At 31.1% G+C, this 576,716-nt stretch overlaps 3 protein-coding genes and 1 pseudogene across 5 annotated transcripts; 1 reads left to right on the forward strand and 3 right to left on the reverse strand.

Annotated features, from left to right (window-relative positions):
• Positions 1-22,463: 22,463 nt before the first annotated feature.
• On the reverse strand, positions 22,464-294,149 carry LOC142332731 (very long chain fatty acid elongase AAEL008004-like). Of its 2 annotated transcripts, none has more exons than XM_075379328.1 (8): positions 294,028-294,149; positions 135,421-135,502; positions 72,047-72,237; positions 46,369-46,506; positions 40,093-40,198; positions 34,855-34,991; positions 28,219-28,395; positions 22,464-23,382 (listed from the first exon to the last, which is right to left on the reverse strand). In XM_075379328.1, the coding sequence occupies exons 2-8, from the start codon at positions 135,479-135,481 to the stop codon at positions 23,170-23,172; spliced, it is 1,023 nt and encodes a 340-aa protein (XP_075235443.1). In that variant the 5' UTR covers positions 135,482-135,502; positions 294,028-294,149; the 3' UTR covers positions 22,464-23,169. The 2 variants fall into 2 exon arrangements, with proteins under 2 accessions (XP_075235443.1, XP_075235444.1); XM_075379329.1 differs by lacking the exon at positions 294,028-294,149 and adding an exon at positions 187,268-187,527.
• Positions 100,252-100,370, forward strand: LOC142333522 (5S ribosomal RNA; annotated as a pseudogene).
• A 7,790-nt stretch (positions 294,150-301,939) lies between the features above and the next one.
• Positions 301,940-491,678, reverse strand: LOC142332706 (very long chain fatty acid elongase AAEL008004-like). 2 transcript variants are annotated; one of them, XM_075379278.1, is made up of 10 exons: positions 491,506-491,678; positions 417,142-417,298; positions 337,641-337,768; positions 333,596-333,786; positions 331,459-331,539; positions 320,904-320,960; positions 317,700-317,805; positions 310,965-311,101; positions 307,455-307,613; positions 301,940-305,179 (listed from the first exon to the last, which is right to left on the reverse strand). In XM_075379278.1, exons 3-10 carry the CDS (start codon positions 337,699-337,701, stop codon positions 304,982-304,984), a joined length of 990 nt encoding a protein of 329 aa, XP_075235393.1. In that variant the 5' UTR covers positions 337,702-337,768; positions 417,142-417,298; positions 491,506-491,678; the 3' UTR covers positions 301,940-304,981. The 2 variants fall into 2 exon arrangements, with proteins under 2 accessions (XP_075235393.1, XP_075235392.1); XM_075379277.1 differs by having other exon boundaries at positions 337,641-337,771.
• On the reverse strand, positions 350,941-352,034 carry LOC142333073 (ATP synthase mitochondrial F1 complex assembly factor 1). The gene has a single exon (XM_075379899.1). The coding sequence runs from the start codon at positions 351,983-351,985 to the stop codon at positions 351,122-351,124; it is 864 nt and encodes a 287-aa protein (XP_075236014.1). The 5' UTR covers positions 351,986-352,034; the 3' UTR covers positions 350,941-351,121.
• Positions 491,679-576,716: the final 85,038 nt, after the last annotated feature.

A 576,716-nucleotide genomic window follows, 5' to 3' on the forward strand; every position in this document is an offset into this window, starting at 1 on the left:
AAATTTTCCTTAACTTTCCTGTATGCTCCATCTATTTTACCAATATTCATTTCTCTTTCCACTTCTGAACACTTTTCTTTCGCCAGTTTGCATGTCTTTTGCCAGTTTCCTGTTTATAGCATTTCTTAATTGCCTATAGTTCCTTTTACTTTCTTCATCACTAGCATTCTTATATTTTTTACGTTCATCCATCAGCTGCAATATATCGTCTGAAACCCAAGGTTTTCTACCAGTTCTCTTTATTCCGCCTAAGTTTGCTTCTGCTGATTTAAGAATTTCCTTTTTAACATTCTCCCATTCTTCTTCTACATTTTCTACCTTATCTTTTTACTCAGAGCTCTTGCGATGTCCTCCTCAAAAAACTTCTTTACCTCCTCTTCCTCAAGCTTCTCTAAATTCCACCGATTCATCTGACACCTTTTCTTCAGGTTTTTAAACCCCAATCTACATTTCATTATCACCAAATTATGGTCGCTATCAATGTCTGCTCCAGGGTAAGTTTTGCAGTCAACGAGTTGATTTCTAAATCTTTGCTTAACCATGATATAATCTATCTGATACCTTGCAGTATCGCCTGGCTTTTTTCAAGTGTATATTCTTCTATTATGATTTTTAAATTGGGTGTTGGCAATTACTAAATTATACTTCATGCAAAACTCTATAAGTCGGTCCCCTCTTTCATTCCTTTTGCCCAGCCCGTATTCACCCACTATATCTCCTTCCTTGCCTTTTCCAATGCTTGCATTCCAATCTCCAACTATTATTAAATTTTCATCTCCTTTTACGTGTTTAATTGCTTCATCAATCTCTTCGTATACACACTCTACCTCATCATCATCATGGGATATTTAATTAGGGGTAAAGTAATGATTATGATAAAAAAATTAAGAAAGATATCTTAAAATTGTCTAGAAAGGTAATATAGTACTTAAAAAAAAAAACCAACCACTTAGCTGGAAAAAAGTTACAACAGGATCATCTACTACAGAAAAGAAAAATCGCTGGAATTGGTTTATTTGGTGAAATAACTTGAACATACATAAAAAAGCTAGCAAAGTATTACATGACTTCCCCGGCTATTAATGATAAAAATTAAATGAGTTAGTTAAAAAGCAGAATACATATTTTTTAGAAATGGGGAATAAATTTTAAGAAAAGCTTTCTAAAATATTCATTTACAGGTTAAGCTTAACAAATTTGCATAAGTAAAGTTTTCTCTAAATCTAATCTAATAGCCCCTTCAATATAACTAAAAAAAAGAAAATTAAAATTAAAAAAAACATTTCTGCATTTTACAGGAGTCTGAAATTAAAAAAAAAATTGTAGACATTTCTCAATAGCTCTAAGTATAAACTAAAATCTTTTAAAAATATTTAAACCAAAGGGAGATACAGCAAAAGACATGTATTTCAATTTTAAGAAATGGAGGTTGATTTTTTGAAAAACCTTTTTTTGATTACTCATGCAGTGTAGCTAATAAATTTGCTTTAATTATGTTTCTCTAAAATGAATAGAGAAGATCGAATTGTGTTTTTGCGATATCTTTTCTTAATGAATTTTGAAAAAAATTATACGATCATTGTCCCACATTTATAAATATTTGATCCAAGTTTGAAGAGTCATTTTGGTCAATTCTGAGATACAAGGCCAAAAGCAGTGTGACACATATACATTCTATATACATTTTTTTTGCCTAGATTAATTGAAAATTTGCAAGAGAAACTGATACCATACTTTTGACATAATCACCATACATTTTCCTTTAATATAGCTATTCTAGTTATAGTTGCCGGGAAAGTAAAAACATACATGTCAAATTAAGAACTCCTTCTTTGAAATTAATTAAAATTAAAATCTGTGAAAAAAGAAAGCTAAAGTAAGTAAAATGGTAAGAAATGAAAACAAATTACAAATTATTTTTATAAAATTTAATAATTTATTACTAATTTAATTCAATTAATAATAATAATAATAATAAAATTAATTTCACACAAAGCGCTCGTAGTAATAGTAATAAAAAAATTATAATTAATATAATAACAATAATGTTATGACAAACTGCAACAACAGATACAACAATAACTTGCTTTTGTAACTATTTATTTTCTAATTATAAATTAATTAATCAATAATTAATTTAATTGTATCAATATTATGAATATAATAATAATATTATGGCAACAGAATAACAATCATATAATGAATAAATTTTTTCATCAAACAAAAAATAAAAAGAAGTGTTTGAATATTAAATTCTTACTAGAAGAAAAAAATATTTAGTGTAATTAAAAAAAAAAAAAATTAATCAAGAAAATAAAATTAACACAGATAAATATTACAGTTTATTTTAATACATTTATTTGTTATAGACAAAGTACAGTGGATCAATCATTGTCAGATAGCCAAGGCAAACAGCAGACTGATGGACTGCATGTTACTTAACAATATGTATTATGTATGTTTAAATCTAGTTTGTTGTTGTCGACCAGTCTCAATGGCGTGAGAGGTAGCATCTCAGCCTTTCAACCAGACATCCCAAGTTTTAATCCCAGTCAGGCACAGCATTTTCACATACTACAAAATTGCCATTTCATCTCATCCTCCAAAGCAATACCTAACGGTGGTCCCAGAGGCAAAAAAAGGTTTGCTGTTGTCAGGACATTTCAAGACTAATAGTGATAAAGTAGACGTTATTTAAATAGTTTATCCAAAATGTATTATGCTGAAAAACTGTAGATTTTTTTTGTAGTAAACATACAAAAGATCATGTTTTTACAAACATGAAATGAAAACAAAAATAATGATGAAGGTAGACAGCTATTAATGCCATTTTTGGATTAGATAACAGATTTTGGTTCAGTCAAGAGGGAAGACCTGTGAAGAATATAAGAAAAATTGGGAATCCCAGAAATATTAAAATAATGTGTAGACAACTAAGATGAGAATAAATGGTAGGGAGTCAAATGTCTTTTAACTAAAGAAAAGGCTTAAATATGGTGATAATCTTAAACTATTGGTATTTACCTTCCATATGGATGAAATTACATAAATTTAGAATGTCTGAAACTCTGATTGGTCACTGAGATCTAAACCAATTTAATAATAATATTATACAAACAGAATAACAAAGATCAAGCAGTAATAGAAGCCTGCCAGATACCCTAAAACACAGATTTCAGAATAAATCCTGAAATGAGTAAAATTCTAAAGATTGCCAATGAAGAAGAAACAAAGTAAATTATGAGTAATAGTAGAAAATTGAGAACTGAAAGTTTTAGAATAATTCAATTACCTACAACGATTAATAGGAAAATTATTAATCAGGAAATTTATTTCAGAACATCTGTAATGTTTAAACCAGATAAACAGATTTCTAGTATAAAAAAATGAAATAAATGATAAAACACAACTGTGGGTCTATTAAAACCAACATCTTCTGCCAGGCAATAACAACTACAGTAGCATCTCAAGTAATTCATTCATTCATAGTGTTCTGCCATTAGAGCAGGTCCTGTCACAGCTGCTGCTCTCCACCTTGTTCTGTCCTTTGCTAATCTTTTTGTTTCTACATATTTTCCCTTTTCCATACCCATCCACCATTTGAAATCTCTTCTTTCCTCTTACTTTACTTCGTTTCACCAAGCCTTCTATCACATCCGTCTTCTTCACATACAATGTCCTAGTCACTTCCTTTTCCTATATTCAATCACATTTAGCATTTTCCTGTTTTGTCCAATTCTCCTTAATACTTCTTCATGTGTTACATGCTCTTGTCATCTGACATTTATCATTCTGCGCCAAACCTACATCTCAAAAGCCTCAATTAGTTTTCTGTCTGCCTTTCTCATTGTCCATGTTTCAGAGTGTGATGGAACATCACACTCCAAATAAAACATTTCATTAATCTCTTCCTTACTGCTATGTTTAACTTTCCACAAAGCAGTCCCTGCTTACTTATTGATATTCTTATTTTAATTTCTACTGTGCAAAATCTCATTCCTCTCCTCTTTTCCACCAAATACCTTACATTTTGTCTTCTTTTTGTATATTCTCATACCCTGACATTTCTGTTCCCAAGTAATGGAAACAGAAATTAACTATTTAAGGAGAATAACAAATAAACCACAACATGATAGAGAAAGGATCTATAAAATATTTAAAATAGGAGTCTGCGAGGGGGGGGGGGGACGAGAAAAAATGCTGCCGAATGACAATAGGAAACCCTGAAAAAGTTTCTTGGGAATGTATGGAGGGGGTAGGTAGCAAGAGAGAAGTGACAATTGGAGAAATGAAAGAACAGCAGCCAATAAAAAAGTCTAGAGAAAGTTTACTGATTATGCTATTGACATAAAGAGAAAGAGTAAAGAAAGATGAAACTCATTTCAGTAAATTGGCAAAAATGTATAAATGCATACATTTGATTTAGACCTTCACACCTTTTGTGTAATGAAATAGAAAAGAACTCCATATAACTTTTTGAGGAATCTACAAAATATCCTAGGTTACGAAGTATTATCAAAACTATAAGCAAATTAAAATGAATGACCATTGAAATATTTCCATAATTACTACGATCTAGTATTTTCATTAAAAATAACGAATAACAAAGTTTATACACTTACATTTGTATATTTTCTTACAATTTTATTATGTCAATGGATTTGTAAGAAATGTTAATAATATATCTTTGTTACTTATTATGTATAATTATATTACAGATAGGACAATAATTTCTAGATACAATATGGATAATCAAATTACAACAGGTTGGGTTTATTTCAATCACCAACATATTTACAAAAACAAGAGTTAATAATACAAGTAGATGTAAACTCTTAACAACACTATCTGTTATAAAATGATTACATACTTATGTAACTAGAATTAATCCTGTAATGTTAATTAAATAAAACTATAGTATAAACGGTACAAACCAATCCTCCATTTTTTGTTTAAATATATAACTGTAAGCAAACATAAAGTATAAAAACAGCTAATGCCTGAAAGTGGTTTGAATCCTAAATGGTTTTTAAAAAAGTGATGCAAATCAAATTAAAGAAAATAAATTCAGATTAATCTAATTTTGAATGCAAGCTTTCCATTTCCATAAAATAAATTCTTTAAATTTTCTATTGCCACAACTCCGATCCTTACATCATTAAAAGAAAGAATATGGTTGATTAAAGAGGTCCAGCTTTATCTAGTCAATAGTTAAGACTTTTATTGCAGTCTGTAATAACTCCTTTGACAGTTCACAGGTAAAACTATACCCACTAAAAAAATGGTTGCTTTATCAGCTATCAGGTTATGCTGTAAATTGAGCCAGTGTGGAATCAACTAACAGAAGGCTTGCTTTGAGAAAGTAAGTGGATGACAGATATTCTATTATTTCAGGTTCTACTAATTCATAATTCTCAATATTTGTATAAAAATTCAATCCCTTAATTCAAATTAGAGACCAAATTAGTGAAACTTTAAATTAAGATTACTCAATGTAAATTTTAAAGTATCATAAACTTTAAACTTCTTAATATTAAAAAAAACATAGGAATTCTTAGGTTCAGATAGGAAATTAGCTAAATTGGGAGAAAATAACTAAAAACTATGATAAAAAAATAAAAGTAAAAGGTTTCTTTAGGCCAATTTTATTTTATCTTTTTTCTTTTGCTTTGTGTGAGGATAATTTATTTGGTAGAGTAATAACAAAAAAAAAGATCAAATACAAAGGACCATATGTTACAAAAATGAAACGTGTACGATTATACAGAGTATGATGAATCTAAAATAACATAATTTTTTTTTATACACAGATGGAAAACTTTAAAAACTGATTTAGTTTTCCTGATTTTTAACTGGCTGGATTTCTTAAAAATTATACTGGTCCTAAAGCAAATATGATACAGATATGTAAATAAAGGAAATGTTAGTATGGTGAAATTAAAGTTGAAAAAATTGTTAAAAATTCTTTAATTAAAAAAAAAAAAAAATTATTGATTAAGATGTTCACATGTATGGGTAGAAAATACTTGGTGGATTATTTTTACTTTCATGGCTAATATAGCTATATTAAAGGGAAAGTATAGTAACTGTTTTCAAAAAAACTTCCCTTTTTTAAAATTGTGCCTCAGGGGGTCGCTTTAGAAAAAAAAATTTATTTGAGAACTAACTAAGTTTCAAAATAGGTCCTGGATAAGATGGGGAATTAATAATATAAGAGGCAGTCCCTCTGTGAGATGTTTATCTCTTCGTTTTGTTTCCTTACTCTTCTTTAATACTTCTCCTTTGACATGAATCTTGGAAATTGATAAGGCCACCCTAGTTCCATCTGTGGTGTCATGTTAGCAACTTCTGATAGCTGGTAGGGCACTCACTTCTTCAATTGAGCTTAACGGGATTGTGAATCCCATGTTTCCATGAAATTATCCAATGATTTTATTTCCTGTTTGGGAATTGCACCAAAAACCAGAGGTTGATGTGCCAAGTAGATAAAGCCTGTTCTCTCCTGTTTGTTTAATCTATCAATCACTTGATAAACTTTCAAAATTCAATAGTTTCAGTTAATATACATTCCAATAATAAATTACATCCTTAAATAGATGTTCTTTATAATTAAATAATGTATATTTATTTATAAATAGATATACATTCATTAATATACATTAAATTTTTAATTCAACAAATATCATATGTATTGTAAACTACTTCAGCTAATGTTTGTATTTTTGCTTTTAATGATTCACCGCAAGATATAATTTCCTTAAATTGCAAATAGTAAGAAAAAAATACGAGATGAAACAGTGAAGTAATGGATCATTATTATGATCTAAGAAAGTAGGCATGTTCCATTTCACTAATCAAATCTAATGAACAATTGCATTCAATCACATATGCTTCAGACCAAGTTGGTCCTCAAGTATGTAGATTTTACAAACACAAAATTGTTCATCTTATTTATCTGAATTAATAACATTTAACAGTACTGCTAAATTGCTAACCAAAAATAACATTTGATTAATAAAATACAATGTTTTTTGTTTGTTATTTTAATAGTTACAAACATTGAAATTTAAATGGCATTTTCATTTTTAGGTTACAATTTTTTTTTTTAGACTTTCTAACCCTTCTTAAAGTCAGTCCTACGACTAGCCAACAGCAGCTGGTAAAATCTTAACGGTATTTATATAAACGACTTCATTAAGCAATAATCAGGAAACATAGAATGGTTGATTCACAGTACTTTTCCATGAACACGTGTATATACATATTATATTATATATATTATTATAAATATATATATTAATAAAAAAATATATAATATAGTGTATATTTATATAAAAAATAATTTTCCTTATAATAATACAATTAATAACAAAAAATATAATAAAAAATTATAATGAAAATGATCCGTTTTAAAATTTTAAGTAAGTCAATTAAAATTTTAGAATTATTACTTTAATTATGGTTTAATTATTACATACAATATATAATAGAAGCATAAATAATAATAATAATAATAATAAAAAACACATAATAATATAAATACAAAAAAATCACAAATAATCACAGGGCAATTAAGTATAAGTCACAAGAAAAAGAGATTTCAGCTATTTTGGGATTAAAAGAATTTTTTGTTTACAATTCTTAAACTCATTTTAAAACATAGCATGTCTACTGTAAGCGATATTAATGAAACATTAAACTTTTTTTTCTTATAGTTGGCTCTTTCTTAGCTGCTTGTTATATATCTGTAAAAAAAATTAATCATTAGATTTTATCAATAAAATGTGATTCATTACAAGGCAACCAAAATAAATGATACATTTTATGACACCATCCAGCTAGCATTATGTTTAATAAACATATCTAGTGAGGTTATATTTTTTTTCAAACGTTAAAATATTAAACCTGAAAGTACTATTAATAATTTAATGTTTTCTTATTTTTGCTCAAATTAAAACACTAAAAGTAATTTATTTTTTTAATTACTTACATCATAACTTCAGGAGTTATTATTCTGAATTTTTCAGAATTAAGGTTGTAGTTAGATATGTTTTTCTGTTTGACAAATTAAAAAAAAAAAACTAGTTCCTCTGAGTGAAAATTACATTGATATCATGTTGCAAGTGAATCAGTGTGCTACGCAAAGCATTCTAAAAAGAAATATAAAGTTACAATCAATATATAAAGCTATATGTTTGATTTTAGTAAAAGAAAAAAAAATCAGAATGGTTAAGCAGATTTCATTTTTTATATTGAATAATTCCCCTCAGAAAATCCTATGGCTGAGCAAGGAAAAAAGGACATAAATTTTAAAGTTGGTGAAAAATGTCTGCACTGATCAAGATTTGAATCCAGAATCTAATTAATAATGTCAGAAATACTACCAGATTGTCACAGATGGGAGTGTAGATTTTTGTACAATTTTTTATTACAAACTTCTTATTCTTTGATTTCTTTTGGTAGTTAAATAATGTATGAAAAGTAGAGTTGCTAGTATGGTTTGTTAAAAAGAAATAGTGAATAAAAAAGAACTTGAAAGTTGAAGCCAGCTATCAATACATTAATACAGGAGAAAGCAGCAGTAATAAATGTATTTAGTAATAACTGAACACCAGTCTGTTCTTTGGACTAGTAGAGGGGATTGAGTTTATCTGAGAAAAAAATCCTAACAAACAATCTTACTACAAAGAATGTAACGATTTTTTGATATCAAAAGGGTTTAGTAAAAAATAAACTACATATGAAAAAAAAAATCATTAAGTATGAAATTAAATAAAAATATAAAAAAACAATGGCACAAATTAACAACACAATAGATAATAAAGCAATAAAACTCTGTATTTTATAAACATATACAAGAGCAAAAAAGTTAATTAGCTGTAAAGAACAATAATAGAATATGTGGCATGGTTCTAACAAAACTTAATTTTTTTCTTAGTTAAAAAATAAATACAATAAAATTAAACCAATTAACAATAAACAGACATTAACACTATTATACTATAACTATGAAAGGTGTTTTTTTTACTATTACTTTCAAGCACATACAATAATTATACTTGTATTTTATTTATTTAATCTGATAATTTACAAAGTTGTTTGATTTTGTAAATTCTTAATAGATATTTACTTCTGTTTACTACACCATAATCCTAATCGACATACATTATGTAATTATTACTAATATATTTAGTATTTTTTTGTTTGTTTTTTTAACAATATTTTATTTATATATAAAATTATATGTATATCAAAACGAGAGATTTTCTTTAAAATATACAGATACTTTAATTATTGTAATTTTTTCAGTATCGGTACTTTAAAAAAGTGTACTTTTCTATTGATATTCGTTGTTAAAATGAATTTTTTATACTTATAAAATAGTTTTAGTTGAACAAATAGCAACAGTAGAACTCTGATAAATTGAGGCTTGTAGTGAAGGGGTCGCTGTAAGAAAAGCTGTCTTTTTACTTTTCAGACTATGAAAAATAACCTTTTTTCAGCTATGTCAAAGAATCTGACACTATAAATTGTAATAAAAGACTGCACTATTATTACATTTATGAAACACATCAACAAATTTATATTAATAGAATCTATATATAAATATATCTTGAAGCCAGAATTTTTGTTTGTTATATTGGTGACAAGAGTCTCAAGTCTAATTAAAAAAACAAAAAAAAAAACTGCAAATACTGAAACCTAATTTAAAAATATTCATTCAATGACCTGACTATTGTATAAAATAAAATAATAGTTCTTCTAACGATTACTACATAAACATTATATATTAATTATAATGAAATGGGTAATCCAAAATAGGGTAAAAATCATGGAATCTTATGAACAAATGTTTGAAAGACTCCTTACATTCTTTCTAAACCAAAATAAACACATAATATTTTTATTACGCGATTGCTAAATATCATTTCAGAACGTCAAATCTGCTGAAATACAAGTGATATCCATCTTTACGAGTAACAACTTCAATTTGTTCAGCTTGTCCATCTTATGAGACTTTATTATAAATAGGCTGTAATTTCATTTATATATATATATATATATATATATAAAAACTGTATCTGGTGATATAAATATTATAGTAAATAAATAAATTATTTTAACAATAATTAAAGTTTGATAATAAATATATTTTATCAAACTTACAAATGCTGCATCAAATAATTGTTGTATAATATTATCATTATTGTTATAATAATTTATTTATTTACTATAATATTTATATCATCAGATATAGTTTATAAAAAGTAAGTACATTTACCGGTTAATATTAATATTTTAATTATGATTATTCTATAAAATAAGTCTGCTAATGCTCTGAAAATACTTTAGACAAATAGATTGTGGTTTTAATTTTATGAGCTGTACCTAATTGTATAATTATTATTATATAATATATATATGCTCTAGAATATAGAAAGTATGTGCAGAGGTTTAAAAAATTAGCACTGAAAAGAAAGAAATTGAGAATAACTTCCAAGAATTAAACCGACTGAATTATATGTATTTACATTTCAATTTTTAATGTTTAAAAAAATGAAATAGAACTAAAACTGTTATGTATGTATTTAATACTTTAAATATTTTTTTTATGTTATGTTAAGATTCATTATTTCCCTAAAGAGAATTAGAATGTGTCCAGAAATTCCAAAACAGGGTAAAAATCATGTAATTTTTTATAACATAACATTCTTCAAAATAAATATATGATTTTTTTATAAAGTTTTGTACAAACTTAACTCACACACTATAAGATTGATTTACATCAACTGAAAATCCCAAGAATTTATTTGAAGCTATGTTATAATTGTAATAATAATAACTGAAGTGACCTGACATGAATTTAAGTCTCTTCAAAAATAATATAGCCATTTAGAGGCATAACAAGTATTCTATTACAGGTTTATAAAGAAAAGTGGGAAATAGTTGTTTCCATTGATGCACTGGTGCCAAAACATCTTTCTAGTATTGCTTTTCAGGAGAATTAAAAAATTGTCCTTTCACATAAAATTTTCTTTTAACTTTAGCCTGGCCTACATTTTATTTTAATATTGATATATTTCTTAATAAAAAATATTATCACTTTTTTAAATGGTGTGATGAATGTTCATGTAGTAAATGTTTTTATAGATATTAAAACTGTTTGGTGCGACTCCTACTGTTAATACACTTTTACTTTTATTGATATGTTATTAACAAACTATGAGCCGATAAAAAATATAACCTAAATTATAAAAATGAGACTGCAAGAAAATGATCCTTACTTTTGAATATCCGTAGGCCAATGATGACAAAATAAATCACAAAAAGTTAAACATTTGACATGAAAAAGATTTGCTTCTTATCAATGTTAAGTTTTCATAACATTGTCATATGCCATCTATGATTGTGTATCACATTCTTACAGTCTGCTGTAAAATAAAATCAGATGTTCTGGTACTGGAAAATTTGTGTGCACCCCTGGTGGTTTCTCATTGCCTTTTCCAAAGAGCCAAATATGGTATTTCTTATCATAACACCAAGCCTGTTGAAATATAAGGGTTTTCAAGTTTACAAATAACAACTTCAATTTATTCACTACAGGGACTGATTGTATAATGAATATTATTTTACTATAGAGAAAAAACTCTGATTAATAGTTCTTTAATATCTGGTGATTTCTAATGCATCAAAGGTGTACGAATAACTGAAGCAGACAGTATAAAACATCAAATTCCTGTACTCCTTTCTGTAATGAAACACCATTGTTTCAGAACAAATGTTATAAAAAATATTTCAACTCATAGAAAGAAAAATATGAAGAAAAAAGGTAATATTTCTTTATGGAGAGTTGGTGATTGTATTTACCATTTGTTCATTAAACTGTATATAATTCTCTCATTATTTCAATTGTAGAATAAAAGTATTTCCTTCTCTTAGTTAATAAATTATAAAACACAATATGTTAGGCTGATGAAATAAAGAAAGATTTGACAGCGCAGGACATTCAGAACAAATCAACCTGGATTATTGTATTAAATCACTTTTAAAAATCTTGCAACCAATTAAATTACCTCAAAAAATCAATGTTCCACTGAAATATGTCATTTAAAAAAATGTATCAATCAAGAAATCATCCAACAAATAACAACTATATAATTAATGAAATGGTTTTATTAATTGAGGAGTTTTATGCAAAAAGGCCATGAGTGTCACTGATGCCCTTTTTTTTGCATAAAACAGCTTATATCAAAATTCCATTTATTGTGAATAAAAATTTTTTTATTTTTATTGTTCTTCCTAGAAAATGTACCAATTTATGAATACTTAAAATCAATGTCTGATGCCTTTTTTGCATAAAATGATGACAGTAATTTTGTAAGATATTTTATAATAAAACAAAAATATTTATATATTATAACATTATATGAAATTAGTTTTTGTGTTGGTAGTGATACCATTTTTCGTCATAATTGACCTAACCTAAAAAATGTTAAGTTGATAGATGAGTGACATATAAGAAAATGAAGAGACTATAAGAACGGGTGATGTTAAGAAAAGGGCTGATAATGAAAAGGAAGGGCTAAGAATAAAAGGAAGAATAACAAACAATTTGGGAAATCATATATTAACTCACAAGGAGTCACGGTTGATAAGAAAACTTTCAGTTATATAAACAACTATTGTCCAGAGAAATGTTATAAAAATGTTACTCATCAAGAGCAAGGTTTTACAACTTTTATGCTTTAGTAGACAATTCTTAACAAGATATTTATTTAAATACGTGTTTTGTTAGGAAAGAAAAAAAAAACAAAAAATGAATGCCAATAATGTTGCTAATATGTGGGAATACTCATTTTCTTTTGAAGTAAATAAAGTGAAGGAAGGATCAAAATCTGTAGGAATAGAAATGATTTTTCTATTCTTTAAATTCCAGAAAAAAAGAATTCCAACAAAAAACTGAGTTTAGTTGCTTTCAATGATCATCAAAGCAAACATGAAAATAGACACTACAAAATAGATTCAACAGTACATATGTTAAATCATTTACTAACTATACCTCACACAAAGTCTCAGTACAGCCAGTAAAGTCTAATAAATTATATTTTGAAAATCCTTCTCTTAATGTTAAGATTTTATTTGACTTATTTAAAGAATATCATAAAGAAAAAAAAACAGAAAAGTCTTCTATTGAAATATGCTTCATACTACAAATATTTAAATAACAACACAATGCTTGCTTTTAGAAAACTTCAAAGTGATTTTGCTTCTCATGTAACTGACAACTGAAGGTTAATCCAAATGACAATACCATGAAACCAAAATTACAATTCATTTAAAAAGAGTTAAGACCCATAAAAAAGTTAGAAAGAAATTATAGAAAAATGTAAAGAAATAATTCAAATACACTAGTTCCTGAATTTGACTATGAACAGATAGATTTCAAGATTTTCCTATCCAAAAATTACTTGTAAATGTACAGTTTTATAAAACGTTACTGCAGATAAACATTTTTAATATTCACACTTTTCAATGATGGTAGCTCAGTAATGTACATATTTACTGAAGGAAAAATCCTGACACCATAGCTTCGTGTTTATTACATTTTATAAATAAGAAAATTGTGGGACACCGCTATACAGAGATTCACCTTTTGTCTGATAACTCATGTCAGAATAATAATATAACTAACCATTTGTCATTTCTGTTCATTTTTAGCCAAAAAACTAAATATAACAGTTTACCACTTGTTTCCTGTATGGGGATATAGTTAAATGATAAAAGATAGAAATTTTGGTACATATTCAAAAAAGTTAAAAACTGTAGAAAATATATATACTTATACAATACAGATGAATATTTAAAAATAATTGGAAAGTTCTTTCCTATTATTCACTGCAGCAGTATTCTAAAAGAGTGGGGTGTTCATTTGAAAGAGTTTATACTAGCTAAACCAAAATCTAAAAAAAATGTTTTTACTGTACAGTCGTATATAAAACTATGTTAAAACCACGTGGACACTACTGGCTTCCTCAAGCTCCACTGGATACTGCATCAAACCGATTCATGAAACCATTAGTTACTTTTAATAATAACTTTGAAGAAAGCTTAACACCAGTGAAACCAGAAAAAGATCAATATATGAAGCCTTTTTCATTTTTTAAAACCACAACATGTGGAATGGTTCAATAACATTTTTAACAACGAATCTGAAGAAAGGTCTGATTTAACTGAAGAAGACAGTGACTCTAATCATGATGAGGAGGAGGTGGGGAGAAGTGGTTGATCTAGAAAACAGTGGATGCAGCCACAAAATACGAGGAATTGCTGGCAAAAGTAGAAAATTTGAAGAATTCAGATGAGATGCTTCTTGAAGAGTATGTTGATGAGGAAATAAATTTTGGAGCAAGAGTATGGAGAAGTTGACAAATTATTGTAATGATTTTTTCTTATTATATTTTTAAGTTGGATGTTAATATTTTATTTTTGAATACTTGAATATTTAACAATTTTGAGAAATAAATTTCTTTAATATTTTGATAAACAATCATTATTTTTAAAGCAAAAAACAATTTTATGTTAAAAGGGCATGTCCAAGGTATTTTATATTATATCATCATTTTCATTTTATGAGATCAAATTTCAAATATTTAACAATATTTATTAATATAACCATTATAAGTTTACTTGAAATTGTATTTGTATAAATATATATTTTGTAAAATTTAAACAATGAATTTCTCAAAATGAATTTTTCTTATTCATGCCTTTTTGCATAAACCTCCTCAATTAATAATATTAACTTGGTCATAAGCTAAGTTATAATTTTCCTTGTTAAATACTATTCAGAATAAAAAATTGTCATGATTATTGAATCAGCCTGCTGATTCTAAAAAAAACTTACAAATCAGACTAGCCCCGTTTCTATTATCTTAAAAAATTCAAATAGTATTAAAAAAAAAAATAGAAGGCTTATTTAAAATGAAAAAATAATAATATTAGCTTAAATACAAATAAAGGACAAAGAAACACATATTTAACACTTTTGGGTCTAGCTTCACAGATATTATAATCTTATCATTTAAATTTTGGTATAAGTTTGCTTTTGTTTTTGTTAACATTATGATTAAATACTATAATTGGTCAGTGAAGTTTGAGGAAAAATTTAACTTTTACAATTTTGTTTATTGATTAATTTTTAAATATTTATCAGAAAATTTAAGATTTGATTTTTTCACAGATTGGCAAAAAACAGCTTATTGTTAAGGTATTAATTCCAAAGCTATTACAATCTGCAAAATCCTTATTTAAAATTTTGAAGCGTTATTCATTATCTAAATTTATCAAATATCAGATTTTTTTACACAATATAATACTTATTTACAATAATATATAATACCATGTTTTGTTAGAAATTTAACATTGAAATAGTATTACGATGAAGCACAGATATTACATTCTTCAGAGTTGTAGTTTTGAAGAAAAACAGTTTTATTTATATTACAAAAATTTTTGTTTTTTGAGCATAACAGTATTTACTATTAAAACAAGCTGTAGTATATTTTGTTTTAAATTTTATTATTTCAAAAACATTATCAAGTTTTTGTATGAGCTCATTTGTAAATTCAAAGGCACCATTAAGTACTGCTACCTACCTAGAGGTGCAATTCATAAACCCACCTTTTAGAGAATTAAGTACTGATACCTAGTGGCGTGATTCGTAAAACCACCTTTTTTAGGAAAAGTAACATATTTGAGTCCTGTGGTTCATCAAATGGAAGAAAAAACCATGTCTAACAAAATTTGGGGTATTTTTTGAATTACAAATCTAACTGAACTGAAATACAATGTTTTCATGTTAATTTTTTTATTTTTTCCCACTTTTAGGTTAGGTTATGTTTAGAACAGTATAATTTGTTGACTTTGCAGTACTGTTCAGATCTGCACTTTTATGGGCGAAGTTCTAACAAACTTCTTGAAATGATCTTAAAAAAATGTAAATCTATAAAAGTTACTTCAATAATTTTAGATTCAGTGGAATATAATAATCAAAGTTTAAAACAATCTTGCTAATCAATTATAATACAATCTTAAGAATTTTTTTTGGATTTACCTACAAAAATTCTTGATGAAATTTGAACCCATGAATTAATATAAAAACTTAATATGCTAAACATTTTTGTGTATTCAATGAAAAATTGACAGTTCAATATCTATCCTCATACTCGAGTGTGTGTGCATGTGTATAATATTTAAGTTATACTAAATTGATATTTTAATAGGCCAACATTTCTATATTTTGTTTTCATGCTATCAAAGTATAATTCTTTAATAAATCCTGAATATAAAGTTATTAAATAGCAGTTTTCTTTTTCAATTTTTGGATGTTGTCTTTTAAAACATAATGAAATCAATTAATATTATTAGTTGGATATTTGTTTTATTTGCTTGAATTTTCAGTAATGTAATAATTGCTGTGATTAAGGTTATATAACATGGTTTAGTATCTTAAAACTCTAATCCTCTGTTATACAGCTGTTATTTATCCTTAACAATACTTACAAGAATAATAGTTTATTAAAGTTTAAAATAATATATGGCTAGGTATATCAATAGTGAAATCAATTACAACTGACTGGTATTCATTTTTATTAAATATTTTACTTAAATTTGTTAGTTTTTTATTGCATTGTTTTACATGAAGTATATTTGATTTTTTTTTGTAAAATTGGTATAGACAGATGTTTCAAAAAGGGCAAAACTCTTAAAATGAGTAAATAACTTATGTTATATACCCTCACATTTTAAAACAGTTTGTCAAAATTTTCTTCAAATTAGCTGCAGGTTAAGCTGAATTAGTTTTCTCACACACTAGTTTCCACCTCAGCATTCCTTTTGTAGTGTCGGCTATATCATATTCCAAGGATTGGCATATATTTACTGTGAAGTCTGTAAACTTCTCCTTTTTTGGCTAAAAAGTTAAAATCATTCGCTTACCACAGATATTTTCATGAATAGAAAGAAGAATGATACAAAAAAGTTTAATGCATAATAATGGGATTAAGATAATGGATTTTACTGAAAAGAACTGTTTTAAGATGGGTGATGTATGGTAGGTTCTGAGACAGTAGCAGTAAAATTCTCTCACTTCATAATCATTAGACAAAAATTAGGGGTTAGGTGTCTATTACCTGTTATCAAAACTATTTTTGTTTATGAAGAAATTTATCATAATTAAATAGCACTGCAAGAGTAAAATAAAAAAGAATGTTGGTTTAACAAGGTGATGTTCTTCTCATACGCTGCTCATTAGCAGTAATGTTTCATTAAACGATATCAATATTACAAGAATTATTTTTATAGCTTAACCTCAAAAGATCTTTGGTCACAGATTTCTAATCTAATCTAATAAATTCATATACCTTGGTGGTATATGAATTTATTTAAAAAGTGTAATTTTTCATAATAATTTCTGAAAATGCCTGATGAACCAACATTACTGTTGAAAATTAAAATTAAAATAAGATTTAAAACACTACAAAGAAACTTGTCTGGAAATATCAAGAAACAGGTTAGAACCTGTATCTATATCAGAGAAAGTTCTTTTAATAATCTATTTTCAAATTAAACAAGCATTTATGTAATTTTTGTTTTGGATAATAAAAAAATAATTAAAATATTCATTATCAAAATTTGGTTTGTCATCCTTTTTGAAATGCTATATATATAACAATAATATTATTATATTATCATTAAAATTGCATAATATAATTTAATATTATAATCTCATACATGTATTTTAATAAGGAAATGTTTAGATAAAAAAATGTATTTTTCTTTGCGCTACTTGCTTTTTCATCTTAAATTAATGTTCATATTTTTTTTTAAACACATATTTTCATGAATTGTTATTATAAAATTAATGTTTATTGCAAAAATGCAGGAATTTTAATAAAAGTTATCTCTCGTTACATTAGTTTTTAGGCTAACATTATTGGAAATTTAATAGTTTTGGATAAATTTATTATTTAAAAAATTTTTTAAAAACTGGTGAAACATGTCTAGTTTTATAATAATAAAAACTTAATTTTTATATTCAAATCTTTTTGGGAAACTATATCTTCAAAGTGAATTAATCCAGTAAGTAATAAAAATCAATAGGAGCCATAATCATATCTTTAATACTTAAGTTGTAATGCTTGTTGTTAAACAAATTTATATATTTACTATACTAAATACATACTGCTAATGAAGCAGAGTGTACTACATAAGCACTCTAAAGAAAAATATAAAGTTATAAGGAAAATGTAAAGTTAAATGTTTAATTTTAGTAAAAGAAAAAAAATTAGAATGGTTTGGAAAAACTCATAATTACATACCTTTCAGTGGATTGAAACTATGCACATAAGTTGAGGAATCAGATTATGAACTTAACTAGGAAATTTTCATTTAAATTTTATGAATTTGGTCATAATTATTATGTATTTTTTAACTATTAATTTTGTGTGAATATTTTATTTTATAGGGATGACATTTAAAAGTCTGAAGAGAAATTTTTTTTCTGATGTTCACATCAGAATTATTTCACAAAAAATATCTTGAATATAAATGTTATTTAAATTTTAGAGAAATAATACTCTAACAAACAAATTTTTAATAAAAGATTGTGTTTAAAGCCTCTCTGAGAATGGGATGGAGTATTTTTGAGATCCAAATTGAATATAAAATTTGTTTTCCAGATTTTTGAAGGTGAATGATCTCAGAATTAACAGTATAGTTACTCCATTACGAATATTTTCAAGTTAATACTTAAATAAAAATATTTAATTAACAAACAAAAAAAATCAGTAGATGAAACATGATGTATGGTTGGGAGTAGTGCACATAGACAAACCTTAAACTAAAAATATTTAAAAAAGATATGCACAATTACAAATTTTCATAAAATAATTATAAAATCTGTTGGCCAGTGTTAAATACACTTTACAGAAAAAAAAATTAATGTTATGCTACAGTGGTTCATAACTGGATCAACAGCATTTATTATAAACCAATTTAATGAATTAACAATTTATACATAACAATTTACGGATGAATTGCAGAGCTCTGTAATGCTTGTTGGCTGTTTGGTACAAAAGTAAACATGTTATAAAATAATCAGCTTCCTTCTGTATCACTTGCAAATATCAGGAAACTTTAAAAACAAAATGGTGAAATATGTAGGGTAAAAGGGGTCTAAATGTACACAGTTAGTTGAAGCATTAAAGGATAATAAATATATATATATAGTTGGGATTAAGTGAAAGATGAATGAATAAACTTTCATTTGAGGTAAAATATTCAATCTAGATGAAATATTATGCAATAATACTGAGATTAATGCACTAGTAATAAATATGCCCTTAACTAAAGATTATTCATGACAGTATTCATAACTAATGAATATTAATTGACAGTGACATAATAACCAGAGCAGTATTACAATGGACCAGTATTTTCAACACGTAAATCATCAATAAAAAATAAATAGCATCACAATTTGAGTTTAATCATTTAAATACTTCAAAATGTTTTAGGATAATCATTGATAAATAAAATGTCTACTAGATCTGTATATTACTGTAGATCCAAAAGTGTTCAATAATCTGATGTTAACAGTAATTTGTATCATAACTATTAACCCTTTAGCTATCCAAATCCATCAGATTCAACTAAACACATTTATCCCATAATATCCAAATCTGATCTATCAGCCTTATAAGAAAAAGAAATGCGAAATTAAAAATTTTTTCTTATATATTTTTATGTTTTATCTGATTTAAAATAGCCACAAGAGTTATATTTTATTCAATTAAAAAATTTAATTAAATTATTAAAAAGAGTAATTTCTTCATTTTATAATAATTTAGGTTTATATCTTTATGTTAATTTTATACTTCAGTCAATGCAGTACAAGAATTCCCAAACTTTTTTTGAAGCTTCGAAGCCTTAAAACTGATACTAATCTTTTAATACAAAAATAACACCACTATAATTTATATGATGGGGTAATAACTTCATGATAAATAGATTATCTGAAATGAAACAAAAATTAATCTTTTAAACATTCATAAATAAATTTTCCTCTTGCCTTTTAATATCAAGGTGTGTGATACACCCTTTTTGGGAAAAAACCTATATAGAGCACACAGAAAATTCTGGTGTTACTTTAAAATTAATTAAACAGTAAAAAATGTTTTATAATACTGAAAACTACAAATAACTATGTATAAAACAAAAAGTGAAAGATATTTTGGAAAATGATTCTTACCTTTGAAACAAATATAGAGGAAAAAATTTAGAATTAGTTTTCATATTAACACATCAAATTTAAGACTGATAGATTAATTCAACTTCCTATAGATATTTAGTGAATAGTTTATTAGTTGGTTAGCCAAAGGGTTTATTAAAAAAAAAAAATACATATATAACAACAATTTGGTTGTTTTAAAGGAATGACAAAAAATAAGCATAAAAAATGTATAAATCAGAAAAACACTTGTTTTTTTTAGGTTTTTTATATACAAATAAAAAATCCCAATAAACAATATTTCATTGTTATTTATGTGGTATAAACAAAAGAATATTAAAATAATAAATTCTTTAAAAAAAAAAATCTCTGAATTACAGTAAAACCTGGTTATAACGAGATTCAAGGGGCCGATCAAATATGCTTGTTACAGCCAAGTGCTCGGTAATTCCGAGTTGTCACCTCATAACTATAAACTTTTACACCTTATCTATATTTTTATGCATTATCTATTATAATACAAAAAATATACTGCATACCTAAGAAGAAGCTGTTTTAAAATAAAATATTGATGTGTTTTGCATTTAACCAAAACAGTTAGCGTTCAGTAAATTAACAAAAAAAATGGTAAGAAGTGTGCAGTAAAACTTACAAAAATCATAGAGGATAGTAACAAATGAACACCATACAAGAATTTCTACATCACATGTTTTTACGTACAAACTATTTATTAAATCTAAAAATCCATTCTAATCTATTTTTTCTTCATTGAAACAGAATATGTCAAAACTTAATTGCACATACAAACTAATTAGCCTTAAAATAATTATTTATTTTTGTAATTGGTTAATAATCTTATACCTGTAACTTGACAAGTTTACAGTTTGAATCCATTCTGAGAGTGGTATGTCATTTTCATCATGGTAATCTTCCATCAAAATATGACTTTGAATGAGACCGGATTTAATTTTTGAATAAAACAATCTGATGTCTGTTGTTAAAACAGTTTAATCATTTTTTGCTACAAATGAAATCTGTGTAGCCGAGATTTATTGAGAATTTTTCAGCCTGCATTTTTAAAACTGGACCACTGACAGGTACATTTTCACTTCTTTTCACTTTAAACCATGATGAGAGGGCACTATTTAAGTCATCTTTGTCACATGAGTTTTTTTGATTGTGTGATTTTTTCAAAAGCAATCATAGGTTTCTCACGACTCTTCCATGCTGTTGAAACTGTGGATGAAGAGAGTCAGATTCAGATGTTTTTTGCAAACATCTGAATTTGATAGGCCTCATTCCAGTTCTTGGATAATTTGGATTTTATCACGCATGGACAATTGTTTCCTTTTCAAGCCCAACATTGTTCATTACAAATGAACCGTAGTTAACAGAGTACACTTTTTTTAAAAATACACTACATTTTCATTTTAGCAAGAAACACTAAAATGAAAACGCATTCACTGACTAAACTGTACTGTATTTGGCTACTGGGTATCCGATTGATCATTTTAACACAATGTTGTTTGTTTAACTGATTCTATGGTACAGTATTGTATTTTTAATCTAAAAATTATATTATGAATTTACCAGTGGGGGTAGGACAGGTAAAATTTATCTTTAACCATGCCCCTCTTTTGACTTTCACTTAAATCGTTTAAAATATGCTAAAGAGTTTGATGAACCTGTTTGGGTGGTTTTGATGAATCATTGTTTGGCTCCAGTCTTTCCTGGAATTTTGCAAACAGGAAAACACGAGTAATTAAAAAACTGTAACTACCAACCTTTGTAATACTGCAATGGAACTTGCACTGTATGTACTTGAATTGTAAGTACTGTACAACGTCCTATTATAAACCTTTTGTTTACCCTTCAGACCTGAATTGAACAAGCCTAAGATAAAATATCACAATCTTTACGTATAAGTCGTAAATAAAGAAATGGAATATCCCTTGTGTCGAGATTACCAACACAACATTATTGCATTGAGATTCCCTTGCGTCATAACAAAGTTTATGATGCGTCTATACCTCGCTAAAAGCAAGTTAATTTATTAATGAGATAGAAAACCAAACAAATCTCAGAATTTTGCCCGTTACAACCAAGTTCTCGTTACAAGTGAGCTCGTTATTCGCAGGTTCCACTGTATTTCAAATAAATCACACTTATAATGTATAATATATTTATACTTCTTTTATTTATAAATATAAGTTACAACATTATTTTATGTACATGCCAAACTGTTCAACAATAATATTTTTACAGACTGATGTATAAATAACAATTGTCTTATACACCAGTTAGATCGTAGATTAATTAAAAAATAAACACGATTTTATCGTAAATATTTAGTATCTTCAAAACATACAATTTGTTGTGTAAAAAAAAATAAAATAAATAACAAAAAAAAATAAACAAATTAAAAAATATCCTAATATGAATATTACATACATTTTAATTCTATAATTCATTTAATAAAAATGTGATTGTTTTTTATTTTTATTTATTTGTTTGTATTATGTATATAATATAAATATATATTTAGATATATAAAAAAAATACAACAACAGTACTGTATAATTATTAAATATTATAATAATATTTATGTATACAACAATAGGGTTAAAAAAGACAACAAAAAATAAGAAAACCCGAGTGATTTATAAAAATTAACCTATCAACGATGATGACGATAAGTTTTCCAGTGACAATAACAGTGATTGTTAAATGATGATGATAACATGTGATGAAGAAAATTTCAGTGAAAAGTTATGATGATGGAAATTTAATGACGGTGAAAGCTTAAGAAGCTGGCGACAATATTTATAATAATGATTATAATTACAATAATAATAATGACAATAATAATTATAATAATGCTATTTTGTCTTCCGTGATTCTTCATTATTAGAAGCTTGCATAGGTGTCATATACCCATTGTTAACTCCATTTGAATAACAGCTAGAATATACGGCTGAATAATCATTAGTGTAATCTGAAGTTTTACCGCTCTGTTTTGTATAACCATTGCTAGTTTGTTTACCATTTGATAATTTTCCATTAGCTTGTCCTTCCTTTTCATCAAGAACAGGCTAAAAAAAAAAGAAAAGAAAAAAATCATTAGTAAATTTAAACATATTTAGAAAAAAAAAAAAAAAACAGAAAAAACTTTCAATCAAATCTCCCAAAGTTCCTACACTTCAAGCATTTCAAAATAAATATATATATTAGTTATGTGTCTACAAACAAAATTAAATCAAGAAACATATATAGATTTCTAAATATATGGGTATTCAAGTTAATAGAGGCCCCATCACTTAGTTTAGTCTATAAATAATAGTTTATTGGCAAACACTTACATAATAATTTACAGGTGTTGAAAATGATACCACCCTCCATCCACTTCTACCACTTGTCAACATGTTTGACCATGTTCCTGGCTATTCTTGTTAGCTGTACCCTGTTTATTTTCTGGATGGCATCGGTAATCTTTGTCTTTAACCTCCTGCACAGTGTGTAGATTGCTCCTATAAACAATAACTAACCCAACAGAAAGAAGTCTGGACCAGTTAGGTCAAGGGATCTTGGTGGCCACAATCCTTTACAAATGATTCTTCCATTGAAAAAATCCTGTTGCATCTCCACAGTAGAGAGAGCTCTAAATAAGTGGCACTGTCCTGTTGCCATCAGCAGTCATGCTGTATGACCAATGCTGTGTATCTCGTGTCAGGCACATTTCTGGTATAACACCAAATCAGTTTCACAAAATTTTTTAACTAACTTCTGAATAACACTCTTCACTGGGGCTTAATTTAAAAATTTCTCCCTTAACTTCCACTTACACATGACATCTCTAAATAATTTTCCATCACAAATTCACATTCTTCAACAATTAACGGAATTTTAACAAATAACAAAACATCTTGTTCAAAAGCCAATGATCAGCACAGACCAGCAATACTCAAACGTGCAGGCAATAAACAGTCTTCCCCACTACAGCTCCAGTTGTACCAACATTTTACACATTATTTTACCCATCATCTCACATTAATACATGCATTTAAAAAATATGTATTTAGTAAACTAACAAGTGATGGAGCCATTTTAAAAGTTGAACAACCTGTAACACGCATAAACTAGTTAACAAATACAACTTACTTCATAATTCAACATTAACATTATCTGATAAATAAAAAACCTCTACATAAAAATCTTATCATCAGAAAAACTCATCATTCTAGAAATATATTGTAAAACAGTGATTAATATTGACTGATTAAATTTCAAAAATATGAGCATATTATACAGTAAAAAAAAAATTAAATTACAATTTAAACAAATGTTACAGACAACTCCGTGACCCAACAAGCATCTTAAAAATAATTTTTTTTAATAATACATAAAAAACACAAACATATCTGTATAAATAAGATAAACATGCTGATAACATATTTCCGTGTAGCAATGCAACAAATAAGATAATATGAATAAATTTTAAGGTATACAAAAAAGTTATAGGTCAGACTGCAAGTATATATAGCTTTAATATAAAGAAAGAACAAAGATAAATGGTTATTGAAATAATGCGATGTCCAAAAACAATATTAAAAAATTTTTACTTAAAACATGATGACTGTTTACAATTGTCAAGGTCATCTAGCAATCAGTTTTCAGTAGAAAATATAGCTTTTCCTATTTTGCCAGTTTACAACATACACAAATAAATTTTAACAAAAATAATACAAAAAGTAACAATAAAAACAGACTTTAACAATATACAGAAAACCAACAATAACAGACACTCATCCATCACATATCAGACAACCTGACCTCAAATAATGCACAGGCTAATTGACACATTCACATCACCCAAACATCAACTAAAGGAATTCACTATAAAAAAAAGAAACAAAAAATGTAACTATCAGAAAGAAAAAAGATAAATCATCACAAAATAAAGCACTCATCAAAAGATTTTTATGAAATATATTTTCATAATTTTTGAAAATAAGTTGTTTTTTAATAAACTAGGTGTCTCAAAAGTCACTTGACTGAGAAATCTATTTGTAAAAGATCTGCGTTGAATATTACTCACAGCAGTGTGCATTACATATTGAAAGCACTGAAACTAAAAGTTTATCATTGACAATTGCATCAAAGTTTAATAGAAGACGACTTCAACAAGTGTCTTGAGTTCTGCAAGTGATTTTTAATATGCTGTGAGGCAGAGCAAAACTTTAAAAATCACATTTTGTGGACAGATAAAGCTTCCTTTAAACAGTTGTGTCAATTGTCATAACTGTGTGTACTGGAGCAACACAAATCTGCAAACTTGAGCAAGAATTGAATGTTGCGGGCATCAATAAGTGGGCTGATGTATGAAGTGGTGGCACTGTTAAGTCTATACCTTGAAATGTTATAAGTAGTTTAACAGAGCTACAAAATAATACTTTGTTTGAAAATATCAGTTTAATCTGGCAACAAAATGGTGCCCCATCACATTACAGTTTATTGGTAAGACAGTGTATAAGCAGTAACCTTGATGACTGGATCAGAAAACATGGTATAACTGACTGGCCACCAAGAGCATGTAATCTTACTGTCAGATTTTTCAGTTTGGGGAATTTTGAAAGATAAATGTTTTCTTTCATAAGCCTAGAGATTTGCAACACTTACAAAAATAATCGAAAATGAATCTGAACCGTTAACATAAAGATTTATATAAAAAATTGGTTTCAAATGTAAAAAACCATTGTGAAAAATGTACTTAAGTAAATAGGTAGCATATTGAGCAACTATTGTTAACAATTGAAAAAAAAAATGTATAATAAGTTTTCCAATGTATAAGAAAATTATTGTTGATTTAATAGTACAAGTATGTTTTCAGCTTTTGAAATATTGTATTTCTCAGCCAAGCGACTTTTGGGAGACCTGGTATGTATGTATGTATGTATGTATGTATGTATGTATGTATATATATATATATATACATGAGGTCTGTAAATAAAGTAATGAGACCAGTTTTTTTTTTCAGCCACAGTGGCAACACTGTAAAGTTACTAGTAAACATATGGTTACATGAACAGCTAATTTATATTAGGTATTAATATTTTTAGTCTACTGTTCCCATGTGAAATGTAAACAAACTTTTTGTTAAACAAGTTTTTGTTGTGCGTTACAAAAATGAATGATACTGATTATGGGCAATGTTGTGTAATCAAGTTTTGTGTTAAACTCAGTTAGAGTGCTACTGAAACTTTTTCAAAATTGACAAGGGCATATGGAGATGACACTCTGTCACAAACCCAAATTTTTAAGTGGCATTTTCAGATGGTCAGGAATCAGTTGTGAACGATCCACGCTCTGAAAGACCATTAACATCAAAAAGTGGCAACAATGTTGAGCGAATCAGAGACTTTGATATGGTAAGAATGGCGATTAACTGTCAGAATGATTGCAGAACAATTGAATTTGAATCTACCATAGTCCATCCAATTTTGACAAACAAATTGCACATGATAAAAATTTATGCAAAATTGGTCCCAAAAAACCTGACTGTTAAACAAAAAAACAACAGGGTGAAAGTGTGCCACGATCTTCTAGGACAAATTGAAACTGATCCTGATTTTCTAAAAAAAATGTTATTACTGGTGATGAATCTCGGATATTTGAGTACAACCCAGAAACAAAACGCCAGAGCAAGGAGTGGCACATTTCAAACTCATCACATCCCAAAAAAGTAAATCAAAAATCAAAATTATGCTAATTTGTTTCTTCAATAGTAATGGCATTGTTCAAAGGAGTTTTTGCCTACAGGACAGACTGTAAATCGGTATCTTTACTGACAAATTCTTGAAAGACTGCAGAAAAGAGTTGCCTGCGTGAGACCAGCCATCAATGACAATCCACCTTGTCACACTGCACTCTCAATTAACGAATTTTTGGCAAAGAAAAACATTCCTGTAGTTCCTCAACCACCTTATTTACCTGACTTGAGCCCCTACGACTTTTTCCTGTTCCCGACTTTAAAAAAACACCTCAAAGGACATCATTTTGGAACAGTAGAAAACATAAACAAAAATGTAACCAACCATCTGAAGCATTTCATGGCTTCCCAAGGGAACTATTTCGAAGGTGATAAGAAGAGTCCATGTATAATAGGATTTTAAATAAAAAGTTTTTTTGAACCAGTCTCATTACTTTAGTCGCAGACCTTGAATATGGTTTGAGTGTTTATGTTTTCTAAATTTAAAAAAAAAATTTTGTTTTGTTTGTTATTTGTTGATGTAATTATAGAATTGTGTACAGACTGATAATGGAGGATCCCATGAAACTCGACTAAATTTTTTGAAAAAAATGGTATTCATCAATGTAAATTTGAAATCATACAGACAATTTTTTTACTATTTGACCAACAATTTAAAAAAGAAATTTAAAAGCTGTTTCTTTAGGGGATATAATTCAAAACATGGGCAGAGTAAAATGTTTGATTTGGATAACAGAAATGGATAAAATATATATAAATATGAATGAAAAGAAAATTTATAAGATGATAAGATTCGAAAAGCATACAACAAATATTTACACAACAAAACAGAAGCAAAGAATTAAAGGTCATTAAATTCATAGCAAACTTTACAAGTGTACTAATAAAAATACAAATATCATCTACTTTAATTGTTATCAATATTTAGTTCAGTCAGTCTGAAACTACCAGATTTTACACTATCGACGGCACTAATGCTTTATCACAATCATGCAAAAATCATCTAATGATACATGATTTTATAATTGATGATGAATCCATAGATTTGATAAGCTTATTATGTAAATCAACGAGTTTCTATTATATTTATATGCATTCATAAATGATGCTTAGTAGTTACTTATTTTATATATATATAATGAAAAAAAATGCAAGCAATTACCATGCAAGCTCCTTGGTGTTTGTCCTTTTTGTTTGAATAACGTTCTTTGTAGAAGTCTGAAAACAAGAACAGGAACATAACTCCGTGAAGACCAATCCACACCATAAAGCTCTTTGGATAATTACAGTCTATAAATAATAACTGGAACTGATGTACAAATATAGCAACAAATTGTACCTGTGACATACAAAATAAAAAAAATAGTTAAAGATAAGAAAATTGAATCACTATTTTAAAACAATGTAAGAAAATAATTTAAGAATTCATAAATTACAAAAAAAATTGTATAGTGCACTCTCTCTGAACTAATTTCAATTTAACCAGTTACATGATTTGTTTTATATTGTTGTAAGTAATTTTTGTTAAGGTCAGTATCATTTCTGAGCTAGTTTTTAATTTTAATATGTTTATTTATAAAATTGAGTAATGTGAAATGTAAATGCCAACACCCTTATAATGGCATTAGAGCATACTGAGAAAGGAAAACCAGTAAAATATATATGTGGCTTACCATGCTCGTTAAAGCATGATAAAAGGCTAGAGACATGAAATAGTCTCATAAATTATGAAGAATGATTTTATTTTATTTATTAATATGATAAAAATATTATGATAGTTTTTAAAAGTCTCTTTGCAATATCTTATGTATTATAATGCTTTTTGGTTTACAACTTTAAAATTTTTCACAACTAGGATATGAATATAAGATGTGACATAACTTTGAGGGGTCATCTATTACTCTGGTGAACCAATTTTTACTATCTACCTAACTGGAAAAATTAATTTTTAAAAAATTAAATTTTTCCAGTTATAGGATAAATTTCACAACAAAGAGTGAATCAAACAATACAAGCAACAGAAGTACATTACATTATACAGCAAGCACGTCATTAATTTAATACTTTTGTAAAACTGTATCAATCATTCATTTTCATCATAACAGCTTTTTTTTTACCATTATATTATTGAATTACACTTACAAATCATAAGTATACTTCATTTGAAGGCAAATAATTACATTTTATGTATAGTAATAAACATATTCATGTTTATTTTTAAACATTTTTTAACATGTAAATTAACTTTAAACAAACTAGCTGAACTTCAACTAGAAAATTATGTGAATGTTCTGTTATAAATTAATGAACAATTTTATAAAGTATAAATTTTATTAACTTCTATAATAAATAAGAATTTAATGTTAAATATTACTCTTAATAATTTGATTTATAGAATCTATTTTTATACCATACAATAGAACACACACAAAACATGTACAAAATATTTCAGAAATTCAAAATGGCATGTAAGTAATAAGGCGTAATTAATTAATCATATTTTGAAAGTATTAGATTGTTTAGATTCGTGGTTTTCTTGTTAAGTGTGAAATTTTCCAATTTGTTGATTAAGTCCTGTACTTATAAACAAATTTTTCAAAACTCTAAAACTCACTATTGTAAAGTTACATAATAGAAAACATATTTATCTACAACTTTACCAAGTTTTAAATAAAAATCTATTTTCATTATCTTTTTATAACAATTTGTTTATAGCGATATTTTCATCTTTTTGGAGATTATTTAAATTTTTTGCTAATAAAAGTCACTGAAAAATTTAATTTTTAGTAAAACATGTCCACCATCTAAATGTGCATGTTTTACCATTGATAAGTGGTAAATAAATTTTAAATTTAAAAAATTACTATAAATGTGATTGGTTTCTCTAATTGGAGACGACACGAAAATGCATTTTTTGTACGAGACAACTGGAAATTTGTTAAAAAGAAATAAAAGAGCCTATAGATATATCCCTTATAGAATTTGTAGATAATAGCCTTAAGAAGAAATTACAAACTTTTAATATTTCAAAATTTGTTTGTAAGTACAGGGCTATATCAACGAATTAGAAAACTTCACACTTAAACAATAAAACCGGGAAATCACACATTCAAAATATGATTAATTAATTGTCCTGAAGTTAATTTTTATAAATTTTCTTATTATTAGTTTATGTACCATTTTGAATTTCTCAAATATCTTTAATGGATCAAAAGTTAAGGGCAATTGCTTATAGTGTGCGTGACTCATAAATATATATGTTGCTGCAGCAGTCATGCGTCTACTTTGTGAGCAACTTTTAGTTTATTACATACAGCCAAATCTACTGTTGGTAAAAAAATGCGCTCACTAGCAAAATTGTGTAGAATTTTCTCAGCTTTCAAATAGTGCTAGCGGCATATTGCGATTTTAATAAATAACTGATATATTAAAGAAAAACTGAAAGAAAATAGAAAAAAATTTTTTTTCAATAAATTGTTAATAAGAAAATTAGCTATAAGATATTTAGCCTTTCTACTTGGTCTCATGCTTGGGAAAAATTTTTTCTCCTATTTCAACCGTCCAGATCTAATATGCCTTATCTAATGTAAAAAAATACAATTTACTGCTTTTAAATACTGCATTTAAATTAAGCATATCTTTTTCCATTTTCTATATGTTCTATACAACAAATCATGATTAATTCACAAACACATAACTTTTATCTTGATTAAAAATATTAAATATACTTTTAATTGAAATTTTCATGTACATAATTTTGTAATGAACGAAAAAACTAAATTTTTAATAATACAGCAAAATTATAATTTGATAATTTGTTATCTAAAGTGACCAGAGAAGCAAATCAACTGTGTCTTTAATTCATCAGATGTTTAAAAAAAAAAAAAAAAAAATTAAAAGCTTCCATTTCTAAGAAACGGGGGGGGGGGGGCTCAACTTACTGACATGAAAGCAATTGAATTTTATAACCAGAATGACTTTCCACATCTGATAACTTTACTACCGTCTTCAACCAGGCTATTGAGAAAATAGTTACCTAAAATAAGTTGTCCTATTAATCCAGATCCTTCTTTTAATTCTTTTCTATCTATATCATAAAACATGTGCTTGAGTACTAATCACATTATTTTATGAAGATATCAGTTGACAAATATTCACAATTATTATGATTAACATGTTCATTAAGATAAAAATAATATCTATAAAATTGATTGGCAAAAATATGGAGCCTCTGCACTAAAAATGAAAAACAAAATGGATGCAAATAACTTGCAAAAAATTCCTTTCATTTAATATAGGATCGTCATGAAGAAAATAAAGTAAGGATGGCCTTTATATTTATAAATAACAAACCCTTCAAAATTTTTTCATTGTTTTTAGGGAACCAGTGAGCCCACCAACCAGAATTTTCTTCTTGTTGCTTCAAATTTTATGGTGATCAGATTGTAATAGTGCATTTGGAAACCTAATTCTAAATTCATCTTGAATTAAGTGAGGAAGCCTGGCCAAAAAAAGCTTAAAACTAATTTTTTTTTTTACCTATTTTGTAGGTCCTCCTGAGTAAAAGTACCCTGATTAAAGTATTTATTTTAATTCTATGCTACTTAAAAATAAAGTTATTGGTATTTTTGCAAGTACATGTCCTCAATGAATATAACTTATATTCTCATAGACTTCATAATCTGCAACTTTGTTCAGAAACAAGATAAAATAAAATGGTTTTTTACGTTCTTAAGTTTGAATTTTGTATATTTGTAATTTTTAGTTTTGTATTTAGCTATACTAGCAGCATTCACTGTTTAATTTTGTGATTAGGAATGGGCATTATGAAATATAGGTTTGTAGGGCTCAAAAGATTACGTTAGGGGGGAAAGCTCTCGGAAATTTAAAAGAGAGCACAATTTTAAAGCTAACCAAGTGCTATGGTAATGCTTATAAAGATGCCAAATCTATATTAACTAAGCTGTATCATTGCATTTCAACTGACAAAGAGCCAAAATACACAAAATGTTTTAAAGGACAAGATGGTTGGTGTTTTTACAATCAAGCATCGGCTAAAAACGAAAAAGCACATTGATGATGTTAGAACACCCATCACTGTATTTGTATGAAGGTAAGTCAAAAAGTAAAGGAAAATGTTGATTTCCCTCCAAATCACATATATGGGAGCAGTGACTGTTCTGCTGTAACTCTTAACCTCTATTAGCTATTCATTTAAAGTATTGTTTCATTGTTATTTGTGATTGTGTTTAAAAGTCTGTTTAAAATGAGTGCTCCTTTGTCCGATTGCACGAAGGAAGAAATGTGAGCAGCGATATGTTTCTTCAGTTCAGAAGGGGTGAAACCAGTGGAGATTATTCATCGAATGCAGCAGCAATATGGAAAGCGCTGTTTGAGTGGAAGCAGGATCTACGAATGGATTTCTCTCTGTGATGAACAGCGACAAGGTATGTCTTCCACTTCAAAGACTAACAACAATACTGAAGCGATTAAACAAATGATTCTCAGTAATCGATGAATTGCAATTGATTACATTGCAAGTAAGTTGAATATAATGGCAACTGACCAGTACCCACAAAGAGAATTGTTTAAAAATTTCTCAGAAGCTTTTGAAACGTTACTAATATCAAGAAGACTCATTTCTTAAGTGAATAATAACTGTTGATGGGACATGGGTCCATCCACTTTGAACCAGAGAGTAAAAGACAAAGTTTAGTTTGGAAACATCCTTCACATCCCACAGTAAAAAAGTTCAAAACTCAGATGTCTGCAGGAAAGGTGTTGATGACTATACTCTGGGATATGGATGATTCACGTTTGGTTTACTTCACACCTAAAGGTCAATCAGTAAACAATGACAACTACTATGAGTTACTGCATTTACTGAAGCAAAAAATCAAATCCAAACGATGTGGTAAACTTTCTAAGGTGTGATTTTGCTTCAGGATAACACTTGACCTCATATGGCCAAAAAACAGTCCTTTGCCTTTAAGAACTCGGTTTTGAGCTGCTGGACCACCCTCTAGTCAAGTACAGGTTTATCATTTATTTTACCTGGTTCAAATCGATTTTCATCTTTTTGGCCCATTAAAAGAAGAGTTGTGAGGGAATCGTTTTCAATCTGATGAAAGAGGCCATAGAAGCAGTGAAAAGTTTTCTGCACACCAGACCGAAAATTTTCTTCCAGGAAAGAATTCAAAAGCTTGTTAAATGATGGACTAAGTGCACAGACATAGGAGGGGATTATATTGAAAAATAATGCATGCATAATTTATGTAAGTACAAATAAATATATTGATTTTTTGAATTTCACTTTATTTTTTGATGCCCTCATATTAAGATACACAGCACCAATTTATTGCAGGCTCACTGATGAAGATTTATTAAACTGGTATCTGAAAGAAGTACTCAAAATGCCAATGAGAATTTCCACAGTCTTTTATGGAAAAAATGCGAGAAAACTAAACGTGTTTCACGATCGGTAATAGAAATAACACTGACAGAGGTAACAAGTGAATTTAATTTTACTAACACAGCAGTAATAGGTAGTATGGAAGGAGCTTCTGTGTCACCAGGGAAAATCAGTGGAATCTTAAAAAGAAGACATGATCACTGAAGGAAAGAGGAAATTATTATGATGCGATCATCAAATTAAAGGAGTAGGTTGCAAATGGAATAGATGAAGAAAGAAAAGAAAAAAAGAAGCAGAAGTCATTGCATATGCAGCTGGAGAATTCTAAATTAGATAAGGTACCAAATGAGAAAATTATATACATGTGGTTTTGTAACGTTGAATGACATTTCCTGTAAGTTTTTGTTTTTCATCTTTTGGATATGAAAAAAAATCATAACTTAAGTTCCTTACCAGATAGAGACATAATATTTTTTACTTTTTCAGTAGTATTTGCTCTATTTTTCCAAGCATGGATACACTGAAATTGCTGTAAAGAAAATTAAAAGAAAATATATACAAGCAAATCATAACGATACAATATTGCTGATTGGAAAACAATTTCCCACTCATGAGAAATTGTTTAAAATGCATAGAAGAAAAATAGAACATAGTTTTTATCTTCAATTAAAAAAAAAAAAAAATTGAAAAATAGCATTAAAACTAAATTGGCTATGATTTTTTCTGTAAATTCTTAATTTTTCACTTTCACCTGAATATTAGTGGGTGGGGGAATTATTTTTGACTAAATATTTAATAAAAATGTAAAGAAATAGTAAAATTAATTTGTAGGGCCTGGAATTTGTAATATATAAAATTAAAGAATTATTTTTTGTAGGGCTTCTCCCCTTAAACCACATATATTTCTTCTTCAGTGGTGTTACACATTTTTTGTTCACTAGTGTTGTTGTATAAATCACAAAACACTTTCTGTTTTCTGATGTAAAAGAAGATATTAAAATTACAATCAGCAAAGTATGACTGGACTTCAAATGTAATATTCAACCAACTTCTCTCTCCCAATATATAGATAAATTTTTTATTAATTTTAGTAAAACAAAAAGAAAAATGATAATAATAGGCATTTGTGTACACAGATGGTGTTCTGTAGTGTGATTATATAATATTGTAAAACTACAATGAAAAACTGAATTTTTTTATTAACAATACAAGGTGAACAAAAACTAATATTTAATTTGTAACAACAAATAATTTAATTGTTAGCACAGAGAAAGCAGTAAAAACCTTTTTTTTTCATTGATCATAAGTTTTTTTATGAACCATATTGATTTCTATTAAAAGAAACAGATATAATAATTATTATAAAAACAAAACAATATTACATACCATTTGCATCGATGTAAGGTATTTCTTCCACCAGATATATTTCTGGAAACGAGGCCCTAATGCAGCAACCATATAATAGAAGTACATAATAATATGTACAAATGTGTTCAACAGAGCGAAAAATGTGCTATGGCCACCTTAATAAAACAGAAAAAAGGAATTTTGTTATATTAAAACAGCTACGTTAAATGTAAAGACAGTTTTATTTTCAAAAATGTTTATAATTTACAAATTTTTCCTTACCTTTTTTTTAATATTAAAATACACAAAATACCACAGCCAATTTTCTATGTATTATCACTGCCCACCACTAAGATATAATCCTTCAACTATATGAACAGATAAACGTTCCTTTGAGCTATGTCTGGACAATATACGATGGGGAACTAAAAGTATCCTATCTGAATTTTTCAAGCAAACATCATGTCACATCTGCAGAAGAATGTGAAATGTATTACTATACTGGGTATTCAGAAAGTTGCTGTACAGAAAACTTTAGAATTATGTAGTGCATTCTGTTCTTTCAGTTTTAGAATGGTTGCCTTGTGGGATTGTTGGGCATTGCTCAGTTATAAACCAAGACTGTTGTTGAGTTGTGACTGAACAGGCTTCGTTTCATTTACTGAAATCAATAGCTGGGAAAAAACAGAATAGTTCTTTCGGTAGAGGAATACATTTTTCTTGTTGAACAAGTCTTTCATGAGGGTGACAAGTACAGAGTGATTTTTTAGTCCTGTTATCCAATTTTAAATTTAATTTAAGAAAGGGAAATTTAGGTGGAATACAAAAATGTATTTGTTACTTACAAAAGAGATTTAATTAAAACGCTATTACTTACATAATTGTTAAAGAATATGCTCAAAATTCCCACCCCTTGCGGTTATACACGCATGGACTCTTTTCAGCATATTAGTAGAAACCTTTTTAAGAGTTGCATTGGAAATATTCGTGATTAAGTCTGTAATATTGACTTTAAGTTCATCAATAGTGTGAAGATTGTATTTGAAGGCCTTGGACTTAATATAGACCCACAAAAAGTAGTGTGAGGTCTGGGGACCTTGGAGGCCATAAGCCCTTACTTATTATTCAATCATCAAAGAACTCTTGCAGAAAATCCATGGTTTCTCAAGACGTGTGGCATATAGCGCTGTCTTGCTGAAACCAGCAATATAGTTCTTGAGGTTCCAGGAGGGACACAAATTGGCGCACAATATTCCTGTATACTTCACCATTTACTGTCTGTTCGAAGAATATGGATCCAACTATACGATGACGAGATATCGCACACCACACACCAATTTTTTCAGGATGCAAAGATTTGTCTTGTAAAGCGTTAGGATTTTCAATCGCCCAAATTCGACAGTTTTAACTGTTCACATAACCATCGAGATGGATCCAAGCTTCAGCACTAAAGAACACTGTTTAAAAATTGATTCCGTTATCATTTACGAGTGACCTTAACCAACGGCAATATTGCAATCGCTTGTTTAAATCTGGAGACTGAAGTCCATGGACTAATCGTACGCGATACGGATACAATTTCAATTTTTTAGCAGCTTTCTCAACACTCGAATATGACAAACCGACTTGCGTGGAAAGTGTTCATAAACTTTTCCGTGGAAAATTGAGGTATCTTGTTTTCACATTCTCTAAAACGTCATCTGTCAAGCGAGTTGGTCGACCACTATGTTTTCTGTCGCAAACACTACCTGTCTCTCGAAATCGGTTTGCTAGCCTAGAAATTGACATTTTTTTTGGCGGAGGATCACCAACAAATTTAATTTGAAATGATTATTTTACACTCGCGTACGATTTCGTAGCAAAATATTGTTCAAGAATGAAAACTTGTTGTTCTAAGGTAAAAGACATTCTGTTCGTAACACGACCAGAAACGGCACAAAACTTGAGTAGCGCCACCAACTTCATGTCACAAAACAAAATTTCTTAGAAAGAGACATTAACAATTGGGTAACAAGACTAAAAAAATCACCCAGTATAACGATTTAGTGAAGTACAAGTTTTCTGAAAAGTTTGCATATACCCTGTTCCTCACCACAATATAGTTCTAACTCTTATCAAAAGATTTCAGGCAACAGGCTCTGTTCAAGATTCTGATCAAAATGGAAGGCCACTTAAACTACATTTTATTGACCAAAATTCTGTAGGTATCCTCCACATTACGTTTTTTTACAGATGAAGCATGGTTTATACAGGAAAGTTCACAAAATACATGACTGTAGTCAACAACTATTACCCACAAAAACATGAACAATCTTTACACGAAGTGAAAATTGGAGTCTGGGTCAGTGTGAGTAGATAGTGCATTGTAGGTCCAATTATTTCTGAAAATGCAGTTAATAGTGATTGTTATTGTGCTGTTTTAACAAACTTCATCAGTAAGTTAATAGAAATGGAAATCAATCATAGTTGGTTCCAACAAGATGGTCCACAGCTAACAGGTCAATGACTTTTTGATTTATTATCTTTGTGAACAAATCATTTCAAGGGAGTTTCTGCATAACTGATCACCCTATTGTCCTATCTGACTCTCCCATATTAATTTCTATAGGGGTAACAGAACAAGCAGTGTATTGCAACAGACCATGCAAAATTGACAAACTAAAAATCACAGTAACGGCAAACGTATGAAACATGCCATCAGCTGGTTAGTGTTTGAAAACAAATTGAAATGTGTGCAGTGTTGTACTGATGTTGGAGTTCTTTTTTAGCACATTTTATAAACTATTTCAGTTATATATCTGTTTCTTTAAAATAATGAAATAAAAATATAAAGTAATAAATAATTAAGAAAGTTTCGTCATTTCACTTCCATAACTCCAGTGCACAGCAACTTTCCAAATGCACTGTATAATACAGCACCCTTTTTTTCACCAATTTTAAATATTGTGACACAAAGTTGATGAACATAATCTAAAAAAAAAAAACAGCATTCAAATATATATTCATGCACATTTGTTCCAAAAATTTTCATACATTTCTTTTGTTCATTATATTAACATTCCACACAGCAACCAGTTGTCAACAAGAGTTAGCTAGTACTACGTTTTTAAGTCCAATAAAAATCATTGGCTCAAATCTAACAGTTGCCATATTAATTTTAAAACTTTAATGATCAAATGCAAATGATGATAGGGAGGTGCGGCAACCAGTAAAGAATAACAAACAATCAATAAAGTGATAAGCCTTAAATCCTGTACATATGCCAATGTCTGTAAGAAACTACATCTTTAACTATGTTAACTGAGAAAACTGTTTATGTAGATTTGAAGCATTATTTATTTATTTTTGATTTTAAATAAACTTAATTAATGCAAATTGATAGAAGAGTATATTAAAAATAATGAAATTAAAGAATGAGTGCTGTCTTCAAATTAACATCCATAGTAATAATTTAAAAACATAACTGCTCTGAAGACACTGATTTACAATGATGTTTGTTCTTCACAGAATTAGGCTCTAAAATCAGATTCATTCAACCTAGTAACTGGGTTAGGGAACTGCAATATCTGTGAATAGTTGAATTCTAATAATAAGTGATCCTGATTTCAATCAGTTAAAGGTACAATACTTTCAATTTAATCTGCTTAACACAAAATTATTTAATCATATGATATAAACTACAATAAACTATTTTATTTTATGATCATTTGACATATGACTATTGCAACAACTATCTCCAAAATCTGATAGAAACAGGAGATTGATTGAATGAAGGAAAGGGATAATTATAGTTGTCCAAGAGTCTGTTCAACAATAATTTCATTTCAACTCATTCAATGTTGTTTTAACATTTTAATCTTCATTGTTTTCATACTAATATAGTATTTTTAATATCAATTTAATGGGATTAAATTAAATATCCATTCTCTTATACTGTCTGTTTTTTTTAGTGAGACTTTATTATTTTACCATTTTTGTCAAAGATTTTTGTCTTTGAGTTATACAGTTGTCCAGTCATTTTTCTTTTACATTTTTTCATTAATTACATCTTTGTAGGTATTTTTATTAATCTAATAGCAAGAAACACAACTAATAGTCTTCTAAAAAAAAACCAAAAAAACTGTAGATGATATTTTAGAATTAAAACACAAAATTCTGAAACTAAAGAATAAGGCATAAAAGTAATTAAAATAGCGACAAAGTGAAAAACTGTTAATTATATTTGACTACATATAAAAAAAAATAAATATTTAAAAGAAACAAGAAGTTTTAAATTGATACTACTAAAAGAAACAGGAATTACTGAAATACTCATGCTGAAAGAAAAACAAACTTTTAACTGAAGTTTTGTATTTTTTCCCTACCTTTTAGAATAATCTTTTTTATGAGTAGACAGTATGAAAAATCAATATTGGCCATGTTTCCTTATCTTCCATTTTGTTTGTGCCCATACTACTTTTATCCTTTGAGAATGTTGTTCCTTTTCTTATGTGACTTTCTTCTATTGCTTGATTCTTCCTGAAAACCTGCTTTTAGTTGCTTCTTTAAAATGTGCTCTGTCCCTTAGTATGTCTGTGTTGATTCCAGCATTTTTCATTTTTTCCCCCTATTTCCCAGAACCATGTGGATTTTGATTTATTTAATTAAATAGCTAATATTTTTTTTACATTAAGTTCTTTAGCACTGAGGAATATTTTCTATTTTCATAAGGTAGGTTTTTGAAAATAGAACATCTGGTTTACGAAGAATTAAAAAAAATATACAAATTTAACTACTGAATAACACTTGTATAAGCAACAATTGTATTGTATTCCTGTCAGTATTCATAAAAATAAAAAGTTACAGTACACCTGAAAGGCGATCCATATGTGAAGTTTTATTGTGAGAAAAAAAGAATAAATAAATAAGGCATTGAACTTAAAAAATTACTGAGCAATATTACTCGTTATTCAATTCTTAGTACGGTATTAACTCAAAAGGACAGAAGTGTCTAAATAGATAAATTTAGTAAAAAATACTGTTAATAATCTTTGTTAATAAATTCTAACACATTAGCAAATGAAAGGCTTATTCAGATCATGAAAAATAGATTGACTTTAATATAAAATACATACGACCAAAAATATAATTAGGTTATAAAAAGGTAGTACATAAGTTTTTGAAATTATAGAAATTTTTAGTTTAAAATTAAATGATTTGCTAATAATTAATCCAATCACTATTTGAAATACAATTTCATTCTATAATAACAACACACACTTGCTGACAGCAACTTACCAGGTGCAAATTTCATTCCCATCCAGACACTCATGGGCATACAACCATGATGTATGACGTGCAACGTTGATACATGCTCATTTTTCTTTCTCAAAATGAAAAACAGCTGAAACAACAAAACAATCATTTAGAATTATTTTTGTATTAACAGATATACAAAATTATAAAAATCAAAAATAAAATAATAAACAAAAATTTAATGAAATGAAAAAATGTAAACACATGTAAGGTTTCAGCTGTGTAACAAATAAATCATAACTTCCCTACTGGTCTTTAATAACAATTCTATATGTTATGAGCAGTGTGGATACGCATTATATAGTAGGCAGACTGAATTTCTCATAGTTTGTTCAATATTAACTGATAAATTTATTCAGTAAATAAAATAGGAAGCTGCATTAATAGCATCTATAAAGCAGAAAGTTGACAATAAGCAATAATATTCTGTTAAGAAAGTGGTTATCATGATTTTTTTGTGTTTTGAATTTTAACCCGACAGTAAATTTGTACCTTCTCACTTTTAACACATTGGCTGTGGTACGAAAGTTGTGTATGAGCTTTACAGTGACGCATCTTATTGTTCCATCGATTTCACTTCTGTGCGACAAGTATATTTTTTAACTACCTTCTTCATTTGTTTTAAATTATACAGAGTAATTCCGAAGATAAAAAATTCTGATGTTAGAAAGATTAAGCTTGTACCAGACCTGGATGAACAGTACTGTACCATTTGAATATAAAATACAGAAATAGTTCTATTACTCACAGAATTAGATGAAGTGAAAGCTTACAAGATAAGGTGTCCTGTAATGCACCACTGGAAACATGAATACTGGACAATGGGGACATGCAAGACATGAAAATTACAAGCATTAAAAAAATAGTGCAGCTAATATGTTAATTTTACCACACTATTTTGCTATGTTGAGATACTTCAAAACTTTTCACCTTAAACAAATAAGTTTATGATGAAATTAAGCAGTAATTTCTACTTTAGTATGAAGAATATCATACATAATCAATTGAAAATCTTATACATGTTGATTGAATGAAAATACAGAATTTTACACTCTCATAAGCGCAGGCACAAACACGATGTACCTGAAGTTTAGTAAATTCCATTTGTCATGAAACATGTAAATTGGAAGATCAGATCTTTATGGAAAAACCCAACTTTCAAAACTGATTGCTTGTGTACAAATCATGTCCAACTTTGTTTTATCTAATTGGGACTAATGTTTAATAATGTCAACATAACAAAAATTTGAACTTTTTTACATTTATAAATGATGTATCTGTAAAAAATTCTCAGACACTGCATATTTTATTTGAAACAGTAATTGTAATAGGTAAACTATTATTATCCCAGTCTCTACGGCAAAGTAGAAGTATTTTTCTGCTCAAGAGGTGTAAATTTCAATTCCTGTTCAGGCATAACATTTTTCATATGTTGCAAAATTCATTATCATCTATCAGTAACTATTATTGGGCAATAATATAGTGATAAATTCTATAATCTTAGTATGAATAAATTATCGATTGATTTCATGTTTTTTAAAAATTTGTTTTACAGTAAAACAAACGTATGACATTTTTGCACTTTAGAATGTTTACTATTAAATGGTATGAGACATCAAGCTTTTTTGTTTTGTTAAAATAAAAATCACTTTCAGACATTAAAGTTGCTTAAAAAAACATGTACAGTGAAATAACAAGGAATAAAATATAGATGTATAAGTAACATAAACATTTCTATGAAGGTTGTCTTAATGTTGATGATGTTCATTTATAAGGTGGGTTATTTACTATAACACATGACTAAATCATTGAGCTTGTTCAAATTATTGTTTTAAGTGACTGAAAAAAAAAAATCTGTTGAGGAAATGAAAAAGATATTGGAACATCTCATCGACACAGTATTCTATACAGAAAGATGCTGTGTCATTGACATAATATTGTAATATAAATTGACATATAATTCTCAATAGTAACCAGAAACGGCAATGTGTTGACAAATACATTGTTCTATGAAATGATACAGGGATAACAGAAACACAATTGAAATGGGTTGATCAAAATACAAATTTTCTGAACAACATAAACAACCAATGAGACAGGGTGTCTTTTATACAATTCATAAATTTTGCTTATTAATGTAATAGATATCAATTTCTCTTTGTAATAAAAACTGTTATCATCTTGAACACAAATTTTGCAGACAAGAGTACAGGAAAAGTTACTTCGGAAACTTTTTTATTTTAATTAAAAGTGTATTGTTGTCCCCCTATGAGTTCATTTCATATGACCAAACAGTGAACAAGGAAATGCACATCGGTATCCTTTATCAAGTACTGGATGTAATCAGTAGAAACATTCTAAAAAATGAAAAATAAATTGGTTTTTTGCATTACAAGGCACCATGTCAATCAAATAGTAGGACATGAACCTTCATACCACAATCTAATCAGTTTGGGGAACCAATATACTTTCTTGACTTGACACAACCTGATTTTTCATTGTTTCTTCATTTAAAATTAACTCTGAATGAAAATAACAAAATGGTGTCAATGATTGTCATCGCTGATACAATGAATTGGCTAAAGTTTTATCAGAGCAGATCAGATATAATTTTTTTTAAATTTATGAACACAATCAAAAGTGAGCAGGAGTAGAAAGTAACCAAAAAAATAATATTTTTTTAATGCAAATAGTTAATGCAAAATAAATGTACTTCAATTGATATAAACAAGTATTTTTTTAACAATTTAGTCCTAAGACTTGATTTTTAACCCCTTACTGGTTTTTGATGATAACTTGTCATTAAAAATTGCCCTTGATGAAATAACTTGTCATCAACTTTTTTGCTGAAAAGTGTCTTTTCAGACAATGAAATAATTAACCTGTTTTATTCTGTTTTTTGATGAGTTATTGCAATGTGTGCGAGTCTAATTCCATTTTTACTCTAATTTAATGGTGATGCACTAGGAGCACATTGGTTCTCTATTCTATGTCTTGTTTTGCATTCTTCTTAACAGCTATTACCATGCATTGGTTTTAATTGTTTTGATCGTTCTTTAATTTGTGCATGTGTTTTATTATTTTTGTGTTATTTATTGTTTTTATACTTTTATTTTATTTTTGTGTAATTTTCATTCATACTTTTATTTCCAATTGTTTGTGTATCTGGATGTTACCTTACGTAATTAGATATAACAAAGTTGTTTACTATAACCTAACTTTAATAATTTTTAATGTGAATAAATGATCTTCGTGTTATTATCTGAATTAAGTACTTACTAATGTTTTACAATATTATATATATGAAAATTTGGTATTATAAGTGATATTTTGTGGTACAAAAAAAGTGTGTACATCACATGTAAATGATAGTGATATAAATTAACTTCTAAATATTATTTTTTATATTGCATTATAAGAAAAAAACATAAATGGATCTTTTAAATTAGTTTTTGTCATATATCACTGCATTCATAAAAAATATGTAAAAACAAAAAAATTGACAAAATAACAAAGGTTTGGGGATAAAAAAAATATCCCTTTTGGCATTCCAGAAGGTCCAGGTAAATTTCGCTGGTGCTAAGTTGAGAATAAAAAAATTTCCACCTTAAAGTTACGAAAAACTTCAAATTTACTCAATATGACAATGGTTGCATATGGAAAAAAGTTTCACATGTTTAGCATACTACAAGCCCCATCTTCTTACAATTCCAGCAACATTTTGGTCATCCCTTGCTGTAAGGGTCGGTCGGGTCTCACGGGTTATATGACCACCACTATAACTATCCAATAAATATCTGTCCATGTTCGGTTATGAGGTAACCAGATAAATATATATATATTAATTATAAGACCCACCAAACTTAACCTACGCTCGCTAACCTTGACTAGCGAGTGTAGGTTAAGTTTGGTTACATTATATTTATACTTTTAGATTTATTTATTATAAAAATTTATATATATATATATACAAACGAGTATATATTTATATAGTTATTTATTTGGTTATCTCATAACTGAACACAAGACAGATATTTATTGGATATTTTTAGTGACGGTCTTCTTATAACCCATGAGACCCAACTGGTCATATTAAAAATTTTTTTAAATAAAAGTTTTAGGTAATGTTTAGAGGACTAATGAACACTTTAAACCGATTCAATATGTGCATATTAAGGAAGGTATGATAATTTTTTTCTTTGCAACCCAATTTTTTCAACCCCCTGGGTCAGTGGTTGGTGATATCAAAAAAATTTACTTAGATAAGTTTTATGCTCTTATCCAAAGAATAGTAGGAACTTTAAACAAATTCAATATTTTACTTAATAAGAAAGTTATAGTGATATTTTGTTTTTTCAAAAAATCCACCCCATATCCACCCACATGATCCGATTTTGGTCATTAACAAACTCGATTTTGGGTAGAGTTATTTTTAGAGAACAGTATGAAAGTGACTGATGCAAAATTATGGCAGTTATCGTGTCCATAAGAAAGTGATATATATAAACTTTTCAGCTGATGGTGGTTTTGGGGTCTGGGGGAAGTGAAACACGAAGATATGTCAAAATATTTCCAGAAGTCCAATCGTGGTACCTGTTACAATAGATAGTAGCTTTCTTATGAAATCTACCTAAAAGGCATAACAATATGATTTTCCACTAAAATAAAGAATCGTTAAAAGGTTAAACCTAAAAACTGCTTTCTTAAAATGGAGTGAACTATGTTTAAGTAAAAGGAATAAGATTCTGATCAAATGGAAACATATTAATTTTATGTAAATATAACTTCAATCATTAACATAAATATAAAAAGGCTAGTTAAAAAAACTGTAGCTAATCACACAAAAAATTTGAGTAACAGGTAAATGAACTCATCACTTAAAACAATGGGAAAATTAACAGTAAACAATTTAATGCCCACGGAAATAAATGATTAAACACGGCATATACAGTATAATATAAACAATAAAAATGTACTTGAAACAATATCTCTGTCTACCATCACCACAGAATAAAAGAAATTCTAGTCATTTCTCGTCATCTGTCATTTGACTGGTTTAATGCACCTATTCCTTTCCATATATGTAAGTTAATTTAAACTAATTTGTGACATCACATTCTTCAACTATTTTAGCCTAAAGTATTCCAAATCATTTGTATGCGTCCTACAGATTTTAAATTCTTCATATCCTTTCATAAAAAAAAAATTAATTAGGTATTTTTAATTCATTTTTTGCATTCTTAATAGGCAAATAACTACAGAGGTTGTTATTGCTTAAATACAAAATTCTATACTAAATTTGAAAAACATATATACAATTAATCTGGTAAAAAAGCTAAAAATAAAGCTGAAAAGTACACAAAGAAGTAATCAAACACATCCATAATTTATTTACCTTTAAATAACTATAAAATGAAAAAATGCCAAGCCTAGTCAGGATTTGAACCCAGAATGTTCTGGATGGATCAAATAGTTTCTTCGATCAAAAAATATTACTTTATGAGTGAGTGAGTGATGGAGGGAGGGAGGGAGAGAGATCCAAAATCAGGTCTGGCTAGTTATATTTTAGTATGCTGGTTCCACAATAGTGGTCTGTTGTTGGGATTTAATTAAGAAACTCTGGTCTGGTAATTAACAACCTACATTTCTCAAAAAAGAAGTGCAGTGTCTAAGGACCTGAATTCAACAAAGCTACACTAGATATCTGGATAATGCCAGAATATCATATGAATCCATCAGGGGCCAGAATTGTAATACTCTTACAAACCAAAATAAACTTTAACCAACTGGGTTCGTTTAGTGTAAACTCATTGTAAATCAACTGTTTTCAAAGTTGAAGTTCTCAGGTTCAAATCCCAATAAAGGTAGTTGCTTTTATTTGGATCTGAATACTAAATCGTGGATACAGGTGGTTGGATTTCAATTAACCACATGTCTCAGGAATGGTTGGCCTGAGTTTGTTTAAGACTACAAATTACCAATACAGTTAAATTATACTAATAAGTTGCTAATGACTAACTGTTCAAGCAGCTGTAAATAAAAGTATTAAAAAAATAATAAATAAAAAAATTTTTTTTTTTAGTAATTTAAATTTTTTTATGTGAAATATGCAAAACATGCAAAAATTAAAAATAAAACTAACTTGTATATAAACTACTTATAAACAGAAGAAAATTAAAAAAATAATATAATTTACTCGTACTCATGCCTACTTCATAAATTTTTAGAACATTTTTGATATTACTAAAAACTACTTACCGTATCAAAAAATTCTGTAAATTTAGAGAAATAATACCACCAGCATGTGCGTGCCATTCTTAAAGCCATAGGGCTATTTGAATAATCGACTGGTTGACATCGAAAACTATACTGGCCTCCCCAACCGCTCATCATATACTGTAAAAAAAAATTAAACATATAATTAAAAATTATAAATAACATTTAAATTAAATAATTAAAAAAAAAGGGTGCAGTAATACAAAAAAACATATAGCATCTAAAAAAAAAAAATCATTAGCAATTCTTTTCTTTGTTTTGACAAGCTATAAATTGGATTTTGATTGCAATTTATTTTTAACTTTATAAAATTTAAAAATGTATTTTCAATATCATAAAACAGTATTGCATCAATGTATTTTTTTTTAGTAACATATGAGTTAAAAACTCCTGTCAAATACAGACTGAAATTTCAATCAAATGTTTTGTGCAATGAATAAAAGCAAACATTTATATATTTCAGTATTAAATGAAACAAATTTAAATTAGTATGTAAAATTAATATTTTAACTGTTTTCTGCTCATATAGTTGTTTTTATCTAACTGGGAAAGGAAGGTGACGTATGGCAATCTAGCTGACCAAATGAAACAGATCCAATTTTTAACTTTTGACATTGTCACTCTGTTTATGATGCTAAATTATTCCCCATTTACCATCAAAGGCATCCGGATAAACAGAGTTATAGTGTATGTTGGCCACTCCAGTAACATCACTTGTTACTGGAAACAGTGCCTGCAATATTGTTTGCACAAAAAGAACACTTTTAAAACCGGTAATCAATTATTAATGATTGATGACAGTTTATTTTATAGCTTTACTGAAATTTTTATTTTATTATTTCAATTTTACTATATAGTTAAATCTGTTAAATTAAGTACAAAATGAGCAATTTGTACCATTCACTATTATACATGAATGTAAATCGCTTAAGCAACAACGAAAGTAGTAGATGGGAAAAATTTTGATCTACATGTTACTGCTTAAAAGTCTTCTGTTTTAAAGTAATTTAAACAATACAATGAGAAGGGTAAAATTACTTTTATTGCATTAAATATCATGTTTGAAATAGAAAGTGTGAGAAAGGGCTAATTACATATTTCCTACAAGACAAACAACATGATAATTTTATAAATAAAGTACGACAATAACTTGATAATTATTGAACTGACATTCAGTGACAAGGAAATCAAAAATCCTATTTATTTATCATAAATAAAATGTGGTATTTTTCCTTTAAAATTTACAAATAAAATTCAGAATATCTATTTTTGGAAAAAACCAACTAATTACTTTGTTTTTCTATCATACAGAATTAATAACAATATTAATAAAATTCTTAACGATCTTCTGTATAGTTCTACCTCATCAAAAAGGACGATTCTGATATCACAGAAAATTGTAATTAGGTTAAGACTCATTAACTCTATTGATTCAAATGAATAAAACAACAACAAAATCTATACTTAAAAAAATCTGAATTCTTGAAAATAGTAGATTTAATTCTTTATAAGATTCAAATTTGATTTATGAACATACATTTTACGTAAATAAAAAAAAAAAAGTTAATACTAGGTACGAGATTGTAAACATAATCTCTTACAACCTTGGTTTAGGAAATCAAACACAATAAATTATATTATGCCAATGTTTGGAACTACTATAATTAATAAACCTATTCCTACAGATCAATAGATTTAAAGCAAGTATGTTTCACTTTGTATTGATAGTAACCAAACATATAATATTAATAAAGTGGAATTACAAAAAATGTTCTGTGTCAGATCCATTCATGGTATGAAGTATTAGTTCAATCTCTCATTTGAACTCTTCTAATGGGACAAACCATATTTATATAGATAGAATAAAAAAAAAAGTAATAAAAAATTATATATAATCTATTCTTGATAACAAAAATGTGTAAAAATTTAGGCAACAAAGAACTAATGACTTCAATAAGTTTTATAGTTATTAAATTATATTTTGTTTCTTTAATTTGAGGAAGCATTTACGGATTTTGTTAACATGAATATTAATGGAGAACATAAAATAAAATTGTTAAAAACAAATGTTAATCTGCATGACAGAATGATAACATCTTGGCCTTTCTTTTGGAGGTTCTGGGTTCGAACCCCAGTTAGGTATGGCATTTTTCATACACTACAAATTTTCATTTTCCAATTACCATGATAATATCTGTGGTATATTAATTCATTTTTAAAAAAAATTATATATATAAATAATCATAAATGAATATTTCTTGGTTGGCTATTAAAATAAAAACCAAGCACAAAATATTCACATCACAAATAAATCGCCTTCTTTTTAAAGAATAAAAAAATAAATCATCAATATTTTCAATTTTACGTAATTTTTCTTAAACATGTTATTTATAAAAATAAAATCAATTACAAAAAAGTAAAATATATTTTGACTTTGTAAAACATAAATAAATAAAAAGGAAGGAAATAAACTGATAGAATAAAATAAAATATTTATTTCATTTATAAGTATCGCTTAATTTATTGCAAAAAAAAGTTTATACAACATTTTAAAGTGAAAGTAAAATTACAAGTAGGTTTGTCTTTACGTCTGTTTGTCCTGCAATAGTGAAAGTAAAATTCATGTGAGCTACCACTATTAAAGACGAAAGATAGACAAGAGGAAGAAGCAACAAACAACTTTTACCACAAAAATAAAAAACCAGAATGTCAAACGTTTTCACCAGAAGTATTAATCTCAAAAAAATAAAAGTAATAAAATACATAAACATCTTAACAATTTAATAAAATTCAAAAAATAAAATTCAAAAAATAAAAAATAAAATAAACCAAATACTTCAATATAATTCAATTTGCAAAAAATTGTAGAATAATTTACTGGTGAGAAAGTTGTAATAAGTAAAAAGTATAACTTAATACGCAACTGTCCAAAAAACACAACCTTAAGATATATCCTACAAAAAAATCTAATGTTTTCAACATTCAAAAATGATAATTCTTGTGTGTGTGTGTATATTTATATAAACCTATAGCATTCCTGATATGAAACATAAATATAATGAAAATCGCATGATCATACCAAAGAATAACAAGATCCCATGCCAAGTCTATTAGAAAAAGTGGTTTTCTTCTTCATAAAAGCTGAATAAACTTTTACAGATCAGCACACCAAACTTTTCAAAATGTAAACGATTTATTGCTTAACAACAAAGACATTACTACATTCATTAAAAGATCGGGGTTTAATAATAAAAATAATTACTCTCAGAGAAATTAACTCTGACCAGTATCAATTTTACCGTATGTTTTTTACATGCTTCATAACCAAAAAAATTTGGGACAGGTAGAATAAATTAAAAAACCAAAAACCAATCACCCTTTTCTGTAGGAAACAATGCAACATTTTTATTATCGTTTACACAAACCTTCATAGTGGATTGTTTTTTTCATGTAGAAGGCTCTGGGTATGAATCCTGGTCAGGTTTAGCATTTCCTATACAATAAAAATTTCATTTTTCATAATAACTATTATTGGGAAACAGCCTATTGCCTATTTATGAAAACAATAAACATTTTCTCCGTTCAATAAGAGAGCTTAACTTCTAGATCATTAAGAATTTAACGTACGGTGTTATAAAAAATCAGCATTTTTCAAGAACATTGTTGAAAAACTGTGTGTTCAACTGAAACACATATACCTTTAAATATCCTACAGAACAAATGGGTTTCCATGAAGTATCTCTGGTTATAAAACAAGTTAATAACAACATCAATCTGTAAAATTATCGCAACAATATTCTGCAGCCCACCGGGCTGTTCTAGTGGTTAACTCGTCTAACAAACATGTTGTAACTTTAAAGAATTGGAGGATGATATTCATCAGAAACATGTCAAAAATTCATCTAGGGAACCAAGTATTTGCATGACAATGACGCACACTACTGTTTGGAGAATACACCAGGAAACTGATTGGATAGGTAGGGAAATTCTTGATAACACCTCTTAATTTTTATAAACTTATTGAATATCTTTCAGAAAAACTGATTTTGTTAACAATAAAGTGGATGGTAAAATTTTAGGCAGAGGGTGTTTAGAAACTACATTATACCAGGACAAATCTTTACATCGACTTAGCGATTATGTTGAAAAATAAATAAACTTAATTTTGATAAGTAATTAGAAAAAAAATTATTTGCAAATAATTTATTTTAAGCACATTTTACTTTTTATGGATTCCTATCGTACACAATTTCTAGATTTCTGTTTTTCATTTAATTGATATTCTTGGTTTGATACACCATGAAATCAGTTATCATTTAAATAGTAAAAATGGTATTTCATAATATATAATAAATCTCAAACTCAAGATGCAATAAGTTCAAAACTTTAATGGAAATTTAATCTTTATTAGTAAAAATATAATTGTTTCCTTTTATTCGAACAGAACATTTTATATATAAAACTGATTTTTCATTAAAAAAATAAAATTTGAGAAAAAAGAAAGAAACTAAACCAAACCAGACTTTAGCATAATAAAGAACACACTAAATAAATAGTCTTAAATTTCACGTATACCTGAATGTATAAACTTCATTGACAAGATAACAAAACTTCTGCAGGTTCTAAATAAACCCAGCATCTGTTTTCTTAAATTTATAAAAAAAAAATATATATGTATATTCAACATTAAAGAAATGTATTATTCATGTATGAATAATAAACAACACCAATTTGTATTGAAACGAAAATTGAGAATGATATTTAATAATACTGATTCATTGTTATAATAGAGACTCAATCTGGATATAGATAAGAGTAAAACAAATCATAAAAGTAATAAGAGATAAAAGGGTAGACATTAATATTAATAATAATAATACAAAAAGCTAGAAAATTCTGTACAAGAAAACAGGCTTTTCATTTCTGATGATGCCCTCACTATTTTAGAATCAGAACTGCATTGATTTTCAGAGTACAATGCACTATGTACTATGCTCGATTAACATAGCCCTACACACAAGCATTGAATTTAAACTCACTCACCCACCACTGTGACACACTGCATAGCGCATATGAAAAATATACCAATACAAGGTCAACATAACCTCAAACAAGTCGTGTTGCTTGTTCTTACAACATTAAATTGAGTGTAACTGAAAAACGACTCTACCAATCTTCATCAAATTTTCACAAGCACAATTTCAGATACACTACTACAGAATATGTAAATCTGGATGAAATTAATTTAGTAGTAATTTTGGACACGTTCAAACCATAAAATTTTATATAGCCTATGTGCATACAGTAATATGTGTAATTGTATAAGGAAACCCAATTTTAAGTGAATGGTATTTTCATACTCCTTGTACCTCAAAACGTAAAGAAAATCCATTTCACCCCCCTTTACCATGCAGCCGAAAGTAATACCGTACTTTCTTCAAGTCTGTAAAAAGGGATAATAAAGTAAAATGTAAATTAACGTGTTATGTATAATGAACTTTATGTCATTGTAGTAAATGGGGATGGCCATGAAGCGGCAGATGCTGTCATAAAGGGACTGGATCAGATTGTGGGTCAACAGGAAGTTCAAATTTTAGGGGCAATCACTAAAGGACAGTTGGGCCTAATAACCAAGAAATCTTTGGAGTTTTGGGCCAGAAGGAGAGATGATTCTGAAGTACTGTTGTTGTTGTGTGATGGTGGGTGAAAGCAGGAGGGTAGAAGCCAATTGAAGTCCTCCACTATGGTAGTGGGCCAGCAAGGAACCACCTATGCAGACCTTTTAAAGAACGTGAAGCGTTCCGTTGGAGAAGACTAGGCAGGGGACAAAGGGACGTGCCGTATCACATCCAAGTGACATGCGTATCTGTCACAAAGGGATGTGCCGAAGAGATCTGGAGGTCCGTCTTAAGGACGTTAATAAAGCCCCGCAAGCTCTCAAGGAAGGGATCATGGCCGTAGCCCCGAAAACCACTGTTGTGGAGAAGGGTTCCTTGAGGCAGACGGTTGTTTGCATGAAAGATTTAGATGTGGAGGTCACCAGGGAGGAAGTCCTGGAGGCAGTCAGGAGGACTCTTGGAGGCCTTGCTTTCAGTCGGACTCAGAATGCCAGTGATTCTATCAGGTGAGGTTGGCCACTTGACAATACACAAAAGAATCTTAGTGGGCTGGCAGTCATGGGTGGAGTTAAGGAAGTCCGACATGAGATGTTTCCACAGCTGGGAGTCCATAATGCAGCACAATGTAAGGGGCCTGACAGAAGTGCTTGCTGCTATAACTGTGGGGACATGGGTCATAAACATGTAGATTGTAAAAAACAGACTAGTTGTGTTACATGTGGGCAGTTAAGGCATCAGATGGGGGCCTGTGATTGTACAAACAAAAAATGAATTTTTTTCAACTAAATATGCACAGGTGTTCTGCAGCCCATGACTTGGCATGGTGGGCTAGTGGTGTGGACTTTATTTTATTAACTGAATCCAATAAGTGTATTGTCTCAGCTGAGGGTTGATATGTAGATAGCGAACATGACTCCACTATTTGTAACGTCTTCGGTCAGTACACAGTTCTTGGGGTGACTGTGTACACTGGTTTTGTGGCTGTAGAACTGGCTGATTGTCGTGTGATTTCGGTATATATCTTTCCCAATTGTGGGAATGCTGAGTTTCACCACAGTTTCAATACAATAAAAGAGAACAGAATAGCATTCCAGAAATTAAAAGATGAAATAAATAAGATAATAAAGGCAGACTTGAAGAGAAGATATATATATATATATTCATGGATATATAAATAAGAAAACCAAATTTTTTAAGCTTTATGCAATAGGCACTTGGGTCTTTGGGCTGGGGTAATCTATTAATGCCCCTTTATTAGATCACATCAAGGATAAAATAGCACTACAAATTCCAAAAAGAAACTAACACAGTTAAAATTGCAATTATGTAATTACAGAACCATATATCATGAAAAAGGGCCAAAGATAATAAAAATGGATGGGAAGTGAATTCAAATACAGAAATACCAACAATACTTTCACTATGTTGCGCATACATCTTTTTTGGATTACCGATTTCATGTGTTTTTGTTATTCAAACCGCTTACACATCAGACCAAAACCATGAACCAAATTTATTTTGAAATTTTTTAGCCAAAACACAATATCCTCCAATGATAAAACCGTTTCATATCACTTGAAAGTTTTCTGTTTCGCATCCGATTGTTTTATTCAGTATCTTTATTTAAAAGAAATTTTTTCCCAGAAATGTATAGTGCTAAAGAGTTTATGTCTTTCACAACTGCAACAAAATTGTAAATCATGTACAAGTTAAATAATTATACATTTTAGTGTGTATTGGCTGTGTTTTTCTTCTTTATCAGCAGTTGGTTCCACAAACTTAAAAATTTTAGAAAAAAATTCCTTATAAAACATTTGATTTTGTAAATGATATCTTGATTCTTCGGCTGGAAAAAGGATTTTGCACCATGTGATTAGTACAGAATCAAACAAAATAATATTATGATCGATTTTAGAGAAACAGTTTTTCAACAGCTGGACGAGATGACTCACCGGGTTGGTCTAGTGGTGAATGCGTCTTCCCAAAATCAGCTGATTTGGAAGTTGAGAGTTCCAGCGTTCAAGTCCTTGTTAAGTCAGTTATTTTTACACGGATTTGAATACTAAATCGTTGGATACCGGTGTTCTTTGGTGGTTGGGTTTCAATTAATCACCTATCTCCTCATTTACCCCCTGAAGTATTATCTGAAATGTAATTACCGGAGGTACTAAACAGGAAAAAAGAAAGGTGGACGAGATGACGCATTGTCAAGTTCAATTATGGACTTATCTTTGAATATTTTTAAACTTTCTATTTTATAACTTCCAGTTTTCAATACTGCTTTGGTATATTTCGGAAACCAGAAGATTGTAAGAGCAAATGAAACATTCTCTTGTAGGATTCTGATATTATTATAAGATTTTTTTGCATTATATATTTTTATATACAAATGATAAAAATTGTATAAGTATAAAAATCATTTGTATAAGTATAAAAATATAACACTTATTTCTCAGCAAAAAAAAAGTTCATTCTCTTCTTAAATAGATTAATGATTTTAAAAAAGTAATTTAAATAAAATAAAAAACGTTCTTAATAATGGCTTTAGAAGAACTCATAAATTTTCCTTAATGCCACTTTTTTTTTAATTCTGGTATAAATTACCAAATAGATATAAAGTACCATGGAATTTATGACGTATATAAGTTAGGTACATAGAATTAAAATAAAAATTACTTAATTACACACATTCTAACTAAATTCTCTAAAAGAAAAAATATTATTGCAAGTCTAACAAAAAAAAAGACCACAAGTATTATGAGGAAAAGATAATAATGAAATGAAGGGGGAAGGTTAACGTTTGACGTCAAAGAACAAGTTACTATTTGAAATTTTGTCGTAAATAAAAGCTGTAAAACAAGTACGGTTATATGAAACTAATTAGGAAAAAAAGTTCACATAGATAAATAAATTAAGACTTGAAAATCTGAAAGAAGTATTATTATAATATTAATCTTAATGCTAATGTACAATTTTATTTGTTTATTTAAGTAAAAAAAAATAATAAAACATTAAAAAACATGATGCCAAGATAAAAATTATGCAAATATAACAAACAAGATAAGAAAAAAAAAATGAACTGGAATTAAAAAAAACCAGTTGAGTAAAACAAGTGAACTTGAACCTGGCTGGTTGGTTTGTCCAGGGAATTCTTTGACGTCAGTTGCTTATCCACAACAAAAAAAAGAAATAAATAAAAATATTCAAACTATTAGTATGGGATATAAATAACGATGAAAATACAAACCAGTTTAGTATAAACTGAATATGCTATAGCAAGACCAATTAAAAAAAAAATCTTGTATAAAACAAGAATAATACTTTTATATCTAAGCTATAATTATGACGTCACTAAATGTCTATGTTAAAGAATATGAAGGTAAAACAAAAGGAAAAATCAATATAATTATGTTAATTAACAATAAGGAAATCATAATGGGTTTTAAAAAACAATTTTTTTTAAAGGAAATATCAAAATCCGAAGATTAGACCAATGAATTAACAAAAAACTGTGATATATAATTAATTAAAATATTAATTTTATTTCAAATTCATTTGAAAAAATAACTTTAGGGATCTAAACATTAAACTATAAAATAAATGTTCAAAATTTAAGTTAAATGTAATTTTACTGTACATATTATTGTAAATGCTTCAAATACATCTTTCTATTAGTTTAGGTAGAATTCTATCAATATTAATTTTTTAAGATTACATTAGTAACTTGGCATTTAAAGCACATGCAATTTATATAACTGAAGTCACCGTAAAAACTGTGAATTTAAGTATAAAAATTGGTAAAATATTACATAATTGATGACATTCAACAAACTTATAAAAAAAGGGCATTAACAAAGAAACCTTTTATGTTATGATTAATAAATATGAACAACTATTACATTAGAATTCCTATTAAGAAAAGGAAAATATATGTAGAACATGGTTTATCAAATGAATTGGTACATTCATTTTTTGTTTAAAGGTACCTTACACTTTCATTCATGTTGTGGTTGGTGCCTACACCAGTTTGGGGCGAAATTTAAATCGTCTTCAAAGTTTACATCGCCGTACGTTGTTGGCCGTGATATGTGGCTATCGTCATATGACGAAGCCTGTTTGCTAGCTTCAGCCCCGCCAATTGAGCTGCAAGTGAAAGAACGAATGAAGCGATATGAAGGTATGGGGAAACGTAATGCGATGGCGGCTACGAGAAATTCCTGGAAAATAAAAAATGGACGACAGTTGGAGGTTCTAATTGGATCAGGCGGCTAATTACAGACATCGATCTTTGGCTGAATAGAGGTCATGGCGAAATGAATTTCTTCAAGATACAAATGTTAATAGGTCATGGGACTTCGAGTATTATTCGCATAGGTTCGGCAGACGGAGTTCCACCTGCTACATGTATTGTAGTAGGGTGGATACTGCGGAACATACAATCTTCAAGTGCGAGGAATGACGTGTTTTACGTAGGCAGGCTGACCTGGATGGATTCCAGCCTGAGAATTTAATACGTTTTATTTTGACATCAAATGAAAATTTGAGGACTTTTAATTCGTTTGCCACTAAAGTGCTACGCAACAAAGTCGAGGAAGGGAGTGGATTTTACAGTTAGGGAAAGGCGGATAGCCCTGGATGTGAGGGCCCGAACTGTGTCGGTTACGATGATCGACCGGGGACTCCGGGGTCCTTAGGCTGGGATGGAACAAAATAAAAGGCCCAGACCCGGCAACTTGATCAAGCCCGGTTCTCCCTGCTCAGTGGTTAGAGGCGTGAGGAATTGAAAAGTTTAGACCGCGACCCGGTCTCCGGGGAGGGGCCCGGGAACGACATAGTCGGGTCCGGTACACCTCTTCTCGGAGATTAAAGGCAGGCGATAAAAAATATCCACCGGGGAGTTGAACTGCCATGCCGGACGTACTGCCGGTAGATGGGGAGGCCCTCTTAGAGTTGAAGGGGACGCTCTCTTGGGCAGAGCTTTACTTGATTGTATGTCCGGCCCAGAAGAGTAAGGGATAACGGGAAAAAGTGTAAATTACAGTTGCTGTTTCTGATATTAATGATAGTCCTTGTGGTAAACAATATGAAAGCACCACTCAGAACTGATCATCATCGTATTTCAATGAGGTTAGCATGTCGATATCCTAGTGTTATTTTTTGGGTTAGTGAAGAAAGGGACGAGAAATCACTTCATTCCTCACTTCTTAATAGGCCTATAACATGATATTCTTATTTTATTGAACACTATTTTAATAATCAGCATAATAATTAAAATTTATTTAATGTATTAATTTGGAAAAAAAAATTTAATTTAAACCCTGGAATATTAAACGTCTGTCTTTTCATTAATTGAATTACTCATATTTTAAGAAACAAAATCTCAACTTATCCACGCCCAGATTTACCGTATTCAACAAATGTAATATAAAAAGGAAATTAAAAACAATCGGGAGAGGAGAATATCCGATTCTCTGTTTAATGTTAAACAGGTTAATAATTTCGACAATGACAAATACATTCCTAAATTAGAAAAAAATACTGTGAAACAAACATAAGAATGAAAGGAGAGGAGTGGGGGATAGTTACAGAATGGGATAGAAAAAGACAGGTGGGAGAATATGGTAGAATAGGACCAGTTATTAAGCCTTAAGGTAGGTTGTACAGCCGAACCATTAGATAGTGTGGTTGGTTTCAAAGTCAAAAACTGACACGTATGAAGGTCTCTCGCTCGTAACTAGCGTCCTAAACGAGTATCGTGTAACATAAACCTTATCTATACTAGCTATTCGAAGGTCGGCTAGCATAAAAATCTTAACAGAAATAATAAAAAAGAAAACGTAACTAGTTACACGCGTACAATACAGATATATATATATAGACGTACATTACATTGTCAATTATCCAAAATCGATATTTACTAAGTGAGTGTGAATAAAAGTTTTACTTAATTAAAACGGTGTAGTTCTATAGATTACCACCTATGAAAACTAAAAATTACTTGAAAAAGTTAAATAAAAATAAAAACGTAAAATTAATATGCGATAACAATTTAATTACGTGACTCGACAACTTTTATTTTATTAAAACAATATTTTTTAATTCAAGGGTTGATTAGTAATTGGTTTATTGCATAAGTACCATTTATTATTCAACTAGTGGTAAACAGAAAGGCGATGTTCAATCAAAGAAAATATATATATATATATGTAGCAAGTAAATAATAATAACGGAGATTTTATCAAATCCTAAGGTGATGATCAATTCACGGAAGATGTTAAAATTACAACTCTATGGGGCGATGTCCCTAAAGAAAGTAAGTGATTTGATCAAATCCTTAACTGTTTTATTGAAAAGCTGAAATAATATTGTTTAGATACATAAACAATGTATCTAAACAATGAATTGTTTATTTACAATAAACAATTGTAAATATGGAACATATTATGAACCTCCTTATAATGAACGTCCCGGTTGTTCATTTATTGAATTAAAGAGTCTGATAGATAAATTCTGAAGATTTTAAAAAACGCCGAACAGCAATTCGGGATAGGCTACTGATCATTAGTCAGTAGCCTAATGATAAAATCTTCCGTGACAAAATGTTTTCTTTTAATATTCTTCAGTTGCGCCGCTTTACTTAACCTAACCTTATTACGCAAGCCTTTACATACTCTTATATGAAGTTCTTAGCACCATATTTAAATATAGAAAACAATAAAAATGCGCACAACCTTCCTCGTGTAATGATTCTGCGCTACTGCGTGTGTCACGTAAGAAGCGCGGCGCTGGCCGGCACGAATGCCGGAGGGGAGCGATGAGGTATTGGGGTGTGGTAACAAGCGAAACAGAGCTGTGCGAGTCCTGAATTGTTTTTATTTCATATTTTTACTAGAACAGTTAAAGGGATTTGATCAAATCACTTACTTTCTTTAGGGAAATCGCCCCACAGAGTTATAATTTTAACATCTTCCGTGAATTGATCATCTACCTTAGGGATTTGATCAAATCTCAGTTTTATCATCTCCCTCCGACATATAGATATATACACACACAGGTGTCCGACGAAGTATGGAGAAATCTTCAAGACATGTTCAACTGGTGAAAATAATGAAAAAAGTTCAAATATACATAGATCTGTAAACGTTTTGTTTTCAAGTTACGGCTAGCGAAAGATCTCACCCGGATTTCAGCTTTCTAATAAAAAGCCCTAATGTAATTTTTACAGTATTAATAATAACTTTACATTATATTTCTGGATTCCTTTTGTTATTATCAATATGGGAGTTTTCCGTCTTTGATGTTTCAAGAGAAGAGATTTTTATAGAACTACAAAATTTTGATATAATTATTATTTAATGAACCGTTAATTAAAAAGTAACAAACAAAATCATCTTTCAATTGTTTTTTGAATGTCTTTAAAACTGTAAAATGAAACTGTACAATAATACATTTTTGAAAAAAGTTTTAAAAACATCGAAAACAGTTGTATTTTATAAATACTGAACTGAGGGAATCTATATTTATATACAATCGGATCCTTACTAAAAAAAAAAATCCACATTACAAACAATTTAACATAACAAAAATAAGCAAAATAAAAATTTTAACGTATCATAATTATTTATAATTTAAAATAATGGAAAGTATAACAGATAAAAAAAATTATAATAAAGGCCTACATCAACCGAACAAATTTATAAACAAAGCAAAACAACAAACGAAAACCTAACTCATCACGCATTCCATAATACACACTTCAACGCGCATATACAAACAATACACATTTATAACAAAAGTGTGCCAAATATTACTAGAAATCATAAAGAACACTACGAGAGGTCGGAATGAAATTTATCAGATTCGTTCTCATTTTAATCTATAATAAATAGCGCTTGGTGTCACCTAAGCAAAAAAAACCTGAGTGGGCATCACATGACTTCCTTGTACGCCGATTAAATTACATTAACACAATTTTTTTAAATGAAAAGTACATAAAATTTTATTTCATTAATAACTTCTGATTTTTTATTTTTTTATTAATGAATTATTACTTATATTGATTTTTTTTACAATCAGAGGTAATAATTATTAATAAATCAATATAATTAAAAAAAGGAGATGAAGTCGGAATCGAACCGATGTGCCTTCCCCTTTGTAATATGCAAATATTTAATTAATTAAAATTTCATTTGGCTATAACTCTGGAACTAATGAAAATAAGTATAACTTATACAGTTGAAAAGCTCTCAATGAGGTTTTATTACTGCAATTAAGAAAAAATCCAAAATCTAACTTTTTTTGGATTACGGGCTTTTTTTAAAGATAATTTTGGTTCATTCGATTGCAATCTAAAAGGGAGGTGAATAACCAAATGTTACAACATCCCAATCCCGTAGGGGAAGCCTTGTGACGCTTCCGGTCGCCATACACCCCCCCCTCCGTTCGTAGCTCTGATGGGCTTTAACGGGAGTAGATGTGATCCTAAATCCAAAATTTCAACATCGTACGGCTAATCGTTTTTTAGTTATGCAAGATATACACATACGTCACGTGTAAACTCGTGAAAATGGATTCACGGATGATTAAAATGGATATTTCCGTTGAAATCTGAAAAACCGAAATTTTTCGCGATCACAATACTTCATTTATTTTGTAAAAGGAGCTAATTACCATTTAATTTTTCTTTTCCAATAAATTAGTACTTTTTTATGTTTACAAATTCTAGTTGTGTTGTAAATTATTATTGTTAGTGATATTTATAAAAGTGATGGCTGTATTATTACCATTTGGATCATTAATTGGAACATTAACAGTTTTAAAGTTCGTAATTCTGAGGCAATACAAATACAAAGTTACTCTACAGGACGTTTTATCTAGTTTTATTATCTCCGCGATTTCCGTTTTTGATCGCTAATAATTAAAAAACGAAGGCATTCATCGAGAAACAGATTTCGCGTTTTTCTCGTAAAATTATACATTAAAATCGTGTATCACACGTCCACATTCCTATTTAAAACAAAAATTAAGTTTGGTCCAACTTGCCGGATATTCAAGATGGTGGAGAAAAACTACAATCATCATAAAATATTAATTTTGTTAACCTCGTACAACCTCTAAGTTTGGAAAAATAAAGCCGTTTCCATGCTGTAATTTTAATATTTTAATGCTTCTTATATGTTACTCCAACTCCACCCGAAGGGGTATACAGTAGCAAGTAATTAGCGAATACAAAAAAAAAAATTACTAGGATTTTTTTTTAGTATAAAATGACGATAAGTGATCAAACAGTAAGAGGTCTGTTCACAAAATAACCGAAAACTTTGAATTACGCGCCAATAGAGATATTTAGTGACGTGCGGTTGGCAGTATTGTGTTCCGCATAACCTTCACTGTAACCACACACACGTTCTTGAATTATTCATATCTCGTTTAGTTTTTCGTGTTATTATTATTTGAGTGCAACGTGTTAGTAGCGATTTTTGTAATGTGCGATTTTCGGTAGCAACGATACAACAAAACATTTTTGATAAAATTGGGAAATAGTTTCACAGAAAAGTTTCAAGTTTTGAAACACGCTTACGAAGATGATTCTCTGGGTCGTACCCAATGTTACGATTGCTTTTACGATTTAAAACCGGTCGTCAGTCGACTGAAGATGACCCTCGATCAGAAAGGCCTTCGACTTCAACTGATGACACCCGGGTTCAAAAAAACCAACGATCTGGTGCGCGCAAATCGCCGATTGACTCTGAGAACTTGCAGAAGAGATTAGTATCTCGATTGGATCATGCCGTGACATTTTGACTGAGAAATTGAACGTGCATCGAGTTGCAGCAAAGTTTGTTCCGCGTTTGATGACCGAACAGCGAGTGGAAGTTCATCAGCAACTTCCAATGACGATGAAACATTCGCGCAAAAGATCATAACGGGAGACGAAAGTTGATTTACGGCTACGACATCGAAACAAACGTTTGATCATCACAATGGATTGGCAAAGATCTACAAGCCCCAAGAAAGCAGTCAGTCTCGATCCGCTGTCAAAGTGATGCTCTCTGTTTTTTCGAATTTAATGAATTGTGCATTTTGAATTCTTACCACAAGGTGAAACAGTGAACCGTGCGTACTTTCAAGACGTTTTACAACGGTTACGTGAAAAAAATCCGCAAAAAAGAGACCGGAGTTGTGGCGAGACACAACGCATAGTTCCTTCACCACGAAAATGCGCCCGCATACTCAGCTTTGTCAATTCGTCAGTTTTGCGCCAAAAATTAGATGACTCTCCTCTCTCAGCCTCCCTACTCGTCAAACCTGTCTCCTTGTGATTCTTTCTTATTTCCGAAATTAAATCAGTGATGAAAGGACGCTGTTTTGAAACTATTGATGACAATAAAGTAAATTCGTAAAGGAGCTTAAAGGCCATTTTAGATAAAGCTATCCAAAACTGCTTCGCGAAGTGGAAACACCGCTGGGAAAAGTGTGTCAATAGGGAAGAGTAGTAGTACTTTGAAGGAAACCCACCGGGTTGGTCTAGTGGTAAACTCATCTTCCCGAACCAGTTGATTTGGAAGTCGAGAATTCCAGCGTTCAATTCCTAGTAAAGTCAGTTATTTTTACACGGATTTGAATACTAGATCGTGGATACCGGTGTTCTTTGGCAGTTGGGTTTTAATTAACCACACAACTCAGGAATGGTTGAACTTGAGACTGTACAAGACTACATTTCATTTACACTCATACATATCATCCTCATTCATCCTCTGAAAAGTAATTACCGGAGGCTAAACAGGAAAAAGAAAGGAAGTACTTTGAAGGAGACAAGGACCAATAAATCTGTAAAATTAATAATAAAGATTAAAAATATAAAGTTCGATTATTTTCTGAACAAGAGCTCGTATTTGAGCAACAAAAGGTTTTCAATTGTGTACGAGATGGAGAAATATTATTAAAACCTTGCAATTTCCCTATATTACGGTAATATCAAGGAATTAGATAAATCTATAAAAACCAAAATATCACTACGTATATAATAAAATAATAAAGTAAAAACCCCTTCATAAAAAAGGAATTTAATTAATACGCAAATAAAATTAATGAAAATAAATAAAATTACAACAATTAAAATAATTAAGCAAAAGATATTTAAATTAATACGCTAATTAAGGCACAACATATAAATAAATATATACTCCCCGGTAGTTAAAACGTGATTTGGGATTCAAGAAATAAATCAGGTAGTTTCAATGTCACCGATTTGTGTTAGTAACGAAATATCTAAATATACAGCCTTGAAAATCGCGATTATTCAAACTTATAACTTTTCCGGTTTAGCTATATTATTATTTTACATCCATTTTCCATGTTTATTTGGATTGAATACAAAGGAAATATTATTAAGGATATATATTATTTTACTGGAAAATTTGTATTATTTAATTTCACATTTTTTATTATTTTTTTAAAACATTGATTAAAAATCAATTATAAGATTGTAATAAACCGTAAGCTGTTAATTATTATAAAAAAAAAAACAAACAACTTTTTTTTTAAAGTGATATGTACTTAAAAGACAATTACAAGGCAAATTTAATCCCTTAATAACAAAATTTTTATTTACCTTATATTTAATAATTTTATCGTCCTTAAGAACTGAATAACAACATTTTTACATCAAATCAAAATTAAGAGGTGGTTTTCAATTCGGGCATTATTTAGAATCTTCTTTTTTATTATGTAAAAAAAAACTCCTCGAAATACTTTTTTTTTTCAGATAAAAAGATAGAAAACAAATTTATACAGACGATCTGAATACATCTCATATAAAAATCTAATGATATCTGGGAGTTTGTTTCTCTTTCACGCAAAAACTACCTAACTGATTGAGCGGTAATTTTACACGAACATAGTTTTTACACCTAACCCACCGGTTTGGTCTAGTGGTGAACGCGTCTTCCCAAATCATCTGATTTCGAAGTCGAGAGTTCCAGCGTTCGAGTCTCAGTAAAGTGAGTTATTTTTAAACGGATTTGAATACTAGATCGTGGATACCTGTGTTATTTGGTGGTTGAGATTCAATTAAACAAACAACTCAGGAATGGTCGAACTTGAGACTGTACAAGACTACACTTCATTTACACTCATATATATCATCCTCTGAAGTATTTCCGAACATTAAATACCAGAGGCTAAACAGGAAAAAGAAAGAAAAGTTTTTATACCTGAAAAGAACATATGACTGTTGTCGATACGAAATAGTTAACGGTTTCAAGACGAGGCCGTTTTGGCTTGCGTTAACAATCTGATAATGTTCCTTGTCGATATTCAACTTTTTTTACGCCCAAATCTTCGGTCAAATCTAATTCACTTTCAGTATTTGAAATTAAATTGTCTACAAAAAGAAAGTTCTGTTTGTCTTTTACGATAATATTTTCTGATTATTTTATCGAAAAAAGTATCTTTAAAGGTGCGACGGTGTACTGACTGAACTAATAGAATAACAACAATTAAAACAAAATAAAAACTGAAGTAAAAATTTAAAACCAAACCAAAATTAAAATATTTATTAAACTGTTGCTCTGAAGAAATACAATAAATTTGATAGTTTTCATAAATTGAACATGCTTAAATTATTATTTATCGTATTATTCTCAAGAGCGTGAAAATAATTAACAAACTGGGGGTATAAAGGGCTGAGTCACCTGGCTAAACGGGAAAGAGCGTGACGAGCCCTGACCGACTAGTGTTTTTTTTATTTTTCATTATCACTGCTTAATACTGGATGGTTATATCGTAATATTAAATAGCCTAACATCATTTTGATATCCAAAGTATTATCGCATGTAAATCTACTAAAGTTGGCGTAAAAACTAAAAAATACACATTTCCCCATTCCAGACAAACTTAGTTTTCGTAAGATATAGTGTTCTTTTTTTTTTAGAGGATTGTCTATATTTTAAGTAAAAATAAAACATAAAATAAATTTACGTTAGTAAATTGTTCACAGATTTTAATTTTGCGTCAACTTTAAAAATTCTAAATTAATACACACACACGTATATATATACAAGGGGTGTCCGAAAAGTTTTGAGCCTCAACTCAATGAAGATCGCAGCACTAGTCAACAAAAGTTAGGGAATGTATTCGCGCATGCGTTGAAAGGTATTCACTAAGATTTCAGCCATTTTTGGACACTCACTTGTTTGATAATCGTTTAAGTATAAAGAGTCATTGTGAGCGTTTTTGTGAAAATGGAAAAAATAGAATATCGTACCGTGATTAAATTCTTGCATTTGAAAGACAATACGGCTACGCAAATTAAAACCGAGTTGGACGCTGTTTACGGGAACTCTGTCCCACCATTTGCCACCGTGAAAATATGGGCAGCTGAATTTAAACATGGTCGTACCAGCTTGGTTGATGACAGAGCGTTCGGGACGCATCCCAACCCCATAAGGGGAAGACAACTTACTTTGTGACGTTACCGGTCGACACACCACCCCCTCCTTCCCGAGCCCTGAGGGGCTTTACCGGAGGTCGTTTTTAGACCTCTAACTGATTACATCTCACAGTCATCATCAGCCAGGCCTCGGTCGGGGTGCCACCGATGTAAAGCGTTCGGGACGGCCAAAACCGGCAACCACCACCGATATCGAAAAAGTTCACTAAATGGTACTGGACGGCCGACGAATTAAGATTGGAGAGATAGCAGAGAGTATAGGCATATCGAAAGAACGTGTTTTTCATATATTAACTGAAGAATTGGAAGTAAGCTAACTGCCCGTTGGGTGCCACGTTTGCACAATTTGGCCCAAAAACGCATTCGAACGAACATTTCCAAGACCCTGCTGGAGCAGTTTAACCAAACGAGTCAGAGTTTTTGCGTCGATTCATAACAGCAGATGAAAGGTGGATCCACCACTACATTCGTGAGACGAAACAACAGACAAAACAGTAGACTGCAATGGGTGAACCTGCTCCGAAAAAGGGGAAGACGGTTCCATCGGCTGGGAATGTGATGGCAACTGCTTTTTGGGATAGTAACGATATTTTGTTTATCTTCAAAAAGGTAAAACAATAACGGGACAGTATTACGCATCATTACTTGACAAGCTGAACGCAGAAATTATAAGAAAACGACCACATTTGAGAAGAAGAAAGCGTCTTTCTATGAGGACAATGCGCCTGCTCACACTTCGACGGTCATGGCTAAAATTTACGAATTGCACTTTGAATTGGTTGAACACTTACCATATCTGGTCCTAAGCGACTTTTTCTTGTTTCTAACCTTAAAGTTTCGCTTGTAGGAAAGAGATTTTCATTGGAAGGAGATATTGTTGAAAAATAAAACTATATTTGACGGAAAAAGTACGTCTTTCTATGTTAGACTCAAAACCTTTCCGACAACCTAGGTGTATATATGATTCATGAAGAATGTAATATAATTTCAGGATATAATCTATTAGTGAAAATAAGAAAGTTCATATAATAAATATACTTTTGGAAACACTTCTTTAGCTAGTGTTGGTTCGCGAAATATTTCGTCCTGATTTCTACCCCTTCGGTAAAATTAAGACAGACTGTAATTTTTAGAACCCAAATCAAGTGGTAGATTTAGTGGTTTTATATGAAATCTGATTAAAAAACATTCTCAGAACTGTATTTTTAGTAGTTTTCGATAAATTTTTTGCGGTAAAAGACAAAAAATTGGGACCGAGAAAATAATTTTATTGAACGGGTAATAAACACAAACAATTTGTACATTTTAAATAAAACTTGTAGAGAATTTGATTCCTAGTAAAATAGCATGAATAAAGTCAACAGAAACTAAATACAAACATAAGTTTACTAAAAAGAAAACGCACCAAAATGTGGCAGATATTAACTAGGTATTAAAAAACATAACATTTTAAATATAACAAACAAAAAATAAATAAATATAGTAAGAATTTTTATTTTCTAGTCCGTTTCATTTTTTTGTCAATACCAATTTCAATTTTTTCTTGATGAATTTACCATTTTGAATAGATTTTCAAATTAAATATTTCTAAAATGTATTACATACGTACGTAATATTACAGGATTTTTAAATAAAAAAAAGAAAAGAAAATTGTAATTTTATGGGGAAATTATTAGAAATTTAGATTTTACGTTAAATCTGGACTGATTTTGTAAGTAGACCCATTTAATTTCTCCATAAAATTAGCATGCATTAAAAAAAGTAAATCATTAACTGCACTCGCGCAAAAATGTAGGCTTTTCGGTATTAACTCGTACTATAAAAGATTTTTATCAATAATTCTATTATTAGAGTATTTCCATCACTTCAAAATAGTCTTTCTCTCTCTCTCTCTCTCTCTCAATATATATATATATATATATATATATATATATATAACACAATCTTAATACTTTAAAAACGTAATTATCAAGCTTTTTTTCTTTTGAGTAAATTATAAGGTGTGAATTAATTACCGTGAAATAAAACAATACTGCAGGAAAATAAAATTACGGTAACTACAATAATTATATAAATAGGAAAAGAAATAAGTAAAAGTCACGTTAATAATTATATAATAACCAACACGTTGCTATTTTTAAAATTATATAACTTTCCAAGTTAATGAAGAAAATAAGTTAATTAAAAGGAGTTCTATATATATATATATATATATATATATATATACACACACACACACACACGAAGGTCATTCTAAAAATCATGTACACTTGCGGAAAAAACGTAAATAAAAGCAAAAAAGTTCAAATTCATAAGTTGGTATCTCTGTCATCAACGAAAAAACTGTTCATTATCCTTATCCACATTTTTAAGTAAATAATTATAGTTAATCACTAAAAAATAAACTTTTTTGAAGAAAATATTCGGTGATACCTAGTTATGGAATGCATAATAAAACCGATTTCCTTTTGGAAAAGGAAATAACGATGCAGTTTAAGTAAGGAGTAGAAATTAAGGAACAGATTAGCCAAACGCTACTTATATATATATTGTCTTGTATGGAAATTCAGAATAAATGATAAGGAAGAGGGACTGGATTGAGATTTTAATAAGAATGATGAAGAAAGTAAAATGGACGGATAAAGTAAAGAATGAGGAATTAATAAACAGGGTTAAAGAAGAAAAAGAACACTTATGCGGGAGGTACACCAAAGAAAATGTTACCGATTAGGATATGGTTAGAGGAAGTCTAAGTCTTAGGTATGGTTAGAGGAAATGTTGGAAACGGCATCGAAAGGGTCAGTAGGAGGAGAAAAGAAGCGAGAATAAAGAAAAATGAAATTAATAGATTGGTGTGAAGATTAGAAATTACAAGGGAACGAATAGAAGGTTCGGGAAAAGGTTGGATGGAGACAGCATTGGCGTAAGGGACCTGCAGCTTGGTAGAACACAAGATGATAAAGATAGAATATTAACTAAAAATTTAAGGATAGTGAGCATTATTAAAACGGGTTGAACAATTCAAAAGCAGTTGAAAGTTAATATATAACTAACCGTTAAACAGCCGATTAATAGTTTACAGTATGCGCAAATTAATGTGAGCATATTTTAAAAAATAATCACATTTTTACATAAAAAGAATGTACAGTTGTTTTCTTACAATATTGACCTCCGCGCTCTTTAATAACCATTTAAATTTTCTTAAGCATTGAATCTATAAGTTTTTTTTACATATTTCCTTAATTTATTGATCGTGAAACCACACCTTTATCACAACACAAATCATCTTCTCTTTGGTAGTGCAGTTTTTCTCAATCTTTTCTTCACAATTGTCCACAGATTTTCAATCGAGTCCAGGTCTGGTGAATTTCCCGGCCAGTCCAAACACTGAATCAATTTTTGAGTCATGGAAAACTTAACTTTCTTTGATGAGTAGCAGAGGACCAAATCTTGTTGAAAAACAGCGTTTTCGACTCCCAAGTAAATCTGCAAGTTTTTGAAGTTCTGGTAGAATCCTATTTTCCAATAATGGGATGTACTTTTTACTGTTCGTCGTCCCAGAAATGGGTACTAAAGGTTTAGGTCCAAAGTAGCTGAAGCATCCCAAAAAATATCATCTTTAAAGGATGCTATACAACTTTTTTGATGCGTTTTGGCAAAACCTACTCGTCATCGCTTCTTTGAACATGTGACAAACTTACGCCCTTAACTAAAATATGTCTCTCGTCGAGAAAAGGATTTTTCTCCAAGTTTCAGCACTCCAGTTTTTGTATTTTACTTACTAAGAAAGTTATAGCTATATTTAGTTTTTTCGAAAACCTCCCCAGAGGTCTGATTTTGGCTGTTAACTAACTCGACCCAGATTTTGGGACGAGTTATTTTTTAAAAAACAATTTGAAAGTGATTGGCGCAAAATTACGGCAGTTATCGTGCCCAAAAGAATGTGAAATATATAAACTTTTCCAGCTGACGGTGGTTTTGGGGTCTGGGAGTCTGTGAAACGGGAAGATATATTGAAATTTTCCGGAAGTCGAATCATGGTATCAATTACAACAGGTAGCTTTCTTATGAAATCTACATAACCAACAATTGAATTCAAAGCGTTCAGCGCTTTCAGAATTAAATTCCATCTTCATGAACCTATCAATTGTAATAGTAATTAAAACTACACATGTAAATTATAAAAAAATCGTGATATTTGCTTAAAACATAACAGTTTACATATCGTAAACTTCCTGTCAGTTTACGTTGACATAATTTTATAAAATACGACGACATACATGTTTAAAGCAAATATCACCATTTTTTATAATTTACATGTGAAGTTTTAATTACTATTACAAATAGAACGAATATGAGAGTTCCTGAAGATGGGATCTAATTCCGAAAGCGCTTGAACGCTTCGAATACAATTGCTGGCAAGCGGTTTTTTTGTATATTAACTTTAATTATATACTTATACCAACGGACCATGCTTAACAAAATTATTAAATATTTAATTTAGGTATTAAATATAACGCGACTAGTATTATGAAACTTTATTGAATCGCCGGACGTGAATGAAGGCAATTGGAAAATAATATTTTATTTTAAATTTCCTTCGTAACACTTCATGAATAACGGAAATTTATTGGGTAATGCATAAATAATACGTAATATAATAATAATAAAAGATACGTGCATATATCAAAGAAAAATTGTTGAGAAAATCAGCTTTCATTCATACAATAATTTAGAATGAGAACAAAAAATTGATTACGATTACAAATTAGAAGGTATATATATATACATATAAAACATACACTCAGCAAATCTTTTAATTACAAATAAGGGTTATTTAAAGCTTCTTTTGTTTTCTCTTAGTTCTATCCATATGTAAACAGACTGAACTTGGGAAGTTACACCCAAGTCATATTGAAAATGAATCATTACGACTAACATACAAAAAAGGCACTAGAACATCCCGGAAGTTTTTATGAACAGCATGCTCTGACTGTTTGATGAACCAATTAGAACACGTTTAAAGACGTAACTCTGTTTACATCGGGATAGAACTTTAGTCATATTTTTAAAAAAAAGAAGTAAAACGCAATATTTTAATGTAAAATGTAATAACAGAAAAACTGAAACAATCTTTATAAATTAAAAAAGTTGAAAATAAAGATGTTGTACTTTCCTAGTGGTGTTTAATTAATCTTATTTAGAGGAAAAATAACGATACGTTAAAAACATTTATAAGTTAAAAAAAAAATTAAATCGATTTTTTTACTTTTATCTGCTTCCCCACCCCAATATGCCACCTAAGTATTTCTTGGGGTGGGAGGGGGGGGGTTGAGCCACTTGCACTATTACTATGCTTAGGAAAATATAAAAAAAATTCAGCGTTAAAATTATACAATAAATAACAAGATAAATTTTTTTCGATTTTTGGGGAAGATTGAAAATTCGGGGGCAATTTTTTTTAAATGGTACGATAAGCGTGTACACAAATATATTGAGGTTTCATAAAGTGGTGCTATGTTAACAAAATTTTGAAACAATTGACTGCAAAGAAACGATCTTCCAATCTACTACACCTCCGGAGATATTTACCCCAAAATTTTACCTACGAACTGCCCAATATACATCTCTGTACAAATTTTATCAAAATCGGTTTATCCAGTCAAAAATTAGTTATTAGTTTCAAAGAAGGTCAACGAAGAGAAATAAAAAAAAACCAATATTCTATTTTGTGACTGATTACCACACTTTCCTTTTTGCAGAATAGTTTTAGAGCTATGATGAAGGGAAGTAAAAGTAACATCATTATAAAAGAAAAACTTCTTTGTTAATTATGGAATTATAATGGTGTAATAATTATGCGTGAATATAAAAAGTGATTCAGGATGTTGAAACAAGAAAAGGTTTCGTACACATGGGAAAAAAGCTTTACTTGCTATCTAACAGGCATTATTTAAATAAATATTCATATCTCCAGATAGGACTGAAATATATTTAAATAAACTTATAGGACATCTTCTACGAAATATATATATGTATATATATATATATCTCAATTTTGTGTGTGTTAAAAACATTACAAAATGACAATCATCTCAATTTGATAATCAGTTATATTTCTATTAGTCTAAACAAATTATATTTTATTCAGAGTATAAATGAAGATGATATTACACATGTACAAATGCGATTTCTAGTATCATAACTCAGGAAATTGTTACATTATATTAGCGCTCCAAGGAGAAAAGGACATTCTGCTGGGCTTTGAGCCAATTTTATCCTCCACAATGAAAAAAAAAATGCTTGTCAACAAATGAGCTGTAAACACTAATTAAGATAATAAAAATTTACTTTTATTAAAGGTCTAAGTATAAAATACATTTTAAATGTATGAATTACACTCAAAGGTCAAGATCGGGGGAATTGTTCTGCGGACTGGGGTGCGTCGTCTCTATATCAATAAGTTCTGCTTAAATACTTTATTAAAAAAAAAAAAAAATATATATATATATATATGTATGTGTACGTGAATATTACACTAATATTCACGTATACATAAACACAAGTAAAACAAAGAGAAAAAAATTACCTCGTAAAATATCCATGAACTAAATAAAGTTTGTGCCAGATTATATACGACTAGAACATTTCTTAAATCGAATGGTTTTCTATTCTCCATCAATTTAGGACCGAGAACTTTTGAAAAATACGCGTAGAATAAACAAATAAATAACGTAGGAAAAGGTGAGCTCATCATGGACCAGTCATTGACACGAGGATCTGTAACAAAGAAAAAAAAGAGAAGATAATTTACGGTTTTAAAACAGATTACAATTAATAATTAACTTTAAGTAAAAAAATAATTATTTTTTAAATAATAATAATCGTCCGCCCAATCGTGTTGACGCGACATGTATACCACGCCCACCAGTCATCCTCTTCCCCACCATATTTGCATGTGATTGGTATATGCCATAAACGCTCCACCCACAATAAATACTATTGGCAGGATTACAAGGTACACTTTACTAATTATCTTTCTAATAATACAATAAAATTTGATAAGTATTTTTATTTCCGTGAATTAAAAAAAAAAGTCAATCCTTTTGGAATATGTAAATACCTTTACTAATGGAAACCTAAGTGATTTTCCTGCTACACTACATTTAGAAATCCTTGTTTTTATTCGCTCGTTGTATTCTGACTCTCATGTTTTCAAATACTTTCTTCATTGATAGATTTTTTAATCGAGTCATTTTTTTGTTCTTTTTTAGTAATTTCCTCTCTTCTATACCGAACGTACTTTCCCAAACATTAAACCTTTCAGCTCCTAGTTTATTAATCCGTATCTGCACTTCTTTTTATTTTCCCTTCTGACAAATATATATTATTGTACTGCCTGTATAGTTTTCATACCAATTATTTATACTTCATTTAATTGATTAAGAGTTCTAGGTTTTGAAATAGCTAAATATATATTTTTTTTTTTTTAGAAACTGTGGTCCATTATTTTCTACAGAAGTGCGGAATACAATATTAATCTGTATGGTTTACACTATATTTTTTCTCGTGATTGTGACGTGCACGTAAAACATTTACAGAGACAACAAATGGCATTAATTTCTTTAACAGTGACAATGCTCATAGTGCAGAATAATAAACAGAGCAAAATTGTCATTAGCATAGCTCAGTAGCACCTTTTTTTCGGAACATTTTTAACCAATCAGGGGCAACAGGTAATCGTCCAGAAGACGCTCCCTCGGTCGGGCATAAGTGACGTGGCTGAAGAATAACCTACCCTTGTGCACACAGATAACATCGCTGTCCTGCCCATCGGGGTTCCTCCTGGGTCACTGAGACATCATGACAACTGCATCCGGTTGCCACCGATACCCCTCCCCAGAAAGGCTACCCTTTCCAACCGTCCCTATAACATAATCAGAGTCTGGGTACGCAACCCACGCATACCCCCCTCCACCAATCACGCGCCCACCACACATACCTTGAGGATCCTCAGGGCTTCATCGGAGCGCCCCAATCCAACCACTCTTGCATGTGGATGGACTAGAAACGCTCTCAACATTGAGGCTACCTCTCTTGTCCCTACACGTGTCAACGATTCGACCCCTGGCGACCTATTTTTTTTTTTTTAATACACACTCATTCATACATTCGTTATATCCCAGACCCTGCCCCCAGACTAGTATTTCTAGACGTCAAATTTTAGAATTCCAAATAGTCATGATGAACCTAAGATCCTACAGGATAACAACAGAAAAACATGAGTAACTGCAAAAAGAATAAAAAACCCTACAGTTAAACATAGCTTCTTTCTCTTTCCCGTTTAGCCTCCGGTAATTACCTTTCGTATAATACTTCTGAGGATATTTATGAGTGTAAATGAAGGGTAGTCTTGTACAGTCTCAATTAGACCATTCCTGACATGTATGATTAATTGAAACGCAACCACCAAAGAACACCGGTATCCACGATCTACTATTCAAATCCGTGTAAAAGTAACTTACTTTACTAGGACTTGAACGCTGGAACTCTCGACTTCCAAATCACATAATTTGGGAAGACGCGTTCACCACTAGACCAACCCGGTGGGTTAGCTAAACATAGCTAGACTGCCTCAATATCACCTACATTTCAGTAGGCTCACTGGCTGATTGCTACAGTACATTCATTTCAATGAAGAGCACTTCAGTCATCACTTTCCAAAGTAAGCATGACATGGGATATTTTCTATTCTTGGTGATTGATGTCTTTTGTATCATATTAGTTGGCCTAAATTTACGATTATGTTACTTAACACACAAACATTATGAAATTACCAAACGTAATTGACTGACCTTCCGTTTATTTCTTAAAAATTTAAATATTTACTTATTAGCGACGTTATGTTTGTTTTAATTTAAATAATAGTAGTAGTAGAAGAACTGGTTCTTCAACAATTATGCTAATTTAAAATTTTACATTTACTTAAACAGGTCGACAGGTTTAAAAATTAAGAAATATAAAAAAATTTCCAAAAAGCTATTTTTATCTTTAAAAAGGAAATATGAATGCATAAACAAAAATAATATGGAAATAATATGAAATACAAATAAAAAAAACTAAAAAAAACAAAATATTAAAAAGAATTTATCAAGGTAAACATGGAAAAATAAATATTAGGTTAACTCAAAATAAATAAGGATTACGAAAATAAATCTAACAAATGAATGAAAGATAAATAAATGCTTAAGTAAAACATACATTGACGTGTTATTTTATTTCTTTTGGATGTGTGTTTGTGTGCGTATATACACGTAGTAATCAAAATGAAAAATATCATATGTCATGACAGAAATATTTGAATTACTATGATAAATATTATCTAACCTAATCCTTATGATTCCCTCTCCCTCATGAGGGATATATACATATGGAAGGTGCAGCCAGTCGCTTCGCACATAAGAAAGGTGCAGCGGCTGTGTTTAGAAGCCCGCCGTGCCGTACACAATCGCACCCCTTACAAAATCGAAATTCAAAAAACCCCAAAAATGGTTTTTAGATAGTTATCTGAAGAGTATTTAGAAGCCCAAATCTAGTGAATATCTTCTTTGTAGAGTCGGAAATGGGAAAAATTTGCAATTAGTGTTCAAAGTTCTTCACCGCTTTCAAGGTCGAATTTAGAAAAATCTAGAAATTGGTTTTTAAATGTTTACATGAAGATTACATAAATAAAAAATCAAGCTGATATCATAATTTGTAACCGAGAGATTAAAAAAAAAATATATATATATAAAATTTCATTGTTACTTCATTTTAACCCTTTAACCTCGGAATTTCAAAACATCCTTTTTTACTATTCACTTACACCGAATACAAAAAAGTATACAAATCTTCATTAATTTATCTTCAGCAGTTTTTGCTTGGTGCTGATTACGAATCAGTCGCATTTCGCTTATCGAAACAACATGTGAAACAAAAATGTTCGTATAAACATAGGTCAGTAAACGCTTCGTTAGCGAGGTACGACTAGCGAAATATTTCAACTCCCTCGGTGAAACGAGGTCGTACTAAAGTTTTTGGATGTTAGTTTAGAGACAAAATTAATGGTTTCCATGGTTTTTGTCCTGAAAAACTCAATAAAATAGGTCCCACAACTGTATCTCCTCCTTTAGATTTTAAAATATTTGATTTCAAACTCAAAATTAGGATTCCAAAAAACAAATTTTTAATGTTTAGCCTAAAATAACTTTCTTAAACAAGTAATAAATGCATAAACGTTTTCTACAAAACTTGTAGAGAATTTCTTAAAAAAGTGATGTAATGAATATCAATTAACATCGAACACAATGTTTTCAAATTCGTTTTTATTGAAAACCAACCACAACTAAACAATTGGCCGGTATAAACAATTCAAGAAACAATCATATTAGGAATGACACCACCAATCTGCACGCTACCTCAGAATCAAACTACCAAATGTCGGTTTTTTATAAATGTCTGGTTCGGTGTAGTAGAAAATATTCTGATCGGACCTTACGTCCTTAATCTTCGATTGTGTGGAGAGGCCTATCTAAATTTTCTTCAAAATGAACTTCCTATACTTTCAGAGGATGTTCTGCTGGTAACGCGAAGAGTTATGTATTTCCAACATGACAGAGCCTTAGCACATTTTGATCGGCATGTAATTCAGCATTTTACTGAAACATTCCCAAATAGGTGGATTGACCGAGGAGGATCAATAGCGTGGCCAACCAAATCCCGAACTTTGAACCCGTTAAATTTCTTTGTAAGGGAACACATGAAGTCATTAATGTATGCTCAAAAATCCAACAATGAACGTGAATTTTATAAAGAATCATGGTTGCCACCCAAGAAATAAAAAACAGCCCACGAATGTTGGAGGAGGCAACGACGTCCTTAAATTGTCGCGCTGAAGTGTGCATTGCCAATGGAGATGGACATTTGAGCAGCTAATGTAATACTCGCTGTAAGTTTATAAAGTATAAATTAAATAATTTAAATGAAAAATACCGTGGAATATTTAAATGAACATTTGGTTAAAATTATTTTGAGAGAAATAGGGCTATGATTTAAATTTTTGTTTGCAGTGTTAAGTTTTCGTAACAGTTTAGTTGTATTTGGTTTTCAATAAAAAAGAATTTGAAAACACATTGTTCAGTGTTCATAGACGATGATTACATCACTTTTTTAAAAATCAAATTCTCTACAAGTTTTGTAGAAAACGTTTATGCATTTATTACTTATTTAAGAAAGTTATTTTAGGCTAAACAAGTTGTTTTTTGGAACCCTAATTTTGAGTTTTAAATCAAATATTTTAAAAAACCAAAGGAGGAGATACAGTTGTGGGACCAATTTTATTGAATTTTTCAGGACAAAAACCATTAATTTCGTCTCTAAATTAACATTCAAAAACTTTAGTACGATCTCGTTTCACCGAGCTGAAAACCAGGCGAAATATTTCGCTAGTCGTATCTCGCTAACGAAGCGTTTCCAGATTATGAAATTTTCTCATTGTTTTGATAAGCGGAATACGCCTGTAAAGTATTACAAATTCCTTGTGAAATACGAAAGACAGAAATCTAATTTGTAGAGAGAAATTAAACGATATTATTATTTTGTAAAGGAACAATAAAAAGCAAGAAATTTATACTTATTTGTTAACGAAAAGGAACCGATCATTACACTATAAATTTTAGTTGAGTACTTTTTTCTACAAAGTGTAATCTTTATACAGCAGCTTGTATGCAAGAGCAAATGAACAAATAGATGAATACGCGTATGAATGAAAGAAAACTGATAACTAAATTATAAATATTGCCAAAAAACCTCTCCAGTGTTAACTAAGCTTTATATAGCAACAATTGGAGGAAGTATTGCAGTATAACAAATTAGATTTCGTAAAGCTATATTGTAATATTAACCAACAAATCTAACACGTAATACTATACCTTTATATTAAAGGAAATGTTCTCCACAATCTGTAATACAATTTATCTAAGAATATCACGTTTTAGATATTTTATATCAACTTCTAATAATATTTGTGTGTTTGGTTGATAATTTCTTTAAAAATCATACGATCACTACAAAATATTTTTGCAGAGTATTAACCGATCGATAATACATTTCAATTCTCCCACATTTACCCTTATGAAGTACATTAAATGTACATATAAAATAGTTATATTTCTATATGTACATTGCGTATAAAAATTTTAAACAATTTACCAGTTGTGAATACCCAAAATCCTCCGAATACTAGACACAAGGTCAATCTCCCACATCGAGTCAAGAATGTGGCACTCATCAAGCGAATACCACCACAATTCGCTAGTTATAAGTCAACGTTGTCTCTATTAATTGAAGAACAGATTTAAAAAACAAACATTAAGAAGACATTTAAAGAAAATTAAATTAAAAGAAAAATTAGAATACTTTGAATTCTTTTTATTTATAAAATTTAGATTTACTTGAAAGATATTAAACTGGAAAGCAAAGAACAGGGGGAATAATAATATTGTTCGGTATGACCAGAAGCATTGAAAAAAACTTTTGCCAGAGCTCCTAGTTTACCCTCAACGGTTCAAAAACCAGACATATTAAGCAAAAGCCCCAGAAGGGAAAATAGAAAATGAAACTAGGGGATAGAAATGACAGATTGTAAAAGGGAAGGAGGGATTAGAGCGGTTGTTGTTAGTGTTTATACGCGCATTACACGTTTTGCAAATGTGAGAAGCATGACATTATAGTAGGTAGGATGCAAGTGTTTGCGCGTGTGAAGTTAATCTTGAAATAGAAAAGATTGCGAGATATGGATAATTGATGGTTAAGCGTAAAAACTTCGTTTTTACTGTGACGTATAATTTTATTGATGTATAGTTTTTTGTTCGGCTCATCAAAGTCTCGTAAACCGAATGATAATTTGCACGATTAAGATAGGTGGTCCAGGTCACGGTTCGTGAACGCCGTAAGCCAATTTTTTCCCTTACAATAAAAAATAATTATTTATTTTATAATGGGATGTTTACGAGTAAGAAAATTATTTTTTAAATTATATGATCGATTATTTTATTTTTAAATTAAAAAAAAGCTAAAATGGTTTTTTTAAAAAAAATTATACTGAAGATTAAGCGAGCTTCAGTTACACCATTTACTCATTTAACTACATATAAAAGAAAAACCTTTAATGTTTTGTTGCTATACCTAATTACTGTATCTGTATTGTTGGAGTTAAAATTTAATTATTAAAGATTTATGGATTTATAAGAAAGAGAAATCAAATACAAAAAAAAGTTAAAAAACAAATTAAGATTTAGTACTCCTTCGATGAAAACACTAACTTAGGACCACGAAAATATCGCTTCTTTTCTCTTCTTCCATGTATTTCTCATTTTTTCTAATCAATCCATCTTCTTCCAGCGCTTCTTTTCACACAAGAGGAGCAGAATATATCCGAACGATCGAACGTGGTTCGGTGGGAATTTTGGCTATCCGGGAGAAATTTCACGAAACGTTTTACGTCACGAAAAATAGAAATCATGATGTAAATATCAACTGATGTATTCACATCACACTACTGAGTATTAGGCATAATGAGAACAAAGGTAGCAAGATGAACAACGACTCGTAGACTCAAATCGTGACAGGCAAGGAACGCATTACTGATAAGACGCATTGTGGTCACCAGGGTGCGTGCGTGAGTGAGTCTCGTCTCCTCTTTACTGCACTATTCTTCTAGCTGCTTTTGGGTAGTCAATAGTGTTTCTTTGTTTTTATTAGCTGGCCGGCTGCAAGCCTATTGTTTTCTTCTAACAGTGTTAAGTGATATACACACAATATACAGTACATTGAGTATAAACCCACGGGGAGTTGGTCTAGTGGTGAACGCGTCTTCCCAAATCAGCTGATATGGAAGTCGAGAGTTCAAGTCCTAGTTTTGAATACTATATCGTGGATACCGATGTTCTGTGGTGGCTGGGTTTCAATTAACCACCCATCTCAGGAATGGTCGAACTGAGACTGTACAAGACTATACTTCATTTACACTCGTACATATCATCCTCTGAATTAATACCTGAACGGTAATTTCTGGAGGCAACAGAAAAAAAGAGAGTACAGTGAGTATAAAACATCGTTAATTGTACATTAATTAACTATGTCGACATTTAAAAGTAAAAAAGACGTAAATTGATAATTGCTTGAATAAATTAAGTGTCTGCGACCCATGTAATTTTATTATTTATCTTTTTATAACTCATCACATACAATAAATTGGTCGGTAAAACGTAATAAACCCTCGCCTTAGATCTGGGGAAATTTCTGACCGAAAAAATTGTGTTTGGAGTAATTTCAGGGGTATATTTTCTCCTACCTTGATTTTCACTACTATAAGAACTTTCATATTATAAATTATTCTTCAGATGTTATCTCTATTTCCTCTTCTTTCAAGGCTATCCTTTTGGAGGTCCTTTTCAATCTGTTTCAGGCAATTTGATTTGCTTTTCATGTTTTCATGAAGAATCATGGATTTTCCTTAGTTAGCATCTTTTGATCTTGAAAGATTTTTCGAGGTCGGAAAAATGTAATGTTCCAGTGACATATAAGATTAATGGTCTTATCACAGTTGTTTAATGTTCTAATTTCGCGATCTTGGAGAGGTTTTTTTTATTTGATAAATCTAAGCTTCTCCATTTTTAATATTTTATTGATAATTGACGCTTAATCTATTCCTATTCAGCTTATAATTTGTTCTAGACATTTAAAGCGGTCGGTGACATTTATCTTTCTGTATTTAGTTCATATTGTCTTTTGTTTGAATGATTTGAGGTTTGGCTTGTTAGGATACCTGTGGGTCTGCTTTTTGGGCTATTCCTGTTAAATCTGTCTTCCTTTCAATTCAGCTTACTTTGTTGTCTTCTAATATATTGTTTCGTTAAAAAATAGAAGCAAATTTTCACTTTTTGAATTACATATAAATAATACTGTTGATTTTTTTATTTTAATTAACTTAGTTATTTTTTTTATGGGAAAAGTTAACTATTTTAAATTAAAACTACAATAAAATAACTGTTGAATTAATGAAATAATACCAATAGATCTAAATAATGTTTTATTAATTTAATTCATTATTGTTACACTTTAAATTATGCAAAAAATAAATAACAATAGAGTATTCAAGGATGTGGAATCATTGTCATTAAAATGATTCATGCATATAACCGGTACTGAACCTTAAAACGATTTAAAAATAAATACAGAAACAAAAATATTTTTGTGGTAGGGTCAAATTTTATTTTAAAAATACCAATGCATTTGATGAAAATATTCAAATAGTTTTGGAATTAAAAACTTTATGAAGAAAGTATGAATTTCATACTATTAAAATCTTAGTACTGAATTATATCTGTGTTTATACACGCGCGCGCGCGCACACACACAGTGTATGATTCAAAAAGGACTTTTCACAACTTTAAAATCATATAAAAATTTATTGAGATAACATACAGATTCGGTTTCAGGTCTCATTTCAAAAAAAAACACAACACGTTTGTCACCAAACATTCACTTTGTTCGATCTCAATTTGTAATGCGACATATATCTCAGGTTCATTCCAGATTGTAGCCAGCAAGTTGTTCGTTACCTCTGCAGCTGCGGCGTTAATTCGAAGTCTTACTCAACAAGATCAGCAGGCAAATAAACCCGATATTTAATAAAACCTCACAAGAAAAAAATCTAGCGGGGCCAAATCTGGGGAGCGAAATGGCCATGCAATTGAATCTTCACAACAGTTCCACCGACCTGGGGATCAAGTATCAAGAAAATTTCGGATTTCTAGGCGGTAGTAAGATGGTGCCCTATTTTTCTGATAATAATGACGTCCAGCTTGACCATCATCGTCTAACTGAGGAATTAGAAAATTTTGAAGCATGTCCGGATAAAGATACCATTAACGGTTGTCTCCTGGAAGAACCGTTCTGATGGAACAACAACCTGTCTCAACGAAAGTTTGGGGCCAAGAGTAAATTGTATGCTTAATAGGAGGCTCCCTACCGTACTCTCTACTAATATTACGTTGAATTACAGTAGCTGACTGCAAATCGTGAAACCAAAACGCATAGAGACCACGTTCCACACCAGTAAATGTATCCAATTTTAACAACACTGGTGACCGAATTCGATACTAATGAACTACGCGAGTCAAAAATTGATGAGTTTTGCTATGAAATGAGACCTCAAACGAATCTGTAAGTTATTTCAATGGATTTTTATATGCTTTTAAAGTTGTGACGTCCTTTTTGAATCACTCGGTATAGTCTATATTGTAATCACTACTTCATATACTTACTATCATTCATCACTGAATGATAGCAGTACTTAAGTGTAACTGGAGATGAATGCTTAAAAGAAAATATGTCAAAAGATGAGTACAGAGACCGGATAGCGCGATATATAAACTTTTAGTTATATTAACGAAATTTGACGCGTAACTGAAAACCCTTAATTCTTCACATCTTTCAAAATATTCATTAAATTAAGATTTTTACCATTCATAAATCATATTTTACACCGATAATTACTATATGAAATTCCAAAAAATTTAGTGAAAAACAGTTCTGATTGAGATATGAAATATTTAGAAGAGAAGATTGTTTTCTGGAAATCTTTTGTCAATATTATTCATTTCAAAAATAAAAGAAAAAAAAAACGCTCTTATAATAATTTTATCAAGATATGATATCGTTTTGTTATCCTAATTCCTTGGCATATATTAAAAATAATTCTTATAACATCAATGTTTGAAAATGAAGGATATACTATCAAATTATTGAACGTTCGGCGAAATGAATCGTAACTGAATTTCGTTATACTTCCTGCTCATTTTAAATAATTTATTAACATAACACGTTTGCTTCTTTATATTATATTTTACATAGATAATTAGTAAAAACCAGCAATGATTAAAATTAAAAAAAAAGTTGCTATTTCGGTTCTCGATAAAGAAAACATTGTTAGGTTACACTACAACTTATAATTGGAAAATTGATGGATTTAATTTATTTCTATTAGATAAATGATTTTTAATTCCCTTATTGGATCCATTCCTGTTCTTCCAACTATATGGTAAAGAATTTTAAACGTGTATTAAAGATTGACAAATTTATCGATGTTCCACGAACAAAGACAATTTACTTATGATGCTTACCAGACTAAGAACGATACGTATTGTTTGGATAGGCTAAACTTTTATCGCTACAGTAGCTGTACCCCTTCTGAGTAATCGCAGGTATTATATGCTACTTAATCATTAATCATAATTTTTATTAACGGGATGAGAATGTAGGTTGTAAAAGAGAGAAGAATTTCCATTTAAACAGACAAGAATCTTGGCAAAGTAAGAATAGAATAAAGCCGTTTCACGTACGAGTAAAATACAGTACAAACATCGTATTTCTCTAACTGTTCTTTTCTTGAATTACTTTGAAATTACTGTAATATTTTATAAAAGATTTTTATCAATTAAAATGGAAACTTTCTTCTCTTTATAACCATATTTTTATCAAGATAATTAAAATTATAAATACCTATGGCTGAACTAAATTCTACAGCCATATATGTATACGCATATTATGTAATATAATACTAAGTAAATTACAAGCTGTTTTAATATATTTATCCTGCATCAAAATCAAAGGTCCCTTTAATTCTTTTCAGAGCTGCGCAAACAAAAAAAATCATTTATGGCCAAAATAATTATTCAAAAATCAATTCTTACAAAATTTTTATTGTTATTATATACATATGTATCAATTATACAATATAACCATATATGTACACTTAAACGAAAACAGTTAGGTAACATGTTTTATTTTGGATTAACATTTCTCTTAACTATTTAAAACTTTTTGTCTTCTGTCTTTCATAGAAATCCTTCTTTGTAAAATTTTATTATAATAAGGTTTCCCAAGCATTCATTTTCGATTCGGTTTCGGTATTTTGTTTTTATGGAATTCATAAAAGAAAATCCAAGTTCACAGTATGCTTGAAAAAGGAAGGTTAGAATAGTTTGGACAAAGGTATCGTTAAACGTCTTGAATAATCCTCGTTTAGTTTGCTCTAGAATTGTAAATTTCAATTCTGAATATTCGTTCCATATTTTATTTTATCGATAACGTTTTTATTTGCCATAAATTCTGAATATTTTTTTAGAAAGCTGTGTGATACGAGGGGCATTCAATAATTAATGTAGACACATTGATGTAGGAGTTTTGTACTTTCATGATGTTAGGTTGGCATCACTGAGATGAGCTAAGAACAACTAACGGATAAAAACCGTTTTGTTTATAACCTATGCATTTAACGATGGCGTGTCCGCTAGAAGTTTCCATATAGTTGAACAACGTTCAGCGATCATTTTTTTACTTTCTGAAGGTGAAAAAAAAACCGGCTTAAGTATTTTCTCGAATGATTTTACAGCAAGGTGAAAGTTGTATGAACCGAGGAAATTTTGATAAGAACAGTTCAAAAACGGTCGAACCTCAGTGACTGACAAGCTACGTCCTGGCCGGCCAGTTGAAGTGTCAAACTCCTTCGCTTGAAACCCGCATTGACGACATTATTCGTGAAGACCGACGTATTACAGCTGAACATACAGCAAAAAACAGTTGCAGTAAGTATTGGCACAATTCATAATGTTATAAATAACAAGCTCAAGTACAGAAAAACAAGTGCAAGGTGGATCCCGAAAGATTTAACGTAACAACACTAGGAAAAAAGACTGAAAGTGTGTGCAGACTTGAAAGAACGCTATGAAAGGGAAGGTGACCCTTTTCTAAACAAGATTTTAACGTGTGATGAAATTTGGGTTCACCATTTTGAACCAGAGTCCAAAAGACAAAGAATGGAATGGAAGCACAACAGATCACCTGTCCGAAAGAAATTCAGAACGCAAACATAAGCGGGAAAAGTCATGTTGACTATCTTTTGGGATGCCCAAAGTGTCGTCTTTTGTGATTATTTGGAAAATCGGCGTACAATAAACAGTGTCTACTACTCAGGAGATGCTGATGAAAAACGAATAGCCAACAATGAGAGAAAAACGTCGTGGATCTCAAAGAAAAGGCGTGATATTGCTACACGACAATACTGGCCCTCACACCGCCCAGCTGACCCAAAAAACCATTGGAAAAATGGGTTGGGAGATACTACCACATCCTTCCTACAGTCCAGATTTGGCTCCCTCGGATTTTCATTTGTTTGGTCCACTCAAGGAAGCATTACGTGGAAAAAAATTCAGCAACAACGAGGACGTCAAAGAATTTGTGGTAAAGTGGCTAAAACAACAAGATAAAAACTTCTTTGCATCAGGTATAAAAAAATAGGTTTATCGTTGGGACGAGTTTATTAATATTGGTGGGTATTATGTTGAAAAGTAGTAAAAGTCTTATTTTGTAAAAATATAGTTTTTTTTTTTTACATCAATTTGTCTCTAATTGTTAAATGTCCATCGTATTTTGTTTTCCTAGGTCAAAATTTTTTCCTAAATTTATAATAATATCATGATCAAATGTTTGCCAATATTTTAATTATATATCTGCAAATCTGCTCTCTAAGTGAACATACACGTTCAATTAATCGAATCAATGATGTATCAATATCATTTTGACATTCCGATATATTTCTCTTACAGTGTCACTCCAAAAATTTTATATTGAGTTTTTAGTTTAATTGTAATTTTCATATATATACCGATGAGCATCAATAATCGTTAAATAACTTTTTTGTAGATATTTGCACAAGAATGTAAGCTCGTCTAATACATCTTTCACAACAAATATTGCTACCCGATATTATGAATTAGTCAAAAATTTTTCAAAATATTTACAAATGGGGGTCTTTGCATTCAGTTATCTGATTTTTACAATATTCAATTTTAATGCATCGTAATTTTTTACAAAAGCACCAACTGGAAATACCTGGTTAACAATCTTAACTTCTTTTAATGGTTTACATAATATAACATCATGCTGCAACACTTGAGCTAACTCTTCAAAAATTCCTTTAATGCTAGATCGGTGAAACATTGTGTACATAATTCTAATCAAATTTTCTATATCCTGCATAATTTGAGTTTGGGCGCAAAGGCTGGAAAGAAATCGAGCACTTGTTCAAAAGTTAAGGAGTGCCCAGAGCAGAGCATTAATTGTATGCACTGGTGTTTTTAAAACAACCTCCCACCAGGCTACCATTGTATTGGGAAAGGGTCTCCCAATCGATTTCGTGGTGAAAGTTCGGGCGGCCATGTGGAAATTGCGAAGAGGCAGGGTGGCCGAGGTATTTGGGATGCGTTTCGAGCCGAGCCTGTACCGGAGCCGAACGGTGATCTCAATGCACCGGTTCTAAATTTCGAAATGTTGCCCACCTCCCGCCTACGGAAGAAGCTTTACAGCCTCGCGATGGAATCATGGCAGCAAGAATGGCACGCCACGACTAAGGGAAGATCCTCGTACAAGTTTATACAGGATTTGGGGGGTATGGTATGACTCTCCATCGTTTTTAATGACAACGGGAGTCCGACTGCTCTCCAACCATCTAAATTTAAACCAATATTTGTTTCGGTTCCGCCTGGCAGCTGATGAGCTGTGCGTCTGTGGGGAGGTCCAGTCGAACGAACACATGATTCGACTGCCCATCTCTTGGAAGGGCCAGAACTCAGGCCACCCTGGAACTTAGTATTAAGTTCCAGGGTGGAACTTAAGGGAAAAACTTTTAACTTTTTAAGGGAAAAATTGGCCGCTCACAAGCGGCAAGTCAATGTGGCTCTTGCCACATTGTCGGGCCGTGTGGGAATTCCTTGATGCGGTTGCTTTGTTCAACCGACATCAGTAGTTTACCTAAAGGGAAAGACTCCTACCTCACTACTGTGGGAAGCTAACCGAGAGATATGGCTGGCTATCAGCTGATTAAGGATCAAAGCGCTTTAATGGTGGGCAGGTATTTGCTGGCATTCAGCGGCCTAGGCGTGGCAGCGATTTGCTGTCTTTGACGAGATATATTTAATTATTGATTGTCATATATGTTTCAGTAGTTGACGGGGTGCGCCTACCCATTTTAGAATATATGACAAGTGGGCAGTGGGACACGCAAGCGAGTGGTGTATAGTACCACGCTTATAGGTTAGCTCTAGGAGCTAGTTAGGACACTGGTCGCTAAACGTTTCGAGACTCAGTAGCCGTTTGTGGCACAGACAGGTCTTATGCTTTAGGGCGACCGAATGGGGTGGTGGCGGGAGAAATGCCAAGCAAACCAAATATCCTGTATAATGGATACAATCTTTCCATGCAACATCTAATCCTAAATCTTCCCTATGTGCTACACATTGTTCTTCAGTTAAATGTGATATTTCTCTTTTGAAAATTGTTGCTACCCCAGTTTTCTTCCCGAGCATAACACTGATTCCATCAATCGTAAACATTACAATTTTTTGTGTGATGAACTGCCGATAACAGAATAGAATGTTTTTATTTTGAATAGTAGTTATAAACTCCCGTAAGAAAGTCACGGTGTATGCTACTTTGTGGTCTCACTAAACCTGTCATTGAATATTCATTACATACTTACAACAGCTGATTGTAGATGCGCGGGAAATAAATCTCTCTGTGCATTCTATTGCAATACCGCTAAAATCATTGCGCGGCTGCGCATCCACGCAGCTTAGAGGGAAGTATAATCATAATATAAATTAGATATCGGATAGTATGTCAAAAAAATTTCTATGATTTGTTTTCATATATTGAAGCCTACAATCGTACGTTACTTACTGAATACGATTACAGTTCAAATTCAGTTTGTAAACACCGTATACTATTGTTAAAACGTATTTCACAATGAAAAAATTCTTTTATCTATTAATAGCCGAAACAACAATCTTTTTGTACTTCAAACGGTCGCCATATTTACAACTGACCAATGAAAAAGTTTTAAAAAATGTTGCTTAATGTGTTTAAAATTTTAGATTTTTTTTCCTATTGTAAGCGAACAGCAAAGATTGTATTAATAAAACTTTTAAATTTAATTTTAAACAGACGTAGTAATCAATTTAAATTATTAGCCGCCGTCTGATAAATCAATTTATGTGTTAATTAACTATGGTCTCCCTATATTTTGTTGTATTTTTGACTACCGGTTCCTTTCTACGTTTAATACTGTAGATAAGGATTGACCACCTGGAAAATACCCAGTAAAATAGGTTGTATGTAAAACTACCAAATACAATAATTGCGAATATATATATGAACGTTGTCGAAATGACCGCCAGCAACATCCTTTTTTTAAAAAAAAATCCAATGAAGTAAAACAGAAAAAAATTATTTTATTACAGCTATTATGTATGTAGCACAGTTAAAAAGAAGCTCTGCTAATTGCCTATATGAGAAAATGAAGGGTGTATTGTGTATATTTTAAGTGGGTTGCATATCCTTTTCAGACTACGTAACAGCAGCTGTGTCAGTTTTGTTCAAACCTCCATGATGAAGTATTTAGGTTAAACTTTTTTTTTCAAACAATCATTTAAGGAAGTAAAAAATAGAATTAAACAGCATTATAATTTTATTTCAACACATATTCTAATATAATCTAAGTACATCTTAACAAAACATAATGAAATAATCAGTTTAACAATGAAATGAAAATGATTCATTTTCCCTCGAATTCAAAAAAAAGAAAATTGATGTGGACACCATATGGCTTCCTTGTGTGAGTATTACATCACATATACACATTTTTAAAAGTAGAAAAAATTTTATTTCACCAATAACATCTCATTTGTTTAACATATTTTCTTTTTTTATTGTTAATTGAACTTTTTTTTTTACAGAGGTTAATAATTATTAATAAATCAATATATATAAATTAAAAAAAGAAATGGAAATGAAGTCGAATTCTAACCGATGTGCCTTCCCCTTATAAGATCCAAATATTTCCTTAATTAGAATTTTATTTGGCTATAACTCTGGAACCAATGAAGATAAGCACCAGTTATGATATATCGTTGAAAAGCACTCGATGAGAGCTTATTACTGCAATTAAGAAAAAGTCCAAAATCCAGATTTTTTGAATTTTGGGCTTTTTCGACAATTTTAGACCAGTCGATTGCAATCAAAAGGGGAGGTACACAACTAGATATTACAACAGCCCCAAATCCAAAATTTCATAATTTTACGGCTAATCGTTTTTGAGTTATGAGAGTACATACGTATGTACAGACGTCACGCCGAAACTAGTCGAAATGGATTCAGAGATGGTCAAAATTGATATTTCCGTTGAAATTTGAAAACCCAAATTTTACGCGATTACAATACTCGGCAAAGAAGTAAACAACTAGGAATTTCTCGATTCAATCCAAGTTTTTATCTTTGTATAATTCAAAATTTATATTTCGCCCAAATTAACAAATTCTTCAATTGTTTTATTTCCTGTAGTGGATACTAGTGTTTTTCTAGATCAACTGGACAGGTTTTTAAGCGAAATTATCTATACATGCTTAATAGAAAAATTTAAATTAACTGAAAAGAAAAAAAAATACTCCTATTTCAGAGAGTGCTCATACTTTATAACCAGCAAAATGTTTACACATCATTTCTCTGCAATCTTATCCTTTTTTTTACTTTCTTGTACGAAGTAAAGGACTTATTGTGATCGTAAAAAATTTCGGTTTTCAGATTTCAATGGAAATATCCATTTTGACTATCCGTGAGTCAATTTTGACTAGTTTCAGTGTGATGTCTGTACGTACGTATCTCGCATATCTGAAAAACGATTAGCCGTAGGATGTTGAAATTTTGGATTTAGGACTGTTGTAACATCTAGGAACGGCGATTGCACTGTCGAGGGCATGGTGAGGGCCATGCCGTTGTGGAGTGTAGCGCCATCTCGAAGATGGTTGTTTTAAGTGATGAAGTAAATGTCACGCGGGATTCTGCGATGGAGCTGTGTGGGAGTCGGCGGTCTGGTCACCTCTTCCTTACAGACCCCGACCGGAATCCGTAGTTTTAATCTAATTGAAGGCTTAGATCGGAAAGAGATGAGATCATTAAGGGAAATAGGAATAAATTCCGTTGTTAACATTGCTGGTGGTATGCATTATATTTACCAAAGAGACTCGTACGATATGAGACATTTACATTCACAAGTAGTCTATTTAAATGTAGAATTAGGCGCGGGGTTTGTGCTTCCGTGAACTCGGTTAGCTAGTTAAGAGGTAAACGATGTAGGACAGTCAAGATGTCCGGAAGAGGCCCGCAGCGAAAGCAAAAGCCGAGTTAAAAATCACTGATGTAAATGTCTACCGAGGCATTTACATCGGTGGCATTCCAATCGAGGCCTGGCTTATTATTGTGAGGTGTAATTAGTTAGAGAGTCTGAAGACGACTCCCGTTAAAGCCCATCAGGGCTATGAACGGGGGGGGGGGGGGGGGAATTCCTTCCTTTTTTTAAATTTAAATATATTGATTTATTAATAATTTAACCTCCGATTTTAAATTTATTTACAATAAATAATAATTCAATAATAACAATAAAAAAAAAAAAAAATCATTCGTTATTAATGAAATAATTTATGTACTTTTAAAAATGCGAATATGTAATTTAACAGGCATACAAATAAGTCATGTGGTGTTCTCATCACAGATTTATTTACGTTGAATAATAGTTATTAAAGTAATCTCTTCAATTTAAATAAAAGAATTTTGAGTCTCTTATCCATAGTACATTTTTTAATTATAATGCCCACGAATAAATCTAAAAGATAACATTTAAAAATAAAATGACATAAGAAAAGTTTTATAACTTTTTTTTAAATCTATTTTTCGTATGATGAACCCATTAACATTTTCATTTAAATATATCTAGTATGTTTCAAGAATATGTAACAAGAATAAAAAGTATATAATTTGAGGTATACTATGGGGGTATCAGAAATGCATATATATTCAGATCTACTGGGGATAACACTTTGTTCCTAAACCTAATTTCTTATAATCAGTAACCATCTTTTAAATGTTAAAATCTTAAAACATTTTAAGAAATTTGAAATATCCTAATACGTGTTAATAATAAAGATAGCATATTTATTTATAACTATAGGGCTCGCTTCGTTTAGCTAGGACCTCCACTGTGCTCATTAGCCTCCCGCGTATGAGAATAATACTGACAAATTAAAAAGCCTGTTCAATTTAAAAAAAAAATATCAGTGTATTGTAATTTCTTCTGAACAAGAATTTGTCAGAAACATTCTTAAGTATGCGGGTTTCAGAATAATCTTAAAGTAGTAGTTATAGCTGGTTACCAGATTAATACTATGAGGAAGTGACCGTACTTTGTTCTCTAATCTTTTATTTTTTTTCATGTTTTTTATTCTACGTTTTTAACTTTTTTTGTGATTTTCTGGAAAAGTTTATGACAAACATAAACTAAAGAATGAACTTGTATACAATATTTATAGTTTTTTTCTCTGGAGTGTATATATACAGATTGTTCCCACAGGAGACTCAGCTACAAACAGTAGTCCATTCAAGAAACGTTGCCACTGCAAGTATAGACCAACCACTTGAAGCGTCTGCCGAAGTGACTTATTTATTATCATTGAAAAAGCAACTTTTAAGTGAAAACTGGAGGCGGTTGTAAGTGAAGGGCAAATCTAAAGGAATTTACAACGTGTACTGTCGAACCTTTAAAGGTACGAAAACCAAATGATATATCAAAAAAAGATTATTAAATGACCCTTTTTTGTAGAAAATTTTATTTTAAAATTCTGCAATTGGTTTCTGAATTAGATTTGAACATAATAAAAAATTGAATATCGGCAAGGAGCATATTCCGGTTTTTAACGCAAATCATTAAAAGGGCCGCCACCATCTTGAAAACTTGTAACATTTCTTATCGGTAACAGTCCTCCGTTCTTTTCTGATGTATAAAGTATATTCAAGCAAAATTTCAGCTCAATCGGTTGAGTAGTTTTTATATGAAAGAGGAACAGACTCCCGGAAACACTACATATATATAAAATAGACAAGACCGTTTCCCAAAATTAGGATTTTTAACAATAAATTTTTTTGAAAAACAAATTAATAGTAAAATAATTTTTAAAATGTATAAATTAATAATTACTAAAGGGTAAATTTTAAGATAATTACCGCAATTGCCAGGATGAACAAACCAATTATCCTTTTAGAATCAGCTTTGGCTAATTACAAATTTTTTCAATTTTATTTTTTATTTGGAAAGGTTATCATATCACGAGACATTTTTTTTTCAAACGCTACAAATTACAACATCAAGTTTAAATTTTATTAATTGGGGATCTTAGGAAAGACATCCGAATAAAAATCTTGCCTGCGCAAAAAAAAAAAACCGAGAAAAACGTAATTTACAAATAAATGAAAGAATACGTTAAAACCACAATAAAATAAAATAAAAAAAAAACCTACCAGCGAAGTTAAATTATGGTATAATTTTCCAATATGTATATACAATTCTCATCATCAACAAACTTAATTTCTTACAAAATTTTAATTAAAAAAAAAAACCATAAAAGAGTAAATAAAAATGATAAACCCATCCTTTGTTAAAAAGAAGCGTATTCTTTATTAAAAAGATAAATAAAATATAAAATACCACAAAGATAATTAAAATTTAATAAAAATAATATTGGATGTACGATGATAAATTTCCTTATAACAGCACATAATAGTAATAAAGAAGTTTCATTTTGTCCTTGAAAAAGGTCAGCGTTCTTTATTCTTACAAAAAAAAAAAAAAAAACGAAATGTGTATATATATATATATATATATATACTCACGACAAGCATAAGAGTTCAGTTTAGTTCGTATACAAAATTAGTAATAGAAGGGGTATAGGAGGGTGATGAAAGGGGTGGTTAGTTCATAGTATTACAAAAGATGTAGGCTGGGTGCGGTGCGCGGGGAAGGATTTTAGGAAGACGGGTTAGTAAAGGACGTAGTAAGGGTTAGATTTCATGAGGAGGAGTACTTAGCAAGACAAAGAAGGGATGAAATGGCAGTAGAATGAGTACAAGCGGGAAGGAAGGGGGAAATAGTGGTTTATTGACCGCTAAGAGCAAGTTAGAACCTGTAGTATCGCTCATTCGATGTCGTGTAAGGCGATCGCAGCGGCAATGATAGTCTGTACAAAACACGGTACAGTCTAAAACGTTAGGGGGTAGACTAGCAATAGTATTACTTATCTAACGTTCAATTCGATAGCAGCAAATCGGTTAAAATGTAGATACGAACGACCAAGTAAGACTATACTTTTAGTAGATTAGATTATACCGACGATAGTTTGAATGGAGATTGCGTGTACACCAGGGTAAGGGTTATGGCAAAATAACCTAAAGCAAAGACCAACAGCAGCGGATAGTAATGAAGAACTACATTTACGAATAATACGCTGATCGAAGGAAATGCGGCTTGGAAACACAGTTCTGTTTTTATAAAAGTTGACATGCGATGCAACAAGCTACCTAAATCAATTGATACAAAATGTACATCTATAATAAATTACTTTTTAGCAAGACCTATAAAGATAAACCGATCGTGTGCGCCTGCGCGAACAGACACAAATCCAAGCAGTGATGTCATTTATGTTAACCGCTTGCACCAAATCGTAAATCCCTTCCTTCTTACGAACAGATTATCGAACGGGTTTATCCCTTCAGTAATCCGTCAATATTTTTAAAGAACATTCATTTTTCAACAAGATTTCGATCTGTATTAACAGTAAAAAAAGTATTATTTACAACTGAGCTCGAGAAAAATCAAGAAATGGATAATAAAATTTTTATAAACCGTAACATACGAATTTTATTTAATGAAGCGAAGAAATATCCGAGTCAACAGACTCAAAAAGGCCTTAACCTTGAAATAAATTATTGGAATGGGTTCGGAAAAGTATATGGAATGAAAGTGTCTTACCGGACATGAACAAATAATTATTTAATTTTTTTATTAACAAATTAAGGAAAATGTTTTAGTTTTTCGGCAATAAATAAATATTTTTAGTTTTTCGCTTTAGTTTAAATCCCGTGTAAAAAATGTAAAAAGCACCAATAGATAGTAGAAGAAATTTTGCATAAAAAATCTCCCGGGTACTTTTTCTACAAGCAAAACTAACGGCTCTAGCGAATTTTACAAGCACCAAAATCGCGCTCTGATAGAATAGCTTAGAAATCGGGTACCTTCTCGTATAAAGACTATACGGATAAATTAATAATCTATATGTAATTTCTTAATTTTACTCGTATAAAAAAGTGTTCGGGAACTTTTTATACAAAATTGTCTTAGTTTTCTACTGGTGATAATTATTTTTCCGTAAGATTAAATAAACAAAATATTGACGAAAAATTTGTAAAATTAATCATATCTCAGTTAAATACTAATAAATGACGTATTTTTACACGAATTTACGAATTGCATAACAATATAGGTTTTCATTAATTTTTTATAGCAATTTGTTTATCGATTAATTTTCACGTGTTTACGAAGTATACTAATATTTACTTCGTAAAACTCATCGAAAAATTAAAATTTCTGATAAACCATCCTGCCAACTTAAAGTACATGTTTTATCTTAAAAATAACAATTGTAATATTTTTATATTTGAAAGCAAATATTCGACGCCAGATTAGTGGAATTTTTGGTGTGAATGAGTCACGCACAATTTTCTTGACAGACTTGGCTATGTCAAGCAAAATCGTGAAATCTAAATGAATAATATTGTTTTCCGAACATTATAAGCTTAAAAAAAAGAAAAAGAAAATGATTTTTCTTTTATACATGCTTTTGTTTTATTATAGTTTTAATTTTTGCGCTGAAAACAAAAGTTTCATTACAATTCTGTACATCCAGTTAAAAAAAAAAAAGAAGTAATACAAGTAACATCAATCTATTTCATTATTAAAGGATTGCATCTAGATTTATAAGTTATTATTATAAAATTATTTTAAAATTGTTAACCAGTACATGACAATCGTAATTATTTTACACAATAATAAGATTTATTATTACTTGTACCTTTAGTTAAAAAGTAAATGCGCGATAGTAAAACGTTAACAATTTTGAAAATAAAATAATCATAAAATAGAAACTAGTATTTACTTCTTAAATGTAATTAAATAATTTTAAGGTAATTTCTACGAAATATAAAATGCAGTAAATAAGTAAATAAAAATAAATTATTTATGATGTAGAAAAACTGTTTAGCTTTACATTTTTAAGGACATACAATTTTCCATATTTTTTTCTCTTTCTTTACATAACTTTCTTCATCAGTATTATTATTATTTGACAGCCGTAAAAATAAAATAAATAAAAGTATATATTTATTTTTCTTGATTTTTCTAGTAAAAAACTCAAAATTAGTTAAAATAAAAAGATATTAAAATAGGAAAAATAAAAAAATAAAATATTTTAGTTTTACTTAAAATAAAAAATCTATCCCAGTTAGAGCGTACGAAGAGCGGATTTTCGATTTTATTTAACCTTGAAAACGTACAAAAACCCCAGTTTTTTTTGTCTCTAACTCCGGTTCCTGAAAAACCGATTCGCCTGAAAATCAATCGGGTTCTATTTCTACAACGTTTACAAATACATACCTAAGTTTTTATCAAAATCGTTTAAAATTTGCGGCTATAAAAAAAAAGTTGAAAATCTATCCAAAAACCCCAATGTTTTTACTCTTCTTCCAGTTCCTGTGAACAGATTCGCTTAAAAATAAATAGAGCTCTATAGCCATAGGTTTAAATCACCCCACCATATTTCATCGAACTCGATTAAGATATGTATATAAACATGTCCGAGCGCATTAGCCATTTCGAAATTCTTTGGAAATCCGTAATAAGTATGAATAAAAGAAAAAGCTGCAATTTATGCGGTGGTCATATAAAAAATCGTTGCAAGTAAAATGTTTAGGTAATATTTAGAGGATTAACGATCACTTTAAACGGATTCGATCCTGAGCCTATTAAGGGAGCTATGATTTTTTTGTCCTTGAAACCCCAGTTTTTCCACCTCCTGGCTCGTATCCAAAGAATAGTAGGAACTTTAAAAGAATTCAATATTTTAAACCCTTACCCTTACGGTAAGGGATGACCCAAAAAAAACAAAATATCACTTTTAACTTTTTTATTATTTTGTTTTTTTTGGGTCATCCCTTACTGTAAGGGTTGGTATATCAAAAATTGTTTTAGGTAATATTTAGAGGGCAAACGACCACTTTAAACCGATTCGATACTCTACCTATAAAGGGGAGGTCTTCGAAACCCCGTTTTTTCAACCCCCTGAGCCTGGTTGGTGACATAAAAAAACTTTACTGAAATATTTTTAGGCTCTTATCCAAAGAATAGTAGGAACTTTAAAAGAATAAGATATTTTACTTCATAAGGAAGTTATAGCGATATTTTGTTTTTTTCGAAAAAAGCACCCCATTTCCACCCCCATGGTCCGAATTTGCCCATTAACGAACTCGACCGAGATTTTCGGTCATTACATTTTATGTATCAATTTGAAAGTGATTGGCGCAATTAAGGCAGTTATCGTGTCCACAAGAAAGTGAAATATATAGATATATAAAAATATGTATAAACTTTTGAACTGACGGTGGTTTTGGGGTCTGGGGGATGTGAATCGCGAAGATATGTGGAAATTTTCCGGAAGTCGAATCATGGTACCCATTACAATAAACAGCTTCTTATGAAATCTACCTAAAAGTTACTACGGGCCGCTTTACTTCGTTTTATTACTATTGCGATTTTTCAGTTTTTGCAACTTTGATTGCTTATAACTCGAAAACGAAGTTATTTACCGAGAAACGGATTTCGCCATCGTTATTCTTGTAAAATGTTACATTAAAAGCACGTATCACGTTACAACTTTCCTGTTTAATAAAAAAAAAATTATTCAATACGGCAGGGATCCAAGATGGCGGACAAAAATTTCAAACATAATAATCTCCCCATAATTTTCTAACTATGCAAACCGACACTTGATTCTACCACCTAGTATCCCTCAGTTTTGAAATATGAAATAGTTTCCGTACATTAATATGACGCTGTACGTCGTGAAATGCCTGAAAACTTAAATAACATGGTTAACATGCGAAGGGAAGTGTCTGCGCGAATTAAATGTGATTTTTCACCCATATGACGCCACTGCTCTTCTACATGTCTCAATGGGAAGAAATTAAGAAATTTAAAGAACCAAAATATTTTATTTTTGTACTTTTCGTGCTGTTTGAGATTAAAACAGTTTGCTGCTTGGAAAAGAAAACCCACGAATTTATTATAAAAATCAAGAATTAAATAAATCTTTTAAGAAAAGGCTCAGAAAACATGAACTGCAATTTCGTTGTCCAAAGGTAGTAAACAGTTGTAATAACAAAGAATAAAAATCTTATCATTTTAATCTTACAAGGCACTCATGAAAGCAAAAATTACAAATTAAAGTTGTACTGTTCTCCGCTATCACTCCGTGGCGTATGGTAGCGTCTCGGCCTTTCATCGGGAAATCTCGAGTTCGAATCGCGGTCAGGCATTGCCATTTTTCATACGTCACAAAATTCCATTTTCATATCCCACGCACATAAATGTTCCTCATTTTTTTCTTATCGTATTTAAACCTAGATATACGCAAAAGATTACAATTAAAGGACACCCACATTTTTTAATTACGACTAATATAAAATGATCTTCCAACAGTTAGTTATACTAGTAATTAAAGTAATCTTCTCTTAAAAATGTTGATTAAAATGACGTTAAAAAACCAATTAAATTTTTAATTAATTGGTTAACGAATTATTTACCAATACGAAGTAACTGAATTGAAGAAAAGTAATTTTAACAATAATTAAACTATAAATTAATAAAGAAAACAAAATAATTGGAGTAATAGGAAACGATATAATACATTCGTAAAACGGAAACGTCAGATTAGTTACTGAATTTCCCTTGTGTACATGAAAATAATTTTTTTAATTTAAGAAGGCAGCGATCAAAATTTTATGTTAACGTAAACCACGAACGGTGGAATTAAAAAAAAAAAAAAATTTGCAAACAATCCAAACATCAATGCAATGAATAAGCAAATGAATGAAGGTTAAATTTCAAATGTCATTTCACTAAAAGCGTTTCCGTTCTTTCTCGTTTCTTTTATAAATTAAAACACATACACACACACACACACACACACACACACACACACAAAAGGATAAAAAAACTAAATCGATATTTTCATTTTAAGTCTCTTGAATTCGAATTTATGAATATTTAAATTTCAGATTTTAAAATTAACATTTTAGATATAAATAATTAATTTGTACTACGGTTAAGATAAGTTTACATATCTTATCCTCTGATTATATATATATTCAGCTCAATGAAGGAAATAAATAAATCACTTCATTCCTTATTTTACTTAATAAATTTGAAATTATCTCTTTATCTTGACAACGGGACTACTACTACATCAGTAGCGACAGGTGTAATCAGAATAAATAGAACGATTTTTCGTTTCCTCAGTATTTCGCAGTTAGAAACGCACTGATTTTCAAAGAACGCACTACACATAAGTTCGATTAAGGAGAAGACCCTTCATACAATCATCAAGTTTTAACTCAACTCACCACTGTGACTAGGTGCATTAGGGCGTATGAAAAATACACAATTACACAGTGAACAAATTGCAGTTATGTTGTCTGCTGTTGACCTTAAATTTAACGAAACTCAAGAACGACTCGATCAATCTTCATCAAATTTTCACATGTACAACTTCGGATAGGCTACTACAATATATCTAAATTTGAAGGAATTGATCAAGTAGTGTTGAAGATTTTCGAGCCGCAATGTTTTATACATAAACCTATATATATATATATATATATATATATATATATAATAAAAAGATATATTTTACTTAAAAATATTACTTTTATTAATTTTACACAAGTTAATAATAATAATTTAACTAAGTTAATTATTATATATAATAAATTAACTAATAATTTATTAGTTAACCCAAGAAATTAATTAATGTAATATTTTTAAGTAAAATATGAATTTTTATTATATTTAATTCTATCCAATCAAGAGGAAAATAAACTTACATAAATTACATTAAAGTTTATATATATATACACGAGGTCTGTAAATAAAATAATGAGACTACTTTTTTGCCAGCCAAGGTGATTTATATAAGTATTAATATTTCTAATTATCTACTGATGCCAAGTGAGACGTAAACAAACTTTTCATGAAACGAGTTTTTGTTGCGCGTAACAAAAACGAGTGATACTAATTATTAGCAACGTTATGCAATGAATTTTTGTGTTAAACTCGGTGAGAATGCTACTGAAACTTTTTCAAAATTGAAAAGGGGGTACGGATATGACGCTATGTCACGAATCCAAGTTTTAAGGTAGTTTACAGCATTTTCACATGACCCGGAATAAGTTGCGGACGATCCACGTTCTGGAAGACTTTTAACGTTAAAAAGTGACGACAATTTTGACCGAATCAGAGACTTCCGGAGGTCCCGGGTTCGAATCCCGGTCGGGCATGGCATTTTCACACGATACAAATCATTCATCTCATACAAGTTATGGCAGAAAATTGATGTAATTTTGTGACAGTTTTCATGTCCACCACTTTACGTTCAATTCGATGAAATATTAATTTATTTTTAATTCTAGTATTGTAAATTAGTATAAAATTAAGTAATAATTTTCTCACAATAGTAGACCTAATAATTATGACACAAAATTACATCAATTTTCTCCCATAACTCGACTATTTGTCAACCGATTTAAAAAAAATAAAATGCCATTTTGTTCAAAATAAAAGGCTTAATATTTTAGAATATAACGTAAATTTTGATAAAACAAATATTTATGGAGATATAACGGATTGAAAAATAAACATGGCTGCAATTTTTTAATTTGCGAATGTATTGAAGTACTGATGTGTTTTGTTAATTTTAAAATTTTATTCTCAAGACCCTTACCAAATATTAATGTGATTCGTCCATTCCAAGTTGACACATAAATTTTTATATAAAAATAACAAAATGGCGGACAGTGGGAGAACGAAGCAGAAATTGCCATTTTTCCTATGGATTTTTTTTTTTTTTTAGTTTTTCAAGTAGAATCCGAAAAAGTCTAGCCAGCCCACCAATTTAGAAACATCCTGTGCGTTATGTACGGGTATGTGTGTGTGTGTGTGTGTGTGTGTGTGTATATATATATATATATAAGAGAATGTCCTGACTGATTTACTGACTCATGATCAACGTAAAACCAAAACTATTATAGGTAGAGACCTGAAATTTTCAGGGTACTTTCGTATCATTAAGTAGGCGTGCACTAAGAAGTATTTTGAGAAATTTTGATTTTAAGGGATTCAAATCGATAAAAAGATTAAATTTCGTGTTAACAGCGCTCTGTTGAACGTAAAAGCAACATACACTATTATAAATATTTTACGATTCCATTGCAGTGTTTCCGATATGTGTCCGCTATAGACTAAAAAACTACTGGATCGATTTACGCGCGGGGAAGAAGGGGGAAATGGAAAAAAAGAAAAATGGGAAAACGGGAAGAGAAAGGGGAAAGGGAAGTAACGGAAAGAAAAACGGGAAGGCAGAGCGAAGCGGGCTATGACCCACTGATCGTCACGGAAAGCGCAAGTAACCATGGAACATGGAACACGTCAACGTACATACCACGTTGAACACACCGGTTCTCTTCCGATCACCGATGTTAAGCAACGTCGGGCGCGGTTAGTACTTGGATGGGCGACCGCTTGGGAATACCGCGTGCTGTGGCATTGTTTTTCTTTGACCCACCGGGTTGGTCTAGTGGTTAACGCGTCTTCCAAAATCAGCTGATTTGGAAGTCGAGAGTTACAGCGTTCAAGTCCTAGTAAAGGTAGTTATTTTTACACGGATTTGAATACTAGATCGTGGATACCGGTTTTCTTTGGTGGTTGGGTTTCAATTAACCACACATCTCAGGAACGGTCGAGCTGAGAATGTACAAGACTACACTTCATTTACACTCATACATATCATTCTCATTCATCCTCTGAAGAATTATCTAAACGGTAGTTACCGGAGGCTAAACAGGATAAAGGAAATGAAAGAACCATAGAACACGGGTGAAGCCGCGATGGGGATGCTAGATTTGGGATTGTAATACATTTTTTTTTATCTTTACTGGACATTTATATTGAACAATTCTAATTGATTCGTAAAATGGCCATACATTCGTAATCATTGTTCAATTTTCTTATCTTCCTTTTTTGTTTTCCTTTAAGTTTTGGACAACAATTCATTGTTCAACGTATATTCCTTCAGTATTTTTCATAAAAAATGTTTATTTACCGTTTTATCATGATTTATTGAAAATCTAAATATAATACTGTTGATTAAATATTTTTTTATTTATAAAAAAATAAATTTGCTATTAAAATAGCATTGTGTGTGAAGTTAGATCTATATTATGGGCGAAGTTGCGACGAGGTACGCTAATATATACATATATAAATCGTAACAAACTAGATGGTCAACACATATATTTTATGAATCGGTATATCAACTGATTTTAGTTTATAATAAAATTTTAAATAAATCTAAAAATAACGAGTTCAGGACATTACCGAGTATCTAAAGGAAATTTCAGGTAATGGGTTCAAAAAAAAAATTCTAAATACTTTATGAATGCTGCCTAAAGTGTAAAGTTTTGATATTATTAGATTGAAAACCTTTTAATGAATACAGTATTTTTTAAATAAACAAAAAATGTTCCCGTAATAGATAAAGCTACGATACAAGCCAATATTTTTAACTATAAAAATTTAAATAGATACGTGAAATACGGAATTTTAATGAAAATGTGAAAAAAAAAGGAATACGACCTTACAAACACAAAACTAAAGGATACTGATAGATTTTTATTACATATATGTATATGTGAAGTTTTAAATTTCCGGAAATTACGTGCAAGATTTCGTAAAATGGTTAACCTTTCATGCAAACATATAGAAGCAACATACGCGCGCGGGCGGGAATTAATGCTAATAAACAACGTAAAATATAAATTAACTCATAAGATTAAAAAAAAAAAAAAAACAGAGAAAAACGTAATGAAAAAGTTATCGTGGTGGGATTACGGCTAATAATGAAAAATAAGAAAAATTATAAGAAAAACAATTTACTGTAATTATAAAAAATCATAAAAATAAAAGAAAAAAACAAGACACGCAACAATATTAAAAAAAATAATAAATATCACACAGGTAAGTTACATAAAATTACGAATTAAAAGTTAAATGCAATTTATTTTAAATCACTTTGACCTTGATATTTATTCATAACCGCAGAAAATTATGATCCACTCATTAAATAATAGTTATCCCAGGAAAGACTCCAAATATTAGAAAACTTCTACTGCGCATATATATATGTGAAGATTTTTTAGGTCCACTTTACCGGACGCAAATCTTAATCGATTTTGACGAAACTTGATGGGTTGATGTAAACCTATTTGGAACAGAACCCTTTTTTATTTTCAAGTGAATCGGTTCAAGAAACCGGAATCGAGACAAAACAAAACGGGGTTTTTGGGTATATTTTCAGCCTTTTTTTTCCCTTCTACTGGACGCTATACGATCTTGATGAAACTTAAAGAGAATGATGTAAACATAATAGAATATAAGCTTTCAGTGAAAAACGATTTTCAAAATTTTTCTAAAAAAAAAGGGGGGAAGTGATTTCTTCCCAACCGTTAAGTCTCTTTTTCCTTAGATATAGCATTCTGATTTTTGAAATTAATAAAAATAAAATTTTCGCACAAAAACTATAAAATACATCAACAATTTTTACTTAATAACTGAAAAAAAAAATCCAGTTTTTTATGTTGGCAACAATGTTTGACCGAATTCCATTGAATAGTAGGCTATAAATTGAGGTTTGTCAGTAAATAATCGTACGATGTAAGTAAACGAAATAAATACATCGATTTTTACTTCCTTGTAAGAAATAAAGGAAGTATTGTAATCGCAAAAATTTTCGGTTTTCAGATTTCAACAGAAATATCCATTTTGACCACCCCTGAATCCATTTTGACTAGTTTCGGCGTGGCGTATGTATCTCATGTAACTCAAAAATGATTAGCCGTAGAATGTCGAAATTTTGGATTTAAGACTGTTGTAACATCTAGTTTTGCACCTCCCCTTTTGATTGCAATCGACTGGACCAAAAGTGTTCAAGAAGGTCCAAAATAAAATAAAAATTGGATTTTGGACTTTTTCTTAACTGCAGTAATTAGCCCTCATCGAAACCTTTTCAACGATATCATATGTGGTACTTATTTTCATTGGTTCCAGAGTTACAGCCAAATAAAATTTTAATTCGTACAAGGGGAAGATACATCGGATCGAATCCGATTTCATTTCTTTTTTTAAAATTTAAATACACTGATTTAATAATAATTATTAACCTCTGATTGTAAACAAATGTGTATATGTAATTCAACAGGCGTTCAAGGAAGTCATCAGATGTCCACATCAGATTTTCATAATTAGGCTTGAAGTATATTTTTATAGGGAATCTTTAATACTTTACCTTTTCTTTCTTTTTTCTGTTAAGGGTCGGGTAATTACCGTTCAGATAATACTTCAGACAACCCACCGCATTGGTCTAGTGGTGAACGCGTCTTCCCAAATCAGCCGATTTGGAAGTCCAGAGTTCTAGCGTTCAAGTCCTAGTAAAGACAGATATTTTTACACGGATTTGAATACTAGATCGTGGATACCGGTGTTCTTTGGTGGTTGGGTTTCAATTAACCACACATCTCAGGAATGGTCGAACTGAGACTGTGCAAGACTACACTTCATTCACACTCATACACATCATCCTCTGAAGTATTATCTGAAAGGTAGTTATCGGAGGCTAAACAGGAAAAAGAAAAAGATAATACTTCAGAGGATGATATGTATGAATGCAAATGAAGTGTAGTCTTATAAAGTCTCAGGTCGACCATTCCTGAGATGTGTGGTTAATTGAAACTCAACCACCAAAGAACATCGGTATCCACGATATAGTATTCAAATCCGTGTAAAAATAACTCACTTTACTTTGACTTGAACGCTGGAACTCTCGACTTCCAAATCAGCTGATTTGGGAAGACGCGTTCACCACTAGATCAACCCGGTGGCTTTACCTAGAATGGGAGACAAGTAACGGTGTTACGAGATAGTAGACAGTTGATTGAATGAAATTTTTAAATCCTTTGATTCTCTCATGCTTTCCGATCATGAAAATGACGGTCCGTTTAAGTGAAAAATTGATTTTTAAACACAGAAGACTACATAATTGGATAATTTAACTTTAAAACCCGCACTCCACATAAGGAGCATCCATTTCATAAAATCTGCAACTCTTCGGGAGATCGAATTATGATTTCAACTGCGTAACTGGCTCCAATAAATCACAATGACGAACAGCTAAAGCCACCAAATATTAAGGAACTTTTAAGATCGGTTCATAATGAAAATTAAGCTAACTTTTATTCTTTTAACTCCCGAACTCAATATTATTTCTATTCCATTGATGTATTTATGAAACCAAAGATTTTGATACCAAGGCAATTATTTTAGGTACCACAATCCTGTTTAATGTTTTGTAATAATGTTGACTTGCAATATAAAACAGCTAACTTACATAAAAATGAAAAAAAACTGAGAACAATCAAACGAGGTTAAGTTCAACAAACCAGTAATTTATTAATAGCATGTGATCGAAACAATCAGAATCATGCTGAATATGGGAAATAGGAAAATAATCGTAACACAGCATTAAAATACATCCCGTAGTTTTTCTATGTTTATAAATACATTGAGAAATAAAAAGTTCTATATTTCTGGACATAGGTAAAACAAACCTTAGTTTATATTTTATATTTGAACCTGACATGTAAACAAGTGACCTTGACTAATTATGACAAGTGGAAGCACCCATATAAAAACTACAAACCGTTCAGCCATACTTCCCATCCGAAAGGTAATTTTTTTAAAATTAAATTGGGGTTTTATAATTTTATTTCTGATATTATATTTTATGTGTGTGCGTGACTCACGTTTCTGTGTTGAAAGTGTAAATAACCGTTAGTTTTATGAATTATAGTACATTTCTGTTTTTTTATATATAATTGTTCCGCTGGTTTGATATAATATACTGAAACTAGAATTCAAATAAAAATCTAATTTTTTATTAAAAAAAACTACAGCAACTAAATTGATGTTTAGCGATATTATCTTTATTATTATTTCATTCAAAGAATACATTGACCTAATTACAAAGTAACTGTTCTATCAGCAGTGTTCCTGAACGAAATTTTACTTTTTATTGATAAATTAAAACAAAGCTACGATTGTAATTGTATTTTTGTTTTATTTTCACACAAACCTTTGAATATGAATCTACTTTTCCCCACCCCCCCAAGCAATTAATTTATTTTGGTGTACTTAAATTATCGTATAAACGGAAGAATTATTTAATCGTGGGAAAAAACAAGTCTAATATATATGTATATATATATATATATATATATATAACCAGGAAAACGCCGTTTCACTAAACTCACCAATCTATAAGTCTACCATTTCATGGAATGTAAAGAAACGGAAATCAGACAATTATATCCAAAAACGTCTTTTACGGAAAAAAAGATCAAAACCTGTATTTTAACCTAAGAGGTTATTAAATTAAACGGTTTTTAAAATAAGTGGAAAGACCTAGAGCGCTGAAATCTGAAGTAGCTTATTATTTCTCTTACATAGTGACCTACTGTTAAGAAGATTATTTATTTATTCACCGGCGTTCCAAATCTGGTTGCGTCGCCTTGCAGTACCTTAAGAACAGGGTTTACCGGCCTCCGTGGTGTCGAATGGTGCGTCAACCTTTCCAGAGGTCCCGGGTTCGAATCCCGATTATTTTTATCGTTTTTATCATTTCCCCCCCCCCCCCCCTGTTTAGTTACTGGGAATCACAGTCAAGTATTAATTCAAAGGATGATATGTATGAGTGTAAGTGAAGTGGTTTTGTACAGTTTCAGGTCGACCATTTCTGAGATGTGTAGTTAATTGAAACCCAACCACCAAAGAACACCGGTATCCGCAATCTAGTATTCAAATCCGTATAAAAGTAACTGCTTTTACTAGAATTTGAACGATGGAACTTTCGACTTCGAAATCAGCTGATTTGCAAAGACGCGTTCATTACTAGACCAACTCGGTGGGTTAGGAATCCTCTGAAGCAATACATAACGATGGTTCTGGTGGCTAAAAAAAAAAATATATATATATATATATATATATATATAATAAAAAAGAACAGGGTTCAAAGCTTTCGCTTTGAAAACATAGCAGATTGATAGGAATTAAAGTAAGAAAACAAAGTGACATCTATTGACATCATTAACTTAGGAAGCAAAATCTATATATAAGTAATGATAACTAATAATTTGTCCAATCACGGCAATTTTTCTCAGTATCTAAGAACTTTTCGCATGATGAAAAATTCTATCTTCGGCTAATTAATATTTTTACTTACGAAAATAACGAAATCGAGTAAGCGTATATTTGATTACCCTACTGTGGGGATGGATGACAAATTATGTTAACATAATAGAAGTTCAATGGGAAAACTGGAGAACAGATTTTCACATTTAAACGGTAAACACCTCATATAGAGATTCGAACATAAGTAATTTAACGGTATCCCGAACAGCTAAAACGCTGATTCTTAACATAAATATTCTTAAACAAAAAAAGTAATAAAAGGATTAGTAATAAAAAAGTAAAAAAAATCTGATGTGGACACCACATGATTCCGTTGTACGCCTACTATTAAATTAGAAATAAAGATTTTTTAAAATGAAAAGTACATAAAATTGTATTTCAATAATAACTTCCGATATTTTTACATTTTTTAAATTTTTTTATTGTTAATAATTTTTAATAAATCAATATATTTAAATTAAAAAAAAGTTAAAAAAAGGAGATGAAATCCGATTCGAACCGATGTGCCTTCCCCGTATAAGATCCAAATATTTCTTTAATTAAAATTTCATTTGGCTACCGATGAAATTAAGTAACACTTATAATATATAGTTGAAAAGCTCTCATTAGGGGCATATTACTGCAATTAAAAAAAAAGTCCAAAATCCAAATTCTTTTGGATTTTGTGCATTTTTGGATATTTTTGGTTTAGTCGATTGCAATCAAAATGGGAGGTGCACAACTAGATGCAAAAACAGTTCTAACAGTTTCTAGGTGCACTAACAGTTCTAAATCCAAAATTTCAACATGTTACGTCTAATCGTTTTTCAGTGTTGCGATATATATATATGTACGAATGTACGTACAGACGTCACGCCTAAACTCGTAAAAATGAATATTTCCGTTGAAATCTGAAAACCAAAATTTTTCTCTATTACAATACTTTTTTGTACTTGTAAAGAAAAAAGGAAGAAAGGTACACAGTTTGACCATAGATTAAAACCTGAAACACCAATTATTATTTTCAATGAAACCATACGTTTAAAAACTTATGCAATACAGGCACCACACGCATGCTTTGCATTCGAACCTAAAACGACGTTCTGCAATCCGTTACGCCTCTTTTATACCGTTGAGAGCACGACGTGTTCAAACATAACGCTCTCACAGAGAATATTATGTAAGCAGACCAAATTACAATGAGCACGTACACATAAAGTTGGTCATGTTTGTACACTTCATACATGTAAAATCATATCCGTCGCTATTAACGCAGCTAAATATATTTATCTAGGGATTGATTGGTAGAGGATCGCGAAAAGTACATAATATATTTTCTTTAATTTTTGAAGGCTGTGGAGGTATAAAGGTTGACATTCACTGGTCTTTTATTTTCCTGTTTAGCCTCCGGGAATTACCGTTTAGGTATTACTTCAGAGGATGGCATGTATGAGAGTAAATGAAGTGTATTCTTGTGCAGTAACAGTTCAACCATTCCTGAGATATGTGGTTAATTGAAACCCAACCAGCAAAGAACACCGATATCCACGATCTAGTATTCAAATCCGTGTAAAAATAACTGACTTACTAGGACTTGAACGCTGGACTTCCAAATCAGCTGATTTGGGAAGACGCGTTCACCACTAGACCAACCCGGTGGATTGACAATCACTGATCTAGACCAACAAAACATAAAACCCACCGGGTTAATCTACTCGTGAACGCGTCTTCCCAACTCTGCTGATTTGGAAGTCGAGAGTTCCAGCGTTTAAGTCCTGGTAAAAGCGGTTACTTTTATACGGATTTGAGTTCTTTGGGGATTGGGTTTCAATTAACCACACATTTCAGTAATAGTCGAACTGATACTGTACAAGACTACACTTCAATAACTCTCATACATATCATCCTCTGAAGTAATACCTAAACGGTAATTCCCGGAGGCTTAACATGAAAAAGAAAAGAACAGTAAAACATGCGTATGTATATATATATTTATGTGTGTGTGAGACACAGCATTTGGACTTATATTTCAGGTTTAATCAAATTGATTTTTTTCAAATTTGAATCAGATATTTCTATGCACGAGGCAGTGATCATTTTTTTTCAAAATTTATTAAGGTGGTGGAGGATATGATAACGTGAAAAACCCAATTCCGTTTTTTTAGAGGCATTTTAGAGAACGTTTTATCAAAGTTAATTTGTTATGTACAATACATATATAAATAATACAAAAAATCTTTTTTCAAATATCAAGCCCGCCTTTTTAAATTGAAATATATATTTGTTACGTTTCTTTTACTCCAATAATATTAAACTTTTTTTTTGAAAGTTTATACTTCAAATAAAGCGTTATCAAAAAAAGTCTACATTTTTTAAAATTACAGACCCGACATAAAGTTTTTTTGCAATTTTTTTATTTTTGCCTCTATTGAAAGAGGTGTTAGATTTAGAGAAAACTTAACTTAAGCAAATTTGTTAAGCTTAACACTTTTTATTATTAATAACAGGATAAGTCGTGCAATACTTTGTTTTTTATTTTTATTCTTTTGTAATAAATTAATACGAGAAATACCTAGGAAGACCAGTGAAAAAAATATCAGAGCAACTAATTTTTAATAAAGTACAATACACAGTTCGACCAACGAAAAAAAGATTATACAAGTAACGGAAGAAAGAAACCATATGACTTCAAATGACTGGATTGTCTAGACCGGAAATAGTTACATAGGTTTCAGAACATTAAATCTTATTTCAAAGTTTATTCTAATCATTATGTACCCATGGGTAAAATTTGAAAATTAAACGAATAGTCGTACAATATATAAAATTAACGTAAAATCTATCGGAAAGAGTAGGATCTATATATAAATAATTTTTTTATGATAGAGGAATTAGAAATATTTTTTTTTTTTACAGCAGGATTGTTTATACCGTTAAAGGCTGAAGGGATTCAGAAATACTAAATAATATTTCTTAAGTAATCTTTCTTTAACATTTTTTCTTTTATTGTATTTCTTATTATTTTTTTTAACAACCTAAAAGCTAGTTATAAATATAATCTTTATCTTCTCAATGTTATTTATTTTTGTCATCGCTACACTTTTATTTTAAATTTAATTATAATTCACTATTATTGTTATCACTTAGGAAACGATATGATACTACCATTCCCCATGTACTGTTCATGTAAAAAACATCTGTACCTTTTTGAATAAAATTTCATTTGACTTATGTTTGTACATTAAATGAATTACATATTCCTACACATTAATACGTATTAGGTAAAACATGTTTCATTCCAAAAGTTTTGATTTAAAAACAGAATTCTCCATTATAACTTTATATAAAGAAAAGAAAAAAACGGTAAAATAATGGTGCATAATATGAAAAATAAAAGAGCAGTTTTTTTGTCTTCAGTCATTTGACTGGTTTCATGCAGCTCTCCAAGATTCCCTATCTAGTGTCTGTTGTTTCATTTCCGGTATACACTTACATCCCTAACAATTTGTTTTACATATTCCAAACGTTGCCTTCCTGCACAGTTTTTCCCTTCTACCTGTCCCTCCAATATTAAAGCGATTATTCCAGGATGCCTTAATATGTGGCCTATAAATCTGTCTCTTCTTTTAGCTATATTTTTCCAAACGCGTAAAGCTAGATTACAACTAGATTACAAATCAAAGTTTAGAAAGCTAAATTGATACGCTATTAGTATAGCCTTTGTGCTGTTAATATAGCAGCGCCAATACTACATTAGACACCCCCACGTAGAACCACTTAACGTCTGTATATTTACCCTTTGTAAACTTAAAAACGGTTATTATAATAATAAATTGGAAAACAGCATGACACTAAAGAAAAAAATCAAAATATCACTTAAAATCTAAATTTAGACGGCCATTTCAATTGTTAAATAATCATTATCAAGAAAACATAACGGAAAAGTTATATCTTTTAATACTAATATTTTTGAAGTAGAATACAATTTCTAGGATTTCCTAGAACTACATTTAATGTTAGCATTTCTATTCTTATACTGAAATCAAGGCAAAAATATTTGTTTTGTAAGTATTATTTATTTGTCAATTAATGTTGTTTATTTTAGTTTTTATTTCTTTATTCTTATTATTTTTTTACATACATTTTCCAATGATAATTGTTTTGACAATTTAAATGGCCATCTAGGGAAATATCTTTCGTTCTCAAAACGGGCGGTAACAACCCCTTGTGGGAGGAGCTGGATGTCTTCAGGGGGGGGGGGGACTGCAGAAGGCCCACAGAAAATGGAGGGCGTTCAGGTGATCTAGGAAAGCGATGGCCGATTTTAAAAAAAGCAAAAATTATATTTTCCTGATATTTCAAACTAATATTAAATACCTACTACATTAGAACAAAAAATTAAACGGATTTTATGATAAAAAGTGATTGTATTAAGACTACTAACCAACAGGCTTAGAGACGAATTAAAATATACAAAATAAAGCTTGAATACTCTACTTTTTGACAGTATACTTCAGATTTCAAAAATCATTTCAAATTTTAAAAAAGACTGTGAGAAGAAAAGTTTTACAAATTTGAATTTTTTCTTCTAGTTTGATCGAGCGTATGGGAAAAACAAGATTTTTTTTAGTAAACTCCGTTAAAATCGTTTAAAAGCTTAAGAGTTTAGCTTTATTTTCTTTTATTTTATGTCCCTCTACGATTTTTCTGAACCGACATATTCCAAATATACGAAAAAAAAATGCTTCCAAATGATTAAATATGCGTTTCAATTGCTCTTATTTAAATGTAAGTTTTAACTCATAAATAAGGTATGCCGCATTTAAAAACAATAATTGCAATTATTATTTTTAACAGATAAACTTAAATATTTTGGGGGGCGCTACAAAATTTTTATAATTAATTAAACCAAGACATTAAAGTAAAAAATAATGAAGATACACGAGTTTTATTTATTTTTATCTCTTACTTACGCGTTTAATTAAAATAATATTTAATAACGGCTAATAACAATATAATTATAATATCTATGCATATAATAATAATTTTTTCCTGGTTATAACCAGGAAAAAATGATACCGCCCAGATATTAGTAGAACTTTTCAAATTTATACCATAGAGACTTGGTCATTATCTCCGATCGGAATTATTACGATATTTTTAATTGAGATATCTGTTAACATGGTAACAGAAATATAATTAAGTAAAACTATTTATTTTTACAGACTATTCAAGAAAAGTTTAGCATTACTTTTGGTCACATGAGGTGACGGAGTAAAAGTGGATTTTCTTTACTTTTTCAGATACGAGGAGTTTCCTTATATATATATATATATATATATATATATATATATATAACTTTGCTCCAAAGTATCCAAAACTATAAGACAAATTTCATTGAAATTTAGATATACGTTGGGGTATATGCGGTAAAGCGTAACTGAAGTTGTGTAAATGAAAATTTGATGAATATTGGTTAAATTGTTTTTGAGTTAAGCTCAATTTAAGGTTGAAAAATTTTTAAGTTATGTTGACCGAGTAGTGGTGTGAATACCCCATTACTCGGTCAACATAACGAGGTCGTACGAGAATTCGTACGTGCTTATGCAGTGAATAACAGTGGTGAGTGAGTTGATGTTTGTATATAGGGTCTACTGGTTAATCGAACGTATGTAGTGGGTGAAAATCAGTGCGTTTCTAATTGCTAACCAGTGACGGCATCGGAAATAAGTAAAGCGACGCAGTTCTAAGCAAGAATTTTTATTTTCTTTAATGAATGTCTGAAAAATGTTTAATTTTTTGTTAGTTTATATTTAATTATTATTATTATTGTAATTACCTTAATTATGCAATTTAACGCGCTTTTATGGGTTTTAATTGTTTATTTTGGCTGTCGATAATGGATTATCAAAAGTAAAAAAAAATATGCCATCAAAAAAGAGAAGTAATCTTTCTTATTATTAAAAAGTTTGCTAAAAGAATGAATATCTCGGTCCTCTGAAACGGCGGAAGTGCATGATTCCCGGTTATCAGTTGGTCGAGAGCGCTACGCCCACCGAGACTAGAGCTGTAACTTCGTTTACAGCAGGAGGGTATCATAGCGTATACGTAAAGATAGAAGGAACCGTTGAAGAAAAGAGAGCTTTTCAGGCTTTAGTTGTTATTTTTCAGTATTATTATCAGAATCACAATGATAACGAACACAGTGGAAGTCCACTGAGAGTCGGAATCCCCTGGATAGAGGGGAAGGTCGTGTGAAGCGAGCCCTGACAGGCTATAAATAAATAATTCCCAAATCTCTTTTAGTAAATAAAAAAAATAAAAAAATCTGTTTTAGTAATTTGATCTATTTATAATAAATATTTTATATTTAGCTGAAATGTATCTGGTAATATGGAAACATCAGAAGGGGGAAAAAAAACAGTGAATGACGATTGGCTAACTATTTCTCACAGTACTCTTTTTACAAGTACCAGCCTTCATGAATGCCACTAAAACTACCTGATTGGTGCCGAAAATATTAAATCCTTCTATTTTCAAAATATCACATGCACAAATATGATGGATAACTTGGTACTTTAAAAAGAAATCGGTGGAATTAAAGAGACATAAAACAAAAAATTCAAGGAAAAATAAGAAAGAAATGGTAATATTAAAAAAAAAGAAATAATAAATAAAAAGAATCAAAAGTTTACAAAGAAAATTATGGACCAATGTCTACCAAGGAATCCTAATTATTTATATTTATAAAACAAATTATCTGAACACTAAAATATCACGTCATAACAAACTAAAGACGACACCAATGTAAGGTGAGTGTGTGTGTATGTATATATATATATAAAAATCCTTGTATTCGGGTCTCTGTTCTCATTTACCCTTGACCTACTAACATACAGTTCCAAGTTAAACACAACACACAACAGATGCAAAGCCAACAAACCGAGATTAGTACAGAACGCAGGTGAAATAATCCGCTATCCAACAATGGGACATTTTAACCAACGCGTTCATTCTTCTACTAGATTACATACTTCTTTCCACTCTATATTTCGATGTCGTGCAATAAATAATAAAGAAAACGACACTGAAATGACAAAGACGTATTTATTCTACTGGAATGTAATAAGAAAAAATTATCACACCGCAAATCAATTTTCAGATTACAGAATTAATCTAATGACAAATCCAATCCCAGGAGTAGTTACGATTGAAGCGTTATATCTTTACCGATGAGTTTGATGCCGTAATAACATACTTCGTAATAACGGTAAAAATTGCATAGCGGTCTTATTTTATTCACAGATCTTTTTTGTTTTAATAAGCTATAAAATTAGCGAAGATTTCCTTCAAAAAACTGAAAGAATAAAAATATTTAACAAACATACACTTTTACTTCCTTGTACGAAGTAAAGGAAGTATTATGATCGCGAAAAATTTCGGTTTTCAGATTTCAACGGAAATATCAATTTTGACTAGTTTCGGCGTGACATCGGTACGTATCTCGCTTAACACAAAAACAATCAGCCGTATGATATTGAAATTTTGGGTTTAGGACTGTTGTAACATCTCACCTCCCCCCTTTTGTCGGCAATCGACTGGGACCAAGAGTGTCCAAAATAAATTAAAAAAATTTGGATTTTGGACTTTTTCTTAACTGCCGTAATAACCACTCACTGACAGCTTTTCAACGATATATGTAAGTTGTACTTATTTTCATTGGTTCCGGAGTTATAGCCAATAAAACTTTAATTAATGAAATATTTGGATCTTATAAGGTGAAGGCAAATCTACTCGAATTCAACTTAATATTTAAAAAAAAATAAAGTTCCGGGTTCGAATCCCGGGGAAAAAAATCAAGTTGACATCTTCATTCGTTACCGAAAAATAAAAATATATTAAATTTCACTGTTGCTTCATTTTGTAACTCTTTTAATTTGGAATTTCAAAAAATCCTTTTTTAGTGTGCACTTACATTGTAAAAAGAACGTGTACACAAATTTTCATCAATTAATGTCCAGTAGTTTTTGCTAGCCATTGATTATGAATCAATCACGACATGTTTTTATGTATATGTGATTGTGTTGCCATTTAAAAGTTGTATTTTTGACAAATTTTAATATTAGATGTAATTAAATTTTTTAATGTATATTAACAATAAATACCAGATTAAGTGTTTTAAATATATACAAAGTCAGCAAAATATAACATTCCAATAAATGTAAACAAAATTCGATAACCTCATCAGTATAATAAAAGTAAGTAAATAAAAGAAAAATAACAAAATGAACGTGAGAAGAGATAACATTTATTTTACGTTTACCTTTTTCCATCTATTTAAAAAAATAAACATAACAAATAAAACTTCTTTTTTGTTAATCTCAGTGCAATTTTTTTAAATTCTTTTTGTACATGGCACGGGAAGGAAATCAGTAAAACTAATAGTGAGTTAAAAATAATGCAAATTTAGGTGATTTAAATAGAAAACAAAAGCTTATTTAAAAATCATGAATCCATAACAATACAAAAAATTTACATCAATTTAGAAACAAATCAAAAAGAAGTCATGTTTTAACTGATTACACTGTAATATTACATATTTAGTTTTTAGTTTATTTTCTTTTAATTATTATTTTCCCGTCACTAACCTGATACAAGATTATAATAAATTAATTTCCATTATGACTTTCTTTCAATATTTCACTATTTTCCTCGTAATTAAAAATATCACAGTTCTTAATTAACAGTTATAATTTCTCAATTTTATCTACAAGGGATCGCCCCATCACCACGTTTCTCAAAAAACATTTCTCACAGATTTAAATACGATTATTATAGCTGGTATTTATTACTTATTTCTCATTAATATTTATTCATTTAGCGTATGGAACCTCTCCTTAATATAAGAGCTTATAAAAGAAAATGAAACTAGGTTTAAGTATGTTTACCACCCACCGGTTGATCTAGTGGTGAACGCGTCTTCCCAAATCAGCTGATTTGGAAGTCGAGAGTTCCAGTGTTCTAGTAAAGTCAGTTATTTTTACACAGATTTGAATACTAATTCGTGGATACCGGTGTTCTTTGGTAGTTGGGTTTTAATTAACCACACACCTAAGGAATGGTCGAACTGAGACTGTACAACACTTATACTTCATTTACACTCATACATATCATTCTCTAAAGTATTACCGGAGGCTAAACAGGGAAAAGAAAGAAAAAGGCATAAAAAAGTAATTTATGAAAGGTAAGTATAAAAAAGTAAGTTTTAAGCGCCCGCACAAGCATTTATAACCGACGTATAAAAGAACTAATAATAAAAAAAAGGTACAAGTTTACTTTCCGTTCAAACAACTGTAGTAAATAAATATAGAAAATTCAGGGTTAGGAAATTTATTTTTAATGAAAAAATAAAATATATATAAACCTTGTTTACAATTCAATTTGTTGCAATTTTAGCGCTTGAAATTTTTTCGTTAAAATTTATTTTCCTAAAATATAAAAAGAATTTTCCCATAAATAATCGTAAAGTCCTTTTGCGAAAATTAAAAAAAAATTTCATTAGAAAAACTATTTTAAACCATTCTACACCATTTTTGCCACCTTTACACTAAACTAATTTAACTAATACATACACACAAAAATAAAGGCAAGCTTCTGTAACTAGATACCCATTTCGATTGTCCTACATCATCATGAACAATGAAATGAATCAGTATAAGTAAATATAAAAGAAACAATATTAAATACGAGTATTTTAAAAACTAGACCGATGATCGATCTTTAAAAACAACCAACAAAAAGAACATCAACTCTATTATATGCATAAAACATAAAATCAACTACAAAAAATTAAACCGACATAAAAAACTTCACTTACATAATCCTTTTCATATTTGTTTAAATTTCGATTCGGCTCCAATAAAAAATCTTATGTGGACATATTTTTTTTTTTTAATGAAACGTACATAGAAATTTTATTTTATTAATGACTCTTGTTTTTTTTTATTGTTACTAATGAATTATTATTTATTGCAATTTTTTTTTTACTATCAGAAGTAATAATTATTAATAAATCAATATATTAAAAAAAAAGGAGACGAAGTCGGAATCGAACCGATGTGCCTTCCCCTTTGTAAGACGCAAATATTTCATTAATTAAAATTTTATTTGGCTATAACTCTGGAATCAATGAAAATAATTACCACTTATGATACATCGTTGAAAAGCGATCAACGAGGTGTTATTACTGCAGTTAACAAAAAGTCCAAAATCCAATTTTTTTTATTTTGGATTTTTTTGAACGCTTGCTTCAGTCGATTGCAATCAAAAGGTGAGGTGCACAATTAGATGTTACAAGTCCTAAACCCAACATTTCAACATCCTACGCCTAATCGTTTTTTAGTTATGCGAGATACATACGTACGTACAGATGTCACGCCGTTAGTCAAAATGGATTCAGGGATGTTCAAAATGGATATCTCCGTTGAATTCTGAAAACAGAAATTCTGAAACCGTAAAAAACAACACCCGTCATATATCACCTGTTTCCGTTTTTAACAAGTCAAAATTTAAAGAATTAAATATTTTTTTAATTTTATACTTCTCATTAGAAATATGATGAAATATACACATATATAAAAAAAAATCACTGCTATTATGAATGAAAGAATAGTTTGCAAGAAACAAATAAATTGTAATCAGGGACTTGTTAGAAATATTAACAAGAATTTGGAGAAATAGATAAGGTGACTTTTACCGAAGATAACGAGATGGTCATCTGGAACGGGAGAATGTTTATTATTTTAAATTTTCCAAAACATTTTCTTAAAAAAATTTAAATGAAAACACTTTGAATGTTAGAATGACATCAGAATACATACTATTCTACAATTTACTGTAATAATCAAAAGCTCAGGAATAACGTGATAAAAATGCTTATTTTTAATTAACTATCAAAGGAACCCGTATTAATACCACGAGACTGTACAGTTAAATATTTAAATCTTTTGAAAGGGGAAAACCTATAGAACATTAAACGATTTAAGGGATGTGTAGAATAACCAGCAAAAATACGTACGGCCAAGTTAGTAATAATTTTACTAAATACATTGGTTTTTATTAATCTTCTTATAATCGAAAACGTAGAACCATCGAATAAGAGTGAAGAGATTTTCCAAATCATTAAAAAATTAAACTAGTCGATGGGCTGTTTAATTCTACATATTCTTAAGGTAAAAATTAATTAACCATCATATATTATACTTTGCGTATAATACGAAAGTAAATTAAGTAGAATAAATATCAAATAATAACTCAAAATTCACATCAAGGAATAACTAGATCTTTCGGTACAGGCAGTAATGAATTTGCCGAGGTATCCGAGTATAAGGCTACATTGGTTTACATGGCATTTCTCCAACCACTATAGTATAAGGCTACGTAAAACTATTTCGTTCTAGAAGTTGTAACACATATTTAGTGTTACGGTATAAAGTAGTTTCTTTCATACTATTTAGTAAGCATATCATGCGTACAGTAACTTTCAGAATTAAATAGTACAGAATTAAATAAACTACACCCATTTATTCTTTATTTTTAATTTTTCACAATGTTAAATAATTGTTCTTTTCTTAGTAATAATAATTTTTGTACGCGTAATTTTATTACGATGATAAGACATGCTTCCACAGTAATAATTATATTTTAATCGTTCCTACAACGTCATCTATATATGTTTAAGAAAAGAAAAATTAGAGCGGGGAATTTAATTTATAATGATCCACGTTTCCCTTTAAATATCATACGCCAAAATGTTTTTAGTTAAATTATACAGCCAAACAGTAAAATTTTATTCACAAAATTTTCTAAAATATATATATATATATACAGAATGTTTCTAAAATGGTGGGTTGGCTATACTTTTTTGGATTCTACTTGTAAAACCAAAAAAAAAAAAAAAAATACTTAGAAAAAATGGCAATTTCTCTTTCGTTCAATTTTGTGTTTGTTTTCATGTCCACCACTTTACGTTCAATTTGATGAAATATTAATTGTTTTTATTTATTGTTAATTATAGTAAGTATCAAATTAATAATTATCTCACAATAAAAGACCTAACAATTATGACATAAAACTAAAACATCAATTTTCTGCCATAACTAAATTTCTAACTAAATCTGCTATTTTTTAACCGATTTAAAAAAATAAAATGTCATTCCTTAAATTATCAATTTTTTTTTTAAATCCAAATTTAATCTGCTGCCATTTTGGGTACAGACACCGCAAACGTTTTTATTTATATCAATTTCTTGTCAAAAAGAGTTCTTTAAAATGATGTATCACACCAAATAAAATATTTGAGTTACAACCCACGGGCTACCCCAAACAAGTGGTTGAAATTTCTTGTCAAAAGGTTAAGTAGTTGATCGATACCTTATTCTGAAAGTTACCGTATACTATCTCTTCTTTTTCCTGTTTAGCCACCGGTAATTACCGTTCAGAAAATACTTCACAGGATGAATGAGGTTGATATGGAGTGTAAATGAGGTGTAGTCTTGTACAGTCTCAGGCACAGTCACAGGCAGTGTTGTGTACATTGTGAAGGACGGAATTTCGAACAATTAATGTAACTGAAGTTTGTTTATTCTTTAACCATTTATCATTTCCTGAATTTTATTTTTTATTTTTTGTTTTGCTATATATTAAGAATAATATTATATACAGAAAGTATAATACAATTTTCTGTTTATTTTTCGTTAACAGAAAGATATCTTCAATATCAACTAAACACTTTTCGTTATTTTAGTAACTGAATGTCATCCTAGTACATGATTTCCGATTCGCAACAGTAAACTGTATTATAAAATTTAATATATTTTGGTAAAAAGATAAAGAAGATTTAAATTAAAAAAATTGATAAAAATTAATAATAAAAAGAGAAAAGAAAATTATTTTATTCCCAGTAATTTACCCTAAGGTTATTTACATTTTCTCCATTCTTTTATTTATTTTTCTTTTTTTATGTGAAAGAAAATCTTTTTCCTCTTGTCTGCAGTCTCCGTTGCGAATTTTTTTTTATACTTGGTGTTTTAATTAGTCGGTAGGCGTTTTGTTAGAATAAAGTATCACCAAGCAGGATATTAAACCCAGTAAACTTTTCTTCTCTTTTTTCACACATTTACTATCTCTTTTTCCTTTCTCACTTTATTATTTTGCTTATATGCATTATTTAACATACTTGTATACATGACTTTCTCTAACTTACAAGTTGTTAATAAATATTTTATTTAATTAAATTTGATATTCATTTTTACGTAAATTATAATTTTTAGTTTTTTTAATACAAACAATAAAAGCTTCTCGAAAATAGCCAGGCGTAAATAATAACAATAAAAAAAAAAGAAAGGATGAAGTTTCAATTATCCAGGACCTCGCTAGGATATTCAACAGATCTAATGAAGACTCTTAAAATATAAATGTATTAAATAGTAATTAGTTTCTTTTTTCAAAATATATTACGGCAATAACTAAAAATATTATTAATTAGAATACATTTTGATTACTATTTATAAAACTACAGCCGAAATGTGAAGAAAAATAGCGTGCAAATCCTAACCCAAATTGTTTTTAAAAAAAAAATGCAATTTACGAGTAATTAGGAAACGTTTTTACGTATTAATTCTTCTTTATTAATTCATTCAAACTTCTCGACATTAATTCCTACAGAATAAACATATTTATTAATATTCTTTTTAAATAATACAATCGACAATTCATTGACACTTATGCATTAAAATGTAAAAACAATCTGAAATTTTTTTCTTCTTAGAACTTAACTAATCGTTTAATACAGACTGCTACGCTGTTTTTTGTTTTAAATTTGATTTATTTCCAAAGCACAGATTTATTTACCCTCACTGTAAATCTGCAAAGATAAAAGATAATAATTTCTTTGTCATATTCGGTATAGTTTCCATTTTCTTTAGGTCGTAATCATGTTTTAGACTGCACTTTTCTAACCATAGATATTTTTACTTTCCTGGCGAATATAGCTAGAATAGCTATATTAAAGGGGGGAAAAAAGTACGATAATCATTGTTAAAAACGGGGAGTTATCGGGTTTTTTCAAAATTTTTTACGTTTTAAGATCCAACTACTTCATCTAGAAAAAAAAAACATACGAAGTCTGTTCAGAAAATAATAAAACATTTTTAATTACGCGTCAACGAAGATATTTAATGACATGCGGTTGGCAGCAATGTGTTCCGCTTAACCTCCTTTGTAACCACGTGTTCTTGAATTGTTTATATCTCGTTCAGTTTTCGTGTTACTGTTATTTGAGTGCAACGGGTTTAAGCGTTGTTAGTAGCGATTTTTTTTTGAAAGTAACGATACATTGTAAAATTTTACGTGAAACTGGGGAAAAATTTTCACAAAAACGCTTCAACTTTTGAAATAAATATGATGCTCTGGATCGTACGAAATGTTACGAATGGCTTTTACGATTGAAAAGTGGTCGTCGGTCAGTCGAAGATGACCCTCGACCGGGAAGGCTTTCGATTTTAACTGATGACACCCGCGTTCAGAAAATCAACGATCTGTTTCGTTCAAATCGTCGACTGATTGTCAGAGAACTTGCAGAAGAGATTAGCATCTCGATTGGATCATGCCGTGACATTTGACTGAAAAATTGAACGTGCATCGAATTGCAGCAAAGTTTATTCCTCGTTTGATAATGGAACAGCAGAAAGAACATCGAGTGGACGTTTGTCACCAACTTCTTGAATACGCATACGACGATGAAATATTCGTGCAAAGGATCATAACAGGAGAAGAAACCTGGGTTTACGGCTACGACACAGAAAGAAGTTCCATCACAAAAAAAAATCGCTTCCAACACTTAAACACGTTGCACTCAAATAACAAGAAAACTAAACGAGACATCAACAATCCAAGAATATATGGCTACAGAGAAGATTATGCGGAACACAATGTTGCCAACCGCACATCACTAAATATCTCGGTTGGCGCGTAATTAAAAATGTTCTGTAATTTCCTGAACAGACCTCGTATGCATGTATGTACATGGTTAAGTGTGTGTCGCACTGCTTTTAGCCTTATATCTTAGGATTCCCCGAATCGATGTTCTTCCAATTTGGCTCAGATATATATATATATATATATATATATAAACCCCTCTTCTTAAAATTAAAATAATGTTTTTTTGTTCTTTGTATGTCCCTACGGTTAAAATTTATTTCAAGAATTTTTTGAATATTTATACTTCATATCTACAATTATCAAGAAATTTCTACAATTTTTTAACTTATAAACCCCGAAATTAAAATACAGTAAAGGTCTTCTGAAAAATTTTTTCTTATTTTAATTACTATTGAAGAGGATGTTAGATTAAAACAAAAAAAAAAAACCTGAAACAACTAATTGTACACATCTACCTAGATTAATTATGAAAAACGAACAAAAAATCGTTAAACAAGTTTTTCTTTCTGTTTTTACAAAACTTTTTTCATAATACATTAAATTACTCAGAGAAGTGAAATTTAATACTACTGTACTTCCACATTTTATTTTCTAGTCGGCTGCCTCATTAGGTTATATGATACTTGGACTTTAATAACAACTTTGTTAAGACTAATAACACCTGAACAGAACATAAAATGTACAAGTAATATTAGATTTCACATCGCTGACTAATTTACTGTAACCTGGGAAAATCCTGTAAGAAAAGAAAGAAAAAATTGTTATTTCCATAACTTTACCATTCAATATACTAATCATTTCTTTGAGGTTTGTTTTTGTTGAAAAGTCGTACTATTTAAATTGATTTGAATGATAATGTACATTCGTTTAATTCATGTATATGCTGCTCACCGCGATGCATTTCTGCTTCCATTTGCTGAACAAATACTTCGCTTATATCTCGAGAACGATGAATTTTTCAAAAAGATCACAAGAGGCTAAAATGCTTTCTTTTTTATCGGTTTATGAAATACAACACTGAAATTAGAAAACGGCGTAATTTTTAAATTTTGTCCCCCCCCCCTCATTGTAGCGCCCAATGGGTGGTTACCGTAGTATTTCACGGGAGGCAGTCTTGGTGATTGCAGTTGTAAAACCGATAGACGTGAGAAGCAGCAGCTGTATATTGCTAAGAAGTCCGGTGAGTTGACTTCGGATAAAGTTCGAGAGATTGAACAACATGACAATGCCTTGTGGCAGGCCAGGTGGGATAAGACAGATGGTGGGCGTTATACGCATGATCTCTCTCCAAATGTTGGTTTGCGGGACGCCTTATGGGTGCACCCTAATAAATATGTGACGCAATTTCTTTAGCCATGGTGCTTTTAGGGACAAACTGCAGAAATTCAGCCTGGTAGGTTCTGGGATGTATCCTCAGTGTGGACAACTGGACGACACCTACCATGTTCTTTAGAGTGCTTACGAGTTAATGCGTACGGAGACCATCCATCGGCATTGAATCTCCGTGTAAACTGGAGGATCAAGGCCGAATGGGCAATAGTGGGCAGTTTTGTAGTGTACTTAGCAAAGGAAAGGATTGCTGAGGGGATCTAGAGCTCTGCTTAGATTTCTCTTTTATTCTATTTTTGTTGTTGTTTTTTTTTTGTTTTCTTTCAGTGTTACTGTGTTGTTATTGTTCCATTTAATATTTTTATGTTTTGTGTTGTATGTTGAACTCACTTTTGCCTTCTACGGTTACGTAGTTCCAATTCCTTTGCTAGTCAGGTGTTTTCAGTCTTTTTTAAGACTTGGTGACCTGTGAGAGATTGTTTTGAGTTCATTAATTACTAGTACTGGTTTGGTTTGGTTGTAAATGGTTGGATTTGTGAAGCTGCAGAAGGGAACAAACGGACGTTACAATTGGGTAAAAAAATATATTCTGTTTTTAGCTCTAACTTTTTTAATTCCTATTATTAGAATAATTTTAGCCAGGAAAAGCATACAATACTTTGCCAGCTTTTTCCATTTTCCATTCAGATGTAAACAGTTATGTCTAGAGACCGGATTATATTTGCATATTTGCACATGAAGTCCATTTTCACCGGTTATTGCATATTTTCCTTAAAATCAAGTATATTTTTGCTATATTTACAATATTTTTTGGTAGGGTACCTTGTTAATAAATGAAACCTTACGTTGTGGCCGACCAAACCTATTAGTTGCACGGCTCTTAGAGCGCACTTAGCACCCGCGGAACAGTACCCGATTGTTTACGTTAATAAAAGTAATCAAATATTAAATAATTATTAATTATCGAATTTATCGATCTGTTATTCAACTACTTACTAACTGTATGCTGATTTTTAAATAAAAAAGAAATTAAAAGTTACTATTTTTTTTATTATTTAACGTTGCATATTGACACTTTTCATGCATATTTGCATTCATATTTCAAGCTTTTTATGTTGCATATAATCCGGTCTCTAGTTATGTCGAATAATAGTCATTTTCAATAGAATACAAACTCTTAATAAACATTTACTCTTTCGTAGACTTTAGTCTTTGTTAGACACTTTCTTTGAAAAGTAAAAAAAAAAAAATAAATACAGAAACGTTTTTTAAAAACATCATTCAAAATTCGTAAACAAACAAATTCCTATCAAAAGCTATTTTTTATATATCTCATACTATAGCTATTTATCATATATCACAAATATTTAAAAAAAAAAGAATTTAAAACAGATGAATAAATTTCCATACCGAAACGTATTTATTACAATCTAACATAATTACATCAACAAACAACAATTCACATTAAGAAAAAGAACATGCTTAATGGGTGTGGTCAAGCAGTGTAACCCAAACGCAACGAAGAACAAAAAAAAAAAAAAAATCCAGCGTTTTAATTAATTTTTACACTAATGTACTTTAATTAATCTTTTTTTCTTTCAATCTTTAATAATAAGAGAAAAAAAAATGTCCAACGATATTAAAAATATTGTATTTAAAAAAAATTATACGAAGCATTCTTAAAAAATATATTACGTATTAAAAAATCTGAACGTATAATTCCAAAGAATACGATCTTTAAGTATAACTTAGGTTACAGTTAATATTTTAGAACTGTATGTATGTGTGTGTAGTTTGTACGCGAGCGCGTAAGCGCGAAGAAAAGTGTAACAGGAAAGACTAAGATGGATAGAAAGACTATAATGATGGATATTTATTTAGAATAGAAATCTTCGTGATTAAAATCACTTTCAAGAAGGGAGAACTTCACATCAACGTATATACTTACAGTTAATAAGCCTTGACCCAGAATACTGCAACGAACTTTTAGAGACATTCAAATCGAATGATTCCTAATAGTTTGGCGTGCAAGTTCAACGAAGGACGCTGACGATATAGAAAAGGAAAAATAACAGTCTAATTTTATTGCCTGACTGTAAATTAAGAAAGTTACAAAAAGTAATATATATAATAGATCTATAAAACTGTCAAAGAGCATATAGAAAAAATAATATGTAAATACCGAAAAATCTGAGCGAATTTCTAGAAAATCGATCTATTTATCCGGTCATACTGGGATTAGATGGATAAGCCTAGTGCTAGAAGGACGAATAGTTGTTTAAGCGAATCGACTAGAGCAGTAAAACATTATAAACAAATAAATATTCCCATTTTTAATACATCTGCCAAAAAAATACAATAGAAATGTAAAGATTTAATTTAAAAGAGATTCAAAATCCAAATCTATTATTATTATTTTGGAATAATAATACATTTCGATTGATTTGAAGTTGATCCGCTTTGTGCTCATTTTTTTGAGCACAGATTAATCTTTTTCTGTTCAAATTCAAGAACCACCGAAAGTAATTAATTCAGAAGATGAATATGTATGAATGTAAATGAAGTACAGTCTCAGATCGACCACTCATGAGATGTCTTTCTCTTTTCTGTTTAGCCTCCGGTAATTACCTTTCAGATAATACTTCAGAGGATGAATGAGGATGATATGTACGAGTGTAAATGAAGTGTAGACTACTACCGTCTAAGTTCTACCGTTCCTGAGATGTGTGGTTAACTGAAACCCAACCACCAAAGAACACCGGTATCCACGATCTAGTATTCAAATCCGTGTAAAAATAACTGACTTTATTAAGACTTGAACCCTGGATCTCTCGACTTCCAAATCAGCTGATTTGGGAAGACGCGTTCACCACTAGACCAATTCGGTGGTTTATTCATAAGATGTCTGGTTAATCGAAACCCGACCACCAAATAACACCTATATCCACGATCCTAGTATTCAAATCCGTATAAAAGTAATTGCATTTACTAGGATTTGAACTTTAGAATTCTCGACTTCTAAATCAGCTGATTTGCAATGACGAGTTTACCATTAGACGAACCCGATGAGTTAATTATAAGAACCTTTTTTCCCCTGTTTAGCCTCCGGGAATCACCGCCAGTTATTACTTAAGAGGATGAATGAGGATCATATGTATGAGTGTAAGTGAAGTGTAGTTTTGTACAGTCTCAGACATGTGTGGTTAACTGAAAAGCAAACACCAAAGAACACCGATATCCGCGATCTAGTTTTCAAATCCGTATAAATGTTATCTTTATTAGGATTTGAACGTTGGAACTCTCGACTTCGAAATCAGTTGATTTGTGAAGACGTGTTCGCAAACTAGACCGACCCGTTGGGTAGTAATTATTACAAGCTATTCCAAATTATCTGTTTTATACTCTTCCAATGTTTGTTCTTTCGCTATAATGGTTTACTTTCCCTCTTTTATCAAATTAATTAAAGCTAAATTTCTTAATACAAAGCCCACCAATTTATTTTTGTAACATAATTCTGTCCTTAACTATTTTCTCTTATATTCATTCTAAGGCTATTTCCATTTTGAATTTAATCGAACCACCTAATTCTCTCATAACATCAAATTTCAAAGGGATTATTTAATTCCTTTTTAATCTTTTTATTGTACGTTTCACTATGTAACCGAAAAAAAAAATTCTCGTACTTTGAACTAATGATCATCGATTTTCATAGGTTATATTTTCTCTCGCGAACAGGATTTATTTTATACGGGGAAAAGATTTTTAGAAGTGCTAAAACATATAATAAATTAAATTAATTAAAATAATAATAATAAAAGTAATAAAAAAAATCTTTTTCTTTTAATTCTGGGAAAAATAAAAGGTAAATATAAGTGTTTTTGAAATTTAATTTTACGATTGGTAATTTTTAACAATTTTTATGATTTAAATAAATAAAGTTAACAGTATTTAAACAGTTCCTGGTAAATCATTTACCAGGAATGTAGAAGCTAAATTAAATGATAAACAAACTGACAAAACATAAAAAATATAACTCATAAATCACAATAAATTACAAAAATTAACTAAAAAATAAATTGAGAAGACAAAATTGTTTTTTTAATAGATTAGTTATCTATTTTAATTAACTTTATTTATAAATATTTAAAATCCTTTTAAATAAAATATTTTAAAATGACAAGAATTAATTTTATTTAATGTTTAAAACAAAAAGCAGTTTGATTAGAACATTCGTTATTACCAACTGCTCTAATAATAAAAATAAAACTATCCTACAAAATTTCAACTATAACCTAGAAATTTTCCCAACTTTACTAGATCGTTATACCGCCCTGTGATCATGAATAGCCGTTTATCACGTTTTAGTTTAAAGTAAAATTATAATCCTTTATGCACGTGTTTCAACCAGCGATAACAATTTTAATTTTATGTTATCAAATTATCTAAAGTTTCCCTACGCTAATAGAAATTGCGCAAAAAACTATTACATTTAAATTAATGAAATGAATAATCTCTAATGTAACTTAAATTAATTAAAAAATAAAAATTAACCGCACCTTATTAATTACGATTGAGTAGAATTCCAAACTTTTAACCAAATTTGTAATAAAGAGGGGGAAAAATCAGCTTGATTGAAAAGTCCGGACGTATCCAAATCCGAGGTAAGCCTAATGAATAAATTTTCCATTTTATTCCTACCATATTTTTTCATTTTCTTCCCAATTATCGGTTTTGTGGTTATAGGGTCATGTAAAGGAAAATGAAACCAGGATGAACTGAACAGAACCATGTTTATTGTTATATAAACAAATTTATATTGCAAAACTTCCATTTATAATTTATCAAAATGACGAAGGAAAATTTTAAATTAATAACCTATCGTTTCCCGTTTTATTTTTTTTTACTTGGAACGCTATTTGATTAGAAGACAAACAATTTTTGTACTGGTTGAAAGGTTAAAGCTACCCTAGGAAGTGGTACAAGAAGTGCTCAGAGATTGAGCAGAGTTTACTGAAAGTCGGGAATCAGGGTTGCACAGCTTTAAAGGATGGTCTCTCTGGAAGCAGCTCTCGTGGTGTCGGGTCTACCACCGTTAGATCTGATGGACAAAGAGAGGATGGACACAGCCATCAAGAGAAAATAGGAGGCTAGAGAGGCTGCATCGCAGAATGACAGCAGACGTGGCGAACAGGAAAAAAGGGAAGTGGATTTTCAGCTTGATCCCCGACATTGCGGCGAGGGCCAACAGGAAAAAAGGGAAGTGGACTTTCAGCTTGATCCCCGACGTTGCGGTGAGGGCCAATGGAATACATTAGGAGGTGGACTTCTGGGGACCCAGTTACTGATGGGTCAACCCACCGGGTTGGTCTAGTGGTGAACGCGTCTTCCCAAATCAGCTGATTTGGAAGTCGAGAGTTCTAGCGTTCAAATCCTAGTAAAGTCAGTTATTTTACACGGATTTGAATACTAGATCGTGGTTGCCGGTGTTCTTTGGTGGTTGGGTTTCAATTAACCACACATCTCAGGATCGGTCGAACTGAGACTACATGACTACGCTTCATTTACACTCATTCATTCTCTGAAGTATTATCTGAAAGGTAATTACCGGAGGCTAAAAAGGAAAAGTTACTGATGTATCACGGGTTTGGGGGTCTACCTCCATCGGACTGACAGCTGTCAGTACTGCGGTGAGCTGGACACGGTGGGGCACACTTTTTTCGAGTGTCCCAGGTGGCAAGAGGAGAGGCCTCGAGACGGCTTGGACTCGCCGGAGGGAGTAATGCGGCTGATGTTCTCGTCCGGCGAGGGATGGAGAACTTGCATTAGTTGTTTTACGAGAGTGCTTCGACAGAAGTTGATAGAAGAGCGAGAGATTTTTAAGAGATTTTCGCTGGGCGAAAAACGCTCCGGCGTTATCATCACTTCAACACGAAATATAAAAACAAAATCAAAACAAACAAAAATATTAAAAACACAAACGTAGACGAATGTTTTTTTTTTTGGGGGGGGGGGCAAAAAACATTGTCGTGTTACCATCGCCCGGAAAAGAAAAATATGAAATATTAAAATAAAATATAGAATGTAATAAGACAACAACGAAATTAAAGGAAAATATAAACGTAAAGTAGAAATCTAAAAACAAAAAACTTTAAATGAAAATACTAAAAACAAAGACAAAGTTAAAAAATAAAATAAAATTAAAATGTTTAACACAAAAACATACAACTACCGTACAAAATAACTGAAGAATACTATTATAAGGTTTGCAAAATTTTAATAGCTCGAAGAAACAAAAATACCCGGTCCAAAACTTCTTTATTATTGCCCAGGATTTGACGAAAATTCCTGGTCAATTTAAATTTACGACGCAAGGCCGCATAACATAAGCAATCCAAAAGGACGTAGCGCGCAGTCAAGAGGCACTTGATCGTACACATATCGGTACATTTTCGGCTGAAATATGTCTAATATGTCCTATCCGCAATCGGCAGAGAACCACCTCCTCGGCGAAATTATCTGTGAGAGGAATCCCATGGCAACACAGTATCTTTGATATGTCGAAGTTTGTTATCTACCGTGGCAATATAGTCATCCTGCCACCTCACGCGAAGTCCACGTTTGAAATGGTTAATAAAGTCGGATGTAGTAACACGAGTAGTAAAAGATAGTTGACTACATGCGTGTTTTACAGCGGAATCCCCACGTGGCTAGGGATCCAGAAGAAACTCACCTGTGTGTTGCGATGGTTCAACTCGGCGAGAGAGAAATAGCAGGGATGTCGAGTGAGGACGATTTCGGACGCTAGCCTTCGGGGCGGAGGTGCCTCGGCAACGTCGTCATCGATGGCTCGCGCGGAACGCGTTCTTGTCGTCTTCGGCATCACTGAGCAGGCTTACACTGAGGAGGGCATTGCACATAAGGTATATGTCATCATGTAAATAAGAGAAAGTATAAATTAGAAGAGTTGTATATAAGAAGAGGTATGATTGTAGGTAGTTGTAAATATGTGTACAGTTGCATGTGAATCAGATGGTGCATATCTTTTACGAATCCGAGGTGAGCCTGTGAACGTACGTCGTGTTGAGGTAATGTTTTAACCGCAATTCCAACACCACGTCGCGTGAGGGAGTGATTTTTAGTGGGTACCTCCGCAATTGGCGGTGTACCCCACACACCCAGTTACGTACGGGCTCTGCTGGGCGTTTTCAAACGAAAAAAAAATACAGTTCTCCTGGGAGGTACAGGATGTATTATTGAAATAAATGGAAAATGTACCCCCCATTTAAAAATTGTTTCCTTTTTCCCTCCTATTGTTTATGTTTGATTACATTCCATATAAATATTTTCTAACATTATAAAATCTATATTTCATACTAAACGGTCTATTTTTTACACGAAGTTCTACTTTTTTGTGTCACACCGTTTTTTATTTTCGTTGCTTCATCTATCCTTCGTAATTTTAGTACAGAAATAAAAAAAAAATCAACTTTTGTTATAACATTGTTTTTCCTATGTTTAAATAACACATGAGGACTTGCCGATCTTCCGCGGTGGAGTGGTAGCATCTCGACCGTTCATCCAAGGATCCCGGGTTCGAATTCCGGTAAAGCACGGCATTATTCATATGCTACAAAATCCATTTCCATAGTTCCACGTATAAGCTTCTATGGTGAATTAAGCCATAAAAAAAGAAAATCTACATAACCTTCCGTTACTTTGTTTTACTCTAATTTATTTTCTAACCTTGCAATAAACCCTACATTTCATCAAGTATTTCTTCTAACTCATCTCTGGTTTCTCTTAAAGTAACAAGTAATTTCAATATTAATCTTTTTGCCTTTAATTGTACTCAAATTTTTTCTTTAATTCTTTTCCTGTTTTTTTTTCTATAAACAAATCTTCATCTTCTATTCCAATATTTGTGAGAATTATGTACGGGTTTTGTTTTCCTATATTTGAGTTTAATTTTCTTTAAAATGTTATTAAATATTCGTTCCATAGTATATTTATTAAATTCCTCTCCTAGATGTACAAAAACCCAATAGATTGCTTTAATCTTTTTTAACGGGATTCGAACCCGGGACTGCCATGTGAACGGCCGAAACGCGACCAATCCACCACGAAAGATCGGCAATATTCGTATGATAACATTTTTTATATAATGTATAAGGTTACTCATACAAAATCCTACTTCTTCTATATTATTCATAATTTAAAAAAAGGGGGTAAAACCCGAAGGATTTAAACTGAACATCATCAATCAACATGAGAAAAAGTAAGATTTTTGTATAATCCCCAAATCATTACGTAATTCAAGGAATATTCCTACACATATAAAACCAGTAAGATGAATATAAAATCAAACCGGCAGTTTATTTTTATTTTTAATTTATTATCGATTAATGGGAAACTCCAAAAATGTTTGAAGGTAGCATATTTCTTAGAGATAAACATATCAGCTGAATCATAAGAAAGTCATTTATTGAAATAATAAAAAATAATGTATTAAAATAAAATTTCACAAGATAAACATTACGAAAGATAAAAGTTTGCGTAAGGAAAAAAATACAGATATAAGTAAATTAAATTATAAGATGTACACGTATTTATTATACTAATATGTACTTTATTATACTAATTTTTATTCCAAAGTTAACTTTTGATTGCTTTTTTGCATTTTTTATTGTTCTGTTAAATCACTTAAATCTACCTGTTAAATCTACCTTAGTAACAGCTGTTACGACTTTTTTCATCCGTTATGTTTTTATAAAATCCAGGCCATAGTATTATACATTTTTATTCACAAAAAGAAAATCAACGTAAAAAGTCAAAACGCATTTATTTACAAATAATATTTATGTAAATACTACAAAGTATACCCAAGTGGCACGCCGTATTAAAAATCAGAAGAATGCGCAACAATAGTAAAAGCAATCGAGTCTGTCGATTTTAGAGTCGCATATCTGTAGCCTTCTTCTAAAAGGTATTTCAAAAAGAACACAATAACTTTGTTTGACGACGTGAACTTATTAAAAAAATATTAATGTTAATAAACTATTTATACAACAATATTCAAATTAACTTTAATAACTTAACAAGAAATGTTCAAAATGATTTCCTGTGTGATTCCGATGCAGGTTCGTTCACGATTCTGACATTTGCAGCCACTTTTCGTGATGTTTGAAATCTCACTTACAATGTTAGCCTTCAATTCGTCAAGCGTATGAAGATTGCTTTTAAAACTTTTTAAATACCTCCAAAGGAAAAGGTCTGCTAGATTAAGATAGGGGGATCTTGAAGGCCACAACTCTTTTGATAACAAACGAGAGCCAAAAAATTCCCGTAACGTATCCGGCATTTCATTAACAGTATGACACGTTGCATCATCCTGCTGGAACCGACATTTTTGTTCGTGTAAATCTAACATGGCAATAAACTATTAGGTTTAGGTTCGTGTAAACCTAAACGTCTACAGATTTGTCAAAAAATGAAGGCCCTATTATACGACGCCGGAAGACAGCACACCAAACAACAATTTTAAGTGTGTGTAACGGTCGTTCATTAAACGCTTGAGTATTTTCAACGCTCCATATTCGGCAGTTTTGCCTAATGTAGCTGAAAACAGCAGTAGTTTTGCGTAATGTAATGTGAAACCGTGCTTCGTCGCTGAAATAAACACGATCTAAAATTTCAATACCGTTGTCATCAACAAGAGAACGAAACCGATGACAATACTGTAAACGTTTTCCGCGGTCAACTTCTTTCAGTTTTTGAACGACACCGATGCGATTGTAATTTTTTAATAGCCCTGAAATCTGTAGATACTAAAGCCCGGCCTGTGAAGATAACTTTCTGAGTAAGCGAGTCAAACGATCTTCCACGTCCTCCAGAACTGCTACTGTCAACAGTGACGGTCGACCTCTGCTTTTCCGATCGTGTACACCCCCAATCTCACGAAATTTATTAATCAAACGCTATATTGTCGATGTATTAGGAACTGAAGATGGGAAATTTTATCCGAAACTCGTCAGTCACTCGAGGACATTTCAAATTGTTACAAGCCGCTAGCTAATCTTGAGTACAGTGTTGCCAACTGGCATGTAAGGAGAAATAAAATTTACCTATGCGTGCCTTCTACCATCTTAATCTTAAGGCTTGCGTCCTTTTTGAAATACCCGTTATTTTATTTAACGTCTGCGTTTGTAAGATTAGTTATGGTAACGTGAGATTTCGGTCATTAAGCATACTTTCTATTTTCTTTTGGTGTGGTTGTGCGTTGAGCAAACAAATTTTTAAATATTTTCAAATCTTTAAAAAATTTATTGTTTATAAAGCTTACCACTTAATTTTTTTTATTTTGAAAATACTACAATTGGAGGATCCCCGGAAGAACTCTCCCTTAAAAAACAAAAAAAAAAAAACTTGCAGGTCCGTTTTTTAACAGTAAGGACATATTTATACAAAAAAAAATTATGAAAATCTGTCATGCAAAATATTGTTACACAACTTTATAATTTAAATGTATTTAATTCTTTATTTTCAAACACTTTTGTAAGCTAACAAGTGAAAATGTCACACAATTTCATTTTTTCAACTTGTGGAAAATATCGTCTATAATCTGCGTACATAACAGTAGTACTCCGATTGTTAACTACAGTTAACAATTCGAATCGCTTGATCCGAGTATTTCTTATAGAAATAATAGTTTTATACCACTTCCTATTCTTTATGTATTTCTTCTTTTATTTATTTATATTTCTTTTAATACACCGATTATTTTCTGTTCCGATGATGATTCATTATAAATTAAACGCCCATAATTATAATTTTTTTTGTAAATTGTTTTCGAGGGGTTCGTTTATCGAATTTTAATAAATTTTTACTTGGTATAAAAAAAAAATCTCCCAGACTGCGTAATTAATACATTATACAACTGTAGTTAAGACTAGTAATCTTATATGGCACTGAAACGTTACACCTATCCGACCTTGAAACATTTCTCGAGATCGAAAGGAGCTTAGTAAGGAAAATCCATAGTCCAACCGTAACAGAGGAAGGTTAGTCTAAAATTTAGAAGTACTACTAAAATAGTTAAAATCAAACGGATCGATAGTTTAATCTTATCGATTCGACTCCCTTCCTCGGGATGTATGGATTGTATCTTCGACAACTTATACATAAATGTACTATAAATAAAATATAGAAATATATATAATCAACAATGGAATATACACCATTATATGACGTCAGGAGATGAATTTAATTACGGTTGAAAGATTTAAGTACACGGTTAAACCATTAAAGTAAAAAAAAAAGTAATAAAAATATCCTAAAAACAACCTAACAAACTAACATACTGTGCCGTCACTTGACTGCCTCTGCTAATTTTGAATACAGAGATGAGTAGTAGAATTATACAGGTGGTACTGGGAAACGGGAAATTTTGAAAACAGTAATGGCAGTGGAAACTCCCTGAGGAGTTTGTAGAAAGGTAGGAGCGGGTAACCATCTGTGCACAACTATCTGCCGTTTATTAATCATGGACCGGTGGGTCGTTACGTGAAGTGTACTTGGCGTGAAGGCATTTTGCAAGAATAGTGGTAACAGTTTAACTGTTGCTCAACGGGAATTCCGACATTACAATGTATGACGTCATGGTCGCGTTCCATCTTGCCACGCCATCATGTCACCGGTTGAGAATTTCGTGGAGACGAGTTCAGCTCTAAAAAAAAACAACCACCAGGAGGTCAAAGAACCCCAGGAAAACGTTTAAATAGTTCGGGCCACAAGTGGAAGGAGCCCACGACGATCGACAAGGGGAAACACGCAGCAGCATTGAACCTAAACACAACAACCGTCTGCCGAACATTCCACAGTGATTTGAAGTTTCACCCTTAAAAAATTCAAACTGTACAGGAACTGAAACCATCAGACTAAGTGTTCCAGTGAACTCCCATGCAAGTATTTCAAAGTGCCATGCTAAATCTAAGCATTCGCTTCCAGGAATGCATACGTTCGAATGGCTAACATCTTATAGAAACTGTTTTTAGAAATTGAAATATTTTGTGTCGGGACACTTATTGTGGTATGTAATTTACTTTTTGTTTTCAACAATAAAACTTGTAAATTCACTTTTTTTTTTTTTTTTTTTACTTTTGTGAGACATCAAAATTTCCCGTTTCCTTATACCATAACGTACATAATACATAACTGTATTGTATTATTAATTTCAAAAATATGTCCTCAAAACAACAAAAAATAACCCGCGATCTCGCTTTTAACGAGAAAAATTACGGGATTTGTTTGGTCTTCTCTCATTAATGATATATTAACTTGCTTTTAGCCAGGAATCGACGCATCATACACTTAGTTATTACGAACATTTTAATTTTTTTAAATATTGTAATTCAAAAAACGTTACTGAGGTAACCCATAATCGTGAAGGTGATAGGGGAGCTAAAACTGAAAATGAAGATTAATCTATTACTCTCCCAGTCGTAACAATGATCGACGCCAAATAATGTTTTAAAAAACTAACGGAGTTTAGCGAGACTAATAATGTAAGGATGATTTGTGGAGTACTTGAATAAATTACAAAAGTTTTGGTTAAGAGCAAAACGTATACGCGTCTAAAAATTGTATTACATCTAAATTTTATTTTTAGTTTATAATACAAAAAACATCGATATTTTATTTTAAAACTTTTTCTTATTAACTACAGTATATTTTTTATACTATATAGATAATGACGGTGTAAAAAGTTACGGTTACAAGATGGCAACTAGGAAGTATTTAGCACTCGGCTGTAACGAGCATATTTGAACGGCCTCTTGAATCTCGTTGTAACCAAGTTTTACTGTGTTATACAACCGGCTGTTTAAGAAAACCAACATTTTCAAACAGAAATAAACAGATCTACTCATAATTATTTTATTCTAAAGGAAAAAAATAAAAATAATCATAATAATTATAGAAAAATCGTTACTTACCGCTCTGTTTATCCATGATTTCATGGTAACGATCTATTATATTATGCACTAGTGTGGCCATCTTCTATTTTGTATTTTATATCTGTAACAAGATTAATAAAAGATAAGAAAAGTATACATACACACGCTGAAATATACATAAAGAAAGAGAATAAATAGCTTTGTACACGTGATGAAATAAAAATAATAGTAATTTACAATCTTTAAACATATTATAGGTTTTATTTAGAAAGTGTGAAGTCAAAAGTAAAATATGTCATTTCAATTAATTACATATAAGCAACAAAAAATCTTTCAAAAAAAAAAAAATATATATATATATATATGTATAAATAGCTTTTTATTTTTGCTTTCCTTATAAATTTTACTAATTTATTTATTTCCATTTTTACTTACAAATTGACGCCCAATTATAACAGACGTTTTTTCAAACCGATAATATTTAATAAAAAAAAAAACTGCGTTTACTTAGCAAAAAAACTAACAAGCATCGAATGATAATATTAACAATTGTTCAATTAAACAAGCAAGATATCAAAAAATAGAGAAGATAATATGCAAGAAGAGGCAATAGCTTCGACGAAGATAATACACTCATAACATTACATAACATACGAATGTTCTTCACAAAATCCAGGTACGTAAAACAATGAATAGCTGGAGTTTATCCGACCTATTTCTGTAAAGATCGAAAAAGAAATTCACTGACACCGTAATTTCGAAATAAAATACAAAATAACTTAATTTCCAACCTTATGGAAGATAACCTTATGGTGGCTTTGCACTGGAGGTTAGAGGCAGGGTACCGGCGAGCCTACCTGTCATGCCGGACTTACAGCCAGTAGGCTCGTTAGAGTAATGAAAACTCCCCGGGGAGGAGATGAATAAAACCTTTTGGAAGAATGTTTTCCTTCTTTTGTTGCAGGTTTAATTAAGGAAAAATGAATTACAAAAACAGCAGAGAATATTCATTGTCGCCCGATACATTATATGTGCAAGTTATGCCCAGACCCAGAACGCCTTCACAGAAAAGAATGGTGTGGATGCACCAAACAAGTCCTCTATCAAAGGACTTTACAAGTACCAAGAGACAGGGAATGTGGCAGGATGCAGCCAAAAGTGATCGACCGAAAATGTTAACACCGGAAAAGTTGATCGAAGTACAAGCTGCATATTTTGTTAATCCCAAGAAATCTGTACGACGCCTATTTAGCCAGTCTGGTCTCTCCGTTTGTAGTGGCCACATGGCCGTGCGCAAATGTTTAGAAATGCATCCCCAGAATTCTTGTTGTTCACGAGTTGGTACCTACAGACACTGGAAAACGTACATCTTTATGTACATGATTCATGTCACCTGTAACACCAGATAGAAAAGAACTCGATCATTGATTTTGGTCTGACGAGAGATGATTCCACCCTTGATGGATAAGTGAACGCATAGAATTCACGAATTTGGTGTACGAAAAATCCACATCAACTGCACGAACAAAAAAATGGGTGTTTTGTGTAAAATGTCAATCAGGCGAGTCTTCATGGCATTCTTTCATGGCACAGTTAACAATGAGCGCCACATACAGTCGGTAATTTGGTTAGCTGGCATTTCTCCCGCCACCACCCCATTCGGTCGCCCTAGAGCATAGACCAAATGTACTGTGCCAATAAACGGCTACTGTGCCTCGAAACAGATTTGCGACCTCGTTACCTATTTGCTCCTAATGAGCTCCTATCATGCGTGAGCGGTTAAGCTGGGCGCCATACAGCACCCGCCTATGTGTCCCTACCGCTCACTTGTCACACTAAAACTAAATCGGGGAGGCGCACCCCTTGTTACAATTAAAACAGTGAAGTTACATATTAAAAGACGGCAATTTAAGCCGCCACGCCTCGGTCGCTGTTTGCCAGCTAGTGTCTGTCCACCATTTAAGCGCTTGGAGCTTTATTGGCTGATGGCAGCCATTATTTCCAGGAAGGTTTTCACCGACACGCTGCAGGAATCAATAATTCCCCATTAAAATTAACTTAAACTACGGATGACGGTTGAACATCGCAACCTCATCGAGGAACTCCCACACGGTCCGACAATGCGGCTCACGCCACATTGACTCGCCGTTTATGAGCGGCCAGTTTTCCCCCTGACCTCTAAGTTCCAGGGTGGCCCGGTCTCTGGCCCCCCCAAGAGCAGGGCAGTCGAACATTAGGTGTTCGTTCGACTGGACCTCCCCACAGACGCACAACTCATCAGCCGCTAGGCGAAACCTGAACAGATATTGCATCAAATTCACGTGGTTGGTGAGCACTTGGGCACCCGCCGCCCTTAAAAATGAACTTGAGGCATACCATCCCCCCAGATCCTGTATAAATCTATACAGAGATCTTCCCTTAGACGTGGTGTGCCATTCATGCTGCCATGCCTCCATCGCGAGGCCCCAAAGCCTCTTCCGCAGGCGGGAAATGGGCAACTGTTCGAAATTTAGACCCGGTGCATTGTGATCACCGTTCCGTTCCGGTTCTAGCCCGGCCCGAAACCGTATCCCAAATACCTCGGTTTCCCGACCTCTTCGCAACTTCCACATGGCTGCTCGAACTTTCACCACTAAATCGATTGGGAGAGCCTTTCCCAATACGGTAGTAGCCTCGTAGGAGGTTGTTTTGAAAACACCAGTGCATACAATTAAGGCTCTGCGCTGGGCACTCCTTAAATTTAGAAGCAGTGCTCTATTTCTATCCAACCTATGCGCCCAAACTGGCGCCGCGTATGCAATCATAGACTCGAAGACACCTCGGTACACTAAGTACATTTGGCGACCAGAAAGCCCGTAGTCTTTCCGAGCAATCCTTATAAGTTTGTGCATCACAGAGACGGCGTCCGCCGCAACTTGTCTAATGTGATTGCTAAAAAGCAACTTATCATCAAACAAAACACCTAGGTACTTATGAACCCTTACTCGGCTGATTACACAGCATTTATACTTAATGTGGGGGTTTCGACTGCATGATAATTTGTCTGCGCCCTTTAGAAGCATAAACTTCGTCTTGGGCACAGAAATCTTTAAATTTTGCATGTCCATCCAGCCTTCGGCGGTTGACAAAGCCGCCTGCGCTCTACTTTCCAGCTGTGGTCGTGAATTTCCACGAACTAAAAGGAGACAGTCATCGGCGAAAGCCTGGGCCGTGACTCCTTCTGGGAATGTCAACCCCAGAAATCCATCGAACACCAGGTTCCACAGCAGGGGACCGAGAACGGAACCCTGCGGGCTTCCCCTGGTGACGGATTTTTCCACAACTAGGTGCGCATCTTTAAACAGGGCCGTACGGTTAGACAAATAGTCTCGTACCACGGCCTGTATGGCTTCGGGAACATCGCGGCGTTCCAAAGCATAGAGGACAGAACTCCAACACAAGGAAGGAAATGCTGCCTCTATATCAATAAAAATAGCCAAAACATATTTGCAGTCGGCGCTTTCCACCTCGGTAAGAGCATTTAAGATGCAATCCTCGGTGCCAACCCCTTTCATGAAGCCATATTGGCCTCGATTTAGAATACAGCTCATATCGATGCCTTCTTCGAGCCGTTGCACAACCAGCCTTTCCAGCAACTTGCCGAGAACCGGCAAGAGGCTGATGGGTCGATAACTGCCGACCTCACCAGGATCCTTTCCAGGTTTCAGGATTACCCTTACCAAAGCCACCTTCCAGCAAGCCGGAAAGCAGCCCCAGTTTAGGCATCCCGTGAACAGTCTGCCCAGTGGCTCTCTTATGACAGGCAATAAATGATGGAAAATACAGTCGGTAAAGCAATTCGTAAACACTATACCTACAGACCACCTAGAGTTATCGGCGGTTATAGGACTGTCTCGCGAGAGGCAGTAACTGTGATCGCAGGCATCAAACCTTTGGGTATTTCGGCTACAGAACGTAGCCAGCGGTATGTTGCAAAGAAGGGAGGCCTTCTTACTTCAGGGTGTATGCGTGAGATCGAAGACCAAGGTTTTGACTCTTGGCAAGATAGGTGGAACGATTCAACAGGTCGTTATACGCAAGGTATATTTCCCAATGTTACAAAGTTGCAAGCGGTTAGCTGGGTATTCCCCAATCGGCACACGACGCAGTTCCTCTCCGGACATGGTGCCTTTAGGGATAAATTGGCTAGGTTTAGGTTGATTGATTCCGGTTTCTGTCCGGACTGTAAGGTCGATGACACCGTGGAACATGTCCTACACATATGTCCCAGGTACGAAGCTGAGCGTACCAGAGTTACTAGGGAACTCGAGATAGTAAACTCAGTTTTGGATCTACGAGTCAACTGGCGGACTCGTAGAGAGTGGACAATAGTTGCTGGCTTCCTTCGCTTCCTCCCCCTGAGCAGGACTGCCGAAGGGATTTAGTAGGTGATAGAAACCTGGGTGGCTAGGGACCGCCTGGGCAGTTGACTGGGCGAAGGTAGGCGCTTAAGGCAGCGTGCCTCGGTTAGATTTATGTGGTGTTATTTTAGTTGGAATAAAGCTGTCCGCGGAGTTGCGGCCGCTGTCAACGGGCATGGTTATTCTTGTCCCGGGGGGTGCGGTCGCGCTCCGACAACGGCGTTTTGTGAGCATACGACACTGTCGGCGGGACGTGGCTGTGTGCCGCTTCGGTGGTAGGCAGTGGCGTTTCGACGGCGGTTACGATAGATGGTGAATGTCACGCGGGGCTCCGCGATGGAGCTGTATGGGAGTAGGCTTTCGTTCTCCTCTCTCGGGCGGACCGAAGCGGAGTCAGATAGTTTGAACTCATTTGAGTTATAAAGCGGGGTTCTTTAAGGGAGCTAGGACCAAACTTCGCTGTGTTTAAACTTTTAGTGGGAAAGTTTTGTTAAAGTGGTAGTTTCTCGGATCTGACACATTCAATAAATTGGCTCATTAATAGTTAGTGCTAGGCGCGGGGTCTTCATTCCGCGGTTAGGCTTCTAGCTTAGTTCCTGAGGGCGACGTGGTAGCTGCAGGTGTCCGTTTTCTTCTTTCTGAAGGCATAAACACAAAACTATCTCGGGGTGAACTTTACCGATGCAGATGTCCCTTGGGGCATCTGCATCGGTGGCATCTCTGCGGGGCCTGAACTGAAAGCTGTGGTGCGCAATCAGTTTGAGGGCGAGAAGATGTCCTCCGTTAAAGCCACTACTGGCTAGGAACGGAGGGGGTGGTGTAGCGACCGGACACGCTACGAGGTGGGATCTTCTCCCCTCGGGGGGAATCGAGACCACCTAGAGTACACGTGGTTTCAACAGGACGAACCTATGGCTCATAGAGCCAATAACACTATGACTTTCTTGGATCAGGGTTTTCATTAACAAGAAATTTCGAAGGAATCTGATTTATCCGTTCTAACGTTTTCTTGTGGAGATACCTTAAGGACGGTGCTTACATAACTCATCGTCACACCGTTCCCGAATAGCAGAACGAAATTGAACGATGTGTAATTTCCAAATAAACATTACAACATGTATTTAAAACATGCAACGTCGAATTTAACTATGCGAATCGCATAATGGAGGTCACTTTCAACAACTATTGTAAGTTACTCATTTTCCCACAAGGTTGCGTCACTTTTTGAACACCCTGGTTCAATAATGATAATATTGTTTTTCTTTATTTTATGTTATTTATTACCTTTGTAATTAATTTAATTTTAATTATTTTTTTGTTTATACAATTCATACCCTAAAAAAATTTAAGCTTACTCGATTCGAAATTTATTTGACCTGTTTTATTTGATAATACTAAACAATCAAAACTTTAATAATTTGAAAAAAAATTTTCTTCCCTTCAGAATTGGATTATCTAAGATCAATTGTAAACAGAAACCATTCATATAAAAAAAACCACAAATCCGTCGAGGAAGAAAAAAATTATTTCTAACATGAAAATTAAAATTTTTACCTACATTTCACTTACGATTTATGTAAAAATTAAAAAAAGAATTTTCTTTTAATCTGATTCTTTTAATAAAATGAAATTATATATTTCATAGGGGAATAAAAAGGGCAACATTTGATTGTGAACCGTTATTATGAAGCAAAATTATTTGGCAATAAACTGATCGACAAAGAAATAATGTAATTAAAGCAATCTAAATGTTAATTTTATTATTATACTTATATGACACTGAAGTAATAGAAAATTAAATCAAAATTAAACAAATAACAAGGTTACTCTCATCGCAAAAAAGCTACAGGCTACGTTATTTAATATAAGCTATTTATATAATATATAAAACAATAAAGCAATGATAAGTGTGAAAAAATAATTTGATATGTTATTATTACATAATAATAATAAAAACTGCTGACTAAGATTCATACTTATTTATTTACTCATTTTTTTTTCTTTGCTAAACTACATATGATACCTTTATTAATTGAGGGTCAGTCAGAATCGGAACGACTGAGATATGACATAGTTTCGTAACATATATATATATATATATATATATATATACACACACACACATAAAATAAAATGTGTACTAAAAATACAAAATTATACATACATAAATAAAATAATGTCACGGCGAGCCAGTAAATACCATATCATTAACGCAGACGACTGACGGATACGGACAACACTAGAGCTGATATGCTGATCACACCACTAAAAATATATTTGCACAATTGTTGTGGTAAAATCAATATTTCAGTACACCTAATATTTTATCAACAAAGCAAGCAATATGTATAGGAAAATGCAATAAATATTGACTTGTCATACAACATGTCAACATATTCTTTTGTTCCCAAACATCCATTGAATTAAAGTAACAACAAATATTTAGACCTACTTTATATGGTATCACTAGTAGCGTTTTATATCACTACCGATAGATTTGAATCTTAATAACTCGCTTCATATTAACGAAGAAGATTTTATTTTATCTAAGTCGTTTCACTGTACTAACAAAAATCATTTTTTAACAGGCGCTACACGAAGAAACTTATAGGACATGGTGAAAATAATTTAAAAATATTCATATTATTACGTAAAGAAAGAATAATATGATTTTTTGTCTATTTTACTTCAATAAAAAATTGATTTTTAAAACTTTTAATTAACTTTTTATTGGCTGTATTATTCCCTTTTAGCACTCAAAATACATTCAGCGCGAAAAACTATTTAAAAAACATATCGAATAATAATTGGGGGTTTTCTGTTTTCCCCAAAATTGTTTTTAGGAAGAAAGAAAAAGAAAAAACCCCAAGTACATTTCTTAACCAAACAGTACGCTCGCTAACCTCGTCTAATTAACGATAAATAGCAAATAATATGCATATTTAATGTTAATCAGGCGAGGTTAGCAAGCATAGATTATGTTGCAAAGGCACGATTCGTCAGTACACGGAGTCAACATAATCTAAAGTGTTTTGTAATTTTTATTTTTCATTAACAAATTTACTTGGTCTTTTCTGTTTCACCCCAAAAACCATTGACGAGTTAAAAATAATTATTCTTAAAAAAAACCATTGGGGGGACAAAAAGAAAAGACCCTAATAATTAATAATACCTTTTCACTGCCTCACTAAATTTGGTAGTTTTTGGCCAAGAACTAATTATCAGTCATTCTTTCCCCAAGTAACATAATAAAAAAACTCAACAATAGTAAAAAGAAACAGTAAGGAATGGCATAACTTTTCCGAAATTCTAGAGAAAGTCTCCGTCCCATCCAATAAATAAAATTAGACATTTCTAAATCACACAGTTTCATAACATTACATATATATATATATATATATATATATATATAACTACTGCGCAGTGCAGGTGAGGAAGCGATTGATAGATTATATAAACTGGTGTGTAATATTTACGAAAAAGAGTGTATAGTCATGAGACCAAAGAAAGCAGGAGCAGATAAATGTGAAGAATACAGAACAATTAGATTAACTAGTCATGCATAAAAAATCTTAACTAGAATTCTGTACAGAAGAATTGAGAGGAGAGTGGAACAACTGTTAAGAGAAGACCGATTTGGGTTCCAGAAAAGTAAAGTGGCAAGGGAGGTAATTTTAGCGCTCAGATTAATAGTAGAAGAAAGATTAAAGAAAAACAAAGCAACAAATATACTTGGCGTTTGTAAACCTAGAAAAGGCATTCGATAACGTAGACTGGAATAAAATGTTCAGCATTTAAAAAAAAATATGGTTCAAATATAGAGATAGAAGAACGAATGCTAACATACAGGAATGAAACTGCAACAGTAATAACTGAAGAACATAAGAAAGAAGCCGTAATAAGAAAGGGAGTCCGACAAGGATGTTTCCTATCCCGGTTACTTTTTAATCTTTACATAGAACTAGCTGTTAATGATGTTAAAGAACAATTTAGATTCGGAGTAACAGTACAAGGTGAAAAGATAAAGATGCTACGATTTGCTGATGATATACTAATTCTAACTCAGAGTAAAAAAGATTTAGAACGAACAATGAACGGGATGGATGAAGTCCTACGCAAAAACTACCGCATGAAAATAAACAAGAACAAAACGAAAGTAATGTAATGTAGTAGAAATAACGAAGATGGACTTCTTAATATAAAAATAGGAAGAGAAAAGATTATGGAGGCAGAAGAATTTTGTTATTTGGAAAGTAGAATTACTAAAGATGGACGAAGCAGGAGCGATATAAAATGCTGAATAGCACAGGTGAAACGAGCCTTCAATCAGAAATATAATTTGTTTACATCAAAAATTAATTTAAACATCAGTAAAAGATTTTTAAAGGTATACATTTGGAGCGTAGCTTTATATGGAAGTGAGACTTAGACAATCGCAGAAGAAAAGACTAGAAGCTTTTGAAATGTGGTGCTACAGGAGAATGTTAAAAATCAGATGGGTGGATAAAGTGACAAATGAAGAGGTGTTGCGGCAAATAGATGAAGAAAGAAGCATTTCGAAAAATATATTTAAAAGAAGAGTTATAGGCCACATATTAAGGCATCCTGGAATAATCGCTTTAACATTGGAGGGACATGTAGAAGGGAAAAATTGTGCAGGCAGGCAACGTTTGGAATACGTAACACAAATTGTTAGGGATGTAGGAGGTAAACCGAAATGAAACGCCTTACACTAGATAGGGAATCTTGGAGAGCTGTATCAAATGAGTCAAATGACTGAAGACAAAATAAATAAAATATATATATATATATATTATATATTTATAATATATATATACTGGCATTTTATATATATATATAAAATGCCAAGTAATCAAATCTCACTCTTTTTACCTCCCCATGTCGCCGGCAGATTTAAAAACAAAATTTAATAACATTTATTGTTATTTTTCGTTACTTCTAAAAATTCGTCAAAATGATATTATTTTAGATTCCTAAAATTTATTTATAATAAAAAATTTAAATATCAAATTAAATTTAAAAAAAAACCCAGTGCCGAATGAAATACTTCCGGAACGGACTGGTTTTTCGAATGCAAAAAAAAAAGTAAAAAACTAAATTACTATTATCAAAAGGAAACAAAAAAACAAGTACACAAAATAATTTGTCCTTCGGACATTTTCAACAAGATATTATTCCTTCCATCTATGCTTACTATTTCCTGAATAGGGAAAAAAATTATATACATATATACACACGTATAAAATCAATGTCATATACAAACAAATAATCCTAGCAAATTTCAAGTTTTTTTTTGTGCCAACCTATTCCTGAAATATTAAGCGAAATAAAGGCCAATCTATTCGCATTTTTGTAAGCGGTATTTAACAGATCTCGATATTTCATCATTCAATGAATCAACAAATAAATATGCGAAATAAATTACTAGGGAAAGCGAAGTAAAATAATTATTATTTTTTTTTAAATTAACATATAACGCATAATCTTTAAATAAAGATAAGATAATTAGCAACATTTTTATAAAAAAGAAAGGCCGGACATAAAAGTTAAATAAATAAATTTACTTGCGGATATAAAAGTTGGTTGCCTGAAAAGGAACGTGGCAACGTTGAGCCCCCCTCTTCTTATCAAACCCAGTAAGTTGTGTCATTAATAATCAATAAATAAGAGTTTGTAATAAAAATATCTACTCATCATAACTTGACTAATGTTTAATTTATTACAAAGATAATAAAGTTTTCCCTACAAATTCTTCGAAATAAAGTCTTCATAAACAACACTGAAATACTCGTACAAAAGCCGACTACAGAATTATTATACTTTACTGTCACTGATTATTTATTCTTATATAGTGGTAAAATAGTTATATATAATAAAAGGTTAGGTAAGATTTCTTTTTTAAGAGTGGGTGAAACGATAATCTACCATGAAATTTTATTGTAGAATTATTATTATATGTTTAAATAAAAAAAAAGCTTTAAAAATTCAAAAAAAATTAATTTTTTCTGCTCACCACCTTCAAAATCACCTTCCAAGAATTTTTACGTTTTACCATGTTTTCTTTCTTTTCCTGTTTAGCCACCGGTAATTACATTTCAGATAATACTTCAGAGGATGAATGAGGATGATATGTATAACTGTAAATGAAGTGTAGTCTTGTACAGTCTCAGTTCGACCACTCCTGAGATGTGTGGTTAATTGAAACCCAACCACCAAAGAACACCGGTATCCACGATCTAGTATTCAAATCTGTGTAAAAATAACTGACCGGTGGGTTAATTATTTAGAGAGTAAAATAATTACAAAGAACATCTATATCCACGATCCTAGTATTCAAATCCGTATAAAAGTAATTGCATTTACTAGGATTTGCACCTTAGAATTCTCGACTTCTAAATCAGCTGATTTGCAATCACGAGTTTACCACTAGACGAACCCGATGAGTTAATCATAAGAACCTTTTTCTCCCCTGTTTAGCCTCCGGGAATCACCGCCAGTTATTACTTAAGAGGATGAATGAGGATCTCATACGTATGAGTGAAGTGTAGTTTTGTACAGTCTCAGACATGTGTGGTTAACTGAAAAACAAACACCAAAGAACACCGATATCCGCGATCTAGTTTTCAAATCTGTGTAAAAATAACTCACTTTACTAGAACTTGAACGCTGGAACTCTCGACTTCCAAATCAGCTGATTTGGGAAGACGTGTTCACCACTAGATCAAACCGGTGGACATTTTACCACGCTAAACTGTAGAAATTAAACAAACGTACAATCAATAAAAAATTTATTTAAGATTTCTTTTTTATGTGTGGGGGATGATTTACGATTTAAGTTTAGCATTTAATTTTAAATGATATAACGTTTAAATAATTTTTTTAAAATTGAAAACAAATGTTTCACTTTATTAGCTTCCTCACTCCCAATATTGCCCCCAAATTGTTTTTGGGGGGAGTCGCTTGCACCAGTATGCCTACAAACACAAAAATATGTAATATAAAAAGATAGTTTTTTTAAATTTTTTGGGAAAAGGAGACATTTTGAGGGAATTTTTTTTAAATGGTAAAATAAGCAAGCATACATGAACAGAGCTTGATATAAATTGGGAGTATTTTTGAAAAATTTTCAAAAAACTGACCACAAAAAACTATCTATCCCATCACCTGGAGATATTGATCCCCCCAAACTTTTACCAAATAAATTATCTCATATACACGAATCTCTGTGCCAAATTTCATCAAAATCGGTATATCCAGTGAACATTTATTAAACATCAAACATGACAATACACTTACCTTCATTATCACAATTTTTTTTTCGGAGAGGGGGTTCCTACGTAATGAAACATCGAGAAAAGAAAAAAAAATTTGATAGATTTACTTTCCTTCTTGCAACATAGCTTTAGAACTATGATGATGAAACACTTATTAAGAATTTCATTTAATTATCTAACATCTTAGAAAAAATTTTAAAAAGAATTTATGAAAATGGAACAGTCCATTAATACCTTTTTAAACTTGTGCGTGTAAATATATGTACATATTATAAAATGGATAAAACTAAGAGAAATATATTTGCTTTTACTTTCTTGTACGAAGTAAAGTATTGTAACCGCGAAAAATTTTGGTTTTCAAATTTCAACGGAAATATCCATTTTGACCATCCCTGAATCCATTTTGACTAGTTTCGGCGTGACGTTTGCACGTACGTACGTATCTCGTATAACTCAAATACGATTAGCCGTAAGATGTTGAAATTCTAGGTTTACAACTGTTGTAACATCTAGTTGTGCACCTCCCCTCCTTTTGATTGTAATCATCTGAACCAAAAAAGCCCAAAATCCAAAACAATTTGGATTTTAGACTTTTACTCAACTGCAGTAATAAGCTCTCATTGAGAGCTTTTCAACGATAATCATAAGTGGTACTTATATTTATTGGTCCAGAGTTATAGCCAAATAAAATTTTAATTAATGAAATATTTGAGTCTTACATGGGTAAGGCACATCGGTTCGAATCAGAATTCATCTCCTTTTTTTAAATTTAAATATATTGATTTATTAGTAATTATTAATATCTCACTTTAAAAAAAATTACGTTGAATAATAAATCAATAGTAACAAAAAAAAAAGTATTAATGAAATAAGATTTTATGAACTTCATTAAAAAAAAATGTGTACATGTAATTTAATAAGTGTACAAGGAAGTCATGTTTTGTGTAAATCAGATTTTTTTTTTAATTTTGAATACGTAGTCTCATATATCACTAGCTGAATAAAATATTTTACGGAAAAAAAACTATAATGGAAAGAAAAAAATATAAAGTATGAATATGCTTATAAATGCAACGATAATTAACGAAATTATTCATAATATTGTAAAACAGAATTCTAATTTAAAAATAAAAAAAAAAATGCTAGAAGCACTTATAAATTCTGAATAGAAAATAAACATATAAGACGTTCCAATTGGATTAAACAGGAAATCATCACAATAACTGTTTTTAGTCCTAAATCTCTTTTTAAGTATGTACTGAAGGAGACTTCACACGTTTCTCTATCATTAAAATCACAAAAAAAAGTGTTTTGTTTTTTATGTACAATAAAACAATTTTGTGACTAAACTTCCCGTGTAATACTTGAAAATATTTAATTAATAAAGAGAAAAAAACTTATAAGTGTATAAAACGATTAAATATAAAACATGTATAAATAAACAAAAATAAATAATTACAACCCGCAATTTCCTTGTTTTAATTCTTAGAAGAAAAAAAAATGTTATAATGTGGTATTTGTGTAGTTTTAAATTTAAATTTTTTACCATAAAAAAAAAATCATCTTTCATATTTTTTTTTTTTTTAAACATGTAATTCCTTTCAATTATTGGGAGTATCAAATAAGATTACATACTTTTATTTATCCATAACGATCTCTTTCGTTTCTCGTATCTTTTTAAAATCTTTGCAAACATTCTTTAAAATATAACATCAGAAGAAGAAGAGGAAGAAGGAAGACCCTCTACTCGTCCCAACATCACGGACAGGAGTCCGGAACAGAGCCCAGCAGAGATCGGTCCTGAAAGGCAGCCATAACAGAAGTGAATGAAGAGCTTCTACACAACCCTTCCGTTAAAACTTACATATAAATTAACGTAAATCAGCAACTGCGACTCCTCCGGAAAAGGGGGCGCATTGCTCCCTCCATATAGTTAGTGCCCCGTTGTGGCGTATTCCTGCTAGCCTATGTAGCGTTAGCACCGAAAGGACTTCAGTGGACGGTATGAAGGGGAATTACGTCGGGAGGATAGGTTTCATAAGCCTAGCGTTCCGCGGTCGGCCCATAAAATGGGTTTTATAACGCTGGTTTAACAACGTATTGGAATGCAATTAAATCCGTCCTTAAAACACTAAAAATTAAAGCCAAAACTTGAAAAATTAGACCCATCACTTAAAATAAACCTTTTAAAAACACACCCGATTGAATCATCCAGCAGCAAGGAACTCTGTCCAGGTTCTGCGATCCGAAGGGAGAATCTATAAACTCCCGCTAACTTTGCATTCCATTCCATTCCAAAATCTAAGTTCTTGGTCCTCTCTTTTATTCTTTTTCCATTAATTTAAAAATTTATTCTGATATTTTTAAGGTAAAAAGACGTTCCGTTAAAAAAATCATATTTTTGTCAGTTTCTAATTGTACACCTGAAGTTCAATTTCGTAATTACTCTACAAGGTTGTACGGACATAACATTGACTATACGTCAATGAAAGATTACAGTATGGTTGTTTCATTAAAGCATCACGACCTGGCTAAGAACTGTTATATTAAGTTCCACGGGCCCAGATCCCGAATGCAAATCTGGATAATCCTGTGACAAGTTTGAGTTAGCTACGAAAAATTTTAACAGGTTTTCTAATAATTTCTTGAACTAAAAAAAATATTTAATTGAATAATCCAAATGTTGAACATCATTCCGTATAATTAGTATTATCTACCGGAGCTTCCCTCAAGGTAAGCTTCTAGGGCCCCTTTTTTTTTTATTTCTTTATAAGAGCAAAAATAATTAAAAAAATATTCTAGCTTGCTTTGCTAAACTTCAGTAGTAAAACTATGCCAAATTTACCATATTCAGTGGTAAGATACTTTATTTACATTAAAAAAAAAAAAAACATTCTTCCGCAGTTCCGAGCAAAAAGATCAACTTTTCGTTATTTTATTTTTTTACCTTTTGTCCCTACTGAACACACCTAATGATCATCATACTCAAAATAGGTAACGATACCCGAATACGCCGAACAAAATTGCAAACAATAGATACCACAGGTAAAGTAACGTCAATATTTCAACTTGCAGCATCATAACGAACCACACTTCGTAACTCAAGAACGACTCAACCAACCTTCATAAAATTTTCGGATATGTTATGCGGCGTTGCGTAAATTAAATTAAAGAGAAACATTCGTCAAATTCTGAGCAATAAGGAAAGTTTAGACTTGGTGTTGCTATTTTTACGAAGTATTAATATTTTACACAAAATTTAAAATTGTAATATATTTTTTTGTTCTCGCGTTGAAGAATTATTTTAATTTGTTTTTCTTTTAATTTAATTGTTTTGATTTTTTTTTAATCGGTATTCGAGAAGGGAACTTTTACACCCCTCTCGGACTTTACTGAAGTTTATTTAAATTTTATTTATTTATTTTTATTACTTTTTAAATTTTATCTTGTTAATTTTCCCAGTGTGATACTAGTTATAATTTTTTTAGTGATATAAATTTTAAGTTTTATTTCACTTTTCGTAATATTTTAGTTTTTATGTTAATTATGTTTTTTATTCTTTCTGTTATCCGAGAAAGGACCCTTTACACCCCTCTTGGACTTTGTTAAATTCTATTCATTATTAGTCAGTTAAATTTTAGTTTTTAGCTGTGATATTGTTTTTTTTTTTTGGTTTCTTTTATTTTTATAAAAACACATTTTAAACCGGGCGATGTAACGCGAAAGCGATTTTCTTCCGCCAAAAAAAAAAAGGGTCTCAAGGGTCATACGACTATCACTATAAATATCTGTTCATAAATGTCTGTCCATGTTCGGTTACGAGATAACCAAATTTATATATATTTATTCATTATAAGACCTACCAATCTTAACCTACGCTTGCTAACCTTCACTAGCGAGCGTACGTTAAAGTTTCGTTAGATTACTTTAGATACTTTTAGATTTATTTATTATATAAATTTATATATTTATTTATTTGGTTAGCTCATAATCAAACATGGACAGATATTTATTGTGGTGGTCTATAATCCCCCCCAAAAAATCAAATTTTTAAATACATCCCTTCAAATAAATTATTACACCATTTGTAAATTTCTGTGAAATTGATCTAGTAGTTTGAGATTTTCAAGCCACAAAATATGTTTTACAGAGCGATCGTAAAGTAGCGCATCCCAAATTTTTCTTTGTAGAAAGACGGTTAAATATGTAAAAGATAATTTAATTGGGTAATTTTTTGTGTAACAAAATAGTGTATAGTAGTACTGCTAGATTACGCATCCAGGCAACAGTGGGCGTGGCACCAAGCAGTTTGTTTAGTCCGATCCACCGGGTTGGTCTAGTGGTGAACGCCTCTTTCCAAATCAGCTGATTTGGAAGTCGAAAGTTCCAGCGTTCAAGTCCTAGTAAAGTCGGTTATTTTAACACGGATTTGAACAGTAGATCGTGGATACCGGTGTTCTTTGGTGGTTGGGTTTCAATTGACCACAATTTTATGTAGTGGTTTTAAAGGAATTGAAAAACCTCCAAACGCTTCTAACTGAAAATCGGATATTGCCGAAAGTTTAAATTCAAAAAAATTCGCTTACACCGAAGACACGTTATAAGTAGAACTAAAAAGATTAGTAAATTCAGTTAAATAAAAATATATTCATTATAAAGTATATAATATAACAAAATCAAAAAGTTGCGTTGCGTCTTCCTACGTACCATTGCAATTTTAACTCTATAGAACTGATCGGTTCAAGTTAAAGGTACACTGAAAGTAATAGCACAACATTTAAGTTAAGAGATGTAAAAAATCTACTGATAGAAGGTTAATAGAACAGTTGAAAATGTTTGGAGATATTCAAAACGTAATTAAAGAAAAAAAAAGCATGTGAAATGGATAGTTTGTGCGAAAATATTATTGAAAATAAAGTGATAAATTTGAGAAATGATGACAACAGTTCGATAAACATTAGCTTATCGGATTCATGATATACATTGAGGTAAAAAATAATTTTGCTGTTCTACGTGATAAAATTTTAATATAGAGATAACGTACTTTCATAATTTTTTATTTGTTAGATAAATATATAATTTTATCACAAATTATATTTTTACTTAATTTTTATGTTAAAAGTAAAGAGAGAAGTATTTTTTCTCGGATGAAATGCGATAAACAAAATTAAATTAGAATCATCATAGTGCTTATGGTATGTTAGTGTTATGTTTTGGTTTACTGGACGATTTCGCGAAATCATAGAATCAGAAACATGAAGAAGATATAATTTTTATTTTGGATAAAATGAAATGATTATTTTGTGGCGTGTGAAAATGCCAAATCTCAACGGGATTCGAACTCGGAACCTCCGAATGAGACGCTACCACTCGCGCCCCAAAGGCCGGCAAAGTGAATGTATCCTAAATTCTGAGATAATATGATAAAGGTAATACAAGATCTACTTTCCTAATAATTAATAAATTAAATAACAAATACGTATGTTAAGCACTTAACTACAGTAATGCTAAAGCAATTTGTAACTGATAAAAGGAAACGAAAAAAAGATGTTATTTAACAACATAAATAAAAAAAGTTATAATAAAATATATTGTTTCCAAAAAAAAAGAAGGTTTCCCCATTGGATCCTTGACCTAACATATTCTTAGTACATAGATGTATCACAGGACAATTTTGTGAATGTAATAGGCTTGTACAAAATTATTGGTTTACTAACCTAACAACTGTACAAAAAAACCCAACCGGTAGCTTATTGGGGAAAACCGAGAAATATAATTCTTCCAATATAAAAACATACGTGCATCACTTTGACTGGTATTTTAATAATATAAAAAAATAAAATGTGTAGCAAGATTCCAGGTAATAATCAGAAGTAAAAAAAAATCTATTGCGCCAGGTCGTTAAGTTTAAAAATTACTTTTTTTTCAGTTTTTATAACTTTACATGATGAAATCTTCGAAAAAATTAGAAATAACAATACAACTATACATTAAAATTAGAGAATAGTAGTTAAATAGTTAAAATTCTGGATTCGAATCTACATCAATAATTTTCTCACGCTACAAAATTACATTTACCATTAAAAAATAGTAATTGAGCATCAACTGTAGTTTTCATTACGAAAATAAATAAATATAACGGAAGTAAAATATATATTATATTAGAAAAAATTGAGAAAATCTACGAGCAATAAATCTTTCGTTTGTTACCTAACAATAAATGTTGTATTTTCGATTAAGATATTTTAAGTAATCTTTAAGGTAATTTCATAAGAAAGCTACTTATTGTAATGGTTACCATGATTCGACTTCCGGAAAATTTCGACATATCTTCGCGTTTCACATCCCCAGACCCCAAAACCATCGTCAGCTCAAACATTTATATATATTTAAATTTCTTGTGGACACGATAACTTCCGTAATTTTCCGCCAATCACTTCCAAATTTATACATAAAATGACCGAAAATATCGATCCAGTTCGTTAATGGGCAAAATCGGACCATGGAGGTGGAAACGGGAGGGAGCTTTTACGAAAAAACAAAATATCGCTCTAACTTTCTTATTAAATAAAATTCGAATTCGTTTAAAGTTTACTATTCTTTGGAAAAGGGCATAAAACTTTACTTTCTTTTCCTGTTTAACCTCCGGTAATTACTGTTCAGAGGATGATATATGTATGAGTGTAAATGAAATGTAGTCTTGTACAGTCTCAGTTCGACCATTTCTGAGATGCGTGGTTAATTGAAACCCAACCACCAAAGAACACCGGCATCCACGATCTAGTATTCAAATCCGTGGCCTAAAACATTACAGTAAAGTTTTTTAATTACACCAACCATTGGCCCAGAGGATGGAAAAAATGGGGTTTAGAAGACAATTTGATATCATATCTCCCTTAATAGGCATAGTATCGAATCTTTTTAAAGTGGTCGTTAATCCTCTAAATGTTACCTAAAACGTTTGTCTGAAACAATTTTTGATATGACCAATCCTTACGGCAAGGGATGACCAAAATATTGCTGAAATTGTAATAAGATAGGGCTTGTATGCTAAATATGTGAAACATTTTCAACGTGCAAACACTGTCGTATTGAGGAAATCTGAAGGTTTTTCTAAACTTTAAGGTGGAAATCTTTTATATCCCCAACTTAGCACCGGTGAAATCTACCTCCGCGTACCGAAGTGTCGAAAGGGATTTTTTATTGTTTTTTATTTAAAATCATATTTTTTGAATATTTTAACCTGAGATATAACAATAAAATTAATCGTGATGTATTATGTATTTAGCTAAAAATAGTTTAAAATTTATTGAAATGTTCTTACCCGAAAACGGTTGACGAAATTAATTTAAACTGTTTTAACGACAAACCGAATCAAATTGTATAATAAAATATTTTTAAAGCCGTTTTAAACATTTTCAATAATCTTTGCTACTATACTTAGTCGCTCCTTTCCAACGGCTAAGTGGTTCAAAAAAGAGATTAGATAAACATGTATTAAAAATGTGATCTGAATTGAATCCGTTCATTTTAGCTGAGTTAATGCAGATTTTAACTTCGAAAAAATTTACTACAGTAAATAAATTATTGAAATTAGTTCGAAAAAATATGTATAATATCCAAGTAAAATCGCATGTAAAAATAAAAATAAACTGTAGCTGAGGAAATTTCTCCTAAAAAAAAACTACATTTTTCTAAGAGTAAAACTAAGGGCGCTAGCGAATTTTACATTAAGCACCAAAATCGTTTTGTAGCTATTATACAAATGTAGCGTAGCTCGAGGGCGCGCAATAAATAAAATTCCATAAATCTGATCCTATTAGATATAATTAAAAAATTCAAAAAGGTACAAATTCATAAAACCCAAGGCTATATAAATCAGTCAAATTTTGGAAATATTTTTAATTTCTGATCGCTCGTTAATCCGGATCTACCGTGAAAATTTACAAGTTATTGATAAAAAGCCTATAACAATAAACGAATGCCAAAAAAGGAAAAAGTTAGTACAGTCAGCTTTCTTTTTATTTTCCTGTTTAGCCTCCGGTAATAACCTTTCAAAGGATGAATGAGGATGATATGCATGACTATAAATGAAGTGTAAGTCTTGTACAATCTCAGTTCGACCGTTCCTGAGATGTGTGGTTAATTGAAACCCAACCCCACCAAAGAACACCGGTATCCACGACCTAGTATTCAAATCCGTGTAAAAATAACTGACTACTAGGATTTGAACGCTGGAGCACTCGACTTCGAAATAAGCTGATTTGGGAAGCCATCTGTTCTTGTTGAGCTTACTATCGGACTCATTCCATAAGGAATATATCGACATCTAAAAATCCCGTTTTTAGAGAAAAAAAAAACACCCTTTTTCTTTTTTGGTACCTTGGCTAACGCTAAAAACAATTTTTTTTTTTTTCAAATTTAGAAATGTTTTAATTATTATTTGTAAGGTAAAACACGTACTTTAAGAGAGCAAAGATGGTTTTAAAAAAACTTTAATTTTTCAATGAGATTTACGAAGTAAATATTAGTATACTTCGTAAACACATGAAAATGACTCGATAAACAATTCGATTTATTTTGCAAATTTTTTTCCGTATGCGGAAAAACATTTACTTAAAAAAAAAAGTAGTTTTTCGTCAATATTTTGTTTATTATTAATCTTATGAAAAAATAAATACCACCAGTAAAAAACTGAAGAAGATAATTTTGCTTAAAAAAGCTCCCCAACACTTTTTTTTAAGAGCAAAATTAAGAAATTATGGATAAATTATTAATTTATCCGTTTAGTCTTACCGCATGCAACAAGAAGGTATACCCAATTTCCAAGCTACTCTATCGTAGCGAGATTTTGGTGTATATTAAAAATTCGCTAACGCCCTTAGTTTTGCTCGTAGAAAAAAGATACCGGGAGGTTTTTTATACGAAATTTACACAGCTATTTATTGGTGCTTTTTATTTTTACATGCAATTAAAAATAAAGCCGCTATAGGCAAAAAATTACAAAGTTTTCCTTAATATGTTAATAAACAAATTAAATAAATATTCACACATGTACGGTAGGACACACTTTAGTCTACATAGTTTTCCGAATCCAATTTAATAATTTATCTGGTATAGTGAATTTATTCGAGGTTAAGGCCGTTTTGAGGCTCTGTTGACTCGGCTATTTAGAATACAACTGTTGCGTTTGTGTATGTGTGTGTGAAATAAAGTTCAAAATGTAGTACTTTTTTCTGCATGTTTAGAATATCAAGGTTTTTTCAATGTTCATGGCTTCTGATCTCTATCAATAAAGCGATAAGTAGATGTTAACTTCATGTTGGTGTGAAGGCCTTTGCGTCTCGTTTGACCAATATAAAACATCGATCAATGATGTTGCAAAAACGACTGGAAACGTTTTGAAGTAAATTAATGAATTTATAATTAAAATAATTTTATTTGTGATGTATTCTACAATCGACAAGTTGATGAAAATAAACATTTATTCGATTAATACATATTGTAACAAAACCAGTATAACGGACCTGAGTAACGGATTCCTACCGATTAAGAAGAAAGTAATAGAAAATATAACAACCGGAAGAACCAGAAAGGGCCTAAAATAAACCCTTTACTAAAGGGAACAGATCCGTTTAACAGTCGTCTTTTGTAATATTGCCCTCTGACCCATCTAAACCGATGTTCGTTTCGTAAGAAGAGTTACCGGACCACGGTTAGGAATGCATGAGGATGAAAGGGCTAGGTCGATAGTTCTCACGTTCAACTGGGGTCTGGTCTGATAGGTAAAGAAAATAGAAATATAAATACTCCGGGGAAGACCAGTTAAAAATCAGTTCCACGAGGTGAGTCTGCAGATGTGACTTCTGTAAATCAGTCCGCAAGGTCAGTGAAGGAAGGAATTTCGATTGCAGGTTCGATGCAACTAAAGAAACATCACAAGTAATGGTTCGGTGAGTTATTAAGTGAAAGAGAATGTACCAAATTTCATTCATAAACTGTTAGGGTAGTTTTGTTTGTGAACAGCAAAGGTATTTGCTGTAAAAGAACTTTACTAGCCTTATTTACTGTACTATTGTTGTTAATACAAGATTAGCAGTTAAAAGTGTTAGGACATGTAGGTCATGTAATGTATTTTGTCAATGGAACTGAATTCTGGTTTTCATTAATTATTTACCTGTTAATAAAATCCTGACAATTACTTTAAATTCTTTTTGTATGTAATCTTGTTTATTATTATTGTTTACTGTTGCCATTCTTGTCATTATTCTAATTATTATTATGAGCTATTTTTTTTTATTGTTTGTTTTATGATTGTCGTTTACTATTATTATTATTATTATTATTATTACTATTTTCATTATTATTATTATTAATGATTTGTCTTGTTTTACTTATACTTGTTTTTACACTAATAAATTGTAATTATATAAACATTTTCATTTCTCTCAATATCCTGATCGAGCCGCAAACACGCGACATTACATTAATAATATATAGACAGCATGGAGTGACCGGACGAAGCACAGTAAAACAGCTAATGATAAAAAATTTACAGAAAATTATTTTTAAATGATACATAAATATTGCATTATAATTATTATAATAAATATCCCGTGGGAGACTATAAGGAAATAAATATGAACAAGTTTCATAATAAGATTGTACTGAAGAAAAACAAATGAATAAGAAACAAAAGAGAACAAATAAAGTTAGGTAGATTATATTTAAAAATAAATAAAGTTAGAATTATATTTTATTACAATACATAATAATAAATCTTAAGAAAACAACAATAATAATTATAAAGAATCAAAAGAACAGTATTATAATATGACGTCACTGGAGAAAGTCCTACCCGCATATTCTATATATATAATATCTTAGTTAAATGAATCAGTGGAGTATAGAATTTTAACCGGTAAGAGGGGGTAAAATGTTAATGGTAAGCCAGTAAAGAGAAACTCAGTTTAAACAAAACAGAACCAAACTGAATAAAAAATAAAACGAGTTAACCAACTTTCATATAACGTATACATCCTGTGTCCTGTCTGGTCGAGACTTCATTCGTCTACACATCACTTAAACGTGCGTTGTGAACACATCCTTTTAAGTTTACTAGGAACTTGTTTTTGTTTTATTTTATTCAGTCGCTTATTAGTTATGCAAGACAAAATTTAACAGTAGATTACACGCAGACGTTAAATTTTACGTAGAGTTATTTATTTAAAATATCTGAACTGAAGATCCGTGCGAAATTAAATTATATATTTGATTTACATAAAGCAGTGTTATTCTAAATTTAAAATTAACTTTCTAAAAAAAAACAAAAAAAAACTCGTATGATCTCAAACCACAGGAACCGTTGACCCCTTAATATTAACATTTGGTTATCCATTATCAGTCCGGATCAGTTATTTTTCAACGTTCAACTATAGTTAAATGATTAACACAGTTTTGATTCAACTTTGGTTTTAATTAACAAAAATATAATCTGTTTTGAATTAAATTCCTTCAAGTTGTATTCATTTATTTTACAGTAATACTTTCCCGTCTAGATAGCGTTATAACTCTAGTAGGGAAAGTATGGCAATCGGTCCATTTGGACATATGCGGTTTTCACCGGATTTTGACACCTAAGAAATCCGACAAACCGGATGGAAATTTTCCGGATGTTCGTAAGTACGTGCGTGTGTGTGTTCGTTGTTGGCCACTAGCCTGTTCCTCCAGAACTACTGGACCAATTTTGGTCAAATTACTTCTATGTATGTAAGAGGCATTGATGCATTTAAATTTTCAACTTAAAAGGTTAAGGGGTTGAGGCTGTTTAGCAAAGTCACCCTCTGTATTTCGAGATTTCGCATAATTAAGGTCATATTTTTTTTAGGCACACTTGTTAAAAATAAAAAAATAACTATATCTAAAAATAAACATTTCCACACTCCAAAAAATGCTGCTGTAGTAGTTTACTGTGTTGACGTCACAGGTGAGCGGTAAAATTAAATAAATGAATAATATTTCAAGTGAAAAGTAACTCATTCGCCCAGTAGATTTGGTACTTGATGCGTTAGGCCTCGCGGCTACATCATCTTCCGACCGTAAAAGCGAAATTTGTTCTACTTAAGTTCAGAAATTACACAGTTTAATTACTGCCGACTTTCGCCGCTAGTAGCCCACCACACCCGCGAAAATTAAATTCGGTATGCGCGCGCTTTAGTTAGTAATCATTGAATTAAACAAACGAAAAAAACATTATATTTAAATAAAAGGATAAATATTTTAGATTAAGTTGTATGTGTGTGTGTAAGCCGTACATAAGAAACAACTCGCAGTTGAAGGACTTTCCCGGAATGCGGTTTCAGCTGCGTGATGGGAAAGACCTATCAGCGGTTTTTTTTTGTTGTTTTTTTTTTTTTTAATATATTATTATATTGAGGGTCAAAGAGTGAAACGAATAATATTAAGTATTAATTCATCAGTATTATTTAAATACTGGTAAGTATAGAGTCACGGCTGAATTCAATACGAACAACAAATTACAAAGAATAAATTAATAATTGCAAATACACGAAAAGATATATAAAAAAAAAAAACTTACAATAAAACTGCAAGTTTTACTTTTAGTGAATGTATATGTATGTACACTCCCCATTTACCGGAAATATAATCTTTGAATGATTTCATCTATTGCGTAAAACCAAAACACAAAAAAGAAACTAACACAACGAACACACATTGGAGAAATATTTCTTACTCGTACACCTAACCTATATTATAAAATAGAAGCAACAAATAAACATTAAAGACAACAAACGAATACAACAGCGACCGTAAATAAATTAAATAACATAACATACGTTAAGGATAATACTTCGAAAAAAAAAACAACCGAGAAAAAAGGATTACGGTAGTTATAGTTTTTCTTTCTTTTTTTTCCTGTTTAGCGTCGGGTAATTACCGTTCAGATAATACTTCAGAGGATGATATGTATGAGTGTAAATGAAGTGTAGTCTTGTACAGTCTAAGTTCGACCATTCCTGAGATGTGTGGTTAATTGAAACCCAACCAACAAAGAACACCGGTATCCAAAATCTAGAATTCAAATCCGTATCAAAATAACTGACTTTACTAGGACTTGAACGCTGGAACTTCAACTTCCAAATCAGCTGATTTGGGAAGACGCGTTCACCACTAGATCAGCCAGGTGGTTAAGGTAAATATAGTCTAATGTGGTATATTCAAACGAAATACTTGACCCACCACCGGGTTGATCTAGTGGTAAACGCGTCTTCCCAAATCAGCTGATTTGGAAGTCGAGAGTTCCAGCGTTCAAATCCTAGTAAAGTCAGTTATTTTTACACGGATTTGAACACTAGATTTTGGATACCGGTGTTCTTTGTTGGTTGGGTTTCAATTAACCACAAATCTCAGCTGGACTAAGTGTTCCAGTGAACTCCCATGCAAGTATTTCAAAAGTTTTGCCATGCAAAATCTCAGAATTCGCTTCCAGGAATGCATACGTTCGAATGACTAACATATAGAAAGTGTTTTTAGAAATTGAAATATTTTGTGTCGGGACACTTATTGTGGCATGTAATTTACTTTTTGTTTTCAACAATAAAATTTTGGTTGGTCTAGTGGTGAACGCGTCTTCCCAAATCAGCTGATTTGGAAGTCGAGAGTTCCAGCGTTCAAGTCCTAGTAAAGTAAGTTATTTTTACACGGATTTGAATACTACATCGTAGATACCGGTGTTCTTTGGTGTTTGGGTTTTAATTAACCACACACAGCTCAGGAATGGTCGAACTGACACTGTACCATGGTATGACTTAACTTCATTTTAAGTCATACATATCATCCTCAGAAGTATTATCTGAACGGTAGCTACCAGAGGCTAAAACATGAGAAAGAAGAAACGAAATACTTAGATACAGACAAAAGTAATGGGTGGTTATTTTAGTGTTTACAAAATCCTTCTTTTTTTTTTTTTAATTTTTTTATCGCATACAATATTGCGTAATAACATAATGCAATTAGAAATCTAAATACATAAATAAGAAAGATATAATTACAACCGATTATTTTTTTACTTTCTTGTACGAAAGTAAAGGAAGTACTGTGGTCGCAAAAACCTCGGTTTTCAGATTTCAAACGGAAATATCCATTTTGAATAGTTTGGGCGTGACGTCTGTACGAACGTATGTATCTCGCATAACTCAAAAAAGATTAGCCGTAGGATGTTGAAATTTTGAACTGCAAAAACTACAACTACAGACATACATTAGGCGACCTTTTATCTCGTATATCGAATTATCTTACCCTGCTTCCGTATTATTTTATTTTATTTTACCGTATACATCGTAATAAAACAAAAGTAAAATAGTTTAAGAAGAGATAACTTTATAAAAATTGATTTACTTTGCATTTCACTTTATTATTAAGATTTATGATGGAGTAGGTACATTTCGGGCAAGGTTTCATGACAAAATCAGTACAATAAATTGTAACTACTTATCCTAATTTTTTTTTTTATAAGTTATGATAACCACTTAATATTTAAAAGTAGTTTTCATTGAAAATAATGATGCTCATTATAGATCAGATACTGCAAAATCAGAGTTAATGGGTACTAATCAGGGTTGAACATCATTTACACATTCTGCTGATTGTGCAACGATCCAACTGAATATTCATAACAGAGAAGAAAGCGTCATAAAGTCCTTTACCATCTCTAACATCCATGGTAAGTAAGATGGTTGTTCCTTAAAAACATCTAGTTGTGCACCTCCCCTTTTATTTGCAATCGATTGAAACGAAGGTATCCCAAAAAAATCAGATTTTGGATTTTTTCATAATTGCAGTAATAAATCCTCCTCCTCATTAAGAGCTTTCAAAGATATATATCATAAGTGGTATTTATTTTCATAGGTTTTTTTTTTTTAATATATTGATTTATTAATAAAATTATTAGCCTCTCATTATAAAAAAAAAGTTTTACGATGAATAATTCAATAACAAAAAAAAGAAAAGTAATTTTCATTTAAAAAAATGTATATGTAAATTTAATAGACGGAAAAGGAAGTCCTGTGTTGTCCACATCAGATTTTTAAAAAAATTTACCTACAAAAATTATGTTTCAAAAAATGTTTTCAAAATTATGCTACTTAAATAGCAATAAAGATATGCCTTAATAATAAATTTCCAAAGATATATACAACAGACAAACAAACGCTTCCCCGAAACTGACTTCCGATTGGCGGGTAAAAAGAAAAATATTAATAACGTTATCCTTATTTACTTTCTATAAATAACTGATAATTGTGAAAGAGAAGCATTGAACTTGCTTGAAATATAGTCACCGGAAAGCGTTTAATATTTCTCACTCAACCACTCTCTCAAACAGTGAAAGAGCATGTGCGTCTCAAAGGAGCTCTTATACTACAGCAAGTAACGATTTGGCAATCTTGCACCCGATCGAGTGGCTTGTTATTACTTCAAACCAATACTTAAGAGGAGATTACGTTCCTTCCCAACAAAATCTAGCAGCCTTTCCTATTTATATTCCTCAATGTATTAAAACTGGAGTAATAAACATTTCAACATTTTTTTTTTTAGTTCGATATTCTGCTGTAAATATATCCTTTTGTAAAACATGACTAGAGAAAACATATAGAAATTTATAATAATTTTTTTAAATTTTAAATTTTTATTTGATATCGTCATATTAACAACACGATAAAATATCGTGATATTTTATAATTTACATGTGAAGTTTTAATTACTATTACAAATAGGACGAATATGAGAGTTCCTGAAGATGGAATTTAATTTCGAAAGCGCTTGAACGCTTCGAATTCAATAGTAAGCGGTTTTTTTTAATAATAACTTTAATCATATGGAAATTGTTTCTTCCAAAACTTTCGTTAAAAATTAGTCTTCATAAAACATTTATCCGTTATTTTACGGCTCGTAATCCGTTGATTTTATCTATACAATGTTTGGAATTAACAGGGCTATTCATTAACACTTCAATGTAATATAAGAAGACATAAATAACTACATATAAGTAAATAAAACGAACTCTCAGAACTAATATGGCAAAACTGTGAAATCTATCCCACACAGAGATTTTATAATTCAATTTCGAGGTTGAAAACGAATTTATCAATCTAATTCTATATAGATTAATCCTTAAAAACACATCTGTAAATATAAAATTCATGAAATGAAGCCGGTTATACAACACCGTTATTTCAACTTTTGGAACGATTTTATGAAGAACAATGAAATAACATTTACATTATTCTAATTGTATACATTTATGCGTCCGTCTGTAAATTTTCGGCACCCATCTCTTACAAATTTTTTGCCGTGCCGGTAAACATTCCCAGAATGTCTATCTGGCGTGTCGACGTTTGCTTACGAAATTGTACAGATGACAAACAACGATGTGTGGAGTTTTGTGAGAATTCGTCCTTTATAAGGCGGTAGGTAACAATTTTATAACCACGCTTAGTGTTTAGTGAGGCGGCTACTTTACATTAAAACGGAAAAGATAACCGCCACAATTTTAGAACACGGAGTACGGAGAAGCCGTACTCCGTGTTCTTTGTTGGTTGGGTTTCAATTAACCACACATCTCAGGAATACTGTACGAATTTGTACAGCAAGAGAGGCTCTTGCTGTACAAATTCGTTCTCCCAAAGTTGATGTTTTTTGTGCAATTTCACAGGAAACTGTGTACGGTTCCTTTTTTTAAAGAAAACTGTACGTGAACAACTTATCTCGATATGCTTGAAAACTGTATTTTCCTTCAGGTAGAGGCCGATTCGGAAGATTTTATTTTCAAGCAGGACGGAGCACAACCTCACTGGAGTATGTAAGTTCGAGAATATTTGAACTTCCTCAACATATCGGTCGTATTGGTCCTAACGATTCAGTTTTACATAGCTGGCCTCAAAGATCGTCAGAGCTCACTGTGTGCGATTTTTACTTGCGGAGTATCGTAAAAGATTCCGTCTATGCCCACCCCTTTCCAGCTACAGTGGACGAACTGCGGAACCGCGTAACAGCAGCCGTGAATAGAGAAACGCTTGCTAAGGTATGGGACGAATTCGACTGCGATGTGGATGTAAGCCTTGCATCCCAACGGGAACTGAGTTGGGAAAGGCTCTCCCAATCGATTTAGTAGTGAAAGTTCGAGCGGCCATGTGAAAATCCGAAGAGGCAGGGAGGCCGAGGTATTTGGGATGCGGTTTCGAGCTGGGCCTGTACCGGAGCGGAACGTTGACCTCAATACACGGGTTTTATTTTTCGAACAGTTGCCATCTCCCGCCTGCGGAGGAGGCTTTACAGCCTCGCGATGGAAGCATGGTGGCAAGAATGGCACGCCACGACTAAGCGAAAGTTCTTGTATAGATTTATACAGCATCTGGAAGTATGGTGTGCCTCTCCTTCGTTTTTAGGGCAACTGGAACCCGAGTGCTCTCCAACCGTGAAAATATAAACCAATATTTGTTTCGGTTCCGCCTGGCAGCTGTTGAGCTGTGCGTCTGCGGGGAGGTCCAGTTAAAACGTACACATGATGTTCGACTGCCCAGCTCTTGGGGAGGCCAAAACTCAGGCCTCCCTGGAACTTGCAGGTCAAGGGGAAATTGGCCACTCACAAGCGGCGAGTCAATGTGGCGAGAGCCGCATTGTCGGACCGTGTGGGGGTTCCTTGATGCGGTTGCTTTGTTCAACCGACATCAGTAGTTTTCCTAAGGGAAAAGACTCCTACCGCGCGTATACCATGTTAAAGCGTCCATGGCGTCCACCATATTAAAGCGCTTGGAGCTGGCATTCAGCGACCTACGCGTGATAGCGAACTGCTGTTTAGACAAAGTAAATTTTAATTTACGGATGTCATATATATTTTTAGAGTTGATGGGGTGCGCCTACCCATTTTACTAAATATATGACAAGTGAGCGGTTGGGACACGTAAGCCGGTTTTGTATGGTACCGCGCTTAATCCGTTCACCCTGTCAGATAAGCTCTAGGAGCTATTTAGGACACTGGTCGCTAAACTGTTTCGAGCCTCAGTAGCCGTTTGTGACACAGAGAATCGGTCTTATGCTTTAGGGCGACTGAATGAGGTGGTGACGGGAGATATGCCAAGCAAACTAATCCCAAGAGGAACATACTGGACACCTAAGACTTGATATGTAAAAACACTTTCAATCCATTAGTTAAGGACTGCTAATGGTTAGAAAAAATAATAGATCGACGCTGTCATTTTAATCCAGTTAATAATAATTACACCTTCACCGGAATTGAATCAGGGTCTTCCAGTAGCATTAAACTGTTCAAAAAGCAAAGTTGATTAGCGATGAGAACTAACACATACAACAAAAACGGTTAAATATTGTAGTACGGAATTTTTACATACAAAAAAACCAAACAAAAAATAAATAAACCACAACACAAACCAACGACAATGAATTTTTACTACGGAAAAAAATTGAAATCGGTGAAGGTAACCGTTCTTAAGTATGGCAGTCCGACCGCAAGGTTTTCAATAATACCTTACGCTTCAAAATATAATCTGTATAAAATCCTACATAATTTTAAAAGTCCTTAGTAAAATAAAGAATGTTAAAGCACAGACAGATTCTCGGTATATAATCGATTAATGAACAGAATAAATCAAGACATCAGTTTTTCTTAATTTTATTACCCATTAATATTAATTTAGTTACAATTAATAATAATAAAAAAAACAGCGATAAAAATTATACACGTATTTATTTATCATTGAATTTTTTTACGTAAAATGATCGTACTAAGGGATTTCTATATTATAATTACTATTATCGAAAACAGCCCGAAAGAAATAAAATATTAACATAAAAATGTCCTGTATAAATATATATCATCCAATAATTAATTTAAATCAACAAGAAGATTTCTCAAATGGAACTGGAAAGCCCAGGTCACTGTCTCGCAAAGAACTTCAAACGTATGTTTTTTTTTTGTTGTTGCTTTTACGACCTCATAGGATCACTTTAGTTCAATTTCTGGCCCAGTCCATTTTGTAATCGGTTCTTCTTATTTCCGAATCGTGTGAGTTGTTTTATTCTTGCTTCTTTTATTTTTGCCTACACATTTTTGAGGCGTTCTGATCTTTGGCGCCTTTTCTTTCTTTTTCCTGTTTAGCCTCCGGTAACTACCGTTTAGATAATACTTCAGAGGATGATATGTATGAGTATAAATGAAGTGTAGTCTTGTAAATTCTCAGTTCGACCATACCTGAGATGTGTGGTTAATTGAAACCCAACCACCAAATAACACCGGTATCCACGATCTAGTATTCAAGTCCGTGTAAAAATAGCTGGCTTTACTAGGACTTGAACGCTGGAACTCTCGACTTCCAAATCAGCTGATTTGGGAAGACGCGTCCACCACTAGACCAACCCGGTCGGTTGATCTTTGGCGCCTGTCCTCTACACCCTGTTGGATTTCTTTTTGATTTTAGGTTCAAATATTATTATATTAGTTTTAATTAGTTTGTTGTATTTTTCAGATTTTGCGATTAGATCTTCTTTGGAGATTCTCAACTCTTCGATATCTTTTCGGACTTCCTTTATCCATTTCAGTTTTGTTGTTCTTTGCCAGTACAGTATAAGTTAATTATTTTTTACAAGTCTGGTGTTACTTGCTCTAAGTAAGTGCCCCAAGAATGAAATTCTTTTTTTCCTTTAGAAATTTGTTGGTGGGGTATTATTTTATATACTTCTTTATTTGGGATTATCCTCCACTGTCCTTCTACTATGTTTTCTTGTTTAGAATTTTCTGACTATCTTCCTTTCTATCTTTTCGATATCCTTTCTACTTCTCAAATTTTGTATGGTCCGAAGAGAGCGTATTTATTATATTTAAAAAAAAAATATATATATAAAATTATAATTATTTGGATTTAATTTCCTAAGCGTTCTATGATTTCCCTGATGATGGAGTGGTGACTCCGTAAGTTCTAGGACATATACATTGAAAATTGTTGTTAAGTGGAACTTTAATTTATACTAATTATAATTAATTTTAAAATTAAAACCTTCATTATTGACATTTGATTACGTTGTGAAAAACGTAATCGAAACTCTGGAATTGTATAATACAAAAACATCGTTAAAAATGAATTATACAACAAGATAGAAATTCGTTTCATATCATTAAAAAAAAAAAAAAAATTAAGAGAAGAAAACAATCTAATGAAGTTTATTTTTCTAAATTTAATGTATTATTAATTGGCAGCGAAGCTGAAAATGAGATAAGCTTAATTGTTAGATAGCTAATAAAAATTATTATTACATATTTTCTGTGCATCTAACACACGGACAAAGTCGAGTCAGGTTAAGTAAAATAAAATAAAAAAAAACCTTTGGGCATACATTTTCAAATGGGCTGAAATTGATCATGTAAACAGAAAAAAAGGTAATTAAATTATGATTAAAACGTCATTTTTGTAGAATTATTAATCCAATTATAGTACGACCTAACAATAACGCGGTACAAAATAACAGCTACAACCGCGGACGCGGTTATAACACGCTGATAAAGAACTTTTATCAAATATAAAAAAAATTCAACTTTTTAATAAGTACATAGAAACGCATTTTAATTACGGATACGGATTTAGTAAATTGAACAGAATAAATAAATATGCTAATAAATTTAGCCGAGTGAAATTACGGGTAAAACAAGGAACTCGCAGAAAACAACGATAACTTCCTATTTTTCTTTTTTTTTCAAATAACTATCTTAAATATTAAACTTATAAATATTCGATGCGTTTTGTTAATGTAGTAATGTGTTCTAATAAAGTACAGAGGGTTAAAAAAAGTGACGCAACCTTATGGAAGAATGTTTTCTTCTTTTGTTGCAGATTTAATTGAGGAAAAGTGGGTTACACAATACAGCAGATAATATTCATTGTCTCCCAATACATTAGATGTGTCAGTTATGACCAGACCCAGAATGCCTTCACCAAAAAGTTTGGTGTGGATGCATCAAACAAGTTTTTCAACAACCAGCTGTACAAGTTCCAAGAGACAGGGAATGTGGCAGATGCAGCCAAAAGTAGTCGTCCGAAATAGCTAATACCAGAAACGTTGATCGACGGTAAGTGCCAAGAAGTCTGTGCGACGCCTATCTAGCCAGTCCGGTCTTTCCGTTGGTAGTGCCCAAACGGCAGTGCGCAAGTGTTTGATGTCTCCCAATACATTAGATGTGTCAGTTATGACCAGACCCAGAATGCCTTCACCAAAAAGTTTGGTGTGGATGCACCAAACAAGTTTTTCAACAACCAGCTGTACAAGTTCCAAGAGACAGGGAATGTGGCAGATGCAGCCAAAAGTAGTCGTCCGAAATAGCTAATACCAGAAACGTTGATCGACGGTAAGTGCCAAGAAGTCTGTGCGACGCCTATCTAGCCAGTCCGGTCTTTCCGTTGGTAGTGCCCAAACGGCAGTGCGCAAGTGTTTGATGTCCCAGTTATGCCCAGACCCAGAATGCCTCCTCCCAAAAGTATGGTGTGCACCAAATAAGTCTTTCATCAAGCAGCTGTACAAGTTCCAAGAGACAGGGAAGGTGACAGATGCAGCCAAAAGTATGCATCAGTACACAATTCGTTTCGTTCACGAGTTGTTACCTGGAGACACTGGAAAACTTGTAACTTTCTGTCAGTGGTTCATGTCATCTGTAACGTCAGATGGGGAAGAACTCGACGATTGGTTTCGGTCTGACGAAGCACTGTTCTACTTTGATGGATAAATGAATGTACAAAATTCACGCATTTGGGGAACGGAAAATCCCTTCAGCTGCACGAGTTTCCTCTGCACGGAAAAAACTTCGTAAAAACTTAGCGATAGCGCGACAGTAATTATTTTTTTGAAATACTAGTCGCATATAAACAAGTAATAATTACCCTAATCTTAAAACATATGTACTTCTTTGAACTCTACTAATTTTTTTCAAAAATCTACCTTTCCTCCATTGAGTGGACTGCAAGGTGAAACAGGGAACCGTGTATTCACTATCAAGGCGTTTTACAACGGTTACTTGAAAAAATCCGAAAAAATCGACCGGAGTTGTGGCGAGACAACTAGTCATTCCTTCACCACGACGATGCGCCCGCACATTTAGCTTTGTCAATTTTGTGCCAAAAATCAGATGGCTGACCTCCCTCACCCTTCCTACTCGCCATACGTGGCGATTTTTTCTTATTTCCGAAATTAAAATCAGTGATGAAAGGACACTGTTTTGAGACTAATAATGACATTAAAGCAAATTCATCACGGATTTTAAAGGACACTTTCAAATAAAGCTAACCAGGACTACTTCGCGAAGTGGAAATACCGCTGGGAAAATTGTGTGAATAGTAGGAGGGGAGTACTTTGAACTGAAAAAGGATCAATAATCTGTAATAATAAAGATTAGAAAATTAAAGTTCAGTTTTTTCTGAACAGTCCTTATATAAAACCCACCGGGTTGGTCTAGTGGTGAACGCGTCTTCCCGAATCAGCTGATTTGGAAGTCCACAGTTCCAGCGTTCAAGTCCTACTAAAGTCGTCAGTTATTTTTACATGGATTTGAACACTAGTTCGTGGATACTGGTGTTTCTTTGGTGGTAGGGTTTCAATTAACTACACATCTCAGGAAGGGTCGAACTGAGACTGTACAAGACTACACTTCATTTACACTCATACATATCATTCTCTGAAATATTATCTGAACAGTAATTACCGGAGGCTAAACAGGAAAAAAAAAAATGATCTCATATATCCTTTATTATAATGGAAAAAAAATTAGAGGGTTGAAATACGTAAAAGAAAATTCAAGAGAAATATTTTTAAAATTTTTTATGTTACAGCACTATTTAAAATATGTTACATATAATTAAGAAAAGAGGTCTATACTGATTACTTTTTTTCCTGGCTCGCAACGTTGTTTTCTCTCTTCCCTATCCGATTACTTCCTGTTCAACTATAAATGAATTTGTCAGTTGAAATTTATTTATATTTGTAAAAAGCTTATTATGCCTGTTAATTATATCTCAAGCGACGAGAGCAACCAAAAACGGTCGTTTTTTAAAAAAATAATAAGCTGCGGTTAAAAGTATACTTCCTCTTTAGACGCCATTAAAACTGATTAACAAGGAGATAGAAAAATTAAATGTTTTAAAACAAACATTATTTCGTTTTATATTATCAAAACTTCTTCAACTGGATAGTTTTTTTTTTTTTTAAGTGGTTATACATTAAAAAAATTCATATTATAGTAACATAACAACACACGCGTATGCACAAAAAAAAAAAAGAAGAGAGATTATGATGTAAAGAAGTGGGGTAATAAATTCAGGGAAGGTGCTCGGTTACGCGTAACTGATAAGATAGAGATAGGTTATCGGCAATTTTTTTTTTTTTACAATATTGACAAACAACTATCAAATGATTATTTCATAGCATAAATAGAAGTTTGAAGTGTCAACATAATGTAACATAAGATAACGTGTAAAATACACATACAGAATAATAATTACAACGATAAAGCTTGTTCGGTACTGTTGGAAAAAATAATAATACAGATAAATATAACTATTTTTTTTAATTAAAAACATTTACGTAAGTTTAGAAATGGTCGGGAAATGTATTTTACAAATAATTTATTGTATATATTTAAAAAAATTATTAGAAATATGTTAATAGATAAAACAATTTTTATATTAATTCGTTCAGAATATGGATTTATTAATTTTTTTATCTTTTTTTTTACGAACTAATGTACTATACTAATTTAACATAACTTATAATAAATATAATATTCTATCATTCAATATTCAACACAGTAACTAAACTGCCTTGAAATGTCATTCTCATTAACAGATATTTTTTAGCTATAATTTTAAATCTACACTTCGATGAAAATATAAAGTAATACCTACATATTAATAGGACGAAATTTACTTAAATTTTATAAGCTGCATAAAATTTAAAAATACGGGCTGTATATTCCTTGATTTGAAAAGGTTCTTTAATCTGCCATACATTTCTATGTAAAAATGAAAAAATTAATCATAAAAACTATCTTCATTTTTTTTAATCCAAAAAGCTTTTAATTATTCAATGTGTTTTAATTAATTTATTAACTGTCAAGATAAATTCTACGAACACTTTTATATTCAGGGTCAATGTAAGCCCCTGAAACAAAAAAATGGTTGCGATCTTAAAAATATTTTAAATAGGAATTTTTATGAATATATAGGTATTTCCCCAACCAGTTTTCCAGCTACTGCCAGGTCTGGTTGTGTGTGCGCGTGCGCGTGTGTGTAGACAAATGTTATGCTCAGTTTGCCAGGACTGACGTAGCTGCAGATGTACTGCAATTTAAGTGTAAATGTATCGGTAAACATGTAGTCTGGAACATACTCAGGCCAATTACTCCTGAGACAGAATTTTTATGAATATTAATTCAGATCTGCTGTTCCACGTAGACTGTCTTCTATATATATATATATACCAGGTGCGACAATAAAGTAATGAGACTGATTTTTCTTTGCAAGATGTGGCAACCCTGCAGCTTACGTAGGCACACCATCTTTGACCTTGGTCTATAAGTTACTTTTAGTCCAAGCGGTACATTGATGCAACTGCAGGGTTGCCACATCTTGCAAAGAAAAATCAGTCTCATTACTTTATTGTCGCACCTCGTATATATAAAATAAAGTGGTTTTGACTGAAAGATTCATCAACGCACAGCTCCAACCGTTTATCTATAGGTAACTGAATTATGGAGGGTACATTATTTTTATAAACTAGGCACCTATTAAGAAAGGATCTTTTAAGTGAAGGTGGAAGGAAATCGTATCGCTTTACCAATCCAGTTTGTGTATACTGTTTCTAATTAAAGTAGAACTTCTCAAATTTGTGCTTAATTTTAATAGGCATTATTTACAAAACTTTTCTAAGAATTAAATTCTCTACAAAGTTAACTATTCTTTTTTTTCCTGTTTACCCTCCAGGAATTACCGTCAGGTATTACTTCAGAGGATGCTATGTATGAGTGTAAGTGAAGTATAGTCTTGTACAGTCTCAGGTCGACCATTTCTGAGATGCGTGGTTAATTGAAACCCAACCACCAAAGAACACCGGTATCCACGATCTAGTTTTCAAATCCGTATAAAAGTAACTTTTTTTACTAGGATTTGAACGTTGGAACTCTCGACTTCAAATTCAGCAGCTGATTTGCGTTCACCACTAGATCAAACCGGTGGGTGTCTAAAAAGTTAATTAGAAATGTTTATTTTTTTATTGGTAAATTAAAAAAGTTATTTTATTCCAAACCTAAATGAGATAGAGGTCAGAGACTACTTTTATTAAATTTCTTAGATAAAAAACCATAACGAAGCACCCAATTTATCCTTGATTTGTACCCCAAGAATTTTACAACGGTTTAATTTCACACATAAAGTAAAAAGCAAAGCTAAATGTTTCGCGAGCAGATACTCGCTAACAAACCGTTTTCTGATTTGTTTATATGAACCTTTTTTTCTTATTTTTGGCTATACTATCATCTCCAGAGAGATTGCAGCGCAATTTGGAATCACCTGTATATTTCAGTTTTCCCTGAATCTGTGTTCAAAAAGACTATCAACAAATCCCACGGGCAGATTTCTTTTCTCACGGAAGGTTTTACGTGGCCTATTCCAGAGTGAGTTCTAACTACCTGTATAATCATTCTCGTATCAAAAAAGAAAACAGAAAATGTAGTTTACAAATTATTGTATTCAAACAAATTTTTTGTGGCGTTTTCTATTCCCTTACACGAACATATAATCTACGAACGGTAAACAACAGCTGGTCAAAAAAGCCTACAGTGTACAACCATTTCTAGGATAAAGCAAACCATATTAATCAATTTGAAAATACTACACTTCTCACCAAAGTATATATACCAATTTTTCCACTAAAATTTCGTAATCTAAACTATGGTAAAATTTTTAACGAATTCTTTTGAAAACTTATTCTAGGTACAAATCCAAAATTCACGTAGGCGCAGCCGCGGGCGACAGCTACTTTGAAAATATAAGAACAAAATTATTAACTTAAATACTCAAAGTGCCGATCTCAATCGCGGAGTGGTAACGTCTCGGCTTTTCATCCGGAGGTCCGGGTTCAAATCCCGGTAAGGCATGGCATTTTACATACATTCCATTTTCATTCCCACGCATACGTGGCGATATAAAGAAAAACATTTAAAGTATTAAAAATTGCATGACTCAACGATTAGAGATGTTTTGTAGAAATGATTCATAGTTGTATCGCTCATTTAAATGATAATGGAATCTAACTTATCAATAATAATTAATTACACTTGTATTAACATCAGCTTCGTTATTTTAATATTTTAGATTGATATATCTACATTACTGTGTTAACTGTTGATTGCATTTTGTTATTACATTAATTTTCGTTCAATATTGAAGCACAAATGAGAATATTACATTTTTTTAACTGCTAAAAGCGATGCAAGCATTTCTCTTACGCTAGCTCTGAACAAAAATTTTGCAATATATATTATTGTTTTACGTTATATTTATAATTTAAAATTTTTGAATTATTTTGAAAAAATAAAAATGTAAAAAGTTACGCATTTCCTTTACGTGTACTAAAACAAAGAGGTACACACACAACCCAACAGGATACAAAAAAAAAATCTATGATTTCCCGTGATCGGTCGAAGTATCGATAAAGAATAAAACTCTTATAACAACACCTTTTCAAAGTGAGATTTTTTTTTAACCTTTGGGTCCACGGATAAGTATTGCTTCAGAGGTTGAGATAAATGATCTGTAGCGTGTGTGAAAACCTGACCGGGATTCGAACCCGGGACCTCAGGGTGAAAGGCCGAGACACTACCATTCGCGCTACAGAGGCCAGCAAGATCATTTATCAACACACCGAAATCAGTTAACGAATCGGGGAGGGGCTCGTTTATATCATACAAAATCTATTACACGATTGCTCCCAGTTACATAAAACTGCATTATTTTCATTATTTATTTAAGTTAGCGGTCAATTGAAGGCTACAATATTAACACAAAATTCTAAGAAAGAAAGGAGTCGTAACGTGTTGCCCTCTACTAAATATAACTCAAAATTGTGCCTTTCGTATAAAGGTCCTCCTGTTTGTGTAATTACATAATTATATCAAACCTAGCCTGCTTTTTCTTTAGATTTGGTAGTACGTTACCAATCGGAAAAATGAATGATTCGTTCTTATGGTTTTTTTTTTAAGTTTTATATTGCAATTTTGTTTTTTCTCTCCATTAAAACTGTCTGAAATCGTATACATGTATTATGCACAATATATATTTTACTCGTTAAATTTATTTATTACAAATACGGACTAAAACGGAAATAAAAATAAAATATTAATCTTCTATATATATAAAAATTAATGTTTGTCTCGTATGCGTTCCTATACTATTCATCTGATTGCGATGAAACTTTGGTGAGTTGTGCGCACGCCCGCAAAGGTTTCTGAATTAGTTTGGACTCGCTAGGGTCGAGATATTTCGAAAAATTTATATTTATGGTCCGATTTGGCTCATATTCAGAATATATATTACTTGCGTGAAAAGAAAAATAGTTACAAAAACTATACCCGCTAGATGGCGCAGACATATTTCACCCGCGACGTGAAAACATATTTACGAAACAAGCAAACAAATATGCAAACAGATTTCTTCTTATATATATATATATATATATATATATATATATATATTCACACACACACACACATACAAAAGGTAATGTTTGTTTGTATGCGTGTCCACTTTAGAATAAAAAACTACTGGACCGATTTACGCGGGGGGGTTTTGCAAAATGGTTCGCGTTGTCCGGAGAAGGTTTAAAGCTATTGAAATCCTCTATCTGACCAGTAGAAAGAAAGTTAGGCGTATTTTGAACCGACTGTTTACTGTTTAGAGAGTAGTTTGAATTAAATCCGATAGGGGTAGTACTATTTTGAATCCACCGGGTTGGTCTAGTGGTTAATCTCGTCATCGTAAATCAGCTGATTTCAAAGTAGACAATTCTAAGGTTCAAATTCAAGTAAAGGACAAATTCAAGTAAAGTATAAATACTTTTATACGGATTTGATTACTAGATCGTGGATACCGGTGTTTTTTTGATTATTGGGTTTCAATTAACCACACATCTCAGGGATGGTTGATGTGAGACCGTACAAGACTACACTTCATTTACACTCAAACATATCATCCTCATTCATCCTATGATGTAATCCTGACGGTGGTTCCAGAGGCTAAACAGGAAAAGAAGGAAAATTTAGTACTGTTTTGACAAATCGATTTAATTACATTTTTACTTAAAAACTGAAAGGTTAATTTTTGTGAAGTTCCGTAATGTTTTGTAAGATTCGTAATGTTCTATATTAATATTGCAGTCATATCAATTTTAGTTAAAAAGTTATTTTCCAGCGACTACTGTGTTTAGAAAGTGGTTTGAATTAAATCCGATAGGTAGTGCTGTTGTTTGACCAATTGGATTTATTTATATTCTGACTTTTATAAAGTGATAGGTTAAATTTTGTGAAGTTTCAGTTTTTTAATGCTTTATCAAATTTTCAATCGTGTTCATTTAACCTATATATATATATATATATATATATATATATATAGGTTAAATGTATAAAATGTAAAAAATGTAAAATGTAATGGTAAAATGTAAAATATATATATATATATATTCAAATCTAGCAATAGCGATGTATTACCGAGTCTGCTAGTATTAAATATATTAATGTCATCCATTGACATACCAAAGCACCTTTTATCTAGAATAGTTATCAACAAGAACCTCTTTTCTTTGTCTGAGAATTCAATCCAATATCTTTAATTTTTTGGAAATATAAAATACTATAATTATGATATTATAAAATAATATATATATTCGATCACGAATACACGAGATTGAGTTTTATGAAAAAATCACTAATATTTATGGGGGAAAAAACCACATTGCCAAAATTAATAATTTAAATAATTTCATCTTAGACCTTGAAGCTATTCTAAATTCTAATTCCCTATCCTGGGTAAAGATTATTTCGATCTCCTGAAGGATTATCAGTGGGTTGAAATCCATATACAGAAAAGATCTCCAGGAGAAAATTACTTATAAAATTCTTTATATTGCAATGATATTCATTTGAACGGTAAACCAGAAGGCAAGATTCATAGGATTCATCCTTTCTCTATCCATTCAATTATACTAATGATGATTATTAACAAAAGAAATGCGTTTTAAAATTTTTATTGTCTTAAACGAATTTTAAAGTTTTAAAATTAAAAATTTAACAAATTTTATTTCATTTAATAAAAAAAAAAATAGAATATCCTGTTTTATTTCTAAAATGATACCGTACCTTTCGTTGCGTTAATATCATTTGAAAAAAAATCAAAAACAACCTAAATTAAAAATCATTTTAATAATAATAATCATTATTTATTTGTACATTATTAGAGTAAATTCAAATCATTGTATGGATTACTATTATAAGAGATCTCAATGTCAAGAAGCTCAATAGCATGTCTTTTCGGCACGCGTACACGCGGGCTTAATTAAAATGAAGAAAATTAGAATATATGATTGATGGAAAAGGGAAGAATAATAATAATAAAAAAACACGCCAAGAATTATTACAATATTGTACAATGAAACAATATGCAAGTTATACTTAAGAGACTAATATGACGCCGATATTTCTTCAAGACTTTGTTACCCCGGTTAGTATTAAAAATTCTTTCAATATGAATATAAAAAGAGTAAGATTAAAATGTATACAGTTGGATTTCTTTATGCACGATAGACTGACTGTGTTATATTAAACAGTACACAAGTATAATGGAATGTATAGTTCTTTTAACAACGATAAATGATGAGAGAAATGAATAGTCCACGTTGGTGAAAACGTACCTAAAAATAAAATTAAAAGATCTGATGTGTTCACATCAGATCTTCCTTGGACGCCTATTAAATTACATTTAGACTTTTTTTTTTTTTTTTTTTTTTTTAATGAAAAGTACATAAAATTTTATTTCATTAAAAACTTTTTTGTATTATTATTATTATTAAATATATAGTTAATTATTATTCATCATAATTTTTTTTTTTAAATCACACGTTAATAATTATTAATAAATCAATAAATTTATTAATTCTGTGAATATTAATGGAAACAAAGTAGAACTTGTAGAAAAATTTAAATATCTTGGAGAAATCATTACTTGTAATTGTAACAAAAAACAAAATTGGACTGAAAGACTTAATAAATTATTTAAAGTGCTACAAGTAACCGAAAATACTTACAACAAAAAATCGTTCTCGATTAACACTGAAATTAGACATTACAAAACTGTGGTTAAACCAGTAATTACTTATACGAGCGAGACTTTATTTAGATTTCATCAGAAAAATAGGAACGAACCTTTGCTTAAAGTTGAACGCAGGATTCTTAGAAGCTGCATAAACAAAAAATATAAACACGAAAATCAGTACAGATTATTGCCTAATAAATTTCTGTACGAAAACTTGGAATCCTTAATCGATACTATGAAAAAGAAGCGAATTTCTTTCTGTGCAAAATTGTTAAGATTACCGCAAGATAGGATTACTAAAATCCTCCATTATGGATCAAAGAAATTAAAGAAGACATGCAAGAATTAAATTTGATTTACGAAGATTTACTTAATAAATCCGAAAAATTAAAATTTGTTATTAAAGATCCGAATACCGACTTTAAAGTAAGAACTTTTAATTATACTAAAAGGGTTTATTCAGAAGAGGATCGTAAAGCACGATCATTAAGAATGACTAAATATTGGGAGAAAGTAAAAGCTAAGAACTTAAAGGCGAAAAAAATTGGATTATTCTGACTGAAGTGGTCCTTTGCAGCCTTAAAAGTAAAAAAAAAAATCAATAAATTTAAATAATAAAAAAAACACTAAAAAAAGGGAGATGAAGTCTGATTCCAACCGATGTGGTTTACCATAAGATCCAAATATTTCATTAATTAAAATTACATTTCGCTACAATTCTGGAACCAATTAAAGTAAGTACCAGTTATAATATATCATTGAAAAGTTCTCAATGAGGGCTTATTACAGCGGTTAAGAAAAAGCCAAAGGCCAATTTGTTTTTGGATTTTGGGCTTTGTTGGTCAAGTCGATTGCAATCAAAAGGGGAGATGCACGACTAGGTGTTACAACAATCCTAAATCCAAAATTTCAACATCCTACCGCTAATCGTTTTTGAGTTACGCCAGATACATACTACGTACAGTCATGCCGAAATTAGTCAAAATGGATTCAGGGATAATCAAAATGGATATTTCCATTGAAATTTGAAAAGCGAAATTTTTTGCTACCACAATTCTTCCTTTACTATGTACAAGGAAGTAAAAATACGTGTAGCACATATATTATTGTGTATTTTAAAATTATATATGCAGTTAAATACTTTAGAATTTATTCCAGCAGATGAAAGAATATAGATCAATAGTAAAAGTTTTTTTTTAATTTCAGTAAAACGGCACTAAAATAAAAAAAAAAAACACTATTACAATTTACATTTCTTAAACAAAAAATTTAAAAATGTATATTTAAAGAAAGATGTGGACCCCGCATGATTTCCTTGTACCACTATTAAATTTCGTATATTTTTTATTGGTTATATTTTTTCATTATTTTTTTTTATTACTGAATTATTACTTATCGTAAAACTCTTTTTACAATCACAAAAATAAATAATAAATCAATATAAATCAAATAAAAATCGATCAATCAATCAATATATTTAAATAAAAACCACAGTTTAAGAAAAAAGGAAATGTCGGGTTCTTGCCGATGTGCTTTCACCTTGTAAGATCCAAGTATTTCAATAATTAAATATTATTGGGCTATAATTCTGGAATCAATGAAAATAAGTACCACTTAGATATATCATTGAAAATCTCTCAATGAGGGCTTATTACTGCAGTTTAAAAAAGTCCAAAATCAATATTTTTGGATTTTAGGCTTTTTTGGACATTTTTCGTCCAGTCGATTGCAATCCAAAGTGGAGGCGCAGAACTAGATGTTATAACAGTCCTAAGTACAAAATTTCAACATTCTACTCTTTTTTCCTGTTTAGCCTCCGGTAACTACCGTTTAGATACTTCTTCTGAGGATGAATGAGGATGACATGTATGAGTGTAAATGAAGCGTAGTCTTGTACAATCTCAGTTCGACCATTCCTGAGATGTGTGGTTAATTGAAACCCAACCACCAAAGAACACCGGTATCCACGATCTAGTATTCAAATCCGTGTAAAAATATCTGTCTTTACTAGGACTTGAACGCTAGAACTCTCGACTTCCAAATCGGCTGATTTGGGAAGACGCGTTAACCACTAGACCAACCCGGTGGGTACACTCTACAACATTCTACTGCTAATCTTTCTTAAGTTATGCGAGATACATAGTACGTACGTACACACATCATGCCAAAACTAGTCAAAATCAAATCAGGGATGGCCAAAATGAATATTTCCGTTGAAACCTAAAAACCGAAATTTTTCGCGATTAGAATACTTTCTCGTACAAGGAAGTAAAAAGAAATCAAGAAGTATTATTATTAATTTTTAAGCAATTTTCTTAACAGTCGATACAAATAAAAACCAGTTGCTTACGAAAGGACAAAACAAGAAACTTGTCTTCATAAAAATAAATACGCTTTGAGCAATAAGGTAAAGCACATTCCATGTGCATTAGAAGGACAATCAGAGGGACACCAAAGGAAATTTCTGTAAAAAATAAAATGGAACTACTCCAATCCAATCATTTGAAGGACAGTAAAGCATTTCACAAAAAACAATAAATACTGTTGTGAGAATACGTACGTGGTTGACCAGAAAACTTTGAGCCTTATGCCTTATTAAACTCTCTCTCACAAACAATCTAATCGTCGGTAAGAAGCGACAAAGTCAACGAACTACGTTTACAGTTCTAAACAAGGCCTAACCTAACTGTGAAATGAAAATAGGGAAAAATAAGCGTGAAAACATTATATTTCAGTTCAATTAGATCTGTAATAAAGAATACTTTCAAAAAATACCTCGAATTTTGTTAGACAACGTTCTTTTCTTTCATTAGATGAACCGTGGGACTCGAATATGTCATTTTATTCATTTTTTAAATGTAGCTTTACGAATTGCGCCGCTAGATAGCAGTGTTTGATAGCACTAGGTAGCGTACAAAAACTTGATAATGTACGTGGTATAATAAAATTTAAAAGGAAATATACTACAGCTTGTTTTTATAGTAAATGATGTTATGTAAATGAAAGTACTGAAGATGAAACAATTGTTTTAATTCCCATCACTTATTAAAAAAAAAAGTATTAGTTTAAAAGAGATTATACTAAATTTATTAGAAAAGGAATAAATAAATTCGATTGGTAAAATCAAATTTAACGATAAAAATCGAGGTTACAATATTACAATGAAATAAGTCCAATATTACATCACGGATTTACGATTCGTAAAGGTAATTATAGTTTTATTGAACTAGTGACATGACATAGTAACTAATGACTAGTAATTAGTGACATGATAGTAACTAATGATATGTATGACATTAGTAACTTTTTCCAATCGGAAAAAAAAATTGGCCATGACATTCAATTTGTTCTACGGCGATAAATTTTAATAATAAATGCATACAATACAATCAGCAATTCATAAAAAAATAAAAGAATAATCTAACAAAACGCACTGATATCGAAAAAAATTACAATAAAATTGTAAACGTACAGTGGTAACAGTCTCACAGGTATTTCTTCCGCGACCCACCGGGTTGGTCTAGTGGTGAACGCGTCTTTCCAAACCAGCTGATTTGGAAGTCGAGAGTTCCAGCGTTCAATTTTTAGTTATTTTTACATGGATTTGAATACTAGTTCGTGGATACCGGTGTTCTTTGGTGGTTGGGTTTCAACTAACCACACATCTCAGGGATGTTCGACTTTAGACTGTACAAGACTACACTTCATTTACACTCATACATATCATCCTCTGAAGTATTATCTGAAAGGTAATTACCGGAGGCTAAACAGGAAAATGAAAGAAAGATACTTCTTCCGCTAAAAAACCAACAATTTCTGTAATATAAATAAAACTTTTTAACAAAACGATGCAGATATTAAAAAAGGTAAGACACTACATTTTTATTATCAAAATATGTTATTAATTTAGAATTCTGTTTAAAAAAATACATGTTATATAAAACTCTTACCGGCCCGATTTCATTTATTAAACAACAAATAATTATAATAATAAGAATTGTATTATTTGTGTAAACGTGATATGTATTATTCGTTTTTAATATATTAAATCGAGCCGGTAAAAGTTTTATATTTTTATATATTTTTTTCTTATTGTATAGAACGCTTAAACATTGTTTATTATCTATTATTGTGTATCTATTGTCTTAGTACATATATTTAGCATGTATATATACATAATTTTTTTAAATTAAGTTAATAACAGATTTTGATAAAAGAAATATAGTGTTTACCTTTTTTCATATCAGTATCGTTTTGTAAACAGTTTTATTTATATTACAGAAATTTTTGTTTTTTGAGCGGAAGAAATGATATCTTTATTTTTCCTGTTTAGCCTCCGGTAACTACCGTTTAGATAATTCTTCAGAGGATGAATGAGGATGATATGTATGAGTGTAGATGAAGTGTAGTCTGGCAACATTCTCAGTTCGACCATTCCTAAGATGTATGTGTGGTTAATTGAAACCCAACCACCAAAGAACACCGGTATCCACGATCTAGTATTCAAATCCATGTAAAAATAACTGGCTTTACTAGGACTTGAACGCTGTAACTCTCGACTTCCAAATCAGCTAATTTTGGAAGACGCGTTAACCACTAGACCAACCCGGTGGGTTGGAAGAAATGATATCTGCGACTCTTACGGTACGGTTTACAATTTCATTGTAATTTTTTTGGATATATAATATAATGTGCGATATATTAGTTTCAAAATATTACGATGTGTTCTGATTAACTAACGCTGTGTATATAAAAAAGAAAAAAATTTAAATATCAAAATTCTGGATCGACCGCTCTATATATATATTTTATAGCAGCTATATTAATATAACTATCAGCAATACAGCTATTAACCGAGAAAGTGTAATATATTCTTTCAATCCTTCGTTAATTTTTTACAAATTTTATAACCAGATAGGAATTATCATTTTTCCATTTAATTAAAAATGCAAGATTGATTTATTTATTTATTTGGTAGAAAATTTTATAAACAAAAAACAATTATAACAATAAAATAAACAAATTGTTTTACAAAGTAAATTAATATTCAACGCAACTATATAATATTTTTCATATTTCATTTATTATTATTAAACTTTCATGTAATACGATAATAAATATATAGACTTGTGAAAAGAATATTAAAAAAAACGAACTTACATTTTTTATCAGCAAACTTCAAGGTATTAACAAGGCCATTTTTAATTTAGAAAAAAGAAAAAACCCAACAAAATAATCTAAAAATGAAAACCTAATCTCTTTGAATGCACGCTAAAAGAAAATTTACGAAAATAAATAATTCATTGGAATACTATAAAATATGAATAATTTTTTTATTTTGATATCCACGTTTTAGGATCTGAATATATAAAGTATAATATGTTATTGGTAAATAAAGGTTGATGATTGTGCCTTCTGGGTATTTGAACGAATTTTAATAATTATATTTAAAAAAAAAAATTAATTAGTTTCATTAACTTTCATCTGCACGACTTTATTAATGAATCTTCATCAAGCTTAACCCAAATATAATGCGACTTAAAAAACTAAATAAATTCATAGCGTTTGAGGGTCAGTTCATCTAAAGATGTTAGTAAAAATAAGTTGTTTTTACTGATGAATTAATTACAGAAGCTTGCGTGTGAATATGAAACAAGAACGGGGTTCCAACCCAAATAAATACATTTTGTAAATACATTTTCAAAACTTTACTATATCAAGTACAATAAACTTCGGATAAATTCCTAAACATTACGTACTCTAAAATTCGAATAATACAAAATTTAAAACGAAAATTGTTTTTAATAAATACTATAATACTAGGGAAATGAAAATAATTGTTTACTTTCAAACAAATATTTACGAAGAAGAAATAAAAACAAATAAATGTTTAAAGCTAGATTATAGGTACAAAGGAAAATTAAAATAATAAATTATGAAGGATTAACTTAGGAAAAACGCTAACACAGATGTAGGACGTTCCTTTCACGCGACTATTTATAAATAAAATATCATAAATAACATACTGAAAAAATCCCGCGTTATAATTAAAAAAATTGAGGTTAAAACCGCAGATTCAGAGTCTGGTATTACTAAAAAAAACTTCTATTTCAAACAGTTTAAATATTAAAATCACGCTCTTGAAAATGTATAAATTGAAACCTCAAACCTCCATGTTTGTTACTTTTTTGCGCGAACCCCAAAGTTCAATTATTTTTTTTTAAACAGTCTTGATTACAATAAAAAAGGAAAAGAAGAAAAATGCTAAAAAAAAAAAAGATGACGTTTGGTCGGATCCAACCGTTTGGTGGGATTTGGGGCTCAAAATTTAGTAAAGATTAATTTCTACGCGTAATTAGACGACAATAGAAGAAACCATAACGAAAGACAACCATCATAGAGATCACAATAAAAGTTCAAAATTTAGAGCATTTTTTGGTGTAAGGGTAGGATTTAAAAAAAAAAACGTTTTTGCAAATCATTTTATAATTGTTAACAAATGTGCCTAAGAAAAATAACACCTTTATTTGTCGAAAAATCGAGATACTGAGGGTAACCTTGCTTTACAGCCTCACCCACTTGACCTTGAAAATTTAATGGTATCAACGTCACACCGGGTTGGTCTAGTGATTCCCAAATCAGCTGATTTGGAAGTCGAGAATTCCAGCGTTCAAGTCCTAGTAAAATCAGTTACTTTTACACGGATTTGAATACTAGATCGTGAATACGGGTGTTCTTTGGTAGTTGTGTTTCAATTAACCACACATACATCTTCGGAATGGTCGAACTGAGACTGTATAAGATTACACCTCATTTACACTCATACATATCATCCTCTGAAGTATTATCTGAAAGGTAATTTACTGGAGGGTAAACAGGAAATAGAAAAAGTTTGGTCAAAATCGGTCCAGTAGTTCTGGAGAAATAAGATGATAGAGAGGTAAATACCGAACACACGCACGTACATCCGAACATTAATATCCGGAAAATTTCCATTCGGTTTTTGTGGGTTTCTTCGGTGACAAAACGTCAAGATCCGGTGAAAATCGCACATGCCCAAATAGGAATGATTACTACAATACTTTCCCTTCTAAACCAATAGAAAAAAAGAAAGGGCTCTCTCCAGAGAGAATTAGGCTTTCTAAAGGAAACTTCACCACAGACGGTTCCTCTGTATATAATGGAAAATAACGGTACATAAAAAAAAAAACAATCGGTAATGAAATGCACCCACTAAGTACCCGATAATTGTCAGAAAGGATATATACTATCTCGAATATGCCTGAGAACTTTATTTAGACAGGACTGTCTTGTTTTGCGATTCTTAATTAATAAATCTTTTCTCTCCTTTAATCTTAACCTGTTTTCTTCCCCGGCAGTTTTCTATTGTTTTTTCTACTTAATCTTTTCAAAACGCCAATTATATTCGTATCAAGGCACGAGGAAAATCACTTTAATAATTACTGTTCGGTAGGAATTTATATGATGATTTTATGATTACGACACCGACACTGGTTTCTATTGATGGTCGTACTAAATTACCGAAACAATTCCGCATATCGTAATTATCTAGTTGACCTAGCCAGCGTTACTTAGCAGGTTTACTAAGTATTTAACAAGGTTGATTTTTTACACGTTATATGTTCACCTAATAATATTATAGTTTTTATTGTATTTAGTAACATTTTAATGATATAGAAACGTCAAAATACTTCCATAATTGTATATTTTAAACTGCGGAATTTCATAAATATTAACATAAGTGGAATTGTCGTAAAACTGTAGTAAAAGTCTAAACTGAAGTATATCAATTAAACATACAACCCTTCGAATCCTTCCTAACAAAAATGAAATGTATTTGGGGTAAATTAAAAAAAAAATACCATGAATAAATAAATAAAAATAGTATCAATATTCGGCCAATAAGTAATAAAAAATTAAGTCACTTAAATAATAAAGAATTAATATATATATATATATATACACAGTTCATTTCTGGTTTAAATTCCATTAACTTTTTATTTAATCGTGATTTTGTACAAAGTTTAAGATAAGACATTGATTTTTTTATTTTCTCTAGAAACAAACCGGTTGACGCTCTATTACAATTATATAACAGATGAAAAATGGTAAGATTAACCGAGATTCAAGCCCAGACGTTATGGATGAAAACACTAAAACAGAGGTAAGTAATTATTAACTTGTTGAAAATAAAAATATTATACAGTTTGCTTTCATTAAAAAAAGAAAAAATATATATAAATTTATAAGACAACTACTTAGGGTATATATAAATATAAACATAATTTAAAAAGTTGCGCCAACACAAAAAAAAAGAAGGTAAATGGTCGATATTTGGGAAACCGTGGATCCAAAAATATAAGAATTTGTCGAAATCAATGCAAAAATATTACTAATTAAGTATTAAGTCAACATTTTTTAAAGATTTTTTTGCGCTTATCGAACGAAGCGTAAATCTAAACAAAGTTTTTAAATAAATTTTTATTTGCTATTTTTTTTCTGCAATCTAAATCCGCTATTAATATTTAACTATTACTATAAAGAAAGTTAATGAGATTAAAACTCACCGTGCGAGTAATAATAAAGCAAAACCCAATAAAAAAGTTCACTAAAAAATAAAAATAAAATAATTAATAATGAATTGTCACGTTTTAGGACTGTAAAAACGATTAATTCCCTTATTTACTTACATTTTTTATGGTTCAAAAACCAAGTGTTAAAGAACAATTTAGATCCGGGGTAACAGTATAAGGTGAAAACATAAAGACGCTACGATTTGCTGATGATATAGTAATTCTAGCAGAAAGTAAAAAAAATTTAGAAGGAACAATGAACAGCATGGATGAAGTCCTACGCAACAACTACCGCATGAAAATGAACAAGAACAAAACGAAAGTAATGAAATGTAGTAGAAATAAAAAAGATGGACCACTGAATTTAAACAGGAAGAGAAAAGATTATGGTGGTAGAAGAATTTTGTTATTTGGGAAGTAGAATTACAAAAGATGGACGAAGCGGGAGCTATATAAAATGCCGAATAGCACACAGGCGAAACGAGCCTTCAGTCACAAATATTATTTGTTTGCATCAAAAATTAATTTAAACGCCAGGAAAACATTTTTGAAAGAATATTTGGAGTGCAAATTTATACGGAAGTGAAACGAACGATCGGAGTACCTGAAAAAAAAAGATTAGAAGCTTTTGAAATGTGGTGTTATAGGAGAATGTTAAAAATCATATGTGTAGATAAAGTGACAAATGAATAAGTGTTGTGGCAAATCGATGAAAAAAGAAACATTTGGAAAAATATAGTTAAAAGAAGAGACAGATTTATAGGCCACATATTAAGGCATCCTGAAATAGTTCTTTAATATTGCAGGGACAGGCAGAAGGAAAAAATTGTGCAGGCAGGCCGGGTTTTGAATATGTAAAACAAATTGTTAGGGATGTAGGATGTATAGCGAAATGAAACGAATAGCACTAGATAGGGAATCTTGGAGGGCTGCATCAAACCAGTCAAATGACAAAAAAATAAAAATAATATAAACACGATCTGCAAATGATATTTTGATTTTGAAAGAATTATAATAAACTTTATATTAATAATAAATAAAATTGAATTTCAAATTTTATTAGAATAATGATTTACTTTTTTATAGATTTAAATCCATAAATAAGATAAAATATTATAATCTCCTAAACATAAATAAACGTAAACTAATAATTTATTAATTACCTTCAAATAAAACAGAAGAAGACGCACACAAACACAGTGAAAAAGTTCAATTATATAAAATAGTTTGAAAAGTCTTAAGTTTCCGAACCACTATTAGTTACATTTAAAAACAAGTATAAAAAAAAACAGATTAAAACAAACTTTATTGTGATAAAGACTTATAATAAAATAAAAGAAAACGGCGTTATAACGCCGAGTATGTATTACAGCACACCGATATACAGACTACAATTGAACACCTTGACGGAGGGAGACCAAATGGCACTAACTTATCATAACACTCTGTTATATACCAACATAGATAGTTCACTAGACATTCAAGATTTTCAACAAACAACGCTACTAGCGGCGACTTTTAAAACTAAATTTACATACAACAAATCTCTTAACGTAATGTTAATATATTTAAATCAATTTTTTTAATAAATATATTTATCTGTTAAATAAATTAATTTTTAATATATTACATAATAATTCGTAGATATTTTACGTAGTAATAATTCAAATATATAAGTAACAAATCAAGGCAGAGGAAAAAAAAATATATATATATATTTTTTTTTGTAAATCAATAAAAAAAATTATTTATTACAAATACTACATTTCAAGGTTAAATTCTTTAAAAACGGAAAATCGAGCACTATAAAATATTAATAAATAAATAAAAAATTTATTAATCTTTTTACTTCCGAATACCACTTTTGTTTAGCCTCCGGGACCACCGTTACGTATTGCTTCAGAGGATAAGATGAAATTGCAATTATGTAGCATGTGAAAATTCCATGCCTGAACGGGATTCGAACCCGGGACCTTCGGATAAAAAGCCAAAACGCTAATACTTGCGCCACGGAGGCCGGTACGAATAAATCTAACAAATGGTAAACAAAGTCAAAATCCCAAAAATAGAAATATTTTATACGAAAATCGTTTAAAATGTTATTCTGGTCTTAACTGAAATCTTTTACTAACCTTAATTCGCAGATTGCGAATCGTAAAATAAATTTCGTTTAAGATGAGGAAAACTATAAAAAACAATTCTGCAAAAGTTACATATAATTAAATTTCCTTTATTTTCATTTTATCCCGAAATATGCAGAGGAAGTAAATTAAACAAAAAAATATATATATATAAAAAAATTATATATTATTACTAGCTCTACCCGCCACGCTTCGCTGTGGCACATTGTGGTTGCATGGATGAGAAATGAGAAACAAAACAAAGCATACGTTTCATAGAAGTTTAATTTTGCAATACTTGTGGATATACAATATTTTTTGTTTTTCCACTGTCTGCATAGATATAAAGGCTATCTGGTTTGCCGACTCGGGAACACGCAACATACAGTTGTCCATGTGAGAAGCAATCCGCATCTAAATCTAACCACACAATTCTAAAGATTGACCTTGAGCTTTATTGATTGTGATTGCAAATGCCAATCGAATTGGGAATTGCAGTCTTTTAGATTAAAATGTTGTGTCGGTCGGGATTATGGGTATTCGAGAAATGAGGACATCTTCACCTTTGAAAGGTCCCGATAAAATCGCTCCTTCCACTACGTTATTCATGAATTTCTTAACTGCAAGTCGCGTTCCGTTGCAGAGTTTTGGCTGATTAATATTCCGCAACAGGATAATTGTTATTTTTTGATCGAACCGTTGCTAGAATCAATCTAATGAGGGATGTTTTCCCAGTTCCTCCTGTCGCATCCAAGAAAAAGGTCCCCCCAATTCCGTCATTTATCATTTGCATTATGCGATCATAAATGCCTTTCTGTTCACGCGTTAATTTGGGAATGTTTGATTGGACATATGACTGAAGATCACCAATGTTGTAATTCTGTTCACGGCGTAAATCCACATCAAATGAAGCAATCGCAGCTCGGGTGGGTGCTGACATTCTCAATTGACTAAGAACTTTATTTGCGATAGCTAAGCACTTTATAAATAACTTCAATATTTATCAATGCTTCGTTGTAAAAGCCTTCTGTAAATTCCATGGTCATATTGGTATTTTCTAGGCGTACTCTATGCAAAATATCCTCAACCATATGCGATCGATATCTTTCCCATAACTCTGTGGGAGATGAAGGGAAGCAAGCGGTCAATATAATTGCGAATAATGCGCGAATTTGGTTTGGATGTGCAGTGTTGCACGCGTCATTAATACATATATCCCACTGTTGGTCGTTTTCTAATAAATTCAGATCTTGGTGAAAGGCGCAGCTCAATCACGACACGATCACACAAAAGTACCTCGATTAAAGTGGATATTTAATTCAGATTGTATAATAATCTGAATCAGATGCAAGTGGATACGTTTTTTTTTTTTTTTTGTTAATAAACAATGTAATTGGGAACAGGTATTGTTTCACATGTGACTGCGGTTGTCGTTAGCTAGTATGGCGAGTGTTCCCCTCGCTTCCGGCAAATGGTGCGGTCACTGGTACACAGCTGACCGTTAAAAAAACTGTTCTCGCGGTCCTCTATATGACTGATGCGAAAAATAGATAAAAACAATCATTGATGCGGGTTATATATCGTGCTAAAACTTGAGCTCAATCGGTGCAGAACATTTTTAGTTTTTGAAGCGTTCACAAACGAACTTAACATTTTTATATATAAAGATAAGTGAAAAAATATGCACTTTGCTAAAATTGCAATCGTGTAAATTGCTTTACCCAATTAGAAAATAAGTTAAATTTTAAAATTTCATAAAAATGGTTTAAATATGTAATCTAGTGTACAAATAAGGAAGACAAAGAAATCAAGATAATGGCACAAAATGAAGAAAGAAACGTCCATGAAAATGTTAAACGCCCTTATGCTTTAGTTTTGTATGGAACTTAAAAATAATTAAAAAAACCTTATTAACTAAAAATGAAACATTTCAACATAATCTTCGGGTGCATTTAGGTACTTGTTCTATCTTACTGTAAGTTAAAAACGATTCTAGCAGTAACAAATTATTCTTGGACCACTCTTGATCCACATTTGTAAGGTGTTCATTACTAAAGAACCTGATGCTAAGTAAAAATTCTTTGTTTGAACCAAACAAAATGATATCTGATGGTGCAAGAATAGGACTGTAAAATGGATGGTGTAACAACTACCAACCCAAATTTTGAAAAGCTTCGAGTCGTATGGTGGCAGGAGCTATCGAGCAGAATTACGCCTTTTGTTAGATAAAAGAGATGTTTCCTCCTTACTGTGCGGGTTTAACTTTACTTTCTAGGATGTCACAATAGTACTTACTGCTGATTGTATGTTGTTATTCTAAATAATTGCAATAAATTGGGCCTTTATAATCCAAAATCAGGTAATGCTTAGGTTTTGAATTTTTCCTAACGGATAAACACGAATGTTTCCATTCCGTACTGACATTTAATTACATCACAAATTGTTAAGTAGATTTCATAAAAAAAAGCTACCTATTGTAATGGGTAAAGTGACAAATGAAGAGGTATTGCGGCAAATAGATGAAGAAAGAAGCATTTGGAAAAATATAGTTAAAAGAAGAGACAGACTTATAGGCCACATACTAAGGCATCCTGGAATAGTCGCTTTAATATTGGAAGGACAGGTAGAAGGGAAAAATTGTGTAGGCAGGCCACGTTTGGAGTATGTAAAACAAATTGTTGGGGATGTAGGATGTAGAGGGTATACTGAAATGAAACGACTAGCACTAGATAGGGAATCTTGGAGAGCTGCATCAAACCAGTCAAATGACTGAAGACAAAAAAAAATTGTAATGGGTAGCATGATTCGACTTCAAAAAAATTTCGATATATCTTCGCCTTTCACATCCCTTAGACCCCAAATCCACCGTGTCAGTTCAAAAGTTTATGTAAACATCTATATATATATATATATATATATATATATATATATATATATATTTCACTATTGTGGACACGATAACTGCCGTAATTTTGCGTCAATCACTTTCAAACTGATACATAAAAAAGTATAACGATCCAAAATCTCGGTCGAGGTTGATGATGGGTAAAATCGGACTATGGGGGGTGGAAATGGTAAGGCTTTTTCGAAAAAACAAAATATCGCTATAACTTTTTACTTAAGTAAAATATCGAATTCTTTTATAGTTTCTACTATTCTTTGGATAAGGGCCTAAAACTTATCAAAGTAAAGTTTTTTTATATCACCAACCATTGGCCAAGGGGGTAGAAAAAATGGGGTTTCAAAGACAAACAAATCATCCTCCCTTAATAGGCACAGTATCGAATCGGTTTAAAGTGGTCGTTAGTACTTTAAAGATTACTAAAACGTCAGTCTGTCTGTCAACTTTTGATATGACCAACCCTTATGGCACGGGATGAACAAAATATTGCTGGAATTGTAAGAATAAAGGACTCGTCGTATACTAAACATATGAAACGTTTTTTTCACGTGCAACCATTATCATATTGAATAAATTTGAGGTTTTTCTTAATTTTAAGGTGGAAATATTTTTTATCCCCTACTTAGCACCTGTGAAATCTACCTCCGCCTTCCGGCGTGCCGAATGGGATTTTTTTATGATCTAAAAGAGATCATAAAATTACCTTCCCGCATAAAAAAAAAAAAAAAACTTGTGTAAGTTTCTTACAAATATGGAGTCCTTTTTTTTTTTTGTTTTCGAATCGAGCGTCTTGAAATGTAACTACAACAGGTTTTTACGGTAATCCAGTTGATCATGGATAATGGTATGCCGATACTAACATTACAAATGTCAGTATAATTTCCCAAATCTTTATGCGTCTATCCTATTGAATAAGCTCATTAAAAAACTGACGCTCTACAAAATCGCAAAATCAATTTTGCAAATCGTCAATCGAAACTTTCCCCGATTTTCCGCTACGATGAAAATCGATGACACTAGGTTACTCTACACGGTTTAAACGTATGTTGTTTTACCTAGAGTGAATTTCGTCCGATTTTATAACTTCAGAAAATAAAATATCTAATCACAACTAGCTGTTCTTTCGGGGAACACACATTTTGAAATATAAAAGAAGAATTTATTATTTGAAATTCTTTTCGAACAGCTGATATTTTCTACATCAGGGGTGCCAACTTCATCATTAGACAGTTTCAGGTTTTTTTTTAACTTTCGGCACCACCGTTAGGTATTGCTTCAGAGGATGAGATAAATGGCAATTTTTGTAGCATGTGAAAAAAGCTATGTCTGACCGGAACTCGAACCCAGGACTTCCGGATAAAAGGCCGCGACGCCACCACTCGCGCCACGGAGACGCCGGCAGACACCTTCAGTTTATCCCAGCGTTTCTCAACCTAGAGGGGTCATAAAATTAGCCTAATACTTTACACGTAACCAAAAATGAAATCATTTTATGAGAAAAATAAAATCATTTATTATAAATATCTTACTTACATTTAAGTACACATGTAAAGCAAATAAATTAAAGAGATGGTTGCGTTTGTTTTTCACTTAAACGTTTCTCTATAATTATATCTATGTTAAAAACACACAAAAAATAAATCTTTTTCAAATAATAAAAGACGATTCCTATATTTAGTTTTTAATGCAACCATAGATGAAAAAGCCTTTTTACAAAGGTAAGACCTTGGCGAAAGGGTTTAATATTTTCAATACTTCTGTGACTAAATTTCCATATTCATAAATCTTCAGATGTGAATTCTAATTGTAACCCTTTATCGGCAGACATTTCGATGAGCTGTTCGTTAATCTCAAAAGACAAGCAGCTACAAAAACGATTTCTCTAAATAGGTTCAGTATCGATCTCTTCGAGAAATCATTTTTATCTTCTAGGAAGTACTCCGCCAACTGAATTTTTAGCTCACGCAAATGAATCTTTATGCTTTCTAAACTGTGATAAATAACAGTGTCGTCCAAATTTTTCTCGTTATAATTTAAAGAGAGTAGAAACATATTAAAATTTCTTCTTTGAAGGCGAATACTCCAAATACCAAACTTCTTAATGAAAGCGTGAACTTACTATGTCATTAATAAATGTATTTATCACGTTAAATGTAAATTCACATTCAAATCGTTTAAATGCGAAAACACATCAGCTAAATAAGCCAACAACAACATATATTTATTATTTTGTAAAAACAGTGAGAATGGCGTTTGTTTCTCCTGGAAAAATATTATTAATTCATCTTGTTATTCCAACAACCGGGTTAATACTTTCCCCCGCGATAACCATCTGACTTTTGTATGGAAAAGAAGAATTTTTTATTTTCGTGCATTTCATGGCATAATTTAACAAATAGCCGTAGCTAAATAGTTTTAACTAGATTTCATTGCCTAATACCCATAGGGTTCAAACGCCTAATACCGCAGATCTCGCCAAGGATTAGGCAGAAACATGGTGAACCCACTTATTAACTTACACAACGTTGTCGGGACACGGTAGGTTTTCCTCTTACCTGTTTAGGTTCGAAAGAAGAGGACATCTGATTGTCGATACTGCGGATTAGAAGATACATCTAAAAATACCTTTTACAACTAATATAGATGGGATAAAAATAGGCATCTTTATGGGTTGGAGTGGCTGAAACCAGATAATACCATTGAACACATGCTAACAGGACGAGCTAAATGGCAGGAGGGGTCAAAGTTAACCGCTGACATACTAAAGACTTAGGAATATGAAGCTAGAAGAAACTGGAGTGAAAATTAACACTAAATACGGATAAAAGAGAAAGGAGCGAGGGGGGTTGGGTTCGTGTAGTTGTTAATTTGGACTTGCCTGGACGGGCGACAGCGATGAAGCGGTGGGACTCCCGATCACTTGAGCGGTTAAAACCGAGACCCGGCCACTGGTTAGAGCGGCTGGGAACGGCATAGCCGGGCCTGGTGCCGCTCCTCCTTGTTGGTTAGAAGCAGACACCCCCGGAGCTGACTAGGTGCTCAAATGCTGATCCGGCTCCGGGCGGGGGATACGGTGAGATAGGAGTTTTAGTCGGTAGGGTTCGGGAACAAATAGGCTCATAACAACATCTAGCCGAACCCGTGCGAGTCTTACACTCCCCCATTTTGTGAGGAGGTACGTAAATGATATTTCTCCGACTCGTCGAGAAAAAAAAGGTTCATTGGGTGATGCTGTGGGGGGGGGGAGGTCGCGAAATATTCTTTATATACATTATTTGTATTTTTTCGGGGACGTAGAACTAAAAATGTTAACAATGCCTGGTTTATTATATTAAATAGTTTTTCTGCTGTTGCCATTTGTCTTAGATTACTGAACAACCTCGTTTAAACACATGTGAAATAATTTATTTATTTATTTATTAACAATAATCAATTTTAAACATTCCACTTCAAAATTATTATTAACAGTAAATAATTTTGTTTTCTTATCATATTAATTTGTATGCCTTATTTATTAACAATTATGAAGAAAAATCACACCACAAAAAGATTTTAGCGATTTTTTTTTAAGGAAAAAATTTATTTAATTACCGGAAATTGAAAAAAAAAAATTAGAAATTAAAATTGAAAAAAATTAGAAATTAAAATTTTATTAATAAGGTTTGAAAGTGTCTTAATATTCATAAATGGTAATTATTTACTTAAATATGTACTGAATAAATTTATAATTAAAATATTTCCAGAATACGTTATTTCAAGACTAACTTTACAGGAAAGAGAGAGAATACCTCATATAAAGTGTACGGTCTCCTATTATTAAAATTACTTTTTATTTATTAATTTCGATGTGTTGTTTAATTAAAATAATTCAGATGAAATTCCGTGTATGCATTAATCACAGTCTAATTGGTTTTTCTTCATTTCCAATCTACCATCTTAATTTCATTAATAACTTAAAACAATTTAGGTCAAAAAGAACAATTTATACGTTTTTTTCTTCAAATTTTATAATTAAAAAAATGTTATTAATTTCAACATATTTAAGCACAAAAGCATTTTTTTTAGGTATTTTCATAAGAAAGCTACATATTGTAATGGGTACCATGATTCGACTTCCGGAATATTTCGACAAATCTTCGCGTTTCACATCTTCCAGACACCAAAACCACCGTCAAATCAAAAGTATACGCGTATTTCACTTTCTTGTGGTTACGGTAGCTGCCGTAATTTTGCGCCAATCACTTTCAAATTGATACATAAAATATAACGACCGGAAATCATGGTCGAGTGCGTTAATGGGCAAAATCGGAAATGGGAGGGCTTATCCGAAAAAAAAAAACAAAATGTCGATATAACTTTCTTATTAAGTAAAATATCGAATTCGTTTAAAGTTCCTACTATTCTTTGGATAAAGGCCTAAAACTTTTCTACAAGGTGTGTGAGAAAAGTAATGAGACTGACTTTTTATTTACCAAAGTTCTTATTTTTTTCAAACAACAATATTATCCCCTTAAAAGTAGTTCCCTTGGACAGTTATACACCGGCGGAGTCGTTGTTCCCACTCCTGGTAACAGCGCTAGAAGGCTTCAACTGGTAGGGTTTATAACTGGTCGATCACAGTCTTTTGAATGTTCTCCAGAGTTCCAAAATGACGTCCTTTTAAGACACGATTCAATTTTGGGAAAAGGAAAAGTCACAAAGACTCAAATCAGGTGAATAAGGGGGTTAAGGAACCGTAGGAATGCGTTTTGAGGTAAAAAATTCCCTGATGGAAATGGCCGTATGACACGGGGCATTGTCAGGCATTATCCACGTGTCTGCAACGTCAGGTCTCATGGGAATTACTCTTTTCCTGAGCATATCAAGGACACCTTTGTAAAACACTTGCTTGACAGTTTGTCCTGGAGGAACAAATTCTTTATGCACGATACCCCTTTTGTCAAAAGAGCAAATCAGCATGGTTTTGATCTTTGATTTGTTCATTCGACATTTTTTCGGTCGAGGAGATGACGGAGTGTGCACTCTTCGCTTTGCCGCTTTGTTTCAGGATCGTACTCAAATATTCATCACCTGTGATCACACGATTGAAGAATTATTGGTCATTGTCAATCCTTTCAAGAAGATCAACAGTTTCTTCGATTGTCCTTCTGTTTCGTTGTGAGGTATTTCGGCAACAATTTTGCACAAACCTTTCGGATGTCCAAATGTCACGTCGAAACTAGTCAACCGAAATTTTTCCCAATCACAATACTTCCTTTACTTCGTACAAGGAAGTAAAAAAAAACATTCCCGGTATAAATCAAAAGGCATTTCAATAAAATTTTCGTATATTGCAAGATAATATTTTCATGTAAGAAACCCGTATTTTTGTAAAAATAATGTGCAATACTGTTACCTAACATGTTAAGGTGTAGTTAACTAATGTTTTCCAATTGTTTTTTCATGGATATTCATGTGAAAATACTGCAATCATTCATATTGGTGATGACAAAAAATGGAAAATATTATTAAACCGCCGTTAACTACATATAAATTGTATTACATTTAAGTTTAAAAAATACTATACGGGACCACCAGACAAACTTTTTCTCTAAAATATAAATGAAATAATTGAAATGTGTCAATTTGATGAAGATTAAGACTTCAACGTCACATACACGCACACGCGCATATCCAAATAGAGAAGATAGATGTACTTCTGCTAAAATTTAAGGCCTAAGGCATATAGTATTCCACAACCTAAATCTAGTTATTTAAGCATTTCTTAGAAAATCTCTTTTCTCGTATCTCCTTCCATGATACTTAAAAATTTCATTTGTCAATTCCATTTAACTGTCTGTTCTTAATGTCATTCAAGACTACACCAAACCACACATTAGAATAAAGACGATCAAATTATCTCTTGTAGATTTTTTAAAATGAAATTTATCAATAACTGCAGTTTTGAAATTCAACAAAAGGACATAATATATATATATATTGTTTCTAAAATGGTGGGCTGGCTATACGTTTTCGGATTCTATTAGTAAAACTAAACAAAAAAAATCGTTAGAAAAACTGGCAATTTCTACATCGTTCTCTTCCTGTCCGCCACTTTATTATATTTATATAAGAATCTATATCTCAAGTTCGGATAGAGGAATCGCATTAATATTTAGTAAGCGTCTTGGTAATAAATTATTAAAATTAGCAAAAAAATCAGGACTTAAATAAATACTTTCGCAAGTTACAAAATGGTGGCCACGTTTATTTTCAGTCCGTTGTTATATATTTTCATAAAAAATAAGTTTTATCAAAATTTATGTTATTTACAAAAAAATATTAGGCTTTTATTCAGAACAAAATGAATTTTATTTTTTTTAAATCGTTCTCAAATAGCCGAGTTATTGCAGAAAATTGATTTTATATTTTTGTCATAATTATTATTAGGTCTGTTATTGTGAGAAAATTATTTCTTAATCCGATACTAATTTACAATATTAGAATTAACAATAAATAAAAACAATATTTAATTAATATTTCTTGATATATTATTATTTTATTTTATTTATTTAATCACTATTTAATTGAACGTAAAGTGGAGGAAATGAAAACAGACTCAAAATTACAATAACAATTTTCAGCCATAACTCGGCTATTTGTGAACCAATTTTAAAAAATAAAATGTCATTTCGTTTAAAATAAAAGCTTAATATTTTAGCAAATAATATAAATTTTGATAAAACTAATATTTTTGGAGATATAATGGATTTGAAAAATAAACATGGCTAACATTTTGTAGTAATTTGCGAAGGTATTGATTTGGTAGGTATTGGGTGCTAATTTTAAAACTTTATTAGACACGACACTGTGAATCACATTAATGTGATTCATCTATCCGAACTTGAGATATAAATTTTTATATAAGAATAACAAAATGGTGGTCAGGGGAGGACGGAAGAATGAAGGACAGAATGCTATTTTCCCTAAGGATATTTTTTGTTTAGTTAACAAGTAGAATCCGAAAAAGTATTACTAGCCCACCATTTTAGAAACATCCTGTATACACACACCTAATAAAATAAAATTCTTTGTTAAGAAATGTATAAAAATTAGGCATTTTGAATTTAAATAATTTAAAATTAAACTAGCCTTTAATATCTATTTCCTCTTACTTTTTTTTTTAGATGATACTATTCCGTTAAAAAACCTTTTACTTTTTATTATTACATTTACAATATCTGTATTCTATATCAATAACTACAGAGAATACAAATAGGATTAAGTTTTGTGCCTTAAAGAAACATTTAAAAAAAAATTAACAAAAAATCTGATGTAGGCACCATATGACTTCATTTTACACCTATTAAAATTACATTTACAATTTTTTTTTTTAATGAAAAGTACGTAAAATTTTATTTCATTAATAACTTCTGATATTTTGTTTTCTGTTATTGATTTATTACGCATCGTAAATTTTTTTTTACACTGCCAGGTTAATAATTATTAATAAATCAATATATTTAATTTAAAAAAAAAAAACGGTTAAATAAAGAAGGTGAAGTCTGATTCGAATCGATATGCTTTCTCTTGGAAGATCCAAATATTTCATAAATTAAAATTTTATTTGGCTATAACTCTGGAACTAGTGAAAATACGTACCACTTATGATATTATTTTGTTGAAAAGCTGTCAAAGAGGGCTTTTCTTACTGAAGTTAAGAAAAAGTCCAAAATCCAAATTTTTTGGAATTTGGGCTTTTTTGGTTCAGTCGAGATTCCAATCAAATGGATAGATGTACAAATAGAAGTTACAACAGTCCTCATTCAAAAATTTCAACATCTTACGACTAATCGTTGTTGAGTTATGCGAGATTTGAATTTAAGCCCTCATTTAGAACTTTTCAATGATATCACGAATGGTATTTATGTTCATTGGTTTCAGAGTTACAGCGAAATAAAATTTTAATTAATAAAATATTTGCATCTTACAAGGGAAATGCACATCGGTTCGAATTCTAATTCATTTCCTTTTTTTAACTTCTTTTTTTTAATTGAATTATATTGATTTATTAATAATTATTAACCTGTGACTGTAAAAATACTTTTACTTTATACAGAGTTATCACAAAAGAATGGTGCGGTTTCAGTAATTCATAGGAAGATTGTAGGGAAATTTCTAGATGTTATATTGGTATCCCGGAAAGCCTCCAACCCAAAAGTTTGTTTATCAGCAGTTGAAACCACAACGCCAGTTCTTGTATTGTTGTTGCGGTGAGTTTAGCGAGTTCTCGGATAAAGACAAAGCAAAGTGTGTTTTATTGATGGCTGAATTAAAATCCGTAATTTTAGTTCAACGTGCATTTCGACGTGAATTCGGAAGAGATCCACCACACAAAAAAAAACGTAACGCGTCGGTTCAAACGATTCTAAGAAACCGGATCGGTTAAGAAACAGAAATCAACCGGCAGACCAAGTGTACCAGACGAAACGGTTGAACTAATTAGACGATCGGCAATTAGAAGTCCTGTGAAGTCCATTCCCCGTCGAAGCGTCGAATTAGGTATTCCAAAATCAACAGTTCACAAAGTTTAACATAAAAAACAGAAATTACAAGCTTATAAAATCCAGATACTGCAGGAATTGAAACCTGATGATGGTGTAAAACGTTAAAATTTCGCTGTTGAAATGTTGAATATGGGGCTCTGAAAACCCACACGCAATTATCGAGAAACAACGCGATTCGCCTAAAGTTGGTGTGGTTTGATGAAAAATCGTGTAATAGGGCCTTTCTTCTTTGCTGAAAAAACAATTAGTGGAGTTGTGTATCTTGACATGTTAACCGATTATTGCTTTCCTCAGCCGGATGAACTCGAAAACATTCATCGACTTCATTTCCAACAAGATGGTGCCCCCCCGCACTTCAATGCATCGGTCACGGACGCTTTGAACGAAAAATTTGGATAACGATGGATAGGCCGGCAAGGATCCGTACTTTGGCCTCCAAGGGGTTCAGACCTGACATCTTGCGATTTTTTTTTGTGGGGGGTACATCAAAAGCGTTGTTTATACACAAAAAATTCGCGACCTAAACCGCTTAAAAAACAGGATTAATGAAGCAATGATAACCGTTAACGAAGAAATGTTAACTAATGTTTGGAGAGAGTTGAGTATCGTTTGGACATTTGTCCAGCGACTAAGGGCGCACATATTGAAATTTATTAATTATGTAAAAAAATATTTGAGACCACAAATTTGAAAAATAAAAAACAAACTGTAAGTAATTCTGTTTTAATTTAAACAATGTTCAAAACCGCACCATTCTTTTATGATAATCCTGTATAATAATTCAATAATAAAGCTCTTTGGCTTTGAAGAAAAAGCTCTTTGGTTTGATTCTTCTCATCTTAATCTCTGTATACGTTCGATAGTTTTCAAATTTTCTCTCTGTTTATATTCATCATCCTCTCTTAATATTTTTATTCTTTCCATGATCTTAACGTTATCTTCCTCTTTATATCAATCATCTTCTCTTAATCTTTTTATTCTCTGTTTGCAACATTTTCTTCTTTCATTTCCCCTTTTTTTAACTTTTTTTAAATTTAAATATATTGATTTATTAATAATTGTTAACCTCTGATTGTAAAAAAAAATTACAATAAATTATCCAATAATAATATATAAGAAAAAAATATGAAAAAATCAGAAGTTATTACTGAAATAATATGTTATGTACTTTTAAAAAACGTGAGAGTATAATTTAATAATCGTACAAGGAAATCATGTGATGTCCACATTAGCTATTTTTATTCTAAATTTAAATCCATCTCGCAATTTACTGTTTGTATTTAAAATTTAAGTGTCTAAATATTTGATAGCCCTTAATTTTTAGTACTTCCTGGGAAAAAAATAACCAAAAGTTTTCACCGCCTTCCTCATAAATAACAACTTTGTTTATTTACAATACCTGTAATCTTAGTATTTCTTAAAACAAATTTTAAAGAATCCTTTTTTAAATTTATTTTCAGCACGTACGGATTATTTTCTTAAAAAATCATTCACCCGAATGTTTCCCCATGAGCCCAAAAAACCAAAAAAATTAAATTTAATCGCAATTACAAATATTTAATGTTCAAAACGTATTTTATTAAAACATAAAATAAAATAACTTCTGCGAAAATGAAGAAAATAAGTAAAAAAAAAAAAACAAAAAATATTATTCTTTGGTCCCATAATAAGCTGCTTCGAAATACAAAAAAGAAAAATTGAATTGTATAACATCCCGTGGCCGGGAAAGATATGCAATTCATTGCCGGGTATTTTTTTTTTTATTTTAATAATTTATTTTTTATAATTTTTACAGAATAAAAAAATAACCGCATTTTTCATATGCTAAAAAAAATAACCTGGAGTAAAAAACCTTTCTTTCTTTCTTCTTCCTGTTTAGCCTCCGGTAATTACCTTTAAGATAATACTTCAGAGGATGATATGTAAGAATGTAAATGAAGTGTAGTCTTGTACAGTCTCAGATCGACCATTCCTTAAGACTTGTGGTTAATTGAAACCCAACCACCAAAGAACACCGGTATCCACGATCTAGTATTCAAATCCGTGTAAAAATAACTGACTTTACTAGGACTTGAACGCTGGAACTCTCGACTTCCAAATCAGCTGGTTAGGGAAGAGGCGTTCACCACTAGAACAACCAGGTGGATTGGCGTAAAAAACCTGGAAAAAATTATATCAATTCTACTTAAAAATACTACTTTTTAAAATTAGCGCAGAATTAAAAACAACTATTACTAACAATTTAATTTCCCACCTTTAAAATCTAAATAAATTTTTTTTACATTTCTGAACCGATTGTTTTACATGATATTAGCATACCCGGCAATGCTCCGCAACTGCAAGATTTGAGTATTTGTATATACATATACGAGGTGTGTGAGAAAAGTAATAAGACTGGCTTTTTACTTACCAAAGGTTTTATTTTTTTCAAACAACAATATTATCCCCTTCAAAGTAGTTCCCTTGGGCACCTATACACCGGCGGAGTCGTTGTCCCCACTCCTGGTAGCAGTGCTGGAAGGCTTCAACTGGTAGGGTTTTACTCCTACCTTTGTAAACCACTTGGTTGACAGTTTGTCCTGGAGGAACAAATTATTTATGCACAATACCACTACTGTCAAAAAAGGAAATCAGCATGCTTTTGATCTTTGATTTGCTCATTTGACATTTTTTCGGTCGAGGAGATGACGGAGTGTTCACTTTCCCCTTTGTTTCAGGATGTTACTCAAATATCCAAGATTCATCACCTGTGATAATAAGATTGAAGAATTCTTGGTCGTTGGCAATCCTCTCAAGAAGATCAACGCACACGTTTCTTCGATTGTCCTTCTGTTTCGTTGTGAGATTTTTCGGCACCAATTTCACACAAACCTTCCGCATGTCCAAATCGTCTGTCAAAATTTTATATACGGTGAAAGTGTTTAAATTTAATTGTTCACTCATCATCCTTATTGTTAAACGACGGTCTGATGTGACAACCCTCACATGCTCAATGTTTTCGTCAGATTTTGAAGTTGAAGGTCTCCCTGAGCGATGTGGTCTAGGCCTTCCAAAAATGATTTGTGTCAGCGGAAAACTTGTGCTCTTGATAAGCAATGCTCTCCATAGGCCTGTTTCAACTTTTAAAGGTCACACTCGCGGATTTCCTAACTTTAACACAAAATTTGATCGCACAACGTTGCTCTAAATTCCGATGTTCCATTTTCGTAATATAGTAGAAAAACACAACTTCCCTGATGGCGCTGTCAAAAATAATGTGTTGGCAGAACGAAGTTAAAACACGTACTTAGGATGTGGAAGGGATGAACAAACCGGTCTAACAGAAACCGGTAGACACAGCGTTGCCAGATCGCTCGCAGTGTTACCAATCTCATTACTTTTCTCACACCTCGTTGATTAATTGAGCACAATTGAAAGTTTGATAAAACATTAAAAAATGAACATTACGGATTTCACAAAATTTAACCTTTCCCTTACCCCCATTTCATCCAACTTTTTCTTATTTCCCGTTCCCCTTTTTTCTCTTTTGCCCTTTCCATTTCTTTTCCCCTTTTTCTCCTTTTCGATTTTTCCTTTTCTCCTTTCCCCCACCACGCTTAAATCGGTCCAGTAGTTTTTTAGTCTAGACAGGACACACATATCGGAAACACTGAAATGGAATCGTAAAATATTTAGTATAAGGTGTGTTGCTTTTACGTCAGATAGCGCTGATTTTCAATAGAAACATGTTTTTACCTGTCACAGGTATGACATCTTAGGTATTTAATAACACGTATTTGAATGCAATATTGTGTCAAAATTTCAAAGCAATCGGTGAAGAACTTTCAGAGATTTAAGATTTTGAACAAACGAACACTTACATTTTTATTTACGTATATGGAGAATCCCACAAAAAACCTCTGTCCTATGAATAATTTCGTTAAACAAGAGTCAGATTATCCCAGAACTGAAACAATATTATCACCTAACGAGACAATAATTCAGTAAATGAATGTTTAGAAAGACAAACGAGGACGATGAGTTTATTACCAAATTATAGCCGTCCGACAAACCTTATTTCCACACGAATGGTTTTATCTACAAACAAAATTTCCGTTGTCAGACCCAGTCCCAGAAATATCCTACTCGACTGCACCAGCGTCCGTTACACGGTAACCAGGTTACCGTAAACTACGTCATCATATGCAGGGATGCACACGTAAATTTTCCAGTACCGGAACATTTGATTTTCTATTATAACACACCATAATAATAAGGTATACGACCACACGCGGCTGGATACAAGTTATTGTTACGAAAAATGCTAATACATTTCGATGTTTACATTGATAAAAAATAAAACTTATTATTTTAATGTTGAATGTTAAACAATTTTTGTGAATTTCATCTCATTTAGTCGCCGGGTTTGCCTACGGATATGCAAAAGCAAACATACGTTTTGTACAATTTGATTTTAACAATTAGGTTATCGATTTTCAAAAATAAAATGTCACTTTGTTCAAAATGAAAAGCTCAATATTTTAACAAATAACAAACATTTTGATGAAACTAATATTTATGGAGATGTAACAGATTAAAAAATAACATAGCAGCCATTTTGTAATTTACGAAGTTATTTAAGTCCTCATTTTTTTCTTATTTTAAAATTTTATTACCAAGACGCTTACCAAATATTAATGTGATTCGTCTATCCGAACTTGAGATGTAAATTATTATATAAAGATAATAAAACAGCGGACAGTGGTAGAACCGAGGGAGAAATTCCCATTTTACCTAAGGGTATTTTTTGTTTAGTTTTGCAAGTAGAATCCGAAAAAGTATAACCATCCCACCATTTTAGAAACATATATATACACGAGGTGTGTGAGAAAAGTAATGAGATTGGTAACACTGCGAGCGATCTGGCAACGCTGTGTCTACCGGACTGTGCTAGACCGGTTTGTTCATTCCTTCTACATGTTCAGTACAAGTTTCAACTCCTATCAGTCAACACATTATTTTTGACAGCACCATCAGTGAAGTTGTGTTACGAAAATGTAGCATCGGAATTTAGAGCAACGTTGAGCGATTAAGTTTTGTGTTAAACTTGGGGAATTCATGAGTGTGACCTTTGAAAAGTTGAAACAGGCCTATGGGGAACATTGCTTATCAAGAGCCCACGTTTTCCGCTGACACAAATCATTTTTGGAAGGCCGACAACACGTCGCTCAGGGAGACCTTCAACTTCAACATCTGACGAATACGTTGAGCGTGTGAAGGTTCTTGTGAGATCAGACTGTCGTTTAACAATAAGGATGATGAGTGAACAGTACAAACTTTCACCTTACATCAAATTTTGACAGACGATTTGGACATGCGAAAGGTTTGTGCGAAATTGGTGCCGCAAAACCTCACAACGGAACAGAAGGACAATCGAAGAAACGTATGCGTTGATCTTCTTGAGAGGATTGACAACGACCAAGAATTCTTCAATCGTAATATCACAGGTGATGAATCCTGGATATTTGAGTACGATCCTGAAACAAAGCGGCAAAGCGAAGAGTGCCGCTTTGCTCAGTCATCCCTTCGGCCGAAAAAATGTCGAATGAGCAAATCAAAGATCAAAACTATGCTGATGTGCTTTTTTGACAATAGGGGTATCGTGCATAAAGAATTTGTTCCTCCAGGACAAACTGTCAATCAACTGTTTTACAAAGGTGTCCTTGAAAGGCTCAGGAAAAGCGTGATTCGCGTGAAACCAGACATTGCAGCCAAGTGGATTCTTCTTCATGACAATGCCCCGTGTCACACGGCCATTTCTATCAGGGAAGTTTTGACCTCAAAACACATTCCTACGGTTCCTCAACCGCCCTATTCACCTGATTTGAGTCCTTGTGACTTTTCCTTTTCCCGAAATTGAATCGTGTATTAAAAGGACGTCATTTTGGAATTCTGGAGAACATTCAAAAGACTGTGACCGACCAGTTAAAAACCGTACCAGTTGAAGCCTTCCGGCTGCTACCAGCGCTGGACGGTTAAGTCAGTCTCATTACTTTTCTCACATACCTCATTATATATATATATATATATTTACCACAGTGATTTCGTGATGTCGCAGATTTAAATAAAATATTAAGTACTACGAATTTCTCATCACCTAGTATAATCATTAAATATTTTAAACGGCTACGGAATTACACACTTTCACAAAACTACAAACAATCCAAGTTTGATTCATAGTGAGAAAAAAAACTGTAATCAAATTCCACCATCTAATAATTCATATCATGTTCACAACTTCGTAGAGTCCTTTGAATCTTAACTAGTCTCGCTGTTTGTACATTCTTGGCACAATCATAATTACGATATTTAAGTTATTAAAAAACGTATTACCTTCAATTTCTTTCATTTCTCGGAAAAATCATAGAAAAACTAAATAAAGTATAGTCTAACTTTTTTCTTCTTTATTACAAAGGAATGAAATCAAGCCAAATAAATTAAAAGAATAAAAATAATAAATAAATATAAATTTCTATTTTATTTATTTTTTTCTCTTTTTACTTGATGATTTCGCTATAAACCTGAATAAATCTTGTACGTAGGATATGGAAATGGAAATTTGTAGAGTATGAAAAATAACATGACTGACCGGGATTCTAACCCAGGACCTGAAAGACATACACTACTACTCCACCACGGAGATCGGCGGAGTGGCTTGTATATGCGACTTAAACGCTTTTTAGGGGTTTTTAACGGTTAAAAAACTAGGCTTTACTAGGACTTAAACGCTGGAACTCTCGACTTCCAAATCAGCTGATTTGGAAAGACGCGTTTGCCACTAGACCAACTCGGTGGGTTAAGAATTTATTAATCTATCCAAACTTAACCTACGACCTCGACCAATTAACAATCATGTTTTGATTATTTAAATAATAAATAATTGCCGGCCTTCGGGGCGCGAGTGGTAGCGACTCGGTCTTTCATCCGGAGGTCCGTGGTTCGAATCCCAGGCAGGCATGGCTAATTAAAAAAAAAAATTAATAAATTAAAAAAAATAATTGCAGCAATAATTATTGAATTTATTATTTAAATGTTCAAAACATTACTGTTAATTAGTAAGGTTAGCGAACGTAGGTTGAGTTTGGTTAAATTATATTTATAAAATAAATAAATATAAATGGTTATATCTGGTTGTGGGGTTATTATTCCAACTTGGTTATTGTTAATATCAATATTTCTTGCTACTTTCAGTTATCTCCAGGTGAAAAACTTGCAAATTTTTGGGTTGGGGGGACACGAAAAACTACCAATTTTTTTTTATATTTTGAAACATGCATATTCCCATTTAATTCTTACTGGATATTAAAATATATAGATTTTTGGCTGATAGGTTAAAAAATTAATTGTTTTTTTCTTTGGGGGGGGGGGTGGTGATTCTGAAAAAGATCCCAAAGTAATGCGTGTTCAAGAACTGAAACTTACAGATCATGTCAAAAGACTGAATTAATGTCAATGGTTTAAACTTTATTGACCAAAATTTTGTATATTTTTTTTTATCAAGCGTGGTTCCATCTGAGTTTATAAATCTACAAAATATACGACTGCGGTCGAAAACTAATCCCCATGAATTACAAGAAACGAAAATTGTGGAGTCTGGATCGGTGGGAGAAAAACACGCATTGTGGGTCCAATATTTTTTTGAAACTACAGATAACAGTGAACGTTATTGTGATGTTTTATAAAACTTCATTAGTCAGTTAACAGAAGTGGAAATCGATCGCGATTGGTTCTAACACGGTGCCACACCGCATACAGCTGACACGTCAATGACTTTTACGAAATCTCTTTGGAGAACTAATCATTTCGAGGGGTTTATGGGCTACACGATCACCCGATTTGACTCTCCCAGATTACTTTCTATGGGGACAGCGAAACAAGTAACAAACCACGTATGTTTGACGAACTAAAAATTGCAATAACGGTATCCGTATGCGTAACTGGAGTTGTCTCTCTCCTCCAGTTCATCAAATGGTTAAAGCGTCTGAAAACAAATTGAAACGTGTGCGTTCACCACTAGACGAACCTGGTGGGTTGAACGCAACGTACTTAACCTCATGTTTCATTTTATTCCCAATGAATAACACGCCAGATGAATATAACGATGTAGGTATAAAGAAAATTTAATAAATAAGTATATCTAATATAAACGCACGCGTACGAAGACACATATGCGACACTTTAAAGACAGATAAATGGAAATAAAGAAGGAGAGGGAAAATTAAATAACTAAAACCTGTCTTAATTGACAATTATTGTTTTCCTAGATTTAATCATTATTTAATGTTTTTTAACCTATTAACTTATTTTGTTTGGTCATGAACATATAAAACCAGAACGACCAGTTATTTTGTGACGTCGCTGAGTAAACTGGCTATTATGACGTAGTAAATCAAGACTAGATCAACATTTTTATACACATGTGTGGATACATACATATAACATATGACTGTGAGGGTCAATGATTATTCACAACGCAGCTGTACAATTTATTATAATAAAAAAAAAAAAATCATTTTTAAACACATATCCGTTTCTTTTCAACGTATATTTCCAACTATTCTCTAATAAAAGATTATTTATACCCCATAAAACAAATGTTGATTGTGCAACAAGCCATCACATGCATTACTTCCTTCAGTTTGTGGTCGAAGGTGAATATGCAACATTTATCTACGCTTTTTTCGATCCATCTCTTTAGTTCAACAGCAAGATCGTTTTTCTGAATTTATTAAAATTTTTCTCGATTCTTTACCACATGGAATCTATATAGTCTTTGTAGTAAATGCTTCGCACTATCTTTAAAAAAGTTCATTTTTCTGAAATATGTTTTAAGATCACTCGATTGGCTCTGTAATCAGTTATCTTATATTATACAGAATAAAAGAAAATTTGTTGGCTTTTCTTCGCTTCAAGTTTATTTGTGATAAATTTTTATTCAGAATGATTCACGAATATTGCAACAAACTTTCATAAGATTTTCTACTGATAAAAATAAAGAAAAAATCTGAAAAGGTAAAAAAAGGTTACAACTGTGGGTTATTTCTAATGCACGGCTTACACACGCAACTTACACACATACTACGCTAATATAATAACAATCAATCCTAATAAAATAATAATAAAAAGGTTTTTTTTTAATTATTAAATATCATTTCTACATTATTAAAACAAAATAATTACAGAATAAACAAAAACCATTTGGCAGCAATCAAAATTAAACAATAAGGAAAAAAAATAACTTTCAACTGAATCTACTTGAGCTATTTTTGTTAAGACAAAAGCAATTTGTTTTTTTTTTTTAAGGAAAAAAATCGTAAAAATTATAATTATAGAAATGCCTGAAATCAATTTATTAAAGTAACTGGAAATAATTTCTCATCAAGAAAAAAATTTAAAAAATATTTTTGCGCAAGAAATATACAAACAAATGAGCAAACTAAGAATTATAATTTTTTATTTATTATTTTCTTTTATTGTTACGGCCCGGAAGGACCAATTAGTCATTTATCTTTAGTCTTTTCTTATCTTCCAATGCTCTTTCATTTTCCTGGAAAAATCCCTTTTCCGTTCCTCTGTCCAAACCGTTCCCGTTTTCTTTTTAGGCTTTTCTGCAAATTTAACATCGGGCAAGTTGTTATAATTTCCAGATCCTGTTCTGAGATCTTGCAGTGCAATGCCTGCTTCTTTGATGTCTTGAAGCACCTCAGTGGTTGCGTTTTTAGCTTTAGCAATCTTTCCAAGAGTTGTTTACTTTTCCTTGATTCCTCCAAACGCAAGAGGTGGCCAAAGAATTTTATTCTCTTCTTTCTTATTTCTCCTGTAATTGGTGTAACGACCTCATAGATTTTATGGTTTGGGAGTAATCTTCACTTTCCTTCCACCAAGTTTACCCCGCCAATACAGGTCCTTACGATCCTGCTTTCTATTTTGGTTAATTTTTCAGTTCAAGACGCTATCTTGATTTGACCCAGTGTTTCACTCCCATACATTACTACCTGTTTGATCACCGTATTATAGTGTCTTATCTTGGCTTGTTTGGAGAAGCATTTCTTGTTATAGGTGTTTCGTGTGACCACTTGTGCCATTGCTAGTATGTGTGCTCTTTTTTTTATTTATTTAATATTAAAATGTATTCTCTGTTTATAAAAAAATTAAATTATCATAACCGTAATTTGATGAAATTATTAAAAATAACGAGTAAACCCTACATACAAGCATCAAGTTTAAACTCGTTAACTGGTGTTATTCACCGCACAAGCGCAAATGAAAAATACAAAATAACCTCAAATTGAGGTTATGTTGTCTGTAGTCGACTTTAAATTAAGCGTAACTTAAGAACAACTCAACCAAACTCTCACATACATGACTTCAGATACCCAACTACAACATAACTAAATTCCACTGAAATCGATCAAGCAATTTTGGAAATTTCGAGCCACAAATTTTTATAAATGATTGGTGGTGGTATTTTCGTACTCAAAACAAACAAAAATTCATTTCCTCTACCAATCCAACGTGTAACCGAAAAAATACTTCAAATTAAGGTCATGTTGTCTGTTGTCAAACTTAAATTTTTCGGCTTCCGTGGCGCAAGTGATAGCGTCTCGGCCATACATCTGGAAGTCCCAGGTTCAAATCCCAGTCAGGCTTGGCATTTTCATACGCTACAAAAATTGTCATTCATCTCATCCTCTGAAGCAATACTTAACGGTGGTCCAAGAGGTTAAAACAATCTACATCAAATTTTCAAATATACAACTTCAGATAGATTACTACCGCATATCTAAATTTCAATGAAACTGATCCAGTAGTTTTAAAGATTTTCGAACCAATAAACTTTATACATAGGTCAAATAAATGATAATTATATTTTAAATGAATGGTATTTTTGTATTTCTCATACCTCAAAATTGAAAGAAAATTCAATTTCACCCCCCCTCCCCACAATGCAATCGTACGACCGAAAGTGATAGCGTATTTGGTACTTTTTCGTTTTATGCCATCCAAAAATTCTTAACCAAATCAACTCAAAAATAATTATTATGTTGAAAAAAGCAATTTCTAGGCCAGAAAAAACATAAAAAAAAGTTTTTTTAATTTTTGGAAAAAAGTAATGAGACTGGTTTTCTGAACCAGTCTCATTACTTTATTTAGAGACCTCGTTAGGTCTGCAATGCTGTATGCTACAGGATGTGTCTACAACAAGGAGAAATTGGTAGATTGGAGTTGACTGAAAGGAAAATACTAAAAAGGATACTGGAACATGGAAAACTGATGAAGGTTGGAAGTTACGGAAGAACCAAGAACTCTACCTCCATATAGACTTATAAATACCATTCGAAAAAGAAGATTAGCCTTCTACGCGTACATGGCTAGAACGTATGAAAACAGATTGACAAAGAGGATTTTTGAAAAGAAAGATAGAGCCAAAAGGAACATTAATGCGATTCGCACAGTTGAAAGAGTTCGTTGTTGTGGGGATAAATCCAATAAATATAAGGGACAGAGAAACATTTAGCAATGTTTTTAAAAAGGAACCAGAGAGAACCAGAGAGTGTAGCAGTCAAAAATGGTCGCGAGAAAGAAAGGGATAAAATAGTTTGAAAATGGAGAGTTGGAAGAAAAGGAAATGAGCCAAAAATTAATTATTAAAAGCGATCCTATGGTGGCCTGTGACAAAAAAAAATTTATTTATTTTTTAAATCAGTCCAATGTATAAATTAAGCGTACACGCTAAAAAAAGCTTCTTCGAAATGTAAATAATAAACCTACGTGGTTAATGGTATAAATATTTCAAATTATAATCGATTTCCATTACAATTATAATATGAGAATATTTTTTTTAGCCTAAGATATTCCTGACTGTCATTGACTTTTTTCTTAACTACTACCTTTCAACAAGTTAGTTATTACATATTATCATAAAGAGGGAAGTAGTTTTATACCGTATTAAAAGTTGTTTATATTACGTTCCATTTATTCATTTAGAAAAACCGGCAGAAATTACGTAACTTTATTTATAAAAAGGTAACGTAGCCATACATTTACTCCCGAAGTTACGTAATCAATTAGATGTAATCAAGCTATAATTCCGATAAGAAAATATACAGAATGAATCGGGAAGAAAACCTTCAGCACATGTTCTACTGATAAAAATTAAGAAACTTCGGGTCAATATTTCCAGGGGATGGGAATACATTATAATACGAGATATAATGTAATATAATATGGGGTTAATGTTTACAAATTTAAAAAAAAATTTACACCCAAAATCCAGGGATAAAATTTTCAATTTGGTACCGACTTCAAAAAATTTTAAAGAACTGATAAATTATTATTTTTTTTAATATTTTTTTTACAGTAATTTAATTTGAATATTTCTTCAAAACTTATTTTTATACTCTGGTATAAAGATGTGGGAAAACATAAATAATTTATCAACTTTTAAAACAAACATATAAAAATTACAATCAAACCTTTTTTATTTATTAATTTTTACTTTCTTGTACGAAGTACTGTGATGGCGAAAAGTTTCCGTATTCAGAATTCAACGGAAATATCCATTTTTATCACCCCTGAATCCATTTTGACTAGTTTCGGTGTGACGTCGGTACGTTCGATTTACCGTTGAATGTTGAAATTTTGGATTTAGGACTACTGTAAAATCTAGTTTTGCACCTTCCCTTTTGATTGCAATCGACTGAACTAAAAGTGTCCAAAAAAGCCCATAATCCAAAATAATTTGGATTTTGGACTTGTTCCTAACTACAGTAATAAAACCTCATTGAGAGCTTTTCAACGATTATAAGTGATACTTATTCTTATTGGTTCCAAAGTAATAGCCAAATAAAATTTTAATTAATGAAATATTTTCATCTTACAAAGGGAAGGCACTTCGGTTCGAATCCTACTTCATAAACAATTTTTTTTTTAACTTTTTTTTAAATTGAAATATATTTATTTATTACTAATTATTAACCTCTAATTGTAAAAAAGGTTTACGATAGATAAATAATAATTCAATAATTACAATTAAAAAAAACTGAAATCAAACCTTTCTTATTTATTAATTTTTAATTCCTTGAACGAAGTAAAGGAATTATTGTGAGAGCGAAAAATTTCGGTTTTCAGATTTCAACGGAAATATCCATTTTAACGATCCCTGAATTTATTTTGTCTAGTTTCGGCGTGACGTCTGTACGTCCGTACGTATGTATCTCCTCGCATAACTCAAAAACGATTAGCCGTAATATGTTGAAATTTTCGATTTAGAACTGTTGTAACACCTAGTTGTGCACCTCCCCTTTTGATTGCATTCGACTAGACCAAAAATGTTCAAAAAACCCAAAATCCAAAAACATTTGGATTTTTAACTTTTTCTTAACTGCAGTTATCAGCCCTCATTGAAAAAGTTTTTATACATAAGTGGTACTTATTTTCATTGGTTCCAGAGTTATACCCAAATAAAAGTTTAATTAATCAAATATTTGGATCTTATAAGGGGAAGGCACATCGACTAGAATGCAACTTCATTTGTTTTTTTTTTTTTAATTTTTTTTCTTTAATTTAAATATATTAATTTACTAATAAGAAGTTATTAGTGAAATAATATGTACTTTTAAAAATGTGTACATGTAATTTAATAGGCGTAAAAGGAAGTCATGTGGTGACATCAGATATTTTTAAGATGTATTCAATTTAACGTAGTAAAAAAATGGTTTTTTGAAAGGTAATTTTGGTGGTGGGGAGCAGAAAAAATTTTAAATACAAAATATTTGAAACTTTCAAAACTTTATTTAGTTTATAAAACATAAATATTAATTTTACAATACAACTTCATCATAAATTATCCCCTCCCTCACCAAAAAAGATATTTACGTAATTTTTTCATATATATATTTCCACTATATAGGAATAAATAACCAATGCCAGGAAAATATTATAACTTTAAAATGAAACTGATAGTATAATTTTCAATAAATGCTTGTATTTTTTATTGATAAGAATAATCGAACAGTAGAGCTTTAAACTCATCTTACCTGAATTTTCCAACTTTTTTTAATTTTATTAAAATCAATAACTTTACCATAAAAGAAGGATATATTTGCAAAGTTTGTATTACTATAACAAAATTTTGTCAATTAACAAACAATATGTAAAATTTCGACAATTTTAACGCAAATTTACAAATATTATCTCTCGGTTGTTACTGGATAAGACAGGGAGTAAAGGTGTCTTTAGCTAAGGTATAAATAGAAGCGTTTGCGCAGCAACCGTTCCTCCCTCTTCGAACCCTATCAAAAGCTTACCCAAGGGGAAGGAAAACACGCAGCTGATTAGTATATAGGCAAGCAGGATATTCGGTCAATAGAATGGTAACAATAGAGTGATTTTAAAATGTTATCCTGCAGCCATCTAAGTAACAAAAAAGACAGAAATATTCTCATGTTGTATGAATAATATAAGAGATGAAAATGTTAATACTTTATTTTATTAATGGAGAAACAAATGATTATTATTATTAATGTTAAAACCAGTTATATTTTGTGTGATTTTATAATTTTTTTTATAATAATAATAATTATCTCTGAATAAAGTATGTGATTTTAATGACCTTCCTTTCTATCTGGTTAATTTCATTAATATTACAAAGTTGCATAAAATGCAAAAAAAAAAAAAAAAAAAAAAAACAAATTTTCATCCTTGGAATGATTGCTGTTTATCGTATACGCTTAAAGAATATATATATATATATATATATATATATACACGAAGCATATTCATAAAGTAAGGGCCGTTTGGTCATTAAATAAATTAACTCGTGAAAAAAGGTTTTTACTTACTTTTTTCTTCGGCGATTTGACTGGTTCGATGCAGCTCTCCAAGATTGCCTATCTAGTGCTAGTCGTTTCATTTCAGTATACCCCCTACATCCTATATCCCTAACAATTTGTTTTACATACTCCAAACGTTAGCTGCCTGCGCAATTTTTCCCTTCTACCTGTCTCTCCAATATTAAAGCGATTATTCCAGGATGCCTTAATATGTGGCCTATAAAGTCTGACTCTTCTTTTAGCTATATTTTTCCAAATGCTTCTTTCTTCATCTATTTGCTGCAACACCTCTTCATTTGTCACTTTATCCACCCATCTGATTTTTAAGATTCTCCTATACCACATTTCAAAAGCTTCTAATCTTTTCTTCTCAGGTACTCCGATCGTCCAAGTTTCACTTCCATATAAAGCTACGCTCCAAATATATACTTTCAAAAATGTTTTTCTGGCGTTTAACTTAATTTTTGATAAAAGGAAATTAATTATACTCCTGACTGAAAGCTCGATTCTCCTGTGCTATTCGGCATTTTATATCGCTCCTGCTTCGTCCATCTTTAGTAATTCTACTTCCCAAATAACAAAATTCTTCTACCTTCATAATCTTATCTCTTCCTATTTTTACATTATGTGGTCCATCTTCGTTATTTCTACTACATTTCATTATTTTCGTTTGTTCTTATTTATGTCCATGCAGTAGTTCTTGCGACTTCATCCATGCCGTTCATTGTTCCTTCTAAATCCTTTTTTGTTCTCGGCTAGAATTACTATATCATCAGCAAATCTAGCATCTTTATCTTTTCACCTTGTACTGTTACTCCGAATCTAAATTGTTCTTTAACATTATTAACTGCTAGTTCTATGTAAAGATTAAAAAGTAACGGATATAGGGAACATCCTTGTCAGACTCCCTTTCTTATTACGGCTTCTTTCTTATGTTCTTCAATTATTGCTGTAGCTGTTTGGTTCCCGTAAATGTTAGCAATTGTTCTTCTATCTCTGTATTTTAGTTACAGTTTTAGTTTACTACACATCTACTTCACATTTCCACATAATCGCCATTCAGTTCTATGCACCTTTCGTAACGCTGCACCAGTTTCTTTAACCCCTGTGAATAGAAGTTGGCCGACTGGAAACTGAACCAGTAGACAATCTTGAGTTCCTCATAGTTTTGAAACCGTTGTCCAACAAGCCAATTTTTCATTTCCAAGAAGAGGAAGTAGTCGCAAGGTACAAAGTCGGATCTATATGGAGGGTAATCAAAAAGTTCCCAACGAAAATCTTGAATCTTCTTCTTGGTTAAGGCAGCGGTGTGAGGACATACGTTGTCGTGAAGAAGGATTACGTCGGACGATAGTTTCCCACGTTGTCGATTCTGGATCGCACGTCATATTTGGTGAGCGTTTCGCAGTACACATCAGCTGTAATTGTTGATCCACGTTCCACGAAAACAACCAAAACGACGCCCTTTCGTCCCAAAAAAAAAAAACAAAAAAAAACGGTAACCAATAGTTTTCGACTCTATTACGGAGATTGCTTAAACTTTTCCGGTTTTGGGAAACTTTAATGGCGCCAATGCATTGATTATTGTTTCGATTCTGCGTTGGTGTAGGATCGTAGCTCGTAACAATGTGAGAAAATAAATCATTTCCATCTTGTCGATAGCGGTCCAAAAACGCTCGTCCACTCCTCATTCTTTACTTTGTGTTGGTCGGAGAGCATTTTTGATACCCAACTTGCACACTATTTGTGATATCCGAGCTTTTCTATGACAATCGTGTAGGTAGAGGTGCGCCCAACATGCAGAAATTCATCAGCCAGAACACTAATCGTCAATCGCCGATCACATCGCACTTTTCGGTTCACTTGTTCAACGATTTCGTCGGTCTCAATACTGAGCCTACGATTTTAGTCGTCGCAGTTGTTTCCAGGATTTATTTCTTCTCATTAAAGCTCTAATAACGCCTGAAATTACTGAACCTATTTTTTTCCTATTGAGCCTTTTTTTTCGGACCATTCGTAAAACACCCCAAGGCAACTGGACTTCACCGTTAAGCAAAACTCAGTCGGCTTTGAGTGTCGCGGTAACACACTGCCCACCCTGTATTACCTCAGCCTGAGGTCTTCTCATCGGGGTCCCCGTAACATCATCAAAGAGTGTCGATCCTTTTTTCTGGGAAGCCGGTACTCTTCTCCGCTAGGGGGCTACCCTTCCCGGTCCTATCCTACTAGCTCCAGACATTCATTGCGTATGCCCATCACTTCTCGCGACCCTAACGTACCTCGAGGGTCCCCCTATGCCATCATCGGGGAGCCCCGATCCCCTCAAACTTGCATGCGAGCGGAACAAGACACGCTAGGCATAGGGACTGCCTCCCTGTTCCTAGACCTCACCACGATTCAAACCCGTTTTTTTTTCTTATTGAACCTTTTCCTTTCTTTTTCCTGTTTAGCCTCCGGTAACTACCGTTCAGATAATACTTCAGAAGATGAATGAGGATGATATGTATGAGTGTAAATGAAGTGTAGTCTTGTACATTCTCATTTCGACCATACTTGAGATGTGTGGTTAATTGAAACCCAACCACCAAAGAACACCGGTATCCACGATCTAGTATTCAAACCTAGTAAAGCCGTGTGATCTGGCTTTACTAGGACTTGAACGCTGGAACTCTCGCCTTCCAAATCAGCTGATTTGGGAAGACGCGTTCACCACTAGACCAACCCGGTGGAACCTATAATGAATGAAACAAACGCGTATTAAACCCAAGCCTCTAAACAAATCGATCTTTCTCATTCAAATCTACAACGATGGAAACCAACCGACGTAGATGAACTGCATACATTTTGAGTTTGATCATGCTTGTCCAAAGAAATAAGAAAAATTCTTCTATAAAAGAGTAAAAGTCAAGATATAGGCTATATGCTACATTCCGAAATATTTTCCGTTAACCCGATAACCATAGACAGATATTTGACCACTGTTAGTAAGTTTCATTTTGCCAAAAATAATGTTCAAACACCCGGGTTCCGTCTTTTCAGAAAAAGATAAAATGAAAAAAAAATGTCTCATGTAATTTATAATTTTCAAAGTATAATAAAAGACAAGTTCTTAGTTTTGTTCAAAGGAAGGTTTAATTTTGTTTACATTTATAAGTTGTGTTTTAAAATTTGATTAAAAAAAAATAGTTTTAAATTTAATATTCGTTCCTAGTGATTGTGAAGTGATAAATCATACGAAAATGACTACATAGATGATTAACTTTTATTAAATATCCTAGTCGAGTATGGGGTAGGATTTCGAAAATGTTAAATGGCAATAGTTCCCCAAAAAGCGGTAAAGCGCCACCGTCAACGCTTTGTTGTTGACGATGACTAGAACTACAGAGTGGCCGGGAAGTCATCGTACCCCCTAAAGCTAAACTAAAAATTAATAATAGGTTACAAATGGAAAATGCGATACAGTAAATTATTTTATTTACTCACTTGATACGTAGTATTAATTTTAATAATCCAGTGGGTCTGTATGTTCACGCTCGTTTGTTTTGTTTTATTTTTTTACCTTCGGGATCACCGTTACGAATTGTTTAAGAGGATGAGATGAATAATTTGTAGCGTGTGTGAAAATTCCATGCCTGAACCGGATTCGAACCCAGGAATACCGGATGATAGGCCGAGACGCTACCACTCGCGCCACGGAGACCGGAAATGTCGCCCTCATGTTTCACGAACAATACGTCGCTACGTCCTCTGTGACATGCGACGACGGTTCAGTTCTGGTGTTACTTTACGGAAGGGGTCCCTTACAGCGTCACCCAATCCTTCATCTGTGGTGAAGCGACGTGCAGATACGTGTGCCTTGATAATTCCCCAGAAAACCTACCGGGTTGGTATACTGGTGAACGCGTCTTCCGAAATCGACTGATTTGGAAGTTGAAAGTTCCAGCGTTCAAGTCTTAGTAAAGGTAGTTATTGTTACACGGATTTGAATACTAGATCATGGATACCGGTGTGTTCTATGGTGGTTGGGTTTCAATTAACCACACATCTCAGGAATGGTTGAACTGACACTGTACAAAACTACACTTCATTTACACTCATACATAACATCCTTTGAAGTATTATCTGTACGGTAATTACCGGAGGCTAATCAGGAAAAAGAAGAAAGAAGATATTTCTCCATAATGAATTGTTTGCTGTGGTGAGATCAGGACTCGTGGTGGCTATGATTGTTTTGGACACTTTTCGTCCAGTCGATTGCAATCAAAAGGGGAGGTGCACAACAACCTATTACAACAGTCCTAAATCCAAAATTTCAACATCATACGGCTAATCGTTTTTGAGTTATGCCACATATGCACATAATTAGCCAAAAGTAGTGAAAATTGATATTTCCGTTGAAATCTGTAAACCGAAATTTTTCGCGATCACAATACTTCCTTTATTTCGTTCGTACAAGGAAGTAAAAAAGGAAAAATATTTTTTATAATTTTCTCCCATAAAATTTATTTTTGATACCGCCAGACTCTTTTGATTTTTGTATAACTTTAAAAGATATTAATTATACTAAATCAAAATTATCCCTTTCAATATATCTTGTACCATAAACGTTTACGTATTGTAAAAACTACTTCTATGTTTAGAGTAAGAAAATCGCAATAAATGATCTAAATTTAAAATGTTAAACGTAACAAATATCGTATTTTTTTCTCGGAGCTACACTACGTCATTCATCGTCATACTACAGACGCAAAATTGCAGTGCCTATTCAAAAAATCCAGACCTTTGTTTTAGATATAAGAAGATTAACTTGGGTTTTGCGAAAAAAATTCAGAAAATTCTATTTTGCAAATTTTTCTGATAATTTCGTTTACCAAAATCAGGAACATATTGTATTTAATAATACTTCTTAGTACTTTCACAGAAAAAACTTCCTAGTATGATAGTTAAAAATATTACAAACAATTAAATTATATCAATTTTTTTTTTTAATTTTTACGCCAAAAAAAAGAAGATATGTTATAATATATAAACACAAATACAAAATAAAAGAAAAACTAACATTTTAGTAAATAGAAAACCACAATACTATATGCTACTGTTCTAATAATTATTGCAAGCATGTAAATCTATAATTCAAGGGTCGACAAACCCTTAGCAGAACGCGTGCCAACCTTATCACGCGAGACGTTTTTCAATGGCACGTGCATGAGAAACTTATGTGTAATGTACACAGTAAAAGCGACACGTTATTACCTAACATTATTATTAGGGAAAAAATTCTAAAAAGATTTCTTAAAAGATTGTATACATACTTAAAAGAAAAGAAAGGAAATACATTACGTGAGTACGAAATGAATTGTTAGATACTGAAAATACTATTAAGAGCAGTTTAACTAGGATTGTAAATCATTAAAATCTCTTACCACGAAATCATGTAACACACACACACACACACACACACACACAGAGGGAGCGAGAGGGAGGGGGGGATGTAGATTGGATGAACAATTTATGCATTTGCTATAAAACATTTTCGTTCAATTATACATACAGTATCCCGGGAGGATTCTGCTAAACTTCATAGGCGTATTTCTCTCATTAAAATTATGAAAAAAATACACATAAACATGAATCCGAAAACGCATCGTTAGCGGCTAATGAAAGATTTCGGCTCGATTTCCGCTCCTCCGGTTCAATTTTTCAACTCAACCTTTTTGTTTAATACACTCGATTTCGTAGGAAAAAGTGGGAATACAGTTCTGGGAACAGTCTTTAACAATTTTTCAAGTAAAAAACCCATAAGAAACTACTAAAAATTAGCCCCTTATTTTACCTTCCCAGAATTTCAGTCTTCATTTCAGCGGAGGAGCAAATATCGGGGCGAAATCTTTCTCTAGCTGTAAATCGCTAAATTCGGACCCATGTTTATCTGAAATTTTTTCATTATTTTAATGAGAAATATACGGCTACGAAGTTTAGCAGAATCCTCCCGGAACAATGTAAATATACACAGAGTGATTCACGAAGAATGTAACAAAATTTTCAGAATCTACTGGTGAAAATAAAGAAGAAAATTCATATGGTTTTGAAAATGCTTGATTAGCGAAAGAATTTCGCCCTGATTTCTGCGTCTTTGTTAAAATTAAACCAGACTGTATTTTTTAAATTTATATGAAATCTGACCTTAGAAAATGAAAAAAAAAACTTCAAGAAATATTTTTTTTTAGCTTTTATCCAGAAATCTGAAATAAAAGAAAATACTGGGGGTCGAAAAACATACTTTTTTATGTTTGTCATAAAATTCTATTAAATGAATAATAAACGCAAAACTTTTAAATAAAACTTATAAAGAATTAAATTGTGAATAGAATGGTATGAATGAAGTCCACAGAAATTAAAACGTATGAATTTCGCAGTTTTTTAAAGACAAAACATCAAAATAGACAGATTTAACTAGGTATTAAATGAAACAAAATTTTCAATAGGAATTCAAAAAATTAGCCCAAAAATAAAATTAAGTCTAGTTTAATTTTACCGAAGGCGCAAAATCAGAGCCAATGGCGCAAGAACTCTATTTCGTCGTCGTTCTGGAATCGATGTCTTCTCACTGTCTGACAATCTGTCTTCATCAATCTCCAAACAAAAAAAATAACAGTGGAATAAATCTAATCTAAACGGGTGTTGTTCTAAGGTTTCCCAGTACATTTTCTCCAGTATATCCCGATTGGTAACGGCTGAATGAGGTTTTCATTTTGCGCAAGAGTTGGCGTATTAAGGAAAATCACAGTGCGACGTTCGTAGAGAAAATCGATCGGCAATATGCTTTTCCAGTCCCAAAGTCCTCGGTTGCGACGGAACGTTTTCCAGCTGACGGAACGTTTTACCTTAACAGAGCAGGGTTGTTCATACCTATACCATTTCGTACTCCCCGATTTCAACTCGTGAGTGCAGTGATGGACTCATGTCAAATCAAATGTTACTATTAGATGCAGATAATTATTTCCTTATAGTCAAAGTCGATTCAGGAGCCTATGGCAAAGTTTTGGGATAAACGTCTTGGAACACATCTAGCAGATACTTAACGGAATCCAAGATACTTTGTGATAAAGGAACATGCAATTCCACGACTGTTACCCAGTTCTAAGTGATTTCATCAACCTTAAGGTGCCGATCTCCAGTTTATAGGTTACGATGCCAAGCGCCAATTATGATGCTAAGAAGGTATGCCAAGCGCCAATTATGATGCTAAGAGGGTAGGCCACTTACCTCTGGGCTCGTAAAAGAAATAGATGACCAAGGTTTCCATTTATAGCAGTTCAGGTGGACTGAATCGTCCGACAGCTGATACATGCAAGGTATCTTTTCCTGATGTATGAAGATAATTAGGCGGATTTATCCCAATCGACATATTACACAGTTTCTTTCTGGACAACATGCTTTAGGATGACCAGGTTGATAAGCTGTCTAGGTTTAGTTTGATTAATTCAGGCTTTTGTCCGGAGTGTAAGGCCATTCATGATGTGCGCTATGTCTTATATGTTTGCCCCAGGTAAGAGGATGAACGTACCGAAGTAACTAGAGAGCTTTCGAGGATCAATTCCGGTTTTGATCTGCAAGTTAATTGGAAAACAGAAAGAGAACGGGAACACAGTTGCTAGCTTAGATTCTTAGCCCTGCCGAGGATGGCTGTAGGGATCTGATGCTATTATAGATGTACAGATACAATAGTAATCCGGGTGACTTACTTTGCCAAGATAGGCGTTTTGGCATCGAGCTCCGGTTACCCGAAATATTCGCGTTAGGATGAGAATGGATATATGGAGAACTCTGTGATTGATCTACAGTGCTACGGTGTGGGAGGGTGTAGGCGTTGACCTCGTTTCCGAAAGCGGACTAGAGCAGAGAGAGAGATAAGGTATGTTTTCATTAGAGGCTGATTAAATTTATGAATCTGTTTCTTGATTTTTAAGTAAATCAAGAGGACTATGAGTAAATTAAACTGTAGGAGAAAATTGTTGCGATTAACACTTGTTTTTTGGTATGAGGATAGCATTTTTGGTGTTTAAAGATTCAATCAAGTAATGATGATCTGAGTGCATGGTATAATCCAAGTTAGATATAGGAAGAGTTTTTTTGATAAACGTTTAGTGTTGGAAGGCGCAGGGATCGCGTTTCCGCAAATCGGTTAATTTGATAGTTGAGCGTTGTAAGTTACGGTAGGTTGTCGTGGTTGGAAGAGGCAATACGAAAGCGATACTAGGTTGTGCAAATACACGGATGGAAATGTTTGCCGTGGGATTTGCATCAGTGGTATCCTGACAGAGGCCAAACTGATGACTGTGTTGTGTTATCAAGTTTAGAGGGTCTAAAAGACGACCTCCGGTAAAGCCCATCAGAGCTAGCAACGGAAGGGTTGGTGTGGCAACCTGGATTGTCACAAGGTCTTCCCCTACGGGATCAGGCTGTAGTCCGGTTTAAACTTGACTGACCTCATAAAAGTAGAAGAAAAAATCAGTGTTAACATAAAAAAACTAAATGTAAAATAAGTACACTAACGCATAAAAAAAAATATATAGTTTTAACCTACATATTACATACAAATAAACATAAACGGCGTAATACTTTAATGTTAAAAAATTAATAAAGAAAATAGGCAAACTTCGAAAATTTGTATAATCTTAAGATATCCCCACTATTGTTGGATTAACAACAGAAAACCTTAATAAAAAAAAAACAAAACAAAAATCCAGTTTTCCACCAAAAATAATTGGAAAAAATAATACTGAGTGATTTTTTAGTCCTGTTACCCAATTGTTAATGTCTGGTAATTTTTTTCTAAGAAAGGGAAATTTTGTTCTATGACACGAAGTTGATAGCGCTACTCAACCGGTATAGATACGGCAGTGTGAATTGATTCTCCTTGAGCTGTGTAAACTTTTGTGCCGTTTCCGGTCGTGTTACGAACAGAATGTCTTTTACCATAGAATGAGTTTTCATTCTTGAACAATATGTTGCTACGAAATCGTACGCGAGTGTAAAAGAATCATTTCAAATTAAATTTGTTGGTGTTCCTCCGCCAAAAAAATGTCAATTTCTAGGCCAGCAAACCGATTTCGAGAGACAGGTAGTGTTTGCAACAGAAAACGTAGCGGTCGACCAACTCGCTTGACATATGACGTTTTAGAGAATGTGAAAACAAGATTGGTCAATTCTCCACGGAAAAGTTTACGAAAACTTTCCACGCAAGTCGGTTTGTCATATTCGAGTGTTAGGAAAGGTTCTAAAAAATTGAAATTATATCCGTATCGCGTACGATTAGTCCACGAACTTCAGTCTGCAGATTTAAACAAGCGATTGCAATATTGCCGTTGGTTTAGGTCACTCGTAAATGATAACGGAACCAATTTTTAAACAGTGTTCTTTAGTGCTGAAGCTTGGATCCATCTCGATGGTTATGTGAACAGTTAAAACTGTCGAATTTGGGCGGTTGAAAATCCTAACGCTTTACAAGACAAATCTTTGCATCCTGAAAAAATTGGTGTGTGGTGTGCGATATCTCGTCATCGTATAGTCGGACCCATATTCTTCGAACAGACAGTAAATGGTGAAGTATACAGGAATATTGTGTCCCAATTTGTGTCCTTCCTGGAACCTCAAGAACGGTATTGCTGGTTTCATTAAGACGGCGTTACATCCCACACGTCTCGAGAAACCATGGATTTTCTGAAGAGTTCTTTGATGATCGAATAATAAGGAAGGGCTTATGGCCTCCAAGGTCCCCAGACCTCACATCTCCTGACTACTTTTTGTGAGGCTATATTAAGTCCGAGGCCTTCAAAAACAATCCTCACAATATTGATGAATTTAAAGTCAATATTACAGACTTAATCACGAATATTTCCAATGCAACTCTTAAAAAGGTTTCTGCTAATATGCTGAAAAGAGTCCGTGCGTGTATAACCGTAAGGGGTGGGTATTTTGAGCATAATCTTTAACAATTATGTAAATAATAGCTTTTTACTAAATCACTTTTGTTAGTAACAAATACATTTTTTTATTCCACCTAAATTTCCTTTTCCTAAATTACATTTAAAATTGGGTAACAGGACTAGAAATTCACTCTGTAGAATAGAAAACCTACCAAGACCGTTAAACAATTAGCATACACAACAACTTAAATTCAAACATACATTCATAAAAACTTTGACGTAATATCATAATAAATACAACAGTAATTGAAGGTAAAAAATAATTAATTGTTTAAATTAATCTTGTTTGCTTTTATGAAGAAAAAAATCGTAATTACACTTATTTTTTACAAACAATAACCAATTTCTGGTAAAACAATAATACGATTAAAAAAAATTAACAAATACGATTTAGCATTCCAGAGTTATAGCGGTACAATGGCAAAGGTCCTATTATTACTGTAGCCGGGGAGAACGGCATTGTTCAGCGACTAGACCGATTTCGAACACGTGCCCAATTCACAACATTTTCACACTTTCACAAGCTACAGCTCCAAAACGGTAAGTCGTACAAGAAAATTGTTTAAATAAAAGTTGTCTGTTTTTTTGAGATTAACAACTTTTCCAATACAATCCAGACGAAAAACAATTTTTTCCGGTGAAAACCCCGAAAAAACACGTTTTTTACAACTTCAGCGCCACCTAGTATTTCAATTTCAAATTATACGGCATAACTTCAAAGACATTAACTGTAGAGGAGAATGTCCTCTACATTTTTTGTTTGTAAAACTTTTCTCTAAAATGCATAGATTCAGAGAAAAACGCATTTCAAAGACTTTTTGAGTTTTTCAAAAATCTATGGGAGGGGGATGTTACAAATCTGGAGTTAAGCTTCCCTCATCACCCCTAACGCATGGACAAAAGATCAATCGGTAGGTAAGGATTTTCAAATACAGCCTATTTTGATGACAAATTGCGTGTACTATATTACGAAAAGAGTGAACTTCAATAAGAATTTAAAACATCGACGCTGCGTAAAAAACACTAATACATCTTATATGAAGGCATAAAAAGAAATATTAAATGGACATAATGTAATTTATAATATGAACTAATGAATAGAGTAAACGAGAACAGAAGCTTAATAATAAAGATTTTTAGAAGATAGCTAACTGGTTGGGCGCATCATGATAGGGAAGGAAAAATATATAAAGATGTTAAAATAAAATCAAAAGAGTAAATATTATTTTGATGATCTATTAGACCATATAAAATAACTATCAGAAACCAGAAGCAAACAAAACTGAAGAAAAGGACATAATTATGGGAAGACAACTGTAATACGATAAAAAGTATAAAAAAAAAAAAAATTGATTACAGCAAAAAACGTATGAATTATACAAAAACTTGAATGATATTTTGTTAAATACTCACTCGTGATAAAATCCCCGGAAAAACTACTTATAGATATAAATGAAACAAAAATAAGGCAAAGTGTTATAATTTGTAAACTCTCAAAAGATAACGATTTTTTTTTAAGGGAAACGACATGTGAAGCTTATAAAATTATCTTTAATTTCTTTTAAGTATGCAATAAAACATTTGCGTAAAACAGAATTTAAATAAAATATTTAATTTTACTTTCTAACAAAAAACAAGTCGTGAGAACACAGTTTTAGGACTTTCTCGTCACGCGGCTAAGCCGCGTTCCGGGAAAGTCCTACAACTGTGGGTTATTTCTGATACACGGTTCGCGCGCGCGCGCACGTACACACACACAGAGAGACAGCGCTTAATCTAGCATAATTGTAGCTTTATTTAAATATAATATTTTTCCGTTTATTTAATTCAATGATTTTAACTAAAGCGCGCGCGCATACCCTATATAATTCGCGCGGGTGTAGCTGTAGTAGCGGCGACTGTCGGCACTAACTAAACTAATGTAATTTCACAACTTACAAAGAACAAATTCCGCTTGCATGGTCGCGGCAGATTGGAATAGCCACGAGGTTTAACCGCACTAGGTACCGTGTCTACCGGGCGATCGAGTTCGCCAGCCAGATCAAGTCGGTTTTTTACACTTTAAATATTATTCATTTATACCGGTCACCTGTGAAGTCACAACGTAGTTTAGAGAAACATTTTTTGGGGTGCAATTTTGCAAATATTATTTTTTAATTTTTAACAAATGCGCCTAAGAAATATATGATCTTAATTAGGAAAAATCTCGAGATACTGAGAGGTGACCTTGCTCTATAGCCTCACCCCCTTGACCTTTTTAATTTGAAAATTTAATGGCATCAATGCTGAAGTAATCTGACCAAGTTTGGTCAAAATCGGTCCAGAGGTTCTGGAGATATGAGATTTAGAGGACAACACTGAACACACAAACGTACATTAACATCCGGAAAATTTTCATTCCGTTTTTTTTTGGGTTTCTTGGGTGTCAAAACGTCAAGATCCGATGAAAACCGCATATTTCGAAATTGGACCGATTACAATACTTTCCCTTCTAGAGCTTTAACGCTATCTAGAAGGCAGAGTAAAAATATATTCTACCTGCTTCAAGTAATTTAAAATAAATAAATAAACAGGAAATAAATCTGGGTAAAATAAATTTACAAAACATATAATTTAATATTATTAATGTCAATCTAGAAAACATTTATGTATAATTTCAGAGAAGCCAAAACTATCTTCAATTGTTCACATCTCTCATCTTCCTTCAGTAAAGAGCACTTAACACATAACAGACAAAACTTTACAATTCTCAAAAATAACACGTAATCATTAAATGAATTATTACAGGCATATAAATTAGTATTTCTTTTTAAAAAACTTCAGTACGAAAAAAAATTTACAAAATGAAACCTTGGAAACAGGATATGCGTAAATCAAATACACTAACATCAAAATAAAATTAGAATTGATTACATATTTGTACATCATTTTCTATTCATCATTACGATATACTCCATTAAAATAGAATTATTTACCTTTTATAACCGACATTTAAAATAATGCTATATCAACAAAAATATAAAAACATCTCGAAAGAGTTGGTTCGACTAAGTCAACGCGAACATAATTGATGAATAGGAGGTCACTAAAAAAATCCAAGGACGTTCTAAGGAAAAGACACTAAAAAGTATTAACTATCCTTTTTTTTTTTTAATTTCTAATCAAATTAAAAACAAAAAAACTACCCCGAAGCCCTTAATTAATCTAACTTTAAAAAAATCAAATTTTATAAAGTAAAGGATGAGCGAATAAAAAATTTAACAATTTCATTTACACACTCATCCAATAAAAAACTTCACTGACGCCCGTTTTAGATCCACTTCTGTTCTAGCGGCAATAAAATTCATGTACATATCTGATACGGGCTGATATCTATCTACACAGTTTATAATTACAAGGAAAAATATTTCTAGAAAAAAAAGAAGAACGATTACGGTAACGATTAACGATGAAGCTGTCTTGTACAAGACAATGTAGTCATTTTCGCTAGGTTGAACTCCAAATAAAATAAACGCATATAATTGTTTATGAAAGATTTAACTTTTATATGAAAGACAATAAACCTAATATACCTTTACAGGAAATATTGTTTACCTCAGTACAACTGCTTTTGTTAACGTTTATATTGATTATTGTGTCGCATAAACTCTTTGTTATTATCGTTCAGCGATATTCAGAATAAGATACGATGAACGACTGCCAACAAGGTGTCTTATCTCAGATTGGATTCAAAAATTTGAAAACAAAGGTTATCGGTGTAAAAAGAGAAATTTCGGAGACTTTAGCAGATCGATCTGCTAAAGTCGTTTTAAAGTTAAATCGACTTTAACAAATCAATCGTGCTCGTGCCGTGTACAGAGATAAACCAGGTGAATCGATTACATTGGCAAGTTGAAATACAAATTTTGAAAATGAAGGAATAGAAAATTTTACGGAAACTGTTGAAAATCATCTCTTACAATTATTACAAAGTCCATACATTAAGATTTTTTTGTGGATAGGCAGGAATTTGTAGACAAAAATTAGTCTTTTTCAACTATTTTTGGTGATGAATTACGTTTCACATCAGATGAAAAGTCAGTAGACACAACGTACGAATGTGGGAAAAATAAAACCCCTAGAAAAACTATCAAAACATATACGTGGTTCGCCTGAAATGAAAGTGTTTTTTTGTTATTCCCTGCGTAAGATCCACAGATTGTTCTTTTTTCAAAACACCCATTAACCAAAGATTAACACGATATTAAAAGTGAATAAGTATTGTTACAACTTAAGGAAGATACGTAGAACTTCAACAGGACTAGCATTCCAAGTTGCCGCTTTGCCAGCGTATCAGTATATCGGCTTGGTGATATACTGAGCAACTTGTCAGTTGTAATACTATCCTCATACTCAGAAAAAAGTAGGCCACATGATCATGAATGCACTGTGCTGGAACGTCGTTCCGGTACCGCTATGTGGAAAAAATATAAAAAAATATCCTTTCACAAAAATTTATTTTAACCTTAAGTTTGGCCTACATTTTATTATAAAACTACAAAAAAAGCGGGTGTTCCGTCCGCCGCGAAAATGTTACATGATTTTTTTTAAGTTTAGTCAACTGTAAGTAAATAATGTTCATGAATTTAGCGTACTAACAAAAACTTTTACAACGAAAAATCCTGAACATGTTTAGCTGTTACCCGAATTGTGATTTTTTTAAGTCGGCTGTAACCCTTATGTTTTCCTTTTTTATCATCAAAACACAAATATAATTTTAGATAAATCATTCATGTCAAGAAGTATAAATCGTTCGAGAAGTATAAATCATTCGAACGAATGAATCGTTCGTGAGCTTCATCTATACATTAGCTGACCCAGCATGCTTCGTTATTGCTAGAATTGATTATGTATATTACTTTATTTTTCCTGTTTAGCCTCCGGTAACTACCGTTTAGATAATTCGTCAGAGGATGAATGAGGATGATATGCATGAGTGTAAATGAAAAGTACAAGACTACACTTCATTTACACTCATACATATCATCCTCATTCATCCTCTGAAGAATTATCTAAATGGTAGTTACCGGAGGCTAAACAGGAAAAAGAAAGAATTGATTATGTATATGTTACGGTAAAACCCTGAATACCGATAAATCTTAAGTTTTATCGGTATTTATTATTGTATATATATATATATATATATATATATATATATATATATATACATATATATATATATATATATATATACTAAATGAACAGAATTGAAAGTTTAATAAAACATTAAAAACTGAGCATTACGGAACTTCCCAAAATTTAACCTTTCATCACTTTTACCCTATTTTCCTATTTACGCTTTTCTCTTCTTCTCCTATTTTCCCCCTTTACCTTTTTCAATTTTCCCTTTCTCCAATTTCTTCCTTACCATTTACACCTCCCCATTTTCTCTTCCCTTTTCCCGCACGTAAATAGGTCCAGTAATATTTTAGACTACAGCGGACACAGCGAAAATTACCATTTACACACACACACACATATATATATATATATCTATATATAGAAGAAGAAAGTCTTTATTTATGTTTGTTTGTTTCGTAAATATCTAGACATCGGCGCCACCTATTGGGTATAGTTATTGCAAAAATTTTTCTTTTCACTTAACTTATATTCAGAATATGAGCCAAACCGGACCATAAATGCAATTTTTCCAAACATCTCAACCTCAGCGCCATCTAGCGGGTCCATTTTTTGCACCGTTATTTTTTTTCATGTAACACATATTTTGAATAAGCCAAACAGGATTATAAATACAATTTTTCGGAATATTTTGACCCGAACGCCACCTACTCGGTTCAAACTAATTCAGAAACCTTCGCGGGCGCGCCCACAACTCACCACAGTTTCATCGCAATCGGATGAATGGCATAGGAACGGATACGGTACAAACAAACATTCATTTTTATATATGTATATAAGGTATAAACCATATATCCATTCTGATTTGGTTTGGATCCGCTAGGTGGTGCTGGGATCAAGATATTTCGAAAAATTGTATTTATGGTCCGATTTGGATCATATTCAGAAACTTACATTGAAATAAACACCTCTGCAAAAAATGAACCTGCTTGATGGCGCTGGGGTTGGGATATTTAGAAAAATTGTATTTATGGACCGATTTGGCTTATATTCAGAATATATATTTGTTATGTGAAAAGGAAAAATAGTTGCAAAATCTACACCTGCTAGGTGGCGACGGGGAGAAGGCGCCTCGGCCGCGCCTTTGAAGGACAACCAACGCCGACCCGACAATGCGGGGCTCTAGGGGGCCACCCCTACCAGGCTGTAGTGGGGACCCAACTGCCGCTGAGGGAAAGCCCGGTCGGACTTCAATGGAAGAGCCGCAACTCCCCGACTTCGCCGGAGACCAGCTTCCGGATCCAACAGCTCTTCTCAGAGTAAGGCAAAAAACGGCCCTTTTTCAGGGCCACCACAAGGTTATGAAATACGAACCGTCGAAGCCATTCTACGACAACAGCCCTTCACAGGGATACCATAAGGTTAGCAATTACAACGAGCTGTCGAAGTCAATCGACGACAAAAACGGCATTTTTCAGGGCCACCATAAGGTTAGTAAGTGCCACGTACCGTCGAAGCAATTCGGCGACAAAACATAGAAATTCATTTTCAATAAAACTGTAATGCAGCACAACCTGCGGCTGTGAACTAAATTCTTGCAGTCAGCTATAATACTGATACATTTCGGTACTGGGAAATTTACAAGTGCACTTATGTCTATTAAACCACGTAAATAATCTTCGTGCTTAAAAAATATTTTTTTTTTTTTTTTTTTTTACAAATTATCGAGCATTTCATTTGTAATCACCTGTGCAGTCATAATTTCGTAAATAAGGAATTCGGATTTGCGATCATACTGTATAAAAGACCTGAAATTTTAGAGAAAAAAAAATTTCAGGGAGTATGGAGTTAATTAAAATATACTTTATAAGTAGAATGTTTTGATTTTTTTTTTTAGATAAGAATCGGATAACCACTGATAAAATATAGATAAAAAAATTTCGGTGAGATAAGTTCAGGAAACAAAAAATAATTGTAAAAAATACCTAATGACTTAGTCTCTGTTCAATATAATTTAAACTATGGATGGTTTACACAGGTGCTATTTTTATATTAACTAATCAGCCGTTTCGTTACACATCATTTAGTATTTATACGTAAGTTTCGTTTATAATTTGACAACAATAATGTAATCGTTTTTTTTTTTTTTGTTTTTTTTAAAGAAAATAAATATGCTATAATTAATTGATGTTCGGAAATATATTGGTCCACGTGCAGATTGCATGTTTACGGAGAATATTAACAGCACGTGTGAGCATATAACAACGTTCACAAATATAATCTCCGTTAAAGCCCTTTTAAGTTTATTTTTTTTATTGATATTGCTAATTTAATACCTTCATGAATTTGCTTTACTATTATTATAATTATTTAAAAGCAAGGTTTTATCATATGATTCCAATCATCCCCAGTTCCTTTCTCTACTCCTGACATACTCGTACCTATATATATATATAAAAGTAGGAGTATGTACCGATCTGAATAAAATACAATATATATAAAAGTAGGAGTATGTACCGATCTGAATAAAATACAATGTATATATATATATATATATATTTATTTTTTTACTGAACTGAATGTACGACTGCAGAGTATGATAAATCCAGCGAAACGGCCGTGATATTCAGCCCTAAAAAGTGACGACCTCACACTGTTCACTGTAGGAACTGAATACGTTAGGAAATATTAGAATATGCACAATGAAATCACTGTTGATTACTTTTTCAGATAGTTTATACACACACGTTCATAATAAATCTATCTTTAATGTAAGCATTTCTACGAAAACTGATGCATTGAAAAGGGTGTCCCACAAAGAAACTTCCAGAACATATTCTACTGGTTAAAATAATGAATAAAGTTAATAAAAACAGGTCTAGAAACACTTTCTTTCCAAATAACTGCTAGCGAAAGATTTCGCTCGGGTTTCGGCTCTTATAATAAAAAGAAGTCCTACTGTAATTTTTAGGACCCAAATTATAGAGTAAAGTTGGTGGTTCCTTATTTAATTTGAGGTGGGAAATGCGATACGGCGTTTTGACGAGGGCAGATTTGAATGAGCACACGACACTGTCGGCGGGATGGCGACTGCACTGCCGAGGGCATGAATCCCATGCACTCGTGAGGTGTAGCGGCATCTTGACGATGGTTGAAAGCGAGTGAATGTCACGCGGGACTCTGCGATGGAGTTAAGTGGGAGTAGGAGCTCTGTCCGTCTCACCCTTGTAGACCAGACTGGAGTCCATAAATTAATCTAGGTCCGGGTATGAACTAAGATGAGTTCATTAAGGGAATTAGGATAAAATTTCGTTGTTGCGAACAACATTTTTGTTCGTATGATGTGTTTAAATTTGCCTGGAATCTCGAAACATTCACAGAATTGACTAGATAAAAGTAGAACTAGGCGCGGAGTTCGTGCTTCCGTGAACTCGGTTGGCTAGTTCAGAGGGAAACGAAGTACGCCATTCAAGATGTCCGGACGAGGCCTAAAGGGAAGACAAACGCTGAGTTTATAAATCACCGAGGCATTTACGTCGGTGGCATCCCAACGAGACCACACTTATTACTATGACATGTAAAAAAAGTCAGAGAGCGAAAGACGACTCCCGTTAAAACCTTTTAGGGCTATGAACGAGGGGGGTGGCGACCGGAAGCGTCACAAGGCGCTTCCCATACTGGGTTGGGATGGGAAATAGGATAAAACAGGTCGCAGAACTGTAACTCCAGTAGTTTTTAAGATGTCCGACGTAAAATTTAAAATTCGGTGTCGAAAAACAAGTAGTTCTTTTGTTTTAATTTGTAGCAAAATTGATTTGTTAAATGATGAATAAATGCGGAAGATTTAGTAACAAAAAAACTTGTAGGAATTTAATTTTGAGAAAATTAATATAATACGGTCAATAAAAAGTAATAGAAAATTTAAAAAATAGGTTTTTTATTGAATCAAAATAAGCAGATAATCGTATTATTTTTTCTGTACCTATAAAAATTCTTCGATGTATCAGTATTTACGAACGAAAGGGTCATTTCCAATGCGTTCGTTTTTTATTGAACGCCAAGTAAATGAACATGTGATTCACCAAATTCAACATAGCCCAGACATTAATACAAGGCAAATTTTATGTCGCACTGGTTTGTCATAAAAAAAAGTGTAGCGCGTCATACTGAAAGAAAATCTTTATCCTTTCCGCCTGCAGGTTGAAAATTTGTAGCCAACAGATTACCCCAGCGGTTAAACTTATGTTATGGGCTTTCAGATAACGTACACAAGGTAAATTCAATTTTATTTACTGACGAAGCCACTTTGAGAAAGAGAAACGGAGTTATCAGTTCTGAAAATACTAATTTAAGGAGTTAAGACAATAGGCATGGTAAAGTGGAAACTAGTTTCTGGAACTGTTTGTTTTCAATGAAAACGTTACGGGAGATGCATACGTTCATCAAAAGAATCATGCCGATTCTTTTTAGGGAAATACCTTTACAAACTAGATTGCGAATGATTTTCCAGAACGATGGTACAACGCCACATTTTTCTTTAGTAGCTAGAAATCACTTGAAAGCTAATTTAAACTAGATTGGACGTGGTGGATCGATCGATTGGACCACCATGATCACCTGACTTAACGCCACAGATTACTTTATTGGGACCATATCAAAACTATAGTATACCAATAAAATGTTAATATCAAAATAAGAGTTACTCAATAAAATACGAAATGCTATTGAATTTAAACGAAAATATCCTTAGATGATACGAAAGCCAACGGAAATATTTCATGTCGAGCAGAGTGCTGTGTACATTGTGAAGGAGGGATAATTACTATAACTGAGGTTTGTTATTCTGTTACCATTTATCGTTTCATGTATTTTATTTTTTTGTTTTACTACATTAAGAATAATACGAATTTCTGTCTATTTTTCGTCTATTTTGATTCAATAAAAAACAGATTTTTAAATTTTTTTATTGGCTGTATTTACATTAATTTTTTCTGAATTAAATTCTTTACAGATTTTGTTACTAAATCTTCCGCATATATTAATCATTTAACAAAGTTATTGTACTACAAACCTAAAACAAACTTGTTTTTCGACACCGAATCTTAGTTTTAACGTTGGATATCTTAAAAAAATTACTGAAGGTAAGGTTCTGGGACCTGGTTTATTCTATTTCCCTGCCCAAATTACATAAAAAACCACAAAATTTACTCGTCAGAATCCCGAAAATTACAGTAGGACTTCTTTTTATTAGAAGAGCCGAAATCCGGGCGAAATTTTTCGCTAGCCGTAACTCGAACACAAAGGGTTTCCAGATCTATGTTTATAAAAACTTTTTTCATTGTTTTCACTACTAGAACACGTCTTGTGAACAAATAGAGAAACCTCTATTTCTTCGCGAGACAACCTGTATTTATTAATCGACATTTAATCTTACCGAAGGAAAAATCCCCGATATATTTTTATGAAAAGAAAATTTTGGGTTTCTTCAGAAATGAACAAATTTTTATATTATATAGAACATTCAACTTCGTAAATAAATCATTTCTATTTACTTATTACATTTTACGGAATAATTGATGTCATCTTACTTGAACGCGGTAAGTTTTTTTTTGGGTCATACGTTACGCACCACGCACCTTTTTTCTTCTTTTCCTGTTACATAAAGGTACAATGTAATAACGTTTAAATCATCATACGCGGCATACTACGTATTCCAGATAAACATTTTAGGTATCCAACGGTCAATCACGTGTAAAATTTCGTCGATCCTATGCTGGTTACATACTGAAACTCATAAAACAGCAGTAGGCTTCGGCCGAAGGAATGAGGTACAAGCAGACAGCTATTGGGCTTATTTATTTTTCTGTTAACCTCCGGAACCACCCTAAGGTATTAATTAAGAGGATGACATATATGAAAGTAAATGAAGTCTTGTAGACTCAGGTCGACCGTTCTTGAGATGTATGGTTAATTGAAATTCAACCGCTAAATAACACCGGTATCCACGATCAAGTATTCAAATCCGTATAAAAGTATCTGCCTTTACTACGATTTGAACCTTAAAACTCTCGACTTCAAAATCATCGGATTTCCGATGACGATGCACTTCGGATTGCGTTTTCGTCAAAACGATGTATTTCAGCAAATTTTGCACGATATGGCAGACTCCATAATAATGTTCCATTATTCGAAGTATTGTTTAGGTTTAGTTTCAGTTAGTTAAGAGTACAGAGAATGTTAAATGTGCGAGTTAAGTGTAAAGCAACCAAAGTACTTTATAGGTTACTTTTCTCCGTACAGCAAGTCTGCTTCTGGATGATTTTATCAGAAAGTGGAAAGTTGCATTTTTTTAATATTCTAAAATTATATTTTTCTTTGTGATACTACCTTTGTGAAGGTAATGTTCCGTTAGTAACAGTACGCTGTTTGAGCGAAAATTAGTCCTGTTTTACTGTAAAATGGCAGTGTCGAAGTGGGAAAAGTGTTAATCTTGTTTTCGATGATCGTAAACTCGGCGAATATGTGGGGAAAAACCAACATAAATAATGCACTGGAAAACAAATGTAAGCCCATAACAGAAAAAAAAAAACGTTTCATTTTATTTAGAGCACACACACAATTAGTAGCTTTATTATTTTACGCGATTCACGGAAGTAGTTAGTTATATCAATAAATAATACGAGTGTTTAAAACAGAAAAGAAGAATAAAGAAATAAAAAGTTAAATTACAAAATTTTACCATTATGGAACGAATTATTAAATTTCATAATCAGTGATTAAATTACTCAGTTCCGGTCTATACCAGAACTGATTTAATATAATCATTATTATCAGCATTACCCATGCTGACCTTTGTCAGCCTGGGTAAGTCCAGTTATCCATTACGAAATATTTATTATTTTATTTATAGAAAAAGTTAATCTGTAATCAAATAAAAGAATGTACATTCTAATGTAATTAAATCATAATCGTTTTTACATAAGTAAGGCAACGCAGATACCAGTTCATAATTGAACAAAATATAACATGTTCATTATACCGTCAGAGACATTTTTTCATAGGTTTTTCCTTTTTCGGAAATTTTTTTTCCATTATTGAGTTTAACTTAGCATTACAAAAAATGCGTATATACTAAATCACAACGTGTTTTAAATATTAAAATTTAATCGATTAACTTGTTTTAAACTTATCCAGTTATTTCATTAATTAAATTCGCCAACATACAGATACTTCCTTCTATTTATTCCAATTTTAACAGCTTTTTATTTTTAAAATTAATTACAAAACAATCAAATCGACAAATATAGATTCAGTTAACTAACATTTGCGTATCTTAAATTTAAATTCTCTCGGTAATAAATGCTGAAAATAATATTTATCTTCTACGATCTGACCTTGCTTATTTCTTAAAAATAGTATATAATATATTCTAACTTTATTTTACATTTAAATTAGCAAAAGTAATAAAAATTTGTAAAAATCCAATTCCTGTCAAACTACTATCAGGTTAAAGCAAGGGGAAATTACCTACTCTGTTGGGTTGGTTACCAGAGAAGAAATAGAGTTTCGGTTTTGTTACGAACGCATTTCTCAAAAATTTAAATTTGGAAAATGAAATAGCGGATTAACGCAAAATATCTCGTGCGTTGTACAGTGAATGATTTCATGAAAACTGAAGGTGCAGTACAGTGATGAGTGGATAATCCGTTGTATCCTTCACTTAGAAATATCGTTTTATCCCTACAAAATCCAAACACTGTTTTCGATTCCGACGCCCTCACTATTTCACAATCAGAAACGGAATGATTTTCAGAATACAACGCGCTACATACGTTCGATTAACGAGTAGACTCTACACACAAATATCAAGTTTCAACTCGCTCACCACTGTGACTTACTGCATAAGCGCGTATGAAAAATACACAGAGTCAACGTAACCTCAAAATGAGGTAAAGTTGTCTGTTGTCGATCTTAAATTGAGCGTAACTGAAGAACGATTAGACCAATCTTAATCGAATTTTTCACATGCATATCAGATATATTACAGCACATCTACAGTATATCAATGACACTATTTCGAGTTTTGAAATTTTTGAACTACAAAATTTTATATACATGAATGGTATTTTTTTTGTAATCGTCATGCCTCAAAACGTAAAGAAAATTTATTTTCACCCATAATCCCACGATGCGATCGAAAAAAATACCTCAAGTTAAGGTTATGTTGTCTGTTGTCCACCTTAAATTCAGCGTAACTCAGAAATGATTCGACCTATCTTCGCCAAATTTTTCACATTTACAACTTCAGATATACTAATACAGCACATCTCAATTTCAGTGAAATCGACTTAGTAGTGTTAAAGATTTTCAGGCCACAAAATTTTATACATAGCCCCTCTCCACACTCGCTCACGCGCTCTCTCTCTCTCTCTTTGCGAGCGCTCAGCACGCACACGACAGGTTTTCTCTAAAGTAAAGACAGTTTCATCGTAAAAAAATTTATTCTGAAACCTTTAAATATTTTTTATTTATCTTAAACTAAAATTTATTATTATTTCTCCCTTAAATTTATTTAAATTTAAATAAAAAATCTAAAATATAAACTTTTATAAAATTTTAATTCGTTAAATTTATTTATTATTTCTCTCTTATACTACTGCTCTATATAATCGCCACATGAATTCAGCTTCAATATACCCTCGTCGTAATCTTCTGCCACCAGTCCATTTAGCCACTGATTAAAAGCATTTTTAAGTTCATCGTCACCCGCGAATCGCTTCCCACTCAAAAATTCTTTCAATTTCCCAAACAAATGGTAATCAGAAGGAGGTAAGTCCAGACTATATGGTGGGTGATCGTAAATTTTCCATCCAAATGTTCTCAGTAAATCACCTGTCGGACCCGCTACATGTAGACGTGCATTATCATGCAACAGGACGACGTCGTCCATCAGCCGTCCACGTCGCCGATTTTGAATTGCGCGCCGTAACTTACGTAGAGTTTCGCAGTAGGCTTCTACATTTACAGTCGTTCCATGAGGCATGCAATCAATCAAAATTATGCCAAACCAATCCCAAAGGTCTGTGACCATCAATTTGCGTCCAAATGGCTATGATTTGACTTTTGTTGGTCTGGTTGGTGATTGAGAATTCATTTGACTGCTGTTTTCTCTTTGACGTGTAATACGAAATCCATGTTTCATCGCCGGTAACAATTTAATTAAGGAACTCATCCCCTTTTTCTATGTAGCTCATTAAAAAATCCAAAGCACATCCCATTCGGTTTTTTTGTGACGTTCCATTAAGACATGCGGCACCCGACGTGTACAAACCTTTCTGAAGCCTAAATGGTCATGAACAATACGACCGATAACAGCTCTTGAAACATCAAGAAAAAGAAGGGCAAGGTCGGAAATCGTTGAGTGACGATCTTTTCTGATTCCATCATCGACGCGTTTCAACAAAACCTCGGTGATTATCGAGGGCCTCCCCGAACCTTCATCATCGTGCACGTTAATTCTGTTATTTCTAAACCTTTCACACCATTTTCGGGCGTTTCTTCATTCATTACATGATTACCGTACACAGCAACCAACTGCCTATGAATTTCAGCCGGCTTAACGTTTGGTTTAAAAAACGTATGACTCCTCGTATTTCACAGTCGGCGGCAACATCGATTTTCCTGTTTATTTTATAACCTATTAACTCACACGTAATCAAAGATTGTACAACTCGACAACTTACAGACAACAATACAGTATGTACATTACTAGCGTGGCCATTAACGACACAGATTCGCCAACCTTAAGGAGAGAAATTTCCCAGCGGTCTTTACTTTAGAGATATTCCTCGTGTATAAAAAGGGTATTACATTTTAAGTGAATGGTATTTTCGTACTACTCATACTTCAAAACGTAAACCAAAAATTCAATTTCACCCCTCAATCTTACTGTGCGACTGAAAGTAGGAGTAAACCGCAATTTCTTCGAAAAAATGTAAAAACAATGTAGGAATTAATCTAAACAAATCCATATACTAATAGACACTTTGTTGTCCGATGAAACTGATTTTCATGTCTTCACATTTGTTAATAAGCAATATTTTCTTCCTTTTTAAAAAAATAAGCAAAAGAAATCTTTAAAAATTAAATAAGAACTGCGTTCAGAAAATTTTATTATTCCGTATGTAGGTATAACTGGGGGCATCATTTTTTTTTGGGAATTAGTTACGGGACTTTAAGAAATTTTATTGAGTGTAACGAGAAGATCAATAGTTATATGTAAAATCCTCATTTGTCATACGCTAAGCTTTTTTTTTGTAGATATCTTTAAAAAAATCGTATGCTCTAATCGTTTCATGACTGAATAGCCAAAAACTAAAAATAAGAAAAAAAGTAAAAGTATCACACTAAAAATATTGCGTAATTTAAAAACACCTTCTTTGTTGAACGACTATAATACGCAGGGAAAAAATGGTGCACAGCTCTACATGTGTAGTTTTAAAAAACTGCACCTCAAATAACGATATTATTAAAATTTAATTTAAATAAACAAAAATGACGATTACGAAATGTTTCATCAATTTTATCCTAATCTGTGACGAAGGTTGAAAAATAATCCTAATTTGGGAATAGTTTAATTAATACCTAATGTAGAAAAAGTAAATGTCTTAAATAAGAATAAATCGAGGAAAAAAAATCACCGATTAGAAAACTCCAAATTATAATAGATTTTTAAGCGACTTTAGCAAAAGTATCAACAGTTTCAATTAAATTCTTCGAATGACAAACGGGAATCGTTCAATAACTTGTCTACAGACAAAGGACTACAGAAAAAGTATTTTTTATACAATGAGAATGAAATTAACGCTAATTTTCAAGATACTTCCCAGCTACGTATAGGCACTTATCCAATCTTTCTATCGAAACTTTATTATTCCAGTAGTAAAGAATTTTTCATCCAGATGTCTTGAACTCCTAATCTTCACCTGTTCATTATTACCACGCAAAAACTCTTTGAGATTACCAAACAAAAAAAAAAAAAAAAATCGCGAGAAGTGCGTCAGAAAGGCAAATTTTCAGTTTTATTTAAGAAAGAAATGATGCTAACTGCTGTAATGATTTTTGAAAATAATAGTACTTTCGCTGTTTTTTTCAAAACGATTAAAATTTCAAAACTGACTTTTTTAGACACCAACCTATTTCCTTCATACCAGATCACATTTTGAATTATTGCGAAACTAGCTTTTTTTATTGGATGCAATTGCGTTTTTTTAACAACTTTTTCGAAAAAAAATACACGATATTACTTTCGATCGGTTGTGGGAGGAGTGGGGGATGAAAATGGGGTTTTTTTTTACGTTTTGAGGGATCTTTTTCGGAATTCCCCCCGCCAAAAAAAAATTTAACCAATGGGCCAAAATCCGATGTATTTTTAATATCAAATAAGAATTATGTGGGAATATGCATGTTTTAAAATAGCAGGATATATTGATATTAAGAAAAATCCGGTTGGAGAAATAACTCAATAACACACTCTTTTATACCAGTCACTTTAATTATTCTCCACATTAAAATATTTTACATATTAAAAATATAAGCATTTTTTTATTACTTAATATTATAGATATAATCAACCAAACTTAACCTACGCTCGCTAAACTCGACTAATTAATAGTAATGTTTTAATTATCTAAATAATAAATAATTGCAATATTTACTGAATTTAATAAAAATGTATTCATCTAATCAAACAGTCATGTTTTGATTATTTAAATAATAAATAATTTCCAACCTCCATGGCGCGAGTGGTAGCATCTCAGCCTTTCATCCGGAGGTCCCGGGTTCGAATCCCGGTCAGGCATGGCATTTTCAAAATAAATAAATAAAAAAATAATAATTGCAGCAATAATTACTGAATTTACATTTTCAAAGCATTACTAGTTAATTAGTAAGTAGCGAGCGAAGAGAGCGTAAGTTAGGTTTGGTTACATTATACAGGTTATCATAAAAGAATGGTGGGGTTTTGAACATGGTTTAAATTAAAACAGAATTAGTTACAGTTTATGTTTTTTATATTTCAAATTTGTCGTCTCAAACATTTTTTTACATAATTAATAAATTTCAATATGTGCGCCCTTAGTCGCTCGACAAATTTTCAAACGATATTCAACTTCTCTCCAAACATTAGTTAACATTTCTTCGTTAACGGTTGTCATTGCTTCATTAATCCTGTTTTTTAAGCGGTTTAGGTCGCGAATTTTTTGTGTATAAACAACACTTTTGATGTACCCCCCACAAGAAAAAATCGCAAGATGTCAGGTCTGGACTCCTTGGAGGTCAAAGTATGGGTCCTTGCCGGCCTATCCATCGATCTCCAAATTTTTCATTCAAAGCGTCCGTGACCGATGCATTGAAGTGCGGGGGAATACCATCTTGTTGGAAATGAAGTCGATGAATGTTTTCGAGTTCATCCGGCTGAAGAAAGCAATAATCGGTTAACAAGATGTCAAGATACACGACTCCATTAATTGTTTTTTCACCAAAGAAGAAAGGCCTCTTATTACACGATTTTTCATCACACCACACCAAACAATAACTTTAGGCGAATCGCGTTGTTTCTCAATAATTGCGTGTGGGTTTTCAAAGCTCCATATTCGTGAATTGTGTCTGTTAACACATCCATTCACATGGAATGTGAATGGCAATTGTGGCTCAAAAATAACTACTAGATCAATTTCACTGAAGTTTATATATGCTGTAGTATTGTATCTGAAGTTGAGCATGTGAAAATTTGTTGAGTCGTTCTATAGTTACGCTCAATTTAAGGTCCAAAAAAGTATCTTTTCCGTTATCTGTCACAACTGAATTAAATTACGCACTTAATGCTTTTATGAAAATTAGAGCTCAAACACTCGCAGCATAGATTTATTGAATGTACATTTTACCAAAGCTTTTCCTGAAATACTTTTTACTACTTTTTTCTATTTTAAATATTAAACTGATTATTTTGCGTTTTTTGTCGGGGTTATTGTTGTTATAATTTTAAAAATAATGTTTATTATAAAATACATTTTAAAACAAAAAGCTTAATATTTTATGTATATTTAAAATAGAGCTGTACTTTTCATGAACGCATTAGTTTAAGTGCATTACTATTCAGCCAGCAGAAGAAAGTTGCGGTATGAGGCATGCGAAGGTAAGTAGCAGTCCTTCCCTTTATCTACTTAACTCTTTCACACACACGTATGTAACGTCTGTCTCTCTCACACACACGATAGGTAGCCCGTCGCTACTGCATTCTTTAGAGCTCTATTCTCGTTTTGGGCGAACAGTAGATTTAATAGTAAATAATAAATAGTAGAACGAGTAAAGATGAAAGTTGAAAATGTACTAAAAACCCCCGTTTTTATCTCTTAGCTCCGGTTCCTGAAAACAAAATTTTATTGAAAATTAATAGGGCTCTATTTCCGATCACCCCCACCACGTTTCATCAAAATCGGTTAAGATTTGCATTCGATAGAGCGGACGAAAAAAATTGTGCATACATGTGCATACACTTAAAACATAACCGAGCGCAGTATAGTTTCCAAACTTACTGGAAATCCGCTAAAAATCTGATTTTGCGAAATCGTAACTATAAAGTAAATGTGGTAACATTTACCGTTACATCTTTTGAACGATACAGGGACAGGTGTTATCACGCATAGAAATAACCCTTTTTGAGAGAACCAAGATATCTTATTTTTGCGGATTTACTTCCTAACTTCTCATAATAGTACTAAATATATATATATATATATATATGCTAAAATATTCAACACTAATTTTGGTATTGGCTAAACCTTCCAGTTTATTTCGATTTTTTCCAGTCATTTGACTGGTTTGATGCAGCTCTCCAAGATTCCCTATCTAGTGCTAGTCGTTTCATTTCGGTACACCCCGTACATCCTACATCCCTAACAACTTGTTTCTTCACCAATTTGCCGCAACAACTCTACATTTGTCACTTTATCCACCCATCTGATTTTTAACATTTTCCTGTAGCACCACATTTCAAAAGCTTCTAATATTTTCTTCTCAGGTACTCCGATCGTTCGAGTTTCACTTTCATATAAAACTACGCTCCAAATATATACTTTCAAAAATTTTTTCGTGATGTTAAATTAATTTTTGATGTAAACAAATTATATTTTCTGACTGAAAGCTCATTTCGTCTGTGCTATTCGGCATTTTATATCGCTCCTGCTTCGTCCCAAACAACAATTCTACCCAATTCAAAGTACAATTCTACTTCCCAAATACCAAAATCCATAATCAACTTCATAATCTTTTCTCTTCCTATTTTTACATTCAGTGGTCCATCTTCGTTATTTCTACTACATTTCATTACTTTCGTTTAGTTCTTGTTTATTTTCATGCGGTAGTTCTTGCGTAGGACTTCATCCATGCCGTTCATTGTTTCTTCTAAATCTTTTTATTCTCAGCTAGAATTGCTATATCATCAGCAAATCGTAGCATCTTTATCTTTTCACCTTGTACTGTTACTCCGGATCTAAATTGTTCTTTAACATCATTAACTGCTAGTTCTATGTAAAGATCAAAAAAGTAACGGGGATAAGGAACATCCTTGTCGGACTCCTTTTTTTATTACGGCTTCTTTCTTGTTTTCTTCAATTATTACTGTTTTGGTTCTTTAAATATTAGGAATTGTTCTTCTATCTCTGTATTTGAACCCTAATTTTTTTAAAATGCTGAACATTTTATTCCAGTCTACGTTAGCGAATGCCTTTTCTAGGTCTATAAATGCCAATTATGTTGGTTAGTTTTTCTTTAATCTTCCTTCTACTATTAATTTGAGCGCTAAAATTGCTTCCCTTGTCCCTATATTCTTCCTGAAACCAAATTGGTCTTCTCCTAACACTTCTTCCACTCCCTCTCAATTTCGATTTGTACTTTATTATAATCTTCAATCTATTCATTAAATTTCTTAATTTAAACAACTTAATTCGTTAAATTTCACACAAAACAAGTCACCGGTAAGGTACCTTAATTAAAAAAGTAAGGTTATGTCGAATCACACAAAAACAGTTTTGTTGTCTGGTTTAATGAGGTGAATTTTATATATATATATATATATATATATATATATATATAAAAAAAATATTCTTAAATACGAGTATAAATGCAGACATGAGTTACAATTTTTAATTCACTAAATATCGGTCTACGCAATTCACATTTGTACACGCCTAAAGATGATCTGACAGCTCACTTTTTTATCTTGAAAACTTAACAATGATGACTAAAGATAACTACAATTTAATACGGTGAAACAGTAATAAAAATTGATAGTAAAATTAAATGTTTTTATTTTAAGTAAATGACCACGCAGTTTTAAAATGAAATAATAAAAAATAAAAACCTAATAAGCTTATACGAAGGTCACCTAGTCACCATAATTTTATTTAGCTATTTTTATTTAAATCTGTGAACTCTTCGACTAACAAATAAACTAAAAAAATGAAATATCTTAACAAATATTTGATAAAAATGTTTAATGTCTTTATATTTACAAATATAAACACATACAACAGGTATTTGAAAGAGAATGCAGTACTATTAATATCGACGCTTCCTGTTATAGTTTTTCAATTATTTTTGCATACATAGTTAAACTTCATCTATTTAACCCATTTTTATTTTTTTTAAAATTATTTCCTAGTTGTTAATTTTACTTAAAAAATATTTTTTTTTTGTTTTAACTTCGTTTTAAATTTTAAAATTAAATATCTTTCGTAGTATTAATCAACTTATTTATAAATTTAAAAATAAATTACTTATTTTCAATTTAAAAAAAAAATGAAATCGAAAAACCTTTTTATATATATATATATATATATATATATATATATATATATATATATATATATAAACAAACTAATCTTATTAGATTTTTTTTTATTTTGTTTCTGTTATATTCAGTCTACCAGTTAAACAAAAGATACCAATTAAATAAATAAATTAAGGGCAATTTATAAAAAAAACTATTACAAAAACCGCTGATGAGAAAGTGATGGCCGTTTTCAATGTCACTTCAAGGTAATTTTTTTCTTTCAGTACAAACTTAAAATGTTTGATTAGTATAAGGGGAAAAAATTAGTCTTAAATTTGAAAAAAAAAGTTAATGAAATTTATTTAACATTTTAATAAGTTAAAAGTCATTTCTTCCTAAATAAATCTATTGAGGGTCTGAAGGAAAGGTTAAGGTTTGGTTTAACTGGGATACTTGTACATATCATACAACTTCAGGGATGAATGAGCGGGAATGAATATAAATTAATATTACCTTTAAATATTAGAAGATTAAAAAAAATAAAAAATTGTACTTAAATAAGAGATATCAACATTCTTTTATGGAGTAAAAAGTTGGAAAATTACTGCATGACCTTCCCGGCTACTCAGGTAGTAAACTTTTATGAAAGCAATGAAAAACAAGCTCTCATTTTGGGTTAGGAAAAACAGGTGCCAAAGCTACTTTAGTTCTAATAGCCTTTTTAAGTGAAGAAAAAAGAAATTTTTACCAAAAGAATTAAAGTAGAAAAACAAAAACATAATAAATATTTTTTAGAGGTGGAGAATAAATTTTTTGAAATATTTTTCTAAAAATATTCGTAAATAGGTTAAGCTTAACAAATTTGTTATATTTTAAGAAAAATAAATTTGCTTAAAAGTTTTATCTAAATCTAACACCTTCTTTAATAAAGGCTAAAATATTGAATTAAAATGAACCAAGTAATCATAAACGGACATAAAATCGAGAGCTAGTTGAACGGTTTAAATATTTACGAGAAAATATCACACATGACCTCAAAGAAAAAATAAACTGGAAAGAAAGACCACAAAAACTCAATTGTGCACAAAATACTACCAAAACAACATATAATAAAAGATGCATCTCAATAAATACTAAACTCAGACATTAAAAAACTGTAATCAGACCTGTAATATTATACGGAAGCGAAAGACTCTTCAAACTACAATCCAACATTTCCTTCTCAGCAGAGATGTAAAGAATAGAAAGATGAATTCTAAGAACGTGCATAAATAAAAGACGACTTACACATGGGGAGAATGGAGGCTCATACCAAACTAAGAGGTGCATAAAGAGGTAGAACCAGCTCTAAAACCTTTAGAAAGAAAAGAATCTCCTTCTTTGGACACATATAAGAACAGAACCGAACAGGCTCGTCAGGAAACTAGTCGAGAAATACTGGAAAATGTACGAAACACCAACCTTTCTTTCTTTTTCCTGTTTAGCCTCCGGTAATTACCTTTCAGATAATACTTCAGAGGATGATATGTATGAGTGTAAATAAAGTGTACTCTTGTACAGTCTCAGTTCGACCATTCGTGAGAGGTGTGATTAATTGAAACCCAACCACCAAAGAACAACGGTATCCACGATCTAGTATTCAAATCTGTGTAAAAATAACTGAATTTATTAAGACTTGAACGCTGGAACTCTCGACTTCCAAATCGGCTGATTTGGGAAGACGCGTTCACCACTAGACCAACCCGGTGGGTTCCGAAACAACGATCTGGATAACCGAAATTAAACAAGATATGAAACAACTAGAAATCACAATAGAAGATTTACGAAAAAAACAGACAATATAAAAATACTAAAAGAAGCAAACTCCAGATTTAAAATTAAAGAAAAGAAAACAACAACGAGGGTTTGTTCAAAAGAACTCAGAAAAGCAAGATCTGACAGAATGAAATATTGGGAAGCAATCACGAAGAAAAAGAAAAAGAAAAGACGAACCAGAGTTGACTAAAGTGGTCCACTGTGACCTAAAAATCCTCAAAAATGTTTCTGTATTTTAGATCCAGGGTTCTGCTTGCAGAAAAATTTTGAAAAATATTTAAACCGAAGAGAGATAGAATAAAATAACAAAAGCATTCAATTTTAAGAAGGGATTGATTTTTTAAAAATAAAAAATTGCAATGTTTATATATCACGTTGGCTGCCGTGAGGATCACCGGGGATCTCACGTTAGTATAACTGGCAAGCCGTGAGATCCACGATGGGTCCTCAGTCACTGTTCAGTTTAGTTCATTATAAACGTTACTCGGCCTGTTGTGAATGATTGTAATGTGTTTCACGGCACAGAGGAAATGTCACTGAATTTGTCTATCAATTGCTGCCATCTAGCAGATTTTTTTTATACTTGTAATAGCTGAACAAAGTGGATATAGTTTCTAAGGCTATGTCCGTTTGTTTACAGTGTGTTGAATCGTTATAGTGCTTGCAAATTCGTATGTGTGTTTTATTTTGAACTACAAGTACTATATAGTACATAGAAAATATATAGTACATAGACAATGGATCAGCCGGGAACTAGTGCACCCTGCCTGAAAGAAAACGATCATCAAGAAAACGGTTGTTGGCGGATCTAAAACCATTCGGATTCATAGTGTGATGTGTAAGATGAAGTTTCTCTATTTTCAGACTCGACAGAATCTTCAGAAAGAGAAACTGATGTTAAAATAGAAAGTAGTTACCTGAAGACGTAATGCTGCAGAAAATAAAAAGGGGCGATATCGTAGGTAAGTAAAACAGCAAAGGTTTCGTTGTTGGGAAATGGAAGGACATACGGGAAGTTCATTTTCTTTCAACGAAACATACATTAGAAATAAGTGAAACTGGACGTTGTAACCAAAAAGGTGAAGTTATAATGAAGCCGTTGGCTATTCAGGACTACAACAAAGGGAAACAAGGTGTTGACCTATCTGACCAAATGTCCAGCTAGTGTACTCGTCGTACGGAAGACAATCCGGTGGTACCATAAGGTAGTGTTCGAAATGTTTTTGAGCACAGCCGTTGTAAATTCGTGGATAATTTTTAAACATTTCCATTTGAAACAAATTGAAATCAATGAATTCAGAGAACAATTAGTCCTTGAAATGTTGGGCATCGATAAAGATGGAAATCCTATGCAACAGCATGTAAACATACAACCATTACCTGATCAACATAAATTACTTATCACTACAGTTACAGACAACAATAACAGGAAGATTAGACGACGTTGTAAAATGTGTTACGCAGAAACATCTAAGAAAGGACGGGCTGTTGCTCAAAACTGTCAAACTTATTTCGACAAAGTGCATTGTATGTGACATATATATGTGCGTAAATTGTTTTATGTACAAACATAAGAAACAATCATTAAGTTCACCATTGTAAACTTTCACCGTTGTAAACAAAAATAAAATATTTGTGAATAGTACCGGTGATCTCACGGCCGTGCGATTATTTAGTATTGTCTAAGGGCCGTGAGGATTACCAGTGATCTCACATTTTTTTCAAAAATTTAGGGTTTTTCATTGTATTTATACCTATATATGTATAATATACATCACTATTAGTAATACTAACAGCATATCTTTCACGGCCCCTGGAGAATGTTTTTTGTTATACATTGCGGCAGCCAACGTGATATGCACTGTAGGTAACAAATTTGTTTTATTAAATTTCCTCTAAAAAATGCCTCGGAGAAACTTCAAATTGTTTTTTTGTGGAATCTCCCCATCCCAGTAACGAATTTTGAAAAAAAAATGAAAATGATCATTGCCCCATTTAAAGAAATATTTGAACCAAATCTGAATAAAGTTGGTTTTGTTAATCTTCAAATTAACAGACATCTCAAGAATGGTTGAACAGAGACTTTACAAGACTACAGTTCATTTACACTCATACATATCATCCTCATTCATCCTCTGAAGTAATATCTGAACGGTAATTCCCGGATGCTGAACAGAAAAAGAAAGAAGGTTAATCTTGAAATATAAGGTCAAAAGCAGAGTGACACATAAGGTTTTTTTGGGGTGTAGATAAACTGGTTGGATCCTAAAATGTAGATTAAAAAAATAAACTAGATACCCATTTTTGACATGATAACTATATTATCCATTTAAATATAATTATTCTAGCTATATTTGCCCAGGAAATTATAAACCTAGCTTCCCAATCGGGATAAAAATATTTGAAACTTGACGTACTATTCGACAATGCGTAATTAATATATACGTGGAGCGTAGCACTCGTGTTGTTTGGCAATTGGATGGAGATGTAACATAACAGTACATTCTGGGCGTAATCCTACTGAACAAAGGGACATGCTTGTCAATCCGTTCTAAACAAGAAATGTAGTCCTTTAAAAAGGCGACTGTATTCTATTTGTTTTTATTAGTATTAACACGTTTACAAATTACGTAATGCTTAAAACTACACGCCTGTTTTAAACTTTCAACCCATAACTCTATGACTCTATTCGTCATAATATCATTACGTAAACCAAAATAATTTATGTAAGAAATTTATACAGTACTTTATTTACTTCTATATACTTTTTTAGTACGATATATTTTCATCATGCTAGTGTTTTACAGTATACCGACTAAGAAAACAATTGCTCTTATTACGAAATAACAGGGCAAAATTCATTATTTTCACAAAGAAAAGCCGTAATTAACCACAAGAAAAACTAATATTTAATTATTAAACATTAAAATTAAAATGAAATCCATTAAAATAAATAAATAATATGTTATTTCATGATGTGCGTGTGCATCCATACACAGAGACAATTACATTACTACTACCACTGGAACGCGACTGTACACAGCAGAAACTCGTGAACTCTCCGAATATGCACTTCGTTTGTCAAATAGTAAATTATTTTATTTTCCTAAATGTACGTTGCAATTTGTTCAACTAGTAAACAATAATCAATTAATTTATACGGCAACAGTTTTATTATTAACATTATTACATAAAACCACTTAGTAAGTTAAAAATCTTTGTAAAATCGTTTTCAGCAAAGCGATGAGATATGTTTTACGCTCATAATAATTTGAAGATTCTCTTCACGTGATTGTGTATTTACGATGAAAAAGATGCAAATAGGTTAAGATAAAATACTATTTATACCCATCGGGTAAAAATAAAAACCAGATCTGGATGAAAGCAGCATGCGATTAAACATCTGAGCATGTTACAGAATTTATGAAGATCGCAAAAAATACTTTGGATGGTGCAGAAGGCGTTTTGGATATTCAAAATGAAAAGTTTAAATTTAAATCTCAAACATAGTAACGAATCTAATGACGGTGAAAATGAATGTAAACCTTTATTCTATTAATTTTAAAGATTATACTTTATACAAATATTTAGCGTTAAAGTTTTGTGCATTTGTTGTCTTCCTAATAATTCTGTTTTATCATACTTCAAGGTGATAGTATTCAAGAAGATTTTTACCTACTGGTTGGAGAACCAGAATTCATCCCTGGAACTTAGAGGTCAAGGAGAAAATTGGCCACTCACAAGCGGCGTGAGCCGCATTGTCGGACCGTGTGGGAGTTCCTTGATGCGGTTGCTTTGTTCAACCGACATCAGTAGTTTACCTAAGGGAAAAGACCCTACCATGTTGCTGTAGGAAGCTAACTGAGAGATATGGCTGGCTACCAGCCAGATTAAGGCTTTACAAGCGGTTTAATGGTGGACAGGTACTTGCTGGCATTCAGCGGCCTAGGCGTATCGGCGAATTGCTGTCTTTGATGAGATAAATTAATTATTGGTAGTCAACTAGTCATATACGTTTTAGTAGTTGACGGGGCGCGCCTACCCTTTTAGTGATAAATGACAAGTGGGCGGTGGGTCATGCAAGCGAGTGGTATATGGTAACACGCTTATTCCGCTCAAATTTTTAGGTTAGCACTAGGAGCCAGTTAGGACACTGGTCGCTAAACTGTTTCGTGGCTCAGTAGCCGTTTGTGGCACAGACATTCGGTCTTATGCTCTAGGGCGACCGAATGGGGTGGTGGCGGGAGAAATGCCAACCTTTTAGTTGGTCATTCCCCATCTACGTCGGTAAAACACACATACTTGAGTAGAGGTATAATAATTTAAAAATATTAATTAAGTATTTAATTGCTCTATATTGCATGTTATTACTATCGAACTGAACGACATTAGAAGTAAACTTAAAAAAAAAAAAAAATTATATATATATATATAAATAAACCCAAATTTAATGAAAAACTCGACACATTTGCTACGGGCCCGTAGGTAGAAACTGTTATTTAAAGCAACATGTTCCATACAACAGAAAACATCCACTACGAGGAAATAGCAGGAAGACGCAATAACATGAATTAACGCACTGTTTTTTTTGTTAAAATTGAGGTCAGAATGTTATAAAACTAAGGAAAATAAAAAATTCTGATTTCAAAACACAAAATTTAGAGTGTACAAGGAAAAACACTGTTGTAGTAAGTGCGTCAAAAGGGCGGATTTCCGCTTTCAATTAACCTAGAAAATGTACCCAAAAACCCAGTTTTTTTTTACCTGTAACTCCGATTCGCCTGAAAAACAATAGGGCTCTCTTTCCAACAAGTTTACATCGCCCCACCATGCTCGTCAAAATCGGTTAAGATTTTCATCTGGTAGAGCGGACGAAATTCTTACACAATACATATAAACATGGCCGGGCGCAGTAATGATTTGCAAATTCTTTGGAAATCCGCTATTACACATGTGTCCCACAAAGAAACGGCAGAAACTTTCAGGGCATGTTCTACTGGTGAAAATAATGAAAAAGTTCATATAAACATAGTTCTGGAAACGCTTTATTTTCAAGTTAAATAATTCGCCAGGATTTCAGATCTTCTAATAAAAAAAGCCTAACTACAAAATTTTTGGGAACCAAATTAAGGAGTAAAGTTAGTGGATCTTATGTAATGGAGCTGATAAATGGGATAAAATAGGTCCCAGAACTATAACTTCAATAGTTTTTAAGATATCCCACATAAAACACAAAATTTCGTGTCGAAAAACCGGGTTTTTTTGGGTTTGTAGTACAATAGCTTTGTTAAATAATTAGTAACAAAACTAGTAGTAAATTTAATTCTAAGAAAATTAATGTAAATTCAACCAATAAAAAGTAAATAAATTATTTGTATTAAAAGTAAATCTTCAATTAATTGCTTTACATATTCTTATTTTTTAATTTAATTATTTACTTATTTAAAATTTAATTTATTTAATCTCCCTCCTCTTCCACAGTTTCCCTTTCCCCTTCCTCTTTTCCATTTCTATTTCCTTTTCACGTTTTTCCATTTTCCCCTTCTTTCCTTTTACCTTTTTCGATTTTTCCCTTTCTCCTTTCTTATCCGCGCGTAAATCGGTCCAGTAGTTTTTTAGTCTATAGAGGCCACACATATCGGAAACACTGCAATGTAATCGTAAAGATATTTAATATAGCGTATGTTGCTTTTACGTCCAACAGATATTGCTGTCAACACGAAATTTAATTTTTTATCGATTTGAACCCCTTAAAATCAAAATTTCGCAAAATCCTTTCTCAGTGCAAGCCTACTTAAAGATACGAAGGTACGCTGAAAATTTCACCTATAATAGTTTTAGTTGTACGTTGATTACGAGTCAGTGAATCAGTCCGGACATTCTCTTTTATTTAAGAGATTACCAACAAAAACATTTTTGATGATCTGAAGATTACAAAACATTTCCTTTTTATACCAAAAAAACTCGGGTGTTGTTCCAGTTTCAATTTTTATTTCCTTATTCTCATCAAGCCTTTAAAGCAAAATAAATTATGATTAAAAATCTATGTACTTTTTTTTTAGGAGTTACAGTTTAAAGTAAGACTTGTACTTTCAATAATATGGAATGGATATATTTCGAAAGCTGTCTTTTGGCTTTACTGATAAACGTTACATAAAAAACGTCGTTTGTATTCTTTGATACTAAGCTTAATTAAGGTAAGAAAGCCATAATTACCTTGGAAAAATGTATTGTAAAAAATTATTAATAAAAAACTACTTCTTATAAATGCTCTTACAGCATTTTTATAAACACAAGCATAAAAAATGATTAGCGAATCAATTAAAACAAACAATAATTACTGACCCTCAACAAACAAAACTACAAACAGTAAAAAATATTACGTATATCTTTTTTTTTTAAATCTAACTCATTGGATATTAAGGAACATAACCTCCTTGACAGAATGACGCACGTTAAGAACAAGTAGACAGAACAAGAACGTAAGAAAATAAATTTATTTTAATTTTTTTTTTTCATCAAACAAGTAATTGTTATTCTAATTTCATTTTATACGCAAACATTTTATCATTACATTAGACATTCTTACTTTCCCGGTTATAGCTCTAACGGGAAAGTAGGGACGATGGACCCAAAATTTCAATGTCGTGTTTTTCATGAATATCGACGTTTCACGACCCCGAAATCAAAGACAAAAAAAAAATCTTAAAAATATCCGATAAATTAATATACGAGCTTGTGTTGTCCTGTATTTTAATTAATATTCCCAAGCTAACATAAATTCTACGAAAACGGTTCAAAATAATTATTTGCGTGGAGCATTAGTGGCATTAAATTTTGAAAAAATTAAAAAAGAGGGGAAGTAGTTTCTTCATTTTGAATTGCAACTTATTTTATACAGACTGTCCATTTTAAAACGCAACCCACCAATCATAATATTTGAAGTGACTGCCCATCTCCCCTGCTTTTTATTTAAATGGACTCGTCCAACAAGTGAACATTGCGCCGACACAGTAGACTGCTACTAATAGTCATAACGAAGCGATCATCTCTCAGCCGAGATTGCAATCCGTGTCCGAGGTGGGGGTGGCGCAGGCGCGCAGACTGTTCGGGAGAGCGGCTGTGTCCGAACACAGTCATCTCCGGGACATCTGCCGAGAGGACCCAACCCCGACAGTTGAAAGGAAGCGGCATCACGCCGTACTGGACGAACCACCGTGATGGTGCGGTGCGGGAGCCGAGAATCGACAAACCAGGCTTAGGGGCCTCCATATCGCATGAGGCATAAACGGAAAAACGCGTTAGAAACGTTTCCGGGGTCGAGTGAATAAGTTTTGAGTATTAATTGTGAAACAAGGCAACAAGTTATACTGTCTCGATAAAAGACAATAGAATGCGGTAAGTTTTTCCTTTTTTTTCCGCGTGGTATGCTCTGTTTCTTTTGTTACAGATACGGGAGGTCGTTGGATCACCGAAATAGAGAGGGAAACGCCTTTTCTTTTAATCCCGCCATCCCAAAAGAAAAAATATAATTTTTTTTTTTTTTATGATACGTAGTAAAGAACCTGCTTCTTGCTTCTTCCACGAAGGCGATCGCCGCCCCATACCCGCGATCGCGAATAGGTATCATCAAAAATTCCCTTTCCTTTCAAGAAAGAAGAAGAGGGAACTAGCCCAGTAGTCACCTGCCCAGTAGCCACTGACTGAATAGAAGAAAGAAGAAACCTGCACTTTTTCCCGCTCAGTCCTTCGGGGCCAGGGGAATTTCAAGGTTAATGGCATGTAACTTCGGTTACTGCCAATTCTCGGAAATTGCAGGCCAAAGAAGAACGAAGAGGTCATCGGAAGGAGAAGAAGAAGAAGATAGAAGACCGTCTACGCGACCCAACGTCCCGGACGGGAGTTCGAGAAAGAGCTCAGCAGAGATGCGTCCTGAAGGGCAGCCAACAAAGAAATGGTGAAGAGCTTCTACTCAAACTTTCCCTTAAAACTTACAATTAAATTAGTTTAAATCAGCAATTGCGACTCCTCCGGAAAAGGGGGCGCATTGCTCCCTCCATATAGTTAGTGCTCCGTTGTGGCGTATTCCTGCTAGCCTATGTAGCGTTAGCACCGAAAGGACTTCAGTGGACGGTCTGAAGGGGAATTACGTCGGGAGGACAGGTTTTCAAAAGCCTAGCCTTCCGCGGTCGGCCCATGAAATGGGTTCAATAACGCTGGTTTAACAACGGATTGGAATGCAATTAAATCCGTCCTTAAAATCGAAATATAAAATAAAGACAAAAAGTGAAAAATTAGACCCTTCATATACAGTAAACCTTTAAAACACGCCCGATAGAATCACCCAGCAGCAAGGGACACTGTCCAGGCTCTGCAATCCGAAGGGAGAATTTGCAAACTCCCGCCAACTTTGCATTCCATTCCATTCATCTCTCAGTCCATTTTTAGATAACCCATCGGGTTGGTCTAGTGGTGAAGGCGTCTTCCCAAATCAGCTGATTGGAAGTCGAGAGATCCAGCTCTCAAGTCCTAGTAGAATCAGTTATTTTTACACGGATTTGAATAATAGATCGTGGATACCTGGTCGAACTGAGACTGTACAAGACTACACTTCATTTACACTCATACATATCATCCTCTGAAGTATTATCTGAATAGTAATTATTGGAGGCTAAACAGGAAAAAGAAATGAAAGTCCATTGTTAGAGAAAATGATGATTTCACAAGACGAACGTGTTTTTACGCTCAAGTCATACTTTAGCACGCGATCTGTGGTTGCAGTGTAAGAATCTTATCGCCGAAAGTACCGTGATAAACCACCAGCTAACAAAGACATTCGTTTTGAGGTTAAATTTAGACAGGTTCTGTTGATAACAACAATGAACACAAAAGATCGACGATAGTGTTGAATGGCGACTCAGTCCCAAATCAAAGACCGATTAAGTGCCTCGCCAAAAAAAAAAATCAATTAATACTTGAAATTAATTTACCAAAAACCGTTTATCGAGCGACAAAAAAAAAATTAAACCTGATCTAGACAAAGAAAAAACGGCTAAAACACTGTCATCGATTCGTGCGTGAGGGTATTCATGTCATGGACTCGATTAAAGTGCTGAAACTCCAAACGCGTATCATGAAAAATAATCGTACTCGCACAAGATGGGCGTAAGATGTGAGATACTACCAAAAAATTATTAGTCCTCTTTCTTCAAGTACACAATTACTGCAGAACGATATCAGAATATTTTATTACAATTCATCGCACTCTTGGAAGAATAAGATCGATGCTGCTGGTTCCGACGTGACGATGGCATCACACTATACGACCATTCAATTTCTCATTTCGTAAACGAATTCTTTGATAATCGTGTATTGGACGTGGTTTATAGCCACCAGGATCTTCACATTTGACTGTGCCAGATTTTATTTACGCCAATTTCAGCATTTACTATAGAATTTAAGTTACTGGATAGTTTGGAAATGAAATAATTTAATAACTTCCAAATGCCTTTTTTATTTACTTATACCTATTGACATAGATGGATTGCGTTTTATATAGGACCCTCTGTATATTAGTCATAGAAAATTGACCTTTAGTACAATGAAAATTTTAATTAGTCTTTACTAAGCATCATAGTTTTGGCCTGACTTTCAACCCCAACGAATAAGGAAGCATTAAGATATTCATACCTTTTTATTTATTTATAAATATATATATATATATATATATATATATATATATGTTAAGTTCGTTTGTGTACGCTTCAAAAACTCAAAATGTTCTGCACCGATTGAGCTCAAATTTTAGTACGATATATAACCCGCATCAAAGATTGTTTTCATCGATTTTTAATAAATCTCTATCTATTTTTAATTTGGAAATGTAAACAAAGGAAAACCAATCAGATCAAGGCAAGATGGCCGCTGTCAAACACGACGACCAAATTTCTTTGAATTATATTTAGCAGCTAAAACATCTGTATTTTATTTTTAAAAAAAACACGATAAAAAAAAATTTAGCACGATATATAAGCGTTAATTTGGGAATGTTTGATTGGACATATGACTGAAGATCACCAATGTTGTAACTCTGTTCACGGCGTAAATCTACATCAAATGAAGCAATCGCAGCTAGGGTGGGTACTGGCATTCCCAATTGACTAAGAACTTTATTTGCATTAGCTAAGCACTTATCTTCAATATTTATCAATGCTTCGTTGTAAATGCCTTCTGTAAATTCAGACAAAAGTGAATATTTAACCTAACAAAGGATTTTTTGGTCATTATGTAGGGATATTATTTTCTGTGTATTTGGTTATTTCGACTTTTTTTGTTTGCATAGTCTTAAGTATCTATTTTGGCTATAAGAAAGGTGGGTGTTTTAATTTATTTACTGTAAGTCATCCTTCTTGGTGGCTTTTCTTTTTGTTTTGGTGTTTTTTTTTTTTTTTTTTAAAAATAAAATACAGAGGTTTTATTTGTTAAATATAATTCAAAGAAATTTGTTACTTAATCAGTTGTGAAGTTGTGATTTTGTTTACATTGGCAACGGCCATACGGGCTCATTGTGATTGGTCGTTGTGTTTGACAGCGGCCATCTTGCATTGATCTGATTGGTTTTCCTTTGTTTACATTTCCATCTGATTTATTAGCCTCTTATTTATTAAAAAACTGTACAAATTAAAAATAGATAGATAGATTTATTAAAAATAGATGAAAACAATCTTTGATGCGGGTTATATATCGTGCTAAAATTTTTTTTATCGTGTTTTTTTTTTTTAATAAAGTACAGATGTTTTAGCTGTTAAATATAATTCAAAGAAATTTGGTCGTGTTTGACAGCGGCCATCTTGCCTTGATCTGATTGGTTTTACTTTGTTTACATTTCAAATTAAAAATAGATGAAAACAATCATTGATGCGGGTTATATATCGTGCTAAAATTTGAGCTCAATCGGTGCAGAACATTTTGAGTTTTTGAAGCGTACACAAACGAACTTAACATTTTTATATATATATATATATAGATTTTAAAAAAAATCTTGTAAATGTCCTATCGTGTTTTATTTTTCCTTTGTTCGCAATTTTGTGGTTTTCAATAAAAATCTATATCTTAAGAACGCATCGAGATATATTAATAAAATTTAATTTTCATCTGCCGAACAACATTTATAAAATAAATAAGCGGTTTACAAATTTAACCTTTGAAAATTCCAAAATGGCGACCATTTTAATCATTAATAGTTCCGAAAATATTAGTTTTATCGAATAAGGTTTTATTAGATAAATTGTTAAGGCTTTTATTCTGAACAAAATGATATATCATTTATTCAAATCGATTCATAAACAGCCGTGATATGACTGAAATTGTTATAGTGTAAAGCAAAAATTATGCCTAAAAAAAGCATAAAATAAAGGGGTCAGACTACACCCCTACAGACAACCGAGTACGGCGATACCCGATTTCACATATATTAGTTTCCTTTTAATATCATTAAACATATTTTATATTAACCACCAGCTAGATTTACTTAATGTTTCCTTATAAGAGAAATACCCAAAAGGTACTAGTGGAATATTACCAGAATCTCTAGTAACACTGTAGAAACCAACATCAAACATTTATTACTAAATCTGTAAACTAAAATCTATTTTCGAATACTTACAATCTGGAAGTCGTAAACGGGACACAGGTTTCCAGTCTGCCAGAGACCAATTTAACAACACGGCTAATAAGTACAACGGGTACACTCTCATCTACACAGACGGGTCTATCTCGGGCGACGGATGTGGCTGTTCTATTGTACTCCCTGACACCGAGATATTATATAAACTTAATGCCTGTTCTTCTGTGAGGCCTTTACAATTTACTCCGCCTTGAAAGTTATCGAAACTCGTAGTGATGACAGTTTCCTAGTAATTACCGACTCTAGGAGTGTACTTAAGATCTTGAGCTACAAACATTCTGAATCCATCGTCCAGATTATTCATGATATCCTTTCAAGGATAAATAAGACTGTGGTACTGGTATGGATTCCTGGCCACTGTGGCATCCTCGGGAACAAACGGACCGATGAGGTTGCCAAGAGAGCTATAATAAATGACATCCGAATACAATCGACATGTAAAAGAGACTTCCATGATCAGTCCGTGTAAAATTGCGGGCTCAGTGGAATAGGTTTTTGGCTGCTGAGCCCTCCCACGACATTAAGTAACATCCGGGAGAATGTGCTCGAGAAACCTCTTTCCGCGAGCAACAGAAGAGACCAAGTCATCTTAACTCGGCTAAGGATTGGACACACCAGGCTTACCCAAGCTCATCTACTTGGCTCTCCTCAGAAGATCTGTGAGGCTTGCAAGGTTAAACGGTCTGTGTAACAACTGCTCTTTGATTGCCCAATCTTTGGAACCGTCCGACAAAACTCAGACCTGGGTCTGTTATTATCTTCGGATATGAAATTTCTATTAGATCAGAACGAAGGTATAAAACGTCTGTTGCGGTTCCTCTTCTACAGTGGAATGAAAAAAGCGATTTAGTGATTTTTGTCTGATTTATGCATTTTATTTTTTATTTATTATTTTTACTTGTCTATGTTTATTCTTTATTGATCCTGTTTCTTTATTGTATATTTTTGTTGTTTTATGTTACACTACATGATAGTTTTACTTTAGTCGCTAATGACTATAATTGTTGATGCGACTGTAAATAAAAACATTAAAAAAAATCTGTTTCCAAAATCGATTCCTATTTGTACTTCATAATTTATTTGATCAATTTTAAGTAAAATTATAGTCATTAATATTTTGAAATGAAGGTTGTCCATCAAGGGTGAAGAGAGAAAAATAATGAAATCCTTTTCCGGTTTTTTTATATTAATTTTCTTATAAAAATAAAAACATTAGTTTGGGGTGGAGGGGTAACAACTCGGTAGGAAACAACATTATCTTGTTTTACATGATATTAAAATTATTTTATTAAGAAATCATTTAACAACAGAAAATAAAAACTTCTTACTTTTATTAAAAATTGAAAAAAGCTACTTTTAATAAACAACTGCTGTGGACAACACAAGCATCGCTATTGTGCCACAATGATCGACGAATATCATCTTATGACATTGAAAGAATCGAAAATGAAAATGGAATACAAAAAGCTACAATACATGGCATTTCAACAAAACATTTGGACAAAAATATTTGTAACCTTATGGGTATTACTCCAACTGAATAAACACCAAAAAACTTGTCTCGAAATTGCACGAAGACTGCTTATAAGATATGAAAGGGAACGCGAGTTCTGGAATCAAATAATTTCTATTGATGAAACATGGATACGTCATTCTGAACCTGAACTGAAGACGTCGTCGAATGTAGTTAAAACTAAAGAAAAAGATTTTCACTAACGATAAAGAGGATGTTATATCTACGGACAGAGTACCGAATGATATCTGTACGACTGTTACTACATAACTTCATTGGGAAGGTTTTGCAATCAAAATTTCGAAAACTACGTCCAAGATAGTGGTGAGTCAATATTGCATGATAATACGCGTCCTCATATTGCGAGTTCTGTCGTTGATATTTTTGTCGATTATGTTTGTGAAACGCTTTACCATCCACCATACAACCCTTGTTTTTTTTTGTTTGAGCGGAAGAAATGATATCTCTCTCTTTTTCCTGTTTAGCCTTCGGTAATTACCGTTCAGATAATACATCAGACGATAAATGAGGATGATATGTATGAGTGTAAATGAAATGTAATCTTATGCACTCTCAGTTCGACTATTCCTGAGATGTGTGGTTAATTGAAACCCAACCACCAAAGAACAACGGTATCTAGTATTCAAATCCGTGTAAAAATAACTGACTTTACTAGAACTTGAATGCTGGAACTCTCGACTTCCAAATCAGCTGATTTGGAAAGACGCACCATATAACCCTGATTTTGCGACACCCCACCGGACTTCATTCTCTTTTCAAAGCTCAAAGAACCACTCCGGGGAATTCGTTTTAGCAATTTAAAGTTATCATTTGTCGTGACCCTGAATATTCTACTTCTAACATAGATAATATTTTGACAAGAATATAAAAGTTGCTTAAGCATTAGCTGCAATACAAACGAGGGAGAATTATACTGAAGGGCTGTAAACTTGATTTGGTGTACAAAGAAATTTTGTTTGAATGTTGATGAACTGTGTATTATTTTTGGGACAATACTCGTAATTTGACTAAAACCACTAACTTAATTTTTATTTTTTACGTAACATAATTAGACACTAGATTCGTAATATTAATTTCTCCCTTAATTAATTAAATAATTATTTAAATTATATTTGTTTTTAGAATGAAAATAAAATAAAATAAAACACAAAACGTTAATGATTTTCATGCAACCAGCCGAAATAATTTTACGGTAAATGTAACAAACAGTATTGCATTGTTTTAAACATAATCATTCTTTGTTTTTTATAGAGGCAGACAGAAAAAATTCTTATAATGTAAAATATCTTTAAAACAAAAGATTTTTCCCATTCATTGTAATCCTCTGTTTTATGTGAACGTCAATGTTTTACAGGAAATGAAAGCTACAGGTCTAGTACAGCACCTCAGTTGTAAGACAATACAATAAAAAAAAAGTAAGATAAAAATCTGGCTTTACAAATCCATTACGCTAAATGCAAATTTAATAAATAAAAAAGCAATAATAATAATTAATACTTTATTATTTGATTACAATTACGAACAATGTTTTCTTTTAAAAATATACAGGTTATTTAATGACTAAAGACAAAAAATAGTTAAAAGAATATAATAAAGGTAAATTTCACTTAGTAAATTGGCAGCACTGTAAAAGATATATTTACTCCAGTTGATTGCAAAGAAATTATCAATGTGGCTGTAAATCGATAATTGTATTTATTTTTTTACAGACTTTTCGAAGATAAGTATGGTATAACCTTCGCTCGTACGATGGGATTAGTTATGAAATTTAATTTTCTTTACGTTTTGAGGTCTAATACAAAAATACCATTCACTTAAATTGAAATTTCATAAAAAATTACGCGCGCGCGCCCACACATGCATTTATTTATTATAGGCGTCTATTTATTAATTAGCGTTTTTGGGTAATTTTATAGGTAATTAGCATTTGTTTTTAAAAAGAATGTTTACTAGGTGCAGAAAGAATAATACGATTTTCTGTCCATGCTTCAGTAAAAAACAGATTTTTAAAAGTTTTTAATTAAATTATGTACCAAGTTTTGTTGCCAAATCTTTTGCATCTAACAAAGTTATTGTACTACAAACAAAAAAAAAAAAAAAAAAAACATGGTTTCTCGACACCAAATTTTATGTTTTACTTTTTATGTTCCAGTTCTGGAACCTGTTTTATCCTATTTCCCAGCTCAAATTACATAAGAAACCACCAACTTTACTCCTTAATTTGAGTCCCAAAAATTACAGTAGGTCTTCATTTTATCGAAGAGCTGAAATCCGGACGAAAACAAAGCGTTTCCAGACCTGTGTAAATGAAAATTTTCCAATATTTTTACCAGTAGAACATATCCTGAAAGTTTCTTTGTGGGACACTCTGTACCACGAAGAAACGGAAAGAATTTCAGGACGAGTTCTAACAATGAAAAACGTTTATATAAATAAACATGGGTCCGCGGAAACGCTTCGTCATCGAGTTACGGCTGGTGAAAGAATTCGCCATGATTCCTGAGAAAAGAGTTAAATAAAGCCAAACTGAGATCTAGGAACCCTAAGGATAACTTGTTATCGAAGCGGTTCCATACCCTTGTTTATATAAACCTTTTTTCTTATTTTCATTGGTAGAACTCGTCCTGAAATTCTTTCAGTTTCTTCGTGTAACACCCTGTTAAGACTCTGATTTCATTTCATATTCTTTAAATTTTATTATTAATGAGGAACAGTAAGTTTTAGTTTTATTTAAAGACCCGAAGGGTCTTTAAATAAAACTAAATTAAAACAGCCGCTCCGGGCGGCTTCCGGGCTTCCTCCACGCTAACTAAAAGCAAAGCTTTACGAGGTCTGTAAATAAAATAATGAGACTGGTTCAGAAAAACCTTTTATTTACAATCCAATTATACATGGACTTTACACCTTCGAAATAGTTCCCTTGGGAAGCCATACAATGCTTCAAACGATTTTCCCGCTCTTTATAACAGTATTGGAACTCAGAAACCGGAATATCCTTCAGATGATCGGTTAAATTTTTTTTATCTTTCTACTGTTCCAAAATGATGTTGAGGTATTTTCTTATAATCGGGAACGGGAAAAAGTCGCAGGGACTAAAGTCAGATGAATAAGGTGGTTGAGAAACTACAGGGATGTTTTTCTTTTCCAAAAACTATTAATTGAGAGTACAGTGTGACAAGGTGCATTGTCACACTATAATATATTTAATCGATCCATTAAAGCAAAAGATTTAGAATTAAACCTAACCAAGGTACTTCACCAAGGCGGCAGTTATTTATCATTTTGGTCCTCCGGGTCGGATACGAACCTGCGACCTACGGATATACAGTCCACGTTTAATGCATGCAATGTTGTTTAACTTCCAACTGGTTTGTTTCCTCCATTGTAACAAAAATGTAGCTTAACTAAAAATCACCTGCCACCAACAGTTGGAAATCAAAGATGGCTTGAAAGGAATGCGCTTTAGCTGAACCTTTTGCAGTTCTTCCAATTAAATCTGTATTCTTTTCAATTATAAAAAAAGAAATTTTATAATAACCAGGCCACACAAATAAAGCAATGAACTTTAGTACAAAACGACGATATTCACACTAAATAAAGGTATATTAATGGGTTGTAATAGCGTTTGTTTAAATGTTCTATTTGAATAGAGATTATGAGTTATTTAAGCCTGAAATGGGAATATCATTTTTAATCAGTTTTGTAGCACATCATAGTGATTGTTAATTTGTTCACAGATTGCTTGCTATTAATCGGTTTTTGTGATAGGGATTTGAAAAGGGTGTTAATTAAACTCTTCTCAGGATGTATTTCTTTTATTTCCTGTTTAGCCTCCGGTAATTACCTTTCAGATAATACTTCAGAGGATGAATGAAGATGATATGTATGAGTGTAAATGAAGTGTAGTCTTGTACAGTCTCAGTTCGACCATTCCTGAGATGTGTGGTTAATTGAAACCCAACCACCAAAGAACACCGGTATCCAGGATCTAGTATTCAAATCCGGTAAAAATAACCGACTTTGTAGGACTTCAAAGCTGGAACTCTCGACTTCCAAGTCAGCGGATTTGGGAAGACGCGTTCACCACTAGACCAACCCGGTGGGTTCTCAGGATGCGTTATGTTTATTAGAATTTGAACGAAACAGGCTGTTGTCTGATGTTGTAAATGCATAGAGATCCATTTGCAGATTTAAACAAACTTATGTACCCAGTTTTCAAGAATTTTGCCTTTCCGATACATCTGAAAGTGGAGAAATAACTTCTGTTTCAATTGAAGAGTACGAGGAACCTGTCACGGATGAACAAAGTGTCCAGTCAGAAAAAGCTCTCTTGGAGCTCCGGTGGATTTAAGCTCTCTTTTTGAGCTTCCTTCAGTAAGAAGTACAGAAGAAATAAATTTAATGGATGATGTACATACACTATCACAAGATACAGAATCATTTGGAGTGATACGTAACGATATGTTAGATATCGTAATTTCAGTTTTAGACGAAGATCACTTAGAACCAGGCCCACCAGTGGAACCTGAAATTCCTGTTAAGAGCAGAAGTACATAGACAAAGAAGACACTGGCGGAAGAAAAGAATGGATGACAGAGCATTTTTTGGAGTTTAATTTTGTTTTCCAGTATATTACAATAACCGTTCGGCAAAAATCTTCTATTTGCGTTAAAATTAGTCTTTTTAAGAGATAATAAGCAGAATCATTATCAGAATAAAAGAAGGAAGAATTTTTTTTGTCTTCAGTCAGTTGACTGGTTTGATGCAGCTCTCCAAGATTCCCTATCTATTGCTAGTCGCTTCATTTCGGTATACCTCCTACATCCTACTTCCCTAACAACTTGTTTTACATATTCCAAACGTTGCCTGCCTGCACAATTTTTTCCTTCTACCTGACCCTCTAATATTAAAGCGACTATTCCAGGATGCCTTAAAATTTGGCCTACAATTCTATCTCTTCTTTTAACTATATTTTTCCAAATGCTTCTTTTTTCACTGATTTGCCGTAACACCTCTTCATTTGTCACTTTATCCACCCATCTGATTTTTAACATTCTCTTATAGCACCGCATTTCAAAAGCTTCTAATCTTTTCTTCTCAGGTACTCCGATCGTCCAAGTTTCACTTCCATGTAAGCCGATGCTACAAACAAATACTTTCAAAAATCTTTTCCTGACGTTTAAATTAATTTTAGATGTAAACAAATTATATTTATGACTAAAAGCTCGTTTCGGCTGTGCTATTCGGCATTTTATATCACTCCTGCTTCGTCCAACTTTAGTAATTCTACTTCCCAAATAAAAAAATTCTTCTACCTCCATAATCTTTTCTCTTCCTATTTTCACAGAAGAATTAAACGAATAAATCAATACAGAAATATCTTGTAATCATGTTAATAGAATACTGCAAAAAGAAAAATGAAACAAAAGCAAGAAAAATGAGAAACGCAAAAGAAAAAGAGTTTGATTTAAAGAAATGTCTTTTAAGTATTACGTGTATGTTTGGAATATATTTCTGTACCACTGTAAAACGTGAATAAGAAAAATGAGAAAAAAGGAGGAGGATACTGCAAATTGGAGAAGATTAAATAGACAGGGTTAAACTGAAAAATGAAAAAAATATAAGAAATGTTAAGAGAATAAAAGATTAATCAGAAGGATTCAAAACAGGAAAGCTAGCTGGATGAGACAATCGTAAAAGGTTGATTAAATTAGTGCTAAAAGCATCATTAGCAGTAAAACAAAAAGCTGGCGAAGAATTGCATGATTTTCCCTGTTACGCTGATCAAGTCATGATTACATAAATAAGATTAAAGCATTAAAATTCCCAAATTTCAAATAAAAAAGTTTTGATTTTAAGTGTTTTCTTACTCTGTACAGAATATTTAGTAAAAATTTATTTATAAAAAAATGATTCCTGACAAAAAAAAATTAAGTTAAAGAGAATTGTTTAAAAATTTATTTATGAAAGAAATGGAAAAAATATTGCTTCTAATTTTGGGTCCAGAATATAATATGTAGCCAAAGCTACAACATTCTGAGACAAAAAGTGTTCACACATATACATAATTGAATTCAATAACTGTTTGTTCTATGAAAAAAAGGTTAAAAAAAAACACAGTTGGTCGATTAATTTTAAAAAAATTACCAGTTGATTTGAATACATATATTATTTTAATACCACTTTTTTCGAATAGATTTATTTTTGGATGGCAAAATCTGAGATTTGATTTTGGATTAAAAATCGTTATAAGACTACAAAATTACACGAATGGCCGTCAAGTTCACCTCAAAATAGCCGTCAAAATTAAAATTTTGTAAAGATCATTACGTAATAACGGTGTAAGCTATCACGTCGATTCAAACGCACTACGCACTAATGTAAACGCACAATGTTTAAATGTTTCAAATGTTCAAACGCACAATTTCGTTAATAAAGTGTAAGATCCCAAAAGGGGGGAAAAACTAATTTTTTAATAACTGAAAAAAAAAGAAGAGTGCCATAAACCCCCAAAACACGAGATAAATAAATAAAATTAACTTAGCGCATGAAGCAAGAGTAGAAATTAGAGATAATAACTTTGTCGGTTACTTCATTACTTTTATTACTGTTATTATTATTGATTTAAAAAGGAATGGAGGGAATAATTGCCCTAGCAGCAGAGAACATTACTATTACTTTCGCTTGCTTTTTAATTTACCTTTTCCCTACTCCCATCACCTGACCTTGACTTACTCTGTACGTAAAAGATTTATTCACATTCACTTTCATATGTTAAAATAAAGAGTTTAATTATGAAAAAAAAAAAATTAAAAATCGATTAATGCAAAAAAAATATTAGGTATAATTAAAACTTAACGTCCGATACGGGCATACCTATTGATAAAACTGCGTGTATATAATAATTTCTGCGTATTAGTACATACAAAAACAAATAATTATACGTAAAAAAGTGTGTTTCTTTTGAGCTTACATTTTTTAGCCCCGCCGTAATAAACCGTAGATAACTAATTAGCGGGATTTTTCGACTGAATTAGGCTACAGGAAAAAGAGGTAGATAAATAAAATAAAATTATATTAATGGAAAAATACTAATCAATAAGGTAAACAAATAAAAATTAAATTAAAGAAGGGTGAGAAACGGTTCAAACAATTACGTGTACAAGGAAGTATTAACTCGTGAGGGAAATGAAGTGAGGGGATGAGCGCGCGCGCGCACACGTGTAAGAGGATTCGAACTCTAAATACATTTCTTGATTTTCCTTTTATACAGAATGTATCACTAAGTAACGGGAAAAATTTTAAAGTAAAAATAAATAACCACGGGTCCGAAAGCTTTTTGTTTAATCAATCTTACAAAAAAAATCGCCAAGATTTCTGCCCCAGAGAAAAAAAATAGCTTTATCGAAATTCTTGAAACTAAAATTTAAAAATAGATTTGAGTTTCAAATGATTTTTGATTCAAAAAATTTAATAAAACAAGTCTTCCAAACTGTACCGGGTGATTCAAAAAGGACTTCACAACTTTAAAAGTATATAGAAATTTTTTTAGATAGATAACTTACAGATTCGGTTGAGGTCTCATTTCAAAGAAACAGACATAAAGTTTGTCACCCAGCATTCAATTTGGTTCGATATGGCTTCCATTTGCAATGCGACATCCACACATCCCAATCTCATTCCAGACTGTAGTCAGAACAAGTCGGATGTTACCTCTGCAGCTGCGGCGTTAATTCGATATCGTAGATCAACAAAATCGGCAGATAAAGATGGTACGTAAATTGGATATTTAATAAAAACCCCATAAGGAAAAATCTAGCGGGGCCTAATCTGGAGAGCGAGATGACCATGAAATTGGACCTTCACGACCGATCCACCAACTTGGATATCTATATCAAAAAAATCTTGGACTTCTGGGCGGTAGCGAGGTGGTGCCCCGTCTTACTGATACAGGGTGTCCCATATAAAACGCAACCCATCCATCACTCATCCATGAAATTTCAAAAGTCAAGCTTACTCCCTTACTCGTTACTGAAATGGACTCGTCCAACATCTGAACATCGCAGTACAACATTACCGATAGTAACAACAATCCAATCATAACGTTCAGTGTATTGCTAGAGACAAGATGGTGTTTTCGCTAGATGAACGTGTTTTCATTGTTGAGTCGTACTTCAGTACGAAATCAGCGGTTACAGTGCAAGATTTGTTTCGCCATAAGTAGTCAGATAAACCAGCTCCTAACAAAACATCAGTATTAAGGTTAGTCGCAAAATTTAGAGACCGGTTCTGTTAATAACAAGGAAAACAAACGATCTGCGTCGGTGTTGAATACAGATACAGTCACTGAAATCAAAGACCGATTACTCGCCTCGCCAAATAAATCGATCAGACGTTTGTCTGTTGAAATTAATTTGTCTAAATCAACTGTTCATCGGGCGACTAAACAATTACAATTACGACCTTATCGCATTCAAACGGTTCATTAACTTCTTGAGCCCGACAAAGAAAAACGGCTACAATATTGTCAACGGTTCCGTCGATTTCTGCGTGAGGGAATTAATGTTATGGATTCGTTATTTTTCACAGATGAAGCACGGTTTTATTTGGATGGCTACGTAAACAGTCAAAACAATAGAATTTGGAGTGCTGAAAATCCCCACGTTTGTCACGAAAAACAATTACACCCGCAGAAGTTGGGCGTGTGGTGCGCGATATCGCGGAAGAAAATAATAGGTCCTATTTTTTTCGAGTACACCATTAATGCAGAACGATATCAAGATATTTTATTTCAGTTCATTGCACTCTTGGAAGAGGAAGACAGACACTGCTGGCTACAACATGACGATGCGACATCGCACTACGCAGGTTCAACTTCTGATTTCGTCGAGGAATTCTTTGGTAATCGTGTTATCGGTCGAGGCTTGTGGCCACCAAGATCTCCAGATTTGACTGCGGCGGGCGGATTTTTTTCTACGGGGTTACTTCAAAGAAAAAGGCTACAGCAACAAACCACGAACACTTGAACAATTGAAAGTCAATATTGAACAAGCTGTATTAAATATCCAGCCACAAACTTTGAAAAAAGTTGCAAGAAACGCTGTAAAAAGAATTGTAGCTAGCCCAACATTTACTCTAAATGTAAGGTAATTGATGGTAATAATAAAAAATACATTTACATATTTACACAAGCCTTTTTATTATTTCAATACCTACCAATATAAGGGTGGGTTGGGTTTTATATGGAACACCCTGTAGTAATGGAGTCCATCTTGGTCATCATCGTCTGAGGAATTACAAAATTTCGAAGCGTGTCCAGAAAAACGACACCATTTACGGTTGCCTTCTGTAAGATGAAGGCCGCACAGCCTTTGTTTGCTTAGGACACAAAAAAAACGTCCACCTAAGGGATATCAAGAATGTACTGTAACGTTTCATGAGAATTTTAGCTACCCCATATTCGGCAGTTATGTGTATTCCACTGGCCACTGATTTGAAACATTGACTCATCACTAAAACTGTATCGTTGTCGGCAATTCGAACAGTCATTTCCACACAAAACTGCAGCCGAGCAACATTGTCGTAATCTGTAATGTGTTGAACCAAGGTTAGTTTACACGGCTTCAAGGCCAATTGTTTATCCAATACGCGCCAAACAGTCGTATGTGGAACGCCAGCCTCACGTGAAACATGTCGAGTGTATTTCTTCGAACAACGAGCAAAGCTTTTTCTGAGTTGTTCCACAGCAGCTTCATGGACTCTTGGGTGTCCTGGTAAATTTGTATGTTTAACAGAACTACCTGTCTCAGCGTAGGTTTGGTGCCAAGAGAAAATTGTACGCTTACTAGGAAGCTCCCTACAGTACTCTCTAAGAAACATACGTTGAACTGTAGTTCCTGACTGAAAATCGTAAAATCAACAAAATCAGTGAGCACGGTCCGCACCAGTAAATGTATCCATTTTTAACACCGTTAACGGTGGCCGAATTCAGTAGTAATGAACTACTACAAGAGTCAAAACTTGATGCGTTTATCTATGAAATGAAACCTCAACCGAATTTGTAAGTTACATAAATAAAATTTGTATATGCTTTAAGTCCTTTTTGATTCGCTCGGTATTTTATTTATTTATTTAATACCAGTTTGCATAGTAACATCGTACAGTGACATTTTGTCCACAGTACTCAGAAAATTCAAGTCATTTGTACCGTAGTCCGGTGTACAAAAGAAAAGAAAAATAAAACTAAAAGGTAAATATATAAAATAATATTAATGATAACAACATCTAAATACAGTCTCTTAAGCAATCATCAATGTGATATAGCTTTCATTCAAGTTCATTCACCTTAGAGCTTTTCCTAATATCTTTTAATAATTTCTCGAAAGTAGACATTTAGTTTCACGAGGCAGTTTATTAAAATAATATATAATTGTATATTTATGATTCCTTCTGACAATTTCTTTATATATTCTAAATAACTGAATGGATTTATGTCTCGTAATTGCGAAATTATTTATAAAGTTTAGGGCTTTATGACTCAATGATTCTAATGTATTTTTCGAATAAATTGATATTTTTATTTGATTTTTTTTTATGAAGTTTACTATTTTTCATGTCTAGTTTTTAACTGTTATTTAATTTTTATTAGCTGACCCTCATGCAATTATACCATAGCTACCAATACCGTAATAAATTTCATTCACAATAGTAAATAAATTTTGGACTGTAAAAAGTCTGCTTAGTGTTGATAATGCAAAAACGGTATATATTTTATTTGAAATTTTTCAATCCAATCTGAAATGTTAATCAATATCTAGATATAGTTTATGTGACATTTTCTTTGAACGATTTATTTTGCCAATTACAACATTAAAATCAGTAAGTAAACAGTAATAATGATAACCAAAAATTAAAACAGACTGTCTTACTTACATTTACAGCTTTTTTCTTTTTCCTGTTTAGCCTCCGGTAATTACCTTTCAGATAATACTTCAGAGGATGATATGTATGAGTGTAAATGAAGTGTTGTTTTGTACTGTCTCAGTTCGACCATTGCTGAGCTGTGTTGTTAATTGAAACCCAACCATCAAAGAACACCGGTATCCACGATCTAGTATTCAAATCCGTGTAAAAATAACTGTCTTTAATAGGACTTGAACGCTGGAACTCTCGACTTCCAAATCAACTGATTTGGGTACATTTAGAGCTAACTTACTGGCATCTAACCATTATTTTATTTAATTCAACAAGTTGCTTTTCCAGTCTACATAAATAAAAATGTAAATGTTCGTTTGTTCAAAATCTTAAATCTCTGAAAGTTCTTGCTTTGAAATTTTGACGCAACGTTGCATTCGAATACGCGCGTTTTTATATACCTATTGTTTTTTTTTTGGGGGGGGCGAAAAACGGCTGTGTGTTATCATCGCCCGGAATTTTCTTTAATAAATAGGTAATATAACTCTAAAATAATAAAACTTATAAGGTTTTAAATTAAATCATATAATAAAAATTTATTAAAACAAAAGTCAAAAAAGTGAAATAAAATTCAAAACTAATATCGCAGACGGAGTCTTTAAAATATAACGTTTAAAATAATAGAAAAGAAACTATATAAAGCTTACCTAATTCCGATAGGTTGTGCAAATGGCTCCCCCTTCTCGGATGATAGAATTAAAGACATAGAACCAAAAAATTCAAAATTGAAAGTAAAGGAAAAAAATTTATCAAAACTCTTCTAGCATAAAAATATATATGATAATATTAAATATTTTGCAGTAACCTGGTACTTCGCAAAAACAGAAACATTTGGTTCAAAATTTCGTTATAATTGTACAAGATACCACGGATGTTTCTGTGTAGATTAAATTTACGATGCAACGCCGTATAACATATGCAGTCTACGAGAATGTGATGCACAGTCATGCGGCAGTTGTATTGTGTGCCACCCACCGGGTTGGTCTAGTGGTGAACGCGTCTTCCCAAGCTGATTTGGAAGTCGAGTGTTCCAGCGTTCAAGTCCTAGTAAAGCCAGTTATTTTTACACCGATCTGAATACTAGATCGTGGATACCGGTGTTCTTTGGTGGTTGGGTTTCAATTAACCACACATCTCAGGAATGGTCGAACTGAGAATGTACAAGACACTTCATTTACACTCGTACATATCATCCTCTGACGTATTATCTTAACGGTACTTACCGGAGGCTAAACAGGAAAAAGAAAAGTTGTATCGTGTGCATAGGGGTGCGTGTCCTCCTGACATTAGGTACTCGTGTGTGATCCTCCTATGTCCAATCCGTAATCGGCAGAGGACAACTTACTCACGACGAGTTTTTCTGCAAGAGGAGTTCCATGGCAACACTGCATCTAAATGGCATCACTGTTTATAAAGATGTTACACCTGTGACCGGTAAAAACACGCTTTTTTTTTAAATAGCTCTATTTGTTGGACTTAAAAAAGACACGCACGGTATACTAAATATTTTACGATTCCATCCATTTCATTGTTTCCGATACGTGTGTTCGCTATAGACTAAAAAACTATTGGACCGATTTACGCGCGGGGAAAAAGGGAGAAAGGGAAAAATCGAAATAGGTAAAAGGGAAGAAGGGGAAAATGTAAAAAAAGAAAAAAACAGGAAAAAAGGGAAAGAGAAATAGGAAAAGGAAAGGGAAAAGGGAACTGGGGGAAGGGAATATGGTAAAAAGGAAAATGAGAAAAAGGGAAAGGTTAAATTTTGTGAAGTTCCGTAATGTTCATTTTGTTAATGTTTTATCAAACTTTCAATTGTGTTCATTTAATACTATACTCAAATCTAGCAATAGCGAAGCATTGCCAGGTCTGCTAGTTTATTATAAATTTCTAATCAAATACTTCCATAACATATTGTAACTATCAACAGCATAAGATAATATTTTACAATCATGAACTTGTAGTTCAAATATTCATTATGTTATACTATTGTTTGATTGTTATGTTATGCTATTGTTTTTGTATTACTTGAGAATTATCACTGGATGGTCCTCTTTCAAGTAATGGTCAGTATACCGACATGCATATAGCTTCACTGTAGAAACTGATTAAGTAAATAAAGGAATTCAGCAAAAAAAAATGTATCATTAATATAAAAAATAATGGTCCAAGAATGGTTCCCTGAGGAACATCAATATTCATATCTTGAACTTTACTTTTTATGCCGTTAATTTTAACATATTTTTTTCTATTCATTATATAATTTTGAAATAACTGAGAAGGTAATCTCTGACACCAATTTTTTAACCTTTCAATTAAAATTTTATGGTTTACAGTATCGTCAGCCAAACCTACCGGGTTGACCTAGTGGTTAAACTCGTCATAGCAAATCAGCTGATTTCGAAGTCGATAGTTCTAAGGTTCAAATCATAGTAAAGGCAGTTAACTTTTATACGTATTTGAATACTACATCATGGATACCGGTGTTCTTTGGTGGTTCGGTTTCAATAAACCAAACAAGAGACTGTACAAGACTACACTTCATTTACATTCATACATATCATCCTCTGAAGTAAAACCTTACGGTGGTTCCGAAAGCTAAACAGAAAATAAAAAAGTATCCTTGGCCAGATCCAAAAATACAACAGCTACGGCTTAACTTTTGTTTAAATTTTAATAAATAATTTCAGATAAGCGAGCAATTACATCTTTAGTTCTAATACCCTTTCTAAAACCATATTGAGTTTATTATATTAATATTTATTCAAGAAATGATTCTATAATAGTTTTTCATATATCTTTGCAAAATTAGAGGCTAGAAAAATTTCTAGTAATTTTTTTATAAAAACCTACTCTAAAACGCAAAAATGTATTGTGAAACAATTTTTTTTAAGTTTAACGTACCTAAATGTTTAATTGTAAACAAAATTAATAAAGAATTTAATTTTGAGAAAATCTAAGAAAATTCAACTCAATATGAAGAAAAGTTTAATAAATTTGGCTTTTATTAAAAACAAACGAGATCAAAACAAGGCAAAATAATACTGCGTTAATTTTAAACCAAAACAAGAATTATTTCAATGTTGGAAATATCTTGAAACAAAATCAATTTTATTAAAAGTAGATAAAAAAACGTATTACAAAACTTACTACCACAATAACTGTTTAAAATTTCCTCCAATGTTTACACAAATCAAAGTAGCAAGGCTGCCATCCGTACTAATTTGGTTTTAACTACAGGTGGATGGATTTTTAGAGAAGGCTGCATTGAACATGTCCATGCAAGGACGTATGTAACTAAAAACTATGTTCAGTACTAAATAAACATTCAAAATGATTATTTGTATAATTAATATGATCTATTGCGTAATTATAAATAAATAAATATTTTATTACTTTAAGGAAACTAATTAACTGTACATTACTTAATTTTATTAAATCGACAACTCCCCCATAACGTTTAAAACAGGGACAAGCAGTTAATACTCGTGGAGTAATCCAGGAAAGAAGAGGTAAGAGACATGTAATTAAAAAGGGGACGACCCTCATCCTCAAAGAGAACCCAACTAACGAGACAAAAAATTCATCCAAAAAAGTGCATCAACGTACACTCTGGGTACATCAATCGGATAAGACATTTTTTTCTATATCGTCCATGGTTTATTTTGGGATAACATTAAATCTTAGAGAGTAGTAGAAGTGACAAAACTTAAAAGATCCGCGTGACAATTTAAGAGGAACTGTTACTCTATATCTTTATTTTATTACAAATCTCTTTACATATTGCTGCAAATTAGAATAAGCACTAATTATTTAAATTTTATGAGCTGACCATTTTCGTATGGTGTTATCATTAAAATATATTATTCGAAAGAAGAAGAGAAAGAAAATAAAAGTAACAGCATTAAAAGATATTAATATACTGATAAATTAAAAAAGACAGTTTTATCTATTTATATTCCACAATGAATGAAACAAAATTATTAATGAAAGTGATCAATTATACATGGAATATACCACTGGAACAGGCAAGCGCGACACACACACACACACACCCGCACGCGTACATAACAAACTCATATAGATTAGATAATCCATACAAGATGAAGGTTATTAAACTAACTTTCACTAACAAATCCATAAATAGTATATACATATATATACACAAACATGCTACACACTGTATACACTGACGACGTTAATGTTTCACTGACAAAAGTAATAAAAATGGATTCATACATACATGACATTTCATTAATTCATACAATGCCATTTACTGCACCCTTAAAAAATAAACGAAAGCAAAAATAATATAAAGCCTTAGCAACACACTGCAACATTAATACACCAATTAACTAAGCAGAACGAGTTAAAACATAAAAGCTGCAATTACTACAGCCTTTGATTGATAAAGCAGCAGAGTACGACCACCGCCGTTTTCCTAAAATTTCCAACAAAATCTGAAAACAAAGTTTTCGGATTAAAGTCGGTAGATTCGAGTGAGAGATCTATCAGAAGTGTGGCAAGTCGTTCCGTATTGTAGGAAGTATCCATAAGAAAATTCTCTGGATGCGTAAATTTTGAACAGTCTTAAATAGACATCGGTATTAACAGTTTCCACAAATAATATTGGTCTGATGATCCGGCTTCCAGAAATTGCACACCAAACACCAATTTTTAAATCATGGACTGGTTTGCAATAGGTTTCATTTGGGTTTTGAATAACACAGTGCCGCGTTTGTTGGGCTAATGATTTGTGAGGGCTCCTTCCAATACGATTCGCTTATTCACCAAATCTTGAATTGTTGATTTTTCAAGAACATTACTTCTAGGATACGTCCCTGGAAACCTTTCACGAACTTAATTCATTGAAGCTGTGCGAACATATTCCTCCACAATGAAAACTCGCCGCTCAATAAAAGACACCTAACACTACAGATTCAATTAACGGGAGTGGAAGGCTTACGAGTGAGTAAATGACCTTCAACTAATTCGCATGCACGACAAACATACCATCTTCTGTCACAGAATCAGAAGATACTTGTCAAAAGACGGTTGAAACCGGTTTTACATTACCTACGCGGTACTATGCCTAGAAAGACATTAAAAATAGATTCGGTTAAAAAAATATGCGATAAATAAAAACATACGTTTTTTCAAAGATGGGAATTTTGGGGCAAATTTCTTTTCTTAAATGGCAAGATAAGTACGCACGTATGTTAGTAAAGGCAATTTGTCATCAAAATAAGCTATATTTGAAAATCCGTACCTACCGATTGATCTTTTGTCCATGCGTTAGGGATGATGAGGGAAGCTTAACCCCAGATTTTTAACATCCCCTCACATAGATTTTTGAAAAACTCGAAAAGTTTTTGAAATGCGTTTATCTCTGAATCTATGCATTTTAGAGAAAAGTTTTTCAAACAAAAAATGTAGAGGACATTCTCCTCTACAATTAATGGCTTTGAAATTATGCCGTAAAATTTGAAATTGAAATACTAGGTGACGCTGAAGTTGTAAAAAACGTTGTAAACGAGTAGACCGGTTTCGAACACGTGCCCAATTCACAACATTTTCACAAGCTACAGCGCCAAAATGGTAAGTTGTACAAGAAAATTGTTTAAATAAAAGTTGTCTGTTTTTTTGAGACTAACAACTTTTCCAAATGCAATACAGACGAAAAACAATTTTTTCCGGTGAAAAAACCGAAAAAACACGTTTTCTACAACTTCAGCGTCACCTAGTATTTCAATTTCAAATTATACGGCATAACTTCAAAGACATTAATTGTAGAGGAGAATGTCCTCTACATTTTTTGTTTGAAAAACTTTTCTCTAAAATGCATAGATTCAGAGAAAAACGCATTTCAAAAACCTTTTGAGTTTTTCAAAAATTTATGGGAGAGGGGATGTTAAAAATCTGGAGTTAAGCTTTACTCATCACTCCTAACATATGGAAAAAACATCAATCGGTAGGTAAGGATTTTCAAATAAAAATACAAATCGACTGTACTATGTACTAAGCATAAGTGGGATTATGTTTGCAGTATTTTGAGAAACTTGACACCCCCTCAACTGGGGATACTGACCTCAAACTTTTACCAAAAAATTCTCCCGTATACAAGAATCTGTAGAAAATGTTATCAAAATCGGTTTATCCAGTCAAAATTTATTCATCTTCCAATACGCCAAACGCACGTACATATGAACATTACTCCCACCCACACGTCGAGAAATGCAAAAAACAAACACCCACAACCCATATTTTGACCGATTACCATATTTTCCTTCTATTAGCATAACTCTTGAGCTATGATGCCAAGAAAGTAAAATAATAAATGATTACATTCCGGAAATTTATTATTAGCAAACGCAGATTTCTTGATTAGTAATTCGTTGACAGCTACTTCCCTTCTTCCCTGGTGCAACAGCTGTACCAGTAGCTTTGATAAACCTGGATGTTATGTTAATGTATTGAAACGGTGACCAGGAGATATAAACGAAAAGTTTTCCAACTTACACATCTATGCAGGAGTATACACAAAATTTAACAATAAAATGACATCCTCTAATCTTTCTCAAACTCGCTGCATAATAATATCATACTTTCTGTTAATTTCTTTATTAACTTTGTTTTTGTAGCATCGTAACATCCTACAACACATTAAGTCTACTTTTATTTTCTTTTATAAGCTCTTATATTTATGAGAAACGTGGTGATAGGGTGATCCCATCACCTTGAAGATAAAATTGAGAAATTATAACTGTTAATTAAGAACTAAGATATTTTTAATTACGACAAAAATAGTGAAATATTAATAAAAAACGTCATAATGGAAATGGATTTATAACATCGATTATTTACGGGAAAATAATAATTGAAATAAAACAAACTAAAAAACTAAATATGTAATATTACAACGTAATATGTTACAACATGATTTCTTTTTGATGTTTCTAAACGGATGTTAATTGTACATAACTGTTATAGAATCATTAATATTAAACAACCTTTTGTTTTCTATTCAAATCACCTAAATTTGCATTATTTTAACTCATAATTAGTTTTACTGATTTCCTCCCTATCCCATATAAAAAAAAGAATTAGAAAATTTTTTTTTTTTAAATAGATGGAAAAAAGTAAATGTGAAATAAACGTTATCTATTGTTCATTTTGTTATTTTTCTTTATTTACTTACTTTTATTGTACTATTCAGGTTATGAAATTTTTTTTAATTTATTGAAACGTTCTATTTTGCCGACTTTCTGTATATTTATTTAAAACATTTAATCAGGTACTTGTTAATATCATTCAGTATTAAAATTTGTCAAAAATACAACATTTAAATGGTAACACAATCATATATACATAAAAATCTGATCTGGACACGTATGATTTCCTTGTACGCCTATTAAATTGCATATACACATATTTTCTGCTGCACTTCATTTAAACTTATTTCATTTGAAAGTGAAATACGATCCACCACTTCTTTAACAAAGTGGATAGTTAGGCACAACTGCATTTCGGTTGACACCACATTGCATTACATTTGTTTGTGGTGTCCGTATCAGCATTTTATATTAGTTTATATATTAATTTTTTTTCACGTCGCTCAAGTAGTAATGTGGTGTAAATAAAAACGTGTCGGATCCGTAACCATGGAACATCGGTTCGAATCCGACTTCATACACATATATATCTTTTTATTTAAATATATTGATTTATTAATAATTATTAACCTCTGTACAAAATGTTGGATTAAAATGAAAAGTACATAAAATTTTATTTCATTAATAACTTCTGATTTTTTTCATATATATATATATATATATATATATATATATATATTTGTTTATGTTATTATTCAACTATTTATTATAGAACTTTTTTAAGAATCACAGGTTAATAATTATTAATAAATCAATACATCTAACTTTAAAAAAAAGGTAAGAGAAATATATGTATATGAAGTCGGATGCAAACCGATGTGCCTTCCCCTTGCAAGATCCAAATATTTAATTAAACTTTTATTTGGCTATATCTCTAGAACCAATGAAAATAAGTATCACTTATATGTCGTTGAAAAGCTCTCAATGAGAGTTTACAACTGCGTTTAAAGTCCAAAATCCAATTTTTGGGGGATTTTTTGGACACTTTTGGTCCAATCTATTGCAATCAAAAGGGGAGGTGCACAAAATTAAATTTCTATATCGTTAGATCCTCTTTTCTCAATATCCATCCCTTTTTCTTAACCTTAACCGCTTCTTTCCAATTTCAAGTTTTGGAAATAAACTTCACCAATCAGTTGCAGAATGAAGATGCCGGCATAAGCACAGTCAGTTCTTTCTCGGTATGACCAGATGATACCTGATTCTAGATCTAAACTGTTCAGCGACTGCTCTACAAAAGTAATGTAAAAAAAAATGTCTACTCAAATAAAGCAGGACTTCCTAACCTCATCTCATAACGAAGAAATACTAGTTAAAACAAGATACAAATTAGAAAACGTATACGTAACCATATTAAGGAACAATACTAATTGGTTTCAATACCGATAATCATTTTACAATAATAAAATACAGAAAAGATTCAATAATGTAGAATACATTTTTAAAAACCGACTATTACAATTTTTTTTTAATTTTCAGAGGGCATTTACATCTTTCCAACGAAATTTTAATTACCTAAACCTTAGTTACTATGATGGCCTAAATAAAACACATATAAATTAAAGCAATAATATGCAATGATGTTTGATATATTAATGGCTTTCTATGTACGACTAAATATTTGCTTATCAATGTTACGTAAAACTAAATACGTATTTTAATTATGTGCATATGAGTGGTTGAAGAGAGAAAGGAGGGCAAAAATGATAAAAGAGAAAGGACAGCACAGAAGTACAGTGAGAAAAGATTGTTTAATGAGCATCACAAAACTGATTCATAAAATAAATTATTATTGTTACTAGTGAATCATTTTTAATCCGAAATAATGTTAATAGTATTACTGTTTTATATCACGTGTTTATAAGTACCATGATAATTTCTTTTTTAATAGCCCCTTAAAATTATTAATAATATTACACTGATAATAAAAAACCTACTTATGGTTAGTTATATCAGTATTATAACCATTTGACATTTTATAACGATATCATAGATAAATTATTACACTGGCAGTAAAAAAGATCTTTACCTATTTTAATCTACTTAATGATTAAATAGAAAATGTTTTTTACATAAGATTCTGAGCCTAAAATAGCACAAACCATAAAATAAATAATTTAAAAATTGAGAAAAAAATACCCTCTATTTATTTTTTTCTCTAAAAATTAAACATTAAAAAAATATTATAAAGTAAACGGTTAAATAAAAATATTTAATGAAACATTTGGTGTAGTTAAATAATACAAATTTTGAAACTGTAGACATTATCTACAACTATACAGTTAACTAATTTTATTTTTTTTGTTGAATTCTTTTTAAGTGTACAGTTGACTTGACAATGTAATTAAAAAGAAATATTTGACATAATAAAATTATCAGAAATATAAGTATGGTGATACATGCTACTGCTGACAAATGTCAACTGGAAAATACATCCATACCCTTATTAGAGATCTATTCTTGTTCTTCCTATGCAACAATGAATTGCAAGTGAAATTTACAGTTACAAAATGACTTATCTTTAACCAGTCTACATATCTATCAGTGCAATGTAAAAAGATGTTCTTAGTAAGAAATAAGACTAGTATTACGATCAGAAGTGAAGATAATGTACGGGTGGTCGGGTCAAGATTATATTTTCATTAAGGTGAGCATATTTTTTCTCCCACCTGGATTAAGATTACGATCTTACATTTATATAAAAGGAAACTGTTTATACAATTACAAAATAAGAATAGATTCAATGTTTCAAATAATATAAAATGATGTTAACTATTTGAAAAAAAAAAAAATTCTCAACTATTTTATGACAACTAATATTTTAAATTAATATTATTATTAAATTTTGCGAGTATCATCAGCCAATATAAAAACTCACAAGTTAAAATGATGTACAATAAATGAAAATTATTAACTTATTCCTAAATCAAAAATTGCTTTATTAAAAAAAAAATAAATAATAATATAAACAAAGCAAACAACCACAAGTGAATAATCTTACAAGTCACTATATTAATTTTGTTTCTCTTTTTCTCATCTTAATTTCAATTATATAAACAAATAAGTAGAAAGAAAGTATATTTACAGTTAATTAAAGTACATGAAGTATATTAAGTGGTTATATTTACCATTAATTAACATCAGTAGATTGATATTGGTTGGTATTTTCTAGCATTTTGTGTAGAGCTTAAAAATTCTGTTAACTAATATTTTATAAAAAAAAAAAAAAAAAAATATTTATTAATACAAATTTTAAAGCAACAAAATAAACTTACTAAAAAAAAAAAAAAAAAACGTAGGAAAATCTGATTTCCAAATATTCTAAGAGTTACATTTACGAAAAATTTAAATCTTCAATCAAAAGTTTTAAATACAAAACATGGAACAATCAATCGAGTATAAAATTATAAATATGTAGGGGAAATAAGCCAGAAAAATGACTGAGCAAAGAAGCTATAATAAAACCAGAACTAGATATGTACAAAAAAAAACAAAAAGGATAAATATAGGAATTGGAAAAGGAAGAAAGGAAAATTCTGAAAAAGACCTAAAAAAGAAAAAATGGAATAAAAGGTTAAAATAAAAATAAATAGCACAGCAACACTGTAATAATAATAATTTAAATAGATTAAAAAATTATACAAAATCAATCTTGAAATGTTCATTGACTAGATTCCAACATCAATAAAACAAGACCTCCAACTTTACAAAAAAGATATATATATATATATATATATATATATAAAACGTGAAACAAACTAGGCCAAGTGCATGACATCATATCCACCTGTACAATAATTTCTGTCTTTGTTGCTCTTCAATTATTTCCGAAAGTAAACCCAATCACTATAAAGGTAGAAGTAAATAGAGTTGTCTAAACAGATGATCCACGAACACCTTCCTTTGTCAAGGTTTCATTAAGAAATCCATTCTGTTAATTAAACAAACGACTAGTTCTTTATCTCTAAAACAAATAAAAATAAATAAAGAATTAAATCAATAGTAATTCGGTTGTTAGAAAAACTAACCGATAAAATTGAAGATGCTGGAAACAAATCCCAAATTCAAAACCCATTTTTACTTTTTACACCCCCTGGGCCAATGGTTGGCGATATAAAAAAACTTTACTTACTAGTTTTAGGCCCTTAACCAAAGAACAGTAGCAACTTCAAACAAATTTGATATTTTACTTACTAAGAAAGTTATAGTGATATTTTATTTTTTCAAAAAAGCCCCCTCATTTCCAACCCCCTGGTCCAACCTTTCCCATTAATGAACTGGACCAAGACTTTTGGTTGTTATATTTCAATTTGAAAACGACTGGCGCAAAATTACAGCAGTTATCGTGTCCACAAGAAAGTGAAATATATATATAAACTTTTGGACTGACAGTGGATTTGGGGTCTGGGTTTCTTATGAAATCTGCTTAATTGTTACAACCATTTTTTTTTACATTTATCTAACTTTCCAAGCCAAGAAATTTTTATAATCACCATTACTTTATTACTGCACTACTTATTTAATAAGATAAATATTATTTTCCAACACTGATGTAAACAATAATTTATGGTCCTAAATTAATGTCCACTACAGTTGTAATAAATGCAAATTGGCATCAATTATTGTATTAATATTTTATTTCATATAATTTATCTAATGTGATCCAATGAATTTTCCACTTCCCCTACCTGCAGACAAATAGGTCCATTGTATGGATACCTAGTTGTTGGAATATTCCACTTTAATGGAAAATTAGTTTTTTGCTGAAGAAACTAGTCTGTTAAACAAACATAACTGTATAGCAATTAAATTTGATTTCTATTTAATTAAGACAGCCAGTATAACGTGTTTTAACCAAATAAATGATAGAACAGATTAAGTAAACCAGCTATGGTAAATTAATCTCCAATACTTATCCAGCTTTAATCAACATCAGTTTAATAATTATATAATAATAATTATTACAGTTATAAACTGAACAAAACATGTTTCACAAGTGTCAAGAACACCTTTGTAGCAAAATGACCGTAACAGTAGAACAAAGAACACAGCTAAAACGTTACAAGTCAGTTAATGAAAATATAAATTAATCATAAGCAATCTAAAATTAAATCACAACTCGAACAAACGCAATGTTTTCATATGGAATACCAAACAATTTTGTCTACATCTCAATTCAAGATGACATTTAGAGATGTAATATTTTGAACAGTTATGCAGACTTAAAGTTAAAATTAAACCACAAAACTACCAAAAAATTAAAAACTATTAAATATCAAACGGCATCCTTTCAAAATCATGAAATTACTTGTTCCACAGGATCTTTCATAGACAATTAACAACTCCTACTTCTTATTGGCTATTAGCAGACCTGGTAATGCTTTGCTATTGCTAGATTTGAGTATATATATATATAGATTAAATGAACACAATTGAAAGTTTCGTAAAAAATTAAAAAACTGAACATCGCACAACTTCGCGAAATTTAAACTTTCACTTTTTCCCTTTTCCCTGTGCATAAATCAGTCCAGTCGTTTTTTTAGTCTATAGCACACACACATACGAACATTGCCTTTTATACATATAGAAGAAGAAAGTCTGTTTGTATATTTGCTTGTTTCATAAATATCTTGACACCCATGCCGCATAGTGCGTATATTTTTGCAAAAAGTTTTCTTTTCATGTAACTAATATATATTCCGAATATGAGCCAAATCGGTTGAAAAATACAATTATTCTAAATATCACAACCCCAGCGCCACCTAGCAGGTCAAAACTAATTAAAAAAACTTCGCGGGTGAGCACACAACTCACCAAAATTTCATTGCAATCAAATGAATGGTATAGGAACGCATAAAAAAAATACAAACATTCATTTTCACACACATATATATATATATATATATTTAATGATCTTATATATATATATATATAAGATTGTTAATCATAATGTTAAAAAAGTTAAGACCCCAATTAAGTATATAATGAAATAATCTATTAGATCTATGTTGTGTTTGTTGCGTCTAATCTATCCAACATAGTATTCATTAGAATTAATGCAATTTAATCAACGTACTTCTGGGTTGGTATGTTTGTCAATGTATGTCCGCTAGTATTCTACAAGAAACTGGGATTTTTGATTTGAAAGCAACACAGTGACTTTCTTTTCCATAGAAATGCTGGCAAGTTTGTATTGCATAATAAGTTAATCGCTTTATTTTTCTTGAAAGTAAATAACGAGATTTTCAATAATAACAGATAATATTCTCAATAAACAGAGGGGGAATATGTTATAAATATTATAAACATTTGAGATCCAAACTAAATTAAAAAAAAAAAAAAAAAAACAGCAATTAATGATAAGTTGAATGACTTTATTATATTTGACAACGATTTAAGCTACTTTACCAAATAAAAAATATCAAATATAAACAGAATAACATTGTTAAAAATATCTGTATAGGGTGTAGTGCTTTATAGTAGGAAAACATGGGCCACAAGAAAAAGCAGGAAACAGAATCTCTTCATCTAAGTATAAATAGACAAACTAGGTTGGTGCTCATTTACATAGCCATTTAATTGTATTAATAAATGAGGTTCAGTTTATTTGGTAATAGAGTGATAACTAGTAAGAAGGTAAAAATAGAGAAAGAAAAGGATTGTAATATATAAAAAAGAAAAAGATAAATGAGAGTTAAATATGTTGAAATTAAAATATTAGAATGTAAAGAATGGAACAAAAAACAGCATCAAAACAATCAAATTAATGACAACTTAAAACTGTTTTAATTAAATTCTGGATATACATACAATACATTTTATTCAGTAAAATTACTAAGCTGGGAAAAATTGAACAAGAGTGCTCAAGGTTAATTAAAATAAAGTGAACTCACTTTAAAATTTAAAGGATGCAGGACAGAATCCTACTGAGACTGGTCAGAACTAGTAGCCCGATGTATGATGTTCTTATACCACCACCCACTCAGGTGAATGTATTTAATTGGTTTAAAAGCTTTAAAGACAAGCAACTTAAGTCTTATGTTTTATAATAAACTGTACAACTTTACTTGCACTACAAGTTTCTCATAAACAAAGAGTTTTTTATCTTCTATTTGTTTTGTAAACACACACACACACCACAAATTTATTTTAAAACTCAAGAAAACTTAAAGCTTGTACATAGGGAAATACTGTAGCACAAAAAAATGCCATACTTCCCTAGAAAGAGAAACTGAAACCCAGAATGAATTATTGTTTTGCTACAGAAGTTGGCAATTATTTTAATAACTATTTCACTTTATTAAACAGTATACTTTTACCTGTTGCATAATTATTTTCCTAGAAAGTATGTTTTATATATGAAATTTTTTTCAGCTATTAGTATAAATTGCGAACAGTAAAGCAAATGTGTGAGAAAACCAAAAATAAATATAAAAGTTAATACACTATTTTTTTTTTTTTTTTTAATTTACCCCAAATCGTAATGAAAAAGAGTTGGTTTTATTCACTCGATTAATTTTAATGGATAAATGCTTATTAAAAAAATTCATACGTAATATTATATACATTTATTATATAAAACCCAAGAGATACGATTTAACAGTTCCGGAATCTTACAAACATATTAAAGAAAATACTTGCACTTGAAATGGTTACTAGAACAATAATTAACAGCAACATTAAGTAATAAAATAACACAATGCAAATTACATAAACAAACATGTTTATATAATTACATGTTTGCAACACACACATATGATAAATAGGCTGTAAAGTTTGATTACTTTGTTTTTAATTACCTGAATAATTAAATAAATGTTTTCATTCTATAAAAAATTCTACAAGCAACTATTTATACTGCAACATATATATAACAAAAAAAAATTATTATGATTATACGCAACCAATAATTAATGTTGGATGCACCAATGGGGGAGAGAAAAATTGGACCAGATCACCTTCAACCTAAAATACTTTAAGTAAAAATAAACAAAACAGTTTAGGCCTATTAAAAAAAATTAATAAAAAAATTATACTTTAAGGAAAAGACAATATATATGGATTAGCCTATAAGATTCACAAAAATACCTCAAAAGGAAGAAAAAAGATACTGGATATTTATATATATGTACACCTCTCAGAAAGAAAAAAATAAAATAGGCACATACTGAACACATCCACCAATACAATACTCCACATTTACGTAATCAAAACTGCTCCAATAAAGTTTTACATTAGGTAAATAAGCAGGTTTTACATTAAGTAAGTTTTACACAGGAATATAATAAAAGAAAGAATACGTATAGGAGGATGAAAAATAAGGTGCATAATGTTGGCTGATATGGTAATTATAGCTGATGGTGCAAACATGCTTCAAAGATTGGTAACAGCTCTGGAGGAAGGATTAAAGAGTAATGAATGTAAATAAATATATGAAAACTAAAGTAATTGAGATAAACAACAAAGAGAATTTAGCGGTAAGGTTAAGTGAAGGAATAAGAGAAAAAGTAAAAAGACTACAGATAAATTTGACTACTGCAGAGTGAGATCTGGAAAATTGCAATGGAAATGCACTTTGGTTGACCTGATCATTGCGGGAATGAAGCATGGATAAGTATGAGGAGGAGGCTTTTGAGATGCAGATATACAGAAGGATAGAGAATATAAAATGGATGGACAGTGAGAATGAGGAAGTAATGACCAGGATTAAAGAAAAAAGAGTAATTACGCAAGATGTAGACAAAAGGAAAGGAAACTGGTTAAGATGTGTGATTAGAGGAAGTGGAATCGAGACAATCACATTGAAAGTGTCAATAGGAGAAAGGAAGCAAGGAAGTGGAAGGATAAAACTAATAGAAGAGAGTAAGAATGGAAACTACAGGAAGACAAAGGAGAAGGCTTGGGACAGATGTGAGTGGAGACAGCAATGGTGTACGGAATTGTTCATCAGATGATATAATTTGTCAAATGATATCTGACATTTGATATAAGATGTAAAAAAATAGGAATCCCATAGCAAGTGTTTACCAAACTTCATCTGAAATTTCAGTCAAACTGAAGAAAAATCCAGTAAATCTTGATTAATAAACTTTTAATATTATTTTTCTATTGACAAGTCTTTTTTCCCTCAAGAAAATTGACAAATCTTCTACATAAGTTATTGCATACATATTATGTACTTGTACACAATCTTAAAACATTGCAGAAAAAATGTTGAAGTAATAAAATGTTTGTCATAAAGCAGAAAAATAATATTAGGCATTTATGGATACTTAAAAAGAATGGAGGATAACAGATTAACAAACAAATTTTTAATTATCTTTATAACTCACATAAATAGTTTAAAGAAAAATAAATAGATCTAAAAAATTATATATCAAAGAGGTTTTGGTCCGAAATATTTTCAGAAATAAAGTAAAATATTTCAAGAGATTTTTGAAAAAAAAAAACAACAGGAAAGAAAAAAAATGTTCCCCAGGAGAGAGGGCAAGAGAGATGAAGTTAGTCAAAGAATGAAAGAGTAATGGCAGAAAAGGAAACAAAGAACCTAAAATTATTTTTTAATGTGATCCATGGATGGTCCAGAAGAAAAAAAAGTTGGTCATTTATAACGTACCCACCGGGTTGGTATAGTGGTGAACGTCTTCCCAAATCAGCTGATTTGGAAGTTGAGAGTTCCACGTTCAAGTCCTAGTAAAGCCAATTATTTTTACACGGATTTGAATACTAGATTGTGGATACCGGTGTTCTTTGGTGGTTGGGTTTCAATTAACCACACATCTCAGGAATGGTCGAACTGAGAATGTACAAGACTACACTTCATTTACACTTGTACACATCATCCTCATTCATCCTCTGAAGAATTATCTAAACGGTAGTTACCAGAGGCTAAACAGGAAAAGAAAAGGAAGGTCATTTATAACGTATAACACCAAATTTCTTGTAATCCAGTTATTTGTCAACTTTCTTAAAATCCAGTTATTTAAAAAAAAAAAATTAAAATTTGAATGCTTAAAAATAACATCTCATAAATATTGTCAGATAATTTATTATTGAATAAAATTAGTACTTGTTATCAGTTCATTATAATACAAAACAATGAAACAGAAAAGGTATTAATCTGGCAAGAATTTTTAATATCTCAGTAATTATTTAACTTATTACAATAAATGAGAAATCAGTTTCTTATGCAGTAAATATCCAAATTTTTTGTCATATATTATTTTTTTTTGTAAATATATATTATATTAAAGATTTTTAATGGGCTGTCATTTTGAAAATAATAATCTTTTTTCTTATTGTATTCAAGATCGAGAACAAAACAATCATTTCCCACAGTTTGGCATGAACTTTTATAGTATCCGGTATATACAAAATAAAATCAACAATACTTAAAATATTTAAACATTCAAATAAATAAATAATGATAGCAACATTTAAAATAAACAAATTCAGTTCAAATCGTCCCATACAGAGCAGAAATATATAGAATATGTAATGTATTATTTCAAATAAAAAACAGTATATTAATTAGTTTTTGACAGCTGTGAATCAAGCAATTAATATCCAATAGATAAATATTAATGGTTGTGGTACTTACGTATTAACGCCACTGCAGCTACAGCTTTATTTAAAAACAAAGTAGTCAATCGGATTTGGTGGAAAATGGGCCGATATAGAGTTTAACATAGATTCAAAACAGTCTCTTTATTAATTTTAATAAATGATAACCCATAAATAACCATATTTATATTTATTTATTTTATAAATATAATTTAACCAAACTTAACCTACGGTCGCTAACCTTGACTAATTAATAGGAGTGTTTTGATTATTTAAATAATAAATAATTGCAATAATTACTGAATTTATTAAATAAATACTCAAAAAATTACGGTGTTAATTAGTCAAGGTTAGCGAGTGAAGCGAGCGTAGGTTAAGTTTGGTTAAATTATATTTATAAAATAAATAAATATAAATAAACATTTATTAAAATTAATAAAAAGAATGGTCATTTTCCACCGAAATCCGATTGACTACTTTGTTTTTATTTTAAATAAAGCTGTAGCTGCGGTGGCGTTAATACATTAAGTACCATGGTTGTTGCTTTTCTAGAAAAAAACATGATGCTCATAATGTTTAAAATAGTTAAACTGAAGCAGAGTACCATTTGATATGTTTTGTCTTAATGTGTTATTGATGGAATGTTTTTGAGCAAACAACATACTCTCATTGGCAAATTTCCAAATAAAGAAAATTTACTACAGCCATGGATCATCATCATTTTCATTTTTAGTAAATCTGATTACAAGTACATGGAACATTTTCTATTAACTTTTTCAGTTTTTCATGCCTGAAACTTGAACATTCGTTTCCATTAATCTACATTGATGGCTTGGCCACTAACCAATACTGATAAAAAAGAAAATTAGAAAGTAAATGAAAACAACAATAATGACAAGAGTGTCATGTTTCTACTCACTAAATGGCAGACTGAATAAAGTATGACAGTAACGAGAAGTCATCAATCTAATAAGCAAGTTTTTAATGTGGTCATATCAAATATCATTTATAGTTTTATTGCTGGAAGGAGATAATTCATTTTGTATTTTTAATTTTGTCTTTTCTTTAAAACTGATTGATTTTTATACATACATATTCTTTTAAATACAAAAAAAAAAAATTTAATAATATTTCTATACAAATTTAAATTCAAATATTTAGCAGCTTTTCAAAAATTGGGTCATGATCAAAGTCTGAAGAACACTGACATACCAAGAACAGGTAATAAAAATGATACAGAGCTAAAATACATTATATTTTTAATGAAAATTAACTGATAAATCACTCACTTTTACATGACTGTCCAAATAGAGTGTAATATATTTAGGGTGTATGTTTGTATTTATGTATTATGTTTGTTCCACTATAGGAGCTCAATACCTGAACCAAATTAGATGTATGACCCCACATTGGAATCCTTACATTACCAGGAGTGTCATGGGCTATATAAATATATAATAAGTACATATGTAGTAGAGATTTGCTGGTGGAAGCAAAAACGAGTTGAATTAATGAACTATGAGCCTATCACCTGAATTTTAACTGAATGATTCAAATCAGTCGAATGAATAATATTAAAAAAATAATAGAATTAAATTTACATTAAATAAAATAATATTAAATGAATAATAATCTGTTTAATAATAATGGGCTTCCTGTGGGGAACTGCGTGAGGCTAGAGTTGTGAGGTGATGCGAGTACCTCGTGCAAGGCTAGACCAATCGTCACCATCAACTGGTAACAAACGGGGTGCCCCTGGGGTACTGTTTTGGGAGGTGCAATGAAGTGCTCTTATAATATTGTCTGATTTTCAAAATTCAAATGTAGTGTTTGTTAGTAGGTTAACTTAGTTAGTAGGCTAACTTTTGCATGCATCAGGTACACTCCCAATCTTAACAAATCACAGTTATTCAGAAATGTTGTTATATCATCACAACCAATCTTCTGATTTTCAAAATTCAAATGGGTATTTGCTAGTATAATACAAACTCATAATGGGATGGAACCAAACCAGAACAAAATGTGCAATGTTTTTTTTTTTCAACAGTCATGTTTTTTAATATTTATCTGTTGTTTAAATATGTACCTACAACACCAGTGTGTATAATTATTGCACTAAAATTTGAACATGATGTATTCTTTTTTTTTTTTGTAAATCTTGAAAAAAAAAGTTTGATAATATATAATGGTGTAGAATGTTTAAAATTTCAAGAAAAATAAGACTGAGGCATTGAAGTATTATTTTTTATGTTCAAAAATAGAAAGGAAAGCCGCAGTGCAGAAAGAAGCAAGATAAATATGTAACTAGTCATTTTTTATTTTATAATTTGAACATGAAAGTAATGAATTAAGAAGTTAAAGCTTTATTTTTTGATACGGTCATTGACATAAAAACTTTTATCCCTTAGAAGTAATACAGTGATACGGTAACAAGTAACAGAAATTCAACTTGAAAGTAAATAAAAGTAATTAAATGAAACAGAAAGTATAATATAACCAAATGTTAAAATTCTATATAGAATCCTGTGTGATATATTCTGTTATATAACAGAATATCACACACAAGTCACAAAATTTTATAATTCAGATAGTAACATTACAAAGGCGGGATCAAATAAGAAAGATTTCAAAGTCATCCAGGGATAGGCAAGGAGTGTTTGTATATAAAAGTTAGCTGGAAACAAGCACATTTGAAAGTTAAAAACGCATCCTTAAAAATATTTGTGTGAAGTTAATCCTTTAGGGCAACAAAATGACAGAAGAGAAGCCACAAAAATAATTGGTGGTTTTTTAAAAATATATATTTGTAAAATGGATAAAAGTAGATTAAAGTATTTTAAGAAAAATTTAAGTGAATACAGAACATTTTTGATAAATCTTTTAAAAACAAAGGCAATGCTGATCATAATATATTAAGGTAAAGCAGGGTTAATAAATTATTTTTTACAAGGAAAAAAATAATAAAAGAAGAAAAATATAAGAATGTATAACAAAACAGATAAAAGAAAACACAGAGATATGTTGATACTAAAAGGTTGGTAGAGATTAGAAAGTAATGAAGTTCATCAAACTAGTCAAGCAACTACAGCAAGTAAATAAAACAAAATTTACTTATGTTACATTATTCACTTTTAAATAAAATAAAAAAATTCAATATTTGTATCTAAAAATGTATAAATAAATGAAAAACCCATTAATTAAATGAAAAGTAAAAGTACTGGTAAAAAGGGAATAGATCTAGGAATCAATTATTATATTCACAATTTTATTCAATAACATGTAGTTTTTTATAAAATTCTTCTTTAGTAAAATATCTTATCTCTACATGAAGTTATTTTCTTATATAGTTAAGAACTTAATCCAATAAATTAATAAATAATAATTTAGAAAATTCATGTTAATATTGTAGACCTAACACGCCATTAATATATTACTTATGTTATGGTTTGTAAGTTTAGGGACTATTCCTGAAATATTTCAGTCATTAGAATTCAAATTAAAAACTATTAACAACTTACAGACCATTAGTTCTACATAACTACAAATAGTTGAAATTTAACGAATTTAAAAATATTATTTGTTAATTTTTGGTAAATTTTATTAAGTTTTAAAAAAAAAAATCATTTTAATTTACATTTTTTATTCAATATATGATAACACCTAAAAAAAATCTCCATGAAAACATGCCATTTGCAAAATTATACAGTCAAGAAATCCATCACCATGATAATTGAAGACAAGGAATGCATAGAAACAAGAGATGCTACAGAACAAGTCTAAGGTTGTCAACAATGATATGAGCCTGTACAGTTACAGTATTAAATACAATCCAATACTACATAATGATGATGACAAAACATAAATAAAAATATATATTTTCATATCATCTGTAGACAAGGTAATTTTTATAAAATATTCCACTTAAATTACCTGGAAAAACTTACAAGACCATAAGAGAAATATAGGCCAACCTTTATAAAATATAAAACATCAATATGCAAGATTAAAACCATTCCAAAGTTTTTCATCATAAAAAAAAAATTATTCAAATTAATACTACTTCTTTTAGTAAAAAATAATTCAAAAAAGGTCTATTTTATAGCAATACGCATAACATGATGGAATTTGTAGATTTAATTTCAAAACAACTCTCATTTAGCAAAAACTTGAAATTTTTAAAGTTAACATTCATCACGTTGGGTATTTTAATACTTTACACATGAATGAGTTACTAGTCCTAAATGCACATCTTAAAACTCTAATGCAGATTAGACATTCATAAATATTAAAAACTATTTTTTCGTGATTAAATATTTGTAAACCATTAATGAGAGTGACAAAAAAATTTTTGTAGTATACATTACACATATAATTGAACCGTATTGTATAGCACATTGCCAACCGAACTGTAAAATGTACGTCATGGAACATTATGTAAACTAAATATATTGATATCCAATATTCAACCAGACCATCGTGTAAGTTATAAATTTCTAAAATAAGATTAGCAAATTAAAATTTACTACACGAATTAACGTACGATCATTCAGGGTGCACCATGAAATACATGCTGTCTCAGCGCGCCATATTTGAGCACATATCAATGATACCCATTTTAATTATTTTCCAACAGAACTTGTTTTAAGCCGGTGTTTAAAAATAGGCCAACGAACGGTACTGTTAAGGTAGGTGTGGTTCAGTCACGGTTAGGGGAACACCCCCATAACCAACCGGCTTTCTACATTCGCAAGAAGTTACAAACTTATACAAAATATATTTTTCAAATAGCAATTATCATTTACCTTTATTCCTATAGAGTTCTCTGGTAAACAAACAATATTTAACTACTATACATCACCGAATTAATACTTTATTTACGATAAATCGTTTTCGCACCGCCATATTTCACAAGCACTAACCAATCTCAGGGCTGCCATCTTTACATCATGCGTACCTAATTGTTTGAAATCAAGTAAATAAAACACAAAATAGTAGTATAAAAGTATATTTTAAAGATGATTCATTATCACAAATAAAATTGCAGGAAATGATAATTTATTCAATTCTTTTCATTGATGTATTAAGTACATTACAATAATTAAAGGATAATTTAGATAATAAAATGTTATTATTCATCCTCTCAATTCTTCCTTGAACTAAGTCAGGATTCTTACTTTTTATATTGTGTAATGATAAAAATTCTCAGTCAAGTGCATTCAAAGTAGAACAGACAATTAATTTTAAACGTATCAATAAAACAGCTGATTTCTGATAACTGTCACGTCATAGACATTACGTAATCGACAGGAATATTAAAATCCTTTGACAGCTGCTGTTAGGATTACATTTGCAACCTTCGAGGAAAACAACTATGCGTTTAACGAAACTGGTGTAGTTGTTTTTACCTACTTGAAACATCTATTTTGTACCTTATGTGGTAAAGAATATAGTAATTTTTAATAAATTTGTAATCAGTTGTTTAAAAATCAACGTAGAAAGACATTTTTTTAATAAGTTACGTAAACAAAGAAAAATGTATTAAACTACAGATCTTATTTCCTTTTATACCTTACAATAATCGAAAATTTAAAAATGTTTCCATTAATAGACCCACACAATAACTTTAATGTTAGGAACGTGTACTGGATGGCGGGAAAGTTAATAATGGACTCCAAATAACACGATTACAGTGTATTGGTGTTTTAATTTCACTTGAAATAAAAATGATTCACCTTAAAAGAATTATATATTTCGTAATGATGCCTCATCGATTTGTAAAAAAAAATTCATTTCAATTTAAATTCTTTGCTGATGTATGTTTATGATAACGAAATTCGAGATTTTATGGTGAAAGTATCTTATGACTTATCAGTATGATTTGTATGTATTTAAAATTAAGTAAATGAGGTAAATATTTATTAAATGAAGTAATTTTACTCTTCTTAAACAAAATTGAAACTAGTGCAGGTTCTCTTAATTAGAAAGTTATTGCTACGTTGCTCAGGCTTTTTATGTTTTAGATAGAATTCATAAGAAAGCTACCTATTGTAATGGGTACCACGATTCGATATGAATCGATTCGACAGAAAATTTCGACATATCTTCGCGTTTCACATTCCCGAGACCCCAAAACCACCGTCAGCTCAAAAGTTTACATATATATAAATATATATATATATATATATATATATATATTGTCGCCGAATGGCTTCGACGGCACGTAATTCATAACCTTATGGTGGCCCTGAAAAGGCCCATTTTTTGCGTTAGCTCTGAGAAGAGCCGTTGGGTCCGGAAGCTGGTCTCCGGCGAAGTCGGGGAGTTGCAGCTCGTCCATTGAAGTCCGACTTTCTCTCAGCGGCAGTTTGGTCCCCACTAAAGCGTGGCAGTGGTGGCCTCCAGAGCTCTGCAGTGTAGTATCAGCGTCGAAAGAAGAAGAAGTTTTCTTCTTTTTTAATACTTGAAACAATTCTTAATTGACCACACTATAAATTTAATACTGAAATATCTCTCTCAAAAAAAATTACAGTTAGATAGTTGTAAGTACTGCATAATAAACATTAAAGAAATCTACATTAATAACCATACTCAGTTCCCACATTTTACAGTTTTTTAAAACTGACGAAGAAGATTACTAGTAAAATGTTTTGTAATCTTTAAAAATACACTTATACAAACATTTTTAAAGTTTTTATATACATTTAAAAATATAATTCTAGCCTAAAAACAGATATAAAATGTAAAAAAAAAGTTTAGGTGGAACTCCAAGTTACAACTAGTTAGTAGTGCTACTACCTTGTTACTACTTAGAAAATAAATTAAATACAAAATAATGACTATTTTGTATTTAAATATTTTGGTAGATCTATACTATTAAATAAAGAGGAAGAGAGGGATTTTGTTTGTTAAAGGATAAACAAAAAAAACTACTTGATCAATTGCAACAAAATTTTTAACCACGTTTCTTGGCATAACTGAGAAGGTTTAGTTTATTTCATCTTGTAAAAAAAATGTATATATGAAGTAGTGGTGGAGATTTGCTGGTTGAAGCACAAACTTTAATGAATTGAATTAATGAACTATAAACTGTGAGTCTCTTATCACTGTGTGAGCTGGGTTTGAACTGAATTATTCAAATCAATCGAATGAATATTACAAAAATAATAGAATTAGATTTACATTAAATAAATTTAAAAAAATTTCTGTTTAACAATAATGGGTTTCCTGTAGACCGAGTGTATGGCTAGAGTGGTGAGGTGGTGCTGTCTACCTTGTGGGAGCCTACACCAATCATCACCATCAACTAGTAACAAAGGGGTGCTCCTGGGGAGCTGTTTTGGGAGATGTAATGGGGTGCTCTTATAATATTTCTGCTACCAATTATCTGATTTTCAAAATTCAAACGGGGTATTTGTTAGTAGGTTGAACGCTAACTTTTGCATGCATCAGGTACACTGTTGGTCTAACAGATCATGGTTACTCAGAAATGTGTATATATATATATATGTATAATGTTTATCTGTTTGTTTCTTATCGCATAATGCGAGAACCAACCAACTGATTACTTTCAAATTTGCAAGATACATCACGTTTTTCCAGGGATGGTTTTAAGCCATCAACCAAGGCCCTTGATCCCTTGAAGGATAAAATATTATAAATATTCATTATTTCTTCGCCTCCAAGGAGAGTGAAATTGTGAATTAAAAATATTCATGAAGGGAAAAATAGATTAATCCTTTTATGTCATTATTATATTTCTACTACCATGACAAAGAAAAAAGTTATGAATTTTTCGTCATCAAACATGTGTGTAGTTTAGTTACCATAGTTACTATTATTCTCTGTTTTGTAATTTAGTTTTTTCTTTTTCAGGTTTCTATAAGCCTGAATACTATAATTATTATTTATCAGTATTATTCTCACAACCATGAGGATAATGTATAGTGTGGTGGTCCAGGGGGTAGAGCTCTCTGGGTAGATGTGAATGGCGACTGAAGCAAGCTCTGCATGTATCCATGGTATCAGTCCCCCTGGCAAATTGGAAATGGCAAGCTTAGTGAGCTCTGCAGCCATGGGGTAGGCCCCTTGGGACCTGTAGGCCCTGAGTTAGCTCTGGGATTCACCTGGGCTGCCTGAGCCCCAAGGGTTCAGGTTCTAGCTAGAGAGGCTGGCTAGTTAATTATAAATCAAGCAATAACATCAATAAAACTTTGTTTAGATCAAAGTTATTTTACAATAAGTGACTATTTGTAAGAAGAGTTGTGAAGTAATGGATTCTATTTTAAGCAGTACATTATCAGAAATATTCTAACTACTTTAATAATAAAAATAAAACAAAGTATTTAGTAAAATGTATAGTTGTAAACAATAACTATAGAATAAATCACCCAAAAAATGTATAAATAAACTTATGTTCAGATGATATAATAAAATAAGTGGGATTGCATTCACCATTCTTCAAACCATCACTGTTGGAAACTTACAAGATAATGGCATAATGTATCCAATTTTTAGTGCATTTTTTAAAGAATGTTTAGATTTTTCTTGGTAAAAATTTATCTTTTGTATAAGTGGAGTATTTTAAGTTATACTTAATTTTTCATAAGTTGGGTGTTTGACTGTAGTGATTATTGATTGCTTGATGACATTGCCAACCATTTTTCTGCCTTAAAATTATATTTAAATAAAATTTTTTCTTAAAAAACTTTGGGACGCCTTATAATTTAGAAAATATTGGGCGTTCAAAATTGTTTTTAAAAATCTATTGTTAGTTAAAATTTATTTATTTTTTAAGCTGTAAATAAAATCTGAATTTCACAAACTTGTTTATAGGAACAGGCAATGAAGTTTAAGATTAAATTAGAGCTGGAGGTAACATGGTTTTAAATAATATCATAGTAGTGCGACATTTTGCAATTATTTTACATTTACTATTCAATATAATAGATAAAATGATTTTGTAAACTTAACATTTTTTCCCTATTGAATAAAACAAGTGTTAGAAATATATTATTGTTTCATGACAAAACTGAGAACTATAATTTATCATTTTGCACTATCTGCCCCCAAATCTTCTCATATAACAGATACTTAAAAACATGTCCAATACACGAGACATCATCAGAATTGGTGTTTTTCTGATAATTGATAGTAACCACCAAACAACCGGTCTGTGTGGGGACAGAGTGAAGTGTCACTTGTAGAACTTGCATATATCACCTACATTTTCCTGAACTTTATAGCAAGACTCTTTAACAGGCTTGCTGAAGAAGTCAGCAGGAAACCATTTTTAGCTTCCCCTATTTTGTTTCAACACTGAGTGTGAATTGACATAAGCAAGATTAGAACATTTTAGCAGTGATTTATCTCATGTTGGATCACTTACAACCACTTTAGGTTTGTTATCCAAAAATGTACATTATGTCATTAATGTGATTTTTTTTATTTAATTTAGGTGATATTAGTTGTATGGTTAATGGTACAGATTGCCAGTGGTTGACCTGCTAATTTCTTGGATGTCAGATGTGTACAAACTGCAGAAGCTGTTAAAAAGCTTTTACAATTGTTACCTCTGATCCTAAGGTAATTAATTATTTATATATAATTATCTTATAGTTTCTTCAAGTTATTTTTAGGTTTTTTTTTTTATTATATTCACCTCTGTTTGTTTTCTTTTTTTCATTCATGAATTAAGAGACAGCTGAATCCAATTGGATTTTATAAAAATTTTCCCTTTAATAGTTTATAGTAGTAGTTTACAATTGTTTTAAAAAGTGACAACTTTTTGGATTGGAATTAATTGCCAAAAAGAGAGAAAATTGGTTTTTTTAAAAACAAGGATTGCAAAACATACTTTTGATGAAATAATTTTATTGATCAGTGTTATAATACTAAGATACTGATTAAATGATTATTTTAGTAGATCTATAAAACATTAATGGATAATATAGTGGATTAGAATACAAAATTACAATAGATGATAAAAAAATTTATTCATGCTATAAAACAAAAAGAAAAGCTTATCTTTGATGAGAATACATTTTATTTTAGATCAGTTCATTAAAAATATATTTTAATTGTTTATTTTATTGCTTTCAGTAAGGATGGGAAACTTTTTATACTGAAGTGTATCTTGTTAATAGAACCATTACAGTCTTTGCACAGTTTTATAACTTTATTTTTAATGTTAGATAGCAAAACACTTATACATTTGAATATGAGATCTGTACTATATACTACAAAAGTTGTACACAGCAACTACACATTTCTTTCACTGATTCTAGAGATGCTGAGCAATTTGTTACAAATACTCCTTTTCTTCTCACTGAACTTTACCAAACAGTACTTTTCTTTGAAGCTTTTTTCATTTTATAATTTATTAGATGAAAATATGTATGTACGCTATTACTCTTGTAATAGTGTAAAACTATTACAAGAGTAATAGTTTAACTACGGTTTTTTAAAAAAAACGGTTTTAAAAAAAGTCAGTATAGCAATTTTTTCTTATTTTTTAACTGTTGCCATATTAAAACCAATCGTAGAAAACAGTTGTTTAATTACTTAGATGCCCAATAAAAGTTTGCTTTTAATTAAGTACACTTTCATTGAAAAAAACCTATTTATTTATGTCGTAAAAATACATCCCTTAAATTAAGTAATTCTTTAGAAATGTTTATTGTAGTGTAATCTTAAAAATTTAGAGTTTGAAGGTAGGATAAAGCAAAAAAAGAAGCCATATTTCCAGTTGAGTTAGAGGAAATTAAATGCACAACAAGGCCCTTTCTAATACACTTCGTTTTCACACAAGTATTGTGCTTTGTTATTCAAAAATATTTTGGTTGTCTATTATGATAGAGGTGGTTATTTTTAGTATTAAATGATTACTTTTTTCTGCAGAGGTAGTTGAATATTTGTAAATTTAAAAACAAAGACTAATTAAAGTTTTTAATTTATTAAATGTTGGTCTATATGATTTGTATTTGTGGGCATTAAAGAATTATCTGCGAGCCCATCTTTGATCTTGAAAAGTTGTTCTGATTATTTGAAGGAGGTTTCAAGAGATAATCCTATATTTGATGTAGGAATATATAAATATAATTAATGAAACATACCCATTTTAATATAGTTTTTAAGCCCTTTTATTAGATAGCACAATTTTAAGTTTAAAACAGTTTTTGTTTCAATATGGAAAAATCTTTTCAATTTACCTTATTCATTCACTGTCTCTCAAATACAGTAATTGTGGTAAATTTTTTTGATAGCTAATTAATGAACAGGCAGATGTTCTGTTGTTTATTGTGGCATAAAAATTTATGTAAAATTATAAAACACAATTTTTATAATCAACATGTTATAGAAATTGTGATTCACATAACCAGATTGTTTCTATAATTAGGTTGAAGTTATATTTTAACAAGATTTTTATTGAGATGCAATTATGAAAAAAATACTAGGGCAGTCCTATTTATATGTGTAGTCCTCAAGTAAAAATAAATGTTTATTTATTTTAACATAATATAGTGATGGGATCACTTTTGCCTCTTGTGATTTTTTCAAAAAAATCATCATTCTTGAGATATAAGTGAAAAATTTGTTCAGCAAAAGTAATGCATTTTTTTTACAATAATTGATGCAAACGTAATGTGAGTGATGTTAATTGAATGGTTACTATTGCAAATTGTAACTCTAGCATGTAATTATTAGCTGTAAATTTATTGATGGAAAATGTAATTTAAGCGAAGGAATATGTAATGTTGCTGATATAATCAACTTCAGCCCAGGAGTGAAACAATCTGTAATGTGTTAAAAATTTTAGTCGGTAAACAATAATAATTATAATGAACTGATATATATATATGTGCATTACATGCAGATACATTATTGTTCATTGACATTCAAATTTCTCTTTAAATAGCACGTTTTTAAAAAAAGTTAATTTGCATCTACCTATTTGCAATATCCAGCATTGCATCTAGATGAATATTATATTGAATCGTAAAGTTACAAAAAAAAGCAACAAAAAAGCGCTAAATAAATAATTATTAAAAAAACAAAAACCTAACTACTAATTGTAATTGTACACATCTATCTACAATAATTATGAAAAATGCACAAAAAATCATTTAACAAGTTTTTATTTCTTTTCTTACAGGTATTTTTTCAGGATAGAGTAACATTTTCAAAGTTGTTGGATGCCTGTTAGTCTTAACAAAGTGGAGGCCATTAAAAGTCACCATCTCATGTAGCATACATAGGCACCTGACTACAAATAAAATGTAAAAGTAATATTAAATTTCAGATCGCTGACTAATTTACTCTATCCTGAAAAAACCTACCTGAAAGAAAAGCTTGTTTAATGATTTTTTGTTTGTTTGTCATAATTATTCTCAGTAGATGAGTTCAATTATTCGTCAGATGTTTTGTTTTTAAATAATTATTAAATCATGTAAAAAATAAAACACATGTTATTTTTCCTAACATGTATTTCTGTCTATAATTCAGAATAATCTGTTCTACTGTTTAGATTATTATATTAAGAAACCATTTTTTAACAAACTGGGGATTGTAAAACTTCATTGTTTAGATTTGTGTATAGTTGGGAGGTGTCCTTTAATTGATGTTTCACAGTATATATATATATATATATACCTCACTTACCACACATGTATGTGTGTGCACACGTGCACTCATGCATAAAAACATACTCGTTCCAAGTCTAAAATATGTATTTATTTTTACTTAATTTTATTATTATTTTTTACAATAAATAAAGTAACAGACAAATATTATTACTATTACACAGAAAAATACAATCATTTTTTATATTTATATACAAAAAAATCATAAGTTTGAGAATTATTACTATTATATTACTTATGATTATGCAACAAAAACTATGACAGAATAAAACGAGATAACTTATTGATCATACTTCAATTCCAGAGTATAAACATTCAACAAATAAAACTTAACATGGTGTTTTTCACTCAAGCAGAACAGACACACATACACGCACACTATTAAATACAAAAGGTAATGTTAGAGTAAATTAAATACCAAATTTTTTTTGTAAAAATGTTAATTTTTGCAGTAAAAAAAAATAAATGTTAAATTTAACGGGAAACTTATCATTTTATATATATTTTTATTGAATGCATATAAAATAATTATCATTTTTTTAATTTATCTGTTTATTATATCTAAAACTACTGGTATTAACATCAGTATATCTAAATTAATACTAAATGATTTTATAGCTACAGTACAAATATAACAACATAAGAGAATTTTTTTAAATTTATATTAATTCTAGAAATGAACCAGAATGCCTATGTACAACATAAATATACAATATAATGATAATGCTTAAAATTTAAACAATAAATAATAAAAACTTTGAAGTCAAAAAAATAATTAAATAAATAGTTTTTGATACCTATTATATAAACATACCTATAAAAAAACAAAACAATTTAAAATGGTTTCACATGTTCTGTTTAAAAAAAAGAAGATATATTAAGGAATAGAATTTAAGTTTATTGTTACGTACAAGTAACCCCTATTTGTTCAGATCTTAAGTCCAAGTTGTATAATTATACTTTTCTGAGAATTTTATATATATATTTTTTAATAATAAAAACATATTGGTGGTACATATTTAAATATCAACTACAGTTGTATCTAAATACATAATTAAAAGAAAGAATTAAATAAAAAAATTTTTTGACTGTTAAATTAATTCATCACGGAAGCTATCAACAAAGAAGCTTGTACGTGGGAATATGAAGATGAAAATTTGTAGCACATGAAAAATGCCATGCACAGACTGGAATTCAAACACGGGACCTCCAATGAAAGGCCAAGATGGTACCACTCCACCATGGAGATCAGCAGAGTGATGTGAATTAATTTATTAAGTAATATATATTTTTTTTCTTTCTTTTGTTATGTAAATGTGTAAATGACCTTTTTAAAAAAAATATCGTGTAATGAAAATTATTGAAATTCAATTTGAATAATCTAAATTATTCAATTTTTTTATTGTTCTTAGCATAATGATAATTTATACTGCACAGCCTTTTAATTCAAAATATTTACAGTTAATTTGAATAAATTTTACTGTAATTAAAAATGATTAAAATTCAACCAAACATCTGGTCGATTAACTCTGTATAAATACTGTATACATTGCTTCTTATTGAAGTTTACTTTTCTAGGATGGTTAATTTATTAAACAGGTAAATACTGCTGACTTATTATGATATAAATTGTCAGGCTGGTGTGAATTATTACCCCTCCTATAAACTTACTGCTTTCTTTCTATTTACTACTTCATTTGACACTATATCATATTAGTTTTATTTTCATTCGTTATCTAAATAAAATTTTTTCTGTGTTAACTGAGTTCATATATTTTAAAATAATAATGAGCATTACTTTTAAATAAAGCAATACTGATAATTTTCAAAAATTACCAAAGGGAGAGATCTTAAAGATGTTGGCCTGATGGAACCATCAGGTCAACAGCCACTCATACATGGTTAATCTGCCACAGGTCAGCCTCGGTCAAATAATTTCTCCCCAGTCTAAAGGATTGGAACGCAGCAAATAATTCCATCTATAAATAAATCAAAATAAATATAACTGCCACTAAATAATTACCCGCCCAATAAAAGGAAGATGCAGCTCAAGGACTTTTATTCTGCTTCTGCGATTAGTAGGGAGATACAAATTCTCCTGCTATCCTTGTGTTTCGTTCTGTTTCGTATGTTAGTTTACTGGATCTGTACCACTTTGAAAATTTGGGTGAGAAGCAAATTGTGGAAAAAAAGAGTAAAAATATTGAAATTGTTCATTACTTGTTAAAATGGTTTAAGGAGCATATTAGAAAAGTTTTTCATATATATATATATATAATATATATAAATTAAAAAAAGTCCATGCTTCTATTTTAATAAAGTTAATTTTATTTAGCCATTATGTTTCCATTAGCTGACTAAGAATACTTTAAACTAATAAAATATCAATAAATTTATTAACTTTTTTTTACAATATTTTGTTCATTGAGGTATTGTAACGTATATATATATATATCTGTGGATAGTTTTTGGATTATATATGTAATCTAGTTATATCTAATCTAGTGATATATATACTAGATTCACAAATTGTTTTATCCATTTATCCAGATAAATAGGGGTTCCTATATAATAATTCCTGATTTGATAAAATAATTGTTCGTTATTATTTGTTTTGTAAGTATTTATATTTATACATGCATAATCTGTGATGTTCAAGGTGGTACATATTAATTCATTTTTGTAAATAAATTTGTTTCTAGACTATCTCTTTTCAAAATTAAAAAAGAAATAGGAATAAATTTATCAACAGATATTTTTAAAAAATGCCTTAATTTTTATTTTACAGAAAGGAAAAATATTATGGCCCCTTTATTCATTTATATAAATAATTGTATTATTAATTAAGCTAGGTTCTGACCTGACCTAACCTAACCTAATATGTTGACGTTAATGTTTTGTTGGCGATATGTTTATTATAGGAACAATATGGCAAGATATGGCCTGTATTAAGAAACTTATTTTTATACAGGGAAAAATTTAGAGTAAAATCACTTCCTGTATTTACTGTAGCACAGAATTTTTTTCATATATTTATTTTCCCCCTAATTAAAATAATACAGTATTTATAAAAATAATAATTACTTACTATGATTAATTATTATTTAAACCTAAATTGTCACAGTGACTCTTTAGCTTCTTTATTAATAAAAGCTCTATTTTTCAGGCTGTCTCGTGAATTCGTCGTATAACTTGATTCCATAGCTTTATCTGGTTGTTGGTATGCTTGTGTAATTTTTCCATTTGCTGATCCGTTTGTGATTGCTGATCCATTTGATAATGCATCATCATCTTTCTTTGATGTACCTGGTTGAAGCTGAAAAAAAAAACATTTATGACTTTCAGTGGATTTAAAAAGGTTTTTTCTATGTCTATCAGCTTTTGCAACGATAACTCTAATTTTGGATAGTTTTTGGATTAAGATCAATAATGTATACTGAATCTAAACCAAATGTTTATCAATAAATAGTGTGATTTTTTATAACTAAATTGGTTGGCTGACCAGTACACCATTGTTTAGGTGTAATTCAAAATTGTACTTCCTAATTTAACTTCGGTTGATTCACTGATGTTAGTCATAGTTGACAACCCCCACTACAATATTGAGAACCTGCACATGAACATTTTCATAAATTTCAATCCATAATAAAAAAATTTATTCACATCAGGCCTGGTGTACAAAGTCCTCTACTAACTGTACAGGCCCACATAGACTTCTTTGGGATGTTTGGTGTATCCTCTATTCAATACTGTCAGTAAACACCATGTGCTGTTGGTCTTAAAGGTACATAAAAATATTATCAGACATTAAACAGTCCTCAAAGTTTGGTTGGGAAATAGAAAGGTTGATAAAAAAAAATAATAAAAATATACAACCAGTTAGAAATGTTTTGATACCATTGAATCAAATAGAGCCTATTGAATATTTTAAATGGACAGCAGTATTTATCTTTTTGTAACTATAAATTGATAAACATGTTAGTTGATTTATGAAGTAGCCTTATGAAAAGAAGGGACCCCCAAAAGAAGGGAGAGAAGCAAAAATCAAGCCTGGATTACAATTTTAACTAAAATATCTCATTATTTGTTTTTATCAGCAAAAATGAGCCAGAAAAAACAATTTGCACATTTTTTCTAATAAAATTTCAGAATAAAATAACAGACTGCTAAATTTTTTTTATAAATATCTGCAATTATTATAATGAATCAGCTATAAGAAAGCAGTGAAATTTCATACATCCATTACAGATATAACTTAAAAGATAAAAGAATGTATATATTTTATATAAATATCAAAAATGTATAATTCCTAGAAGTATTTTAATTTGAAGGCTGAAAATTTCACTTTATATTCAACATCTCATTGTTACTCTTAAAAAATTTTGTTTCTATCTTTGTAGTTGTGCTTTTTCTGAATCCAGACTGTTCTCCATCTATGTCTAGTTCTTCATCTAATTTTCTAGTTGCAGCTATGCAACCAGAATATTTTAGGAGGTAGATGTCTATTAACCATGATTAATAATAATAATTATTTTAGTATAATAATTTTTAAAGTATAAATTGAACTTATTTCAAATATGATTCAAAATAGGTTGAATTTCTAATTTGAAATTTCAATTTTTTGTACCATTTAAATTATATACTTAGGTTTATAAAATCTAAAATGTTTTTGTGATTTAATGCCAGTATGATAATAAGTTTGTAGTTTTTGCATTTTTTTTCTCATACACTGTCTGATATTTTTTTCTGCAAAAACAATGCAAACGAACACAAATAATAATAATAAAAATTATTATTTTATTGAGGGTAAGATCATTTTATTGTTCTAAAAAAAAAAAATGAATTGGAAAGAAATTTTTTTCAGTTTTGATTTTTTTTTAGATCAGATATGAACGAGGTAAGTCTTAGATTCTGAATTTCTTTCAGTAAAACTAAAAAAATTGTCTCTAATCTTCCTGGAATATGACAAACCTGCGAACATGATAATGAAATATGTAAGCCTGAGCATCAAATTGTTGGAATTAAATTGTGTTTTATACCAAAAGTAGATTTTACACTGTATCTGTTCTGTAACTGATTGATGATAGTAATTATATTACTTCATTCTCATAATATTTACATTCATTTTTAAATATTTATCTTTTTGAAAAAGCAAATGTTTAATAATATTCTTTATAGTTTTGTGGGGGTGTTTGGATCCCCCAGAATCTCAGTCAGGCTATATAGAAGTTCAATATTTTGAATGTTTGTGATGACTAAATAATAGTGTAATAATTTAACATTTATTTATTCCTGTTTTCTTTAGGGGTTGCAAATTGAAATCTAAGGTCATTTCTCTAGTTTCCTATAATTTTCATACAATTTTTTACAGACTATTTGATTGCAATTCACTTTGTTTTACTTTTAAAGCACTTTGGTTCATACATAATGAAAATGACAAGTAACTGAATTATTTCTAAAAAAAAAGAAGTTTACAAAGTAATGCATGCAATATGGACTACCACTGTGATAGAAAATATCCTCTGACAGCTTATGAAAATCAATTTTAAAATTAAACATGTATAACTAAGAAATAATTAAAATAAACTTACTTTTTTGTTTCCTTTTTTGTAAGCTTGATTGTAGAAATCAGAGAATAGGAAGTAAAACATAATGGCATGTAAACCTATCCACCAAACAAATGCTTTTGGATAGTCGCATTCGATAAAGAGAAGCTGGAATGCATGAACCATGACAAGAACAAATTGGACCTAAACAAATAAATAAAGGAATTAAAATTGACGATATTAAAAATTTCTACATAGTAATTTATATTTCATAATATCTATGCTATAAATGACAAAAACTAATTTCTTTCTGAAAAATGAAAGTAATTTCATTTAAGTCTTTTTTTAATTTTTTAATAAGCTGAAACAAATAATTAGTGCACTAATCACACTTTTAATCACGCATTAAAAGTCATTCATAATGGTATATTGTACTCTTTTTTCTTCTTGGTAGTGTCTTGACTTTTTTCATCTGGAGGTCCCAGGTTTGAATCCCGGTCAGGCATAGCATTTTCACACACGCTACAAATCATTCATCTCATCCTTTAAAGCAATACCTAATGGTAGTCCCGGAGGTTAAACAAAAAAAAAGTGCCATTGACTGTTAAGGATTTTCAGTAACTTATTCACTAATCCTAATCCAGTAAATAAACACAGATTGAGTCTTTCGTTGATAAACGTCTTTTATATTGCTCATTTATGCTTCTTTTATGTCAAATTCAGGCAACAAAGTACTCTTTTTTAAAGTCTTAATGTGAAAATCTTCTTAAAATTACCAAAAGCAAACCACTGAAGCTGTTTGACTCAATTTAAGTTAAATTTTACTGAAAAATTAATTTTTCTTAAATTTCTATCACAAATTTTATTTGTTTTTTTAAGTCTGCTTATTTCAACAGTTTTCAGTTTTTTTGAGGGGGAGGGATTAGGAAGCATGATTTTACAAACATAAATAGCACTTTGATTATTATTATACCTGTTGTAGAATCATAATAATACAATTAGGTTATTAGGAACTAGGTCGTTTAAACTGATTCAAGGTACAGTAGCCCTTCAAGGCATGGATATTCAATATCATGTTTTAGGGCAACCAAATGGGTGGTTGTGGGAGAAATGACAGTAAATCCAATACCTGTTGTACAGCCTGTGAACAGAAAAACTATCTGTGGCATCATAAAACAGATATGCATCGGCTGCTCAGGACCTGACATCCTCAGTATGAATAATGTTGCAAGGTCAGACATGCATCCACAGAACTGATAATGGAGAATAAGGGATTAAGAATAAAGAAAAGGAGTTGAAGGCAAGAAAAGATGATCATCCAACAACTTAATCGTCATTGCATTAAAAAATTACAAATTGCATTAAAAGATTGTTTTTTTTTTTTGAAAATAATATATATATATATATATATAAATATATATAAACCAATACTAGCTTAGACCATCAATCAACCATCAACTGGTGACATTTTTGGTAATAAGATTCATTCATCTAGTATTATGTTAGAGTGGGGTAATTTAGACTTGTTTTGCTCATGACCTTCTTCCTATATATATATATATATATATATATATATATATATATATTGTAACAAGACTGCTATAATGAAGCTTAGTAACGGATTCCTGCCCAGAAAGTAGTAGAAAATATAATAATGGGAGGAATCCAACAGGGAACTAAAAGGAATCCTTTAACAATTAACAAGGTCTGTTTAACAATTGTTCTTTGTAATACTGTCCGCTGACAAACCTCAACACATGTTGTTCAGTGAGAAGAATTACTAAACCAGGGTAGGAATTTATGGAAAAATGAAAGGACTCTGGCGATCATTCTCACGCTTCAACTTCGGTCTGGTTCTGTAGGTCAAGAGGGTAGGAGTGTAAATACACCAGGAAAGATGAGTTAAGTTTAGTTTTGAAGTAGCAAGTATAAGCATGTATGTTCGATGCGATTACAAGACAGTGTTATCTGTCAATGTGTAGTACTGCACTGTGCAGGGTGTGTTTGATGTGATGTCACAAGCATTCCAGTACATGGACAATACATGAATTCAGGAAGTTGTTTGGTGTTACCAATAGCCAAGTAATGAAAGGGATCAGATATTAAATTCATTCATAAACTATAGGGTAGTTTTAGTTGCAGTGGAAGTACTTTAGTCTAATCTTATTTTCATAGTAATACAATACCAGTTGTTAAAGGTGTAAATATTAGCAGTCATTATAATGTCATTTGTCAATTGAACGGAATTCTGGTTTATATGATTAACTACCTGTAAATCAATCCTGACCTTACTTTAAATTCTATTTTGTATGTAATAATTGTTTATTATTATTAATATTGTTATTGATGTTCATTATTATTGTAGTCACTATTATAATTGTCACGGTTGTCATTGACTTAATTATTGTTATTCACAGTTATTATTATTGATTTGTCTTATTTTACTTATGTTATTAAAGTAATAAATTGTAATTATATAAACATTTTCAATTGTTAACCTCTCAATATCCTGATCGAACCATGAACATGCAACAATATATACTTCATTCATCTCATGTCTACAAAGTAGGCAACTGTTGATATAAATATTACTCTAGTTCTTTCTTTTGGAATTTTAAATGATAATTTTATAGTAGATATTTTTATGAATAATAGCCACTAAGAATTATAGTTGCTTGCACTGAAATTGCAATTGGTGTCATTAAACTTTAATGGCCTATATGTTGCTTCATCACAATTTATTAAATGCAACTTTGATCAGTTGAATTTTATCTTCACATCCTTCAATTTTCAGGATGTCGCTTGATGATATCACCACATAAGCTTGAAACTTGTGCATGGGATATGGAAATGTGGCACATGAAAAATGCCGTGTCTGACCGGCATTCAAACCCAGGACCTCCAGATGAAAGGCAGAGACGCTAACATTCGCTCCATGGAGGCCGTATGATATTTCATGAAATATTTCAGATATAATGGAGCCATCTGAACATTAGGAATGCAGTTTTTATTGTTTTAGTCAGAACTTAACATAAATTTAAATTCACATAAAAAATATTTCTTCTTCTTTCGTTACGGCCACCTAAGGACCATGTAACAATTTAATTTCCTTCTTTGTTGTTTCCTTATCTTCCAGTGCTCTTTTATCTTTTTGCTATATGTTTTTTCCTTTCCTCAGACCACTTTGATCCAGTTCTCTTCTCTTTACCACCTTGGAATCCTATTTTTTGCACTTTCCTAGAAATGCATCTTTTTCTGTTACTTCATCCTCTTTTATATTGTTTATTTCTAGATTTGTTTTGATTTTTTGGATCCAGCTTGTTGTTAACTTTTCCCAAGGATACTTGAAAATTTTTTTCATTAACAATAGTCATTCATTCTACACAAGTACTCAAAGAAAATTATAAATAAAAGTACTTCATTTAATCAAATATACAAGACATTATTACTGTTTAAAAATCTGATATATTTTTGCTCTATGATTTCATTGTGTTATATAATATGGTTAAATGATTTGTATTTATGGTTAATGATTTAAGTATTACAGTGACTCACCATCTGGAGTGCAGTTAAATATCTCTTCCACCATAGGTATTTCTGTACTTCAGGTCCAAGAGCCGCCAACAAGTAATAAGTATACATAACAATGTGAACAAATGTGTTCAACATACCAAAGAATGTGCTGTGGCCACCTATAGAAACATAATAGTTATAAATAATACATTTAAAAAATAGATGAAAAACAAAATTATCAGAATGAAATACTAGCTAGATCTTACAAAAGATAAAAGATCCAAAAAAGATACAAAAAATAAAAAAAAGATACAAAATAAATAAATAAATAAATAAATAATAAAAGATACAAAAAATAAAAGATAAAGGATAAAAGATAAAGATCTGATAATGTAAAGTGGAATAAAATGTCTATAATTTAAAAAAATTAGCATTGAAATATAAAAGAAAAGAAGTATTATTGATAATTTGTACAAGAATCCAATAGGTGTAATAAGAATAGAAAAAAATAAGCTTAAGTACAGAGAGACAAGGTTGCGGCATACAGAGATGAGATAAAATTAAATTTTAAGAAAATTGAACTTGGAAATAAAATAAAATTTGTAAATCTTGGGACAGACCTTTTTTGGAGAAAAATTTACTTTGTTTCAGAATTGTTGATGGTTTTATTTAAAAAATAAATTTAACAACAATTCAATTTCTAAGTACAGTTGTTTCTACATTTTTAGAAATTGATTGAATAATTTTATTTCTGGCAAAATAATTTACAACAAGCTAAATACTATTTTATAAAATTTTAAACTAGTAATTTGAATTTATATCCTAAAGGGATATTTACATTAATATATTTTCGATGCAAGCTTTTTAATGCAGGCTTTGGCATGGGGAGTCAACTGAGAAAAAAATGAGTGTCAAGAAAAAGTCATGCACTTTGATGTAATACAGGTGTGATGCAATATAGCTCACCATATAATATAGAAAAACATGCTTCAACGCGTGTTAATAATCTTAATAATGATTAAACTTCAGTTTTATATTTAATTTTTTCTGTTTTATGTAAATAAATATTTTTTATAATATTTGTATTTCATTGTTAGTTCATATTCTTATTAATAAAAAATTGTATCATTTGGGTATATTCCCAATGAACATTTCCCATAGTCAGCTGTGGGAAAAGGAAATGAAATGTTTAACATTTGATATCACATATTGTTTTTTTAACCATGTGTATTTATTTTTATCCATGTGTATTAGGTAAATTTTTTAATATGTACATATTTTTATAAATCAGTCGACAGATTTAGACAATTAATTGTGATTAATGACTGATTATAATGTTTTGATTCATATACAAATTTTTTTCTTTAAATTTAAACCTCCTTAATCAATATTTTTATGCTTTATTATTAACTCCCTCAAGAAAGTCTTGGTGTATACTAGTCTGCAGTCTCAACTAAATGTGTCATTGAGTATACATTATTCCACTATACCAATAATTATAACATTGTAGTTACAACATAAGGTTACACTTTGGTTTATAATTAAATTTTGCACTCATTAAAATGCAGAATAGATAAAGATGTAATTCAAAAGTAGTAAATCAGATTAAGGCTATCACTAGATGATAGATAACTAAATATTTTGATAAATGCTAAATTTAGATCAAAAAATAATTTAATATCATCAATGATAAGAAGCATTTTTTAATGTGTTCCTAAAATCTCACTTAATGTGTCTTAAAAGAAAATAGAATTTAAAAAAAATTATTTTCTAAAGAAAAAAAAGAAAAACCTACTTATCAAATAGTAAACAATTCATTTTCATTTCTTTAAATTTAAACTTTCAAAATCCCATTCCAAAAAAAAAAATTAATTTAATGTTAAAAACATTAAGATTGAAGGACAGACTATTTTTTCTATTTTAATTGGTTTTGCCCATTTAAAATTGAATTTTATATCAAATCTTTTAGTTTAATTTAAATATGAATAAGTCTGCAAAAAATACTTTTTGTAAGAAAAAAATTTTATTTGTTAGAAATATGAAATACCAGTCACGATAAAAAAACATTATGAGACTACTGTGAATTAAGTAAGGCTGTCTACATTCAAGAAAATATAAATATTATTTTTTACCCCCTCCCTCAATCATTACATATACTGTCATAAAAAATATAAAATCAAATGAGTTTTTTACAGATTGTTTTTAAATTAAATTTTTTAATTTAATATGAATTTGAAGTTTTTTATGACAATATTTTAAAGATCAGAATGCAAGTAAAGTACCAGGATAGAAGATTTTGGAATGTTTGCGTCACTATAATAAATAAAGAGACAAACAGTGAAATAATAACAGTGACATAATAATAGTCACTAAAATAATAGTGACATAATTATTAAGTGCACTTAATGATTCAATATTAAGTGCAGATGATGAAACACAGAAATAAATATATCTTCAAATTTTCTATTTAGACAGACCATATAAAATTTTTCATTTAAAAAATCTCCTACAGTTAATTGAAAGTAATCTACTTTAGTGCTACCAGAGGAATTTCAATTATAAAATAAAAAAAGGAACATTAAAATTAGTGGTGTACATACTTGAAAAATAAGAAATTTTATAACATTTATAAGTTGTGATATATGCTTATTTTGGATTGATATCTGATATTGATATTTATATCTGATATTATACTGATCTGATATCTGATGTGATATTTGATCACACTAGGGAAAATAAACACAAAAATGTATAAATATAAAATTATAAGAAATCAATAGCAATTAATTTAAATTCCATAATCCTCAAGAAAATAACTTAAAAAAAGGGACCAATGAAATCATAAACTAATAAACAAGTAAAATTTAACACAAGAATTGGATTAATGAAATATGAGGTTAAGTCAATTATTATCCGCAGTTTAGTTATATTTTTGTTAATGTTGGTAGTACTGTCGTGTTGCATAGAAGACGTATGCGTGGTTTAATTGTTGTTATGTCTGTGCAAGTTTGATGCTGCTAGGTTAGTTCCATTATTGCTGCCCTGCCATTAACCATGGCTGCTCCGCTTTCTGTTTGCACAAAAGAAGAGCAACATTCAGTGATCTGTTTTTTGTGGTCGGAAGGTGTATCACGGGCCGAAATTCATCAAAGACTTTAAGTACAGTACGAGAACAGTGTGTTGCTACAATGGAGTGTCTACAAATTTATTGAAAAATTCAAAATGGTTGCACAAGTGTTACACACGATGAAGGAGCTGGACGACTTTACTGCCACAAATGAGGAAAACATTGAGTGTGCAAGTGACATGGTTTTCTTAGACAGACAAGTAACTATTGATGAAGTGGCACATCATCTGCAAATTAGTCACACTTCTGCCTACTACGGTTCTGTTGTTCCACACATATAGTTGGGTTTCATAAAGTGTGCAAGATGGATCCCAAAACAACTCACACAGTTGCATAAACAAATGCGCTTGGACATCTGTCAAAAACATTTGGATCACTATGGTAACGAACAGGACATCTTCTTAGACTGAATCATCACTGGTGATGAAACATGGATCCATCATTACGAGCCAGAGAGTAAACGACAGAGTATGGAATGGAAACATCCAAATTTGCCCGGCAAAAAAAAGTGAAGACCCGACCGTTCGCAGGAAAACTGATGCTTACAGTTTTTTGGGACTCACAAGGCTCAGTACTGGAACATTATGAGAAAAGGGGCACGACAATAAACAGTGTGCATTACAGTGAGATGCTTAGTGCCAAGCTGAAGTCTGCAATTCGAAGCAAATGCCGAGGACTGCTGTCGAAAGGTGTTGTGTTGTTGCACAACAATGCCTGTCCACATACTACTGCCCACACTGCTGAAACGCTCCAGAAACTCAACTTTGAACTACTGGCTCATCCTCTGTATAGTCCTGATCTTGCCCCTTCTGAGTACCACTTGTTTGGTTCACTCAAAGAGGCATTAAGGAGCCATCAATTTACCTTGGATGAAACAGTGAAAGAAGCAGTGCATTCCTGGCTCACAGCTGCTCAACTGAAAACCTTTTTTTATGAGGGGATCAGGAAGCTTGTGCAACAATGGACCAAGTGCGTTGAAATGCAAGGGGACTATATTGAAAAATGAAGTACATGTAAGTTTCCTATTTATACTGTAATAAAATGTATAACTACATTGTGGATAAAAATTGACTTACCCTTGTAATACATTAAATTTAGATTTAAAAATATGTAAATATATTCAAACTATGGTACCAAAAACATCCACCACAGATGTAATAGCAGGTGAGTGGTTCATTTTATATCAATGATTGAGATGATTTACATTATATGCTTTAATTACAATATTTTAAATTATGTTTTAATTAAATTTTATATAATGTACATTCTGATTAAGCAGAATTCTTTATAAAGTACTAAACATGGAGGAAAGAAACTGCAGGAATAAGTGGAAAAAAATTAATTTTATAATTAATTAATTATAGATTTAGTTATAGAATGAAATGCTTAAGGGAGAAATTATAAGAAAAACAAAGATTAAAATATATAGAAGAGATAATATATTGAAATTAGAAGACTAGTAGTGGGTGACGGAAAGAGATTGAGAAGTGCACAAAATCGATTAGATTAATGTGACCAAAATATGATCTTACAAATTAATATATTTTCTAATATATAAAAAAGATTACATGACTGCATCTACAGAAAATTCCAAATAAAAATTCTAAGACACCTTGAACTATGTACCAAATTAATAAACATGATTACCCTAAATCAAAGGTAAAATTCAGAGGCGAGCTCTTGGAACCATTTGAGATGAAAACAGGACTGTGTCAAGGCAATGGGTTCTCGCTGCTATTATTCAACTGCGGTGTAGAAATGGTAATTAGGGAATGGCTCAAAAAATGCCCCAAAAAGTAAAAATAGGCCGAAAGATCAAAACAAACTGTCTTGGTTTTGCCAATGACTCGGCACTGCTAGTAAATGAAATCGACGAAGCTAAATCACTGATATTAGAACTTCAAAATATTGCAAATAAAATTGGCCCCAAAATATCATTCGAAAATATAGAACAAAAACACTCGCAAGAAAAAACTTACAACACAAAACATTTTCAACACTAGAAAGGGCCCAAAGATTGGAAGGTATGAAAAAGTACTGGAAGGACTTCAAGGCCCAAACAGTCCCATCAAAGAGATAATGGACTGACTAAAGTGATCCTATGCAGTCATAAAGATAATGATGATAATAGTAAAAACGATTACAAAAATACTCATAATTATTTCTCTTTTTTTTCTTTTCTTAATATATTTACTACAAACTTAACATTTACTGCAACTTAACATTTTTTAGTGCAAAACATTTTGAATTACAATGGTATCTAGCATTAGGGACACTAGCTCTCTCTCTCTTTTCTGTTTAGCCTCCGGAACCATCATAAGGTATTACTTCAGAAGATGAATAAAAATACTTCAGGATACATGTGAATAAAAATGAAGTGTAGTCTTGTACAGTCTCAGTTTGACTATTACTGAGGTGTGTGGTTAATTGAAACCAACCACCAAAAAACACTGGTATCCATGATCTAGTATTCAAATCCGTATGAAAGTCAAAGCCAAAGCCTTTACTAGGATTTGAACCTTAAAACTCTCAACTTCAAAATCAGCTGATTTGCTATGATGAGTCTAACCACTAGACCAATCTGATGGGCAGGGACACTAGCTGCAGTTTGGTTCCAATTACAACTATTATAGGTTATTTTTTTCAATTTTTTTTTTTCTTAAGTTATGCTTTTTTCCAAACAACTATTATGACTACTTTTTCTTGTTTATTAGGCCTCAGTGACATATATTCAGGATGCAAAGTATATTCGATTTAAACTTTTTAAATGTGTCCTATCAGTATACTCCATGTGGTACTTTTATGAATTTCAATATTTCATAATGTTCTGTTAAGATTCTGTTGTTTTTTTAGGTGTATGCAGAGAATCTAAGTTGGTTTTACTTTTATTATAACTTTTTCTATGAGATAATATGAAAATACCGACTAATACAGTGTTTTGGTCAATACATCAAACATTTATCCTATTTGTCCAGTCTAATAATTTAAAGTGAGTAGTTTATACATTCTTAAATGCCTTCTATTGAGTAGAAGCAATATACATAATGTATTGTTTTTTTATAGAAGGAGATTGGTTTACATTATCTATCCCAACCTTCCTTGTGGTTGTAACACACATAAAGAACTGACATATAAGAGGTTGGAATTACTTTCTCCATTTGCCAGACTCTTTGGTAAACAAAATGAATATGTCACTTGTATAGCACAAAATATTCTGCATCTCAGTGGGTTTTTCATAACAATGTACAATGGTAATGAGAAACCACTTCAAGAAAAGGTAATGTAAAAAATTAAGAGATATATTTATACACATTTACACAGAGTTCTAAGGTATAAGGTAAAAGTACAAAGTGTAAAAGATAAAAATTTCTAGATGAAAATCATTAGGTGTAACAAAACTAAATAAAGAATGCAAAATCGATTGTAATTGGAACTAAGGTAAAAAATAAAAGTTAGACAAAGGAGATGCTTGGGTAAAGTAAAGGCAGAAAATATTAATGTTTCATTATAAAATTGTTTTATAAATATTTGTACTACACCATTTTGTTTTGCTATTAGTAATAACAATTTCTGAAAAAAAATTTTCTTAATTATTCTAAAATAATTAATAAAAATTATATTAGTTGTATAATTAATCAATTAATTGGTACCTGGAGTGAATTTAACACCAAACCATGTGCTGATAGGCATAACACCATGGTGAATTACATGAAGTCGTGATACTTGTTCATTTTTCTTTCTCATAACAAAGAATATCTGTAAAAAGAGTAATTTATTAATGTGTAAGAAGGTGATATTTGTGTATGAAAATTATTAAAACTGAAACATTATTAAAAAAAAATGTAATAATGTTATACAATTTTTTTTAAACAACTTTTTTTTGTTGAACAACTTTGAAGCTTATAAATGGTATTATGGTATGAATATCATTATTTTATTTTATTAAAAATAATAAAATATGATATTATTGTCAATTGCACGTTTTTATAATTTCCATACAACATGTAGTTTTAAGTTTTTATCAACTGTTGATGAAGCTTTTTTTCCAAGTACATTAAACTAAATAAAAATTAACTAAAAAGACTACAGGATTTATATGCAAGTACAAAGTTGTATAATTTACCAATTTTACTGGTGTACCTATTGATGTATCAGTGTATCTATACCTAGTCTCTTTTTGGGCATTGCTTCTCAGCAGCTTACTCTTTCCCAATGAAACCCATATACTGGTTAAAAAAATCTGGTGTTTTAAATATATGCAAGAGGTATCACTTCTTCATTATGAATTATAATCTACAGTTGTTTGTCTTGTTTGAATGCTACTTTAATAAATAAAATTAATAATAACCAAAATTAAATTTTCATAAAGATTTATTAAACCAAGTTTATATAAAAATGTATTTGATAAATTTGACATTTTTTAGGTTCTTATTCGTATTCTGTTGATGGAAGAGGACATTCATATGCTTGTAACACTGGCTTACATTATAATTATGTTAAAATGTAAGTAAAATATTTATTACTATTCGGTCAGAGCTTGCTTCACTTGTCTTTCCCATCTAGCCAGGTCCTAGTATGACCCCACTGTGTTCATTATCCTCCTGTTTGTGAGAATAATATTGATAAATAACGATTAAAGACTGTTCAATTTATAAAACCTGTCATGTATTGTAATTTCTTCAGAGCAACAGTTTGGTCAGCACAGGACTTGAAACTTTGAGTGATCTGAAAAATGCAGGTTTCAGAATAGTTGGCTCAGTTTTAAGAATAGCTGGTTACTTGACCTTTGTACAGATAAAAAGGTATTTTACAAGGTTCTTAGCATTACCAGACAAACATCACAAGAAGATGACTGCACTTTGTTTTTCATTTTTTATTTTATGTTCTTTAGTCAAGTAACAGAAGCAGATACGACCAGTCATGTCGCACACACAATCGTGACTTGATGTTATTGGTTGAATTCAGTTATCAAAACAACAAAGAGACCTTTATTGTACAAAATTTAATTTCAAATACTATGTAACTATAGACTGTTCCCAAAGGAGACTGTGGAGCAAGTAACATATAGTCGCCCGTTTGAGAAGTACTGACTCTCCAAGTGGAGATCAGCCATGCCGAATGTTCAATTTCATGTTCTCCTTATTAGTGGTAAATAAACTATCTAACTTTTCTTCTTACTTATGTAAAGCATATAAATTTGTTACTCAAGTTGATGAGTTCAACAGCTGTTTTATGATACATTTTTTCTTTCTAATTGTATTGTTAGTCTAATGCAATCAAAGAATAACAGACTCAGACACACAATAGATTTATATATAATCAGATCAGATTAATAATTAAAACAAAGTATTAAAACATATGCTTTCTGATGGCAGATTCTCTGTAGCAGATTTTCAGACTACTGCGACCTCGACAAATATAAAACAATAATTAAAAAAAGTTGTTATTTACTATTTTTTTTGTTATATAGTTTAGGCACTCATTGGAGTAATTCTAATCAATATTGGGAAGATTATTTCTGGGAATTTATCATCTTTGCCCAATACTCTTTCATTCTTTTAGAATTCTGGAATCTCTGTTCACGTGTGATATAATTTCTTTGTTTTGGAATTTTGATTTTTAATTGTGTTTTCTTGTTTTTAAGATAATTTTTTCTTCCCTGTTCAAAATCTGTTTATTATCATAAAAATTTGTTTATCTATTTATTATGTACTTTATTTTCATTTAATTTTAATATTTTTTGGAAACCTTTTTAAATCATTTAAAATTTTGAAATCATAGTTGTGATAAAAGAATTTGTTATATTATTTATGAAAAATTTGAATATTTAAATTTTATGAAATAACTATTTCTTAAACTTTATCTTCTATTTGTTTAATTCATTCTAGAATTGGTTTTACATAAAAAAAATTGGGCAAGATTTATTCTTTAAATGATTCTTTATTTTAGGAGTATAAAAATCATTTATCATTCTCCTTCCTTCTTCTGCAATTTCCCTAATATTATTCTTTATCACTTCTTCCTTGATAGGTAACATAGAAACTGTGTTAGTTGCTAGTGTTTTTCTCTTTGTATTATTTAATGGCTGGTAAAGTCCAGTTGCTGATAGGGACGCTGTTTCTTTACTGAAATTCAGGGGTAGTGCCTCTGCCTATGGGAATGTCTGGATAATTTTCCTATAAAGGGTACATGTTAAAGTTAAATTAATGGTTGAGATTTCAATCATATAAACTTTTTAAATCTAAAAAAAAATTTGTAATTAGTAATACTCAAAAAATTGAAACTTTTAAATTTATCATATGAATGATAATAATCTTTCAAACAGTCTATAATTTTTTGGTTTAGTTAAAACATTAACTAATAAATAAATACTTTTTCCTTAACAAATAATTAAACGTAGAACACAGTAGCTTTTCAGTCTATTAAGAAATACTATTCTTCATCCAGAATTAAATTTGTAACCTTCTGGATGTAAGACCGGAACATTACCCATTCTGCGATAGGGTTTAAATCAGTTACATCTTGTACCATACGAACAATCCATTACTTACTTTATTCTGTTTTACTTTCACAAAACGTAAATTAATTAAAATTTCTATAAATTTTTTTACGTAGTAAAATATAAAAATGATAGAAATTTGATATTAAATTTATAGTAATATTTACACTAAATTTTTAGTAATTTGATATAGTAACACAAAAATAAATGATATTGTATTATAATTTTTAGTATGATTATGTTTTATGTTTTTTTTTGAAACTAGTTGTTCTTGTAAAAAGGAGGATTACCGACATATATGTTTAACATACATTTATATAAAATACTGGGTTAAAAAATTAATAATAAAACTTACTGTATCAAAAAATTCTGTAAACTTTGAGAAATAATACCACCAACATCCAGCAGCAGTCTGAAAAAAAGAAAAATTGAAATTAATAAATTTAAAATTCAGATAAATAAAATGGAATCTCTTAAATGATTTATCTGTGTTTTGTTTGTTATTTAGTAGTAATAATTGATTTCACTGAAATCATTTCTTTTTATTATTACTGACCAACAAGGTTTATTTTAGATACCTTTGTATCAGTAAATTTGTGTAAAAGTTTTACAATTATTATAACGATTCTGGGGTATATAAAGCTTCTGAGATATTATACAGTTGAGATTGATTACATGCCAGTATTTACATGTATGTCAAAGGTACGGAGAGATAAAAAGAAGAAATATAAGCAGAATGCAGCCTTACAAAAAGGAATTTCTGAAGAATAACTAGAAAAAGGAATAAGTAGTAAAAGGCCTAGTAAATTTCTCAAAAAGGTTAAATGAGAAGGAAATGAAAAGATAAAAAATTTGGTAAAAGATGAACTGTTATAATATAAGTACAGTGATCAAAAATGAGATGGTATGGAAGTATAAAGAAAATAGAGGAAGTATGAAGTAAAAACTGAGGAGGAAAGATATGGGTGTGTGTGTGTATATATATATATATATATATATATACACATATCTACGAACGAAGAATATTCGTTCGGATATTCCGTTCTAACATGTCGAGGTGTGTTCAGCGTATTCTCGATGGGAGTGCCCTATCGACCGAAGTTCCAGTCTCGCTCATCGATGAGATGTTTGGGTACTGGACCGATGTATGTGGTCACTACGACTTCTAAACCTGTTCCTATGAAGCGCCGTTTCCCGATGCGTTCATCTTTGAAGTCTGAGTGGGGCCCTGTCATGTGCGAGGAAGTCGTAGCTGAGCGTGTTCCACTCAGCTCGGCGCCTGGCCCTGACGGTGGCTCGCTTTTTGCAAGCTGTTCCCGTTATTCTTGTGGCGCTTTTCTTTAATATTGTTCTGTTTCTTGGCGGCTTTCCAGTGTCTATGCTGGCTAGTTGCACTGTTTTTTCCCCCAAGAAAGGGAACGCTGATCGGCCACAGGACTTTCGTCCGATTTCGTCTCTTCTGTTGTAGTCCGGCATCTTCATAAGATCCTTGCTCGTCGCTTCCATGTTTCCCGTTTGGGTGATCCGCGTAGTTTCGACAACGGCTGTGCGGAGATTACCTCTATTCTTTTCGTTGGTATCCATAATGCTCGCTCTTCGCTTTCGCCTTTGCACGTCGCGTCTCTCGATGTTGCAAAGGCTTTTGATTCAGTCTAACATGAAGCAATCGATTTTCCCTTGAGGTCTTTGGGTCTTCTCTCCTCTTTAGTTGACAATATCTCAACCGTTTATATACCTCCTTCCACTACCTTTTCGCTTCATGGTAAATTTTCACCGCTTGTCCGCGTTTCGCTTAGTGTCCCTGCCGGACACTAAGCGAAACGCGGAAAGGATCCCGCGAAAAGGATCCTTTTTCGGCACTTCTATCTTCCTGCGTTATTGACCTGGTTCTTAGAAAGCTCTTGGAAGAGGTATTTGTTGAGGTTCTGTACAGTCGGTTATCGGCGATGGCATATGCTGACGATGTGCTGCTGTTCGGCCCCACAGTTTGGGGCTTGCAGTCGTCTTTCGATGTATTTGAGCGTGCTGCAGCGCGGTTCGGTCTTGTATTGAACGTTGGGAAGTGCTCTGCGTTTTCTACCGTTCCACATGGTAAGTACAAGGGACCTTGAAAGTTCTGGTTGAGAAGCAATTTCATCTGTCCTCGGGGACCATACCGCAGCTTGATGCCTTCCAGAAATGGAGGTATCTTGGTGTGGAGTTTGACTCGATTGGGCCAATCAGTTCTCAGAAGCGTCGTGATGCGTCCCTCCAGCGACTCACTCGTGCTCCACTGAAATCGCAGCAGAGGGTGATGGGAGTGCGGTCGTTTCTACTTTCACGCATGTATCATTCTCGTGTGTTAGGAAAGTTCAATGCAGCCGTTTTTAATCAGCTCGATAGGATGGTCACGTCTTTCGTGCGGAAGTGGCTGAGGCTGCCACGTTATGGCCCCATCCCCTGCTTTCATGGTAATGTCCGGTGGGCTTGGGATTCCGTGTCTCGGGCTTGTTATTCCTCAGTTGCTTTATTCCCGCCTCTGCTTTGGAGAGTTCGGATTTTCCGATTTCTCGAGCTATCTTTTCTTCGTCTTGGGTACAGGGTAGGATCTCCTTTGCTCAGCGTTCTCTCAGTAGAGGGAATGCATTTATTTTCTTCAAAGAGGTGTGCTGAGTATTGGTGTGGGTTGTTGGGTAAATCGACGGATAGGTACGAGCTGCGCGAGGCAGGAAAAGTTTCTTCCTTGACCTCCTGGATCGCCTCAAGGTCTCTTGCGATTCCAGGAAGGGATTTCGTGCACACCGCTATTAACTGCCTTTCATCTGCGGTAAGAACATCAAGAGACCACAGACAACAGCGTAACATCAGATGCAGAGCAGGCTGTAGTGTGGATGAGACCGCAGAACATATCATCCAGGGCTGCTATCGAACTCATGGCATGACGCTGTCGCGAAGACCTTGGCGGCGGTTCTTTAGAAGCGGAGTTCCAAAGTTCGTCGGAAGCACCTCTTCAACACCAATGAAGGTAAGCCAGATACTATTGCAGTTAATCACTGATCGGCAGAAATGATCGATGTACTAATAGTATCAGGTACCAGGACCATTGTAAGAAATCATGAAAAGAAGTGCTATTATGCTAGGAATGCTTCCTTGTTGAATGTTATAAAAACTTTCTGCGGAGTGGCTTCCCTAATAGTTATTACAGCAAACAATTACCTGGCAGGGGGTTTGGTGCCTGACATCCATTAATGACCTACTTTCTTTTGGACTCACAAAATTACTTCTGTCTGGAGTTCGACGACTGTTCTCCAGGGATCTTCAACTAATTTCAACCCCTGGCAGGCAATGATAAAGAAAAGGTTTAATAATCAACAGAATGAGAGACAGTGAAGAAATGTGAATCGGTAGCAGCATCCTCCAACAGGGATAGGTTAAGTGTTCGACTGGAATCTTCTTTCTTCTGAGCTTAACGCATCAGGTCATTCTGTCTTTTTTCAACTTTCGTCTTTGGCTTCGACTTCATCTTCTTTTCTTCTCTACTTCTATCCCCTCTTTAATCTTTGTAAGAGACCCAGGATCTTATGATCCCAGTGATCCCCTCTCCTAGCGCCAGCTTCTTACTTATTATTTCTCTGATGCAAAAAGGTAATAAAAAAATAAAAAATGAGGCGTATTTATATGCCTCAGCCCCTAGCCTTAGGCGTATAAATACTGCTGAAAAGCTACGATTTTTAGTTTCATTTCAGTGTGCAATAAATGTAAGGACAGTATGTGGGAGCATTAAAAGTGAGTGTGCAGTAACAAATGAGCAAAGAGTGCGTCATGAGTATCCGTTTTGGAATAGCATTATCTGCGGTTAAATACGAGAAGCTGTTTGGTAAATTTGTTGCCAATAGGGGACAGTAACATTATTCATTTACAAAAATGTAAGCTAGTTTCTTTTTGTAAACCTTGAAAGTAAATAATTTTTGTATAAAGTGAATTGTTAATTTTGTGAGTGTTATCTTGCTGTTGTAATCTCTTGTTAATTTTATATTAATTTGTATTAGTTACTGTGAGGTTTAGAGTAAAATCGAAATTGTATTTTGCTATTTATAATTGACCATATCTTGCTATTCATAGTTGTATGTAGTAAGTGATTCTAGAATAAATAAGTTGTACTTGTAAAAATCCTTCATGTTCTACCTCCCAATAGTCTTGCTGAACTGCGAGTATATATATATAAATACAGGTGGGCCAAATAAAACCAGCCCCAGGAAATAAACATTTAAAAATGAAAATGAAAATCAAAAAGTAATATTAAATTACATTTATTGATTCTCAATTACAATGCTTTTGAAATAAAACTTTTACAATATTGCAATGTAATTTTAAAGTCTCTATTCAAAATACCCATCACCAACCGCTATATAAAGTTCAGCATGGTGAATTGTGTTCAAAAACATTTTTGTTGTTCTTATAGATTATTCCTTTCAGGTAAGCCCAGAAGTAAAAATCACACACGATAAGTCTGGAGATCGGGATGGCCATAAGTCCTTATGGTTGTTCTATCCTTCGTGAAATCTCTGTGGATTCGAGTGAGAGACAAATTAGAAGTTTGGCAAGACTTGTTGGAAATATCCATAAAAACATCTTTCTGTAGCCAAGTTATGCGTAAATTCTTTGTACAATCGTAAATAGATGTTGGTCTGATGAAGAATATTGATCTGATGATCTGGTTTCCAGAAATTTGACATCAAACACTAATTTTTAAATCATGGAGTGGTTTCTGATGGATTTCATTTGATTTTGTGTAACCCAGTGCCGCATATTCTGAGAATTAATGTAGCCTGATAAATGGAACCACGCTTCATCTGTTGAAATGAAGAGAAAAAGATCATGGAATCCTTCGCTAACATTCTAGAAGAGCCGCTGACAGGGATTTACTCATTTATCCTTATGATTTACTCATTATCATTTATTTATGTTGTTTTAATTCATGTACAACACTCACACGATAGGCTTTTATATGTAAACTGTGAAGTATATGCCGACACAATGTTCCAGAAACTCCTGTTGGGCTAATCGTTGTGTTGACTTATGAAGACTCCTTCCAATACGATTCGTTTTTTCACTAAATCTTGAATTGTTGATTTTGCAGGAACAATACGTCTAGGATACATCCCTTGAAACCTTTTATGAACCAAATTTATTGAATTTGTCCAAACATATTCTTCCACAATGAAAACGTGCTACTCAGTTGAATACACCATGATTTTCAAACAGACTCATTTAATAGAGGGGAAGGATGAATGCAATAATCAATAAGAATAAGTCAATATCTTTGAATAATACACATGTATGACAAACATACCATCTTCTGACACAATATGTGCCAGAAGATACCGTGTCAACTGAAACCGATTTTATATGGCCGAAATGGTGTATATATATAAATATAAATTTGCCTGAAGTCAATTTGATATTCAATGTATTTGCATGGGAAAGGCAAGAAAAAGTTTTAGAAAATTTAAGGGGAAATCACATACATATGTTCTGCATTCCAGAAATCCATATCTTGTGTTCAATAATAACTATTTAATTATGTTTTTCTGCATTGCTTTCTTATTTTTAGAAGATAATGCTTAATAAAAATAAGATAATTTTTAATCATATTATAGAGAATCACTTTTAATAGTAAACACATTATTATGTCTATAATTTATTAAATTAGTAACATTTAATAAAAATTAATAAATTTCTAAACAAATTATTAATTAATAAAAATATATGTCTACATGATTTTCTATTTATCAAACCCAAATTAGGTATTTTTATTTAAATATATACTCTGGTCGATATTAACTACCATGGTCATTAGCCACTGATTATTCTCAGCTATGTTATACTATTTCTATGTTAAATTTGAGTAAATAAATAGTAAGAAATAGTTTTATAGAAAGTTTTAATTGAATACTGTCAATTTGATAAGCTGTACATATTTGTGGAAAAATGTTCTGTGATTTCTAATAAATGAAACCAAAAAAGTGAGATAAAGCAATAGAATTCAACAACTGTCTTTTAATCCTTATATCATTTTACTCTTGATTTTTTTTATTTTAAATTTCTAAATTATTAATGCAGTAATAATGATTAATATAAAAAAATAAGTAAAAAATAATTTAAAAAATATATATTGTAAAATCCTGATAATCTGCTTATGAAGAAGTGTAAATAAAAATATAAACAACAACTTATAAGTATTCAATATTGTTAAAAATAATAAAAATGGTAATTAATAAAAACAACTAGAAAAAATAAAATGTTTAAATATAGTGTAATCATTTTATCATGAACATCATGATAATATACACTATAATTCCACTATGGACTCTAAAACAGAGATTATCACCTTTGATTTAATTCATGGAATGTAATTATGTACAACTGGAAATGTCCTACTGTAGGAGTTGGAAATGCTTGCCATATGCCTGAAGGCAGATCCGAACCCTTCGCATAATATTTTTTGACACCGTTTGTAGGACATCAGGGCTAATGCAATTCATTTCTGCAGTAATGGCTTGCTCCAGGTCTTGTAGAGTATTGGGTTTGCTTGATATAAAAATTCTTTCAAAAAAACTCCAGAGAAAGAAGTCTGGTGATGATAAATCAGGGAAACAAGGGGGCCACATACCTCTTTTGAGATCATGCGATTACCAAACATTTCTTCCAAAAACTCCACGGTATTTTTGAATGTATTGCACACTGCACCATCTTGTTGCAGGTAAGAATGGTATTCATAAAAAAAATTGGGCCCACTATTTGTCACTGAGAAATCACATACCAAACCTCCTACCTTCTGCAAGTACAGCAGCAATTCATGTAAGATGTGTGGATTTTGTGTTGATCAACATCTGTTGTCCTGACTGTTGATGTAACCGCTAAGGTCAAAATATGCCTCATCACTAAAAAACACATTATCCAATATGCCATTCCCATTACTTTCTATCTCGTTGATAAACAACTGACAGTACCTTATTTTTTTAACAGTGTCGATGGTGGGGGGGGGGGGGCAGGTTTCAGTGGTGTACGCAATGTATTTGGTATGCATGTAGACCTAATTTCTTTGTGGCCTTTTGAGCATGTCGGTACAATATTTCTGTCTGCGATGATAATTTATGCAAACGTTTCCTTGGAGACTGTTCATGTAATGCACGATAAAATGACCACACTGTATTTTAGCTAAAATACAAAATGACCAACCAGCAATTAATTTATGAACAATTTATTTACGGTGGTACAATATTACGAGGAATTTTAAACTGTTATTTGGCTATAATTAGTTTAAATTTTGAGCTCTGACAAGGGCATTGCAGTCAGCTTATGACAGAGTTTATTGATGAGCTTTTGCAAAGAGTGGTAGGAGGGGGGTCCCTACTTTACATTCAAAATGGCAGCTTCCAATTTGGTACCATTACTAAGTAAACTCCATTTAAAGAGTTTTGAGTGGTTCAAGTAGCTTATTTGAACATGTACAGTTACAGCAGCAGCAACAGATGAATAGTGAGTGGAACATTCATTCACCATTATGAGTCTCGATTATGAGACAAGTACAGACTCATAATCGAGGTATGAGTTCAAGTCCTTGTGTTCTTTTTTAACTTTTATTTTTTTTAACAAATACACTAATTCAAATGATTTTTTATTATATAGCATTTATAAACAATATTTTTAAGGATCAGAGAAAACTATATTAATTTATTTGAATACAACAATTACTTATTTAACGTACAGATTTAATGTTTTATAGAACTTAAAGAATTTTTTTTTGCTGATGAATTAATTCACCACAGAAGCTTTGAAGATTGTACATGAAAATACAGAAATGGAATTTTGTAGAGTATAAAAAATAGCTTTCCTGACCGGGATTTGAACCCGAGACACCCAGATGAAAGGCTGAGATGCTATCACTCTATTATAGAGATCAACATTTAATTCTTTTTTTCCCTTTATTATTACTATCCTAGGGATTGTAACAGACATACTGAAAATTAAAATAGATTTACTTATTTATATATTTTTTTAAAAGTTTTATAAAATAAAATCTATTTGCTATTTATTGGTTAATATTTCATTCCCCTAATGACTCCTACTCCCACATGTTCATAAAAATGTTTAGGTTAATAATGGCTAAATTAAGATAAAATAATAATTAACAAACATGAAATTCATACAGTTTTCTTTCCAGATTCTAATAAATTTTTTTATTACAAGTATTATATAATAAAAGAATCATCTATTGTTAGCACATATGTAAGAAAAAATAAGTTAAAAAAAAGTTACATGGAGACTCAAACCAGAGACCTCTCAATAATGAGACTGGAATACTTACCAATCAGCTGCTGCCATTGCTATAACTGTATATATATATATATATAAATAAGCTATTTGAATCACATGAGAGTCTTTAAATAGTATTACTTAGAGCCAAGTTGGCAGCTGCTGTTTTGGATTTAAAATAGAGAATCCCCTCCTAACTACTCTACAAAATGGTATCAATAAACTCTGTTGTAAGCTTACCTGTCCTTGTGAGTCTGAAATCATAAAACTAACTTCCAGCAAATTAACAAATCTATTTTTTTTTTTTTTAATTTTAATATGAAATATTATTATTAGAATTTAGTAGTTATAAAGGACTAAAAATGATGAAAAAATGTCTTTAGAATTATTCTGAATTAGGTTGCTCATTTAATAATATTGGTAATGGACAATCAATAAAATACAGCAAACACTATTTATATTTTACAGTGTGTGTATGTGTGTGTGTTTAGGAATTTTAAAATGTTGAGTCTTCAGGTATATGGATGTGTCATCATACTACTAAAAGCAAAAAATTGTCCAATCTCACATAAGCTGGTCCTACAGCTGGGTGATTAAGATTAAGGGGTTTCCAGAAGAATATGAAGGAAGAACTGCCAGATAACTACCTCCTACCAATAGATTTCGATCTCAATTGGATACATGTAGGAGTTGAAACTATAAGAACCAGCATGGTCCCAATGAGTAGTAATTAATACAACTGGATTTTACAAAACTAAGTATGTGATAGTTTCAAGATATGCAAAACTTCATAGATTATGGTTTATGATAAACAACACAGTTAAAAAGACAACACAGTATGCAGATCTTTGGCTCTGCATACTAAAAAAACCCAAAAGGTAATTAAACAGAATGATAATCTTCTATATCACCTTATTGCTACCACAATACCAGGTGTAGAAAAAAGAATATCAGGGTTTTATCATTTTCCTTCAATGCGATATGCAATGTTAATTTAAGGCTAGAATCAAAGAGTAAAAAAAACAGCTTTAATTATGCACATGATTGTAGATTGATTTCCTCTATCTTTCTGCTTGGCAATACTACTAGCAAATATGGCGACTTCTGAACAAAAGTCTCCTGTGTTTCACAGATTGCTAATAATTATGGGTTTATTTGAAAAAATAACATACTTAATACCAAAATAACAAACGTAAAATAACACATGTAGTTTGATGTGTTCTATAGAAAGTTTAATTGTGGTTAAACAATAAGATTTATCAATGGCATAATCAGTTTGAAATGACCGGATGTTTATATAAAGGAAAGAGTACGGGACGACTGAGGATGTCTGAAGAAAATGTTAAACGGGTCAGGAAATCTTTCCTGTATAATTCTAAAAAACGGATATGCTGTATACATGGCTCTTCTCTCAACTTTAAAATGGACCAGAGAATTTTATTTGGCAACAAGATGATTCACCTCCTCACTGGTATAACAATGTATGGGACTGGTTGAATGGCATTTTCCCCAACTATTGAACTGGTCGGCATGAATCCAATGAGAGAGCTTATTTGCATTTAACCTCCAAGGTTACCTGATCTGACCCCATGTGATTTTTTTTCCTTTGGAGTTTTTTAAAGGATCTTGTGTATGCGCTACCAACTGATCCACCCAATTTGAGCCACAAGGATTGAAGCAGCTGTTACTTCCATTACTTCAGACATGTCGGTTAAAGAATAGGATGAACTCTCCTGTCAGTTGGATGTGTGTTGCATGACGAAAGGTGCTCACATTGAACACTTTAAGAGTTATTACTTGCTCGTACAAAGTAAAGGAAGTATTGTGATTGTAAAAAATTTCGGTTTTCAGATTTCAATGGAAATATCCATCCATTTTGACTAGTTTCGGTGTGACATCTGTATGTACATATGTATCTTGCATAACTCAAAACCAATTAGCTGTAGGATGTTGAAATTTTAGATTTAGGACTGTTGTAACATCTAGTTGTGCACCTCCCCTTTTTATTGCAATTGACAAAACCAAAACTGTCTAAAAAAGCCCAAAATAAAAATAAAAAAATAGATTTTGAATTCTTTCTTAACTGCAGTAATGAGCCCTCATTGAGAGCTTTTCAAAGATATATCAAAGTGGTGCTTATTTTTGTAGAGTTATAGCAATATAAAATTTTAATTAATGAAATATTTGGATCTTACGAGGGGAGAAGGCACATCAATTCGAATCAGACTTCATTTTTTTTAACCTTTTTTTTTAATTTAAATATATTGATTTATTAATAATTATTAACCTCTGATTGTAAATACATTTTTACGATACATAATAATTCAATAACAATAAAAAATAAAAAAACAAAAACAGAAAAACTAACAGAAGTTATTAATGAAATCAAATTTTATGTACTTTTCATTTTAAAAAATGTGTATATGTATTTAATAGGCATACAAGGAAGTCATGCAGTATCCACCTCAGATTTTTTTTCATTTTATTTGTAATTTGTTATTGTATGTTAACGTTAAGAGATAGCTTTAAATCTCAGATATTTTTATATGCAAACCTGAATAATAACAATAGTAATTATCAATATTAATAAATAAATTATTAAAATATCTTACCCTAAGTGCTTTTGGTGAATTAGAATAATCCACTGGTTGACATCTAAAACTGTATCCATTAAACCAGCCAGCAGTAATAGCCTAAAAAATAAATACAGAGACTATTATTAAAGTATAAAAGTTTTAAAATCATTAAATATCCAAGTTATCAATAAGATGTGACCTGAAAAGAGATGTAACTTCTTTTCTCTTCTCAGGTCAAAAAATAAAGTGAAAATGAGTTTTTAAATCACACAATAAAAATAATTTTGTATATTACCTTAAAGAAGATTAATTTTCTTATACGTCTGTTATTTATTATACTTATTGTTTAAATGATTAAAGAACTACAAAATAAAAATATGATATTAAACAAAATAGAGAAAAAAATCAAAATTGAACATCAGCAGCATCTGTTGGTTGATAAAGGTCAGTCTGCTCTAGATCAATGAATAGACAAACACAAATGAAAGAAACCTTAAAAGCTGCTTTTGATATAAAAACAATAACCGCCTACACTATCTTAAACTGCCACCAATAAAAACAGGCCAAATGTGAGGACTGTCATAATGGTTTGTGGTAATGGATTTAGCATGTGCTGCAAGTAAGCAATAAGTATATTTATCAATAAAATTTTTGTCATTTTTTTCTAATATTTTAAGGCAAATCTTTTTTTAAACTACAAATTGACCTTTGAACTTAAGCTCAACTTACATCCTGGAATTTATGGTATTACAATGAATATTTAAAAATTGCTTATTTTAAGGGCAGTGCTTGGAATACTTCCAGAAGATCTCTTTGTAATTAAGTGGAATTCACATCAGAATCTAGTTCCAAAAAAGTTTCTGAAAGGATATTTTCACAATCAGTAAAGTTAGCTATATTAAATTTACTTTTTGTTTTAAGTTAAAAAAATATTTTTTCATATTTATGTACAAGTTAACTCTAATGTTAGTTTCATTTTTTAATGGATGAATAATTTACCATATGTATAAGCCTGGGGGTGAAACTGTGCTTGTTTAATTAATTAAATTAATTAGTATGTGCTAATTAATTTAATTGTAGTACAGGAAAGTAATCAATTATAAACTGGCTGAAGGAACTTTACATTTTAACAACACTTCAAAGTTCAATGATTTAGTTAATTTGGCAGTCGACCTTGTCAGCAGCATGAACTGAACCACATCTAAAGCATACTGATAGTCTGGATATTCAGTTTAAAATATAAGTAGGCTTAAATGCTTCTTTAAAACCGGATTGAAACTGGTCCTGTGGCATTACAATATATTTGAAACTTGTCACCACTGATGATAACAAACTCATTACTTAAATATCTGCTGGATTATTGCTTAAAAAAAATTGGTGACAAGGTTGTAAAACTTTCATTCTTGTATTTAATCTTGCCACTGGTTACATCCCATCCCTAAGATTTTTAATTTCATAAAAATACTATTATGAGTATTAATGTCCCAAAGATATGCCATCGTATAAAATTTCTTTATTAAAAATTCACTGTTTGATTATTAAGAAAATAAGAAAATAGGTATATGCAAAGTAGATTGCACGTACCAACATTTATATTATGTTTGTCTGTCAAGAGTAATGCTGCTCCTCAGCTGCCATAAACAGGTTGTAGGTTAAAGAATAACATGGTTCCTCAATCAAGTTTAAGTATTATTCATTATACATCTTCTTGTTATGTTTTGTATCTTAATTAAAGTACACCGGGAATAGTAACAAATAAATTAATATGTGGTCAAAAAGAGGTTTCTCAAAAGTTATTTGTAAATGCTTGTAAAATGCTTGTATTTGTTATTTGTAAAATGCTTGTAAAGTAATAGTAAATAGTTTTTTTCTTTGTATGCTACTAGTTTTTGATCAGTTTTTAGCCATTTTATTTGAAACACATAGATAATTGACATACACGCATTTTAACTGAAACAAAAGTGTCCAGAAGTCTGAGACTGTTAAACTGGTATCCAAAATTTGCAATAAGTAACTCCTTTTATTGCAAAATTTTATAGCATAACAGTTGGAAAAGTACAAACTTAAACAATTGAATATATTCTGATGGATAGCAGAATCAGAATAAAACATTTTTCTTATTAGTTAATTAATTTAGAGTATAATTAATATTATTATCTTGAAATAATATTACCTCGTAAAATAGCCAGGCGCTAAATATTACTTGTAGAAAATTGTAAATAATAAGTGTTTTTCTCAGCTGGAACGGTTTTCTTTTTTCCATTATCTTTGGTCCAATTATCTTAACACATAATGCGTATATTAATACTATTAAAATTGTTGGCCCTGGTCCACTCATTAAAGGCCAGTCTTTTACTCTTGGATCTGAAAAATAAAATCATACATTAACAAGTGGTTACAAAAAAATTAAGATTTAAAAAAATATATTTTTGCAATTATTTGACTGGTTTGATATTAAAAAGATTCAGACGCAGTTTTTAAAAGAAATCTAAACAAAATTCAAAAAACTTCAAAATAAAGAACGTTTGACCTTAGCATATGCCTCTGGTCCCATTGCCCATTTTTTGTTTGTTTGTTTAATCTCCAGGACCACCATTAGGTATTGTTTCAGAGGATGAGATGAATGATTTGTAGCATGTGTGAAAATGCCATGCCTGACTGGGATTCGAACCTGGGACCTCCAGATGAAAGGCCGAGATGCTACCACTTGCACCATGGAGGCCGCTCCCCATTGTCCAATGTGGGCTTACCACTGAACTCCACAACTAAAGCAAAATGTAAGCTATACTACAAGACTGAATCGACATTTGTATTTTTTTACATGCTTTCAAAAAGTGTGACAGAACAGAAAATCCCACCAGTTGGGAAGTATGATTAGATTATTGAAAGTGAAAACATTTCAACCCTTTGAAAATTAAGTACAGATAAGGGAACTTTATGGTGTCAAAGGAAATTTTGTATTATGTTTAATGAGGGATGAGCAAATGTATATGATGACATGATGAATATTCTGGTCAACCATTCATCATCACGAAAGAATTCAAGTAAAACATTAACAAAGTGCAGGAGGATATATGTTTCACGTTAGGTGGTTTATATATTTTCTTTCCAGAAATTTCAAGAGCATTATTTAATGAAGTTGTAACAAATTATCATGGTTGCAAAATAAAAATGTTGCTAACCTTGATTACTGTTTGATAAGCACAAAAACCAAAGAATGGAACCTGATTTGACATTTCTACTCATTCTGCTAAAAATGGAGACAAACTTTTGGATCACATTGTTACAAATGATAAGATACAGGTCTTTTGCAAAACACCTGAAACATGCATCCATCAATGGAATGTCATCATTCTAAATCGCCAACAAAGCCAAAAAAGCAAAACAAATTCTCAGTATGCTCAAAGTGATGGCAATCATGTTTTGGAATCGAAAGGGCCCGTTGGCTGATTTCATGTTAATATGAATGGTTGACCTATTGGTTGATTTCATGTCAAGAGGATAGACAATAAACAAAGAGTCATACTGTCAGATGCTTCACTGCCTTAGATACCTCATGCAGAAGAAAACAGTAGTACAATATGTTGTACAGTAACATTGTCTTTGTCCATGATGATGTTTGTCCACTCTCAGCTTTGTTTAATGCTTTGGCTGGGACATTCTTCAGGATCCATCACACAACTCATACTTGGTACCTAATGTCTATAATTTATTCTCTAAGTAGAAAGAGTATTTAGAAGGCAGGCAGTTTCAAGAAGATGATGAGTTGAAAGAAGTTCTCAGTAAATGATTGAAGTACTTGTATGGCAGAAGGGTACAATAAAGGAATAGAGAAAATGGTACCATGGTATGGCAAATGTTAGAATCTGTGTGATGAATATGTTGGAACATAGTTTAAGGGTTCATTTAAATTTAAAATAAAGATTGTTTAATTAATTCCTATCTTGATTTTTCTACATCAGAATGTTCTTTACTTTCAGGATGACTCTTGTATAGAGATAGTACTGCTAAATATTAACTACCAACTACACTGGTTGAAGGTAGTTAAATTTGGATGGTGGTTATAAATTTTTATTTGGAACAAACTTAAAAAAATATGAAATTTACTTAAATTATTGAAGCCGTGAATACGGCTTCAATAATTTAAGTTCTTACTCTTAATGCAGTTTTTCTGAAGTTGGTTTAATTTTATTAAAAAAAAATTACAATTCTATACATTTTATTTAAAGTACCAATAAATCTACAAAAACAATTTTTGTATGAAAAAAGCTGTTTGCAAGAAAAGGTGTCTGTAAAAATAAGAAAAGAAATGTAGAGAAATTAATTATGATTATGGATTTGGGTTTTCTTGAGCGGGGAGAATATATGTAATTATTTTACCAAAAGTTCCTAAGTAACTTTCTTTAACTTTTGTGTGAAAATAACATTGAGCTAATTATTGCTATGCTATAAAAATTCGGTACTAAGCAGATGACAACAAAAATTTAAGATATGTTTTGATAATTTACAAGGGTCAATCAAATATAACCCGTAATTTATTTACATAATTTTATTGATAATTAATAAATTACCTTATTTTTCTACATAGTTTCCTTCAACAGAAATACATTTTCTTCGGCAAATAGATAGCTTTCTGATCTCCTCATAAAAAAAAACAAGATGGCTGCCCTAACCAATTGGGCACATAATGCTCAACTGAGGCATCGTCTTTGAATCTTTCCCCTCATAAAGCTTCTTTCAGCAAACAAAACATGTGGAAATCACATTGTGACAAATCTGAACAGTAAAGTGGGTGTTCAATAAGTGTCAAATGAATTTTAGTGAATTTATAATGAGTCTAGCTGCTACATGCAGCTGTGTATTGTTGTGGAGAAGGAGGGCATTGTGAGTCGTTTGCCAGTGTCGTTTGTTACAATAACCAGCTCTGATGTCATCCAACAACTGGCAGTAGTATGTCACATTTACTGTCCTTCATTCGTGCAGGAAATCAATCAGCCCCATACCTTTTAAGTCCCAAAACACATTTGCCAGAACTTTTCCAGCTGACAGCGTTTCTTGGCCTTCATTAGTGGCCCCTCCACACAGTTCTTCCACTCCATACCTGTTCTCTTGCTTTCTGGGTTTAGTGGTAGACCCATGTTTTGACGCAGGTTAAAATATGTCCAAAAATTGTTCTCCTTCTTCCTCAAAACAATTCAGAAGCCTCTGACAGATGTCTTTCTGGACAATTCTCTGTGCCTTAGTAACTTCCTAAGTAATTTTACAGGAATATTTATTATTATATTCTTTTTTTTGTATTATTATTTCAATGGGGTTTTTCTTTAAGATGTGAAACCCACCTTGCCTGACAAAATTTTATTAAAATGTCTGACAACATTTTATGCATATTCCCAACACTTATACCCAGCTATGATGCAATTTCAGCGAAGGTTATGCAGCGGTCACCTTCCATATGATCACTAAGAGCCTGAATGTTGTCACCATTGATGCTGGTCTGTGGACTATGTTCGTGACTCTTTTCTTCACCCCATCATGGCCATTTCAAAATTTGTTAAGCCAATCAAACAATTCAGTTTTTGACAGGGAAGTATTTCCTTAATGTGCTGGAATTGAGGACCTTCGTGTCAAATTTCAGAGGATTTGACACCTTTATTAGTGAGAAACTGGATTATAATTTGTTGTGAAAAGGACGATGGTACCTCCTGCTCAGATATTCTTCTACTGATGTGGGAATGTGACCTATGGACATGGCTGGCTGGTTGCCTCCTCCACACATATCCAACTAAATACCCGTAGCATCCCACAACATTAAATATTCTTTCTCGAAGCAAAATTCCTATTTATATTTAACTGACCCTCATATGCAAGCAATATAATTTATTTGTTTAAAGAATCTTCCACTTAAATTATCCAAAAAAATTTGCAACAGGACCATCAGCAAAAATTTCTTTCTAAAATACAATCAGAATCATCAAACTGAATTGAGAACCTTGCCTACATTTTAAAATCAGTTAAAAAAAAGAGACAGATTTAGAAAATAGAATTCATCAGTTTGATTAGTTATACTATTCTATCAGAAAGTAATTTAAATTTAACATAAGAAATGATTGAAACCTCATTTGTTTACACTTACTTTCAAATTTACTCGGCTCTTGTGTTAGCATAAAAAAAAATCCTTACTCATATATGCGGATGCATAAATAAAAGGAAACACTTACCACTTCTATTTTCCATTACATCTGTGTAGGTATCAACAATAAACCTGACTATGCTTGTCATTTTGATTTCGGTTTTGTTGTTTTACTGTTATACTAATAAATGAATCTGTAGTTGTAGATACTTTAACCTGCTAACACAAAGAAAAGAAAATTAATATATTTGATTTAGAAATAAATTTAATGTCATTAAGGTATTTTATAAAAAGGAAACTTGTTTTGAATTGATTTACAATTGATTAAAAAATACATATAATTTAAACACAAATAACTTGAGTTTATCTTAATGTTCAGAAAACAAGTTTCATGTGTATAATAGTGAGTGTATTATATAACAATGATATAAAAAATTAACTTTTTTTATCATTAAAGAAACCACTTAACAAAGGAAAAAGATTTGGACAAAGGTTATTTTTAACAGGTCTAATACAGCCTGTTTGTTAGCTGTAACAGAATATATATTATCTATTTCAAATATTTATATTTTGAAATAGAAACTTTCTGTTTAATGATTTACCATTTATTCCATATTCATAATAATTTTATTGGTTTTGGATCCTAAATCAGAAATACTTCTTTCATACACGGTTTTGATTTTGCCTTTAAAACCCTACTTGTTGTATATTTAAGTCCCTGGTGTATGGAGGTTCAGTTCAGATCAGTACTATATATCACTAAATGCTTTGAACTGTTATCCATATATTTATTTATTTGTATGCTTTTTAAAATATTTTGATTTTAAATTCGTACATTTACTCTGGTAAATACATCTCTAAATGTAAATACATAATAAATTATGCCAATTATTGTAATTTACTTCATTGTAGTTTAATAGATTCAGTATTATTACTGGGAAAGTAGAAACTACTTATTACCAGTTATATTAGCAATAAATAATCAATGGAAAGGGTCTTTGAGGGCATAAAACCCCTGAAAATAAAATATGATGAATACAAATTAAATGATTGTGATGACTTGATTGTTTGACTTCAGTTGGTTCATGAAGTACTGCTGTTTCTTTGTGAAAGGCCCAGCAGTGTTAGAAAAAAAAAACATTACAAATAGCAGCAGCAGCCACAGTGAATCATCATTAACTGCAGAGTAAAAGAATGTTGTCAATGTATTTGTTGAATAAAGTAATCAATACAAAATTCATTCAATTCTGTATTAAGCTTGATTTTATAAAATATTTTTTAACTGGTATTTGGTTTATTTTCATAAAACTAATACCAGTTAACGAAAATAAACTTAAAGTAAGGATATTCAACATTTTTTTTAAGATTTAAGTAAAAATTATGTGATTTAGTTGATTGAGAAAGGCGTGTATTTTTTTTCGAATCTGGCTATCTGTAGGCCACAAGAAATAACTCTTCATTTCTGTTTTATTTTCTTCCAGAATTCTCACTCTACTTCTTCCTTCTGTTCAAATGCATATCGATTTATTTTAGGTTTATCATGGAATCCCTCAAAATTTGTTTTTTATGGTTTTCCTATCCAGTATTTCCTTGATTTTTATTTTAATTTCTTACAAATTTGTTTAAGCTTTGTTATGTATTTGTTGATATATTTTTTCTACCAATCTTTATGGATTCATTCTTACCAATATAGCATAGAAACAGATTCTCTTTTTCCTCATCAGATCCAGTAATTTCTACTTTTCCTTGTAGAAAAACTCTATTTATTTATTGAAAATTAATTCATTTGTGTAATATTTTAGTAAACTATAATCTCCATTAGTGTGAATTATGACCAGTTTTACCAGTAATTAATAAACAGTTAATTTGAATAATGTAATTTGCAGATTTATGTAACAAATTCAAGGTTAATTATCTACAATTGGTAACTGTTACAGGGCCAACTTAATTATCACATATTCAGTGCTAAACGACTGTGATACATTATAACTCGCTAAACTAAAGAGTAAAAAAATAAATACACCTAAAAACAAACAAAATATTCTATAAAAATTTCTGAACACTAAAAATTATTCCGTAGTCTAATCTGTAAAAATATTCTTTTACATGTTTTTAAGGCATATTTTACTCAAAAACTGACGGTTCTTTTTTTTAATGCTTCACTTTCTTACCTTATTATTATTTCTTCATTTGTACATCATAAGTGCTTACTAGGATTTTCTCATCGTCAGTTGATAAAAATTAAAAACTTTAAAATTACACATTAAAAATTAAAATTATATATCATATTAGTGTAAAATTTTTTTTTTTTTTTGTCTTCAGTCATTTGACTGGTTTGATGCAGCTCTCCAAGATTCCCTATCTAGTGCTAGTCGTTTCATTTCAGTATACCCTCTACATCCTACATCCCCAACAATTTGTTTTACATACTCCAAACGTGGCCTGCCTACACAATTTTTCCCTTCTACCTGTCCTTCCAATATTAAAGCGACTATTCCAGGATGCCTTAGTATGTGACCTATAAGTCTGTTTCTTCTTTTAACTATATTTTTCCAAATGCTACTTTCTTCATCTATTTGCCGCAATACCTCTTCATTTGTCACTTTATCCACCCATCTGATTTTTAACATTCTCCTATAGCACCACATTTCAAAAGCTTCTAATCTTTTCTTCTCAGATACTCCGATTGTCCAAGTTTCACTTCCATATAAAGCGACACTCCAAACATACACTTTCAAAAATCTTTTCCTGACATTTAAATTCATTTTTGATGTAAACAAATTATATTTCTTACTGAAGGCTCGTTTAGCTTGTGCTATTCGGCACTTTATATCGCTCCTGCTTCGTCCATCTTTAGTAATTTTACTTCCCAAATAACAAAATTCTTCTACCTCCAAAATCTTTTCTCCTCCTATTTTCACATTCAGTGGTCCATCTTTGTTATTTCTACTACATTTCATTACTTTTGTTTTGTTCTTGTTTATTTTCATGCGATAGTTTTTGCGTAGGACTTCATCTATGCCGTTCATTGTTTCTTCTAAATCCTTTTTACTCTCGGCTAGAATTACTATATCATCAGCAAATCGTAGCATCTTTATCTTTTCACCTTGTACTGTTACTCCGAATCTAAATTGTTCTTTAACATCATTAACTGCTAGTTCCATGTAAAGATTAAAAAGTAACGGCGATAGGGAACATCCTTGTCGGACTCCCTTTCTTATTAGGGCTTCTTTCTTATGTTCTTCAATTGTTATTGTTGCTGTTTGGTTCCTGTACATGTTAGCAACTGTTCTTCTATCTCTGTATTTGAACCCTAATTTTTTTAAAATGCTGAACATTTTATTCCAGTCTACGTTATCGAAAGCCTTTTCTAGGTCTATAAACGCCAAGTATGTTGGTTTGTTTTTCTTTAATCTTCCTTCTACTATTAATCTGAGGCCTAAAATTGCTTCCCTTGTCCCTATACTTTTCCTGAAACCAAATTGGTCTTCTCCTAACACTTCTTCCACTCTCCTCTCAATTCTTCTGTATAAAATTCTAGTTAAGATTTTTGATGCATGACTAGTTAAACTAATTGTTCTGTATTCTTCACATTTATCTGCCCCTGCTTTCTTTGGTATCATAACTATAACACTTTTTTTGAAGTCTGATGGAAATTCCCCATTTTCATAAATATTACAAACCAGTTTGTATAATCTATCAATCGCTTCCTCACCTGCACTGCGCAGTAATTCTACAGGTATTCCGTCTATTCCAGGAGCCTTTCTGCCATTTAAATCTTTTAATGCTCTCTTAAATTCAGATCTCAGTATTGTTTCTCCCATTTCATCCTCCTCAACTTCCTCTTCTTCCTCTATAACACCATTTTCTAATTCATTTCCTCCGTATAACTCTTCAATATATTCCACCCATCTATCGACATTACCTTTCGTATTATATATTGGTGTACCATCTTTGTTAACACATTATTACATTTTAATTTATGTACCCCAAAATTTTCCTTAACTTTCCTGTATGCTCCGTCTATTTTACCAATGTTCATTTCTCTTTCCACTTCTGAACACTTTTCTTTAATCCACTCTTCCTTCACCAGTTTGCACTTCCTGTTTATAGCATTTCTTAATTGCCGATAGTTCCTTTTACTTTCTTCATCACTAGCATTCTTATATTTTCTACGTTCATCCATCAGCTGCAATATATCGTCTGAAACCCAAGGTTTTCTACCAGTTCTCTTTATTCCGCCTAAGTTTGCTTCTGCTGATTTAAGAATTTCCTTTTTAACATTCTCCCATTCTTCTTCTACATTTTCTACCTTATCTTTTTTACTCAGACCTCTTGCGATGTCCTCCTCAAAAATCTTCTTTACCTCCTCTTCCTCAAGCTTCTCTAAATTCCACCGATTCATCTGACACCTTTTCTTCAGGTTTTTAAATCCCAATCTACATTTCATTATCACCAAATTATGGTCGCTATCAATGTCTGCTCCAGGGTAAGTTTTGCAGTCAACGAGTTGATTTCTAAATCTTTGCTTAACCATGATATAATCTATCTGATACCTTGCAGTATCGCCTGGCTTTTTCCAAGTGTATATTCTTCTATTATGATTTTTAAATTGGGTGTTGGCAATTACTAAATTATACTTCGTGCAAAACTCTATAAGTCGGTCCCCTCTTTCATTCCTTTTGCCCAGCCCGTATTCACCCACTATATTTCCTTCCTTGCCTTTTCCAATGCTTGCATTCCAATCTCCAACTATTATTAAATTTTCATCTCCTTTTACGTGTTTAATTGCTTCATCAATCTCTTCGTATACACACTCTACCTCATCATCATCATGGGCGCTTGTAGGCATATAAACGTTAACAATCGTTGTCGGTTTAGGTTTTGATTTTATCCTTATTACAATGATTCTATCGCTATGCGTTTTGAAATACTCCACTCTCCTCCCTATCTTCTTGTTCATCACGAAACCTACTCCTGCCTGCCCATTATTTGACGCTGAGTTAATTACTCTAAAATCACCTGACCAAAAGTCGCCTTCCTCTTCCCACCGAACCTCACTAATTCCTACTATATCCACATTCACCCTATCCATTTCCCTTTTTAAATTTTCTAGCCTACCAACCTTTTTTAAGCTTCTAACATTCCACGCTCCGACTCGTAGAATGTTATTTTTTAATTTTCTGGTGACCCCTTCCTTAGTAGTCCCCACCCGGAGATCCGAACGGGGGACTATTTTACCTCCGGAATATTTTACCAAGGAAGGCGCCTCCATTATTGTTATGTGAAAATGCAGAGCCACATTTTCTTGGAAAAAAAAAGCAGCTGTAGTTTTCCATTGCTTTCAGCTTCGCAGTACTCAGAGGACTGAGTGATGTTGATACGGCCGTTTAAGTCGTCCTGACTCACGCCCCTAACAACTACTGAAAGAGCTGCTGCCCTCTTTCAGGAATCATTCCTTAGTCTGGCTCTCAACAGATACCTCTCCGATATGGTTGCACCTTCGGTCCAGCTACTCTGTATCCCTGAGCACTCAAGCCCCCTCACCAACGGCAAGGTCTCATGATTCATAGAGGAGGCTAGTGTAAAATATGCAGTCAAAAATTAAACATTCTTAATAACATCAAATTTTTTTTAATTTTTTGAAATCACATATAAATGCCTGTGGTAGCCACTACATACAGTACTATACTTAATTTTACGAATTTTACTTAATATTTACAAAAGTGCTGCTATCTATAGCAGCTTTGATAAGAAAATCATTATCAAAACTCTGTCTGCAGATTAATAAAGCTGAGTTTTTGTCTATATATAATATTTTTCTAAAATGTCCAATTTTTTATCATTATTTTCATTTTATTTTGTAATTGCAATTATTTTTAAATTTGTTTCTAAATCGGTAATGTAATGTTTGTTAATTATTAAATGGTCGGCAACATTAGAAAATCCTAACTTATTGTTTTTATAATGTCAAAAATGTGCATTGCCCTCAATGATCTATTAGTTTTCCCAATATAAATTTTATTACAATCATTACATGTTATTTTATGTATAATATATATACATATATATATATATATATATGTATACATTAGATGTAAATACATACAAAATATTTTGGCAAGTGTATTAAGATGAATAATTATTAATAAAAATCTAGCATATACAAACCTTCCTTTTTCCTGTTTAGCCTCCGGTAATCACCATCAGGTATTACTTCAGAGGATGAATATGGATATGTATGAGTGAAAGTGAAGCGTAGTCTTGTACAGCCTCAGGTAGACCATTTCTGAGGAATACAGTTAATTGAAACCCAACCACCAAAGAACAGTGGTATTTAAATCTGTATAAAAGTAACTGCCTTTACTAGGACTTGAACGCTGGAACTTTTGACCAAGTGCCACCAATACAAACACAAGGTGATTTTCCATGGCTGGTGGCAAAAAAAGACCATGTAGCTTTTAATCCAAAGTCCTTTTCACAAAGGCACAGATTGAGAAAGTTTTTATACTGTCCTGCACATCCAGCACTATAAGTCATGCTTTTTACCTCTGGAAAATTTTTTTTCAAGAATTCCAACAAACTTTTGTGTTTCATGAACAAATGGTACATCATGCTCCAAGTCATCAGACACTATGTACAAACTAGAAACTATTAGCTTTTCATTGTTGTCATGACATATGTAGATCACAACTGGATGAAGAGAACAACTGTTGCTTGTCCAATGATACCCTTGAGCTTCATTTTGGAAAATGAAAGAATAGTTTTCACTAAAATCAATAAGAATAATGGCTTCATCTACTTTCAGATTGCTTTTGATTTTTTTTTCAAATATCTGGCCGGAAATTTTGTAGTGAAAGAGTGAGGTATTAGTTTTTCTAGGCCTTCAACTAAGATTTCCAGATATTCTTCTAATGTTATGGTGAATTGCACCTATTGAGTTCTGTCAGTAGATATCTAAGCAAAATATGTCACCTCATTATTTGAATCCCACTCTTCGAATTTCTCCATAATGAAGGATTTTTAGATTGTCACTTGAAGAGCAGTTTTAGCAGTGCCATAACATACAGTTTCTGATATCTCTTGAACATACTAAGTTCTCAATAAGTTCATTATAGTTTTCTTCAACTGAACAAGCATAAAGCATTAGTGAAACATTTTCATGAACAATAGAGACGCAAACAAAATGTGTACCAGTAGTACCTGCTAATACAATACACACCATTTTGGTCAGAGCATGAAGAACTTGGACAGTCCAATTTTAAGACCTGGATGTTCACAGTTGAAAGTGGAGTACAGCTCATTCAAATTTCCTAGTAACAGCACTTTGTGCATGAATTCATTTTTTGAAATGCTTATTTTTACCTTTAGCACCTGGCATGACTTGAGAGTATTCACTACTTTGGTAAAAGCTTTTGACAAGCTTAATCAAATTTTCATTGAGTGGATGTCCTTTTCTTGGCTCAGGCAGTGCAATTATACCCTAATCTTTAAGAAGATCCTTAACTTTAAGTGCAGTATACTCACTCACATTGAATTCTTCACTTATATTTTGTTGCTTCATTAAGCAGGAACTAGGGTTAAAATTTGTATTTTTGCTCTTTGTGAAGTGGTAACATTAAGCTTTTCTTTCATTAAGTCTATTAGTTTGTCCATATCCTTTACTTTTTGTTCAATTTTTTTTGTCAATGCAAGTGGAGATCTTTTTTTCATCTGCTAAAGTAAATTCCTTTTCTAAAACCTTGCTTACTTTTGACTTTAATGTACTAGTAACAGATTCAATTTTTGTCTTTGCTAAGCTTGATTTGCTATGTGGTGCTATTCCATGAAGTTTAAATGGGGATTCCCCTAAATTTTGCATGGATGAATTTAGTTCTTCCAATATCTGTTGTTTAGAAATAGATAGTTCTAAGTTGCTTATTTCTTCACTATCACTGACCATTTCTTCAATTTCACTTTCAACATGCAGTAGTGTGTCATGTTTGTTAACTTTTTGTCTACAAACATCAGATATTTTATGCCCAGGGACTGATTTTACACACTTTTGTAAATTGTCAATTTTTTGGAAGAGTTCCAAACTTATTACTCTTAAAGATTTTGATATTTTTTTCTTGTGAAATTGGAATGGGTCCGTACAGAATTTTTGATAGATCTCAAACTTGTTTAAGAAAAATGCTTTATTATGCTCACAGACAGAAATTAATTGTTCTAAACTCACTCACTCCTCAGACTTAATATATTAACTTTTGATTGTTCCATCGATGAAATACTGACCAGCTTTGTCTGTTGTGTATAACTCAACTTATGGCATTCAGTTTCATTTCCTTTTCCAACAATACACTGTTCAGATTGGTTTGCAGACATTTTAATAAATATACTTTACAAACTTTCATTAATAATCACAGTCCAAATAAAACTGAAGGTGAAGGCGTATGCTTGTGGTTTGGGGATTGGAGAGCGGCATTGATGTTAAATCCTGAATTATTCATGTTGGAACAAGCAGCATGCTTCAATAAAGCCTACACCTACAAGAAAAGAGTGATGGTGACTCAATTGCTTAATTTTCATTTTTTACATTTTCTTGTTGCCACAGGTGCCTAGCATTTTCTTTGTTTAATTTAAACAATGTAATAAGTGTAATTATATTAATTCTAATATCAATAATAAATTGATTGTATTATAAATATTTTAACAATTTCAGATCAAATAAAGTTTCATAACATAATTTCACTATCTTGTATATAAACAATTTTATGTGTTTTTCAGGAAGTAAAATGTGTATTATTTAAAGGTTAAAAAATACTGGCAGCTAATAAACCACAAATTTTCTTCCACAACCAACTAGCTCATACTTTTAGTATTATATAAATACTTTAATAAGTGTAACGTCTTTATCTAAAACTTATTTAAAATTTTTTTTTTCAAAAAAAAAATTATGAAATCCAGGTTTGAGCTAATATTTACTGCAGAAATTAAGAGATAAGTTGAAAATGAATTTTACTATAAGTGTATTATAATTTCTTCAGAACAACAGCTTGGTCAGCAACATTCTGAAGTATGCAGGTTTCAGAATAGTTGGTCCCTTGTCTTCAAAATATTAAACTAACCAGAGGCAGGTGCAGCATATTTTACACAAGTAACAATAGCAGTGGCTGTTGATTGAACCAGTGCACCTTTAACTTTTTTCAATAACTGAAAAAGTCCTTTATTGTACAAAATTTAATTCAAAATATTGCAAGTGGTCTCCACTTGGTGAATTTGATTTCACCAACAGTTTGCCCATAGTCAAGTTTAATATTGGCAAGGAATATAATTTGGTTATTATTGCAAGCCATTAAAATGGCCATCATCTTGAAACGGTAAAACATTTTGTAACAGCAATAGTCCTCCATTCCTTCCAGGTATAAAACCAATGTTCATGCAAAAATTTCAGCTTAATCAGTTGAGTATCTTTTGCATAAAAGAATAACTAACTCACAGACACCACTAGATCTTTTATATATAATATTTATGTTGATGTATTACCTGGTAATGATATGTTTTAACTGAAGATGAATTGTGGAATCAAAAAGGTTTTACATAAATTGTTAAGTCTATTTTAAGAAATTATTCTCTTTAAGAATTCTAGTTATTCAAATTATTCTATTGCATTTATATTAAATTTTGTTTTCATTTTGCTGTGTTTATTATAAAAATAGTAGATATTGAAATATGTGATTGTAAAATAAATGCGTTAAATAAATAAATAAATTTAATTTAACATAAAAATAGCTGAAATCTTTAATTATTATAAGATACCTTATTAAAATACAATATAATTTGTAATTGTTTAATAAAATTGTTGCCCTTCCTGAATACCAATTATAATTTTAGAATAATCATAGTTCTAATTTACTTGGGAGATGGAAAATTATTATGTATAGGTAATTATTTTTGAAAAGTTATTATCTAATTCTTGTTAATATTATAGCAGTAAAGTATACAGTAATTGAATTTTTTTAAAAATTAAAATAAAATGTTATAAACATATGTCTATTATTCTCTAACGTTGAACTATAACAATGATAATTTACTCTCAAATTAATTAAAACTTTACATATATTTGAAAAAATCTTTAATTAATATCAGTTATTATGCAAAGAATATTAAGTTAAATATTTAAATAAATTTAATAAAAAATAGCTCCTTGTCTTTGAAAGAAATGACAGGTATGTTTCAGCATCACAGATCTTTACAAAATAATCAAAACAAAAATAATTCAAAACTTAAAAAAAATACACAAGATTGTATGATAAATTGGCGCAAGCTTTTTAAATACAACAATGCATTACACGATTTAACTTAACTGCATTTACTACACCAATGTACTAAATGCAAATGATGCATATAGTACACAGATTCATCCAGCAATATAATAAACACCTGCAAGTAATAGACACCAGAATTAATCTTTGCAGATCTCATAGGAAGTGGGAAAATTATATACACTATTGACTCAGCTCCGATTTGGATGAAATTTGTAATATACTTTATTTAGGAGCTTATTTGTTACATTTTAAATTATACATCGCAAATGCCTTTCACCCAAGTTACATCTCACATAAATTACACAGTACCCGCACCCAAAAGTTTTTTATGTAGCACTATATACATGTAATATACATTAGCTTACTAAATAATTTGGTTTCATTAAATTTATTTAAGAATAAGATAAGGTTTGCTTAAGGTTAAGTTAAGTAGTTGCTTCATCAGATAAATGAAGTAAGTTTCAACCAAATCTATAAATTACTTATAAACCGATCTAACCTTAACCTAACTAAACTCAATTTAATTTCACTTAAAAGAGGTTAGTTATTTGATCCATAAATAATGTAAAATGCACATTTACCAAAACTTACAACTTAAGCTAACGTAATTCAAGTCTTAAGTGGATCTAATCTCATTCTTTACTTAATTTCACTCTCACTGAAACCAGATTACTTAGTCTGAAAATAATGTATATATACTACATTTGCACATTGCTGAATTATGAAATTTTATGAGGGTACTGTTTAACTTATGAGGGAAATTTCTTGGGTGAAAGATGTTTCTGATGTATAATTTCAATTATTTATAAACAGTGCGTTCAGAAAGTCGCTGTGCAGTATGTTTTAGAATTATGTTGTGCAATCTGTTCTTTTGGTATTAGATTATTTGCCCGGTGGGTTTGTTGGGCTTTGCTCAGTAATAAACCAAGATGTCAGTTGTTGAGTTGTGATTGAGTGTAGTTTTGTTTCGTTTGTTAGAATCAATAGCTGCGATAAACGTAATGGTTTTTACAATACAGGAATGTATTTTTTCTCATTGAACACGTCTTTCATGAAGGTGACAAGTATACTGATTTAGTGAAACACAATTTTTCTGAAAAATTTCCAAATACTCCTGTTCCTCAACACAATGCAGTTCAAACTCTTACCCAAAAATTTTGGGCAACAGGCTTTGTTGAAGATAGGTGGTGCAAGACCACCTAAACTAAATGAGCAGAAGCTGCTTGATATTTTGGATGCTATGGTTGAAAGTCCATCAAAGTCAATGCGTAAGTTAGCACAGCAGCAAGATATAAAATTTACAACCGCACAAAAATCTGTAAGGAAAGAACTGAAACTTTTCCCCTATAAAGTAATGTGTGTTCTAGAACTAAAACCTACAGATCATCCCAAAAGATTGAATTATTATCAATGGTTTAAGCATTTTATGTCCAAAATTCTGTAGGTATTGAATCCTCATGTTTTTTTACAGATGATGCTTGGTTTCATTTGGGAGGGTATATATATCAATTCACAAAACATATGACTTTGGCTGATAAGTAACCCCCAAGAATTACACGAAGAAAAAATTGGAGTCTGGGTCAGTATGACTAGAACGCACACTGTGGATCGAATCGTTTTTGAAAATACAGTTAATAGTGGTCGTTACTGTGCTTTTTTAACAAACTTCGTTAGATGGCGCCACAGCTAACAGGTCAATGATCTTTTTACAAAGTATCTTTGGTACTTACGTATTAATGCCACTGCAGCTACAGCTTTATTCAAAATTGAGTATTTATTTTATTGAGTCTCTTTATTAATTTTAAGAAATGGTTATTTATATTTATTTATTTTAATCTATGTTAAACTCTATATCGGCCCATTTTCCACCCAAATCCGATTGACTACTTTGTTTTTAAATAAAGCTGTAGCTGCAGTGGCGTTAATACGTAATCTTTGGTGAACAAATTGTTTTGAGGGGTTTGTGGCCTGCAAGATTGCTAGATTTAACTCTCCCAGATTACTTTCTATAGGAGGCAGTGAAACAAATAGTGTATCGCAACTGACCATGCACGATTGACAAACTAAAATTTGCAGTAAAGGTATATGTACAAAACACTCCAGTACATCTGGTTAAAGTGTCTGAAAACAAATTGAAATGTGTGTAATGTGTATTGATAATGAAGGAGGCCATTTTCAACACCTTTTATACACTATTCCAGTTATTGTAATATCAGTTTCTATAAAATAATAATTAAGAAGTTTCAGCATTACACTTTCATAATTCTGATGCACAGCAACTTTCCGAACGCAATGTATAATAAACCAATTGCTTTAAAAATTCTGAGTGATTTGCTTGAAACTATTGACAACCACTGACTAAAAGCTTTATTCACTGGAGTACCTATAAGTACTGTTGTTAAAAATACCAGTCTTAAAAAAGATTAGCAAATCATGTATAATTGAATAGATATATTCAATAAATGTTCTTTGAGGTTTCTTAATATTTAATAATTTTAAAGCGCTGCATTTTGTCATATTATTTACAATGTTATGTAAACATTGTGTAATATTTACTTGTTCATAGTGACAACAACACCAAGATGGTACCAAATTATTATAACCTTAATTTTTTCTTAAAATTAGATATACTTTATAATGTTTGAAAAGCAATAAGCCAACACAGTACGATATTACACATAATTTAAGTGCTTTTGATGTTGATTTTCAACATTCAATAAAACGCTATCAATATTAATGAGCCTATTTTAGTATTTTGTGAGCTCCAGCATTGTAATTTTTTAGTATTTTTACTGAAAATATTGGCATTGAAAATGAGAGGAATAATTAAGTACCAGTGAAAGGAGTCAGAATCCTTCTTGGATTGTTTTCTTTGCTTATTAACTACTATTTGCATAGATTAAGTAAATGTACATGAAATTCCTTTGAAATTACAATGTTTTAACAACAGAATAGACAAATATTTAATTAAAGCAGATGACATCTTTAATCATCTTATTTTACAAACTACTATTGCTGTAGCAGATTTATACACATAATCATAGATTATAGAATACACAAAATAAAATTCAACAATTTTTAATGATAAAAATCATAATTACCTTTTATTTCTTTTGTAAAGTATTTTTACAACTTAAAATTACAACTAATGAACAAAAAAAAAAAATTACAAAAAAATTAGTTGAAAAATTACAACTAAAAAATTAACGCTATTTAATAACTATTACATAATTGAAAACAATGAACAACAATTTTCATATCATTAAAATTTTAAACATTCAAATTCAGCAATCAAATCCATGTGTTTAAAGTTATTTGGTTCGTGAGTAAATCTTTCTAACATTTTTGTTCGTTTCTCATCTTCCTCACCATAAAATAATTGTAACTGATTTGCTAAACATTGAGCTTCCATTGGATTCACAACATTTTTATCAAATTCTCCCTTCATAAGAATCATATTTTTCTCATCTTTAAGATCAGGATAATATATCATGGCTAGACATTCAGGTGCATTTTCTTTATGCGTTTGATAAGCAATAAGCGGAGTAAAATGTACTTCATTTCCATTAAACTGGCACACAATAAATTCATAACCTTGTTTTCGGGGTAATGGTAGTATAAATACTGGATATTTTGAACCACGAGACATGATGCTATCATAAGTTTGGTTAGGTATCGTTGCAGCGATCGCATCTTTAGTTTTATGATATTGCAACCATATTTCTGAAATTTCATCTTTATTTTTATCTTTTATTAAATCAGTTTTTAATATATCATTTAATTTTTTTGGTTTTTGTAATGCATTATTATATGGTTTTAAATTACCTGGTTTCGCTGGTTGTATATTTGAAGACAGTTTATCATCTTGTGAAGATTGGTTTGGTTTATTTTTTTTAACATTTACTTCTAACCGTGATAAAAATTCTTCCGGCAAAGACTGCTGTAATGCAGAGATTTTTTTTGAATACTTATTATAATACGGATTATTTTTTAATTCATCAACTGCTTCGACTGCTCTAAACTCGGAAGTCATTATTGATTTAAAATGATTATATTTACTATATATATTTACTTTATCAAATAATGCACGCACGTTTTTTATATTATTAACCAATACCTTAGCCATAACCTCAAAGCAAGGAAACTATTCTCATTGCCTGTAATCGAATGAAATATTACTAAAACGAGATATCGACGTCATGCAACCTATTCATCTAACGGCTGCGTAGTTGATTCGATTGTGTAAAACTTGTTGGCCTCGAACATCGCGAGCGGGTTTTTGAATCTTGTTCTAACCTATACAACTGAACTTGTCGTCGGAAGCTTAGCATTATTCATTTTTTTAGTTGATTGACGTAGATACTGCACTTGCTTTCTAACTAAGAAAAATATAAAACTTTTATATTAAATATAACCATTAATAATGACTATATTTGTCATTATTGATATTGTCGCTGTTTGTTAAAATAATATATAACTATAATTGTAATATAATAATAATTGATAACTGTGAATAATTTTATTCATTTTCAATTAATCTATTAATTAATTATGTACCTTATTATTTCGATTTTAGGACATATTTTTTTCACCAGTCAATTTCAAAACTCTAGCCAACTTAAAATTTTAGAAATGATTTTTTTGTCAGAAATGTAAGAAATCATCTTTATTTATCAAAACTGTACTCATTACGAATCACAGTTTTACCTGTAAATTTACCAGTTATGACAAAATTTTATTACTGAATTCCAGGGGATTATTTGCAAAAAAACTGTTTCATTAAAATAAATTGATGTGACACGTTTTATGTGAAGAGAGCGTTTGTTATTAAAAGAACTAGTAATTGCCTACTTATTGTAGTTTGTTACATATCTCACTGAGTGGGCTAATGGCAATGTAAAACTAATTTAGAACAAAAACACTCCCTTTTCCAAATTGATAATCTAGATGAAATGGCTATGTGATTTTATATGAAATTTAATTTCATGGAGCACTGTAGAAGTGAAAAGAAATATTTTTCAAATCACTAAAGTATTTAAAAAGTGCTTTGTCAGTGTTAATAAAAAAAATTAACATTTTACATTATAAAACTAAATACAAATTTTATTTTAGAGTATGATTGAGACTCAAAAGAAATCGGTAGATGTTAGAATTTATGAATGAATAGTTGAAGATTGGTGCCTAGGAACAATGACAAAACAGGCTTTCCAGGAAATATTATTGTCACCACAATGTGAAATGTACATTTTTGACTGAAATGTAATACTGTATGCATTTAGGCACCTTCAAAAGGACAGGAAGAGTTCATAGATTACAGAAATTGAGCTATCAGATCATTGTTTGGCACTGAAAAATATGATACATGTAGATTAATATTTTTTAATAAATTCAAAATTCAAAAATTTTTTCATGTGTTTATATTTATGAATATGTTTTTTTAATAAACATACAGTAGTCATTTATTTCTAAAAAAAGTGATTTCATGTTTACCACAGAACTATTATCATATAATTTAGTACAATACTTTGACAAGAGAAAGAGCTTAATTATAATTCTGTTATCAATTTAATGAATTACTTACTGATCCATTTAAAAGATATTCACAGCAATTATTTTAAAATTAATTTAGATGCTTTCTTTTTACAAAATCATTATAACTTTGTTAAAAAGTTTATAAATAATACTGATTAAACACAGTAATAAAATGTAAATTTTCTGAATTTTCATTCAATGTGTGTAAACATATTTACTCAAACAATAAAACTTATTTTATAAAAATCTTTTTATTTATTTATTATCTTCATATTACTTACTATTATGACATATATGTTTTAATTATTACTATGAGTGTAGACTTTAATTAACTTTTTATTATTAATTTAATGTTTTGTGATGTTGCTCTGATTAAGACTTCTTCTGTGGAAATGCTGGAATAGTTTATTTTTTTACTGATACAACAGCACATTTACCTATTCCTGATGTAATTTATGTATGTTTAATTAAATACTGATCTGAATAAAATTCTTCTTCTTTTTGTGGTTGCATGTAGTAGAAATTAAGTTATAATTCAGAAAAAAAGGTTTTATCTCATGGTAGTATAATCAGATATTACTGGACAGTTACTATTACTTGATATTCATAAACTATTAAAGATTTAATATGAGAATGGTATAAGGCACAGATTAGTTATAAAAATATCTGTTCATTATTTCCAATTAAGTTTACTTTGTTTGTTTATACTGAATTTTTCAGTTTATTTTTGAAGTAGCCAGGTTTGCCTATAACATGGTAATATTTTTATAATTAATTCAAAAGAAAATCCAATTAAAATTTTGTGTTACTTTAAACACAAAATGTATTGACAATCTGACAAAATTATGTGCAATCTGTATTTTGAAAATTAAAAAAAGTCTTAAAAACAGTCAATGATATATTTTTTAAGCTGGAAACTGTAAGGCTTAGAACATTTTTTTAACAACTTTCCATGTTTAAAAAGAGTATTGAAGTAAATCTTTTAAAAGGTTTCAATATCTAAATTCTTTCTTCTAACACTGTGAAATAATTCATTAATGTATTGTGGTGATCATACTGATTTTAATAATTTAACATAACAAATCTAAGCATTTACAAAATTCAGGGGTGGAGTGATGCTGGAATGTGTCAAAACACTGTTCTGGTACTGCTTTTTGGAAACAATAAAAAATTGTCCTTTCACATAAAATTTGTTTTAACCCTACAAAACTGAGCAGGTGCTGTGAGTCAGTGACCCTTTTGTTTATGTCTAGCAGACCCAAACTTGAGAGACTGGGATCCAGAACCGTATGTAAAAACATGGCTCCAAAAACACTAGACTATAGATGATACTGAACGAGATAAGCAAAACTAACACTGGAAGTTTTTGTAACTCTGTGGAGATATGGGTGCATCAAAATTGGACCAATTTCAATAAATATAACATTTTGTACTCTTTTGTTTCAACTATTAAATGTTAATTTGTCCAAATGTTCATTTTAAATGTTTTTGTGGATAATAAAATTATTTGATTTGATTCCTAACCCTTACTCAATTTTATTTTTATTGATATGTTATTAACAAAATTATGACCCGATAAAAAATATAACCTAAATTATAAAAACCAGACTGAATGAAATTAGTTCTTTTTTTGGATATCCATAGGCAAATGACAACAAAATAAATCACTAAAAATCTAATTCATGAAATAAATTTAAACATTTGACATGAAAAAGGTAAATTATGATTCTTATCAATGTGAACATGGAAATGAATGTACATTTTTCATAACAATGTAACATAACCAGCCATCTGTAGCTGTGGACCACATTCTTGTGGTCTGCTATAATTCAAAATTAAATATCCGGTATTTGAAAATTTACAAGTGCATCTCTGAATAAATTATACAAATTTTTAATTTTTATTACTTGAGTGAATTTTACTTCCTTGTACAAAGTAAAGCAAGTAATGTAATTGCGAAAAATTTTGGTTTTCAGATTTCAATGGAAAAATCCATTTTGACTAGTTTCGGCATGACATCTGTATGTATGTATGTATCTCATATAACTCAAAAACAATTAGCTGTAGGATGTTGAAATTTTGGATTTAGAACTGTTGTAACATCTAGTTGTGCACCTCCCCTATTGATTGCAATCGACTGAGCCAAAAGTGTCCAAAAAAGCCCAAAATCCTGAAAAATTTGGATTTTGAACTTTTTCTTAACTGCAGTAATAGCTCTCATTGAGAGCTTTTCAATGACATATCATAAGTGGTACGTACTTATTTTCATTGGCTTCAGAGTTATAGCCAAATGAAATTTTAATTAATAAAATATTTGGGTTTTACAAGGGAAGTCACATTGGTTCAAATCAGACTTCATCTCTTTTTTAACTTTTTTTTTTTTTTAATTTAAATATATTGATTTATCAATAATTATTAACCTGTGATTGTAAAAAAAGTTTTACAATAAATAATAATTCTTCAATAATAACAATAAAAAAAAAAAATTAGAAAAAATCACTAGTTATTAGTGAAATAAAATTTTATGGACTAAAAATGCATATGTATAATTTAACCTATTAAATTATACATACACATTTTTATGTGTATAATTATACATACACATTATTATGTATGTGCAAATGTAATAGATTTGGTGAAACATTTGATTATTTAACATTAATTGAAAACTGTAATTTAGAATCGTACTATTTTTGGATTTTCTAGTTTAATTTTTGTTTAATTTTATTTAATCATTCTGGAATTTCTGTTTAATTTTATCTTCATTAAAGTTAATTACAGAATGACTGAAAAATAGACCTTCACAAGAACAACATATACACTAAAGCATACATGCCCTATCTTTAATAAATTGCAAAAAATTCTTATCTTTTAGTTCATTACTCCTCTGATATTATTAGACAATATTCTCACTAAGTTGAAGTTGATCATCATTTTGTTTATTTGTTTTTTGTTGCCAATCATTTAATCGTTCTTTGGTTTGATATAATTCTTGTGATCTCAATTTGTGTTCACATTCTCTAGTTTTTAAATTTTCTCTCTCTTTATATTCATCATCCTCTTTTAATCTTTTTATTCTTTTGTTAGTTTTAACATTTTCTACCTCTTTATATTTATCATCTTCTTTTAATTTTTTTATTCTTCCCTTGTTCTTAACATTTTCTTCCTTTTCATATTCATCATTTTGTCAGTTTTTTTGAAATGTATTTTTCATGTTATCTTTCTTTTTCTTGTATGATTGTTTATTTTTCATTTTTGGGTTATTCATCAAATTATCCAATAATAAAAATGGAATATTTTACACCGTAAGGTTAAAATTAATATTTGTAACCAGTATACAGGAGTTCACTAAACGGAATAGTTTTATTATTACTAACTTTTATTTGTATGACACACCAGAAATCTGTAACTTTTGTTAATCAGCAACTCACGAAGATACAAATAATACTGATCTACTAATATGAGTAATAAAGGGACTTTTAATCTATCTTACTATTTCATGTACGATTGTTGAATTAATAATTGTATAAATATTTGATGTTTATAAAAACTAATATTTTGGCAATTGTGTAATTGTTCACTTTATTAAAGAATTGGGGGATCGTATTTCACTTTTCAATGAAATAAGTTTAAATGAAATGCAGAAAATAGTGCGTATATGTAATTTAATAGGCGTACAAGGCAGTCATGTGATGGCCACATCAGACTTTTTTTATCTGGTCCTTAGATTATGTTGATTAAGTCACTTGTTTCGACAACTAAACTATTTTTCTTCAAGTAATTTTAATGGTAGTAGCTATTTCTCTAGTAGTAAAATAGAAAACTATGCGCTGGGCTCATAATAATTTTTTTTTATGTGTTTTTGTTTAATATATATATCTGAAGCAAATGTTCTATTTTAAATTTTGTTTTTTTGTTAATCTGTTTCTATCATTAAAAATGAATGTCTAAATTGAAATCAACAAAACTTTAAATAAAAACAATTAAAATCCTAACTTTGTCTTAAAAATATATTTACAAGAACATAAATTTCTCCTTAATGAAAAAAAAAGTATATTTTTCTCACAGTTACTGACTTTAAACAAAAATAAATAGGGCAAAACTAAAATTGTTAACATTTTTACAACTTCTACAAAATACATTTTTTAATTTTTGAATGTTTTTAGTAGAATAATTTTTTTGTGATTACTTGCTGAACTAGTATATTAACAAATAATTTTGACTAACGTATTTGAATTGTTTAAAATTTTATTTGCTTTATTTTAATTTTTTTTTTTATTGAAATGCACTGGTAATACATGTTTGAAATGAATAAATCACACAACAATTTTCCAAGACAAAAAAAATTGCCAACAAAAGCTCTTTTTTTTGAAGCCCTTTTAAAATTAAACAGGAAACTATATCCAATAGAAATTATAGCTTAATTAGGGTTATGTTTAATTTATCTTTTGAGTTTTTATATGTAAAAATTAAATTTACATACAAATTTTATTCATCTCTGAATAAAATATCCCATGAAAAGATATTATTATTATGTAATTATTCTGAGAAAATTAATGTTCTCATGATTTTATATTAATTATTAAATTATAAATTCTTATAATTAAAGATATTTGTAGTAAAATAATAATCTATCATCAGAAATTAGTTTCAAATAAGTATTTATTGTTCAACTTGCTTTTTTGCATTGACCTACCAAAATAATTAAAATGGAGTTAATTAATTTTAAACTGCGTAGAGTTTAAATAGTGGATTGTTTTTTTTTAAGATCAACATTTTTTACCTACTTTAAAATTATACAATTATTAATGCGGTTTTAAATGTGCTGTAGTAATAATAGTGTGTATGAGAATTTTTTTTTATAATAAAAAAATTACAGTTTACTAACTTAGCATTATATCATTCATGCTGTATAATTATAATTATAAGTATTATATAATTATAAGTACTGTATCATTATAATTACAGTATTTTTCTTACAAATTTTAATGAATACAATACTGTATAGTATATAAAATATACAACTGCTTAAATCTATTAAGATGTGTAAATTTAATTGACTCATCAGCATTTATTTTATTTTATCTTTATATATATATATGTAATGAATTGATAATATAAAAAGATACATTAATTTTTTTTCACATTGCAGTCATTTTTATGAGTGGGATGCCTATAATTACTCTGAGACAAGAAATACTAATCAGGGTTTCTTTCACAGAGTGTAATAATAATAATTAAAGTTTCTTTCTTTGAGAGTAATGGTGCTTTGCTATTCAGCAAATCATTATCATGAAGAAATTGAAAGTGTAACTTATGGTGATAAACATAATTTATATTTAGGTGCATGCTGTTGTAACAATATATTTGGCCTGGTAAAAAAGGCAACAGGAAACAATTTCGCTTTTAATTTCCTTAGAAAACCTGATGTAAGTTGTTTATTATGCTTAAGGTTTCATATTTATTTTTCACAATTGACTTGTTTCTATAAATGGTTCTAAATTAACTAACATTCATATAACTGATTTTCTTTATTTACTGAAAATAGGGCAAAGGATTTCACATTTGCTAAATTTTTTGAGAAGAATTAAAAATTAAATGTAATACTAGAATGAAATGATCAAATTATATATAAGAAATTGTTGCCTTAAGGATTTTGAAGGATTAGGCAATGATTTAGAGGGCTGGTTTAATGATTGCTAGACATATGTTTCTGAAAATAAATGTCATGTTGGCTATGACCTATCTCAGCAGTAAGTTTTTGTAAATTACTGTAGATAAATAACAGAAGAAAGTTTTCTGGTTGGAGTGAACAAAAGTATAAAATGATTTACTTTTTGTTATTGACAGGATACACTAACAATGGACAATTATTTCAGATAAATTGTGAGCCTTTAGATCAAAAAACACACCAGGAAATTATGTATTCAAATTGTTAATCAACATGCTGAAATTTTTTTATTGAAAAAGACAGTATTCTTTTAATAATTGCCAGGCATAACTGCTTAATGAAGCAGTTTTTTTTTTATGGGAATTAGCATTATGAATATGTTAATTATATCTACATTCTTAGAACAAAAGAAGTGTAAGTTAAAACTGTAAATAATTTATTGTAATTGTAAAAATTATAATTAATACATTTAAAAATGTAATTAAAATTAATTCATTCAAAATATTTGTTTTTATTTATGAATTTGCTTAAGAAAATATAAAATTAACTACATTGTTCATTTAATTTTATTTTAATTTATATTTATAATTAACATCTTAATATTAATGCTGTTTTACCAAAAATATTCATTTCTTTGTTTTATTCTTACATGTTTATTCAGTAATACAGCATAAATTAGTTCAACAAATACTAAATATGCATATGTAAGTTTACTGAAAGTAGCTTTTATGACAACTGCTTTTGTAACAAAGGATTTTTTATTTATCTTATAAATTTTAATGAACACCAAAATTTAAACAAACAATTTATTATTGATTTTTTCATTTTTATTGTTTTTTTTATATTTTTTTAAATTTATTGTTTGATTTTAAATTTCATGGCAATTTTAGTTAGTTATCTTTAACTGGTTTTGAATGTCTATGTTACTGTATAATTTGGTGGTTGAGGTTTAATTAATGTTAAAGGTATGAAAGCTGGGAGATTTAGTAATCTTGCTATATTCAATAGATACCTAACTTGTACTTTGACTTGTTTGTCATGTAATCATCAGGTAGGAAACAAGAGTCCTTGGACAGTTCTACAGGTCAAATAAATAAGCAACTGTCCTACCAGATACAAAAAGATGTCAGCATGATCTTTTAGATGAAATCAGGATGGATGGATGATCCTGGTGTATGGATGCCTGCCATAAAGGACGCTAAAGACCAGTTATGATTTAAAGCCACTGTACCATAGATATAGGCAACCTAAAATTTTAGTTTTAATTTTACGATTAATATGTTTTCAACCAGTTACATACAAAGTAAAAACCATTCTGTAGATAGATGCACCACATCAGGTGAGATTAGTCAGATTTTCAAAACTCCCACTTTTAGTTCTTATTTAATACTAAATTCAAGAATAAAATTAAAAATTAAAGAGTAAGTAAATACTTCATTTTGCAAAAAACACTAAAATATTTAAATTTCTAACTGTTTACTACAACAAAAGTGCAAAATTAAATCAATCAATTTTTATTCATAGATATAGATATCTTTTATTACATACATATGTAAACATTCATTGATATGAGTACATAAATATATTATTATTATTCTTCAGAATAGTGCCTTGATATTTTTGTTCTTCACTTATTAAATATATGATAATAATCGATGGTTCTTTTTCATTTTCCTTCTGCCAGTTGTTATCAATGAATTAATGAAGGTCCGCATGCGAGCAACCTGCCGCCTTCTCCACTACTGTCATGGTTTGGGGCCCCACCTGCTTCTTCAACGGGCCTCAACTCCCCACAAAACCCATCGATGACGCATCCATATGTACTCGGAGCATCTCCACACCACATACTCGACCACCTGGTGAAGGTAGAGTCCCACTCTCCCATGTGGCCCTCAGAAACAAACTTTGGCAACCTTAGCAAGTATTACCAGGCTGATTCCACTAGACGTTCCTGACCAACCGTTCCTCACCTTCAGAGGAGTCTACAGCCAGCATATAATTTGAACCACCAGCATCCAATGCCCTGCCGGTCAAATCCATGGTGCGGGGAATACCAACCACTACTTGACCCACCTGCAGTGTGCTCGAGTGAAGCGTCGGTCCCACCCAAGGCATCCCATCCAATAACCGTGATTTGATCCAATATTCTGCATCCCTTGTCAGATCAATCACCCATGCTATCCCCTCAATAGCACTGACGTCCTCAACCACTTCAGTGGATGTCAACATGTCAACACATCTTTTGGCCACCGTTGGAGGACCAGTCAGGGCAGGTCACTATCTTCCACCCCGCTATCGAGCACCATATCCCCGCTATCGAGCAAGCCCTAATCTTTGAGTTGACACTGTCTTTCTCTGTCTGGGTGGTGGCTGGCACAATGGTGTGGCCATCGTCACAGTCACCACAGGTACTCTCCTGGTGTCGATGTATTGTTCTTCCAAAATATAGCGGAACATCTTCTCTATTCCTGCTATTCCGTCCACGTTCCTAGAACAATCCTTGATTTCTGTCTTCGTATTCTTTCGAACCAGCTCGCTCATCTCCTTAACATACTTGACTAAGACGCTCACGTTACAGCCAAGGCATTTCCTCGACCGCCCCTGTACTCTCCTTCATACAGGCCAATCCACTTGATTCCCGGCTAGGCTTCCCAAGTACAGACGGATCTACATATTCACCGCTCTTTTGCTCTTCCACAATCGAGGGAGAAAGCCGCAGTCTTCTTTTAGATGTCTTCCCTTCTGGTAGCCACTCTACCTTCTCGACAGCAAAAGCCACTGACAGAGGAGGGAAGTCCATGCCGCATTCCCCGAGATCGTCACTCCCATTACCGAGCTCCATTCATATGTTTCAGCCCGCCGCTGACGGCACCCAGACTCGGAATCTTTCTATTACCCACCATTTTTGAAAAAAAATTAAATTTTAATTAAAGGATTTTTTCATTTTTCAACGTATAGCATTTTAATTAACTCCTTTATTGCATTTTGTAAGCTCATTTTTTATTGTTTAACTTTGTTATCATAATTTGTAAGCTACAAATAAACAATACTAGACAAAGAATTAAGTCATTTCATAGTCACATATTACATCATATTTAATACTGAAGAGTGAGTCTTCATGGACAAGATTAATCATGTCTCTGCAGGTCAAAACATGCAGCTGAAAACACAGCTGTGTTGTTTGTAATAAGCACTGGATTTAGGAATGAATTAATATTGTTCAGTCTTATTGCTATCTTAAGTTTGTTAACAGTGCTGTGTCATAATGCCTCGAAATTGTGTAAATGATGTGGATACCTTTTGTTATGTATGAAGTGAGTTTACTATAAAGTCAAATAGAAAAAAACTTTACACCTTTAATTAAAAAATGCTTTTTAATTGATTTCATTTAATAAATGATATGCTATCATTTATACATTCACTGTAAAAATAGTGATCAGGATAAGACGTGGGCTCCTCATATAGTATGCACTAATTGTTCTGTATATTTAAGAGGATGGCTGAAAGATAGACGGAAGGTTTTGCCATTTGATGTACCTATGGTCTGGCGTGAACCAAAGGATCACCGATTGTTACTTTTGTTTAACAAGTGTGGCTGGAATTTCTAAAAAATCTAAACATTTTGTAAAATATCCTTCATTGCAATCTGCAATCAGGCCTGTACCTCACAGTGAAATTACTCCAGTCCTGAGCCACCTGTGAATGTATGTTTCGAAAGCAGCGATGAAGAATCAGGCAGTACTGAAGAAGACAACAATGATTTTGATTTCTAATTATCTTCTAATAAGCCACATCTTACATTACAAAGTGAATTAAATGACTTGGTTAAGGATTTAAATTGATAAAAAATCAAGCTGAATTTTTAGGATCAAGACTGCAAGGTTGGAATTTACTTAAAAAGAAATAGAAAGATTTCGGGCTTTCGAAGCCCGAAAGTAAAAAAGAACTTTCTCAGTACTTTCTTGATGAAAATAATTTGGTTTATTGCACAAATATTGATAAGCTTATGTTGCACTTACGACAAGTTCATAAATCTGAGGACTGGCGCTTTTTCATACATTCGTCTAAGTATAGTTTAAAAGCGGTTTTAACACACAACGGTAACAAATATCCTTCGATACAAATCGCTTACGTATTAATTTGAATGAGAAATAAAATACGATGAAAGACGTTCTTGAAAAAATAAATTATAAAAAACATAGCTGGAACATATGTGGTGATTGAAACTTATAGCTATTTTGTTAAGCATGCAGTTAGGTTATATTAAGTATGTGTTTTCTTTGCCAATGGGATAGCCGAGCTAGGGATAAACGTTATGTTACCAAAGAGTGGGAGAAATGAGACAACTTAACTCCAAATGGAAAAATATTATTCATGAGCCCTTAGTTGATTCTAAAAAAATATTTTTACCCTCTCTCCATATCAAGCTAGGACTAATGAAAAATTTTGCAAAAGGAATGTAGAAGGATAGTCCCGGATTTTTGTACATCAAACAGAAATTTCCGAATGTAAGTGAAGGAAAAATTAAAGAAGGAGTTGGACCTCAAATAAGAGAGTTGGTCAAAGATGATGTATTTAACTCGATGCTAAATAATTTAGAAAGTGCAGCTTGGGCTTCATTTAAAGACGTTTGCAAAAATTTTCTCAGCAAATATCCGACAATTAACACAATACACATTATGATGTTAATCAACATCTTACTTCATACAGGGCTATTGGATGTAATATGTCTTTGAAAATACATTTCCACCACTCACATGTGGAATTTTTCCCGGATAACCTCGGAAACGTAAGTGACGAACACGGTGAACGTTTCCACCAAGTCATTTCGGTGATGGAAAGCCGCTATAAAGGGAAATGGAATATTAACATGCTAGCCGATTACTGTTGGATATTAATTCGGGATGTGCCTGAGGCTATTTATAAAAGAAAAAGCATCAGCGAAATCATTCTAACACAGGTATGGCCATGCAAAATTATAAATTTTACAGATTTTAAATATATTTTTCCTTAATTTTTTTTGAAGCGTAATTTATTTAAAACTAAGGGTGATAGAAAAATTATATTTACAGATCTGTATGCATACAAGCAATTCAGGAAATGGTATCACTTAGAGAAACATTAAAAAAATTTTTTTTGTCTATCAGTGTTATTATAATTAGTATATGGGATAAACAAAAAAATTACAGCTTAATAATAATATGGACGGCAAGTTAAATTTATAGTTGATTGTAATTTTCTGTTTCAACGAGAGGTAGCGTTAGTATATTTCTTGTTTTTTGTTTACATCACCCACAAGTATTTCTTTTATTTTACTAAACACAGTACATTATTATGTAATTACTACTTTAGAAAAAATATTTGCATGCTATGTATCGCAATAAAGCGGATTGAAAAGTAATTTCATAATTTTTTTTCTCGATATACTATTTTTTTTTAATGATAATGTTGATCAGAAGGTTATCCGTTTTTATTTTTTTCTCTAATATAATTTAATTTTATTCTAAACATAGTTATGGCTAAAGAAAAAATCTACCTAATTTGTTTTAACCTTGAAAAATCTTATTAATTTTAAAGGTATTGGCTTTTCTTTTTTTTTATTTCATTACTATTTTCTCCTTTTGATTCTGAGAACTTACTTAATTAGAATGATGATTATATTTTGCTCTTAAGATTTTTCTATTACCTTCCTTAAATGAAACAAATATGTAAAACTAAAAATGTAGCTATTTCAAAATTATTTAAATTCTATCATTAAATTGATATATTAACAAGATTTAGGTTTCAGTTCGTTGTATATTTGTAAACATATATAAATGTACAGAATTTCCTGTTGGATGTAAAGGTGTAAACATTATTCCTTAATCCTTATCCTTAGATGTATTTTAAAAGCATGTACCATTCTCAGTTCAAACGTTCCTGAGATATGTGGTTAACTGAAACCCAACCCACCAAAGAACACTGGTATCCACGATCTAGTATTCAAATCCGTGTAAAAATAACTGGCTTTACTAGGACTTGAACGCTGGAACTCTCGACTTCCAAATCAGCTGATTTGGGAAGACGCGTTAACCACTAGACCATGCCGGTAGGTTAACCCTCACTCTCTCAACGAATTTTGAAAATAAATTAATATGATCAATGTCCCATATGTAAATAATATTTGAGTCAAATTTGAAGATATTAGGTTTGGTTAATCCTGAGATATAAGACCAAAAGGAGTGTGATACATATACGTACGTACATATTTCTTTTGGTTTAGATGAATTAGTTGGATCCTAAAAGAAAAAAATTGTAAAAAAACCAGATATTCTATTTTTAACCGGATCACCATACGTTCCCCTTTAATATTGTTATTCTAGCTATATTTTCTGAGAAATTAAAAAGGAGGTTCTCAGTTCAAGTCGTAATCAATTTTTGTTTTTCTTGATATACTTTTCAAGAAATGTCACGAATTTTACTATTATTATTTTTCTTTTTGCATTATCATTGGGTCAGATCTGATTTTTATTATGTATGTAATCACGTTAGAATATACTATAATTTTTAGTGTTTTTTTCCTCTTTTTTTTATTATGTTCGATTTATTTTGTACAGAATTTCAAATTAAAAGGGATATCTGATTTATTGTACTCGTAAATAATTATATAAAGATCACAACAGATGTTAAAACAACTGGTACAATTTTACTATTATTATTAGCACCTTATATACCATACTAATTCAATATAATAGCTGCAAAAAACAAGAAACAGTAAACATGATTTGAAGATGTCAAGAGAAAGTACAATAAAAATAATTGTTATAATGGTAGAAGTATTGTGTGACGTAATTGTTAGAAAAATACCGAGACAATAAAAAATAAAGTGATGTCTACAGTATATTTAACATGATAATCTATTTTTATTTTCACGATTCCATTTTCTTAATAGACCATTACATATAACCTACAATCTGTTGTATATATAGGATATAAGAAGAGATTAATGTTCATGGATGGAATTTAAACGTTTATTGTATGATACGGTTAGATGTAACGATATAAAAATTAATTAGAATTTTGTTATTCGCGTATCCGAGTATACATCTGTTATTTTATTATTTGTATGTGTATATAAACTGTTATTTTTTTAATAAAACGCGTAATATTTTTATAATTATGATCTTCGAAATTTGTGGTGCATGTTAAAAGAAAACATCGTTACTGTTTATTCCAACAAAATCATGATTGAAAAAAGAAAGAAAATAAACAGAAATGATATTGGCATAAGAAACAGTTGCATTAAAAATAATTATTTAGCTGGAAAGTGCATTGATCTTTATTACTGTCAATTCAACCTCGACGTAAACGTTAATTCAGAGATGAAAACAATTGAATCAAGTAAGATAGCATGAAATATTACCATTAAATTTAATTTAATTTAAATATCACACTTCTAATAATTTCTCAGGTTTTCGGAAACAAAAAATTGCTTTACTATTTTATTTGTACTTTATTTCACTGTATCTACGAGAGGTTATGTCTAAAACGTTTCATTGTAAAAAAGTTTATTCTGAAAATGTTATAAATATTTTCCATTTTTCTTAAACTTCATACCTTATACTACTTTTCTATATAATCGCCACATGAATTAAGACATTTATCGTAGAGATACACCAGTTTCAATATACCCTCGTCGTATTCTTCTGCCGCCAGTCCATTTAGCCACTGATTAACAGCATTTTTAAGTTCATTGTCACCTGTGAATTGCTTGCCAATCAAACTTTCTTTCAATTTCCCAAACAAACGGTAATCAGAAGGAGCTAAGTCCGGACTATATGGTGGGTAATCGTTAATTTCCCACCTAAATGTTCTCAGTAAATCACGTGTCGGACCCGCAACATGTGGACGACGTCGGTCAGCCGCCCACGTTACGATTTTGAATGACGCGCCGTAAATTAGGTTGAGTTTCGCACTAGACTTCAGCATTTATAGTCGTTCCAAGTGGCATGAAATCAATCAGCAGTATGCCAAACCGATCCCAAAAGACTGTGGCCATCAGTTTGCGTCCAAATGGCTGTGGCCTGACCTTTGTCGGTCTGGTTACTGATTCAGGATGATGCCATTCACTTGACTGTCGTTTTCTATCTGGCGTGTAATACGAAATCCATGTTTCACCGCCGGTAACAATCAAATTAAGGAACTCATTACTTTTTTCTGTGTAGCGCATCAAATGTTCCAAAGCAGATCCCATTCGGATATTTTTGTGACGTTCTGTTAAGACGTGCGGCATCCAACGTGTACAAATCTTTCTGAGGCCTAAACGGTCATGAACAATGCGATCGATAACAGCTCTTGAAACATCAGGAGAAAGAAGGGCCAGTTCGGAAATCGCTGAGCGACGATCTTTCCTGATTTCATCATCGACGTGTTTCAACAAGTCCTTGGTGATTATCGAGGGCTTTTCCCCGAACGTTCTTCATCGTGCACATTATTTCTGTTATTTCTATATCTTTCACACCATTTTCGGACGTTTTTTCCATTCATTACATTATCATTGTACACAGCAACCAACTGCCTATGAATTTCAGCCGGCTGAACGTTTTGATGGTTTAAGAACCTTATGATTCCACGTATTTTACAGTCGGAGGCAACATCGATTTTACTATTCATTTTATAATGTAATAACTCACACGTAATCAAATATACTACAACGGGAAAACTTACAGACAACAATGCGTGTACATTACTAGCGTGGCCATGAACGACACAGGTTCGCCAACCTTAAGGACAGAAATTTTCCAGGGGTCTTTACTTTAGAGATATCCCTCGTAGGTCTTGTTTCTTATTCCTGATTTATCATTCTTTCTATGGATTTTTAATTTTTCTTCGTTCTAAATATTATCTTTTCTATCCAGGTCTACCTTATCACACTTACGTGTGGGAACTAAATTTGACGAGCACGCGGATTGATTGTTGACTCATGTACGAAAAAAATTACAAAAGCTAAGTTAATTTCCAGCGATATAAATATAACGTCAAAATGTTCACTGTATCAACCAATTTTGGTTGGATTTTTTTTGAATAATAATGGTTCTTATCGATTTGGGTAGATAGAAATGTTGTATTTTCAAACCCAGGACGGGGGTTCTGCACTGCCCGTGTCATTATCCCTGCCATACTTGGACACTTTCTCTCTTTTTCCTGTTTAGCCTCCGGTAACTACCGTTCAGATAATACTTCAGAGGATGATATGTATGAGTGTAAATGAAGTGTAGTCTTGTACATTCTCAATTCGACCATTCCTGAGATGTGTGGTTAATTGAAACCCAACCACCAAAGAACACCGGTATCCACGATCTAGTACTCAAGTCCGTGTAAAAATAACTGGCTTTACTAGGACTTGAACGCTGGAACTCTCGACTTCCAAATCAGCTGATTTGGGAAGACGCGTTCACCACTAGACCAACCCGGTGGTTCATAGTTGGACACTATGCCTTGTTGTGAAATATGCCCTCTTGGGTAACATCCCTTTGATTGCTCGAGGGCGTGAAACAGATGAAGAGAAATAAATAACGCCGTAGAAAGATTTCAATTTTTCTTTTAAGTTTCGGTATTTTGAAATCGGTGCCAAATTAGAAATTGGTAACTTGGTTATAAATTTTAAATTTCGAAAGAAAAATTTAATAAAGTATTATTTATTTTTATTAAATGTTTACTTACAAAAAAAATGGTAAAAAGCTCCTTTGTTAAAGAAAAAAATATTTATAATTAAATCTAGGATTTAAACCTACGGAAACTTCGACTTTGAAAATCAGCCATTAAACAATTAATTTGCATGACGAGTTAACCGCTACACTAACCCGGTGAGGTAAATTTAAAATAAATTTTTAAATACTTAAAATAAGTTTTTAATGATTAAATATTATGGTAGCGTCGAAGCATACGAAAAGTAGTTATACATTTTCTTCTTCTTTTCTTTTTTCTTTTTTTTGTCTTCAGTCATTTGACTGGTTTGATGCAGCTCTCCAAGATTCCCTATCTAGTGCTAGTCGTCTCATTTCAGTATACCCTCTACATCCTACATCCCTAACAATTTGTTTTACTTTTGTTTTTCAATAAATGTTTTGTTTTTTTTTATAAATTATTTATAAACGAGGTAAAACGTTTTCTTAAATAAATAAACTGTCCACCGGCGTGGTCTGGTGGTTAAGTTATTGTCAATCAATAAAAAATCAGTAGAAGTCGCAGGTTTTGAGGTTCAAATCCTGGTAAAAATTAGTTGGTTTTATACGGATTTGAATACTAGATGGTGGTTAGGGTTCAGTTAACCAGACATCTCAGGGATGGTCAGCCCCGAATCTATACAAGACTACTTACTCCTCATTTACCTTCCTCTTGTAAGATCCAATAATTAAAATTATAATATAAAATTTATTATTAATAAAATTAATTTAAAATTATTATATATATTTATTATAATAAAATATTCAATAATTAAAATTTTATTTGGCTATAACCAAATATTTTCATAAATACCGTCCTCATCTCTTTGGGCCATTGTTGGTGGGAGGGGGGGTTGCTTATTGTTCACTAGTTGAACAGATTACAACATATACCTTAGGAAAATAAATAAATAATATATACTCGTCTATTAGATCATGTCAGGAAAGGCTAGGTGTTTTATTCCTAAAACTTTTCTCAACGTTTAACAAGATGAGTCCAGGGAAACTGTTATAAAACCTCTCTCAGTGCAGTGTTACAAAATAAAAAATTAATTATAAAATAAAAATATCTGATGTGAACACTACATGACTTCCTTGTACCCCTATTAAATTACATACAGACATTTTTTTAAAATGAAAAGTACATAATATTTTATTTCAATAATAACATTTTTCTATATTTTTATTATTGAATTATTTATCGTAAAAGTTTTTTTACAATCAGAAGTTAATAATCATTAATAAATCAATATATTTAAATAAAAAAAAAAAGTTAAAAAGAAGGAGATGAAGTCTGATTCGAACCGATGTGACTTCTTCCCCTTGTAAGATACAAATATTTCATTAATTAAAATTTTATTTGGATATAACTCTGAAACCAATGAAAATAAGTACCACTTACGGTATACAGTTGAAAAGCTCTCAATGAGGGCTTATTACTGCAGTTAAGAAAAGTCCAAAATCCAAATTTTTTGGATTTTGTTCTTTTTTGGACACTTTTGGTCCAGTCGATTGGAACCAAAACGGGAGGTGCATAGCTAGATGTTACAACAGTCCTAAATTCAAAATTTTAACATCCTACGGCTAATCGTTTTCGAGTTATGCGAGATACATACGCACATAAGTACGTACAGAAGTCACGCCGAAACTAATCAAAATGGATTCACGGATGATCAAAATGGATATTTCCGTTGATATTTGATAACCGAAATTTTTCATGATCACAGTACTTTGTACAAGGATTAAAAAAACAGATGAGATAAGATTTAATTTTAATAATTTAAAACGTAAAACGTGAAATAATAACAAATTAATTATACGAAAGTGTGATTTACAAATCAAAATTCGGAAGGTGCTAACGAAGTAGGAAATTAAAATATAAATTCTGAATCCTATTCTAAAAATATTCGGGAAAGTCTATGAATTTTTTTTTTACTAATAGAGAAACATATCCTTTTAAATATAAATTAGCTTTTTAGCCTAAAGAAGACAGCCTAAAAATCAACTCTTGATTGTTTTATTAACGATATAAATTAAAAATAAATAAAGTTTGGTTTGTAATTAAGAATCAATATATTTATATTAGCTAAAACCTACTTCCTTTTTATTATTATTACAATTAATACTTGTTTAGTAATTAATTAATTTTATTTGGTCAAAAATTAAGTTAGTTATTTACTCGTATGTAAGCAATTAATTTTAATTTATTTATAATAATTATAAAAGAAAAATAATCATTAATTTAATTTCCGGGTAAAATCCGGGTAAGTCTATATATGCTAATTGCGATAAGGAGAGAAGAGTGCCCTCAAGTTCAATTGAATGGCATTGAATGGCTAATAGCGTGCGATACCTGGAGATACATTTGAATCCGTCGTCTGACATGGCGGATTCACGTTAAAGAGAAACGAAAACAGCTTAACATTAAGTTTAGGGAGATGTACTGGTTGCTAGGCAGGAGGTCGCAATTATCATTATTCAACAAGCAGTTGTACACAACGATTCTGGAAGCGATTTGGATCTAAGGAATGTAGCTTTTTAACGGACGAAGGCCTTCGACCTTAACTGATGACACCCGCATTCAGAAAATTAACGATCTGGTGCGTCCAAATCGGCGATTCACTGTCAGAGAACTTGCAGAAGAGGTTAACATCTCGATTGGATCGTGCCGTGATATTTTGACTGAAAAACTGAACGTGCATCGAGTTGTAGCAGAGTTTGTTCTCGTTTGATGCCCGAACAGAAGAAAGAACATCGAGTGGACGTTTGTTGGCAACTTCTTGAAGAAGCCGATGATGATGAAACATTCATGCAAAGGATCACAACGGGAGCTGGGTTTACGGCTACGACATCGAGACGAAAGTTCAATCATCACAGTGGAACGGCAAAGGATCTCCATGCCCCAAGAAAGCATGTCAGTCTCGATCCAATATCAAAGTGATACTCTCCGTTTTTTTTCGATTTTACTGTAATTGTGTATTTTGAATTCTTGCCTCAAGGTGAAATAGAGAACCGTAAGTACTATCAAGGCGTTTTACAACGGTTACGTGAAAAAATCCGCAAAAAATAGCTAGAGTTGTGGCGAGATAACTCACGGTTCCTTCACTACGACAATGCGACCGCACGGTCAGCTTTGTCAATTCGCTAGTTTTGTGCCAAAAATCAGATAACTGACCTCCTTCAGCCTTCCTACTCGTCAGATCTGACTCCTTGCGATTTTTTCTTATTTCCGAAATTAAAATCAGTGATGAAAGAACGCCGTTTTGAGACTATTGATGACATTAAAGCAAATTCGTCACGGATTTTAAAGGGTATTTCAAATAAAGCTATCCAGGACTGCTTTGCGAAGTGGAAAAACCGCTGGGAAATGTGTGTGAATAGGGGAGAGGAGTTACTTTGAAGGGGACAAGGACCAATAATCTGTAAAATTAATAATAAAGATTAAAAAAATAAAGTTCTGTTATTTTTTTAACAGACCTCGTATTGAATATGTGAGATTAATCAAGATTTGGGGTGGTCATTTACGTTAGGATGTTATGCATAACATCTTTTTTATTCATTGCTATTATTTTTTTATTTCACTGTTTCTTCATTTTTTTCGTTTTTTTTGTTGCGATTTTGTGGGTCTAAAAGGACTTTGGACTCATCATTGTATATACTTGTTTAGCTTTGTTATATATTTAAGTGTACTGTATAAAATAAATAGATATATATTTCAGTAGTAAGTTCTCTTTGCATGTCATTTATTTTTTGTAATAAAATTTACTTACGGTTCCAGCTAATTGGAACAGATTGTAAATAAATATAACTTTACTCATAAAAAAAATAAAAATAAAATGAATCTCTTTATTTTTGTAATTAAAAATGTATATAAATAAAAACACAGATTCAAAAAAAAAATTGTTATACGATTACATGCATTTTTACCCCGGATGTTTTTGACATTTTAGAAACACAACAAATTCAGTCGCCAAGTTATATTGTAGATACCAAAATGTAATTTTTTATTATAAGTTCTGAACATTACGCTAAAATATATATATATATAAGTAAAGGTACTTGGCTATATAACACGTATTACTACTGTATTTATTGGTTTACAGCTGCACCATGAATAGCTTATGACATATATATATATATATATACACACAAACGCTCGCACTGTGTATAGTTTAATATCTTATACATGTCATTTAAATTACCCTATCAGCCTTGTTAGTCCTTTCGTCAAGGCATATAATAAAATTAACTTTCTCCTTACTAAATCCTGTGTATGTAATACAAACATTTGAAGACGATACGATAAATATGTTATATTATATGTAAAATTACACTGTAGTTAAATAAATGCCATTATACTTAATTTTAATACATTTATTATTATTATGATTATAATGTACATATAAAATAAGTATTTATGAAATATATGTTATGTCGTTCTGTAGGTCTAGGTCTCGTTATTCTTACCCCATTACTCTAACGGTTATTCTAATCGTCTGCTCATTATTGATACAGTTTTGTTGTTATGATATCAAAGGTTTTTATTTTTTTTGCATTGAAGTACAGTCTGTTAAAAAAGTAAATTAAAATTAAATCTTGATCATTTTAAATACCGTTTAAAGGAATACCATTTACATTTTAAAAGTAAACGAATAATATTCCTTAAATACATTTTAAAGATTTTCGTGTTATAATATTCATTTTAAAGATTTTGTTTCGCTTTAATATTGAGATCTTTTTAAATAAATTGAAAAAACAAACCAATTTTTTAAATTCAATAAATAAAATTTCTTTTATTAGTAATTAATTTCCTTTACATCCAAAGTTACAAAAATTGTATTTCGTAAAGTTTTTCTAACTTTTAAAGGGTTTAAGATGTAAAATAAAAATTTTTGTTGTACTTACTACACCGATATAATTATTTTTTTAATTTAGTAATTAACTCCCGGTTTTAGTGAGCTCCAGAGAAGGGTGGGGCTAAAAACTATTATTGAATTTTATTATTATTTAGTTTTCCGAACATGGCACCGTTTGGTAAAATAATTATTATATACAATTTTAAAAAAAGTTTGCCAAAATTCCATTAATGAAAATTCCAGATCATAAAAATTGTGATACTCTTATAAAACGCACGTATTTACTTTAACTTATGGCTTTAACATTACAAAATGACTATAAATTGTTATGTATTTAATTTTATTATGTGAATATTACATTTTTTTTATATATTTTAATTATAAATTCCTCCTGAAGATGGCAGAATAGCCGAAAGCGCCTGAGGAAGTCAAATGGAATTTTGGTAAGCTGTTCTTAAAATTGTGTATATATTTATTATTATAGGATGCCGTTTTGTAAATTTTGGATACTTTTTGTTGTTAAAATGTATAATTATTAAATAATTAAAAATAAAATTAATATAAAAGGAATGCTAAATAGAGTATCTTGGAAAAAAGTTCAGAAATGTTTTTTAAAGAAAAAAGTTCCCGTATAAAAATGCGCCCGGAAATCGTCGTTTTCTAAGTTATACCTTGAGAAAAATTTCTCCCTAATATTTGCTCCAGTAGTAAAATAAAGTCATATTAAAATTTTTGGCATTACATTAAGGGATAATGTTATATTCATATTTCATCTAATGAATAAAACAGATCGTAGAACATCTAACAATTTTTTAACAAAATTATTGTAAAACACAGTTTTCTAGGTTTGACATACAAAAACTTTGTTAAATTACATATAAACAAAATACAATTTAAAAAAAAATTATAGATAACTAGCTGGTTTACGCTCCGTTCGTTCGCCCTTTGCGTCTAGCCAAGGGGCTGTGCCCCTTAAACCACACTGCATTCTTTAACCTCATGCTTATGACAATAATACTGATGAGTAAGAATTAAAGCCTGATTAATTTATAAAAACTATTAGTGTATTGTAGTATTTTCAGAGCAACAGTTTGGTCAGCACAGGACTTGAAACTGTGAGTGAGTTTTTAGTATTTGGGTTTAAGAATAGTCGGCTTCCATCTTAAAAATTATAAGTTATCCGTCCTTTGTACAAATATTAAAGGTTTAGCCCGGTTCTTAGCATTATCTGACAAACATCACGAGGAAGTCACTGTATTTCGTTTCTCACCTTTTCCTTTTTTTTAATTATTTTATGAATTTTAATCATGTAACCGGAAGGAGGTGCAGCCAGTCGTGGCGCACACAGAGTAACAGTCGCCGGGTTGTATACAGTCGCACCTTTAAAGCTACTTTCTCAATAACCGAAACAGACATAAAAAAAGATACAGGATATTATTTTCTTTATATAAAATTTAATTTCAAATACTGCAAGTGGTCTCCAAATTCAATTTGACCAACGGTTTGTCCATAATAAAATTAAATATCGGGAAGGAATATAATCCGGTTGTTACCACAAACCATTAAACCGGCCACCATCTTGAAACAATGAAATACATCGTAACGACCATAGTCCTTTGGTCTTTCCAGATATAAAAACTATGTTCATGCAAAATTTCAGCTCAATCGGTTGAGTAATTTTTGTGTTAAACAGTAACAGACTCGCCGATGTTACTAGGTATACAGTCTCCCACGAAGAAACGGAGAAATTTTCAGAACATGTTTTACCGGTGAAAATAATGAAAAAAATTCATATAAACATAGGCCTGGAAACGCTTTGTTTTCGAGTTACGGCGAGTTTCGCCAGCCGTAACCGGATTTCAGTTCTTCTAATAAAAATCCTAAAACCTAGTAATCTAAAACCAGTAATGCATACTGTGATTTATGGGACAAAAATTAAGGAGTAAAGTTGGTGGTTTCTTACGTAATTTGAGCTGGAAAATAGGATAAAATAGATCTCAGAACTGTAACTCCAGTAGCTTTTAAAATAACAAACGTGAAACAAAACATTCGGTGGTGAAAAACAAGTTTTTTTTAAGTTTGTAACACAATAGGTTTGTTAAATGACAGATAAATCCGGAAGATTTATTAACAAAACTTGTAGAGAATTTAACTCTGAGAAAATTAAAGTAAATATAACCGATAAAAAGTAAATAAAAAATGTTAAAAACCAGTTTTTTATTGAAGGAAAACAGACGAAATTCTGAGAAAATCTATATAAGTGAAGTCAATTAAAAATGAAGAAGAGTTGAAGATATTTGAGTTTAATTAAAAACTAAACAAATAGGAATATAGCAGAAAATATAGTATTATAATAATTTAAAACTAAAACAAGAATAATTTCAATAGTAGAACTTACTGAAGTGGCGTAAAATAACCTGTTTATATACATATATAATCACATAACATGTATCTATCTTATCAGTTCAATAATACTTTCAATTTTTTTTTAAATTACCATTTTCTAAAATAATCTCTTTTATTGATGATTACGTGATTATAAGGAATATTTATTGTTAATTTACCGTAAGTATCTGATTATCTGGACTGGATTAACCGGTATATAACTTATCCATTAGGAGCCAAATACATATATATATATATATATATATATAAAACAACATGTCACGAGTGATACACATTAAAAATTTCTACACTCGTTCTTCTTACAGTGTGAGTGCAGACTAAGAAAGGACTTTTTGAAATTCCAAGTTTAAAGGGTAAAAATGGATTTTCGGATTTTATTTGAAACTCTACTATTTTTTTAATTTCTCGGTAAAAATGAAGATAACGTGATTTTTGCGTAATCTTCATGTGAATATCTAAAAAAAATCTAGATTTCGAAAGTTCAATCTTTAAAAGGGGGTAGAGAAAGGCGAAAAAAATTAAAAAAATGAAGAATGATTGTAAAATTTCATTTTCTCCATTTATGAAACTAGTAAACGAGATATTCAGTAGATTTGAGCATACAAATACTTTTCACATGAGTATCTATAAACGAATTTCAGTTTTTCTGAATTTCGAATATTTTAAGGGTTGTACGGCGTCGCGGCTCAATTATCACAATTACTGTACGTGCGACGCGACTGTCTGCTCCTGCCTCTAGTTACTTGACCAAAAAAACATAAAATTAAAAAAAAAAAGACAAATGAATTACGATCACCTCCTAATAATGTTTTTGTCGTATATATTTAGTACTACTTATTTTAGAATCTATAACAAGTGAGCGGTGGGACACGAAGCAAGTGGTGTATGGTACATGCTTAGTTCACTCACGCAGTTAGGTTAGCTCTAGAAGCTAGTTAGAACACTGGTCGCTAAATTGATTCGAGGCTCAGTAGCCGTTTGTGACACAGATATTCGGTCTTATGCTTTATGGCGACCGAATGGGGTGCTGATGGAAGAAATGCCATACAAATCAATCCTAATAATGTTTGTCGGGTAACTCGTAAGTACCGAGCAAAATACATTTTTATCCGTCCTTCGTACGGGTAACCAGCTACAATTAATTTTTTTTTGAGATGGTGGCCCACTAATTTAAAACCCGCTTTCTTCAATTCACTCAAAGTTTTGACCAAATTGTTGCTCTAAAGAAATTGCAATACCCTGATCTTTTTTGTAAATTGAACAAGCTTTAATTTATCATTATTATTCTCAAATACATAAGTTTAATGAACACAGGAGGGTTCAAGAGGCAGAGTCCTGACCAGCTAAACTTCCTCTGACCGCGACGGGAAACGCAAGTAGCCATGTAGCGCGGGCGAAGCCGTGACGGGAATGCTAGTATATATAATTTAAAAAAAATTAAGCTAAAAATTGATTAAAAAATAATTATTATATATTAAATTTCTTTTTTAATACAAAAAGTTACGTTTTTTGAAAAAAAAGTATACTTACAATTCACAATCTAATACACAAATAACATCTAATAACAAATAACATCTAATTTATTATTATGAAAAGAAGATTTGATCTATCTGAATAAGCTTCCTGCTATTAGACAACGCATTGTTCATCTAATCTTATTACGTTACGGATCAATAATGGACAAATATTTTATAAATTATTTACCGCTATTTAATATACAATAAATAGAAAAATGATTTGATGTCTTTCGTCGATATACAAAAAGTTACAATCTATTAAGAAAAGGAATGGAAGAAGGAAACAATTTATAAATATTTTAATTATTTTTATAACATATAATTTACGATATTTAAGCGACAAAACAAAATAAAACAAAAAACTGACAATACCGTTATAGGACTTTCCCGTCAAGCGGGTTTTTTCTGATGTACGCATTAACACACATATAGACATACAATTAAAAATATTTATAATTTTACTTAAATATAATATTTTTTGTTTATTTAATTCAATGATTCTAAATAAAGCGTGCGCGCATACCGTATTTCATTCAGGCGGGTGTGGCGGTACTAGTAGCCACTTTAAATACTTTTCTACACTTAAATTATTCAATTATTTAATTCTATCGCTCACCTGAGACGTCACAACATAGACATCTACAGCAGCTGTACATCATGCTACACTACCGCTCCTTGTGGTTAGAGGGGGTACTATTGACGCAGTATACCCACTTAGCCATTAGATTTTGTAAAAATTTTTTTTGTTGAAAATATAATTTTTTAATTGTTAACAAATGTACCTATTTGTAAAATAAGACCTTAATTAGGTGAAGTCTTGAAATACTGAAGGTAACCTTACTCTACAGCCTTACACCGTTGATCTTTTAAGTTGAAAATTTACTGGCATCAATGCCCCATATATAGAATTAATATGATCAAGTTTGGTCAAAATCGGTCCGGTAGTTCTGGAGATATAAGGTAGTTTAGAGGACGATACCGAACATATACAAGTACATACGAACATCCGGAAAATTTCCATTCGATTTTTTGGGTTTCTTAGGTGTCAAAACTTCAAGATCCGGTGAAAACCGCATATGCCCAACTTGGATCGATTACAATACTTTCTATTTTAAAGATGTAGCTCTGGTATAGCGCTAGACGGGAAAATAACACTGAGACTAATGATGGCGATGAATTCACAAATGTTGAAATAATTGTTTTATTTTATTTACTAAAAATAACAAAGGATGTTTTTAGAGTTGATATCAAAGGTTAAAGAAATAACATTAAAGGAATATTTAAAAGTATGAAAGCAATGAAAATGATTATATGTAGTTAACAGAAGACATTATTTAATAAGGATATGAATGAGTGAAAATTTGTTGAAAGTGAAACTAAATAATGAAGAAGTAACTGTTAATTAAATATATTTATGGCTCTGTAATGAGTAACGTATAAAATTTTGTTTTATTGTTATTTTTGGAAACCCTAACCAAAACGTTTATTAAATTATAAAATGATCTTCATACGATCGTTTATTAAAAAATAAATAAAACTCGTACTATTTTAAATTAATATAAATTTTTTCTTTAATATTCACCTATAAAGAATGTTATCCTGACTGAGTGGTTCATCAACGTCCAGTGAAAACTACTGAATACAAATTGATGAAAATTTGTTTACATGTTCTACTTACGATGTAAGAGCACACTAAGAGAAGAGTTTTTGAAATTCAAGTTTAAAGGGTTAAAATGGAGAAGTAACATTGATATCAATTATTTTCTCAATTTCTCAGTAATAAATGAAGATATAAAATTGATTTTTCGTGTATGTAATCTTCATGTAAATATTTAAAAACTAATTTCTAGATTTTTTGAAATTCCCAGTTTAAACGTTTTAAATGGATTTTTAATTTTTTTTAAACTCTACTATTTCTTTTTTTTTTAATTTCTCGGTAACAAATAAGTATATGAATTTGATTTCTGGTGTGTGTGTGATATTCATATAAATATCTAAAAACTAATTTCTACATTTTTCGAAATTCAAAAATGAAAGGGGAGAAGAAAGGTAAAAAAAAAAATTAACAATGATTGCAAATTTTGATCATTTCCGACTATACTGAACCAGGTATTCGCACTAGTTTGGTGCTTGCAAATACTCCTCAGATAAATATCTAAAAACCATAATCGATTTTTTTTAAAATTTGACTCAAAAAAATCTTTTGTATTTTTTTTGTATCCTTCTGCTTATCGAGAAATGTAGCTTAAAAAATACAACTGTAACGTGAACTGTGAATGCGACTGTGTTACTCTCTCTTTCTCTCTCTCTGTGTGTGTGTGTGTGTGTGTCAAGACTGGCTGAACCTGCCTCCGTTTACTTGATTAAAAATCATAAAATAATAAAAAAAGTAAAAAGTGAGAAACGAATTTCGGTCTTCTCCTGGTGGTCTAACGCTAAGAACTATTCAAAATATCTTTTTACTTGACGACAGACGAATCACCAGCTATAACAACAATGTTTAAGATGGAGGGAGACTCCTCTGAAACTCACATATTTCGCATCACTCCAAGTTTCGAGTCCTGACTAAACTGTGCTGATCAAACTGTTTCTTTGAAAAAATAACAATACACAGATAGTTTTTGTAAATGAAATAACCTTAATTGTTATTTTTCAGTGTTATTCTCACAAGCATGAGAATAATGAACACAGTGGCAGTCCAGGGGGTGCAGTTCCCTGGATAGACGAAAAGGACGAACGAACGAAGCCTTGACCGAATTTGATAGATCTATTGTGATATAGATCACAAGTTATCTATATAAATTTTGTTAAAAAATTGTATTTGTTTATAAGTAATTTAATAAAGTTACTGCAAGGGTATCCCAAATAGAACCGATTTTTTAAAATTTGCCGCCGTTCTTAAGCAGTGAAACCAGAGTAGAGATTTAAAAAAAAAATAAGATTTTAGATAACGAGTTTTCGAGGAAAAAAAAATCTTTAGCGATGAGGCGCATTTTCATCTTTACCGGCTTTGTCAATAAACAAAATTTTAGAATTAGGAGATCAGAAAAACGAAAAAAAGATTGAAGAACTTCCTATGCATGTTCCGACATGTTTGGTGCTGCTTGATTGGACACTTCTTTGAAAATGAAAATGGAGATAAAATTACCATCAATGGAGTCCGTGAAATGATTTAAAACTTTTTATGGCCTAAAATTAATGATATGGATATAGAAGAAATATGGTTTCAAAAAGACGGTGCGACATTCCACACTACCAATGAAACCATTTCAAGGAAAATTCATGGTAGTGTTATCTCGCATCGAGGTGATGTGAATTGGCCGCCAAGATCATGTGACTTGACACCGTTGGACTTTTTTCTTTGGGGTTATCTTAAGGATAAAGTGTATATCAATAAACCTGAGTATTATTTGTTGATATACTACACTAAAGTGTATATCAACAAACAACTGAGGATTTCAAAGAAGAAATTCGATACAATATTGCCGACATTTCCTAGCAATTACGTTAACATGTTTTGGAAAATTTTGTCAAATGAGTCGACATATGCAACTAAGGCCGGGGTACTGGTTTATCAGATGCCTTGTATCACACATAACCTCCATGTCACAACTTTCTAATAAAATAAAAAAAACATTATCAATTAACAAATAAAAAATGTGTTTTATAAAAAAATTAAAATGTCAAACCAAAAAAATTACGTTTTAAAAATATTTTCTCAAAAATTATTAGGCATACAATTCTGGGACCTGTTTTATTCAATTTTTCAGGTCAAAACCATACAAACCATGAAATATGCTCCTTAATTTAATACCAAAAATGTTAATAAGGCTTCATTTTACTACTGAAGCAAAATCAGGGAGAAATTTTTCGCAAGGTGTAACTAGAAATCGAAGCATTTCTGGGGACGCTTGTTAGAGAACATTTTTATTTATTTTCATTTAAAGAAATTCTTTCCGAGATATCCTGTTTAGCAATTCTTTAATATATTTAGATTCTTTTTTTAATTTTAATGATTATATAATTAGAGGAAAAAAGCAGGCCCACCGCAAAAATATTATATGGTTTACGTTCATTACACATATTTTTTGATAAATGTTTTTGCCAGTTGTAACTAAATAATGTTTATGAATTTAACGAACTAATAGCAACAAAAAATCTTACAATGAAAAGCTTCAAAATCCTGAACATTTTTATCTGTTTCTTGAATTTGGATTATTAACACAGCTCAACCCCAATTTTTTACTTTTTTATCCCCAAAATACAAATATAATTTTAGATATATCGTTCATATCAAGAAGTATAAGTCGTTCGAACGAATGAATTGTTCGTGCGCTGCGCGCAGCCACCCGGCGCACCACTATTAATCCGCTCTGCGCCAATAGCAGTTGAAATAAAAAAGTGAGCAAATACACAAAACAAACAAACCCTCGCACCATCCTTTTTTTATGGGAAAGAAAGACTGTATTAAAATATACGCTTCCCAACGTGGATTATTAAAAGCTGTATAATTTTTTACTTTCCCGTCTAGATAGCGTTACAGCAGAGCGCTATTTAGTGGGAAATCGCATCCCCACTCCAAAACATGTTGTTGTAGTCGTCTGCTATGTTATGACGTCACAGGTGATAAGTAGAATTAAATAAATGTATAATAAAAGTGTAAAAAGTTACTCGATCTGGCTGGGTCTCGAACTCGGTCGCCCGGTTGTTTACGGTACCTGGTACGTTAAGCCTACCGGCTACACCACTTGACCGTACAAACGAGATATTTACTATATACTCTTAAGTTATGAAATTAAATTAGTTTAGTTTATGTCGACCGTCGCCGCTAGTACCGCTACATCCGCGCGAATTAAATACGGTATACGCGCGCGCTTTAGTTAAAAAACTGAATTAAATAAACGAAAAAATATTATATTTAAATAAAATGAAAAATATTTTTAATTAAGTTGTATGTATATGTGTTTGTGTAAGCCGGGCATCGGAAACAACCCACACTTGGTAGGACTTTCCTGGCCTTAGCCGCGTGAAAGACCTACAGTTGACAACTGTGTTGTCAGTTTTTTTTGTATATGTAATACAGGGTTATCATAAAAGAATGGTGCGGTTTCAGTAATTCATAGGAAGACTGTAGGGAAATTTCTAGATGTTATATTGGTATCCCTGAAAGCCTCCAACCCAAACGTTTGTTTATCAGCAGTTGTAACCACAACGTCAGTTCTTGTATTGTTGTTGCGGTGAGTTTAGTGAGTTACTATGTTCTCGGATAAAGACAAAGCAAAGTGTGCTTTATTGATGGCTGAATTAAAATCTGTAATTTTAGTTCAACGTGCGTTTCGACGTGAATTCGGAAGAGATCCACCGCACAAAAATAACATAACACGTCGGTTCAAACGATTCGAAGAAACCGGATCAGTTAAGAAACAGAAATCAACCGGCAGACCAAGTGTACCAGACGAAACGGTTGAACTAATTAGACGATCGGCAATTAGAAGTCCTGGGAAGTCCATCCCCCGTGGAAGCGTCGAATTAGGTATTCCAAAATCAACAGTTCACAGAGTTTTACATAAAAAACCGAAATTACACGCTTATAAAATCCAGATACTGCAGGAATTGAAACCCGATGATGGTGTAAAACGTTACAATTTCGCTGTTGAAATGTTGGACAGAATAGGTGAAAACGAATCATTTTTAGATGATATAATTTTTACAGACGAGGCTACATTCCATGTGAATGGATGTGTTGACACAATTCACGAATATGGGCTCTGAAAACCCACACGCAATTTTTGAGAAACAACGCGATTCGCTTAAAGTTAATGTTTGGTGTGGTGTGACGAAAATTCGTGTAATAGGGCCTTTCTTCTTTGCTGAAAAAACAATTAATGGAGTTGTGTATCTTGACATGTTAACCGATTATTGCTTTCCTCAGCCGGATGAACTCGAAAACATGCATCAACTTCATTTCCAACAAGATGGTGCTCCCCCGCACTTCAATGCATCGGTCACGGACGCATTGAACGAAAAATTTGGAGATCGATGGATAGGTCGGCAAGGACCCATACTTTGGCCTCCAAGGGGTCCAGACCTGACACCTCGTGATTTTTTCTTGTGGGGATATCACAAGTGTTGTTTATACACAAAAAATTCGCGACCTAAACCACTTAAAAAACAGGATTAATGAAGCAATGACAACCATTAACGAGGAAATGTTAACTAATGTTTGGAGAGAAGTTGAGTATCATTTGGACATTTGTCGAGCGATTAGTCGCTCGACAAATGTCCAAATTGGACAAATGTCCAAATGTCCAAATTTCAATATGTGCGCCCTTAGGGGCGCACATATTGAAATTTATTAATTATGTAAAAAAATGTATGAGATGACAAATTTGAAAAATAAAAAACATAAACTGTAAGTAATTCTGTTTTAATTTCAACCATGTTCAAAACCGCACCATTTTTTTATGATAATCCTGTATTTAGTTACAAGTTTTTATGTTTTAAAAATTACTAATTTGTTTTCCTTCTTTACCTCGGGTAATTAAAAGTTTATAGGCTAAAATTATAGTAATTTTTTAAAATTGTTATTATAACAACCAGTTTTTTATACTATGTAAACAGATATAGAATTATAAGTACTTATTTTTTACATTATACCATTAATCTACTAAAGGGTAATTAAACAAACTGGTTCTATTTGTGTCTTCTCTAAATATATATATATTTTTTAAAACCAATCTTTTAATAACCATACTCTTCTGTACCAATTTATATTTAATAGATCCACCCTAAGTGCAGAACAACTGAAACAGGATGACTTATCTTATTTCATTACATAACATAAGCGCTTTCGATCTTGATTAGCATCATCAGCTGCATATATATATGCAGCTATATAATATATATTTATATTACAAAACCATCAAAACAACCTTGCAATCCATGATAAAACACCGCCCATTCACCTACAGTTTCATACTTCGGTGTCAAATTCAATTTGAGGCAGGTTTTGTTAAAATTTATTGACTGGATTATATAGCAAAGTTTAATATGTAAATTGTAATATTTTAACAATAAACTTGCCTGGATGGCATTTCTAATTATTTTTTTAAAAGCAATGTATTTTTATATGTGCATATGAGTATATATATATAATGAAGCAGTAAGTATGTATGAGCACGTGAAGAATACTGTTACATAACTTCGGTAACAATAAAAATAAAAATATATTAAAAAAAAGCCCACTTTTTGTCTCTTAGTCTAATGAAATATATATATATTATACAAACGAGTGCATAAATATATTTTTTTGTTTGTTTCAGTGACCTTCAGAATATATTTCTACATTTATTTTTGTTAGTTTTACAAAATTTATTTCTCATGAATTCTTTAATTTATTTTTTGTCTTATTTTATAAATTCCACAATTATATTTTAATAAACAATTTGTTTAATATAAAGGTAAAAAATATAGAATGGTTTTATTTTACTTTCTATCCAATTTATTCCAGTACTTAAACTTTTATAAAAACAAATATCTTACTACCAAATAAAGTTCTGTGGTTCGTATTTCAGGTGAATTTCCTAAGGCGGAAAAAGTTTCGTGAATTTCCTCAGGAAATATTCCTAAACTCAACGGGTTGGTCTAGTGGTTAACGCGTCTTCCCAAATCTCAGCTGATTTGGAAGTCGAGAGTTACAGCGTTCAAGCCCTAGTAAAGCCAGTTATTTTTACACGGATTTCAATACTAGATCGTGGATACCGGTGTTCTTTGGTGGTTGGGTTTCAATTAACCACACATCTCAGGAATGGTCGAACTGAGAATGTACAAGACTACACTTCATTTACTCTTATACATATCATCCTCATTCATCTCTGAAGAATTATCTAAACGGTAGTTACCGGAGACTAAACAGGAAAAAGAAAGAAAAGGAAGGATTCCTAAGGTGGATTTTCTAGGACTACGCACAAAAGACTTTTACCCGTTCAAAATCGTCTTCGGATATACTCGGTCGTCCTGTATTCTTCCAGTTAAAAATACAGCCAATGGTTTCAAATTGTTCATACCATCTACGAATTTTATTTCCACTCGGGGGATTACAACGGAACGCACGTTGAACAATAATTACAGATACACACTTTCCAAACTGCAAAACACAGAAGGCTTTCTGTTGGGGAGTCGCCATGTCTGCTACTAGCGCTTTCAAGCGAAAGGTAAAGGAAACAGTTTGCGAGTTTGCGCACTGTTAAAACCTTTTGAGTTTCTTTCATGTGTAATTAATCAATCTACATGAAAGTTGAGAAATATTACATAGCTTTAAAACCCGGATATTAATTTTGAAACAGGCTGTACAATATAGGTGCCAAAGCTAATTTAATTTTAATAGACCTTTAAGTGATGAAGAAAAATGTAAAAAAAAAGTGTTATACAAAATTAAAAAAGTAGAGCCAAAAAAAGTAAATTTTTTAAAGATGGGGAATAAAATTAAGAAATATTTTTGTAAAAATATTCTTATATTTGTTTATATAAAGTTTTCTCTAAATCTAGCACTATTTTTAAAAAATGAAAAAAGTTTTCAAAAAATCATTTCTGTATTTTAGGTTCGGGGTCTACAATTAAAATAAATTGTAAACATTTTTTGATACCTCTATATCCGAAGAATTGACTTTCAAAAATATATACATAGATGGACGATAGAATTAAAGAAAAAATACATATACTCGTATTACTTTTAAATACTTTTAATTTTTAAGAGTAGGGGTTGATTTTTTGAAAAATAACATTTTTTTTTGAAAGTCTTCCAATACTTTGCCAGCTTTTATATTTTTTGTAAATGAAATTTAAACGTTTTCTATTTATGTCGTTTAGTAAAAACTTTTTCTTTGTATTAAAATGTTAACCGGAAATAATTCATTATTTTTTTGTCTTCAGTCATTTGACTGGTTTGATGCAGCTCTCCAAGATTCCCTATCTAGTGATAGTCGTTTCATTTCAGTATACCCTCTACATCCTACATCCTTAACAATTTGTTTTACATATTCCAAACGTGGCCTGCCTACACAATTTTTTCCTTCTACCTGTCCTTCCAATATTAAAGCGACTATTCCAGGATGCCTTAGTATGTGGCCTATAAGTCTGTATCTTCTTTTAACTATATTTTTCCAAATGCTTCTTTCTTCATCTATTTGCCGAAATACCTCATTTGTCACTTTATCTACCCATCTGATTTTTAACATTCTCCTATAGCACCACATTTCAAAAGCTTCTAATCTTTTCTTCTCAGATACTCCGATCGTCCAAGTTTCACTTCCATATAAAGCGACACTCCAAACATATACTTTCAAAAATCTTTTCCTAACATTTAAATTAATCTTTGATATAAACAAATTATATTTCTTACTGAAGGCTCGTTTCGCTTGTGCTATTCGGCATTTTATATCGCTGCTGCTTCGTCCATCTTTAGTAATTCTACTTCCCAAGTAACAAAATTCTTCTACTTCCATAATCTTTTCTCCTCCTATTTTCACATTCAGTGGTCCATCTTTGTTATTTCTACTACATTTCATTACTTTTGTTTTGTTCTTGTTTATTTTCATGCGATAGTTCTTGCGTAGGACTTCATCTATGCCGTTCATTGTTTCTTCTAAATCCTTTTTACTCTCGGCTAGAATTACTATATCATCAGCAAATCGTAGCATCTTTATCTCTTCACCTTGTACTGTTACTCCGAATCTAAATTGTTTTTTAACATCATTAACTGCTAGTTCCATGTAAAGATTAAAAAGTAACGGAGATAGGGAACATCCTTGTCGGACTCCCTTTCTTATTACGGCTTCTTTCTTATGTTCTTCGATTATTACTGTTACTGTTTGGCTCCTGTACATGTTAGCAATTGTTCTTCTATCTCTGTATTTGAAAACTGATTTTTTAAAATGCTGAACATTTTATTCCAGTCTACGTTATCGAATGCCTTTTTTAGGTCTATAAACGCCAAGTATGTCGGTTTGTTTTTCTTTAATCTTCCTTCTACTATTAATCTGAGGCCTAAAATTGCTTCCCTTGTCCCTATACATTTCCTGAAACCAAATTGGTCTTCTCCTAACACTTCTTCCACTCTCCTCTCAATTCTTCATTTAAGTGAATAATTAAATGAATATCTAATTAAATGAATAATTCATTTAAAATTATAAAACGAAGTCGTAATTTAAAATAAATCTAAATCACAGAAAATTCTTAAAATAAATATCTTTTTGTCGGAGTGATACAGACTATTAGCGCTAGCCTTTTCATGCGGAAAATAAATACTTCGAGATCTAGCTGAACTATTTATATATTAAACGTTACGTTATTTTTCCAGGGTCAGTATTCTATTTACGAGTTGTAATTAAAATCACATCCTGGTCTAGCAATACATGGATGTAACAACATACAGGTGTTCAATTAAGGAACAAAGCTATCTATAAGGCCAAATCAAGCAAAGTTGTCTCTAGATATCTAGAGATTTCTGGATTATCATATAAAATAAAATAAATATAATTTGAGTAAAAACTATGATGATTCTATTTTTAAGATTTCAAGAATCGTGTCTTTAGAAAATCCTGCAATCAGAAATCATACGACTTTTCTTCTACTGTATTCTTTTTCATATTAAATATATTTATTTCTTGTCGTATGTTTTGACATATTTTGTCCAATTTTAATTTATTTGCCGAAAGGACTACACTAATTAGACGAAACATTTTAAATGTAATTAGAATTTTTTTTTAAAGATTTAATTAAGAATATTTAATTAGTCTAATTATTATTTAAAAATAAAATAAAACTATAATTTATTTAAAGCCAAAATCAGGCATTACAATGGAATAATCAAACTAAAACGGACCAGAATGCATCTTCAGTTTGAAATCGTCTGGAATGAATGCAGTTGAAAAAAACTGACAACTCAGGACATCCCCGGGACGCGGTTATATCCGTGAGAGGGGTCCTAAAATTGTGGGTTATTTCTGACGGCTTGAACACACATACACACACAACTTAAATTAAAATATTTATTATTTTAATTAAATATAATATTTTTTCGTTTAATTCAATTATTCTAACTAAAGCGCGCGCGCATACCGTATTTAATTCGCACGGATGTGACGGTAACAGCGGCGACTGTCAGCACTAACTAAACTAATGTAATTTCACAACTTACATAAAACAGATTTCGCTTATACGGTCGGCAGAGTGGTATAGCCGCGAGGCTTAACCCACCAGGTACCGAGTCGACCGGGCGATCGAGTTTGAGACCCAACCAGACCCAGTTAATTTTTCTTTAAATATTATTCATTTATTTAATTCTACCGTTCATCTGTGACTTCACAACATAGTAGACGTTTAAAACAACATTTTTTTGGCAGTGGGAGTGCGATTTTGCAAATATAATTATTTTTTAATTGTTAACAAATGTGCCCAAGAAGAATATGACCTTAATTAGGCTCTATAACCTCACCTTGATATTTTAAGTTGAAAACTTAATTAAATCAACGCTATATATATATATATATATATAGAAGTAATATGTCCAAGTTTCGTCAAAATCGGTCCAGTAGTTCAGGAGATATGTGGTGATTTAGAGACCATCACCGAAAACACACACACACACACACACACACACACACACACACACACACACACACACACACGCACACACGCGCGCGCGAGTAATACAAACATTAACATTTCGAAAATTTACATCTGGTTTTTGGGTTTTATGGGTTTCTTAGGTGTCAAAACGTAAAGATCCGGTGAAAACTGCATATGCCCAAATTGGACCGATTACAATATTTGCCCTTCTAGAGTTATAGCGCTACTAGACGGGAAAATAAAAAAAAAACAGAAAATAAGATAAATCCTAAGACCAATAAAAAAAGATGAAATTGAATAAAAATTCAGAAGAAATAAAGATCTTTACAAATACAACGAAACTGAGAATTCAAACTGAGAAATTACATAAAAGAAAAGAATAGCCAAATTCCACAGCCACCTTATGAGAATTAATGATACAGGTTCACAAAACAAACACTTCAACCATATTTACTACAAATAGGATGCAGATCAATGTACTTCAGTGAATAAAAGAACCAAAAAATAAACTATTTTCAGAAAAACTGGTATAAGATTTTAACCGTTTCTAAGAGAAGGAAAAACAAAAAAAACTATTTAAAGACAAGAAAAGAAAACTTTCAAAAGAAAGAGAAATGAATGCAAAAGGTTGTTTCACGTATCCTTGTCGGCCAAACTCGAAAAAAAAAAAGATATTTAAGAAATAAAAACGCTAAACGACAAACTGTTTCTAAACAAGATGGGAAACCTTCCAGCATAAAAAAAATTAAAATAAAACTGTGAAAGAACAGTTAAGTATTTCAGGTTTTTTTGTCCAAAAATACAGAAATAAAGACTTTCATTAAAATATGTATATAAATGAAAATGTAAGTGTCCGTGTGTTCAGAATCTTAATTTTCCGTAAGTTCTGCATCGATTGCTTTGAAATTTTGACAAAACGTTGCATTCGAATACTTGCGTGTTTTTATATACCTAAGATGCCACACCTGCGACAGGTAAAAACATGCTTTTTTGGAAAAACAGCGCTATTTGATGGACGTAAAAGCCACACACGTTATACCAAATATTTTACGATTCCATTTCAACGTTTCCGATATGTATGTTCGTTATCGACTAAAAAACTACTAGACCGATTTATGCGCGGGGAAAAAGGGAGTAAAGGAAAAGGGAAAGAGGGAAAATTGGGAAAGGGAAAAATCGAAAAAGGTAAAAGAGAAGAAGGTAAAAAGGAAAGAAGAGGAAAATGAAAAAAAGAAAAAGGGGAAAGGAGAAGGGGAAATAAGGAAAATAAATGGGGGAAGGACAGGAAAATGGGGTAGAGGAAAAAGGGAAAACGAGGAAAGGGAATATGGTAAAACTAAAAATGGGAAAAGTAAAAAAAAAAACAAATAAAAAATGGGAAAAAGTAAACGGGAGAAAAAGGGAAAATGGAAAAGGGGGAAATGGGAGAAATGGGGAAAAGGGAAAGGTTAAATTTTGTGAAGTTTCGTAATGTTCATTTTGTTAATGTTTTATCAAACTTTCAATTGTGTTCATTTAGTCTATATATATATATATATACTAATATATATATATATATATATATATATATATATATGTGTATTCAAATTTAACAATAGCGAAGCAGCATTGCCGGGTCTTCTAGTTATATTAATATGTAGATTTTTTATTTACATAAGCTATTAACCTGTTTTATATAAAAGGAACATTATTTTACAATACAAATTTCATTTAAAATCATTATAAAAAAATTATGATTTATTAATTTGATTAGGTCTCTATCATAAAAATATATAAAAATAATTTTTGTTACAGTTGTGAGTTGAAAGTAAAAATCATCAGTATGGGCAGTGAAATGAAGTTATTTCAAGACATGACTACGATTTATTATTATTATTATTTAATTATAAAAATACCAGAAATCATTATAGAATGAAATTAAAAATGTTTCATCTGTAATTGTAATTGTAATTTACAATAATTTTCTCTTCATAAGGGTATTATATTATTTTCTGAAGAATATTACAAATTTATTAGAAATGAAAGTGATAGTTTTAATTTATATTTATTTATCTAATAATTTTTTTAAATATATAATTTTTGATTAGGATTGAAGAATAAACATTTAAATAATGGTATTTATTTAAACCGAAGAAGTATTAATTGAAAAGTAACCGGTTTCTGAACACAAAAAAAAATAATTTATACATAGTGATTCTCGAAGAATGTAACAAACTTTCAGGACCTGTTCTATTGATGATAATAAACAAAAATCTGATGTGGACACCACATGACTTTCTTGTTCGCCTATTAACTTACATATACATATTTCTTTTAAATGAAAACTACATAAAATTTTACTTTATTAATGACTTCTGTTATTTTTTTCATATATCATTTTTTATTGTTATTATTGAATTATTATTTATTGTAAAGCTTTTTTTTGCAACCAAAAGTAAATAATTATTAATAAATCAATATTTTTAAATTAAAAAAAAAAAAGTTAAAAAAAAGGAGATGAAGTCTGATTCGAACCGATATGCCTTCCCCTTGCAAGACGCAAATATTTCATTAATTAAAATTTTATTTGGCTATAACTCTGAAACCAATGAAAATAAGTACCACTTGTGATATATCTTGAAAAGCTATCAATGATGGCTTATTACTGCAGTTAAGAAAAAGTCCAAATAAAAAATCCAAACAATTTGGATTTCGGGCTTTTTGAACACTATTATTCCAGTCAAAAGCACTGAAAATATTAATCCGTTTCGCCACATCTTACCTCTTCAAAAATGGTTTTTCGTCTACGGTTGCGCTAAATAGTAAATATAGGGACAGCATTTAATTATTTGAAAACAATTTGCTTTTGTGTGTTTCTAACGTAAAACTAAGTATTAAGAAATTTTTAAATGAAAAACAAACGCAACCATCTCATTAATTTATTTTTTTTACACGTATATTTAGAAATGTAAGTAAAACGATTATAATAAATAATTTTTTTTCTCGTAAAATGATTTCAATATTGTTTACGTGCAAAATTGAAGGCTAATTCGTGACCCCCAGGTTTTTCATATGTTTGTTTAGTGGTGAAAGAGTCTTCCCAAAACAGCTGATTTGGAAGTCGATAGTTCCAGCTTCAAGTCCTAGTAAAGTTAGTTATTTTTACACGGATTTGAATACTAGATTGTGGATACCGGTGTTCTTTGGTGGTTTGGTTTCAATTAACCACACATCTCAGGAATGGTCGAACTGAGACTGTACAAGACTGTACTTCATTTACACTCATACATAACATCTTCATTCATCCTCTGAAGTATTATCTGAAAGGTAATTATTGGAGTCTAAACAGAAAAAGGAAAGAAGGTTGTTCATATCACCGCGTTCTCCAGGTTGAGAGATGCTGACTTAATATATTGTAATTTATTCTAAAAGTTAAGATAACAGCATAATTTACAGCATAGTTTTTATTTTTAAAGGTTTTTTTTAAAACATGCCTTTTGTTTCATTTTTTATAGTATAATATATTATTTATATTTATAAAGTTGTTTATATTTATACAAGATTGGTTACAAATAACACTACTTATATGGAAATGAATGATTTTAAGTAAAGCAAAAGGTAATAAAAAAAATATAAGATAAAAATATGAGATAAAATATAAAAAAAGTATTATAAAGAATGACCCTAAGATTGTTGTTTACAATGGCTTTTACTTAAATAAGTTCTTTATTAATATACTGCTTACATTATACAAAAAAAAAAGAAGAATATATATATATCTATATATATATAAAAATGTTAAGTTCGTTTGTGTACACTTCAAAAACGCAAAATGTTTTGCACCGATTGAGCTCAAATTTTAGCACGATATATAACCCGCATCAAAGATTGTTTTCATCTATTTTTAATAAATCTATCTATCTATTTTTAATTTGTACATTTTTAATTTGGAAATCTAAACAAAGGAAAACCAATCAGATCAATGCAAGATGGCAGCTGTCAAACACAACGACCAATCACAAAGAGCCCGTATGGCCGTTGCCAATGTAAACAAAATCACAACTGATTAAGTAACAAATATCTTTGAATTATATTTAACAGCTAAAAGATCTGTATTTTATTAAAAAAAAACAAAAAAAAACACAAAAACAAAAAGAAAAGCCACCAAGAAGGATGACTTACAGTAAATAAATTAAAACACCCGACTTTCTTATAGCCCAGATAGACTTAAGACTATGCAAACAAAAAAAGCCGAAATAACCAAATTCACAGAAAATAATATCCCTACATAATGACCAAAAAGTCCTTTGTTAGGTTAAATATTCACTTTTGTCTGAATTTACTGAAGGCATTTACAACGAAGCATTGATAAATATTGAAGAAAAGTGCTTAGCTAATGCAAATAAAGTTCTTAGTCGATTGGGAATGCCAGCACCCACCCGAGCTGCGATTGCTTTATTTGATGTGGATTTACGCCGTGAACAGAGTTACAACATTGGTGATCTTTAGTCATATGTCCAATCAAACATTCCCAAATTAACGCGTGAACAGAAAGGCATTTATGATCGCATAATAGGTCCTTCTTCTTGGATGCGCCAGGAGGAACTGGGAAAACATTCCTCATTAGATTGATTCTAGTCTAGCAACGGTTCGATCAAAAAATGACATAGCCTTAGTTCTTGCTTTGTCTGGAATAGCTACGACATTGTTACCAGGTGGAAGGACTGTGCATTCAGCTCTGAAGTTGCCATTAAACATGCAAATCATCGAGACTCCCACGTGCAATATTTCCAAAGCATTCTGTATGGGAAAAGTATTACAAAAATGTAAACTCATTGTTTGGGATGAATGCACATAAAAATCACTTAAAGCTTTTGATCGATCGTTACTAGATTTGCGTGGAAACGTTCAACCATTCGGGAATGCTTTGATATTGCTCGCAGGAGATTTTAGGCAAACATTGCCTGTAATTTCTCGATCGACACCGGCAGACGAAATAAATGCTTGCCTGAAATATTCAACACTGTGGCGACACGAACGTACATTGCAGATGAATACGAATATGCGTGTCCAGTTGCAGAATGATCCATCAGCTGAGGTATTCTCACCACAGTTACTGGACATTGGAAACGGACAGCTGCCAGTCGATGAGACGTCTAGACGAATAACATTTCCTGATAATTTTTGTAATTTAGTAACATTGAAAGAAGAACTTATCGAAAAAGTATTTCCTGATATTCAAATTAATCATAGAAATCACGATCGGCTCAGTGAACGAGCTATCCTTGCCGCAAAGAATAAAGATGTCTATCAACTTAATAATGTTATTCAATCCAGCATTCAAAGTGAGGAAATTACATATAATACGATAGACACCGTTGTGGAAGCAGATGAAGTAGTTAATTACCCAACGGAATTTTTAAACTCACTTGATCTGCCAGGGATGCCATCACACATATTAAAATTGAAAATAGGTGTGCCAATTATCCTGTTGTGGAATATTAATCAGCCAAAACTCTGCAACGGCACGCGACTTGCAGTTAAGAAATTGATGAATAACGTAGTGTAAGCAACGATTTTAACAGGGCCTTTCAAAGGTGAAGATGTCCCCATTCCTCGAATACCCATGATCCCGACCGATATACCATTTCAATTTAAAAGATTGCAATTCCCAATTCGATTGGCATTTGCAATCACAATCAATAAAGCTCAAGGTCAATATTTAGAATTGTGTGGTTTAGATTTAGATGCGGATTGCTTCTCACATGGACAACTGTATGTGCGTGTTCCCGAGTCGACAAACCAGATAGCCTTTATATCTACGCAGACAGTGGAAAAACAAAAAATATTGTATATCCACAAGTATTGCAAAATTAAACTTCTATGAAACGTATGCTTTGTTTTGTTTCTCATTTCTCATCCATGCAATCACAATGTGCCACAGCGAAGCGTGGCGGGTACACCTAGTATATTTATATATACCTAAGTTTTTTACGATAAAGTACATACTGGTTATGCAATTAAGTCCAGTTTTTTGCATTTATTTTAATATGCAAATTTATTTATTACAAATTATAATACGACCGTATAAATATAAATTATAATTATAATATAAATTATTATACAAGTTTATTTTAATTAAAAATTTTTTATATATAAATTTCATTTTTTAATAATAAAAACAAAATTATCTTGCTGAACAGATTGTAAAGTTGTTTCGTTATAATAAAATAAATAAAATTAAAAAAAATAAAGAACTATTTTTTCATTTTATTTATAAATTGTGTGATTGATTGATTTTTATTTTAATGAAGTACTTAACAGTAGGATAGGTAATTTTTTAAGTTCTTTAGACCAATATATAAATAACTAGGTCTCTTAGGCTTAAACTACGTCGTATGCAATTAAATTCTTGAATATCCGGTTATATGTGTAAGAAGTCTTGTCTCCACAAAAAAAAAAACCAAAAAAAAACTATATAATATTTATATAATAAAAAAAAACTGATAGAATAAAAACTGGGCCTGCATGATTTCATACATGTTTGCTTATCTACCTGTTACACAACTAGATACTATCGGTTGAAATTTTAACAAGAATGTAAGTAATTTAAAAATATAAAATAAACGTTAAAAAAATAATAAAACAAAAATTTAAAAAAAGAAAAATCACATTTAAAACTAAAAAAAAACTTTTTTCAATTATTTTTAACATTTTGGTTAATAGAATTCGGCGCCAAATTAAAAAGAACTATCAAACCAAAAAAAAAAATATATATATAAAACAATATATATTCTAATATGAATAATTAGAAATATCGAAATTTAATAATGAATTAAAAAAATCAAATTTATTAATTATTTTTTAGTATAGTTTTGTAATAGGTTTTATTTTAATTTTACAAATTAAATTTTTACATTTTTTAGTTTTATTTACACATTGCTTGAACCACAACATAAAACGCTGGCATTTGTTAAAAAGCTGTTGTATACCCAACTAGATCCAGTTAATATTTACTTACTTGTACGAAGTAAAGGAAGTATTGTGATCGCGAAAAATTTCGGTTTTCAGATTTCAACGGAAATATCCATTTTGATTATCCCTGAATCCATTTTAACTACTTTCGGCGTGACGTCTGTACGTACGTATATATCTCGCATAACTCAAAAACGATTAGCCATAGGATGTTGAAATTTTGGATTTAGGACTGTTGTAACATCTCACAAAAAGGGAAGATTCCCTTTTGATTGCAATCGATTTGACTAAAAGTGTCCAAAAAGCCCAAAATCCAAAGAATCTAGATTCTGGACTTTTTATTAACTGCAGTAATAAGACCTCATTGAGAGATTTTCAACGATATATCATAAATGATACTTATTTTCATTGGTTCCAGAGTTTTACCCAAATAAAATTTTAATTAATGAAATTTTTGGATCTTACAAGGGGTTCTTACACATCGGTTCGAATCCGATTTCATATACATATATTTCTTTTAACTTTTTTTTTATCTTAATATATTGATTTATTAATGATTATTAATTTCTGATTGTCAAAAAAAAAATCAATAAATAATAATTCAATAACAATAAAAAATAAATAAAAAAATCAGAAGTTACAAGTGAAAAAAAATTTTATGTACTTTTCATTTTAATTCAAAGATTTTTACAATCAGCGGTTAATAAATTATTAATAAATCAATACAATTAACTGAAAAAAAAAGTTAAAAAAGTATGTATATATGAAGTCGGATTCGAACTGATGTGTGCATGATTACGGATCCGACACGTTCTCACACCAGATATCTACTTCAGTGACATTTTTTTTAACTAATATAAAATGCCAAGGAAATTTTTAAGGCCTTTTTTTTCTTGAATATTGCATGTTAGTATTTTGTGAAGACACGTAAACAGTGTACACGCAATACGGTTCTAATCGGTGTCCCGTAGCTCGAGTGCCTTTCCCTTGTTAGCTACAGGAATATGGATCTTAAGTGCCTTATAACTTTATATTGATTTAACGTTTTATAGAAAAAGGTCACTATAGTTATTTTCTTTCAGAATTAGAAATAATTTGCTTACGAAAAAGAATTTATTTTAAACATAACCATGATCTTAGTACGAATATTATATATATATTCGTATATTATCATCGTATATTAGAATAATCTTATTTTTAAAGTCTATATTGTTTTACCTTTTATACGTTCTCAAAAACGATTAGTGGTAGAATATTGAAATTTTGTATTTAGGACTGTTTTAATATCTAGTTGTGCAGCTCCCATTTTGATTGCAATCGACATTTAGAATAACTGAATGTTATGTTGGTAATAATCATATTATATCTGCCCTGGTGTGTAGGTTCCCGTGATGGAGCGGGGACTCCTGGGGTCCGTTAGGTGTGAATGAATGAAAAGACCGAGACCCGGCCGGTGTGTGGGTTCCCGGATACGCTTTGGCGGCTTCGGCTCCTGCGCCGTCGGTTTGAGACTGGCAAAAGGAAAGACTGAGACCCGGTCCCCGGTGGGGGGGGGGGGGCGGCTAGGAACGGCGTAGCCGGGCCTGGTTCTTCCGTTGGAAATTAGAGGCAGGCAATTAAAAGATCCGGAAAGGGCACGTCCCCGAGTCGAGTATACTTAATTGGATGTCCGGCTCGGGGATGTAGGAAAAAAAGTTTATTAAATCTGATTTTATTTAATATTAATTGAAAATTATAATTTAGAATCGTATTATTTTTTGATTTTCCTAGCAAAATATAAAAATTGTATATTTATTTTTAAAAAAAATAATTTTATTTTATTATTTGAAAGAACTATAAAATACATTTTTGAATTGTATTAAATTTAAAATGATTGTTGAAAATTATTTTATTAATTACCGCTGCCATTTGAATTCAAATAATTTTTTTTTTTTTTAATATTTGTGTTTACTAGAAGAATTATTTTCATTTATAATGATTTGTAAAATTATTAATTTCAAAATACTTACTCTATCCTTCAATTTTAAATTTATATTTAATAAAAATGTAAGTATCTTTCAAATTACATTTTTTCTTTTTTTTGTGGGGAGTGATTCTGGTCGTAGAAAAAGTATTGCACATAACTTGACTTGTAACAAATATTGCACTCGTGAAAATACGTAATTTTTTTTCACTTGTGCGTAATTTGTTTCTTACAACTATTGTTACTAATATACTATTCTACATCAGTATTATTCGTATCTTCGTGAGTTGTTGATTAAAAATAGTTTCAGATTTCTGGTGTGTCGTATAAATAAAAGTTAATATTAATTAAACTATTCCATTTACTGAACTCCTGTATACTGGTTAAATAAAGTTTAACCATTATAAGTTTAAATGAAGTACAGCAAAAAATGTGTATATGTAATTTAATAGGCGTACAAGGAAGTCGTGTGGTGTCCATCATTAGATTTAAAACAAAATTAATTACTTTTATTTTTTGTCTTTTAGTCAAGTAACCGGAAACAGGTGCAACTAATCGCGTTGTACATAAAATAACAGTGGCTATGTTTGTTGAGTCGCCATGACGTACACCGTCAGACCTCTTAAAAAATCGAGATTCAAAAAACTCCGAAAATGGTTTTTAGTTTTATATATATATATATACAAATATATTCTGAAGAGTATTTGCTAATCTAAGAGTATTGCCCCAATCTAGTTAATATGCTGTTTGGTATAGTCGGAAATGGGGAAAATTTGCAATTATTATTCAAATATTTTTTTACTTTTCTTCACTCCTTTCAGGGTCGAATTTCGAAAAATCTAGAAACTGTTTTTTAGATATTTACATAAAAATTACACACACCAAAGATCAAGGTGATATCTACATTCGCTACCAAGAAATGGAAAAAAAAATAGCCAGGTTTGGAAAAAATATCAAAATCAATTTTAACCCATTAAGCTTTAAATATCAACGGAATTTTGTATCACTACAGTACAAAAATCCATTGGTAATCATTACCGCAGGCATTTTTAATGATTGAAGCAGTTATAACCATTGCTACAAACAGAGATTACACACAAAAAGTGAAAAATATATACAAGTAGACAATGCAAATGACTTAATCTTTTATTTAAAAAATCTTCCACTTATGTTCTGTGGGATAAATTTCATTTGTGTGCCACAAACGACTTCTGAGCCTCGAATCAGTTTAGCGACCAGTGTCCTAACTAGCCTCTACTTAAGATAGTGATTTGGAGGAGGAATTTGAGGGAGTTAACAAATTATGCATTCGTTATTTTTTAACGAACAGAAGACAATTTATGCAGTGCCTTATACTTATATATATATTTGTGTATGTATGTGTGTGCGCGTTGACCATTATGCAGTGCTAAGTGGAGCCGATCTCCATAAAAGGTTTTTGTCGTCTAAGGTGTATCCATTTTTTTAATAAGGTATTTTATTTTATATATATTAGTGATAGCATTTTACTGACCGCTTTTGTCAAATCACTGGGTGAAATACAGTCTAGACCTGCCTTGTTACATAACGGAATTAGTATTTTTATTTATTATAATCAAATAAAATGTCATTTTGAACTTTTTAAATCAAAAACAATTTTATATAAAACTTAATGAATAATTTTTAATTTAGGTTTCTAGAATTAACCCATCGGGTTGGTCTAGTGGTGAACGCGTCTTCCCAAATCAGCTGATTTGGAAGTCAAGAGTTCCAGCGTTCCTAGTAAAGGTAGTTACTTTTATACGGATTTGAATACTAGATCTTGAGTACTAGGATTTGAAGGGATCTTGAATACTAGCTGTTATTTGGTGGCTGGGTTTCAATTAACCACACATCTTAGGAATGGTCACCTGAGATTGTACAAGACTACACTTCATTTTTACTCATACATATCATCAAGTAATACCTGAACCGTAGTTCCCGGAGACTAAACAGGAAAAAGAAAGGCTTCTAGAATTAATTGTCAATCTATTTCATAACAGGCGTAAACATTTTTGTGGGATAATATTTTTGGGGAAACTTAGTTTAATTTGGTTGTATTTTTAATTGTAGTAGCTGGACAGGGAGAACTTCGCTTGCCCTTCATGTCTAGCCAAGGAGCTGTACCCCCTGGTTCCCCACTGGATTCATTATCCTCATGCCTGTGAAAATAATACTGATAAACAACTAAAGCCTCTTTAATTTATAAAAATTATTATAATTTTATTCAGAGGAACAGTTTTGTCAGCATAGGATTCGAAACTTTAAACAATCTAAAATATGTGGGTATCAGAATCGTTGGCCCCTATCTTTGCTGTTATTTGGTGGCTGGGTCTCAATTAACCACACATCTTAGGAATGGTCACCTGAGATTGTACAAGACTACACTTCATTTTTACTCATACATATCATCAAGTAATACCTGAACCGTAATTCCAGGAGGCTAAACAGGAAAAAGAAAGGCTTCTAGAATTAATTGTCAATCTATTTCATAACAGGTGTAAACATTTTTGTGGGATAATATTTTTGGGGAAACTTAGTTTAATTTGGTTGTATTTTTAATTGTAGTAGCTGGACAGGGAGAACTTCGCTTGCCCTTCATGTCTAGCCAAGGAGCTGTACCCCCTGGTTCCCCACTGGATTCATTATCCTCATGCCTGTGAAAATAATACTGATAAACAACTAAAGCCTCTTTAATTTATAAAAATTATTATAATTTTATTCAGAGGAACAGTTTTGTCAGCATAGGATTCGAAACTTTAAACAATCTAAAATATGTGGGTATCAGAATCGTTGGCCCCTATCTTTGCTGTTATTTGGTGGCTGGGTCTCAATTAACCACACATCTTAGGAATGGTCACCTGAGATTGTACAAGACTACACTTCATTTTTACTCATACATATCATCAAGTAATACCTGAACCGTAATTCCCGGAGGCTAAACAGGAAAAAGAAAGGCTTCTAGAATTAATTGTCAATCTATTTCATAACAGGCGTAAACATTTTTGTGGGATAATATTTTTGGGGAAACTTAGTTTAATTTGGTTGTATTTTTTAATTATAGTAGCTGGAGAACTTCGCTCGCCCTTCATGTCTAGCCAAGGAGCTGTACTCCTTGGTTCCCCACTGGATTCATTATCGTCATACCTGCGAAAATAATTCTGATAAACAACTAAAGCCTCTTTAATTTATAAAAATTATTATAATTTTATTCAGAGGAAGAGTTTTGTCAGCATAGGATTCGAAACTTTAAACGATCTAAAATAGTAGTTATAGCTGGTTACCTGTCCTTCGTACGGGTAAAAATGGTAGTCTATCTTACACGGTTTTCAGCGTTACCTGATAAACATCACGATGAGATGACCGTGAAAGTTCGTTTACAATTTTTTTTTTGGTATTTTATTTTATAGCTTTTTAATCAAGTAACCTGAGGCAAATTGAGCCAGTCGCATCGCACACACATTAACAGCGGTAGTATCTGTGTTGATTAAACCGCCGCGCCGTATAACGATACACCTTTAAAGGTATTTTTGTCAATAATCGAAAGAGAAATAAAAAAAAAGGGAACTTTTTTAATAGAAAACTTAATTTCAAATACTACAATGATCTCCGAGTTTGATTTGACCAACGGTTTGGCCGTAATAAAACGGCAAAAGGATATAAATTAATATTTAGTTTATATATAAAAATAAATTAATAATTATCTTTTTGAATTTTATATTTTGTCTAATAAATTACCTTTAAGCTAAACCAGTTATGGCCTTCTACTTTTTGTTAATCCTTAACATATAACAAAAAATCTAGGTCATTCCACATTTTGTTTTGAATTACAATATCATGTTTCGTATATGGTCAGAAGAATTTAAGTAGGTACATGTTATACGTTACATGTGAAGGACTTTACCGAATTTCAAGAATTACAAGTTTTTAATTTCTTTAATCTATATATTATAGTTGTCGAGTTTTCAGTTTATTTGCATTTTTTTTAATGATATTTATAATGTGTTTTTTTAACGGTCTAGTTGATTTTTGAAGTCGAAAGTTCTTAAGTTCAAATCTCAGTAGAAGTTAATTTCTTTTACACGGATTTAAATAATAGAAAGCAATACCGTTGTTCTCTGGTGATTTTTTTTTATCTTCTTTATCTTCCCTGCTCATCGGATCCGGGGATCTGTAACTAAGCATAAACTTAGATCCGAGGAATGAAAGCGCCTCAAACTACCTCGGAAAGGCACAAGATCCCGTCCCGTTAGCCGGGACTCAGTCTTTTCTTGGTTGGCATGCCTCTAATGAGTAAATCCGAAAAGAGAACCACCCATCGGGGCTACGGTCTTATATTCCCCCAATAGCATCTCAAAGGAGTTCCCCACCCGATCACTGAAGGTGGAAGATCGAAGCCTCCCACCCCTCCCGCATGGGGCTATCTCTCAAAGACACCATGACGTTTCTGTGAAGACACAACTCCTGACGCAGATGAAACCGTCTTGCATCCCCGACCTCTGGGCGCATGACCGTGCATCTTCAGGATCTACATCGAGGCTCCTGTTTACAATCTTTACGTGAATGGCCCGCCTTACCACACGTGAAACAATGTCTACTCCTGTCGGTGCCTTTACAGAACTTGGCTCTATGGCCTGGACTCCAACATCTGAAGCAGAGGTCGTCGGAAGTATGCCGCATCACCCGACAGGCCACCCACTCGATGTTAACGCGCCCATCAGACAGAAGTTTGTCCACAAGGACGAGCGGCACTGCCAATGTGACCATCCGCGTCGAGCCGTAAGCCGGCTTCATTGATAAAACATCTCTAGTGACCGACTCACCCGTTATTCTGCGAAGTTCCCCAAGAAATTCATCCTGAATCGTAAGAGCATCCACGTCCTTAAATAGGACGTGGATCCTCCTATACCCCTTCCAGTCAGGACCGTGGAGGCACCATCCACTTTTTCGGCGATTGCTCAACTGTTCGGCCTCACCACTATCGCCCCCCACTCGGAGGTGTAGGTCCTCCCACGTCGTTTCCGTACGGAGAGGACCCCGGTTTTGCCCGGCGAGCAAAACTGCTCCCTTCACCGAGCGGAGGAGATTTGCGTATGTCTTTCCCTCCGCCCTGACCACCAATATGAAAATTGGAAGACCTGCGGGTAGCTTCTTGCCGGTCGGTATCAATATTAGTGACGCTCGTAACAAAGGAACGGAAAGTTGCTCTCCATACTTTTACTCGCATATTCCACGAATCGTCGTAGAATCTGCCCAACTCGCCCTTGTGGAACACAGAAGCATATCTGCCGATTCTGTCCATCCGTCAGCACCCGCGGGATAGACCAGCAAATAGCAGAGGCTACCCCACGATCCCCTGTCGACGAGTCAATGACCAGAGCGTAGTCAGTCCGCCCTAGAGTAATTTTACAACTGCTACCTTCCTCAGAAAGATCTCGAGTAGTCGATTGCAAAACCAGGACCTGGCCCGGCTACAATACCCGCACTGGGCAAGTCCCGAAGTCACGGAGTACTCTAGTGATTGGGATTCAATTAACCACACGTTTCAGGAATGGACAGCATTTAATTATTTGAAAACAATTTGCTTTTGTGTGTTTCTAACGTAAAACTAAGTATGAAGAAATTTTTAAATGAAAAACAAACGCAACCATCTCATTAATTTTTTTTTTTACATGTGTATTTAGAAATGTAAGTAAATCGATTATAATAAATAATTTTTTTCTCGTAAAATGATTCCATTATTGTTTACGTGCAAAATTTAAGGCTAATTCGCGACCCCCAGGTTTTTCATATGTTGGTTTAGTGGTGAAAGAGTCTTCCCAAATCAGCTGATTAGAAAGTCGAGAGTTCCAGCGTTCAAGTCCTAGTAAAGTCAGTTAGTTATTTTTACACGGATTTGAATACTAGATCGTGGATACCAGTATTCTTTGGTGGTTGGATTTCAATTAACCACACATCTCAGGAATGGTCTATCTGAGACTGTACAAGACTACACTTCATTTACACTCATACATATCATCCTCATTCATCCTCTGAAGTATTATCTGAAAGGTAATTATCGGAGGATAAACAGGAAAAAGAAAGAAGAAATGAGATGTTAAGGAAGCGATTAATGAAATGTTTCATTTGAAGCTGAAACATGAACGATAAGAAAGTCAGACAGTAAACGAGTTGAGGCTTTTGAGATGTGGGTGTGGCGCAGAATGATAAATGTCGGATGGCAAGATCATCTAACAAATGAAAAAAGTATTAAGGAGAATCGTAAAGAACAGAAAAATTCAAATTGTGATTGAATGCAGGAAAAGGAACTGGCTAGGCATTGTATGAGAAGAAGGTGTTTATGCGGATGCAGTAGAAGGCTTGGTGAATGAAAGGAAGAAGAGATTTCAAATGATAAATGGGATTATAGGAAATGGAAAATACGGGGAGACAAAGAGGTTAGCAAAAGATAGAACGAGTTGGAGAGGAGCAGCAGTGACAGGACCTGCCTAATGGTAGAACACTGACAATAAATAAGTTAGTAAAATTAAAGAAAGACAAAAATGAGAAAAATAGAATTCCTTTTTAATGATTCTACATCCTTGTATTTATTGGAATTATTTTGTTGCCATATTCTGCTTTCTCCTGATGAAAAAAACATTTTCTAATCAATAATTGATGTATAAATCAATAATCTTGTCACTATGTTGGTAGTTTACAAGTCACTATGCTTTCTTAGCTATTCATCTTAACATTCTATTAAAGAAAAACCATATTATACAGTGATTCAAGAAGAATGCATTATATATTCAGGATATGTTCTGGTGAAGAAAATAAAATAGAAAGTTCATATAAATATAACTTCGTTAGCGAGTGTCGGGTGGCGAAAGATTTAGACTTGATTTTTGCGTTTTTCTTAAAAGTAAGCCAAACTCTTAATTTTGGAGAACCAATTTAAGGGATAAATTTAGTAGTTTTTAAACGAAATTTGAGATAAAAATAATTGAAAACACATTATTCGTTTGGTATAAAATAACTTTGTTAAATAAATAATAAACACATAAAATTAAAAAAAAAGAATTTTAGAGAATTTGATTCTGAGTAAAATGGTATAAATAAAGTTTATACAAAGTAAATACAAACATAAGAATTTTGAAGTGTATTTAAATGAAGGACGATGTTTACTAAATTTAAAATTTCTATATCATACAGGAATATCCTTTTTTACCCGGAAAGAGGAAAATATCATAAAAATAGATCAAATAAATATATTAATTCATTATAAAACTATTATTCTAATAAAACAACATTTCCTGATATTACATTTTGTAATAATAAGTGTTACCTCATGCTTATTAATAAAATGAATAAAATAAAATAAAATGAAATGAATTGCTTATTAAAATAACAGGAATTAACTGCAATTTTTTAGTTGTTATTATTTAGTTAATGATTCAACATTACATGCAATGTTTTACTTCTTTAATTATATTAATTAGTAAAATCATGTTTATATCAGATTGATTCAATATAAAAACTTTGAATGTATTAAAGTAAAAAACATTTACGAAATGTAAATATGTTTCGCGAAAAATACCACGTAATAAAATTATTATTATTATAAAACTAAAAAAATGTCATTACCTTCCACAATCTTGCGGGAAAAAAATTTATTCTTATTTTATTCCCCAGGAATTTATTTTAAAAAAAGATTTCAAGAGAATAAACCAATTTCATTAAAAAAAAAAAACGTTTCTAATATAAGAATTTTTGAATTTAGATTTATTGGTTTTCTTCTGGGTAATATATAGTATCTTATATCCATAGACGACACAATTAATTCAGATTCTAAAAAAAAATTGAGATGAAATAAAAATAATTATCTTAAGAGTTTTAAGGACTAATGAAAAAAAAAACTGATGTGGATAACACATGACTTCCTTGTACGTCTATTAAATTACAAATACACATTTATTTTAAAATGAAAAGTGCGTAAAATTTTATTTCTTAGTACTTCTGATATTTCTTCATATTTTGTTTGTTATTGTTATTATTGAATAATTATTTATCGTAATTTTTATTTACAATCAGAGGTTAATAATTATTAATAAATCAATAATTTAAATTGGCATTTTAAGTAAAATTCAATAATTTTACTTGGCATTTATAGACCTGGAAAAGGCATTCGATAACGTAGACTGGAATAAAATGTTCAGCATTTAAAAAATATTAGGGTTCAAATACAGAGATAGAAGAACAATTGCTAAAATTTACAGGAACCAAACAACAACAGTAATAATTGAACCCTAATTAAGAAGGAAGCCGTAATAAGAAAGGGAGTTCGACAAGGATGTTCCCTATCCCCGTTACTTTTTAATCTTTGTAAAGATTAAAAAGAACTAGCAGTTAATAATGTTAAAGAAAAATTTAGATTCGGAATAACAGTACAAGGTGAAAAGATAAAGATGCTACGATTTGCTGGTGATATAGTAATTCTAGCCGAGAGTAAAAAAGATTTAGAAGTAACAATGAACGGCATGGATGAACAACAACAAAACGAAAGTAAACGAAATGTAGTAGAAATAACAAAGATGGACCACTGAATGTGAAAATAGGAGGAGAAAATATTATGGAGGTAGAAGAAATTTGTTATTTGGGAAGTAGAATTAAAGATGGACGAAGCAGGAGCAACATAAAATGCCGAATAGAACAGGCGAAACGAGCCTTCAGTCAGAAATATAATTTGTTTGCATCAAAAATTAATTTAAATGTCAGGAAAATATAATTGAAAGTATATGTTTGGAGTGTCGCTTTGTAGGAAGTGAAACTTGGACGATCGGAGTATCTGAGAAGAAAAGATTAGAAGCTTTTGAAAAGTAGTGCTAAAGAAGAATGTTAAAAATCATATGGGTGGATAAAGTGACAAATGAAGAGGTGTTGCGGCAAATAGATGAAGAAAGAAGCATTTGGAAAATATAGCTAAAAGAAGAGACAGACTTATAGACCACATATTAAGGCATCCTGGAATAGTCGGTTTAATATTGGGCGGACAGGAGAAGGAAAAAGTTGTGTAGGCAGGCAACGTTTGAAATATGTAAAACAAATTGTTAGGGATGTAGGATGTAGGGGGTATACCAAAATGAAACGACTAGCATTATATAGGGAATCTTGGAGAGCTGCATCAAACCAATCAAATGACTGAAGAAAAAAAATAATTTTAATTTTAAAAAAATTAAAAAAAGGAGATGAAGTCGGATTTGAACTGATGTGCCTTTTCCTTGTAAGATACAAATATTTTATTAATTAAAATTTTATTTGGCTGTAACTCTGGAACCAATGAAAATAAGTACCCCTTATGGTATATCGTTGAAAAGTTCTCAATAAGGGCTTATTACTGAAGTTAAGAAAAGTTTTATTTTGGAACTTTTGGTTCAGTCGATTGGAATCAAAAGGGGAAGGTGCACAACTACATGTTACAACAGTCCAAAATTTCAACGTTTTTGAGTTATGCAGGATCATATACGTATGTACAGACGTCACGCCGAAACTAGTCAAAATGGATTCAGGGATGATCAAAATTAATATTTTCGTTGAAATCTGATAACCGGAATTTTTCGCGATTTCATTATTTTTTTTAATTCGTACAAGGAAGTAAAAATCAATAAATCTATATAATAAAGAACAAAAAAACAGAACCATAAAAAAAGTTTACAGTATTTTTTTGCTTAATAAAAACAAATTATAAAGATGTAAACCTAAAGTAATAACTAGTAATATAAATGAAGATAATTTATACATACACAAATTTGAAAAAAAAAAACAGATATTAAATTCATGTTTTGAATGAATTAGACAAAAAATTTCCTTTTTATTAATTATAAATAAATAAATATATATAATTTAAAAAAATATTTTGTTGTTTTTTTAAACTCTTAACCATAACAATGACATGCGAAGGGCATTCATTATGGTAATCAGACATAATGTATGGTTTACATAAAAAGCATTTGTATGTTTATTGTCGGAAATTCTATATATATATATATATATATATACATGTCAAATTTTATTATTATTATTTGTTCCTTAATAAAGAATAACAACCTGTTAAACTTGACACATGAGCGCGCGTACATATGTGTTTATAATTAACTGTTTTGTGTGTGTGTGTGTGTATATATATATATATGTATATATGTGTATACTAAACTTCTCATAATTATGAAATAAATATTTTCAAAAATAAAAATTTAATGAAACTAGTTTGCATTGTAACTGGTTACGATATTTAACCTAGAAAACAGCATACAACATATAAAAAAATTAATTTCGCTGCAAAAATTTCTAAATAAATATTTTATTCAAATGCACATAATTAATAATTAATTATGCAAATAATTAAAAAATGATCGGTGTTCTACGACACGTATGACCTGATAAATAAATTACTCTATAATTTAGCTGGAATGTTCAAGGAAAAACTTATATAAAATATAAAGCAAATTTATGAATTAAAAATTATTTATTACTAATTTTTAATGATAACAATAAGTCTACAAATTAAACGAAAAACTGTAGCTAGAATTAAAGAATATTTGGATTATCTAATATCTGATATACAGAGTGTATCACGAAGTTCTCCATAGACTTTCACAACTTATTCTACTCGTGAAAATAATGGAAAACGTTAAAAAAAAATATATCTTAAAATTCTTCGTTTGAGAGTTACGGCTAGTAACTCGCTTAAATTTCAGCTACCCCGGTGAAATGAGGTCGTATTGAAATTTTTAGGACTTTAATTATGGAGAAATATTAGTGATTTCTTATGGTTTCTGACCAAAAAGATCAAATAAAGTAGGTCCCAGAACCGTATTTGGAGTAGTTTCTGAGAAATTTGGGGTTTTTAATGTTTGACATACAATAACTTTGTTAAATAGGTAATAAAACATAAAAATTTTAAACAAAAATTGTAGAGAATTTAATTCTAAACAAAATGCTGTAAAATAAGTTGAATAAAACAACGAAATTTTCGAAAAATTCGAGTTTTATTTAGAAACAGAAAATTACAAAATACATCATTTCACCGGGATAGCTGAAATATAAGCGAAATCTTTCATTAGCCGTAACTCGCAACCCACTAGTAAAGGCAGTTACTTTTATATGGATTTGAATAATAGATCGTTGATACCGGTGTTCTTTGGTGGTTGGGTTTCAATTAACCACATATCTCAGGAACGTTCGAACTGAGACTGTACAAAACTACATCTCACTTACATTCACAGATATTTTCCTCATTCATCCTCTGAAGTAATACCTGAACGGTAATTCCCGGAGGCAAAACAGGAAAAAGAAAGAAGAAAGAAGCCGCAACTCGCAAACGAAACATTTTAGATATTTTGTGTCGCACACACACACACACACACACACACACACACACACACACACACACACACACACACACACACACACACACACACACACACACACACACACACACACACACACACACACACACACACACACACACACACACACACACACACACACACACACACACACACACACACACACACACACAGTAATATATATATAGAGCAAAAAACAAGGACTCAAAAACTTTCGCAAATTACAAAATGGCGGCCATGTTTATCTATCAATCCGTTATATCTCCATAAATAATAGTTTTATCATTAGTTTATGTTATTTGCTAAAATTGAACAAAATTACATATTATTTTTTTAAATCGGTTAATAAATAGTTGACTTATGGGAGAAAATTGAAGTAATTTTGTGTCGTAATTATTAGATCTATTATTATGAGAAAATTATTACTTAATTTGATACTAATTTACAATACTTGAATTAACAATAAATAAAAACAATTAATATTTCATTGAATTGAACGTAAGGTGGAGGACATGAAAACAGACACATAATTATAACTTTAATTTTCTGCCACAACTCGGCTATTTGTTAACCGAGTTTAAAAAATAAAATGTCATTTTATTCAAAATAAAAGGCTTAATATTTTAGCATATAATATCAATTTTGATAAAACTAATATTTATGGAGATATAATGGATTAAAAAAAAACATGGCCGCCATTTTGTAATTTGCGAAGGTATTTAAGTCCTGATTTTTTTCTAATTTTACAACTTTATTACAAAGATGCTTACAAAATATTAATGTGATTCGTCAATCCACCTTGAGATATAAATTTTTATATAAAAATAACAAAATGGCGAATTTTGCATGAATATAATTTTTATACACGGGCAGAACAGATGACTATTGCCGTTACGATATGTTTTATCGTTTCAAGATGGTGGCCGTTTTAATGACTTGCGGTTTATTTAGAACCGGATTATTTTCTTTCCATCCCGACATTCAGCTTTAGTATAGTTAAATCTTTAAATCGTCAAATCAAATTTTGAGACTATTGCAATATTTGAAATTAAATTATATATAAAAAAAGGTTTTTTTTTATCTTTTTCGATATCTTCTTTAGTTATCGATAGAAGTATGTTTTAGTGCGAGGGTGTACGACGCGGTGGTTAAACCGATATAGCCACTACCACTGTTACTGTGTGTGCGACGCTATTGGCTCCACTTGTCATAACCTGATTAAAAAATATAAAATAAAAAAAACAAAAAAGAAGATTGTAAACGAAATTTCATGGTCAACTCATTATAGTGTATTTTGGGTAATGCTAAAAACCATGTAAAAACCTTTTTACCCGTACGAAGGAGGTAACCAGCTATAAATGCTATTTTTAAGATGGAAGCTAATTATTGTGAGACCCGCATATTTTAGATCACTTAAAGTTTCCAGTACTGTACTCGCCAAACTGTTGCTCTGAAAATATTACACTAGTTTTTATATATTAAGCTTACTTTTATTGTTATTTATCAGTATTACTCTCCTAAGTATGAGAATAACGGACATAGCGGGGCACCAGGGGGCGCGGTCACTTGATTAGATGTAAAGGGCAAGCTTCGCTTGTCTTGACCAGCTATTTTTTTCTTTTTTTAATTTTTGCGTTGGAGGAAAGAAAATCTACTGCCAGACACCCAGCGGCCAACTAGTATAATTTAAAAATACTACCAAATTAAACTAAGTTTTCCCAAAAATATTATCCTACAGGAAGGAATGTATGCATAATATGTGGTATGAAGTCTAGAAATGTTATTTCGATGATTATGAACAGCTAAGAAAACTGAAAAAAACGTTTCTTTCTTAGTAAAAAATCGATATGTTTACGCCTCTTAGAGACAACTTTACAATTAATTCTAGAAACTTTAATTAAGTATGATTAATTGAGGTTTATATAAAATTTTTTTTTTTTTAAATTTAATAGTTCAAACTTCCTTTTTATCTAATTATAATAAATAAAAATACTAATTCCGTTGTGTAACGAGGCGAGGCAGTTCTCGATTGTATTTCACCCAATGATTTAGCAAAAGCGATCAGTAAAATGTTATCACTGAAGTATATGAACTATCTTATTAGAAAATCAGGCGAATCATTTACGTACATTAAAATAAATAATGGATATATCATACCTTATACGACCACAACTTGTATGGAAATCTGCTCCACTTAGCACTGCATAACAGCAGCACGCGCTTGCTAACCACTAAGCAGTGTGTGGTGCGCGCGCAAACACACACACACACACACACACACACACACAATTTAATAATAAATTTAATAAATGAAGAAATTGTAGAGAAATCCTACCTAAAAGTATTTTGATGTATAAGTAGTTTACAGTTATTAAAAAAAATAAACAATATCTCATTTTAAACGTCTTTAAAATATAATTTAATACGAGTATTAATCGGCGGTGCAACATCAGTATATAAATTAAGTTATAATAGATAATTTATTTTGTGATTCATAAAACTTCCTTCCAGACAAAATTAGTTGTACGGAAACCTTTCGCCAGGACAGTTTGATTAGCCGAAGGTTTGGCAGCGAGCCACGGTTAGTTAGGAAAGAGGCGATTATAATTGTAAAAGCTGTCGGCGGAACGGCGACTGCACTGCCGATGGGTATGGGATACCATGCAGCCGTGAGGTATAGCAGCGTTTTGACGATGTGAATTTTGACGAAGTTTATGATGGGAATTTCATGCGGGACTCTGCGATGGAGCCGAATGGGAGTGGAGATCAGTCCGCCTCTCCCTAGTGGACAAGAGCGGAGTCCATTATTTAACCTAAGTCTGGGGATTGAACTAAGTTGAATTCAGTAAGGGAAATTAGGACTAAATTTCATTGTTGCGATCAACATCTTTGCAGTATGTTGTGTTTAATTTGCCTCGAATTACGAGACATACACGAAATTGGCTCATAATAAATAGAACTAGTCGCGGGGTTTGTGTTTCCGCGAGTTCGGTTAGCTAGTTCAGAGGGATACGATGTAGGACATTCAAGATGTCTGGACGAGGCTTACAGCGAAGGAAAAAGCTGAGTTAATAAATCACCGATGCAAATGTCTACCGAGGCGTTTACATCGGTGGCATCCCAACAAGGCCAGGCTTATTACTATGAGATGTAAAAAGTCAGAGGGCGATAGAAGACTCCCGTTAAAGCCCAACTGTGCTAGGAACGGGGAGGTGGTGTGGCGACCGGAACGTCACCAGGCGGGCTTCCCCTTCGGGGTTGTGATGGAAACCCTTAAATCAATCCCCACCTCCACGTTAACTAATAATAGAGCACGTATACGTGATTTCTTATCGGTTAATTTAATTACTTTCCCTCAAAATATTTTGGGATTGACATGATGAGCGTTTTAAGACCCATACCGAATTCTGTATCTAAATCATTTGCTGAGATATTTCGATCTAAATGCCACTGAGGTACGTTTTTGAGTATGTAAAAGCTAAGCTTCCTGAATGTTTTAAGACCCCCCCCCCCCAAACGAAATCTACAACTAACTAAATTCGCTACCGAGTAATTAGAGAAAAACTAATTTTTTTACCAGATTTTTTTTTATGTATAGATTGATAAACTAAATAAAATTCGATCTAGAGTAAAAAATAATTTTGGAGGTGTTTATTTAAAATTATGTACAAGTAAAACGAGGATATAAAAAGTCAACAATTCAACGTTTTTTTCTTTTAAATTAATACTAAATTTCATAATATTTTAAGACATTTTTAAGAGAAAAGAAAATTCTCTTGAAACAAAACTGTCTCTTTCAAACGACTTAAAGATTTGACTGAACGTAAGATTCGGAATCAAGATTAAGATATATCGAACATAAATAGCGGCTATCTAAAATAAAGGAATACATGAAAAGTAAGTTGTCAAAAGAAACGCTGTATGAAAGACAATACAGACATAATTTAATCCTCAAATGAGATCACACTGTTTTTCCTCGATTCATAAACATAATTGTAATAAAACGCCTGAAAAACATTCAGATCGAATAACTATTATAAGAGAGTATCAAAGAAATAATTACAAAACGACAGAGCCGATGAAAGGCATACTCGTTAACTGAGAATGCTTCAGGTAACGGGTCAATGAACAAGCTTTTCCAAAACCTATAATATCTTTTACTGCCAAGAACGTACTTTTTCGCTCAAAGGGTTTTTAATTTTCCAGAACATTCGGTATTGATATGGCTCCATCGTAGGATTATCCTATATTGATTAAAAAACGTTCATCCAAATTGGTGAATTTGGTGAAAAGTTATGCCCGGAAAAAAAATAATACGGGTTTAATTGGGAACCTTCTCCTTTTTGAAATTGGTTAATGTATATATATATATATATAAATATGTGTAAATATACATACTAGAATCTCCATCGCGGCTTCTCCCGTGCTATATGACTACTTATGTTTCTCGTCGCGGTCATGGCTCGCTTCGCTCACCCTTACAAACTAGCAGGGAGCTCTGCTCCTTGGATCTCCTGTGTTCATCTTTACTTCATACGAGGTGCGACAATAAAGTAATGAAACTGATTTTTCTTTGCAAGATGTGGCAACCCTGCAGCTTGCGTAGGCACACCATCTTAAACCTTGGTCTATAAGCTACTTCTAGTCCAAGCGGCACATTGATGCAACTGCTCAGTCGTGAGTTGTGCTGTAATAAGTGAACACGTGTTTGTGTCCCTCGTCACAGCTTTTTGGACATCTTGTGTTGTTTGAAAATGGTGTCCCTTGACCGCCATTTTGACTCTTGGAAATAGAAAAAAGTCGTACGGAGCGATATCTGGTGAATAAGGTGCCTGTGGTAGTACTGAAATTTGTTTTGAGGTTAAAAATTGCTGTACTGACAGAGCAGTATGGGATGGCACATTATCGTGATGCAGAATCCAATTATCAGCAATATTGGCACGGACACGAAGAACTCGTTTACGAAGTCTTTCTAAAATTTCGTTATAGAAATATCGGTTAACTGTTTGTCCAGGAGGCACCCACTCTTTATGAACAATTCCCTTGGAATCGAAGAAGCACACAAGCATGCATTTCACTTTTGACTTTGACATGCGAGCTTTCTTTGGTCTAGGTGATTCCTTTGAGCACCATTGCGAATTTTGGCGTTTTGTCTCTGGATCGTATTGAAAAAACCAACCTTCATCACCAGTGATAACACAAATCTGGATTGATTTCCATTTGTTCTAACAGATCGGCTGCCACATTTTCCGTGTTTCTCGCTGTTGTTGTGTGAGATTTTTGGGGACCATTTTTGTGCAAATCTTTCTCATATCAAGATTTTCAGTTAATATTAGACGAACCGTTTGTCGATTGATGTTGAGTTCTTCTGCAATCATTTTCACGGATAATCTTCGATCAGATTGTACGATTTCACGCACCCTTGTCAAGTTGACATCTGTCCGTGAGGTTGATGGTCGTCCACTGCGGTCTTCATCTTCAACATTAGTTCTGCCTTCACTAAAAATTTTATGCCACCGAAAAACTTGAGCTCTTGACATAACCTCCTCTCCAAAAGCCTTCTGAAGCTTAACATAAGTTGTCGTCGCGTTTTCACCCGATGTAACGCAAAAAAAAAAATGGCATACCGTTGCGCAATATTTTGCGGTTTCATTTCTGTGACGAGAGACACAAACACGTGTTCACTTATTACAGCACAACTCACGACTGAGCAGTTGTATCAATGTGCCGCTTGGACTAAAAGTAGCTTATAGACCAAGGTCAAAGATGGTGTGCCTACGCAAGCTGCAGGGTTGCCACATCTTGCAAAGAAAAATCAGTCTCATTACTTTATTGTCGCACCTCGTAATTATGAGAATAATAATGATAAATAAAAATTAAAGCCTAAATTAATCTGTCATCATGTCGAATTTATATATCATAAAAAATTATTCTTCCTTTTTTACTTGTATCTGATAGCTTTTAATTTTCCAAATAATTTTCTTCATTACTTCTTTCTTCTTTATTTTTTTAGAATTCAAGATTTTTCTCGAGAAATTTTTCTTTCTCTATTTTCCAGTTTAGGATAAATATCTCCTTTTCCTCATTAAGAATAAATATTCCGCTGCATATTGGTATTCCGATATGATAACTGTATTGTAATATCTAAATTTATTTATATGCAGGTATACAGCCGTGCCGGAAAATCGTCTTTTTATATAAAATTTGTTTTAATTTGAAGTATGACCTACATTTTATCATAACATTAAGTATTCATTGTTATCATATTTCTTAATGAAAGATTTTTTTTTATTAATCTCCGGGACCACCGTTACGTATTGCTTGAGAGGATGAGATAAATGATTTGTAGCGTGTGTGTAAATACCATACCTAACCGGGATTCAAACCCGAGACCTCCGGATGAAAGGCCAAGACGCTATCACTCACGCCACGGAGGCCGGCAATGAAAGATATATTATCAATTCCTTAAATAGTGTGTGACCAATCCTGTGATGAATATTTAAGTATTAAATGTTTTTATGGATATTAAAATTATTTGTTTTAATTCCTCATTTCACTTTTATATTTCTTGATATGTTATTAAAAAAATTATTATTAACCGAAATTAAATATAATAATCTAAATTATAAAAGTCAGAAAACGAAAAAAAATCCTTGCTTTTGTATATACGTCGGAAAATTGTGGAAAACTAAGTTGAAAATAATCTAATTCACGGAAAACAGTTAAAAATTTAATATGAATAAGATAAGTTTTCCTTCTTCAATGAAAACATCGAAATTGATGTGCGTCTTTTATAAACTGTCATGTAGCCACCCTTGGTGACAGTATACCATATTCTTACGTTTTGTTACAATACAAAATCAAACGATCCGGTACTGCATCGTAATTTACGAGTATTCTTAAAGTCATCGCTTTTTTACTGTATATATCTTTCATCAATTCTATTTCCATTTTTCTACCTATGTTTTTGTTAGGTTTTTTCTCAAAAATATACTCTAATGTATATTTGAAAGAAAAAACATTTTTAACGATACAATAATTCCATGAATGCAGCGTTTTAACTATGGTAATTATTGATTTGTTTTTTATGAGATTACGACCTCAACTGGTATGGTAATTGGTTCAAATGGAAATTTGTAACGTATGAGTAATGCCATGCCTAACCGGGATTCGAACCCGGAGGACCTCTGGATGAAAGCCCGAGACGCTACGGAGATCGGTGATTATTGAGATTTGCTACACATTAATTTGACGAATCATTCTCTTACAAATACTAATGTATTGTTAAAATTAAAAATTTCAAGTGATCCTCTTCCCTCAATATTAAATTCGCATTGGTGTTCTTAAGATAACCATATCATACCCAAAAAGAATTTATCTACGATAAAGGGATAAGGGATTATTAAATAAATTATGTAATGAATTTCATTGATATGGAACAGTTTTTTTAGATGAAAAGTACATTATGGGTGAATGTTAACAGGAAAGATGTGATCTTTTAAGGAAAAGATTAAAATAATAAAATAATTTTTAGTTTAAACTTTGAAAAAAAAAACAAAAGAAGAAACAAATTCGTTTGATACATATAAAAAAATATGTACTAAGAAAAAAGTATTAAAAAAAAAAGAAGTAAAAAAAAAATTACTTACCAACAATAACCTTGAATTCAATTAAGTTTGGTTATTTCAATCTTCTATGTTATTATTTTTATTTTGACTGGTAATATTGTATATAATAACACATCCGCACAGTTGTTATGAGGACAAACTACTTAAATGTTTTGTTTTTATATATTCATCGGGAAATCTGAAACAAGAAAAAGAAAAATTTACATAACCGGATGTTTAATATTATTAAATAGTTATCGCTATTGATAGGGATTATCCATAAATCGATAAGTAATATCAATTTAATGAATACTCATATAACTGGTTTTGTTTTATCTATAGCATTTTAAGAGGAAAAAAATGTAATTTTATCAAATTTCTCCCTTCTCTAATTGAATTATCTGGCATATTTAGTTTATAAGCAACATTACCCCTCAAAGTTTAGTAAGCACAGACATATAGATGGGCAATAATTCTACCAGTTATATCTGAGATATTGTTGGTACTACTATTAGTACAGTGGAAGAGTAGTTCCATGCATCAAGATGTCATAGATAGTAAGAAGCCAGTCAGTTTGTTCACTATTTATAAATAATGTTCAAAAAGTGACACAACCTTATGGAAGAATGCTTCTTTCATTTGTTGCATGTTTAATTGAGGAAAAATGGGTTACACAATGCAGAAGAGAATATTCATTGTCTTCCAGTACATTACATATACCAGTTATGTCCAGATTAAAAAAGGCCTTTACAGAAAAATATGGTGCGGATACACCAAACAAGCCCTCCATCAAGCGGCTGTACAAGCTCCAAGAGACAGGGAATGTGGCAGAAGCAGCTAAAAGTGGTCGAACGAAAGTGCTAATACCAGAAAAGTTGATCGACGTGCAACTTGCATATTCTTTTAGTTCCAAGAAAGACTTCTTGGGTTTATCTAGCCAGTCTGGTCTCTCCGTTGGTAGTGCCCACATGACATTGCCCAAGTGTTTAAAGATACATTCATCCGCACAGAATTCGTGTTGTTCACAAGTTGTTACCTGCAGACACTGGAAAACTTGTAGCTTTCTGTCAGTGGTTCATGTCACGCCAGATGGGTAAGAACTCGATGATTAATTTCAATCTGACAAGGTATGGTTCCACCTTCATGGATTCGTGAATGCACAGAATTCATGCATTTGGTGTATGAAAATCGACATCAGCTGCATAAGTATCCTCTACACGGACAAAAAGTAGGTTGTGCAATGTCACCAATGTTGTGTAGGTAAATCTTAATGATATTCTTTCATGGCACAGTTAACAGTGAGTGCTTCATACAGATGGTGCAACAATTTGTAAACACTACACCTACAGACCAGCTAGAGTACATGTGATTTTAGCAGGACAATGCTACGGCTCATACATTTTCTTGGATCAATGTTTTCATGAACAAGTGATTTCGAAGAGGTTGTGGCCCCCTCGATCCCCTAATTTATCCCCTCTTGACTTTCTCTTTGTGAGGATACCTTAAGGTTGATGCTTACAAAACTCATCCTTACACCACTCCTGAATTGCAGAACGAAATTGAACGATGTGTCGCTGAAGTTCCTCAACAAAAGTTACAAAATGTGTTAAAAACAGAAGGGGAAATAACAACAGGAAAACCACAGAGAAAGATTATGAAAAATGATGACTAAGAAATGGCAGAGGATTAAAACCTAAAAAGAAAAATAAAGTTTGTTCACACGGTCCGAAGATGGCCAATTCGAAAAAAAAAAAAAACTGGTAATACCACAGATTTAATTAATTATATTATTACTTAATTACAAAAATATAAAAGAAAATGGAATTAATAAAAAAAGATGAAAAAATGAGATGGTTGAATTATAATGTTTCTAATAATATACATATTAATATTTTGCATTATTTAATTAATGATAAATTAATTAATGACACATTTGAAAAAATATATATTCGAGGATTGTTCAGTAATTAGAGACATTCATTGTCTCTATAATCTGGTGAATCTTGTCACGGCTGCTGCTCTCCACCTTGTTCTAACCTTTGCTAACCTCTGTTTCTGTATGTTTTCCTTTTCCATAATCCCCTCCACCATTTGAAATCACTTCCTTCCATTCATCAAACCTTCTATTGCATCCACTAATAAACACCTTTTTCTCATAAAATCTCCAAGCCAGTTCCTTTTCTTATATTCAATCATATATAGCATTTTCCTGTTCTTTCAGATTCTCCTGACTACTTCTTCAATTGTTACATCGTCTTACCATATGATATTTATCATTTTGTGCCACACCCACATCTCAAAAGCCTCAACTCGTTTTCTGTTTGTCCTTCTCATCATGCATGTTTCAGCTCCATAAAGCATCACACTCCTAATAAAACATTTCCTTAATGCTAAATTTAACTTTTCACACAGCAGTCTTCCTTTCTTATTAACTGCCTGCTTCCTTCTTGATTTAATTTCTATTTAGTAAATCCGATCTTCAGTTATAAAGCTCTCTAAATACTGAAATTTCTTCATTTGCTCTAAAACTTCATTTCCTGCCTTAATCTCAATCCTTTCCTCTTTTCAATCTAATACCATAAATTTTGTCTTCTTTTTGTTTACCCTCATACCCTGACTTTAGCAGACTTCATTTAAGTCATCAAGCATTTCATTTAGTTTACTTAGACTCTCCACCAGTACCGCCATGACATCAGAAAAAAGTATACATTCTATTCTTCTTCCCCATGGTCTTTAATTACTCTTTTCACCTTCAGACAGTATTTAATTACTTCTTCCAGAAATATACTAAACAGTGTTGGTGAAATGCAGAATCCCTGCCTCACTTCCCTTCCAATTCCTATTCTTCCTTTCATTTCGTCTCCTACCATCACTTTTATTCTCTGGTTATAGTAGAAATCTTTTATTAGGCTGCTCTCTTTCCAATCAACTCCCTTCTTTTCTAATATTAGTAGTAATTTATCCCATCTAACTCTGTTGAACGCTTATTTAGGTTGAAAAATTTAACACACACTCTACACCTCCTTTCCATGTATTGCTCACCTATTACTCTCAGCAGTCCTATTGCATCCCTTGTTCGAACAACTATTCTAACCCATATCGTTATTTCTAAATACTGGCATCTACTTTATTGTGTAGCCTCTCCAATTAGAGAAAAATGACTAAAAAAATGATTATTTATTCAATGACAATGAAATTAACAATACTTTTCAACATAATCCCTTTACTTTTTTCCTGTTTAACCTCCAGCAATCACTGTCAGGTATTACTTCAGAGAATGATTTGTATGAGTGTAAGTTTAGTATAGTCTTGTATAGTCTCAGGTCGACCATTTCTGAGATGTGTGGTTAATTGAAACCCAACCACCAAAGAACATGGGTATCCACGATATAGTATTCAAATCCATATAAAAGTAACTGCCATGAACATAATCCCAGGCTACATTTATGCCCTTATTCCACATATTTATTATTCCAGTGAATAATAAACTTATTATTCCAGTGAATAATAAACTTTATTATTCCAGTGGTAAAGAAACATTTTTACAGTTAATATACTTTTTATCATATTGTTTTAACATTTGCGAGTAAATTTTGAGTGGTTTTACACCATAAAAAAATAAAAATGGTGGGTTGTTCTTCCACGGTACACATTATAAGCAGAGCCAACATTTTGAGGAAAAGAAAAGAATTTATATCATGGAAAAACTTTGCGAACAACTGATATTTTCTATATTAGGGATGCCAACTTGAACGTCAGACAATTACAGTTTATTAATAGTTTTTCATCTGTTGCCATCTATTTGTAATTATAGAACGACCTTCATGTTCATTAGGTAGATTTCATAAGAAAGCTACCTATTGTAATGGGTACCATGATTCCAGAAAATTTCGACATATCTTCGTGTTTCACATCCACCAGACCCCAAAACCACCATCAGTACAAAGTTTATATATACATTTATATATATTTCACTTTCTTGTGGATACGGTAACTGTGGTAATTTTGTGCCAATCACTTTCAAATTGATACATAAAATGTAACGACTCAAAATCTCAGTCGAGTTTTTTAATGAACAAAATGGAACCATGGGGGCAGAAATGGGGGAGGGGCGTTTTTAAAAAACAAAATATCACTATAACTTTCTTGTTAAGTAAAATATCGAATTCATTTAAAGTTCCTATTATTCTTTGTATAAGGGCCTAAAACTTATATGAGTAAAGTTTTTTGATATCACCAACTATTGGTCCAGATGGTGGAAAAAATGGGGTTTAAAAGACAAATCATACCTCCCTTAATAGGCACAGCATCGAATCGGTTTAAGGTGTCATTAGTCCTGTAAACATTACCTAAAACTTTTTTATATGACCAACCCTTACAACAAGGGATGACCAAAATATTGCTGGAATTGTAAGAAGATGATGCTTGTCATATACTACACATGGGAAATATTTTTTCACATGCAACCATTGTTGTATTGAGAAAATTTGAAGTTTCTCTTAACTTTAAAGTAGAAATCTTTTTTATCCCCTACTTAGCACTGGTGAAATCTATCTCCGCCTTCCTGCGTGACGAAAGGGATTTTTTTTGCTCTGTTTTTCTTTGGTTTATATATTTATCTTTTTTTTTTTAATTTTATACTTCTTGTATAGAACTATCAAGAAATGTTTATATTTTTTTTATAAATTATAAAGCCCGGACCTAAAATGTAGAAAAGTCTTTTGAAGATTTTATTTTTCTTATTTTAGCCTTTATTGAAGATTGTGTAAGATTTAAAGAAACCTTAAGTAAATTTGATAAGCTTAATCTCTAAATGATTATTTTTCTTAAAATTTATTTCCCATCACTAAAAAAATATATATAAAACTTTTGTCTGAAATAATTTGTTATATGAACAACCCTTACGGCAAGGGATGACCAAAATATGTTGCTGGAATTGTAAGAAGGTGGAGCTTGTCGTATGTTAAACATCTGAAAATTTTTTTCACATGCAACCACTGTCGTACTGAGGATATTTGAAGGCATTTCTTAACTTCAAGGTGGAAATATTTTTTATCACCTACTTAGCACCAGTGAAATCTACCTCCGCCTTACGGCGTGCGAAAAGGGATTTTTTTAAATAAATTATATTTAATTAAAAAACATTCCCACTTATAGAGATTTCATTATATACTACAGAAACAGTATTAACTAGCTGTTAATTTCAAAGGAAATGTTACGTCAAAAATGTCTACATACAGAAGATTATATACATACTATAACTTATATTATGAAGGTTAATAATATTCTTACAAAAGTTATGAGAGGTTTTTATACTGATAATTTATTATCCGGAAATAATAGAAATGTTGATTAAAAAATATAATACGTGAAAGAATTTATATAATGTTACTCATATATTTCATTCACGTATAAGATCTTTTTGAGTAATTAAACTGCACATCGATTAACGATTTAAATGTTTCTTAAAGTCGTCGAAAGTGCAAAGTTTTATAAATGAGTAAGATTCACAGTTTTATACTTTAAACCCGGTAAAAAATGGTCAATTCAACAAATCATTAATACAAAAAATCATTCAGAAATAAAGGAAAAAATTTGGTAACTCATTATAAAACGTGATATAAGGAAAATTGCACATTCAAACATATATCTGAAAACTTTTTGTAATCGAGTTACGGCTAGAGAAATATTTCTCTCAGATTTCAGTTCCCCTGGTAAAATATCATAATGAAATTTATAAGGAGTTATATAAGGGGTAAATTTGTAGATTTATTATGTTTTTTGAACTGAAAAAATCGAATAAAATAGTTCCCAGAATTGTATCTATCGTAGTTTTTATAATATTTAACGTAAAACAGAAAAATTAGGTGAGGAAAAGCGTTTTTATTTTTTTTATTTTTAGTTTTGAAGTATAATAAGATTGTTAAAAGACTTATAAATATATTAATTTTATTATAACAATTTGTACAAAATCGATCTAATAAAGTCTATAAAAAATAAAAATCTGATGTGCACACTACATGACTTCCTTGTACGACTATTTAATTACATATATACATTTTTAAAAGTACATAAAATTTTATTTGACTAATAACTTTTGATTTTTTCATATTCTTTTTATTATTATTATTTATTGTAAAAATATTTTTACGATCAGAGATTAATAATTATTAATAAATCAATATATTTAAATTAAAAAAAAAAAGTTAAAAAAGGAGATGAAGTCTGATTCGAACCGATGTGCCTTCCCCTTCTAAGAACCAAATATTTCATTAAAATTTCATTTAGCTATAATTCTGTAACCAATGAAAATAAGTATCACTTATAATACATCGTTGAAAAGCTCTTAATGAGGGCTTATTACTGCAGTTAAATCCAAATTTTTTGGTATTTGGGCTTTTTTGGACAGTTTTGTTCCAGTCGATTACAATCAAAACGGGAGGTGCACAACTTGATCTTACAACATTCCTAAATCCAAAATTTCCACATCCTACGGCTAATCGTTTTTGAGTTATGCGAGATACATACGTACGTACGTACGTACAGACGTCACGCCGAAACTAGTCAAAAATGGATTCAGGAATGGTTCTAAATGGATATTTTCATTGAAATCTGAAAACCGAAATTTTTCGCGATTGGAATACCTCCTTTACTTTGGACAAGGAAGTAAAAATAATTAATATTCAAATTTTGTAAGAAAAACCTTTTGTTGAAGAGCCCCAGAAAGATCTGAAATTTTATTTTAACCAAACACCCCTCCCTTTTTTCAATTTTTTCAAAAATTTAGTAATTATTTCCTCTAGAAGATATTATCTGATTACCAATTATGAAGAAAATCGGTCAACGGAATCCCGTTACAAGCCAAAATACAGGGAAACAACATACATACGCACAAATGTCCATCTGACAAAAATAAAAAAAATTGGACTTGGTGCAGTGCAATAAAAAGTCTTTTCTGCAAATTATTTTTAATCTATTTTTTTTTTTTTAATGTGGTGATGTGGACACAACATGACTCCCTTATACGCCTATTAAGTTATATATACAGATTTTCTTAAAATGAAAAGTACATAAAATTTTACTTTATTAATAACTTCTGATATTGTTTCATTTTTTTTTTTTAATTGTTATTATTGGATTATATACATATTATTTACCGTAATTTTTTTTTTACAATTGGAGTTTAATAATCATTATGTATTCAATATATTTAAAATGAAAAAAAGTTAAATATATATATATATATATATATATATATATGAAGTCGGATTCGATCCGATGTGCCTTCCCTTTGTAAAATCCAAATATTTCATTAATTAAAATTTAATTTGGCTATAACTCTGAAACCAATGAAAATAATTACGATATATCGCAAAAAAGTTCTCAATGAGGGCTTATTTCTGCAGTTAAGAAAAAGTCAAATCCAATTTTTTTGGATTTTGGGCATTTTTGGACACTTTTGGTCCAGTTGGCTGCAATCAAAAGGGAAGATGCACAACTAGATATTACAACAATCCTAAAATAAAAATTGCAACATTCTACAGCTAATAGTTTTTAAGTTATGCGAGATATACGTACGTACATATGTTACGCCGAAACTAGTCAAAATTGATTCAGGGATGGTGAAAATGGATATTTCTGTTGAAATCTGAAAACTAAATTTTTTCGCGATTACAATACTTCCTTGTACTTCGTGTAAGGAAGTAAAAATAAAACATAATTGGTCAAGGCCAACTGCAATTACCAAGTACGAATAGAAAAAGTTATAATATATTTTTTAATAGAAATAATTAACTCAGTGGTGTATGGAGAGTTGAGGTATTGCGGAGGAGGTTAACTAAGTCAGTATTAAAAAAAAAAAAAATGACCTCATTATTTAACATTTAACTTCTTGTATTATCTAGTAACATTTATTGTACACAAGAACCTTTATAAATATAATTATGTTTTTTAAACATGGCACATTTAATGTCATTAACATATAATAAAATGAAATTTAACTTTATCAACAATTCGTCCGCAGTCTTTTTTCTAGCACTTTCGATCATTCTACCATCCTCGGGAAAAGTTATTGTTCAATTTCACATCATTAAAATTAAATTATACAATATGTTAAAAATCACAACTAGTCGTCACAGTATAAAGTTAGTTATGTCTGTTGTGTAAGAAGGTCGCAGTTGTTAGACAGTTTAGGTAACCTGATATTTATTAATTATTTGTTTAAATAAAATATCGTCCTCAAATCTGGTCTGTTGATTGATTAATTTATTGTTATAATTATTTATATTGAATTTTTCGAGGATACTGGATTAATAAAAGTCGTTCGAAATATCTAACATTTTAATAAAATCATCCGAATTGTAGTTGTATTAGAGCCAAAGAGCACATTAACAATATAAAAAAGGATACTTAAATAAGTCAAATTATGCTACACACATTACAAAATAAACACAACTGCAATTCCGATAATTTTATCAAAATATTTTATATTTCGAACGACTTTTATAAAACCAGTATTCTCGAAAAATTTAATATATACTATTATAACAATAAATTAATCAATCAACAGACCAGATTCGAGGACGATCATTTATTTAAACAAATAATTAATAAATATCAGAGTGCCTAAATTGTCTCCCTTCAACCACTAATATTCATAACAACTGCGACCTTCTTACATAACAGACACGACTAACTTTATGACCAGCAATTGTGATTTTAACATTTTATAAATTTCAAATTTAGATAATTTAATTTTAATGATCTGAAATTGACGAAAACGTTTCCTGAGGATGGTTGAATGACCGAAAGTGCTAGAAAAGAAAACGAGGACGAATTGTTAGTAAGGTTGAATTTCATTTATATATATATAATTATATATATATAATAATACAAAACTACTATAATATGCGTTAAGCGTTAAGTAATGCATTGATTTCAACTCTACATTTTATAAAAAAAAGGATAAATCGCTTTACTATCTGTTAATTTGTAGTATGTTGCAGCAATTTTACAATTAGATTTAATATTTAAAACAAGTATTACTAGATAAACTGGTTATTTATTAATATTATAGGTTAAATTGCATAGTTTTATGTTATTTTAATATTATTAAGCAATAATAATTTAAAATAAAAATATAGTGTAACATAAATAATAAATCACATAACTTTAAGTTAGGAAATTAAAATGAGAAAAATAATTTTTATAAACATAATTTAAAAAAATATTATAAGGAAACCAGCTTCCTTATACGGCAATAAAACTTGATATACATTTTTTTTTTTTTTTAAAATGAAAAGTACATAAAATTTTATTTCATTAAAAACTTGTGATATTTTCTCATATTTTTTTTTTTTAATTGTTATTATTGAATTATTATTTATCGTAAAATTCTTTTTACAGTCAGATGATAATAATTATTAATAAATCAACATATTTAAATTAAAAAAAGGCTAAAAAAAAGGAGATAAAATCTGATTCGAATTGATGTGCCTTACACATTTGTAAGATCCAAATATTTCATTAATTAAACATTTATTTGGGTATAAATCTGGAACCGATAGAAATAAGTACCACTTATGATATATCGTTGAAAAACTGTGAATGAGGGCTTATTAGTGCAGTTAAGTCCAAAATCCAAATTTTTTGGATTTTAGGCTTTTTTTGGACATATTTGTCAAATCGATGGAATCAAAAGGGGAGGTGCACAACTAGATATTAGAAAAATCCTAAATAAAAAATTTCAACATTCTACTGGAAATAATTTTTGAGTTAGGTGTATTTTCATACGTTAGGTATTTTCATACGTAAGTACAGAGATGACGCTGAAACTTGTGAAAAATTGATTCAGGGATGGTCAAAATGTATATTTCCGTTGAAATCTGAAAATCGAAATTTTTCTCGATCACAATACTTACTTTACTTCGTACAATGAATGAAAAAGGTAACAATTTTTCTTAAATTTTATATTTAAATAAAAATTTTACCTTACTGAGTAATTTAAGTTGGGCTTTATTGCTCGTATTTGTAATTTAAAAAAAAAAAAAAATTTAATTATTTGGTTTGTAATATTGAAAACATTTTTTTGGTTATTCCTAATTTAAACCAGCCACATTTTTTATTAATAATTTTTTTAATTAATAAACTTTGAAATTCTTACCTTTGCATCTACTTTTTGTAGCTTTATTCAAACCATTTTACTCAGAATTAAATTTTTCACGAACTTATTTTTAAATAAGTTTTATACGTTTATTACCGATTTAATAAAGTTATTTTATGCTAAACATAAAATGGTGTGTTTTTTACCCAAATATTTTTTCTATTTATCCCAGATTTCTTAAAAACTATTAAAAATTCAGTTCTGGTTATTCACTTCTTCATGTCAGATTTTATAAATAACCATTAAATTTACCCCTTAATTTAGTTCTCAAGAATTACATACAGTTTAGTTTAATTTTACCGAAGAAATTAGAGCGAAATTTTTCGCCAGCCGACACTCATAAACGAAGCGTTTACGAATTTATGTTTATATGAAGTATCTTATTTGTTTTCAGCAGTAGAAGATGTCTTGAAAATTGTTACATTCTTCTTAAATCACTGCTTTTATTATAAGTATATATATATATATATATATATATATATATATATATATATATATATATAATGTTTATTGTAGATAATGTATCTGATTAATATTTAAAATTCTCTTTAACAGTAAAATGAGGAACAATAAAACAACATAATTTTATGTAAATATTTCTTTTTTATATTATAATACCATTTGTGACTTAAATTATTAAAGTAACTTGACTCCAGTTGTGATAAGATAGTTCGTTGTCTCACTACAAGATTTACAAAGCATTTTTATTTCACTGGTACAATGTTGCTATTTCTTTTCAGATTTCATTATTTACCTATCCATTTTTTAATTCATTGTCATGCACTTATCATGGTTTCTTTTTCAATCGTTTATTAAAATATTAAGTATTATATAATTATATTTTATTTTAATTACTTTTCTTTATTAATAATTGATAAATTATTATTGTATAATAAAAATCATAATTTTACAGTTAAATGTAATTATTTCTACTGAAGTATTGAGGTCAACATTCTTGTATTACGTATTAGAAAGCCATGAGTTCAAATCTTATAACAAATTGTGGTTGTTAAATTAAACTTTTGTGGTTAAAACAGATAGAAGACCGATTCCGCATTAAATGTTAAAAAACAAAATTATGTAAATTTAATATTCTAATATTCCACTCTGGTAGATAACATTTTTTATTAATCTCGTCCTCGAAGTTACGTTATGTATTACATTTCTGTTAGATTAGTAATAAAAATATTATCATTCATTTTTATAAAAAGAAGAAAAAATTAACATTCTATTCTTTTTTTTATGTAAGGTTTTATGAATCAGTGAATCAAAATTAATATTTTGGGTAGAAAGAAGGGAAAATAGTGTTTTTTTTCCAAATATTTCCAAAAATAAAGATTTAAAAAAAGATTTATATCTTTTAAAAGTTACAAATTACTTTATATATTAAAATTTATTATGGTGCCGGTTCTATACTCGGATCTTCACTGTGGATCTTACGACTCCAGAGCACATCACAGTTTGCGGATGAACCGGGTTCCTGGCTGTCGATGCTAACCCTAGCGTACCTTTTACTAAACTACTAACTGTATTGGATCTAATTAAAGAGTGGCTAGCAAGATGAAATATAAAGGTTAACCCAGCTCAGTCTACGTTTGTTACGTTTGAGATGAGGAGGGGTAAAAATACCCGCAAGTTCAAATTAATGACGTTTTCATCTCGCATGCTAACAACGTGACATACCTAGGACTGTATCTTGATCCCCATCTGACATGGAGAAGTTATATCAGGGAGAAAAAGACGCAGTTTAACATTAAGTTCAAGGAGATGTACTGGTTTCTAGGCTGTGGGTCGCAATATTACCCAACATGCAATTGCTGTATACATCGGTTCTGAAACCGATTTGTTTTTACGGTATCAAACTTTGAGGTACGACAAACGAGAGTAACATCGAAGTCTCACAGCATTTCCAGAACAAACTATTGAGAAATATAATAGAAGCAGGTGGTTTGCGAAAAATACACGATTATCTGGGATTTCCAATAGTTTGAGAGGAGATACGGCGAATCGGTACATGATACAAAATGATACTGAATACCGTGGGAACTGGCTCGAGGTTAACCTCCTAGGTAACAGCGAGGATGTTAAGCGACTAAACCGACTCCATATAATTAGATATGTAAATTCTCCGAGATTTGAAGTGAATCTGCTACCTAGGGTGTTGCGTAATATCAAAATTCTTCATTTTATTTCGCCACTTAGGTTTTTGTTGATTCTTTGATTTGTTTCACCGATTAATCTTTGTGTGGTTTTTCTTTGTTTTTTACGTTCTGAACTTTGGTTTTAGATTAATATTCTTTGAACTCAACTTTGTATATTTATGTAAACTGTATAAGATATGTATACATATACAGCTCTTTGAGGGATTTCAATTGAAAATTCTATCTGCATGTCATTTTGTTTCTTTTTTTGTATTTAAATTTACTTATGGTACCGGTAACTTGGAACGGTAAATTAAACACTGCGGTAAAATGAAATATTTTTGGTAGGATATACATATTTAATTCATTTGGCCATAGAAGGTAAAAACTATAAAAGGAGATAAAGAGAGCCTCCCTTAACCGAGATGACCGGCCGCCGTGGTGGAGCAGCGTATCCGTCTTTCATCCGGCGGTTGCGGGTTCGAATCCCGATAAAGCATGACATCTTTTCACTATGCCAAAAATCATTCATTAAATCCATAATTAGCCTCACGTACAAAAAGTCTGAAGTACAGTAAAACTAAAATAAATTAACCGTGAAGCCGTTTACTCGATGTATGAATTTTATTATAGTCTATTACTGAAGACATTTGCTGATTATTCGTTGTATGTAGTTACTGTTGCGCAGTAACTATTGAGTATTTATTTGGACAACGTACTCTGCCATCCATCTGAAAATGTTCTAATTTCGGGAAGCACTAAGACAACATTTTTCGAACCAAAGGTGACACCTATTTGTCAACCTGTGGATAAGGGTATTTTAGCAGCAATAAAAAAAAAACATTATAAAAGAAAGATTTCTTATATACTAGCATAAGAGCTTCAAGTTACGCCCACATTAAAAGCACTGACCATAAAACATGGAATTTAATCGATCAATCAATAAATCATTTACAGAAATATGACCAGAAATTCCACAGGTAAACAATCAGAAAATCTTGTATACTATGTCATCGAATGAGGGATTTTGTTCTTTACTAGACAATATACCGGAATGTGAACATTTAAGAGAAAATGAAGTGCAAGACCGATTAGAATCGGATTCAAGGGAACCAACATTTAAAATTTATTATAATGAAGAGATTATGAAAGTTATGACAGAAGAGGTTAATGAAATCTTCAGTATCGAAGACGGAATCGATTGATTAAAATGAAAAAAAAAAATATAGCTACAACAAAGGGCCTGTATTTCTTACAAAAGCGCTCCATTATTTAGAAAGAAATAATGTTCCTTTCCATGACTTAACGTACGAAACTTGTGTGATAGCGCTACTGTAGACCATGTTAGTTAAGATAAAAGAAGGTGACAGACTTTTTCGTTAAAAAATCAAACTAAGTTTATGTGAGTCGACGCGAGAGTGATTATTGACTATTGATTTTATTATAATAAATAATAATATTGCTGTAATAATTTTTAATTCGTGGCTTATTCTGCTACCAATTGGATATTAATACGGTTTGTTGCCAGAATTCAAGAAAAAAAACTTAAGGTCTCTTTTAACTGCGGATTCCGTTAATCGAGCTTTCTTTCTTTTTCCTGTTTAGCCTCCGGTAACTACCGTTTAGATAATTCTTCAGAGGATGAATGAGGATGATATGTATGAGTGTAAATGAAGTGTAGTCTTGTACATTCTCAGTTCGACCGTTCCTGAGATGTGTGGTTAATTGAAACCCAACCACCAAAGAACACCGGTATCCACGATCTAGTATTCAAATCCGTGTAAAAATAACTGGCTTTACTAGGACTTGAACGCTGTAACTCTCGACTTCCAAATCAGCTGATTTGGGAAGACGCGTTAACCACTAGACCAACCCGGTGGGCCGTTAACCGAGCTGGCAACACCCCCGATTACCTCGATTAAGAGAGGCCCTACTGTATTTGTGTATAAAAATATTACACTGCACCCCAGATTTGAACATTTTATAACAGATGAACTTGTACCGTTTTTCTTTTAGTTAAATAGATTAATACTAATCTAGGTATTATATGAATAATCGTAAATTAAAAAAAAAAAATTAATACGAAATTATAAGAAAACAAATAATACTATTCTACTTAAAAAAATTAAAATCTTAAGTCATACCTTTAAAATTCAAATTCCTAGTTAAAACAGTTATTAGATAAAAAGGGGAAAACTGTTACTCTTGATTTGGGGGAATGACAATTAGAAAAGATTCATAATTAGAAAGTTAATAAATCGCAATTGTAGAAAGTTTTTTGTGCATTTCACCTTGCGGAAAGTGAAAAATAAAAATATTAGCATTCTTTTTTAGTTTTTGAAGAAAATTTCCTAAAATGAATGAAACTGGATCGGTTAATAATAATAATAATAAAAAAAAACAAAAAACAAATCTGATATGGACACTACATAATTTCTTTACGCCTAATAAATTATATACAAATTTTTAAAAGTAAATAAAATTTTATTTCACTAATAACTTTTGATTTTTTTCATTTTTCTTTTTTTTATTGAAATTATTGAGTTATTATTTATTGTAAAACTTTTTTTACAATCACAGGTTAATAATTATTAATAAATAAATATATTTAAATTAAAAAAAAAGAAATGAAGTCAAATTCGAACCAATGTACCTTCCCTTTGTAAGATCAAACTATCATAAATTAAAATTTTATTGGGCTATAACTCTGGAACCAATGAAAATAAGTACCACTTATGATATATATCGTTGAAAAACTATCAATTAAGGCTTATTACTACAGTTAATAAAATGTCCAAAATTTTTTTGGATTTTGGGCTTTTTTGGACATTTTTCGTCAAGTCGATTGCAATAAAAAGGTGAGATGCACAACTAGATATTATAAAAGTCCTAAATCCAAAATTTAACATCCTACGGGTGATTGTTTTTGAGTTATGCGAGATACATACGTACGTACAGACGTCATGCGGAAACTAGTGAAAATTGATTCAGGGATGGTCAAAATGAATATTTCCGTTGAAATCTGAAAACCGTGATTTTTCGCGATCACAATACTTCCTTTACTTCGTGCAAGGAAGTAAAAATACTAATAGAATAATAAAGATTATTTTTGTTTCTTTTATTGTAATTATGAGTCGAAATATAAGTTTATTATAAATTGGTAAAATTAAATTATAGTTGTAAAAAACAATAAACAGCCGACCACCGTATTTGAGTCGGTAGCGTCTCGGCATTTCATGCGGAGGTCCCGGTTATGCATGGCATCTTTTCATACGCTACCAATTTCCACCGGGCTAATAACCATAGCTCTGTTAATGCCCGCTTTTTTATTAAAAAGAAATTTAACTTTGTTTTTTTTTTTAAATTGTAGTTTTGTTTTCTTTTTTGTTTGTGTGGATGGATAACTCGTGTTAACAATTATGTTAATGTATCGAGGAATTTTAATTATACACTTGGTATTTATTAGCACTTCCTCTGAGTATGTTGTTTAATATTTAATATACTTTATGTTTGGTTTCATTATACAAATATACTAACACACAAAATACTTTTACCGGAGGTCTTATTGTGCAATAGTTTTAATTATCATAAAAATGTTAATCTAAAATTGAACAGCCTAATTTCTTTGTTTGTTTTTTTTTTTTTTAGTACTAATTAAAAATAATTAATTAATACTGAAATTTATTATTATTCTTTTATGCTACTAATAACATGAAAGGATTTCAATTTTGCATAGATATTATTATTAAAAAAAATATTTTGTATTAAATTTTAAAGTATACTCTCATAATAAAATCTTATCATCCAGGATATCTATGAACTATATGGTCTACTGGACCTATTTACACGCGGTAAAATGGGAAAAGGGGAAAGGAAGAAAGGGGAAAAGAGGAAATAGAAAAGTGGGAGGGGTGAAGGGCAAAGGGAACGGAAAAGGGGGGAAAAGAGGGGGAAAGAAGGGGAAAATGAAAACGGAAAAAGGGTAAGCGGTGAAAGGAGGTAAGGGGAAGGAAAAAGGGGGAAATTGGGAAAGAAATAGGGTAAAAGTGAAAAGTTAAATTTGAAGTGAAGTCCCGTGATGTTCAGTTTTTTAATGTTTTATCAAACTTTCAATTGTGTTAATTTAATCTATATATATATATATATATATATATATATTTTTTTTTTTAAATCTAGCAAAAGGGTAGCATTGCCGGGTCAGCTAGTATAAAATAAATATCTGTTATTTTACAGTGAAGAAAATTCTGGCTGTTTCTTTTGCCAATGATATTTTATATAATTTTAAGAATATTTTTAGGTGTAAATATTTCCAAATAATTCCATTATTGGGTGATTTCTAAATCATATAAACGAAGCGTGTCATAATTTGTAGCTTAATTTTTTGCGTAAAAATATCTTAATTCTTCATTAAATTAATTTGTATAAAAGTTAACTATATGTTTACCGTAATTTAAATTTAAAATTGAAGACTGAATTTTATCTAGGTATATTATATATTCGTATAAAAATTTGTTAAATTTTAACACTGTTAAATAAAAACTTTTATTGAACCATAATTTTCTTAGACGATTAATGAAATCTTTCACACCAAGCTGTATTTATGAACTCTATACGTAATTAAAAATTAATTTATATGATGCGAGTTATTTCGTTGTTACTTTTACACACAACTAAAATACAAGTGGTTTTGTTTCAATGTCTTCGTTTATTCCAATTTGTGCTCATTATTTTCGTTCGTGTCTTTATAGAATTACGCATGAATTATGAAACCTGTTATAACGAAACCTTATGAATGAACGTAATCGTAACACTTTTGAAATCTTACCAATATTCGCAATTTCTTCATTTTAAATGCTTATTATGAAAAGTAAATATTTACTCGATCAGTATGAACTTGGTAAAAAAACAAATAAAAGTAAATAAATAAATGTCAGACGCTGTTAGAAAAGAGAAAGAAACCTTTCTCTTATCTGTACAGGAAAAAGTAAAAAACAATGAAGGACTAGTGAAAAAATAAGAATAATTATGATTTTTTTTATTTTATACGTTCAGGATACTATTTTAGAAAAATGTAACGAGATTGGTAAACTTTCCTGGAAAATGTCCGAGATCAGGTCCCGACTTTCCACTCATTTGAGTTACCATTTCAATAATAATTTAAAACATCAACACCCTATATATAAAAATTTTCATGCTAAATTTTTTGTCTAGCTAATTCCAAGTTATTGACATAAATAGAAGCCAGTTTGTATTTCCCGATATTTCATACCTTTGAACCGAAAAAAGTGGAAACTTGAGTTTTAGCTAAGATTATCATATTTTATTCACATTATAACTATTTTATTTTGTAACTACCGGAGGGGGGGAGGAGGAATTAAAAAAAGAATCGAGTGGTGAACTCGACATATCAAATGAGGATTCCTTTGCCTTTTTTATTTGTAATATACGAGGTCTGTTCATAAAATAATCGAACTTATTTAATTACGCGCCAACGAAGATATTTAGTGACGTGCGGTTGGCAGTACGGTATTCCACATAACCTCCTCTGTAACAAAATGTTCTTGGATTGTTGATATCTCAGTTTAGCTTTTTAGTGTTATTGTTGTTTGAGTACAACATGTTTAAGCGTTCGTAGCGATTTTTGTAATGTGCAATTTGATGTATCTGAAAACAAATACGAAAAAAAATTGGTTTGGTCAATCCTGAGATGTAAGACCAAATGCAATGAAACACACATAGGCATATATGTTTTTCTTTTGGTCCAGATGAACTAGTTGGGGACCCTAAAAGACAAATTAATTAGTAAAAAATCTGATACCCAATTTTTGACACGATCATCATACTTTCACCTTTAATATACTCGTAGCTATTTTAGTTTATATTTGCTGGGAAAGTAAAAGAGAGTAAAACGAATAAATTTCAGTTTTTCAATTTTAAATGATTGTATTATGTTTAATTCACATCACACACACACACACACACACACACACACACACACACACACACAGAGAGAGAGAGAGAGAGAGAGAGAGAGAGAGAGAGAGAGAGAGAGAGAGAGAGAGAGAGAGAGAGAGAGAGAGAGAGAGAGAGAGAGAGAGAGAGAGAGAGAGAGAGAGAGAGAGAGAGAGAGAGAGAGAGAGAGAGAGAGAGAGAGAGAGAGAGAGAGAGAGAGAGAGAGAGAGAGAGAGAGAGAGAGAGAGAGAGAGAGAGAGAGAGAGAGAGAGAGAGAGAGAGAGAGAGAGAGAGAGAGAGAGAGAGAGAGAGAGAGAGAGAGAGAGAGAGAGAGAGAGAGAGAGAGAGAGAGAGTGAGAGTGAGAGAGAAATAAACAAGAACTTTGTATTTAACATATTATTATTATTATAAGGTCGATTCAGTTGATCTGCTAGCCAATTCTTAAGATTTGCTTTGATTGTACATGATGTTGCAGATTTTAAAAATCTTATATTATCTATAAACTTTATTAAATTTATTTAAATTTCTGTCTATTAAAAAAACATTTTTTATTGATATTTTACTGTAGTACATTCGGTCCCATGGTGGGATTTGGGAATAAAAATTAATTTTCTTTACGTTTTGAGGTATAATGAGTACAAAATACCAATCACTTAAAACATAATTTTTGTGTAATATAATTGTATAAAATTTTGTGCCTCAAAAATCTTCGAAACTTCTAGATCAATTCTAGAAACCACTAAATTTTTATAAAAATACTATCAGATCCGGAAATGATTTACTATTGCTCGATTTGAGTACATATGTATATATATATATAGATTAAATGAACACAATTGAAAATTTGATAAAACATTAACAAAATGAACATTGCGGAACTTCACAAAACCCCCCTTCTCTTTCTTCCTTTCCCCATTTACCTTCCCCCTTCCCTCCATTTCCTTCCTCAATTTCTCTTTCCCTTACTTTCTTTACCCCTTCATCTTTTCTTTCTTCTCCTTTCTCATTTCCATTTCCTTATCCCGTTTTCATTTTCCCCGTTTTCCCCTTTTTCTTATTTCCATTTTCCCCTTCTTCCTTTTTACCTTTTTAATTTTACCTTTTCCGTTTTTTCCATCTTTTCTTTCTCGATTTTTTCCTGCGCTTAAATCAGTCCAGTAGCTTTTTAATTTATAACGGACATATATATCGGAAACACTGAAATGGAATCGTAAAATATTTAGTACATTGTGTGTTGCTTTTACGTCCAACAGATAGCACTGGTTTTTTTTTTAAATCATATTTTTACCTGTCACAGGTAAATCTTAGGTATATAAAAAAATACGCGCGTATTCAAATTCAACGTTATGTCAAAATTTCAAAGCAATCGGTGAAGAACTTTCGGAGATTTAAGATTCTGAACAAACGAACAGTTAAATTTTTATTTATATGGATAAAAAGTGTATTACAAAGTTCTTCCGGGACTTTCATAACCTATTATATCCGTGAAAATAATGGAAAAAGTTCATATAAACATATATCCTCAAATGCTTCTTTTGGAAGTTACGGTTAGTTCAAGATTTTGCTCGGATTTCAGATACCCCGGTGAAATGAAGTCGTACTGAAATTTTCAGAACTTAATTAAGAGGCAGAATTAAAGATTACTTATGGTTTTACTTGAAAAATTGAATTAAATTGTTCCGAGAACGATATCTGCAGTAATTTTTGGACGAAATCCAATAAATTGGGGCAATAAACTTTTCTTTTATGTTTGACGTATAATAAATTGGTTAAATGGATAATAAACACATAAAACTTTTAAAAAAAGCTTGTAGAAAATTTAATTCTGAAAAAATGGTGTAAGATAAGTTGAATAAAAAAAAGAAAAGGCATTTTTCATAAGCTACGAAAAATACCACGCCTGACAGGGAGATTCGAACAGGGGATTTTCGGATAAAAGGCCGAGAAGCTACCACTCCGCCACGGCGATCGGCATTTCGATGTAAAGCGTGTGTTAACAAGCGAAAATTCGAGAAGCTGTTTGGAGTATGGGAGAAATTATTTATCATTTTTATTTTTACCCGAATCAAATATATACATACTGTAATGGATACATATTATAGTAACTATTAATTGTAATCATAAAATAACATAAAAATAGTATTATTTTTTTCTTTTTTTATATTTGTATTTGAACAAGTGTGGCAACAATTTATTTAAAAATAATTCCATAAAACAAACATACACACACACACACACACACACACACACACACACACACACACACACACACACACACACACACACACACACACACACACACACACACACACACACACACACACATTTATTGGATACAAACAATAAATTGTTACACGTAATATAAATTGTAATGTTTTACTTTCTTTATATTGTTTAATTTTTTTTCTAAAGCAAAAAGAATAAAAAAAATAAAAAATAAATTTTATTATTATTACTACTGTATCTGGTATCTTGATATATAATTATTCGTTTATTTTCTGTATAGGAGTATATTATTATTATGAAGGCTGTTATATTATTAGTATATGGCCGATTAAATATAAAAATAACAGTTTATAGTTTGTTATTAAATGTAATTCTGAAGGTAATACAAAATAAATATACTATTACGAAGTGTTTTATTTCATTTTTGTACTACCGCAGTTCCGTTTTTTGCAACTTTTGATTGTCTATAACTCGAAGGCATTTATCAAGAAACGGGTTTTGCAGTCGTTTTTCTTGTAAAATTTTACATAAAATCATTTATCACATGTCCCCCTTCCTATTAAGAAAAATGTTTGATTCAATATGGTGGTTTGAAGATGGATATTTCATACATACTATAAGGTAGTAAAATTGTATATATGAAGATCCGCACTTGTTTTTACATCATTCCTTCAGTTTTGAAATTGAAGCCGTTTCCATACTTTAATATCAATGTATATATTTTTTCCATGCAAGCTAAATGGAGCGGGCCTTCGTGGCGCGAGTGGTTGCGTCTCGGCCTTTCATCCGGAGGTCCTGAGTTCGATTCCCGGTCAAGCATGGAATTTTTACACACGCTACAAATCATTCATCAAATACTCTGAAGTAATATCTGACGGTGGTCCTTGGAGGTTAACAAAAAGAAAATTTGAATGGGAATATTTTTTAAAATTAAAAATTTAATTTTCTAAATAGACGATAAGATATTATTTTTAATTTTTTATCTAAATTATTTTTCAGTTCTGGGTTTCAATACCGTAATGAAATACCAGCCAATATGATATTCAAATTAGTTCCAAGTAAAAATTCAAATAGAAATAGGAGTAAAAAATTGCATTTTCCTGCGCTTGGGTAGCCTTGAGCTTTCTACGTATGAGCTGACAGCCTTCTCATGTTTATTAGGGAACTCTACAATTGATTTTCTGCATTTTTGTCTATTTTTATCAAAAGATTCCTTGAATGTGGCTTTTTCAGCTTATATATATAAACAAAAAAAAGGGCACATGACCACCTTGTACGCCTATTAAATTACATATATACATTTTTTTTTAAATGAGAAGTATATAAAATTTTATTTCATTAATAACTTCTGGTATTTTTTTTAATGGCTATTATTGAATTATTATTTGTCAAAAAAAATCTTTTTACAATCAGATGTTAATAATTATTAAAATATATTTAAATTAAAAAAAAAGCTAACAAAAAAAATAGGAGATGAAGTCTGATTTGAACCGACGTGCTTTCCATATATTTCATTAATTAAAATTTTATTTGGCTATAACTCTGGAAACAATGAAAATAAGTACTACTTATGTGATATATCGTTGAAAAGCTCTCAATGAGGGCTTATTACTGCAGTTAAGAAAAAGTTCAATAAACAATTTTTTTTTGGATTTTGGGCTTTTTTGGACACTTTTTGTTCTGTTGACTGCAATCAAAAGGGTAGGTGCACAACTAGATGTTACAACAGTCCTAAATCCAAAATTTCAACATCCTATCGCTAATCGTTTTTGAGTTATACGAGATACATACGTACGTACGTACATACATACATTCGTACGTACAGATGTCACACCGAAACTAGTCAAAACGGATTCAGGGGTGGTCAAAACGAATATTTCCGTTACAATCTGAAAACCGAAATTTTTCGCGATCATAATACTTCTTTTACTTTGTACAAGCAAGTAATAAAACAAAAAAATACAAAAAATAAAAAATAATCTAATCAACGTCCCATATATAGAAATTTGAGTAAACTTTGAAGAAAATCGGTTCGGTCAATCCTGAGTTATAAGACCAAATGCAGTAAGACACAATACGCACATACACACTGATCTTACAAACTGAACATATAATATGTTCAGATTCAAGTGAATTGAGCAGTAAATTTACTTAACGTAAATAAATAAAAACCCAAAATCCGTTTCTAGGTACTATTTCTTGTACATCTAGTCTGTTACGTTTTAAAAACAATCAATCATAATCTGCATTAATAAAAAACAAATGAACAATAAACAATCTTCATTTTTTCCTCGTTACTCTGTACATAATGAACTTTTGAATTTTATTGGAGTACATATACATATATATATATAGTCTAGTCTGGACCCCTGGGGCCCAGGGCGTCTCATGCAAACCTCGGATCCGACCAGGGCCCCATGTCCCTGGGAACCCCTAAGGAACCCAGGGGTTCCTTAGGGGACATTGTTTATGTTTACAGAAGTAACAAAATCTTAAAAAATTGTAAATTATCGAATTTATCGATATATTATTCAACTACTTACTAATTGTATGCTGATTTTGAAATAAAAGGATTAAAAATTACTATTTTTTTATTATTTAAAGTTGCATATTTTAACACTTTTCATGCATATTTTAAGCATTTTTCATGCATATTTCAAGCTGTTTACGTTGGATATAATCCGGTTTCTAGTAATAAAAATACAATAATGAAATAAAAAAATTAATTTTTTTATTTTTATTTAATGAATATCTTTAACTCAAACGCGAATGTATCCTACAACTTTTGCAAGCAATCGATCCGGTTGGTTCTCGCGCGAAGCGAGAACAAACAGACATACAAACTTTTAGCTTTACATAAGATATGATACAAAAATAATAATTTTCAAGTCTTCTTTAAATTCCCTTTTTTTTATACAAATTTTAATTCAAGATTTGTATTTGGTATTTGTTTTTAATTTGCTAACGCCTTCTAAAATTTGAAATCTAATAGATATATTATTTTTTTAGATTAAAATATTTTAAAAATAGATTTATTTTTAAAAAAAGTTTTATTTCATTGCGTTTTTTTAAATAGTTCTTAAATACAGGTCACGAAAGAAAAATACATGTTTGTCTCTTTAACTATTGTACGAATTAATGTTACCGAATGCTTTACAATAATGCATACAGTTTTGAAATGTTAATTGCAATAAAAATATGATTGATATATATTCTTTAATATTAAGAAAAACGTTTGAAAAATAATTGCTAGTAGGGTATTTCTTTAAAAGTTCTTTTCAAAATAAATTTTCTCTGCTGGTTAGACCCGGATTGAAACCGGATTTATAGCTAATTTATAAATAAATCATATTACTTAAACTATTCTACACTTTCTTTAATTTGGAAATTAAATTACTTCGTAATACTAAATTGGTTAGAAAATAATATAAAAAGAATATTACGTAAATTTTATTCTATTCTTATTTTAATATTAATCAACATAGCAATAACGTAAAAAATGTTGTTTTGTTTCTAAGAGTTTTTTTATTTTATTTTGCTCAATTGTTTTAAATTTTATGCAATTAAGTATAAATTGTAAAATCTTATTAGTAGATTGAAATAAAAATATGATCTACTTTTAAAATTTTATAAATTTTAATAGATTCAATTTATTATTTGTTTTTATTTTTTTTAAAAATGAGGCCAAACATTTTTATAAACTTTAATATATACATTAAATATTGGTTATACCGAGATTCAAAGATGCTCGTTACAACCAAGTGTTTGATACTTCCAAGTTGCCACCTCGTAACCGTAAATTTTTACGCCGTTATTATCTATTATAATACAAAAAACTATTCCGTATAACTAAGAAGAAGCTGCTTTAAAATAAAATATCGATCTGTTTTCTATTATAGACTAACAAATAAAATTTAGATGTAATACAATTTTAAAACGCTAATAAATTTCACTTTTAACCAAAACCGTTAGGGTTCAATGAATTAGCAAAAAAATGGTGTTAAGTGTGCAGTAAAACTTACCAAAATTGTCGAGGAAAGTAACAAATGAACACTACACAATAATTTCTACGTCACACGTTTTTACGTACAAACTGTATTTACTAAATCTAAAAAATTATTCTAATCTATTTTTTCTTCATTCTACAGGTTGTCCCATATAAAACGCAACCCAACCTTATATTAGTAGGTATTGAAATAATAAAAAGGCATGTGTAAATGTAAATGTAATTTTTATTATTAACATCCATTACCTTACATTTAGAGTAAATGTTGGAAGTGGCCGCCATCTTCTTGAATACAAGCTTCATTTCTTTTTAGAGCGTTTCTTGCAACTTTTTTCAAAGTTTTTGGCTGGATATTTAATACAGCTTGTTCAATATTGACTTTCAATCGTTCAAGTGTTCGTGGTTTGTTGCTGTAGGCTTTTTCTTTGAAGTAACCCCGTAGAAAAAAATCCGCCGCAGTCAAATCTGGAGATCTTGGTGGCCACAAGCCTCGACTGATAACACGATTACCAAAGAATTCCTCGACGAAATCAGAAGTTGAACCTGCGTAGTGCGATATCGCACCGTCATGTTGTAGCCAGCAGTGTCTTCTTCCTCTTCCAAGAGTGCAATGAACTGAAATAAAATATCTTGATACCGTTCTGCATTAATGGTGTACTCGAAAAAAATAGGACCGATTATTTTCTTCCGCGATATCGCGCACCACACGCCCAACTTCTGCGGGTGTAATTGTTTTTCGTGATAAACGTGGGGATTTTCAGCGCTCCAAATTCTATTGTTTTGACTGTTTACGTAGCCATCCAAATAAAACCGTGCTTCATCTGTGAAAAATAACGAATCCATAACATTAATTCCCTCACGCAGAAATCGACGGAATCATTGACAATATTGTAGCCGTTTTTCTTTGTCGGGCTTAAGAAGTTGAACCGTTTGAATGCGATAAGGTCGTAATTGTAATCGTTTGGTCGCCCGATGAACGGTTGATTTAGACAAATTAATTTCAGCAGACAAACGTCTGATCGATTTATTTGGCGAGGCGAGTAATCAGTCTTTGATTTCAGCGACTGTATCTGTATTCAACACTGACGCAGATCTTTTGTGTTCCTTGTTATTAACAGAACCGGTCTCTCTAAATGTTTCGACTAACCTTAATAATGATGTTTTGTTAGGAGCTGGTTTATCTGGGTACTTATGGCGAAACAAATGTTGCACTGCAACCACTGATTTCGTACTGAAGTACGACTCGACAATGAAAACACGTTCGTCTAGCGAAAACACCATCTTGTCTGTAGCAATACACTGAACGTTATGATTGCATTGTTGTTACTATCGGTAGTGTTCTACTGCGTTGCCGCGATGTTCAGATGTTGGACGAGTCCATTTCAGTAACAAGTAGGGGAGTAAGCTTGACTTTTGAAATTTCATGGATGAGTGATTGATGGGTTGCGTTTAGTATGGGACACCCTGTATTTGAATACGTCAAAATTTAATTGAGCATACAGACTAAGTAGCCTTAAAATCGTTTATTTTAGTTTGTTTAATAATCTTATATCTGAAATCATCAAACAGTTTTATAGTTATTCAAGTACTCCACAAATTCATCACTTACATTATTAGTGTCGCTAAACTTCCGTTAATTTTTTATAACATTCTTTGGCTTCAATCTCTGATACGACTGGGAGAGTAGTAGATTCATCTTCGTTTTCAGTTTCAGCTTCGCTATTAGTTGCACGACTATGAGTTACCTCAGTAATAATATCTTCATCAGTCGGAATTTGTGTAGTATGTACGTCATCATCGTCTGTTTCGTAGTCATCTATCGGGTATACTTGAAAGACTGATTTTTTGGTCGAGTTTGAATCCATTCTGAGAATAGTTTACAGTCTTCATCATCGCGGTAATCTTCCGTCGAAATATGGCGCACCATATTTTTTATCAAGAAACACTAAAAGTGAAAACTCATTCACTGACGCGACTACAGTATTAGTACTGTTTTTGGCTACTGAGTATCCAATCGATCACTTTAACGCAATACTGTTAAACCAATTCTATGGTACTGTAATGTATTTTTAAATTGAAAGTTATTGTCAGCAAAAGGTTAAAGAGTAAACATTGGTTCTCAATTATCAGACGTTCTGGGGTAATGCAACAAATGGACTGGTGAGCGAGGGGTTGAGCGACAGCTCTTTGCGAAGTCGCTTTTCGTTCGGGCTTGCTCGTGTTGGCGGCAACGAGGAAACGGGGGACTCCTAGATCCCCGAGCTTGAAAGATCGGGGTCGCCCTCTCCGGGGTGCTCGTGTTAGAGGCGATAACAATAAAGTACTGAGTCCCGGCTATTGGGGTGGGGCGGTTAGGAACGGCACAGCTGGGCCTGGCACCGTTCCATCCTGGTAGTTGGAGGCGATGGCACCTCCCAGGGCCGTGATAATTCTTAATTGCGGGTCCACTACTTGGAACCCACCGGGTTGGTCTAGTGGTTAACGCGTTAACAGCTGATTTGGAAGTCGAGAGTTACAGCGTTCAATTCCTAGTAAAGTCAGTTATTTTTACATAGATTTGAATACTAGATCGTGGATACCGGTGTTCTTTAGTGGTTGGGTTTCAATTAACCACACATCTCAGGAATGGTCGAACTGAGATTGTACAAGACTACACTTCATTTACACTCATACATATCATCCTCATTCATCCTCTGAAGAATTATCTAAACGGTAGTTACCGGAGGCTAAACAGGAAAAAAGAGAGTGGGTCCGCTCCTTGGAGGAGGGGTTGGTGAGATAGGAGGTTAAGTCGGTAGGGCGCAGGCATCCATACGCACTTCTAATAACATTACGGAACCTGTTAGCGAGTCCGATACTTCGCTCGTAAATGGGGTTTCTCCGACTCACAAAAAAAAAATTACCAGTGGGGGTAGACAACTAAAATTTATTTTTAACCACGCCCATCTTCAGAACTTCACTTAAAACGTTTAAAATATGCTATAGAGTTCGGTGAACCTGTTTGGGAAGTTTTAACGGATCATTATTTGGCCGTGGTCTTTCCTGGAATTTTGTAAACAGAAAAACCGAGTAATTAAAATAATTGCTACCGCAATGGAACTTGTACTGTGACAACGTCCTGTTACAAACTTTTTGTTCACTCTTCAGGCCTGACCTGAACAAGCCTAAGATAAAACGTCACAATCTTTACGTGTAAATCATAAATGTATATTTCGTAAATGAAAAAAATGTAATTTCCCTTGCGTTGAGATTATTTGTTTGTTATTTAACTTTTTTAAATTACAAGATTTAAAAAAATGAAAATCTTCCTAATAATGAAGTTTATGATGCATCGATACCTCGCTAAAAGCAAGTTAATTTATCATTAATGAGATAAAAACCAAATAAATCTTGGAATTTTATTAGTTTCAACAAAGTTCTCGTTACAAGCGAGCTCCTTATTTTCGGGTGAAGATTTTTAAAAATGAGTTAATTTTTTGTATATATATCATAAAATAAAATTTTATAAAACTTTTCTTAATCATTTATAATAATACAATAATAAAACTGTTAAGGAATGCTCGAAAATAATGTATAAAAGAAAAGATGAACAGATTTATTTAATTATATTTTATGATTTAAACGTGACAGCAGAATGAACTCCCAAGTAGATTTTATTTGCTTGACCTTGATTACGTCACTACAATCACCTGTCAGTATTTACTTCTATCATTTTTAACTTTCAAAGTTAATGCTAAAATTGAGTATTAATTAAATTTAATGAATGCTAAAATTGATGAAATAGCTAATACATTATTACGCTACTCGCAGTACATCATTGTGAGCTAAAAAACAAAATTTAGTGCAAAATCAACGGGCGTTAAAGGAAACCAATCAAATTTCACCTCACCCTCAAATGTCCCTCATAATGATGCAGGAATCAATCCTTCCCGCGTTTTTATTGGCGTTCCGCTGAAACAAACCGGTTTTTAGCAGGAGTTGCATTGTTCAGGGAGGGATTAGTATATTCCTCAGGTACGGTCAACTATATCTTGGTTTAACAGCCGACTAAAGTGATTTACTATACGAAACAGAACCGTTCCCCAGTTGAGGAAACCGGTTATAGAGTCCTGTTTAGCTTGGTATCACCTGCTATGCAACATGAAAAATATGCCATTTTGAAACTACTTTTTTCTAAGCATTTTTATTCAAAACTCAGCTTTACGGTTTAGAAATAACAGCGTATACAAATGGTTTTCAATTTTTTTTCTATTCATTCTGTGGAAATTAGTAATGGCTCCTTTATATATTAATACATATGTACGCAAGCGTATGTGTGTGTGCGCGCGCGCGCGTGTATATATATATATATAAACACTCCTCGTTTGGAGGTCGAGTGAATCTCCACCAAAAACTCAAACACAATAGTAAAAAAAAAAAAAAAATAAAACGACAAACGGGAGTTATTTAATGGTTAAGCTTCTTATGAAAGGTCGCAACTTTTTACTTTTCACTAAAAAAAAACATACCCCTGACATGATAACGAGTAATTCCGTTTTGTTATACGTTTTTCGTAAAAAAAATCTGATGCGGACTCCACATAACTTCCTTGTACGCCTATTAAATTACATATACACATTTTTTCTTGCATTTCATTTAAACTTATTTCATTTGAAAGTGAGATACGATCCTCTAATTCTTTAATTAAACGGTCAGTTACACAATTGCATTATGGTGGACACCACATTGCATCTAATTTTTTTGTGGTGTCCGTATCAGCATTTTATATTCGTTTATATATTAATTTTTTTTCACGTCGCGTAAGTAATTATGTGGTGTAAGTGAGAACGTGTCGGATCCGTAACCATGCAAATATCGGTTCGAATCCGTCTTCATATACATATATTTTTTTTTAATTTTTAAAAAATTTAAATATATTGATTTATCAGTAATTATTAACCTCTATAACAATTTTTGAATTAAAATGAAAAGTACATAAAATTTTATTTCATTAATAACTTCTGATATTTTTTCATATTTTTATTGCTATTATTGAATTATTATTTATTGTAAAAATGTTTTCACAACCAGAGGTTAATAATTATTAATAAAGCAATATATATAATTAAAGGAAATGAAAGTTAAAAAAAAGGAGATGAAGTCGGACTTGAACCGATGTGCTTTCACCTTGTAAGATCCAAATATTTCATTAATTATAATTCTATTTGGCTATAACTCTGGAAGCAATGAAAATAAGTATCACATATATCTCATTGAAAAGCTCTCAATGAGGGCTTATTACTGCAATTAGGATAAAGTTAAAAATCCAAATTTTTTGAATTTTGGGGTTTTTTGGACAATTTTCCAGTCGATCAAAAGGGGAAGTACACAACTAGATGTTAGAACAGTCCTAAATTCAAAATTTCAAAATTTTACGGCTAATCGTTTGTAAGTTATGCAAGATACATACGTAGGTACAGACGTCACGCCGAAAGTAGTAAAAATGGAATCAGGGGTGGTCAAAATGTATACTTCCGTTGAAATCTGAAAACCCTAAATTTTTCGCGATAACAATAATTTCTTGTACGTAAAGTAAAAACAATAATATGATCAATGCCCCATTTATAGAAATTGAGCCAAATTTGAAGATAATCGGTTTTGGCAATTGGTAATAGACCAAAAACAGTGTGACAGACATACGTACATACATATGTACAAATGTATTCTTTTGGTACAGATGAACTAGTTAAACCCTAAAACGTAAAGATTTGCAATCACTCCGATATTCCGATATGTGATCACCATACATTCTCCTTTAATATAGCTATTCACCAGGAAAGTATTCAACTGTGTCAAATCAAACAAAGGAACTATTTTCATTCTATACAGCATAATACTTCGGCTTACCAGAAAGGACCTTATAAGTCTCATTTACTATTTTTGGTAAATTATCTATCTCAAAGATCTTCCTAAAAAATTATTTAAAATTAAATTAAAAGATTATATTTTACAAATACATTTGGGTTTTACATATATCTAAAAAAAACAACCCCTGAATTTCCTTTAACATTTAATCCTTAATATATAAAAATAATCATTTGCTGAAAAAGTCATGACATAAGTCAAACATAAATACCAAAAAAAAAGAAAATATAAGATTACGTAACGCCTTAACATTATTTTATAGTGATTTTATTAAAATCATATTTATGTTAAGTAACATAATTGTAATGCTAGTAGGGGAGTTGGCATTGGTTACAAATGATTACTGAAATCTATATTATTATCTGAATTCTTATTGAGCAGAAGAAGTTATGGTTTTACACGAGCTTATAATAGTGGAGATGTAATATTCAAAACTGTAAGTTGCATCTTTATTTTCTTCATCATTGGCTCTACAGTTGTCATCATTACTTTCATTGAAAGTAATAGTAATTATTTACATAATCATAATTAAGTAAAATAATTAGTGCTACTTGTACCTCGGGTACTTTACATGAGTTAAAGCGAGAAGAAAAACCGGATTTTACTATTTAAAAAAAATTTGTTTATTAGAAGAAACATTTTTTTTTTTTTTTTACTAATAAAAGTTATTTAAATTACTAATAAAAACTTTAAAATTAATAGTTAATTAGTAGTTTTGTATTTTATTTCATTAAACTCAAGGTTTTTCCTTGGTTTTCCTTGATTCTTCCAGATAATTTTGTTTCTTTATCCGTGAAGAAATACATTTAATTGTTCTTTATATTATTTATATAGTATATAGTTATTTGATCTGAATAAAAATGTTTCTTTATATAGTTATTCAATAATTCACACACGAAGAAATAAATACACGCTCACGCAACAGTCAGACTGTAAAGATAAAATTAAATGCGGAAAAATAACACGTTTTTTAAGGTAAACATCCAAATCATTTCCGCTTAATCAAATACAAGCACTGTATAAATTATTAAAAAAAAAAAAAAAATCTACATTTAAAGTATATTAAAACGGAGATAAATGAGGTCAGATTAATACTTGCTGTCCTTTACTGGTTTATATTTGTTATTTTCAGTTTGTATACAATTTAATGTAGGTTTAAAAGAAACAACGTAAAAGAAATTACTAATTTCATTATATTTTATGTTACTACCCTTGAAAAAATTTGAAAAAATATCTTTCTTCATTTTAAAATGGTTTTTTATATTTCGTTTTATGCAGGTCTTTATACTAATATTATCATAAATTACCAGCAAATATATAAAATGTAAATAAAAGGTGCGTACATCATTAATTTATTTAAATAATGTAAAAAAAAGAAAAAATCAATTCTTTGTTAGCTATGAGTGACACAAGCCTTTTAATATATTGATAATTACTATTTACTTGCCTATTAATACTGAATTATCCGTATAACATGATGACAATATCTTCTATTCTAATTACTGAAAGCATTAGAAGAAAGATTACTTAAAAAAGATTACGAAACCACCGTAAGTCATAACTTCAGAGGATGATATGTATGAATGTAAATGAAGTGTAGTCTTGTACAGTCTCAGGTCGACCACTCTTGAGAAGTGTTCATAATTAAAACCTACTTGCCTATCGCCAACTGGCCTATTTAATACTGTATTATCCATAGAACATGATGAGAATATCTTCTATACTAATTACTGTAAACATTAGAAGAAATATTATCTGTCAGTCTTAATTAAAAAAAAAACAAAATTTTAATTTTTTTTTGAACGCAATATTTATGAAAACTATTTTTCTATATGGTACTCTCTAAAAGAAAGAGAGAAATATTTTTGAAAACTTTTTCTGAAATTAGAACAATATCATCTTACTACTAAATAAAGAGAAAAAATATTTATTATTTTATTTAAATATAATATTTTTTTGTTTATTTATTTAAATTATTCTAACTAAAGCGCGCGCGCATACCGTATTTAATTTGCCCAGGTGTAGTGGTAATAGCGGTGACAGTCGGCACTAACTAAACTAATGTAATTTCACAACTTACATAAGACAAACTTCGACTGTACAGTCGGTAGACTGATGTAGTCGCAAGGCTTAACGCACCAGGTTCCGAATCAACCAGGTGATCGAGTTCGAGATCCAGCCAGCCCGAGTTATGTTTTTACACTTAAATATTATTCATTTATTTAATTCTAGGCTCACCTGTGACGTCACAATTTAGCAGAAAACTACAACAACATTTTTTTTTTGGGTAGAGGTGCGATTTTTTAAACTTTTTTTGCGTATATTATTATTTTTTAATTGTTAACAAATGTATCAAAGAAAAATATGACCTTAATTAGGCGAAATCTCGAGATATTGAGGGGGTAACCTTGTTCTACAGCCTCACCTCCTTGACCTTTTAAATTGAAAATTTAATGGCATCAATGTCTCATATATTGAAGTAATCTGACCAAGTTTGGTAAAAATCGGTTCAGTAGTTCTGGAAATGTAAGGTGATTTACAGGCCAACACCGAACACACACACACACACACACACACACACACACACACACACACACACCCCCCCACACACACACACACACACACACACACACACACACACACACACACACACACACACACACACACACACACACACACACACACACACACACACACACACGTACATACGAACATTAACATCCAGAAAATTTCCATACAGTTTTATGGGTTCCTCAGGTTTGAAAATGTCAAGATCCGGTGAAAACCGCATATGCCCAAATTGGACCGATTACAATACTTTCTCTTCTAGAGCTACAGCGCTAACTAAACGGGAAAGTGAAACTTTATCAAAGTAAACTTTGTTAACTAAAGTAGCTAACTACTTTAAACTAGCGTACGTTAAAGTAACTAAAGTAAAAAGGAAAAAAAATCTATAAAAAGCAGAAAAAATAATACTTTACAATTCTTTTTTTTAAACTGGGTTTTTGAATTCGAGACCAAATAATGAGTTAGTTACGTTTATTTATTTATTTTTAATTTAGTGCCGACTTCAAAAAAAATGAAATAGTACTTGTACATTAACCGGCACACGAAGCGAGCATAGGTTATGTTTGGTTATACGTACGATACATTAGTACACAGAAACATAATCAAATCAAACCGCTCATTTCGTTCGCTAACCTCGATTAATTAAAAGTAATGTTCTGATTATTTAAATAAAAAATGAATTTATATAGAATTAATATCTTTTTTCGGGCCTCCGTGGCGCGAATGGTAGGGTCTCAACCTTTCACCCGGAGGCCCTGGGTTCGAATCCCGGTTAGGCATGACATTTTTTATACACTAAAAATTTCCATTCGGGCTAAATGATTACAGCAGTCGATGCGCGCACATTTTTTTAAAAATTAAAATAAAATTTGTTTAATTTCTTAAATTGCTTTTAAAACTAGCGTTAGATTAATAAAAAATATACAATAATAAGATAATTATATAAAATAATAAATCTGTTTCGATTAAAGTAATGAAATTTAGTAAAAATTTAATTGTAATAGTATTTTTGAAATCAGTTTTTAAAAATAAAATTATTAAAAATATAATTTTTTTCTTCATTTAAAACTGAGTGTATTTCAATTATTTTTTTTTCATTTTTGTCCAAAATTAATTATTGTAGAAATATTTTAATTTATAATTATTTAATATTATAAATAATTTTTTTTTTCGTAATTAGTAGAATTTTATTAGAATTTATCTAAGTGTAGCAAAACTGTTAATTTTACGAATTCTTTTATTCTTTACAATTTTATTAATTATACTATTTTATAACATGCTATGTCCTACAAAGTCATACTTCATGTGAAAAAAACTATTGTTATCATTTAAGAATAGTTTTTCTTTATTTTTAAAAAAATTTCTTCCGCTTTCAATTTTTTCCTCATATGTTCTAAGGTCACCGATATAAAATAACAATAATTATTATATACGTTAAATTAAGTAATAAACAGTTTGTTTTAATTATATTATGCACGCAATAAATTTAATTTATAAATATTATTAGTATAATTGTTTTTATTTTTTAGTTTAAGTAACTATATTTTAAAAAAAAAAAACTGAATAATCAGTACTTGTGTTTTCTAAACATATTTCCTTATTCTTCTGTTACAACATTACAAAAAATCTTCTAAGATATAAAAATGATAGTAAGTAATTGTTTAATTTAAATTTATCACGTTAATTATTAAAAAAGTAGTTAATTAAAGTCATTTACATTAAATTATGTTATATTCCGGTCAACTTAATGCTCCAGTAATTTATTGTATAATATGTGTTGTGAAAAACCCATTACGTTATAATAAAGTGATATTCTATACATTTACTAGCCGGATCATCTAGCCATAACCTGGATCCTAGGGGATAAGGTCAGCCCAGACGAATCCCGGTGCTAACTCAGGAGCTACTCGGGAGGGCCTCCCGGGGCCTAGTCGATGGCCGCAGAGCTCACCATTCCCAATTTTCCAGGGGGACTAGCGCTTCGGACAACCGCAGAGCTTCTGTCGACGTTCCCATCTACTCAGAGGATTCCATCCCGTGGTACCCTGCACTGTTCGTTACCGACATGATTGTGAAAATAATACTGATAAATAATTATTATAGTATTCAAGCTTTATAGAAGACTGAAAAAAAAAAACAAAATAACAAAAGATAGAATAAATAACGGTAACTAAATTACCCACACCTTTGACGACCAAAAATTCATAACTCATTTCTTTGTTGTGGCAGAAATATAATAATAAAATAGAAGGATTAACCTATTTTTTCCTTAATAAATATCTTTAATCCTCCTTGGGGGCGAAGAAATAATGAATATTTTAAATATCTTTAACTTCAAGGGAGTTAGGGCCTCGGTCGATGGCTTACCTTCCCTGGAATAACAGGAATGTATCCTGAAAATTTGAAAGTAATCGGTCGATTGTTCTCAGTGATGCAATAACAAACAGATAAGTTTATGTATATATATATATATATATATATATATATATATATATATATATATTTCCGAATAACCGTTTTCTGTTAGATCGAGAATGTACATGACGTATACAAAAGCTTTCAACCTGCTAACAAATACCTCGTTTGAATTTTGAAAATCGGATGACTGTTTCCAGAAATATTATAAGAGAATCCGTTGCACCTCCAAAACAGCGCCCCAGGGGCACCCCGTTTTTTACCAGTTAATGTTGATGATTGATCTTGCCTTCCAAAAGGTGCTCGTTTACTGACCACCTCACACGCGAAGTCCACTATGGATATTTTTTGAATTTATTTAATATTATTTAACGTAAATTTAATTCTATTATTTTTGTAATACTATTCATTCGATTGATTCGAATCATTCAGTTCAAACCCAGCTCACACTATGAAATAAGTATCACAGTTCACAGTTCATTAATTCAATTCATTAAAGTTTGTGCTTCAACTTGCAAATCTCCACTACTACAAATATATATTTTTTTTAGAAATTTTTCGAGATTTTTTAGAATTTTTTTCGGAAAACTTCTCAGTTATGCCAAGAAACATGGGTTTCCGACTGATCGAATAGTTATTTTGTCTTTACCGAATAAACAAAATACCTCTTCCTCTTTATATAATAGTATACGAATAGAAGTAGAACAGTAATCCACGGAGTTGGTTTAGTAGTAAATCAGCTGATTTTCGAACTCGAAGGTTCTCTGAGATACAAATCCTAGTAAAGGTACTTTGATACGAATTTGATTACTAAACAGTGAATACCGGTTTACTTGGTGGTTGGAGTTCAATTAACAACACACCCCAAGAATGGTCGGCCTGAATCTGTACAAGACTATACTTCATTTATATGTCATACTCGTTCATATCATCCTCATTTTATTAGGCCATGAGGGTTTTTTTATTGCTTTGTTTAACCTCCGGGATCACCGTTAGGTATTACTTGAGGATGAGATGAATGATTTGCAGCTCGAATCCAGGACCTCGAAAGTCGAGACGCTCCCACTCGCGCTTCGGAGGCCATGAGGATTGCTTTTATTTACAAGTTAAACAGATTACAACCAATACATTAGGATTAAATATATAGATATACAGCAACAATCAAATAGCAAGGCAATAAAAATATTCAGTAGGTCACTGATCAATAATTCCCACTTTGCTTCGACAAATTTCTCTCCAAATCCATGAAGTTGTCTCACTACTATATAAATCATAAATAGACAAATAAATAAGTAACGTAGAAGTTCTATTAGCAGATGTAATATCATTGTCGATATCGATTGTCATTAAGTCAATATCGACTTCGGACAGTTATTGTGCGATTTAGTAACTTATCTATTTATCCAAATTATTGTTTATTTATTCAAATTAATGGTATTTTATTCGCTAAGTTGCAAACGCCAATAACATCGCTATTAACTGTGAGAGCAACAGCCCACACATAATTACTAAAATCTTATTTCAAATTTTTGAGTTTATATAAGCATACAGCCCGGGTGAAGCTGCCACAAGGATATTAGTGAAATTAATAAACTTATTCACAAAAAAAAGAAAAAATAGAATACAGAGGCGTGCCGTAGGCACGTTCCTCCGCAACTAGGCTTTCCAGGCGGGCTGCCCTGACGGGCGGCGTCTCGGAATGGGACGCCGCCCCGTTATTACATTTACATTAACGTTATTACATTATTAGGTATCCAAAACTGATTACCTCTTGTGTAAAAATATTTTTTTTTGAATGATGAAAATTGATATAACGAAAGTTATATTAAAAATTTAACTCTAGAAATTGATACTTACGAATCGGGATTTTCCGCTTGTGATCGGTACATTCCGGTGCCTACTTTTTGGTTATAGTTCATTATTTTATGAAGAAAAACAATCACATTAAAATTAAAGTAAATATTATTAACTAGCAGACCCGGCAATGCTTCGTTATTGCTAGATTTGAGTATATATATAGATTAAATGAACACAATTGGTTTGATAAAACATTATCAAAATAAACATTACGGAACTTCACAAAATTTAACCTTTCCCTTTTACCCTTTCTCCCTTTTCCCTTTCGTTTTCCCCTTTTCCTTTCCCCATTTTCCCATTTTTAGTTTACCATATTCCCGTTTCCCGATTTTCATCTTGCCCTTTCCTTCTCCCGTTAAGTTTTCTTTTGTTTCTCTTTTCCTTTCCTCCTTTCCACTTCCTTTTTCCCTTTTTTCTTTTTTCCATTTTCCCCTTCTCCCCTTTTTACATTCTTCCCTTTTACCTTTTCCGATTTTTCCCTTTCTCCCTTCTTTGCTACGCTAAATTGGTCCAGTAGAGTTTTGTTTATAGCGGATACTCATATCGGAAACACTGAAATGGAATCGTAAAATATTTATTATTATGGCGTGTGTTGCTTTTACCTCCAACAGATAGCGCTGTTTTTTAAAAAAAAAGCATGTTTTTACCTGTCACAGGTATGACATGTATATAATAGTAGGTATTTAAAAACACGCGCGTATTCGAATGCAGCGTTGCGTCAAAATTTCAAAGCAATCGGTGAAGAACATCTGAAGATTTAAGATTTTTAACAAACGAACATTTACATTTTTATTTATATAGATATTTATTTCGCATATATATCGACATATATGCAATATATCGATATATAATAATATAACAAGTATACACCTGACCACCACGAGACATATACCTACAAATCGGGATTTTCCGCTAATGATCGGTACATTCCGGTGCTAAGCTAAGGGGGACGAACATACACACACACACACACAGCCACAATAAAATGTCCTTTAGTTGGGTAGGATATATTTTTTAATAATATTTATATGAATGAATATTATCTGAATTTTTGTAAGTGACGTCAATTTGTTTTATACGGATTTGAATACTAGATTGTGGGTACCGGTGTTCTTTGGTGGTTGGGTTTCAATTAACCACACGTCTCAGGAATGGGGTCGAGCTAAGACTGTAAAACACTACATTTTAATTACATTCATACATATTATCCTCATTCATCCTCTGAAGTAATACCTAACGGTGGTTTCGGACGCTAAACAGAACAAGAAAGACATCAATTTGTATTATTAAAGATAAATGATTTAATCATAAATAAAATAATTATTTATAATATTATTTTGAATGAATCATCTTAAATAGGTCTTATCTTATATTTTTGTATTCAAGGAACGAATATTAATTTTAAAAAAAACATAATTTTTTTATGCTTTCATTATGAATCACCGTACATATTTTTAATAATACTTTTTAACTCTATATTCATGCTATATATATAACCTTAATTCTAATTCAACAAACATGTTAAACAAAGTCGGTTATCAAAAACAAAAATTATAATTTAAATTATATCGATATTGAAGACCAAATTATTTTCTATAAATGTAAAACATGACAGTGATAATCAACGTCGAGCAAAAACTGCTGAAGATAAATTGATGAAAATTTGTATACATGTTCTTCTTATGGTGTAAGTGCATACACTAAGAAAGAATTTTTTGAATATTTTTATTCATATTTTATGTATATATATAAATTTATGTAATTCTGTTGTAATTTGTGTAAAGTTGTGTAATTTTTGTTTAATATTATATACGTTCCCTACGTACATAATGTAAAATTTAAAACTGAAAATAAACAAAAGGCTTATTTATTTATTTCATTAGAAGGTCACCGGCTGAATTTCATTAAGATAAATCCAATATTGATGAACGGGAAAAAATTCGAATAGTCTATAAAGACAATGCAGCTATTTCGTTTAAAAAATATTCTTTAATGGAAATAACAATTTCAATCAGAAGAAAGCCCTTTGAAAAGAATTTAATCCGATTTGGTTGTGGTAGTTAAAAAGTAACATTCATAGACATAATTGTACAGATCGATATAAAAATTTTCTCCTACATAAAATCAGATTAAAACGTTATTATTTAAATAAATTATATTTTAAATATTACAGCCCATTTCCGTGGCGGAGTAGTAGCACCTCTGCCTTTCATACGGAAATTGTGTGTTTGAGTCCCGGTCAGACATAGCACTTTTTCAAACGGTCATAAAAATTAATTTCTTTATCATTCATCGGTAGCTAATATACAGTCAAAATAAATTTAGAACATATTGGGGTTAATTGGTTTTATGCTTTCTCTCCTTCAAGTAAATTATAGACATGAAACACATCTATCCATTGTTTCCAGGGAACAGATTGTATTTAATTACGCCAAAAAAAAAAATAAAATAAAAAATCATAAGAAAAAAAAAATAAAAAAATTTGACAGTAAAGTTATAATAGTTACCTGGCATTGATTATTTGTTTTTATACAATGGAAAAATAATACGTTTAAAAATTTACCTAAGATTTTTTTTTTGTGGCGGGGTAATTTATGATGAGGTTTTATTGAAAAATTATCAGTTTAAATAAACTAAACGAGCTTTAAAAATAAAAAAAAAAATCGGTATTTTTTTCTGTTCCCTATCTTCGAAATTACCTTCCAAGAAAATTGTTTAATTTTTCTACTCTACTATGTTAAATAGAAGAGACTAAAAAAAAATTCAACCGATAAAAAGTTACCTAAGATTTCCTTTTGTGGAAATACTTAAACTTTTAATATATTAAAAGTTTAAGTAAATTAAAAAATGATTTAAAAAATTTTTTTAAATTAATATTTTTAAATTCTGAACGTCTCCTCCAACCCAAATATTGCTTTAAAATATTTTTTTGGCTCGCTTGCAGTACTACTATGTCTAGGAAGATATTAAATAAAATTTGGTTAAAAAATATACAATAATGAGTTAATTTTGTTTCGATTTTTGGAGAAGGGGAAATTTTGGCAGATTATTTTGTTAAATAGTAAGATAAGATACAAGCATGTAATGGAGCTTAATATAAAATGGAGTTAAGAAAATTAACTCCAAAATCTCTCCATTCCTTGGAAATAATGATCCCAAAATTCTACCAACAAAATCGGTTTATCCAATCAAAAGTTAAGCTTAAAACACGCCAACACATGAATATAAGTATGTAAGAATTAGCCCAACTTTTGTTTTTTTTTGTTTTTTAGGGTCCTTGGGTCATGAAACGTCGAGAGATGCAAAAAACCCCATAGTTTTTTTTTTTTTTACTAATTACGATACTTTTTTCAGGATGTAATGTTTCAATATCAAATTAATTCCTCGTAATGGCAGCAATGTTTAATACCGTCATATTTATTTTAATTTTTAGTCTTCTGGATCACCGGTAGATATTCAGACGATAAGATGGAAATGACAACAATGTATCGTATGAAAATGCCATGCCTGACCGGGGATTCGAACCCGGGACCTACGGATGAACGGCCGAGACGCTACCACTCGCATTACGGAGGCCGGTAATTACTGTTATAGTATAAGAATAGAACTGTATTAAAAAAAAAAAAAATTAACAGGAAAAAGTTAGCGTAAAATGAAATAAATATTTAAGCATTAGTACGTAGAAAGAATATTGTAAATGTTACAGCCTAACCTTTATTCAGTTGTTATTGACATTAATTAATGATACCTGATGGAATATTATTTTTTTCCACCGACGAAATACGATGATTTAATAGCATGAAAACATTTGTTTTATTGTTTATAATGTAAGGTAATAATATTAATTTATAATTTAAAATAATAATCTTATTTTGAATGTATTTCTGCTGTAATGATTCTTGAAGCTTGGCATACGACGGCTAGTACGGTGCCTGTATCGAAATTGAAAACATTCAGTCTAGTTTTCACGTGTAGAAGCAAATTTTTTTTTATAAAAACAACTCATTATTTTATATTAATGGATGGTATTATTGATTATCTTTAAATATTTTCTAATTCTGCTATTTAAACTTTATAAGGATTTTTTCCGTTAAGTGGCAGCATTTGCGTTTTTGTTGAATAGTGTAAACGCGCCGCGGTACGGAATTGAATGACATCTTAACCGCATCGTGTGTCATGATCGCCGCCACCGCGCTGTAATTAATTTATCTTATCAATCAATAACATTATAATCAATTGAATACTGAATCGTTATTGCTCTGACAATAATCTACCGTCGCCGAGTCGTGGTGTTGTCGACAATATGCAACAATGATGTTATTCCAGCCTAAACCGAGGCGCGTTTACATTATTACCAATTAAAACGCAAATGCTACCACAACGAAAAAGGTTTCTTTATAAATCATTACTGGCCCTCCCAGTGTGGATCTCGATCTGTTTGTTATCCTCATGGTTGTGAGAATAATACTAATAAATGAAAATTAAAGCCTGAAAAGCTCTCTTTCCTTCAACGTTTTCCTCGATCTGGACATAAAAGCTCTGATATCCACTCATATCCTTCAAGGAGCTAGGGCCTCGATCAGAATAGAGTCTCTTTATATTCTGGTCTTATTACTTTATTAATAAAATCGAGTAGTTGATGTATTTTTAATTTTGTGTATCGGTTTATTTTTTAATTTTGGTTCTTTCCATTATGTTTTTTATATATTTTTTTTTTAAATGATGATTTTATTAATTTGGTTTTATTTGCTTCTTTTACTAAAAGTGCTCAATTCCCCTTTCAGGGGAATTATTCAGGGAAGAGCTTAAACTCTTCCCTGGAATAATAAAAATGTATCCCGAAAATTTGATAGTAATCGGTTGGTTGCTTCTGCCATGATGCTCTGATAGCTCCCTCGATTATTTCGAAAACGATTAGGTATAAAGGTTAGGTATAACGGTTAGGTATAAAGTGCCAGTTGCTGTCATCAAATGATTTTTGGTCTTCCGTTAGAATATAAAATTTCTTTTGCTTAATCCATATTAGCATTACGTGCGCGCACACGCACGAAAACACACACACACACACACACACACACACACACACACACACACTTTTTTTAATAATATAAATTTTTAATATTTTTTCCTTTTTCATTTATTTATTTACTTAATTTTTTATGCATACTTTTACCACAGTATCCACTGATGATGATTGTTTAATAAACGAAATAGTCATATAGAGTTTAAATAAAATTTTTGTAAATAGTTTGAGATTACTGGTGTTTTAAAATTTATTTACATAACCGTTTAACATACAAATATTTGTTTTTATTTTTACTGTCAAATTATATTAAATTATCTATTTTAAAAAAATATGACTGGAAAAATATATCATCGTCAGTACTAAAAAAAACTAACAAAAAAAACAACAGAGTTAAAAAAATTCTGATGTGGACACCACATTACTTTCTTGTACGCCTATTAAATTACATATATACATTTATTTAAAATGAAAGGTACATAAAATTTTATTTCATTAATAACTTCTGATATTTTTTCATATATATATATATATATAATTGTTATTATTGAATTATTATTCATCGTAAAACATTTTTTACAATCAGAGGTAAACAACTATTAATAAATTAATATATTTAAATTTAAAAAAAAATTTCGTACAAAGATATGTTCGAAAATGCTTCATTAGCGTGTGTCAAACTGTCTTTTACCTCAAATTTCACAAAAACTACTAGAAATTAATTTTGGAACCTTTTTTTTTCAATTTTTCATGACAGGTGTCTTATAAAACGTCTAAATTTACCCCTTATTTCGGTCCCAAAAATTATAGTCTGACTTAATTTTATCGAAGGTGCAAAAATCAAGGAAAAATCTTTCGTCAGGCGACACTTGAAGCATTTCTGTACCTTTTTTCCCTGTTTAGCCTCAGGGAATTACCGTCAGATATTATTTCAGAGGATGACAGAGGATAGTATATATGAGTTTGTAAGAGAAGTGTAGTCTTGTACAGTCTCAGGACTACCATTTCTGAGAAGTGTGGTTAATTGAAACCCAACCACCAAAGAATACCGGTATCCACGATCTAGTATTTAAATCCGTATAAAAGTACCTGTCTTTACTAAGATTTGAATATTGGAACTTTCGACTTCGAAATCAGCCGATTTGTGAAGACGCGTTCACCACTAGATCAACCCGGTGTGATTTGGTCTATTTGTATCTATTTTTATAGAACTTTCTTCTTTATATTCACCATTAGAACTGGTTCTTGAATTTGTTACATTCCTTGTAAATTATTCTGTATATACGTGTATATATAATATATTCGTATATTAATTAAAAATTGGTCGATGGATTACTTTAAACGTTTCTTTTCTTGAAGTATTTTTCTAATAATAATAAAAATATTCACATGTGAAATTAAAAAATAAATCCACGGTTTTAGTTATTGTAAATACTATTACTGTGTTAAATAAATAAACACACTATTATACGGATGTAAAAAAATGAAAGAAAATTTAAAAAAGAAATTTCTTTTTCTAGTAATTATGATAAAATATTATTTAATTAATTAATGTATTAGTAAATAACAGAGAAAGCAACCATATTTAAAATATTTAAAAGAAAGTAAAATACTAAAAAAAAGTTATTTTCTACAAATAGATTTGTTTACGCGTGTATAAAAAATTTAATTTTGTGTAAATATACATGTAATGTACGTATGTGTGTTAATATGTTAATAGGAACATGAATTTTTTACTAACATAATTATCTGTTTCGGAAAAAGAATTTGATAAACCGAGAAGGAAAAAATTGAAATGGTTTACTAAAATTATATAAAATTTATTTTTAGGAAACCGTATCAGCGGGTCAACCCGGACCCGCTGAAACGGGCCCGGGTTGAAAATCAACCGGGGAAAAAAAACCAAAAAAGCATGAGTATTTTCCTTATTACACATACACACACGAACACACACACACACACACACACATACACATATATATATATATTGCAACGTGGCCTACAGAGTAATGTGACGGTCATTGGAAGACCGGTGCTTCCGTAATTGGAATACGGGGCACCGTGCAAAGCTGTATAGTGATCCTGACAGGACGTTTTAACTGCGGGGAGGTTGGCCATGTCAAGATGGATTGCCAGAAGGAAGCCCGCTGCACTTCCTGTAAAACCTCTGGCCACGCTTTGGGGGAGCCGAGGTTGTAGAAACGTACACCGGAAGTGAGGTGTACTCACTGTAGAGCGTAGAATTATGATGGTTCCGACGCGACATAGCCTCGTCCAGGAAGGCTGGAACGCTCAGATGTCTCATCACCGATGACTAAACGGAGACTTCTGGAAGAGCCCCATGGGCGAGTAAATCAGATCGTAGTCCTGGTGGGGGATCTTTTAGGGGGTTCCCCATTAGAGGCAAGGCGAGGAGAATGTAAGAGCGTAGTCCCGATGGGGGATGCCTCTGGGAGTTCCTCACTAGAGGCAAGGCGTACAGGCTGGAGTTCCGGTGAGGGGATCCCTACGAGGTCCCCTCATCTAAGGCATGGAGAATAATTAACAGACCGGGTTTCAGCTACCTGGGTGGGACCTTGAGTTCTAACGAGGTAGTTTGAGGCGATGGCACACCCTCCCGGAGCTGTAGTTATGCTTAATTGCTGGTCTGGGTATATTGGCGTGGTAAACAAAGATGAAAAAAAAAAATATGTGTATATAAAGTATATATATATATATATTGCCCAATACAACAACAACAAAAATAATGCTAATAAACTAAATTATTATAATAACTATAATTATTATTTTACCAAAATAATTTTGGATAAAAAAATCTCGATGAAATATAATAATAAAAATAATAGAACAATATTAAGCTGTTTAACTCTTTTAATCTTTTGCAATAATAAAAATTAAAAGAATTAAAGCCAAAAAACCAAAAAAAGGCAAAATTTACGAGTATATATATATTTTAGAGATGGGGAATAAATTTTAAGAAAGTTTTTTCTAAAAATATTCATATATAGGTTATGCTTAAAAAATTTACTTATGTAAAATTTTCTTTAAATCTAACACCCCCTCGACAATAAAGGCTAAAGTAAAAAAAAAAGTTTTTAAAATTCTACATTTTAGATGTGGGGCGTATAATATAAAATAAATATAAATAAATATTCTTAGACAGCTGTGTATATGAAGAATACTTCATATACATATATATATATATATATATATATATATATATATATATATATATATATATATATATATATATATAATATACATATATATATATTTATATAGTTATACATATATATATATACATACAGTTATTATATATTACACGTTCATATATGTATATATTAACTCTGAAAAATATATAAGCAATATTGTGATGGATGGGGCAAAAGTATAAAAAAAATCAATTTTAATAAGTGGTAATAAAATTAAACAAAAAAAAACTTTTTGACTATTTATGTATGCATTACAGGTTAAAAAATTACTTTATAAGGTTTTTTCTAAAATGCCTCTGAAGAAAATCGAAATTGGTTTATTCGCGATGTCTCCCCACCACCTAAAAAAATTAAGAAAAAATGAATATGATCAATACCTTATATACAGAAATATTTGAGCCAAATTTGAAAAAAAAAAATCGTTTTGGTCAATCCTATTATATAAGTCCCAAAGTAGTGTAACACACATATATACCCACCCACATACATTATTTTTGGTAGATTTCATAAGAAAACTACCTACTGTAATGGGTACCATGATTTGACTTCCGGAAAATTACATATTTTTCGTTTCACACCCCCTAGACCCTAAAACCACTGTCAGCTCAAAAGTTTATATTTACATTTATATACATATTTCACTTTCTAGTGGACATAACAACTGCCGTTATCTTGCGCCAATCATTTTCAAATTGATACATAAAATATAACTACCCGAAATTTCGGTCGAGTTCGTTAATGGGCAAAATCGGACCACGGGGGGGCTTTTTCGAAAAAAAACAGATTATCGCTATAACTTTCTTATTAAGTAAAATATCCAATTTATTTAAAGTTCCTACTATTCTTTGGATAAGGTCCTAAAACCTGGATAAGTAAAGTTTTTTGATATCACCAACCATTGGCCCAGGGGATGGAAAAAATTGGATTTCGAAGACAAAAAAAATCATACCTCCCTTAATAGGCACAGTATCGAATCGGTTTAAAGAGGTCATTTTAGTTCTCTAAACATTACCTAAAACTTTTGAGTGAAATAATTTTTGATGACCAACCCTTACGGCAAGGGATGACCAAAATGTTGCTAGAATTGTAAGAAGATGGGCTTGTCGTATGCTAAAAAATTTTTCACGTTCAACCATTGTTGTATTAAGTAAATTTTAAGTATTTCTTAACTTTAAGGTGGAAATCTTTTTTATCCCCTACTTAGCACCGGCGTGCTGAAAGGAATTTTTTTCGTTTAAATGTGTTCTACCTGGACCAGATTTCCAAAAAAATTCGATATTTGACATGATTACCGTACTTAATATAACTTTTTTAAGTTATATTCATCTGAAAAAGTAAAATCTTTTAAATATGATATTGAATGAAAATAGATAATATAATTTTTCTTTTAAATTATTTTCTACTAATTATTATTTTGTCAGATAAAAAAAAAAAATATTGATATTGATATTTCTGAATTTGCTCGCTGATGTCATTTAATTTTGGTTAAAACTGGTTTTGAGCTTGGGAAGGAGTTGTGATACGGCGATCATGGGTCTTGTATCTCATAATTTTATTCAAAGAATGATTTTTTTTTACATAATTCTTTACTTGGATGGTTTTATACTTTAATGATGACTAAATTTTCCTTCTAGTAGTCTATCGAAGACAATCCTTGGCTAGATAGCACTGCAATTTTCTTTGAAATTACTATAGAAAGTCTTAAGATATTTCTGGGCACGTTCTTAGATAACTTACATTAGTGTGAACTGAAATATACAAATGCTTAACACAAAAACAATCATTAAATCAGACTTTGAAGTTCTCTGTTTATTTTATCATTATGTGTCTATTTGGTAATTAAAAAATTATGTGATTTGTCGGTATAGAAGGGAAATGGAATAATGAGTCTTAGCAGATGTTTTTTATAGGTTTCAAATACAATAACCGTTGAGGTTTTCTAGAATAAAAGTGTGCTTTGTTGCAAAAGTAGAAATTCACAGATTTCAAATTTAACAGTTCACGAACAACTCTGTTTATATTATAGCCAGATTTGGTTCTTTTAGAGTTAGGAAAATTAAAAAAATATTTGTTTTTAAGATCTGTTGATTTTTGTTTGGATATTTACTACACTTGGTAATCTTAACAACAAATTGTGCAGTAAAAAAAACTAATTTTTAAAACTTTTGATATCATCTTTCATTTCTCACCCGTTTAATTATGTGAATCTTGTGAATGATTGCTATTCTACTAGGGTGTGACGTGGTGTGTGCGGTGAATGTAATAGTCAGTAGCTGGTTGATAGGGGAATGGGCAACGATGCGTTTAATTGCCGGACAATCAATTAATTCTGAGTAATTACTGATTTTTTTCTTCCTAAGATCTATGTATATAAAGTTAAAATGGAAAACAATGAGAAAAAAAAATGGTTCTCTTACGTGAAATTATAAATATATTTAAAAGATATTGAAATATTACGTAAAAGATTTTAATATAATGGAATTTTGTGGGAATTAATTTTAACTATACTTCACGTTTACAGTACTTACATAAACATTTGAAAATATTTTAGCTTACAATCACAGTATTACAAACTAAAGAAATACAAATTTATTTAGTAATAACATGTTATGTTACGTAAAATTGTAATGAAATACTACAACTACTGTTTGTATAAATACTTAAAGCTCACAACAACTTAAAATTGCTTGACCGACATCAGACTCTATTAATAAATTTAATGTATAAAGTATGGCATGGAAAGTAAATTTCTCATTTTAATATTATTTGCTGTCTGGTTTGTAAATAGTTGAACAGTATTGTATATCGACATAACACTTAGGATATATGATTTCACAGTTCCACTTATGTTTGTTTGTATGTCTCTTTTATTTGAATGTATGTGCGTACGCGTGCGTCCCTATACGTAATATATATGAATGTGTTATTGGTATTATTTGTATATACGTTATGCAAAATTTGCACTATCGGTATAAGCAATGATATGTGTATATACATTTTTTTTTCAAATGAAAAAAAATCATGCTAATTATCTTAATAGATTACAATCTGTAATCTATTAGGTATTATTAGGTACAATCTGTACCTAAGCATTACACAATTATTGAATACGCATTTATTTATGCAATTATTAATTATAAAAGTTTTTTATACGTATATTAAGCTCTACATAAAGAATTTTTATTTTAAAACGAATTAAAAGTAAAATTATGTAATATATTTAATGTGGTTAGTTATAAATATTACATTTATTTGTGTAAAAAAATAATAAAATCAAATTATTTTTAAAAAAATGTTGAAAATGTCCAAAATTTTCATCAGTGCAAATCTTTACCCCTTTTTTTCATATTCCGTGCAATCTTTCGAAATGTACCACTTCCAATTCATCGTAATTCTTCAGGTATGTAGGCTTTCAGTTCTTTGGTGTTGTGTGGATTGACCCAACAGATTGTTCTAGTGGTGAACTCGTCTTCCCAAATCAATTGATTTGGAAGTCGAGAGTTCCAACGTTCAAGTCCTAATAACGTCAGTTATTTTTACATGGATTTGAATAGTAGATAGTGGATACCGGTGTTCTTTTGTGGTTGGGTTTCAATTAACCAAACATCTGAGGAATGGTCTAAATGAGACTGTAACAGACTACACTTCATTTACACCCATACATATCATCCTCGTTCATCCTCTGAAGTATTATTTGAACGGTAATTACCAGAGGCTAAGCAGAAAAAGAAAGAAAAAGTGTTGTCTGGATTATCTTTGAATACATGACCTTTTAGATGTCTCCAGAGAAAAAAAATTGTAGGAGAAAGATCAGGTGACCAAGCAGGTCACAATAAATTAATCTATATTAATCTTTCACCAAATAAATTTTTCTAAAGGTGTATTGTTGTTCTTGCGGTGTGACGTGAGGTTCCATTCTCTCTTATTCTGTTTAATCTCCGAAACCACCGTAAGGTATTACTTCAGAGGATAATATGATGGGCCCACAAGATGTGAGCCCATCTGGGTTGAAACCAAAAGTCTCTTATTTAATTCAAAATTTGTAATAAATTCCGGTGATCTCACACATATCAGGGAGATTTCATAAGAAAACTACCTATTGTAATGGGTACCATGATTCGACTTCCGGAAAATTTCGACATATCTTCGCGTTTCACATCCCCCAGAACCCAAAACCACCGTCAGTTCATTATATATATATATATATATATATATATATATTTCACTTTCTTTTGGATACGATAACTGCTATCATTTTGTGCCAATCACTTTCAAATTGATATAAAATATAACGACCCAAAATCTCTGTCGATCGTTAATGGGAAAAATCGGATCATGGGGATGGAAATTGGGGGGGGGGGGCTTTTTTTAAAAAAACAACAAAATATCGAGTTTAATAACTTTCTTATTAAAATATCGAATCGTTTAAGTTCTTACTATTCTTTGGATAAGAGCCTAAAACTTATCTAAGTAAAATTTTTTGATATTACCGACAATTGGTCTAGGGGGTGGAAAAAATGGGGGTTTGAAGACAAAAAAAAAATCATAAATCTCTTAATAGGCACAGTATCTTATCGGTTTAAAGTAGTTGTTAGACATCTGAACATTATCTAAAACTTTTATCTGTAACAATTTTTGATATGACCAACCATTACGGCAAGGGTTGACCAAAATGTTACTGAATTGTAAGATGTATGTCGAATCCTAAACACGTGAAAATTTATTTCACATGCAACAATTGTATTGAGTAAATTTGAAGTTTTTCTTAACTTTAAGATGGAAATCTTTTTAATCCCCTTCTTAGCACCGGTGAAATCTAACTCCGTCTTCCGGCGTGCCGAAAGGTTTTTTTAAATTTATATTTTTTAATTACGTACATTTATACATGTACATTAATTATGTACATTTATAAAATATAATAAATATTTAAAAGAATATTATTATAATTTTTTTTTGTAGCTATTTCCTATTCATATACAATGCGTCATCTAACTAAATAATAGTAATAAAATATTTTAACAAATGTACGAATTAAATTATCATATAGATTAAAAAAAAACTATAAATATTTTATATAAAGAAAATTAATTATTACATCCTTGTTTTTCAGTAGTAGGCTCGATCTGGGTCAAATATGATTAAGTTATATATGTTAATAACTTTTGGTCGATGAGAGTTTAATATTAATTACACATTACCACATTAAACTAGTTCCGGATTATCATAAAACTAGAAAAAAAAATGTACGTAAATAAAAATGACTATACCAACGAGATACAAAATGAAGTGGTTTTATTGGTGATTTTTAAATTGTTGTTAATAGATTAGAAAGCATTCTTGTACTAAAATATACAAAACAATTAGCACTATTTATATATATATATTTTTTTCTTTTCTAATTAAGGTAAGGATGATAACACTAAATATAAATTAAATATATTTATAAAATAGGCTATTTAATTAATATAACAATGATTTACTAGGCAAACTTTATTCTTAACAACCACTAATTACATTTAAGATTACAGATTTACATACATATATTTATTTATATATACAACAACAATGTACGAGGTGTGGCTATTAATAATAAAAAAACTAAAAATGTAAAATATTTTATTTTAAATTTATATATATTTAGTTATTATCCCTTCAATATACCCCCCTCCTCTATCCCTACAATGTTCCATGCGAATTTTCTATTGTTCGAAACAATGCTGGAAGTCTTCTTCTGTGAGTTCTTTCATGACGCGTGCCGTTTTTTCTTTCACAGCTTCAACGGTCTGAAATCTTGTTCCTATTAATACAGATTTGACCTTCGGGAACAGATAAAAGTCACTTGGTGTCAGCTCAAGCGAATAAGGGTGATGGTCTTTTTATTTTATTTAGCCTCCGGGAATTATCGTTCAGATATTACTTCAGAGCATGAATGAGGATGATATGTATGAATATAAATGAAGTGTAGTCTTGTACAGTCTCAGTTTGACCATTCCTGAGATGTGTGGTTAACTGAAACCCAACCACCAAAGAACACCGGAATCCATGATATACTATTCAAATCCGTATAAAAGTAACTGCTTTTACTAGGACTTGAACGCTGGAACTCTCGATTTTCAAATCAGCTGATTTAGGAAGACGCGTTCACCACTAGACCAACCCGGTGGTTTTTTATTAGCTTCAACAGCTGTCAAATGACATTCGGCCTAACCCATTGCAACTAATACACTTTGAGACTTGGGTTGCTAATTCTATCTCGTGCGTCTCTGAAGTTAATACCTGAACGGTAATTTCCGGAGGGAAAACAGGAAAAAGAAAAGAAGTTGAAGCTAATAGGTGTGCAAAAATTGTTGGCATTCTTAAACTCAGATGTAAGGTATTACGCCGTAAAGATGAGTGAACTTTCCGCAAAACTGCATTATATTTTACAATTTTATTTCGATAAAGACGTACATACCGCAGACCTACGAACAAATTTGTACTGTTTATGAGCAAGATACCTTATCAAAAGCAACAGCCAAAAGATGGTTCAGTCGCTTTCATTCGGGAAATTTTGATGTCCAAGGTGGTCCTTGCAGTGGGCGACCAATCACAGAAAAAGTGAATGATATTCTAGCAAAGGTCGAGGAAGACCGGCATGTAAACAGTCACGACATCGCCAGTGGCCTAAATATCGATAACCAAACAGCGTTAAACTATTTAGAGAAAGCTGTCTACAAAAAGAAGCTCATCGTTTGGGTGACACATGGTCTGATTCAAAAAAATTTACTCAACTGAATTTCTATTTGTAAATCTCTACTGAAACGTAACGGAAACGAGACATTGTCGAATTGATAACAAGTGGACAACCGATGACAACAATGTGCAAAAAAGATCGTGGTCGAAGCGAGAAGAAGCTCCACAGTCTGTGGCAAAGCCCACACTGACGCCCAGAAAGGTTGTGCTATGCGTTTGATGTGATTGGAAGGGCATCGTTTATCATCAGCTGCCGCCACTGGGCAAAATGATAGACTCAGACCGGTACTGTCAATAATTAGCGTGATTGCACCCAACAATTCACAAGGAACGGCCTGAACTGGTCAAAGCAAGGTATCTTATATCGCACTGAAAACCTGAGACCGCATTCATCTTTAACTACTCATCAGCAGTGGCAGCTCGCGTACAGGCACTGTGAAACAGCAGCACCCCTATTTCCACTTGATATTATCAATAGAATTTAACATAATGAGCCTATTTTTCTTTAATTCTTTCTTTATACTCGTACAATATATAATCCTTAAGTTTAATGTCAGTAGCCATCCCCAAGTTTATGAAAAAGGTACAAACCTCATTATATGGAACTATGCGCTTCACAGTTCGTAGTGTTTGGCTGTTGTGCACATGCGCACATAGGAAGTTGCACGCGAGGCTGCGAGGGGGAGAGAGCACTGTTGCTCCCGCAGTGCTGACCCTGGCGTGCTGGTGGAAGGTAGTTTTTTTTTACTGCACGTATGTATGGAAAGTTCCTTGTTCGTGCCCTTTTCTAGTTTAGTCGGTGGAAGGAATATGATCAGAAGTATTTCCGTAGTGATTAGAAGGTGGCGGAAAGCAAAGGCTCTTTCGCAGATAAATCTGTCCAAAAACACGCTGGAAGGGCGAAAGAGAAGGTAATTAGTAAAAACAAATTATATATTTGTTTCTGTGCAAGTAGAAATTTAAATTAAGCATCGTTGAACTACGGACATTTCATTAAGTTATTATCTAATAATACTCTCTCTTTTTCCTGTTTAACTTCCGGTAACTACCGTTTAGATAATTCTTCAGAGGATGAATGAGGATGATATGTATGAATGTAAATGAAGTGTAGTCTTGTACATTCTCAGTTCGACCATTCCTGAGATGTGTGGTTAATTGAAACCCAACCACCAAAGAACACCGGTATCCACGATCTAGTAATCAAATCCGTGTAAAAATAACTGGCTTTACTAGGACTTAAACGCTGTAACTCTCGACTTTCCAAATCAGCTGATTTGGGAAGACGCGTTAACCACTAGACACCAACCCGATGGGTTTATCTAATGATACTAAAAATTATTATCTGTATTAACATTTTATTATTTAGTCGGTTAAACCGAATAAGGTTTTTAAGCACAATGTGATTTTTTCGGTTCTTTTATTTTACAGAAAACTTTAAGCATGGCTTTGAAAAAGCCTAGAAAAAACTTTACTGGAGCAGCACCAACACTAATTTTAGCTACGAGCAGCCACTGTTCGTTTAAATTCGAGAGAACGTAACTGGGAGGTTTTAATGCATCCAAAATATAGCCCAGACTCGGCAGCGTCAGAATATCATTTATTTCGGTCTGTTCAGAACTCCCTGAATGGTATTAAGTTAGTTTCAAAAGAGATGTGAAAATCACATATCACAATTTTTTATCAGAAACCACAAAAGTTCTGTAGTAACGGAATTATGGTGTTAAAATAAATGGCAAACGGTCATCGAAAAAAATAGTAAATATTTGATTTCATAATGTTATTTTCCAATAAAAATAAACGTTTTCTCAATTTTTCCCTCCAAAGGTTCAATACGTTTTAGACAATCTGATATTTGGTGAATTCTGGGTTTTTATCGGTAAAAAATATAATTTATAATAATGTTAGGTAAAATTATTTATCCAGTATTTTTTTTATCTCCATCAAGGCTGGAAATTAAATCTAGTACAAAATATTATTTGTGGAACGGTTGTGATATATATATACACATATACACATATCACAACCGGTCCACACTGGTTATATATATATATATATATATATATATATATATATATATATATATATATATAAACTAAATAAGTTAGAAAATTATGTAAATAAATAGAAAAAGTTCTAATGCAATTCATTAGGTCAACAACCAAACAAAACAACAAAAACATAAGCAGAAAACCTCGACGTTTATGGGTCATTGACCACTGGTCATTTGTGATTTGTTTTGATAAAGTCCTACATCTTAGACGAAACGTCGAGGTTTTCTCCTTTTGTTTTTGTTGTTTTGTTTGATTGTTGACCTAATGAATTGCATTAGAAATTTTTCTATAAATTTGCATAATTTTCTAACATATTTTGTTTTTTTTATATTTGTCTAACCAAAGAATAGAGTTTAATTATTGTTTTATATATATTATTTTATTAGTATGTAACGTATATCTTATAAATAAAGTATGGTTTAAAACAGATGGTGTATTTTTATTACATAAGAGTTGTGGAGGAATTTATGCAACAATGAATATAACAAATTAGGGAATTAGATATTGGGAAGAAAATGTATGCCGACGAAATATTTTTTAGTCTTTTATATATTCTTTGAATTATTAATTTATGGGTAATATTGATTTATTGATAAATATTCTATTTATAAAAATTACATTTTTTTAAATATAAATTATAAGCGTTTTTCAAAACGTACGTTTCAATACATGAAACTTTCGCTTTTAGTTAGTGATGAAATTTAAACTAAAATACTATAAATAGATATATTTTAATTGTAAAATAAAATACATATAATTTAAAATGTATTTCAAAATATAAAACATGAAATGTTCGACAGTAAGAAATTTATTTATTACGGTAACAGCTGTTACGTAATATTAAACTTAATTGTTTGATTAAAAAGTCGGTTTTATTTATATACAGATAATTCTGTTTATTATTTTAATAAATTTAATTTATTTGACAATCACGTTTTCACGTTTACGGTTTAAACTTAATTTAAAATTAATTATTATTACGACTGTAACATTAATATATTTCATTAACATTTTAATATCCCGATAATGATTACGCTGTAGGATGATGTGAAATAGCTTATTTTATTTATTTCAATCTTATCACTCGCTTAAGAAACTTTCTTTAATACTTATAATTAGAAAAAAATAATCTTTCCAGTCATAATTCTATTATATCAGTTAATTCTTGAATTTAATTTAATGTGACGCATTTCTATACAAGAAGACAGACTTTTTGTTATTTTATTTTGTTTCCGTATCTCAACTTGGAGTAATATCACGTTTCTAACTTGCCCCGCTAAACATTTTTCAATCTGAAATCGAACGTTACTGAAGAACGACTCAGCAACTTTCCATCAAATTTTCACATGCATAAATTCAAATACACTACTACAAATATCTAAATTTCAATGAAATTAATTTAGTAGTTTTGATAATTTTCGAACCACAAGTTTTATTCATAGACCTTTATTTAAGTGGACCTCAGTTTATATGAATGGTATTTTCATAGTTTACCTCAAAAAGGTAAAGAATTCATATTCACCCCCCTCGTCCTACCGTGCGACCGAAAGTAATACCGTACTTTTCTTCAAAATTTCGGTGAAAAGGATACGTTTATTGTGAACAATACGTAATAAAATGTATATTTTGGTAATTTTGTATATTTTGGTAATTCTATTACGAATTGTGTACAATACGTAATAAAATTTGCTAATACATTTTATTACGTATTGTGTACAATACGTAATAAAATGTATATTTTGGTAATTGTGAACGTCTTCAACCTTAATCTTTTTCAAATTGAAGTATGGTGAAAAATATGTTATATAATTAATAAAAATACAAGTTTTAAAAGTCGGAAGAGTGAAATTACCTTAGTATTTTTCCTCAGAATTTGTAATGACAATAGCGTTGTTATCAACTCCATCATATAGTAAGGATAATGAAGCTATCTACTGGCCACCTAAATACATAAAATATGTATATTTAACGTAAATTAGACGACGTTAGCGAGGGTAGGTTATGTTTGGTTAGGTTATTTTAATAACCTATATTAATACACGTTATTTTAATAACGTGTAAAAATAAAGCCAGTTATTTTTACACGGATTTGAATACTAGATCGTGGATACCGGTGTTCTTTGGTGGTTGGGTTTCAATTAACCACACATCTCAGGAATGGTCGAACTGAGAATGTACAAGATTACACTTCATTTACACTCATACATATCATCCTCGTTCATCCTCTGAAGAATTATCTAAACGGTAGTTACCGGAGGCTAAACAGGAAAGAAAGAAGAAGGTTATTTTAATATAGTTGCGTCTCGGCCTTTCACCCGGAGGTCCTGGGTTCGAATCCCGGTCAGGCATGGCATTTTTCACACACGCTACAAAACATTCATCTCATCCTCTGCGGAATGAATTGTTTGAATACGGACCCGGAGGTAAAACAAAAAAAAAAAAAAAATATAGTGCGCGATACTTCATTACACGGAATCAACATAATCTAATCAAACATATCCTACGCTCGCTTCTCTCGCTAACCTCGTCTGATTAAAGTTAAAACTAAAAAATTATATACAATAATTTATACGGTGATTTTATTTTTATATTCGCAAACAATTTGATTTCAATAGACGTCCCGTATAAACGATATTCTTTTTTTGTGTACCCTGTAAATCCAAATTACTCTTTCAGATCTTTTTTCCCAAATAAATTTTAACAATATAAAACCTTATAGAAATAGCTACACCAGCTATCACACACGCCACCTTATTGCCTATCATACAAAAGTATATTCTTTCCGGTACAATAATTGGAAGACATATAATTGTTTGCAACATGAGGGCTACCAACATTTAGCGATAAACCACAAATATAATTTCATACATCCAAATACGGGAGTTCATACACAGACAATCAAGCGTGCGTGGCGAGAAGTGCGTTCAAACGTTTCTCGGTAGGAAATTGTAAGCACCACTTGTACGGGCCTCTCGCCGAGTTCTTTTTCGAAAGAAAATACAGGGACTACAAGACCCGTGTACATCATTTATGATCTTGCTTCACTGTATCCTGACTATATGATGGAGTTGTCCAAAAAAACTGATAACAACGCTACTGCCATTACAGATTCTGAGGAAGAATACAAAGGTAATTTCATTCTTCCGATTTTTGAAACTTATATTTTTATAATTACACAACATATTTTTCGACATACTTCAATTTGAAAAATATTAAGGTTGAGGACGTTCTGGCTCACAATTAATTATATTTTTCTTTAATAGCATTAATTACAATAGCATTCTGATGAAGATTTATCATATAGGATGAAGATTAATTCATCTAAGGATGTTGCTATGGAAACGCCAATCTTCAGTTTACCCCATTGGCTGGAGGCTTAGTTTCCATAGAAACTTTATCCCCATTAGTTTATTCATTTGTCAAATCCCACCTATCCAGTTCGATTCTTTAGATACCAAGACTACTTTTCGTAATTAATTAATTTTCGTTTAAATTTATTTTTTATACTTTTACATCCACAATTAAATTTTTTACTAATCATATAGAAATCTAAATTCTTATAATCATACAAAATAAATTTATGAATCAAAATATTCGTGTGCTTGTTGGTTTATATTATATTCATTTAAAATTGAATAACCGCTTAGCCAGCATAAATAATTTATTTTCAACTATGTATAATGAACTTTGAGGAAGGTTCTAGATATAAATTTATTCAGAAAATCTATTATTAAATGAAAGATAAAGCGCATGTTGTATTTCCAGTTTTATTTTTTATGTGGTAATATTTTAAGTGACTTAATTATCTTTTATAACATACAGTTGTATGTATGCTTTCCGAAAGTAAAAATTCAGAATATAACTTGAGTTTTATTTTCAAAGAAAAGAAATTTAATAAATTCGGGTAAATTATCCCCGAGATACAAACGATTTAAATGAATATTGTTATTGTTCATATGTAAATGGGTGATGTAATCTTTTGAATCTATCGTCCGTGACTAGTACTAATAGAAACTGATAGAAATTCTATTTTCTTAGGGCTTGCGCTACGAGAAGTATATGAAAAATAAGTGAGAATGGTAATTAACCTTTACTGATTACATAAATTTATGTTAACATAATTTATGTCTATATTAATCATAAAGTTTTAATCTAGAAATAAAAAAAATTATTTCCTTGAAATATTATTTTAATATTTTGCTCTTATTTTTAACATTTTCATACATTTTCTTTGATTAAAATTTGTTGATCATTATTAAACATCGACTTTCAATTTTTTTTTAAATTTGTTTTAGAGAAACTAAACCCGACTAATTTGGTGTATCTAAATTTCTATTCAAATTACCTTTATAAACTTAGAGTCAAAAATTTGGCAGTATTATATTTAGCCTAATATGCATGATTTATAATTTAAAAAAAAAAAAACTAACTACATTTTAGTTCAGATATGAATAGCCAACCCATATTTGTTAATCCATTTTATTAATATTTATAGATACAAGGTCATCTACTAAAAACGTTCTTAAACGTTTAGGTCACTCAATATGGAAATCAGTATAAGAGTTAAAAACCAAACTTTAATAAAATAAAACAAATGATTTCCTATGTTGATGTATATTTTTAGCAGTTGTTTATCACATATTACCACATCATTAAATTAAAAAAAAAAAATAGTTGCAAAATTATCGATAGTTAATGAAAAAAAATGTATGTGGACACCACATGATCTACTTCTACGCCTATTAAATTAGATATACAAATTTTTGTAAATGAAAATTACATAAACTTTAATTTCATTAATAATTTCTGATATTTTTTCATATTTTTATTGTTATTATTGAATTATTATTTATTGTAAAAATGTTTTTACAACCAGAGGTTAATAATTATTAATAAATCAATGCATACAATTAAAACAAAAAATAGATAAAAAAATATACGTATATAAAGTCGAATTCGAACCGACGTGCCTTCCCCTTGTAAGCTCCAAATATTTCATTAATTAAAATTTTATTTAGATATAACTCTAAATGCAGTAATAAGCTCTCAATGAGAGCTTATTACTGCAGTTAAGAAAAAGTCCAAAATGTAAAAAAATTTGGATATTGTGCTTTTTTTGGACACTTTTGGTCCAGTCGATTTCAGTCAAAATAAAAGGTGCACAATTAGATGTTACAATAGCCTTAAATCCAAAATTTCAAAATCCTACGGTTTATCGTTTTTGAGTTATGTGAAATATATTCGCACATACGTACGTACGGCGGAACTAGTCAGAATGGATTCAGATGATCAAAATGGATATTTTCGTTGAAATCTGAAAACCGAAATTTTTCGCGATTACAATACTTCCTTTACTTCGTACAAGGAAGGAAAAAAAAACATTTGTAAATAACAGATATAATTTTTCTGCTTTTTATTAATGCATTGTATCATTCTCATTTTGTACAACAGTCTTGCTAGAAATTAGAAATTTTTCTTTCGAAATAGCCGAATAAAGATCTAAAATATTATTATTATAATATCTAAAATAATAATTTAATATGGAAGTTTCATGGAAATCGCATACTTTAAAAAGAAGTATAACTATTGTCTAATTTCAAATTTTTATTTACTAAAAATATATATAAGATAGTATTTTTTTTTATAGACTTTTCGAAGAAAATTCTGTATGATATTACTTTCGGTCGCTTTGTAAGATTTTAGGGTGAAAATCAATTCTCTTTACGTTTTGAGGTAGGTATAATACGAAAATACAGTTAAAATGTATTTTCCTTCTACAGTTTCCTTATTTTTTTTATTTTATAATATAATAATAATATATATATAATATCTTCTCATCAGTTAATATGTAGGTTCCGTATATATATATATATATATATATATATATATACACCTCTATAAAATTTTGTGATACAAAAATATAAAAAACTACTAAATCAGTTTTATTGAAATTTAGATATACTGTAGTAGTTTATCTGAAGTTATACAAGTGAAAAGTTGATGAAGATTGGTTCATTTGTTCTTGAATTATGCTCAATTTAAGGATCAAATTTTGGAACTCGAAAATCTCCAAAGATTAGTAGACCAATTCATTGAAATTCAGATATACTGTATTTATTTATCTGAACTTATCTAAATGAAAATTTTATGAAGATTGGTCGAGTCGTTCTTTATTTATGCTCAATTTAAGGTCGACAACAAACAACACAACCTCAATTTGAGGTTATGATGACTGTGTAGTGGTCTGTACATCATACGGGCGTATACAGTGAATCACAGTGAGCAATGAGTTGAAACATGATGGCTGTGTACAAAGGGTCTACTGGTTAATCAAAGTAGTGCGTTGTTCTCTGAAAATCGATACGTTTCTCACTGCGAAATAGTGAGGGCGTTAAAAAGTCGCTTTTCTTTCACAAAACTATGCAAGAGTTTTTGAAATAAGTTTTTAATAAAATTAAATAGTTTTTTTTTAAGAAAAGAAAAAAAATAATAAGCTGGTTTAAAGAAGCAATAAAAGGATTTGAAAATGCTCAATTTATTAAAAAAAACGGAATATTCAGAAAGAAGGTTAGATGATTTCTCAAAGTGCATCCTGACCCCGTAGGGAAGATATGCCATCCTCCTCCATCACCCCCTCCGAACCGAGCCCTTATGAGCTTTACCGGAGGCCATTTTCGAAACCTCGGGTTTTGACATACTCCAGTCCGCCTCGATCAGGATGCCACCAGTGACATTTCCATCGGTGTACTACTATTTCATGAACTCAAAACAAAACACATCTCACCGAATCTTAAGTAAGACTGAAAGGACTTAATTAAACAAAGGAATTGAACTACTTACCCGTAGAAGGCAAAAGTGAGTTCAACACCCAACACGAAACATAAAAATATTACATGGAACAATAACAACACAGTAACATTGAAACAAAACAAGGACAAGAACAACAAAAACATCAACAAAAAAGGAAAAAAAAATCCAAGCAGAGCTCTAGATCCCCTCAGCAATCCTTTCCTTTGATAAGTATACTACAAAACTGTCCACTATTGCCCATTCGGCCTGGCTCCTTCAGTTTACAAGGAGATCCAACGCCGACCCGATAAGATCAAGCCTAAAGATGGTCTCCGTACGCATTAACTCGTACTTCGATCACTCATAAAGAACATGGTAAATGTCGTCCAATTGTCCACACTGAGGACACACCCCAGAATCTACCAGGCCGAATTTCTGCTCCTAAAAGCACCATGGCCGGAAAAAAATTGCGTCACATATTTATTAGGGTGCACCCATGAGGCGTCCCGCAAACCAAAAACATTTGGATAAAGATCATCATGCGTATAACGTCCACCATCTGTCTCATCCCATCTGGCCTGCCACAAGGCATTGCAAGAGCCACTGTAGACAAACGGATCAATTACTCCACCTCTTTCCAAAGTGCAGAAGAAAAAGCAAAATCATAAATAGAGTAATGAGATGAAAAGGTATTTTTGAGAAAGAAAGAAAAATTTGAGCTCTGTAAGTATGGGCCAGACTTAAAAACAAGGTCCTCTTTTAATTTTGTAGTATTTTCTTTTTAGAAATTGTTTCTTTTTATAAACAATTATAACAGCTCAAACATTTTTCATTTTTAAAGAAATAAAACTACAATTTTTACTTCCTTGTACAAAGTAAAGGAAGTATTGCAATCGCGAAAAATTTCGGTATTCAGATTTTAATGGAAATATCCATTTTGTCCATCCCTGAATCCATTCTGACTAGTTTTGGGGTGACCTCTGTAGGTGCGTATGTATTTCACATAAATAAAAAACGATTAGGTGTAGGATGTTGAAATTTTGGATTTAGAACTGTTGTAACATCTAATTGTGCACCTCCTCTTTTGACTGCAATCGACTTGACCGAAAATGTGCAAAAAAATCCAAAATCCAAATCTTTTTAGATTTAAACTTTTTCTTAACTGCAGTAATAAACCCTCATTGGGAAATTTTCAACGATGTATCATAAGTGGTACTTATTTTCAATGGATCCAGAGTTATAGCTAAATAAAATTTTAATTAATGAAATATTTGGATCTGACAAGGGGAAGGTACATCAGTTCGAATCCGACTTCATTTCCTTTCTTTTTAACTTTTTTTTTAATTTAAATATACTGATTTATTAATAATTATTAACCTCCGACTGAAAAAAAATATGAAAAAAAAATCAGAAATCATTACTGAAATAAAATTTTATATTCATTTCATTTTAATTTAAATGTTTTTACAGAGATTAATAATAATTAACAAATTAATATATTTAAACTGAAAAAAAGTTAAAAAAAATATATGTATACGTAGTCGGCTACGAACCTACGTCTGTATAGTTACAAATCCGACGCGTTCTCACTTACACCACATAACTACTACTTGAGCAACGTGAAACAAAATTAATATATAAACTAATATAAAATACTGATACGGACACCACAAAAAAAATGTGATGCAATGTGGTGTTCATCATAAAGCAGTTGTGTAACTGTCCAGTTTATTAAAGAATTGGAGGATCATATCTCACTTTCATATGAAATAAGTTTGAATGAAGTGCAGCAAAAGATTCTGTATGTAATTTAATAGGTGTACAAGTAAGTCATGTAGTGCCACATCAGATTTTTAAAATTATTATATGTTTTATTTAAAAATAGGCATTTAATTAGTTTTTAAATTTATAAAAATAGGGTTACAGAAATATTTTTGAATAATTACTTAAAATAAATATTTTTATAGAATCCAAAAATAATTAGTTGGCTATAAATGAAGATACAAATATTAATTTCAGGAATTATAGTTAGATTAAAAAATTATATACATAAAAAATAAATATTTGTAATTTCAAATATAATAAATTGTTATCAATAAACACGGGTGATCCAACCTTATGGAAGAATGTTGCCTTCTTTTTTGCAGGTTTAATTGAGAGGAAAAGGTTACACAATGTAGCAGAAAATATTTAATGTCTCCCAATGTATTAGATGTGCCAGTTATGCCAAGACACAGAATAGTTTCACAAAAAATTATCATGTGGACACACCAAACAAGTCCTCCATCAAGCGGCTTTACGACGTGTTAAAGAGACAGGAATGTGACAGATGCAGCCAAAAGTGGTCGACCGAAAGTGTTAATATCAGAAAAGCTGATTAGCAGGAGGAAGACTGAGCGACGCCTATCTAGCCACTCTCGTCTCTCCATTGACAGCCTCCACACGTCATTGCGTAAGTGTTTAAAGACGCATCCGTACAGAATTCGTGTTGTTCACAAGTTGTTACCAGCAGACACTGGAAAACGTGTAGCTTTCTGTCAGCGGTTCATGTCATCTGTAAATGCCAGACGTGGAAGAACTCGGTGATCGGTTTCGGTCTGACGAAGCATGGTTCCACCTTGATGGATACGAGACGTCACGAATTAACTCATTTGGTGTGCGTAAAATCCACATCAGCTGCACGAGTTTCCATTGCACCGAAAAAACGTGAGTGTTTTGGTGATCAATGTCACGTAGGCGAATCTTCATGACATTCTTTCACGGCACAGTAAACGGTGAGCGCTACATACAGATAGTGTAACAATTTGTAAACACTACATCTGCAGACCGGCTAGAATTCACGTAGTTTCAGTAGGACAATGCTACGGTTCGTACAGCCAACAACACGATGACTTTTTTAAATCAATGTTTTTATAGACAAGTGATTTTGAAGGGGTTATGGCCCCCTCAGTGTGATTTATCCCCATCTGACTTTTTCTAGTGGGTATACTTTAAGGATGCTGCTTACAAAACTCATCCTCACACTATTCCCGAATTGCAGAGCGAAACTGAACGATGTGTCACTGCCATTTCGTTAACAAAATGTTTAAGAGCATGCAACGTAGTAGTCTATTATGTAAATTGCATAAAAGAGGTACCTTCAACAACTATTGTAACTTACTCACTTTTCATAAGGTTGTGTCATTTTTTGAACATTCTGTATAATAATGGATAAATACCTATGATGTTTAACATGTATTTTTATTAAGCGCTATATTCTTTAGAAGTTAATTGTACGCAAAATTTAATTAAAAAACTAGAATTTTTATGAGTATTAATTTAATTTGATTATACTAATTAAACCATAAAAAAAAGAGCGTGGTTACTCTAAGTATATCTGGTTGTGTGTGTGTGTGCGCGCGCGCGTGTTTATATTTGCACGCGTGTGCGCGCAAGTAATATAATAACATTTTTAAAGCTAACTTCTGATTAATTTACGAGTATTAATCAGCATTCTGCTTTATAAATAAATAATATATAATAACTAGTCTTGTTTTATTGTGTTTTACCTGGTAAGGTAGACCTTAATAGAACCACTAGCGTAACAGTAATATTTAACTAAATAAAATAAACTTTAAATTAGATACAACAATTTTTATATTTTAAATTTAAATTAAAAATAAAAACTGTTAAAAAAATTGTTTATTTAAAGAAAGGCTTGTTTTAACATAATTAATATATGTAAACCATATTAGTATTAATTTAAAAAAAATTCGTATTGTGAAAAAAACCTGGTTATTTTATATGCTCAACATATCAAGCCATTTTTTATAACCATTAGAAGAGGTATTTAAACAATAATTTTTTTATACTATTTCACTAGCCAACAAAACTGCTACAACGATTTATGAATAACCAAAAATTTTCGTCTCGTTTTTGAATTGTTACATGCGATTAATTATTATTATTTTTAATAATTTTATTAACTGTGGCCCGTTAGTATAGGTATATAATTAAAAATAATACACAAAAAACCGCTGAAACAAAATTAAATTCGAAGCGTTCAAGCGCTTTCGTAATTAAATTCCATCTTCAGGAACTCTCATATTCGTCCTATTTGTAATGGCAATTAAAACTTCACATGTTAATTACATAAAATTGTGGTATTTGCTTAAAACATAACAATTGGTTGTCATATATTATAAAATTGTACCAACGTAAACGTCCTGTCGATTTGGTGGTCTTAACTGTTGAGACCACCAAATTATCAGGACATTTACGGTGACATAATTTTATAACATACGACGACCAACTATTATGTTTTAAGCAAATACCAAGATTATTTATAATTTACATGTGAAGTTTTAATTTCTATTACAAATAGGACGAATATGAGAGTTCCTGAAGATGGAATCTAATTCCGAAAGCGCTTTAACGCTTCCAATTCAATTGTTGGTAAGCCATTTTTTGTATATTAACTTTAATTATTATTTTTGTTAACTTTAAATATAACATCTAATCTTTTGAAGCCCCATATAACCATTTAAATTTAAAGAAAACTAATAAAAGAATTATTATTGCCTTTTTGTCTTACCATAATTTTCACAAATTTGATTAACAGATGATTTTTCGAAGTCTACGTTTCTGAAGCCCAAATCCTAGTAAAAGTTTCTTCATTTTATACGGATTTGAATTGTAGATAGTGGATATCAGTATACTTTGATGGTTGGGGTTCAATTAATCATACGTCTCAGGAATGGTCGGCCTGAGGCTGTACAAGATTATACTTCATTTACATGTCATACATATCATCTCATTGGGCCGAGGGGAGTTGCTTATTGTTCACTAGTTGAAAAGATTGCAACTTACATATCGGAAAAAAAATATATAAATAATGTGGTTTAATTAGGGGTTTTGATGAATGAAGAAAAAATTATATTACAAAAATATGACATTTTTAACATTTGGTAAACTTTAAATTGTAAGCGTCATTAATAAAAAAAAATAAAATAAATTGGAATTCCTGAAAAGTTTAAACGTTAAAAAAAGCATTTACGTAACTTTGAGCTCATAAAATTTCTGATTCGTTCATTGTAATAATAACTTTTTATATATTTGTTGAGGTTTTGAGGAAAATTTCAACCCGATTCATTAAATATAAATTATAGTACAATTATAATAATTTTTATTATTGCTATCAGTTTTCTCTTTATTTTTTTTTATAATTACTGTTTTTACGATCTTGGAATCATAGCTCTAAAGCTATAGTGCAAGAAGGAAAACCAGTAAAAAAATGTAGTGTGGCTTTTTTTTATTTCACGACGTTTCATGACCTAGGGATTCTCCCCCCCCCTCGGTTCTTTCTTTCCCGGCAGTTCTTTCTTGCCGGTTTATTTTCTCATGAAAATAAACCGGCAAGAAACTTAAAAAAATCACTAACAACTACCCAAAACATATACAATAAAAAATGCCTATAGACAAAAATTAAAATCAGAAATTACCAAACAGTAATTCTTCTAGAAATACAATACGCCAGCAAGACTCTCTCCGGACTATACAGAATTGGAGAGGTAGAAAGGATCGAAAAGATAGAAAGGAAGATTATCAGAAAATGCATAAACAAGAAAAACATAGTAGAAGGACAGTGGAGGATAATCTCAAATGAAGAAATATATAAAATAATAACCCCATTAACAAATTTCTTCAGGAAAAAAAGAATTTCATTCTTGGGGCACCTACTTAGAGCAGAAAACACCAGACTTGCAAACCAAATAATTAACTTTTACTGGGAAAGAACAACAAAACCGAAATGGATAAAGGAAGTCCGAAAAGATATGGAAGAGTTGAGAATCTCCAAAGAAGATCTAATCACAAAATCTGGAAAAATGACAAACTAATTAAAACTAATATGATAACATTTGAACCTAAAATCAAAAAGAAATCCAATAAGGTGTATTCAGACGAGGACAGGCGCCAAAGATAAGAACGCCTCAAAAAGATGTGGGCAAAAAGAAAAGAAGCAACAATAAAAAAACTCACACGATTCGGAAGTAAGAAGAACCGATTACAAAATGGACTGGCCCATAAATTTAACTAAAGCGTTCCTATGAGGTCATAAAAACAACAAAAAAAGAAAAGATTTTTATTTTTATGTTGAAAAAACCTTTTGTGTAGTTTTATTATTTTATTTCTAAAACTAGATTTTATCTGGTAAAATAATTAGCTTTTATTACTTATAATTGTGTAGGCTTTTGTCTTATTTTCATTAAAAAACAAAAAAATAAATAAAAAAAACATAGAGAATATTATTTTCATAATAAATTTAAAAAAAAAGGAAAAAAGAGGTTTAAAGATTTGAAATATTTTAAAATCAATTTTTTTTTGTTTAAAAAAATAATTAATATAGTTAAAATATCTAATACTTCTTGTAATTAATTGGATTTAATTACGATTCCTTTTGTTTCATTTTGAAATGTGTTGCTTTGATAAGAAAAAATAAATAAAATATTGCTGAAAATGGAAAATAATGGTTAGTCTAAATTTGAAGCTATTTACAATTAATATTGTAATATATTATAACAGATTTAAATCTTAAAAAAAAGATATTTCGTGAATTATTAATATTTTTAAAAGAAAAAAAATTATTAATATATTTTTTTCTGGCTAGGTGTAAAGAGAAAACAATTTTTTCACTATAAAACGTATTGTTTAATTAATTAATCGAAACTAGATGTTAATATACATCTAGTTAAATTAAATTAGTTTAATTAATTTAATTTTTAATTAATTTCCTTTTAAACTCTTTATTATTAATTCTAAAATTAAACATATATTACCTTTTACTAATTATTTATTTTTGTTTACATATATTTAGTTTTATTTTGCAGTATTATCATGATTTAGTAATTCTGTTTGAAGTTATATCCTACTATTACAATTATCACAGTTGCTAATGATTATGAGATAAAATTTTATCTCATGAATGTTTGACCGGGATTCGAATCTAGCAACATCCGTATGAAAGGCAGACGACATACTACCTGTTATTCTGGTAAGGAGCTTAATTTCAAGGCAAATTAGTTTTAAAAAAATATTTATTTAATTTAATTTTTTTAAATATTTTTAATCTACTTAAAGAGAAATAGTAATTTATTTAAATCTATACTTAATTAATTTAATAAATAAATATTCCGTAAGTATTAAATATAATAAAAAAAAAAAATAATCAATTAATAAACTAACTGCAGATATTTTTAGGGGAGCGTTAGCGTCTCGGCCTTTCATTCGAGAGTCCTAGATTTGAAATCCGTTCAGCCAATTTCACACACTAAAAAATTTTATTTCCATATTTCCACGTACAAGCTTCTCTATTAATTAATTAAACAATTAAAAAATAACTAAAATAAATTTAATATTTATATTTTAACTAGCATTTCCGTCGCGGTCAATTTCTTTTACGTTTTTTGATCAAGTAACCGGAGGAAGGTGCAGCCAGTCGCATCGCACATACAGCAACAGTGGTAACTTAGTTTCTTTTTGGCCATAGTGCTTTTAGGAATAGATTGGCTTGTTTCGGCCTGGCTAATTTGGGTCTATGTCTAAAGTGTGTAATATTAAATGATATTATGATATATTAAATGAAACATGCCTTTCATGTTTTATATGTCTGCCATCTGTATTAGAGTGGTCCAAATAGGGCAAAATTTTTGTCGAAAAACGTGCACCCCTGATTTAAAAGTACTCTCAAAAACAACATTTTTGACGCGTTGATGAACCCTTTCCGTTCGAAAAAAGTCATCCCCCACTCCACTTGAATTTTAAAGGGGATTTAACATGGGTTTTAGGTTATTTTCAAGTCGTTACGATATAGCGCTTGCATGTTTCATCTCAAAACTTCAAAAATAACGTATATAAGGGTTTTTGGGGTCGGAAAACACGAATTTGAAGTAAAAAAACTCATTTTGCCACATTGTAACTGTCAAAATCGCTGTCAATCAATTGACAACTAGCGTTTTTATGTATAAAAATCAATGGTAGACATTACAAATAACGTTAATAAGGGTTTTCGAGGTCGGAGAACACGAATTTTAAGTTAAAAACTTATTTTGACAAGTTAAAACTGTAAAATCGCTGCCAATTAATTGACAACTAGCTTTCTTATGTAGAAAAATCAATTTTAGACATTACAAACAACGTTAATTAGGGTTTTTGGGGTCGAGAACACGAATTTGAAGTGAAAAAATTGTTTTGACACATTAAGTCGTTGCCAATTAAAAAAAATCTGAAGGATAGATTCAAAAGATCAACTCTCATTTTATTTTAAAAATTTTATATTCATGTATATAATTATTCAAATAATGTTGTTAAAATTTTATGATTTCTATTTCTATTATTATATTACATTACATATGTAATGTAATTATATACATTTGGATGTTTTTTGCTATGATAATTTACAATTTGTAGTATATATTGCAATTGACTTTCATCTATAGTGAATTTACATCTAAATTCTTTCACCAACTTAACCATTAGACGACCTTTAGATTTTTAACACAATTCAAAGCAGCCAAATAATCTTCGTCTTCGCTTCACTTACATGGATCAATTTCTAGAAAGCTAGTCGCAAATTCGAATCGTTTAAAAAAATTCAAGGACTCCGTGTTGACAAAAAAGTCGATTTCTTTGTTTAACAATTCGTTAAAATTTTTAGTTTCGTAGCGTTTCGTGTGAGCAGGTTCGTTATCATAATCACAATCATCATCTGTTGCAGATAATAAATTTTCGTAAGTTTCACCCGAAATTGCTAGTTTTTCAACCATTTTCAGTTTTAATTCAGTTGAGATGTCTTCATCAAAAAGAGCTAGCGTACCTAGCCAAAATGAGTTTTTTTACTTCAAATTCGTGTTCTCCGACCCCAAAAACCCTTATATACGTTATTTTTGAAGTTTTGTGATGAAACATGCTAGCGCTATATCGTAACGATTTGAAAATAACCTAAAACCCATGTTAAATCCCCTTTAAAATTCAAGTGGAGTGGGGATGACTTTTTTCGAACGGAAAGGGTTCATCAACGCGTCAAAAACTTTGTTTTTGAGAGTACTTTTAAATCAGGGGGTGCACTTTTTCGACAAAACTTTTGCCCTATTTGGACCACTCTAATCTGTATAATGAAAGACGATTACTGGTAATGAAGTGGCTCGGGGATAACGGATTTACTTTAGATATAAATGTTAAATGGACATTAAAAAAAAAAAAAAAACGGAAATGGTTTTTAAATATTTATCTGAAGTTTATTTGTAAGCCCAAACCTATCGAGTTTCTTTTTATTATAGTCGGAAATGGGGAAAATTTGCAATCATTCTTCTAATTTTTATCTTTCTTCACCCCTTTCAAGGTGAAATTTTGAAAAATCTAGAAAGCGGTTTTTAGATTTTTACATAAAAATTACACGTACCAAAAATCATGTTGATATCTTCTATTATTACCGAGAAATTAAAAAAAAAAGATAGTACATTTCATTTTTATTCCACTTTAACCCTTTAAATCCGAGAAATTAAAAAAATATATATTTCATTTTAACCCTTTAAACTCAGAATTTCAAAAAAATCTATTCTTAGAGTGTTCTTACACCGTAAGAAGAGCGTGAATACAAATTTTCATAAATTTATCTTCAGTAGTTTTTGCTGGGTGTTATTTTATATTTTTACATAATAATAATTGATATATTAAGTAAATGTAAATTTAAATTTACTTATAAATTTTATACTAAATATAAATTGAATAAATATATTTTTTAATAAATACGGAATTACAGTCATTAACCGATAATTTTATTTTTGTTTTTTCTTTTATAATTGGTTAATTTTGTAAAATTTGTATAGAGAAAAATTATTTAAAAAAATATTTCTTTTCTTTTTAAATTAAGAAAAAAGTGCTAAAAAGTAAAAAAATACAAAATTTTCAAAAATCTTTAACCCTTCCTATTATTAATTAACACATCACAGAAGTTTGCCCTAGGACACCTTATGAAGGGACTCCTGAAGATTACCTGATGGCGACTCCAGAATCAGTAGCATATATTAATTTGTTAAATCTTTGACTGTAATTGGTGTTGTGTTTTGGTGCCATACGGTAAATAAATAAACTAATTGTTAATTTGCTGCTGATTAGAAATATTTTTAATTTTATTTAAAATATGAGTCGGCATAAAAATATATAAAAAAAAGTTAGTCAAAAAGTTAGTTGTAAAAAAAGTCCAAACAGATTATTATTATAACGAAAAAGTTTTTAATAAAAATAAGAAAATTAACTAAAAACTACTAATCTGATTAAACTAACGCCATAAAAAGATAAAATATGGACGACTTGTCATTAAAAATGATTTAAAGATATATTAAATACATAAAATTTAAATTTATGTATTTTAATTATTTAAAGTAACAACTGTAATTATTTCTTTATTAATAATTAAAAAAATACAAATAAATAAATAAAAACCTTTTTATTTTCAAAATAATTAAATTATGAATAATTATTACTGGTCCTTTTTTGGTAAGCGGGTACCGCTTTTTTCCACCAAAAAGTAACCAAATACCCCAATATATTTTTGTTTTTTAATAACCCTTCTTTTTTTTCTGTTTAGCCCTCGGAACAACCGTAAGATATTACTTCAGAGGATAATATGTATGAATGTAAATAAAGTATAGTCTTGTAGTCTCAGGTCGACCATTCCTGAGGTGTGTGATTAATTGAAACCCAACCACCAAAGAACACCGGTATTCACGACCTAGTATTTAAATCCCTATAAAATTAACTACTTTTACTAAGATTTGTACCTTAGATTCTCGAGGTCGAAATTAACTGATTTGCGGTGACGAGTTCACCACTAGATCGACCTGGTGGGCCTTTTTATACCCAAATTTACCTCCGAAACATAATTTTTATTAAAATAACCAAATTTAGTGTTACATTCCTTCTTATTGCGATTTTTAGCTCGCTACTATAAACTTTCTATAATTTCGGTATGTGCAACTGTTTTTGGATTAACAAAGTTTTCGCTATGATTTATTGTATCATATTTGTAATTAGTCAACGTTAGAAAGCGTAGGTTAAGGTTGGAATATATTTATAATTTGTCTGCAAATACCTCCAAATGATTTGGAAGAATTTTTTTCTCTGCTATACTTTCTTTTTGAAAATGAGGATTCGTCTATTTTTACTGTCATTTTTCCTGTACAATTCATACCTTCTAAATCTTCTATACAATCATATTATTTCCATAAATCTGATATCATTTTAGTATGTGATTCCATACAAGTTGCAGTTGTAGAAATTAATGTGTCTCTTTTGTTCTATTAGGAACAGCAGAGATGAAATATTTTTTTGTTTCAGAAAAACTTCTTCTAAAAACTCACTGTTGTTATAACATTTGTCGTCCTCCATTATATTTTCTTTTAGAAAACAGAGATACATCAATTTCTACAAGAGTTTCAGGTCTACCTATTTTTGTCTTATTTTGTAATAATTTAAAGGTCCGTAATAATAATAATAATAATAAATGTTACTTGGTTATTGTTATATAACTGAAAAAACGCGGGTTTTTATTGTTATTTTTGAAAAAAATGTGTACCCGCTTATCAAAAAAGGACCTTATTATTTTTCTTGGTACTTACGTATTAACGCCACCGCAGCTACAGCTTTATTTAAAAACAAAGTAGTCAATCGGATTTCGGTGGAAAATGGGCCGATATAGAGTTTAAATTCAAAACAGTCTCTTTATTAATTTTAATAAATGGTTATGGTTATTTATATTTATTTATTTTATAAATATAATTTAACCAAACTTAACCTACGCTCGCTTCGCTCGACTAATTAACAGGAGTGTTTTGATTATTTAAATAATAAATAATTGCAATAATTACTGAATTTATTAAATAAATACTCAAAAAATTACGGTGTTAATTAGTCAAGGTTAGCGAGCAAAGCGAGCGTAAGTTAAGTTTGGTTAAATTATATTTATAAAATAATAACCATTTATTAAAATTAATAAAGAGACTGTTATTTTCCACCGAAATCCGATTGACTACTTTGTTTTTAAATAAAGCTGTAGCTGCGGTGGCGTTAATACGTAAGTACCTTTTTCTTTTTACTTAACCTTTTCCAAATCATTTTTACGTAAAAATATGTTAAATTTCATCACTAATTTATCAAATGTGCCAAATAACGGCACAGTAGCCGTTATTTGGCACGGGACATTTGGTCTATGCTCTAGGGCGACCGAATGGGGTGGTGGCGGGAGAGATGCCAGCTAACCAATTTCTACTTTATCATAAGTACGTGAAAACACTATAAAAAATTAAGGAAAATTTTAAATAAAATTAAATTAAAAATTACTGAGAGATATGTTTAACATAACAATTCCTTTAATATTTTAAATATTTTTTTTTAATTTTAAAATTTAGATTTAACATTACGATGAAACATAAATCTTTTGCTAAAGTACTAAATGTAGAAGAGAAAAAGATAAAGCAAAAACTAGTTAAAAACTAACTTTTTTTAACTTCCGGGACCAGCGTTATATATTGGTTCAGAGGATGTTTTGTAGCGTGTGAAAATGTGAAGCCTGACCGGGATTCAAACCCGGGATCTCCGGATGAAAGGCCTACACGATACCAGTCGTGCAACGGAGGTCGGCATACTCTACAACTAAGATTTAATTTGCTAAACTATTTATTAACTATATATTTATAAAAATAATTTATGTATTGAAAATTTAGGGTAAAAAATAATAGATGTTTCTACATTTTAAAAAGGTTTGTTCATATCCGATATTACGTGTCTCTGTATTTACTTTATTATTTAATATACATTTATGTGTTGTCAAATTTATATGCGTTTATATATTTCCACGTTTTTTTATTTAAAAAAAAAAATACTATAATATATATATATATATATATATATATATATATATATATAGAAAAATACGGACGAATAAACACCTTTTCTCTCTCTAGGTTTGTCTCTTTTTAAATAGATTAAAAAATATTCCAATTCTGTTTTTTTATTATTAATATATTTTATATCATTTAAAAATATTGCCACCTTACAAAAACCTTAAATATATTATTTACGCATAAACACTAAATTCATTAAACTTGATTAAAAAATTACAATAACATAATAAATGTTTTCAAATCTATTTAAATATATAAAATAAATTTTATTAAAAAAAAAACTGGTTCTTATTAAAGTTGATATTAATTCTATTCGATTACCCTAAGGAAATAATAATTCATTTAAAATAAACAATTTAAGTATTTATGCTTCGATTAATATGAATTACAATTATTATAAACAGCAATTTAAAATTTAATAGTACTTACCGATAAAAATATGTGTTTAATTATAAATAAATCTATCCGATAACGTTGATGAAATTAAGAAAAAAAAAATTAGAAAGAACTTTTAAACAAGGATTAAGTGTGCGTGTATGTATGCGCGTCAGCGCGTTATGTTAAAAACAACTGAGTTATACAAGAGTTTAGAATTCACTGACTGAAGGCAGGTCGTGTTCAACTGACATCTACTAGTTTTGCTTACGTCATGAGTTACATCCCTTCCCCATGATTTATTAAAAACATCATTTTTTTTAACTTTTTTTGTTTTCTTAACACACCGGTTGGTATATATAGTTATAATTTTAATTATAGCATACCGGTCCGTGTAATAATATATTACGTTACAATAAATTTAAATATCTGAAGGTATTGTTTGCTTTTTTTTTATTACTTTTAACAAAAAATAATTAAAAATTATTCACATAAACTAAGTGAAAAAAAATTTATATTCCTAAATATTTGTTTAATATTTTAAACAATTAAAAGAATAAATAAGTTGTAAAAAAATATTATATTTAATCGATTTCAAAAACGAAGTAATTTTTTTTCTATAGTTTATTTATAGTTGCATCAACGATAATAATCATTAGCGAGTTAAATATAACTGCACGATCATAAATAATTAAACAATAAAACCAACACAGTAAACATAAACTAGAACAATTATAATAATAAAGTAATAAATATTGGAATATCAAATACTAGTCTACCTTCATACAATATTCCGTAAGGGATCTCACGTAAGCAAAACCGCTAAATTAGGTTCTTCATCCCACTATTACAGAGAAACTGCAACAGTTTTTTTATGTATTTCTTCCGCTTGAGTAAACACTTTACATTTGAAACCAGGTTTAACTGTTGTCGAATAGACCCGAACATGAGGGAATCTCTGAGTAAGAGGTTTACGAACCATTTTACATTGCACGCCTCACAGTTCTTCTGAGGAGAGCCAAATACGTGGGCGTGGATTAGCTTTGTGTGTTCAATCCTCAGCCGAGTTAGGTTGACTTGGTCTCTTCAATTATTTGGGATAAAAAGTTTCTCGAACCCGTTCTTCCGGATGTCATGTAAGGCCATGGGAGGACTTAATCTTATTCCATTGAGTACGTAGTTTGACACGAACTGTCTTCATGAAGTCGCTTACACATTTCTAATCGGAGAGCGTTTGTTGCCGCTCTGTTGGTAGCCTCATCAGTCCGTTCGTTCCCGAGAATCAAATTTTTCAATTTGATCCTTAACATAATGAGATAAATATTTCTTTGACCTAATTTATATTCCAGCTTACTTCACCAAATGGAGAGACTTAGAAATAACTATATTTTTTTTATTCAGTAAAGAAGAAAGTTCGTCTTATAATCCCGTTGCAAGTTTTTTTCCAGATAATATAATTTCAAGATTTTATAAATATAAAGTTACTTAAAAAACAAGATAAAAAAAATACATATTTCCGCATTTCAAAAAGCCTTGGCCCACATCCAATATTCGTGCCTCTGCATTTGTTTTTCAAGTAAAAAATTTTTAACCTTTGTTTGAAAGGTAAATAACCTTATTTGGTAGCAGTTTTTTTTTGTAAACCAATTCATATATTGTATAATAATAAAGTTGTAGCTTCTAGGCCTAAATATCACTTGCTTTTCGATGGGCTTGAAATACTGAAATGCAACCGTATGTATTTAAACGAGTAAAAAAAGCAGTGGGAAACCACTTAACTCCTTAATTTCTTAGTAAGCCTAGCATGAGATGTTTAGTTATTTTTAGGGAATGGGCTGTATCAGTTTTGTGAATGACTTCATGTCAAATCGCCTACAACCATTACAGTTAAATCTCTTAATTTACCTACATAAATATTTTAAATAGAATTAAAATGGTACTTTATCGAATATTGGTACCCCTGATTTACCGATGGATGAAACTCTTACTTGATAAAGATTTATCATAATAAAAGAAAATAAACAAATATGTTAAAAACAAAAAAAAAAAAAATTAAAAAAAAATACAACAGCTGTTTAGATAATTGTATCAAATACTATAATTTTGTTTGTAACACCTGAAGAAGGTACTGTATACCGAAAGAGCTGATTTTTAATTTTGATAAAATCAAATAAGTCATTTATTATTTTTTTTGCACTGATTATTTTTTTAAATATACAGTTTATTTCTTTTTAGCAATATAGGAATGCGATTTGATTAAACGCCTCAAATGGAAAGGTGAATGCTTTTCTTTATCACAATGACATGTATTCAACTCATTGTCTGTATTCATTAGATACCGAGTTATCTATCGGGTGAGCGGGAATTAACTCCCTATTGAAAATTCTTTATAACTTTTTTAATACTTAACCAATTTTCATGAAATAAAAAGCATTTTGTTCCTTACAATGGTAGAATTTATTACATGATATCTCATTTATGTCATTGTAGTTATGTCATTGTAGCATTGTAGTGGCGGACCATAGCGCAACGTCTAATCTTGCGTCAGCGGGCTCAGCTGGCATCCTGGTACGAAGTATGGTGGTCCTTGGTACAAGTACAAAGATGGTGGCTAAGTGTGAAAGGACCTCGTGTCTCGGTAGATTCAAAGATCATAAGGAATTGCCATTCGAAGCTAATGGACACAGATCCTGTTTCAGATATTAGGAGATGCGGTCGCCCCTCAACAACCAGGACGGAGGAAAATGTGCAAGTAGTTCAGGAAATGTTCACTCGAAGTCCTCAGAAATCAGAAATACAGGCATCTCGGGAAAGTGGTTTAACCCGACGCACAATCCGAACTGTTTTGAAGAAAGAGTTGAATTTTCGTCCATGGAAACCACATTACTGCCAGGAATTATCGCCGGAAGACTGTGATCATCGGTTGGAATACGGGGAGATGATGCTTACTTGGTATGAAAACCGGTCAGATATTTTCGGTAATATCCTGTGATCAGATGAAGCCATGATTAATGTTGGGAGGTTTGTTAACCGGCATAATTGTCATTATTGGGCAACAGAGGATCCGAGGGTGGTTTTTGAAAAAAGCCAACATCACCCAAAGGTCACAGTGTGGTGCGGCATGACATCCACGAAAGCTGTGGGTTCATATCTCATTCGGGACACAATGAATGAAGAACGGAACCTTGATATGCTTGAAGATTATGTTCACGGTATTATATCCACATAGGACAAGTACAACGACCTAATCTTTATTCAAGATAGGGCCCTTCCTCACTACGTAAGTCCTGTCCGTGCGTGGTTCGGCACCCATTTTTCAGGATGCTGGATGGAACGTCGTGGCCTCCTTGAATGGCTAGTAAGAAGTCCTGACCTAACTCCCTGCTACTTCTTCCTCTGGAAGTGGGTGAAAAAGGAAGTTCATTACACAAAACCATAAACTCTTGAAGAATTGGAGGAGCAAATTCGCTAAGTTCTTTGAAACGTATCGTTGGATTATCTGTAAAAGTCTGTTGCAAACATCCTTTTACGGAAATTGGTGGATAATGGTAATGCTTATGCGATGCATAACAGTTCCACCATTGTAAAGAACAAAATATTTTTGTTTCATGAAAATTAGTTAAATATTAAAAGATTTATTAACATTTTTCAATAGGGAGTTAATTTCCGTCCACTCTAGTGTTGTCCATTTATCATGAAAGAAGTTTATTTTTGCTACCGTTGTTTAATTCGAATGTTTGGAATTTCCTGAATAATGAACACAATGTCATTGAGTTACAGCAATTGTGTGGCGCAAGTAACCATATAGCCCGGGCGAAACTGCGTTGGGAAGATTAGTTATTTATAAAAAGAACACTTAATTATTCCGCACATCAATTAAAATGTAATCATAACTAAATTTAATTTATACAATTTATTTTTGCTTAATGAATTAATTCACCGCAAAATCATGAACGTGGGAATATTAAAATGGAATTTTGTAGCGTATGAAAAATGACGTGCTCAAATCCCGTTCAGGGATTTGAGCCCGTGACCCCCTGATGAAATACCGAGACGCTACCACTCTGCCACGATCAGTTTTTCTAAAAAAATACTATATTTCTGGGGCTTTTAGCAGGCAACTTATCTTTTAACCTGTGTTGTAAACGTGAAAATATTAATAGATTCCGCTGTTCCTCATTCAGTCTACGAGATCTGTAAATACAGTAATGAGACTGGGTCAGACAAACTTTTTATTTACAATCAAATTATACATGGACGGTATCACCTACGAAATAGTTCCCTTGAGAAGCCACGCAAAGCTTCAAACGGTTTTTACACTCTTCATAGCAGTGTTGGAATTCAGAAACCGGAATATCCTTCAGATGGTCAGTTACATTTTTTTTTTATGTTTCTATTGTTCAAGTCAGGTGATTAAGGTGGTTGAGGAACTACAGGAATGTTTTTCTTAGCCAAAAACTCATTAATTGAGAGTGTTGTGTGACAAGGTGCATTGTTATGATGTAGCGTCCAGTTGTCTTTGATGGCTGGTCTCACGCGGGCAACTCATTTTCACGGTCTTTCAAAAATGTCTCGCTAAATCTATTGATTTATAGTCTGTCCTGTAGGCAATAACTCCTTATGGACAATGACATTATTATCGAAGAAACAAATTAGCATGGTTTGATTTTTGATTTGCACATATTTGCTTTTTTGGGACTAACTGATTTGCCTTTTGAAAATGCTTTAAACCACCTAAAAACTTGGGCTCGTGACAGAGCGTCATCTCCATACGTCGTTTTCAATTTTGAAAAAGTTTCAGTACCATTCTCACCGAGTTTAACAGAAAACTTGATCGCAAAACGTTGCTCATAATTAGTATCACTCATTTTTATAACGTACAACAAAAACTCGTTTCACGAAAAGTTCATTTACATCTCACGTGGCAACAGTAGATTAAAACTATTAATACCTAATATAAATCAGCTGTTCATATAACCTTATGTTTACTAATAACTTTACAGTGTTGCCAATTCGGCTGCCAAAAAAACTAGTCTCATTACTTTATTTACAGACCTCGTATTATGTAGATAGTTTTTTAAACGGTTCTATTTTAACTGCTGGTACATGAACTATCCTACAACTTAACTTATATAAATTATCCAAAAAATTAAAATAAAAAATAAAACCCCCAGATTTAAAAATTGGAATAAATGTTTTGGTTCTTTTACTCTCTCTCCCTTCGGTATAATATATTTTTCAAACATTTTTTAAAGTTTATTATTCATATAAAGAGCTATCGTAAAATTTCTACGATGTTTTATTAAATTATAAACCCTGGACCTAAAATTCAGAAAGGGTTTTTGAGAATTTTCATTTTATTATTTTAGCCTTTATTGAAGAGGGAATTAGATGCAGAGAAAATTTTATTTAAGAAGATTTACTAAGTTTAATTTATATATGAATATTTTCAGAAAGGTTTCTCTTAAAATTTATTCCCCACCTTTAAAAAATATATCTTTTGTATTTAAATTTTTATTATTACAAGAACTTTTATTGCATTCTTCTTCAGCACTTACAGGGCTATTAAAATTAAAATATCTTTGAAACCTATATTATATTCCGGACCCAAAAATGAAAAAACAATTTTTTTCCTTAATTTCGTGAAAGTTTTTTTTTTCTAGTTATATACTAGACCGGTGTAGTCGGGAAAGCCATGCAATATTTTGCCAGTTTTCTTTTTTTTCTTTTCATGGATATTTATTGATGTAAATATTAAAAACTTTTACATTTATTAAACAAACAATATACATATCACATTTACAGAAATAACACAATTCTTATGGTTATTCGGTAATTCTAGCCGAGAGTAAAAAGGATTTAGAAGAAACAATGAACGGCATAGATGAAGTCCTACGCAAGAACTATCGCATGAAAATAAACAAGAACAAAACAAAAGTAATGAAATGTAGTAGAAATAACAAAGATGGACCACTGAATGTGAAAATAGGAGGAGAAAAGATTATGGAGGTAGAAGAATTTTGTTATTTGGGAAGTAGAATTACTAAAGATGGACGAAGCAGGAGCGATATAAAATGCCGAATAGCACAAGCTAAACGAGCCTTCAGTAAGAAATATAAGTTGTTTACATCAAAAATTAATTTAAATGTCAGGAAAAGATTTTTGAAAGTGTATTACAATTTCATAGTAATGTTTTTTGGATATCATTGCGTTTTGTTAGATTATTTTTTTATTTTATTTTTATGAATTATTGATTGTTGTCTTATGGATTTATCATTAAAATTTAGTACCTTTTTAAAACAAACATACATTTTTTGAATTTCATGGCCAATTTTTTTTTTGTTGATAATCGTATCATTCACTTCATACCATATTATTCCTTTTTTAGTAAAACTCGTATAATGACCTTTACGAATCGAAGATTCGTGATGTAATATTGGACTTATTTCTTTGTAATAGTGTAACCCTCGATTTTTATCGTTAAATTCGATTTTACCACTCGAATTTATTTCTGTTTTATTTATTTCTTTTTTAATAAAACTGCGTAGAATAATCTGTTGTAAACTAATACTTTAATTTTTTTTTAAAGAAGTGATGGAAATTAAAAAAAATATTTCATATTCAGTACTTTTATTTACATAACAGCATTCATATTAAATAAAACAAGCTGTAGTATATTTTCCTTTAAATTTTATTATTTCAAGTACATTATCAATTTTTTTGTATGCTACCAAGGACTATTAAGTACTGCTATCTAGCGGCGTGATTCGTAAAGTCACATTAAAAAATTGAATAAAATTACATATTCGAGTCCCGCGGTTTATTAAATGGAAAAAATATCTAACAAAATTCGAAGTATTTTTTGAAAGTATTCTTTAGTACAAATCTAACTGACCTGAAACAAAATGTTTTCACCCCTATTTTTTCTCATTTTCATTTCACTTTTAAGTTAAATCATGTTTAGAACTGTAAACAAAGTTGTTGACTTCGCCGTCTGCAGACTCTTACCGACGAAGTTCTAACGAACTCCGTGATTAATGAAATGTATTATTTTTTATTTTAAAAAAAAATGAATTACGAAAAAGTTACTAAAATTATTTTTAGTTATTCGATTTATTTTAAACTATCATACACGTTGCGAAGCTTTGAGTGGTCTAAGAATGTGGGTTTCAAAACAGCCGCCCTTAATGTTAAAAATATCAATTATAACTGGTTACCCGTAATTCGTACGAGTAAAAATGTATTTTGTCCGACTCTTATTGTTCCTCGATAAACACCACTAGGAATTTACTTCGTTTCTCACTTTCTTTTGGATTACTTTTATTTATTTTGTTTTTTACTCAAGTAACCGGAGACAGATGCAGCAAGTCGCGCCGTACATACAGTAGCAGTGGCTGAGTTGGTTGAACTGCCACGCCGTATACCGTCGCACCCTTAAAAAATCGAAATTAAAAAAAAATAAGAAAATGGTTTTAGATATTTATCTGAAGAGTATTTACAAGCCCTAATCTAGTGAATATCTCGTTTAGTATAGTAGGAAATTGGGGAAATCGCAAGCATTGTTCAAAATTTTGTTACCTTTCTTGACCACATTCAAGTTCGAATTTCGAAAAAAACTAGAAATTGGTATTTATATATTTACTTAAAAATTATACACACCAAAAATCAAGTTGATATTTCAGTAGCTATATGGTTCCAGCTTGATAAATTATATGAGTATATATATATATATATATATATATTGGTATTTTTTTTTTCGAGTAAAATGTATTTAAGTAATATCAACTGTTTAAAAAGAAAATTTATACCACGATTTTCACAAGTAGACGAGCATGTAACGAGTTTGTAACCAGCGCTATCTGTAAAATATTGGTATTATTAAAATTACGTTCGCAAAGCTTGCTAAGGAATTTTTTTTACTTCCTTATACTTCCTTAAAGGAAGTATTGTAATCGCGAAAAATTTCGGTTTTCAGATTTCAAGGAAATATCCATTTTGATCATCCCTGAATCTATTTTGACTAGTTTCGGCGTGACGTCTGTACATATGTATCTTGCAAAACTCAAAAACGGTTAGCCATAGGATCATGAAATTTTGGATTTAGGACTGTTGTAACATCAAGTTGTGCATCTCCCATTTTGATTGTAAACGACTGGAACCCAATTGTAAAATTTTACAAATGTACAATTGTAAAATGTTTAAAAAAGCCCAAATACCAAAAAATTTAGATTTAACTGCAGTAATAAGCCTTCATTAATAGCTTTTCAACGATGTATTATAAGTGATACTTATTTTCATTGGTTAGAGTTATAGCTAAATGAAATTTTAATGAAATATTTGGTTCTTAGAAGGGGAAGGCACATCGGTTCGAATCAGACTTCATCTCCTTTTTTAACTTTTTTTTTTTAATTTAAATATATTGATTTATTAATAATTATTAATCTCTGATCGTAAAAATATTTTTACAATAAATAATAATAATAATAAAAAGAATATGAAAAAATCAAAAGTTATTAGTCAAATAAAATTTTATGTACTTTTAAAAATGTATATATGTAATTAAATAGTCGTACAAGGAAGTCACGTAGTGTGCACATCAGATTTTTATTTTTTATAGACTTTATTAGATCGATTTTCTACAAATTGTTATAATAAAATTAATATATTTATAGTCTTTTAACAATCTTATTATACTTCAAAACTAAAAATAAAAAAAAAAAACTCTTTTCCTCACCTAATTTTTCTGTTTTACGTTAAATATTATTAAAACTACGATAGATACAATTCTGGGAACTATTTTATTCGATTTTTTCAGTTCAAAAAAACATAATAAATCTACAAATTTACCCCTTATATAACACCTTAAAAATTTCATTATGATATTTTACCAGGGGAACTGAAATCTGAGAGAAATATTTCTCTAGCCGTAACTCGATTATAAAAAGTTTTCAGATATATGTTTAAATGTGCAATTTTCCTTATATCATGTTTTATAATCAGTTACCAAATTTTATCCTTTGTTTCTAAATCATTTTGTGTATTAATGATTTGTTGAATTGACCATTTTTTGCCGGGTTTGAAGTATAAAATTGTGAATCTTACTCATTTGTAAAACTTTGCACTTTCGACGACTTTAATAAACATTTAAATCGTTAATCACTGTGCAGTTTAATTACTCAAAAAGATCTTATACGTGAATGAAATACATGAATAACATTATACAGTGTCCCATATAAAACGCAACCCAACCTTATATTGGTAAGTATTGAAATAAAAAAAGGCATGTGTAAATGTAAATGTAATTTTTATTATTACCATCCATTACCTTACATTTAGAGTAAATGTTGGAAGTGGCCGCCATCTTCTTGAATACAAGCTTCAATTCGTTTTACAGCGTTTGTGGCTGGATATTTAATACAGCTTATTCAATATTGACTTTCAATTGTTCAAGTGTTCGTGGTTTGTTGCTGTAGGCTTTTTCTTTGAGGTAACCCCATAAAAAAAATCCGCCGCAGTCAAATCTGGAGATCTTGGTGGCCCCAAGCCTCGACCGATAACACGATTACCAAAGAATTCCTCAACGAAATCAGAAGTTGATCCTGCGTAGTGCGATGTCGCACCGTCATGTTGTAGCCGGCAGTGTCTGTCTTCCTCTTCCAAGAGTGCGATGAACTGAAATAAAATATCCTGATATCGATCTGCATTAATGGTGTACTCGAAAAAAATAGGACCGATTATTTTCTTCCGCGATATCGCGCGCCATACGCTCAACTTCTGCGGGTGTATTGTTCTTCGTGTAAACGTGGGGATTTTCAGCACTCCAGATTCTACTGTTTTGGCTGTTTACGTAGCCATCCAAATGAAACCGTGCTTCATCTGTGAAAAATAACGAATTCATAACGTTAATTCCCTCACGCAGAAATCGACGGAACCATTGACAATATTGTAGCCGTTTTTCTTTGTCGGGCTCAAGAAGTCGATGAACCGTTTGAATGCGATAAGGTCGTAATTGTAATCGTTTGGTCACCCGATGAACAGTTGATTTAGACAAATGAATTTCAGCAGACAAACGTCTGATCGATTTATTTGGCGAGGCGAGTAATCGGTCTTTGATTTCAGTGACTGTATTTGCATTCAACACTGACGCAGATCTTTTGTGTTCCTTGTTATTAACAGAACCGGTCCCTCTAAATTTTGCAACTAACCTTAATACTGATGTTTTGTTAGGAGCTGGTTTATCTGGGTACTTATGGCGAAACAAATCTTGCACTGGAACTACTGATTTCGTACTGAAGTACGACTCAACAATGAAAACACGTTCATCTAGCGAAAACACCATCTTGTCTCTAGCAATTCACTGAACGTTATGATTGCGTTGTTGTTACTATCGGTAGTGTTCTACTGCTTCGCCGCGATGTTCAGATGTTGGACGACTCCATTTCAGTAACGAGTAGGGGAGTAAGCTTGACATTTGAAATTTCATGAATGAGTGATTGATGGGTTGCGTTTTATATGGGACACTCTGTATAAATCCTTTCACGTATTATATTTTTTAATCAACATTTCTATTATTTCCGGATAATAAATTATCAGTACATATCGGTTCGAATCAGACTTCACCTACTCTTTTTTTTAACTTTTTTGTTTTTTAATTTAAATGTATTGATGTTTTAATAATTATTAACCTCTGATTGTAAATATTGTTTTACGATAAATAATAATTCAACAATAATAGTAAAATAAAGAAAAATACGAAAAAAAATCATAAGTTATTAATGAAATAAAATTTTATCTACTTTTTATTTAAAAAGAAATGTGTATATGTAATTTAATAAGCGTAAAAGGAAGTCATGTAGTGTCCAAATCAGATTTTTTATTTTTATGTTATCTTTGTTACGAAAGTTACCTTTTTTAAGTTTTAAGTTTTTTAAGTTATACGTTTTTTCTATGTGACACCTTTTTAACAAACATTTCAACTTAATGTCACTCGCTTTTTCGTTTTAATTGCGCCGTCATAAGATTTTTCTCAGTTCGACACATTTAATTACTTTGAGGACCAAAATTATTGTTAATTTTAATGATTCATGAATGTCAGAGATCGGAGCGTAATCTCTCTATCACAACGGAGCGTAGCTTGTAATAAGACCAAAATTATTTAACTTTTTTTTTCTGCACCTTATTAATTATTAATACTTATTTTTATATTTTAATAGTTATTTACCGGCCTCCGTGACGCGAGTGGTAACGTCTCTGTCTTTCATCCGGAGGTCTCGGGTTTGAATCCCTGTCAATATCTAAAGGTAATCCCGGAGGCTTAAAAAAAAAAAATATTTTTAAGAGAAATATAAGCATTTAATTCGAGATTATTTCTATCTATTTTATATATAACAGTAACATTCATACTTATGTAATTCTAAAAGTAATAATCGCGTATTAAAAATAAAAATAAAATTTCGGAATAAATACATAAATTAAATATGCCCAGTTGCCCAGTTAAGACCCGCGCAATTAAATTTGTTTTTCTTATAAGAAATTAAATTGTTTTTAAAATCAGATAAAATTATAGAAAAAAAACTAACAATATTTTTTTTCCATTTTTCTAATAAAACGTATAATTATAAAGCACGGTATATCTAGGAAATATAAATAATTATACAAAAAAATTATATAAAAGAAGATTACGTAAGCTGTTACGCAAATTAATAGGTGTGGTTGAAATATTTTTTTATTTTTTCTAACTATTTAAATTCAAATAGTATAAAAAGGTTTTCAGAATACTGAAAAGGTATATTCCTAATTAATTTTGTTATTTTAAAACTGGGATTATAGTGGGCTCAACAGAATCGCTACAAACTAAAAACATTTACGACATGTAACATTTTATGGGTGAAATGAAAAAATGAAAACATAAAATTAAATCTATACAAGAAAAAAAGCGGCTGTACGGTCCACCCCGAAAATGTTACATGTATTATATATTTCATAACACATGAATTTGCCAATTGTAACTAAATAACGTTTATAAATTTATGGAACTAACAACAGAAACTTTTACAACGAAAAGCTTCAAAATCCTGAAGATTTTTAACTGTTTCTTGAGTTGTGATTTTTTTTTGAGGATTATGAGGTCACAGTGGACCACTTTAATCAACTTTGGTTCGTCTTTTCTTTTTATTTTTCTTCTTGATTGCTTCCCAATACTTCTTCATTCTGTCAGATCTTGCTTTTTTGAGTTCTTCTGAACAAACTCTTGTTGCTGTTTTCTTTTCTTTAATTTTAAATCTGGAGTTTGCTTCTTTTAGTATTTTTATATTGACACTTTTATTTTCTTGCTCCCTCCTGATAGTTAGTGCCCCGTTGTGGCGTATTCCTGCTAGCCTATGAAGCGTTAGCACCGAAAGGACTGCAGTGGACGGTCTGAAGGGGAATTATGTCGGGAGGACAGGTTTCATAAGCCTAGCCTTCCGCGGTCGGCCCATAAAATGGGTTCGATAACGCTGGTTTAACAACGGATTGGAATGCAATTAAATCCTTCCTTAAAATACTAAATAATAAACAAAACTTGAAAAATTAGAACCGCCATTTAAAAATAAACCTTTTAAAAAAACACGCCCGATTAGAATCATCCAGCAGCAAGGGACTCTGTCCAGGTTCTGCGATTTGTAGGGAGAAATAAACTCCCGCCAACTTTGCATTCCATTCCATTCCATTTTGAAAATCGTCTACTGTGATTTCTAGTTCTTGTATTACTTGTTTAATTTCGGTTATCCAGGTCGGTGTTTTGGACACTTTCCAGTATTTCTCGATCAGTTTCCCGTCGAACCTGTTCAGTTTTCTTCTTATTATGTGTACAAAGAAGGAGATTCTTTTCTTTCTAAAGTAGTCTAGAGTGGTTCTACTTCTTTATGTATCTTTTGGTTTGGTATGAGTCTCCATTCTCCCCCATCAGTAAGTCGTCTTTTATTTATGCATGTTCTTAGAATTCTTCTTTCTATTCTTCGCATCTCTGCTGAGTAGGACATATTGGATTTTAGTTTGAAGAGTGTTTCGCTTCCATATGATATTATAGGTCTGATTACAGTTTTGTAATGTTTGAGCTTGGTATCTATTGAGATGCATCTTTTGTTATATGTTGTTTGGTGTTATTTTGCGCATAATTGAGTTTTGTGTTCTTTCTTTTCAGTTTATTTTTTCTTTAAGGTATGTGTGATATTTTCTCCTAAATATTTAAACCGTTCAACTTGCTCGACTTTGTGTCCGTTTATGTTTACGTGGTTCAATACCAGGGGATTTATGACCATTATTCTAGTCTTTTCATATGATATTTTTAGGCCCATTTTTCCTGCTAGTTCTTCCAGTGAAGTTACTTGGGTTTTAACTTCTGCGATGTTATCGGCTAGAAACGCTAGATCATCTGCAAGTCCTTAACAGTTTATTTTGATATGGTTTACATGTTTCTTGCTTCAATTGTTACGTGTGGCGGGTCTTTTTTTGTACCATTCTCTCATTACATATTCTAGGGCGCAGTTGAAGAGCAGTGGGGATAGTCCATCTCCTTGTCTTAAACCTGTTTTGATTAGGAATGGTTCTGATATTTCTCCTGTGAATTTTATTTTGGAGTATGTGTCAATTAACGTTAGTTCTAACATTTTTACTAGTTTCGAGTGTAATCCTAGTTTTCTTAGTATTTTCTGCAATGATGGTCTATGAATACACTGTCGTAAGCTTTTTGGAAATCTATGAATGATATTATTAGTTCTCTTCGTTTCATTTTGCGTACATTCATTATTAATTTGAGAGGGATTATTTGCTCAGGACAGCTTCTCCACGGTCTAAATCCCCCCTGATATTTTCCCAGTTCATATTCGAGTTGATCTTTTATTTTATTCAGTATTATTCTTGAGAGTATTTTTTAATACACCTCTAACCACAATGTCTTCCTTTTTATCCTGAAAACACAAATATAATTTTAGATAAATATTTATAAACAAAAATTAAGTAATAAAAATATTACAATACCAAAAAAAATCAAAATGAAGGAAAATAATGATAAAAAAATTAAAACTAAACTGTATAATAAATTATATTGTATATTATAAACAGTAAGTTGTTTTCATTAACTTTTTTTCTGTACTTATTTATTTTTATAACATTTCAAAAAACTTATATCTACAATAATTTTTTAACAAAATGTAAAAAAATAATAAGTATAATAAATGTTAATGTAAGTAACGTACTGTTTATAGTATACAATACAATTTATTAATTTCTCAAACATAAAACCGCTGATATGTTAAATAAATAAATTAACAATTAATATAATCCACCTTACCAGCACGTTGATACGTTCTGTAGCTCTTTCGGCTTACTTGGAAGTCATCATCAATTAATGTATTAAAGTCAAACTTTAAAAATGATAATTAAAATTTAAAATAGTCTGACTGTCCCGATCCTACTAATATACTGAAGGAATATACATATACTCTGATGGATTAAAATAAAATCAAACGGAACCATGTTATCAAAGAGATAATTATCAGGTTAAATTATTACTTCTTTATATTTATGTTTTTAAATAATATATCGTTTTTAAGAAATTTTTGGTCATTAATTAAATTTTCACTATTACAATATATATGATATTTTTCCAAATTAGAAGTATTATAATATTTGTAAGAAATATCTAAGATTTTCATGAAATTATTATGATTGTATTACGATTTGCTGATGATATAGTAATTCTAGCTGAGTGTAAAAAAAGATTTAGAAGATACAATAAACGGCATGGATGAAGTTCTACGCAAGAACTACCGCATGAAAATAAACAAGACAATAACAAAAATAATGAACTGCAGTAGAAATAACGAGGATGGACACTGAACATATAAGTAGGAAGAGAAAAGATTATGGAGGTAGAATAATTTTGTTATTTGGGAAGTAGAATTACTAAAGATGGACGAAGCAGGAGCGATCTAAAATTCCGAATAGCACAGGCGAAACGAGCCTTCAGCCAGAAATATAAATTATTTACAGAAAAAATTATTTTAAACGTCTGGATAACATCTGTGAAAGTATATGTTTGGAGAGTAGCTTTATATCGAAGTGAAACTTGGACGATCGTAGTACCTGAGAAGAAAAGATTAGAAGCTTTTGAGCTGTGGTGTTACAGGAAATGTTAAAAATAAGGTGGGTGGATCAAGGTATTGCGTCAAATTGATGAAGAAAGAAGCATTTGAAAAAATATAGTTAAAAGAAGAAACAGACTTATAGGCAACATATTAAGGCATCCTGGAATATTTTTTAATATTGCAGGGACAGGTAGAAGGAAAAAATTGTACAGGCAGGCAACGTTTGGAATATGTAAAACAAATTGTTAGGGATGTATGATGTAAGGGATATACTGAAATGAAACGACTAGCACTAGATAGGGAATCTTGGAGAGCTGCATCAAACCAGTCAAATGACTGAAGACAAAAAAAAATTATGATTGTATGTATGATCGTATTCTATTATATGTTTGGCAAAGTTAGTTTTCTGGTTTCTTATTTTTATTGCTATTTATATGTTCTTTAGCAAGTGTGAAAAATTTGCGATTGGTCATCCCTACGTATAATAAGTCAATCATCACAAACAAGATTGTACACTCCCTGTTTATCAAATTTGGAATCATTATCATATAATTTTTTATTAATATGTTTAATTAATTTGTTATTAGTAGCATTTGCAGCTGTTAAACCATTTTTTAAATATATTTTTTCAATTTTTTGACTAAAAGTGTAAGTTCATTTTTTTAATGTATATTTATCCTTTTTATCAGGTAACAATTTCTGTATTGTTATTTATATTAATTACGTTATTTATTTTATTATATAATTTGTTTATAATACCAAAATTATAATCGTTAGGAACAGTTTAATTATTTTCATTTCTTTATTTAAGGAAGTTTTATCATGTTTGAGGTTTTTTAAACTTTATATAACAATGAATTAAAAACAGCCATCTTTTGGGAGCATGGATGAAATGAATGATAATAATTAATTATTGAGTGTTCTAGTAGGACTGGGAGAGTCATGATTGTTTTTAAATTTTAACTATGATTTTTAAAAATTGACTTTAATGCACTAATTTTAACTCCTATTAAATTATGGACTCGGATCTAAATTTCAGAAAGGTTTTTTGAAAAGTTTCTTTTTCTTATTTTAGTATTTTAGGTAGATTTCATAAGAAAGCTACCTATTGTAAGGGTACCATGATTCGACTTCCAGAAAATTTAACATAACTTCGCGTTTCACTTCCCCCAGACCCCAAAACCACCGTCAGTTCAAATGTATTTATATATATATATAATATATATATATTTCACTTCCTTGTGGACACGATAACTTCCGTAATTTTACACCAATCACTTTCAAATTGAAACATAAAATATAATGACCCAAAATCTCGGTCGAGTTCATTAATGGGTAAAGTCGGCCATGGTGGTTGAAATTGAGGGGGGGGTATTTTGAAAAAAAACCTCTATAACATTTTTATTAAGTAAAATATCGAATTTGTTTAAAGTTCCTACTATTCTTTGGATAAAGGCCGAAAGCTTTTATAAGTAATGTTTTTTGATATCACCAACCATTGGTCCAGGGGGTTGTGAATAGGTTATGATTTTTTCGTGTCCAAGGAGATAAAAAAAAACACAGAAATTACATTCAAAGTTACAAAACCACACGCAGATAATTTTCTCACCTGATGGTTTATCTAATTTAGAATTCCTCAGCTGCACATGTGATTCCTTCTGCTTCTTTTTCTTCTCTCTTTTTTTGTCTTTTCTTTTTCCTGTTAGCCTCCCGGAATTACTTCTCAGATAATACTTCAGAGGATGAATGAAGATGATATGTATGAGTGTAAATGAAGTGTAGTCTTGTACAATCTCAGTTCGACCATTCCTGAGATGTGTGGTTAATTGAAACCCAACCACCAAAGAACACCGGTATCCACGACCTGGTATTGAAATCCGTATAAAAGTAACTGCCTTTACTAGGGCTTGAACGCTGGAACTCTCGACTTCTAAATCAGCTGATTTGGGAAGACGCGTTCACCACTAGACCAACCCGGTGGGTTTCTTTCTTTATCTGTTTCATTTGCGGTCTACTTCTTCAATCCTTTAATTTTATGATTGCATTATGATAATTTTCTTTTTTCTTCGGTGATCGTGTCTTCTTGCTAAGATTCAATTGTTTTTAGCTGAGGAAACTGAAGCTCCTTTTTTACTATCTATTACTGCTGCATACCAAAATTAAAATCAAACCAAAAATAAAAATGCTGATTCTACTACCGATTGTGGAAACTATCATTAGCGTTTTAATTCTTCCTTTCATTAACCGATTTAATAAATTTTCATCAGCTAGCCTCCGATAAATTGGTGCTATATGTATTAATACAAATACACTGATTGGTGTTCTAACAATGTCGATTTGTTTACCTTGTTTTACATATTTAGCCGATGCTTGATTATAAAAACACCCACTATCTTGTCCTGTAGGGCATTTTGTTTCGACTCAAAGTTAGATGAAATATAACAATGCTCGGTAGCTAATACTGCTCTTTCATAGATCTGGCATCTTTACTTGTATAAGCTGCCAAAGCATTATTTAGTGACCTTCAAAATTGTGCTTTAAAATTCTGTGAGCTTTCCCTCCTAATTTGTCGGGCCCTACAAACCTTTACTATATTTTGTAATGCCGTACCTAAACGCAGAAGTAAACAGTCGAGTGCTGCTAGTACGGATAAATACGGAACTAAAAATTACAAATGTACAAATTTAAAATTATAAAAAACGCATCATTTTATCTTGTTTCAAAAAGAATTTGTAGATTATGAAGTTTACGAGAATACAAGTTATATTCAGTAAGGACTTATACTTGTAAAAATACCCATAACTTTATTTTTAAGCAATGTAGAATTAAAATAAATACATATTTTTAATTAGGAGATTTTTACCTATAAAACTGCGGGAAAAATTAGTTTTAACCGCAATTTTTTTTTGGCCGGGGTTATCCCTTAAATGGAAAAAAATCTCATGAAAGAAATACCCGTAAATAATTTTTCAATAAGATTTATTGGAAGAATTCTTCCAATTTATGGAAGAATAATATGTATGTAAGTTTACGTACCGCATAAATGTTTGGGATTTGAAGTTATCCATTGTTATGGATGTTTTATTATTATACAAAGTGTTTATAAAAATCGTTTGAAGAATTCAGAGGCTGATTACTCACATTGAAGTAAAGAAAAAAACTTTATATCAACATACGTTGGGAAACGCTTAGTTTACGGCTATCCGCCGTTTTTTATTCTTAACATAAAAATCTATTTCTCAGATATGCTTCATAATATGTATATGAAATTTCGTATACTAATAGGGTACATTGAGGTTTACTTGAACAAAAATAATGAATCTGATCTCGTAATCCATCTCAAAATGGCGGCCATGTAATTTTTTTAATTGTTGATAATTTTGCAACCGCTGGTTTAATGAAATGTCATATTATTACAAAAAATGTTAAACATTTTATAACAAAGAAGTGACACCTTATTTATTCAACTCCGTCCATGAATAACAAAATTACGGCAAAGATTCTTCAAGTGAGTCTCTCTAAATTAAAAAACCAGTTCTCATTTCCTCCCGAATAAAATTAAATAACTCGACACGATTTCAAATGGAATAATTTTATTAACGTTATTATGTAATAAATTATATTAATTTAATAATGTTGAAAACATTACAATAAACTATTATTGAAATCATGAAAATATTATAATAATAAACAATATTAACATTGAAAAATAATTTTCATTACATATTTTTCATTCAATGAACCGGTTATTAAAAAACCTGTTTTTTTTTTTTCAATTGAAATTTATTTAACAACAGTAAATTACAAGAGGTTTTCTCTAAAGTAAAGACGGTTTTAATTGTAAAAAAAATTATTCTGAAAACTTTATAAATATTTTTTAATTTCTCTTAAACATCACCACTTTATACTACTTCTCTATAAAATAGCCACATGAATTTATACATTTATCGTAGAGATACACCAGTGTCAATATACCCTCGTCGTATTCTTCTGCCGCCAGTCCATTTAGCCACTGATTAATAGCATATTTAAGTTCATCGTTACCCACGAATCGCTTACCACTCAAAACTTCTTTCAATTTCTCAAACAAATAATCAGAAGGAGCTAAGTCCGAACTACAAGGTAGGTGATCGTACATTTCCCGTCTAAATGTTCTCCGTAAATCACATGTCGGATCCGCAACATGTGGACGTGCATTATCGTGCAGCAGGACGTCGCCGTCGGTCAGTCACCGATTTTGAATGGCCCGCCGTAACTTACGTAGAGTTTCGCAGTAGGCTGCTGCATTTATTGTCGTTCCACGTAGCATGAAATCAATCAGCAGTATTCCAAACCGATCCCAAAAGACTGTGGCCATCAATTTGCGTTCAAATGGCTGTGGATTGTCCTTGTTTGCTCTGGTAGGTGATTGAGGATGACGCCATTCACTTGACTGCAGTTTTCTCTCTGGCGTGAAATATGAAATCCATGTTTCATCGCCTGTAACGATCGAATTAAAGAAGTCATCACTTTTTTCTGTGTAGCGTATCAAAAATTCCAAAGCAGATCCCGTTCGGATTTTTTTGTGACGTTCCGTTAAGATCTGCTGCACCCGATGTGCACAAATCTTTCTGAAGCCTAAATGGTTATGAACAATGCGATCGATAAGAGCTCTTGAAAAATCAGGAAAAAGAAGGGCCAGGTCGGAAATCGTTGAGCGACCATCTTTTCTGATTTCATCATCGATGAGTTTCAACAAGTCCTCGGTAATTATCGAGGGCCTTCCCGAACTTTCTTCAACATGCACATTAATTCTGTTATTTCTAAACCTTTCACACCATTTTTGGACGTTTCTTACATTCATTACATTATCACCGTACGCGGCAACCAACTACCTATGAATTTCAGCCGACTTAACGTTTTGATGGTTTAAACAACGTATGATTCCACGTATTTCACAGTCGTCGGCAACATCAATTTCCTATTCATTTTATAACGTAATAACTCACACGTAATCAAAGATATTACAACGCGACAACTTACCGACAATAATGCATTGTGTACATTACTAGCGTAGCCATAAACGACACAAGTTCGGTAACGTTAAGGTGAGAAATTTCCCAGCGGTCTTTACTTTAGAGATATCCCTTTATCATATCAGATAATGAAACATTTATAAAAGAGAATAGAGTATCTTTTCTAAAAGGTGATCCACATTCAAAATATATGCATCAAGGCGTTTTTCCATTGACTGTCGGACTCTTTCAAAGATGTCAGGTGTCTGACGAATCCTCTCAATTCATGTGGAATTCTTGTTCCCAACTCTTTTTTTACTGTATCAATGGAGGTGTCGTATACAAGTGTCTTTAAGTGATCCTATAAGAAAAATTCAAGAGAATTGAGATCAGAAGACCTTGAAAATCGTGATACTAAGCCTCCTCGACTAATCTATCTGTTTCAATATGTTTCATTAGGTGATCTCGAATTTGAAATCTGTAATGAGCCGGAACCCCCATCCAACTTAAATCACATTTTGTTACGTGTGTTTAGTGGTAAATGTTCCAGTAAAAATGGAAGATCAATCATCAAAATATGTAAATAACTTTCATCATTGAGTATTTCAGGTAAAAAAAAGATAAATAAATGGTCATCCAGAATACCAGTCCATACATTTACAGAAAACTAATATTTGTGAGATTTCTCTGAAATGGCATGAGAGTTTTCAATTGACCACACGTGCGTGTTAAGAATGGCCGATCTTGTAAATTTAGCATCGATAAAGAAAAAAATCATTCAAAATATTCGGATTATTGGCATAACCGATCTCGGTTAGTATAATCTCGAGGTAAAATATCTTATAGACATGAAAGTGATAAGCATGGAGTTGCCGCTCCTGAAAAACCTTCTACACTGTTGTGTTAGTTACATTGAACTCTAAGGCTAGTTCTAGATTTTCTTCGGGATGGATAGATACCTCATTTAACACAACCTTCTCGAATTTGGTTGTACATATTGAACGCGGTCGTCCTGATTTATCACGTTGTTCTGGTTTTAAGCTTCCTGAGTCTCTAAGCCTTCTATGAATTGATGAGAACATTGTGTGAGAAGGTAACATTCGATCGGGAAAGTATTCCTGATGTAGCCGTCACGCCTCACGGATTTTGCAACGTGCAAGACCGTAGCTTAAATGCACATCAACCATTTCTAAGTTAGTATAGATGTGATTCACATTACCTGCCGTAGTAAATAAGATAATGGTTAAAAAAGTAATTACATTATACAGCAAAAATCAATGTATTAATTTGTTCATTAACAAAAGATAAACTGGCATTAGTTTTAATTTATATTTACAGCAATGACTTGTTAATACAAAACCTGCCTTTATGCAAATTATTTTTCAGTATTAATATTACTTATTATTGTATTTACATGATTTCAATTATATTTTATTGTAATATTTCAATATTATTAAATTATTATAATTTATTACATGATAGCTTTAATAAGATTTTTCCTGTTGAGTTCGTGTTCAGTAATTAAATTTTATTTAATATTTGAAATGGAAATTGGTTTTTTTAAATTTAGAATGACTTGCTTAAAGATTTTTTGCCATAATATTATTATATATGAATGGATTTGAATAAATAAGGTGTCGTTTTCTTTGTCATAAAACGCTTCAATTTTTTTTTAATAACATAATGTTTAAATAACCCAGCAATTACAAAGATATTAATAATTTAAAAAAAATACAAAGCCTCCATTTTGAGATGGATTAAGAGATCAGGTTCATTATTTTTATAAAAGTAAACCACCTTAGTAGTACATGTAAACCTATCTGGTTCGTCTAGTGATGAACTCAGCTGATATGGAAGTCGACAGTTCCAGCGTTCAAGTCCTAGTAAAGGCAGTTACTTTTATACGGATTTGAATAATAGATCGTGGATGCCGGTGTTCTTTGGTGGTTGGGTTTCAATTAATCACACATCTCAGGAATGGTTGAACTTCTCAGTTCAACCATTCCATTTGGATGAAGTGTAGTCTTGTACATTCTCATGTACAAGACTACACTTCATTTACACTCATTACATATCATCCTCTGAAGAATTATCTAAACGGTAGTTACCGGAGGCTAAGCAGGAAAGAGAAAAGTCATCTATGTAGAAAAATCCAAGGAATATTGAAAAGAAAAACACAAAAAACTGTAGATGTACCTACTACATTTTATGGAAACAAAATAAGAATAATGTCTGCTAATAAAAAGAGTAAATAATAGTTCTATGTAATGAGATTTTTATATTCTGTTAAATGTTGTACTAGATTGTTTATGATAAGGAAAAAAACGATACTGCATTTTTTAGGCGTTGAAAACTTGTTAGAGAAAGGATTTGATAATAAAAGTGGTCGGTTGTAACACCAAATCAAAAAGGTTACACGGTAGATATACTACATGAAGTAGAATATTTACATCATTGTGAGAAAGGCAAGGTAGAGGGAGGTCATGAAAATGTTGGCAACGAAACTAGCTACGCAGCTTAATCCTTGAAGTGAATAATAATAATAATTACAGATCTTTTCCTTGTTTAGTTCATCTCTTTTAGAAAGATCACGTTTAAAAATATCATTTAATTTTTATTAATTATTATATTAGTTTAAAAGTTTCCTGATGTATAGAGTGATTCAGGGAAACGGGAAATTAAAAAAAAAAAGAATAAAAATGAAAGAAATAAAGATCCATGAAAAGAATATCACAAAATGGTAAAAGAACAGAACAACATAAAAACCATAAGTTTTCAAGAAAATGTCTCAACCAGATTAGGATCAAAAATGTCAGAAGAAAGAAGGGAAGCCGTCTCAAAAATATTAAAAAATTATGGAAAGGAAATGAAAAAAACAATCATACACGGACAATTTAATCTAACGTACCATTTAAGCGGATGAATTTGAAAAAACTCGTTAAAAAGATATTTCACGAGAAAGATATGAAAGTTTGTAATAAAACTTTCAGGACAATAAAGAAGAAAATATATATAAATATAGGTTCGGAAACGCTTCGTTAGCGATTGTCTAAAATATTTTTAATTCTTTTATTTTTATAATATTGAAAATTATTTTTTCGTTTCATATCTAGCTAAATTCTGCCAAATTTTGTCTTTAATATACTTAAATTTGTGTTTAGTTTCTGTGGACTTTATTCAAAGCTACTTTTACTTAAAATAAAATTCTTTAAAACTTTTATTTAAACCTTTTACGTGCCAATAACTCAATTAACAAACTTATTCACATTTGAATAAATTTCCCAAAAACATTGTATTCAAACGAGTTTGAATACTTGTGTTTGTATTTTATGTACGACAAACATAAAATAGTTTGTTTTTCTCGAACCCCAATTTTTTTTTATCATCTAATTTTTTTCAAAAACTACTAAAAGTAAAATTATAAATCTAAATTTATTCCTTAATTTGGGTCAAAAGAACAGTCTGACTTAATTTTTACCGAAAGCAATCAGAGTAAAACGTTCACCAGCCTTACTAGATTAAACGAAATTTCATACAAAGATTTCTCAAAAACTACTAAAAATACAGTCTTAGAACATACTTTTTTTCAGTTATTCAGGGCAGATTTCATACAAAACCTTTAAATTTACTTCTTAATTTGGGTCCCAAGAATTAGTCTGGGTTATTTTTACCGAAGGCGTAGAAATCAAGGCGAAATGTTTCGCCAGTCGACACTCGCTAACAAAGCGTTTTCAAAACTTTGTATATATGAAATTTTTTATTTATTTTCACCAGTAGAATATATCTTAAGAGCTTGTAACATTCTTCGTGAATCATTTTAATAAATGCCATAGGTACGCCCTCCGTAGCTAGGTCCTCCGGACGGGTTGCCCTGGCGGGCGGCGTCTCGGAATGGAATTAATAAGTGTTCAAAATTTATTACCTCTTGTGTAAAAATATCCTTTTTTGAATGATGATAATTGATGTAACGAGAGTTAAAATAGAAATTTAATTTTAGAAATTGATTGATACTAACGAATCGGGATTTTCCGCTAGTGATCGGTATATTCCAGTGTCTACTTTTTGTTATAGTTCATTATCTTATGAAGAAAAATTATCACATAAAAAAATAATATAATATTACAGAAATTTTTCAAAATGTTCAGATGTTTTTCAAACTTGCTTTATACTTTTTAGTCATATTTTAATCAAATTATCATACATTTCATGAGTTTAATTAGTAGGTTAATTTGGATTTCAAAAGATAACATCATATATTGAAATTTATAAAATATCAAACAAATTTTCAATGAAACATTTATTATACAAAGTAATGAAATAGTGAAGTTTTTACGTCATCTACAATTAAATTATTTGTTATTGAGCTGTGTCTCAACATACTGCCCGCCAAACATCATCTGTGTGTGTGTGTGTTATATATAAAAGTGATGACGAAATGTCAAATTCGAAACCACAAAAACTCCCGTACCAAGTTTTTTTTTTCATTTTTTATGTCAAACGGCTATTGGATTTGTCATCTGCGACCCTAAAAACTCCGCATAGCCGTTTTGCAGATTTTACAATTTTTTTACACCCGCACCCTTAATTTACCCTCGTACGGGGGGGGGGGGATGTTTACAAAAGTAATGGTGGAATATTGTATTCTCACCAACCTTAGTAATTGTGCAATATTTCATCAATCGGCAATGGCAGAAAATATGTTAAATTAACGATTTGAGGACAAACATGAAAAAAAAAAACAACGTGCGTTAAAGAAAAGCAAGTAAAAATATATTATTTATGTACCAACAGACCCAGGAATGCTTCGCTATTCCTATATTTGAGTATATATATATATATATATATATATATATATATATAGAGAGAGAGAGAGAGGGGGAGATTAAGTGAACACAATTTAAAGTTTGATAAAACATTAACAAAATTTACATTACGGAACGTCACAAAATTTAACTTTTCCCTTCTCCCTTTTTCCTTTTACCCTCTCTTCCCCCTTTTCCTTTCCCCATTTCCCCGTTCCCTTTCCCCATTTTAATTCTATCATATTTCCTTCCCCGTTTCCCCTTTACTTTTCCCATTTCCCCTTTCCACCCCTTTTAATTTCCCACCCAATTTCTCTTTCACTTATTTCCCCTTCCGCCTTCCTCTTTCCTCCCTTTCTCCTTTTATTTTTTCTCCTTTTCCCTTTCCATTTTCTTTTCCCGTGTTTCCTTTTTCCATTTTCTTCTTCTTCCCTTTTCACTTTTCCCTTTTACCTTTTCGATTTTCCCTTTCTCCCTTTTTCCCCGCGCGTAAATCGGTAACCAGTAGCGGACTGATTGAACATAATCAATCGCGGTTTTTTTATTCTATACCGGACATATTGAACATATCGGAAACATTGAAATGGAATCGTAAAATATTTAATACAACGTGTGTTGCTTTTACGTCCAACAGATCCTGTGACATCTTAGGTATATAAATAGTAGGTATATAAAAACACGCGCGAGTTCGAATACAACGTTGTGTCAAAATTTCAAAACAACCGGTGAAGAAGTTTCGGAGATTTAATATGTTGAACAAACGAACATTTACATTTTTATTTATATAGGTATTTCGCATATTATCGATATATCGTATATATATCGTTATATATAATAATATAAAAAGTATACACCTGACCACCACGAAACATATACTAACGAATCGGGGTTTTCTGCTAGTGATCGGTACATTTCGTTGCTAAGCTAAGACACACACACACACACACAGACATACAAATGCTCTTTAGTAGGGTAAGATTTAAAAAAAGTTTTATCTTAACATTTTTTAAAATATTAAATTAATTAATTCCTTATATCTGTAAGTAGTTATTGTTTATCAATCAAAATGATCATCCAAATTTAGATTCTGAAGTTTTTAAAGATTTTTTTAAAGGTTTATATATTAACTAATCGGAAAGAATAGTATGTTTAAATTTTTGAATTTATTTTTCCTATTGAAAATATTTGTTTTTTATTTTATTTACAAATATAAAATATACATCAATTTATAAACGTATCTTGTATTTTAATGAATTTTATAGTGATAAAAATATATTCAAAATGTTTTTTTAATAAACATAAGTAACGATTATACAATGCATTATTATATACTTATGACGTCAATAGATTTAAGCATGTTGGAGGTCCGTTTTACGTTAAACATTTATTTATTAAATATAAAAAACACGTTTCTATTGTAATGTTCTAACAGCTGCGTATTTACTGTGAACAAATAACTGTTATAGTAATGTATGTACAGAGTGATACCAAAGTATGAAAAAGGGCTTCATATTTTAAAACAGAGAGATACGGAAGGAGAAATTACAATAATTACAAAATTACTACTTTATAATGAGTTTGAACATTTTGTCCGTAATCTTGAATCCGCCACTTTTTTTTAAATAAGAAAAAGGACATGTGATAAATGATTTAACTGTAAACTGTTACGAGAAAATCGTTGGTGAAATCCGTCTCTCGATAAACGTCTTCGTTTTCGAGTTAAAAGCAACCAAAGTTGCAAAAACGGAAAAATCGCGGTAGTAATAAAACTCCCCGTAGTACCGTACCTTTTTTTTTGTATTATTTTCACAATTACATCCAATAACAAACTTTGAACAGTTAATTTGATAATTAATGGCCCAAACATAAATAATAATAATAATACAAAATAAATAATAATTTGCAACAGTACTACATATGATTTACTGATTTGCGATGACGAGTTCACCACTAAGGTCAACCCGATGGGTGATGTTCTGAACCTGCAGTTGCCTAAAGGAACAGAAACAATAACTTATGCCGATGACCTTGCCGTGCGTGTTAGCGGCAGGTCGGAAGTTGCGCTTGAAGAGAGAGGAAATGCAGCCCTGGCTGCAACTGACGCCTGGATGAGGTAGCAGGGGCTCAGGCCCCTCCTCCCTAATTTTTTGGGCGCTAAGTCGAGTTAGCACCCGAAAAATGTGAATTCATCATGCTGACGGATAGACGGAGGGTAGGTCCTGTAGCCCTAAAGATTGGCGATCATTTACTGCGACCTCAACACAAAGTCAAATACCTGGGGGTGGTCTTCGACAGAGGATGCAAATTCGGGAAGCATATTGTAGCCTGTTGTTATTGAAGGCCCACAGACTTATGTCTTCCAGAACAGAGCCGATGGCGTCGAAGAGAAGCAGTGACCGCCGTAATAAATACGGCAGCAGTGACCGCCGTAATAACTTTGAGGCCTACCTTTACAGAATAGGTAGGCGTGATACACCAAACTGTAGGTTCTGTCAAGCTCGTGACGCGGCTGAGCACGCTCTACTTCATTGTCCCGAGTAGAATGACTGCCGTTCTTGGGCTGGTATTGATGGGTCCAGGCCGAAGGAGTTGGTACGGTACATACTTGGTTTCTTCGAGAACTGGAAATCGGTAGACCAGTACGCTACGACGGTTCTAAGAAGCAAGGAGGCTGAGAGCAGAAGAAGGGGCTTCTAGAACAGGAGTTGAGTGGACATCCCTTGCAGTAGAGTGTGGTGATCGTGGTCCAGTGGGCGGGGAGGTGAAGGACAGCGTTCTGCGAAGCCCTCGTTTGTCCGTGCTCACGCGGTTGGGCGGCGGTGATGATGGACGGAGGCTCCGGATTCCTTCTTGCCCAATGGCACCTTTCGGGGCCGCGCAGTGATTAGCTACTGGGACCGGCCCTGGGGTGAGAAGATCGGTGAGATATGATATTTAGTCTGTAGGGCGCAGGCACACATACGCTCTCATTTAACATCTAGCGGAACCTGTTAGCGAGTCCGACACTTTGCCCGTAAATGGGGTTTTTAGTTAGACTCATTGTTAAAAAAAAAGGAAAAAGAAAGCCAAATAAAATTGCTCGTGAGAGAAATAGTCCTTTCTTAAGTCAATGCCTGCTAACTTCAACGTTTATCTTCGAGCCTTATTATTAATCGTCATAGCAAAACGTACATTAAGAGGTAATTGAAACTGTTTAAATTCGAAAGTAAAATGATGGTATAAGCGGAAAGCGTAGTATTAAGATCGACTCGGTAAAAATCGATATTTCAATTCGTTGCCGAGAAATGCGCGAAAATGTAAAATACACGTTTAATTTCGGAAAATCCTTTCCCGTCACGCTCATTAATCTCATGCTTGAGTTATCCTTAAATTACGGTAAAAATGTATTTTGCTTGGTTCTTAGCTTCACCCGACAACACCACTAGGAGTAACCGTACTTCAATTCTCTCTCTTTTTTTTAATCTTTTAATTATTTTAATTTTATATTTTTACTGAAGTAACCGAAGGCAGGTGCAGCCATTCGCACTCCTTAAAATATCCATATTAAAAAAAAAAAACGAAAACTGTTTTTAGATCTGAAGAGTATTTGCAAGCCCAAATCAAATTAATATCTCACTTAGTATAGTCGAAAATGGGAAAAATTTTGAATCATTATTCAATTTTTTTTTTATCTTTCTTCATCCCTTTAGGTAGAAATTCGAAAAATCAAGAAACGGTTTTTAGATATTTACGTGAAAATTACACACACCATAAATCTAGTTTATGTCACCATTTTTTACCGAGAAATCCAAAAAAATAAATAGTAAATTTCATTGTTACTCCATTTTAACTCTTTTTAAACGCGGAATTACGAAAAATTCCTTTCTTAGTGTGTACTTACACCATAAAAAGAACATATATACACACTTTTCATCAATTTATCTTCAATAGTTTATGCTGGGCGTTGATGAATCAGTTAGTTAATCAGCCCGGAGAAGTTGCTTTATAAGTATAGACTATAACCCCGTCGCGGCTTCGCCCGCGTTATTGCGATTAACGTCGCCGTGAGGGGATATTTAGCCGGTCACGGCTCGCTTCGTTCGTCGTCTAGACAGAGGGCTTTGAACCTTGGACCCCGTTGAGTTCATTAAACTTATGCTTGTACGAATAATAATGATAAATAAAAATTAAAGCCGGCCTCCGTAGCGCAAGTGGTAGCGTCTCGGTCTTTCATCGGGAGGTCCCGGGTTCGAATCCCGGTCAGGCATGGCATTTTCACACACGCTACAAATCAATCATTCATCTCATACTCTGAAGCCATACCTAACGGTGGTCCCGGAGGTTAAACAAAACTAAAAAAATAAATAAAAAAAATTAAAGCCTGTTCAATTTATAAAAAAACTAGTTGACCCGACAATGCTTTGGTATTGCTAGATTTGATTATAGATTAAATGAACACAATTGAAAACTTGATAAAACATTAAAAAACTGAACATTACGGAAATTCACAAAATTTAAACTTTCACTTTTGCCATATTTCCCTTCTCCTCTATTTTTACTTTTTTCCTATTTCTCTATTTCCTTCTTTCCTTGTTCCCTATTTCCCATTTCCCTTCCTCCTTCCACTATCCATTCCACTCTTTTCTTTTTTCTTTCCCCATACTTACCCCTTTCCCTTTCTCTTTTTTCGATTTTCCTTTTCTCATATTTCCCCTTTTACCCTTTACCTTTCTCCTTTCTCTTTCATTTTTTCCTTTTCCCCATTTCCCTTTTCCCCTTTTCCCCTTTTCCCCCGCGTGTAAATCGGTTCAGTATTTTATATATATATATATATAAATTGGAAAGTCTGTTTTTATATTTGTTTGTTTCGTAAATATCTCGACACCAGCGCACCTAGCGGGTATAGTTTTTGCAAAAGTTTTCTTTTCACTTTTCAAATGTTCTCTTTTCAAATGTATTCTGAATATGAGCCAAATCGGATCGTTTTTAAGGTAATTTTTTTTAAAACAGGATTTTTAAGATTTTTTAAGCGAATTAAAATTCAACAAAAAACAAATATTTGTCTCGGAATGTTTACTTTTGTTTATTCACAATATAATTTGAAGTATATTAAAAAAAAAAATTAAAACATTTAAAAGATTAATTTTTAAGTAACTAGTTACGTAATTAAAGAAATTAATTAATTTATTTAATTTATTCTATAATATACCACGATTTATTTTTGTTTTGGATATAATAAAAAAAAAATAAAATAAACACAAAAGGAAATTACTGTAATATGCGTCTCATTTAAAATGAATTTTTATAAATTTTATTGAAATTAAGTAAAAAATATCTATATGTATAAAAATCAATGTTTGTTTATTTGTCTGTTCAAATTAACTCGAGATCTACCGGACAGATTTGTCTAAAATTTTGCACACCTTCACTTTGAAGCCCTGCGGTGAACACAGGCTAATTTTTTTGGACCTCCGACATAACGAAATTTTACAACGAAATTTAAAACACTTTATTTCTTCCTTAAAACTTATTTAATTTTCAAAATGACTTTGATTTTCAAGAAAAAATAAATTTTTAGCTAACATTTTTTTTTTCAACGTTGAATTGATTAATTATGAAAAGGGCTGTAGTTTTAACGTACAGTTTATTCCTAAGTTTCAATTGATTTAGCGCACGTGCATATGTAATTTTTACGATTCATTCATTTACAATTTTTTACAGCTGTTTAAAAACATAAATAAATAGCTGTTTTTGTTTATCATGTGTGTGTGTGTGTGTGTGTGTGTTACTAATTTAAAGTGTGTAAAGTATTTAACTATAATCTTTTAAATTCTGTGATCTTTTTTCAAAACATCATACCATGCCTAAAAGACATTCTTCAATCGGGAGAAATACAACAAAAAAGCACGTTTGATGAAAATTGTTCGTGCGGCAGAGACTGAAGACGAAAGACAGTCAAGATTGGAAAGCGACCGAATACACACAGCCCAATCCCGTTCGGCTGAAACAACTGAGCAACGGGAAATGCGAAAGGAGCGTCTACGATTGACACGATCACGAACTGCTCAATCTAGGCTGGCATCAGGCATTGAATTGAAAGAATGCGCCTATCATTACGATGCCAACTATGATTGTTCTGCTCATTCAAGTGTCGCAATTGGAAAAATGGACAAAGAGTGTCCATATTGTTCTCCACTTATATTCAAAAACGAATCACAAGGAATCTGCTGCGCAAGCGGAAAAGTTAAATTGCCCGACACTGGTTTGCTACCTTAGCCTCTATTGTCGCTTCTATGAGGAACCACAAGTAAGTCAAGGCACTTTTTAACAAACATTTGCAAATACAATTCATGTTTTCAAATGACGTCATTCGGAGCAGAAGCTATTGTCCTCGAAAATTATATGCCCACATTCAACAAAGCGCCAAGCGAAGCGAGTCCTGGCTGGGAGGTCCGGCGAAGCCGGGACGAGCGGCTAGTAAATTTATAAAATATTTTTATTTGTATTCATATGTATTATAATTATGAAAATGTTATTATTAATTCTTTTTAATTAAAAAAAAACTCTTTTTGCTTAGTTTCAGTTAAAATATTATTTTTATTAAAAAAAAAACTTGAATTACCTTTAGAGGTAATTTAAATAAAAAAATCATTTTTGCTACTGTTTTTTTCTTCGATACAAAACAACTTTTCTAAAAAAAAAATTAAAATATATTTTCAGGATTTAAAAAAAAGTGAAGGTAAGACTTAATAATGAAATTGTTATTTTTAGCAAAATACTGATTCATGTAATGAATTACCAATATAATTTTCTTAATTAGTTATCTATTATTATTAATCATTAGAAAAAAATCAGGGTATTTGAAATTAACTGAAGCTCAACGAGTCACGCAGTGAATAATACAACATTGTGGAAAAAAAATTCCATGCAAGGTTTACTAGGGAATATAAAGTGAAATAGTTTTCCTTTGCTTTTCCATCAACTAGAATGTACTGTAGCATATCAAAATAAAGATAGCAATGGTAACCCTACAAGTGGGTTACCATCGCTCGATTTATAAAATGTTATTTTTTTTATCTTATGTAACAATAATTAAAAATTAAAGCGACCCAGAATGATTCACGAAGAATTTAACACACTTTCAGGACATGTTCTACTTGTGAAAATAAAGAAGAAAGTTCGTAATAAGTATAGGTTCGGAAACGCTTGTTAGGAATTGTCGGATGGCCGACGATTCACCCTAATTTCTGAACCTTTGGTAAGATTAGGCAAGATTATAATTTTTGGGACCGAAATTCAGGAGTAAATTTAATATATTTTTATGAAATCTCACTTGAAAATTTGAAAAAAATTAGGTCCCAGAATTGTATTTTTAGTAGTTTTTGAGAAATCTGGGGCAAATAACTAAAGATTGGGGTGCGAAAAATGCACTATTTTATGTCTGACTTAAAATAACTTTTTTAAATGAACAAAAAATACATAAAAGATGAAAAAAATGTACAGTAGTTGATTTTGAGTAAAATGGTATAATAAAGTCCACAAAAAATAAGTACAAACGTAAGAATTTCAAAGTTTATTAAAAACAGTTACAGCTGTGCGGTTTGTTGCAAAAGAAACAAAAAAATTAGCAAGTATTTTGTTATATTTGTTTCAGATAGAGGCCACTGTGATCAAATATTTATAAAATGGGGTCAATCCAAGAGAAAGCATAATGTGTGTTATGGTATCACGAGTCAAAATCACCGATTACTGTGCAGTGAAATTTCAGAAGCGAATACGGACGACCAGTAGCTGATACCAAGAGTATCGTTGCGTGATATGCAAAGTTTAAGGAGAGTGGAAGTGCAGTCAACCTTCCGCGAACAGGGCGACCATCCGTTAGTTAAGAGAAGGTTGAGGTTGTGCAGCAAGCATTCCTACGTATCCCTTCTAAATGTACCCGTCGTGCATCTCGTGAACTAGGGATTCCCCGGTCAAAGGTGCACAAAATTCTACACAATAAACTAAGGTTGCGCGCGTAAAAAATTCGGGTACTGAAACATCTACAGCCAGATGACGGGCCTGGGGTCGTGCTGCCTTTGCGAACGAGATTTTGCAACGGATTGATAACGGCAATGAATACCTGCAGCGTGTATGTTTTGCAGGTAAGGCTACTTACGCACATCAGGGAAAGTAAACAGGCATAATGTAAGAATATGGGACTCAGAAAATCCGTACTTTACACAGGGAATAAATGAGAGATTCTCATAAAGTGAATATGTAGTGCGGTTGATGCACAACAAAATCATCGGTCCCTTTTTTTCAATGAGCGATCAATAACAACTAACATTTACCTGGATATGCTGCAACACTTTGCTATACCTCAACTAAATGACTTGCAACCTAGGATGGCTTTCCAGCAGGATGGTGCACCGCCAGATTGGGAATTATTAGTTCGAGATTTTCTGAATGAATCATTTCATGGCAGATGGATTGGGCGCGACGGTCCTACTCCCTGGCCACCACGATAACAAGACATAATTCCCTTAGACTTATGGGGTTATGTTAAGTATAGAATCTATGTAACACCCGTACTTGATCTGGACACATTGAGACGAAGAATAACTGAAGCTGTTGCCAGTGTTACAGAAGAGATGTTGACAACACATGGCGTAAAATTGATTATCGGTTGGACATTCTACGAGCGAAAAAAGCCGTACATGTTGAAGTTTACTGACATGGTAAAAAACCTTGATAATTTTTTCTTTCTTCTCCACAAACCGCACAGCAACTGTAATAATTTTAATCATTTTTTGTAATCATGGACAGACTTTATGGACACTCTGCATTGTTCATCGGGCAGAGTGCTGAATCTACTGTGATGGAGAGTATTTTCAAAAGTTTATTTAATTGGCTGTAAGTTGGTTTTATTTTATTAAAACCTTTATTTAACGCGTCTAACTTTATTTAACGCGTCGTAAGTGTCATACGACGCGTTGTGTATACTAACGAAGGTTCTACCCATTGATTTACAAATTAAACGAAGAACATTTAGATATAGGGTATGTCCAAAGATGAGATTGAACGGCTAATTGATCAAGAGTGGCAGGATACATGGACACACTCTAGAGTTGGGGATTGGACCAGGCGACTAATCCCCAACATAAATATGTGGACTAGTAATAGAATAGGTAATGTAGATTTTTATACGACACAACTGTTGACGGGGCATGGCTCGTTCGGCCATTATCTGTTTAGAATTGGAAAAAACCTACCCCACAATGTGTGTACTGCCCAGAGACTGATGATGCGGAACACACTGTGTTTGTATGCCCAAGATGGGCTCCAAATAGAAGAGAAATTTCGGACAACGGACTTACACCTGAATACCTCTTAAATTGGATGGTCTATAGTGACGATAACTGGGATTGGTTCCGTAGGTTTGCCGGGGAAATCTTACGCACCAAGGAAGAAGAGGACAGAAGAAGGGGTTTGTGAAATTAGGGTAGGGAGGACAGTCCCTCCGTGGAGGGCCCGTACGCCGTGGTGTGCGGGTTCCTGAGAAGGGGGGGAACTCCTGGGGAGTGTGGGACAAATAAAAGACCGAGTCCCGGTTGGCGGTGCCGCTCCTGCGGGTGCCTCGGCGCTTAGTGGAGGCGGTGCCGCTGATTAGAGGCAAAGGCATAATGACCGAGACCCGGTTCCCTGCTGAGGGGATGGGAGGTGGCGTAGGCATACCCCGTCTCCGAGGCGGGGGATTAGAGGCAGGCGAATAAAATAAAATTAAAGATCCGAGACCGGGGGAGCTAACCTGCCGTGCCGGGTGTACAACCGGTGGGCGGGGGACACTTCCTTAGAGTAAAAGGACACTCTCCCCGACTGAGTATACTTAAATGGATATCCGGTCGGGGAGAGTAGGGGGGAAAAAAAAAGTTGGTTTTATTGTTTGTATTTGTATAAAAATTCAAAATTATTTTTTTTTGTTGTAATATTAGGGATTTTGTTTATTACCTAATATACTATCAATTCAACAAAATTATTTTACGCCAAACATAAAATAGTGTTTTGCGTCCCTAATTTTTTGTCCTACCCCCAGATTTTCTCGAAAATACTAGAAATACAGTTTTGGAACATATTCTTTAGTCTGATTTCATATAACACTACTATTTCATATTACCCCTAAATTTGAATCCTAAAATTACAGTTGGCTTAATTTTACTGAAGGAGACACACACAAAGACAGATTTTTTTTTACGGCATTGTTTAGACAAGGGGCTCTGCCCCATGGATTTCTGGGGGCCAGGTCTGCCCAGGCAAACCCCGAAGCCGATCCAGGCATTTTCCGGTGTCTCCTGTGGACACGGGGCCTATACCAAGGCAGTAGAACTCGCTTTGATCACTACTCCCGTCATCCAGAGAACTCCGCTCCCTGGAACCCCGTCTACTTTCACCAGTAAAACATATCCTGAAAAGTTTGTTATAATTCTTCATGAATAATTCTGTATATCTATGTTGCTTTTTAAGGATACATTTAAAAAGAAATGGTGATAAAACATTCCCTTGTTTTAATCCTTCTTTAATTTTGAATTGCTGTGATAGTTCTAACGTGAATATAACTTTGGATCTAATGTGTGTTAGGATCTTTTTAACTACGTGATTGTTTTGAGATCTACACCGAATCCTTTTAGAATGTTAAATAAAGAAGTTCTATACTTGAATCATATATAATTCCTGTTTATAATGTAAATCTTTTAAAACTGGTTTCATATACAAAAATTTATGACCAGTTTTTTGTCATTGCTGAACTACAACCGATTTCTCTGGTTTTTTGTATTTATAATGAAGAAAAATGTTTTGCACATTATAAACATTATAAATGTCAGGGATGTTTATTTAAATTCAAATCAATCATTTTTAAATTAAACTGTTATGTGTATAATAGTCGGTCGTCAAGAATAAAATTAATTCGTACGTAAATAAGAGAGTAACGTCATGTTTGTAAGATGTTTGTGACTGTTATGATAATAGTCGCAAACATCTTATAAACTAATAAACCGTCTATTATAAATATAACAGTTTAATTTAAAAACGATTATTGATTTGAATTTAAATTAACATCCCTGAAAATTCCTGAAGATGGAGTAACAGCTCCGAAAGTACTAAGATTTACACTTTTTAAATTGTTGGCAAGTGGAAATTTACACAATTGTAATAGTACTAACGGTGCCAATACTTAGTAAATTAAATCTCGTTTTTAGTATAGTCGGAAATGGGAAAAATGTACAGTCATTGTTCGAAATCTTTTTACCTAAAAGATCGAATTTCAAAAAATCTAGAAGTTGGTTTTTAGATATTCGCGTGAAATATTCACGTTACACACACCAAAAATCAAGTTGATATCTTCATTTGTTACAGAGAAATGAATAAAAAAGTAAAATTGAATTTTACCCTATTTAAACTTTAAACTCGGAATTTCAAAGAATCTAGAAATTGGTTTTTAGATATTTAGATGACAATTAAACGCAAAAAAAATCAAGTCGATGTCTTCATTTATTATCGAAATAATAATAAGTGTTCTGCCCAAAGACAAGTTTTCACATGGCCGGCCGCCTTCCATTCTGCTCCATTTTGTGCTATCTGTTTTTCATTTCATAGCAACTTCCTTCCCTTTTTATATTGTCTATCATTTTTATTGGTCTCCGACCTCTTGCTTTTCTCTCCGTTACAAATCCTTCCAATGCCGTCACGAACAGGCAGTTAAGTCTCAGCCAGCGTCCCAACCAAACGTACTTTCTTTTTATAATTTCAATAATCGTCTTCTCTTCTCCTAGTCTACGAAGCACCTCCTCATTCCGAACTCCCTCCATTCAGCTGATATTTTCCATCCTCCTCCAAAATTGTTATCGAAAAAAAATTTCATTGTTACTTCATTTTAACCCTTTTTTTCAACTCGGAATTTCAAAAACTCCTTTCTTAGTGTGCACTTTTACCGTAAGAAGAACTTGTATACAAATTTATAACAATATATCTTCAGTAATTCTTGCTGGGCGTTGATTTCACTCACATGTGTATTTTGGTATATATATATATATATATATATATTGATATTAGCGTTCTCCCCTCGCGGCAACACCCGAAATATTATTTAAAATCAAATTTATTTATTTATGAATAAAAATTGTTTAATCAAGATTAATGTATTTAGATTTTCATTAAATCCTGATAATATAGTAAATAAAAATGTTTATTAAAAATATAGAAGGATATACGACAAACAAGGAATTGTTGCCCAACGCTTAAATAAAAACAAAAAATAAAGAAAGAAAATTGAATAATCTTTATCAGACGAATCCGTCTTAATAATGAATTGAAATAATCCAATATAAACTGACATAGAAAAGAGCAATAAAGATAAAGAAAATATCTATAACAATCCCCAATTTAGCATTCCTGTCGCGTCTTCGTCCGCGGTATACGGTTACTTGTGTATCCAGTCGGGTTCAGGAGATATTTAGCCGGTCGTGGTTCTCTTCGCTTGCCCTTCTAGAGAACCCTCCTTAGACTCCGCTGTGTTCATTAAACTCATGCTTGTGAGAATAATAATGATAAACAAAAATTAAGCCTGTTAAATTTAAAAAAAATTATAAGTAATGTAATTTCTTCAGAGCAACAGTTCAGTCTGTACAGGACTCGAAAATTAAGGGCACCTGATATCTTGTATTTTTTTAAAAATTCGATTTTTTTTTAAATTTTTGATTATTTCAAATGTTATTTTATGCATATAAAACAATAAAATAAGAAAAATAATATTTTTAGTCCCAAAATTGATTTTTTTGTTAAGCACTACTCACTGAAAAATCCGAACTTTTTTAAAATTTTTTTTTAAAAGATCATTTTTGTTATGTTGGCACTGTCTAATTATTATGAAAGTAAAATTTAGTGTTTATACAAGGAAATTTTGTCAATTTTGGTAATATTCAAAAGCGGATAGGCTCACGATTGTGAAATCTCCGCGGAGACCTGAAAAATGTTTTGTTAGAAAATAGTAAAAAGAATTTCAGGAAAGGGTCAACTGACAGATAAAATTATCAATAAAATTCAGGGCTAAGCGAATATAACACCCTTAGATTAACGAGCCATGAAATTCAGGGCTACTATGATGTTGCTGTAACTAAAAATACACATTGTACAAAAGATATGAAGCGTGCAATATGGGCTATTTATTTTCATAAAATTTCGCCAGATGAAAACATGGGCTTTTTTTGTGGCACATGATGGAACTATCATCGAATAAAAAGTGCTGATAAGGAAGTAAAAATTGTTTATTAACATGGAACTAAAACAAACAGAAAAAGCACTCAACCAGGGTATATGGATGATGGGGAAGAAAACCCAGACAATGCAGAATATAGTGCTGGGATGCATTGACCTGCAAAATGATGTTCTTAATGTTTTCCGAAAATTGCATGTTTTTAAATAAAAGATCCATTAACTCAAGAACCGTTTAAAGTAGGAAAATGAAACTTTTACAGTGTGTTTGTGTGTGGAAGACATAGCTACTGAGTTTTTTTAAGACCTAATAATTTATATTTTTTAAGGTACATTACTTTTTGTGCAAAGGATTAGCTTCAAAAAATAGGGAAATTTGATAAAAATTGTAAGTGAAAAAATTGTTCTATTAAGAAGAGCATGAAAAAACTCGGTAGCTAAAAGAAAGAACATAAAACAACTGTGCAAAATTTCCCTGTTGAATTCCTCTTGCGTCCTGAGATAATGCGTCTCAAAATTAGAAAAAGTAACATTACCGAGATACAAGGTACCGGGTTCCGTTAAGGATGTAAGGATGAGGTTTTAAAATAGTGGACCTCCATCTTAAAAAGACCAAATTTCGTTTCTCATTTTTTAATAATATTTAATTAATTTAATTTATGTTTTTTAGTCAAGTAACCGGAGTTAAATGAAACCAGTCGAATCTCACACATACAGTAACTATGACTGTGTTGGTTTAAACACCCGTATACGCCGTACACCGTCGCAACTTTAAAAAATAGATATTAAAAAAAACCGAAAATCGTTTTTAGATATTCATCTGAAGAGTATTTGCAAGCCCCAATCAAGTGTGAATATTTCGTTTAATATAGTCGGAAAAGTGAAAAATTTGTAAGTATTTTCTTCTTTCTTGCCCTTTTCAAGATTGAATTTTGAAAAATCTAAAAACTGATTTTTAGATATTCATATGAAAATTACACATTAAAAATAAAGTTGAATCAGAAATTAAAAAAAAACCAGAAAATATAATTGTTACAACATTTTAAGTTTTTAAACTGGGAATTTCTAGAAAGTCTTTTCTTATTGTGCATTTATACCGTAAGAAGAAAATGTATACGAATTTTCATCAATTCATCTTCCGTAGTTTTTGCTAGGCGTTGATGAATCAGTCGGTCAGGAAACCTTGCTTTATAGTTACTAGTGTATATCATACTCATAAATACATATATATATATATATATGTATTATATATATATTAGTGTCAACAAAGTATAACAACTTTTTTTCTTTAGGATTAAACTTTTTATTTAATTTTTTTTCAAGTTTATATTAATAATACACAAAATATCTTATTGATAATTACTCCATTAAAATCATTCATTATATCATTAAAATCAAATTAAATTAAAATCATTTAAAAAAAGAAACATTTTTTATTTTAATTTTAATTTAGTAACGTGTATAAAATAAAATAAAAAAATATTTTTTTTCATTATATTAATATAAAATATGAATGAATTGAGATGAAGATTTTGAATTGTAAAATCATAAAATAGTTGTAAACAAACACGTGTTATTAATAAATATTTATTTAATAATTTTTAAACTGTTATATATAAAAAAATGAATCAAAAACATTTAAATATTATTATATCTTGTATTATTACTTGTGAACAATAAGTAATATATACCTTGTTTCCGTGAAGGACGATACAAAATACGGTCGTTCCCCTATATTTTGTACTTTTTTTTTTATTACATCACCTAATTCTTTAAACTGTCATTTGTTGAAATAACTTGTTATTTAATTGATTGTTGTATAAAAAAAAAATCTTGAGTAGTTCCGAGCAAAAAGAACTTTTCGTGTCTGCGCAATTAGTATACAAAAAAAAATTAAAGGAAAAAATGTTAAATTATATGATTTTTTTTATTATTAAATATTAAAACATATTTTATGTTTATAAGAAAATTAAATTATTATAACCAAAATTTTATTAAATAACTACCCGCTCGGCCCGGCTTCGCCGGACCTCCCAGCCAGGCGCTTTGGTTTTCCAGGTTTCCAAAGTTCTTTTTTCAACTAGAAAATTTTTGACGTTATTAACTTTACTCCAAATTAAGAGCTTAATGTTTTTAGAAAAAATTTCATGCAATTTAGATACGTTATCTGATAACAGAAAAACCATTTTTTATCGACATTGGGGCTGCGCCCCTCAAACCCCCCTCAAAAAATAACTTTCATATAACAACTGTGAAAACATTTTCGGTAGATACTTTTGAAAAAACAACGTGATTTTTAGTTTTTTTTTTAACTGAGGGGGGAAACCACCTTCACCCACCTTCTAATGTTTGCATACTTGAAAAAATAAGTTCAACTGTTTTACATGATTCACTTTTAAATAAATACAATACTTTTGTTAGTTAAGGTTCATTTTTACTCAGCTATCCTTTGTAATAAATTTTCAACCTAAATTTTGTAACTGAAAACTTTGGGACTTAATTTAAACGCTTTTATAGTTTTACATTTAATTTAAATAACTTAATTTGAAAAATTGATGGATTAGAGACTACGAATTCTAAATTTTTCAATGCTACACGGATACTTTTCATGGAGATTTATAAAAATTACAAAAAACATAATCAAGAAAAACTTGGATTTCATAATAATACTTAAGGATTATAATTAAGAAAACCATTAATAACAAAGAAATTAAATATCCCTTAACTATTGTAGTGCTTTCAAGTACATAACATTTTTCGTTTTTCCTTCGGGCGCGTACACAAAAAGATCCGTGAGGTTACCAACTCGCGAGCAAGCCACATACAGTTGCCCGTGTGAGAAGCATGGATTTTGCAAATGGACACCACACACTTGAAGCGATTGCCCTTGAGATTTGTTAATTGTCATAGCAAAAGCAATCCTTACGGGAAACTGCAAGCGTCTGAACTCGAAAGGAGTCTCGTTTGAATCCAATGGGATACGTGGCAATAAAACGTCCTCTCCTTTGAATTTTCCATCAAAGTTGTGGCTTCAATGACATTAATCATCAAGCGCTTGACTGCTAACTTAGTCCCATTGCAAAGTCTGGGTGGATTGATGTTTCGCAGCAGCATGATAGGTACTCTGATTTTCAACGTTAGAACATGTGGCGGCATACCGGGTAAGTCAAGCGAAATGAGAAATTCAATGGGATAATTGACAACTTCATCTTGTTCCTTAACACTTTCTATGGACTTGTACGTTTTTGTTACTTATACATTACATTTCGTTACTTGTACATTCTTTTACTTATCCTTTGAATCGTAAAAATTACATATGCATTTGCATAAATTGAAACTAGGAACTTAAACTAAATCAATTGAAACTTAGGAATAACTGTAAGTTAAAACTTCGGCCCTTTTCAAAATTAATCAATTCAATGTTGGAAAAAATGTTAGCTAAAAATTAAATTTTTCTTGAAAATCAAAGTCATTTTGAAAATTAAATAAGCTTTAAGGAAGAAATAAAGTGTTTTAAATTTCGTTATGTCGGAGGTCCAAAAAAATTAGCCTATGTTCACCGCAGAGCTTCAAAGTGTAGGTGTGCAAAACTTTAGACAAATCTGTCCGGTAGATCTCGAGTTAAGTTGGAACAGACAGACAAACAAACATTGATTTTTATATATATAGATTAAAAATAATTAAGCGTCTTCCCAAATCAGCTGATTTTCAAGTCGAGAGTTTCAGCGTTCAAGTCCTAGTAAAGATAGTTACTTTTATACGGATTTAAATAATAGATGGATACCGGTGTTCTTTGGTGGTTGGGTTTCAATTAACTACATTTCTCAGGAATGGTCGAAATAGACTGTACAAGACTACACTCACATATCATCCTCATTCATCTTCTGAAGTATTATCTGAAGGGTAATTCCCGGAGGCTAAACAGGAAAAAGAAAAGAAAGGTGTAACATCTTAGGTATATAAAAAAACGTGCGTATTCGAATGTAACGTTTGTCAAAATTTCAAAGCAATCGGTGAAGAACTTTCGGAGATTTAAGATTTTGAACAAAGAAAATTTACATTTTTATTTATATAGATAATACAAATTAAATTTCGAATCCAAAATGGAAATCTACAATTTTTATATAGTACAGTAAAAAATAATACTTATTTGTTTAATAACTTTTACGGATTTATAATCTGAATAACTATAGTTAAATTTAGATAATTCTTAATTAAAATTAAAATGATGTAGTTATAATTAATTTCAAAAACAAATAAAAAAATGTTATTATTATTTTAAAAATAATTTCAGGAATAGAAAAATAAATAAATAAATATGAGTAATAATAGATGAAACATTTTTTATTCCTGTAAAATAAAATATCATTAAAGACAGGAAATCAATAAATATAATTCAACTTAAAGGTTATATTTAGAATATTATTCAGAAAATAGTTGTAGAAATTAAACTGAATGTATTATATTCATTCAACTTAGTAACTGACCGACCTTTGCTTTATGCTAATTTTAATCTTCCTTAATAATGTTATTATATGCCGCATCTGAAGTCAGACACACACAAAGATTAATATGAAAATTTTTTTCTTGCCAAAATGGAAAAATTTTTCGGTGACTAAGTTTTTGGGGCGATAAATTAATTAGAAAGATTAAATGCAAAGAAATTAAAGGATATTATTTTTTTTTTAACTATTTCAAACATTTTTTTCTTTAATCGAAAGATTCATTGGGAACATCTCAGCAAATAAATCTTTCTAGAAATTTTTGCTCTAATACCTTATAACATATACATCCCGTATATGTAACTTATAGAAAATACATTAATCTTGATCATTCTTTCTAAATCAAGGTTTCTATTTTTTTTTGTCTTCAGTCATTTGACTGGTTTGATGCAGCTCTCCAAGATTCCCTATCTAGTGCTAGTCGTTTCATTTCAGTGTACATACTACATTCTACATCCCTAACAATTTGTTTTACATATTCCAAACGTTATCTGCCTGTACAAATTTTTCAGTCTACCTGTCCCTCCAATTCTTTTAACTATATTTTTCCAAATGCTTCTTTCTTCATCGATTTTGAAGAGGTGAAGACTTTCTTCACATCTTCATTTGTCATTTTATCCACGCATCTGATTTTTAACATTTTCCTGTAGCAACACATATCAAAAGCTTCTAATCTTTTCTTCTCAATTACCCCTATCGTCCAGGTTTCACTTGCATGTAAAGCTACGCTCCAAATATATACTTTAAGAAATATATTCCTGACGTTTAAATTAATTTTTCATGTAAACAAAGTATATTTCTGATTTAAGGCTCGTTTCGCGTGTGCTATTCGGTATTTTAATCGTTCCTGCTTCTACCATAATCGTCCACCTTTAATAATTCTACTTCCCAAATAACAAAATTCTTCTACCTCCGTAATCTTTTCTACTCCTATTGTTACATTCAGTGGTCCATCTTCATTATTTCTACTACATTTCATTACATTCGTTTTGTTCTTGTTTATTTTCGTGCGGTAGTTCTTGCGTAGGACTCATCCATGCCGTTTATTGTTACTTCTAAATCTTTTTTACTCTCGGCTAGAATTACTATATCATCAGAAAATCGTAGCATCTTTATCTTTTCACCTAGTACTGTTACTCCGGATTTAAATTGTACTTAACATCATTAACTGCTAGTTCTATGTAAAGATTAAAAAGTAACGGGGATAAGGAACATCCTTGTCGGACTTCCTTTTTTATTACGGCTTCTTTCTTGTGTTCTTCAATTATTACTGTTGCTGTTTGGTTCCTGTAAGTGTTAGCAATCGTTCTTCTATCTCTGTATTTGAACTCTAATTTTTTTAAAATGCTGAACATTTTATTCCCGTTTACGTTATCGAATGCCTTTTCTAGGTCTATAAATGCCAAGTATGTTGGTTTGTTTTTCTTTAATCTTCCTTCTACTATTAATCTGAGCGCTAAAATTCCTTCTCTTGTCCCTATACTTTTCCTAAAACCGAATTGGTCTTCTCCTAACACTTCTTCTATTCCCCTTTCACTTGTTCTGTACAAAATTCTAGTTAAGATTTTTGATGCATGGCTTTCTATTATTACGTTTATTATATAATCAAGTCTCAACAACATATTTACAATTCATTTTTCCTTTTTTTTATACTTTTCTTCTCAGAACTTCCATAATGTTTTTCCACTTCTTTCCCTCTCAGTACTTCCTCATTATTTATTTTAATACATCATTTTATGTTTGGTAGCATCATATTTCAAAGGATTTAAAACTTCTTTTTACTTTATTACTTACATTTAGTTTACAAGTACGTATTGATCTGTACTCTTCAAAATAAATATTTAATTGTTCCGATTATCCAGTGCGATTGTGTTAGTTGTAAACAAGTTCTTCAGCAAGAATTTAAGAAGGAATCTGCTAAACCACTGCATATATTAGATCTGTAAGTTCTCCGAGATTTGAGGTGAATAATTTCCTCTAGGGTGTTGTGCAACGTTAAAATTCTTCATTTCGTTTCCTCACTTATTTTTGTAGGTTGTTTGATTTGTTTTATTGTTTCTTTGTTTGATTAGTTATTTATTCATCGTATGATTGATAAGATTATTTTTTTATGTATTCTTCGCTTTTTATATTTTGAACTTATCAGTGTTTTTTGGACTCATCTTTGTATGTACTTTGTATGTTATGTTTTATATATATTTATGTACGATGTGTAAGAAATATATACAAATACCGTTCTTTAAGGGATTTCAATGGATATCCCACAAAGAACTCACACACGCACACACACACACACACACACACACAAAATAAATATATATATATACGCACACGCGCGCGAGTTTTTTATGCGTTTAGTTTAACACTTTTTATACATTGAACAACCTTATATATTTTTGCTTAATAGCTAGTTCTTTGTATTTTTCCTGAGTGGTTATCGGAGATAAAAGTTATCAAAGATAACAAGGAGAGAAGTTTTAGTTATCTCTAACTACGAATTATAAGCCGAGTAAAATTTTTATTCATTCAAAATGTTTACTCATTAGAGGCGCAACATCTATTGCGCCGAAAAGTAGTGCGGAAGATTTTTCTTTTTTTTTCTTTACTATTTCTATGCGTTCACGACTTAATTACTGAGAAGACGGAGAGAAGCCTCTTCAAACCTAATAAGTAAATCTCTACATAACCGGAGAGGGGTAGTAGGCCCTCTTCAGCGATTGATCTTAAAAAAGGAGGTCTTCAGTTTAAGGGATTTTAAAATGACGACTGTCAGAAGTAGATGAGACGGGTGACCAAACTGAAACTGGTGTTGAAGGCCATGAGGAAGCGTTCAACAAGATGTGCGGAGAAGTTAAAAGACTGAAGGAGGTTATTAAATTGAACCCAAATATAAAGAGGAAAATTAAGGAGTGCACCCTGAGAATGGAAGAGCCCATGAGAACCTCACGCAAGCTAAAAACTACTGGTGGGTGGTGCCAAGCCCTCCACACGAAAGGCGTGTGCCGAAGCTGCCATGCAAACTCATGCCAGATAGGACTATGATGAAATCTATAATGTCCTCAAATAAGGTATCGAGGATGGTTGGATTAAGGAGATGGCTCAAGGAGGGTTTCAAGCACTCCAAACTGCTCAAGGAGTGAATATTTACTGGTGAAGGTACTGATGTGGCAGTTACTTATGACTTAGCGGCTGCCGCTAATAGTGGATTAATGAAGAAGATAGAGATTAGGGCACCATGCGTCGGTAGTCTCGTCCAGGAGGGTAAACTCTGGGTGTTTGTCGAGTGACCAAATTCAAGAGTCCTGGACCCCCGTCCAGGACTCGTTAGATACAGGAGGTAACACTAAATATTTTATAACAACTAACTCCAGCGAAGGAGAGGAAAAGACCCTGATAATAGGTCTAGTTGAAGCTGTGGGCAAGATTGTCAACCTAGGATCAATATTGCATTTCTAAAGGGGCCAAAATTATTGAAATTCTAATTTCCCTTAAAGAGAAAATGAAAAATTAATTTTTTTAACAATAAAAATTAAAAGAGTTAGAATCCGAAAACCAAAAGAAAAAAGTATGTTATATTTCTTTAAGGATGGAAAAAAAATCCTAAATATATATATATATATATATATATATTGTTTAAAGAAATTTGTACTACAAAAGTGTGAGAAAAGTTTTCTTTTTCTTTAAATCTAGCACCCCTTTAATAAAGGCTAAAAAAAGGAAAATAAAGTTTTCACCAAAACCTTTCAGCAGTTTAGGTCCGGGGTCTATAATTTTAATAAATTAGATTGATAGCTCCATATATGAAGTAGAAACTTTCAAAAAAATTTTGATAAATATTTAAACCAAAGGGAGATAGGACAAAAAAAACAACATATATTTAAATTTGAAGAATTGGGAGTTGATTTAAAAAAGAAATTGATTATACTCGTACATGCAATGTAGATAACAAATTTGCTTTAATAAAATTTTCTTTAAAATTCCTCTGAAGAAAATCGAGATACATTTTTTTCCGTTATTTCCTCTCACCTTAACGATTAAAAAAAAAAAATAATATGATCAATACGCAATAAGTAGAAATATTTGAAATAAATTTGAAGGAAATCGGTTCGGACAATCTTGCTAAAATTCAAATTATATGTTTATTTGATCTAGATGAAGTAGTCGAATTCGAAAACGTAAATATTTTCAAAAATCCGATATTCAATTTTTGTCATTTTTTTTTTTGGAACGCGATAAACGCTTTTGTGTAATCATTGCCCGGAACTAACAAAATACAATATTACAAAAAAAAAAAAAAAACATATTACAATAATTATTAGATAGTAGAATACAGATGAAGGGTCTTAAAATACGAGTACAAAAATATATGCGATAGCATCCTTATATTGTCTCTTAGAATATCTTGAATTTTAGCTCCTAATTGAAATTTTTGGACGCAAGCCGCATAACACAACACCGTTCACAAATATGTGTTGTATCGTTAGTTGGCAGTCACAACTAACTATTCTAGCTATATTCGTCGGGAAAGTAATTAGATAATACGGTTAATAATAAATAATTATAAATTTATAACAAAGCAGGAGTTATAAAATGGATTATGATGAAAAAATTACAAAAATTCGACGTAAGAATGAAAAAAAAAAATGTTTACAATATATGAGATTGTAAATACGAATTTAATTTTAATTACGCATATCACAGGAGAGATAATATTATTAATTTTCTAGTATAGGAAACCTGCATGAATAGAAATAAATTTACATTCCCATTTTGATCGAGATAATATAAACAACATTAAAAACATAATTAATGAAGTCAATTAGTCTGTAATAAGTAAGTAAATAATAATAATTAATAATGAATAGGCAAACAGGTGATAGGTCATTTAATTTAAATTATTCAAATTTAAAAATACATATTCAAAGTATAAAAATAAAAACAATAATTCTATTGAATTTTTTTTCTTGAATTTTTACGGGCATCGACTACTAAGGTCATTGCCCTCGGTCACGTTCTTAAAAAGAAATTAGTATCACCATCAGGATCGTCACATGTAAGAGTGTAAAGGGCCCTTACATTTTATTTAAAAGCACAAACTACACAGAACATTAAAACACAAATAACAAAGACAAGAACAACATTTAGGGGGGTCTTCGGAAGAAGAAGAGGGAGAAGAAGAAGATGAAGAAGAAGAAGGAAGACCCACTACTCGTCTCAACATCACGGACTGGAGTCCGGAACAGAGCCCAGCAGAGATGCGTCCTGAAGGGCAGCCATAGCAGAAACGGATGAAGAGCTTCTACACAACCTCTCCTTTTAAAACTTACAAGTAGAGTAAAACAAACCAGCAATTGCGACTCCTCCGGAGTAGGGGTCGCATTGCTCCCTCCTTATAGTTAGTGCCCCGTTGTGGCGTATTCCTGCTAGCCTATTAAGCGTTAGCACCGAAAGGACTTCAGTAGACGGTCTGAAGGGGAATTACGTCGGGAGGACAGGCTTCATAAGCCTAGCCTTCCGCGGTCGGCCCATAAAATGGGTTCGATAACGCTGGTTCAACAACGGATTGGAATGCAACTAAATCCGTCTTAAATTCACTAAAATAATAATACACAAAACTTGAAAAATTAGACCCGCGATATAAAATAACCCTTTTGAAAAAAAAACAAGCCCGATTAGAATCATCCAGCAGCAAGGGACTCTGTCCATAACTAGGGAGTAATAAACTCCCGCCAACTTTGCATTCCATTCCACTTACGGGGTGTAAAGGGCCCCGATATTAAAATTTGAGATAAGATTCTCAAAAAACCATGAAATTAAAAATACAAGTTATCAATACCATTATCTTCTTCTACCTGTCTCGATTATTTGTTAATTTTAGCACCATCGGGGCGACCAGAACCGCCGTTAAGCAGAATATCAGTCGCGCCAGGATGCCGTGGCAGTTGACTCTCCATATAAACAGGCTACAGACATGCATTGCGCCCACCCATAGCCTCGCGCCCTCAGTGACCCTTGAGGGTCCCCCATGCCATCATTGGACACACCCCGACTCACTGCTCTTGAATGCAGACAAGCCAGGATGGCCTAGGCAAGAGGGCTACCTCCCGTCACTATACGTGCCACGCCCATCACTTCGAGACTCCCATAGATGGACGAAACTATCTCTTAGAGACTCTTCAACACAGCTTTAAAATTTACATTTTTATAGACTTTTAAGAAGTCCACTGGCGTGTAAATATGCAACTATTTTTCTTTCATTTCCATTAGCTAAATCAGCAGTAATATCATTTCTTCATATATTGTACACTTTTCTATTAGATGCTTAATTGTAAGTGTTTTATTGCAAACACCGCACATTGGTCTCTCGCCGGTTAACAAATATGAATTTGTTAATCGCGTGTACCGATTCTAAGTCTGGTCACAGCTACTAAACACCGGAAATCTCGGTTCAGTTCGTTAATGGGAAAAATCGGACAATAGGGATGGAAATGGGGGAGGGGCTTTTTCGGAAAAACAAAATATCGCTATAACTTTCTTATTCAGTAAAATATCGAATTCGTTTAAAATTCTAACTATTCTTTGGATAACAGCCTAATATTATATAAGCAAAGTTTTTTGATATCACCAGCCATTGGCCCAGGGGGTGGAAAAATGGGGTTTCGAAGAAAAAAAATCATACCTCCCTTAATAGGCACAGTATCGAATCGGTTTAAAGTGGTCCTTAGTGCTCTAAACTTTACCTAAAACTTTTGTTAGCAACAAGTTTTAATATGGCCAACCCTTACGGTAAGGGGTGACCAAAATTTTGCTGGAATTATAAGAACATAGGGCTTGTCGTATACTAAACATGTGAAACTTTTTTCACGTGCAACCATTATCGTACTGAGTAAATTTGAAGTTTTTCTTAACTTTAAGGTGGAAATATTTTTTATCCCCTACTTAGCACAGGTGAAATCTACCTCCGCTTTCCGACGTGCCGAAAGGGATTTTTACTTGTTTTCTCGTTTAATTTATTTTTTAAATATTTCTTGCAAAATAATTATATATAAAAAAATAAAACGTAAATTTGGCTTTTTGCCTAGAACTGTGTAAGAATTTTTTTAAGTTTTGTCTTTAATATTATAGAATATTATATTATTTTTAAATAATACGAAAAATATAATCACAATAATTGTCAGATTAATAAAATCGGGTTAGTGCCACTAGTAGATCTAAATCTACCCCCCTAACGTGGATGTTAACATGATGTATTTTTAAAAAATATATTTAAACAAATTAAAATTTTCTGAAAGTTGAATGGTCACCCATTATTTTATTTAATTAAATACTGCATAACGATGTTAGTCCTTTATTTCCATACCTTGTTTTCTTTTTTTGGTTTAATTTATTGTCGTTTTTTTAGTTCAGTTTATTTATACATTTACAATTTTTGGTAAAAAATTAAAAAATTTTAATTTTTATAATTTTTTTTTTCATGACTGTTGGCCAATTTTTATCAATATTCCTGCAAAGGAGTCTTACTGGTTTTACCATTTAAAGCCAAAGACCAACCTGTTTGGAACCTGATGTTTAAATAAAAATTTATTGGTGTAGTTAAAATAATAAAATGACCACAATTTTTAAAATTTTTCTTTAAATTAAAAATAAGGATAACTTAATGTTTAACTAATGAAAAGACGGAAAAAATGACCATTGTAATTGTTGAAAATCTATATAATGTGTAAAATGTACAAAAATGTGTAAAATGTATGTATTTATAGGCGTCTATTAATATGTGATTTTCTATAAAAAATTACTTTCGTTGCCCGTACCAACAATAATTCTTTAATATATTGAACACGTCGATATTTTAATTTTAAACTTTGATCAAATAAATATAGACCTGAATGAACGTGAAATGAAACAAAAATATTTTTACTAATGTCTACAAAAATAATTATTTTTACACTATTCACAATATGAAATATTAATTATATATATATATAAAATTGTATTCTTAACATGTCAGTAAATTAAATTTAACCTGACAACAAATAGATAAATCTATCTACTAGGAAATTTTTCATATTAATTTATATGTTTAAACATAGATACTAATTTACTTCTTATCGTAGCTACCTGAATTCTAAGATGTATACCCTTTCAAGAACAAAAAAATCCCCCTCCCCGGTCAGAAATACAAAAAAGAAGGTTTTAGATAGTTTCAAAATTACATCCATTTAAAGGGATTTTTAAAAAGATATTTTGTTAAAAAAAAAAAATTAATATTTTTATCTTAAAAGAAATTAAATATTCGTTTTTATTCAACAAGCATTTCTTGTGAAAACATCAGATAGGAAACAATGCAAGAACATAAGTAGGTAGTTACATTAAATCATATAAACAAAAAATCATGTGTACACCACATGAGTTCCTTGTATCCCTATTAAATTACATACAAACATTTTTTTTTAAATGCAAAGTACATAAAATTTTATTTCATTAATAACTTCTGATATTTTTTCACTTTTTTTTTCATTATTGAATTATTATTTATTGTAAAAATATTTTTACAGGGTTTAATAATTATTAATAAATCAATATTTTCAAATTAAAAAAAAGAAATGTTAAAAAAAGGAGAAAAGTCTAATTTGAACCGATGTGCTAAGATCCAAATATTTCATTAATTAAAATTTCATTTTTCTACAACTCTGGAACCAATGAAAATTAAGTACCACTTATAAATATCGTTAAAAAGCTCTCAATCAGGGCTATTACTGCAATTAAAAAAAGTCCAAAATCCAATTTGTTTTGGATTTTGGGCTTTTTTGGACACTTTTGGTACAGTCGATTGCAATCAAAATAGGAGGTAGACGACTTACTAGATGTTACAACAGTCCTAAATCTAAAATTTCAACATCCTACGGCTAATCGTTTTTGAGTTATGCTAAATACATACGTACGTATAGACATCACAACGAAACTTGTCAAAATGGATTCAAGGATGTAAAAATGGTATTCCCATTGAAATCTGAAAACCGAAATTTTCGCGATCACAATATTTCATTTCGTACAAGGAAATAAAAAACGAACCGATTCCATAGATTGACGGATTACCGGTATAAACGCGGCAAAAATTTTATCCTGATTTACAGAACTGAAGGAGGCAGTGAAAAACAGGATCAAGGATGAAGAAAATGGATAAATTTATAGTGAAATAAGATGATTTATTCCCCGAAAAATGTTTGATACAAGTCAAATAATCCCATTGAAAGAAGTTCTTGGTAATAAGTACCTAAATCTAACACAAAAGATCACAACACTGTGAGTGTACATCCAGGTTATGAAGTACAGGGTTATTCAAAGAAACAAAATAAATTGAGATATGTATTGGTAGCCTTGGGTGGTTGTCAGCACTGAATAACTCATAGAAGCATTTAGTTATCATAGGTACTTGGAGTGGTGTGCAACGTGCTTTTGTCGTCAAAGTTTTTTTATAAAAATAATGAGAGTGTGGTGACTGAGCGTAGAGAATTTCGCCACCAGTTTGATTAGGATCTTACCGCTCTCCGTGGCGCGAGTGGTGGTGACGTTTCGGCCTTAAATCCGGAGGTTCCGGGTTTGAATTTCGGTCAGGATGGCATTTTCACACACGCTAAAAGTCATTCATCTCATACTCTGAAGCAATACCTAACGGTGGTCGCGGTGGTAAAAAAAAATTCGATTAGGCCGCCACGTCAGCGCATGAAATTAGGACACGTATACGTAACTTTGAGAAAACAGGTTCAGAAATGAAAAATAAACCTGTAGATGGTGGGGACCACCCAGACAACATCAAGATTGTTGAAGATACTATCATAAAAAGCCTACAGTTAAATTCGTTGTCATGGCGTGTCTTCAAACTTACATAGTTCAAATGTTGGAAGAATACTGTTGTAGTACTTTTTAATATCATTACGAGTTACAAATGATACAAGAACTGAAACCAAACGATTACATATTGCGCCATCTATTCTATGAACGATTCGTTGTAAAGATAAACGAGGACAAATCCTTTTTTAACTGCGGATGTCGGAGGAAGCCCATTTTCACCTTAACGGATTTGTTAATAAACAAAACTTTCGTTTCTGGACATAAGAAAACACTTTTTGAAGCTACGCCGATTTCTACAACCCACCAAAAAGGTTATCACGTGATGTACTACGTCCATTTTAGGCATATGTCCTTAATCTTTTGAAAGTGAAGATAGATTCACGACTACAGTTATATCAGATCGATACGTCGATGTCACCGTGCTGATAAGCTTTATTACGCAAAAACTAGTAGACGTTTCCACAAATTATTGATAATATTCGGTTTCAACAAGATAGATTAACATTACATACACAGCACGACTGCTGTACGCCAATCGTTTGGCAACCGTATAATTTCGAGAAATGGTGATTATTCGAAGCCTTCCAGGATTTCTTCTTGTAGGGTCACCTTAAAAGTAAGTGTATATTAGTCGATCTGCTGCAACAAAAGAACTAGAAGTAAAGATTCGAACTGAAAATTCCTGTTGAACTGTTGCGGTGAACCGTGTAGAGTTCAAGATTGAGACTTCAAGAATGTTTACACAGAGGAGCTCCTCTCTGTTTGGGCACATATTTAATGTGCCCAAACAATTATCCGATAATTTATTTTTGTAACTTGAAATTTCTTTCTAATTTTTTTTTTAAGGAGTCAGAGAAATATTATTATACTTCTTATTGTTGTTGTCGTCCATCCTAGGATTGGTTTACAGCTGTCTTCCTCCTCCAAGCAGTTCTACCTTGTGTTAATCTCTTTTTTCCAAATACGTTTTACACCCAACATCCTGTAAGGTTTGTTCAATATACCCTTCTTCTTCTTTTTCTTATTTATCCTCCGGTAATTACCTATTAGATAATACTTCAGAGGATGAATGAGGATGATATGTATGAGTGTAAATGAAGTGTAGTCTTGTACAGTCTCAGTTCGAACATTCCTAAGATGTGTGGTTAATTGAAACCCAACCACCAATGAACACCGGTATCCACGATCTAGTATTCAAATCCGTATAAAAATAACTGCCTTTATTAGGACTTGAACGCTGGAACTCTCGACTTACAAATCAGCTGATTTGGAAAGACGCGATCACCACTAGACCAACCCGGTGGATTTGTTCAATATACCCTAGTCTTCCACTTGCATTGCTTCCTTCAACTGTGCCCTCTATTATGGTGTGCAACAAATTACTATACCGTAGTACACGTCCTATTCGCATGTTTCCTTCCCCTTCTCTTTAATAAAATCAGTAAACATGGCAACATGATAAAGTTCCGTAATATTATGCTTAAGAAGGTAATATTGATAAGAATAACAAATCTCTTCAATAAAAAAGAACAGTGCATTGGTTTTATGTATGTGTTCATAATTTTATTTGGAATGAAGTGCTCCATCTAGCGGAAAAATTTGAACTAACAACTGTATAATAAATTGTATTGTGTATTAAAACAGTACGTTGTTTACATTAACATCTATTGTACTTATTATTTTATCAAATTTTGTTAAAAAAACTATTGTAGACATAATTTTTTTGAAATTTAATAAAAATAAATAAATACAGTATACAAGTTTCATGATTCTTGATTCGAACGATATATATATATATATGTAATGTAAATGTATTAATCCTTTTACTTCATTATATTTCTGTAACCATGGAAACAGAAATATAATTAATTACTAATCTTTTTTCTTTAATAAATTTCTGTAAAATACTTAATATTCTCACAAACCTGAGGATACGAACGCATCGAGGGTCTAGGAGTCTCGGTTTCCTGTCTAGATGGTCGAGCAAGTGAAAAGCGAGCTCTGACCGGCTAGTATTTAATAATAATGACAACCTTATCGCTTTATTAAATCTCGAAAGTGAAACGGTTGGTTTCGTTTTGTTTTAGATGAAATCAATTTTAACTTCCGACGCTGTAACAAGATAAACTTGTACCTAACAAGATATCAGAAATTTTACAATGTGGGCGTCATAAGTATTACTGTTATTATTCTTGGGAGTATTACAAGGTTAGTACCTTGTAATTAGAAAAATCACGTCTACCAGATAAGCTTAAATTAAAAAAAAAAGTAACTTTGATTCAAAATGGCGTGCTCTACCTTCTAAGTACTTCACAGTTTTAAAATATCTGTATATAATTTTAAATTCTCAGTTTTCAATTTTCCATATTTCGTTGGACAGATATTTATATAACCTTACGAGTTGAAAATATATCTATAAGTAATTCTTTATTCCAGATAAAAAAAAAACCAAAAAAATTGAATTTATATATATATTTTTTGAAAACCTTTACTGTTCATTGTAAAATCCTGGGAAATTATTATTTTTTATTCATTTTTATTATGTTGTTTTTACAAAGTTTAAATTATTTTAATTTTGATATAAAAAAGCTGACAATACAATTGTAGGACTTTCCCATCACCCGGCTTTTTTCTGATGTACGGCTCACACACACACACAAAACTTAATTTATAATTTTATTTAAATACGAGTATAACATTTTTGTTTATTTAATTAAATGATTCTAACTAAAGCGCGCGCGCATATAATATTTCATTCGCGCGGGTGTGGTGGTACTAGCGGTCATTTTAAATATCTTTTTACACTCTAAATATTATTCAATTATTTAATTCTACCGCTCACTTGTGGCGTCACAACATAGCAGATGATTAAAAAAACAAAAATTAGTGCTACACTAGCGCTCCTATACACTAGTTTATTTAGATCATTTTTTGGGTTGGGTGTGCGATTTAAAAAAAAAAATGTTTTTTTCAAATATTATTTTTTAATTAAAAAATTTACCGAAGAATAGTATGACCTTAATTAGACGAAATCTGGAGATACTGAGGGTGACCTTGTTCTAAGTCTCACTCCCTTGACCTTTTATGTTGAAAATTTAATAACAACAGTGCCCCATATATAGAAGTAACCTGACCAAGTTTGGTCAAATTACTTCTACATATGAACGATTTTGACCAAGTTTGATCAAAATCGTTCCAGTAATTCTGGAGATAAAAAGAGTGCAAGACGAAACACAGACGTATATATGAACATCTGGAAATTTTCATCTGGTTTTTTGGGTTCCTGAGGCGTCAAAATATCAAGATCCGGTGAAAACCGCTAATACCCAAATTGGACCGATTACAATACTTTCCCTTAAAGTAAAGTAAAAGTTAAAGTAAAGTTATTGCTTCCCGCTAAACGGGGAAGCAAAACTTTATTATAGTGGATAGAGGACTGAGTAAAGTGGGTGTAATAATTTAACAAAAGCAATTAAAGAAAAAACAATTAAAACCAAAATAATGTTGAACTGTATTTATATTAAAAATAAACGTGAGCAAATAAGTGTTTATTTTTTCTAATTATATATTTTAGAAGACTGAATGAGTTCAATTTATTAAAGCAAACGGAAATTAAAGTAAAAATATTAATACACCAATATATATTCTAATTTTGATCACATATACTTAAAGTTAAGTACAGTAATCTATAAAGTTGAAATTGCAGGAAAAAAAAAGATTTTACTTATAATGCAACTAATTATATAATATTGTTGGATTTTAAATCATACTCATTTGCATTGACACTTAACCGGTAAATCTTGAGCACGTTGTTTTCAAGGTTACACGTATTTTCTATTTAAAAAACATATGACTCTTGTCATTTTCTTTTGCTCTAATTAAACTTTACTAGCCAAATAGTTACTTAATTTATAAATCATATTTCAATATAAATCGATAACTATTTCTTATAAGAAAACCTTCTGCCTAAACAATTTTTAAAAAAATATTTTTAGTTGAAGAAAAATTAAAAAAAAAACTAGGACTAAAGAAAATTAAAAAAAAAAATTATGATCTTTTATTTTTTATGTAAATTTATATTGTACGTAATTTTATATTTCTTGTTTATAAATATGGTTTTATCAATTTTGAAATCTATATACATATATATCCTACCCTATTAAAGGGCATTTGCATGACCTGTATGACTTAAAGAAAACGATAATTTTGTTTTCTTTAGATGCTTTTGTATACTAAATTGTGGATACCGGTGTTTTTTGGTGGTTGGGTTAACATATCTCAAGAATGGATGACTTGAGACTAGAATGATAGGTTGACTTGAGACTAGAATACATAGTATGAAGACTACACTTCATTTATATTCATACATTTATATCATCCTTGTTAATTCTTTGAAGCAATACCTTACGGTATTTTCGAAAGCTAAACAGAAAAAGAGAGTGAGATGCTTCTGTAAAAATAATAAATTTCAGTATTTAAATTAAATTTATTTAATTTTCAATAATTATTTGAACGCAATTTCATTATTCTTTAATCAAATTCTGATACAGAATAATCGACGAACCAATCATTGATTATGACATATGATATTAAGTTCGAATATCAGCGGTGTTTATTCTTCTACAACATTTACGATTCAAGTCAGTGACACAGTATTACCTCTTTAGCAATGACAGCTCTAATAATAGATATCTTATCAGCCTTTCATCCGGAGGTCCCGGGTTCGAATCCCGGTAAGGCATACATTTTTCATATACTAAAAATTTTCATTCTCATAGGGTAAAATGAACAAATCAGTTGACGCGTGTCATCTCAGCAAATAAAAAAAAAGTCGTTCCTCTCTGTGGCTAAAACAGGCCTTCGAATTATTAATAAAAGAAGAAAATTGGGTTTTTATTATATCTTTTAGACTTATTTTGGTCTCCCCTCAAAATTGTATCTTAAATAAGAATACCCTTAAAAATTGGGTGTTCTTCAGTAGTTGGTAAGAATTTAAGTTTGAATACATAGAGTTATTTGTAGTACAATAAACTTCTTTCGTAAACCTGTTTCCAAAATATTCAATTTAGTTTAAAAAATTCTGAAAAAAAACGTGATTTTTACAAGAACTACATAATGTATTATCAAGGAGAAGATGAACGTTTACTAATAGAAAAATCAGCTTCCACTACTAACCTACAACAAACTGATAGAAAAAAACCAGTTTTCAATGCTATCAACCCTAGCATACTAAACCCTATCCATCACTACTCAGCATCAAGTAAAACCATCATCTTTCCTGTATAATTACACATATATATATATATATAAAACAAAAAAATATTTTATTTTTAACTCTTTAGGCAACTTATCCATTTTATAAAACAAAAATAAAACGACGTTAGGGTTGGTAAAAGTTAGTACACTTTTTGCTAAACATTTGATTACAGATAAAAGTTTTTTTTGAGCTGATAGATAGTTTAAATATCTACTCGAAAAAGTTTATTTAGCGAACCAACCAGTGTATATTTTCCCATTCCGATGAGATATGGTCAAATCAAGAAACTCTAAACTTTTATCACATTCCACTTGTGAATTTAATATCTTTATGATATTTGTTAAATTCATTTAATATTTGATTGATTTGGTTCGCAGGTAAATATAATAAAATATCAACTACATATCTTTTATAGAAAGTTACCTTACCACAAAATTTGACCATTATTTAGGTTTCACAAAATTCAATAAGTAAATTTGCTAAACAAGTAGAAATAGGCGATCCCACAGTTAACCCGTGACATTGTTTAAAAAATTTATCCTCAAATTAAAAAAAAAAAATGTTTATTTATATATATATATATATATATATATATATATATATATATGTAATATAGTACGGTTAATAAAAAAAATTCCTCATTGAAGTTAGCGTGTGTGATGAAAACGAAGAATATCAACCCTTCATATAACCATTCCAAATATTCAAAATTTGGGTGAAAAGCTTAAAAGGTTTTTGAAACAAGTTGTATTCAAAAATTTTAACAATTTTAACTATGTTTTCTCCAAATTGAAATCGCTAATTGAGAAACTTAAACAATCCAACTAAGTATTCAATGTAATGATTGCCTGGAACAATACGCAGGTAAAACTGCCCAATGTTTAAAAAAGTTATTATATATAATTTAAAAAAACAGCTTACCAAATTCCAGTTTAATTTCCTGGAGCGCTTTAGGCTATTCTGCCATCTTCAAGAGGAATATAATTATGATTAAAATGATAAAACTACCATATCTGAATTATACAAATAACAATTGATCGTCATTTTATTATTCGTGAAAAGTTAAAGTATAAGTGACAACATCCGTATTGTAATAGTTTCTCAATTGTTATGAGCTCTGTATATTGTAGAATCAGTTTAGCCAACTTAATTATTATTGTTTATTATCTGCTTATACAAAATATCATCATCGAACTTAACTTGTTCATTTATTAATTTGTTATTATTGTATATATAGAATTTTTTGAGATTAAAAGTATTATAATAATTATTAGAATGATCCAATACTTTCATAAATTTATTTGGATCATAATTATGCTTATTTTTCAATATATGTTTAGCGAAATTTTAATGGTTTCTATATTTATCGAAATTCGCAATCTTCACATTTTAGGGCTGTATACTCCCTGTCCGTTCAGATTATATTTATTACCATTTATTTTTTTTAGTTGGATCTCTATTATTAACATAATTTATGATTTCATTATTAGTTGTATATGGTATTTTTAGATTAAATCATTTAACCCACCGGGTTGGTCTAGTGGTTAACCCGTCTTCCCAAATCAGCTGATTTGGAAGTCGAGAGTTACAGCGTTCAAGTCCTAGTAAAGCCAGTTATTTTTACACGGATTTGAATACCAGATCGTGGATACCGGTGTTCTTTGGTGGTTGGGTTTCAATTAACCACACATCTCAGGAATGGTCGAACTGAGAATGTACAATACTACACTTCATTTACACTCATACATATCATCCTCATTCATCCTCTGAAGAATTATCTAAACGGTAGTTACCGGAGGCTAAACAGGAAAAAGAAAGAAAGATTATATCATTTATATATTGTCGCCGAATGGGTTCGACGGCAAGTAATTCATAACATTGTAGTGGCCCTGAAAAGGGCTGTTTTTTGCATTAGCTCTAAGATGACCTGTTGGGTCAGGAAATTGGTCTTCGCCGAAGTCGGGGAAGGTGCGGCTCGTCCGTTAAAGTCCGAATTAGCTTTCCGTCAGGGGCAGTTGGGTACCCACTACAGCGTGGCCCCCACAGCTCCGCAGTGTTGGGACGGCGTCAGTCGTCCTTCGCAGGCGCGGCCGAGGCGGTTCTACGCCTCGCGAGGACCTAGCGATCCCACGCTGGGCCGGCTCCTGCTGCCGAGTCCGGCGGCCAGGGCGATTGAAACCCGGAGAGCTGGAACTGGAGCGGGAAGGTAGCGTCCTCATCCAGCGGTTCCATCGGCGGACCGGCCAGGCTGCTGCTCTGACGGGGATGTTGGCATCCGCCGGGAGGTCCCACGTTAAGCCGGCCGGGAAACTTCTGCTGTCTTCTTCCATCATCTTCTTCTTTTTTCTCCAGGTGGTGGTCGACGATGAATTGAAAATTCACTCTCGTGCACGCTCTTCACTCTCAGGCTTTGGAGCCTGAGAGTGGTGGGGCTGCAGCGTTGCTATGGTGGGAGAACTGTGCGGTCATCTGCGCGGCGGTAGTGATGCTTGTATCAGCGCGTCCGTATACTGTGCGCCAGCTCACATTTAAGAGTGACGCAAGTAGCCAGCTATCTATCCGAGAGACGAACTGAAATCAATACGGTGGATGGTGTGGTAAGTCATCAGATCTTCGGTGGAGTCCCGCAGGGGTCTGTACTCGGACCCCTACTTTGGAACATCTTCTATGATGAAATTTTCCGACTTCAATTCCTGCCGGGAGTGAATGTCGTAGGATACGCGGACGACATCTCGCTACTAGTGGAGGCCAGTACCTTAGATGAAGTGGTGGACAAGGGGAATATTACCTTAGAAATAGTGAATGAATGGCTCGTCAACAACAGTTTGGAGGTCTCTCCTTCCAAATGCAAGGATATCCTCTTCACTGGTAGGAGGATACTCAGAAGACTAAATCTGCGCCTGAGAGGAGAGGCAATTGTCGAGGTGAAAAGGGCTAAATATCTAGGGGTGTTACTGGATAAACACCTCAAATACTAAACACCTCAAATACTCCAGCCATGTGGCCATGATCTTCGACAAAGTGGAAACAACAATCCGTGCCATGCGAGGTCTTTTTGCGGGACAAGGAATTCCACGTGCGTCGAAGAGGCGACTTATCACCTCGTTGATAACGTCCTCTCTGTTGTACGCCGCCCCGGTATGGGCTGATGCGGTTAATGTCCAGCGCAACAGAAGAAAACTAACTAGCAGTCATACGAAGTCGCTTCTGGGGGTAGTTTTGGGGTACCTAACGTTATCGTACTGTGCGTGCTTTCTTCGGTGCCCCCGATAGAATTGCAGATTAAAGGACGAAAACTAAGGGCGTCCGGTGTAGCCAAAGATGAGGCCAGTTCTATTATACGAGAACAATGGAAGGTGGCATGGGCGGGTTCAGCAGTGGCCGCATGGACAATAAGAATTATCCCGGACCTGGATACTTGGCTAGATCGCACTCATGGTGAATTAGATTACCACACAACGCAACTCATGTCGGGACATGGTGCGTTTGAACAATACCTGCATAGGTTTGGCAGGAGAGAGTCACCAATCTGTTGTTACTGCGATGCGGTTGACGATGCCGAACATACTATTTTTGAGTGCAGACGATGGGAGGAACAACGTATAAATGCAGGACTGATGCATACCCGACCGGAGCAACTCTCAGAGTGGCTCTTGGCTATGTCCGGAAACTGGAATAATTTTGCAATATTTGCAAGAACAGTTATCAGAATAAAAGAAGATGAGGCAAGACGACTGGGATACTGAGGGGTGTAGTTTATAGTAAGGCTGGGCGAACAGCCCCGTTCCTGAGGGCTCACATGCCCTGGTGTGTGGGTTCCCGTGATGGAGCGGGGACTCCTGGGGTCCGTTAGGTTCGAATGAATGAAAAGACCGAGACCCGGCCGGCGGTGTGGGTTCCCGGATACGCTTTGGCGGCTTCGGCTCCTGCGCCGTCGGTTTGAGGCTGGCAAAAGGAAAGACCGAGACCCGGTCTCCGGCGGGGGGGGGGGGGGGCTGGGAACGGCATAGCCGGGCCTGGTTCTTACGTTGGAGATTAGAGGCAGGCAATTAAAAGATCCGGAAAGGACACGTCCCCGAGTCGAGTATACTTAATTGGATGTCCGGCTCGGGGATGTAGGGCTAAAAAATAGTCTCACATTTAAGAGTTGCTATACCGTGTTCGTCCACCGATATTAAATTAGGCAAATATGTGGAAAAAATATTTTATTAAATTTTCTATAATCTAAATTATATTCTATTTTTACATAATCGTTTCCCGAGTTATTATGTTTTAGTTTTATTTTTTCCTCTTACATATAATTTATTTTTTAATTTGAAGTAAAACTTATCTATTAAATTATTATTATATTAATTCGATATGGCAATGTATTTAATATTATTTAATTCGTTATTAGGAAAACTAAATTTAAAAAAAACGTTTTGAGGCCCATAATTACCGAAAACATGAAGTTATAGCCTGATCCAAACACGCCAAAGAAAATAAACACAGTTTTAATTATGAACAAGTAAAAATTTTAGATTATGATGTAAACGTCATCATTACATAAAAATAAAGCATAAAAATATCACTTGGATGAACTTTTGAAAAAAAAAACATGGGCATCGTGTTCTTAAACTCCCACCATACCATCCTAATTTGAATCCGATCGAGATGGCACGGTCAGTCGTTAAAATACATGTGTCAACTCATAACAACATTTTCTTTCACAAATGAGATAAAATTAACTACGGAGAAAATTAATTCCATGAATGAAGATGACTGGAACCCTGTTGCGAAAAAGTAAAAAAATATTGAAAAAGAGTATGAAAAATTGGAACCACTGATAGATGAAATAACAGAACGTTACACGTGTAGACTCTGATAGTGAAAGTGAAAATGAAAGTCACAGTGATAGTGATTCGTTCAGCGAGGATGGTGAAGTTGCTAGAAGTTTGAATTAGATGTATGAAGAAAATTCAAGTAAGCTTTTGTTTATTTTTAAAAATTAATAATTTTATAAAAAAAAGGCTTTAAAGAATTAATTACGTATTGTTTATAGTTACTAAATGTAAATATGATAGTTATTACCGCGTACAATATGATAAAAGTAATACTTCGATTTGATACGCAGAGTTGATGTTTTCAGACCGAGTAGTAATACGCAGTCTGCTCGTGACGTCACAAGCTCGTACATTGGCTGGACCATCTATACACACGTAGGCACCCACGTTACTCTTAATAAAAATAAATTTTTTGGACTTTGATTAAAAAAAGTTTTTGAGACTATTTACAATTTATTTTCTTCGTTGATTATTTTAAATTTCTCTTTAATGTACAAAACTTAAAAAAAACATTTTCGTTTCTTTTTTTGGCCGATCTATACCTGTATTACTTTTGTGATGTAGCAAAAGCTGCTATATCAGCATCTTTCACTGTAGCCAGGAAAGTAAAAGATCAATATGCAGTAACATCTTTAAGGATTTTTCATTAAATTTAAAATAGTAGAGAAAAAAACAAGTTTTCTTTTAAATCGATAGTGAAAATATCCTCGAAACACGAATTTAAATTCTTACGTATAAATAATTAGTTTTCTTTTTTACAAAATTTATAGGACCTAAAAAGTCCTAACACGATAAAAAAATGTAACGTATATACATAATTAAATGGATATTTGTTTTATTTTTATTTCTTTTGTTTTGAGAGGGAAAGAGGGTTAAACTAGTATAAATATGATTGGACCAGTTCACATTATTATTTGGTGGCTCACGATAAATATTCAAGTTTATTTTGCGTCATATGGACATTTATGTGATACAATTCCACGTCACATTTAATTACTTAAATCCTTTAACTAGTAGCAAGTTCTTATAAGTGTACTATTGAGTTAGTTACACAATTGCATTAGTTATACTTGATAATCTTATATTAGAGGTTGTTGTAAAGCCAGTTATTCCAGTTTACTGTGATTTCTTGATATAACCTTGAATAGAACCAGAATCCGCGCAGGAGTTGTTTTCTGAACCTACGTCACTCGTTGCCTTTTATTTATTTATTTTTTTAATGGTTTTTATTTATTATTTTCTTTTAATAATAAAAATGCTTGTTTTATACGATGATCAATTTAAATCTGCTAAAATTTTGTGCAAAAAGATTCATTATTTAATATACAACTAGAAATTTAAAAAAAAATTATCAAAATCTACGATGAACTTTATTAATATCTAATTAAATAAGTCGGTTCAATAATTTATATTCTTTTAAGTATTTTTTTATATCAGTAATTAATGGTTTTCTTTATTTTAAATGCACCAAGATATCAATTTATAAATAGATGTATCGAGAAAATTTTATTATAAATAGAATTAATAAATTAAAATTTAAAAAAAAATGTATAAATTAAAATAATATTTAAATTTAGTAAAAACGCAATTTAAACTACAAATAAATATATTTCAAAAAAACATTCAGCATTATCGATTACACGGATTAATTTGCATCGATATTGAATCGATATTGAATCGAAAAAAAATGCATCGATATTGAATCGATACAAATTAATCCATAACTACATGGGTGCATTTCAAGATTATTGAATGTTAAGCTGAGAGTAATAGATATTTTATCTATGAGTAGACCTGTTTCGGGACTTACTATTGACATTCTTTGCTTACCGAAATCTATAACGCAATCGCTGAGTTGAAGTGAATTTCTGCTGGATCCCTAGCCACATAGGAATTCTGGCTATGAACACGCAGATTCCGCTGCTAAAGACGTAGTTAACCTTCTTTCACCAATCGTGTTACTACATGCGATTTTATCAATTGTATAAAACACGCTTTTCGAGCAAAGTGGCAACTTTGGACTGCCACAGTTGATAATAAACTCCGATACATTAACAACATTGTACTGCAATGGGATTCTTTTTTTAGAAAACTCCGTCGAGAGGAAGTAATCCAATGTCGATTGCGGTTAGGCCATACGAGAGTTACACACGGATATCTATTGTCAAAAGTAAATGCAGCGATATGCGTACAATGCAACTGCCGTTTGGCTGCGCGTCACATCCTTATGGATTGCATTTTTTACATGGCCTTGCGTTGTAAATTAAAAATTTCCAGGAACATTCGTCAAATCCTGGAAAATGATAAAGAAGTTTTAGACCGGTTATTTTTATTTCTTAGAACTATTAATATGAACAACTATATATATATATAGTTTTTTTATACGTTTTTTATCTGTAGTTATTTAATTACGATTTAAGATTTTGTTTCTTACTCACCGTGTTGGTCTAGTGGTGAAGGCGTCTTTCCAAATCAGTTGTTTTGGCAGTCGAGAGTTCCAGCGTTCAAATCCTAGTAAAATCAGTTATTTTTACACGGATTTGAATACAAGATCGTGGATACCGGTGTCCTTTGGTGGTTGGGTTTCAATTAACCGCACATCTCAGGAATGGTCGAACTGAGACTGTACAAGAGTACACTTCATTTACATTCATAGATATCATCCTCATTTATCCTCTGAAGTATTATTTGAACGGTAATTACCGGAAGCTAACAGGAAAAAGAAAGAAAAGTGATATTATTTTTAAGTTTTTTTTTTAGTGATATTTTATCTGCGTTAAGTTTTAGCTTTTTAATATTTTAACTTTTAACCTAGGTTTAATTTTTTATGTTAATTTTTTAGTCTTCCCGTTATCCGAGTTGGGGCCCTTTACACCCCTCTTGGTATTTATTAAATTATTTTTATTTTTAGTTCAATTTTACGTCTTTATTTCTACTTTTAATTTTAGTTTTACGGCTGTAATATTTAAAGTAGTTTTAATTTTTTTTAAATTATTTTTTTTTCTATAAAATTTTATTTCGGGCGATGATAACTCCAAAGCCTTTTTCACCCACAAACCCCCCCCCCCAAAAAAAAACTAATTGATTTTGGGTGAACCCTGAATATGAAAGGGGTATCCGAGACCCCATATCATGATATCATGAATCACCTGACTAAACCGATTTACCGAATTATTTTCAGTAATTTCACCTAAAACGATTTGTCATAGAGTCCTTGCCCACATTGAAAGCAATCGTTTTACGGTGGACAACCTGATTACAGTTTGAATAGAAGACCGTGAAACAAAAAAGTTGAGCTCAACCCGGGTTCAAATAACAATCTTTCTGTCTGTCTCAAGAGATAAAATATATCATTGTCCGCACGAGTTCATATCTCATTTAGCTAACAACGTAAATTTTTTTTTCATTGATTGCTAACCGATCAATTAATCAGAATTTTTGGGCAGATTTAGGACACGGATAAATATAATTTTTAGTGTTGAAGAACGCAAAAAACCTGAACATATACACGCGTGCTGTACAAATTAGGATTCCTAGGTTGACCCAGAATAAATTAACATAGTTATAAGTTCATTGTTTTTAATCTAAACGTTTTTTTAAATTAATTAGATTTAAATTTAATTTCAATTAATACTGAAATAAGAAACTTTAATATATTATGAAAAATGGAATAATCTAAACGTACTTCCGTTTATATAGAGAACAATAAAAAATTGCCTGTTTTTATTTATTTCCTGTCTATTTTACTTTGGTATACATTTACGCTTAAATTATCTTATAATTTTTAATAAACGATGGTGAGTATTTACCTGAATAAATGTCACGACATGTGATAAATGATATTCTACATTAAAAACTCTGATGTGGACATCATTTGACTACCTTGTACGCCTATTAAATTACATCTACACATTTTTTTCTGCACTTCATTTAAATTTATTTCATTTGAGAGAGAGAGATACGATCCTCCCATTCATTAATAAAAGTGGACAGTTACACGACTGCTGAAATATTAGTTTTTATTAACATCAAATAATTATACAATTATTAATTCAATAATATTGAAAGGATATATTAGGATAGAGTAAAAGTCTCTTTATTACTCGTATTATTAGATCAGAAACTGTTAAAATCAAGGAAAGAATATGGTGTAAACAAAAAAAGAATAAAATACATAAGAGAAGATGACAAATATAAAGATGAAGAAAACATTAAGACTAAGGAAAGAATAAAAAGATTAAAAGAGGATGATGAATATAAAGACAAAGAAAATTTGAAAACTAGAGAACGTGTACACAAATTAAGATCAGAAGAATTATATCAAACCAAAGGGCGATTCGGCAACAAAAAACAGACAAAATGATGATCAACTACGTCTTAGGGAGAGAGTATTGTTCGACATCAGAGGAGTAATGAAATAAAGATAAGAATTTTTTGCAATTTATTAAAGATCGGGCATGTATGTTGTTCTAGTGAGGATTTATTTGTAGATAAAATGAAAAAGAAATTCCAAAATAATAAAATATAATTAAACTAGAAAAAAAAAAAAATTGTACGATTCTAAATTATAATTTTCAATTAATATTATTAATACCTATTAAATTGCATATACACATTTTTAAAAGTACATAAAATTTTATTTCATTCATAACTTCTGAAATTTTTTCATATTTTTTTTATTGTTATTATTGAATAATTATTTATTGTAAATTTTTTTTTATAATCAGAGGTTAATTATTATTAATAAATCAATATAATTAAATTAACATAAAGAAGGAGATGAAGACGGATTCGAACCGATGTGCCTTTTCCTTTTAAGATTAAAATATTTAATTAATTAAAATTTAATTGGTTATAAGTCTTGAAAAAATGAAAATAAGTACCACTTATGGTATATCATTGAAAATCTCTCAATAAGGGTTTATTAATGCAGTTAAGAAAAAGTCCAAAATTTAAAAAAAATTGGTTTTTGGGCTTTTTTGGACACTTTATGCTCAAAAAAAAGGGAAGGTGCGCAACTGGATGTTACAACAGTCCTTAATCCAAAATTTCAACATTCTACGGCTAATATTTTTTGAGTTATACGAGATACATACGTACGCACAGACGTCACGCCGAAACTAGTCAAAATGGATTCTGGGATGGGAAAAAAGGATATTTCTGTTGAAATATGAAAACAGAAATTTTTGGCGATTACAATACTTTCTTGTATGAAAATTTACCATAGAAACTAAGATCTCAATAATTGGCAGAAAATTATAACCTGTTATAACAAGGTAAATTTTTAATGCTTTTGGTCAGTAACACTGTATCCCAACGTAACCTAAAAAAAAACATCTTTAATTATAAATTCAATACCAGTGAACCAATTTTTATTTTATTTATACCAAATTACTTGTCACTCAAAGGACCTTCCAATGAAGTGTCACAAGCTACATCGTCTATTTAAAAATAATAAGTTTTCGACTTATGAAACATTTATAATTTATAAATGAAAATTAATAAAATATTTAAGGGCGAAATTTTGTGTTGGTAATTTAAAAAATAATTTTCACTTTTAATTCACAGATTATGATTATTTCAATCGGTTTAAGAAGTTATTAATTGGTTTAAGAAGTATATTTCAATTGGTTTAATTTTATAGTTATTTTTGTAGGACTGATATTTAAAAAAAATTATACCTCAAACGGTTTTTTGCACCTATCGAGCGAAGGGGTAGGCGTATTTTAATTTTCTTTTCACCAAAATTCATTATTTTTTTCGGGTTGTCAATTAATGTAATTAAATGTTACCATTGCCATTTAAGATTTTTGAGTTAGGGTAGGTGTAACGGAGAGGGTCGGTTCCACCCGTTTGAAAATAATTCCCCAAAAAAAGATTCCCTCCATGAATAGTATGCATGCCTGCAAATATAAATACGATGGGATTGATAGCTGTTGAGTAATAAATGTAACTTTTCAAATGATTTCCCGGTATATTGTTTTTAACTAATTCTTCTTATTTTTATCATTAAAAACGTTTCTGTTCTTTTATTTTTCTTCATTACTTAAAGAGCTATTTAATTTAAATATCTTTGGCATCTATATTATATATTCCGGACCCAAAATGAGAAGAAATTTTTTTCTTTACTTTTATAGAAGTTAAACTTTATTTTTTCAAAAGATTCAAAAGATTTTCTTTTATTTATTTATTTTTTTGTTAGGGTTCACTTCATTTTAAATAATTTTTTTCGCTAAATGTTCCCCAAAGAGTAAGGAAGTCCAAAAATAAAAAAAAAAAACTATTTGAAGTTTCAGAATTTTGCAAGTTCCTGAAATAAAAAAAAAGGAAGTTCTATTCTAAATTTGGGGATTTTGATGCTTAAACATTATTTTAGTAATCATAATAAAAAACATCCTCAACCCTCAAATACAATACTTCGGCTTCCAAATTTTAAAAAATTCGGAAATTTTTTTTTAACTTTTTTGATCTTAATATTCATAAAAAATAATTTTGATGAATATGAGCGTTATTAAAAAATTATTTTAATACGGAAAAATTATGCAAGAACATATACAGAGTGTTTCTAAACTGATGGGCTGGCTGTAATTTTTTCGGATTCTACTAGTAAAACTAAACAAAAAATATCGTTAGAAAAAATGGCAATTTCACCTTCTTTCTCCCACTGTCCGCCATTTTGTTATTTTTATATATATAATTTATATCTCAATAGATAGATGAATCACATTAATAATTGGTAAGCGTCCTGGTAATAAAGTTTTAAAATTAGCAAAAAATCAAGACTCAAATATCTTTGCAAATTACAAAATGACGGCCATATTTATTTTTTAATCTGTTATATCTCTATAAATATTAGTTTTATCAAAATTTATGTTATTTACTAAAAATGTTAAGCCTTTTGAACAAAATAAAATTTTATTTGTTAAAATCAGTTAACAAATAGCCGAGTTATGGCAGAAAATTGATGTTGTAATTTGTGTCCGTTTCATGTCCTTCACTTTACGTTCAATTCGATTAAATATTGTTAATTCTAGTATTGTAAATTAGTATCAAATTAAGTAATAATTTTCTCACAATAATGGACCTAATAATTATTATACAAAATTACAATATCAATCTTCTTTCGTAACTCGATTATTTGTTAAAAAAACACTCTAAATTTCATTATTTTAGATTAAATCGTCAAATTCTAAGGTGCAAGATTGAAAATAAGGCCAAAAGATTTAAATACATACATATACAAAAACATTTGTATAAAATTTTATAACCATTTAACCGATTTCAGGTAAGTTGATAGCGGATTTCATATAAGTTGATAGCGACCGCGCTAAGCAATCTAATGGTGACGTTATTTCTCATTGAAATATAGAATTAAATGTTTGTAAAAATTTATATTGAAACAATCTTAACACATATATCCATAAATTAGCTGTAATTCATCCATATTATTTAAAAGCTTTTATTTAAAAACATTTATATACTTGCATTAATTATACCTATATTTTTTTTTATTCGGGGACTACTTCATTATTAATAAAAAAAACCTTGTAATTAATTTATGTAATCAATTAATTACTACAAATATACATATTAATAAAGATAATAATCACGTAGTAATCTATGATGCACATATAGAGACAGTACATGTAATAAGGTTTAATTATCATATCAGAGGTTTTTATAGATTTTAGTAATTTTGGACAGAGAATTTGAAAAAATTTAGAAACCCAAATTTTCCCTATATTCAAATTATCTTAACAGGGTAAATAAAATTAATTTAATTATAATATTATTATAAAGTAATTTTAAAAAGAAATTTTATTGATTTTTACAAAAATTAAAATTGCTCAAAGGTTGGAAAAAATATGTAAATAGGATGTCAAATGATCGTCCAAAAGTTACGATTCAGAATTTTTAATTTCATAATCATTAAACTTTTAAAAAGTTGTGCTTTATTTTTGAACAAAGTTTTATCTGAACAAAGTTTGAAAATGTTGAAAAAGTATCTGATATTCTATAATGGTAAAGGTAATTTATTTACAAAAATAATAATCTTTGACGTGTTATGAATGCATCGATTTAACCTGATAATGTAAGTTACAGTATCTTATAAATAAAAATAATATAATTCTGCTTTTATTATATTTTTTTTTGCAGACAGAAAACGGAGCACTCGCTGTAAATTATCTACACACCACAGATATACCACAGTAAAAGAGTTGAACCATTAACCTCCACTTCAAGATTACATGAACTTTGTGAAGAAATGGTTAATAATAGGAAAATCAGTGTTGCCAATATATTAATTAGAAGAAGAGTATTATACCATTATTTTTACTTACCTCTTAATAAGGGAACTCTTAGGATATATTTCACAGAACGAAGGAGTTCGTCCGTCGATGGGGTTTATATGAAAACCAAAGTAGTTTTCTAATTTATACGAAATTTTGTTGTATGATTCTCCGTTATTAAATTATCAAATTATATGAAACGATTTTTCACAAAAGATACCGTTCCAAAATGGCGGGTGTTATTATTTTTAGACAGGAAAACTGAGAGAGGTTCATTGGAGGATATGTTTCCTTATCAAGTTATTATTACGTGGTTTGGTTTCCCATTTATTCTTTCAATCACTGTCTTTGAATCTCTCTTTCTCTCAGACGTTACGCTTAAGATACTTTATTATATCTTACGTTTTAATTCAGCTTTATAACTAAAATTTTTCTGTGAGACTGTTCTGCTATTACATAGTTTTTTTATCTTTCTCAGTACAATAGCAAATTCTTAGAGTGCAATTATGAATAAACTTATTTTTTTAAAAAGTGGAGATCTAGCGGAAGTGTTCGATAATCATTAGCCAGGAAATTTGATATTTCTTAAAACAATTATTAAGAATCTGGTTAAAAAATAAGATAATTTTTTAGGAATTACTAAACCTTCTACAATCTACCATATTAGATTTTATCTACTTAAACTTAATTTTAATTTTAACTAGATGTTTAAACTCAGTAGAAAGTAATTGAGGTTTACTGTTCACAAAACTGCTGCTAGTAATAATAAACAAATAAACAATGAAACACTATATCAATCATACGTAGGAATTTTGAGGTTATGGTTTAATAACACAGACATCCTAATTACAAAAAAAAGAGAGATGGTTTAGACCAACTACTTCCAACATTATAGTATTCTCATTGTAATGCGATTTATCCAGCTCTGCAAAAAGTAAACAGATCTCTCAACTTTTACTCATCCTCTGAGGTGAATCTTCGTCCAATAAGCCAATTTTTCACGTTAATTGCCGAGTTCTGAATACGGTGAATATGGCGGATGTGGAAGTACTTTGAAGCTTAGATCATAGAATTTCATGCAGCAACAACCTGAGTCGTGTGTGCAAGTGAATTATCGTAGAGAAAAGCGCTTTCTTTTTGGCCAGATTTGGACGGTTACCTTAAGTATCACCATTCAATAATTCAGTATTGAAGCCTAGTACTCCTCGGTGATAGTCCTGCTTTTTTCTAGGTAATCTATGAACACCATACCAAGAGAATCCCGAAAAACCAAAGCCATGACTTTTCATGAAGATGGAAACATTCCATTTTTTGCTTTTTGTCGGATTTTTACTTGTTTCCAACCACTGTTTGGTCTGTGGCTTGTAATGTTGAATCCATTTTTCATCTACTACTATAAAATATCGAAGAAACTCAGCGGAATTGCATTTAAATTGTTAACAAACGTGGCAATCATCGTTCTGAAACCTCTTTCATACCTAAAACATCACGTAATTGATGTGGATGTGGATTGTTAAAGTGGATACGTTTTTTTGTAGTTTTTTAACGCCATCAAGGTCGCGTACCTTCAGATCATTTAATACGGCATTTTGAGTTTTTGTGACGATTTCATAGGTCCTAGCGGTTTTTGGACGTCGCAAGGGTTCATTAACTTCAATAGATAGGCGTACGACTACATTTAAATTCAGTGTCTACATTTTTTACTGTCGAAAAAAAGGAACGGTGGATCCGCAGAGAGCTGTCCACCACTCCCTCGCTCCAGCACACTCGCTCGTGACGATTCTCAGAAATCCTCATCGTGACGAAACACACCCTTCGGTCCGGTGGCCCTCCATGTCACATATCGGGCACGTCGCAGGCGCTGTACAACCGGAAAAAACAAGCATTTATAACGTCACAGCACGCCATCTCTCTTTTTTACTCTTTTTTCTGTTTAGCCTCTGGAATCACCGTAAATTATTATTTCAGAGGATGATATGTATGAATGTAAACTAAGTGTACAGTCTCACGTCAACCATTCCTGAGATATGTGGTTAATTGAAACCCATCCTCTAAAGAACATGATATTCACAAAATTCATAAAAGTAACCGCCTTTAATAGGATTTGAACCTTAGAACTATCAACTTCGAAATCAGGCTCAGAACCTTCAGAAAAAACCCGGGTAGAAATAAATCAGATAAATCAATTTAAACATAAAAGACATTCAACATATTTTTACGACTATATATGAAAATAAATAAATAAAACAAATAAAATTTGTTAGATAAAAAAAAAAATATTACAACTGATTTTAATTTTTATGTACTTTTAAAAACCATTTAAATATTAAACATGTTAGGTATTACTATAGGTCTATTTTTAATATATCCAGTTAGAAAATGTTAAGAACTTGTATGTCACTGAACAATATAAACTGGAATACTGAAAGGAAGGATATAACATGATTGATTATTAAAATAAACACCTGAACTAGATTAAGTATGTAAAATTAAATATCATTACTGATATTTAACCTTAATATATTTCTAAGAGCATACATAGGGTAATGGTTTGCTTGACATTTCTCCCGCCACCACCCCATTCGGTCGCCCTAAAGGATAAGACCGAATGTCTGTGCCACAAACGGCTACTGAGCCCCGAAACAGTTTAACGACCAGTGTTCTAACTAGTTCCTAGAGTTAACCTAAACCCGTGAACGGAATAAGCGTGGTACCATACACCAGTCGCTTGCGTGTCCCACCGCCAACTTGTCATATATTACGAAAGTGGGTAGGCGCACCCCGTCAACTAGTAAAACATATATTAATATCAATAAATAAATTTATCTCGTCAAAGACAGCAATTCGCTGCCACGCCTAGGCCGCTGAATGCCAGCAAGTACTTGTCCACCATTAAAGCGCTTGGAGCCTTAATCTGGCTGGTAGCCAGCCATATCTCTGGATAACCTTCCTGCACCAGCGCGGTAGGTGTCATTTCCTTCGGTTACAAAGCAATCGCATCAAGGAACTCCCACACAGTCCGAAAATGCGGCTCTTGCCACATTGACTCGCTGCTTGTGAGTGGCCAATTTTCCCCTTGACCACTAAGTTCCAGGGTGTCCTTAGTTCTAGCCCCCACAAGAGCTGGTCAGTCGAACATCATGTGTTGGTTCGACTGGACTTCTCCGCAGACGTACAGCTGCCAAGTAGAACCGAAACAAATATTGATTTAAAGTTACATGGTTGGTTACACTCGGGCTCCTGTTGCCCGTAAAAACGAAGGAGAAGCATTCCATCCCCCCAGATCTTGCATAAATCTATACAAGGACCTTCCCTTAGTCGTGACTTGCCATTCTTGCTGTCATGCTTCCATCGCGAGGCTGTAAATCCTCCTCCGCAGGCGGGAGATGGGCAATTGTTCGAAATTTAGAACTGGTGGACTGAGATCACCGTTCTGCTCCCGTACACGGTCGGCTCGAAACCGCATCCCAAATACCTCGGTCTCCCTGCCTATTCGCAATTTCCTCATGGCCGCCCGAACTTTCATCTGTAAATTGATTGGGAGAGCCTTTCTCAATACAGTAGCAGCATCGTAGGAGGTTGTTTTAAAAACCCCAGTGCATACAAATAAGGCTCTGCGCTGGGCACTCCTTAAATTTTAAATAAGTGTTCGTTCTTTCCAAACTGTGCGCCCAAACGGACGCCGCGTAAAAGGTCATACGTTTGAAGACACCTCGGCACACCACGTACAAATGACGGCCCGACAGCCCGTAATCCTTTTGAGCAATCCTCCTATGTGCATCACAGAGGGCGTCCGCCGCTACTTGCTTAATATGGCTGCTAAACAGCAACTTCTCATCAAATAAACACCTAGGTACTTATGAACTCTTACTCGGCTGATTATACAGCCTTTATACTTAATACGGGGGTTACGACTGTATGATAATTTGTCTGCACCCTTGATAAGCACAAATCTCGTCTTGAACACAGAAATCTTTAAATTTTGAATGACTATCCAGCCCTCCGCGGTTGACAAACAGGAAACAGTCATCGGCGAAAGTCTGGGCCATGACTCCTTCCGGGAATGTCAGTCCCAAAAATCCGTCGAATACCAGTTCCCACAGCAAGGGACCGAAAACGGAGCCCTGCGGGCTTCCCCTGATGATGGACTTTTCCACGCATCCTTAAACAGAGCTGTGCGATCAGATAAGTAGTCATGTACTACTACGGTCTGCAGGGCTACGGGAACATTTCGGCGTTCCAACTCATACAGGACAGAACTCCAACACAAGGAAGGAAATGCTGCCTCTATGTCAATAAAAATTGCCAAAACATATTTACCGTCGGCGCTTTCCACTTCGGCAAGAGTATTTAAGATGCAATCCTCAGTGCCAACCCCTTTCATAAAGTCATACTGGCCTCGATTTAGAAGTGATATATCGATGTGTTCCCAGAGCCGTTCCACGACCATATACATATACATAGGGAACTGATCTTATTAATTTTTTTTCAAGATTCGTTTACGGGGCAAGGAAAACATCGTGAAAAATCTATTTCATTTTTTTTTCAGAGTGCATTTTAGAGGAAACTTTAATAAATCAAACTTGTTATCTTCCATGTATATATAAATAAGTCAAAAAATCTTTTTTTTACAAAAACTCAACACCTCCCCGCCTAATTGAAATATATGTTAATTTGTTTCTCTATCTTTCTTTGGTTTATACTGTATATTTTTTAAAGATCTTTTTAAAAGTTTATACTTCATATATATATATATATATACACATGTATATATATGGAGCAATCAAGAAATGTCTACATGTTTTTTTTTTAAATTATAGACCCCTGACCTAAATGCAGAAAAGTTTTTTGAAAAATTTACTTTTTCTATTTTAGCTTTTATTGAAGGGGATGTTAGATGTATAGAAAACTTTACTTCAGCAAACTTATTAAGCTTAACTTAGATAAATCTGAATATTTTAGAAAAGTTTCCTAAAACTTTATTCCTACCTCTAAAAATTATACATTCTATATAACTTTTTACATGCTTTTCTTTAGCTCACTTTCTTTCCACGGTTATTACTTCCTGAAGTGTATTTAATGTTCAGAAGGTGGAGAGAGGAGTAGTACACATGCGCGGTATGTTTTTGGGATGGACCCACCGGGTTGGTCTTGTGATAAACGCGTCTTCCCAAATCAGCTGATTTGGAAATCGAGTGTTCCAGTGTACAAGTCCTAGTAAAGTCAGACTGTACAAGACAAGACTTCATTTTTACTCTACATATCATCCACTGAAAGGTAATTACCGGGCTAAACAGGAGAAAAGAAAAGAGGTTTTTGGAATGAACATCAATGTAATCGATCAACCAAGGTAACGCTTCGATCACCTGTACGAGGTATCGTAAACGCCCGTAAATATTTAAACATTGTACTAATACAAAGTATAAAATAAATAAAAAATGAAAAACATGCTTTTAAACAAATCTAAAAAATGGATTACTTTATTTTTTCGATATTTTTCAACAATTTTCTTTTAAATTAATTTTTTTCTAATCTTTTAAATAAGATTCAGACCCTTAACGTTTGAGTTGCAAAAGTACGCCGGTAAAATTATACAATAATCTGTCAGCTTGTTACTTTTGTTCTTCCTACTTGTTTTTATTTTCAAATTATTGTTATGTTTGTATTTATTTTATTCACTGGTTACGTAGCTATTACGTTTGCATTTACAGTACGAAGTTATTGTTTTTTTTTTAATTTATTTTTTTACTAATTATGATATTTTCTCAATCTTATTATTATTGGTTAATTATGGAATGGTTATATTTTGTATTTTTCATTATTTTTGTTAATTATAAAAAAATGTTGCGCAGTTATACAACTCCTGTGACGGTGGTGAGTTCAAGAATATGTCTTTATGTATATATTTCTTATAAGTTATGCTGTAAATATTAAGTAACAAAAACAATTAGTTTTCCTTTAGAAAACTACTTTGTTCATTATACCTTTTTCCAAACAAAACAATATCTGATGTGTACACCACATGACTTTCTTGTACGCCTATTAAATTACATATACACATTTTTTTAAAATGAAAAGTAAATAAAATTTTATCGCAATAATAACTTCTGAAATTTTTTCATTTTTTTATTGTTATTTTTGAATTATTATTTATCATAATTTTCTTTTACTATACAATCAGAGGTTAATAAATTATTAATAAATCAATATATTTAAATTTAAAAAAAAAAGTTAAAAAAAAGGAGATGAAGTCTGATTTGAACTGACGTGCCTAATCTAAAATCTATATATTTCACTAATTAAAATTTAATTTGGCTATAACTCTGGAACCAGTTAAAATAAGTATCACTTATGATATATCGTTGAAAAGCTCCCAGTGAGAGCTTAAGATTAACTGCAGTTAAGAAAAAGTCCAAAATCTATTTTTTTTCGATTTTGGGCGTTTTTAGATACTTTTGGTCCAGTTGATTGCAATCAAAAGGAAAGGAGCACAACTAAATGTTACATACATAATTCCTAATCTAAAATTTCAACATTCTTCGGCCAATCGTTTCTGAGTTACGCGAGATACATAAGTACGTACGTACGTACAGACGTCACGCCGAAACTAATCAAAATGGATAATCAAAATTGATATTTCTGTTGAAATCTGAAAACCGAAGTTTTTCATGATCACAATACTTCCTTTACTTCATACAAGGAAGTAAAAACAAAAGACCGAATAAAACATTGAAACTTTGATATTAAGAACTAACAAATATTAAAACGGAGAATTCTTTTATTCGATCAGTAATTAATTTACATAAAAAAACAAAATTACTAATTTTGGTACGTATTAAGCAAAGTTAATTCTATTTGTTAATTGTCATAGTTAGATAGGATTTTAAAGAGAATTATTTTGTTATTTTGAGCTCGAGTGGATAGAAGAAATATTTAGTTTACGACAATGAAAATTTACTTTAAAAAAAGATAATTTTTAATTTTTGTCATTGAAATAAAATAAAATAATGATAAATAAGCTACGCAGTTTTTTCGAAGTTGTATTACCATACTTGTTTAAGAGTAAATAAACGTGTTTTTAATTAGAAAGCACTAAAACCAAACAGTCGTGATAATATACAGTAAATGTATTGTTATAATTGTAATTAGCGTCATAATATAATTCTTGTGTTAATTTTATTTCTTCAAGAATTTTTTTAATACATATTTTTACTGTTATATAATTGTATAATTTTTATTTTAATATGAAAGCAATTAATTTAATTTCTCTCATAATTTAATTAAATAGAAAAATAAAAAAATAATTTATTATAAATAATAATAATAAAATTTCATTAGATTATTTGAATTTATTAATGACCAATTTATAATAACGGTGTTATTTTTTATAATTACATATAACGTATTAAATATTTTAAAATAAAAATTCTTTAAATTAATGGAATAAAAACAATTAGAAAAAACTGTTATGCAGTTCTCCGCAAGAAGACTGACTTATAGTTTCCAACGCACTCACTATTTCGCAGTCAGAAAGACACTGATTTTCAAAGTACAACGTACTACATACGTTCGATTAACGAGAAGACCCTACACAAGAATCAAGTTTCATGGACTCAACACTGTTGTCACTACGTAAGCGCGTTTGAAAATATACCACTACAGAATATAATCTGAAATTGAGATTATGTTGACTGTTTTCGACCTGAAATTGAGCGTAACTGAAGAACATATCTTCATCAAATTTTCACATGCACAATTTCAAATACACTTCTACAATAAATGCGGTTACACATATGACCTTGTTTTTGAAGGCCATACGGCGATAAATTTGGTTCAGGAGTTAATCACATACGGTATCCGAATAACACAACTTGTTGAATTTCTAAATTCTCTTCTCAGATATTTGCAGTGACTGAAAATATCTGAGAAAAGAATCCAACAGATATATTACATTAATGATTAGCCGTATGACCTTCAAAATATTTTCAAGAACATATGTTTGACCGCATATTTCAACGTAAAGTTTTCTGTTCTTTTCATCGATGGGGTCAAAATAGGTCATTCCATTTGAAAAATCGCTTTAACCTTGAAATAATGTCAAGGTAAAATTCAAGGTCACCATGAGTTATCCTATTCTAATCTGAGTAAATTATGTTTCACTCATTTGTATTTTGCGTAGTTTATGAGAAAATCACCTGGAGCAATTAAAATGAAACGATGTATAAGGAAAAACCATTTTACGTTAATGGTATTTTTGTACTCCTCATATCACAAAAACGTAAAGAAAATCCAATTTCACCCCGCAATCCCACCGTACGAATGGAAATAATACCGTAGTTTTCTTAGAATTTTGGTATAAATTTAATGTTATCAAAGCTTTTCCTTTTTTTTTCAATTTTTCACTTGATTGCGTAGCATAATCGATTAAATGGAATTAAGTTTTGGCAATCTATCATCAGGGTTGAACTCAATTTGAATTTTCCTTTATTATCTTTTGAGAGATATATTTAATTACGTTTTCTTTTGATTTTAATATTGTCAAAGTTGTTTTTTTTTCCTTTTAACTTTTATCAGAATAAAAAATACCACCATTATTTTATAATTTATATAAATAAAAATGCAAATTTTCGTTTGTTAAAAATCTTAAATCTCCAAAAGTTCTTCACCGATTGGTTTGAAATTTTGACATAACGTAGAATTCGAATAAGCCCATTTCTGAATACCTACTATTTGTATAGCTAAGATTTCACATTTGTGACAAGTGAAAACATGCTTTTTTGAAAAACAGCGCTATCTGTTGGACGTAAAAGCAACACGCTATACTAAACATTTTACAATTCCATTTCAACGTTTCCGATATATGTATCCGCTATAGAATAAAAAGCTACAGAACCGATTTACGCGCGGGGAAAAAGGGAGAAACAGAAATATCGGAAAAGGGAAAGAGGGAAAAATCGAAAATGGTAAAAGGAAAAAAGGGAAGAAGGGAAAAATGGGAAAAAGAAAAAGAGGAAATGGAAAAGGGAGAGAAAAATGTGGAAAAAATGAAAATGGAAAGAGGAAAAATGGTGAAAGGGGGCAAAGCAAAGGGGAAAAGGAAACAGGGAAGGGGAAAGGAAAATGGGAAAAAGGGGAAAGGGTAAATAGAAAGATTAAATTTTGTGAAGTTGTAATGTTCATTTTGTTAATGTTTTATCAATTTTTCAATTGTGTTCATTTAATCTATAAATATATATATATATATATATATATATATATATATACTCAAATCTAGCATTAGCGAAGCATTTGTGGGTCTGCTAGTAATAATAATAAAAATAATAAATGTGTATATCGACGTAAACTAAAATTATAACAAAATGAATCAGTTAAAAAACAAAAAATGTAAAAAAGTTCACATTCAAATAATATTAACGCATCTTTTATATGATCAAGAAGTTGCCTAATAGGTAGACTTCACGAATTCAGAGATAAAATAAAAAAACAGTTCATTTTTACTAATGTTCTATATTAGTTTCGCTAAAATTCATAAATAAAAGACATGCTACACCAAAAAATATAGTCTCTTTTTAATTAAAAATGATATCCTTGACCCACTGCCCTCTAAATTTTAATGTGTTTCGGACACAACTAACCAGTTAACAAATAGTCGAATTATGGGAGAAAATTGATTTTGTAATTTTGTGTCTATTATTCCGAGAAAATTATTACTTAATTTGAAACTAATTTACAATACTAGAATTAACAATAAATAAAAACAATATTTAATCAAATTGAACGTGGAGGACACGAAAACAGACATAAAATTACAACAAAAATTTTAAGCCATAACTCGGTTATTTGAAAACCGATTTAAAAAAATAAAATGTGATTTTGTCGCACCCCCACACCCAAAAAAATGCTGTTGCGGTTTTCTTTTATATTGTGAAATCATAGGTGAGCGGTAGAATTAAATAAATGAATAATATTTAAAGTGTTAAAAAGTAACTCCGTCTGGCTGGGTCTCGAACTCGATCGCTCGGTTGACCCGGTATCTGGTGCGTTAAGCCTCGTGGCTACACCAGTTTGCTGACCGTACAAGCGAAATATTTTCTATGTAAGTTGTGAAATTACATTAGTTTAGTTAGTGCCGACCAACCCACCGGCTTGGTCAAGTGGTGAACGCGTCTTCCCAAATCAGCTGATTTGGAAGTGGAGAGTTCCAGCGTTCAAGTCTTAATAAAGTAAGTTATTTTTACACGGATTTGAATACTAGATCGTGGATACCGGTGTTCTTCGGTGGTTGGGTTTCAATTAACCACACATTTCAGGAATGGTTGAACTGAGACTATACAAGACTACACTTCATTTACACTCATACATATCATCCTCATTCATCCTCAGAAGTATTATCTGAACGGTAATTATCGGAGGCTAAACAAGAAAAAGAAAAGAAAGAAAGAAAGTTTCTTTCTTTTACAGCCGCGCGTATGATGGTAATTCGCGCGGGTTTAATGGTATGCGCGCAAGCTTTAGTTACAATTATTGAATTAAATGAGGGAAAAAAATATTATATTTAAGTAAAATGATAAACATTTTAAATTATGGTGTGTCTGTGTGTGTGTGTGTGTGTGTATGTGGATAAAGACGTACATTTGAAACAATTCACAATTTTGCGAACTTCCCGGAACGCGGCTTTTGCCGCGTGAAGAGAAAGTCCTACAAGTGTGTTGTCAGCTTTTTTTTTAAATTTAAGAGATATTCTTCTTTGGTCATTGTTTGTTGATGTAACTTTTGTTTGCATAGAAACAATTTATACTAGCAGTTTTACACTATACTAATACATTATACTATAGCATTATAGTTATACATTATACTAGCACTAGATAGGGAATCTTGGAGAGCTGCATCAAACCAGTCAAATGACTGAAGACAAAAAAAACTTTTGTTTATTGTTTTTTTTGTTCGTTTGTTTGCTGTGTGTTTGTTTTTTTCAAATTAGTCATTTGACTGGTTTGATGCAGCTCTCCAAGATTCCCTATCTAGTGCTAGTCGTCTCATTTCGATATACTCCCTACATCCTACATCCCTAACAATTTGTTTTACATATTCCAAACGTTGCCTACCTGCACAATTTTTCCCTTCTACCTGTCCTTCTAATATTAAAGCGACTATTCCACAAGATGCCTTAATATGTGGACTATAATTCTGTATCTTCTTTTAACTACATTTTTCCAAATGCTTCTTTCTTCATCAATTTGCCGCAACATCTCTTCATTTGTCACTTTATATTTTTATTGCATACGAGTAAATTAATAATTGTATTGACAAGTACGTTTGTATGTTCTTGTATTTTAATGCGTTGAATTCTTCCACTTTCTCTTCAGATAATGTGGGTATATTGTGTTGTGTTAGAATTATTTATTAGTCTTAATATTAATAAAAATATACACTTCAATTAAACCCGATAATAAAACTATTACTTTGTTTTATTTATTACTTTGAATTTTATTTTGTTTTCACGGCCATTTCTAACAAAACTTTTCTAGTTTTTATTATGTTTTTTTCTTATATCATTCTCTAATAAAAAATCTTCCAACCATTATTTATAAAAAAGTAAATGATTTGGTTAAGAAAATAAAAGTATTATTTTTATAGGGGGTTTTCTCCTCTTAAAGAAAAAAAAGTAGTGTTCTAATTAAAATAAAAAAATCCTGACTTCTGCATCCTTTTTAACGTGTAGAAAGAAATATTTACACAAATAAACTCCATTAATTCTTTTTAATTGTTATTTTTTTTAATACTTATTATCTCTATCTTTACATATCTGCTTTACTATATTTTTTTGTGATTTTAGGAGCATCAACTATTATGCTCATTGGCTTCTTTCTATATAAAAAAAAAGAGAAAATATTTCTTCCATAACCGAATAAAAACAATAGCAAATAGTCAGAAGACAAGTCTTATATATTTTATGAATATATAATTTATTTATATTCAATATATATTTTATGAATTACTAATTTTATGTATTTATTTTTAAAATTTATTGCATTTCTAGAACAAAATATAAATTTTTTGAATTTCTCGGACAATTTTTTTTATGCTCACATAATTCACAACATATCAACGAGAAGGACATCGGTTCGAATCAGACTTCATCTCCTTTTGTTTTTTTAACTTTTTTATTTATTTATTTTTTTTAACTTTTCTTTTTTTAAATTTAAATATGTTGATTTAATAATTATTAACCCGTTATTGTAAAAAAAGTTTTACAATAAATAATAATTCAATAGTAAAAAAGAAATTAAAAAAATTATTAGTGAAATTAAATTTTACGTACTTTTAAAAATGTGTAAATATTATTTAACAGGTATTACATATGTATATGTATATGTATATTACAGGTATTACCGGTTCGAATCCCGGTCAGGCATGTCATTTTTCACACACGCTACAAATCATTCATCTCATCCTCTGTACAGTAATGCTTAACTGCGGCCCCGGAAGTTAAACAAAAAAAAAAAAAAAGTATTACATATGTGTATATATGATCAATTTGGTGAAACATCTGATTATTTAATAATAATTGAAAATTATAATTTAGAATTATTTTTGGATTTTCTTAGCAAATTCCTATAAAAATTGTATATTTACTTAAAAGAAATAATTTTAAGTAATTATTTGACAGAAAAATAAAATGAAATTTTTTTCAGTTGTGCGTAATATGCATAAGATTTATGGTCTGTCGTATAAATAAAAGTTAATAATAATTAAACTATTCGTTTTTTAACTCCTGTATCCGGTTACAAACATTAATTTTGACCTTATGGTGTAGAAAAATTAGTTTTTGTTATTGGATTATTTGGTAAACAGTTTTGTTAAACAATAATCAAGGGATTTTTACTTTAACCTAATATTTCGGATAAGATTGTTGAAATTGTATAAATATTTGATGCTAATTAAAAAGATTTAAGATTTAAATGGCAGAAAGGCTCCTGGAATAGACGGAATACCTGTAGAATTACTGCGCAGTGCTCGTGAGGAAGCGATTGATAGATTATACAAACTGGTGTGTAATATTTATGAAAAAGGGGAATTTCCGTCAGACTTAAAAAAAATGTGTTATAGTAATGATACCAAAGAAAGCAGGGGCAGATAAATGTGAAGAATACAGAACAATTAGTTTAACTAGTCATGCATCAAAAATCTTAACTAGAATTCTATACAGAAGAATTGAGAGGAGAGTGGAGGAAGTGTTAGGAGAAGACCAATTTGGTTTCAGGAAAAATATAGGGACAAGGGAAGCAATTTTAGGCCTCAGATTAATAGTAGAAGGAAGATTAAAGAAAAACAAACCAACATACTTGGCGTTTATAGACCTAGAAAAGGCATTCGATAACGTAGACTGGAATAAAATATTCAGCATTTTAAAAAAAATTAGGGTTCAAATACAGAGATAGAAGAACAATTGCTAACATGTACAGGAACCAAACAGCAACAGTAACAATTGAAGAACACAAGAAAGAAGCCGTAATAAGAAAGGGAGTCCGACAAGGATGTTCCCTGTCTCCGTTACTTTTTAATCTTTACATGGAACTAGCAGTTAATGATGTTAAAGAACAATTTAGATTCGGAGTAACAGTACAAGTGAAAAGATAAAGATGCTACGATTTGCTGATGATACAGTAATTCTAGCCGAGCGTAAAAAGGATTTAGAAGAAACAATGAACGGCATAGATGAAGTCCTACGCAAGAACTATCGCATGAAAATAAACAAGAACAAAACAAAAGTAATGAAATGTAGTAGAAATAACAAAGATGGACCACTGTATGTGAAAATAGGAGGAGAAAAGATTACGGAGGTAGAAGAATTTTGTTATTTGGGAAGTAGAATTACTAAAGATGGACGAAGCAGGAGCGATATAAAATGCCGAACAGCACAAGCTAAACGAGCCTTCAGTAAGAAATATAATTAGTTTACATCAAAAATTAATTTAAATGTCAGGAAAAGATTTTTGAAAGTATATGTTTGGAGTGTCGCTTTATATGGAAGTGAAACTTGGACAATCGGAGTATCTGAGAAGAAAAGATTAGAAGCTTTTGAAATGCGGTGCTATAGGAGAATGTTAAAAATCAGATGGGTGGATAAAGTGACAAACGAAGAGGTATTTCGGCAAATAGATGAAGAAAGAAGCATTTGGAAAAATATAGTTAAAAGAAGAGACAGACTTATAGGCCACATACTAAGGCATCCTGGAATAGTCGCTTTAATATTGGAAGGACAGATAGAAGGGAAAAATTGTGTAGGCAGGCCACGTTTGGAATACGTAAAACAAATTGTTAGGGATGTAGGATGTAGAGGGTATACTGAAATGAAACGACTAGCACTAGATAGGGAATCTTGGAG

The sequence above is a fragment of the Lycorma delicatula genome, chromosome 12 (genome assembly GCF_047948215.1).
Source record: "Lycorma delicatula isolate Av1 chromosome 12, ASM4794821v1, whole genome shotgun sequence".
NCBI classification, from domain to species: domain Eukaryota; kingdom Metazoa; phylum Arthropoda; class Insecta; order Hemiptera; family Fulgoridae; genus Lycorma; species Lycorma delicatula.

Coding starts and splice junctions, on each gene's coding strand:
- LOC142333073 (XM_075379899.1), bottom strand. CDS start 351,985: ATGGCTAAGGTATTGGTTAATAATATAAAAAACGTGCGTGCATTATTT.
- LOC142332706 (XM_075379278.1), bottom strand. CDS start 337,701: ATGACAAGCATAGTCAGGTTTATTGTTGATACCTACACAGATGTAATG. Junction 333,787..337,640: donor TGTAATGGAAAATAGAAGTG/GTAAGTGTTTCC, acceptor TTTATTTTTCAG/ATCCAAGAGTAAAAGACTGG. Junction 305,180..307,454: donor ACAAAAAAGGAAACAAAAAA/GTAAGTTTATTT, acceptor TTTTTTTTTCAG/CTTCAACCAGGTACATCAAA.
- LOC142332731 (XM_075379328.1), bottom strand. CDS start 135,481: ATGGCCACACTAGTGCATAATATAATAGATCGTTACCATGAAATCATG. Junction 72,238..135,420: donor AATCATGGATAAACAGAGCG/GTAAGTAACGAT, acceptor TCTTTGTTACAG/ATCCTCGTGTCAATGACTGG. Junction 34,992..40,092: donor GGGAATGAAATTTGCACCTG/GTAAGTTGCTGT, acceptor TGTTTTATTAAG/GTGGCCATAGCACATTTTTC.